Source organism: Dipodomys spectabilis, unplaced genomic scaffold (assembly GCF_019054845.1).
Source record: "Dipodomys spectabilis isolate Male_0828 unplaced genomic scaffold, ASM1905484v1 ptg000147l, whole genome shotgun sequence".
Lineage (NCBI taxonomy): Eukaryota > Metazoa > Chordata > Mammalia > Rodentia > Heteromyidae > Dipodomys > Dipodomys spectabilis.
This window is the reverse complement of record NW_024870824.1, coordinates 5881796-6421079: the sequence shown is the minus strand read 5'-3', so window position 1 is coordinate 6421079 and position 539284 is coordinate 5881796. Positions and strand designations below refer to the sequence as shown.

Here is a 539284-nt window from a genome sequence, read left to right as displayed (position 1 = left end):
TCCACTCCTTCCCTTCTCCACAGCTTAGCAAGCTCCCTTCCTAGGCAGCACTAGGCCCATGTAGTAAAGGCAGTAATCAATTTCCAACTCCCTTTACCTTAGGATGGCACTTCTCTGGGGCAGAAGGCAACAAGAGCCCCTTAGAGTGACCCTCAGGTCTGGGCAGCTGCAGGACCCTTATCTACTATTTGGATAGTAGCCATAAATCCTAGTCTGACATGATGAAGCCCCTGGCCCAAACGTCCACATCAGGGTCTCTGCCTCCTAGCCCCTCCTAGACCTCCTAGGTTATATAGGTCACCCCAGACAATAGCCGGTGCTTCTTCTCATTCCTCCCTTGTGAGAAGAAGTCTTGCTGGCCCCCTTTCCAGGCAATAAACCTTTGTTCTCTGTACCTGGATGTCTGCATGGTTCTCTGGCAAAGTCTATTCATCTTACTTTTGCTAAGATTTAGAGTTATACTAATCCTCAAGCACTTATCCTTACACATGTTCAGGCACACATTTGAAGTTGGTCACTTATACATACAGATGCAAAATTTATACAGGCGATTACCAGGCAGCCTATGAAGCCTCCTTTGAAACTAAGACTGACCATGTCTTTTTCCAGAGAAGATAGGCTCAAGTATTTCCAAGTCTGGCGCAAGAGAAAGGGCTTAGGTGAAAGAAATTGTCTAGCAAGTCCAAGTTCCTGAGTTCAAATAACAGATAAGTTAGTTTGGAAAGTTTTGATTAGAGCTATTTCCTTGCCAGGATCATGCTTTGCATGCATTTTTATTCCTAAAGATAACTCATCTCTCTTAAAAAGGTTTGCATGTATAGTTTTGCATTGTGTGTTAGTGTATTGTTTGTATACCTCTCATGAAAACATTCAGAATTCTAAGATTAAAAAAAAAATTCTTAGCCAGGTGCTGGTGGCTCACTCCTGTAATCCTATCTACTCAGAGGAGGCTGAGATCTGAGGATCATGGTTCGAAGCCAGCCAGGGCAGAAAAGTCCGTGAAACTCCCCCTCCCCCCTCTTTTTTGCCAGTCCTGGGGTTTGTACTCAGGGTCTGGGCACTGTCCCTGAGCTCTTTTTGCACAAGGGTAGCGCTCTACCACTTGAGCCACAGAACCGCTTCTGACTTTTTCTGCATATTTGATTAAAAGGAATCCAACCTGGGCCTCATTCCCTTAGGCAAATACTCTACCACTAAGCCACATTCCCCACCCGGTACATGAGACTCTTACCTCCAGTTAACCATCAGAAAACAGGAAGTGGAGCTGTGGCTCAAAAGTGGTAGAGTGCCAGCCTTGAGCAAAGGAGCTCAGGGACAGCACCCAGGCCCTGAGTTCGTTTCATAAGCAACAAAAGTATGTCTATGTATAAAAGTGTGACAAGCCAGGCGCTGGTGGCTCACACTTATAATCCTAGCTACTGAGGAGGCTGAGATCTGAATCATGGTTCAAAGCCAACCCAGGCAGAAAAGTCCTCAGACTCTTTTTTTTTTTTTTTGGGGGGTCCGGTCGTGGGGCCTGAACTCTGGGCCTGGGCGCTGTCCCTTAGCTCTTCAGCTCAAGGCTAGCGCTCTACCACTTGAGCCACAGCACCACTTCTGGCTTTTTTCTTTTTGCTTATGTGGTGCTGAGGAATCGAACCCAGGGCCTCAGGCATGCAAGGCAAGCGCTCTACCACTGAGCCAACTTCCCAGTCCCAGTCCTCAGACTCTTATCTCCAATTAACCACCAGAAAACTGGAAGTGGTGCTGTGGCTCAAGCAGTACAGCTCTCACTTTGAGCTGAAGAGTGAAGGGACAGACCCAAGCCCAGAGTTCAAGCCCCACAACGACAAAAGAAAAGTGTGACAAGAGGATGATATAGTGAAGACTGATGAACAAAAATGCATCATTTAGAATTGTATGCCAAGGAGTTGGATGCATGGCTCAGGTGTAGAGTGCTAGCCAATGGGCGAAAACAAGTGTTAGAGTTTACATTCTAAAATCAGACACACAAAAAAGCAAAAGGATTGCATGTCAGATCTTTGTTACTGATTCTACTTTATTTGTAGTTTTTTTGGGGGTCGGTTGTGGGGCTTGAGTGCTGTCCCTTAGCTCTTCAGCTCAAGGCTAGCATTCTACCACTTGAGCCACAGTGCCACTTCTGGCCTTTTCTGTTTATGTAGTGCTGAGGAATCAAACCCAGGGCCTCATGCATGCAAGGCAAGTACTCTACCACTGAACCACCTTCCCAGCCCCTATTTGTAAATTATTTTGATATATAAAAACCAAGGAAAAGAAAAAAGTGTACAAGTTTAGTGATACCATTGACTGTTTTTTTCTATTTACTAAATTTAAAGAACTTTCTACTTGAAAACGTTTTTACTCAAAAAGATTTGCTGGGTGCCTGTGGCTCATCCCTGTAATCCTATTCAGGAGACTGAGACATGAGGATTGCAGTTATTGAAGAAAAGTCAGTAAGACTCATCTCCAATTAACCACCAAAAGCCCCCAGAAGTGGAGCTGTGGCTCGAGTGGGGTAGAGTGCTAGCCTTGAGCATAGATGCTCAGGGACAGTCCCCAAGCGCTGGTTTCAAGCCCCAGAACTGGCACAGGAAAATAAAAAAAGGAATTGAAAGTATGGCACATTGCAGAGTGCCAGCGTCTTGTGAGGTGCAAAGTCCTGAATTCAAGTCCCAGTTACCTGCACACACACACACAGGTACACACATGTGCAGTAGATTTGTGATTTAGATGTGTGACCATAGGATAAGTAGTTGGTGAGCTTGGGTAATAATAGTGGTATACATTTATCTGTACAAATTTGTCTTTTTTTGTGGTTGTTTATGGAGTTTAAACTTCCTAGGCAGCTATCCTACAGCAGTATCATCTGTCTCACCCTTTTTGTTTGTTTGGGGTTTTTTTTAGAGGTTTTTTTTTTTGGGGTCCGGTTGTGGGGCCTGAACTCTGGGCCTGGGCGCTGTCCCTCAGCTCTTCAGCTCAAGGCTAGCACTCTACCACTTGAGCCACAGCGTCACTTCTACCCTTTTTGTACTGGTTGAGATACTTTTGCTTCCTGAAGGAGTCTGGACCTCAGTTTGTCTCTTTTAGGGGTTCCATCATAGCTGGATGACAGGTATGGGCCACCACACTCAGCTATCAATTGAGAAGGGGTGTTGATAGCTTATACCTGTAGTCTCAGCTACTCAGGAGGCTTAGATCTGAGGAGCCAGCCTGGGTAGGAGAGTCTATGAGATGGTATCTCTGCTTAACCACAGATAAAAGCCAGAAGTGATGCTGTAGCTCAAGTGGTAGAGTGTGAGCCTTGAACAAAAGCTCAGGGACAGCGCCCATGCTATGTTCAAGCCCCAGGACCAGCAAAAAGAAAAAAGAGAAGGGGATTACTTTTCTGACTGGGCTGGCCTCAAGCCACACCCTTCTTGATCTCAACCTCCCAAATAGCTATGATTGTGTGAGCCACTGGCACCTTGTTTATTTGTGTGTGGGTGCGTGCGTGCGTGCGTGTGTGTGTGCGTGTGTCTGTGTGTGTGTGTGCGTGCGTGCGTGCGTGCATGCGTGCGTGTGTGTGTGTGTGTGTGTGTGTGCCATTACCAGGCAATGAACTCCAGGCCTATCCCTCTTGTTTGGCTTTTTCATTTACAGTTAGGATTGAGCCATACTTCCAGTCTGGCTTTTTGCTGTTTACAAAGTCTCATGGACTTGCCTCTCATTCCAATATGTAAAAAAGAATATATCTTCTGAGTCAAATATTCCACTACTGGACCTATGTACACATGGAAGTCTGTATATCCATAGCTATGCTATAAATAACCTTAGAAGTTTATATATTAATAAGGAATGGGTTAAATCATGGTGCTGGAACAATCAATTGTGAAATTATAGATATATAACTATTGAAATAGAATGATGCTTTTATTTATTTTGCTGGTCCTGGAGCTTGTACTCAGGGGCTGGGCAGTCTCTTTTTTGCTTAAGGCTAATGTTCTACCCCGTGAGCCACAGCTCCAGTTCTGGCTTTTTGGTGGTTGATTGGAAATAAGAATCTCACATATTGGGGCTGGGAAGGTGGCTCAGTGGTAGAGTGCTTGCCTTGTATGCATGAGGCCCTGGGTTCGATTCCTTAGTACCACATAAGCAGAAAAAACCGGAGGTAGTGCTGTGGCTCAAGTGGTAGAGTGCTAGGTTTGAGGCTGAAGAGCTGAGGGACAGCACCCAGGCCCAGAATTCAGGCCCCATGACCACCACCACCACCACCACCAACAAAAGAATCTCACATATTGGAAGTGGCACTGTGGCTCAAGTGGTAGGGCGCTAGCCCTAAGCTGAAGAACTAAGGGAAAGCACTCAAGCCCAGAGTTCAAGCACCACAACTGTCAAAAAAAAAAAAAAAGTCTCACATATTGCTGGGCACTGGTGGCTTTCGTCTGTAATCCTAGCTAATCAAAAGGCTGAGATCTGAAGGTCATGGTTCAAAGCCAGCCCGGGTAGGAAAATCCATGAGACTCTTATCTCCAATAAACCACTAGAAAACCAGAAGTGGTGCTGTTGCTCAAGCGGTAGAGTGCTTGCCTTGAGCTGAAGAGTGCAGGGACAGCGACCAAGACCAGAGTTCAAGCCCCACGACAGACAAAAGAAAAAGAAAAAAAATTTTCACATACTTTCTTGACCAAGCTAGCTTTGAACCACAGTACTCAGATCCCAGCCTCCTGAATACCTATGAGTATAGGCATGAGCCATTGGCACCCAGCTTTTTTTTTTTTTTTTCCTTTTTTTGGGTCGGTTGTGGGGCTTGAACTTTAGGTGCACTCTTCAGCTAAAGGCTAGCGCTCTACCATTTGACCCACAGCGCTACTTTTGGTTTTCTGGTGGTCAATTGGAAATTAGAGTCTCACAGGAATTTTCCTGTCCAGGGCTGTCTTTGAACTGTGATCCTCAGATCTCAGCCTCCTGAGTAGCTAGGTTTACAGTGTGAGCCATTGGTGCCCAGCTCTCCAACTTTTAGTTTTTTAAGGCAGTTTGCAGCCAGGCATGGAGATACACACCTGTAACCCCTGCTTGAGAGGCTGAGGTAGGGGTCTGAGAGGCTACGTGAAGTCAGGCTACGTAGCAAGTTCTAGACCAGCCTCCATAGGGACACTTAAAAAAAATTAAGGCGGGCTGGAAATGTGGTTCAGAGTTGAGTCTCAAGGACTTTCCTGTCCTAGCTGGCCTTAAACCGCAATCCTCAGATCTCAGCCTCCTTAGTAACTAGGATTACAAGCGTAAGCCACCAGTGCCCAGTTTAGAAAGCTCTCAAAAGTGTAATGGGCCAGGTGCCAGTGGCTCACACCTGTAATCCTAGCTACTCAGGAGATTGAAATCTGGGGATTGTAGTTCAAAGCCAGCTAAGGCAGGAAAGTATGCAAGATTCTTATCTCCAATCAACCACCAGAAAAATGGAAATGGCACTGTTGCTCAAAGTGGTAGAGCACTAGCCTTGAACTGAAGAGCTCAGGGATCAGGGACAGTACACAGGCCCAGAGTTCAAGCCCCATAACCAAAAACACAAAAAACAAACAAAAAAAGTGTAACTGGGAATTAAGCCTTGTACATACTAAGCAAGCACCACTGAGATATACCTGTAGATGTTTTTCATGAAGATAACATCCTTAAAAAGCCCATATAGAACTTGGTAACTGCTAATAAGTTAGGTGGGATTTTAATGTCTTTTGATATTTCTGCCTATCCTAATACAGGAGGAAAAAAAAAACCCTGTCATTTGTGCTGATGGCTCAGATCTACAATCTTACTTAGGAAGCTGATATTTGAGGATTGTGGGTTGAAACATACATGGGCAGGCAGAGAAGTCCTTGAAGCTCTTATCTCCAATTAATAAGGTGGAGTTGTGGCTCAAGTGGTACAGCCGAGAGCAAAAAAATCTCAGGGAGAGCATCCAGGCCAAGTCCAAACTCCCTCCAACTCCCACCAAAGAAGTTCAAAAAATAGTTTAGGCTAGAAATACTACAGTCGGGGCTGGGAAGGTGGCTCAGTGGCAGAGCGCTTGCCTTGCATGCCTGAGGCCCTGGGTTCGATTCCCCAGCACCACATAAGCAAAAAGAAAAAAGCCGGAAGTGGTGCTGTGGCTCAAGTGGTAGAGCGCTAGCCTTGAGCTGAAGAGCTGAGGGACAGCGCCCAGGCCCAGAGTTCAGGCCCCACGACTGGACCCAAAAAAATAAATAAATAAAATAAAATAGAAATACTACAGTCTAATTTCTAAAATTTAGACTAAAATTATTCCTAAAATAGTTTAGGCTAGAAACACTATAGCCTAAATTTCTAAAAAGAAATTGTACATGCCAGGCACCAGCAGCTTGGGCCTGTAATGCCTGTCATCCTACCTACTAAAGAGTCCTGAGATCTGACGATCATAGTTCAAAGTCAGTCCTGGCAGGAAAGCCCCTGTGAGATTGGTAATTTCCAATTAACCACTCAAAATCTGGAAGTGGAGTTGATGTTCAAATTGGCAGAGCACTGGCCTTGATCAAAAGAGCTCAGGGACAGTGTCCAGGCCCTGAGTTCAAGCCCCACAACCAACAAAACAAAACATACATGTTCAATGATGCTGTGGTAGGGTGTGTAAATGCTGATTAGCATTATACTCATGGACTTCCCCACATAGGCTGACTTGAACCAAGATCCTAAATCTCAGCTAGCACAGGTGTGAGCTACTGGCACCTGGCTCACACGTATTTTTCCCCTATTGGATGAACCCCGACAACTACTTTGCAGTATTTTCCTTTAGCTCTAGCATTATGAGCTGGAAACTAGTACTAGAAGAAATAGCTATCATTTCAGGCATCTAGTTATATCAAAGCACAAACACTTCCTGAACTTGATAAAGGAGTAATGACCACGTGATGGTCAGTTTCTGGAAACTTGACAAGCAAACATCTATCCAAATCCACAAGTTAAATTCTGGGAGAGAATCCAAAAATGTTTCTCTCTCCCTGTGATGATGTACCAAGAATACTGGTTCTAGGGTCTACATTTGTGTAGAATATAAACTGCTTTAACCTAACAGCCATAGAATTTGTAGAGGTAATATATATTTTCTGTAGTACTAGGAGGGGGCTGGGTTCAATTCAGTGTCTTGTTAATAGGCACACCATTGGAGCCACTCTTTTTTTTTTTTTGGTTGGGCATGGGTGTTTAACTCTGGGCCTGGGCACTATCCCTGAGTTCTTCAGCTCAAGACTATGGCTCTATCACTTGAGCCACAGCACCACTTCCAGTTTTCTGGTGGTTTATTGGAGATAAGAGTCTCACAGATGTTCCTTCCCCCGTTGGCTTTGAACCAAGATCCTCAGATCTCAGCCTCCTGAGTAGGTAGGATTATAGGCGTGAGCCACCAGGGCCCGGCTCCCCTACTCAATTCTGCACACCAAACTCTTTAAGGTAAAGCTAGTCTGGAGCACAATCCTCCTAGTTGGGATCACAATTTGCACCCCACTACACGATTTTTCTTTTTACAGCTGGTCCTGGGGCTTTAACTCTGGGTCTGGGTCGTCCCTTAGCTCCTTTTCCTCAAGGTTAGTACACTACCACTTGAGCCACAGCACCGCTTGTGGCTTTTAGTCATTAATTGGAGTCTCACAGCCTTTCTTCCTCAGATCTCACTTTCCTGAGTAGCTGGTGTCAAGCTCCAAGAGTTTTCATTTGAGATGTTTTCACTCTGGATGGCGCTGAGCTATAATCTTCCTGATCTCTACCTCCTACTTAGTTGGGATTTAAACAAGTGTGAGCTGCTCCCAATTTAAACTTCATCCTGCAGGGGATCCAACTCAAGGCCTGGCACATGCTAGGCAAGCATATTACCACTAACCTGTATCTACAGTCTAGGTGGGGATCTTTAGACCCAGATGGGTTCAACAATCAATCTGGAATCCTTGCAAGGGAATACAATCTCAACCTCAACCATAACGAACCATATCATATACTATGATGGACGGAAACCAAAGTGCATCCAAAAGCCACTTCCTTCCTAATGTAAGCTATCTTCAAGCAGACATGTTTCAGTTAACCTGGGAAAAAAAAAAAGAGTTCCAGTGTTCTTGCAGATCTCCATTCATGAGCTTGTAAAGAAAAGCAACCCAGGGCTGGGAAGGTGGTTCAGTGGTAGAGCGCTTGCCTTGCATGCATGAGGCCCTGGGTTCAATTCCTCAGCACCACATAAGCAAAAAGAAAAAAGCTGGAAGTGGTGCTGTGGCTCAAGTGGTAGAGCGCTAGCCTTGAGCTGAAGAGCTGAGGGACAGAGCCCAGGCCCAGAGTTCAGGCACCATGACCAGAACCCCCCCCCCCCCAAAAAAAAGAAAAGCAACTCAGCTCTCCCCTTTAGTAACTAGTCACAGACCTGAGAATTTAGGCCAGATATATCTGCAAGACATTTGTCTCTAATTACCCAGCAAAAAGCTGGAAGCAGTGGCTTGACTTAAGTACTCTTAACACTAGACTAGCCACATGCAAAAGTCCCTAAGTACCAGCATGTAAGAGGGCTTGCCTAGCATGTGCAAGGCCCTAAGCACAACTAATAGTGACAAAAACAGAAACATCCCCAAAGTCCAAGAGGCTGAGATCTGAGGATCATGACTGGAAGCTAGATGAGGCAGCAGAGTATTAGCCTTATGCAAAATTGCTCAGGGACAGTGTCAAAGCCCTGCATTCAACACTCCTGATGGGCACAAAGATAATCTATTAAGAACTATGAATTTAAGTGTCTGATTTCTAAATGCTTGGGCTAGGTAAAACTTTTCAAAGCATCCCTTTCTTCAAACTGCTAGATCCAATAAAGCAGGACACTTGAAAAAAGTTGTCATAACGGAAAAGAATTAAGAGTTCTATTGTGCACACAATTCTATAGCTTTGTTAGTTAAAAAGTTGAAATTAAACAGAAATAGCTAATTAGTAAAGGCTAAAATTAAAATGAACTGGCAAGAATTTCTTGTGCATGTTACATGAAAAGTCATTTGTCCTTTATTGAGATCCTAAAATTTTATTAGTACAATTTTACTGTAAACATTTGGGTCTGAGAATTTGAAAAAGCCACAGGTGGAGCTAGCTGTGGCTCCAGTGGCGGAGTGATTGCTTAAAAAAATAAATAGAAAGCTCAGGGACAGCACCCAAGCCCCAAGTTCAAGCCCCAGAAACAGCACAAAAAAGTTCTTGCTGGGCTCTGGTTGGTCATACATAATCCTAGACAGGGCAGAGATTTGAGGATGGCAGTTTGAAACCAGCCTGGGCAGAACAGTCTATAAGACCCTTATCTCCCTTAACCAGCAAGAAACTAAATGGTACAGCACTAGCCTTGAACAAAAACAGGAAGAGTTCAGTTTTAGTGGAAAAGTTTCTTTCAGAACAGATAATCCCACACCCCAAGAATCTCTACATCGTTTGAAAGGCTGATACATCTTAATACTGTCCAGATTTTAATGAAAAATTTTAATGAAAAAGGAGATTTTCAATTTCTACATCTTTAGCATTTGAAGTTCATAAGGTTTAAAAGAAATCATGAGTCAGATCTAGTGGCTCATGCCTTTAATCCTAGCTATTCAGGAGGCTGAGATCTGAGGATTGTGGCTCAAAGCCAGCCGGGGCAGGAAAGTCCATGAGACTTTGTCTCCAGTAAAACATTCAAAACCGGAAATGGTGCAGTGGCTCAAGTGGTAAGAGTGCTAATCTTGAACTTAAGAGCTGAGGGACAGTGCCCAGGCTGAGTTTAAGCCCCACAACTGACCCCCCCCCCCCCGCCCCCAATAAAGCAAGCTGAGAATTGGATATGGGTACCTGTGGATTATACCTGTAATCCTAGCTACTCAGGAGGCTGAGATCTGAGATTGTTCAAAGCCAGCTCTGGCAGGAAAGTTCATGAAACCCACTGTGGCTCAAGTGGTAGAGTGTTAGCTTTGAGCTGAAGAGCTCAGGCCCAGAGTTCGAGCCCCATGACCAAAAAAAAAAAAAAAAGGCAGAGAACTGAGGAAGTTGGTTCAAAACCAGCTCCAACTGACTACCAAAAAAATAACAAAAAACCCAGAGCTGGATGTTGGTGGCTCATGCCTGTAGTACTAGCTACGCAGGAGGCTGAGATCTGAGGATCATGGTTCAAAGACAGACCTGGGCAGGGAAGTCCATGAGATTCTTATCTCCAATTAACCACCAGAAAAACCACAAGTGACACTGTGGCTACAGTGGTAGAGCGCTAGCCTTGAACTGAAGAGTTCAGGACAGCACCTGGGCTGAGTTCAAGCCCCAGAACCGACAAAATGAAACAAAACAAAAAACCAGAAGTAGAATTGTAACTTAAATGATAAGAGCAGAGATAGCCTTCACCAAAAAGGCTTAGAGACAGAACCCAGGCCTGAATTCAAGGGCTTGAGAAGTAAAAACTAAATTAAAAACCAGAAAGTCCCCTTTCTTGTTATGTAACAAGAACAAGAAATGTACCAGCAGAAGGAAGTTTAACATTTAGATTTTTAGTAGCACTTTTTTAGAATACTCACTATAGATTTAGAAAGTAGTAATTTGTTAAAGCATGCACAAAGTATAATAGTGAATAAAACCACAACTGACAAATATATTGGTTAACATTCCAAACATGTATAACCAATGAACATGGCCTAGATTTTTTTTTATTGGTATTCACTTCAGTAACTTGAATCCACAGATATAAGCAGAATATAACCAGAGTTACAAGTAAACACAGATTATACATGCAAATTTCGGTTCACAAAGGTCACATGTGCAGGTACAATGAATTAGAAGCGTGCGTCTAGAATTATGGCCAAACTTTAAAAAATGTAAAATTACATCTTGAAAACATGAAGAGATGGTTTACACACACTTCAGAAATAAAATGTTGCTTATACCAGAGATGTATGACAGCTATAGGATTCAAGTGACAAGCAGTAAGATCTCAAGAAATTAATACTGGTCAAAGAGAGTTTTTTTTTTACATTTCACTGAAAGTACACTGACTACTGGAATATGAAACCTAGCAGGAACTCAGGGAAAAAATTATAAAATCTAAAGCCAATTATTTAATATTTCTTGCTATCTAAACAACATCATGACATTAAAAGAAAATGGCACCTGCATTTGAATTGCCAATCTCACATGAATGGAATTCTCTAAAAAATGAAATGCATCAAAGCAGCTTTAAACTCCAAATGAAAGTTCTACAAGGCTCAGATTAAAACATGGAATGTTTCAGATGAAAGTAATAAAAATACAACTGGTTTTGTTCTTTATTGAATGGAATTAAAAGTTGTTGACATTCCGTTGCAGCTTGGATCTAATAAATCTCATTTTTCTGAACAGTTCTGTTTATCTTTTTCTTAGTGGTGCAAGTTGTCTTACATAGTAGCTTACAGAATCAGTCTCTACAAAGTACTTCTGTCTGTTGCCATTCCGATGAAACAAAAACTATTCATGAACTTAACCGTATATTTTTGCTATAACACTTAGCACATGAACAGACATCTAGTATTTATCCACTAAAACAAAAGAGTACAATAGTTTTCCTCTAACTATCAGTATTGTATTTAAAAAAGGTTAACATTAAAAACAAAGAACCATTGTTTTTTTGAAATCTTTATGCTTCTTATATATCTTAAGCTTCCTTCTTCTGCCTGCGTTCTTCTGCCAATTTATTCAGAAATTTCTGATGAGAGAGAGGAAAAAAAGAATTATCTCAATTAAGTAACTTGAAAGAAAAGCAACATATCCATCAATCCATCAATAAGTCAATTGAAGTTTAGGGACCTCAGTGTGAATTAGCCTAAAACTTTGTATTTTAAAAATGAGTTAATTCTTTACTTTAGTTCACAAAGTTCAGGACACCACAATAAGGCATGAAAAAATGGTAAATGTGAAAAATGGATATTTTAATGTGTAATTAACCCTAACTTTTACACATGAAAAAAAACAAAGAACATGATCACATAGAACTAGTGCTATGCCCAAAACATAAATTATTTGTTATAACTACTGCACTCAACCAAAATAGCCATGGATAATAATTTTAAATGTAAAAAATTGATTTACAAAAGCAGGGACTGGGCTGCCCATGGAGTTTGCTAGCTCCTAACACATATGACATCTAGTTTAGAATTTTTAGATAGCAAGATCTACTAAAAATATGCAAGATATATTTATTAGCCAGGTGCCAGTGGCTCAGGCCTATAATCCTAGCTACTTAGGAGGCTGAGATCTGAGGATCATGGTTCAAACCCAAACCTGGCAGGAAGTCTGAGAGAGACTTATCTCCAATAAACCACCAGAAAACCAAAAGTGGTTTTTTGTGGCTCAAGTGGTAGAGCACTAGCTTTGAGCCAAAGAGCTCAGGGACAGCGCCCTGGCCCAGAGTTCAAACCCCACAAGGGGGGGGAGGAGGGGGGAAGCTGGAAGTAGAATTGTGGCTCTAGTGATACAGTGCTAGCATTGAGCTAAAGAAGCAATGGGACAGTGCCCAGCATTGAGTTCAAGCCCCAGGACTGGCAGAAAAAAAAAAAAAAAAGAGGTAAACCTTTTTACTTCTGATTAAAATATATTAAGATATATTAAGAGCCACAACTATACCTTAAAAAAAATAAAAAAAAAAACTCTCTACAAAACCATTAGAAAAACCACAACTATACCTTAAAAAAAAATAAACAAAAAACCTCCCTACAAAACCATTAGAAAAAGTATCAATTCTTTTATTAGCAAGATATACTGCCTAGTAGTTCTGATTGCTAATAATGAAATATACAGCCTTCAAGAGATTTTAGATATAGCTTTTTTTAGCTAGAAGAAAATTATTATAATACAGTCCATATCAAGTATGAAACACTCAGAGGTTACTTCACATATTATTTCCAAAATTTTCTAATACATAGAGTTTCTGACCTAAAATAGCTTAAAAATAAAGTCAATAAAATACTGGTACTAGGGAACAAGGTGTAGCTCAACAGTAATAGTATATGCTCAGCATGAGGGAGGACATGGATTCAATTTTACTTTCAGTAAGTTAGTAAAAAATTTAGTATTTGAGTTGGGCACTGGTGGCTCACAACTGTAATCCTAGCCAGCCTGGGCAAGAAAATGAGACTTTTTTTTTTTTTTTTGTCGGTCGTGGGGCTTGAACTCTGGGCCTGGGCGCTGTCCCTCAGCTCTTCAGCTCAAGGCAAGCGCTCTACCACTTGAGCTACAGCGCCACTTCCGGTTTTCTGGTGGTTTATTGGAGATAGGAGTCTCACGGTTTCTCCTGCCCGGGCTGGCTTTGAACTGTGATCCTCAGATCTCAGCCTCCTGAGTAGCTAGGATTATAGGCGTGAGCCACCAGCGCCCAGCTCATGAGACTTTTTATCTCCAATGAACTACTCAGAAAAGGCTGGAACAACACTGTGGTAGTGACAGCCTTGAGCAAAAGAAGTTTAAGGACACTGCCCAGGCCTTGAGTTTAAGCCACATGATGGGGGGAAAAAATTGGTATTTGCAAAGACTGAAGCGATACTAGCAATACTGAAATCCCCAAATAAAACTACCTTTCATCAATCTAGGTAACACAGAATTTGTCTGGCAGGGTGGTGGCTTAAGTGCTAGAGTACCAGTTAGCAAGCACAAGGTCCTTAGCTAGCTCCTGACATATAAGCCAAAAAGAAAACAAAAAACAATTTGATACATAAATGCAATGCAGGTGTACTATTCCTTATCTGAAATGGCTGGGATCAGAAAGAAGTGTTTTGATTAGATTTTGGAGTATTTCTAAATAGGTAACTAACAATACGTAAGGACTAAAGGTAGAGCACCAGTCATGAGCAGAACTATTGATACAAAAACTTGCACTGGGATGAGACTAATCTAATATGAAATTAATTTATGTATTATATCTACATACCATTCTCAAGAAGTAATAGTGCAGTCAAAACCAGAATATATACATGATATTCAAGTACTCTGTGACTGAACTATTTCTCTAGTCCCTAAATGTACTTTTATTTCATGTTTTTGTAGGCCTAGGAACTGTCCCTGTGCTTTTCTGCTCAAGGAGAGCACTGTACTACTTTGACCCACAGCTTCACTTGTGGTTTTCTGGTGGTTAACTGGAGATAAGAGAGTTTCACAAACATGGGGTGGGAATGTGGCTTAGTGGTAGACTGCTTGCCTAGCACGCATGAAGCCCTAGATTCCTCAGTACTGCATAAACAGAAAGGGCTGGAAGTGGCACTGTGGCTCAGGTAGTAGTGTGCTAGCCTTGAGCAAAAAGAAGCTCAGGGACAGTGACCAGGCCCTGAGCTCAAGCCCCAGCACTAGTGCCTGACCCCTTGCCCCCCAAAAAGGCGAGTCTCACATACTTTACTGGCCTGGGGTGGTGTTGAACCATGATCTTCCGACCTTAGTCTCCTGAGTAGTAAAGATTACAGACTTGAGTTACCAGTGTCTAATTCTAAATCATTACTTCAACCCAGGGGCTGAAAAGTCTCTGTGAGACTGTTATCTCCAATTAACCAGTCAAAAACCAGAAGTGGCACTGTGGCTCAAAGTGGTAGAGTACAAGCCTTGAGCAAAAAGACTTCCTGAACAGTGCCCAGGCCTTAAGTTCAAGTCCCCAAAAAACAAAAAAACAAAACCATGTTCAACAGATGTTTCCAGAGTCCATTAACTTGTGTAAATAAAGCCACAAATGAAAAATATAAAAATTTCCTCAGGATAAAGCACTGTGCCAGGTCCACAGACTTACACACATTATATTTATAGATCGCATTTATTTCTATATCTTAAGTGATGTTAGCTTTCACAAAAGAACTCTCCTGTTTTAGATTCAGCCTTACCTTTAATTTCTGATAATGAGGAAGGCTGCTGCAATGAGTATTCTTTGCAACTTCTTCATTTGTATAAAAGAGTGAACACAGCTTACAGTAAAACCCTGTTTTAGGTATCACATAGTCTATACCTAGAAATACAAACATACATTCTTACAAATTAAGTAAACTGAAGAGTGTATTCAGTAGTCTCAAATCTCTTTATCCTGATAATATAATTTGAATCAGACAAGGTATGTGCAATAAGTCCAATACTGCCTAAGCTAAAAACAAAACTATGATACTAGCTTTTTTGTACTTAACTAGTATTGAAGGTCTTACCTAATTGTACTTTTAATATGAAAGACAGACTGTAACACAGAAACACAAAACAAAAAGGAATGTGTAATTTTCAGAAACCTTTATGAGGAGAACATCATTGTGGAATGGTAACATAATACAAAATTAAGAAATGGGTAAAAGAAGAAGTGAGAGTGATGTACCAACTTGTTAAGTTTTGCCAACTCTTTCCCACAGGGAAAATAGAAAACTAACTTAACCCTCTCAGATATTAAATAAGACTAATTTTTAAAAGGTAGAAGAACAAAGTCTTAAAGCTTACCAACAGGAACATTGGGCTGATATGGTCCAATTCTATACTCATCTGGGATTGTATAGTCCTCCTTGGTTTCATCACTTTGGCCATCTGCATTTTCACTTGCGTCTTTGTTGGGATCATCAGTATTCTCAGCAGATTCAGCACCATGTTCCATATTTTCCTCATTTTTAATTCCATTTTCCAGTGCTGCTTCGTTTTCTTGATCAAGTTCTTCGATCTTGTCCACCTTAATTTCAACCAAACCATCATCATTTTTGTCACCAGATTTAAATGTCATGCCTGATTTACGAAGTTTGTGAAGTTCCGAATCTTCCTCATCACCAACCTCATCTAGAGTGACAAAACCTTCCACACTCCCTGGGAAACGACGCTGTTAAGAAAGACAAATTTACTCTGCAACAATTATCTTGCAGCATCCCTTCCATTTGTTTTACTTGAAGGGATAGCGTCTTTGTCTCTTCTCTTTTAAAATAAGGCCTCTACTTATTGAGCTTGATCTTCCTTCCTGCCTCAGCCTCTAAAAAGCTGGGATTACAGGCATGTTATTACCATGCCTGGCATGTCTTTGTCTTTCCAAAATATCTCCTCCTTTCTTCCTCCCACTGATGACTTAAATAAATAATGGGTTATGGCTTAGTATGTCTGGCTGCTTGTCCTTGAGATCCAATCCATAATATCAAACTCAAGCCTAGACCAAAAATCAAACTTCACCAAATGGAAAGCCTGGTCAAACATGAAGAACAAAAATAACTTTTGTAAAGACACTTACTTACATTCTATACTTATTTTCTACAACTTCTCAGACAATGTGATAGTGCTCTTATTTAGAAACATGTAAGACAGCTCTTATTTAGTGTAAGAAGTTTTTGTTTTACTGTTCTTTTTTTATTTTTATTTTTGGGTCCGGTCGTGGGGCCTGAACTCTGGGCCTGGGCGCTGTCCCTCAGCTCTTCAGCTCAAGGCTAGCGCTCTACCACTTGAGCCACAGCGCCACTTCCGGCTATTTTCTTTTTACTTATGTGGTGCTGAGGAATCGAACCCAGGGCCTCAGGCATGCAAGGCAAGCGCTCTACCACTGAGCTACCTTCCCAGCCCTGTTTTACTGTTCTTTACCAAGGATAAAAATTTAATTTGTAACACCTCAGTTAACTTTTCTTTTTCTTTTTTTTTTTGTCTGTCAGTCGTGGGGGTTGAACTCTGGGCTTGGGTGCTGCCCCTGCGCTCTTCAGCTCAAGGCGAGTACTCTACCGCTTCAGCCACAGAGCCACTTCCGGTTTCCTATTGGTTTATTGAAGATTCTTACAGAGTTTCCTGACCTGGCTGGCTTTGAACCTAGACCCTCCTCAGATCTCAACCTCCTGAGTAGCTAGGATTATAGGTATGAGCCACTGATGCATGGCTTCAGTTAACTTATTTTTTAATGAGCTGTTTCAAAAGACAGTTAAGGTTGTATTTTTCAAATAGGAAAAATTCTTCAAATTCAAGTGATTTTTAAATAAGTAGCAAAATGTTTTAAGTTTTTTTGGGTCAGTTAATCTACAAACCCCTTACCCTCACCTGTTTTCTGTTAGAATCAGAATCTTACTATTTGCTTGGGTTAGCCTGAACTCTTGATTCTCTTGCTTCTACCTAAGGAGTACTGGGATTATGTTAGCTCATACCACCTCTTTGAAAACAAGCTGTACAGTAAGACTGGAATACTCAACTTTGATTCTGTAAATGGGAAGTAGGGCATGCTTCTCTCTTTACCCCTCCCTTACTAAAATAAATCTTTGCCTAAAAAAATAAGCAAATTGCATAAGCATAGGATCAGTATAAAACTCAAGAATATATATACAATAGTTTGAACTTGCACTATGAAAAGGTTTTCTTTATAAGTTTTTTTTTTAAATGAATTAATGAAATGTTCTACTTCACATATTTATTGTCAAGTTTGGATTTAAATGTTTACATTTTTAATCTTTTTTTTTTGGGTCTGTCGTGGGCTTAAACTCTGGGCCTGGGCACTGTCCCTTAGCACTTCAGCTCTTTACTTTACCACGTGAGCCACAGGGCCACTTCTGGTTTTCTGGTGGTTAACTGGAGATAGTCTCATGGACTGTCCTGCCCAGGCTGGCTTTAAACCTCGATCCTCAGATCTCTGCCTCCTAAGTAGCTAGGATTACAGGGGTGAGCCAATGGTGCCCAGCTCTTATCTTATTTTTTTCCCCCTATATAAAATATTTTTCCTTATCTGACCCTGTTTGGTAAGAAAATAATGTGAAAAATTGATCTGAACTAATGTTCCATTAAAACTACTCAGAATAGTCTTAAAAAAGTTACCTTTTTAAGTTTTTTCTTGGTTGCTGATGAAGCACTCAAATCTTTTTTCACAGCTTTATCTGAAGACTCCTTTTTCCCATCAGAAGCCACATCACCTAAATTAGCAAGATCAGTCTCATCTCCCACTGAACTGCCGCTTTCTAGAAGAGCTACTGCTTCTTCTTCATCTACAAGTAGCTCATCTTCAGATTCAAGAAGCATATTAGGTTCTTGTTCTGTCTGGTCATCCTTTGTATCTTTCTCACCATCTTCCCCTGACTTTTCTTCTTGGTCTTTACCTTCGGTTGTACTTTCAGCCTTCTGAGAACCGTCAGTTTTGGATTTCTTATCACTTGGAGATTCTTTGCCATCTGGAGAATAAGATCTTTTTCTGAAATCAAAAAAGATAAAAAGAATTTTTTTTTTCTGGGATGAAAACTAAAACTTTAATACACAATATGCACAACACAACACAAGAAATTGAAATTACCGAGATTTATCTTTTTTTAGTAAGTCAATGCCTCTGTTGGGAATCTAAAAGACAAAAAAGTTTTACAAAAGTTAGTATTTTAAAAACTCATTTGAATATATAATCATCCAATATTTTGTGACAATCTCTTATATAATCAATGCTTCCTATTCAATCTCTGTACTCATACCAAAGACATATTGCCTATATTCACAAATTCATAACAAAACAGATAATTAATTGAGTAATAAAATGGTAACCAGTCTTTTTTTTCCCCCTCTTTTGGTTGGTCGTGGGGCTTGAACTCTGGGCCTGGGTACTGTCCCTCAGCTCTTCAGCTCAAGGCTAGCGCTCTACCACTTGAGCCACAGCACCTTCTGGTTCTTCTGGTGATTAATTGAAGATTGGAGTCTCGTGGACTTTCCTGCCTGGCTGGTTTTGAACCACAATCCTCAGATCTTAGCCTCTTCAGTAGCTAGGATTACAGGCGTGAACCACCAGTGCCCTGCTGGTTACCAGTCTTTTCTAAAACTTTTTCTTGGTCAGTTGTGGAGTCTGAACTCGGGCCTGGGTACTGTCCCTCAGCTCTTCAGCTCAAGGCTAATGCTGTACTACTTGAGCCACAGCGCCACTTGGGGCCTTTTCTGCTTATGTGTTGTTGAGGAATCAAACCTAGGGCCTCATGCATGCAAAGCAAGCACTCTACCACTGAGCCACCGTCCCAGTCCTCAAATATAAAATTTTAAGTAGACAGTAAGAATCTGTCACTCATGTTAATACCTCAGCTCTAAGAGCAGCAGAACCAAGGTAGAAAAGATGTACAATTTTGTTTTGTTTCATCATTAAATCCTTTTGCTTTCAAAAATTTTCAAAAAGAGAATAAAAGCACCTGAGACTCTATATACTAAATTCAGAGTACTCTCATAGGTTTGAATTGCTCACATATCATACATCAATCATAACTCAATTTGACCGCCTAGTCTTAAAGTCTGATGACAGTTTCAGTATGACTAAATAGCTCATTAAAATTTTCTTTAAAAAATTTTTTGCTTTGAGAAACTGGCTTGGTTATTTTTCTCTCTCTCTCTTTTTTGTTGGTCATGGGGGCTGAACTCTGGGCCTGGGTGCTGTCCCTCAGCTCTTCAGCTCAAAGCAAGCTCTTGAGCCACAGTACCACTTCCGGCTTTTTTCTGCTTATGTGGTGCTGAGGAACTGAACCCTGGCTTGGTATAGGGCTGGGAAGGTGGCTCAGTGGTAGAGCGCTTGCCTTGCATGCATGAGGCCCTGGGTTCAATTCCCTAGCACCACATAAGCAAAAAGAAAAAAAATCCAGAAGTGGCGCTGTGGCTCAAGTGGTAGAGCGCTAGCCTTGAGCTGAAGAGCTGAGGGACAGCGCCCAGGCCCAGAGTTCAGGCCCCACGACCGGACCCAAAAAAAAAAAAGAAAAAAGAAAAAAAAAGAATCGGTATAAACATGCTATGCAATGAATGATTTCCGCTTTTAATGGTACAATAGAATTAGTGGTTTCTTCAATGTATAGCAGTCAATACATATACTTACATAATTTCTTTCTTTAAAATCTTTTACCAAATTTGGTATTTCTAAAAACTATACATGTATGTTGTGTGGAGAACATGCTAAGGTATTCAACTGTGATTTTAAAACAATAAAGTAGTAAAATTTTTTAGAAAATAAAGACTGTCACTTGAGATTTTTTGGGGGGGTGCTGCTCCTTTTTTTTTTTTTTTGGCTAGTCCAGAGGTTGGACTCAGAGCCTGGGCACTATCCCTCAACTTCTTTTTGCTTAAGGCTAGCACTCTACCATTTGAGCCACAATGCCATTTACAGCCTCTTCTGTTTATGTGGTAGCAAGGAATCAAACCCAAGGCTTCATGCATGCTAGGCAAGCACTCTTATCATTAAGCCACATTCCCAGCCCTTCCTGTGTATGTGCACATTCAAGTGCACATGCATATTCTAGCCTTGGGGCTTGAACTCAGGATTTAGATACTGTCTTTGAGCAAAAAATTTTTGCTCAAGGCTGCTTTCCCATTCATGCCACAACTCCATGTGTTTTTTGGGGGGTGATTAACTGAAGAGTCTCCTGGACTAGCTTCCAATCACAATCCTCAGACTCAGCCTCCTTGAGTATGTGGGATTATAGGCCACTGTGACCCATCAAGAAGTTTTTTTTTTTTTTTAAATGAGTAATAAACCAAATGCTACATACCCTCAGCACCAGTTTTTTATATTTCTCAGAAAGGTCAACCTTAACACATCTCCCCTGAAACCAAAGTGCTTTCTTTAGACAATGGTCAACCATTGCCATGGCATCTTCTCTGGTCTCCATCTCAATAAAGGCCTAAAAACAAAGCAAAACAAAAAAACCCCACAAGTCATTATTTTTCACAGAACTGCATAAAACTTTTTAATTTTTATTCTATCCTCATCAACTCTAGTGAAAATTAAGTAAAGCTAAGAGCCTGTCAGACATACAATGCTACCTAAGACTACTAAAGACCAAATACAATCAACTTTTTGTTGCCTTTATGTAAAGAAATTCTTTTGTGGGGCTTGAACTCTGGGCCTGGGTGCTGTCCCTCAGCTCTTCAGCTCAAGGCGAGCGCTCTACCACTTGAGCTACAGTGCCACTTCCGGTTTTCTGGTGGTTTATTGGAGATGGGAGTCTCACGGTCTCTCCTACCCGGGCTGGCTTTGAACCGTGATCCTCAGATCTCAGCCTCCTGAGTAGCTAGGATTACAGGCGTGAGCCACTGGCGCCCGGCTATGCAAAGAAATTCTAAACTCAGAATATATCAAAACATTAAAGAGGAGTCTGAAAACATATAAATTTTGAACATTAACCTAAAATATACTTTAACAACAAAAAAAGGTATTCATGTCACCATTTTTTTTTAGAGGGGGGGGAAGAGAGAGAGAGAGAGTGAGAGAGAGACAGAGAAAGTGTTTGTGATTGAATCCAGGGCTTTCTACTACTGAGCTATATAAGCCCTAATCAGTCTGAATTCATTTACTAAAAAAACACAAGCATAAGGTAACTTAATCTAGTCATTAAATTTTGATTTTACACAATCTTTTTTTTTGGGGGGGGGTTCCGGTCCTGGGGCCTGAACTCTGGGCCTGGGAGCTGTCCCTCAGCTCTTCAGCTCAAGGCTAGCACTCTACCACTTGAGCCACAGCGCCACTTCCGGCTTTTTTCTTTTTGCTTATGTGGTGCTGAGGAATCGAACCCAGGGCCTCTTGCATGCGAGGCAAGCGCTCTACCACTGAGCCACCTTTTATCTTTTAACTAAACACACTGAAATAAATAAAAAGTTCTGAAGTCCCTAGAGAACTAATGATTTAGCTGGGAGGAGGGGAAAGGTAAAAATAAGAAAAGTAACTCTAAACAGACATCAATAGGAGGCTCAATTTGACAGTTAATTCAATAGCATCATGTAAAATAGCATCATGTAAAATACCACTTACACAAAAAGAAACTTTTTTTTCCCTCCCCACCCCCGCCCCAAACCTCACAAAAAGAAACTTCTATTTGCATAGAAAATTCTTGGGAAGCAAACCCTAGAAAAGGTATCATTAGCAAGGGCAAGAAAGGAAAGGTGTGTGTGTGTGTGTGTGTGAAAAGGTGTCATAAGCAAGGGCAAGAAAGGAAAGGCATGTGTATGTGTGTGGGTGTGTGTTTTGTCAGTCCTGGGGCTTGAACTCAGGGCCTAGGCACTGTCCCCGAGCTTCTTCTGTACAAGGCTAGTACTCTTCCCACTTGAGCCACAGAACCACTTTTGGCTTCTTCTTTTTATGTGGCACTGAGGACTCAAACCCAGGGCTTCACACATGATAGGCAAGCACTCTACCACTAAGCCACATTCCCAGCCTACAGTTTTCTTAATTTATCCAATGCCTCACAGTTTCAACCAACTATGACTAAAAGAAGTTTTACTTGGTGATAAAGATTGTTTATATATGTTAGCATGCAACATGCCACTAAGCACTATTAGCCAACCAAAGTATTCTAAAATCTTTTTGAGAAAATCTTTTTTCAAGACCTCAATAGGTATGTTACCTGACTTTTCATCCTCATCAATATATAATTCTTTATTTTCCCATAAGGTTCAGCAAGCTTGAGGACAGCACTGTCAGAATATCCAGAATGGGGTAAATTGCTGAGATGTATCACACGTCCAAGCTCTTGCTTCTGATCAAATTTCTGATCAGGTTTCCCCTCAGGTTTCTTTAATAAACAGGGGAAGTAGAGAAAGGAAAGATGAATCAAATGCAGGCAGGTATGCTGTTATTTTTAATCAATAAAGACAGCCCAAGACAGGCACTGGTGCCCACACCTACAATCCTATCTACTCAGGAGGCTGAGATCTGAGGATCCTAGTTCAAAGCCAGCCCAGGCAGTAAAATCTATGACTCTTATCTCCAAGTAACCACCAAAAAACTGGAAGTGGCGCTATGACTTAAGTGGTAGAGCACTCACCTTTAGCTGAAGAGCTCAGGGACAGTGCTCAGGCCCACAGTTCAAGCCCCATAACCAACCAAAACAACAAAAAAACATGGCCCAATTAAAAGAAAAAAAATCAATTCTTTTTTTTTTTGTCAGCTGTGGGGCTTGAACTCTGGGCCTGGGTGCTGTCCCTCAGCTCTTCAGCTCCAGGCCAGAGCTCTATACCACTTGAGCCACAGTTTCACTTTCCGCTTTCTGGTCGTTTATTGGAGATAAGAGTCTTATGAGTTTCCTGCCTGGCCTGGCTTCAAACTGTGATCCTCAGCCTCCTTGATCCTCCTCCTGTGATCCTCAAACAGCCTTCTTGAGTAGCTAGGATTACAGGTATGAGCCACTGACACTTGGCTCAAAATCAATTCTTAAATAGACAAAGTTAACAAACAAATGATGTATTAAACTGATTTACATAGAATGTAAAGGAAAAAGAAACAGAAGCATACTACCTTTATTCGTTTATACTTCTGGGATAAATGAACTCTCACTGGCTTGCCAAATACTAATGCTGGTGTGGTTGTGTAATAATCCACTGCAGCCTGAGCATCTTCTGTGGTTGCCATCTCAATAAACGCCTGAAATAATACAAAAAAAAAAAAAAAAAGGATTTATCAAAACCTAGCATGACTTCCAAACTATCTAGTAGATATTATATATAGCTACATCTAAACATTAAACATGGTTTAGGGGTGGACAAAGGAACAGAGAAAGGGATATTGAGATAGGGATGAAGGGGCAAAATGGGGATAAATGAAGGAAAAGGACACTGACCAAGAAGCATTGTACTCATATTCGGACATGGAATTATAACCCTTCTGCACTATTTAGTAATAATAAAGTATTTTCAGGAATTCAAAGACAAAATAAGACCAGTGTTTCCAAATTGTTATTTTATAAGAAGGTTATCTTAGGGGCTGGGAAGGTGGCTCAGTGGTAGAGCGCTTGCCTTGCATGCATGAGGCCCTGGGTTCGATTCCCCAGCACTACATAAGCAAAAAGAAAAAAAGCCGGAAGTGGTGCTGTAGCTCAAGTGGTAGAGCGCTAGTCTTGAGCTGAGGGACAGTGCCCAGGCCCAGAGTTCAGGCCCCACGACCAGACCCCCCCCTGCCCCCCGCAAAAAAAAAAAAAAAAAAAGTTATGTTAGATTATAGCTATACTATCATGCACTATGTATTAGTGGACTGAAAAAAATGATTTGGCATCACTGTTATAGGTGTGAAATGTCTTCTCCAACAATTTTTTACAGCCTTTATATATATTAGTTAAATTAATATTATCCATTAATATCAGTATTATTAATATAAACTACTGACTTTCTCAATAGTATATATTGATGATGGATAAGGTGATCTTGGGCAGGCAAAAACATAGCAAATTTCAAGTTACTCTGGATTATGTAGAAAGCGCTTGTTTCTAAGAAAAACTAAAAAAGAAAATAAAACCAAACTTATACCTCATTGATTTTATTTAGAATCAGATGATTTGAAATGACTCCAAATGGCTCCACCAGCTGTAGCAGTTGGTATCTCAAGTTTTTTCCTCGCTGAAAATCCATGATGTGAACAACTCGACTAGTTTCCTACCAGTCAGAGAAACAATATACCCAAGTCAATGAAGTTTTTAAAAATCACTATGAGGGGGAATAAGTATGCATTCCAGAGGCTGAATATGTGCTTATACATTAAACAAGAAGACTTTCGTTAATTCCTTAGCTCTTAAAAAAAATTAAACATGCATAACTGGATGCTGGTGGCTCAAGCCTGTAATCGTAGCTACTTAGGAGGCTGAGATCTAAGGACTGAGGTTTGAAACCATCCCAGACAGGACAATCTGAGACACTTGTCCACAATAAACTACTCAGCTCAGGGACAGTACCCAGGATTGGTGAAAATAAACAAACTCCCCTCAAAATTCTAACATTCTAATGAACTTAAAAACTACACAATCAAAGGGTAAACAAAGGAGTCGGCTGCAATGCTTGATAAGAAATGTACTCATTATCTTGCCCATGTAATTGTAACCCCTCTGTACAGTATGTTCACAAAAAATAAAAATTAAAATAAAAAAAAAACTACACAATCCAGTTTTTTGAGGAGAGTAAATTCTTCTGCCTAAAGCAAAGCAGTAAATACAATAAAAGCAATGGTTATATTACTGACCACTCTGCCTTTTTGCATATGTCTTGGTCCTTGCAGGTTTCCATTTCCAGCACCTTTATGGAGGAAAGAGCATTTTTTCAGATTTATAATAAATTCACTTATGAGTTAGAAATGGACATCTTTTAAACACAAATGAAGACATTACAAATACATGGTGAAATATATATATATATTTTTTTTTTGGGGGGTGGGGTGGGGTAGGAAGATAGGATTTGAAATCAAGGCTTTGTGCTTCAAGCAAGCATACTACCACTTAAGCCACATCTCCAGTCCCTGAATAAGCCTTGTTATGAGTATAATTGTTGCCACCCTTCACACTAAGGTAAGGGGAGGTGTGACTTAAGTGGTAAAGCACTAGCCTTGAGCACAAAAGCTCAGGGACAGGATCTAGGCCCTGATTTCAAGCCCCGGGACTAGTACAAAACAAAAAAGATTGTTTTCTCCTGCATTTACTTTTTAGGACAGAAGATTTTAGAAAAAGGTAGTATTAATTTCCATATAATTACCCAAATTTCCTCTTGGTCCAACTGCTGGTCCGCCAAGATGAAATGAAGGAGGTGGAGGTCCCAGAATTCCTGGCGCTGGGTTTGTAGACTGCTGCAACATGAATGGATCACCCCTAGTAATATGAAGAAATATATACAAAGTTGGGGAGAAATCTGCACTAATAAAAGAATAAAAATTACTACACAGGGATGGGAGGTGGCTTAGTGGTAGAGTGCTTGCATCGCATGCGTGAGGCCCTGGGTTTGATTCCTCAGCACCACATAAGCAGAAAAAGCCAGAAGCAGCACTGTGGCTCAAGTGGTAGAGTGCTAGCCTTGAGCTGAAGAGCTGAGGGACAGCGCCCAGGCCCAGAGTTCAGGCCCCACAACCAGCAAAAAAAAAAAAAAATTACTACATAAAAGTTTTCTTTTTAAACTTTTCTTTGTTGGTCATGGAGCATGAACTCAGAGCCTGGGTGCTGTCCCTAAGCTTTAATGCTCAAGGCCAGCACTCTACCTCTTTGAGTTCAGTGCTACTTCTAGTAAGAGTCTAACAGACTTTCCTGTCTGGGCCGGCTTCATCTCAGCCTCCAGAGTAGCTACAATTACAGGCGTGAGCCACCAGCACCCAACTATAAAATTTTCTTTTTTTTTTTTGGGTCCGGCCGTGGGGCCTGAACTCTGGGCCTGGGCACTGTCCCTCAGCTCTTCAGCTCAAGGCTAGTGCTCTACCACTTGAGCCACAGCGCCACTTCCGGCTTTTTTTCTTTTTGCTTATGTGGTGCTGAGGAATCGAACCCAGGGCCTTGAGAATGCAAGGCAAGCGCTCTACCACTGAGCCACCTTCCCAGCCCTATAAAATTTTCTTATCCTAACCTAACTCACATTTGGTAACAGATATTGAAAATAACTATGAAATATAGAAAATTAAACCTGGATTCCTTAAATTGATCTCCTTTACAAACAATAGCTTAAAAAAATTTAACTTACATTGTATGTCCAGTATCATTGTCAGGATTCCATTCTGGGTAGCTTTAAAAAGACCAGAAAATTAACTTTAAAATAAAACCAACCCCCTTCCCCCTTTTAGTAAGTACCCTTGTTTGACCTCTAAACTAGAGATAATCTATTAGTAAATTGAGCTGACAGTCTAGTGTTAAAAATATTAGTTCTAAAGCATGTAAAATATTTCAAAGGAAAAATTTAAGACAGTGGCTTACAGATGTAGGTGAATGTATGTTGAAATTGAAAATTTCTTATACACTCATTATTCTATGAGAATATTATATAAGGAAGTAGAAATGAAGGTTATATTAGAGAAACAAACAGACCATAGGCTTTCCTTCCCCGATACTAAATATCAAAAGCAGAATTAAGTTTTGACACTAGAAAAGCCAGCCCCAACAGTCAGGCATGTCTGAGAATTTCAACTTCACTCAAAGGGAACTATGTTTTGTTTCATATGGTTTCTTTGCAAATTCCATTTTAATGTACCAGCTAAACTCAGAACCAAAGGCATTTTATAAGAAAAAAAAATAAAAAAATTGCTTGATAACTAGTAAATTTTAGTGACCACTCTACGTTTTAGAACATGTGTTCACTATTAAAAATGCTATTATGTCATTAAGTCCATTAAAAATTCTTTCCATATGGGGGGGGGGGGGAGGAGAAGGATTGGGATTAGGGGGGGAGGGGGGAGGCTGGGAAGGGATGTGAAGGATAAACAAAGGAGGAGGCTGCAAAGCTTGGTAAGAAATGTACGCATTATCCTGCCCATGTAACTGTAACTCCTCTGTACAGTATGTTCACAAATAAAATTAAATTAAATTAAAAAAAAAATTCTTTCCATATAAATTAATGGGCCAATTTGTATTTACCCTAGAAAGAAAAGTATTTTTATTGTATCTAATCTGCAATGTAATAATCTGGACATGTTATTTCTTATTAAAAAATTGCCCAGACATTATCTACAACTATGGGATAAGAATACTGTGGATACAAGCCCATAAGCTCCCCAAACCCGTAACAGCTGTTTCTGATTCATAGTAAGGATGCTTTAAAGGTATTTCAAACTCCTACATTTCAAGAAGAAGCTGGCATCGGCGACTGTGACTCGCTCCATTGATATGTTGACTCCACTCCTGCAGCAAAGTAAATTAGTAGAATTAACAACAACAAAAAAAGCTAAAATATTTTCATCTGAACCATTTAAAGTTTAGGATGTTAATGTCTATATATTACCATAAGTTATAAAAAACATTAATGGCCCATTCATTAAATCACCTTGATTTAATTTAAAACCATTTCTCTAAGTTTGAAGTTTGATCCTGCCCTCAAATACGCTATGCACATTCTTGGAAAAACTGGATTAACTTGGACAGCATACTTAATAGGTCTAACAAGAAAAAGATATAGAGTAAGGATCAAGAGTACTTGAGATCCAACAAATGTACTAGCATTAATTTCTTCTGTAGACAAAACCAAGTATCCACTTTGTATAATTACATCTGCTATTTGGTAGTACTCTTCTAGAATATGTCTTAAGTGTATAAATTAATTAATTTCATTTAGCCTCTAGACATGCTCCAAGTGTATTATTTATTAAACATACAGTAGAAAATACTCCACCATTAACACTGCCAAAAAAGCTAACAGGATTTAACAGGAATGGCTTACTTAGAAAATATTCCCACTAGGGCTGGGAAGGTGGCTCAGTGGTAGAGCGCTTGTCTTGCATGCATGAGGCCCTGGGTTCGATTCCTAAGCACCACATAAGCAAAAAGAAAAAAAGCTGGAAGTGGCGCTGTGGCTCAAGTGGTAGAGCGCTAGCTTTGAGCTGAAGAACAGTGCCCAGGCCCAGAGTTCAGGCCCCACGACCGGAACCTCCCCCCTCTCCCCAAAGAAAATGTTGCCACTGATCAATGAAGTTTCCATATTTCTCTAAAACAAGCAAGCATATTTAAGGAGTGCTTGCTTCCAAATTTTAAGGAGGGAACTTACTTACATCATTACTTGCTCCTTTGTGATTTATTTTAAATTTAAAGGAAGTAGCCTACATTTATTTTATTCCAACCAGTTTTCTTTTAAGATAAAATACACATATAAAACTAACTTTTAAGCAAATGTAAATAAAGAGGAAAAGTGAATAAAGTGAGTCCTCTATCAAACTGCCTCAGTTCCATTCTGAAACTACATTATTACTAAATGTTGACACCTAAGTTATTTTAACTAGTTGTTTCAGTATTTTCAGTTTTGAAAAACAAATGGTAAGTTTTACAGGTGAACTGATTATCAGAACATTTCCAAGCTCATGAAAAGTGCTCTGGAAAAAAAATGTCTTTTAAAAAGTGAATTATCATTGCATTGCTTATAAATCTCAACTTATAACTTTTTACATCTACTATTTATGTCACAAACTCCCACAAATTGAGGCTATTTCTCTTATATCCACTGATCACTTAATACAATTATAGCTAGAATTATAGCACCAAATTATTAAGTTATACCTCTCTGAAGTCTCAGAATGGTATTTTATAATAAATGGCATTCTAATTTCTGTTAAAAGTTTATAACATTCTGAATTCCTGAACAGAATTAAGTTAAAACCTTGTGAAAATAGTAAGACTGAACACATCCAAGGAAAGTGTTATTTATTTAGAATGTGGGAAATACTAACTAGCATTTCCATGTATCTCAAAACTAGCTATCTTAAAAACAGTGGTTAATAGGAACAAAGAGATTTGTGACTACTTTCTTATTGGAGGTAACTTTTTTTTTCAGTCCTGGGGCTTGAACTCAGGGCCTGGGAGCTGACCCTGAGCCTCTACATGCTCAAGTCTAGCACTTTACCACATGAGCCATAGCTCCTTTCTGAGTAATTTATTGGAAGTAAGAGTCTCAAGACCTTTTCTGCCCAGGTTGGCTTCAAACTGTGATCCTCAGATCTCAGCCTCTTGAGTAGTTTAGCTAGGTTTACCAGTGTGAGCCACTGGCACCTGGCTTGGAACTAACTTTTTAAATGGCTCTAAGCAAGAAGCATCATAGGTAAAACTCACAAAATTCAGAAGTGGATTTAAACAGATATTAACTTAGAATTTTAAAAAAATCTTCAGATTATATATCCTTACAAAATAATGTTTAAGAAAAATGGTCTATTATTAACATGCTTCTAATTTATAGGAGACAAAAAGGCTAAAAAGCTGAAAGGGAATTATATCTTGTCATATTCGTTGAAGTCAAACATGGTTAAATATGGCTGTTCTTTCAAAATGCTGGAAAGATCACCTACTTATTTATGTTCCACCACCCACCCCTAACATGCAGTACTGTACCAATCCTCTTTCCTTCTTTTGTGTGTGTGTGTAGGGGACACAGTACTTTAGTTTGAACTAAGGGCCCTGGCTTTTGCTACACAGGTGCTATATAATACTGAGCCATATCTCTAGTCCATTTTTTAATTCTGAGATAGGATTTTCTGCCCCAGGGCATATATCTGGACTGGTATCCTATTTTAGACTTCCTATTCTGGATAGGATGACAAGTATGCACTATCATGGACAAACAATGGAAAAAGACTCTCCCCATAAGGCCTCAAACTGTCACCCTCCCAATTATGTAGCCAAAGGTTTATTTTTTTTTTTAATTGCCGAAGATTAAGAAAAAAAAAGCAACAAAAAATTTTAGTCAATGTCTAAATTCTATACTGAGGTGACTACTACATGAGATTAATCAAGCAAAAAGACTCACTTTTTGAATTCAGAAGTTTCTGGAGGAAAACTAATTTATCTTGATGTCTCTGAGATACCCTGTTATATAAAGAATAATTTGGGAAGCACTTCCAGAATGGCAGAGTAGAGTACAATTTAAGGGGTTCTAAAGGGAAACTAAAAAGAAAAACTCAATTGACAAGACAGTTAAACGGTTGTAGTGCGCAATTTTCTTTAAGTGAAAGGAACTTGAAGGAATTTGAGACTGAGGTAACACTATTTCATATTCTAAAAGAACTGAGAAAAGACTATCACAAAGTCATCTCTAAAATATAAGGAACTCCACCATGACAAAAACTAGATGTTTTTTCACTTAAATTTCTCATTTCACAGTGAGAAAAACTTTTGATCACATAGGCCATCTAATGTCACCAGTGAGGAAAAATAACAGATTTTCCAAGTTATGCAGCAATACCAGAGAGCAGGATTAAAAGCTTTAAATTTTTTATTATCAATTTCTACTACAGTAATTTTCTTTAAAGTCATTTCTACATCAGTTATAAAAGGATCCACCCCTAAATATTTAAGTACCTTTTAAATGATGTAGACATACACAGAAAAGCATCAGTTATGTTAAGGCAACTAGAAAACATTAAGAACCCATGTGTTTAAACTTCTTAAAATTGGTCCAACCTACAAACACAAGTTTTATAAATCAAATAAACAAAAGGCCTCAAAATCAGTCCGTAAATATACCCACATATTGACAGAATACCCAAACTAGCTAAAACTAACTTTTTAAAAAAACAGGCTAGAAGGTTAACTCTTGTAACTAGGATAGAAGGCATCCTACTCTTAAATCTAGTTTTATACTAGATTTCACACAATACTTTGTTCAATTACGAATTGAGATACATTTAAGTTATTGGCTTTCTTCAGGAACAAGAAAGTAACAGAATAGTCATACAGAAATCCAAAAACTTTTTATCCGGATAGGTTTTTTCATGGTTTACTTGTGTTCCTTTGTGACTTCCTAAATAGCTTTATGATTCCAGCAGGAAAGATTTTAAGTCATTTAAAATAATTTTCTTTTTAGATACTATTATTTTCTTTGGAATTTAAGAGATCTTTTGTGAAAGCATTGGTCATGCCACTTCTGGCATATTTTTTGTTTTTGCACAAGTGCAAAAATATAAAGTTGGGAGTCACCCGAAGTTTAACAAATCTTTTAATTACATTAATTATACATCTATATCTTGAAAAACAGCACAGAACAAAAACTAAAATAAACTTCATGATAGAATTATTTTATTCAACAAAACTTGGAATAACGGTAAAACAACTACCAAAGGAAATTTGCACTTAGGAGTTTAGAGTTCTATTTCTTTCATGAAAATAAATCTATAAACCTAAGTTTAGCGTTTATCTTAATGTGAATTAAAATTTAAAAGATAAAAATGCTGAGAGCTAAATACAGAAAGGGACAAGTAATACCTTTTAATAGAATATTAAAAACTAAGTCTAAAGTATGATTTAGTCTACTCAAAAAAAAGAGTACTCTTAAAAACAAATTTAAAAGAAACCGCTAAATTAACCCTTCCAAATGTTACTGTAAAGAAAAACCCTATAACAGTAACCATCAAATCAATTTCATAACAGCAATTTATTCTAGTTAGTAGCTTACTATAAAGCACATCAGGAAAAATGGATGGTCACAGATTATGGATCAAGCTAGTAGGGTGTTGCAATGTTGACTTTAAGTCAACTGTAATACATTCTAAAAAAGGAAAAAAAACACCCTAGTGAGAATAACACTAAAAAAGTTGAAAGAGAAAGGCAACATATTTAAAAGGGCATTTTGAAAAAGTTCCCATTTTACCAGATGTGATAATTAAAGTAAAAGAGAATTAGTTTTCTTTTTCCAAATGACTACACTAGAAGTCTGATAAAGCCTAAATCAGAAAAAAAGACTTTGCTTACAAGGAACACAGAGCAGGATACTGTAGTAATTGACTTATCAAAGTCTCTAAAGGGACAGATGCAATATGGGATAATAAAAAGTGAGTTCTGAAGCATGTTTAAGAAGGTCGTGGAAAAGGAGAAAAAAAATGATGAAAAATTTCAGTTACAGTATGAGAGTTGTGTTTAAGGGAAATTAAAAAAAGAAGAATGAACTAATCTAAATATGAAACATACTGAAACAAACACCAGGGCTCTACATTAACTCCCTGTAGCCACAGATAAGGAAAAAAAGAGAATTGTTCAAGAATACATCTTTACTACATACAAATCAGCAATCAAGACAGATGGAGAGCTGAAATCTAGCATCCTAAAATGGTAGAGCACATTGACTTCGAAAAAATGCTTAAAACAATTCAACAAAGCAGACAAAAAAACCTGCTTAAATATATGATTAAGAAGAACATATTGATGCCAAAACCAACAAGATAATCCCAGTGGATGACAGCTATGTGGCCAGAAGTAATCTAGGCAGATTGTATTAATGTAAAGCCCTGGTTTAAAATCTCAAAACAATTACCTTCCAAATAAAGTGTTCTCATCAGACTATAGAATTTAGAGTGAAAGATATAGGTAAATACAGAATAGGCACTACAATGTAAAAGAAATTAGAAGCATCTGTTGCATTAACTCACCTTATTAGAATGAACTGGCAAATCACATATAGAGCACAGATGGGGATAACCCTTCGGTAAGAGTCCATGGAAGTCTTCAATATTGCTACTTGGAGGAGCGCCCCTCTTTTTCTCAAAGAGAGATCTCTCTTGTAAGGGGCCAGGACCACGTCCCATTCTCTCATACTCACTGTCAAATTTATGATAGTTATGCGAGGTCTCACCAAAAAAAGAATCATCCCTACACCTTTCTCCATCTCTTAATCTGTCATCTTCATAATCCATTCTGTCATAATAACCAGATTCTTGAGAACGACTTCCATGGTCATAATCAAGCACTGGGTTGAGACTAGGACCACGATCATCAAAACTATCTCTTCTAAAGTGCCTTTTTTCTTCCCAATCATCCCTAGGTACTCTGTATGGTGGCTCCCGTGTAGCAGATCTGCCATCTCTACCATAACTCAAGGTAGGGCCTTCTTCAGTTCTCCTCCTTTTAAGTTGTAGAAGGATTTGGGGCAAATTCTCAGGAGTAATCTTGTCCTCTGGATAACGACTCAGTTCATCTAAGTCTCTAGCAGACAGACCAAAGCTGGCCAAAATGTTACTGGCCTGGTCTGCATCTCCACGGTGTTGAGAAGACAAAGGGAGTGGACCTCTACTTCCAATGTTAAATATAGACTGTAAATTATGGGAAGAAGTACTAGCAGAAGACAGTGCACTATGAGCTCCTTGTTGATTCAATGAAGAACTCATTCCAAGATTCATTAAACTAGCAAGGCGTGCAGTACCCTGGTTCATCCTTCCAAGAGATGCTGGCATACTTAAAGACTGGGTAGCAGCAGCAAGAAGGCCTATTCCTGCTGCAGACAGGTCACGCCCATGACCCTGTGAGTCCCTACCGAGAGATGACTGCTGGAATGACTTGGACATTGTAGAACTATCTCTTGTCTATTTTATAGATTGAAAAAAATTTTTTTAAAAGACGGCCAAAAAGAAAGCTCAAACTAGAAAGCTAGGTTAACTTTGCTTCAAAAATGGTAACGCCAAGAAAAAGGATCAATAAGGACTGTAGAATCTTCTTCAAGCTGAGAACCAGCAGACAACTCTGTAGAAAAATAAGCAATTTTAGTCATAAATCCCTTTAAGTAGATGCCGTTTTTTAAGAAAAAAAAAACTTACGCATCATGTTGATAAAAAAACATTAAGATCTCAATCTTACAAGGAATTTATTACATATCTTAAACAGATTCCAGATGTATGCAGAGCCTGCATATATTTAAAAAGTAGCTTTTTTCATTCTAAAATTTATTAAAAGGAATTTCATATTGTTTAAAAACATTTAAACTCAAGGGTAAGATGTCTGAATACATCAAAATTCCAGTGAAAACATAGATGAGTTTCTTCCTTCAGAAGAACAAAAATACACCCTATAGTATGATGCTTAAATTTCAGAAGACTAAAAAAATTAAATTAAAAAAATCAAGGTCAGCAAGTCAGAGATGAATCAGTTGTATTGTTTTGGAAAATGAGATCTATTATCACTATCAGAAAGAACCAAGTAAAATCACAAGTAAATGAAGCTTAGGGGTCAAGTACCTGATGTAAGACTTAAGACCAAATAATAAATGAGACCTTCATGCAGAAAAATCAAATTGAGGTGAAGACAGATGTGAATAAGAAAAACAAGTCATTTCCTATAGTTTTAAGAATTTCTGCCCAAATTTAAGCCATACAACAAACTGCCACCCTACACCAGGCAGTGCTTATTTCTTATCTATTCCTATAAGGTAAGGAGAACCAACTCTGGTGAATATGAAAATAGGAGATCTCCCAAGAAAAAACCCAAGTATAGGAAATATAGGTGGACTTAAAGAATAGAAACTTCTCGAGTCAGCACCCCCATCAGTGCTCATTCAATGTTCAGGGATACAGCACCTCTAGAGCTCATAACATTTAAAATATGAAAATGAGGTCTTGGTAACTTAGACTTCTGCAAACTTTTCCCAAGAATAGCCCAATCACTTGAATATTTTTAAATTCAGATTATGATCCACTAAGATGTGTTTATGGATGAAATTGTTTCATTTTTAATTCATTATCATCGTACCTCAAAAAGGATAGCATAAAATATTCATTGTTTACATGTAATTCTCATAAAACACTAAAAGATACAATTTTATATTCACAATCACACAACACAGAAGTCTATTGCTATTTGCTACATACGTTTATGGAGTCATTGCTTCCTACATTTGATTATCCATATACCCAAGAGTGGTATTTTAATGTTAAGCTTTATTACACTAAAAAAAACCAGACAATATCTGATAGTTACTAGTCTACCACGGGACCAATTCCACTAATGATAGATTAGAGCAAGGATACAATGTATGAACTCAGTGGGTAGAGGAAGTATTAAAAAAAAGTTACCGGTAAGAAAGATTTTGACTAGATTTTAAAAAATAGATGTTATAAGTTAAAAGACACAGAAATGCTATAAGAGGTGACTGGAGTTACAGATGTTTTTGCACACCAAGAAAGATGAATTTGAGAAAGACATCAAGGAAACTAGTTCTAGACAAGATCCACTTAGGTAAGCTACTTAAGCTTTAAGGTAAGATTTATAAAGACAAGAGTTAGTGAACTTCAGATGAAAAGTTCTTTGCTATGCCTTTAAAATCCTATGCAACAGTAGTTAAAATACTATGGACACTAGGATATTGACAGGATCCTCTTAAATTTTCATGTGTACATTATTTTTTAAAAAATCAGTATCTGCAGTTTTCAACAATTTTTAAGCATCAGGGTTATTAATTAAAGCCTTGACTTTATTGTTATAACCAAAGCCTTTTTTTTATTCAAAATGGCTTTCTCAGAGAAATAATAATGGCATTTAACTATGTATAAAAATTTTTATAGAACCTATTTTAAAGTTTTTAGATATTCAGCCAGATGGCGGTGGCTCATACCTACCATCCTAGCTACTCAGGAGGCTGAGATATGAGGATTGCAGTTCAGAGCCATCTATGGTAGAAAAGTCCAAGAAATACTATCTCTAACTAACCAGCAAAATACCTGGACTTAGAAGTGTGGCTTCAAGAAGTAGTGTGTCAGCTGTGAGTGGAAAAAGGAGATGAGAGGTGGGGGAGAAAATGACCAGTGAATTTGGGAAAGTTAGCAGTAGATAAAAGATGACAAAACAGAAAATGGATGTGAGAAAAGGGACAAACAACATAAATTCCATGACAATGTCTAATTTAAGGACAACAACCTTAATATTTTTACTATAATATGAATTTCAACTTACAATGCAGCTCCATACATTAGAGTAATATTACTGAGAAGGAATTTCAATCACAAAGCAAGTTCTCAAAAATGTTTTTATTACCACACAGAAATCAGACACAACACTGTTAAGAAAGCACATAGAAAAATAGTCCCTACAGTATAAGCCATTTTTAAGGGCTCATTCACACGACATCAGCTGTCTAATTATTAGTGAGGTTAGCACAAAGGTGAAGACATTTACTAATTACTAAGAATTCATAAAAGACTGGTGAACTTTTAGAGCGTAAGTACCACTATATAGCTCAGCCTTAAACAGAGACCTTCCTGTCTCTACCTTCTCAGTGCTAAGATTACAAGTATGCTACTACATATGGCTTTAAAATACCATCTTTTTAAACTGTTTCCCCTTAAATTGTAAGCTTGTTCTTTCATATTAAGTTGTATTTGATAATAAAATTTTGGAAATAGTCAACAGAATTAATGTAAGAATATATTGTCAAAACCCAATTTACTCATAAATTCCAGATGATCACCTATATAGAACCTTTCATATTTGGGGGGAGAGGGCAACACTTCTCTCCACTAATAAACCAGTAAACTTAGTAAGGCTTTAAAATGCACTTATAAGCTAAGATTGGAGTAGTATAAGGATAGACTGCTGTTTAGTTGATGTGAATGCTAGCACCACAAAACATCAAAATATGCTTAACAAACTTAAAGCTATACTTATGTGTGGTGAAAACATGTTTCAATTAAGCTGATGTGGTATAGCATGCTTGTAACCTCAGAACTTGGGAGGCTAAGTTAAGAAGATTAAGTTGGAGGCCAGCTGGGTTACAGCAATGCCTGCCACAAAAGGCAAAACACAAAGAAATGTTTTAATATTCTACACCCCTCATTCTGATGAATATCCAATATTCTCCACTGGATTTTCTTTTCCAATTACAAGTTAAATATTAAAATGGCTGCTTTAAAGGTATGTACTACCCTCACATAGATCTTAGCTACATTCTCAATTATGTGAAATAACCTCTTCTCAAAAATAAATTTCAAGATGATTTAATAAAACCATAATCATAAAAGATGGTTTACAGTTTAACCAACAAATATTCAAGCAAAATTGTTTCATCTCACATAAAAAGTTACAATATCTATGTTTTTCTCCTTCAAAATCTCACACACACATACACACATAGTGGTCAAAGAAAAACGTGCAAAATTTCCAATTGTTTACTCAAGGTCAAACACCACGTGATTTGCTAACTTATGTGCAAATACAGTAAATATGTTTTAAGTATTGTTAAACAAAACAACAATACCAACTCTAAAAAATAAGGGGTCATAATCGATATCACTAGTAGGTGGTCGAAAAAGTTTCATTAGCATCAACTAACAACATTTTGAAAGTTTGCTGCTTGATTTTTGTCATCAGTCACACAAAAATATTGATTTCTAAGACAGAGACCTTTAGCCTCCTTCCATTTGTCAAGCCCAGGCTACTGCTCATGCTAGGTAAACACTCTTACAACTGAGTTATATTTAATATTTATATATATTGTTATATAAAACTTGATTGATGGATGTTGATGTTGCTGGTCCTGGGGCTTGAACTCAGGGCCTGGGCGCTGTTGCCCCAACCCTCTTTGTGCTCAAGGCTAATGCTCTGCCACTTGAACCACAGTGCGACTTCTCTTCTGACTTTCTCTGAGTAGTTTATTGGAGATAAAGTCTAATCTCACTGCCTTTCTTTTCCTTCCTGAGCTGGCATGAGCTACCAGTGGCCAGCTTGAGTTCTTTTTTTTCCATTAAATAAACCAATGAACTTTTAAACAGTTTAATAAAATCCATAGGATATAAAGTTCTAGGTTATCCTTTTGTAGTCTTGTATAAAGCAAGGTATCACACAATAGGACAGAAAAAATATGATAAAGTATAGTGCCAGGAGGGCTGTGAATGTGGCTTAGTGGTAGAGTGCTTGCCTAGCATGCATGAAGCCCTGGGTTCGATTCCTCAGTACCACATAAACAGAAAAGGCTAGAAGTAATTGCTGTGGCTCAAGTGGTAGAGCATAGAGGCTCAGGAACAGTGCTCAGATCCTGAGCTCAAGTCCCAGGACTGGCAAAAACAAAAACACCCCCAAAAAACTATAGTCCTAGGAAACAAGTATTAATTATTGTGCTTTAAAACTTATTACTGTAGGGGCTGGGAAGGTGGCTCACTGGTAGAGTGCTTGCCTTGCATACATGAGGCCCTGGGTTAGATTCCTCAACACCACTTAAGTAGAAAAAACTGGAAGTGGTGCTGTGGCTCGAGTGGTAGAGCGCTAGCCTTGAGCTGAAGAGCTGAGGGACAGCACCCAGGCCCAGAGTTCAGGCCCCATGACTGGCAAAAAAAAAAACAAAACAAAAAAACTTATTACTGTAGCCAGGGTGCTAGTGACTCACACCTGTAATCCTAGCTACTAGGGAGGCTGAGATCTGAGGATCACGGTTCAAAGCCAGCCCGGGCAAGAAAGCCTTTGACTCTTATCTCCAATAAACCACCAGAAAACCGGAAGTGCTGTGGCTCAAGCGGTAGGGCACACGCTTTGAGTTGAAAAGCGCAGGACAGTGTCCAAGCCCAGAGTTCAAGCCCCACGACTGACCAAAAAAAAAAAAAAAAAACCCAAAAACAAAGCCATCCTGGATAAAAGTCTGTGAGGGCTGAGAAGGTGGCTCAGTGGTAGAGTGTTTGCCTTGCTTGCATGAGGCCCTGGGTTTGATTCCTCAGCACCACATAAGCAAAAAGAAAAAAGCCCGAAGTGGTGCTGTGGCTCAAGTGGTAGAGTGCTAGCTAGCCTTGAGCTGAAGAGCTGAGGGACAGTGCCCAGGCCCCACGACCGGAAACTCATATCCAATAACCACTAGAAAATTGGAAGTGGAGCTGCGCCTTGAGCCCATGACTGATGGGGAAAAAAAAGAAAAAGAAAAACCAGATTTAGGGGCTGTGAATGTAATTAGCATTCTGAAAGCCCTTGGTTCAAACCCATCACTACAAAAAGAAAAGCAGCTAAAAGGACCCCCTCCCCCACCAATCAATCCTTTCGTCAGGTACTGGTGGCTCATGCTTACAATCCTAGATACTCAAGAGGAGGATCTTAGTTTGAAGTTAGCCAGAGCAGAAAAATGTTGGTGAGACTCATCTCCAATTGCCCAGCAAAAAGCCAGAAGCCTCTCTGCCAAACCTGGTAACAAATTTTACAGAAGATGACCAAGGGAAAAAAGCTGACTCTAGTTAAAATGACTAAGTTAAACCTCTTCTTTTTTCATTTTCTATGGCCTGTGTCTTCACCTCCTTATTCTTCCTTCAGAATGTAGTCTTAAGCTATAGCTACAATTTAACCCTTCTGCCTTTCAGATGCCTTCTGCAACATCACCAACAAGAACAAAACATTACTCATTTCATTCTCCTACTTAAAACCCACCATTCCCTAGCACTTACCACATGAAAAATTTACTATATAGTTCTGTCTCTTCCATATACTGAACACATCTCCATTCTTACCACCCCTTCTCCCAATAACTCAACATCTTACAGTAATGTCTATTTGGCACTCCATTTAGGGAGCCATCTCAGTTTTTTTTGTTTTGTAAAAATACAGAAAATAAGTGTTGTGGAACAAAACTATGAGATATGTGTCTCCCCTTTAACCACAGACTGTTATCATATAAAACATTTTGTTAAAAAAAAAAACAAAAAAAAAAACTAGAAACATTTGTAAAACTGCAGAATCTGTACTCAAAACTGACTTAATGTGTTAATTTTTTGGGGCTGTTTTAAGGACCAAACTTAGGGCTTTGTACCTGGTGGGCCACTATTACTATATAATGCCCTACATTATTCTTATCTGAATTTTCTATTTGAATTTCTTTTTCACTGCAATATGCCTGCATAGATGCCAGTATATTCTGAAATAGTCTAAGTTCCTCTCAGGTGAATTACAGTACCAAGGATATTAACTATTTTAATATAATACCCACAAAGGAAAACAAAAAGTTTCCTATATCTAAACATTTTCATGAAAAATTTCAGGGCTCATGTATAATGATCTAATAGCAAAACTATACTATATGCCTAAAAACTATGTACACAACACTTTATTTTCCTGGACAATGTTAGCCTTAGAATAACCACATGTATATGCCTTTTTCTTTTTTGGTGTTGGCTCCAGGGCTTGAACTCAGGATCTAGGCGCTGTCCCTGAGCTTTTTTGCACAAGGTTAATGTTTATCATTTGAGCTACACCTCCACTTCCAGCTTTTTCCTAGTTAATGGAGGTAATGACTTTCCAGTCATTGTTGACTTCCAATGGATATCCTCAGATCTCAGCCTCTTGAGTAGGTAGGATTATAGGTGTGGACAACCAGTGCCTGGTTACATATATGTTCTTAAGAGATGTGTTAATAAGAACATTTCAAAGTATTATCCAATTCTTGAACTGAATACAGCACTATTTTTTCTCACTTAATTCCTCCTATAAATACATGAGATACTGAAAAATAAACGAGATTCTGACTTGCTTAAGTAGTGCTAGCACTTACATTTACTTTTTCTCATTACAAAACTAAATGTAAGCTGCAAGTATAAGTGACAGTTCAAGGCCATCCTTGGTTACCCAGTGAGACCCACTCTTAAATATATAGGAATATAACAACAAAATCCCTCCTTTGTATTACGTATAAAATTAGTGACATATAAACACGTGAATGGCTGAGAAGGTGGCTTAGTGGTAGAGTGCTTGCCTTGCCTTGCATGAGGCCCTGGGTTCAATTTCTCAGCACCACATAAGCAGAAAAAGCCAGAAGTGGTGCTGTGGCTCAAGTGGTAGAGTGCTAGCCTTAAGCTGAAAAGCTGAGGGACAGAGCCCAGGTCCAGAATTCAGACCCCACAACTGACAAGGAAGGACGGAAGGAAGGAAGGAAGGAAGGAAGGAAGGAAGGAAGGAAGGAAGGAAGGAAGGAAGGAAGGAAGGAAGGAAGGAAGGAAGGAAGGAAGGAAGGAAAGGAAGGAAAGGAAGGAAGGAAGAGAGAGATGGACACCAGTGGCTCATGACCGTAATCCTAGCAACTCAGGAGGCTGAGATATGAGAACTGTGGTTCAAAGCCAGCCCTGGCAGGAAGTCTGTGACTCCTATCTCCATATGACCACTAGAAAACTGAAAGTGGTGCTGTGGTTCAAGTGATAAGAGTGCTAGTCTGGAGTATAGAGAGGCTCAGGGCTAGAGCCCAGGCCCCAAGTTCAAGACCCAGGACTGGCACACACATGCACACAAAATCAAACTTAATAACAAATTCAACTTTCTTTTGTAGATGTTATATACCCTAACAAATTTCAATTACCCTCTAAAAATACTGCATCAAGTAGCTGTATAGATAATGATTTCTATTTTGGCAGATTTTCTTAAAAACTTTTTCAATTACAGAACACAAATGTTTGTATTTGCAGTGCTGGGAAAGAACCCAGGACCTTGTGTGTGAGGCAAGTTCTCTACCAGTGGGCTATACCCCTAGCACAAATCTCAGATCTTATTTTTGTCCTAGTCCTGGTGCTTCAATTCAAGGGCTGAGCCCTGTCCCTGAACTTTTTTTTCTTTCTCCTTTTCTCTTTTTGAGACCAGGACTCAAACTGGGTACCTGACCACTTTGCTTCATTGGCTACCAATTGAGCCATACCTCCATCCCTAGTGTCTGAGCTTTTTTGCCCAAGGCTAGCACTCTACTACTTGAACCACAGCTCCACTTCCCTCCTTTCGGTGGCTGGCTTTGAATTGGTATCCTCAGATATCAGCCTCTTGTGTAGTAGCTAATCTTACAGGTCTCAGTCATTGTGAACAGCTCTAATCTCAGATTTTTTCCTTTTCTTTTCTTTTTTTTTGGGGGGTCCGGTTGTGGGGCCTGAACTCTGGGCCTGGGTGCTGTCCCTCAACTCTTTAGTTCAAGGCTAGCGCTCTACCACTCAAGCTACAGCGCCACTTCCGGCTTTTTTCATTTTGCTTATGTGGTGCTGAGGAATCGAACCCAGGGCCTTAGGCACGCAAGGCAAGCGCTCTACCACTGAGCCACCTTCCCAGCTCAGATTTTTTCTTTTTTTGACACTGGTGATTGAATTAAGGATGTTGTACTTGCTAGGCAAATGCTTTGCCACTACCAACATCCCAACCCTTAATCTCAGATTTTTAACATGCCTAATCATTAACATTTACATGCACAAAGCTTTTGACTATATCCAAGGGCAAATTCCATTAAGTACAATTCTTCCATTTTAAGCACATTTATTAAGTAAGAAGACCCAATGAACAAGAGTTCTACAACACAGTAATTATACTAACTTTGTAACTGCTTTAACATCTTCCACATATTAGATTGGAACTTTGTGATACTTCTAAATATCCACAAAACATCACTAAATGTTATTAAAATTTTAGTTTCTGTCACTGACTTGTAAAACATATTTGGCCTAACAGTATCAGCAGTATGTTTAGACTCACTTAACATAAATGTTCACATGAAAACTGGTTAAATCCTTTCATATTAGTTGAAAATACTATATAAATGCTGTACTAAATAGGGAAAACATTTGATATGTTTCCTCTATGGGCACCTGTAAGAATTAGTGCTAAGAGGTTTAAAGAACTTCATCACAAAATCTTCAAGGGTAAATAAATGAACTTTTTCAATTCTTACATAATCAGCCAAAACAATCTTTATGTGTTCAAAGTCGATGGCATCTAATTTAGTTTTCAAAAACAGCTTACTCCAGAGCAAAAGGAATTGTCAGAATATTTTTGCAACAAAATTGCTTCCTCCACTTTCTGACTTCTAAAGTAATGTTCGAAAATTATGTCCATAGCTGGGCATTGTGCTACCAGTCTGTAATTCTAGCAATGGGAAGGCTGAGACAAGGAGTTCAAGGCCAAGTCTGGGATACATAGTAAGACTCTGTGAAATAAAAATTTTTAAAAAAAGAAGAAAAAGGAAAAAATAAGTAGACATGGCATACACTGACAAAACTGTTAGTAAAATAATAAGCTTTTAAAGGGATTTTTATTTTGAAAACTTGGGTGAATAGCCTAAAATTCTTTGGCCAGCAGAGTCAACTGTTCAAATTCACCTGGGAGAAAAACGTGTCATACCATTGTAAAATCTTAAACCAAGCTTTAATACAGAGAGCGGTATCAATACAAAAATCCCATGATCACCACCTACGAAATCAACGACTCACATTATTCCAAGAAATTATTCTAGAGAACAATTCTGAATATCGTAACTGTCCTAGAAATGTTTAGTTGAAAACATGTAACTGATCCAATAGGAATATTCCACAGAAGACGTTATTCCACAAGACCGAGCCATAAGGAAAGATCAACATTTCGGGGATAGTCATCCACCCTGAAAGTAAAATACAGAGCATGGCACAGAACTAGTAATGGAAAGAACGGTGCGGCTACTACATCATGGTACTCCAAACCCTTTGTCTGGAAACCGGAAGGTCCCACAAAACATGATCCTGTCCAGATGAACCTGGACTAACAGTATTTTCACAGAGAAAAGGAATGTGAGGCGACTGACCAAACATGGAACAAATCCGCCTCCCGACGTGCAGAAGGTTTTTTATCCACGACGCAACACGAAAAAACAAGCGTTAACGTCTCATTTTCGGCCATTTTTACGAGACGGGGGGGGGGGGGGGGGGGTGTTGTTCCAGATGTCTGGCTAAAATCGCGCGGGCGTCTGGGCAGGGAAAACGAGTGTGTATGGGGGAGGGGGGGGGTGCAACGAAGCCAAGGGCGAGGATGGGCTTGAAACCTACACCAGGAAAAAAAAAAAAAAAAAAACCCACGCAGCTCAAAACAGAAAAGCTTTCCAGTGTTAGAAATCCTCCATTTTGGGGGTCACATTTTCAGAGGAAAAAGGCAAACGCACTCTTTGGGGTTGGCGCTACCCAAGGCCTTTGCTAGCTTTAACTATCCGCCCCAAACGGCAGGTTCCCCAACGGACAGTAGGTCCCTCAGGCCTCAAACGCTCCTCCCTCCCCCTCAGCGCGGCGGCCCGCGTGTAACGGACTTGTCCCGCCCCCGCCTACGGTTAGCCCAAGACGCGTGAGGCTCGGCCGATAAGCAAACCTCGGGAGCCCTGGCTTTCCCGCTGCACCCCGGGCCACTGGGTGGAAGCGAGTCTTCCTCAAGAACCGCTCACCTCCGTCACCTGAGGAGGCTGGTTGCGCTGCCACTGCGCTCCTAACATGGCGGCCGCCGATTAGGCGGCTCACATACGCAGCGCGAAGGGAGGCAGAGCGGGCGAGCGGGAGCGAGCAATAAAGGCGCGCCGCCGGTTCCCCGCGGCCCTAGTCGCCGTCGCTGCCCCCTCCCGGCGGACGCAGAGCGCCCCCGGACACCCACCCGACTCTTACCAGCTTCGCGCCTACCTGAGGGAAAGGGAGAGGGGAAAAGGAGAGGTACCTCTCTCCCTGAGAGCGGGACGCGGAGGCTCCCACAATCCCCCGCAGCAACGGCGCTGGCAAGAGGCGGCGGCAGCGGCTGCAGCACAAGAACTAACCCACTCTCGCGAGAGCGCTCGTCCCACCCCCCCCCCCTCGGGCCCCGGTTCGGCGCGCGCCAGGCTCCTCCCCCTTTGCGGTGCGCGCGTTATCTCGTTCTCGCTTTTCGCGGCGTTCCTCTCAGATCCCGAGATTTAACTCTTCTTCCTTGGGCTGAGGCGAGAAAGTGGGCAAGTTATCTTCTGAGTTGGAGTCCCTTTCCCGAAAAGGCATCTATCTCCCACGTCCCTAAACAGCAACGTGCGAAACTTAAGGTGCGTATTGGCAGGGCGGAGAGTCTCTAGCGCAAACCTAATTTCTACACTCTGTGCAGTTATCTGCTGACGGATGGTACTTCAGGGAATTGATACCATTTCGACTGGTTTTTAAATAAAAGGAATTTCCGTCCAGAAGAGTAAGTAGGAGCAAGAGACTTAGAGCCCATTCCCTCGAAGACTGCCACCGAAGCCATTTGCGTCCCCATTTCAGACAAGCAAAGGATACAGCTCTTCCGAACCACAGAATTCAGGCTGTCGAGGGCAAGGAATTTTCCAGCACAATTAATGATGATGAATAATTACGGAATGCTTACTATGGGTGAGCAACACAATTAACTCAACCTCTCAAAATCGGAAAGGTACTGTCCTAGTTGAGAGATGCTATGAGACACTAAAAACTTGTAGTGAAAAAACGAATTGCTCCAGGGCGTTTCCTGAAGGAGTATAGCCATTAAAAAAGAAGAAAAATCTCAGCTAGGCAACGGTAACTCACTAGGTACTCAGGAATTTTTTTTTAAAAAAATCGGTTGTGGAACTTAACTCAGGGCCTGGGCACTGTCATTGAGCGTTTCCCCTCAAGGCTAGTGCTTTACCCACGTTGAGCCACATTCTTACTTCCGATTTTCTGGTGGTTAGTTGGAGATAAGTGTTATGGACTTTCTTGCCGGGGCTAGCTTGGAAACATGATCTGATCTCAGCCTCCTGAGTAAGCTAGGAGTACAGGCGTAAGCCACGAGTGCTCAGCCAGGAGGCCAAGTCTTGAGGATCAAATTCCAGGCTAGCCATAGCAGGAAAAATCTGTAATAATCTTATCTTCAACTAACAACCAAAAAAAAAAAAAAAAATCAGTAGTGGAGCAGTGGCTTAAATGGTAGCCTTGGGCACAAAAGCTCAGGGACAGCACCCAGGACCTGCACACACACAAACATATTTCACCTCAGAACTTGTGCAAGTCTATCTGGAGAACACAGCAAATTCCTGGTTGTTCTACAACGGGGTGTTACAAGCTGGGTTATTTTAAGATTTAAGACACATCAGGAGCTGGGAAGGTAGCTCAGTGGTAGGGCGCTTGTCTTGCATGCATGAGGCCCTGGGTTCGATTCCCTAGCAACCATATAAGCAAAAAGAAAAAAAGCCAGAAGTGGCACTGTGGCTCAAGTGGTAGAGCGCTAGCCTTGAGCTGAAGAGCTGAGGGACAGCATCCAGGCCCAGAGTTCAGGCCCCACAACCGGACCCCCAAAAAAAGAAAAGACATCAGGGGCTGGGAAGGTGGCTCAGTTGTAGAGCACTTGCCTTGCATGCATGAGGACCTGGGTGCGATTCCTCAGCACCACATAAGAAAAAGCCAGAATTGGCACTGTGGCTCAAGTGGTAGAGTGCTAGCCTTGAGCTGAAGAGCTGAGGGATAGCGCCCAGGCTGAGTTCAGGCCCACGACCAGCATAAAAAACACAAAAAAACAAAACTATCAGTCTTGTCCTCTGGGGGCTTGTATTAAACACTGAACCAATAGTGTTATGAGTTGGGGTAATCTGAGCTATGAGAATATTAAAAAACTTAAGTTTAAGCTAATATTTGATAACCATGTGAAGAAAACGAGGCAGTACTCAGGCACAAATATCATGTTATGAAACCCAGTGCTTTCACAGGCAGCTTTTGGGAAACTGTAACCTTAAGTCTAAAGAGGTAGGGGAAAAACGTCTTGAGGTTGTAAATGCAGTGGGACAAGCAGTCAAACACCTGAGATTCAAGACTTAGAGCTTGCTGTCAGATTTTGAAAAAATTTTCTGCATCCATGGAGAAGACAGTAGTCAACTGAAGATGGTTTAATACTAACCTATATAAAAATGCACACCCTGAAAACCAAACTTAAGGACAATGTGATGAGTGAAGATGAAGACTAAATACAGTATTTCAAGACATTGGTAACGCATTTCCAGTTTAGTGGGGGAAGTGGGCTGAGTACCCAATGTAGTAGAAATGGGCTGTTATGCTATGAACCATTATTCCCAGGTCTCAGCCTTCTTTCTGCATAGCTAGGGTTTCAGGAATGTCCACAGTGATTAAGTTTAACTGCAACCCCAGTGTACATGATATAGGCTTGAAGGCATTTAGGTTTCAAGAATTGCCCCAAAGTGAGATTTGAGCTGGCTTTAGGAGCTAAAAGTTTAAGAGGGGACCTTAAAGTTTACTAATCTTAATCTAATTTCCATTTGAAATACCATGTGCTCTGTATTTCTATTGGCTAAATGTCTTCAACTCTAGAGTGTGTCAGTCAAATCTTACTTCTCAAATGTTTCCAGAAGGCTATGCCATCTCTGACTGCAAAGAAAAGTCACTTTTTCAGCAAATCATCACGTACACTAACAAAGGCCCAAAGGAAAACTAAATGTGATGGGGCACTAAGAAACATGGCCATTGGGGCTGGGATGGTGCCTCAGTGGTAGAGCGCTTGCCTTGCATGCCTGAGGCCCTGGGTTTGATTCCTCAGCACCATATAAGTAAAAAGACAAAAACCGGAAAGTGGTGCTGTGGCTCAAGTGGTAGAGCACTAGCCTTGAGCTGAAGAGCTGAGGGACAGAGTCAGGCCCCATGACTGGACCCAAAAAAAAAAACCACAAAAAATCTGGCTGTGAGATACATCAAGCACTTTATTGACACTTGGGTTACTTGTAAGTAGGTGGGATGCTCCTAAAAATCTTCAAAGCCAATTTCTGATGAGACTGTGAAAGGTTTAAGGTAAAGTTTAACTCACCTAAATGATGGATTTTTAATTACAAGGTAGTAACTCTGGACCTGAGTTGAGTCCCTGGTTGAATATGGAGGGCAAAATCCCTTAAAACCTTCAACTGGTGAATATACTGTTATACTACCAATAATACATTTTTTTGTGTGGTGCCTGAGATCAAATACAGGGTATCACCCATGGATTGCAAGTGCTCTACCTTTGTTATATCCCTAGATTATTTTTGAAACTGCAATTCGTTAATGGTCTGAATAACAGGCCTGAGACCAATAATTTTACATTTAGCAGTTAATACGTATGGAGATACTTTGTGCCACACTCCCAAAATCCCATAATTGGGAAAAAAGTTTGCCTATGATCTAGCAGCTAGTAACATTAAGGGAACCTTTTGCTTTTCAGTTTAAGTACGTGTTTTAGTAAAGACAATTCAATAGCATGCCCATATTTTTGCTAAAATTCACAAGACTGACTTGTATGTAGTACCTCCCATTGAAGCACGCCTTTTCCGTGTATAGTGGAATGTTTGGTTCTTTTCTTTTTTGGGTCCGGTCTTGGGGCCTGAACTCTACCCCTCAGCTCTTCAGCTTAAGGCTAGCACTTTACCACTTGAGCCACAGCACCACTTCCAGCTTTTTCTTCTTATATGGTGCTGAGGACTCGAACCCAGGGACTCATGCATGCAAGGCAAGTGCTCTACCACTGAGCCACCTTCCCAGACCTGATTCTTTAACTTTATCTTGCTCACATTATTTTCTTGAAGGTCACTGAGCTTGTTATTATCTTAAATTACATTAGACAATCAAAGCAGAGAAGGGATTCTTGCATGTATGCCATAGCTGGCCTCACGTCATTAACCTTAGAAGTGGAGGTATAAACTAAGCAGCAGAGCACTAGTTCTGAGCTGAAAAATCCAAGAGGCTCTGAGTTACATTTCCCTAAACTGACACAACTATGATCCTTCCAAACAGATAGGATTACAAGGGTAAACTATTAGTTCTGGCAGCACAAAACATTAACACCCCAAGGATCATTAACTAGAGATGATCAAGCAATAGATCAAACCTTGAACTAGTCTTTAGGCAACTTGATTAATATATGACTTATGAAGGTAGTTCAGTATAAATCTTTCTAAACAGCACTTATGAGAAAGATGTTGCTAAGATTTTTTTGTGTGTATGTGCATGTGTGCCAATGCTAGGGTTTAAACTCAAGGCTTTGGTGTTGTCTTTTAGCTTTTTCATTCAACACTTGTGCCATTCCACTTGAACCAGACTTCCACTTAGACCTTTTTGGTGACTAATTGGTTTCCTGGACTTTTCTGCAGAGGCTGGATTCAACCTGAAGCCATTAAATCTCAGCCTTCTGAGTAGCTAGGATTAGCGGTGTGAGCCACGGCTGCCTGGCTTTAAGCAGAGATTTTAAAGCATTACATTTGTTAGTTCACTGAAACTGCTTTCTAGCAATTTGATAGTTCCAGTAACTGGGGCTGGCCATAAAGCCCTAATTAAGCACAAGACTCACAGAAATAATTTTCACTACTTTAGGTCCTAATTAGTTCCTCTTGGCAGGTTGTTTTCCTTTGTGTGAATTCCTAGGCACTTAGTCTTGTTTTCTGTCCCTTTGGGTTTTGCAGAATTATCCCCCCCGGGCTTTATTCTCCTTGATTGAAATTTGAGACCTGATCCAAAATTTCAATGTAATTTTTTGAATTAAAAAAAAAAAACAAAAACAAAACCTAGAGTAAGCAGCGCTGGTGGCTCACGCCTATAATCCTAGCTGCTCAGGAGGCTGAGATCTGAGGATCATGGTTCAAAAAGCCAGCCCGTGCAGGAAGTCTGAGACTCTTATCCCCAATAAACCAATAGAAAAACAGAAATGGTGCTGTGGCTCAAGCAGTAGAGTGCTTGCCTTGAGCTGAAGAGTGCAGGGACAGTGCCCAGGCCCTGAGTTCAAGCCCCACAACCAACCAAAAAACAAAAAAACGTAGAGCAGCAGGATGGAATACTGGAACTGAAAAAGAGTAGAGCAAGTGGGGACCAGGAGGCTCAAGGCTTAAGACTCATCAGCACATGAGTACCAGGCAAACTTATTTATTTGGTTTAGTACAAGGAAGGTCACTATAGATCAAAACAGGCTATACATGTAGAAAACAAGGTCTTAACGTATTTTGATATTACAGTCATTGACATAAAAAGACAGAGTTTGTGTACCCACTGTTAACTGACACCAAACAGGGCTGTGACTTAGACATTTATCTCAACTTTCATAGGGTCCAGTTGTCAGTCTTCTGAGCACTGGTGAGGTAGCAGCCCAACCTCTTAACCCTTTCCTAGTTTTAATGCTCAGCTTCTGAGTTCCCTACATAACCAGTAACCAAAAAAGGGGGTGGGGGCACTGAGAATAGTACTTATTAGTTAGTCCCCAACTTACCTTTAATATTTTCCCCCCTCACAAAATGAGGGTTCTTTCGTTAACTTCTGTCTATGACAGCTCGGCAGCTTGTATATCCTGCCAATCTAATTGTTTCCATCACAGCACAGTATGGGAAAAGAATGATAGAGAAAAGGTAGTGATGACTTTAAAGCTACTTTGGGTGTTTTGTGTTAATATTTTTGCTAATACGGTTTTGTACTTGCTTGGCTTGCACTCTACCACCTGACCCATGTTTCCAGGCTGATCTTTGGTAGGTGTTTTGGAGATGAGAATCTTGAGGACTTCTGTTTGAGTTGGCTTCAAATGATTATCCTTTGGATGTGCTAGGATTACAGATGTGAACCACTTGACCCCAAATAAATGTCTTCTTACATTTCTTCTTAGACTCACCAGGGCATAAGTTCCTTTGCTTAAAAAAAAAAAAAATCAAGTCAATTAAGAAATCCTATTAAATCTCATGATTATACTACTAAAACCAACACAGACAAGGACAGGGACACACACAGAGCAAAGTAGCAACATGGAGCCTCTATCATAGTAGTAGCCCTACTGTGGTCAAAAGGCAATCTGCTCACTTAATACAGTAGATTAAATGGTATAGAGGAGTTGTAAAGTGGGAAGTCATGGCCATGAGTTTAATCCCTAAACAAAAAAGGTACCACCAACAAAATTACCCTACAGGCTTTTATGACAAAACCATTTCTAAGGACACTATGATCAAACGCTCTGTAGTAGCTAAAATTTGAAGACTGCTTTTTCGTAAGTGGAAAAACCAGGTATGATAGCTCAGGTATGATAGCTGTTGTAATCCTAGTGACATGATAGCATTTGTTTTCTCAGCTACCATAGGAAGCAGAAAAATAGCACTGAATTCCAGGCTACCCAGAGGAAAAAGGAAGGCTCAAGGGTTGAATTTCACTCTATAAACAGGGGTTGGCAAAGGCCACAGGCAAATTCGAACATGCTGCCCTGTTTCTAATGGCCCCTGAAAACAGAATTTTAAAAAGATTTTCATTTTTAAATTATAAAGATGACAGAAGGGTTAGTTATGTAAGTTGGGATGTCATCCCTTTCCTTATGGTTTCCCTCCCATTACCCCCTTTAAGGTGTATAGTTCATTTTTAACAGTTTCTACTGAGTATCAGTGCTGTATTTGCTCACTCTTTGGCCCTCCGTTTCTGCCCCCATTGTCCTCCCAAAGGCAGGTAACTATACACACTAGACAAAAAAAACCTCTTGTTTCAATTTTCTGGAGTTCATTTATATGATCAGATGCATATAGGCATTGTGCCTTGGTGGCAAACAGAATTTTGACACTGAAAATTGCATGCAATTCCAATTTTAGTGCCCATAGCCATGCTCATTTGTTAATACATTGTTCAATGGCAACAGAAGCAGAAAATATTTACTGTTTGAACTAGTGCATTAAGCTTGCACCTGTGCTCTTGAATTGTTAGGACCCTTGCACTGTCACCTAGACTTTTCAACTCACAGCTGGTACTCTACCACTTCAGCTATGTCTGGCCCTGTATTTTGCTGGTTAATTGGATGAGTCTCATGATTTTTTTGTCTGGGATGGCTTTGAACCTGGACCCGTAGATCCTAAGACTCCTGAGTAGCTAGGATTACAGATCTGAGCACTAAGCCTTAGTGTTTATCTTGAATTAGTTGCACAGTAGGACTGTCTTAGCCAGACACTGTCAAAGACAGTAAGGAAAACAGGTTTCTCATAATTCAAGAAAGTATTATAAATTATCTCTAAGGTGCTAGGAATTTAACACAGGGCCTTTCCCATGACATTCTTCTACTGCTCTTTTCCTAACAATAAAAAATCTGTTTGCACCCAGACTAGGACCAACTCCATAGGAGAAGTCATTCCACTCTCAGAGGTGCAAAACACTGTCCAAAGGCACTTTGTCCCAACACCAAAACAGTGTATGGAGCAAACCTCAAAACAGCGTTTGTTCTTCCAACAGTGTAACACAATCACAGGCACCACAGTAGTCTGGATAGCTGACAACTGCTGGATTAATCCCCAAATAATTTAGCATTGTTTCAGACACACAGGTATTCCAAATACAAGGCACATATACTCGAATCACTAGTTGGATGTTCTCATGTATTTTCAGTATTTTTTTCTACCATAGAGTTCTTGCACAGGACACTGAGATCTAGCTGTGATCAAAGCAAGACAAATACAACTTGTTAGAGGGAAATAATTATTTCCTGATGGCTATTAACTAGTCAACAGGCCTGGCTCCAACGGGATAGCCAATGTTGGAAAAAAACAGACATTTACCTGACAAGTCGACGTGCATTGTCCACCTGCCAGTGTTTCTCTTTAAAACGGTGAAGATGTGCTCTATTTTCAAGACACCCTAAGGAAAGGAAGAAAATATGGCTTAGTGATCTAGTGATAGTAACAATCTGACAGTCCTTTTAAGGGAAGGCCATCTCATAACAATTGCTGAGGGTATTGGGCAATAGGGACCTATGTACTTTTGTTACCTTTTAATGAATCCAAGTCAGAAAGACAATCTATCCTTAAGTTCCTGGATAGTGTACCAAACATGTTACAAGAAATTGAGGGCAGCTAAGTTTGTAGCTAGCAAAAGAATTTAGGCTAGACAGGAAATTTTATTAGAGGTAAAAAGATAGCATGAGGGGCTGGGAAGGTGGCTCAGTGGTAGAGTGCTTGCCTTGCATGCATGAGGCCCTGGGTTTGATTCCTCAACACCGCATAAGCAGAAAAAGCCAGAAGTGGCGCTGTAGCTCAAGTGGTAGAGTGCTAGCCCTGAGCTGAAGAGCTGAGGGACAGCACCCATGCCCAGAGTTCAGGCCCCACAACTGGCAAAAAATAAAAAATGAAACAAAAAAAGATAGCATGAGTCCATCTCAGCCGTCTTACCCAGTCTTCTTGGTCATGGGTTAAGTAGGAAAAATTAACCCCTTCAAGAGGGCTTTTTGATTGGTAGGTCTCCTTTAAGTTATAAAGTCCAGCGGTAAAGACTGAGTGCTCTGTCCTTATTTCCCATTTCTTTTCTAGCCTCATTTAGTTGTCACATTGGTTCTGGTTTACCACTTTATCCTGGTGTCTGCAAGTTACATAGGCCTCAATTTCCTGACTGCCTGTTTTCCAATAACTAATGATCACTTTTAATGAAAGCAAAATCCCATTAACTTCCTTATTAGGCATCTTTTGTGCTATCTGTAAGCACTAAAAAAAATTAAAGCTTGACTTCTATTAATATACCCCCAGCAGGCTTATTTTTCCTGTATCCAATGTGTAACTCAGGTAATTTTATACTGCCCACACCTGTTAGACCAGAGCAACTCAGGTGTGGATTTTACGTTTCCCACTCAAGCCATGCTCTTGCAGATTTAAACTTAGTGAATAATGAATTATGCTGACATCCTGGTATAGTTAACTACAGAGTTGGCATGAACCAGGCCCAGAATGCCAACCAGCTATTGGCTGCTGTTCTCCCAGCAGTGTAACACTTGCCTAGGTACAATGTTCAACCTAGGCAGCTGCCTACAGCTGGGGCAAAAGAGATAATTAAGTTGTACTCACCTCACATGTGCCTGAATTCCACAGCTGGCTACTCTGAAACCAAAGCACTCTAGGTTAGTCTTGATATCAAAACACACATATGCAACTCACCTCATTCCCCAAGATCTCTTAACTTTGTGAGGCTGGAGACACAGAAACAATAGTGGACAATAGAACAGCTTATCCTAGGTTAGATTTGTTTTCTTATCTTTCTCATAACCTTTGTACCACAGCAGTTCAACAGTGTATCTACAGTCTTGTCAACAATAGAAAAATCTAGCCCTTGCACATACCAGCTGACTCAATAAGTAACTACCTGTCACCTAAGAGATTATGAATAATGCTTTGTACAGTCCTTGGGATATTTAAATAGAACATTGGGATATTTAAATAGAACATAAGATTAAGCCACAGCATATGTGGTATCACGAGCTATAGTCACAGAGACAGATCTGAAAATTTAGGTTTGATGCCATTGTGGGCAGACAAACTCAACACTTAAACTAACCTGCAAAAATCCAGAATTGGAGATGAAGTTTAGATGGTAAGAGCACTAGCTTTAATCAGAAAAAGCTAAGGAACAGCATCCATGCAGAGTTCAAGCCCCACTACTAGCACGAAAAAAAAAAAAAACACCAATCAGAATGTGCAGTTACCCAGGAAGAGTAATAGATGAAGATTAACTAGAAAGGCCAAGGGCTAATAAAAACTGATATAGGGCCAGGCACTGAAAACAAGTGTTACTTAGAGCAGAACTTGGCTGAAACCTGTATTATCCACTCATGAGGTGACAATCCAGTAGGCAGCCTGGGCAAGTTTCAAGGCCTAGGCCTTACTAATGGCTGGATGCAATGGCATACAAGTCATCCCTAGTGACACCAGGAAGCATAAAACGGTAGTCTAGGGTGGCCAGAACATAATACCAGAACCTAACTCAAAAATAGTCAATGGAGGGCTAGGAAGGTGGCTCAGTGGTCAGAGTGCTTCCCTTGCATGCAATAGGCCCTGGGTTTGATTCCTCAGCACTACATAATCAGACAGGAGGTTGCACTGGCACTATGGCTCACATGGTAGAGCACTACCCTTGATTTGAAGAGCCGAGGGACAGTGCCCAGGCCCAGAGTTCAAGCCCCACAACCAAAAACAACAACAAAAATCAATGGAAAAAGGGGTCTAAGGCAGTATAGTGTATGCCTAGGCAATCAGGAAACCCCAAGTTAGATTGGATCTCCATTTACTGCCATAAGCAGATCCCACCATTCACAATGTTGAATGAATAGACCCCAAGACTGGTGCCACAATTCAACTACACTTCCAGTTTCCCCCTCTTGCTGGTTAACTGAACACTTAAAATACTGGACTTCTTTGTTGCAAATAGCTTGCTACTGGTTCCTTGGAGAACTGAAAGGGACTAGTGGTAGTTATGTTTCCAAGACCTCCACTACTGATTTTTTTTTTTGGGTCCCTCGTGGGGCCTGAACTCTGGGCCTGGGCACTGTCCCTCAGCTCTTCAGCTCAAGGCTAGTGCTCTACCACTTGAGCCACAGCGCCATTTCAAGCTTTTTTTCTTTTTGCTTATGTGGTGCTGGGGAATCGAACCCAGGGCCTCATGCATGCAAGGCAAGCGCTCTACCACTGAGCCACCTTCCCAGCCCCTTCGCTACTGATTTAAAAGTAATAATCAACACGTCTTCAAAAATGTTCATGCCAGGCGATGGTGGCTCACGCCCGTAACCCTAGCTACTCAGGAGGCTGAGATCTGAGGACTGTAGTTCAGAACTAGCCCTGGCACGAAAGCCGGTCAGACTCCACATGGCCACCAGAAAACCGGAAGTGGCGCTGTGGCTCAAGTGGTAGGGCGCTTGCCTTTGAGCTGAAGAATTCAGGAACAGGGCCTGTAATCATAGCTACTTGGTAGGCTTAGAGTATTTTGGTTCAAAGCCAGCCCGAGCAGTAAAGTATGTGACTACCTTCAGTTAACTGCTAAAAAAGCAGTTGAAGCTGTGATTAAAGTGGTATTTCACTATCCTTGAGAAAAAAAACTCAAGGACACCACCCAGGCCTGGTCAAAGACCAGGCCGGCACCAAAAGAAAAACTATTTCTACACGCTCACCATGATTAATCCCGTTCATCTAAGCCCATACTTTTTTTTTCTGGCCATTTTGCAACTAATCTCATCCAGATAACATTTTTTAAAAGTATTTTTGTGATATGTGCGTTTTGAATGCAGGGCCAGAGCGCTGTCCCTGAGCTCTTCTGTTCAAGGCTAGTGCTGTACCACTTTGAGCCACAGCTACACTTCCAGTTTTCTTGTGGTTAATTGATGAGTCTCACGAACTTTCCTGCCCCGGCTGGCTTTGAACCGCGATCCTTAGATCTCAGCCTCCTGAGTAGGATTACAGGCGCGAGCTACCAGCGCCTGGTACATCAAGTTAGTGTAAATGAATAGGAAAAAAAATGAGTTGGGGTTAACCGGTCAGGCCTAAAAACCGAGTGTAAAACTGGCCTGCCCCTTTCAGGACCAGTTCCGCCCAAACACGTGGATCTCACAAACCTTCCCAAATCTCTGCCCGCGGCTCCTGGAGCAGCTTTCGAGATTGGCGTGAGTCTCGCTGGGTGAATTTCCAGTAAGAACCCAGTAGAACCCAAGAGGCGACATTGGGATTTGTTTCCCAGCCTCTCTACAAGATGCCTTCCAAGCCAGTCGTCCCCAGGAAACTAACCCTAATTTCGCCCTGCAGAAGCCCTCCCACTCCTTTTCGACCGTAGCTGGTAAACCTACTAGGCTTCTTCCTCACAATCTAGCCCACACTCACCCGCACACGTACGGAGCACCGCAAGACGCAACCACCACGTTACAGGCCAGAGGCGAAAGGGCAGCAGGAAGCTGATAGGAGCCCCGCCCCGGAGCGCGGGGCAGGACTTTTGGGCGGGGTTTCTCGCCCGGGAGAGGCCGGGTTTAATGAAAAGCCAGGAAAGTGGTGGACTGGAGCTGTGGATCGGAGCTACGTCTTGGATATTGGGAAAGGGCTGGAGTTTAAACAACTGCTACATTTGGTGGGCAGATTTACATTCCATTTCTTATGTAAAAGGAGCGCTGCTCTTGTTACTACTAAAAAGAGAACGTCCTTTGTGGTGGTAGGAACCGACCGAATGCCTGCTTTTAATGTGCCTTAGTGGCGGGTTTTTTTGCATACGTGTAGTGTCTTTTGGTAGCTTTAAATCTAGCCCACGCTTTTGCAGATCCCACGCAGATCCTCCTCCTGCTGTTCTGCGACACTGTGAGCTCACTTGGACAATGTATCTCCCACCCACACAGGTACATACTACAGGTCACCTTGGTCCAGTCTCCAGAAGGCTTTCTGGCCAATCTGTCCTATCACTTATCCCTGCAGTATTCCTGATGTCCACTGTGGAATTCTTAGCTGACTTGCAGCGGCTAAAAAATAACTGATTTTGACAAGTTTTTGCTGCTCTTATGCCAATGAGGCCATATCCTTCGTCTGAACAGACACTGCTCCACATTATGAGGATTTCTTCTGAATGCTGACAGTTTTGTCACTGGTTGAGTCATGATTCTGTCCAGCTAAACGGATGGTATTGCTGGAGAACAACAGGCTAGTCTTACCAACAGTAATTTCTAAGTCCATTTTGCAATTCCCTAAATTGTAGAGCTTCTCTCTTTCCCATATCCCTTGTTTAGAAGTTTAGAGGCCCTGCTGAGATGCTGTGCCTGGCACGATAGCCAGGCAAACCTTTGGAAAGCATCCACTGCCCTTGACATTTGACAATATCCTTTACTATCTACCTTCTTTGCTCTTTTATAATGGAAAAAAAGAGTGGTGCTTCTTGTGCACCCTGACCCTATTATAACCTCCTTTAAAAAAAAATAGCTCAAAGCCCCCAATGGATTAATGGATTTCCAACAAGAGACCCTAGGCTATAGAGCCAAAGAACCACTGGAAAAATGACAAACATCAGTCCTCCCCAGTTTTAATGGAGTTGGTGGGGCTAGGGCTTACATAAGTACAGTAATTTATAAAGTCACATGGTTAGTGTTGGCTTTATAGGCAGGAGCTCTGTTTTGCAGTTAAATAAAATGTGGCTGAAGACTGCTGCCTTAATCAAAGCAGCATCCGCCTGTCACAGTGTATTCATAAAGGAGGGTTATGAGAACTATAAAACCAGCAGATTGGGTGGGTAATTGTCCTACAAAGCTCTGCCAAAGGAGAAGTTACATTGACATCTCATATATTTTGCTATCTTGCCTTCCAAACCCACAAAGTGGAAAAAGCAGAGCAACCCTTAGGTTCATGAAAAGATGAGAGGTGTGTGTGTGAGAGAGAGATAGAGAGAAAGAAAGACAGAAACAGAAGAAAGGAGAGGAGAAAGTGGCTGAGCACAGAGAGGAGTGTTTTTGGAGACAAAGGGATCTATAACCTTATAATGATTGGATTCACAAATTATTTGAGGTACAAGGCAATATTTATGTAGGGAATTAGGTGCTGCTGGCTAACGCCTGTAATCTAGCTAATTCCAGACTGAGTTCAAGCCCTAGGATCAGCACACACAAAAAACTGGTCACTGGCTGCTGGTGGCTCACACCTGTACTCCTAGCTACTCAGGAGGCTAAGATCCGAGGATCGCAGTTCAAAGCCAGACTGCACAGGAAAGTCTGTGAGACTCTTATCTTCAATTCACCACTGGAAAACTGGAGGTGGCACTGTGGCTCAAGTGGTAGAGCACTCACTTTGAGCTGAAGAGCTCAAGGACAGGGCCCAGGACCAGAGTTCAAACAATAGGACCAATAAGGGAGGGTGGGGGATGGGGACCGTGGTCACTAATTTTAAGTATAGGCCAGTCAGTATCCCGTGGAGGAGATTCAGATGATAATTTCTTCTTTTCTGAGTTAAAAAATATTTTTTTTTAAATTTTATTTTATTTTATTTGAGAACATACTGTACAGAGGGGTTACAATTACATGGGCAGGATAATGCATACATTTCTTACCAAGCATTGCAGCCTCCTAAAAAATATTTTCTAAATACTTCTAAATTCTGAATTGATGGTAGTAGATTAATTTTTGTGTTCTTTTACCATTAATATCAACTTTTTTTCTATAGTTATGTTTCTACACCAACAAATACAAAATTGTGGAAGTAGCAACAAAAATAATAGTGGAGGTTGTGAAAAGAAAACAAAACAACCTACAGGTGGATGGAAGGCAAAGGATGAGGGGAAGCCCATTTGCTTGGAGTCTGACCTCATAACCAGAAGTCTTGTCTCTCTTCCACCTGTCCTCTCCTCGCTTCTCTCCTTGATGTCTTTTGCCCTTGAGTCCAAAAAGAACACACACACACCACCACCACCACCTAGGCCACTATTGTTTGATTCCATTTGTGTGTCCTGTGGCTTGAATGTAATTTGTTGTTAAGATGCTCATGAGAGCACTGCCCTCTGAAGAAATTAATATAGTTCTCCTGGGACTGCAGTTCATTCCTTTGAGTAGGTTTTCAAAAAGAACAAGACAGTCTGCTCCCTGGCTTCCTCTCTCACCGTATGCTCTCTCTCTTACACGTTACCACCATGATAATGTCATCTACCATGTTGGGACACAGCCACGGGATCATGTGAGTCAAATAAATCTCTTTTCTTTATAGTACCAGACACATATATTTTGGCATAGTGACAGAAAATGGACTAAGGATATGAAAGTTCAGATAGGGATATCTATAGAGACAAAAAGTATATTACAGGGGGCTGGGAAGGTGGCTCAGTGGTAGAGCGCTTGCCTTGCATGCATGAGGCCCTGGGTTTGATTCCTCAGCACCACATAAAACAAAAAAAGAAAAAAAGCCGGAAGTGGCAGTGGCACTGTGGCTCAAGAGGTAGAATGCTAGCCTTGAGCTGAAGAGCTGAGGACAGCGCCCAGGCCCAGAGTTCAGGCCCCACGACCGGACCCAAAAAAAAAAAAAGTAGATTAGAGTTTGCTTAGGGCTGAAAGGGGGACAAAATGATAGTTAAAGAGCTTAGAATTTCTTCTTGGGGAGATGAAAGTGTTCTAGAATATTTGTAAATATATTAACAATCACTGAATTATATTCCTTTTTTTTTTTTTGATTCGTTGTGGGGCTTGAACTCTGGGTCTGGGCACTATCCCTTGGCTCTTCAGCTCAAGGCAAGCACTCTACCTTTGAGCCACAGCAGCACTTCTGGTTTTCTAGTGGTTTATTGGAGATTAGAGTCTCACAGACTTTCCTGCCCAGGCTGGCTTTGAACCGCGATTCTCAGATCTCAGCCTCCTGAGTAGCTAGTATTGCGCCCAGCTTGAATTATATTCTTTAACTGGGTAAACTGTATGGTGTATGGAGTATGCCTCAATAAAGCTGTTAAAACAACAGCATGAAAAGCATACCTGGAGACCTGAAAATTCAGTAGTTCTACCCATAATTGTGGGATATATAGTCATTTCAGGGCCAGAAAGAGCTTTTAATTTTTATTAATTTTTTTTTGTTATACAAGTGATATGCAGAAGGGTTACATTTACATATATCAGATAATAAGTACATTTCCTTTCATACACTGTCATCTTTTCCCTCATTCTCGCCCATTCCCTTCCTTTTTAAAATTTTAAAATTTAAAATTTTTTTTTCTTGCTAAGCCTGGGGCTTTAACTCAAGGACTGGGCCCTGTCCCTAAACTTCTCTTTGCTCAAGACTAGAGTTCTACCACTTGAGCCCCAGCTTTACTTAGGATTTTGGTGATTAATTGGAGATAAGAGTCTCTTGGACTTTCATGCCTGGGGTGAATTTCAATGATGATTCTCAGATCTCACCCTCTTTTTTTTTTTGGCCAAGTAGAGAATTATTATTATTATTATTTTTTTTTTGGTCAGTCGTGGGGCTTGAACTCTGGGTCTGGGCGCTGTCCCTCAGCTCTTCAGCTCAAGGCGAGCGCTCTACCACTTGAGCTACAGCGCCACTTCCGGTTTTCTGGTGGTTTATTTGAGATAGGAGTCTCATGGTCTCTCCTGCCCGGGCTGGCTTTGAACCGTGATCCTCAGATCTCAGCCTCCTGAGTAGCTAGGATTACAGGCGTGAGCCACCAGCGCCCGGCCAAGTAGAGAATTTTTGTTATTGCTTCTGGTGGGATAGCTAAATTTGTTAGATCTTACCCTCTTGCTAGGAATTCAGTCATGAGCTACCAGTGTCTGCGTAGAAAGGACTTTTTATACTAGATTCAGTGGCTTCTCAGAGCTCTTGCCTGACTTTTAGGGCCAGCAGTTCAAACAGAAGCAAAGAGGTATGCTACATTCCCATGCTTCCTAATAAGGACTTAATTCAACATCTATAGTTACCTACAAGGCAGAAGGCATTGGCCCCTGAAAGAACCAGAGTCTCTGTATTCCCTCTGTGTTAAAAATTAATTTTGATAATAACCTCTGCATAAACAAATATAGCTCTTTAGATGAAAGACTATTAGATAAAAAGAATAGTCGCAAGGCAGCCTGGGATTCTGAGCTCTCTCTATTGCATATAGGGAAACATAATGACGTCAGCAAAACAAGACCAATTCCTAGTCCTTGGAGTTGAGCAAGTTCCAGGACTTGGCTTCTTCCTCACATGCCTCCAATCACCCCTTCATTTGGTTGCTAGACTCAATTTGTTAGTCTATTTTCATACTCCTCATTTTCTCACTACCCTCACCCCCACAATGTCCAAATTGGCCCTCCAATACTGAAACCATTTGCCGGAAATTCATTAAACTGAACACATGGGAAATTACAGAGGAGATTTCACTTGTCACTTAGGCTCAAATTTAGAAAGTAATTTTAAAAGGACAGTGCTGGGAGACTATTTTTATCTTGCTTGTTTGTGCTGACTTTTCTTATCTTGCTGTCTTTCATTCTCTTCCTGCCTATCTCTCCTTTTCCTTGTTTCTTCTTAAACTAAACATTGGCCTTTAGAAATATTTGTCACAAGTTCTCCTTTCTTGCTTTTTAGACTCTGTTTTCTTTTTACTTGTTCATTCATTCATTCACTTATTCACTCATTCAACATATCTCCAGGTATGAGGCTAATCTAGGCAACATAGTGAGATCCTATCTCTTTAAAAGAAAGAAATAGCCAGGGTAGCTCACACCTATAATTTATTTATTTTTTATTATTTTTTTGGCCAGTCCTGGGGCTTGAACTCAGAGCCTGGGCACTGTCCCTAAGCTTCTTTTACTCAAGGCTACCACTCTACCACTTGAACAACAGTGCCACTTCCGGCTTTTTCTGTTTATGTGGTATTGAGGAACCCAGGGCTTCATGCATGCTAGGCAAGCACTCTACCACTAAGACCTAGAATTTTAGCCACACAGGAGGCTGATATTTGAAGATTACTTACTGTTCAAAGCTAACCCCACACAAAGTCCAGAGACAGTTATCTCTAATTAACTAGCAAAAACCTGGAACTGGAGAAGTGACTCAAATGGTAGAACACCATCTGTGAGCAGAGTAAACCCAACAAGAGAGACCCTGCATCCAGGCCTGAGTACTGGCACAAAAAAGAAAGGAAGAAAGGAAGGAAGGGAGGGAGAGAGAGGGAGAGAGAGAGGGAAGGAAGGAGGAAGGAAGGAAAAAATTATTATTGGTAGAACTGGAGTTTGAACTCAAGTTAGTCCTTGGGCTTGCTAAGGAAGAACTCTACTACTGTTTGAGCTACACCTCCCCGCCCCCCCCCCCCCCCCAAAGAAAAGCACATCATTTTTGGCAGTACTAGGGTTCAAATTCCGGGCCTCCTGCTTACTAGGCAGGCTCTTCCAATGAGCCACGCCTACAGTCCCACCCGACTCCGACTCCCATATTATTTTTTTTTTTTTTGGGTCCAGTCGTGAGGCCTGAACTCTGGGGCCTGGGCGCTGTCCCTCAGCTCTTCAGTTCAAGGCTAGCGCTCTACCACTTGAGCCATAGCGCCACTTCCTGGTTTTTTCTTTTTGCTTATGTGGTGCTGAGGAATGGAACCCAGGGCCTCAGGCATGCAAGGCAAGCGCTCTACCACTGAGCCACCTTCCCAGCCCCTCCCATATTACTTTTTAAAATAAAAACTAAAACCACAAGTTGGGCACCAGTGGCTCATGCCTGTAATCCTAGCTACTCCGAGGGCAGAGATCTGAGGATCATAGTTTGAACCCATCCCAGACAGGAAAGTATGTGAGACTCTTATCTCCAATTAACTGCCAGAAAACCAGGAGTGGTCCTGTGGCTCAAAGTAGTAGAGCACTAGCTTGAACAGAAAAAGCTCAGGGACAGTTGTCCAGGCCCGGTGTTCAAACCCCACAGCTGACCAAAGGAGAAAAAACAAGTAAAAACACAAGGAAATGGATAGACCTAGAACAAATGGTGCTAAGTGAGGTAAGCCAAGCTCAGAAAGACAAACAGTGCATGTTTTCTCTCATGTATGGGAGCTAGAGCCAAATACAACTGGACATGATAACCTATAGAGGACTCTAGGCATTCATTCACACGCCATCAGACTAAAGGAGGATACCATAGGAGAGAAACACAACGGTGTAACTTTTCTAAACATACTATTTTTGAAAATGAACTTCAGGAAATGGAAAATTCTTTTTGTTGTTGTTGTTATTGGTGGTGGTAGTGGTAGTTTTGTTGTTATTTTTTTTCCCTCCTTTCTTGTGAAGTAAAGATGGGGCACAGAAAGGGAGGGAGGAAGATTGAACAAATGCAATTATGTTATTCAGCATACCCTATGTGGAAAATGACCTATGTAACTTGTGGGCAGGGCTGGGAGAGGGAAACTGGAGGAAAGTAAAGGAAGGATTGGTATTGTCCAAAAAAAGAAATATGCTTATTATCTTATAAAACAGTAGCCTCTCTGTACAACACCTTAGTAATATATATATATATATACACATATATATATTTTTTTTTGGGGGGGGGTGGGTCATGGGTCTTGAACTCTGGGCCTGAGTGCTATCCCTCACCTCTTCAGTTCAAGGCTAGCTCTCTACCACTTGAACCACAGTGCCACTTCCAGTTTTCTCAGTGGTTTATTGGAGATAAGAGTCTCATGGACTTTTCCTGCTGGGGCTGATTTTGAGCCATGATCCTCAGATCTCAGCCTCCTCAGTAGCTAGGATTACAGGCGTGAACTACCACCGGCGTCCTTCCTTCTTTTTTGTTCCCTGCTCCTTTTCTTTCCTCCCAATTTCCTTCTCTGGTATTGGATCTCATCACTCATCCATCCCACACAGATTTCAGTTCCAAAAACTTCAGTATTACTGCTTGACTGAAAGTACTATTACTGTTCTGATCATAAAGACAATGTTCTGTCTTTGCATATAGCAAAGGAAGATCTTTAGGTGGGAAAAGTTCATTACCTTTCATACATTAATGTGAATTATTAGTGTCCATGATGGGCTATAATATCGTAGCCCACATTTTGAACATTTCTTTGACAGCATCCTGCTGTATAGCATAGCCTGAGATAAGTAGTCTTTGGAACACATTTCAGAAAAACTTATATTAACATTTTTGTTGATTGCTGACTAGCTATGTAACAAAGAATCAGGCATGGAAACTCTCTGCACCTCAGTTTTACTCCTCTGCAAAATGGGACTAATATAAATTCCCTGTCCTATGATAGAACTAGGGCTTCAGTCAATCATCTAAAGATAACTTGACCAGGGCTGGAGGATCTGCTTCCAAGATAATTAATGTGATTGTTGGCTTGACTGATCACAACATGTCATGCTTTCCCCAGAGCAAGTGATCAGAAGGACCAGGAGAAAGTGATTAAGGAGGAAGACACAAATTTTTTTATAATCTAATCTTGGATATTACATGTTATTCTTCTATATTTTATTAGCCACATAAGTTCTAGCACTATGTGTGAGGGGATTACAAATACATGAATACTGGCATAGGGGATCATTGGTTATTTCTAATAAAACTGGCTAGTTTAACTCCTTTGCAAAAAGGTCCTCAAACTAACCATCTCTTCATAAAAATCAATAAACATGTGGCATGTTGCTGAGAACATGGGGAAAAGGAGCCCTCTCATGAGCTTGGTATGAACATAAATTACTGTAACAATTCTGGAAGGTGGTTTGGAGATTCCTTGAAAACCTAAACATAGAACTACCCTGTGATACAGTGATACCACTCTTGGGCATCTACACAGAACATTACAAGTCAGGATTTGGTAAGGACACTTGCACATCTATGTTCATTGCTCACTATTTCCGAGAGCCAACTTATGGAAATAGCCCAAATGTCCTACAGTGGATGAGTGGATCAAGAAAATATTATACATGCTCTGGTTCAGGCCTCCTACCTCGAGTTGTATGCCGGTGGAGTGGAACCGGTCAGGATGATCATGGACATGCGGCTTGCCATCTTCGCCAACATGCTGGGCGTCTAGCTCTTCTTGCTTGTCGTTCTCTATCACTACATGGCAGTCAACAATCCCAAGAAGCAGGAATGAAAGTGGTGTTTTCTCTGCCCCAGGGTTCCAGGACATAGTCTGAGGCAAGATGGAAGGTGTGAGGGGCCTTCACACTTCACTTCATCCCTTCTACCATCACAACATACAAAGCAACTACATCTGGATTTTCCCAAACAACTTTTATTTCCTCAAAGTCTTCCTTAACCCTATGGAACAAGAAGCTGTCACTGGATAGGGCCCAGTATAGAGGCTGCTTTCTTTTCTATTCCCTCTCCCCAAATAAAAAAATATAGATATAAAAAAGAAAACATTATACATACACAATGGAATTTTACCTATCAGAGAGAATAACATTATATCATTTTCAGAGAAATCGATGGACCTAGAAAAAGTTAAGTAAGTCAGGCTCATAGAGACAAACTGTGCATGTTTTCTCTCATATATGAAAGTTAGATCTAAAATACATACATGATAACATATATAAGGTTTATGCATATATACACAAACAAACTGACTAAAGGATGGTATACTTGGGTGAGGAGTCCAATGGAATAACTCCTCTGAACAACTAATGAACTATTTAACAAAATGAATACCAAGAAGTGGAAATATTTGGGTAGGGAGAAGAAAATGAGAAAGGGTCACAAATGAAGGGAGGAAGAGTAAGCAAATATAGTCATTATAGCCAATGTACATTATGAAAAGGATGAACTATGTAGCTTGGGAAGAAACTGGAGGACAATGATGGAAAGGGTAACATTGATCAAGATGCATTGTACTTATAACCTGACATGGAATTGAAACTTCTTTGTACAACTACTTAATGATAAAAATAAACACGTGGCTTTTGTTAAGGCAATAGAGGGTTAGGCATGAGGGCACATTCCTACAGTTCCAATTATGTTAGGCAGAGATGAGAAGATCAAAGTTCAAGGTCAGCAAAAATTAGCAAGGTTATCTCAAAAACAAACCAGCTGCTGGGTGCTGGTAGTTTATGCCTGTAATCCTAACTACACAGGAGGCTGAGATCTGAGGATCTCAGTTTGAAGGCAGCTCAGGGAGGAAAGTCTATGAGATTCATCTTCAATTAACCACCAGAAAACTGTAAGTGGAGCTGTGGCTCAAAGGAGAAGAAAAGCTCAGGGATAGCATCCAGGCCCTGAGTTCAAGCCCCATGATTGACCAAAAAGAAAGAAAGAAAGAAAGAAAAAAGCATAGCCCAAGTATGGTACTTCATACCTATAATCCCAGCAATGTAGAAGGCAGAGGCAGGAAGATTTGCTCTGAGGTGGACCCAGGGCAAAATTGAGACCCTACTTGGAAAATAAACTAAAGCAAAGAAGGGCTGAAGCCCAAGTGGTAGAATGCTTCCCTAGCAAGTATAAGATCATGAGTTCAACCTCCAAAACCCCCTCCAAAAAACCATAAAACATTGGTGTTGGAAGCATGACTCAGGTAGAGTGCCAGTTGACCAAGCAACTCAAGGATGAGGTCCCAAGTTCAAACCCAGTACAACCAAAAACAACACAAAGATTTTAAAACAGCCCCAAACCCCAAACCACTGGAATTCATATCCTTTTCTCAGAAAAGACCTGAACAGGGGAGCTTGAGAAAGTTGCTGCGAGGTCTGGGAATGTGGCTTAGTGCTTAGTGGTAGAGTGCTTACCTATGATGAATGAAGCTTTGATTCCTCAGTACCACATAAACAGAAAAAGCCAGAAGTGGTGTTGTGGCTCAAGTGGTAGAGTGCTAACCTTAACAAAAGAAGCTCAGGGACAGTGCCCAGACCCTGAGTTCAAGCCCTAGGACCAGAAAAAAAAAAAAGTTGCTGTGAGTCTGGCTTCAGTTCTTGTTTCAAATATGTATGAGCATGCTTATTTCTTCAAAGCCTTAATTCCTCTATCTCGGGCCTCATTATTTCGTTCATCTAATTAACTCAACCTTGAATAATCTTAGTTAAACCTGCAAAGAAAAAAAATCTCTTTGAGGAAACCTATAGAACTTCAAAGCCAGACTGAGACGCTGAGTAATTTAACCTTGAAATGACATTGACTTTTATGAAGGATGTCAGACTTACCCAGCCCTCCAGAAACCCTAAGTACTTTCTTGTGGAAGAGAGGCAGGCATCCTGCCTAGTCTAAGAAGAATGATTGACAGCAAGGATCAGAACATTTGCTTCTTGCTTCAACCCTGAGGGCCAGTTCTGTGTTTGACAGAACAAAGATATGGTTCTCAGAGGCCCAGAACAGGCCTCCTGCCCAGCCCCCACCAGCTGGGGCTCAGCTTTGCAGATCTTCATAGGTCAGTTTCCTCAGCTGAGCAGCAGATGGCATCACAGCCTCAGGAGCGAGCAGCTAAGGCTGCTGGCAAGAGAAGAGTTCCCTGTAAGGAGCTCAGCTGTTAGTTTGGTGTCTGGAAGCTCTTGGGGCAGGGCCCCTGCCTCTTAGTTCTCAGCTTGAGGAAATTTCTGATCTGTGTCTACAAATGAAGATACTGTCAGGCCAGTATCTCAGACTGAGTTCTCAATCGGGAAACAGAGAGTGAGAAGATAGTATGTTGTATGATATTTTCTGAGACTGTTTTTCCTTCCTTGGCAGAGAAAGATTCAATGGAATATATCCTGCTTTAGAAATTGACAGATTCCAGGCAGAAGCATCTGGGATGGCCAGATAGAGCCATAGGTGACTTGAGGGACCTGCGGACTGTAGGGAATTCCAAGGATTCCAAAAATCAAATCCTCTTTTTTTCTGTGACCCAAATTGGTACTGCCTAAGCTGCCTGCCAGTGATGCAGATAGGACTCAGTCCTTCAGGCTTTCTATCTGTGCCTCCATCTCCTTCCCATTCTTCCACTTCCATCTTCCTTTCACTTCCTTTTCTTCTGTCATCCCTGTACATTTATGTCTTTTTCCTCTGTGGATTGATTTATTTCCTCTGCTCCAGTGCAGGGAAGAAAGCTGGTTACCAAACAGTCTCAGCAAAATGTTCCTGGGCACTGAGCCGCACCATTGCCTGCCTTTAAGGGACTCAGAGCCTCTGTATTCCTTACTTCACTTCCTCCCTTTCCCCCATTTCCTCCTGGCCTCTGCTGCTTAAAGGTAGTATCTGGGGGCTTGAACACAGTGAGGTTCACAAAAGAATCTCCCCTCTTTCCCTAGAACCTATGTTACCTGTTTTGTAGCTCCAGTGAGGAAAGACTTAAGGGACTTCCCAGTAAGGCTGAGATCCCTTACAACTCATGTTCACTGGAAACCCATTATGTAGCACTAGAATGTCAATCTGAGAGCAGGGCCCTGCCTACCTGATTCATTTCTTTTTTTTTTTTAATTTTATTTTATTTTATTTGAGAACATACTGTACAGAGGGGTTACAATTACATGGGCAGGATAATGCATACATTTCTTACCAAGCATTGCAGCCTCCTCCTTTGTTTACCCTTCACCTCCCCCCTCCCCCCCACCCAATCATACCCCCCTCCCCCTCCCCCACACCAACATTGTAAAGCTCTACCTGATTCATTTCTGCATTCTCAGTATGTAGCACATAAGATACTCAGTAAATAGGTATTAAAATTAAAGTGAGTGGGTGCAGGCCTCCATCTCTATATTAAGCATTAGGGGTATAAGTATTAATGCTGTACTCTGAGACCAGAAAGAGCGGGAGAGGGAGCTCTCTCTCTCTCTCTCTCTCTCTCTCTCTCTCTCTCTCACACACACACACACACACACACACACACACACACACTCCAAATTAATCACCTGTAATCCAGAATAGTAACTGAGGTTGATGGTAGAAGACATAGGAGACATAGGAGGGGCTGGGAAGGTGGCTCAGTGGTAAAGCGCTTGCCTTGCATGCCTGAGGCCCTGGGTTCGATTCCTCAGCACCACATAAGCAAAAAGAAAAAAGCTGGAAGTGGCGCTGTGGCTCAAGTGGTAGGGCGCTAGCCTTGAGCTAAAGAGCTGAGGGACAGCGCCCAGGCCCAGAGTTCAGGCCCCACGACTGGACCCCCCCCCCAAAAAAAAAGACATAGGAGTAAATAAAAAGTCAGTAAGAAACAAATCAGTGCTGTATTAGGGAAAACACAGGGCAATAGGAATAGAGAGCAAAGGCAGCTTGCCTAGCTTGGGGTTTCTGGAAGGTGTTCTGATGGAGAGAATCTAAACTATGTTCACCCTGAAGTGTCAGTAGAAGTCAGCTGGGAAAAGATGAGAGCTAGAGAGGTCCAGTCCAAAGAAGTATCAATATGTGGTAAAAAGAGAATAGCCAAGTTTCAAGAAACTGAGCAAATGTGTCAGGAATTCTGGCTGAAGTCCTAGTGGGTTAGGGAGTAGGGCAGAAGAACATTAAAGAGGTAAAAGAGTGATACCTTTAGGACATGAAAAGCCATTTAAGATTTTTTTTGGGGGGGAGGGGTCTCGTCGTGGGGCCTGAACTCTGTCCCTCAGCTCTTCAGCTCAAGGCTAGAACTCTACCACTTGAGCCACAGCGCCACTTCCAGCTTTTTTCTTTTTGCTTATGGGGTCCTGAGGAATCGAACCCAGGGCCTCAAGCATGCAAGGCAAACACTGTACCACTGAGCCACCTTCCCAACCCCCCCATTTAAGATTTTTTTTTTTGGGTCCGGTCGTGGGGCCTGAACTCTGGGCCTGGGTGCTGTCCCTCAGCTCTTCAGCTCAAGGCTAGAGCTCTACCACTTGAGTCACAGCGCCACTTCCGGCTTTTTTCTTTTTGTTTATGTGGTGCTGGAGAATCGAACCCAGGGCCTCAGGCATGCAAGGCAAGCACTCTACCACTGAGCCACCTTCCCAGCCCCCCATTTAAGATTTTTAAGAAGGGAAGTCAGCTTTCATTTTATGTTTTTTTTTTTTTTTTTTTGGGTCCGGTCGTGGGGCCTGAACTCTGGGCTTGGGCGCTGTCCCTCAGCTCTTCAGCTCAAGGCTAGCACTCTACCACTTGAGCCACAGAGCCACTTCCGGCTTTTTGCTTTTTGCTTATGTGGTGCTGAGGAATTGAACCCAGGGCCTCAGGCATGCAAGGCAAGCGTTCTACCACTGAGCCACCTTCCCAGCCCCTCAGCTTTCATTTTAGAAAGCTTCTTCTGGGTTATTTATTGAAGGGGTAATGTCAGAGGGACATCTGAAGACCATTTGAGAAGCAATCCAGGCAAGACAGCATGGTCTGGGTGATGATGTTATCGGTGGGAGCAGAGGTCATGGTTGAGTTGAGAGGATAGTTATTAATTTTCCTTGTCTCAGACCTGGGGTAATAGGGATACTAGCTTGCCAGAGAGAAAATATACATGCAAAGGTTTTAGGAGCTTGGCGTGTTCTGGGAGGCACATGCAACTGTGTATTTTTAGCCTGTGAAAGGGTACAGGAGAAGGTAGTGGAAGATGAGGGAAGGAGGAGCTAACCTTTGTTGAGAGCTTTAGATTCCCCAGGTGAGACTAGAGTCCTTCCCTTAGATCTGGGCAAGGATAGAAGAGGTGTGACCATCCTTTGCAGTTACCCAATTATCTGAAGGGATTGAGGACTTTCAGAATAAATACATCACTCAGTACCTAGGGGACAAGTGCAGGGCCCAAGAAAGTGAAGGAGAGAATGGAAACTGGAGTAAGCAGGTGGACCAAGAAAGGGATTAGGGAGAATGGGAAGAAACTGTCTGCAATGGGGCTGAGAAGGTGGCTCAGTGGCAGAGTGCTTGCCATGCATGCATGAGGCCCTGGGTTCCCTTCTTCAGTGCCACATAAACAGAAAAAGCCAGAAGTGGAGCTATGGCTCAAGTGGTAGGGTGCTGGCCTTGAGCTGAAGAGCTGAGGGGCAGTGTCTAGGCCCAGAGTTTAAGCCCTACGACCGACAAAAAAAAAAAGAAAGAAAAACTGTATGCCAAACACAGAGAGGTAAGAAAAGCTGGGTAAAATCCCATCAGAATCTGAAACTCCTGTTCTGGAATTGTCTGCTCTTGGATTGATCTCTCTTCTGTCTCCAGACTTCAAAGGCGAAATACAGATATCTCTCATACCCCCACCCCACTGAAATAAGCAGGATTATTAAAGGATAAAGATGGTAGAGTGCTTATCTGGCATTCATGAGAACCTGGCATTCACGAAGACCTGGATTCAATCCCTAACACTGCAAAAACAAGAAAGGGATCAGAGTAGAGAGCACGGATCAATTAATATAATGGTTAAAAAACTGAGCCCTGCTTCTTCATTGTTTTGTAACTTAAGGCAAATAACTTAATGGAGCCATTTTCCTTCCTTGTCAGTGCTGAAAGCTTAAATGAGGCCATGTGGATAAAAAACTCACATAGTGAAGGTTTCCAATAGATGTCTGGTGTTACTGGGGTTTTAGTATGAGGAAGGCTGAGTGGAAGAGGGCATGTCTTCAATGGCTTCTATAGCCTGAGGCAAAAACCTCTACTATGTAACAGTCCCCCAAAGCTCATGAGTTGGAAACTGAATCCCCAATGTAACAGTATTAATAAGTGATGTCTAATAAGAGGTGAGTAGTCATGAAGCAGAACCTGCATGAATGGATTAATGTCTTTATTGCCAGAGTGAGTTCATTAGAAAAGTGAGCACAGTCCCTTCTACTTTCTTTTTACTTTTTATTACTTAAAAAAAAAGCCAGTACTTGGGCTTGAACCCAGAGCCTGGGTACTATCTCTGAGCTTTTGTGCTCAAGGCTGTAATTCTACTACTTGAGCCACAGCTCTACTTCTAGCTTTTTAGTAGTTAATTAGAGGTAAGAGTCTCAAAGACTTTTTTGCCCAGGTTAGCTTTGAACTGTGATTTTCAGATCTCAGCCTCCTGAGTAGCTAGGATTATAGGAGTGAGCCACTGGCATCCTTTTTCTTTCTAGCTCTCTCCCAAATTTTTTCCCTCTTCTGCCCTGTCAAGACCCAGAGAAGGCCCAGGATAGACACCAGCTCCTGTCCTAGCCTTCAAAATTGTAAGAACTACATTTATCTTCTTTGTAAATTTCAGTCTCAGGCATTCTGTTACAGTAACACAAAATTGAAAAGACATTAACCAAGGATGGTGTCTTCCTACCTGTCCTGCCTTATCTCCCACTGTTTCCAAACTTTACAGGACTAAACACACCAACACAATTGTGTTCCACAAATACACTCGGGGTTCCAAGCTATTATTCTTTCTTTCTTTCTTTCTTTCTTTCTTTCTTTCTTTCTTTCTTTCTTTCTTTCTTTCTTTCTTTCTTTCTTTCTTTCTTTCTTTCTTTCTCTCTTCCTTCCTTCCTTCCTTCCTTCCTTCCTTCCATCCTTTCTTTTTTTTGTTGGTTGTAGTGCTTGAACTTTGGGCCTGGGTACTGTCCCTGAGCTCTTCTGCTCAAGGCTAGCGCTCTACCACTTGAGCTACAGTGCCACTTCTGGCTTTTTCTGCATATGTGGTACTGAGGAATCGAACCCAGGGCCTCATGCATGTGAGGCAAGGACTCTACCCCTGAGCTACCTTCCCAGCTCTACAAGTTATTCTTTTAGAGAAAAAGTAGTCTCTTAAACTTGTCTTTATGCCAAACATCAAGAAGCCTTCTGAGACCTGGCAGGTTGAGAATGGACTGAGTGTGTGTGTGTGTGTGTGTGTGTGTGTGTGTGTGTGTGTGTGTGTGTGTGTGTGTGTGTGTGTGTTGTAAGAGGAACCTTGTATTCTAAGGGTCAAGCAGGCTGATGAGCATGCTTCTTTTAATCAGTGAGGCCAAGATTGGAGAAGAAAGTGGAAAGGCTTAAAGGAGCCCCAGTATTATCCTTGGCCCTCCATTTCCTCTACTGTTTTCTCTCTTTTCCTTTTTGGAGCTCAAGTTCCCTGGGAGGAATTGCAAGCCTAAGAGTGTTGGTCAAGGACTCACTTGTTCTAGTTGGGGGACTTAGTGAAGGGTTCAGGATGCATAGACCCACTTATATGGAAAAGTACCTTAGATGCATAGGATCATGGGAACCTGGAGGAGGTAACGGCTAGTTCAACACAAAGGAGCTTTGGAAGGCTCTGTAGAAGAGGGGTACTGGACCTTGGTAAAGGAAGACTTACTAGATGAGAAAGGGTTTCCTGGCAATGTGCACATACATGCACAGGCATGACCTGCCTCCTCCTTCACTTTGCTTCTCCTTCTCCTAGTCCATCCTTTGAACCATTAAACATTAGAGCTGAAAGACATCAATGATCTTGTAGGCCATCCCTGGCTTTGAATTTTAGACTGGGGAAAATAGCCAGAAAAAGAGACACATCGAAGTCTTCTCAGGGGATCAGGACCTAGATCCAGAACTTGGTGTTTCAAGTTCTGCTCAAACTTTCTAGCACCATACTGCCCCAACCATGTTGGCCTCATTTACCCCATTAGAGGGCTGGCTGAATGCTTTTTCCATGTGTGAACAGGGAAGAAAATTCTACTGACTGTTTTATCCAGTGTTAGTAACTATAACATCTACCTTCGTTGAACATTTGCACTGTTGAGCACAATTCTAGGTACTGGACACTGAAAATAAACTCTGCTCTTATGTAGCTCACACTGTAGCATGGAGATGGAAAGTAAATAGACTTGTAACTGGTAAGGTGTTTACAATTCAGCTGGATTAGTTGTCCCTTCAGAAATGTATGAAAAAGAGAAATGTAGAAGCAGAGAAACAAAAGGGTAGGAAAAAGAGCAAAAAAAATTTAAAGAAAACACAAATAATGGATATAAATTAATCAAGGGAGAGCAATGGACAGAATATCTGAGAGAAGTTAAAAAAAAAAAACAAAAAACCAAGGGGGGGAGGAGGGGAGTTGGGGAGGCAAGGGATGGTAGGAAAAACAAAGGAGGAGGTTACAATGCTCGATAGGAAATGTACTCATTACCTTACTTATGTAACTGTAACCCCTCTGTACACTATTTTTACAATAAACAACATTAAAAAAGCCGGGTGCCAGTGGCTCATGCCTGTAATGCTAGCTACTTAGGAGGCTGAGATCTGAGGATCACGGTTCAAAGCCAGCCTAAGCAGGAAAGTCCGGGAGACTCTTATCTCCAATAAAAACCACTAGAAAACCGGAAGTGGCACTGTGGCTCAAGCAGTAGAGCGCTTGCCATGAGCTGAAGAGCACAGGGACAGCACCCAGGCCCAGAGTTCAAGCCCCACACTTACCAAAAAAAAAAGAAAGTAAAAAAAACAAACACCCCCAAACAGCTGAAGAGTAGAGAGAAAAAGATGCACCTTCCCCCCCTAAATGTCAACTGATTGTCTCTATTTATTTTTCTGGGAATGGAATAAAATCTGCAGCACCTGCCTTCAGTTCACCCTCAGCACCCTACATGGGGAGGCAGGGTGGCCATTACTTTCCACCTATCTCCTTCCTCCTTTCCTCCTCCCTCCTTTCCTTTCCCTTCCTTCCCTTCCTTCCCTTACCTCCCTCCCTCCCTTCCTTCCTTCCTTCCTCCCTCCCTTCCTTCCTTCCTTCCTCCCTCCCTTCCTTCCTTCCTTCCTCCCTTCTTTCCTTCCTCTCTTCCTTCCTTCCTTCCTTCCTTTCCTCCTTCCTTCCTTCCTTTCCTCCTTCCTTCCTTCCCTCCTTCCTTTCTTCCTGCCTTCCTTCCTTCCCTTTTTTTTTTTTGGTAGTCATGGGGTTCAGACTCAGGGTGTGGGCACTGTCCCTGAGTTCTTTTACTCAAGGCTAGTGCTCTAACACTTTAGCCATAGCTCTACTGAGTTAATACAAAGAAGTTGGGACAGTGCGTGGCACTGAGCAAGTTCCCATGAACATTATTCTAGTGTGGCAGGACCTGTGACTCTGCAGAAATGTGCTACTTTTATTAGATTGAGCACTTTATAGGAAAAAGATTATTGTCTGTCTTGTTTACTTCAGTACAGATAACCCTATACCACAATATCTAGCATACAATATGTAAATATCTTTTGAAAAAAAAGTAGATTATCATTTCATCAATAAAGAAAACAAGGCAGAGAGTTTAGAAGACTGAAAACCATTCCAACAGGGGCTGGGAAGGTGGCTCAGCGGTAGAGTGCTTGCCTTTCGTGCATGAGGCCCTGGGTTCGATTCCTCAGCACCACATAAACAAAAAGAAAAAAAAAAAGCTGGAAGTGGCGCTGTGGCTCAAGTGGTAGAGCGCTAGCTTTGAGCTGAAGAGCTGAGGGACAGCGCCCAGGCCCAGAGTTCAGGCCCCACGACCGGACCCCTCCCCCAAAAAGCCCCCAAAAAACAAAAACAAAAAACCATTCCACCTACATTAGTGGCAAAGACTCTGATTTTAGAGCTCAATTCGAATGCTCTGAGATCTGTCTTGACTGGTGGAGAGTGATGGCATGTGGTGGGATGAGATTCTGTGCAGCTTTTAACCTCAAAAGTAGGCTTAACCCCATTACAGTGGCTCACACTTGTAATCCTAGCTACCCAGAAGACAGAGATAAGGGAGAGTTGTAATTCATAGTCCCTCAGGGTAGAAAGTTCATGAGACCCCCCCCCTCCCGCTCAATCAAAAGCAGGGTGTGGTGGTGTGTAACTGTCATTCCAGCTGTGGAGAAAGTACAAATAAGAGGATCAAGATCTAGGCAGGGCCCAGGCTCCCTGTTTAAATTATAACAAAAGCAAAAAGGGCTGGAGTCATGGCTCAAATGGTAGAATGCCTTCCTAACAAGCATAAGGTCCTGAGTTCAAACTCAGGGGAAAAAAAAAAGAGGGGCTTAAAAGGAAAATAAAAGAGCCTTCATTCTCCTGTCTTTCCTGATCAAAGTCAGACCTCTCAGTCTTTCTCACTCCTGCAACTTTAGGCTGCTCTTCAGCACACTTCTCTTCTGATCACACTTCTGCAGACCCATCTATTCCTTACAACACTGAACCTTGGTTGCTGATAGTTTGCTTTCCTTTTTTCCATCCCTTTCTTTTGTCCACCTGACCTAAGATTCTCCCTTCCCCTATTCTCTCTTCCCCTCTACTCATTCATCTCTAGCTCTCTGATCTTTGTTACTCCCCTTCTTTCCCTTCTTCTCTCCTACCCTCCCTACTGCTATATAGCCTTGCTCTTTCCTCCCTAAATTGAAGGACAGTAGGGTAATAAAACAAATTGCTGTCAACAAAAGTACATTTCCAGTGTATTCATTTCTATGCTGGAAGATTTATCAGGGTCTCTTGCCCTGTACTGTTATGTAAATGCGGTAATCCAAAGGAAATATGATATCTAAGGAGTCTGGGGATAAAGTCACCATAAAAACTATCAATTACCCACTGGAGCTTGAATGTTCTTAACTCACTGCCTTGCTAGCCTCTTGTTTCTCCCCCTTACTGGGGACAGGTTGGGACAGTTTATAAAAGATGTTTTCTGTCTCCTTGGGTCTTCAGAGGTCATCTGGAGGAACAAATGTTTGTAAAGTGCTCAAGAAATTACGAAGTGCTACATAATTCAAGGGTATTATTATTTCTACTGTCATGTGGGCCATCTCTGTGCCTCTCTGGTTTGACAGATAAAGGCTCTCTGTTTGCAAGCTTGGCCAACCCTCCACCTAGATATCTGTAACTGTAACTTCCTTTTGGCTATAATTAATGTGTTCTTTTTTTTTTTTATTCTTTCTAGGTAGCCCCAGAATCACATAAATGTTTGTTCTAGAAGTTATAGAATGACAGCTTTGTGTGTGTGTGTGTGTGTGTGTGTGTGTGTGTGTGTGTGTGTGCCGTTCCTGGGGCTTGAACTCAGAGTCTGAGTGCTACTCCTGAGCTTTTTTTTTTTTTTGGGTCCAGTCGTGGGGCCTGAACTCTTCAGCTCATCAGCTCAAGGCTAGCGCTCTACCACTTGAGCCACAGCGCCACTTCCAGCTTTTCTCTTTTTGCTTATGTGGTGCTGAGGAATCGAACCCAGAGCCTCATGCATGCAAGGCAAGCGCTCTACCACTGAGCCACCTTCCCAGCCCCATCCTGAGCTTTTTTGCTCAAGGCTAGTGCTCTACCACATGAGCCACAGCTTCACTTCTTGTTTTTCTGGGCAGTTAATTGGAGACAAAAGTCTCATGAACTTTCCTGCCTGGGCTTACTTTGAACCAAGATCCTCAGATCTCAGTTTATTGAGAAGCTAGGATGACAAACGTGAGCTACCCACAATGGGTAAATGACAGCTTTTGAGAGAGTCAAAGACAGCTTTTCTGAGACAGACAGCTTTCTGAGTCCCAGCCCCACTGGTGTAGTAGAGTAGAGCAGGTCTACAGGAGGGATGGATAGGAAACCAGAAGGAGTCTAGCCTTAAAACCCTCACCCCAGCAGCTCCCAAGCACTGTACCAAGGATTGAGGATTACATGAACTGCCTTGGATTCCCAACACTGTATTGACTTGAGCTTGAGTCTTAGCTTTGAGCCACTTTGTGACTTTTAAATTCGTTCCCTTTCACTTTTTCCATTTGCAAAATGTCAGTGGATAATTGAGTCTGCTTCATGTTGTTGTTGTGAGGATAAAGGAGACAAGCCTGTGAAGAACTTAGTATGTAGTAAAACAATTTTCTTGTTGTTTTAAGTGTCAGAGTGCTTTCTAGTTCATGAGCCTTGCCTGTCAAAGACTTGGCTGTTGGGAGACAGAGCAAGCTTGGTCACCCTCCCCAAGAAAGGATCCCTAGGTTTGGATTGTGCCTGCTTTTGTTGAGATTAAGCTGTTGGAAACTAGCAGCCCCTGAGGGATGGAGTTAAGGGACAGGAGGAGGCAACAGAAAAGCAAGAAAAATTTTGGGGGAGGTGGGTATCTGCTGTGTAGAAATGTCAAGAGTCAGAGCTACAAGTGAGGGAGGTGGCGGAGGTGGAGGGAGGAGGGAAGAGGATAGGATGTCTCTAAATTGCCACAATCCGGATGGGGCTGTAGCTCTGGGACTCTGACACTTCCTGCCACCCCCAGTCTTGGGAATGAGTCACTAGAGGGAGGAGTGATGGAGGCGTCATGTGCTTCCCACAGAGCACAGGGTTCTGTTCCCCAAAAGAGGACTGTGGGAGGGAGACAGAGATCCAGAGCTTTAGGGGTTGGGGGTAGGGAAAGTTAGGCCCAAGAAAAGTGGGGAGGAGCTTCTAAGGCTCAGATCACCTCCTGTATATCAGGGAGCAGGCCCAGCAGCTCAGTGTGGTCCTCAGCTAGAAAACAACACTGCTTTTCTGACTTCTACCTCTACCTGACTGGTTAGAGGAGGGTGCTTCTAGTCACCCACAGTAGGATGGGCACTAAAGCTCACTCGCCTTTTTTTTTTTTTGGGGGGGGGGCACAGTAACAAGGGCTTGAATTCAATGCTCTTGCTTCTTTCCATTCACTGGTATCACTGGTGTGATACTACTTGAACCATGCCTCCATTTTCAGGTTTTTGATATTAATTGGAGATAAGAATCTCTCAGATTTGTCTTCTCTTGCTGGCTTTGAACCATGATCCTTAGATCTTTTTGAGTAGTTATATAGTAGGGGTGAGCTACCAGCCCCTAGTCCACATGGTCAATTTTTGAAGTCTTCCTTGCTCCAAAAACCTTTTCCTCTGCCCCTTAGCACCTGTCTATAACTCTTTTTTTTTTTGGTTGGTTGTGGGGCTTGAACTCTGGGCTTGTGCTATCCTTGTGCTCTTTAGCTCAAGGTGAGCACTCTACCACTTGAGCCACAATGCCACTTCGGTTTTCTAGTGGTTTATGGGAGATGAGAGTCTCACAGACTTTCCTGCCTGGGCTGGCTTTGAACCCTGATCCTCAGATCTCAGCCTCTTGAGTAGCTAGGATTACAGGCGTGAGCCATCGGCGCTCAGCTTTCATGATTCTTTTTTTTTTTTTTTTTTTTAGCATTTAGCTCCTTTAAGGTTTTTTTTTTAATATTTATTTTTTTTATTGTGAAAATACTGTACAGAGGGGTTACAATAACATGGGCAAGATAACGAGTACATTTCTTATCAAATATTGTAGCCTCCTCCTTTGTTTCCCCTTCCCATCCCTTGCCATCCTCCCCCCCCCCCCCCCCCCCCCCCCCGCCCTCCTTTAAGGTTTTTTGTTTTTGTTTTTGTTTTTCATTTTTGGTCCTACTTACCCATTGGAATGCCTGGTCCTCAAAAATAAAGTTCCTTTCCTTCTTTCTTTCTTTTCTTTCTTTCTTTCTTTCTCCTCTCTCTCTCTCTTTTGTGCTGGTAGTGGAGTTTGAACTCTGGATCTAGGCACTATCCTTTACCTTTTTCTGACCAAAGGCTCTAACTACCACTTGAGCCACAGCTTCACCTCTGGCTTTTTGGTGGTTCATTGGAGATAAGAGTCTCAAAGCCTGACTAATATTAGTAGCTCATACCTATAATTTTAGCCACTCAAGAGGCTGAGATCTGAGGACTGCAGTTCAAAGCCAGCCTGGGTAGGACAGTCTGTGGACTCTTATCTCCAGTGAGCCACCAAAACTCCAGAAGTAGAGCTGTGGCTCAACTGGTAGAATACTAGCCTTGAGCAAAAAAGCTTAAGAACAGCATCCAGGCCCTGAGTTCAAGCCCCAGGGCTGGCATAAAAAAAGTCTCAAGAACTTTTCCTCAAATCGCAGCCTCTGAGTAGCTAGGGTTAAAGGCATTTGTCCCTGGTGCTGATCAAAATCAAAGTCTTTCTCCTTCTCCATTTGAAACAGCGTCTTCCAATTTAGCATAGTCTGGCCTCAATCATGTCATCTTCCTGTTTCAGCCTTCTACTTCCTCCTTCTATAATCATTGCTACTCACTGACTCTTTTTCATAGTTTCCATTCACTGACCACTTATTATATACTAGCTGTCATTACACATATTTGCAATTAATTCTCTTAATGACCTAATAATGCTCATATTTTTGTGTCAGTATGGGGGCTTGAACCCAGGGCCTCCCATTCTTGCTTAGCTTTTTCATTTCAGGCTGGTAATGTACCACTTGAGCCATAGCTCCACCACTGCTTTGGTGGTTAATTGGAGATAAAGTCTCATGGAGGGCCTGGGAAGGTGGCTCAGTGGTAGAGCATTTGCCTTGCAAGCATGAGGCCCCGGGTTCGATTCCTCAGCACTACATAAGATAAAAGAAAAAAGCCGGAAGTGGTGCTGGGGCTCAAGTGGTAGAGAGCTAGCCTTGAGCTGAAGAGCTGAGGGACAGCACCCAGGCCAAGAGTTCAGGACCCATGACCGGAACCCCCCCCCAAAAAAAGTCTCATGAATTTGTCTGCATGGGCTGACCTCAGATCTCAATCCTCAGATCTCAGCTTTATGAGTAGCTAGGATTATAGGCATGAGCCATAGGTACCTAATAGCTATTTTACAGATGAGGAAACTGAGCTCAGCAAGGCTAAATTACTTGTCCAAAGGTTATATAATCAACAGATGACAGAACTGAGATTTGACAGTGAAACCTTTACCTTTTCTGTTGTTTTAAGAATTTTACTGTTTTTAAAAACAGATTTCTTTTTTTTTTTTGTTTTGGTCCGGTCGTGGGGCCTGAACTCTGGGCCTAGGCGCTGTCCCTCAGCTCTTCAGCTCAAGGCTAGCGCTCTACCACTTGAGCCACAGCACCACTTCCGGCTTTTTTCTTTTTTCTTATGTGGTGCTGAGGAATTGAACCCAGGGCCTCATGCATGCAAGGCAAGCACTCTACCACTGAGCCACCTTCCCAGCCCCTAAAAACAGATTTCTTAGTTGTATAATTTTTTTTTTTTTTGTCAGTCATTGGGCCTGAACTCTGGGTCTGGGCTTTGTCCCTTAGCTCTTCAGCTCAAGGCTAGTGCTCTACTACTTGAGCCATAGTGCCACTTCTAGCTTTTTCTGCTTGTGTGGTGCTGAGGAATGGAACCCAGGGACTCACGAGTGCAAGGCAAGCTCTCTACCACTGAGCCAACTTCCCAGCACTAGTTGTATAATTTCAAACAGCATATTCAGTGAATTTGTGAGTTACCTAGTGCTTTATTGAGATGTAATATATATAATATATAATTCACCCTCTGAAAGCATACAGTTCAATGGTTTTTAATACACTTGCTGAGTTTTATAACTATTATCCTAGTCAATCCTAGAATATTTTCATTATTCCCAAAAGAATCCTTATGCTCATTTGTAATAATTGCCCATATCCTCCCAACTCACTTAGCCCTAGTTAGCCACGAGTCTATTTTGACTCTATAGATTTGTCTAGTTTAGGCATTCCATACAAATGGAATCATAGAACATGTGGTCTTTTGTGACATTTATACATATATGTATGTATTATTTAGTGATACTAGGCTTTGAACTGTAGGGCTTTATGCTTGCTGCATAGGCATTCTACCATTTCTCTAGCATGAACTAGCTTTGTTCACTTAGTATTACAGTCTCAAAGTTCATCCATCTTGTAGCATATATAAACATTTTATTTTTATTGCTGAATAATATTCTATTATATGGATATATACCATTACATTTATCCATTTATCAGTTGATTGACATTTGGCTATATTGGACAATGTTGCTATGTACTTTCATGTACACATTTATGTGAGAATACTGCTTTTGATTCCCTTGGATATTTAGGTATAAAATTGCTAGGTATATAGTAGCTCTATGTTTAACCTTTTGAAGAAATGTCAGACTGTTTTCCAAAAAAGCTGTACCATTTTGCAATACTACTAGCAGTATATTATGGTTTACTTTTCCTCACATCTTCTCCAACACTTGTTGTTAGAGATAGAGTCTTGCTATGCAGTCCAGATGTTCTCCTCCTGCTTTAGCCTTCCGAGTGCTAGGGCCACAGATATGTGCTTCCATACCCAGCTTTATTATCTATCTTTAAAAAGAATTATAATTATGCTAGTGATGTGAAGTAGTATCTTGTAACATTTTTTTTTCCTGCTGATAGTTAATGGTGTTGATTATCTTTTTATGTGTAGATCTTTAGTGAAATGTCTATTCAGATCTTTTGCTCATTTTTTTTTTTGGGGGGTCCGGTCATAGGGCATGAACTCTGGGCATGGGCTCTGTCCCTCAGCTCTTCAGCTCAAGGCTAGCGCTCTACCACTTGAGCCACAGCGCCACTTCCGGCTTTTTTCTTTTTGCTTATGTGGTGCTGAGGAATCGAACCCAGGACCTCAGGCATGCCAGGCAAACACTCTATCACTGAGCCAGCTTCCCAGCCCCTCTTTTGCTCATTTTTAAGTTGAGTTTTTTTTTCATTATCATTATTTTTGAATGCATGGTGCTAAAGATTGAACCCATGGCTTCATGCATGCTAGATAAGCATTCTACTTTTTTTTTTGGATGTGTGGCTTGAACTCTGGGCCTGGGCAGTGTCCCTCAGCTTTTCAGCTCAAGGCAAGTGCTGTACCACTTGAGCCACAGCGCCACTTCCAGTTTTCTAGTGCTTAATTGGAGATAAGAGTCTCACAGACTTTCTTGCCCCTGCTGGCTTTGAACCTTAACCCTCAGATCTCACCCTCAAGTAACTAGGATTACAGGTGTGAGCCACCAGCACCAGGTAGCATTCTACTACTTTAGCATATCCCTGGCCTTATATTCTTTAAATATGCTAGATTCATATTCATTATTAGATATGTGATTTGCAAATAATCTTTTCCATTCTGTGGGTTGTCCTTTTTAAAAAAAAAAATTTTCTTGCCATGTAGGATAGCAAGCCCAGGGCCTTGTGCATGTTAGGGCAAGTGCTTTACTGTGCCACACCTCCAGCCCATTTTCACAGCCCATTTTGTGGCTTTACCTTGAAAGCCCCTCCACTAGACATTACACCATGAGGCACTTTCTTCAGAAAGTACAAGGTAAATTTCTGCCTGACCTCCTTTGAAATCTTGGTGGAAACCAGCCCAGGCTGGTTTCCAACTTACAATCTTCCTTTCTTAGCCTCCCAAATATTAGGATTATAGACATGTATCACCTTGCCTAGACTCTAAACACCTCTTTAACATTCTACCTCCCCAGTACCATCATAGTGGCCATCAAATCTTTTTTTGTGTGTGTACCAGTACTTAGGCTTGAATTCCAGGCCTTTTGCTATTAGTTGGCATTTTAATTCAAGGCTAGTGCTCCTACCACTTGAGCCACACCTCCAGTTCTTTTTTTTTTTTTTTTTTTTAATTAACTGGAGGTAAGAATCTTGCAGATTTGTCTTCCTGGGATTTTCTCTGTATTGAGATCTCAGCCTTCTGAGTAGCTAGGATTATAGGCATAAGCAGCTGGAACCTAGTTTATGGCAAATTTTAACATGAGGGGACAAATATTCAAACCTCACTTACTCTTTTTTTTTTTTAATTTTTTGGGTCCAGTCGTGGGGCCTAAACTCTGGGCCTGGGCCCTGTCCCTCAGCTCTTCAGCTCAAGGCTAGCACTCTACCACTTGAGCCACAGTGCCACTTCCGGCTTTTTTTTTCTGCTTACGTGGTGCTGAGGAATTGAACCCAGGGCCTCATGCATGCAAGGCAAGCGCTCTACCACTGAGCCACCTTCCCAGCCCCTAAAATCTCACTCACTCTTAATCACTACAGGCTCTACCAATCCTAATGCAAAAGGAGAATGGATGTGCATGCCAAAGAAGAGTAGAGGAAGAGGGAGAGGAGGAAGACAATAACTTTCCATATGGAACAAATAGAAGTGGATTCAGACAAGGGAAAGAAAGATCCTTAGCCAGTCAAGAAACAGAATCTGGGGAAAACAATCTTTTTCACCAGATACATCTTCAACACCAAATTTTCCAGTCCATATGTTAGTAGAAGGCCTATCTTGTTCCCACCTATAACTCTTCCCCTCTTTTCCCTAGTATCTCTTCCAAATAACTGCTAGTTTCAAGTATATCTTAAATACCTTGACTTGGGGGATTTAATGAGAACTTTCTGTTGAAATGGAAAGGAATTAAGTTCAGTTCTATCCAATTTCTGTTGTGGGAAATGTTACAGTATTTCTTGGTTTCAGAGAAGTTTTCCTGCCTATGGGTCTCTATTTTGGAGATGTTGGTGTATGATGGATATGCATGAGTCCCCAAGGGTGCCCAGATTGGAGAAACAGGGCCATGGCTTTTTTTTTTTTTTTTTGGTCAGTTGTGGGGCTTGAACTCTGGGCCTGGGCACTATCCCTCAGCTCTTCAGCTCAAGGCCAGCGCTCTACTACTTGAGCCACAGTGCCACCTCTGGTTTTCCAGTGGAGATAAGAGTCTCACTTTCCTGCTGGGACTGGCTTTGAACCATGATCCTCAGATCTCAGCCTCCTGAGTAGCTAGGATTATAGGTGTGAGCCACTGGTGCCTGGCTCAGCTATGGCTTTTTTTTAATATCCTGTGGTCTCATGAACTCAACTAGGTCCAATGTGTTGTTACAATGGCTACCTTCTGTATCTCAACCAGATCATTTTTTAGCTAAAAGCTGGTGAGGGAATAAGCTTAACTCCCTGCTAGTGGATAGAGAAAGAATGATTGAAATTGCTCATTTAGCACATGATTTAGCCAGCTATAGAAAATCCTATTAAATAACAATTCTTATCTCAGTTCCTTGCTTTTGTGAAGAGTAGCTCTGGGCTTTGTAAAGACCAGGGCACAGTCTCTTCTGAATCAGGTCAAATCATCACCAATAAGAAGCTAAAAGTCAGAGAAAGACAAACTTTACCAGGTCTTCCTGCCTTTTTCTAACCCTTCATCCAGGTTCCAATATCATCTGTCAATTATCTGGTTAGTTGAGCCTTTTCTCTGCTCATTGTAATATAAATAGTAGGCATTTTATGAGTCCCTATTAAGTAATGTGATCAGCATCAATTACTTAATGAGACTCTGGAAAGTCATGATTTAAAATTCTATGTTCAGTTGTGACTGGGCTTTGTCTGGAGCTATCGTGATAATTTCAGTGACATCCAAACAAAGTGTGTTCCTGATGTGGGGCTTCTGCTCCCAGCAGAGTTTGGCCCTTGTGAAAATTCACTCTCTGCCAAGAGGCCCAATTTCTACTCTTGCACAGTATTCTCCAAGTACTATATATGCCCTCCGAGCCTTCCCCATAGCCTCAGCACCTCTGGTCATGGAAAAATGAGGAGGACAGTGTGGAGATTCTGGATACTATCAGAATTTTGTCTGTTTTGTCTCCGCTGCTGTTTCTTTTCCGTTTGTTTTTTTTTTTTTTTTTTTTTTTTTTGATACTGGGGTTTGAACTCAAGGCCTTGGCACTTGCTAGGAAGGAGCTCTCCACTTCAGGCATGCCTCCTGTCCTCTGCTATTTTTACTGTGCCTCTAGACTATCTGGCACATAGTAGAGATTCCATAAATTCCTAATGAATAAATTAACAGAGAGCTAAGGATGGCCCCTTTAGTCTGCAACTTCAGTTTGAAAGTCCATTGCTTTGTTGTTCTCTGCCCAAGTGGCTGCTCTTACAGAGTACAAACTGATTTCAGCCACTCTCTGAGACTTCTATGACATACTGCTTGCAGATTTCCATGGAAAGTGTTTCTTGGCACAGTTACCACTACTTTCTAGGGTCCCTGTTGTGGCTTTACCTTGAAAGCCCCTCCACTAGATATTATACCATGAGGCACTTTCTTCAGAAAGTACAAGGTAACTTTCTGCCTGACCTCCTTTGAAATCTTGGTGGAAGCTGCCAGGACCCTATCTATAACTCTTGTATTCTGTATGTCTGTAAAATCAGCATCACTTGGAGGATGCCAGAGTCTGCTACTTGCACAAACTGCATCTGGGCCCTTTTGAACCATGGCTTCAGCTGAGGAGTGCTTTGCTGACAAGGCAGAATCCCCAGCTGGCCTTGGGGTTCTTTTCTAAAATAATTCTGCCCTGGAAAATTTCTGAGATACTTTTTCCAGGCACTTTATTGTCCTAATGCTTTAATTTCTTGAACCAGCAGCTGTTCTGCCAAGCCTTCCTCAGTCATACCCTTACAATGAGGCAATGATCCTGGGGCTCAAACTCAGGATCTGGGCTCTGTCTCTCTGAGCTTTTTTGTTCAAGACTAGTGCTCTACCACCTTGAGCTACAGATCTACTTCTGGCTTTTTGGTGGTTAATTGGAGGTAAGCGTCTCAGGAACTTTCCTTCTAGCCAGGTCTGACTTTGAACCTCAATTTTCCAATCTCAACTTCTTGAGTAGCTAGGATTAAAGTATGAGCCATTGGTTTCCAGCTTCTGATTCTGGTTTGATAATAAGTTTTATTTTTCAGATCATTCCTTTGACTGTAAGCAGTTAAAGTAGCTATGAAGCAGCCTGAATGCTATATTGCTTTGAAATCTTTATTAGAAAAATTAGTCCATTATTAAACTCAGCCTTTCACAAAATCTAAGGATAAGGGTGCAGGAAGCCAAACTCTGCCATAATATATCAAAGGTGGCCTTTACTTTAATTCCCAAGAGATTTCTCATTTTCATGGGAAACCTCAGCAGCTCATAGAATGAGTTGCTATAGTGTTCCTTCACTTCCTATTTTAGGGAAGATTTGAGGAGTACTGGTGTTAGTTTTTCTTTAAAGGTCTGATAGAATTTGGCAGTGTATCCATCCAGTTCTGGCTTCTTTTGTTGTGAGACTCTTGTTACTGTTTCAGTCTCATTGCTTGTTATTTATTCATTCAAGTGGTTTAAGTTCACTTTTGATAAACTGTATCTAGAACGATCATTTCTAGATTTTCCAGTTTATTTGAGTATAAGTTTTCAAACTATTTTCTCATAATCCTTTGGATTTCTTTGGTATTTGTTATGATATTTCCTTTTTTCTCTTCATGGTACACATTTGGATTGTTTTCAGTTTGGGTCTATTGTGAATAAAGCTTCCAGAGTATTCTTTTCTTTTTTGCTTATTGTTATTGTTTTATGTTTGTTTTCTTTATGTGTGTGTGTTTGTGTGTGTGTGTGTGTGTGTGTGTGTGTGTGTGTGTGTGTGTGTGTTAGTTTGAGGCAGTGCCTTTCAATGAAGCTTAGGAGGGCCTAAAATTTGATTCTCTTGCCTCTACTTTCCAAGTGCTAAATTATAGGTATGTGAACATTTTTGTGTGTATGTGTGCCAGTCCTGGGGCTTGAACTCTCTGAGCTTTTTTTGTTCAAGACTAGCGCTCTACTATTTGAACCATAGCTCCACTTCTGACTTTTTGGTTAGTCAATTGGAGATAAGAATTTCATGGGGTTTTCTGCCTAGGCTGGCTTCACCATGATCCTCAAATCTTAGCCTCCTGAGTAGCTAGGATTACAGGCATGAGCCAGTGGTGCTTAGCCTAGCATGTGAACAATTTTAACACCTTTTTTTCCCCTAGAGATATATGCACTCATTTATCTTGAATATTTACCTAGGAGTAGTAATGTTAGATAATAGCGAGAGGTACTTGTTTTCCTTTAGCAGCAAACTCTCAATCCTTCCTCACCTCCTAAGTAGCTGTGTACTATAATTTGGCTACCTAAAGAATAAACTTCCTGCCGGGCGCGCTGGTGGTTCACGCCTGTAATCCTAGCTACTGAGGGGGCTGAGATCTGAGGATCACGGTTCAAAGCCAGCCCAGGCAATAAAGTCCGTGAGACTCTTATCTCCAATAAACCACTCAAAAACTGGAAGTGGCACTGTGGCTCAAGCGGTAGAGTGCTTGCCTTGAGCTGAAGAGTGCAGGGACAGCACCCAAGCCCAGAGTTCAAGCCCCACGACCGACCAAAAAAAAAAAAAACCCAAAAACACAAAAAAACAAAAACAAAAAAACCCAAAAGAATAAACTTTCTATATTAGTTTAAGATTTATAGAAGAGTTGAAAAGATAATGCAGAATTCCTATATACTGTATATCTGTTTCTCCCTTATTTTGTTTTTATTTTTGATGATACTAATGTTTAGACTCAAGGCCTCATGCTTACTAGGCAGAAGTTCTACCACTTGAACCACACACTCCAGCTCTTTTTTTTTTTTTTGTCAGTCCTGGGCTTGAACTCAGGGCTTGTGCACTGTCCCAGAGCTGCTTCTTTTTCTTTTTCTTTTTGTCGGTCATGGGGCTTGAACTCTGGGCTTGGGCGCTGTCCTTGCGTTCTTCAGCTCAAGGCAGGAGCTCTACCTCTTGAGTCACAGCGCCAATTCCGGTTTTCTAGTGGTTTATTGGAGATAAGAGTCTCATGGACTTTCCAGCCCATGCTGGCTTTGAACCGAGATCCTCAGATCTAAGCCTCCTGAGTAGCTAGGATTACAGGCGTGAGCCACTGGCGCCCCGCATCCCTGAGCTTCTTGTGCTCAAGGCTAGCACTCTACTAACTTGAGCCACAATGCTACTTCTGGTTTTTTCTGTTTATGTGGTACTGAGGAATAGAACCCAAAGCTTCATACATGCTAGGCAAGCACTCTACCAATAAGCCACCTTCCCAGCTCTCCAGCCCTTTTATTATTATTATTTTTTGCCAGTCCTGGGCCTTGAACTCTGGCCTAGGCACTGTCTGAGAGCAGCTTTTTGCTCAAGGTGACAATCTACCCCTTGAGGCATAGTGCCATTTCTGGCTATTTTTTTTGTTTGTTTGTTTTTAGTTTTGAGTAGTTTATTGGAGCTAAGTGTTTCACGGAACTTCTTGCCTGGGCTGGCTTCGAACTGTTATTCTTAGAGGTCAACCTCTTGTCTCCAGCTCTTTTTGACATAACTATTTTTCAAATAGAGTGCTTGCTAACTTTTGCCCTGGCTGGCCTTATACCAAGATCTTCTCAATCTCTGCCACCTAAGCAGCTGGGATTACAGCTATGAACCAGCTCTTCCTTACTGTTATTAACATCTTACATTAGTAGGTACATTTATCACCACTATTAAAAATATATTTTTGTTGAAAGCCCATACTTTATGAAGATTTTCTTAGTTTTAGCTTTGTGTCTTATTTTGGTATGGGACAGTTAGTCACCATTATCTCCTCAGGTGGTCTTCCTCCTCCTCCACCTCTACCACCTCCTCCTCCTCCTTCTTTTCAGTCATGGGGCTTGAACTCTGGTCCTGGGCGCTGTCATTCAGCTCAAGGCCAGTGCTCTACCACTTGAACCACAGTGCCACTTCTGGTTTTCTAGTGCTTTATTCCAGATAAGAGTTTCACAGGGGGCTGGCTGGGAAGGTGGCTCAGTGGTAGAGTGCTTGCCTTGCATGCATGAGGCCCTGGGTTTGATTCCTCAGCACCACATAAGCAAAAAGAAAAAAGCCGCCTTGAGCTGATGAGCTGAGGGACAGCACCCAGGCCCAGAGTTCAGGCCCCACAACCGGACCCCCCCCCCCCCGCCCCCAAACAAAAAAAGAGTTTCACGGACTTTCCTGCACAGGCTGGCTTTAAACTGTGACCCTCAGATCTCAGCCTCCTGAGTAGTAGCTAGGATTACAGGTATGAGCACCTGGCCTTCGTCTTCTTTTTAATTGGTTGTGGGGCTTGAACTCAGGGCCTGGGCACTATCTCTGAACATTTTTTTTCCAGAGCTGAGGACTGAACTCAGGACCTTGCACTTGCCAAGCAAGTGTTCTTCTACTGAGCTAAATACCCAACCCCCATCCTGAGCTCTTTTTGCTCAAGGTTAGTGCTCTACCATTTTGAGCCACAGCATTGCTTCTTGTTTTCTGGTGGTTAATGGAGATCAGACTTTCACATACTTTACTGCCCAGGCTGGCTTTAAACTATGATCCTCAGATCTCAGCCTCTTGAGTAGCTAGGATAACAGGCATGAGCCACTAATGCTTGGCCTCAGGCTCTTCTCGACTGACAGTTTCTTATACTTTACTTGTTTTTGATACTTTTTGGTTAGGTATTTTTTTTTTCTCAACTAGGATGTACATAGCTTTTTTTTTTTTTTTTTTTTTTTTTGCCAGTCCTAGGGCTTGTACTCAGGGCCTGGGCACTGTCCGTGAGCTTCATTTGCTAATTCATTTGCTAAAGGCTAGCACTCTACCACTTGAGCCACAGTACCACTTCTGGCTTTTTTTGTTTATGTGGTACTGAGGAATTGAACCCAGGGCTTCATGCATGTTAGGCAAGTACTCTAACTCTACCACTAAGCCACATTCCTAGCCCTGTATATAGCTTTCCTATAATTAGACTAAGGTTATGGGTTTAAGAGAAAACCATAAAGTAAATTATCATTGTCATTGCATCATCTCAATTAACTTATGACTGAATTTCAGTTTACCAACCTTCTCCCTTGTAAAATTATTCTTTTTTTCCCAATCATATAGTCTTTGGAATTGTCTGTATGTGTAGCCAACACTTAAGAGGGAAGACTTGTAATGTCAAGCTGGGCACTGGTGGCTCACACCTGTAATCCTAGCTACTAAGGAGGCTGAGATCTGAGGATCGCTGTTCAAAGCCAGCCCAGGAAGAAAAGTCAGTGAGACTCTTATCTCCAATTATCCACAAGAAAACTGGAAGTGGTACAGTGGCTCAAGTGGCTCAAGCACTTGCCTTGAGTTGGATCTTCCTGCAGTGGAGCCTTGGTTTGGTCTCTTAGTAGCTATTTGACATTTCCTTAACACCAACTCCACTTTCCTGATATTTAAATATGGGTATGATCTAGGAATAGCAGGGTAGTTGGATGGATAATATTAAAGCCCTTAGCATAAGGGTAAGACACAAAGTACATTTTTGAGAAATGTTTGATTTCCCATATCCTTCCACTGAGCCTGCAGAGAGGAAGTAGAACTGGAGTTGTAATGGTACAGTCTCCGCCTCCACTCCTCTTCTTTCCTGGACTTCACTCCTTAGAAAGCCTCCTTCACAGCCTTACAAGATTCCAGGAGTCCCTTCTCCAGAGAGCAGCTTGCAACCAGCTGTGACTGAGGGAGAAGGGCGATATTGGCACATGTAAATCCAGCACCCAGCATTCTGCCAAGTTAGCATGACACCTGCTTAGACAAAAATCTTCATTTTTTTTTCCTGCTGTCTAAAGCAGCCCAATTAATTTTTCAGGCTATCAGTTACCACAATCTGGAGATGACAGCTCATACCTGCCTGGGAGCAGGATCATCCTTCTTGGTAGCTGTACCAATTTGGAATTTGCTCCTACCCTTTCTAGCACCCCTAGGTCTGCCATTAGCACCTTAGAGGCACCCTGCCCGGCCTTCTTTCAACACTTCCTGGAACCTCCTCTACTTTCTCTCCTTTCAGCCTTAGTCCCAGCATGCAAAGTGGAATCCTTGATTTCTGACTTGTGCATTGGAGGAGGAGGAGGCATAAAACATAGAAGCATGAAAGTGAGAGCCAGGCACTGGTGGCTCACGCCTGTAATCCTAGCTACTTAGAAGGCTGAGATCTGAGGGTTGTGATTCAAAGCCAGCCCCCGCAGGAAAGTCCGAGAAACTTTTATCTCCAATAAACGACCAGAAAACAGGAAGTGGTGCTGTAGCTCAAGTGGTAGAGCGCTCGCCTTGAGCTGAAGAGCTGAGGGACAGCGCTCAGGCCCAGAGTTCAAGCCCCACGACCAACCAAAAAAAAAAAAAGTGAAGAAGTGCTAAAGGAAAGCACTGGGTACTGATGTTTCAAAAGTTCTTTCAGCTAATAGGCACAGGAAGGAACTTCCTGAACAGAGTCCCATGGTCACAACAAATTGGAGAGAGACTTGACAAATGGGACTACCTTAAAATAAAAAGCTTCTGCACAGCTAAATCTATCGCAACCAAGCTAGAAAGACAACCAACTAATTGGGAAAAAATATTTACCAGCAATATATCAGACAAGGGGTTAACATTCAGTATATACAGGGAACTCAAGAAACTAATCCCTCCCAAACCTAACAAACCAATTACTAAATGGGCAAGGGAACTAAAAAGCGACTTCTCAGATGAAGAAATAAAAATGGCAAAGAAACACATGAGGAAATGTTCATCATCCCTGGTGGTGAAGGAAATGCAAATATAGACAACCCTGAGATACCACCTTACCCCAGTCAGAATGTCCCACATCCACAAATCAGCCAACGACAAATGCTGGAGGGGATGTGGAGAATTACACTGCTGGTGGGAATGTACACTTATACAACCACTTTGGAAAGCAGTCTGGAGGGTCCTCAGAAAGTTAAAGATTGACCTCCCTTACGACCCAGTCATACCACTTCTAGCATCTATCCTGAAGAACAGGAACCAATATACAAGGACACATGCACCTCCATGTTTATTGCAACACTGTTCACAATAGCTAGATATGGAAACAACCCAGATGCCCCACCACAGATGAATGGATCTAAAAATTGTGGTATCTATACACAATGGAATATTATGCAGCCATTAGAAATGACAAAATAATGGCATTTGCAGGGAAATGGATGGAGCTAGAAGAAGAAATCATGTTGAGTGAGATAAGCCAAGAGCAAAGAGACAAATGGTACATGGTCTCCCTGATAAGTGGATGTTAAATCCAAAATCTTAGGTGATACAACAAAATTAACAGGACTTAAGAAACAAAGAACTCCCACTTATCTGGTCGAACCACTACTAAATATCCCCATGCTGCTGATCACATGTATGGTGTATATGTGAACACCATTATATATTATAGACCGTGATAGACAGTTTGCTCCAGGAAAGTTAGAATGAACTTGTGATTTTAAATGAGCATCATTATTCCACAATACTGTGAAATTTGGGAAATTATGTAATCACTTAATCACAATAAAAAAAAAAAAAAAAGCACCAGAAAACTAGAAGTGGTGTGATGGCTCAAGTGGTAGAGCATGAGCCTTGAGCTGAATTGTTCAGGGTAAGCTCCCAGGCCTAGAGCTCAAGGCCCACGACTGACAAAAAAAGAGAGAGAGAGAGAGAGATCTTTCATGCGATTATTTCTAACATATTTATAAGATTATGTCTTTGTTGCCTTGTCCCTCCCCCATGGTACAACCCCTGCTTTCACTATATATGATGTTGGTATATATGGAGGGGAAGGAAAAAACAAATTGTTAAAACAGGGATACAGGAGGACCCATTGCAACAATGAGATGTACAAGTCGTTATGCTGAAAAACAAACTTTACAACTTTGGTGGGGGGGGCCGAGGAGGGGCGGATACAAAGGGATGGGAAGGGGAAACAAAGCAGGAGGCTACAATGCTTGATAAGAAATGTGCTCATTATCTTACCCATGTAATTGTAACCCCTCTGTACAGTATTTTCACAATAAAAATATATTTAAAAAATATAATTAATCAATGGATAAGAATTTAAGGATCAGCGAGAGAAAACTCTGTTGATTTTTTTAGAGATGAAAATTACCATAAAAATAAACCAAGAATGAATGAAAAAAAAAGTTCTTTCAGATATGAATGTAAAAGAGGGATTGTTTAGAAAGGAGGGAGAGAGAGATAAGGAATACTGAGGGGTGAAGACTATCATGTATACATTTGTGTGTGTGGGTATACATACATACATACATATATATATATGAATACAATATAATGAAGGAGGGAGAGGGAACTATAGGAAGATGGTGGAGAGGTAAATTTGTTCCAAGTATACTGTATGCATGTATGGAAATATTACAGTGAACCCTCCACATATTTCAAGTGTATCTTTTTTGGGGGAGGGAGGGGACTGGTCATGGGGCTTGAACTCTGAACCTGGGTGCTTCCCATTGAGCCTTTCATGTCAAGGCAAGCAGGAGTCCCACTTGAGCCACACTTCTGGTTTTCTGTTGGTTTATTTGGAGATAGAAGTCTCACGGATTTTCCTACCTGGGATGGCTTTGAACCGTGATCCTCAGATCTCAGCCTCCTGAGTAGCTAGGATTACAGGTGTGAGCCACCGGCACCTGGCTCAAGTGTATCTTAACTCAAAAAAAAGTTCTCTCAGTCACTTTACTTCTATCCCCAACTCTACCTCTAGTTTATATGACTCTCTCTCAGTTTGCTCTTTCCACACTAATTCTAGCTCTTAAAAGATTTTTTCTGCTTCTGCTTCCAGGCAATTAGGGAAAACTTGGACTCTTTGTCATTGGTTCCAATATATAATTTCCTATTGTGAAGGGGCCTTTGAGGCCCTTGATAATCCTTCTCAATCTCTTTCATTCTCTTGTTATGAGCATGGCATGTAGAGTTGTTTCCAGTGTTAACTATTATGAGTAATATTGATATGAACATTCTCACGCATGTATTTTTGAATACATACAACTTCTTGGACAAAATAGCAATAGACTTACAGATTATAGAGTAAGTATACATTTAGCTTGATTAGAAAGTGCTAAAAAGTTTCCAAATTATTGTACTAGTTGGGGCCCTCATTAAAAAAGATCCCCAAGCTCTGTTCGAGACTGATTAAATGAGAATATTCTAGGAACAAAGGACAGAAAGTTGTGTCTTTAAAAAGCTCCCTGTGTGATTTTTTCCCCGTTTATTTTTTATTTATTTTTATTTTTTTTTGTCTGTCGTGGGGCCTGAACTCTGGGCCCGGGCACTGTCGTTGAGCTCTTCAGCTACAGGCTAGCGCTCTACCACTTGAGCCATAGTGCCACTTCAGGCTTTTTCTGCTTATGTGGTACTGAGGAATTGAACCCAAGGCCTCATGCATGCAAGGCAAGCACTCTTCCACTGAGCCACCTTCCCAGCTCCCACTCTGTGTGATTTTAATGCAAGTTCCTATTGTCATGTGGGAAGTACTAGACAATACTTAGTACTTTATTTTCTTTTTCTATCCCGGCTCACTGTTATTCTGACCACCATGTGTCATGGTTGCAAAATTGGAATAGTTGACTAACAGTGACTTAAGCAATAAGAAAATTTATTTATCTCACAAAGAAATCCCGAGACAGATGGCTTCAGGTTTGGCTAATTTGGGCACTCAATATCATCAGATTCAAGTTTTTCTCATTTTCCTCTTTGTGATCTCAGAGTATTTGTTCTGTTCTTGAAATCTTAGCCCTGTGGTATTTGCCTGGCTGGACCAGCTATGGAATGCATGTGCTCACAAAACAATTTCCATGATAGAAAACAGGGATTGGTCTCTGAACATATCTCTTGTATTGGGGAGGAAATTTTTCTTTTCAGAAGCTTCCAGAAAACTTCTTCCTAAGTTCCATTGTCCAAAACTGGGTCATGAAGCTAGCCCTAGGTTTAAAGGAGGTGGAGAAAGGGATGTTTTGAGTCCCTTTAGTGGGAAGTACTACCTGCCTGTGAGAAAGAAAAGGCAAAGTGGCTTTTGAATAGATAATCAACAGTGTCTCATGGGAATTGTTCTTACCTTACCTTTAATTGCTAGATGCAATAATTTGTCTTTGCTTTTCCTATACTGGACCTCTCCATGGTGCTTTATGTTGCTGCCTTCTTCTTTCTGGAAACTCTTTTTTCAGTTTCTGCTACTCATACTCTCTCTCTGAACATTTCCTCTCTTTGAGTTCTTGTCTACTTTGTGTGTGTGTGTGTGTGTGTGTGTGTGTGTGTGTGTACAGGCATGTGCACACACACTCACATTGGTATTGGGGCTTGAACTCAGGGCTTGGGCACTGTCACTGAGGTTTTTTTTTGCTCAAGGTTAATGCTCTGCTACTTAAGTCACAGATCCACCTTCCTAAACTCTCAGCCTCCTGAGTCGCTAGGATTATAGGTGTGAGCCACCAGTGCCTGGCATTCCACTACTCTTTATATATTGCTATCACCCTGGTTTTGAGCCAGATTATGACTGAGTACCTTTGAGCATCTAAACTAGGCAATTCATACTAACGATGTGACCAAGACATAATTAATGAAAGCTGTTTGCAGTTCAGGCCTTGAAGCTATGGGGCTCCTTTTCCCTGAATTCCTAAGTTTCTCTCTGTGTTTTGTCTCTGTCTCTTCTCTTCATTATAGGGCTATTGATCTTAATTATGTGTTCATCAACTTTTTAAGAACAGACTTTTTAAAAATAGGCTTTAAGAAAAAGGTTATTTTAATCTCCCATCAGGTAAATCTAGGTCTTGGAATTAATGGGCCCTTTGCTTTCCCACACATCCAGTCATTTTGGAATAGGTACTGAATTGCTACACAAAATAAGCAGGTGATGAATTTAGTGTCCAAAAATTTAAAAAATCAAGGAAAAGAAACCAGAGTTGATTGAGAGCTGGGTGATGGAAAAGTTGAGAAGAACTTGTGACAAGAGAAATGGGATAGGCATGATCAAACTGAGTTTTCAAATGAAACAGTTGTTATAGCCTCCCCCATCACTTCCCTGTATGCATGGGACCATAGTTTTGTCAAGCTTATTATTTGTTTTAATTTCAGCATTAGTTTTTAGAGATAATAATGTAAACATAGATTGTAATAGCAGATGGCTTTATAACTCATAACTTTAAAGTTTTAGTGCCTTGGTTTGTACTTGTATTTATTGATTGGGTTGGTGCCAGATAATCTTTTGAAGTGACAGCATTTAGATTTAAATATTGTAATTTTTTATTTTATTATATACAGACATTCTCAGCACCTATAACAATAGTGTTTGGCACATTGGGTGCTGTCTTTGAGTTTCTTTTGCTCAAGGCTAGTACAATACCACTTTCAGCCACAGTGGCACTCTGGTTTTCTAGTGGTTAATTGGAGATAAGAGTCTCACAGTCTTTCCTGCTGGGACTGGCTTCAAACTGCAATCCTCAGATCTCAGCCTCTTAAGTAGCTAGGATTATAGTCATGAGCCACTGGCACCTGACTATTTATATATATATACATATATATATATACACACATATATACATATATACACATATATGTACACACACACACACACACACACACACACACACACACACACACACACACCAACACACCAAGGCTTGAACTCAGGGCTTCACTGTGTGGCTTGCTTGATCTTGCTCCAACCTTGTAGAGTTGTTTCTTTTTCTTTTTTTGCTGGTTTTCTTGGGGATGGAGTCTCATGAACATTTTGGTGTGGGCTGGCTTCAAATTGAGATCCTTCAGATCTCAGCCTCTTGTGTATCTAAGATTTCAGATATGAATCACTAGCACCCAATTATAAATGTTTAATAAGCATAATTTTGAATAAATGAGTGAAATTTCTCAAACTAGGTTCTAAGACCCTTAGGGATCATCTATAGTTAGAAATCTTCACAGTATGGCACTTGATCTTCACACACTAAGAATATCAACTAGTAATTTGATCAGACAGTCTGGGCAGGATGTGGGGGTGTTGCCCTTTTTAGAAAATAAAGAGTGAAAGCATAAAGGATTTATGTACATTTTGAAAGGGTGGATGTGCTATGCAAATGAATTGCAAATGTAATGCAAATGACACACAACTGTTTATGCAAATGAGCATCATGTCTTAGAATCAACTGTGGGTTATTCACTTATTTGTCTTCAGAACTGGCTGCAAATCTTTCAAAGGCCTGGGATGTATTAATGTGTGTGTATTGTAAAGGAGAGGGGTGGGAAGGAGTCTGTGATGTATTCTTGTATCTTGAAGTGGGCAGTATGAAGAAGATAGAAGTTTCATATGGTATACAGCTTAATATGAAATTATTTTGCTGTTGTACTCCAAGAGTTGGCCTTTTGGGAATACTTTGAGGATAGATGTAAGGAAATTTGATTTCTTAGAACCCTTCAAGTTTTTGGCTGCCTCACATTTTCTGTCTCTTCCACCACCCCATTTCACACCATCTGGGCTGTAGCCTATAGGAAAAGAGAAGGAGTCAGAGATCCTTGGTCCTACATCCTCACCATAAGGACCACAGAAGAGCTTGAGATAAGAGCTCTTGTAAATCATGTCTGGAGGAGGTTAAGAGCATGGTGTTGAGCTCTGCATTTGCCAATCACATGACAAGCAGAATTTTGTTGAATTTCTAGGTCTGTTAGGAAAGAGGGGTGATTATAGAAGAATGGAAGATTTCTGAGAAATGTAGCTGTTTAATCTCATTGCTAGTGATGCAATACTTACAAAATTTAGTAGCTTACATGGAAATCTAAAGAAAAAAAAAATCAACTTTTGTATTTTGGTCAGTCATGGGTCTTGAACTCTGGGCCTGGGTACTGTCCCTGAGCTCTTAACTCAAGGCAAGCACTCTACCACTTGAGCCACAGCACCTTTTCTGGTTTTTGGTGATTAATTGGAGATAAGAGTCCCACAAACTTTCCTTCTGGGCTGGCTTTGAACTGCGATCCTCAGATCTCAACTTCCTGATTAGCTAGGATTACAAATGTAAGCCACTGGTGCCTGGCCAGTCAACTTTTTTTTTTTCATGATAAAAATCTGTTCTTCTTTGTCCTTTGTGTGAAAGAAAATTTGGGGGGCAGGGGGCTGGGAAGGTGGCTCAGTGGTAGAGCGCTTGCCTTGCATGCCTGAGGCCCTGGGTTCGATTCCTCAGCACCACATAAGCAAAAAGAAAAAAAAAACCGGAAGTGGCGCTGTGGCTCAAGTGGTAGAGTGCTAGCCTTGAGCTGAAGAACTGAAGGACAGCGCCCAGGCCAACAGTTCAGGCCTCATGACCGGACCCCCTCTCCCTGCAAAAAAAAAGAAAGAAAATTTTTGGTTACAGACTCTCCTCTGTTGTCTACCTACAAAAATTATTGGAAAAATGAAATAAAAAGACCTTTCACAGATTTATTACTATTTTCTTTCTGACACTTTTGCAATCAGAGGGTTCAAATATCACATCCTAGCTATATAAACTTGGGCAACTTTATTTTTCTGAAGATCAGTTTCCTCATCTGTAAAGTAGGAATAATAGAAACCTCATAAAGTTGCTATGGGGGGTTAAGTGAGATAATGCACATAATTAATACAATTCTTGGTTTATGCATTCAATAAATATAATTATTTGAGTTGCTAATCTGTGTATTTGCCTCCAGAGTTTGCTCATCCTCCATTGGATTACCTCTCCCAGCGAACCAATAACAACTTTCTTTTTGGTTCATGTGGTTCCAGCAAAACTGACTGCATACTTAGCAGAAATAGTACATGTGATTTAGGTTTAAATCAATCAGACCATTCTATCCTCAGACCACAGTAACTGATTCAAGAAAAAAGACACACTAGAATTAGCATACAACCACCAATTCCCCTTGTAAGTATACATACAAGACAATTGAAAACCAGTGTTTAAGCAAAAACTTGTATATAAATGTTCATAGCAACATGATAGCTAAAATGTACAAACAGGGGTTGGGAAGGTGGCTCAATGGTAGACTGCTTGCCTTGCATGCATGAGGCCCTGGGTTCGATTCCTCAGCACCACATAAGCAGAAAAAGCATGAAGTGGTGCTGTGGCTCAAGTGGTAGAGCATTAGCCTTGAGCTGAAGAGCTGAGGGACAAAGCCCAGGCCTAGAGTTCAGGCCCCACGACCGACAAAAAATAAAAATAAAATAATATAAAATATGAAATGTACAAAGAATTCATACATGTTTGATGAATGGACTAAAAATGTGGTTTATCTACACAATAGAATATTTTTCAGCAGTAAGAAGAAATGTGCTACTCAAGAGGCTGAGTCTGGGGATTGTGGTTTGAAGCCTGCTCAGACAAAAAGCCTATGAGGCTTTTATCTCCAATTAATCAGAGAAGAGCTAGCAGTGGAGGTGTGGCTCAAGTGGTCAAGCACCAGGCTTGAAGGAAAAAGCTAGGGACTGCTCTCAGGTCCTTAGTTCAAATGTAACACCAGCACAAAAAAAAAAAGAAAAAGAAAAAGAAGAGGAGGCCATGAGCGAGCAGAATCAAGTGTCTTATGGGCTGCCTGCTGAACCCACATTCCTGGCCCTACTTCAAGGAGTTGGGTGGGTTACAAGGAAGGGCAATCGTGGAGAGTGGGGGGGGAGCGGGGGAGAGGAGAGAGACAGACAGACAGACAGAGACAGAGAGAGAGAGAGGAGAGAGAGAGAGAGAGAGAGAGAGAGAAAGCTTTGGACAGAGAATCCCAACTGCAGATCCCAGATGAAGATGGTGATCACAGTGACAAAGATGACGAACAGCCCCAAGTGGTAGTTTTGAAAAAGGGAGACCTGACAGCTGAAGAAGTCATGAAAATTAAAGCAGAAATACAGGCTGCCAAAGCCGATGAAGAACCAGCTCCAGCTGATGGGAGAATCATGCATCAAAAACCAGAGAAACACACCTTAGGTGAAAAATACTCAGGTTTAACGGCAAGCTCAAAAAAGAAGAAAACAAATGAAAATGAAGTAAATATTCAGGACTCAGTTAAAAAGAACTCACAAAAACAAATAAAAAACAGTAGCCTCGGGCTGGGAAGGTGGCTCAGTGGTAGAGCGCTTGCCTTGCATGCCTGAGGCCCTGGGTTCGATTCCTCAGCATCACATAAGCAGAAAAAAAAAAGCCAGAAGTGGCGCTGTGGCTCAAGTGGTAGAGTGCTAGCCTTGAGCTGAAGAGCTGAGGGACAGTGCCCAGGCCCAGAGTTCAGGCCCCACGACCGGACCCAAAAAAACCCAAAAACCAGTAGCCTCCTTTCTTTTGGCCATGAAGAAGAAAATGAGTAAGTGTAAATGTTTGGACTTAAAGTCTCCCTGAAATTATATGAGGTATTTTTTTCAAATAAAATTTTTTCTGTCACTTTTAAGATAGCATTTTTTCCTATTATACTACAAATAGTTATAGAATATTTAGAAAAGACAGGAAAACTTTTGATAAAACTGATGTGTATTGATCAATACCCGAACTGGAAATTCCAATTTTGTAGATGCTAAATACTATTATTAGAGTGTTTTGTTAGTTCCCCTCTCAAAAATAAGGTAAAATAAAATAAAAGAATTTACTGTTGATTCATGCTACAAAATGGATAAACCTTGAAAGCTTAATCCTTGCTAGTCAAGAAGCTGAGATCTGAGGATTAAGGTTCAAAGCCAGCCTGCGCAGGAAACTCTGTAGGATTCTTGTCTCCAGTTAACCAAAAAGCCAACTATGGAGCTGTAGCTCAAGTGGTAGAGTGCTAGTCTTGATCACAAAAGCTTAGGGATAGCGCTGAGGCCCTGAGTTCAAGCCCCAGGACCAGAAAACACACACACACACACACACACACACAAAATCCAGGGGGCTGGGAAGGTGGCTCAGTAGTAGAGCGCTTGCCTTGCATGCCTGAGGCCCTGGGTTCGATTCCTCAGCACCACATAATCAGAAAAAAAAGGCGGAAGTGGCGCTGTGGCTCAAGTGGTAGAGCGCTAGCCTTGAGCTGAAGAGCTGAGGGACAGCGCCCAGGCCCAGAGTTCAAGCCTCAGGACCCCACCCAAAAACAAACAAACAAGCAAACAAACAAATAAAAGAACCAAAATCCACCACACAAAAAACTAAAAAAAAAAAAAGTCAAGAGAAAGAAGGCAGACACAGAAGACCATAAATAGGATTCCATTTATATGAAATATCCAGAATAGGCTAATCTATGGAGACAGAAAATGGATTAGTGGTTTCCAGAGACTAGAGGAAGGGAGAATGGGGAGTAACTATTACTAGGCAGAGGATTTCTCTTTGGGGTAATGAAAATGTTCTAAAATTAGATAGTAATGGTAATGTACAACACTGGAAGATACTAAGAACACTGAATCACGTACTTTTTTTTTTTGAGACAAGGTATGCTGTAGCCCAGGCTTGTACTCTGCATCCTCCTACCTCAGTCTCCTGTGTACTGGATTATAGGTATGTACCACCATGTCCAGATTGAATTACATATTTTAAAAAGATGATGAATTTTATGATATAAAAATAAGTATTGACTAAAGAAAACCTGAGCAACAAAGAATGGACACCAAGCCAGATGCCAGTGGCTCACATCTACAATCCTAGCTACTCAAGTGGCTGAGATCTGAGGATTGCAGTTCAAAGCTAGCTTGGGCAGAAAAGTCCATGAGACTCTTATTTCCAATTATCTAGCAAAAAGCCAGAAGTGGAGCAGTGGCTTAAGCGGTAAAAACTAAGGGATAGCATTGAGTAAAAAAGCTAAGTGACAATGTCTGGGCCCTTAGTTCAATCCTTAGTAGCTGCACTGGAAAAAAACAAAACAAAGACAAAAACAAAGAAAAGTACCTGACTCAAGCAGATCAATAGGAACTAATAAAACCCAATCCCATCCCTTGCAGTCATTAGAGTAGCAAACTAGTTCTTTTTATTTTTATTGTGAAAATACTGTACAGAGGGGTTACAATTACATGGGCAAGATAATGAGTACATTTCTTATCAAGCATTGTAGCCTCCTCCTTTGTTTCCCCTTCCCATCCCATCCTTCCCCCTACTCCCCACCCCCACCCCGCAAACTAGTTCTTTTCTTGTATTATCTAACCTGAAAGAATATAAATATAGGGCTAGGAAGGTGGTTCAGTGGTAGAGTGCTTGCCTTGCATACATGAGGCCCTGGGTTCGATTTCTCAGTACCACATACACAGAAAAAGCCAAAGTGGTGCTGTGGCTCAAGTCCTTGAGCTGAAGAGCTGAGGGACAGCATTCAGGCCCAAAGTTCAGGCCCCATGACCAAAAAAAGAATATGAATATAAGATAGCGCCTGACTGGCCTTGCTATGTGTACAGTATGAGACTGAGTTACCCACCTCAGTTGAAAGCAGAGCTAAGAAATGGAGAAACACTGGTTATACACTGGAGTTCCAATGACTACATGTCCCAGTTTGCCTTGGGCTTTGCTGTTCTTTTCTCTTTGTTTGTTTGTTTCTTTCTTTCTTCCTTCCTTCCTTTCTTTCTTTCCTTTTTTTTTTTGGTTGGTCATGTGTCTTGAACTCTGGACTTGGGTGCTGTCCCTGAGCTCTTCAGCTCAAGGTGAGTGAGCGCTCTACCACTTGAGCCACAGCGCCGCTTCCGGTTTTCTGGTGGTTTACTGAAGATAAAAATCTCACGGGCTTTCCTGCCCTGACTTGCTTTGAACTGTGATCCTCAAATCTCAGCCTCCTAAGTAGCTAGGATTACAGGCATGCGCCACTGGCATTGACGACTTTGCTGGTTTTAATGTTAAAAAAAAAATCTATGCATATTGTTGGTCTTCCTGGTTGACCTTTCAATCTATCTTTGCTTATTTTATAAAACAAAGCTTCAAAATGAATTTACATCTGGACTTTTTGATTACACAAATCAATAAATTCTTTCTTTTAAGTGTTACAACTGGAGATGTGCAGAAGTAGGCACTAAGTCAAAGGTTAGGGTTCAGATGTTTATGAGGGAAAACACCTAGGAGGGAAGAAGGGAAGGAGGCAGAAGCAGGTTACAACAGAAGTCACATGTGATACAGGCTATTTGCCAATTCAGTAGAGAGCTTTAGAGCAGGTAATGCCCTTGACAAGGTTCACACTGGGTCTAAATGACTTGGTCTTTGTACTTTTTCTTTCTTTCTTTGTACTTTTTCTTTCTGTGGCTCTACTACTTGAGCCACAGAGCCACTTCTGGTTTTCTGGAGATTAGAGTCTCATGGTCTTTCCTGACTGGGCTGGCTTCGAACCAAGATCCTCAGATCTCAGCCTCCTGAGTAGCTAGGGTTACAGGCGTGAGCCACTGGAGCCTGGCTCTTGCTTTTCTTCACCTGCAAACTTTCAGGCATCCTTGAAGTCTCAGCCTAAATGCTGCCTTTTGGGGAAATATTTCCTGAGCTCCAGTGAAATTAAGTCATGACACCTGGCCCATTAATTTGTCAATTGCTAATGCCTGTGTGGGGGGGCGGGGTTGTGGGGCTTGAACTCTGGGCCTGGGTGCTGTCCCTCAGCTCTTCAGCTCAAGGCTAGTGCTCTACCACTTGAGCCACAGGGCCATTTCTGGTTTTCTGAGCGGTTTATTGGAGAAAGACACTATTCTGCTTAGCTATTGCTAGGTTATAGATTTTAGTGGTCTAAGACAGGGTTTAGCAAACATGTGCTAGATCCAGTTCATACCCTTAGTTTTGTTGTTGAGATAGTCTTATTTATGTTGCCTAGCCTGGGCTTATACTTGTGATCCTCCTGCTGTGGCCTCCCTGGTGATGGATTACAGGTCTGTGGCATGTATCACCACACCTGACCTTAAAAAAAAAAATTTAGTGGGTTATAGAACAAAGCAAAAGAAAACAGAGCCAACTAGGGCTGGGAAGTTGGCTCAGTGGTAGAGTGCTTGCCTTGCATGCATGAGGCCCTGGGTTCAATTCCTTAGCACCACATAAGCAGAAAAAAGCCGGAAGTGGTGCTGTGGCTCAAGTGTTAAAGCGCTAGCCTTGAGCTGAAGAGCTGAGGGACAGCGCCAAGGCCCAGAGTTCAGGCCCCACGCCTGGATCCAAAAAGAAAAGAAAAGAAAACAGAGCCGACTAAATAAAAACAATAAATAAAAAGAAACAACACAAGAACAATATGTGACAGAGATGGTGCATGGCCTCCAAAGCCCAAAATATTTACTACTTGGCTCATTATAGGAAAAGTTTGTTAACCATACTCTAAAATAAGCATTTTGTTATAGCACATAAGCCTGTGAGACAATAACTCAGAAGGATTGACTGGGCAATTCTTCTATCTATATAAGATGTTGCCTAGGCCCTCTAAGGGCATTTGCCTGGAGGACAATCTGGTCGGAAGGATCCAAGAAGCCTTCACTCATACATTTGGAACTTTGACAGGAGACCTGAAGGCTGGGCTCAGGTGGACTCAGCAGGCCCTTCTTTCTCTTTATCTTGCTTACCCCTTTACCAGTGTGGTTCCAGTTATTATAGAGGCTAAGGGCTCTAAGAGACCAAAGTAGAAACTCTTAAAGGCTCGGCTTATATTGAGATGACTTTTTTTTCTGTATTCTATTGGTCACAGGTCTGCCAAGCTTCAAAAGGAAAGGAAAGATACACTGTCTCTTGATGACCCGTGAGGCAAGGAATTTGAGGTCATCTTTAATCTACCTCAGGACTGTCTCTTCATTCATGATTGTATCCCTAGCTTGTATCACAGCACCTGTCACATGAACTCAATACATTTGTTAATAGACACACCATGATAGGTGGAGTCTGACCTATTTTAATGTAAAAGTGTTAAATTTGGAGCAAAATCAAAGCTGACATCTTCTTGGACCCTTAGGGAGCTCTCCATGCCACGTGTTCCATTTTGAAGCTGCGATGTGCCCAGCGCTATGTTGTATCAGCACATTTGAACATCAGTTTCCATTTTGGTTAATGAAAGGCTATAAAATCTACACATCACAAAATTAAATGGCATAAAGGATATGAGAAAGCTTTATAAAGTATAATGTTCTCTTAAATGATGTTATTATTGTCAGTGTGGGGAGCAAACAAAGTCAGCGGCTCTGGATCACCCATTCTGGAGATGGCCCCTCAACCTTACTCCAGTTTCCAGCTCTCACCCCTGCCTGTTTCTGAAAAGCAGGTGTTAGGAGAATGAAGCAGAGGTCCTATGGCTCTAGTTCAAGCTAGAGAAGATTTATTTCCCTATGGTGACTCTAATGATGGTTCCATGGGACTCATAATTCTTTAATGATCTTGTGCCAGTGCTTCCCACCTTGGGCTCTCTGCAGAGGCTGTGAGGAAATAGGAAGCCACAATAGCTAAACAAGTAAGAATGATTAGTGGCATGTAGCCAGTCCCTTGTCACTTGATTCAGCCTATTGTATGCTCCAACATATGGAGTAATAAAGATGCTTCTGAAAAAAGTCATATTCAACTTGTCATCCTTACCTGGCTCAGGGAATGCAGTATTTTTCTTTTCTTAAAAAAGCCTCCAAAACCTTCTGTCCCAGTGACACTCATACTTCTGCTCTGAGTCTCCCTCCTTCTCTCTCTCTCGTGGGAGGATTTGCTAACCTGAGTGATAAACAAAAGCTCCTAGACAGCCTGGATGTAGTGTGTGTGTGTGTGTGTGTGTGTGTGTGTGTGTGTGTGTGTGTGTGTGTGTGTGTGTGTGTGTGTATTGTGTGTATAGTTCTGGCAGTGGGATCATTACTTGGAATGTGAAGTACCTATATAAAGTAGCTATATAAAGCATCTAAGTATACACATGTATATTTGTGTATAATTTAACTTTTCTCAGCCTCTAGTATGTAACATGGCCAATAGATATGGAAAAGTATTAATTCTAATTTATAGTATATATTTAGCATTTTTACTGCACTTAGTTGAGTGCTTTTTTTTCCTCTCTTCTTTTCTCTTTTTCTTGGTGATAGGGATTGAACTCAGGGCCATGTGTATGCTATGAAGTGCTCTACCACTTAAGCTATAATCCCAGACCTTTTGTTTTAACTTTTTGATTTTGAGAAAGGGTCTCCCTGCTACTGTTTTTGTTTTGTTTTATTTTTAGGTTTGTTTTTTATGCTGATCCTTGGGCTTGAATTCAAGGCCTGGGCACTGTCCCTGAGCTGTTGTTGCTTAAGGTCAGCATTCTGCTACTTGAGCCACAGTGCCACTTCCAGCTTTTTCTGAGTAGTTTATTGGAGATGAGTGTCATGGACTTTTCTGCTTGGGCTAGCTTCAAACCATGATCCTCAGATCTTAGCTTCCTAAGTAGCTATGATTTTAGGCATGAGCCACTAGTGCCTAGTGCTCTCTGCTCCCCCCCCCTTTGTTTTTTTTTTGTTGTTGTGGGGCTTGAACTCTGGGCCTGGGTGCTGTCCCTCAGTTCTTCAGCTCAAGGCTAGTGCTCTAACACTTGAGTCACAGTGCCACTTCCTGTTTTCTGTTGATTAACTGGAGATGAGTCTCATGACTTTCTTGCCCGGGCTGGCTTTGAACCGTGATCCTCAGAATCTCAGCTTCCTGAGTGGCTAGGATTACAGGTGTGAGCCACTGGTACCTGGCTTCATGGGGCTTGAACACTGGGCCTGGGTGCTGTCCCTCAGCTCTTCAGCTCAAGGCAAGTGCTCTATCTACCGCTTGAGCCACAGTGCTGGTTTTCTAGTGGTTTATTGGAGATCAGAGTCTCACGAACTTTCCTGCCTGGGATGTCTTTGAACCTCAATCCTCAGATCTCAGCCTCCTGAGTAGCTAGGATTATAGGTATGAGGCACCTGTGCCCAGCTTCTGCTACTTTTTTTTTTTTTTTAAAGCTGACCTTGAATTTGTGATTTTCCACCTTCCTCTTCCCCAGTACCTAGGATTACAGATGTGAACCACCATGCCTAGTGTGAGCCACTGGCACCAGGCTCCAACTCCACATTTTAAATTCAGACACTACTGACAACGGCTATTCTCCATAGAAGTTCTCCCAAAACTTTGTTGTTTAGGACTCTTTTTCTAGGACAAGGTTAGAGGTGGGAAAGGGTCTCCCCCACAAAGAGTTTAGTTAGTAAAAATCAAGTAAAGGCTACTCAGGAGAGTAAGCAGTGGAATCTAGAAACCTGTTGTCCTTCATGTGGTCAGGAATCAGCTGGTTTTTTTTGTTGTTGTTGTTGTTGTTTTGTTTTGTTTTTTTGTCAGTCATGGGGCTTGAACTCGGCCTGGGCGTTGTCCCTGAGCTCTTCAGCTCAAGGAAAGTGCTCTACCACTTGAGCCATAGCACCACTTCTGGCTTTTTCTGTTTATGTGGTGCTGAGATATTGAACCTTGGGCCTCATGAATGAAAGGCAAGAACTCTACCACTGAGCCACCTTCCCAGGCCCACATCAGCTGTTTTATATTGTTCCTACTCACCTTTTTCTATTCCTGTTTGGCAGTTTGTCAGATGGTGATTGGTTTGTTTGAAACAAATCAGACCCTCAGAGAGTGGTGGCTTATAGGAGGGCTGGACTGGGTTATGGCAAGATCCCATACTCTCCCCTGGGTTTTTCTATTCTTTCTTTTTTTTTACAATTCTCATAATTAGTGTTTATTAAGTACACCCTGATCTATGCTCTCCCACACAGGATCATCCCAAAGATAAAGTCCTTGCATGGCCTCAGATAAGTGTAGCCTCCATAGCAGGTGTTCTTACCTTGAGGAAATCCATGAGAAACCCTCTGGAGGTTATGCTTGCAGTTTTATGTGCTGCTTTAAGCATTTCCAGAGGAAAGAAGTGCAACAGTGTCTTGAGAGTCTCAAAAGGTCTAGAACTGAAAATGGGCCTCAGAATCCAGACATTCCAAAATCTATCCTCTCCCTCTCCCCCTTTTTCTTTTAGCAGTGCTGATGGGTTTTTCTATTCTTGACTTGCATACTGAACTTGCCTTCCAGGGCTGTGCTGGCATGGTCAGCTTCTGGGCCCACCATGCCCGGTTATCTCCTTGAAGCAGACACCACCAGTCTTTCTGTAGCTCTGTGGAAGTGGTCTTGGCTTTATGTGGGGGTAGGAAAAGTTTAGTTGAGGTAGTAGATCCACATGAGCTGTGTGTGCTTCAACAGCCCTTACAACCTGGCCTGGTTTTTAGGGCTTTCTCAAGTGTAAGGGAAGAAGAGAATACATTGAACTACCAAAATCAACCTGTCTTGTGCCAAATTTGGAATGTAGAGTTCCACTGTCTCAGCCAGTCAGACATCTTGGTGTGATTGAGATGACAGGAATGAGAGAAAAGTAATCTGAGTAAGAGAGATAAACAAGTGGATTGCCTTCAGTGGAGTGGTGGGATATGAAAAAAAATCTTTTATTGCATGAAGGTAATGTATTTTTAATTTAGGCCTGGCATTTTATCTATTTATTCTTGGCTACTTCATCACATATGGAGCACATAAATTTGATGTAATGAAATTAAGATTGTTACTTTGCCATGATTATATAGTAGCTAGAAACCTGCTTATATGTGGAAAGTTTGATGAACTGTATTGATTAGATGGTAAGTATAGTTGTAATTCCCACCCCCTGCAAGAAAGCTTGTCTTTAGGCTACCTTTGTTCCAGCTCTAGTGCTCATCTGTGTGTTTTTACAAATCAGCCCTTTGTTAGGACAAGCCTGAACTGCTCTGTATGATAAAAGGGTGAAGAATTTGAAAGCCTTAAGGACAATGCAGAATAGGATGATGCAAACTATCTTACTGAATGTGTATAAGGAAAAGGACAGATAAAACCATGACCTATGGTAGAGATACAGGTGAGAGGACTTGGGAGAGACAATTCCCTTTTTTGCTGTGGGGTATGCGATGCCTCAGGAAGTTCTGCTTCTCACACTGATGATTTCATAGATATTAGTTTTTCATAGGAATTGGACGGTGTGGTGTCTCTCACCTAGGTTCTTCATCTGTTCTCAGTGTGGTTTCCTTATGGTCTCCCTCCCCTTCCCTTCCGTACCCTCCCTTACCCTCTCCTTCCCCTCCTTTTCCCTCTCCTTCTCTCTGCCTTGCCTTCCCATCCCCTTTCCTTCTCCCCCTTCTGTTGGTAATGGGGCTTGAACTGTCACTCTGCCACTTGAACCACACCCCCACTTACAGCTTTTTACTGGTTAATTCACAGATTTGTCTGCCTGGGCTGGTGTTGAACTAAGAGTCTCAATCTCAGCCACCCTTGTAACTAGGATCATAGACATTAGCCACTATCATTCAGCTTCCTTTTTCTTTTCTTTTCTTTTCCTTCCTTCCTTCCGTCCTTCCTTCCTCCTTCCTTTCTTCCTTCCTTCCTCCTTCCTTCCTGCCTTCCTTCCTTCCTTCCTTCCTTCCTTCTTTCTGACAAGGGTCTTGCTATGTAGCCCAGGCTGACCTTGAATTGGTGATACTTCTGCCTCAGTCTCCCAAGTGCTGAGATTACAGGCATGATCCACTACATCTGGCTTTCAGATTGGCTTTAAAGACTACTCTATGTTTATGCTTGCATGTTCAACTCTATATGGCAAATTGTATAATTCTGTAACTAACAGACCTATGGCAAAGTGTATATTGTTGGATGACAGTGTTCATGTATGTGAATATGGAATATTTTAAGAATTGTGTACATGTGTAGGCATATCTGTGTGCTATATGTGCCTGAATGTGTAAACTGTAGTCAGGAGTGTGGGTGTTTGTTTCAGAATATAGGGCTTGTGTCAGACTATATTTTCCATGAGAAGCTGCCATGATACAGCCCATCCATCACACTCTCTTTATAATGGGAAGTTGACATCCTCCCACAGAGAGGTGGGCCCTCTTTGCTCTCCTTGTGTGGGCAGACCTTGTGACTCCCTCAACCAAAAGAGTATGGCAGCAGTGATGCTACATGACTTCTGAGGCTACAGCATAAAGTGACATGCACTTTTATGACTTGTTCTCACAGAATGCTCATTCTTGGAAACCAGTCACCAAAATGTCTTATTTTGTTCCCTGTGAAACTCATGTTGAAATTCAAAAGGATTGAGAAGTGGGCCCTAAAGCTGGGCACTGGTAGCTTACTCCTGTAATCATAGTTACTCAGGAGGTTGAGATCTGAGGATTACTGTTTGAAGCCAGCCCAAGACAGGAAAGTTGGGGAAGCTCTTTTCTCCAATTAACTCCTCAAAAGCTGGAAGTGGATCTGTGGCTCAAATGGCACAATGTTGGCCTTGAGCAAAATAGCTGAAGGATTGCATCCAGGATAAGTTGAAGTCATAATACCAACACACATATGCACACACATTCAAAGAGATGGGGCCTATAAGAAATGTTAGGTCCACGGGCTGGGAAGGTGGCTCAGTGGTAAAGCGCTTGCCTTGCATGCCTGAGGCCCTGGGTTCGATTCCTCAGCACCACATAAGCAAAAAGAAAAAAGCCAGAAGTGGTACTGTGGCTCAAGTAGTAGAGCGCTAGCCTTGAGCTGAAGAGCTGAGGGACAGTGCCCAGGTCCAGAGTTCAGGCCCCATGACCGGACCCCCCACCTCCCCCCCCAAAAAAAAGAAATGTTAGGTCCTGAGGCCTTCACCCTCATGAATAGATTAGTGTCATTACTGAGGGAATAGGTTAATTTTTTTTTTTTTTTTTTGGGTCCAGTCGTGGGGCCTGAACTCTGGGACTGGGCGCTGTCCCTCAGCTCTTCAGTTCAAAGCTAGCGCTCTACCACTTGAGCCACAGTGCCACTTCCGGCTTTTTTCTTTTTGCTTATGTGGTGCTGGGAATCAAACCCAGGGCCTCGGGCATGCAAGGCAAGCGCTCTACCACTGAGCCACCTTCCCAGCCCCAGGTTAGTTTTTTTGAGAGTGAGTAGTTATAAAGAAAATCTATCATCTCTTGTTCTGCTCTTTCACACATTCTCAGTTGCCCTTCCACTGTGGAATAATACAGCCTAAAGGATATCACTAGATGTCTTTAATCTTGGACTTGTCAGCCTTCAATACCATAGCTGAATAAAATTTTGTCCATTAGAAATTAATCCAGCCTGCCAGGTGCCAGTGGCTCACGCTTGTAATCCTAGCTACCGGTGGCTGAGATCTGAGGGTCGCGGTTCAAAGCCAGCCCGGGCAGGAAAGTCCGTGAGACTCTTATCTCCAGAAAATTGGAAGTGGCTCTGTGGCTCAAATGGCAGAGCACTTGTCTTGAGCTGAAGAGCTCAGGGACAGCGCCCAGGCCCAGAGTTCAAGCCCCACGACCACCACCAAAAAAAAAAAAAAGAAAGAAAGAAATTATCCAGTCTGTAGCATTCTGATATAGCAATACAAAATGGACTAAAAGTCCAAGCAGTTACATGGAGAGGCCACTTTTCAGTATCTGGCTAACCATAGCAGCTGATATTCCAGGTGACAGCCAGCACCAACTGCCAGCCCATCCTTAAGCACGTTGAATTAGTCAAGCCATCCCAATTCTGATAGTGTATGAAACAGAGTAGTGGATTTTTCCCCTGGAAAATTCTGCCCAAACTGCTAAATAAATAAATTTTTTTTTTTGGGTCCTGTCGTAGGGCTTGAACTCTGGGCCTGGGCGCTGTCCCTCAGCTCTTCAGCTCAAGGCTAGCACTCTACCCCTTGAGCCACAGCGCCACTTCCGGCTTTTTTTCTTTTTGCTTATGTGGTGCTGAGGAATCGAACCCAGGGCCTCAGGCATGCAAGGCAAGCACTCTACCACTGAGCCATCTTCCCAGCCCCCAATTAATGTTTTTTTTAAGGTACTAAATTTGAGGATGCTTTGTTATGCAATGATGGATAACTAGAACATGGATATAGCTGTGTCTTCCTTGAGTGTGTGTCTTCCTGTGGTTCCATACCTTTGTGGGTACCTATAGCAGGTGCATAGTCTCAGACAAATAGGTATGTGGTTGAAGTTGTTTCTGGAGACAGTCATGGATCTTGAAGCTTTGCTTTGGCCTCATTGTGGTGGTGTTTGGTGAGAACACTTTGAAATCTTGTCTGTCTTCTGAATCTCTTCAGTGTTTTTCCTTTGAACCATAAAAAGTCTTTTTAGCTGAGAGCTGATACAACTTAAATTTACTGACTTTTCTGTGGTCCAAACCCTTTAGCACTGCCAAGGTCTTCTAGCAGTTGGGCTGCTGCCATCTAGAGCCATCACATCCCTTTCACAAGGACTGAAGTTGTTGAATCTCCCTCCCTCCTTCTCTGCCTTTGAGGTCTTCAGAAATCAAGCAGAGCAGAGAAATATGCAGTCATAGGAGTTGTTGAAGTCTGTTGAGGGGGAAAGACCTAGAATTCTTGACTTGTACCAGTGAAACGGCTGATACTGGCTTTGTGTGCCAAGGGGAAAGTCATCTAATCTCTACCATGCCTTGGATATTCCATCTAAGTACTGGCCAGGCAGTGGAGGATCCCTGGTTCAGAAAATGAGCACTTCTTCTTTTTTTGCTGTTGTTTTTGTTGTTTTAAATGCCCCTTAGCTTTTTGCTTGATTTAGTTCTACTGGGACTGCTCTTGCTCTTGCTTTGCCTTCTAGGACCTCTAAAATATAATTGCCCATGACAACTTTCTTCAGTGACAGAAATGTTCTGTGATCTTCACTGTCCAATATGGTAGCTAATAGCCATACAGCAACAGCATAGTTCTAAATATCTCGGAAAAGAGAATTTTTGATAAATGTGAAAATGGGGGACATAATCTGCCCATCTACCTCACAGAAGTATCTGGGACAAACACCACAATGTGAAAGTGTAGTGTGAACAGAGTGGGCTTATACTTAGACTTTTTTGTTAATAGTTCTATAAAATGGCACTTGCTGGACTGTTGTTATTTATATCTCTGTGTTTTTTTTTTTTTTGTCGGTCGTGGGGCTTGAACTCTGGGCCTGGGCGCTGTCCCTCAGCTCTTCAGCTCAAGGCAAGCGCTCTACCACTTGAGCTACAGCGCCACTTCCTGTGTTGTTTTTTTTTTAATTTGACCCTAAGCTCTTTGAGGTAAGTACCAAGCAGGATTGTTTCACAGCTGCATATCCATGGCCACACTACCATTCTTGAATTTTGGTTGTTAATTGGAGATAAGAGTTTCAGTAACTTTTTTGCCTAGACTAGCTTTCAACCATGAATCTTATATCTCAGCCCCTTGAATAGTTAATAATACAGGTGTGAGACACCTGTAGCTGGCTCAGACTGGTAATTTAAAAACAACATAAATTCACTGCTTACAGTTCTAGCAGATATAAAGTCCAAAATCAAGTTGTCAATAGGTTCAGCATCTGGTAATAGTCAGTTTTTCATTGCTGTATAAATGATGAAGAGAAACAATTTAAAGGAGGATGGATTAATTTTGGCTCACATTTTCAGAGGTTTAGTCCACAGTCAATTGGCTCTATTGCTATTAGGGCCATGGTAAGGCAGAACATCATGGAGGAAGGACATGGCAGAGGAAAGATGGTTAACTCATAGCAGCTAAGAAGCAAAGGGAGATGGAGAGGAGGGGGCAGGAGACAAGAAGCCCCTTCAAAGGAAAATTTCCAGTGATCTACTAGCTTGAAACAGCCTCCCATTCTAATGTTCTACCAGCTTTCTTCCAAAATTGTTCTCACCTGGGGACCACACTGAACACATGAGCTTTTAGGGGATATGCTATACACAAAAAATAACAGGTCAATACTTGCTGTCTGCTTCAAAGATGGCCCCTTGTTTTTGTGATCTCACATATCAAAAGAGGCAAAGAAGATCCCTTCAACTTCTTTGATAAAAAGCACTAATCTGGGGCTTTTGATATGGCTAAAGGGCCCCAGCACTAATTTCATTCTCCAAAACCCCATCTCATAATATTAATACATTGGTTACTAGATTCCAATGTATTGATTTTTTTTTTTTGGTGGTGGTGGTGAAGGGATATCAACATTAGGCTATGGCAGGTTTTTTTTTTTCTTTCTTTTTATTTCTTGGTTGGTCATAGGACTTGAACTGTGGGCCTGGGCACTGTCCCTGAGCTCTTCGGCTCAAGGTGAGCGCTCTACCACTTGAGCCACAGTGTCACTTCTGGTTTTCTGGTGGTATATTGGAGATAAAGAGTCTAATGGACTTTCTGCCCAGGCTGGCTTCGAACCACAATCCTCAGGTCTCAGCCTCCTGAGTAGCTAGGGTTACAGGCATGAGCCACCAGTGCCCAGCTATGGCAAGGTTTTTTAAGGATTGGGATTTGGATGCCCTCCAAATATCTGAACTGGTTGTGTCTGTTGTAAAGAGGAAGCCAAGTCCTGTGAATGCTGGTGGCTCAGTGTTCAGTTGGACTTTTTCTTTGCCGTTGCATTCATTTATTCACTCTAAGAAGTGAGCATATTTTACCAGGTGCTGGTGGCTCATGCTTGTAATTGTAGTTGGTTGGGAGGCTAATACCTGGGGATTTCAGTTTTAAGCTATCTAAGGCAAAAAAGTCCATAGACTCTTACCTCCAGTTAAGCAGTAAAAAAGCCAAAAGCGGAGCTGTGGCTTAAGTAGTAGAGTGCCAGTCTTGAGCAAAAAAGCTAGGGGAGAGTGCCCTGGCTCTAAGTTCAAGATATTATACTCTCTCTCTCATATACAGACACACACAGAGATTATGTTAAATTCTCCTTTCTCTATCTCTCTTTTGCTGAATTTAGGGCCTTGTGCTTATTGGATAGGTGCTCTACCTCTTGAATCATGACTCCAGTTTGAGCATATCCTATTTTTAAGGATGTTACTCTTGTAGTACTTACTTATTGGTATCTGTTTTATAACTTGTGCCAAGCTCACAATTGTAATTAATGTGTTCATTCTATAATTTATCATTCATGCACTAGATATTTATTCAACATTTTATTCTTCTCAGGATACAGTCCCTGACTTGCAATAGTTTTATGATTTTTTACTTTATGATGATGCAAAAGTGATCCACATTTAATAGAATCCTTCTTCAAATTTTGACTATTGATTGAGGTACTGGTGCAGTCACCAGTAATTCTAGTTTGTAGAATTGTAACTCTAGCTACTCTGTAATCCTAGCTACTCTGGAGATGGAGAGCTAAGAATTGAAGTTCAGAGACAGTATGGTAAGAAAAGTCTGTAAGACTCATCTCCAATTAAGTACCAAAAATCTGGAAATGGAGGTATGGCTTAAGTGGTAGAGTGCCAGACTTGAGTAGAAAAAGCTAAGGGATAGCAGCCAGGCATGGGTTTAAGCCCTAGTAGTAGCTACCATACACATACACACAAACACACAATTTTTTTTTTGAATTTTGATCTTTTTCTATCCTAGTTGTGTTAGACCTTTTATTGCTGTGACAAAATACCTGACAGAACAACTTAGAAGAACTTACCCTATGATGGATAAGAGAGAAGGTGGGGAGAAGAAGTGGGGAGAAGGCGAGAGGGGGTGGGGAAGAGAGGAGAGAGGAAGAGAAGATGTATCTTTTGTCCTTTAATATTAAAGGAAGTTGATAGATGAATATTTCCTGTATTCACTTTAAATTTAAGTTTTTGAATTCCTGGCAGCCATTAATCTAAACTGTCTCATTTTCCCCTAAAATGACTTCTGTCCTTTAATCTTAAGGGAAGTAGATGAATAAATATCTCCTGTATTTGCGTTAAGCTTGAATTTTTGAATTCCTGGAAGCCATTTACCATGCCTCATTTTCCATAGTCTATCTTGCCTCAATTTCATTTTCAAATCATAATCTTAGGAATAGGCAGTAAGACATTCCATTGAGGTATAAGCCACAGCTCCCAAGTGGTCATGGAATCTGATAGGTTTTTAAAAAGAGGTAGCTGAGTAAGAACGTCACCATGCACGTGGAATTCAGGTAAAGGGTAGGTTTGTTCATCGTTCTGGCTGGCACCAGGCCATGTTGGCCCTCCACGTGGCTGGGAAAAGCCTCAGAAAGAGAGAGAGCTGGGAAAGAGAGAAAGAGAGCTGGGGAAAAGAGTTAAGAGAGAGCTAGAAAAGAGAGAAAACAGCTAGAAAAGAGAAGAGCTAGAAAAGAGCAGAGAGAGAGCGTCTGGGCCTGGGCTAGGCCTTATCTAGGGTATGGGCGGAGAAAGGTGTGGCCACATCAAATTCAGATGTGACCTCAGCGGATACAGATGAGACCTCTTCCAGGTGTCCCAGTTGCCTAGGTAACGCAGGTACTGGGTGGAGACTTTGCTGCGAGGAGGGTGGAGTCTGCTGGCCATCCAGGAGCCGGTCTTACATCAAGAGGTTAAACAGACAATACTCATAGTGTACTTTGTTGCTAGTGTACTTTGTTTGGTAGACTAAATGTATTTGTGTGTGTGTGTGTGTTGTACTAAGGCTTGAACTCAGGGCCTCAGATTCTTGCTTGGCTTTTTCTTTCACAGCTACCACTCACTCTGCCACTTGAGCCAAACCTCTAGTACAGTGTTTTGCTGGATAGTTCTACCCAGGTTGGCTTTAAACTGCAGTCCTCAAATCTTTAGCCTCCTGAGTAGCAGGTATAAGCTACTGGGATCCACCTTAAATCTTTAATTTTTTTTCTTTTGTTAGACATGGGGCTTTGAACTCAGGGCCTGAGTGCTGTCCTGAGCTCTTTTGCTCAAGGCTAGTGATCTACCATTTTGAGCTACAGCGCCACTTCCAATTTTTGAGTGGTTAATTGGAGATAAGAATCTCATGGGGAATTTTCTGCCTGGGCTGGTTTTGAATCAACTTACTGAACTCCTGGGTATGTCATAGGAAACTGTTCCATGTCTCTTCCTGCTTAGTAACCAGGGAAAATATTTTATACTTTTCTTATAAACTGGCACAGCCTACTCAGCTATTGCAGTGGTTTGTTCTCCTTCTCCAGGCCTCTATAATTTGCTAAGAGGTTGTGAAATCATTTCCCACCTGCTTGAAGTAAATATAATCAAGAAGGTAAATTGAATGCTGAAACCCCACACAATATTCAGAGAAAGGAAAGAAACTCCTGAGGTTGATGGCTCTTGGAGAATACCTATCATTTGGGGACATAGTGTTTTTCGTTTATCTTTTTCCCCCATTCAACAATAACTAGGAGTCTGTATCTGGGCTCTAGGGTAATAGTGAATTCTGGTCAGGTTTAGCATTTCTAGGTCTCACAACCCTGAGCTAATTTAGCTTGAATTTCCAGTACTACCATTTCCTGGCAGTATGACCTAGCATAAATTCTCTAGCCGCTCTTAGCTTCATTGTCATTATTTATAAAAAGTGAGTGGCAATTCCTATCTTGGGACATTATGAGACATAAATGTACCTATTTTATATTTGCAGCCTCTGGCAAATAAAAACATTCAGTGGTAGAGAAGAATTAGAACTGCAAGTTGATCGTTTTCTAAACTTACACAATGTACATGTACATAAAGCAAGTGAGTTACAATAAAACTAGGCCGGTGAATTCTCTCTTCGGTGACTTCTTCCTCTAGCGGAGGGACACCAGGCAAAGGAAGTTCAGTATTTGCGGAAGAAGACGCTAGCGGATGAGGTTTAACAGAAGCTAGAGGAAGGCGGGGCTAGCAACTCTGGAGAGCGTGGCAGTCGCCGGGCGTTCTGGCAGGTTTCTATTGGGCGGTGGAGCGAGTGACGTAATAGCCGCGCGCTCACAGGTTCGTACAGTCGGCGCGGCGTTTGCGGAGGGGGAGCTGGTTGCCGTGGTGGCCGCCTGGAATTGTGGGGTTTGTGTCTGCCCCTCGGCTGCCGTGCCGAAAGCCGAAGGTAGGGGCGGAGAGGGCTTCTGGGCCCTGGAGTTGGGCGGAGGGCGCTGGCTGTCCGGGCCACCTGCCACCTGCCGTTTGGGCGCCATCGCAACTGTTCAGGGGTCCCAACACGACCCTGCCAGTATCTCTAAAGCGAGACGTCCCTGTGGGCTCCCAAGCTAAAGGCGTATTTTCTACCTTTCCCACTAAAATACCTCTTAGTAACCCTTTCGACGCCAGGAGAGATGGCAGTGGCTTTTAGCTCAACATCTGTTTTTCTTCTCTAGCCCCTTCTTTTGGTCTCTGTTCTCCGTTCAAAGAAGAGGTGAAATAGGTTTTGATTTCTGAGACCTCCAGTATTGCATTTTGGTCTTGGCCAAGACTTTTGAGTCTTGGCATATAAAATCGTGCCCTGATTCCTTAAGTATCTCCACTCTCTCATGGTGTGTTTTACTTAATATTGGCAGATGGAAGGCGACTTTAAAGTAGAGGTTGCAGAGTTGCTTGTGTCTCAAATCGCGTAGGGAATTTATGCACACCCTTTAACCCCAGGAATTTAGGATGAAGTGTACGTGCTTGCATTCGCTCTCCATCCCAGGTGGTTCTCATTCAGGTGTCTCTGAATCCTTGTTTTGATGGAAAAGGACAGGAATCAGGAAATGCTTGTCAGCTGAGAAGCCAATAGGTTTCTTAGGACTGTTAGATGCCTTTAAAAAATATTGACCCGTATATAAGATCAGTTTTCTAATAAATGCTTAATGTCTGCCTTTCCTACTTTAATAAAACACAACCAGCTTTGAGGAATGGTTAGCCGACCAAGCCTACATATGCAGGAGAAACAAATCCTCCATATTTACTAAGAGCTGATGTGTTTACAAATACTGTTTGTTTTGACAATATGAACTTTGTATGTGGGTGGGTCTTTTTAGATCTCACTGCACCCAAAGGTTTTTTTTTTTCTTATAAAAGTGTAGTAGATTTGGGGAGCCAAGGTGTAAATGATATTAAGATTGATGTTTGTGTAATACGGGTAGGAACTTAAGTTGTTTGTGACTTCAGTTGGGAACAAGACTTGGAATTTTAAGATGCTGTTGCTACTTTTTGTCTTTTAAATGTTTAGTGAATTTAACTAATATACAGTGCTGATCAAACTGGCAATAGACAAAGACTGTCCTCACTTTGCTGATTGTAGGAATCTGGAATATTTTAGTAGGCAGGAATGAAAAATTGCTCAAAGGGGCTGGGAAGGTGGCTCAGTGGTAGAGTGCTTGCCTTGCATGCATGAGGCCCTGGGTTTGATTCCTCTGCACCATATAAGCAGAAAAAGCTGGAAGTGGTGCTGTGGCTCAAGTGGTACTAGCCTTGAGCTGAAGAACTGAGGGACAGTGCCCAAGCCCAGAGTTCAGGCCCCAGCACCAGCCAAAAAAAAAGAATTGCTCAGAACTTTGATACTGTTTTCTTTTTGCACGTCTGGGGTTTGAATTTAGGGCCTGATCACTGTCCCTGATCCTCTTGTACTCAAAGTTAGTGATATACACTGGAGCCATAGCTCCTCTTCCAGCTTTTTCTGAGTAGTTTACTAGAGATAAGAGTCTTACTGACTTTTCTGCCTGGGCTGGCTTCAAACCATGAGTAGCTAGGGTTACAGGTGTGAGCCACCGGCACCTGGCCTTTGATACTGTTTTCTTCCTCTTCTCTGTTTTCTGAATGTCAGTTTTACATAGCTGCCTGAGGCTGACCTGGTAAGTTTCATAACTAAGAAAAGGGCTAATGAAGTGAAAATGAAGAGTAACAAATATTTTAGAGTAATAAACACACCAGAATCTAATTTTCCATTGTTTATATTTGTTAGAGTGGTGATATGGCTATTATTCAAAGCAGTTTTGAAGCCAGGTGCTGGTGACTCATGCCTTGTAATCCTAGTTACTCTGGAGGCTGAGATCTGAGGATCATGGTTCAAAGCCAGCCCTGGTAGGAAAGTCCCGTGATACTCTTATCTCCAGTTAACCAACAGAAAACTGGAAGTGGTGATGTGGCTCAAGGGGTAGAATGCTTGCTTTGAGCTGAAGAGATGAGGGACAGTGCCCAGGCCCAGAGTTCAAGCTCTACAACCGACCAAAAAAAAAAAAAAAAGGCAGTTTTGAAAATCTATATCAGGGACAGAACTATATGAAAGACCAGTCTCATTAATAATATACAATTAATAATATACAATATTATTTAAAAAACACTCTATCATATGGTTAAGCACCCTTGTCACTTGACTTGTCTTCAGATAAACATGACCCTTTGATTTTTAAGATGATAATGTCACATAGTATCTTAATAGTGGACACAACAGATTTTTGGAGTAGTGGACATAAGTTTTAATTCTGAATCTACCACTTGTTAGCCACATAATCTTGGGTAAGTTATTTCACTTGAGGCACTGTTTTCCTTTGTGTAAAATAGGAATAACCTTTGAAGAATAATTAAGGTGATACATGTGGAAACTCTTAGTATATAGGACTGCAAGAAATGTTTTTTTAATTTTCAAAATTTACTTTTTTCTCATCTTGTTTCCTTTGCAATTTATGGGATCAAATTTGAGGTCAACTTGTTGCCGGTGGCTCATGCATATTCTCCTAGCTACTCAGGAGGCAGAGATCTGAGGATTGCTGTTCAAAGCCAACCCGGGCAGGAAAGTCAGTGAAACTCTTATCTCCAGTAAACCACCAGAAAACTGGTGCTGTAGCTCAAGTGGTAGAGTGCTAGCCTTGAGCTGAAGAGCTGAGGGACAATGCTTGGGCCCAGAGTACAAGCCCCATGACCAATAAAAAATAAAAAAAAATTGGGGGTCTTGTATATGCTAAGCACACATTCTTCTACTAGGCTACATCCTCAGTCTGAATATTTGCTATTAAAGAGAAAATTCAGAAAAAAAATGACAGTTTCTGAAGGGAAGTTGCCTTTTTCTAAGAAGGTAGATGCTTTGCAGCTCTCTCCCCCCTCTCCCCCCCCCTCTCCCCCCCTCCCCCCCTCTCCCCCCTCTCCTCCCTACCCCCCTCTCCCCCTCCCCCCCTCTCCCCCCTCCCCCCTCTCTCCCTGTCTCTCCCTCTCTCTCCCTTTCCCTCTCTCTCCCCCTCTTTCTCTCCCTCCTTCTCTCCCCCTCTCCCTCTCTCTCTCTCTCTCTCTTTCCCCCTCTTTCCCCCTCTCTCCCCCCTTCTCTGCAGGGGGCAGCTGCCAGTCCTTGGAATAAACATGTTCAGGAGAGCAAATCTGAACATTCTGTTGCTCCTTATTTGTGTATTCGTGGGGATTTTTCTTATGTATTTATAGGTTCCTACTCTAACCTGATCATTCTGTTGTCTCCATTTTCTATCCTAAGTGACGCTGTGCTGCAGAAGGTAGCTGCCAGTCCTTGTAGTAAACATCTTCAGGAGAGCTAATCTGAACATTCTTTGGTTGTGTATTTCTGGGGATTTTCCTCAGCTGTGGCACCAGCTGGTACTTAGATCATGCTCTGTAGCACAGGCACATCTAACTTCTAGATCTGGTGTCAGTTTAGACACCTGTCCTTGTGGAGCTAATCTTTTTTTCTTTCTGAGCAAGAATGAATACTTTATCCATCTCTGAGTCAGCCTTAAGCTGCAGGCTTTAGTCTTCTACAGTGGAGAGCTTTGAATTTTAATTATATATGGTTTAAAGAGGGAATATCCTATCCTCCCCCCCCCCCCCCTTTCCTTCTTTCGCTAGGGATTTCACTTCTGAGTAAGGGAAGTGAAGAATTGGTGTTATCCTAGTGAGGATTTGGGTAACCCCTGATTCCTAGTGCCAACAATAACTTGAGCTTGTTTTTGGTTAAAAAAACACCTTCCTGGGTGCTGGTGTCTCATACCTATAATCCTAGCTACTCAGGAGGCTGACATCTGAGGATCGCTGTTCAAAGCCAGCCCAGAAAGGAAAGTCCATGAGGCTCTTATTTCCAATTAACTACTAGAAAATTGAAAGTGGCACTGTAGTATAAGTGGTAGAGTGCTTGCTTTGAGCTGAAGAGCTGAAGGACAGCACCTAGGCGCAGAGTTTAAGTCCCACGACCGACAAAAATAAACAAAAGCCTTATAAAATATTCAATCTGCTAGGTGTTAGGTTTTTAAAAAGAGGTAGTCGAGTAAGAACTGCACCACGCACGTGGTATTCAGGTAAGGGGTAGGTTTATTCAGTAGACCTGCTGGGACCAGGCAAGGTTGGCACTCCATGCGGCTGGCAAAAGAGAGAGAGCATCAGGCCCCCTGTTTGGCCTTATATAGGGTAGGGGGTGGGGAAGGGTGTGTCCAGGTAAAGGGAAGTGGGATCTGGTGGGAGAAAGGTGTGGCCACAGCAGATTAAGATGTGACCTCAGTGGATTCGGATGTGACCTCTTCCAGGTGTCCCAGTTGCCTAGGTAACGCAGGTACTGGGCGAGGTGTGTTCGCCGTCCAGGAATGGACCTTACACTAGGGACTGGGAATGTGGCTTAGTAGTGGAGTGTTAGCCTTGAGCAAAAGAAGCTCAGGGACAGTGCCTAGGCCCTGAGTTCAAGCTCTAAGACTGGCAAAACAACAACAACAAAAATTCAATGTGCTGGATACAAACAGAGAGCCTCATGGAATATTCCTAACATGTGAGGGTTTCCATTTGATATTTTGATTTGTGTAGTTTTCTTCTCTATTGATAGGGAGAATCCAATGAAAACAGAAGTATGTTCAGCCCAGACTTATAGTTCCTTCAGGTTTTACCAGGCATTTCATAGACAAGAGTATGGTTGTGTTGGCTAGATAACAGAGTCTAATCTTCCTAATCTCACCAGTGGTTTGGTGTTGAGGAAAAAGTGGTAGAGTCAATGCGTGAGTTACATTTTCTGCCAAGCCCTTGGAGTCAGGGTCTGAGAACTCTGAACATAGGGCTGAGCAAATGGAAAATGCCAGTCTCATCTAAGGAATGCTGCTGTTAATCCTCTATGACAACTACCATATTTCTTGGTTCATCTCATATGTGAAACAGAAATGCCTTCCTTGACTTCTATAAGAAAGGTCAACATTCAGTTTTTTTTTTTTTTCAGGATAGAGGAATTTCCCAGACATGGGACTTTCTGTACATGAATGGAGAAACTCCATAGCAAATTGAGACAAATTAGTCATTCTATACATGAATATTAATCACATCCATGCCAATTAGCAAACATGCTGTTCAGCTACTAAGCTCTTTTGGGGTCATCTAATCAAGTCCTCAACCTCCCCCAAATCAATTTTTACCCTCTTCATGATAATATCTGATTTTTTTTTCTCTAATAGAGTTATCAAGCCCTGTTTTCTAGCTTGAAGATGTAACTGTTGCATATGCCCTTTCAGTGTATTGGACACTGAGGAATGTTATCTATCTTATACCAACTTTATAAGACAGTTGGTGAAAGGTGTATTAAATAGGTAGGTAGCAGATGAAGAGAACACCACGTGCTATTCAGACAGCAGAAGAAATTTATCTAAGGAACGCTGCCCCCGCTATGCATTATGGAGAGGCATGGCTGAAAAAGGGGCAATCCAGGGCTGGGAAGGTGGCTCAGTGGTAGAGTGCTTGCCTTGCATGAATGAGGCCCTGGGTTCGATTCCTCAGCACCACATAAGCAAAAAGAAAAAAGCCAGAAGTGGCCCTGTGGCTCGAGTGGTAGAGCGCTAGCCTTGAGCTGAAGAGCTGAGGGACAGCGCCCAGGCCCAGAGTTCAGGCCTCTTGACCAGACCCAAAAGAAAAGAAAAGAAAAAGGGGCAATCCACTTCTGTGCCAGGACTTAATCTAGGCCAGGGACGGGAAGAGGTGGGGCCAGGTGGGAAAAAGGTGTGGCCACACTAGATCCGTATGTGACCTCAGGGTCTGGGACCCTCCTAAGGTCAGATGGGAGGTTTGTGACCAGAGGTGGCCCAGAGTGTGACCTAGCAGGAGGGGAAGGTGACTGCTTCCAGGTCTGCCAGTTACCTAGGTAACAGATACTGGGCCAAGAGGTAGGGAGGTGTCCCTGTGTAGACATTACAGTTGGCATAAATCCCGCATTTTATAGATGAAGAAATTAAGGCTTAGTGAGACTATGGTTAAAATGTCTGGTGTAAACCAGACACGGTAGTGTAAGGTAGGTAAAGTGGTACATTCCTGAAGTCCCAGCTATAGGCTGAAACAAGAGGACTACTTCCTCTGAGTTTGAAACCATCCTGAAGAAAAAAGAAAAAAATGAGCCGGGCGCCGGTGGCACACTCCTGTAATCCTAGCTACTTAAGAGGCTGAGATCTGAGGATCGAGGTTCAAAGCCAGCCTGGGCAGGAAAGACCGTGAGATTCCTATCTCCAATAAGCCACTACAAAAACCAGAAGTGGCACTGTGGCTTAAGTGGTAGAACACTAGCCTTGAGCTGAAGAGCTGAGGGACAGTGCCCAGGCCCAGAGTTCAAGCCCCACAACCGACCAAAAAAAAGAAAAAGAAAAACAGGACTTAAACCTAAGGGTTTTTGTTTGTTTGTTTTTGTTGGTCAAGGGTCTTGAACTCTGGGTCTAGATGGAGTCTCTGAGCTCTTCATCTCAGGGTGAGCATTCTACCACTTGACATAGTGCTACTTCTGGTTTTCTGGTGGTTAATTGGAGGTAAGAGTCTCAAAGACTTTCCTGCCTGGGCTGGCTTTGAACCTCAACCCTCAGATCTCAGCCTCCTGAATAGCTAGGATTACAGGTGTGAGCCACTGGAACCCGGCTAAACCTGTTTTTTTTTTTTTTTCTTCCTACTTTCAAAAACTATTTATTAGAAGTAAAATTTTTAAAAAATGGACAATAGTTGATATTTATTTACCTTTGTGGTCCATTAGCCTAGTATGTGCCCTCCCTCCCTCTACTTCCTTGTCTGTGGTTTTTGTAGTTATTATCTGGAGATGCTCTGATTTAAAACCTTCCCTTTGTTTCCTGTGACTGCAGTTCCTCTGTGCCTGCTGTTAACTGTTTATTTAAGCTGTTTTGATCAGGAGGGTTTTATTGCTGTTTATTTCCCCCAGAGGGGCTTTTTTCTGCCATCCCAGGTTCCTTCCCTTTGAATCCTGGTTGTTTGCTGGGCAGCTCTGGAGGCAGGTGGGTCTTTGCTTCCTGGCAAACCATTTTGACTCCCTTTATCAATGCTGGAAAGAGTCTGCTCCCTTGAAATGTGTAACTGTGTTAAGAAACATGCATGGGGCATTGACTGCAAGTTTTCCTGTGATGTGCGGCATTCTTCTTTTAAATTTCTTTATTTTTATTTTATTTTATTTTTTTTGGGTCTGGTCATGGGGCCTGAACTCTGGGCCTGGGCGCTGTCCCTCAGCTCTTCAGCTCAAGGCTAGCGCTCTACCACTTGAGCCACAGCGCCACTTCCGGCTTTTTTCTTTTTTGCTTATGTGGTACTAAGGAATCGAACCCAGGGCCTCTGGCATGCAAGGCAAGCACTCTACCACTGAGCCACCTTCCCAGCCCCTAATTTCTTTTTTTTTTTTGGTCGGCCGTGGGGCTTGAACTCTGGGCCTGGGCGCTGTCCCTCAGCTCTTCAGCTCAAGGCGAGCGCTCTACCACTTGAGCTACAGCGCCACTTCCGGTTTTTCTGGTGGTTATTGGAGATAGGAGTCTCACGGTCTCTCCTGCCCGGGCTGGCTTTGAACCGCGATCCTCAGATCAGCCTCCTGAGTAGCTAGGATTACAGGCGTGAGCCACCAGAGCCCAGCCCCTAATTTCTTTATTGAGATTAAGTGACTACATAAATTTCACAATACTGTGGCATAGTTATGCTTAGCTAAAGTCACAAGCACATTTTAACTTCACAGTGATAATCATCGTTAATTTACAAAGCTTATGAACTCAACGAACTTTAACAATAAAACTATTTCTTACAAATTGTGTGATATGCACATTTCTTTCCTTTTGCTGAGTATCCGCTGTTCTCTCTTTCTCTCCCATTCCCTCCTTCTCACCACCACCCTTGAATTACTTAGTTCCCTTTCATCTAGAAGTAAAATTTCTTTGTAAATGATATTACCTCATGAAAGCTTTTTTACCTTCACCCGATGAGTCTACAATTAGCAGTTTTATTTGCTGTCTACTTCCCTGGTGCCTCCTAGTCTTTTTTTTTTTTTTTCCCTTGGCTGAGTTTGCTGTTTTGAGACTAAAGGTTCTAATGATGTTTGAGTCTTAGGACAGTCTGTTGTTTAGCTTACATTACATTGTACATCCACAGAGTAATTGGGAAGGATATGTTTCTGAAGTCTACTTACTGGCTCTGTAACTGAGAGATTTGTTTATACCTTTTGATTACCACTTCCTGTCATCGTATGCAGAAGAGCATGACAGTTTGTAGACTGATTTCTACAGCTAGCCACATCTTTCTCTGTTAAGTACTTTGTCCTCTAAAGCCTTGTGAAGAGTTCTAAAAACTGAGAGAAGAATCGAAGATGCATCCAAAAGCTTTGATGAGGAAGGCTGATTTCAGTGAACTTTTTAAGAGTTCCATGCTTCTACTGAGTTAGCTATCAGTTTTCAGGGAATTATTATTTTTATTATTATTATTACTACTATTATTATTGTGGCATTGAGGTTTGAAGATGCTCAGCCCCCTTCTGTTTTTTATTTTTGCTCTGTAATTTGCTGCTGCCGCCATATTGTCTTCATTATTTTTATGCAGGTATTGGGCTTGAACTCAGGGCTTTGACTTCTTGCTCATCACCAGCGCTCTTCTGCTTGAGCCACACCTCCAGTTTCAGCTTTTTGCTGGTCAATTAAAGATGAGTCTTTTGTATTTGTCAGCTAGAACTGACTCTAAACTGTGATCTTTGATCTTAGCCTCCTGAATACCTATGATTATAGGCAAGGGGCACAAGTGCTTGGCTTGTTGTGATTATTTTTGAAATAGGGTCTCACTTCTTGTTGGGCCAACCTGGACTATGATCTTCCTACTAAACTTCCCACCTTAACTGGGCCTGAGTGCTGTCCCTCGGCTCTTCAGCTCAAGGCTAGCGTTCTACCACTTGAGCTATAGCACCACTTCCAGTTTCTGGTGGTTTAGTGGAGATAAAAGTTTCACAGACTTTCCTGCCCCGGCTGGCTTTGAACCACCATCCTCAGATCTCTGCCTCCTGATTAGCTAGGATTACATTGGTGCCCAGCTAAGAATTAAAATGTTTTTAGGGAAATGTCAGTCTTAAATTTTTTGGCAACCCTGATACTTTTTTGTCTAATTGCTTCTTTCATTTTCTCTTACTGTGTTTCTGAGTTACTAAAGACACTTCCTGCTATTTTCTGCTTTGCATTCTTCTAGGACATGTATGCCACTGCTGTTTTGGGTCTTCCTATATGTAGTTCTAATTAATGAATACTTAGGTTTCAATGCCTTCAGTGGCACCCACTGGCCACTGGATACATTTCAAATGTGTAAAACTGTCTTGGTGTTCCAAGCCTATGGCATGTATCCCTGTCCTATCACTTGAATAACATTCTTAAATTATGTATTTCTGCTTACATGCCCTCTTTTTTCCTTATAAACTGGTCCATGTGGTTCTCTAAGCCTACCTCATGTTTGTGCTCTTGATATTAACACCTTGATTATAGAATTCACACTTAATTCTGATAGTTACATCTCTTATATGAGGACCTAGGCTATACTTTATTATGTGTCTCTTACTGTAATGCTGAAATACAGATTCCCTAAGTAGTAGTTGAATGAATATACGAAAACCCAAGAAATGGTAACAATACTATTGAAATCCCACTTCTTTCCTGAAGCATTCCTTGTTCCCAGTCACAGAATGCAGCATGCTCTGTTCCAAGAGTCCTTTATAACAGTCGATTCCTTAGAATATGTTTTAAGCTCCCAACTTAAGAGGTTCCTGGGAGCAGAGACTGCATCTTTCATTTCTCTGTGGATACTTATCCCTGAGCACAGTTCCTGGCATATAGATTTTGTTTGATAGGGTCTTGTGAATGCAAGAGTCCTGCTATTTGGTCAACTGAAGTACCTGTCAGTTCAGCTTCTCAGTGTCTTTACTGTATGGGGATCTCCACTTGATATTTTCAGGAGTGCAGGAAGAGAACAGTCAGTGCGAGGCAACAGGGAATGGTGGGCTATGTCAAACTGGAGTGTTCAAGTGCTTCATGAAGGGCAGTTGCATCTGTCATTGTCTTGGAAGAGCAAGGCTCTATTTCCTTATAGCTCCCATTCCAAGAGAAACCAGAAACCCTTGCTGGGTGCCGGTGGCTCACACTTGTAATCCGAGCTACTCAGGAGGCTGAGATCTGAGGATCGCAGTTCAAAGCCAACCCGGGCAGGAAAGGCTGTGAGACTATCTCCAATAAACGACTAGAAAACTGGAAGTGGTGCTGTGGCTCACACAGTAGAGCGCTCACCTTGAGCTGAAGAGCTAAGAGACAGTGCCCAACCCCAGAGTTCAAGCCCCACAACCAACCCTCCCCCCCCCCCCCCAAAAAAAAAAAAAAGAAGAAGAAGAAACCAGAAACCAAGATTTTTTTGTGTGAAAGCTCAAGGGACTCTCATGGCAATCTGTGGACCATATTTGATCTATAACCTACTTATTTGTGACTTGTTGGTAGATAGTATAATTTCTTGTATTTAAATTCCTGATGGAAGAATAGAGCAGATGACATAACTTGAAAGCTCTTAGAGGAGTTTGGGTGGAAGCCTAGCTCTGGTAGAGTATCTTATAATTTTCTTTCCCTTCTTCCTTTCTCTTCCCCACTGCCACCTCCTCTTGAGCCAATACTGGGGCTTGACAAAAGCCAAGGCCTTGGGCTCTGGTTTGGCCCAGAGCCAAGTTCACTCACACTTGAGCCATGCCTCTATAGTGGTGAATTGGAGATAAGAATCTTGAGATTTTGTCTGCCTAGATTGGCTTTGAAATATGATTCTCAGATTTCAGCCTTTGGTGTATCTAGGATTCCAGGCATGAGCCCAGGGGCCCAGCAAAAGTGTTCTATAATTTTATATAGGAAGTAACTTACATACTTGGGCTGGCTCCTTGGAACATATTCTGAGTTCTGTGCTTTATTCTTCATTGTATTCTGATTTCACTAGGCTATAAAAAGATGCTTTTGTCTCTAGACTGATGGTGACCGTAAGACTACTGTGAGTGTTGCCCTTTCTTTCCTGAGGCATGTTTTGGTTATTTGTACTTCTGGCTGCTTGAAAGGACCTGGTGATCAGGCTGGTATAACGTATGGTTATGGAGACCACTCTTGTTAATGACATCCCTGAGAAGGAGTTCTGGGTAGATAAATATATCTAGAAGGGAAATATATTGTATAAAATTGTTGCCTAAATGTGGCCAGCCAAAGGACAAAGCACTTTAATACCTAGAAGGTTATTTGTGTCTATGTAGAACCTTTTTCATGGTGATATTTTATCTTCTGGCTGTCTTGTCTTTTATAGTTTCTAAGTGTGTCCAACAGTACTCACTACCTTGTCCTTACCTACTAGGACTGAGAAATAAGTTGTTGCCATTGGGCTCCCCAACTGAAGCAGAAACTTGTCAGCTGGAATGTCTTTGGGAGGATATGTGGGAAACTGAAATTACAGGGTGTCTTTGGTGAGGGGTCTGGGATAATTAAAAATAAGGGAGGAGGGAAACTGAATTTTCATTGTACATTTCTATACCTTTCCAAATCAGAACCATGTACAATATTATTATTACCATTATTACTATTATATTTTCACTATTATTAGTTTGGCCAGTTTTGGGATTGAATTCAAAGCTTCAGTTGGGCAATCCCATTAGCTTAATTCTGACTGGTCTTGTTCTTTCTCTGTTGCTTCATATTATTTTTCATCAGAGAGGGCAATCTTTTCCCTAGAAAGAGGAGACAATGTTGTTTTGTGTTATATTGGTCACTTGCTGGCTTGCCTGTTTTTGTTTTTGGTTTTTTTGGTCATAGGGCTTGTGAACTCTGGGCCTGGATGCTGTCCCTCAGCTCTTCAGCTCAAGGCTAGCAGTATACCACTTGAGTCACAGCGCCACTTCCAGTTTTCTGGTAGTTTATTGGAGATAAGCGTCTCATGAACTTTCCTGCTTGGGCTGGCTTTGAACTGTGATCCTCAGATCTCAGCCTCCTGAATAGCTAGGATTACAGGTGTGAGCCACTGGCACCTGGTGGGCTTGCCTATTGTTAAGTGATGAGAGCAGAGTGTTGAGGCTGAAGGAGAAAGCCCCCAGGGCCATTACTACCTCAGCCATTCATGTCCTAAGAGCCTGCTCATGCCACTCATGAACATGTTCCTTTTCTCTTTGTACACAGATTTTAGTCTTCCCTGGTCATTTATATATTTATTATTATTGCTAGTATTTTTGCTAGTACTGGGCTTGAACTCAGGGCTTAGGTGCTATCCCTGAGCCTCTTTGTGCTCAAGGCTAGCACTGTACCAATTGAGCCACAGTGCCACTTCTAGCTTTTTCTGAGTAGTTTATTGGAGCTGAGAGACTCATGGACTTTTCTGCATGGGCTTGCTTCACACCACAATCCTCAGATCTCAGCCTCCAGAGACATGAATCATTGGTCATTTAAATTCACATAACCTTCTGTCCCCTCTCTGCCTTAAAAAATCCCTATATAGGGCTGGGAAGGTGGCTCAGTGGTAGAGCGCTTGCCTTGCATGCATGAGGCCCTGGGTTCGATTCCTCAGCACCACATAAGCAGAAAAAAAAAGCCAGAAGTGGTGTTGTAGCTCAAGTAGTAGAGCGCTAGCCTTGAGCTGAAGAGCTGAAGGACAGCACCCAGGCCCAGAGTTCAGGCCCCACGACTGGACTCCTCCCCTCAAAAACCCCTATCTAGGGGCTGGGAAGGTGGCTCAGTTGTAGAGTGCTTGCCTCGCATGCATGAGGCCCTGGGTTCGATTCCACAGCACCACATAAGCAAAAAAAGTCAGAAGTGGCGCTGTGGTTCAAGTGGTAGAGTGCTAGGCTTGAGATGAAATGCTGAGGGACAGCGCCCAGGCCCAGAGTTCAGATCCCACTACTGACAAAAATAAATAAAAATAAATCTCTATATATTACAGGGAAGAGAACAAAGCAGTCCAGTCCTGGTCTTCTAGTGGATTTTCTTTTTTTTATGGAGCCTCATTGGATTGCCTTTATTGTAATAGAATGAATGTGTAATTCAGGCATATTGATATTCTGCAGTCATAGAATCATTTCCAACCTTGTTTTTCATAAATAGTGTGACAGGTAGATTCAGGAGTTTTGCCTGGCAGGCTTCTTGACTTGCTGCTTAGCTTTGAGCTCCAGACTCCACCAGGCCCCTAGTGGTCCCTGCATAAAGAAAGCCCCACAGCTAGGATCATTATTTCTCAGTTTCAAAAGAGGAGCCTAAGTTAGCCTTCTGTTTGTCCCTCCTCTGCCTATGCCAATTTTGCTGGAAGTTGCCAAGAACTGGGGAAGCAGGCAGAATGACTCTCCAGGAACCATTTATTTGAGAACCCTCAAAGGAAAAATAGATTTTCCTTTCCTCCTCCTCTAGTGGTGGTGTGTAACATTGTGATTTGGTACTGCTTGTCCTTCAGCATACTGAGATCTATATATGACTCCTCCAGCCCTGTTGGGGTTTCAACAATAAATTGTTTGCTGATTGGTGTTTCCTTTAAAATTTGTTACCTTCCTGGGATAGTGGAGGAGTGCGCTAACAATTAGGGACTGAGTTGAGCTTCTGTTTTTGGCACTGTGACCACCAAAGGCATAGTGGGTAAGCGCAGATTAATCACATTTCCCACTGATGATGGAGTTGGGCACTTGCTGCAGTTGGATTTAGTTTAAAAGTCACACTAGAGGCTTGGTTGGAAAGGAGAAAGTGCTGCATAATTATTGCTTATGTACTAGTTAAATCTATCAGCCAACAGATGTCAAGTGCAGGAAAAAAGTACAGTAATGTTACTATAATGGCATAATAGTTATCATTATAATAATCAGCTGGCATAGCTTTTGGTAAGAGGCAGATTCTGAAAAATGTTCAGGAGGAAGGGTTAGCCTAGAGCTACAACACAATAGATGGATACTTTTCCTTGTAAGAGATGCTTTATAAAGGCTGATGATTCTGGTATAGAGTTGGTAATATCTTGTGTAGCTGAGAGAGACATTGAGACTTCAGCCAGGGTTGTATATTTTGCAGGTAATTTATGATAATATGATAGAGCACACCATCCTTGGTTTAAGGTGTTCTGGACTTCAAGATTGCCATCCCAGTGCCCATCAGTAGTGACTTCTGGGAAAGGCAGAGACTTCATCTTTTTTTTTTTTTTCTTGAACTCAAGCCTGGGCACTGTCCCTGAGCTTCCTCCTTTTGCTCAAGGCTAGCATTCTACCACTTGAGTCACAGCGTCACTTCTGGCCTTTTCTGTTTATGTGGTACTGAGGAATTGACCCAGGGCTTCATGAATGAAAGGCAAGAACTCTACCACTAAGCCACATTCCCAGTTCACTGAGACTTGATCCTTAAGGAATCATTTGGGCAATTCAGTAAATCTGATTTGCCTCAATAGCTTCAGATGAACTCTTCTTTGTATGGTCAACTGTATTCTATACCTAGGAAGTGGGAACATATCTCAAGTTTTGTCCATACTAATTGTGGTGGGTTGTGCTCATAGAAAATAAGCTTTTCTCTCCCAGGAATTACATTATTATTTCTGGTTAGGAAGGTGATATTGAAGGGAATGAGGAACAGATACAGGACTCAAAGTCCTTTGGGTTTAAGCCTACCTGGGCTTATCTACCAACCTGGTCATTTGATAGCTTAACCTTGATAGTTGCTTAACCTTGAACAACATCAGTTACCTGTCCATGTGCTCATCTGTTTCTCATGAACAATTCTGTCTATAAGGTTCCTGTCACTAAGCCTGGAACTGTAGCACTCAGTAAACACTTCTGCTTCACCTTATCTTACCCCATCACCTACTTTAGAGATTAAAAGGGCTGGGAGAAGCTCCTCCTGCCCCTGTAGGGGGGAGTTTTTACTTAAATTAGAGCTTTTTGTGAGCTTCTTAAGTTGCTGATTGTTGCTTCTGTGAGCCAGGATCTATAGACATCCTCTGAAGCTGCTTCATCAGGGGAGACTTTGATATTTAATGTTTAGGTACATCTCTGCCTTATCCAAGGAGTAAAAGAGAGGGTTTAAAATCCCTCCAGGGAGTGATTATACCTATTTCTTTCTCAGACCCTTTGTAGCCTTTCCTCTTTCCATTTTTCCTTTAGGTGGGTCACTTGGGGGCACTTCCTGTCCTGGGGATCACTCATTTTTTGCATGATTTTTTGGTTGTTTGGTTCTGTATCTTTACTGGGTAAAGGCTTTATGGTTCTGCCTGGGCTTTTGCTGTGGACTTTTATTTTGGAAGCCTGGCGCATTCAGACAAGGTGATATCTTTTTAGACTATTTTTGGCTGTAGGCCAGCTTGTCACTATGGCTACCACCAGGAGAAGAATGGCAAGCCATGGAAACTTACTTCTGTAAGAAATTTGGGAAAGAGGAAGGGGGAAAGAGAAAGAACAGTTTGGTTTCTAAGTCGTATAGGGAGAACATTTTAATTTGGACAGAGCTTTATTTCCTTTCTCTCTGAAAATTCTTTTTAATTGACAAATATTTACACATCTACTATATTTCAGGCACTTAGAGGCCCTGAGATATAGTCATGACCAAGTCAAGTTCTTGCTTAGAATGTGTTAATGAATGTAGACACTGAATAATAATCACACATACAAATACAAAATTACAGTTGCAATTATTGTACTGAGACAAAGGACTGTAGAACCATGAGAACAATTAATGGGGATTTGACTTGTCTTGGGACTAAGGTGTTTAGAAAGGCTTCCTTGAGGAAGTTATGTTTGACTTAAGTTGTGAAGAAACAAGTATTTACTAAGCAAAGTGACATAATTTTGAAGAGCTTTTCAGGCAGAGAGCTCAGCTTTTTGCAAAGGCTTCAGGGACTGGTGGGTAGTCACTTTTCCCATTGCTATGGCAAATATTTGAGAAAATAAGAACAATTATTTATTTTGGCTCATGGCTTCAGAGGTCTCAGGCCATCAAGTCTGTGCTCCATTGATTCTGGGCCTGTTGTGAGAGACAGCATGACCATGTGACAGAGGCTGGTCACCTCACAGTGGACAGACAAGAAGCAGAATAAAGAGAGGAAGGTACCAGGGCAGGCATATACCATTCTAAGACAACCTCAGTGACCTGTCCTCCACCTGGGCCCCCACCTTCCTGAATTTCTACCACCATCAAATTTCTATTCAGATTTCAAATTCATTAATGGGTTAAGCCATTGGATAGGTCAGAGCTCAGATGATCTAATATTTTCTGGAAATGCTCCCACAGGCAAACCCTGAGGTGTGCTTTACTAATTTCCTACCTGTGTGTCAATCCAATCAAGTTGACAATCAGTACTAAATATTACAGTGGGGGAGTTCTTTGAGGAACTGGAAAGGAAACATAGCCAGAGAAAAGAGAATGAAAAGAGGTAGGTTACCAGATGAGGTTGGAGGGATTGTCCAGCCAGGTCAGGTCAGCTATGGCAAGGCACTTTCATTTACCTGGAGAGTAGGGATGTTTTTGGAATATTATTGGTGGATGTAGAAGTGAGACGGATTTTTCAGTGTGAATAGATCATTCTCTTAGTAAGTTGGGTGGATTTTTTGGGGTGGATTTTATGAAAGAGTAAGAATGAAGATCAGAACTAGAATATTATAATTTGATTTTTTCCCTTCAGTCATCTAAATGTTCTTGAGATTGACCCTTTGAAGGAAGCATGGTGAAGGACTTGAGGGAAAAGGAAAGAATAAGAGATACTAGTTGGGATAGTGGGTATAATCAAAGCACAAAATACACATCTATGGAAATATCACTGTGAGAGCTATTAATATGTATTAATAATGATAATAAATGACTAGCTAAAAGAAAATGCACCTTTTCTCTCCTAACTCAATTCTTTGTTCAGTGCTGATAGTTAATGTATTGTTAGGGTCATCTGGACATTCAAGACAAAGCAGTCCTGTCTGCCAGCCTTTGGAATCATTCCACCTAACTAGAAAAAGGCCTGGAGCTTCCAGGCCTGTCACTTGTTAACATGTGACAGCTATGAACCCCTCTTTAACCTGCTGTTCTGTCACCATTCCTCTGTTGGCTGTCATTACTGGGGGGTGGGGTAAGGTGGGGAGGCTCTTCCTCTTACCTTGGACACCTTAAGCTATTGACAACTGGCAGCTCCCTGGGATTTAACGTGCCAACTTAGCAAAGCCAGCACCTGCAATTTGTGTAACATTTGATTCTGCCTAGTGTAGGTGTGCACATGTTCTCTCTTGGCAGCAACTAAAATCTAGGGAGCCAGAAATGAGCTGGAGTTGTTCTTCCCACTGTGTAGGGAAGACTGGGGTATAGGAGGTACCTATAGCATACAGAAAACTGGGACAGAATGTTAGGCTGCCAGGCAGTTTATTAAGTGCATGGTGAGTGAGTGATTCTGGACCCTAGACTAATGCCCTTTCTTAGTGGTATGACATTTCCTGTTGCCCCTTTCATTTATTCATTTTTGGAAGACACTGCTGCACAGTGGTTAAGATTATGTCTCTTGGATTTAGGCAGGGTTTAGTTAGAATCTCAGTTTCTAACTGAAGCTTGTAAGTATGAACAGGTCATTGTAAGTGTAAGACTATTTACAAGCTTGGACAAGTTGGTAGAGTGTTAGACTTGAACAAAAAACCCTCAAGAACAGCACTCAGGCCCTAAGTTCAAACCCCAGTACTGCTACAAACAACAACTAAGAAATATAGGTTTTTTTTTTGTCCCTATTCTGTCATGTAAGGACATAGAAGGGGTCATTTCTGAAGCATCTATGAGCCCTCAGTTGACACTGACTCTGTTGGCACTTTGATCTTGGACTTCCTAACTTCTAGAAATTTGAGCAATAAAATTTCTGCTGTTTGTAAATTATTCAATCTTGTTATAGCAGCCCAAACAAAGTAGAACAGAAGTTGGTAGCAGAAAGTGAAGTTCTTAAAAAAAAACAAAAAACCCTGAAAACATGGGAGCAATTTTTTTTAAGTCGATAGTGGAGTTTTGAGGTACATTGCCATGAAAAGAGCCTTAAGTATAATTCTGCTGGGGCATCAAAAGAAGAGGAGGCCTATAAAGACAAGCTCAGTTTTCATTGAGATTATGTAACTGGTAGTGATGTTGGTAGAAATCTGGATGGTAAAGGCCATTCTGTTGAGACATTTAGAACATGTTATTGGAAACTGGAACAAAGGCCATTCAGTAAAATAGCAAGGAACATTACTGAATTGTGTATAAGGTCTAGTCCTTTCTGGAAGCTATACTTTCTTTTTTTTTTGGGGGGGGGGGTCCGGTTGTGGGGCTTGAACTCTGGGTCTGGGCGCTGTCCCTCAGCTCTTCAGCTCAAAGCTAGCGCTCTACCACTTGAGCCACAGTGCCTCAGGCATGCAAGGCAAGCGCTCTACCACTGAGCCATCTTCCCAGCCCTGGAAGCTATACTTTCTGAGCAATGAAAAAAAATACCAAGTGGAAGTAATATTCAAGTATTGAGGTATAGCATGATTTGTCTGGATTGCTTATAGTAAAATATTCGAAAAAAGAAACATCAGAATTTATAATCAAAAGAGAAGAACTTAAAGGTTTGATAAATTTTTAATCTACCCATGTTTTAGAATTGGAAAAAGTATGCTCAGGACAGAACATCAAGGATGTAGCTAAGTGAACCTTTAATAAGGAGATCAGTAGAAGTAGAAGAAAGATGATATACATCTGTGAAAGAATGACTGAAAACATTTTTTTTTTTTTTTTTTTTTTTTTTTTAGGGGTTTCCTTGCCCATTAAAGGCTCAGAAGCCAGGATATTGGAGGCAGAACAATTTCAAGGCACTGCTGCTTGTATTCTAGTGTAGATATTTTATTGCTTTTGAGGTTATTATGAATAAAATTATTTGCTTGGTTTCTCTCTCATTTTGTTCATTATTGTTATGTGGAAAAGCTACTGATTTTGGAGTGTTGATTTTATATCCTGCTCCATTTCTGAAAGTGTTTATACAATCTAAAAGTTTTTTGGTGAAGTTTGTAGGGTCTATTAAGTATAGGATCACCATCATCTGCGACTGGGGATAATTTGACTGCTTCTTTCCCTAACTGAATCCCTTTTATTTCTTTTTCCTGCCTTATTATTTTGGCTAGTAATTACAGAACCATATAAATAAGAGTGAAGAGAGTAGGTACCCTTGTTTTGTTTAGGGTTTAGGGGATGTGATATCATTTCATCCTTATTATGATGTTGGCTGTAAATTTATCATATGTAGACTTTATAAAGTTCAGGTGCATTTCTTTGTTTCTAGTTTCTTTTTTTTTTTTTTTTTTTTTTGTCGGTCGTGGGGCTTGAACTCTGGGCCTGGGCGCTGTCCCTCAGCTCTTCAGCTCAAGTCGAGCGCTCTACCACTTGAGCTACAGCGCCACTTCCGGTTTTCTGCTGGTTTATTGGAGATAGGAGTCTCATGGTCTCTCCTGCCCGGGCTGGCTTTGAACCGCGATCCTCAGATCTCAGCCTCCTGAGTAGCTGGGATTACAGGCGTGAGCCACCAGCACCCGGCTGTTTCTAGTTTCTTCAGACCTGTTATCATAAAAGGATATTGAATTTTTGTTTTTGTTTGTTTTTTTTTTCCTGTTGTGGGACCTGAACTCTGGGCCTGGGCGCTGTCCCTCAGTTCTTCAGCTCAAGGCTAGCGCTCTACCACTTGAGCCACAGCGCCACTTCCAGCTTTTTCTTTTTGCTTATATGGTGCTGAGGAATCGAACCCAGGGCCTCAGGCATGCAAGGCAAGCGCTCTACCGCTGAGCCACCTTCCCAGCCCCAAGGATATTGAATTTTTATCAAAGACCTTTTCTGGATCATTTGAGATGATCATGAGGTCTTTTTGTTCTTGACCCTATTTCTGTGATGTATTACATTTATCTTGGTATATTAAGCCATTTTTTCATCCCTGGGATGAAGCCAACTTCATCATGGTGTATGATGTTTATAATGTGTTGGTTTGGTTTGCACTTGTGTGTGTGTGCACACGCATGTGTGCATGCACGTGTCTGCGTGTGGCAGTACTGAGGATTGATCTCAACATTTCACACTTTCACTCTCATTTGGCATTTTTGCTTACAGTTAGAGTTCTACATTTGAGCCATGCCTCCAGTTCTGGCTTTTTTCTTCTGGATTTGTCTGCCTGGCCTAGTTGTGAACCAAGATCATCTATGTCTCAGCCTCCTGAGTAGCAAGGATTGTAGGCTTGTGTCATAAGAGCCTGGCTTATTTTGTTATAATGTTGACTTATATTGTGAACGTATTCATCTAGAAGGATATATTCTTTTCTGTATTTTCCTGTTTTTGATTTTCTTCTTTTGTGGGTAGTATTTTGCAGTAGTAGTAGTACCCTCCTCTCCCCTAGTGGTACTGTTTTTTGTTTTTGAGTTGCTAGTGGGTCTTGAACTCAGGGCACCTGGGTGCTGTCCCTGAGCTTGTTTGCTTAAGGCTAGCTCCATTTCTTCTTCTTCTTCTTCTTTCTTCTTTCTTCTTCTTCTTCTTTCTTCTTCGTCCGGTCGTGGGGCCTGAACTCGGGGCCTGGGTGCTGTCCCTCAGCTCTTTAGCTCAAGGCTAGCGTTCTGCCACTTGAGTCACAGCGCCACTTTCGGGTTTTTCCTTTTTTTTTTTTTTTTGCTTATGTGGTGCTGAGGAATCGAACCCAGGGCCTCAGGAATGCAAGGCAAGCGCTCTACCACTGAGCCAACTTCCCAGCCCCTACCTCCATTTCTTCTAAGAAAAAATTTACTGTCTTTCACTTTGATCAAGGTTTTGGCCAATAGATTTTTTTTTTTTTTTTTGAGTCCTGAGGCTTGAACTCTGGGCCTGGGAGCTGTCCCTGAGCTCCTTTTGCACAAGGCTAGCACTCTACCACTTGAGCCATAGTGCCACTTCTGGCTTTTTCTGTGATTAATTGGAGATGAGTCTCTTGGTGGCTGGGTGCTGGTGGCTTATGCCTGTAATCCTAGTTACTCAGGAGACTGAGATCCGAGGATTGCGGTTCAAAGCCAGTCCTGTCAGGGAAGTCTGTGAAACTCTTATCTCCAATAAACCACCAGAAAACTGGAAGTGATGCTGTAGCTCAAGTGGTAGAGCACTAGCCTTTAGTTGAAGAGCTGAGGGACAGCGCCCAGGCCTAGATTTCAAGCCCCATGACTGACAAAAAAAAAAAAAAGTCTCATGGACTTTCCTACTCATGGACTTTCCTACCAGGCTGGCTTTGAACCATGCTCCTCAGATCTCAGACTTCTGAGTAGCTAGGATTACAGGTGTGAGCCACTAGCTTCCTCCATTTTATCTTGTACCCTCATCCCTATATTAATCTACTTAGCTTCAAGTTTAAAATTTCCGGGGCTGGGAAGGTGGCTCAGTGGTAGATTGCTTGCCTTGCATGTATGAGGCCCTGGGTTCGATTCCTCAGTACCACATAAGCAAAAAAGAAAAAAGCCAGAAGTGGCGCTGTGGCTCAAGTGGTAGAGTGCTAGTCTTGAGCTGAAGAGCTGAGGGACAGCGCCCAGGCCCAGAGTTCAGGCCCCACTACCAGATCCCCCTCCAAAAAAGAATATCATCAGGTTTAAAATTTCCTTTTCTAGTTCTAGTTACATTGCTGATTTGTAGTCTTTTTAATTTTAATTATTATTATAAAGGTGACATACAAGTCCCACAACCAAAAAAAATGTTAATTTCCACAAATTTGTAAATTTTTTAGTTTTCCTTCTTTATTGAATCCTGACTTCACCCATAGAAGATACTTGTATGAAATTTCCTTTAATATCTATTCAAACTTAATTTTGTGGCCTAACATTTTATAACCTGGAAAGTGTTCTATATTCAGTAGAGAAAAACAGAATGATTTGTATTCATCCTAATTAGCTGTTGGTCTACTGTATTGCTCAAGTCCTTTTTTTTTCTTTGTTATCTTTCTGATTTATCTTCTTTTTGGTCTTTCCATTGTTGAGAGTTGATGTTTAAATCTACAATTATTAAGCCAGGTACACTGGGTCTCCCCTATAATCCTAGTTACTCGATTTCAGGAGGCTGAGATCTAAGGATTGCTGTTCAAAGCCTGCTAGGGTCAGAAACTTTGGAAAGTCTGTAAGTGCAACTAACAGCAACAAAAAAAACTAGAAGTGGAGTTGTGATTCAAGTGGTAGAGTACTTCTTGAGCAAAAATGTTCAGGGATAGCACCCAGGCCCTGAGTTCAAGTCTTAGGTCAGGCACAGACATACACACACAAATAGAAACAGACAGACACATATGCCTCTCCCCCCAACTATTGTAGAACTGTATTCTCCTTTTGATGTTCTGCTTTGCAGAGATAAATAAATTTGGCAGTACTGGGATCTGAACTTAAGGCCTTGAACTTAACTAGGCAGATGCTGTACTACCATTGAGTCATGTCTTTAGCTCTCTTTTTACATTGATTATTTATTTATTTTTGGTTGTGGGGCTTGACCTCTGGGCCTGGGTGCTGTCCCTGAGACTCTCTGTGCTCAAGGCTAGTGCTCTCCCACTTGACCCACAGCACCACTTCTGGTTTTGAGTGGTTATTTGAAGACTCTCACAGGGACTTTTCTGTCTGGGCTGGCTTCAAATGATGATCCTCAGATCTCAGACTCTTGAGTAGCTAGGATGACAGGCATGAACCACTGGTGCCTGGCTTAGCTGATTTTTGTATTGAAACTTTCAAATTCCTCACTTCCTGTTCTTATATTCTTTAGCTATTTTCTTTTTGGTTACCATGGGATTACATTTCACATCCTAAAGTTAAAATACTAATTTGAATTTATACTAGCTTAACTTAAATATTATTCAACAACTTTGCTCACTGAACAGCTCCATTTTCCATCCCCTTTACTTGTTAATGTCATAGTATTAGACATTGTATCAAAAAAGGTGAAGTATTATTTCTAATGCATTAATTTCTTAATATATGTACAAAACAAATTATGGTGTTACAAACCTAAGTTATAATATTAACTAGTTTTTATAATTGTCCATGCATTTGCTTTTACTGAGATATTTGTTTCTATGGCATCAAGTTACTATGTAGCATCCTTTTATTACTTTTTTGCCAGTTTCTGGGGCTTGAACTCAGGGGTTGGGCACTGTCCCTGAGTTCCTTTTGCTCAAGCCTAACACCTACCAGTTGAGCCACAGCTCTATTCCTGGCCTTTTCTGTTTATGTGGTACTCAGTAATGGAACCCAGGGTTTCATGCACCCTAGGCAAGCACTCTTCCACTAAGCCACATTACCAGGCCCATCCTTTTATTTTAAGCTACAGAACCCAACATTTCTTGAAGAGCATATCTACTGATAATATACATGTTTTTGTGTATCTGGGAATATTTGGATTTCTCCTTTATTTTTGCTGGTACTAGAGTCTGAACTCAGGGCCTTGTGCTCTCACTTAGCTTTTTTTGTTCAAGGCTGGTATTCAACCACTTGAACCATAATTCTACTTCCAGATTTTTACTGGTTAATTGAAGATAAACCTTTTGATTTGTCTTCCCAGGCTGGCTTTGAACTGAGATCCTCAGATCTAAGCCTCCTGAGTAGCTAGGATTATATATGTGAACCACTGACTAGCTAGCCTAGTCCATCTTTTTGCTGATTATTTTGGAGCTGGTCATTGTTACGCATCTGCTAGCCTTGAATTGTTATCCGCTTCATAATAGCATTACTAGTCTTTTCTTTTGAAAGACAGTTTTGCTGGATATAGTATTATTAGTTGAAAGTTTTATTTTAGCAATTTAGATGTATCATCTCACTGTTTTTTGGCCTTCCACATTTCTGGTGAAATGTGGATTGAGGATTCCATATATAACTAGTCACTTCTTTTCTACTTTCAAGATTCCATCTTTCATTATAATGTGTCTTTTTTTTTGGTTGTGGGGCCTGAACTCTGGGCCTAGGCGCTGTCCCTCAGCTCTTCAGCTCAAGGTGAGCGCTCTACCACTTGAGCCACAGCGCCCTTCCGCTTTTGCTGCTTATGTGGTGCTGAGGAATTGAACCCAGGGCCTTGTGCCTACAAGGCAAGCACTCTACCACTAAACCACCTTCCCAGCCAATGTGTCTTGATTTGTATCTGTTTGACTTCATCCTATTTGAAGTTGAACTTCTGGGATGTTAATGTTCATGTCTTTCATCAGATTTGTGAAGTTTTTGGCCATTCACTTTTTACATGTATTCTCTCTGTCCCTTGCTTTTTCTCTCTCTCTTAATGGAGTTCTCACAATGTCTTTGCTTGATGATTTGCTTGATGATTACCTGAAAACAGACCCAGATTTTCCTGCTCTATCTCAATGAAAATCACAATTAGGCCAAAGGTGCTTTCCTCAGTGTTGGTAGTTTTGAGCCACAGAGTGTCTAGGGCTCCTGGGCTGGAGTAACTAACCCAAAGGCTTGTTACTTTGGCTCCTGAGTAGAGGCTTATGACTTCAATTTCTAGAGGCCAGAGACATAGCTCTAGCTGCTCAGGTCAGACAGAGGCTTACTGCTTTGGACCTTATGTCTATGGTCCTAGACTGCACCCAGAAATTCATGGCTTACAGCAGCAGCATGTAGTTTGATGCTAGTGTTATAGTTCTAAGCTTTATGTGTCCGAAACCTTGGCTTCAAACAGAGGTTCACGTTTCAGTTCTGTGGCATTTGGTATTAGGGCCCTTAGTCCTTAGGGCTTTGAAGTTTACTGGAACTGTTCCAGTGAACTGGGGTTTGTAGTCTCTCAACTTTGAATGTTCATAGCCATCTGTGGCTTTCTGTTTCCTCTTGACTTCCATCATCCTTTTTGTGTCTACCGTTCTTGTTTCTATTCTGACCACTCTCTGGAACTCTTCAGAGGCATTCTCGATGTTAATGCTGTTGCTACACCACTATTGCCACAACTGGCACTGTGGCTGCTAACAAGACTGACTCCTCTTCATGTTACCAGTTTAGCTTTCTGAAGCTATGATAAAGATCACAAGTAAGGAAGAAAAGCCCACTAGAGGGAAGCCCTTTTTTGTTGCAACACTGGGGGTGTGAGGTAGTACAGGAGTGTTTCCTGGCTGACTTAAGAATGAGCTGAACAACTTAATTATATAGCTAGGAGGGGTTGGTTGAAGCAGTTGATATGCAGATGAGGTGAATGTAACTTATACCATTCAAAGCACAACTTCAGCTTTATCAAAACCTTAATTTTAGCCAATGTTAACACATCTATCACTGATTTTTGGCTTGGTCACTGGCAGAGTGATCTTCCTCCTTTGGACCTATTTAGGACCCACAAGGTCTGGAAAATCAGGGCAGAGGAATGGCTCTCTGGAGTAGCTTCCAGTTGGATCCTCTAAGGTTCATCATGATTATCCTGCCTGGAGTGATAGCTTTTGGTGTACTGGTGCAGTTTGTAACTAGTCACAGGAGTCATGTGTTCAGCAGCCATGGTTACAGTGCCCCTTGCAGGGAGAATGTGGTTCTTTCTGGGTAATTCCTCACTCAGGGCTGCAAGGTATACAGACTTCTTAATGGTACAGGCTTCTTATGGTAGAGATATAGTTCTGTTTGATTATTCAAATAGCCTGCTTCTCATAGCTTCATGTTCACAGGAAAAAAAAACATCAAAGGATTTCTGCAGAAGATGACTCAACAGAGCCTTAACTTACATTCTCAGTGATGTTTAGGTATCATTATACCTGCATCAATACCTAGGAAGAATTGGGTCCTTTTTATTTTTATTTTTTGCTCTGACACTAGGACTTGAACTTGCTATCTAATGCTTGCTTTTGCTCATTGGCTGTTATTCTACCACCTAAGCCAGATCTCCAACCAGAGTTGTGTCCCTTTGATCTGTTTTAGTAGTGCCCTGCCAGCTCATTTAGTCTTTGTTTCCATCTTCCTTCAATATTTTTCCTTTCTTCCTTAGACTGGTAAATGTCCATTGTCCTACTATCCTATCCACTAATTCTTTCTTCTGCCAGCCCACACCTGCCTTTGAATCCTTTCAGTGAAATTTTTATCCTAATTATTGTACTTTTAAGCTCCGTGATTTTTTGTTGGTTTTCTATTTCTTTTTATTTACATGCCTTTCTTTAGTTCTTGGAGTATCTTTAAAATAGGTATTTAAATTTTTCTCCCCACCAGTACTAGAGTTTGAACTCTGGGCCTTGTACTTATTCAACTTATTTGCTTGAGCAATGCCTACAGCTCTACTTTTTGCTGGCTATTTTGGAGCTGGAATCTTGTGAACTTTTTTGCCTATGAACAATGGACATGGACCATGACTTTTTGGATCTCAGTCTCTTGAGTAGCTGGAATTACAAGTGTGAACCACCAGTGCACACTTGTATGTGTGTCTGTGTTTGTGTGTGTATGTGTGTATATTTGTATTTGTGCCTGCCTCCCTGCCTCCCTGCCTCCCTGCCTGTCTGCCTGTCTGCCTTTCTGTCTGTCTGTCTGTCTGTCTGTCTGTCTGTCTGTCTGTCTGTCTGTCTGTACTGGTGCTTGAACTCCAAGCTTCTGGCTTTGTGCTTGTTTAGCTTTGCTTTCTCACTTGAGCTGTAGTCCCATCTCTGCTTTTTGTTGATTGTTTTGGAGAAGGAACCTTGCTGGACTGATTTCAAACCTTGATCGTTCATGTATCACCTTCCTGAGTAGTTAGGATAACCTATTCTAGTTGATAGTAGTCTTTGTTTAGTTGATCTTCCATCAGGTCGTGTGAGGGCCAGTGTCTTCTGGTTCTTTTTTCTCTGACCATGCCAGATTTTCCATTTCTTAGTATGAATTGTGTTTTTTGTTAGAAACTGGGCATATGAAATCTAATGTAGTGACTCTAGAAATTAGGTTGTCCACTACATTTCCAGAGTCTATGAGATTCTTTTAGGTCTTTTTTTCTTTTCTTTTCTTTTCTTTTTTTTTTTATCATGCTGGGAATGGAATCCAGAGCTTCATACATGCTTTGGACAGGTTGTCTGTTTTCTGGGAATTAGACTCTGGTATATATTTTCAGGTATCTTTGGGTCTTTTCTAAGTCTGAACTTTTCCCTGCTAATGTATTTGACTTTCTAATTTTCCCCATTTTTTTGGTTGCTCTTTAATCAGAAGCATCAATCCATGATCGCATAACCAGTATTTGGAAGGCAGATCTGTTTTTGTACATCCTAGCTGCTACTGTAGGAGCTGTCTGCCTTGAGTTTGAAGACTGGATAGCTGCTTCTGTGATAAAAGAGTTTGGAAGTTGCAACTCTTGAATGGTCTCAGAAAGATTCTGTCAGTGCAATTGTCTAAATGGGGAGATTAGTTTTGATATTTTCTACTCCATTTTCCCAGAATCTTTTCCCTTATGGCTTTCTGGTAGTTTCCTCATCTGAATAAGGATTTTCTTATGCTCACTTCTTTAGAGAAGTTAGGATGAAATAAGATAATGAATGTTGTGTGCTCACATAAGGCAGGTACTCAGTGAGTAGGGAGAATCATAAAATCTTTAAAGAACTCATTAAGAGAGAAGCTGTGGATATGGCTTTAGGTGTTGGGAGAAGCTAGCCAAGGACATGAGAAAGTCTGGTTGTATTTGCCTTGTTGAGGATGTTCTTGGCAAAGGTATTTAAAGTTAAGCTCAAATTTATGTCTTTCTCTGGGGAAGGTGAACAACTACTTGAAGTAGATAAAAGCAATAGGCAGGGGACTGGGAAGATGGCTCAGTGGTAGAGCGCTTGCCTTGCATGCATGAGGCCCTGGGTTTGATTCCTCAGCACCTCATAAGCAGGAAAAAAAAGCCGGAAGTGGTGCTATGGCTCAAGTGGTAGAGTGCTAGCCTTGAGCTGAAGAGCTCAGGGACAGCACCCAGAGTTCAGGCCCCATGACCGGACCGGCGCCCCCCACCCAAAAAAAAAAAAAAAAAAAAGGCTGGAAAAAAGCAATAGGTAGAAGCATTGAGTGGCAATCTGAAAAAACTGCTGTATCTTTTGGAGGAGGGGTAGAGTCTAATATTACAGGAAACTTCATGGGAACTCTGGCCCTTTTGAGTCAGATGGACCTGCCATGTGTATGTGATTTGACCTTGGTCAAATAACTTCTACTTCTCTCTGAGCTATGATGATCTAATCTTTAAAAGGGAAATGATAATATTGATTTGTAGTATTAGATGAGAATTAATATATGTAAAACATTTAGTACAGTGTCTATCACACAGTATATATTTAGTAACTGATAGATTAAAACAAAATATATCTCTTGAGAAGTTAAATTATTCTAAACTCCTCTGGGCAGTTAAAACTTTTGTGAAATGTTCATCTACATCTTGAGATCCATTGATCCTTTAGTCAGTTCTTACAGAGCATGTGCCACACTTCCCCCATCTGACTGCCCATTATACTTAGATAACTCCACAAACTTCTTTTGGTTAAATTACTTTTTATGTTCTGTTCTTTGTCCACCTGTCTGGCAGCCTCATTTTCTCCTTTACCTTCTATATTTTGGCTATAGTAACCTTTCTGCTTCTTGAACAAAGGGCCTTTGATCCAATTGTACCCTCTGCCTTTAACACTCTTCTTCATCTGTACTTGATAGACAACTTCACTATTGGCAATTTGCATCCATTCTGCTGTTATTTATGAGAAAGTCCTACTATAAAGTGACTGCTTAAAAAAAGTGACTACTTAAATTATCATAATATAACTATCTGTCTTAGTCCATTTCTATAGCTGTAACAACTTCTGAGATTAGCCATTTGTAAAGAATAGAAGCTTACTGTGGTTCATGGTTTTGGAAGGTGGGAAGTCTGAATGTGATGCTAGCTAGCATCTACTTTGCTTCTGGTGAGGGCCTTATATCTTCACTTTTAAGAAGAACAGAGACAAAGGGAGCCAATCCAATTTATAATAACTGTACTCAAGAGAACTACCTAGTTCTAAAAGAATCTGGTATTTCATCATGAGAGCAGGGCCTCCATGACCTAATCACTGCTGCTGCTACTACAACTACTACTTTTTAAGGCAGTACTAGGGCTTTAATCCCTGGCTTCATGTTCTCTCAACTTGCTTGATCATAACTGATGCAATGACATTTGAACCAAGCATCCAACCCAGATACCTTTCTGCCTGATCTGGCTTTGAACCTTGATCCTTCAAGTCTCAGCCTTTTTTTTTTTTTTTGGTCAGTCATGGGGCTTGAACTCAGGACCTGGATGCTGTCCCTGACCTCTCTTGTTCAAGGCTAGTACTTCTAGCACATACCCACTTCCGGTTTTCTGGTGGTCATGGTCTTCCCTGCCTGGGCTGGCTTTGAACCATGATCTTCAGATCTCAGCCTCCTAAGTAGCTAGGATTACAGGTGTGAGGCACCGGTACCCAGCTAGGTCTCAGCCTTTTGAGTAGTGAATATTACAGGTGTGAGCCACCAACATCTGGTTCTTAGTCATTTTTTTAAAAGGTCCTATCCTCAATACTAGATTTGAGAATCAGATTTCAGCATGAGTTTTTCCGGAGAAAAACCATACCAAAATATGATATTTTTCTTTCATGATTGCTTGTTAACTCTTTTTTCTCTTCACTCAAATGTAAGTTTCATGAATGTGGGGACCATATCTATCTTTCCTGTACACAGTTGTATTCTAGTGTTAAGAACTACTTGGCATATAGTAGATGATTAAACAACGCTTGTTCAATGAATAAATTTGCAAATAAGAATGTGTTCTTTTATTGCTCAGAACCTGGTACATAGGTGTTCATATTCATATTGCTTTATTACCTAAATAAATGTAATCAAAATGTTTTTCTTTCTTGTTCATTATTTGTTAAGTGCTTTCCCTTCTCTTACCCCTCTAGTAATTAGAACATTCTGAGGAGAAACCAGTTTCCTCTCCCTTCAATTTATGTAGCTCTTTTTCTTCTTGACATTTTGTTATTGGAAAGGAGAATTTGTAGTTGCTGGGCTTTGAGCATTGATTTTTAGGTTTTCTGTTATAAGGAAGCAAGCTCTAATGCGTTTGTGTGGAATAAACACAAAAGCTCATGACATGGCAAATTTATCTCTTGATTTTCTCCTGACACTTTTTGCAGTACTACTGAAGTGCTTAGACATAGTCATGTGCCAAAATCTGCAAATTGACAATGTCCAGACAGAAGCAAAATTTACACAATGTGAGTGGGTAGCAAGATGAATCATGAGAGGTTGGAGTAAAGGATGGTGCTTCTTTTTCTGGCAGTGGTCTGGTTTTACATGGCAAATGTTGGCCATGTGAGTGAAACTCAGACTAATTTAATTCTCCACATTTTATAGGCCCTGTAGCCTTGGGAGCTGCAGAAACTGTAGGGGGCTACTCAGTGCTGTTGTGTGTACCTAGGACAATCCTTTTGGCTTTGCTAAAGAGGTATTCCAAAGTCCTTGAAATAAGAAGGTGTGGGGCTCTTGACACTTTTGAAGTATTTGAATTGTAAATGTTATTAACACTGAAAACCTTGCCATTAGAGAATCCCAGGAATGGATATGAACAAAAGGTGGTACCTGGAGCAGGGCTAGCCAACAGAAAGATTGGTTCTGTTCCTATTGATAAATGTAGCAGTGCAGATATTGGTCACCACTCACTTGAGTTCCATTCTACTCAAGGCTACCTTTTACTTCCCTTTTAAGTGTCTCAAGTGAATGACATTGGATAAACTTCAGTTTTATCATTCACTTATTTCCTTTTCTTAAAGGTTTAACCTTGTGGCTGAGTCCAAGAGTATTTGGCCACTTTTGCTCCTACTCTGCTGTGTTTGCTCTTGCTATGGTTAGTAACCATCTTTTTTTCCTTCTGGGAATTTTATATTAAAAATTCTTATGAAATTCACTTTTATTGAAGTTCTTCCCCCCTTTTTATGCAAGAATTTCAGCTACAAGGCAAAAAGACTGGTATTTGAGGATTTGGGAACCAGAAGGTGAGTTTTTGATAGAACATTTGACTAGCTTTCTCAAGCAACTTTTTCTGGGCTTAAAAATCATTACGTGGGGGCTGGGAAGGTGGCTCAGTGGTAGAGTGCTTGCCTTGCATGCATGAGGCCCTGGGTTTGATTTCTCAGCACCACATAAGCAAAAAGAAAAAAGCCGGAAGTGGCACTATGTTTCAAGTGGTAGAGCGCTAGCCTTGAGCTAAAGAGCTGAGGGACAGCGCCCAGGCCCAGAGTTCAGGCCCCACGGCAGGACCCGCCCCCCCCCCCCCAAAAAAAAAATCATTACATGTAACTGGGCGCCAGTGGCTCACACCTGTCATCCTAGCTACTCAGGAGGCTGAGATCTGAGGATCCCAGTTCAAAGCCAGCCTGGGGCAGGAGAGTTCATGAGACTCTTATCTCCAATAAGCCACTAGAAGACCGGAAGTGGTGCTGTGGCTCAAGCAGTAGAGCGCTTGCCTTGAGCTGAAGAGCACAGGGACAGCACCCAGGCCCAGAGTTCAAGCCCCACGACTGACCAAAAAAAAAATTCATTACGTGTGTATGCGTGCAAATGTGTGTGGAGGGCGGAAGGAATAAGAAAGCTCAGTAGAGCTAGGTGCCAGTGGCTAATACCTACAATCCTAGCTACTCAGGAGGCCTAGATTTTGAGGCTCTTGGTTCAAGATCAGCCCAGGCAGAAAAGTTTGCTAGACTCAATCTCCAAAATAAAGAGGGCTTGGAGGCATAGGTCAAGTAGTAGAGTAAGGGGCCTCGAGTTCAGAACCCAGTGCCAAAAAAGTGTGTGTAGGGGACATTGAACATGATCAAGGACTACTATCACCTGTGGAAATAACAGTGAAACTCCCTACCTTCCTTGTTCAGTTGATATACACTAATGAGAAATGTGGGGAAAAAAAATACCCTGCACCCAATTCTGCCAAAAAAATTATTAGTAAGCTTTCTCTTTTTTCTTTTGTCTCTCTTCAGTCTTTTCTGTGATAAATCATAAACTCTACTTAATCTTTTTTCACTTAATCTATTTCTAGGTCCCCTGTGTTGTTTCTACAATTCTTTTCAAAGAAGTTTTTTAAGAAATTTTCTCACAGCTATCTTTTGACTAGAGTTGAAGGTAATATGTTTTGATCCATCCCTTCCACTGCTCCACTCCATACCCCAGGCTATAATATGTTTTTTTTCCCCCCATTTCTTCCCTTCTCTCCCTTCCCTCTTCCTTTCCTCCTTGATGTAGAATGGTGGTCAGGATAAGTAAATTGTATTGTTACTGTCTCCTAACGTATTTTGATTACCTGTGATTCTGTGTCATTATAAGGTGGATTGGCCAGTCCCCAAACTAGAGAATCTCTGACCTCCAGAGTGATACTAGTCAAGCTTTTCATTAAATAAAATTAGATGAAAGGTTATGTGTATTGTTAAAAACTAAGCATGACTCTGTTTTCCTGTTATCTTACATCTTAAGTGAGAACTTTTTAAAACGAGCTACATCTTTGTGTTCAATATGATTTTGGTATATCATGCCTCTCAGTCCCTACTTCTCCTATTCCCCTTCCTCCCTATTTTTCATTTCCTCCTCCTCCTCCTCCTCCTCCTCCTTCTCCTCCTCTTTTTCCTCCTCTTCCTCCTTCTCTTCCTCTTCCTTCTCTTCCTCTTCTTCCTCTCTCTCTCTCTCTCACTCTCTCTGTCTCTCTCTCGCTCTCTCTCGTGAGGGTTCTGGGGCTTGAACTCAGGGCCTTTGTACTCTCTCGGTTTTGTTGTTCTTGGAGGGCACTCTACCACTTGAGTCATGCCTCTATTCCTCTCTTCCATATTCTTCACCTGTTTATCTGATAGAATCAAGAGTCAGCTGTGGAACAGCTTTCAAATATCTCTTATACCTCACACATATATACAGAAACACAGATAGTTCCAAGGAATAGACACTTCTCTAAGAGGAACTCACCCTGTTTCATGCAAGTGCTTCTATTGCAGCAAAATCCTGAGACTTTGAAAAAGAAAATTAGTTGCTTTTCTTTTTCCCTCCCCCAAGAGGCCTCAGAGCTCCTAAAATAAACCCTAAGAAATCTGGTACTTACAGCTTCAGCTCAGAAAGCAGACAAATTGCAAATCTGGTACAGTAAGACTCTCCACTCCTCTGATCTTTTTCTATTTTCTTTCTCAATTTATTTTAACATCCCCTTTCAGGTTTTGCCGTTTAGAAACTTGATTCAGGCCGTTCTTGGCCAGCTCCTGGCAGGAGAAGCAGCAGGGCTTCCAGTCCTGATTTGCAGTTTACATTTCTTCTCCATTCCCTTGCTTTCCTGCCCTAGTTCATCACCTCCCAGCATCCTACTGGTCCTTTTTCCATCAGAAAGGAAACTGTTGTGTAGTGACATGTAGGTTTGTAATTTTGATGGCAGGAGTACTAGTCTACTTATTTGGGCAAATTTGGGAGCTTGTTTTATTCATGTACGGATAAATGAAGTGGTCCCTGCACCCATTTTATTTTAATTAATTAATTAATTAATTTGTTGGTGTGGGGCTTGAACTCTGGGGCTGGGTGCTGTCCCTCAGCTCTTCAGCTCAAGGCTAGCGCTCTACCACTTGAGCCACAGCACCACTTCGGGTTTTTTAGTGGTTTATTGGAGATAAGCTGCCCAGGCTGGCTTTGAACCGCAATTCTCAGATCTTAGCCTCCTGAGTAGCTAGGATTACAGACATGAGCCACCAACGCCCGGCCCTGCACCCATTTTAGTACCACCTTTCTTTCTCTATGCTGTTCCTCTAGCCTCCATGAACCCTGCTGCCAAGGGAAATGGGGAATTCTTTCCCATGATTAATTCTGGAATATTATCCTATGAAGTTACAAAATATTGTTTCAGAACAAGATATCAGAGAGTCTCCCTGTAGTACCCATGGAACAAGTTGACCTTTCAGTTCAATTTTTTTCAATATCTTTGTGGACCCATTTGAAGAGAGTTCAAGCAGCAATTAGGATTCAGCAAAGAAAACTAACTTGAAGTTAGACTATTTTAATGAGAAGCTTAAAATATCAGAATCTACTGTAACATAATAAACAGGAGTTTGGGCTCTATTATTTTCCTACTTTGTCCTTCCCATTTTTTTTTTTTTTTTGGCTTGGTCTTGGGGCTTGAACTCTAGGCTTGGCATTGTCCTCAGCTCTTCAACTCAAGGCTAGTGCTGTACCACTTGACCCACAGCACCACTTACGGTTTTTTTTCTGTTTATGTGTAGCTGAGGAATCAAATCTGGGGCTTCATCCATGTGAGGCAAGAACTCTACCAATGAACCACCTTCCCAGCCCCCTTTTTGTATTTTTTTTCTCCCAGAAAAAACAAAAACAGAAACAAAAACTTGAGGACTTTTATTTCTTTGGTGATGGAATGAAGATCTTGCCTACTGAAAGGAAGGTGGAGGGAGCAAAGGTGGACCTGCTTTCAGGTACTGCTAAATCTGGAGACTGGTTTATTTCAGGAAGGGTTAAACTAGATCCATTTGCCTCCACCAAGGATTCTTAGGGACTAAGTACATTTTCCAAGTTGTTTCTAGATTACATTATTCAGCTCCTTGAATTCATTTGAGAAGCAGTTAGTTTGATATTTTATTTAAGGACTTGGGCTTTGGAATCACACTGCTTTCTAATTCTGTCTCTGCCATTTATTAGATTTGTGATCTTGAAAATGAGGTTTAAGCTCTGAGTCTCAGTTTTCTTATCTGTAGTAGGATGATAATGATGATACCTATGATGCATGTTTGGTATGATCTTGGTAACTGGTTAGTAAATTCTCTTTAAATGTTAGCTATGATTGTTATTTTTGATAGTGATGAAAAATCACATTGGTTTGAATGTGTCTCTTGAAGTTGATGTGTTGAGAATAGTCCTCTGAGTGACAGTATAGGAGGTGAGACCCTTAAGTAATGATCAAGTGCTGGACACCAGGATCATGCCTGCAATCCTACATACTCAGGGGGTGACATCTGAGGATTACAGTTCAAAGCCAGCCTGGGCAGAAAAGTCTATGAGACTCTTACCTCCAGTTAGCCACCCAAAATAGCCAGAAATAGAGCTGTGGCTCAAGTGGTAGAGTGCTGGCCCTAAGTAAAAAGGCTAAGGGATAGTGCCCGGTACTAAGTTCAGGCCCCAGAACTGGCACCAAAAAAATAGAGGTGATTAATGTCCTCATTAATAGATTAATGCTTTTATTACCAGAGTAGGCTTCTGATAAAGGGGTGAATTGAGTCTCTCATCCATACGATTCTTTTTGTTATAATACAGCAAGAAGGGCCTCATCAGTTGCTGCTGGTTGGATCTTGGATTTCTCAGTCTCCATAACTGTAAGAAATCTTTGTTCTTCACAAACTCTACCTGGTCCTTAAGTATTTAAAAAAATTTTTTTTATTAAAAAGGTGATGTACAGAGGGGTTACAGTTACATAAACCAGGTAAAGAATACATTTCTTTTTAGATAATATCTACCTGGTCTTAAGTATTTTATTATAGTAATATAAAATGGACCAATATTAACCTTTTGGCAAGACAAAAGCTGGTAGAAAATAGCTAGAATAACCTTGAAGAAAATATAAGGGGTAGAGAAAAAGTATGTAGCAAAATGGACAAATAGGAAAACGGAACATTTTGATGTATTTTGAATACTGTTATTTTATTTCATTAGAAAACTGGAAGAAATCTCTTTTATTAGTCCACCAAACTAAATGTTCCCCCAGGAATTCCAAACTGGTCTTGCTGGCTTTTCAACAGATTGAGAAGCCATAGCAGCCACAATATCCTCTATTACCAAGATATCATTATTTTTGCAAAACATTCTTCTGTGTTTTGCCACCTGCGCTTTCAAGTGTTGTAAATAATTAAAGCTGAACTCTATTTATCAGAATAGGTACAAAAAGTGCATCTGGCGATGCTATACTTTTGTCCTGACAATGTGTTTATTAGCTTGCTTGATAATTCCAGGATTGGTTAATTTGAAACTGTACCAATACTGAACCTGGAAGCTTCTAGAGTGGATCACAGGATAGCTCTTATTCCCAGTGTTTTTGCTGTGGTCCTTTTGGGTATGAGGGGAAGCTAAAGTACTTACTTGTGGGCTGATAATCCTCCCCAAGCATGTCTGTGTGGAAAAGAATAAGTTGTTAGATGGAACAGAGTGACAGAGGTTGGGAAGTTCTCAATTTGTAAAACAGTTGGGTGCAAACAAGTAAATTAGATGAAAATCTTTCTTCGACAGTTGGATTTGGTTTCTCATGAAGATGTTAGATTTTGGGCTATTTCTCTCCAGACCTGCTCAGTAGAACACTAAGAGGTTGGCTCAGCCTCTGATAAAGCTTTCATTATGATGATGGTGGAAGAAAGAAGAGGCTCATCTGAAGGTTCTGCAGTATAAATGCTGTCAATGCCCATTACTCTTAGTTCTTGGGGTCATTCATCACTCTGGCTTGGTGAGGCTATGTATACATAAAGGAGCAAGGTACAGTGTTCCTGAATGCAAGCCTACTATTATAAGCACTCAGATTTAGAGCCCGGTTTTGCTACTTGTAAGTGGGTAGTCCTAAAATCCTTTGGCTGCTGTAATAAATCAACACAAATTTGGTGGTTTATTCTCTCATAGCTGTAGAGGTCAGAGATCTGAAATGAATATTGCTGAGTTGAGGTCCAGGTGTTGTGCTTCCTCCAGAGACTTAGGACACAATCTGTGCCTTTTCCCAGCTTTTAGTGGCTGGCCACAATGTTCCTTGGCTTATGGTCACTTATGACCACATCATTCCAGTCTTCAAGGTAGCATCTTTAAACCTTTCCCTCCTTTGTTTACATGGCTCCCTTTTTCTGTGTCTTTGAAATCTCACTTTGCTTTCTTACAAGGACCCTTGTGGTTATACTTAGTCTATTTGTATAATCTAGGATAATTATTAAGATTACATCTGTAAAGGACCTTTCTACTAGGCACTGGTGGTTCATAATCCTAACACCTCATGAAGCTAAAGATATAAGGATTACAGTTCAGAGCTAGCCTGAGCAGACAAATCTGAGGGACTCTTATCTTCCATTAACTATCAAGAAGCTGGAAGTGAAGGTATGGCTCTTAAGGTAGTGAAAAAGCTGAGCTAGAACAAGAAGCCTTGAGTTCAAGCTTCAGTACTGGCACAAACAAAAGCCTTTTGTAAGGTAATAAAAACCCCTTTACAAGTTTCACAACTTAGGACCTGTTTTTTTTTTTTTGTCAGTTGTGGGGCTTGAACTCTAGGCTGGGGCACTGTCCCTGAGCTCTTCAGCTTAAGGTGAGTGCTCTATCACTTGAGCCACAGTGCCCCTTCTGGTTTTCTGGTGGCTTATTGGAGGCAAGAGTTTCACGCTTTCCTGCCTGGGCTGGCTTTGAACTGCAATCGTCAGATCTCGGCCTCTTGAGTAGCTAGGATTATAGGTATGAACAACTAGTGTCTGACTTCGTGGATGTGATATCTTTAGAGAGCCATTGTTCTTATTCTGCGTGTCATAGTGGGTGACTTTGGGTAATTGACTTTCTGCCATGTGAACTTATTATTTGTAAATATAAAAATGGTAAACACAGGGCTGCAAATGTGGCTTAGTGGTAGAGTGCTTGCCTAGCATGCATGAAGCCCTGAGTTTGATTCCTTAGTACCACAGAAACAGAAAAAGCCAGAAGTAGCACTGTGATTCAAGTGGTAGAGTGCTAGCCTTGAGCAAAAGCAGCTCAGAGACAGTGACCAGACCCTGAATTAAAGTCCCAGGACTGGAAAAATTAAAAAAAAAAAAAAAAGATAAACAGATTCTGTATGGAGTTGTCTGAAATGAAATACTATTGTTACTTGGCTAACTTCTATGGAAGGGAAAGAAATTACTCCTTAAGAGTTGTTGGTGGGGCTGGGAAGGTGGCTTAGTGGTAGAGCGCTTGCCTTGCATGCCTGAGGCCCTGGGTTCGATTCCTCAGCACCACATAAGCAAAAAGAAAAAAAGCCGGAAGTGGCACTGTGGCTCAAGTGGTAGAGCGCTAGCCTTGAGCTGAAGAGCTGAGGGACAGAGCCCAGGCCCAGAGTTCAGGCCCCACGACCGGACCCACAAAAAAAAAAAATGAAAAAGACTGAATGTGTGGTTCAAGTGATAGAGCATCTGCCTAGCAAACTGAAGACTCTGAGTTCAAATCCCATTACTACTAAAAAAAGTTTATTCATGGGGCTGGGAAGGTGGCTCAGTGGTAGAGCGCTTGCCTTGCATGCATGAGGCCCTGGGTTGGATTCCTCAGCACCACATAAGCAAAAAGAAAAAAACTGGAAGTGTCGCTGTGGCTCAAGTGGTAGAGCACTAGCCTTGACCTGAAGAGCTGAGGAACAATGCCCAGGCCCAGAGTTCAGGCCCCACGACTGGACCCAAAAAAAAAAAAAGTTTATTCATGCTGGACAGTTTCCCTTTAAGACTAAGTTGACCCCATTTTGCTCTGGGCTCTTTAGATATCACCACATAGTCAGCAGGTATCACTGAGGGCATCTTCTTATTCATCCTTTTCCCTTTCTTAGTTTTTTTTTCATTACTCAAAAATTGTTATAGATAATTTGTGTTCCCCAAAATGTATGTGTTTCAGTATTAACTACAAATGTAGAGTAAGGTAATGATTAAGGTTAAATGAAGTAAAATCGATTAGTGTTCCTTTAAGAAGAGACACCAAAAACATGTGTATGTGTATACATAGGTATGTACATACATGTGTGCATGTGCCTACATTGGGGAGAGATCATTGTTAGAATATGACAATACTTCTTCTAGAAACCAGAATGAGAGGCCCAGCCAGAAGCCTCATTAACTAGAATTTTGATTTTGGATTTCTAGCCTTCAGAATTACAAGAAAGTAAATTTTTGTAGTTTAAACCACTAGTCTGTGGTAGTTTGTTATGGCAGCTCAAGACTCACACCAGGGATATAAGCTGGTTGTTATCTACTTGTGTCTAGACACTTAGGAATAAGCTTGGACTCAAGAGTTATTCCATATATTTAATATTGTTTTGGCTGTGTTCCTACTTTCCCATGGATAATTGTAACTCCATAATGAAGGAAGAATATTATTTTTATAGTACTATTTAGTATCTGATAGCTAGTATGTGTCCCAGAGAGGTACTGTAAATGTGTTTTATCTGTTTTGTTACCTGCTGTTGCATGAACACATCCCTGAAGCATTTCAATCTTATATTTTATACTTGTCTTAGTGAGGGATTTTTTTTTTTGATTTTCAAATTTGGAGATAATTACTATGTTCCTTAATTTCTGTCTTCCTTTCCATTTATTTCTGGTCCAAGAGACAAGTCATGTGATTAGAAGGGTGATTTACAATAATGGTTTATCTGGCTTCCTTGTCACAGTAGTGGAGGGTTGTCACCATTTTCTTAGCTGGGAAAAGGTCTCCCTCGCCTAGGTTCAGATGAACTAAAAGGCATGGTGCTCTGACTTCATACTACATTGAAAAATATATTTTACACTGGAGAATTTCTGAGCATAGGGCAGAAGAGTCTTACATGATTAAGGATGTTATGTATAGAACATTGCATACAGCATTGTGTGAGAATCCTTATTATATTTGGTTCAAATGAATGTAAGTGTATAGAGTAGCCTTAGCATTCAGAAGGGACAGGACAGAGGGTCTGCCTGAATGCTATAAATCAAAGGCACTTTAACCTTCTAGATATGTCACAGAACTGGGAACATCCTTCTGAGGTCCATGATGCTCTGGAACTTGAAACTTGAAGCAGTAGAGGAAGGGCTGTGTTGATAATGGTTTACTTTGTATTTAATTTTTCTTGGTATTTTTCCCCTGTGAGTCTCTTTTTTCCTCCTCTCCCTCTTCCTTCCTCTCTTCTTCTTCCTCCTCCTCTCCTTCTTCCTCCTCTCCTTCCTCCTCCTCTTTCTTCTTCCTCCTCTTCCTCTTGTTCTCCTTTTTCTTCCTCTTCTTTCTTCTTCACTGGTCTTTGGGCATGGACACTGTCCCTGAGCTTCTTTTGCTCAAGGCTAGCACTCTACCACTTGAGCCACAGTGGTACTGAGGAATCAAACACCCAGGGCTTCATGCATGCTAGGAAAGCATTCTACCACTAAGCCACATTCCCTCTCTTTCTCTTTCTCTCTCTCTCTTTCTCTCTCTATATATACATATATATATATACATACATACATATATATATATATATATATATATATATACATACTACATATAAATGCAGGTGTTTTATAAATACCAAATTATCTAAAACAGTTGAGGGAGAAGATTGAAAGATAGTCCTGTGGACAAGTTGGCTCAGGATAGGGAAATGGTAGAGATGTAGGTGATGATGCCTGGAAAACAACTGAACATGGTAAGAAGGTAGAAAGGATTTGAATTAATGTAGAACAGCATGGGATCTCAGCTTGGAGGAGTCTGATCCGAGCAGGATATATAGAGAAAGATCACAGGGAGAATTTGTCTGAGAATGAGAAGAGACTGAGTGCAGTTAGATTTAGAATATTGGTAGCAGATTAGCTTCTCTGGGAAGACTGGCTTATCTTTGAGACCCCTTTTTTTCTACTGCCTCCACTTCATATGTCTCCCCATTATGATAGTCACATTTTAAATGTCTCCTAGAAGGCAGTAGAGGGGCCTCAGCCATCTCTGTATCTTAGCTATTATTGAATGCTGTGCCCATCACATAGGAAGTGCTACCCAGATAGCTGATAAACGTGTTTTAGGTAAGCCTGGGTCAGCTATGTAATAAGGATTGTGAAATGTCCAATAACAACTGTGAAATTCAAAGGTGTAGAGTAGGGCAGTAGTGGCAACAAATATATAACTAGCTTGGGAAGGTGAATCAGGATTTAACTGAGAAGGAAACTTAACAGACTATAAATCATTCTTCAAGAATTTACTAAATATTTCAGGAGGGCCTTGACAACTCACACCTGTAATCCTAGCTTCTTGGGAAGCTGAGAACAGGAAGATGGAGGTTTGTGGACAGCTTGGACAGTTTGTAGGACCCCCATCTCAACTGCACCCATAGCTGGGTACATTTGTCACATGCATGTTATCCAATGCTATATAGGAGGCTGAGTTAGATAAGATGCCAGGCCAGTCCAGGCAGAGTAGTCTGAAAGATTCTGTCTCCACAGTGGGAAACAGTGGCATGTGTCTGTGACCCTAGCAATAATGAAAAGCCTAAAAATAGGCAAATTGTGGCTCCTGGGTGGGAAGTAAAATCCTATCCTGAAAATAACTAGTGGAAAATAGGACTGGAGGCATGGCTTAGGGGAATGTGCAAGTATAGCAACATGAGGCCTTGAATTCAAACCTAAGTACCACAAAAATTATTAAACATTTCTTTTGTATCAAGTGTCAGACTAGTTGGGACTGTTAGGTATGTTCTGTGTACATGCAGATGTGATATAGTCCCTATCCTTATAGTCTAGCAAGAAGGGCAGCTATATATGACAGTGTGGTAGGTGCCATGATCAGGGAAGGACAGATTCTGTGGCAGCACCTAATTTTTCTGAGAGGGCTGGGAAAGCCCTCCTAGAAGGAAGTAGCTTTTGAACTGAATCCTCCAGGAATTTGTTAGATAAAAGAAAGAAAATGGTCTTCTAAGTAGAGGAAATGATTGTGCCAAAGTCTGGGGATGGGAAACAAAAGGTCTTAGAGCAATGGAGAAAAACTTGTAGCCAGAATGAGGAAAGATGAAGTGTAAGACATTCTTTAGGAATAGGTGGTGAAGAGTTTGGGTATAGGGCTTGGCCTTTATTCTGAGGGTCCTAGAAAAACATTGAATGGTTTCTAGCAGAGGAGGATGGGGTCAAATTTATGCTCTGGCTAGAGCATAAACTCTCTAACATTTAATTACAGCATGTACATGTAATTTGCCAATCTTGTATTCTGGGATCATTTGACATGGCAGACAAAGTCCGCTGATTTGCTGCAAGTTGTTTGCGGAGTATGGAGTCTGTAGTGTGGGAGAGTATGGCCTGCCGCAGGCCAGAGTACCTGTGTTTGATCTCTGCACTGTAGCCCAAGGCACTGTTGCTGAGCACGAGGTATTGGGCTTTGAGACTACACTCCCACCTCTAGGCAGCTTTTCCTCTTCCTCCTCCTCTCTCTCTCTCTCTCTCTCTCTCTCTCTCTCTCTCTCTCTCTCTCTCTCTCAGCTCTCATGGCAGAGCCTCTGCACAGCAGTTTAAAATTCCTCAGCCACTATACCTTCCACAGTTCCATGCTCTCTACAAATTGAAATTTTTTATGACAATGTCATCTCAACAGGAAAAGTTTTGAAAAGTGGGGCTGAGAAATAAAGACCTCTGTGCTTTCTCTCCTTGCAAGGGAATTTAAAAAATATAGAAATTTCTAAGTTTTATGTTAAATATCCTTGGGGTTTCCTTTCCTTTCTTTCTAAAAGTTTTTCCATTAACCAAAAATCCGACAGAGACACTTGTGGGAAGATAATTCCTTTTGGCTGGAGCTTAAGCTCCACGTTGTAAGCTTTTTAATTTTCTTTCATCTGCAGTGGGTTGGGACCCAACTGTGCAGTCGCCAGAGCTCATCACAGTCCTGTTGCTGGGTGAGTTATCTCTGTGAATCTCTGTTTCCCCTTGTACCTACCTAATGAAAGCCAAATTAAATCAATTTTTAATCAAGGGGATGAATGACAGCTTTTTCCTTACAAAAGCAACCTCAAGGCCCCAAACTGCTGTAACAATAAAAAATGAAGTTTTTCCTTGCATGTGTGCTGTTAGGCATGGTCTTAATGTTAGGAAAAACAGGAGGCATTGGCATTTGGAAAGGTGCCATGACAGGGAGATGAATGAGAGTGATTCCCTCCCTCTTCTTTTTTTTTCTTTCAGTCTGTGCATGTCTGTGTATTGCCAGCACTCTGCACAGGTACATAGTTTATGTCCAGAGGCATTTGAATAAATGATCATTTTGAACAAGGCTACCTTCTACTGTTGCCCCTCTCCCTGTCTCCTCAGTCTGCTATTTGTTTATTTATCCATTGTGCATTCATTCAACATAACATTCCTTCTGGGCTGGTATGAAGACCAATTGTAGGGGATAAGCTGAAGGAAAGAGTTCCCTCGAATTGGGCTGGGAAACATAGATCTTTCTTTCCTCTTTCAAACTATTTTGTTTTTTAGTTTGGAAAATAGAATTCCAAGGTATTATCTAAAGCAGTATGATCCTCTTAAAAATTGCCTTCTGGCTGGGCACTGGTAGCTTATGCCTGTCATCCTAGTTCCTTAGGAGGCTGTGATCTGTGAGTTATGATTTAAAGCCAGCCCAGGCAGAAAAGTTTGTGAGACTCTTATTTCCAGTTATTCCAAAAAGCTGGGAGTAGGGGCTGGGAAGGTGGCTCAGTGGTAGAGTGCTTGCCTTGCATGCATGAGGCCCTGGGTTCGATTCCTCAGCACCACATAAGCAGAAAAAGCTGGAAGTGGCACTTTGGCTCAAGTGGTAGGGTGCTAACCTTGAGCTGAAGAGCTGTGGGACAGTGCTCAGGCCCAGAGTTCAGGCCCCGTGACCGACCAAAAAAAAAAAAAAAAAAAAGCTGGAAGTGGAGCTGTGGCTCAAGTGGTAGACTCCTATCCTTAAACAAAAAGAAGCTCAAAGACAGCAACCATACCCTGAGTTCAAGCCCTGGGACTGGCACACACACACACAAAATTCTTCTTGTGTCTATTTTAGTGGACACAAACAGTTCTACCAAATGTTATTTATTTATTTATTTTTAGGCAAAGGAGAGAAGGAATAGGGATAAGAAGGCTGTTTTAGCTCAGTGATTACTCTTGTCTCCATGAGCAAAGAAGGGTGAAACTATGTCCTTGCCTGATAATTGATTCCCATAATCAGGCCTGGCTGTAGGTTCTGGGTTCCTAGTTCTAGGGAACTCATACAGGCTCTAAACCTTTGCAGCCTATTTTTTAGCATTTGCTGCTGTGTGTGTTTTCTGAGTGTTTCCCTTCATCTGAAGAAACAAATCTGAAGAAAAGAAGTGGCTTTTATTGAGAACTATTTAGAGAGACTTAAGAAATAGGATATTGGATAATTCATAAACCCTGGATAGAGCAAGGAAGAGATTTATTAAAGAGGTGTGGCTTCTTCCTCTGTGCTACCTGCTTAGATCAGGTTTTACTGAAAGCCTGTAGGGGCTATCCTCACCAGAGATGTGAGGGTGATTATAGTAATTTAGTCATGTGAGCAGGAACATTGGAGAAAGGAAGGAGAAAATTAATATATAAAATTGGATTGTGAAGAGAGGGAAAGGGAAGTGTCCAGAACCTGTATTTTTGGCTTGGGCCAGAGACCTAGGAGATCTAGAGGAGGATCAGGCTTATGGAGGGAAAAACATAGACTTAGCTTTGGATGATATGTGTATGAAACATATGAGAGAAGAATATAGCAGGCATATTCTCCAGGGAAAGAATTCTAAAGCTATACTTAGGATCTCAGGCTGCTTTCCTGTTTAAGTTATCCATTAAGATGGGTCATTGTGTGTAGGTAAAGCAGTTCAACTCTGCATTCTGTTTACTCACTCCTTATATATATATTTTTAAATTTTTTATTTTTTATTGTGAAAATACTGTACAGAGGGGTTACAATTACATGGGCAAGATAATGAGTACATTTCTTATCAAGCATTGTAGTCTCCTCCTTTGTTTCCCCTTCCCATCCCTTCCCACTCCCCCCCCCCCCCCCCCCCCCGTCCTCCCCGTCCCCCCACTCACTCCTTATATTAAGGGAAATAGATATTGGGAGTTTGCAGGAGCTAACTTCAAAGCGAGGAATGAGTTCGTAAGTTGAGTTTAAAAACTATTATGGCATATTTATCCATATAGAAGCCTTCCTTCAACTCTTCTCTTTTCTTCCCTTTCCATAAAACAGTTTTGAAAAGAGATTCCAGAGGCTTGCTAAGACAGCATAATGAACTATATGTCTGAGAACTGTCTAAATTGTCTGGGTAAGCTTCTTATATATCATATTACTGTATGTCAGCCCTTTACTCTAGGATATATTTGTTGAAAGAAATGCATGTTCTCAGTTTCATCTCTCCAGGCCTTCAAAAAATAACCTGGTCTTATATCTAGGATTCCTTTCGAATTGTTTTTGGCAACCCCCTTTTCCTCATCTATTCCAAGAAGTTCTTCCTGAACTCCATCCCCATCAAAATGTCTGCTTTCTCCTGCCTTAGGGTCATCTCTGAAAGACTCTTTAGCCCACTATTTGCTGTGATTGCTGATTTGCTCATCTATCTCCATTACCTTTCTGGAAGCTCCTGGAGGACAAGACCCCTGTGTTTTTCTTTGCATGCCTATCTGGCACATATTTGTGGATACTCAATGTATCCACAAGTAAGTATCCACAATAAGTATCCATAAATATGTATAGAAGGATGAATAATCTTTTCGTCAGACATGTTGGAATAGCACCTAAATATGTGCCTGAATAGATTTTTTAATCTTTTTCATAGTGTACAAATTTATGCTCTTTGATAGCCTTCCCATTTGGAATGGTGAAAAAAATCTTTGCAATTTTTTTTGATTGACATGACTGTTAACTACTTATCTGAGGTTGAAATGGCTTTGGTATGAGAGTGAACTTCAGACAATAACTGAACAGTGTGTCAGGCTGTGTGGACTAGTTTTCTCCTTTTTTTTGTTTTTTGTATTTTTTTTCTGGATGTTCTCCATGCTTTCTTGAATTACAACCCAAACATCTGGCTGCTTTAAGCCTGGACTGTGCCTGGTTGCTTATGGGAGTGGTTGCCTTTCAGAGTAAAAGCCTGCAGTATTAACCAAACTTCCTTTACCCAGTGTTTTCTGCTGGCATCACAAGGGACTACAGTGGCTGTTAGAGCCACCACGAGAGGAATCCTTGAGCGATGAGAGACAGAATGGAATAATTGGAAAAAGTTGTCTCTTATTTGGTGGGGGCAAGCCTTTTAGGCAAAATAAAGGAAGGCATTTTGAGAGACTAGACTGAGTGACAAAAATGGTAAGACCAGTCACAAGTGAAGTGGGTATTCTGTTAGGAACCTAGAATGAACTGATGTCTTTGTGTGAGGACAAGGAAAGGGAGGGCACTTGGCATCTCTTAAAATGATGTTGTCTTGTTAATGCCCCGATGGGCAAAATACAAATACAAATGCTTTTTGGCTGGATGTATTCTGCTTAGAGGCAGTGAGACAGACTGTTTCTAGGAAATATTTACCTGGGTATCTGGCATGTCCTTCTTGTTAAGCAAGTCTGGTTCAGTGGGAAGACAAACTGGCAAGCCCATCCCCATGGATCCTACTGTGACAGGAGAAATTTCAGGGTCCTGCTGGCATCCCCATCACAAGCTCACTCACTGGAACCTAGAATCCCTTTGCAAGTTCCAGTCTAGTATGCTGCTGTGGGCAGAACTGAACCCCTGTCAGCTGCAGGCTGATCACTCCTGGCAGGCTGGGATTTGTCTGGTAGCATCTTGCAGGCCCCCCTGACCCTACCAGCTGTCATAAATCCTTTGTTTGCATGCATGAGTGTTTAGTGATACATCCTCTGAAGAACAGATGCCGAATGGGAAAAAGTAACACTCTTGGGCTTATATATCCCTCTTTTTGTTTTAGTTCACTTAAAATGAGGACTGATTTGGTGGTTTTCCATGTTCAGAATGTATTTGTCATATTCTTGCTACCCTATGGAGACCAGCAGAGCTGAGGAGAAACTACCTTATTAGGAGACACTAGAAGAAAACTGGCTTTCTCTTGGCACTTCTCCAGGAATATGAGCCCTTTCCCCTTACACATCTAGACAAGGCTAGTTAGGAATGGTTTCCAGGACAGTGTATTCTGTACAATGTCCAAGGATCTTAAGGAATTTAATTAAGCAACTAATTGATCGAGATGTATAAAGTGTGGTTTTGTTGACATTAAACATAGTTATTTAAATATCAGTTAATTAGTGCTTTTTTAATATTGCTTCTTGAACTCAAGTTTGGTTACTGCAGTTGACACAGATATTTGACAAATGCAAGTTCAGTGTGGAGGCATGAGGCACAGTTGAACATGGACTTGGAAGAGAGGATGAGAGAACACATAATTTACAGTTGCTGAAATAATTCGGCTGTTTCCCATGCTGATTGCTGTCTGCTGTACTGCTGATGTAGTGAATTGTTAACGGGATAGGCTCTTGCTCTGCCAATCAGGGTCAGGATAAGTCCATTTTAATGATCAGGAATACACTCTAGATTGGGAGGAACACTTAAGTTCGAAACTAATGTCCCATTCCCCCTCAATACTCAAAGCATAAGCATCTAAGCTTTAGGGTATATTGTTACTTGATGCATCCTGTTGGATGAAGGCAGACACTCAACTCTTGAATGCTGTTGATGTAATGAATGAAAATGAGAATCTAGAGGTTAGTAGGGTTTCAGCTTACAGAGCTTCTTGCAAGCTGAGTTGTCTGTAGTCAGAGCATATATCTCTATAAAATGGTTGATGACCCGTTGGAATGTCTTTTGCTGCCAAAGAGCTGTTCTGTATGTTTACCAAGGAAAAGTGTCTTAAGGATTAAGGTGTTTATCTGCTTGTTTGTTTATCTCATGACCCACCCATTAATTTGCTTATTTATTTGTTCATCAGCCCTGCTGTATTGAGTACTTATATGTTATTTCTGTGGGTGAGGTCCATTTCCTCAAGGGGTTTACATTTATAGTAAAGCTTTGATAGATCTCAGTATTGCTGCACAGAAAATTATGACAGTATAAAGAGACCAACAAAACATGGAAAATAAAATCCATTAAGATATAAAAGTGATTATCTGACCAAGTTAGGCTTATCTTAGGAGTTGAAAGGTGGCTTCATATTAGAAAATTTATAAATAAAATCAGGCATGTTAATAGGCACAGAGTAAAATTATGTGATCATGTTGGCAAAATATAGAGAACATATTTGGTAAAATTTATTACCCATTCATTGTAAAATATCTTAGCAGTTTAGGAAAAGAAAAGGATTTTTTACTTTGACAAAGTATATCTTCTGAAAAACTATAGAAAACGTATTTTTTTCAAAGAGAATAATACCGTGTGCTCATGAGCACAAGTCCAGTTTTATCATTTACTAACTCATAGACAACCTTACTTTTTTTTGCCAGTCCTTGAACTCTGGGCCAAGGTAGTGTCCCTGAGCTTCTTTTGCTTAAGGCCACTTGAGCCACAGCACCACGTCCAGCCCTTTCTGTTTCTGTGGTACTGAGGAATCATACCCAAGGCCTCATGCATGCTAGGCTTCTACTACTAAGCCACATTCCCAGCCCAACCTTACTTTTTTTTTTTTTAAATTTAGCATGACAAATTAGCATCAAATTGATTGCTATAGCTGGGCACCATGGCTCATGTTTGTCATCCTGGTTACTCAGGAGGCTGAGATATGAGAATCCCAATTACTCAGGAGGCTAAGATCTGAGGATTGATTGCAGTTTGTAGCCAGCCTTGGTGGAAAAGTCCATGAGACTCTTATCTCTGATAAACTATCTCCAAATCTAGCCATGGAGCTGTGGTTCAAGTGGTAGAGCACTAGTCTTGAGCAAAAATAAGTTCAGGGAGAGTCCCATGCCCAAGTTCAGGCCCCAGGATTGGCACTCCCACAAAAGTAATATAAATGGAATTACATTTGTCCTTTTTGTGTCTTGTTTATTATTTCAGTTAGCATGCTTATCCAAGTTGTAGCATATGTCAAAACTGTTTATTTATTTTTGGTTAGGTTAATGGGTTCCTGGGATTGAATTTAGGGTCTCAAACTTGCTAGGCAAGTTATACTTGAGCCATGCCTCCACTCCTTTGGTTTTTAGTTTGTTTTTCATGTAGGGTCTTTGTGCTAACTTTGCCAGGACTAACCTTGAACAAGAGGTATATCACCATGTCTTGATTTTTATATCAAATAATATTCTATTTAAGGCCAGGTGTGGTAGAATTTCAGGATCATATGGTTATTTATGTATGTATGTATGTATGTCAGCAGTGGGGCTTGAACTCAGGGCCTGGTCAACTCTAGCATGGTTTTTGAGTAGTTAATTGGAGATAAGAGCCTCACAGGGACTTCTCTGCATAGGCTAGCTTTGAACTGCCATCCTCACATCTCAGCCTCCTGATAAGTTTGGATTATGTTATATCTGGCTCACATTTTTTTTGTTTATTTGTTTTAAAAATGCTTAGCTCTCCCTTAGCTTTCTGCTCACAGTTGAGCTTGACCTCTTGAGCCACTCCTCTACTTCTGGCTTTTTGCTGCTAAATTGGAGATAAGAGTCTCTGGCTACACAATAAAAAAAAGAAAAAAAGAGTCTGGCCAGGCACTGGTGGTTCACGCCTGTAACCCTAGATACTCAGGAGGCTGAGATGTGAGGATCTCAGTTTGAAGCCAGCATGGGCAGGAAAGTCCTGAGAGACTTTTATCTTCAATAAACTACTCAGGACAAGCTGGAAGTGATGCTGTGCCTAAAGTGATAAGAGTTATGCTAGCCTTGAGCAGAAAGAGGCTTAGAGTCAGCGCCCAGTCCCTGAGTCCAAGCCAAAACTGGCAAAAAAAAAAAAAAAAAAAAAAGTCTTGGATTTATCTTCTTGAGTTGTTTTGAACCTTCATCCTTAGATCTTGGGCTTCCGTATAGCTAGAATTATAGGTAAGAGCCATAGGGGACTGACCTGATCTGGTAATTATTTTGCTATGTAGAAACTTTTACTTTGTTGGAGTTCCACTTCTTATTAAAATAATAATTATGCCTATGACTTCTAAGGTGTTCTCTGGGTTTTCCTGTAGTAGATATAAGGTTTTAGGTTTCACTCTGAGTAATGATAAGAGATAGAGGGTCAAGTTTTAGCCTTTTCCAAGGAGATAACCCATTTTTCTAGCATCATTTGTTGAAAGACTATCTGTTCTTTAGTATATGATTTTTTGCTTCTTTGTAAATATTAGATGGCTGTAGATGTATGATTTTACTACTGGGTCTTCTCTTCTGTTTCATCAGTCTTTTTGTCTGTTTTTCAGTATCATGCTTAAATTTTTTTTTTTTTTTTTTTTACTGTGGCTCTGTAATATGATTTGAAGTACACTATTGCTTTTGCTGTGCAAGGTGTTTTTTGCCTCCATATGAATTTTTGGATTGATATTTCTATTTGTGAAGAATGACAGTATGACTTTGATCAGGACTTTACAATGAGTTTGTAGATTGCTTTTGTCAGAATGGCTGTTTTCTTTTTCTTTTAGTTATTTCGGTTAGTCTGCAAACTTGGGAGTCCTTCTGTCTTCTGAGGTCTTTAGTTTTTTTCTTCAAGGTTTTCTAGTTTTCCTTATTAAAAGTCTTTCACTTCCTTGCTTAATAACTAGATATTTTGTTGCTTTTGAGGCTGTTCTGAATGGAATTATTTTCCTAATTTCTTCCTCTGCCTGTTCATTATTAGTATGTAGAAAAGCTACTGTTTTGTGAGCATTGATTTTATTTCTGAAGGTGTTTATCCAGGCTAGAAATTTTTTTTGGGGGTGGGGTAATCTCTTGGGTCTATTAAGTATAGGATCACATTGTCTGCAACTAGGGGTAATTTGACCTCTACCTTTCCTAATTGAATCCCTTTCATTTCTTTCTCCTGCTATTATTGTTCTGGCTAGGAATTCTAGAACCACATTGAATAAGAGGAGAATGGGTAACTTTGTTTCATTTGTGACTTCAGGGGAAATGATCTTATATTTTTCCCACTTATTATGATATTGACTATATGTTGGTCATCTATAGCATTTATTAGGGCTGGGAAGGTGGCTCAGTGGTAGAGCGCTTACCTTACATACATGAAGTCCTGGGTTCGATTCCTCAGCACAACATAAGCAAAAAGAAAAAAGCCGGAAGTGGCGCTGTGGCTAAAGTGGTGGAGCACTAACCTTGAGCTGAAAAGCTGAGGGACAACACCCAGGCCCAGAGTTCAGGCCCCACGACCGGACCCCCAAAAAAAAACAAACCATAAAAAAAATTTAAAAAAGCATTTATTAAGTTCTGGTACACTTCTTCAATTTTTACTTTCTTCAGAACTGTTATTATAGAAGGATATTGAATCTACTTTGTCCATGTCAATTGAGATTGACTATAAAAACCTTAGTTTTATGATCCTGCTTATATATTGTATTTATTGATTTAGGTATGTTGAACCATCTTTGCATCCCTGGGAAGAAGTCAAGTTGATCATGGTGTATGATCTTTTTAATGTATTGTTGAATTTGGTTTGTAAGAATTTTGTTGAGATTTTGTTTTACATAAATGTTCACTAGGGAACTTAAAATTCTTTTGTTTTGGTTGGATCTCTATCTGGTTTTGGTATAACATGGCTGGTTTTGTTAAATGAGTTGGGGAATGTTTCTTCCTTTTCTACTTCAGGGAAGAGTTTGAGGAATATTGGTATTAATTTTCCCTTAAAGATCTGATAGAATTGGGCAGTGAATTCATCCAGTTTTGGGGCTTTACTTTGTTGGGAGACCATTACTGCTTCTCATTGCTTGTCATATGTGTGTTTAAATGGTTTATATCCTTTTGGTTCAATTTTGGTAGGTCAACTATATCTAGAGATATATCCATTTCTTGTGGATTTTCCAGTTTATTGGAGTATAGGTTTTCACAGTCCTTTGGATTTCATTTGGTATTTGTTGTGATATATTCTTTCTTTTTGTGCTGATACCATGACTGGAACTCTGGTCCTTATGTTCTTGCTTGGCTTGTATGCTTATAATTGAATAGCTAAGATTATAGGTGTGAGCCCATGGAAGCTGGCAATATTCTTGTTTTCATCTCTAATTTTATTTAAGTATCTTCCCCTCTTCTTTTGGTCAGATTAGTTAAGGATTTGTCAATATTACTTATTTTTTTCAAAAAACCCAACTTAAAATTAATTTTATTGTCAAGGTGATGTACAGAGGGGTTACAGTTGCATACATAAGGTATCTTATTGAACATTGTTCCTCCCCTTCCTTGTTTTTTCTCCCACTTTCCTTCACACCCAACTCCCTCCTGCAAGTTGCAAAGTTCATTTCCAACATATTGTCTTGTGAGTATTGCTGTTGCATTGAAAACCCAACTTTTTGTTGCACTGAAACTTCGTAGAAGTCTCCCATTTTATTTTCTACCCTAACTAATCTTTATTATTTCTTTCCATCTGTGGATTGGGAGTTTGGCTTTTGCTGTTTTTATCCCTAGAAGTTTAATGTGCACAATTACTCTTCATTTGAGAACTGTTTTTGTTTTGTTTTGTTTTATTTGTTTGAATGGCCTGTTGTCATGCATAGGATATTGAAGGTTTCATTATTATTGTACTGGGGTCTATTAGTGCTTGCAAGTCTAGAGTGTTTAACTAATCTGGGTGAACTACTCTTCAGTATGTACATAGCAGCTATAATTTCCTTTTCATGGATTGCCCCCTTTTTAATGTTTATTTATTTAGTCGGTCATGGGGCCTGAACTCTGGGCCTGGGTGCTTTTCAGCTCAAGGCTAGCGCTCTACCACTTGAGCCACAGAACCACTTCCAGCTTTTTTTGTTTATGTGGTGCTGAGGAATCGAACCCAGGGCCTTGAATACGAGGCAAACACTCTACCACTGAGCCATCTTCCCAGCCCCTGTCCCTTTTTTAACATGAAGTATTCTTCTTTGTCTCTTCTTCCTTATTTTAGCTTGAAGTCTGTTTTAGCAGTTGTAAGTTTTCCTGTTTTCAAAGTTATTTGCTTAGAAATCCTTTTTTACCCTAAAGCCCATAGTTTTCTTTTTCAGTGAAATGTATTTCTTGTAGGCAACAAATGATTGAGTCTCTCCTTGTCCTATTTTATTTTTTTGGTGCTGTTCCTGGGGCTCAACCTCAGGATCTGGCACTGCCCCTGATCTCTTTTGTGCAAGGGTAACACTCTATCACTTGTGCTTTAGCTCCATATCTGGCTTTTTGGTGGTTAAAGGAAGATAAGAATCTCACTGACTTTCAAACCTGGGCTGGCTTTCAACTGTAATCCTCAGATCTCAGTCTCTTGATAGCCTGGATTACAGGTATGAGCCACCATTACCAGTTTACTCTTTTTTATTTAAGTTGCAGATTTGTGTTTTTATGACCATAGAATTGAGCTGATTAATGTTCAATGTTAATATTGAAAGCTATGTTCTGTTTACTGCCATTTTGCCATTTTGTTGTTTTTATGAAGGTTGCTTGTTTCTATTTTTCCTTTGTTAATCTATTCTAGTAGGGTTTATTCTTCCCTGTATTTTCCTATTTTTTACTTTTCTTTGGTGAGCAGAATTTCTTTATCTGATTTATGTTGATTTAGTAATTATGAAGTCATTTAGCTTTTGTTTATGATAGTAGGTTTTTTTTTATTTCTCCTTTCATAATTAAGGAGAGCTTCACTGAATATGAATCAAATTTTATTTTTTTGGACTTGAATTATATCCTCCCATTTCCTACTTGCATTTAGAGTTTTTGTGGATAAATCTACAGTTACTCTAATGGGCTTGCAATTGTTTGTCTTTTTTTTTTTTTTTTTCTTTTTTTCCAGGGCTGAGAACCGAACCCAGGGCCTTGCGCGCCAGGCGGGCGCCCTTCCGCTGGGCTAAACCCCCAGCCCCTTTTATCTTTGCTATTTTAAATAGTCTATATATTTAATGGGCTTTTGTGTTTTAAGAAATGTTTAGTGTTCTAACCTAAATATCTCTAGGAATGTTTCTTCCCTGATCTTCTGAGTATGCTGTTCTATAAGCCTTTTCCACTTTGATGAACTTTTCTTTCACATGTTTGGTAAAGTTTTCTGCTATTATTTTACTGAATAGCTTCTTAAGTGACTTTTGTTTGTATCTCTTGTCCTTTTATACTCATGATTTCATAGATCTGATCTTTTGATGGAACCTGAGAGGCCTTGTAAATTTCATTCATTTTTAAAAGTAAGTTTGTTTATTTTGTTGGTTGTGAGGCTTGAGCTCTGGGCTTGGGGGCTGTCCCTCAGCTCTTCAGTTCAAGGGTAGCGCTCTACTATTTGAGCCACAGTGCCACTTCCAGTTTTCTGAGTGGTTATTGAAGATTAGAATCTCATGGACTTTCCTGCCCCGGCTGGCTTTGAACCTTGATCCTCAGATCTCAACCTCCTGAGTAACTAGGATTACAGGAGTGAGCCACAAGCGCCGGCTTTTTAGTTTTTAAAAAATGTCTTTGAGGGCTGGGAAGGTGGCTCAATGGTAGAGTGCTTGCCTTGCATGCATGAGGCCTGGCTTTGATTCCTCAGCACCATATAAGCAGAAAAAGCTGGAAGTGGCTCTGTGGTTCAAGTAGTAAAGCGCTAGCCTTGAGCTGAAGAGCTGAGGGACAGCGCCCAGGCTCAGAATTCAGGCCCCACAACCGACCAAAAAAACAAGTCTTTGAATGTTTGACCTAATTGCTCTGCTTTATTTTCAATTCTTATTCCCTTACATTTTGCTTGTTTTGTTAGCTAGGCTTTCAATTGATTTTTGGGGGGGATGGGGAGCTGGATCTTTTTCCCTCCAAGATTATACTTTAGTATTTTTCAGGTTCTAGATTTTTATTGGATTCTTCTTTTGTTTTTATTTTATCTTTATATTTGTGATGGTCCTGGGGCTTGAACTCAGGGTCTGAGTATTGTGCCTATGCTTTTGCTCAAGTGCTCTACCACTTGAATCACAGCTTCACTTTTGGCTTTTTGTTGGTTGATTGGAGATGAGTCTTACAGACTTTCCTGCTTGGAACTGAGAGCCTCAGATCTCAGCCTTTTAAGTAGCTAGGAATATGTATGTGAGCCACTGGTGCCCAGCTAAACATTGTCTTCATTTCATTGTTTATTTGAATTCTGTAGTTGTTTGTGTGTTCTTTGAATTTGTTCAGCTGTTTACACATCAGCTCATTTTCATTAATCTTACTTTTTTTTTTTTTTTTTGGAGGGTCCAGTCATGGGGCCTGAACTCTGGGCCTGGGCGCTGTCCCTCAGCTTTTCAGCTCAAGGCTAGCACTCTACCACTTGAGCCACAGCGCCACTTCCAGCTTTTCTTCTTTTTTGCTTATGAGTGCTAAGTAATCGAACCCAGGGCCTCATGCATGCGAGGCAAGCTCTCTACCACTAAACCACCTTCCCAGCCCTAATCTTATTGTTTTTATGAATTCATTATTTAAAAATTTCTTCTTTATGGGGTTAGGAATGTGGCTTAGTGGTAGAGTGCTTGCTTCGCATGCATGAGGCCCTGGGTTCAATTCCTTGGTACTACATAAATAAAAAATAAAATTTAAAAATTTATTTTTCATTCTTATTTAAGACCTCCATTGTGGAATAATTGCTTTTTTTTTTTTTTGCAGTATTGGGGTTTCAGTTCAAGGTTTTATATTTCATCTGCTGGTCTACTACTTGAGTTATACCTTCAACTTGCTCTTTTCTGTTTTTTTTTTTTTAATTTTAATTTTATTTTCTGGTTATTTTTGAGCTATAGTGTCATGGACCTTTCTGTTTGAGCTGGCTTGAGTTCTGTTTGAGTTCTTCTTGATCTCAGCCTCCTGAATAGCAAGGAGTACAGGTGTGAGACACTGAATTGTTGGCTTTTTTTTTGGGTCCAGATGTGGGGCCTGAACTCTGGGCCTGAGCGCTGTCCCTCAGCTCTTCAGCTCACAGCTCAAGGCTAGCGCTCTACCACTTGAGCCACTTCCGGCTTTTTTTCTTTTTGCTTATGTGGTGCTGAGGAATCGAACCCAGGGCCTCAGGCATGCAAGGCAAGGGCTCTACCACCGAGCCACCTTCCCAGCCCACTGAATTGTTGGCTTTTGAGGGAGACATCTCTTGCTTGTCCATGAATTTAGTGATCCCCCCCCCCCCCCCCTTACTGGTATTTATGCTTCTGCGGCCACGTTTTGGTGGAGATGTTTTTTTTTTTTGGTCGGTTGTGGGCGCTGTCCCTCAGCTCTTCAGTTCAAGGCGAGCGCTCTACCACTTGAGCTATGGAGCCACTTCCGGTTTTCTAGTCCTTTATTGGAGATAGGAGTCTCACGGTCTCTCCTGCCCGGGCTGGCTTTGAACCGCGATCCTCAGATCATACTCAGCCTCCTGAGTAGCTAGGATTACAGGTGTGAGCCACTGGCACCTGGCTTGGTGGAGATTTGTAGTTGGGGATATTTGCTATTTAGGACTGGATAATGGCTGGGTTATGACATTTTACTGTTACTAGATTGGTGAGATGTAGCTCATTTGTCCAAAAAATCATTTTTGATACTCAGACACTATGTATGGATCACTTTCCATTCTGGGTAAGGAATCTTGTAGCAAAAGCTATTATAGGTGACAAACTGCAACCTTGTGTTTGTGGCAATCCCTAAAGAAAGCCACTAGTCATCATTATTGCTACAGTATCTTTAGATGAATATAGAATCAAAGATGTATTTTCATAACTTAGGAAGAACTTAGTTAACCAGGGTGATAATAGGAAAGATATAGGGAGAATAATAGCAGTGACTGGTATTTGGTTATAAAAGAAAGAAAGAATGGAAGCTAAGCTTGATAGGAGAAAGTGGAGTGAGATAAATAGAAAAGATCTAATTGACATTGTGTTGAGGTAGAGGGGAGGAGAAATGAAGAGCTTAAATAGATAAAACACAAAAAACAAAGACAAAATAAAAATAAACACTAGCACAAAAGAAAACACCAATTTATGTTTGGGCAATGTAGTTACCAGGTAAGAGTGTTGGTAATGAGGAAAAATTAGGGATAGAGGACGAGGGATTGACAACTAGGGCTTGTGGCTCAGCCATGCTTTTGAGCCACAGCCATGCTTCCAGTTTGGGGATGGTCAATTGAAGGTGAGAGTATCATGGACTTTCTTCTCTGGGCTGGCTTTGAACTGTGATCCTTAGATCTCAGTCTTCTGAGTAGCTATGATTACAGATGTGAGCCACCAGCACCTGACATTTGATGCCATTTTAAATGGAATCACATTCTTAATTTCTTTTCAATAGTTCCTTGCTGTTGTTTAGAAATACAGGTAATTTTTGAGTGTTGGTTTTTGTATCCTGTAACTTTGCTGATTTTATTTGCTTTAGCAGAGTTTTCTTTCTTTTTTTTTCCAGGAGATATGACTCAAGTTTATTATTCTTAACTTGACCCTGTCTTTCCCACTTTACACTCCAATCACTGCCCCAAAATTGCCACACCCACTCTCATTACAGTTGGGCCCTGGGAGGAAAGGAGTAAATTAAATTACAAAGGCAGAACGTTACAAAAAAGCCAAGGCTGCATACATCTCAAACAAGAAACACAGGAGAGGACTCTGACAGTACAATGCATGTGAAATGTGAAATGTTCTGTTGATAGTGACCAACATTGCATAGGCTCTAGCTTCTTGGGCTTGATCATGCTCCAAAGTTAGTAACTGGGCCAACGATGATGTGAGTAAATAACCAATTTCTACAGGGTCATAGGGCACCATCCACCATGTGAGGGGCTCCAGGAGGTTGAAGATATGTAATAATCACCCAGTTCAGGGTCCTGATGCCCCTGCAAGAGCTCCGGCAGCTTTGGCTTCATCTTCCAGTCCATCTAGGAAATGCTCCTGGGCTAGAAGGTGTAACCATAAATAGCCAATACCAGGGCCCCGATGCCAAGCCCAGTCACGATGTTTCGGGTCTGCCTCTGTGACATCGTCTTCTGCCACTGGACAAGTTGCACCTGCCACACGAGATGCAGTTGTGCTGGTCTCAGTTTCTCCCGAGTTGGGTCAATGCGCTGAGCAAATGGGGCCATTTCATTTTTTTCATCCAGTGGCTCACCAGTTCCTAGTGCTGCTATGTTGCTGCACCACCCTTCTAGAGTTTTCTTAAGTAATAGATTCTTTAGGGGTTTTTACACATAAGTAAGTTCATGTCATGCTGCAAACAGATAGTTCTTACATTTTTTTCTTGCCTGATCATGACCTGGCTAGCACTTTCAGTATTGTTGATAGAAATGGTAAAAGCAGCCTCTTTATCCTGTTCTTGATCTTAGAGGGAAAAACCTTTCAGACTTTTCCAGTGGAACATATTTGCTGTGCATTTTTCACATGTGTTTGTTATTAAACTGAAGATACACAGGCTGAGAACGTGGCTTAGTGGTAGAGTGCTTGCCTAGCATGCATGAAGCCCTGGTTCAATTCCTTAGTACCACATGAACAACAGAAAGCCCAGAGTGGTGCTGTGGCTCAAGTGGTAGAGTGCTAGCCTTGAGCAAAAGAAACTCAGGGATGATGCCCAGACCCTGAGTTCAAACCCCAGGACTGGCAAAACAACATCAGAAAACTCCTGAGATACTGTGTATGTGTTTGTGTGTGCATGCCATTCCTAGAGCTTGAACGGTCCCTGAGCATAAAAGCTCAAGGCTAGTGCTCTACCATTTAAGCTACAGTTCTGCTTCTGGCTTTTTGGTGGTTAATTGGAGATAAGAGTCTCTAGGGTTTTCCTGCCTGGGCTGTTTTTGAACAGTGATCCTCAGATCTCAGTCTCCTGAGCAGGCATGAGCTGGTTGAAGATAGCTCTTTTTAATTTCTGGTTTATTAACTTTTTTTCTCCTTAAATTTTTCTCCTTTTTAAAAATTAAAGTTGTATTAGCTATTCATTAGGGAGGATATCATTGATACATTTCTATACATGTTTACAATATTTTACTTTGGCTAATACCTATGTACTTAAAAAAAATTTGATGCTGTGTGAATAGTTTTTTTCCTGATTTTTTTTTTTTTTTTTGGTCAGTCGTGGGGCTTGAACTCTGGGCTTGGGCGCTGTCCCTTAGCTCTTCAGCTCAAGGCGAGCGCTCTACCACTTGAGCTACAGCGCCACTTCCGGTTTTCTAGCGGCTTATTGGAGATGAGTCTCACGGACTTTCTGCCTGGGCTGGCTTTGAACCGCGATCCTCAGATCTTAGCCTCCTGAGTAGCTAGGATTACAGGTGTGAGCCCCTGTTGCCTGACCTGATTTTTTTTTTTCCTCAGGACATTTATTGTTGGTTTGTAGAAAAGCTAATGCTTTTTCTTTTTCTTGCTCCTTCCTTCCTTCCTTCCTTCCTTCCTTCCTTCCTTCCTTCCTTCCTTCCTTCCTTCCTTCTTTTCTTTCCTTTTCTTTTCTTTCTTTGATGCTGGTCCTGGGGCATAAATTCAGGGCTAGGGCATTGTTCTGAACTTTTTTGTTCAAAGTTAGTGCTCTACTATGGGAGCCATATCTCCATTTCCTTATTTATTTATTTATATTTTTGGTGTTTAATTGGAGAAAAGAGTCTCATGGAACCCGGAACTGGTGGTTCCCACATGTAATCCTACTACTCTAAGTAGTTTATTGGAAATAAGAGTCTCATGGACTTTTCTGCCTGGGCTAGCTTGGAACTGTGATCCTCAGATCTCAGCCTCCTGGATAGCTAGGATTATAGGTGTGAGCCACCAGTGCTTTGGATCACACATTTTTTTTTTTTTTTTTTAGTCTTAGGGCTTGAACTTGGGGACTGGGCACTGTCTCTGAGCTTCTTTAGCTCCAGGGTAGCACTCTATTACTTGAGCTACAGTGACACTTCCGGCTCATTTTGTTTCTGTGGTACTGAGGATTGAACCCAGGGCTTCATGCATGCTAGGCAAGCATTCACCACTAAGCTACATTCCCAGCCTTCATATACATTTGTTTTTAAAGATGTAATTCATAGGCTTGTACTACTATGTATTACTTCTTCTGCTTAATAAATTTTTTTCAGGTCTTTGGGCTCGAACTCTGTGCTTGGGCACTGTCCTGGAGCTTCTTTTTGCTCAAGACTAATATTCTGCCATTTGAGCCACAGTGCCACTTCCAGCTTTTTCTGTGATTAATTGGAGATAAGAGTATCATGGCTTCAAACGGTGATCCTCAGATCTCAGCCTCCTGAGTAGTACAATTGTAGTTCACCCTTACAGAATTCCCACTCATATGGATTCTAGTTGTTAGAGGCTGGTGAAATACAAATTTTGGACTCTCTAAATCAGTCTGGGCAGGATGAAAAGTTAACTCCGTTTCCTTGTTCTGCCTTTTAAAACAGGACTTGCTACTGGAATTTCCTATGTTGCCCAGGCTTTCCTTGGCCTCTAAGTGCTGAGATTATAGGTATGTACCACACCCAGCCTTGTTGGTGCCTTCTGAGATACAAAGGAGGCATTGGTAGCATAGTGGTGGTTCTGATTATGACTGAGCTCTCAGCAGGGCCTGGAATAGGGAACCCTAAGAGCATGGCAGATGTGGCTTTGAAATGGGACTGCAGCAGCAGGGAGGATTGCTGTTTCCTAGGCAATACTCTGCTTAATATATTTAGCACATGGTCACAGCAGAACTAAATGAGTTTTCGGATCCCAAATTGGTAATAAATGTAGACATATTTAGAGTCAGAAACAATGCATTTAAAAATTTCTACTCCTTAATTGTCCTGCCAAGTGCTGAGTTTAGGTTTCTTTGTTTCTTGGCTACCTACCCAGCCTCCCACCATCTCTTGGAGACTGCGCCTGGATTTTCTTTGGGTGTTGGGTGGGACTGTGAAACCCATGAGTTATGGTTCTCCAAGCTCTATTGAAAGGCATCTAATTTTTGTGTTTCTGCCCACGTATGTAAATGTGTACATTATAAAATTCATCTCCCTTTCAAGTTTTTAAGGATCTGGTCCTATAAATAGGACTCTCAAGCATGTTAAAAATAAAATATAGCATTTCAGTTGCTGACTTACCTGGAAGACAGTCATTGCCAACATGGTAGTAATAAGTTTTATGCTTTGTGACCCATCTTCATTGCCACAAAGTGTTACTGTAAGCAAATGCTGTTTTTTTAGGGATTCTTCAGTTAAACAGCACCCTAGTTGTTGCCTGTCTTATCACTGCAAAGTTGTAATTTGTGTCTCAAGTTGCCCAGAATAGGGCATATTAACCGAGGGGCGTGTATTCGTTTCAATAATTGTACTGTGCCTCAGCTATGGAAGTCCCCTTGACCACTGATTTGAACTGGACTGCAAATCTGTTGTATTTGCCATGGCTTTCTTACCTTCTCTGACTCCATCTTACATGAAGAAGTACATCAGCAGGAATTTGGAGGATTAAGAAAGATGGGTTCTAAGTGTTTGCAGCTGGTCAACTGGCACTGACACAGAGTCGGTTAACATCACTTGAATGTTTCAATGCAAATGAGTGTGGAGCAACCTAAAATACAGTGTAGGTGTGTGGGAAGACTTGCTGCTCAGGACACTTGGGTTCTAGGAAGGGCCTTTATTGGCATATCAGGAGACAATCCTCTAGGTGGATGTGACACTGCTTTTGTTTATCCCATCTTTTGCCAGAGTTTTCTATAATAATTAATAGTAAGACTTGTAAGATTCTTGAACCCCCCCCCCCACTTTGTATCAGGCACTGTGCTATATGTTCTATATCATTTCAATCTGATTATATATACTACTAGATAGCATCATACTGAACTACTAAATAATTAATGTTAAGTTCTTTTATGGATGAAGGAATTGAGACTTGGCAAAGTTAAGCATGGTGCTCAAAGTCATGCAGCTAGTCTGAGGTGGGGGTTGAAATTTAGAGCCTGCATTCTTTCAATTGCACTGGAGTGGAGATAGAATGTAATGCAGTTTCTTTTAATTCAGCCACAGGCTGATCGCTCTCAGGACTATAGTCAGAGTCAAAGATTAAGTATAAGGTATAGGGTCCCCATTCCTGCTCAGATCCTACATTTTAGCCTATTAGGGCATAGTAGAATGTAAGTGTACTTACTGGACCATGTCTAGAATAGTTATCTCATTCACCTGATCATCAGCTGGCATGCTTAATCAAGCCTGTTTACTTTTCTGGGCTCCCTTTTCTTTGTTATATAAAACAATCATATGAGGAGTTGGGTATCAGGATCATAATTGTTTTTCACTATAAAGTTCTTCTCCCCTCAGCTTGAGTGTGTCTGACAATTGGGTATATGTGATAGGAGTGTTTGGTTCTTGGCCCTGTGAGAAGGAGCAGAGAGGCTTTGCTGAATGGATAGTTAGGGAGCTTAAAGGATGGGAGGTTAAGAGATCAAGCCGCATGGGGCTGGGAAGGTGGCTCAGTGGTAAAGCACTTGCCTTGTGTGAATGAGGCCCTGGGTTCGATTCCTCAGCACCATATAAGCAAAAAGAAAAAAGCCGGAAGTGGTGATGTGGCTCAAGTGGTAGAGCGCTAGCCTTGAGCTGAAGAGCTGAGGGACAGCGTTCAGGCCCCATGACCGGACCCCCCCCCCCCCCAAAAAAAAAAAAAAAAAAAAAGAGATCAAGCCACAGAGGACACTAGTAACCTGGCAGCATTATTTTGTTTTGTTTTGTTTGAGACAGGCTCTCACTATATATATCTACTAGCTGGCCTCAAATTCATTATGTTCCTGCCTCTGCCTCCTTTGTGCTGGAATTACAGAAGTGCCCCATCATGCACTGAATCCTAGCTATAGTCTCCTGAAGGTCTTGGACTAAGTTGTATCAAGGCATTCACCAATCTGTGCCCTGAGGATGTATGTGTTGAAGAGTAGCTGTACATTATCATAGGAACCTTTTTGCAGGACATTGGAAAACTACTGTATAGTACCACTGGAGTGAGTTTTTTTTTCTTTTGTTACCTGTTAAGAATCTAGTAGAATGTTACAAGAATTAATATTTGTAGAAATAATTCTAAATCTCTAAACTTCATTGATTCTGTTCAACTTTCAAAGTTTCCTGCCTCTTGCCTCTATTTCTTTACATGTGGACTCTCCTTTTAAGAGCCTGCTGGTTACATTATTTGCCAAATCCAATGGGTCATTTCTTCATTCTGAGTGATCGCTTGACATTACTGCTTACACCTAATTTTTTTCTTCATTATTCTTTCCTTTCTTGGCCTGTGTAATATCTGTGCTAATCTTGTTGCTGCTCCTCTGCTTTCTTTGCTTGCTCCCTTTCTTTTTTGGATTGTTTTCTCTATCTTGGTGAAGAAAGTCTTTTTTTTAAAGTCCAATGTTTTCACTATGATGTGTCTAGTTTTATTTCTTCTCTGCTCCTGTCTGCTAGGAATTCTGTGTGCCTGTCTTAGGTGGGTGAGATTCTCTTTCTTGAGATTGGGAAGTTTTCTGTTATTATTTTGTTAAACAGGTTTTCAGTATCTTTGGATTTGAATTCTTCTCCCTTGTCTATCCTAATTATGTGTAGATTTGATTTTTTGGCTCAGTCTGCCAATTCTTGAATGTCCCTTTTGTGTGCTTAGGGTGTTTTTTTCCCTAGTCTTTGATTTTTTAGTTCTAATTCCTCTGCTTTATCCTTATCTGATACTTTGTTTTCTACTTTGTTTGTTCTATTGCCTGTGCTTTCAACTGTGATTTTCATGTTTTTATGTTTCCAAGCTCTTTGTTTATGTCGATTGTCATGTTCTTTATTGAAGTTTTTATATTGTCCATCTCTTTGTTAATTTGGTCTTTCATTTCCTTCTTTGAGGTGTGTAAAGTTTCTGTCTTATCAAAGTCACATTGGATGTTCTGCATTTTCTTCATCATTTTCTTTGTGTATTCTTCGAATTAATTGTGGATGTACCCTTTTATTTCAACAGCCTTATCATTGCTTTAATTTTGTTCTTTCTCCATCTTCACTCTCACTAAATTCCTCCCAAGTTGTTTTTTAAGGGTGGCATATTGTCTTGCTTGCTTATGAATTTTGTGATCTTTTGTTGTAATTTCTGCATTTATGTTAAGGGTTAGTAGAGGCTGTTCAGTTTAGGTATTAGGTTCAGTCATGGTGGGATGTGGTTAGCTGGAACCCTGCCGAAAGTTATACCTAGTGGCAGTTTAATGAGTCCCTATTGGGAGTTATGTCTGGCTGCGGAGTCTCTTGTGGAGTGGCAGGGGCAGTCTGATGGGTCTCCACTCCGGGGTTGGGCCTGGTTGCAGGGTCTCATGGAGAGGCTCAGGCAGTCTAATGGGTTCCTGCAGGGATTGGGTCCCGTGCAGAAAGGCATAGGCAGTCTAATGCGTTTCTGTCCAGGGTTGAGCCCAGCTGCCGGATCCTGTGGTGAGACTTGTGCAGTTCAATGGGTACCCAATGGGCCAGCTGGAGTTTTTAAGACTGCAGGACCTTGTAGTTCTCTGGCACACGCAGGGCTGTTTGTTGATCTTTCGTGGGTAGCTGCAGAAGGAGTGGGAAAAAGGTTCCGGCTTCTTTGTGCTCTTTCAATATGGTATCCCTTCTGGGGTTAGGGGATCCAAACCAAGAGCTCTAGGTCACCACTGGTACTGGTTTCCCAGGGGATGGGTTCCAGGTGGGGTACCCATGCTTCCTCGTGTTGGTTCTGAGCCATCCAGCATCATAATGAAATGTCTCTGAGTCTGGATGAAGGTCTTGCATTCCTGTACCTGCTTTTTTCCAGTTCTGGGCCTTCATTTCCAGATTTGCTAGTGTGTTGCTGTCTGTGCTAGACAGATTGCATGCAGTTGCCCTGGAAGAGGGGAGGGGAGCACCTTCTGTGCCCCTTCCTCCCAGATTTATGTCCTAGTGTGTAGACAGTATAAATTCTTCTTTGTTGGTGTGTATCTCTGTTTATAGTTTGCTTGGTGTCACTCTCTTGAGGTGAAGTGAGTGCAAGGCTCTGTTTGGTCAGAGAGCTAGTGTGGTTCCCTGTCATTGCTCTACAATCTTTCAGAAATCCTTTTACTTCTCTCTTGACTTTTGTATATAGTCACCACTGTCCTTTATCTCTGAGATTGTAATTTTTTTAAATTACCTTCTTGATCATCTATCCCATTGGATGGAGATGGTTTGAGGCTTGTTTTCCCACCTCTTACAATGCAAAGTGTTGTGAAAGTATTAGGAATGCACTTTCACTGCCATTCCACTGTTATTCCACTTGTTTTCCTCTCCTAGGTCTCTAGTTCCAGTTAGGCCTATAGAACTCCTGTAGAACTTCCTATACTCTAACAGGACCCAGTACCTGCCCTGTACTGCTATTGGAAAGGCTTCTTGAATGCAGGTTGCAAGAATACCTTTTGGCTTCATAGTTCTCTGGCCAGGCAGAGGCTTGAGTTCATTGTGAACCTTCTATCCTCCAACAGCCTCCAGTCATCAATTTATTTCTTGAGCATTTTGGATTTGAGAGCAGGCTATGTTACTTGGTCTTAGGTGTGACCTCAATTCTTGGGGCAAATACCTGTTTCCATTGTACAAATGGCCGGTTCTGAATCCAGTCCAGCCAGTAAGGGTTAGGTTAGTAGCCACAGTTCTTTTGCTTTCCAAAGGATTTTTCTGTTTTGTTTTTTCTTGACTTTCTGTTGATCTCTTATGCAAAAAAAACTTATTTGCCTGAATGCTCCAAACTTATTTCTCTTGTTCTTCAAATTATTCTTTAAAATTCCATTTCTTTTCTTAAAACTTTGCACATTGTTCTTCCTTGTCAGGACTGTATTCTCAGTGTCCTCTTTGCATTTTTTTTTAGCTTCATATTTGTTTGCTTAAATTAAGCAGTGAGCTTCTGTTTGTGAGTGGCTGTGTGTGTGCATCAGTTTGTGCAGCCCATAAATAGTAATAGATGTGTGTCTGTGGAAGAGCTTATCCTCTAACCTCCAGTTTATAAAGCAGGGGATTGTCGGCCAGCTGTTCCTACAGCTGACAGTTCTTCATAATTAGGGTCTGGCTCTTTGGATGCCATGTTGGAGCCTAGCTCTTCAGATACCAGGATATTGACATTTTAGCTCAAAGACTGTCTTTAAAGTAACTCCATTTCCAGGTGTGGGGGGCCCTTTTTTAAATATCTATTTTATTTACTTTCTGGGAATAGCTACTCTACAACAGTCTGTACTCTTAATTTGAGGTATGGGGAAGTTGGAAAGTATGGAGACTCACAAGAAGGGGAACTCTGGGGTCATAATTTCAGGATGCCTGTCCTGTCCTTGTTGGCTGTGACTCCATGACTTACAGTCAGCATCTTTGTTTTAGTGATAGAGGCTAATTAGGTAGTAGGTAGTATCATAAGCACATTCTTGCCCCTGCCCCCCTTTTTTGCTGGTAATTGTGTGGTGCTCTACCACTTGAGTCATGCCTCTACTTCCAACTTTTTGATAGTTGACAAAAAGAGTCTCTTGGATTTGTCTTTCCTGGCTGGCTTTGAACCACTGTCCTCAGATCTTAGCCTCCTGAGTATCTAGAATCATAGATGTGAATCATCAATGCCAAGCCCATGTATTATTTAATTTTTCTTACCATTGTTTGAAATAGCAACTCTAGTAATGTTCGTTTGGTTATTTTTAAATTATTTTTGGAGGTTAAACCACTTTATTAAGATTTAAATGTTGGGGAGGTAATGGAAAAGCACTGATGACAGTGAGCTCTGATATACTTGAAATTGGGGCCTCATGATGTTATGTCCAAGATCTCTGTAGCTAGGAATTGGTAGAACCAAGAACTGACCTTATGTATGTTTGATTCTAAATCCATACACTTGCCTTTGTTCCCTGCTTGTTAGTATATCACTCCAATACTTACATCATGCGTCCAGCCCTATATTTTATTTTTGAGGTAGGGTCTTGCTTCCCACCTGGCCATGCACTTGAGCAGTGATCCACCTACTTAGTTTTCCTTTCATTTCTGGGGTCACAGGTCCATCCACACCACTGCATCTAGCTTCTGTCTATAGAGATGGAATTCTGTGGATTTTTCTGTGCAGGTAGGCCTAAAACCACAATTCTCCTAATTTCAGTCTCCCAAGTAGCTAGAATTGTGGATGTGAGCCACTGTTACTGGGCTTTCTATCCAACATTTTTACCTCTTCAGTTTCTTGCTTATAAAACTGAAAGTAAGAATTCATGTCCTTTCACCTTTTCCAGAAGATTAGGAAATGCAAATATTTGGTTCTTCATTTTTTTGTAACATGGAGCTCCCAAGGCTTCAAGGCAAGCCATCATATAGGACACTTAAAATCTTTTCCTGTTCTACCTATTCTTTGTTCCTGAGACTTAGAGCAGCCAGTCTGCACGAGGCTGGCTATTTCAGAAGCTGGCAATAGCCCCCCTTTATCTCCCTATGTTGGCTTCTTGCCATCCTATTCCATTATTTTGTTTTCTTTTTTCAGAGAAGACATAGATTTACTGGAGGCTGTCTTGTTTAAACAGGGCTAAGTCTCCTCCCCAAGTCTTGTCTGAATGAGTGGAGGATAACAGGTGATAGGAATGCTGGGGCTAGCTAGCTTTCTAGGAATTGTTTCTCTAGCTTCTGCTATGGGCTGCAGTAAGCTGGTAATATGGATTGCTGAGAGTACCCAGGTTCTATGTAAGAACAGGTACAACCTACAAATGAGCAGTTTTGATAGAAAAATATTCATTTCAAGTATCATACTACATTTTTTTTGTCCCAAAGCCCAAGGATACTTAAGGAAAGAGTTATTGGTAGAACACTGAAAAAGGGCTGGGAAGGTAGCTCAGTGGTAGAGTGCTTGCCTTGCATGCATGAGGCCCTGGGTTCAATTCCTTAGCACCAGATAAGCAGAAAACACAAAAGTAGAATGCTAACCTTAAGCTGAAGAGCTGAGGGACAGTACCCAGGCCCAGAATTCAGGCCCCATGATTGACCCAAAAAACCCAACAAAACACTGAAATAAGTTCCCCTTTCCTGAACTGAGTGATGTTAAGTTGGACCAGGGCGATAAATGTAAAGATATTGATCTGCTCTTCATAAAAGTGAAAGATGTTGGGAGGTTTTTTTCCTTCAGGCTAAGCAGGTGAACCCATAGTTCATGGGTTGCAAGTGGTTTCGGGAGGATGCCCTTTTCAGTCCAAATGGTACTAAACTCTGCCTCGGTGGGATGGCACTACTTTTGACTGTGTTAGGGACTGAAGTTTTCCTTTGTGGTTCCTTCTGCCTGGATCACTGCTTTTTTTTTTTTTGGGGGGGGTCCGGTTGTGGGGCCTGAACTCTGGGCCTGGGAGCTGTCTCTCAGCTCTTCAGCTCAAGGCTAGCGCTGTAGCGCTTGAGCCACAGCGCCACTTCTGGCTTTTTTCTTTTTGCTTATGTGGTGCTGAGGAATTGAACCCAGAGCCTCAGGCATGCAAGGCAAGCGCTCTACCACTGAGCCACCTTCCCAGCTCCTGGATCACTGCTTTTGATGGTGGTCCATTCCAGCAGAATGTAGCAGTTTACTACTTCCTTCCTCCTTCTCCTTCCCCTTCAGCTTCAGTATAAAGCCCAGGGCAAACTTTAAACTTTGCCTGTGTATTCTTCATCTGTCACTTCCTGAGTAAAGACTAAGAACAGGTGACATGGCTGCAGGCCAGGCCTTAAAGGACAGGACAGTATTAGTTGTCTCTGCGTGAAGCAGTTTGCACTTGCTCTCCAAGTGCCCTGTAAACTTGAGAAACTATATCATACCTTTCTTTTTTTTTTTTTTTTGGGTCCGGTCGTGGGGCCTGAACTCTGGGCCTGGATGCTGTCCCTCAGCTCTTCAGCTCAAGGCTAACGCTCTACCACTTGAGCCACAGCGCCACTTCCGGCTTTTTTTTTCTTTTTGCTTATGTGGTACTGGGGAATCGAACCCAGAGCCTCATGCGTGCAAGGCAAGCACTCTACCACTGAGCCATCTTCCCAGCCCTATCATACCTTTCTTATGACCTCACTTTGTCTAGTTCTCTCCTCAGTCTTCTCAACCACTGCTCCTTGTGTCCCTCCTCCCACCTTTGTGGAAAAGCATATAGAAGCAATAAATAGGTCAGGTGTGTAGTCCATGTGGAATTACTGAGGAGATGAAGTATGTAGTTGTGATCAATCTCTCATACTTGGTATTGTCAGAGAATACTTCTGCTGGGACGTTAGTGTATGTGCAGAAGGTAGAGATTGCTGGGAGCCCTGTGGGAACTATTGTTTCTCTACCCTCTACTCCCTTTCCCATTTCAGGAGATGATGAAGTTGATGTTTGTGCATCAGCAGTCCCTGAAATCATCTTCCTCAGTCCTGCTGGGCCTCATCTTCCTGCTTATTTTTCTTTTTTGCTCTTGATTTCTTCTCATTTATCTTTCCCCTAGTCTCAGTCTCAGTGTTTATGCCTGGTTATCAGAAGGGAACTTGTAACTCTATGTGTGTATGGGGGGGAAGGGGCGTATGTAAGCACCGTCACGTAAAGGAGCAAAATCTGTGGCTTTTGGGTTACTGTTTTTCATTATATGTTCTGACAATGCTGTGAACCTTAAATTTATACCCACTTTTCCATAGCCAAGATAGAAGGAGTAAGGCAGGCATAGGACATTGGGGAGGCTCTAGGGCTGTCTCATCTTAAGGCCTATCTTACTGGGCTGCCTTAAGCTTTCTCCTTCCTGATGTTGTAGCCACTGTTTCTTGTTCCACACACACACAACTGGGCACCTCTCCCTAACTCCCAGGCAAGACCAGGCACCTTCCAGAAACTTGTGTGGTGATGTGAACGTCCTCCCTTTCTTTTAGTGTGGTTAGTGCTACCAGGGAGCCAGGCCACTGGGGGAAGCTGAGGTGACACTCAGCATTTCCATTTGTCCACAGAAAAACGGTGAGGTGGGCTGGGAATGTGGCTTAGTGGTAGAGTGCTTGCCTAGCATGCATGAATCCCTGGGTTCGATTCCTCAGTACCATATAAACAGAAAAAGTCAGAAGTAGAGCACTAGCCTTCAACACAGAGAGGCTCAGGGACAGAGTTCTGAAAGGATCCATCATGTCCGTCCCATGGGACCATGAGGCAGGCAGGAGGCACAGGAGTAAGATTATTACAAGGTTTATTAGAGGAGCCATACTCACCCCAGAGAGAGAGTGCATGGCAGCCCCCACTATCTAGGTAGCAGCAGGGTCTGGGGTAGGAAGTGAGTTAGATGGGAGTTCAGGTGGGTCTGGGTGGAGAGAGGGAGGGGCCAGCTGTACTGTAGGAACTCCAGGGCAGGGAGGAGCTCAGGACCAAAGGTGGACATAATGCTTACAAGTTCAAGCCCTAGGCCTGGCAAAAAAAAAAGGGCGGGGGGGGGGGGGGGGGGGGGGAGGTACTGGCAGAAAGCAAAGGCTTTTGCTGCTGGATGAGTTAGCAGCTATTTTTAGTACCCAAGGCTTTCCATTTGGCTATACTTTATTTATTTATTTTTTAAAGCACAGTGCCAGTCCAGCAGGACTGTTTTCTTTCATGGTGCAGATGTCTTTAGGGAACGTTTCTCTGATGCTGATGGTGTGGGTTGGGCAGAGGGGTAGTAACTTCTGAGACTAGGTCCATACAGGGCTTAGGTTCCAATGTAATAATGTTATGGGACCAATTGTTGAGGAAGTAGGTAGGAGTGTGACAAGAGGAGAAACAGCACACTTCTCAGATGGCTCTTGTAATTCACTTAAATCACTACTGAATGAACTGCCCAAGGAGATGGATTAGGGCTGAGGGCTATATAGGAAAATGTCGAATAAGGGTTTGGGCTAGTTTTGAATTTTTCTAAAGTTTTTTTGTTATGCTTATTTGTTTTGAGACAGACTCTTGCTTTGTATCCCAGATTGGCCTTGAACTCTCTCTCCTGCATATGATGATCACTTCTCATGACTTGTTTTATTTGACAATTTGGATTAAATTTTGTTGATTTCAGTTCTCTAAGTAGTTGACTTCTGTTCTGAATTGAAAGGGGTTTCAATTCAACATGTTAGTTTGTGAGTATAATGTATCTTGATCAATGTTACCCCTTTCATCATTCTCCTTCATCTCTCCCAACCCCACCTGTCCCTCAATAGAGAGAAAACTCTCTATTAACAGTAACTCCTCACTTCCCGTTTCGTAAACCATGGAAACTTTTTACTATCTCAATGAATTTGCTTAGATATTTCATTTAAGTGGTTTCATACAATATTTGTTGTCATTGTCCTCCTCCTCTACATCCTCCTCCTTTTTTTGTGGTTTTGGTAGACAAGCCTCTACCACTAGATCCAGTCCCTCAGTCCCTTTGTTTGTGTTTTTCTTAGACAGGGCTGCCTCTACTTCCTGAGTGGTTGGAATTTGCAGGTATGAGCTACTATGCACAGCAACCAAAATCTGTTTTTTTTTATTTTTTGCTTTTTGATTTTTGGTGTTTGGGTTATTTCACATAACAATATTTTAAGGTTTTTTGCTTTTGTTTTTGTTTTTTGTTGTTCATGGGGCCTAAACTCTGGGCCTGGATGCTGTCCCTCAGCTCTTCAGCTCAAGGCTAACGCTCTACCACTTGAGCCACAGCGCCACTTCCGGCTTTTTTTCCTTTCTGCTTATGTGGTGCTGAGGAATCAAACCCAGGGCCTCATGCATGCAAGGCAAGTACTCTACCACTGAGCCACCTTCACAGCCCTTAAGGGTTTTTTTTTTAATGTTTCAATTCATATCATAATTTTATTTTTTAATAATAGTACTGGGATTTGAACTCCAGATCTTTGTTGGTTGTCAGGCATTCTGCCACTTGAACCATGCTTCTAGTCTACATTCATTTTTGTTTTATTTATTGTTATTATACAGGTGATGTACAGAGGAGTTACAGTTACATAAGTCAGGCAAATAAATGATTAGTACATTTCTTTTTGGACAATGTCCCCTCTTTCCCAGTTTTTCCCTTCCATCCCCACCCACAAGTTCATTTTCAATGTAGTGTCTAGTGAGTACCACTGCTGCATTTGTTCACCCTTTGTCCACATTCTTTTTTTTTGTTGTTGTTGGTCATGGGGCTTAAACTTTGGGCCGGGATGCTGCCCCTGAGCTCTTTAGCTGAAGGCAAGTGCTTTACCACTTGAGCCACAATGCCATTTCCAGTTTTCTGGTCGTGGAGATAAGAATCTCATGGACTTTCCTGCCCAGGCTGGATTTGAACTGCGACCCTCAGATCTTAGCCTCCTGAGTTGCTGGGACTATAGACGTGAGCTACTGGCGCTCATCCCACATTCATTTCTATATGACCAATGTTCTCCTGTATATATATACTATATTCATTTACTTTTTGGTCTAGACATACTAAATTTTAAAATCTATTTGTTGAACAATTCAGTTATTTTTACCTTTTGTAAATTGCAAAATTGAATACTTAAAAGTAGCTGTTTCAAGTCCTATTTTCAATTCTTTTGAGAAAATGCCTAGGAGCAGAGTTTCTGGGATATTTGTCAATTATATATGTAGTTTTCTGAAGGTCATCGAACCATATTCCAAAGTAGCTATCCTATTTTACATTCTTAGAAATAATACATAATTATTCCATTTACACATAGCCACACCAATACCTGTAATTTTACTTTAATTATTATTGATAGATTATTAGACTTTGCCAGAGAACCATGTAGACATCCAAGTACAGAGGACAAAAGAAGGTTTATTGCCTGGAAAGGGGCTGGCAGGACCCCTTCTCACAAGGGAGAAGTGAGAAGAAGCACCAGCTATTGTCTGAGGTGACCTATATAACCTATATAGGATGTTTAGGAGGGCCTAGTAGAGGCTAGGAGGCGGAGACCCTGGTGTGGATGAGTGGGCCAGGGGCTTCATCATGATGGTGGACTAGGATTTATGGCTGCTGTCCAAATAGTAGATAAGGGGTCCTGCAACCTCCCAGACCTGAAGGTCACTCTAAGGGGGCACCTTTTTGGTGGTAGCTGCCCCAGAGAAGTGCTATCCCAAGGTAAAGGGTGTTGGTGGCTGATTATTTACTGCCTTTGCTAATTGGCCTAGGAAGGGAGCAAGCTAAGCCGTAGAGAGGGGAAGGAGTGTACTAAGCTATGGGAAGGGAGCTCATTTTGCTAACAATTATGACCATTGTAGTGGCTGAATAGTGTTTTTTTTAAACATACATCTTCCTAATGATTTATGATATTCAGACTTTTTGTGTCTATATTTGCCATTTGTAGATCTGTTTTGGAAAAGTCTATTTAAGTCCTTTGCCCACTTTTTTTTTTTTTTGGTGGGTCGTGGGGCTTGAACTCTGGGCTTGGGCGCTGTCCTTGCGCTCTTCAGCTCAAGGTGAGCTCTCTACCGCTTGCGCCACAGCGCCACTTCTGGTTTATTGGAGATAAGAGTCTCATGGACTTTCTTGCCAGGACTGGCTTTTGAACCATGATGCTCAGATCTCAGCCTCCTGAGTAGCTAAGATTATAGGCTGAGCCACCAGCGCTTGGCTTTTGCCCACTTTTAAATTGGGTTGTTTGTCCTTTTTTGGTTGAGATTTAGAATTTCTTTAGTGGTGGCGGGGGTGGGGGGTGGGGTGGAGGTAGGGGTTGGGGGGGGGAGAGTAGTACAGAGGTTTGAACTCAAGGCCTTGCCCTTACTAGGCAGGCACTCTAACCACTTGAACCATGTCCTCAGCCCTTTATGCTTTAGTTATTTTTCATGTACATTGACAATGATTTTTGCCCAAGCTGTCCTGGACTGTGATCCTCTTCATATATGTAACTGGATATATACCAGGAGGTATATACCACCATGCTGAGGTTTTTTTTTAAAGATACAGTCTTACCTTTTTTTTTTTTGCTTAGGCTGGCCTTTCACTATCTCTGCCTCTCAAATAGCTGAGAGCTACCATGCCAGCCAGAAATTCTTTATATAATTTTTTTGGTTGTGCTAGGGATTGAATCCAGGGCTTCATGCATGCTAGCATATGCACTGCCATTGAGCTAGCCATGTAAGCATCTTAAAAAAAAAAAAGGTCTTTTGAGACATAAAAGCTCTTTAATTTTGTTCTTTTTTTTTTTTTTTTTAAACTACTGGATTTCCTGGTTATAAGGCAGGCCCTTTACTACTTGAGCTCTGTTTATTTTCTTTGTTGCCTGTGTTTTTGCTTCTTCATAATGCCATTGCTAAATCAAAGCTGTGAAGATTATATCTTTATTTTCTTTTAAGAGTTTTATACTTCTATACTTCTATAATATAAGGCTCTTAAATTTAGATTGGTAATCTATTTTGGGTTTAATTTTTATATATGATGGAAAACTCCAACTTCATTCTTTTCGTTTCCTTTTGAGGTTTGAATTCAGGGCCTTATACTTGCTAGGTAATCATCTACTATTTGCAATATTTTGCCAGCCCCCTTTTGTATTGTTTTTTAAATTTATTTTTGTTGTTTTATGTGCTAGTACTGGAGTTGAACTTAGGGTCTGGGTGCTGTCCCTGAGCTCTTTTTACTCAAGACCAGTGCATTACCACTTGAGCCACAGCTCCACTTCTGGATTTTTGGTGATTAATTGGAGATGAATCTCACGGATTTTCCTGCCTGGGCTGGCTTCAAATCACAATCCTTAGGTTGAAGCCTCCTGAGTAAGTAGGATTACAGAAATGAGCCACCAGTGCTTGGCTTTGTGCTGCAGGTTAATTTTGAGATAGTTTGATTTATGCACTGCCCAACCTGGAATATGAACCTATTGTTTGTGTTTCTCTAGTTTGCTGGGATGACAGTTATATGCCACTACACCAAGATGTAGTTGAGATGGACTCAGATAAACTTGTGTTTTGGCTTGGGCTGGGCTCAAACTGTGATCCCCAGATCTCTTGTCTCCCAAGAAGGATTATAGGCTTAAGCCACTGTGCTTAGCTCAGGCTTCTTTCTTTTGCATATAGATAGTGGATTGTCTCACTCTCTTTGAGTTACCATTGTTCTTTCCCCATTGTTTGGTTTGGCACTTTGGTCTAGAATTAACAAACCCTATGTCTGATTTTTTTTTTTTTTGTTTGTTTGTTTTTTGGTCCGGTCCTGGGGCCTGAACTCTGGGCCTGGGCGCTGTCCCTCAGCTCTTCAGCTCAAGGGTAGCGCTCTACCACTTGAGCCACAGTGCCACTTCCGGCTTTTTTTCTTTTTGCTTATGTGGTGCTGAGGAATCGAACCCAGGCCCTCATGCATGCAAGGCAAGCGCTCTACCTCTGAGCCATCTTTCCAGCCCCATGTCTGATTATTTTTATATTTGCAATTCTATCTATTGGTCTTTATGGCTTTCCTTATGCCAATACCACATATTTTTCCTTTCTTTCTTTCTTTCTTTCTTTCTTTCTTTCTTTCTTTCTTTCTTTCTTTCTTTCTTTCTTTCTTTCTTTCTTTCTTTCTTTCTTTCTTCCTTCCTTCCTTCCTTCCTTCCTTCCTTCCTTCCTTTCTTCCTTTCTTGTCAGTTGGGGCTTGAACTCTGAGCCTGGGCTCTGAGCCATAGTGCCACTTCCAGTTTTCTAGTGGTTTATTGGAGATTAGAGTCTCACGGACTTTCTTGCCCAGGCTGGCTTTGAATCATGATCCTCAGATCTCAGCCTCCTGAGTAGCTTGAATTATAGGCGTGAGCCATGGGCGCCTGGCCATATTTTTCTTTTGGACACAAGTTTTATTATGTAATTCAGGCTGGTGTTGAATTTATAATTCTTTTACCTTAGCCTCCCAAGTGTTAGGATTATAGGTAACTGTACCACACTCTTGATAACTGTAGCATTGTTGTAAGTTTTGAGATCAGGAGTGTGAATAAGAGAAATTCTTACTTTTTTTTAATGCTGGTCCTGGGGCATGAACCTAGAGCCTGGATGTGTTGTTGCTCAGCTTTTGTGCTCACAGCTTGCTCTCTGCCACTTGAGACACAGCTCCACTTTAGGCTTTTATGGTAGCTAATTGGAGATAAACAGTCTCATGAACTTTCCTGCCCAGGCCAGCTTTGAGCCCTAATCCTCTAATCTTAGCCTCCTGAGTAGCTAGGATTACAGGTGTGAGCCACTGGCTCTGGACAAGAGTTCTTTTTCATGATTTTCTTGGCTGTTCTGAGTACCTTAAAATATTATATGGAAGCCAGCGGTAGCTTTCTTTGTTACTTAGGAGATGGAGGTAAGAAGATCACAGTTTAAGGCTAGTCCAGGCAAAAATGTTAGCAAATGTCTATCTCAAAAACCAATGCTGGGGGCTGGGAAGGTGGCTCAGTGGTAGAGCACTTGCCTTGCATGCATGAGGTCCTGGGTTTGATTCCTCAGCACCACATAAGCAAAAAGAAAAGCCAGAAGTGGTGCTGTGGCTCAAGTGGTAGAGCACTAGCCTTGAGCTGAGGGACAGCGTCCAGGCCCAGAGTTCAGGCCCCATGACTGGACTCCCCCCCCAAAAAAAAACAAAAACACAAAAACCAGTGCTGGGAAGGTGGCTCAGTGGTAGAGTGCTTGCCTTGCATGCATGAGGCACTAGGTTTGATTCCTTAGCATCACATAAGCAGAAAAAGACTGAAGTGGTGCTATGGCTCAAGTGATAGAGCTCTAGCCTTGAGCTGAAGAGCTGAGTAACAGTGCCCAGACCCAGAGTTCAGGCCCTATGTCAGACAAAAAAACAACCAAAAAAAAACCCTGAACCAATGCCAAGACTATGCATGGTAGCATACGTCTGTAACCCAAGCAACACAGAAATTATACATAGGAGAATTGTGGCCCTGCATGAAAAAAGTGAGACCCTATCTGAAAAATAAATAAAAGCAAAAAATGGGAAAGACTCTGGTGTGTAGTGCCTGCTTTGCAAGTATGGAGCTTTGAGTGCAGTCCTCAATAACACCACCAACAGAAAAGAAAGCTGGGAATGATGGTATATGTCTGTAAGACTAGCTACTAGAGAGGTTGATGTAGGAAGATTTTATGTAGCAAAAGCAAGATGCCCTGTCTGAAAATCCAAAAACAAAAAGCTGGGTGGTGGGGGCTCAAGTCTTAACAAGTGCCAGGTTTTGAGTTCAAATAGCATCCCTCCTAATAAACAGAAAGAAATTATATTTGAATTTTAAGGTAACTGTCTCCATTTCTGTAAAAAATGTTTTTGGGATTTGGTTGGATAAATTGCATTGAACCTATATGCTGCTTTGGGTAGTATTGTCATTTTAGAATGTTAAGTCTCCAATTCATGAACATATACATGCCTGTATACATGCAAATTAAGTGGCTATTTTTCCTTTCTCCTTACTGTACCCAGTATCACTTTCTACAGTCTGATAAGTTATTAATGAGAAAGTAGTAAGGGACCAGGGATATTCCATTAAAACTCAAGGGTCTTGGTTAACTTTACACTTCCACTCAGGGTATGTCTACTCTTGTGTAGCTGGACTTACTCCAGAAGATGGATGGTTTAGATTTATCTATAAGTGATAGAAGAATTGTTAAACAGCCATGCAAAAGTGTCTCTGACATTTTTGGAACAAATACCATTATGGTGATCACAACGCAAGGAGAATAAAACACCAGCTTTCTACTGACCTTCTGTGTTTCTTCCTTCAGGGTCTGATGATGGCTCCCCAGGGCCTGCCTCCATATAGGATGGCTCCCCTTGGAATGCTGTGTGGGTTGCTATTTGCCTCCTGCTTCATCTTCTGCCTCAGTCATCAGAACCCAGTAAGTATCTTACAGCATCTAGTAGGGCTCTAAAGAGGTTTGAGAAAGCCTTTCTGTCACTAGGCTCTTGTGGGATGGGTGGGCTTTTCTTTTAGGGGAATGTGGCTTCTTTCTCCTCTTTCTTGTATCTTTTGCTCTCTATTTAAAACTCAGGGCACAGTTTCCCTTTGAGGAAAAGATGATGAGGGTGATATGATAAATAATCCTTCATTTATCAGTCATTGTATTAAGTCCTTTATATATTCTCATTTAATCCTTACAACAATCCTATGAAACTTAATCATCACCCTCATTCTGAAAATAAGGAAACTTAGGGTCAAATATTTTCAGCATCCTGGCCCCAAATCCCACTACAAGTTTGAAGCAGAGCTGGGAAGGTCAACATTATCTATATGAGCTGGATACCTGTGTGACTAGCACAGGTCCTCAGTAAGTTAAGACTCTATTTTTTCCTCCACTTCCCTCTTCCTTGAACTTTTTCAGGTTGTCTATATGCTCCTTTCCTCTCCTTTTCTCCTTCTTGTTTCCAAGCATTTCTTCATTAATCTAGACCTCATTGTTCAGGGTTTTTGTCTGTTGGCAGGCCGCTTGGCCTGACCACAGCACTATAAAGCTCCTGGCCTTGTTTCCCTGACCTGTCCCAGCAATAACTTGCCCTTGACCAGCTCTCAGTGCTCTTACTTTTCCCTCCCTTGAGAATCCTCACTTGTGAGTTTCCTGACAGTTTCATTCTCTCCTGGCCACCTTTCCCAATCCCCAGGGCTGTTACTAAATGTTGGGTAAAGTGCTAGAGGCCATGGAACTAGAAGCCCTTGAAGTGCAAATGACAATTGTGATGAATTTAATAACAATCCAGCTCAGCCAAGGTTCACCTCTGGCTTGTGGCAAGCTTTCACCTTCTTTCTGAAGTCATTTGTTTTTTTCTCTGCCTTTCTTTCCACTTTTTAGAGCTGAAGAGAACATACAGTTAGGGAGTCACGAATCCTTTTGAGCTTTTAAACATCTTTGACTAAGATCCTGTTGGTGCCTTATTTTGGCCGCTTCTTCAAGGACAATGAGAACTAGGTTCCCAAGCCCCAAAGGGTAGGACTGGCTACCTGGACCGGAGGTTAGGGTTCTGTCTGGCATGACTTAGTGATAAAATGACTCAGAAAAGCACCGAAGGGTCTTGAGGGATTAGTGCTGTGTTCCCTTCCTGTTTGCAGTTCATGAGGACCACCATGTTCCCTATTGAGAACTTTAGCAGGTACATAATTAACAAAAGCATGCTGATGTGTGTTAGTCCCTTTTGGATAATAGTCCAACTAAATAGATGAGCTTTCAGAACCATAATTATTCTGGCCCATTTATATTAGCTCTATTGAGTCTAGTCTCAGAAAAATGTTAATACTGACTTTTGTCAACAGAAGCCACTTTTATCCTATGTCTCTTCCTAAGCTGTATCCATTTGTCATAATCTTTCATCGTGTATTAAGTACAAGTAGGAGTTGAAGTCTTTTCTCTCATACCATAAAAATTGCTGCCTTGATGGCATTTAAAATCGTAATTATGCAGTGAACCATCTTCACAGTAAAGAAAATGAGGTCGAATTGGGGTGCTTATGAAACTTTCTTCAGATCCGAGAGTCCAGGAAAGTACTTCTGATGACCTGGAATTGTGTTACCAAAGGATGTTGGTGCTTGTTAATGGCCACCCAGAACACATTGCTGTGCCTACCAGTATGATCCAGACATAGCCTTTTCCTCCAGCTCATGCTGTGATATTTTTTTATATGTCATATCTTAGGAATACAGATGCTAGGCGGCTGTGACACTAACCTTCAAAAAGATGATGGAAGAAGAGGGAGCTCATAGAGCTCCAGGGAAAGAGTTACAATCCCTCTGTATGTTCCCTTTTGTTTACCTGCTTTGGAAGATCAGTTTTAGTGTAGATTAAATGTGATTATATAAAGCACTTACTATTAAGATTGGCACAATATGGTCAATAAATGTCAAGTTATTTTTAGAATGGATATGGCTCCTTCAGTGGTTTAATTTGAGGAATATCAAATCTTGCTCTGTTGGTATCTCTATGTCACATTCTCTGTCAACCTGTAATTGGAATTCACCCATTGTCTTGGCTCTTTGAAGCCTTTAGCTTTTAAGAATGTCATAGTCAGATACAAATGTAAGGAAGTGTGAATTGGTAAGTTGTCATCTAACACCTTAGTGGGATTTCTTGCCAGTCAGTTGAGAGGAAATTGGTATTTGGAGTGATGGTGCTAAGGAGAGAGTGCTGATGATCTAGCATGAAAGCCAGCTGGTTGGGCACCAGAGCATGGGATTTACTTCAGATCTGACCAAGAGCAGTTCTTTTTTTTTTTTTTGGCAGTCATGGTGCCTGAACTCTAGGCCTGGGCACTGTCCCTCAGCTCTTCAGCTCAAGGCTAGCGCTCTACCACTTGAGCTATAGCACCACTTCTAGCTTTTTCTGCTTATGTGGTACTGAGGAATCGAACCCAGGGCCTCATGCATGCAAGGCAAGCACTCTACCACTGAGCCACCTTCCCAGCCCCTGACCAAGAGCAGTTCTGTGCCTCTTCACCTTTTGGTCTTTCTCCTGGTTAGGACCCTGCCTGGACAGAGAGGCTAGTTAATACTTATCCTCTCTCTGATTCTGTGGTTTCTTATCTGGCCTATGGAGATCTTTGATGTGTTAATAGATGCATCTGTGTGATCTTAGTGTCCCAGCTTCATTCCCTCAACATCCAGTGTCCAACCTTTAGAACACTTTGACCAAGAAATACAAACATGAGTCTAAATTCATAGATGGGCTTTGGAACCCACAGTCTCGACCTTAAATCTCTGCTCCGCTTTTCTGATTAATATAATTTCAAATAGGCCCCATATTCATCCTTATAAAAAGGGAACAAGTGAGACTCAGATGAATCTTATGATGAACACTTTAACTCCGGGTCTGGCCTATGAGCAGAGCCTAATAAGTGGTTGTTACTGTGATCATTATAACCCAGTCCTTGTGATGCTGCTTCCCAGAGTCTCCTCTGGAACTCTCCTTTGGAACTGACTGACGAGCCGTGGATGTTCTTATCATAGAATCTTTCTCAATATTTCTCTTGACTTCTAAGCATAATCACATGACTTGGGCAAAATGTCTAAACTCACAGCCCATATCTGGTGAGTAGTAAGGTGATTAAACAGGGGAGCACCTCAGATTTTGTATTATTACTAAAAACTAAGGAGTTCTGTAAAATACAATAGTGGCATAATTTGGGTTTGTGTCTTAATATCTAGTTCAAAGATGATACCAAGAGAAAGTACAAAAACCACTTTGCTGCCAGTGTTTGGCTTCCCTAGGGTTTAAAGCATGTGGCTCAATAGTTCATTTGGTTAGTTAGTATGTTTCTTTTAATTTTTAAAATTTGATTTTTAAATTTTTAATGGAATCATAGTAACTACATATTTGTAAGTTCAATACTTGAATACAATGTGTAATCATAAGGATAATAAGGGACACTGAAAAATCTTTTCTCAAAGCTATTTTGAAATACTGAATTGTCAGGCATGGTTATCCTGTTGTACTATGGTTATTCCTATTTTGCAACTGTACTTCTCATTAAACATTGTTTCTCCATTCTTTCTTCTTCTTAGGCATTAGTAACCTCTATGGTATTTGTCTTTCTGTACCTGACTTACTTCACTTAACATAAATGTCCCCCAGTCAGTTCTATCCATGTTGCTGCAAATGACAATATTCCATCCTATTTTATGGCTGAATAATATTTCATTGTATATGTATATACACATATTTATATGTGTGTATATGTATGTGTATACATGTATATATGTATATACGTACTCATGTACAAGTATATATATATACACACATATACGTATGTACACATGTACACACACATACACATATATATACATACCATATTTCTTTCCCTCCTTCCTTCCTTCTCTGTCTCCCTCCTTTCTTCTTCTTCAGTTTCTTTCCCTTCTTTCTTTTTTGGGGTTTGAACTCAGGACCTTGAGCTTGCTAGGTAAGTGCTTTGCTACTATGAGCAACACCCATAGCCCTTTTTGCTTTAGTTTATTTCTCAGATAGTGTCTTGAGTTTTTCCCAGGACTAGCCTCAGACTGTAAGCCTTCTGTCTATACTTTTTAAGCAATTGGGATTACAGGCATATAAAACCATACCCAGTATATCATACTTTCTTTATCCATATAGCCATTGATGGATACCATATCTTAGCTACTGTAGTGCTTCAACAAGCATGAGTAAGTCATTTATTTTAGGTACCAAATTTCTTTATTTGAAGGAATAGTACAAATTAAAAGAACTTAGGATGTTTTGGTACAACTTACAGAAAAGGTAATGATAAGCCCAAACATGCATGCACTGCCTTGGTGACCAGAAGTCACATGAGGCTTTGGGGAATCAGCCCAAGGCTTAGCTCTTATCACTTTCTCCCAGAGTGTGCTTGTCAAAGAGATATTCTGCCATGCCAGATTCAGGGGCTCCCGTCCAGCGCAAGTTGGTGACATGGTCACCAATTCTTTGATGGATTTCACCTGCTCATTCAGGTAATGAGTCTCAATGAAGTCACACAAGTGGGGGTCATTTTTGTCAGTGGCCTCTTTGTACAGTTCCAGTAGTGACTGATTCACACTTTTTTCCAAGTGCAGTGCACACTCCATCGCATTCAGCCGCTTTCCCATCATCACGGTCTGGTTTCTTGACATCCTACAGGAAGATGCGGCCACCTTTCTGGTGCTGCAGCTTCATCAGTTTCTCTGCATGCTCTCTCTCCTCATAGATTGGTGAAGGAAATATTTGGCAAAGTTCTTCAAGGCCACATCATCTCGGTCAAAGTAGTAAGACATGGACAGGTAGACATAGGAGGCATAGAGCTCCAGGTTGATCTGGCGGTTGATGGCGGTCTCTGAGTCCTGGTGGTAGTTCTGGTGCATCTGCGAAAGGGATGCGGTCGTCTTGGTGGCAGCTAGGAGAGACAGAGTAGTGGGTTGGTGCTGGAGTGTCAGAGGAGGCCCAGGGGGCAGTCCAAGGACACGGTGAAGAGGTGGCTGGAGGTTGGTGGCTCGAGCGGGTGGCAGAGATGGAGTCGAGCACTGAGTTCCGTTCAAGCACTATTGAAGCAGGAAACCGTGGTGACTCTTGGTGAGGATTTGTCTGGCCTAATCTTTTTTTTTTTTTTTTTTTTACATATTTTCCTCCCTCCTTTTTTTGTTTTTAGAAGAGCTGGGAAGGGACAAGGTCTTAAGTCATAGCCTGGGTTCTCCTGGATTCACTATATAGCCCAGATTGGCCTTGAACTTGGTATCCTCCTGCCTCTGCCTCTGCCTTCTGAATGCTGGGATTATAGGCATGCATACCATATCTGACTGACATACTGATTTTAGTTTCTTTGCCAATCTAGCCTAAAGTGTGATTGTCAGATTTATGTCAATTCTATTTCTAGTTTTTTGAGGAACCTACCACCCTGTTTTCCATGAGTATCTTAATATTTCCACCAACGGTACATGAGAGCTTGTCATCTTTGCCCCTTGACAGCTTTTGTTATTTTTTGTCTTTTTGATAATAGCTATTCTGACTGTGGTGAAATGATAACTTAATGTGGTTTTGATAAGGATTTTTCTGATTATTTGTAATATTGAGCATTTTTCCATATATTTGTTAGCCATTTCCTCTTTTGAGATACGTTATTCAGATCATTTGTGTAGGGTGGTATATTTCTCTGTCTCTCTGTTTCTGTCTCTTTTTCTCTCTCTCTCAGTTGAGCCCAGAATCTTTGGCATGTTAGGCAAGCATTCTTCTACTGACCATACCTTCAGCCCAATGGTTCCATGATATTCTTTGGGTGATTGTTAGTTTTAGTGCTTTTAGAAACATATCAGTTTTTCTTCCTCAATAAATATCAGTCATTTAAGTTGTATTCTTCTAGTAGTTTCATAGTTTGGGGTCTTATATTTTAAGTCATTGATCCATTTTGAGGTTTTTTTTTTTTTTTTAATATGATGAGAGTTTGAGAGTTAGGAGTCTTGTTTCTTTGTTCTACATGTGGGTATCTGGTTTTCTCAGTGTCATTTATTAAGACTACTGCCCTTTCTCCATTGTATCTTCTTGTAACCCTTGTAACAATCAGTTGGCAGTGCAGTGGCACATGCCTACTTGAGAGGCAGAGGCAGACAGATTTCTTGAGCCTACTGGTTTGAGACTAGCCTGGGCATTGTAGTGAGAATCTCATCCTAAACAACCATAAAAATTCTCTTTGCTGTAAATATCTGGATTTCTGGGATTGTTCTTCTGTTTCTTTCTTCTATTTTTATGCCTGTAACTGTGTTTTGTGTGTGTGTGCACATGCACGTGCATGCTAGTCCTAGGGCTTGAACTCAGGGCCTGGGCACTGTCCCTAAGCTTCTTTTCTTTTGCTCAAGGCCAGAGCTCCACCACTTGAGCCATATCACCACTTGCAGTTTTTTTTCTGAATAATTTATTGGAGATAAGAGTGTCATGGACTTTCCAACCTGGACTGGCTTTGAACCATGATTCTCAGATCTCAGCCTCCCCAGGAACTAGGATTATAGGTGTTAACTACCTGCCCAGCCCATGTTTTAGTTACTATAACGTAGTAGTGTATTTTGATGTCAGATGTTGTAATACCTCCTACTTTGTTCTTTTTGCTCAGGTTTTCTTTGGCATTTTGGAGATGTTTTTATTTTGGTTTCATATAAATTTTAGTTCCATCAGTATTTTGATGGAAATGACATGGAATCTATAGTTCACTTTGGATGGACTTTTTTTTTAACACCAATAAACACAGGGGATACCTTTCTACTTGGGGGAAGACATATTCTGTGAATTGTTTTAGGTCCATTTGAATAAAGTTCAATTCCAGTGTTTCTTCTTCTTTTTTTAATTGTTTCTGTTTTTTGGTCTAGATGACCTGTCCTTACCTGAAAGAGAGGGTATTGATGTCCTCAATCATTTTTTTTTTTTTTTTTTGGTGAGTTGTGGGGCTTGAACTCTGGGCTTGGATGCTGTCCCTGCGCTCTTCAGCTCAAGGCGAGTGCTCTACCGCTTGAGCCACAGTGCCACTTCTGGTTTTTGAGTGGTTTATAGGAGGTAAGAGTCTCACGGACTTTCCTGCCCAGGCTGGTTTTGAACCGTGTTCCTCAGATCTCAGCCTCCTGAGTAGCTAAAAATTACACTTTGTGTAATTTGGTGCTCCCAATTATTTACAGTTATTTTTCTCTTTTTGAATTGATTCTTTTAACATTATGTGATCTTCATTGCTTCCTCTCTTCGTTTTTGGCTTAATATTTATTTTGTCTGACAAGGATCCCTACTCATGCTCACTTTTGGTTTCTGTTTACATGGCATTTTTTTTTTTCATTTACTTGAGTTTGTGTTTCTACTAGTGAAATGAGTTTCTTGCAAGGTATCATTGTTATTGCTTCTTAGTCCTTTTAAGTAGTCTGTCTTTTTTTAAAAGTTTTTATTTTAATTATCTTTAACTACTTGTACAAAGGGGTTTCAATTCAACATGTCAATTTATATGTACAGTGTATTTTGATCAGCCAACACTATATCTTGTAAATGGGGAAGGTACATTTATATTAAAGGTTATTATTGATAGTAAAGATATATTTGTGACATTTTGTTAATTTTTTCTGGTTGTATTATATATCTTTTGTTCCTTTGTGTTCCTGTTTTGTGTATTCTTTGTTTATCTTTGTTGTTTGGTTATTTTAGGAATTGATAAGGTTTGATTCTCTCTCTCTTATATATCTTCCCTAGTGTGTTGCTACCTATTAATGATGTGGGTTGCCTGTCGATATCTAAGAACCATACAAGGGATTGGCCTGCACCAATGGGCCTGATTAAGGTGCCTCATGTTTGTCTAAAGGCTATGTGGTGGCAGCACCTCCAGGTCCTACATGCTCAGGAAAGGCTGCTTATCTGCTTCTCAGGGCCTCAATGTGGGTTGAACTTGTGAGAATGCACAGCTCAGTTGCTTCTTGATGCCATGGCAGGATACATGGTGCCACCTGGCTACTTCTGGAGGACTCAGTAGACCAAGTCACTCCAATGCTGGCTGCCAGGCCACTTCCTGAAGCTGTGAGTAGGTAGAGTTGCCTGGCTGCTTCCAGAGCTGATTTGGCTAAGCTACTGGTGGCAGGTGCCCAGCTGCTTCATAGAAAGCCAGGTGGGCAAAATCTCAAGATGGCACTATGTAATGAGAGCCTGGGTAGGAGATGGCTCAATGTGAGCTCTTTCTCTGTGATAATTCAGTACCCCAACAGGTCCCAAATGGGACTCGGGGTATGGGAGGGAGCAGACTTTTGAAGCAGTAAATGGTTCAGGTGTCCATAACTATGAGCAGGCCCTGGTGGCGTTCTTTTGCTTTCCCTTTCTCCCTTAAGCAGAATCCCTCAGTTTAGGCTTGATTTTGAGAGATGGGAACAGCAGATGCTGTGTGTTTAGTTTGTTTTTTTAAAAGGTCGTCTTATATCTTGAATTTATTTCTGTGCTCTGCAATATTTCTGCCAGCTCTCTACTATACTCCAGTGGTGTGCCTCAAACATACCCAGTGAAATAGCTGGTTTTTTTCATTGTTTTGGCCCTTTGCATTCCAGCCACCTTTAGTCATCCATGTAGCTGGATACACAGTCATCTCTTTCTTTTTCTTTCTTTCTTCTTCTTTTTTTTGTTGGTCATGGGGCTTGAACTCTGGGCCTGGGTGCTGTTCCTCAGCTCCTCAGCTCAAGGCAAGCGCTCTACCACTTGAGCCACAGTGCTCCTTCTGGTTTTCTGAGTGGTTTATTGGAGAGAAGAGTCTCACAGACTTTACTGCCTAGGCTGGCTTTGAACCGTGATCCTCAGATCTCAGCCTCCTGAGTAGCTAGGATTACAGGCGTGAGCCACCAGCGCCTGGAACATTCATCTCTTTCTAACCCTTCCTCTTGCTTTCTTCTTCACCCAGTCATCAGCCCACTTGGATGTGGAAAGGCTTCCCGCTTCTCTTGATGATGAGAATTTAGTTGCCTCCTCCTAGCCATACTTGCTAGAAAGAACCTATTGGTATATTAAAGCACAAGTTGCAATTTAAAACTTAGAAGTTTAGTTTGGACCTCGGTGTTCTAAAAATGAGAAAAATTCACATAAAAATCCAGACTTCTGTTTCTCTTCAAGCTGAAATGCTTGGGTGTCCATGATAGACGAGCTTTGTAGCAGGTGCTTTCCTTACTCCTCAACGGTCTGTAGTTTCACAGTTCCAGATGAAATGCTTGGGTGTCAGTGATAGACCAGCTTAGTAGTAGGTGCTTTCCTTACTCCACAACAGGTCTGTAGTTTCACAGTTCCAGATGAAATGCTTGGGTGTCAACTTAGTAGCAGGTGCTTTCCTTACTCCTCAACAGGTCTGTAGTTTCACAGTTCCAGAGCTCCCTGATGTTTACATCTAGCACACATCACTCATTTACATCCCTTTCTGTCTAGCCCTTAGAGGCAATTGATCAACATTTATTTGAGATGAGATTACTGTTCTCCTAATTCTTTGGTCTGTTGCTTCTGGCAAGGGGCTAATCAACATGACTTGGTCCTGGACCACTTAGATTCTGGATACTTAGCAGACATCTGGAATGTGAAGCTAAGGCTTGCCTCTAGAAGTCAGGTACTTTGGGCGTATCTCAAAAGACCTGCCTGTCTATGGGAGGTGGCATTTGTATGTTCATTTGTTCATTCTTTCAGTAGTTTCATACTAAGCCCTAATGCTAGCATTGGGGGTACAGTGATGAAAGAGACTGACAATGTCTGAGCTCAGGTAATTCAGCCATTGGAAGTCTTTGATATCTGTGACCTCCTGATAGTTTACTTTTCCTTTAGTCTTCCAAGCATACCTGCTCTCTTTTTTCCCTAGTTTTCTTTTGTGATCAGTTTTGTGAAGACCAAGTTGAAAGGATAGAAGGGGTTTGAGGGCCCAAGTTACAGAGGAGACCACCACTCCAACCTGACCTGTATTATGTAGTCACTGTTGGATGTCAGTACACATACTCTTCTGACCTGAAACTTTGGACTGCCTTCATAAGTGGTAACAATAGCAACACTAGCCCTATATACCCATGGCTAGTGTTTTACAATATAGTACCTCATCTAAAATGTGAGCTAGATATTATTTCTACTTTACAGATATGGAAACTGAGGCTTAGTAAGTTAAATATAATTTTACCAGAGTCATAAAAAACTGGGATTCAAACTTCGTATTACCTGATACAGAGCTTGAGTTCCTTACCACTGTGCTGGACTCAGTGCTCTAATATTGAACTAATTCGAGGTCCTTTTGTCCAAGATATTTTCTTACAGGTCCCTAACAAGGTGTGAAATACTATCAGCTAAATGTCATACTTTTATTTCTTGTTAAGATATGAAAATTCTTGGAGGGCTCTGTATTTTTCATCAAAACCTTACCTCCTTAACCTATCCTCTGTCAGCTAATTAAAGATCAGCTCCTTAGTAACCCATGCTGGTGGGTTACTGAAGAGATGCATACATGGTGGTGGGTTACTGAAGAGATGCATACATATGACATCTCCTGGGCTGAGTTAGAATAATTGAAAAACCAAAATGAGATCTATATAAAGTAATACTCAACATAGGTTTGGGCTCATAGGAGAACTCTAAGAAATACATTCATTAGGGCAGAACTAAGAAGTGGAGAGAAAATATATGACAAGTGAGGTAGGAGGGCTGAAATACTTGGCCTGTGTGCTAGTGTGGTTCTTTTTTGCTTTCCTGAGCACTTCCAATTTCCTGAGGCTTTACTGCTTTTATGCAAGGACAGAGTTAGAAATGGGGTAGACAAGATGAGAGGCCAGGAAGAGGCAAAGTAAGTAATACCTTGTATCTATCTTATATCTCTTTGCTGAACTGACAGTACCACATCTCATTAACTTTCCATGTTCTCCATAGGCGCTGTAAGGTAGTAGGTTTGGGGAAGTGATTTCTAACTTGGATGTCTAGCCCAGCTGGATTTGCACCTTCTCACTTGTAACTCTTACTCTGGTTTAGAATCCCCCAAGAGGTCATTTGTAATATATGATAGGCAGAATTGCCAAAGCTGCATGGGAATCAGTTGGGACTCAGCTGCCACTTTTTATACATCCATGGTCATTTGAGGTCCTTGAAAAATCCCAGCTTCCCAGAGCTGGTGGGACTTGAACCCATGATCAGCAAAAGGAGTCACCAGCACTCAATCCGGCTGGAAGATTTTTTATTTAGCCACGTGGCGTCTTTCCCCAGCTCACAGAGATGGAGAACAGGCCCGTTTGCTTTTCTTGGGGGATTTTTATAGGAAGAGGGGTTTCACGTAGGTGGTGTTTACCAAAGCAAGCAAGCAAGGTTACAGAAGCAAAACATAGCCTTGAGTCATAAGAGCGTAGGCAAAACATAATTTTGACCTAGTCAGCATGATAGATCCTATCAATGCTATTGACATTATTACAAGTCAAAACATATTATTGGCTTACAGAAGTCAAAACATAACCTTGGGAAGGGGGGTAGTATATTTTAAATTTCAAAACATTAGAAACTCATTCCCATAGTTGGGGGAAAACTTCTTTACAGAAATGATTTTTATTATAAGCTCCTGACTAATACAGCAACTCAGTACAGCTGGTGATAAGCCTCAAGCTTTGTCAGTGGCCTACAGCAAAGTTGTGGTAAACTGTATAGCTGCCAGCCTGGGAAACTTGAGAGAGGGAGAGATGTTTGCTTTTAAGCAAGGATGTTTCTGATTTCACAGTTTTGTTCCTATGGATATCCTTCTTTTCCAAGGGAAAGGGGCTCGGGGAGAGAGTATGTTTCCTTCAGCAGGAAGGACTAAGGGCTAGACCATAGAAAGAAACTTTTTACCAATGAATAGTAACTCAGATACCTTGAATTTTTGGTGGGGATTATCACAGCCCTATGTCTCTATTGCCTTTTATAAATATCTTTGTTTAAATTCTGAAAACAAGCCGGGTGCTGGTGGCTCATGCCTGTAATCCTAGCTACTCAGGAGGCAGAGATCTGAGCATTGCAGTTCAAAGCCAGCCCAGGGAGGAAAGTCCGTGAGTCTCTTATCTCCAAGAAACTACTCAGAAAACCAGAAGTGGCTCAGAAAACCAGAAGTGGCTCTGTGGCTCAAGTGGTTGAGCGCTAGCCTTGAGCTGAAGAGCTGAGGGAGAGGGCCCGGGTCCAGAGTTCAAGACCCATGACTGACCAAAAAAAAAATCTGAAAACAATATGTATAGGCTTTAAATGTTCAATAGTATAGTAGCATGTCAAATAGAAAGCAAAAAGACCCAGCTGGTCATGGTGGCCCATGCCTGTAATCTTAACTATTTGGGAGGCAAAAATCAGGGGATTGAGTCCTGCCCAGGCAAAGAGAAGTTCTTGAGACTCCATCTGAAATCAGTGGTTGGGTGCAGTGACACATCTGTTAAGTAGAAACTTCTCAGCCCAGGCCAGCCCAGGCATTAAGCATAAATTGAGACCTTATTTTTAAAATAATCAAAGCAAAAAAAAAGAGATGTGGCTCAAGTGCTAGAGTACCTACCTTGTAAATGCGAGGCCCTGAGTTCAATCCCTAATGCTGGGGGTGAAGGGAGAAAACCAAAGACTTGTTAATACATCTGCCTAGTATTCTAATTTAATCTCCTCAATATAGTGTAGAATTTTCTGGTGTTTTTTCTTGTGCATTTACAAAAGTATTGTATACATATGATACCATGTTGTATTCATTTAACCATATCATTTCAAACATGCTGGTTCTGAGGCTGACCTTTTGCATATGTCCAACATGTCTGAGAAAGGTAGAGGATCATGGGAGAAGAGTATGCCATCTCCTACTGTTTTCTTTCTGCTTGTCTGGAGCCTGGCAGTGTTTGATCATGGCAGTTTGCTTTTTTGCAGAATAAGTTTGCACTGACCAACCCAGAGAAGAGCAGCATGAAAGAATCAGAGAGAAAGGAAGCCAAAGCTGAAGAGGATCTGGATCCTGAGATTCTGGAGGTGTTTCACCCAACTGAGGAATGGCAGGCCCTTCGGCCAGGTACTAATACCCCTAGTGACATACTCAGAATTCAAAGTATGTCCTTTGTGTTGGGCTCCGTTCAAGGAGCAGCCACTGTCTGACCTGCTGGCAGGGAAGAGGTGAACCATTACAGTGGTAGTTGCTTCTATTTCAGGGCTTGTGGGCCTTCATTTTCCAGCAGAACAGAGAGTATAGCATCTGAATGCACTGGAAGGAAGGCAAGGCAGTGGGTGGCCATGCTTTCTGAGCAAGTGATTGAAAACTTTCTTTCCTTGCACTTCTGAAGCACAGGAGAGGCAGTGACATGTGCCTTGCTCTGCAAATGCTATTTTGGGCTCTGCTGCTCAGCTCAATGCTGCTGAAATATTGTTCACTGGAGAGTCCTGAACACTGGTGCAGGGCAGGAGTGCTCTGTTTTTAAAGGAACCTATGCCAAGAAAAAGGGGCTGGCTCTGGCCTGCTTTTTAAATGGAGTGTCCTCAGAAGGAGCAACCTTCTACCACTATCATGAGCCTCTGCTCAGGGCTTCAAATAATAATAAAAATAGTCAGCAATTGTGGAGTATTTGCCATGTTTAGGTATTATTTTCTAGCATAAATACTGAGGCTCAGGGAGGTTAGTAGGTAAATTGTCCTGTGCCATTCAGCTAACTTATCCTAGGTAATTGGCCTCTGAGACTGGATTTGCTATCCTCCTACTTTGTCCTTCTCAGTCCCAGCTATCCTTGGTTAGAACTCACCATGCTGATACTTGGGACTGTTCTCTATTTGCATTTTCTTGCTGTGGCAAGGTGGATGGCAAGCCCTGGCAGCTGCCATAGTACAGTTCATTAGCTTCTTGCTGATATTCATCACTATGTCCTTACTGCCCTCATAGCTGCTGTGCTGGCAAGGAAAGCATTTGTTGTGCCAGCCAGATTTCTGATAGCAGTATCTCTCCTACTGGGCTTGCATACGGGTAGTTGCTGCCGCAGAAGAATGATAAAGCACCAAAGAAGCCAAGTGGGAGCTAATGGTGTTGGGAAGAAGGAGGTAGAAAAACAAGGGATATTGGGTTCAGCAGCTATAATTTCAAGCTGGCTTCTCCCAACTTTACTGAGAACTGAGCCCCCTGATCCCTGAAGAATAAAGTTAGAGGAACTTTAGGGATAAGGAATAGAAGCTGTGGGCCATGTCCATTGGGTTTATGTAGAATTTCTTATGCCAGTTTTAACCAGACAAGCATGTCAGGCAGGTGGAAGCTGATGTTTTGGGGCCTGTACCCACACTCTATTTGTTCTGTGGTTGGGTCAAGACCATCATCCATACTGTAGACAGAACAAGGCTGATAGTTTTGATCTTGTCTCATTGAGCAGTGGGACTATGGCTAATGGCTAAAAGAAAGAGGTCTTCTATATATCCCTGAGGATGAAGAACCTTCCAAGGGCAACAAGGGTGGGAGGTGACTTCTGGGAGCTTTCTGAAGAACTGGAGTGACACACATGTTTTTACATTTAATTTGATAGCTCTACTGACTTTACACTTCACCATGGAGTTTCTCAAGAGCTTCTATACAAAATTCCCTTGCAGCTTTCCCAAAGTTAGCATATAGTATACTGAAAGAGGTCCCTATAGATCAGAAAGCCAAGTGACTCTGGTTCTAGTCAGACTTGCCTTATCTAGGAAAGAGCATTTTCCATCCATACCCTATCTGCAAGGCAGAACTGGTAAGCAAGATTAGGTGGTAAGTAGGCTTGTTCTACCCACAGTGTCTGATGTGGAGTGATTTGGAGTCTACACCATGAAGTCAGACAAGTAAAATAGACAAGTCTTTATTAAGTTTCCTGTACAGGAATGATAGAAGATTGACCTTTTACTGGTCTATGTACATAGCTGGCTCTTGCTTTCATACAGAATGCTACCAGGGAACTTCCTATATAGCTACCTAAAGGTTAAAAGAAATGTACCCACACCAGGTGCCAGTGACTCACACCTGTAATCCTAGCTAATCGGGAGACTTAGATCTGAGGATCAAGGTTCAAAGCCAGCCCAAGCAGAAAAGTCCTTGTGAAACTCTTATCTCCAATTAACCACCAGAAAATTGGAAGTACAGCTGTAGCTCAAGGTGGTAGAGTGCTAGCCTTGAGCAGAAGAGCTCAGGGACAGTACCCAGGCTGAATTCAAGCCCCACAACCTACAGAAAAAGAGAAAGAAAGAAGGAAGGAAAGAAAGAAAGAAAGGAGGGAAGGAAGGAAAAAAAAGAAAGTAAAAAGAAATGTAGCCAGTCTTCACAACATCTTTGATAGGTAGGTAAATGGGAAGGTAGTGGCAAACAACAGACTCACCAAAGCCACTCTTCAGTTTAAAGCCTGACTTTGCTACTTAGGGAATTTTGGGCAAGCCACAGACTTTTCTTTGGTTTTCCCAGTGGTAACATGAGGGAAATGTCCTGCCTGTCCGCTGCTCAGGAGATGCAGTAGCTGCAGAGATGCAGATGACACTAGATGCAAAGCCCTCTAATTCCTGCTACCAAGACATTACTTCATATACAGCTATTTTAGTTTTCAACAGTAATTTCTCCACACTCCTACAACTGATTATGGAACTGAATGCTCATGAGGGTTGATGAGCATGTGGTTTGCCTTTTTGTGGTCTTAATGGGACTTGGGTTGTAGAGATGTCCACAGTCATGAAATGTCTTCCCTTTGTCTCTCAGTTCTTTGTATGGAGAAGGGTAAGAACAGGTAGAAGGATTAACAGAACATTCCTTGTTCCACACAGGAAGATAGTTCATGCTACTACCTGATTCTCACTTCCACTTCCTGTTTGGGAATTTTAAAGAGAATTCAAATTTATATAGACAGTTATGAACCTCAGTATTGGTATTTTCTGTTCCTTCAGAATTTTTTTTTTTTTTTTGGGTCCGGTTGTGGGGCCTGAACTCTGGGCCTGGGCGCTGTCCCTCAGCTCTTCAGCTCAAGGCTAGCGCTCTACTACTTGAGCCACAGCGCCACTTCTGGCTTTTTTCTTTTTGCTTATGTGGTGCTGAGGAATTGAACCTAGGGCCTCATGCATGCAAGGCAAGTGCTCTACCACTGAGCCACCTTCCCAGCCCTCCTTCAGATTTTTAAAAGGAAGACTAAAACTGATTCTACCAGGGTACATGAACTGTTTTGGTGGTGTGGGCTGAGTACATTTGAAAACAAATTTGCTGCTGCAGTCCGACATACCAGGATAACAATCTATGACTTCATGGGTCTTCCCACCAGGGCAAGTAGGAATAGAGTCCCAGCATACCATCCTGGGGCAGCTATTAGGTCTCTCTCCTAAAGTCTTCCTGCCTCTGTTATTGTCACAATCCTCATTGGGAGTCACTTGTTCCTAGAAGTGATTTTCCTGTCTCTTTTCTAGTTTATTTTGGGATCTGCCTCACCTTACAGAGGCACAGCAAGCATTTGAGTGTGGATTCAGTATCAGCTGTTCACAAGCAAGGAATGAAAGCTGTTTGCTGGCAGGTCCTGCTAGTTCTGGATAGAAAACTCAGAATTTTTCCTAGAACCCTGGACCCCTGAATTCCAGGATTTCATTCCTGTGTACTTCTTATTACAGAATGTTGATTACAGGTAAACTCAGTGGGCCATCTGCTGTCTGTACATTTCCAGTAACTGTACTCATGGTAAGAGATATAGATAATGGCTTATATTTACTGAGCACTGACTCTGCCAAGCATCCTTTGAGGGCAGATGCTATAACTATGCTTAATTTTATAGACAAACTGAGTCTCATAGAGAAAAATGACTTAGCCAAACAACCAGTAAGTGGTAGAGTCAAAATTCAAAGTCAATTTTGTCTGGCTCTTAGCCCCAGCTCATATTCTCCCTGGGGAATAAAAACATGATCTCTATTCTTAGTAGCTTACAGTCTTACATAGGATGCAGATGCAGAGAGAGAGAGGCTGGGGGAGGGAGGGAAGGAGAGAGAGGGGGGGAGACAGGCAGGGATGGAAGGGAAGGGGAGGAAGGGAGGAAGGAAGGAAAAAGGAAGGAAGGAAAGAAGGAAAGAGAAAGAACAAAAGAAAGAAAGCAAGAAAGAAAGAAAGAGGAAAAAAGAGGGAAGAAAGTATTTTTTTGTGTGTATATGTCAGTCCTAGAGATTGAACCTGAGGCCTGAGTGCTATCCCTAACTTTGTGTGTGTGTGGTGTGTGTGTGTGTGTGTGTGTGTGTGTGTGTGTGTGTGTATGAATGTGTGTGTGTGTGTGTGAGAGAGAGAGAGAGAGAGAGAGACAGTGACAGAGAGAGAGAGGGAGGGAGGGAGAGAGAGAGAGAGATGGGGGGGTTAGTACTCTACCACACGAACCACAGCTCTACTTTGGCTTTTGGGTGGTTTATTGGAGATAAGAGTCTAATGGAATTTTTCCCCTGGGCTAGCTTTTAACCGTGATCCTGAGGACTCAGGCTCCTGAGTTGCTAGGATTACAGATATGAGCCATTGGTACCTGGCTTGATTTAGAATGTTTTGATAGAAGTGTTTGGTGCTTGGATGATGTGGCAAGGCACATCAAGAACTTGAGTTCTTGGTTGCTGTTTGATAAATATGAGCCTCTAACTTTACTTACAGTTTTGTTTGAGCTGCTTGATGAGGTTGCTTAGAATTTCTGAACCTTAATTTCTTCATATGAATATGGGGTTGAAAATATACCTACTGTATAGATGGTATAAGAATGAAACAAGAACCAGGGCTCCGGTGGCTCATGCCTGTAATCCTAGCTACTCAGGAGGCTGAGATCTGAGGATCTCGGTTTGAAGCCAGTATGGGCAGGAAAGTCCTGAGAGACTTTTATCTTCAATAAACTACTCAGGACAAGCTGGAAGTGATGCTGTGGCTCAAGTGGTGGAGTGCTTGCCTTGAGCTGAAGAATGCAGGACAGCACCCAAGCCCAGAGTTCAAGCCCCATGACTGACAGAAACAAAACAAAAACAAAAAGAATGGAACAAGAATAACATAGGTAAATTATTTTTGCAGAGGGCCTAGCACAGGGGCCATGGGACTATAGTTGTTATTTAAAAATATATACCAGGCTGGGTGCTGGTGGTTTATGCTTATAATCCTAGCTACTCAAGGGGCTGAGGTCTTAGGATCCAGGTTTCAAGCCAGTCCAGAGCAGGAAAGTCTGTGAGACACTTACACCAGTAATCAGCAAAAAGCTGGAAATGGAGCTATGACTCAAGTGGTAGAGTGATTGTTTTGACTGAAAAAGCTAGGGAACAGGGCCCAGTCCCAGAATTAAAGCCCCCACACTAGAACAGGAGTGTGCACACATGTGCTCACACACACACAGACAGAACTTAAAAAAACCAGTAACAGCAAAACTCACATAGGTTTGCCTTTTCCCTTTCTATGTGACTTGAACGTGAAGTAGAGGTGAGGAGGCCCTAGACAAAGGATCCTTTGTTCATTTGCTAGCCATGTGTGCTCATGGAAGTATCCAGGCTCAAACCTGCGGTTGCTTATTGACCTGATCTGACTTCTAGGCAGGCTACAAGAATGTTTGAAGTGTTGGCTTTAGCACAAAGGGCCCACTGGATGGGAGTAAGCAAGAAGTCAGTGCAGGAACACATTCCTGTGTAGGGGGAAGGGAGAAAAAATGGAAATCAACAACTGATAAGAACAATCCAAGAATTATAGAGCACCAGCCATCCCATCAGATCATTTCATATCTGCACGAGGAATAAGAGGGAATTGAATTTTGGAAACCTCATTTATAGGAGACCAATTATACTGATTTCAAGTATTTAAGAGAGGAGCCTGATTTTTCTTGCAGGCTCTGGACTTCTGCCTGAAGGAGTACCTGACTGTAGTCTGGGACTGCAGGGTTGTCTCTGAGGGGCCGTTGGTCCTTTGCAGCTTCAGGGAGGCTATGTGATTCGTCAGTTCTCAGATACCAATTAAGTGTCAACGAAATCAAGTTGTGATGCTGTCTACAAGGGATTAGTGTCAGATTCCATAAGTTAAAGAGCTAAGTCCTCTAAGACTGGTTCTGTTTCAGATGCTAATTGCAAGTTCTGGGTCAGCTGTACTTCTCACAATCCAGCTTATATATTAATCAAGGATTCCTGCAAACCCCTTCTCAGGTTTGATAATTAGCTATAATGTCTGACAGAACTCATGACAATACTTTATATTTACCTGCTTATAATGGCTGTGACTCAGGAACAACCAAGAAGAAGAGATGCATATGCTGAGCTACTAGAGTACATAGAGAGGCCAGTTCGCAGAATTTCCATGCCTTCGCTCAATGTGCCATCTTCCAATTCAAATGGAGTTAAGGAAATTTTCTGAAGCCTGTTTTGAGGCCTTAATGAAAGTTTTATTATGTAGGCATGGAGTATTGGCTTTGGGTAATTGAACTCCTTATCTAACTTAGTAGAAGTTAGGCTGGGAGAACGTTTCAACTCTATTCATGATACGACTTTCTGGTGATCAGACTCCAAGCTGAAGCTATTTAGAAGTTCTAGTAAGTGTCACTTCATTATCATAAATCATAAGATAGGGGGAGGGAAGGGATAGTGTAAGAACAACAAAGGAAGAAGAAATGCTTGATAAGAAATGTACTTATGGGGCTGGGAAGGTGGCTCAGTGGTTGAGCGCTTGCCTTGCATGCCTGAGGCCCTGGGTTCGATTCCTCAGCACCACATAAGCAAAAAGAAAAAAAAAAAAGAAATGTACTTATTACCTTACACATGTAACTGTGACCCCTCTGTACAGCATCTTTACAAAAAATTTTTTAAAAAAAATAATAAAATATGGTTGAAAGGTGCTTGTTGCAAATATCAAGATACTCCTATCACTTGGGATTTTTTTTGGCTTTTGGGCGGACTGAATCTGGAACCAGGAACAAAGGTCAGGTGCATTTTTATTATTTCACAGACTGCAATTGAGGTGGGACTAAAAAGGAAAGACCCTATGCCTTTCTACCACCTCTCTGTCTCTGAGAAGCAAATGACCATCCTTCCTTTGCCTAAGAGGGATTAGCTTTTATAGGTGGTCCCCAAGGTGGTATCCAAGAATATGACCTCTTTGGTCCCATCTTGAACACATAGAAAAATGCACACCCACAAATAGTTATGAACAGTAACTAGGTAGGAGCTGGATTTACTGTTAAAAGATGTTCCCACTTAGGCCCCTGTAGCTCATCAGAATAAGACATTCAAACTTTTTGACTGCTACCAGGAGGTAATGCCTGGAGGAAGGGTTATAGCCAGGAGTCTGTATTGGATCTCTTGTTCAAATACAGTGCTGGAAAAAATGGGATAGAGCATAATAGATGAAACTATAGTTTTGTGAGATGACCTACCTCCTTATTTGGTCATGAATCACTAACTCCAGCAACTTTTCAACATGACATATTCAACAGAATTTATTTTTGACACTGCCTCCTTCTGCACAGCGTACCTTCCTTCCCTAGTTTGAGGCCTTTAAAGTCTTCTGGGGATTCCCAGAGAACTGTGTTTATTCCTTTCCTACTCATATATTTCTGGCCCCTTTTCCCCTGTTACTGCCATCTTCTCAGTCTTTGTTAAGCATTTTTCCATTCTGAGCATCTGCTGTGCTCCCTGGTAATGCAGGTTTGTCAGGGTGAACCACCTGGAGGAAGGCAGGATGCCAGGCCTCTTGAGTCTGGCAAATTACTCTGAACTAGGAGAGAAAAGAATAGTGGGTTGAAACAAATGAAGGACCCAGAAGACTGCATGAGGACAGTTTAGATTTCTTCAGTTGAGAGAGATCTCGTTGTCATACAGAATATTTATTTATTTTTACTAGCCTCCGAATATGGCTGATATACAAATCCACAGCTTCCTGGACTGGAAACCTAAAACCCTATCTTCCTCTTCCTCTGCTTCTATCTGCCTGTTCTCTCCAAGGTTTAATCAGGAGTGCTTAGCAGAGTGATATAGCCTCAGTTCTCAAAGGTTAGTTCCATAAATGGCTGAGATTAAAAAAAAAACTTAGACTGAGTAGGGAAAATTGAAACTAGCTGTCAAAACCAGTCCCAGCCTTCATGCCAAGGACTTGAATTTAGTTCAAGAACCTGTCTATCTTTGGCTTCTTTTCTTTCTATAATATTAGTCTCATGTTGCTAGCTCAGATAAGCCAGATCATTTAGAGGGTTAGGACTAACCAGGACTAGTAACAATTCTCAAGGGCTTGCCTGGAGCTAGAATGAGATGTCTTTTTCTAGATTCTACTACATTTTTAGTTTTGTCAGGGCACTGGAGGTGGGAATTGATTTGTAACTTAGAGGAAGATAATTTAATATTTGAACAGGTAGAGGTAAAGTTAAGGTAGGAAGAACGCATAGAGGGGGGCTGACATAAGAGAGACTTAAAGTATATGGGTTTTTTCTGGGCTTTCAAACCTATTTTTGTGCCAGTACTAAACTGTTGTTGTTACAATTTTGAAGTAAAGTTTGAAGTCTGGAATTGTTATACCTTCAGCACTGCAGGTCCCTCCCACCCCTTAGGATTTCTTTTATAATTCAAGGCTTTTGTGTTTTCATATGAATTTTTTGTTTATTTTCTCAGTCTCAGTGAAGAATGACATTGGGATTATGATGGGTATTGCACTGGACTTGTAGATTACCTTTGTATGCCATTTTCATTATATCAATGATATTCTGCCAATTCAGGAACATGGATGTCTTTCCACTTCCTGGTGTCTTTTTGTGTGTGTGTGTGAAAATACTGTACAGAGGGGTTACAATTACATGGGCAAGATAATGAGCACATTTCTTATCAAGCGTTGTAGCCTCCTCCTTTGTTTCCCCTTCCCATCCCTTCCCATCCTCCCCCCACCCCCGTCCCCCACCCAATCCTCCCCACCCCTCCTCTCCCCCCCCCACACCAAAGTTGTGAAGTTCGTTTTCGACATAACGACTTGTACATCTCATTGTTACAATGGGTCCACCTGTATCCCTATTTAAACAATTAGTTTTTCCCCTTCCCCTCCACAAATTATACCGACCTGGTATCTTTTTTTAATGTATATTTTTTATTGTAAAGATACTGTGCAAAGGTGTTACAGTTACATGAGTAAGGTAATGAGTATATTTTCTTTTTTTTTTTTTCTTTTGGTCCGGTCGTGGGGCCTGAACTCTGGGCCTGGGCACTGTCCCTCAGCTCTTCAGTTCAAGGCTAGCGCTCTACCACTTGAGCCACAGCGCCACTTCCAGCTTTTTTTTCTTTTTGCTTATGTGGTGCTGAGGAATCGAACTCAGGGCCTCAGGCATGCAAGGCAAGCGCTCTACCACTGAGCCACCTTCCCAGCCCTGAGTATATTTTCTATTGAGCATTTTTACCCCCTCCTTTGTTTTTCCCCTACCATCCCTTCCCTCCTCACCTCCCCAATTTCTCCCCCCCCCTCCCCTGAAGCTGTAAAGTTCGTCTTCAACATAGCGTCTTGTACATCTCATTGTTACAATGGGTCAACTTGTATCCTTATTTCAGCATTTTGTTATTTCCTTTCCCGTCCCCAAATTGGAAGAATGTATATACAAGATGCAGGGCATGGAAATCAAATACAGTGAAAACAGGGTTTATACCATGGGAAAAGAACATATAAAAGAAACAAAAAAAAAATCACATAGTACATTATAATAAGTACATTAAAAACAACAGGAACAAAGATAAAACATCTTGTGTCCCTATCTTGGGGTTCTTTTTCCTTAGCATCATCTTATATGGTCATGTACATAGCTTTTGACCTTTTCTGCTTGTCCTAGACATATACTAGCTATTGAAAGTAAGGGAAACCATGGGTCCTGGTGTCTTTTTTAATGTCTGTGTTTAAAGTTTTATGCTTTTCATTGTAGAGTTCCTTTACTACTCTGATTTGTTTATTCTTAGGTACTTTATTTTTGAGACAATTGTAAACAGTTGTTTTCCTGATCCCCTCTCTATCTGCTCATTGTTGGTATATAGAAAAGATACTCATTTTTGTGGGGTGATTTTTGTATCCTGCTACTTTGCTAAGGTCATCAATTCTAGGAGCTTTAGAGGTGGAGTCTCTAGGGTTCTTTACATATAGGATCGTGTCATCTGCAAATATGGATATTGGACTTCTTGTTTTTTTTCTTACATACTGTTGGTGGGAATTCAATTGGTGCAACCTCTGTGGAAGGCAGTTTGGAGATTCCTCAAAAAGAAGAAATAGAAATACTATGATCCAGTGATACCATTCGTGGGCATTTATCCAAAAGGTTACAAGTCAGGATACAGTAAAGATGTTTGCATACTCATATTCATTGCTGCACTCACCATAGTCAAAATTGTACTCACCATTGCATTCACCATAGCCAAAATTATGGAAACAGCCTACATGCCCTTCAGTATAAGAATAGATCAAGAAAATATGGTACGTGTGTGTATGTATGTATGCATATAAGTATGTATATATGTATGTACAATGGAATTTTACTCCTCCATCAGGAATAATGATCTGTTATTTGCAGGAAGATGGATGGGCCTGAAAAAAAATGTTGTTAAGTAAAGTCAGGCTCAGAGAGACAAAGGATGCATATTTTCTCTTATATATGGAAGTTAGAGCTAAATTACAAATACATATGAAAACAAATACAGGGCTATATGTATATATACATGAAATCTATTAAACTAGAAATGGTATATGCAGGAGATGATTCCAATAGTGTGACTCCTTTGAACAACCAACTTACAGTTAAACAAAATATATACCAGGAAGCTGGAACATGTATTGTCAACTGGAGTGAAGTCAAGTGGAGGGGGTTAGACAAATGGAGAGAGGAAGGGTGGGCAAATGCAGTCAAAATATTCAATGTATATATGTGAAAATGGAAGTAGATACATTGTGGGGGTGGGTGGGATTGAGAAAGGGGAAAATGATGGAAGGGGTGACATTGATCAAGATGCATTGTACTAACAAACTGACATGTTGAAATCCCTTGTACAACTACTTAGAATAATAAATGAAATTTTTTAAAAAGACCGATGTGAGGTGATGGTAAATCTGTTTGGTTGGAAAGGCAAATATGTGTTGGGAAACAATGAGATGGTGATGGTGGATAGCATCTAGTTAATTAGAGATGGAGGCAGGGACAGAGATGAAAACTGGCACGCCAATAGGTTTAAAAGTGGGAAAGTAAGTATAACTTTGAGTCTAGCCAGGGGTTGTGGCAGGAAATGAGGAAGTAAAGAAGGATGATGAGAATGCCTAGGTTTGAGGAGTTTGAGAACAAGTAGAAGAAAACTAAAAGAGTAGGAGAGTAGAGAAGATCACAACAAAAACCTCTTCATCTCATGTTACATTTGTTAAGCTCATACTGCATCCAACCATGATGCTTGATGTTGGGGAGCACAAGCAAGCATGACAGAGGTTTGCCTATATGTACTATGGTATAGGAAGATCCCCAGAGAGCAACATCTGTAACAGCACAGCAGGCCCTGAAGGAAAAGCTTCACAGAAGTACTGATACTTAGAGCTTTTGTGTGACTTAGAAGGCAAATGGAAAGGAATCATGTTGACAGATTTTTAAAAATTCCAGAGAGGATGGGGCAATGTGATTAGATAGCAGATGAAAGAATCTTGGTCTCTTGGGTAGGATGAGCCTTAGAAATTAGAAGCAAGAGCTGGAAGGAACATGGAAAAGAGAGATAGGAAAGGAAATTGAGGGGGCTCTTTTAGATGTGTTCAATATTCAGAGCCAAGTTGAGGGTGCTCTGGTAAATGAAAAAGGGGCTCAGTTGCGTTCTTGAGAAATGGAGTGTTAGGAAGAATCACTGCACTTGGAAAGGTTCTTGGAGAGAACTCAATATCACCTGACATCAGGAAGGATCCAGTAGATACATGACAACCTGACTTTGTGGTGGGCAAGGACCAGAGAGATTGGTGACATAAGCAATCTGAGTCCTGGACAGTGTGAAAGTGATAGCCCAGGCTTGAGGAATGATGGACAGATTACTTCAGAGACTGTTGAGTTGTCCATGGGGTTTTTGTCTGACCAATGGGGTTTAGTGAGGAAGAAGGCTGATTTCTGGCAAAGTAAAGACTTGTAGGACAACCCTTTTTGTTTGTTTGTTGTTATTTTAAACTGTATTTTTTTGTCCTTTTTGGTACTGGGGATCCAACCCATGACACTGTACTTGCTAGGCAAGTGCTTTGCTACTGAGCCACATCCTAGCTCAGGACAACTCCTTTGAACCTGCTCCAACCTTCTTTCTGAAGACAGGGAAAATCTAGAGGACTCTTTGAGACCAGTGGCAATAGCCCCATTCCCTGCTAGCCACTTATATCAAGTATTGGGAAGAACCGCAATGAAGGAGGACTTGTGTTTTGTTGCATGTGCTCTAGTAGGGCTGATTATATTTCTGTTTATGTTGGGGTTTTGTTGGGATATTGTTACTGTTTGTCAACTTATGATCTTGCCTTCTTTCCCATAATATGTTCATTTAGGCAAAGCAAGATTGTTTTATTTTTTAATTCCCAGAACAATCTGTTATGGTATGTATAAACCAATTGTTTGGATAAAGAGAACCATTCTTTTTTTTGGATTAAAATTTTTTCAGATTTGATTACTTGTGGCCACAATTACTTTATCTGGGCAAAGGTGAGTTTTTATGGATTAGTAATATGGTATATTTATAAGGTTGCCCCCTTAGGTGAAGAGAGAAAATTATCCCTTGTCCCTATCTAAGGAGCCCTTAAATATGGCACAAACATCATTTTGTTAATCTCTTGCAGCATTTTCTGGTTTTCCAAGTCAAACTTTTAGCAAAAGAAGGGGTTATTTAGCATCTCATGTCTAACAATGATTAAGGAGAATAAGACCTAGGAATTGCACACGAAGAAATGCTCATTATTTGTGGCCATAAGGAAATGCAAATCAAAACAACACTGAGATTCCATCTCACCCAAGTTAGAGTGGCCATTATCAAGAAAACAATACTGGGGAGCATGCAGTTAAAAAGGAACCCAGGGGCTGGGAAGGTGACTCAGTGGTAGAGTGCTTGCCTTGCATGCATGAGCCCTGGGTTCGATTCCTCAGCACCACATAAGCAGAAAAAAAAAAAGCTGGAAGTGGCACTGTGGCTCAAGTGGTAGAGCGCTAGCTTTGAGCTGAAAAGCTGAGGGACAGTGCCCAGGCCCAGAGTTCAGGCCCCACTACTGGCAAAATAATAATAATAAGGAACCCTAATATACTGTTGGTGGGAATGTAAACTTGTTCAATGACTCTGGAAAAGCAGTGTGGAAGTTCCTTAAAACATTAAGCATAGACCCAAGTAATTCTATTCCTGGGAATTCATCCAAAAGATTGCAAACCAGGATACAGTAAAACCACCAGCACAACCATGTTTAGTGCAGTACTATTCACTATAGCCAAGTTATAGAATCAGCCCAAATGCCTCTCAATTGATAAATGTGATATGTATGTGTGTATATACACACACATATATGTCACAATGGAATTTTACTCAACCATTAGAAAGAATGATATTGTACCATTTGTAAAGAAATAGAAAGATTAAGTAAATCAGGCCCAGAGAGACAAAAGATGCATGTTTTCCCTTATACATGGAAGATAAATTTAGCTTACAGACTCAAAGTATGTGTGTTGGGTGATATGCAAGTGTGTATAAATGTATTAACTAAAATGTGATAGGTTCAAGGGAGATCTCAACTAGTATAATTCTTTAGAAAACCAAAATTAAAGTAAAATGAAGTGGATAATCAAAAGTGATGGGGTGGGGGTCAAGGGAAAAAGGTAGATGAATGAAGAGGGGAAAATGCAGACAAGAATCCAATTATATCCTACAAATTAAGAAGAGGAAAAGAAGGGATATGTAGGGGAGGGATGGGTGAAAATGTTGAAAGGGGTGACATCAATCAAGATATATTCATATGGCTTTGTTAAATGAAACTCCTTTGTACAACTACTTAAAGATGATAATTTTTATTTTTATTTTTATTTTTTTTTTTTGGGTCCGGTCATGGGGCCTGAACTCGGGGCCTGGGCGCTGTCCCTCAGCTCTTCAGCTCAAGGCTAGCGCACTACCACTTGAGCCACAGCGCCACTTCCAGCTTTTTTCTTTTTGCTTATGCGGTGCTGAGGAATCGAACCCAGGGCCTTGAGCATGCAAGGCAAGCGCTCTACCACTGAGCCACCTTCCCAGCCCAAAGATGACAATTTTTAAAAAGGACAAAAAATTTAAAAAGATTCAGGAATTGTCTAGTAGTTGGGTGAAAAAAAAAAAGAACCCTTTTTATTTTGAGTCCCCTGTACTAGGTGTTTTGTATAGGTTATGTAAGAATTATTGCATTTTACCTTGATAACTTTTGGAGCCCCTGACCTTTCAATGTAGGGACCTCAAATTTCATTGCTTCCCTAGAATTTCCTTTCACAGACAGAAACTGTAGGGTCATCATCTAGAAATAATATTCCTTGAAGTCGAAGGGAGCAGAATAATCTGAAGTTTGTAGGCTGTTGACATGAAGAGGGAGGAGGTAGTTATTCAGGTAGTGCCAAGCTATTTTAGCTACTCCATCTTGGTTTTCTAGGTTAGATTTTTGGAATCTAAATATGTCTCTAAATATGGTGGAGTTAAGTGACCCTGTGTATAGTATGCTTTGAGGACTCTTAGTTAGCTTTAAATCCCACTGGGTTAGATACAGATGGAGAGACTGAAGGAATTGTTTCCTACAGACCATGAGCATTTCAACTTACATTGTTTGCTCAAAAAAGCTAGCTAGAGATACATTGGAAGTAGGTATCACGTTGTAGATCTCAAAGAGATTCTTTTACAAAGCTGGCAGTAAGGGTAGCCAGATGGAATGTTAGAATTATAGGAGCCCCTCCTTATGCTGGGGTTAGAAATGCCCTTTAAGAGGTGAAGAGGAGTAATAGGAAGAAAAGTCAAAGATTTTACTTTTTTTTTTCATGTATTTGTTTGCTTCATTTGATTCTGCTTATGCATGTCTTGTTTTTTATAGTGGCTATTTGAACAAACTAATCTTTTTATTCTGGTTTTTATCCTCTCAAACCTTATCCTTTTTCTCTTATACATCTTTGCTCCTTTTGTACCTTGCTATGATGGCTACTACCTGAAGCTGAATGGCTGGGGCAGGGATAGATAGATGGGAATGTGTGTGGCTGGCGGAATATTTTCTTGATTGTACAACCATCAAAGAAATGGTTTTCAAGCCAACCTTTCCAATTGTGTATTTCACTGATCATGAGAGGAAAAACCATGTTATCATTGCCAGAGAGAGAATTTGGGAAAAATCAAGTCTATGAAACTGAGTGATCTAAGGTTATAGCATTAAAAAAAATCCAAATCTTAGAGTGTGCTGGAGTTCTTCCTAGCCTGTTTCACACAGCTGGATCCATTGACATTCACACCCTATGCTGTATGAATGGTTTAGGTACCTTTAGCTTTCCCAAGGAATTTCATGCTTAAGAGTTGGTATCAGCTCATATTGCTTATCATTTGGTATTTCTGGGAAAAGTATGGAAAAGAAGCGATCTTTCTTTATAGTATTTACAACGAATTCTTGACTGCATTCTTCATGTCCATACACTTACAAAGTCTTTGTTAGAGGTCTTTTCTTCTCACTTCTTTCGTTCTTAACGTTTTTTTCATTCTCTTTCACCAACCCTCCCTCCTTCCCTCCATCCCTTCCTTTCCTTTCTGCTCATATTCCTTCCTTTCTGAGCATACATTCTCCTTTGTCTGATAGTAGGCAAAAGTGAGGTCTCAGAACAATGGCCTCTTTGTTTTTATTCTAAGAACATCTTGCTAAAAGAAATCTTATAGTTGCATGTGCAGAATTAGAAATATTATAGTTGCATGGACAGAATTAGAAATTAAAGCGAAATTTGTCTCCCTTGAGAATAAAATAAAACAACTCCCCAAAGCTTAGAATGCCCCTTTATTAGCAAATCAAGATCTTTTGAGAGGGAATGGCCAGAGCCCAGGTTATGAATCTTGAATGTAGCAGAAGGTATGATGTGTAGAATCATCCTACTTAGGGTCGTCCCTTGTCTGTGTTTTTCACAGTTGGGTAGTTATATGTAAGTTAATTTCACATAGGTTTAATGAAATATGCCCATCTATAAAATAGGGAGTGTTATAATACCTATTTCAGAGGACCATTTTAAGTAGTAAATATTCAAGAGATTTACTGTAGTACCAGGTATATAGTAATAATATCTGAACATCAGCTTTTATTTCTGTTTTCTTGCATTATTGGGGATCAGACCTTGTATATGTAGTCCAATGGTACATAACTCTCTTGCCCAGCTGCTTCTGTTTCTATTGTATTTAATATGAGTAGACAACAGGTTGGGCACTGGTGGCTCCTGTCTTTAATACTAGCTACTCTGAAAATAGTTTGAAGCTAGCCCAGGCTAAATGTTTTCAAGACCTCATCTCAACAGAAAGCAATGGGTATGGTGGCACCTGTCATCCTAACTGTGATGGAAAGTATTATTAAGAAGATTGCAGTCTAGTCCAGTTCTGCCAAAAAAATGGTACCCTGTCTCAGAAACAATAGCAAAAGGACTGGAGCCATAGCTCAAGTGGCTAGAGGGCCGGCCTATATGAGCACAAAGCCCTGAGTTCTAACACAGGTATGAAGGATGGGAGCAGGAAGGTAGACATCGACAAACAAAAATTGTAAAATAGCTGGCCAGTACTCTGTCAAGTGTGTCTTGGTCTAGAAAGGTAAACACAAACTCTCACAGGTTGGAGGACACTAAAGAGGTGTGACAACTAGATACAGTTTGTTACTGTAGATTCTGGAACAGAATAAGAAAGTTAGTGGAAAAATAAGTGAAATTTGAATCAACTAAAAGGTTACTATTACTGTTTCACCAATGCTAGTTTCTTAGTTTTGATAATCGTTCTGTAGTTACATAAGATGTTAATATCAAGGAAATTCAGGTGAGGGGTATATAAGAACTCTGTACTTGTTTCTGCAAGTCTATAACTCAGAATAAAAGGTTGAAGTAAGTGGTTGTCTAGGTGACTTGTTAGGTCAAAATGAAACTCATCAGTCCACCCTGTGTGGTTTAACAGTCAATACCTGGCTTGATCTTACCTACCATGGTGGTGTGAGGGCTCTCACTAGAAAACCCAATGCCTGCCTTATAGTCCCTGTAAACCATCTGCTTCCTTATCAGTGTTCTGTTTCAGGCAGATAAATGGTCATATAACATTGTGGACATGTGCCTCAGGTCTGATGCTGTAGCAGTACTATATAGAAATGGGGAAGAAGCCACTCTTCTGTCATTAAAACTGTGTAGATTTGAGTGATCAGGACACTTGTCTTTGTTCCTTGCAATATAAATAAATTCTGCCTGTTTTATCCCTCTATCTAAGCACCAATCATTATGGCAATATGTTTTTGGATTGTAATCTTATCTCTGTGCTTACTGTTTGATCATCTAGAAGAAAGAAAAATAAGCTCAAACCCAGATCTGCAATAATTTATTATTTTTTTTCCATTTTATGTGCTCTTGCAGAAAGCAGGTATTTTGTTTGCTTTTCTTGAATGCAAAGGTACATGTGCTTTTTTTTTTAATGACATATATGGCTCTCCCTGTCATGCTAATAGCAGGGTTTGTAGAAGAAAGCCTTTATCATTGGGAGCATGTGAGTCGTAGTTTTTATTTTTGCATTGAAGTTAGCTGTCTAAGGGAGTGGGGGGAGTATAATGTCTTGTATTCTAGCATGTACCTTCTTTTATAAGCATTTATTCATAAAAGATCATATTTTCTAAGTTAAAAAAATCAATGCTAAAAATGTTCTCTGTATTTTAACTCAGTGGCTAAAGTGTACTGCTTTTTGCTATTGATTTACAAATTTTATTGTCAGACCCTTGGGACATATATGGATTACTCAGTATAGTAATAAATGGCTGGGCTCTGAATTATGTACTGTATGAAGAGGGAGTTCATAAGCTATTTCTCTATGGGTTATTTTAGGCGAAGAATAGTGAACTGTCATTTCTCTTTTTTACATTTGACTAAACAAAAAGGTGGAGAATGTTGGTGGGAGGGGAAAATATTTGGCTTAAAGAAAATCATAACTGAAAGCTTGTGATTGCAAAACCTTGAAATGGACAGATTGTAGGCATGGATTGGGAGGGCTAGGAATGTCTGGGATAGAATAGAAAGAATCTGCTGAAAATCAACCACTCTGTTGTGTGCTCATGCTAGAACCCTACTGGAGAGAAGACTAGCTTCTCCTTTGTGGGTTGCTGAGGCCAGAGTCCTAAACCAGCCTTCCTTCTTCTGCTTCCTTCTCCATCTCCAGCCCCTTGTGCTGATGGATGTGCAAACCCTTTACAGATGGCTTGGCACCGCTTGGCTTGCAGAGATCATCTGTCTCTTTTGAGGGAGCAACTTCATGCTTGTAGCTTCTTTTCCCTTCACAGAGAGAAATTGTCTTGTGCTGCCTTCTGCCTTCTGATGGAAGTGTTTACCTTCCCCAGGGAAAGGCACTATTCTTTGGGGCTAATGTCTACTGGTGTTCCTCACCTCTTGTAGGAGCAAAGCCTGGACTCAAGGGTGGACCAGAGGAGGCCATTGGAGCATACACAATTGCCACCAGGGCAGCCATCTGCCAGTGTCTCAGCTCACAGCCTGCCTGTGAGCAGGCTGCCAGGAGGGAGTGTCTGCACTCCAGGACCTGCATACATTATGCAGAGCCCATTCCCCTAAATGAGCTTCCTAAGTGTATGTAATTCCTATTCTTGTATGGCCTGCCTCAGGGCACTGTTCAAAATCTCCCTTAATTATGCTTCCAGTGCTGAGCTTTTAGAGTTTCTGATTTTTATTTATTCTTTTTAAGAGGGATTTTTCTGCTTATCTGGTACTGAGGAATCAAACCCAGGGCCTCATGCATGTGAGGCAAGCAGTCTACCACTGAGCCACCTTCCCAGCCCGGGGGATAGATTTCTAAAGTTGCAGTGAGGAATTAATTTATGATTATGGGAATTTTTGCTTCTTACAGGGAAATTATCAACACTGCAATGATACAGTTTCATGGCAGTGGTACTTTTACTCGATCCAGAGTCACAGCCTAGCCCCTTTGGTTTACTAATTTCTTCTGGAATGGGTCTTCTTTCATTTGAGGAGATCACTCTAGCAATGGAATGAAATCTTTACTTCCAATTAAGACCACCACCTTTTCTACATGTCACCCTTCTCTTCTCCACCTTCCCTTCCTGAGATGGAAGAGGTTTTCACATGCAGTTTAGTAAAAAGGAGATTTATAATCTGACTCAGTTCTCGCCCACACTTCAAGGACTCCTGCCATCCAGTAAATTTTGGCAGGCAGGCTGTGTGTGTGAAGAGCAAGTGCTATTTCCCTATCCCTACACTGCTTCCTTCATTGTGTATGCTTCTTGGGTGGAGTTTGGGGTGTCCAGCCTCTCATTTCCTATCCTCTCCACCCAAGCAAGTTTTTCTTCTCCTTAAAAGTTGGTCTCTAGTAGTTTGACTGTCTTGTACCTCCCAGATATGTGATAGATATACTTATGGGGAGAGTTTAAGTCCTAAGGTGTTTGAGTGCTTGCTATGTGCCTTACCACTACGTTGGCTTCAGCTACATGACCTGTCAACAGGTTTTGGAGCTTTCACAGGTTTGTAGCAATCACATGATCTGCTGTGGGGCTGTGTTTATTTATTGTCCTTTGGAATAAATTTTCTAGTAGCCTATATATGTTGACAGGAGTCTTTTCTCTGTCCTTGTTTCCCTTGAACTTGTACTGGCGCTCTCATACATTCTGTGTATTCCATTCTAAACATGGTTCATGATGACTTAGGGGAGGGGAGTGAGGACTTGCACCAGAAGTGCAGTGCTGCTAATTTCATTCTCCACACACTGTCTCTGAGTCAAGCACAGTCCTCTGTGCCTATGTTTAGTACTGCTGGGTTGCTGGACTCTCCTGGCAAAAATTAGGCTAATGTCTTCAACGACTGCATTAGCTAGTGAAATGAGGTTCTAAATTGCCGTTACTACACCAAGTCTCTCTCCAAGGTATCACCTTGTTCTGGCTTTTATTATTCAAATTCATTCTCTGCTGATTCTCTGCAGACTGGCAGGCTGGTTCAGTATGGCACATTATACTAGCTGAAAGCCAAGATCACCTTTTAAGCAAAGGCAAACGATGAATGTTGTGCAGAGTCAGTATTAATCTATGAGATTATTCTAATCTAATTCCTGTGTGATAGCTAGAGATAAAGAACCTGGTCTGAGATGGGGAGGAAGGACTCTCCTCCTAAAGCAGTGTTATTGCATTGGTGGTATCTGTTTTCACTTTCTTCCTTCTTTTTGTGTTTATGAATAAACACCTCGATATATGCTTAACAGAGTATTGAAAATTCTGGGGTGGGAGAGAAAAGATCAATAAGATCTTAAAAAGCTCTAGTCCTGAGATTTCTGTCTTGAGTGTGTGTGTGGCAGAGGGAAGAGTGTAAGAGGAAGGTTGTATCTGCCTGCATTTTATATTGAAAGAGGAGCCAGTTTGCATCAAATGTTTGGGTTGTTGAGAATTTGGCTCTCTCATGCTTGTTTTCAAAATGGTTTTTTTACCCCCTGCTGAAAGAGTAATGTGGTTCAAAGCAGAAAACCTGGGAAACAGAGCACAAAGGAAAACAGTAACGAAAACAAAAAAATCATCTGAATTCCACTATGCAGATATAAAATTAACATTATGGCTATGTTCTTCCAGTTGTTGTTACAAAAAGTGCTGTCATACTGTACTTACTATTTTAAGACAGATATTTTTGTTTTAGGAATGGAGAACACTGAAAGTTAGAACCTCTGCCATATGATGAGGCAAACAGTGTACATGTTGTGGGTACAGTATGAACACAACAAATTATACTGACTTGCTTATTTTGGGGGATTTTAGGTAACTTCCAGTTTTTCACTGTTGCAAATAATTTTTCAGTGAATATTCTTGTATATGTTTTTATTTATCCTCTATGTTCCTAGAAAGGATTTGCCAGTGTAGAAGTTCTTGTCCTTTCTGATTCTTTTTCCCAGCATCTCAGCAAGTCGACCTCTCTTCTGGAATGTTTGGTGTCCCTAGTAGTTGAGTCTCTCCTCTGTACCTCACATCAAATACCTTGGGATTTACTGTCTGTTGGTCCTGGTCTTTGACCAGGAAATGACTAGTTTCAAGTAAACAAGGTAGCAAATGTAGAATATATGTTTTCATTGTTTTGTGTCAAGATAAAAGGTCCCAAGAACAAAGACATCATTATCAACCTCTTTTCAGAGTAAGCAGTTATTGAGTGCTTTGCTTACCTGTGTCCAAGTCAGGGCCCAAATGGAGGAGACTCTCTCTTGATAGACCTGATATAACTAACTGGACTACAGAGTTAAAGAGGAAATAACCCACAAATGCTGTTGTTGGGGGAACAGAAAGGCTGGTATTCTTTTTTTCTCCTTCTCTCCCTCTTTTCTCCCCCCTAGGGAAGGGGAGTTGAACTCAGGGACTTGTTGGGCAAGTACTCTACTATTTGAGCCACACCACTAGTCCTTTATAGGGTTTTGTGTGTGCGTATGCGTGCGCGCGCAAGTGTGAATATGTGTGCATGCACACATGCATCAGTACTGGAGCTTGGACTCAAGAAGACCTGAGTGGTCCTTTAGCTTTTTTACTCAACGTTGGTGCTCTACCATTTGAGCCACAGCTCCACTTCTGGCTTTTTGGTGGTTAATTGGAGAAAAAAGTATTACCAAAGCCAGGCTATAATGGCTCCTGCCCATAATCCTAGCTACTCTGAAGGCTGAGATCTGAGGATCAAGGTTTAAAGCCAGCCCAGGAAGTCCATGAGACTCTTATCTCTAATAAACTATTCAAAAAAAGCTTGTAGTGGTGCTGTGGCTCAAGTAGTAGAATGCTAGCCTTTAGCAAAAGAAGCTCAGGGATAGCACCCATCCTCAGAGTTCGAGTATCAAGATCAGCAAAAAATAAATAAAAAGTCTCACCAACTTTCCTGCTTGGGCTGGCTTTGAATTTTGAGTCTCAGATGTTAGCCTTTTAAGTAGCTAGAATTATAGGTGTTGGCCACTGGCAACCTTGTAGGTGTTAGCCTCGGCTCTCTTTGCCTGCCTGGGCTAGCCTCAGACTTTCTGTTCTCCTGCTTCCTCAAGTAGCTGGGATTACAGATGGGTATCACCACTTCTGGCTTTTTTTTTCCCTTTTCCTCTTTTCTCCTTCTCCCTCCTCCTCCCCCACCCCCCTGCTATTTCCCTCCTCTTTCTCTAGGTCATGCTTGGAATCAAACCCAGGGCCTTGTTCAGGCTAAGCAAGTGATCTACAACTGAACTTTATCCCTACCCAGTAGGCTGGCCTTGAATTTACTGTGTGTCCCAGGCTAACTTTAACTTCTGATCCTCTTGATTCTTAGTCTCCTGAGTCCTGGGATTGTAGTTGTTTACCATTACATCCAACTGTGTTAAAGGAAATTATGGTATTAATAGGTAAAGTTCATTAACTACACAGGTCAACAAATAATAAATATCTAGTTGTACAGATAGTAAGTATACAGAGGCTCAGAATTTTTAGTCATTAGTGCTTTGAAGACTGTATTCATTCATTATGAGATTAGTAAGATAATTTCAGAGAGAAGGCATTATTTATGACTTAAAAAGAGCTGGCATTTGATGAGATGAATGGAGAAGGTTTCCATGTGGGACAAACAGCTTTCCAAAGGTTGATAGCAATAATGACTATCTAATGATGGCCATCATATGTATAGCAATACAGGAACAGACTTGGGTTGAGAACTGTAGACAGACAAGGGAGAAGTAAGCTTGTATATTAACTAAGCTTGTATATTAGCTTCTGAGAGTAATAGGATCTAGAACAGTAGTAGTTGCATAGTGGGTAAGAACAAAAACCTTGCTCCCTTTGCTTCTGATTAAAGGGCAGGTAAGATCTTCCCCTCCCATGCTATAGTACTCCCAGATTCTTTTGTTGTTCTCTATTATGTTTTATGCCTACAGTGATCTCATCTAGTCTAATAACAGTACATTTCATCTATATGTGATAACTCCAAGTTCTTTTTCTATTTCCTTTCTCCTTTTTTTCCTTTAATCTCCAAGACTGTCTTTTCTGAATTCTAGATCTGTTGACCTAGTAGTTGATCTCTGCTTGGTTGAGCATCTCAGATTTAATGTGTCTAAAATTGAGTTTTGTAACTTTTTGCAGCCTCAGTTAATGGCAACTTTATCCTTCAATTACTCAGGTCAAATTTTGCAGCCATTCTTGACTCAATTCTTTTTCTAACACCCTACATTCTATTCTTTTCTGAAAGCTTGGTTTTGAAATATTTCCTGAATTTGATGACTACTCATCACCCAGTATTGATGCCATTATCTCTCATTTGGATTATTTTAGTGTAGACCCTTAGTAATCTCTCTCCTCATTGCCTACAGTCAATTCTTAACACAGCAGCCAGTGACATGTATTCCTGTGCTCAAAAATATCCTTTGATGTTCCTTCTTATATAGTAAAAATCGGTTCCATGGCTGAAATAACCCTAAATATAGCTCACCATTACTTCTCTAATTTTAGTTGTTAATGTTCTCCCTTCTATTCCTTTTCCTATACCCTCGCCTAGATAGCTTTGTGCCTGGCTCCCTCATTTCTCTTAGGTCTTCGCTCAGAAATGACCTCCTCTTCCAGTCTCAGAAGCTGGACTAATTTAAGTAACAAAATAAGATAGTTGTGTTAGGTAGTTATCTATTGTTATAACAAAATGCCTAAGTATATACATATATATGTATATGTTTATATATAATATTTATGTTACATAAAATATATATTTTCACAGTTTCAGAGGTTCAAGGGCAAAGCTCCAGCATAAGTTTTACTCTGATAAGGACCTCATGTTGAGTGGTACCACAGTGATGGAAATATGTGTGAAAGGAAGAGATCACATGGAAAGACAAAGCCAAGAAGCAGAAGGGAGCCTGGCTTGCACTTTTATAATAACCATCTTGAAGGAACTAACAAGAATCCCAAGAGAAAAACATTTAGTCATTCTGAGGGCAGTGGCATAATGATATAGTAACTTCTCATTAGGCCCCCACATCTTAAAGGTCTTATCACCACTCAGCATTATCACTGGGAACCAAGCTTCCAACAATGGATCTTTGGGAGACATTATTAAACTATATCCAAACAGTAGCAGTACTCTGGATTATAAGCCAAAGTATAATACACATCTACATGAGTCCAAATTTATACAAATAAATGATTGAATAAATAATTGGAGAAGAGGTCTTTCATACAGAAGAAATCCAATAATATATATATTCTCTGCTCCAGGAAATTTAGTTTATATCTTTTTGAATATGGGCTAGACTTAGTGATTTACTTCTATAGAATAGATCCAGGTAGGAGCAGTTAGGAGCTACCAGATTTCTACCTGGATCATTACCAGTGTTGTCATATGGATATATTTGTCCTCTGTTATGAAGAGAGACAAGGGCACTTCAACTCTGTGGCATTATTTCTCAAAACCAGTAATCAGGCTGGGCACCAGTGTCTCACACCTGTAATCCTAGTTACTCAGGAGTCTAAAATCTGAGAATCATGGTTCAAACCTAGCTGAGGTAGGAAAGTTCATAAGACGCTTATCTTCAAGTAGTCACCAAAAAAAGCTGAAAGTGGATCTGTGGCTTAAGTCTGGTAGAGAGCTAGCCTTGAGCAAAAGAGTTCAGGGACAACACCCAGGCCCTGAGTTCAAGTGTGAGGACTGGCACCAAATAAAAACAACAACAACAATGTCCATGCTGGGCTCTGGTGGCTCATGCCTATAATTTAGCTACTCAGGAGGCTGAAATTTGAGAATCATGGTTTGGAGCCAACTGAGACAGACAAAACTGAGAAACTCTTATCTCCAATTAACCAGCAAAAACCAGAAGTGGAGGTGTTACACAAGTGGTAGCTGTGAGTGAAAAAGCCAAGAGTGTTAGGTCCTGAGTTTAAGCTCCAGTATCAGTGGCACCACCACCACTACCTCAGCAACATTAACTTCTTAATTACCCTAACCTAAACATGAGAACAACATGAAACCAAAGTGAAAGCTACACTACAAATAACAGTACTAGATTGTCATTGTCATGATAAATGAAGAAAGGCTGAAAACTACCATAGGCCAAAAAAGACCTGACATCTGAAAAAGACATTGAGGCATTCTGAATTAGAGGCTAGAACAGAAAGAGCACTTTTATAGAAAAGCTGATAAAACAAGAGAATCTGCAGTTCAGTTAATAGTAACATGCCAATATTATCATCTGCTTAGTTTTTTTTTTTTTTTGTTCTTGGTGGTGGTGGTGATGGTTGTAGAGCTTTAAACTCAGGGCCTGGGTGCTAAATTTTTGCTCTACCAAAGTGGTAGTCTACCACTTTGAGCCACAGCTCCACTTCTTGTTTTCTGGTGGTTAATTGGAAATAAGTCTTTTTTAAAAATTTTTTCAAATTTTTTATTGTGATTAAGTGGTTACATAATTTCCCAAATTTTACAGCATTGTGGGATAGTGAAGCTTAGTTAAAGTCACAAACACATTCTAACTTTCATGGAGCAAATTGTCTATCGTGGTCTGTAACATGTATGAGTTCTGTGAGCTTTGCAATACAGTTATTTCTTCCACACTGGGTGATACGTACATTTCTTTTGTTTTGCATAGCATCAGATGCTCCCTCTTTCCCACTTGTTTCCTCTCTCCCATCGCTGCCATTGAGTTGCTTAGTTCATTTTGATCAATGTCCAGTGCAGCTGATGGGTCCCACTGTTGTATGTTTTTCCGTGATTCCCTCTAGTTCTGTGTCATCTTCCTGGTTTCCCTCCGGTGTACACATATATACCATACATATGATCAGCAGCATGGGGTTATTTAGTAGTGATTTGACCAGATGAGTGGAAGTCCTTTGTTTCTTAAGTCCTGTTAATTTTGTTGTATCACCTAACATTTTGTTTTTTTGGTCCAGTCGTGGGGCCTGAACTCTGGGCCTGGGCGCTGTCCCTCAGCTCTTCAGCTCAAGGCTAGCACTCTACCACTTGAGCCACAGTGCCACTTCCGGCTTTTTTTCCTGCTTATGTGGTGCTGAGGAATCGAACCCAGGGCCTCAAGCATGCTAGGCGAGCGCTCTACCACTGAGCCACTTTCCCAGCTCACCTAACATTTTGGATTTAACATCCACTTATCAGGGAGACCATGTGCCGTTTGTCTCTTTGCACTTGGCTTACCCTGCTCAATATGATTTCTTCTAGCTCCATCCATTTCCCTGCAAATGCCATTGTTTTGTCCTTTTTAATGGCTGCATAATATTCCATTGTGTATAGATATCACAATTTTTGGATCCATTCATCTGTGGTGGGACATCTGTGTTGTTTCCATATCCTAGCTATTGTGAACAGTGCTGCAATAAACATGGAGGTGCATGAGTCCTTGTATACTGGTTCCTGTTGTTCAGGATAGATGCCCAGGAGTGGTATGACTGGGTCATACGGGAGGTCAATAGCTTTCTGAGGACCCTCCAGACTGCTTTCCAAAGTGGTTGTATAAGTGTACATTCCCACCAGCAGTGTAATAGGGTTTCTCTTTCTCCGCATCCCCTCCAGCATTTGTCATTGGCTGACTTGAGGATGTGGGCCATTCTGACGGGGGTAAGGCCACTTCTGGGTTTTTTCTGCTTATGTGGTGCTAAGGAATAGAACCAGGGCCTCATGCATGCAAGACAAGCCCTCTACCACTGAGCCACCTTCCCAGCCCCCAACATTACTTGTATGATTTTTCTCCTTAGCACTTAGGCATTAATGCTCTGTGTATGTTTGTGTGTGTGTGTGTGTGTATTTTTTTTTTTTTTTTGTCAGTTGTGGGACTTGATCTCCGGGTCTGGGTACTGTCAGCTCTTCAGCTCAAGGCTAGTGCTCTACCACTTGAGCCATAGCACCACTTCTGGTTTTCTTGTGGTTTATTGGAGATGAGTCTCACAGACTGCTGGCTTTGAACTGTGATCCTCAGATCTCAGCCTCCTGAGTAGCTCGGATTACAGATGTGAGCCAGTGGCTGGCTAATGCTGTATATTTTACTTCATTGTCTGTTTCCACATTGGAATGCCATCTTTGAGAGGACAAAGATTTTGGTTTGTCTTTTTCATATTTGTATCTTCAGCTCCAGGGTTGTGCTTGGGCCATAACAGATATTCAATAGATGTTTGTACATCAGTAAAAAAATGATTTCTTCTGTATCATACTACCTTTAAGCATTAAGAAGATTTTGTTTGGTTCTTCATTTCCCTTTTGAGAGTTTCAGTGGTTTCATCTTCTACCTAGAGAAATGACTCTTGCTATTTCTTTGCTTCTTTTGCTCAGCATGAGAATGCAAGTTATGTTCAAGGTGGGTTGTTCATAAATGTTTCCTATGTGTTCACCATGCAACAGAGATCGAAAATAAATAGCGTCATTAATTACTTTCCTGGCAGAAACAGGTCCTCCCAAAGATTGGTTTATGAGAAATACTTTCCTTACAGTTATACCTAAACTGGTGATCCAGGACTAGCTTCCTGTGGGGAGGAGTGCTATCTTGGTTCAACTATGACTGATGTCTACTCTTATGTGGATGGAGAAAGGGAATTAGACTCATTGATATGGAAGAAAAAAGCCAGTAGGGAAAATTACTTAATTATAGTATGGATTGAACTTCTCTACATGACATACACTGAAACCTATAAGTAGAACATAGTAGAGATATATACTGGCTCAACAGATGTTGTCAGTAGAACCTAACAAACCTACTTGACCTCATAGTGAACTAAACTTAGGACAACTTAAAGAAAATCTACCTCTCATAGTGAGTGATAAACATGTGGTTAAAAGCTTAGATTCATCCTCAAACTCCTCAATGAAATATAAATGGAAGGGATCACTACCAAACTCGTTCTATGAAGCCAGTATTATACTCATCCCCAAACCAGATAAGGGCACATCAAGAAAAGAGAACTATAGACCTATCTCCTTGATGAACACAGATGCAAAACTTCTCAAAAAAAAAAAAAAAATGAGCCAGCCGGGCACCAGTGGCTCACGCCTAGCTACTCAGGAGGCTGAGATCGGAGGATTGAGGTTCAAAGCCAGCCCGTGCAGGAAAGTCCATGAGACTCATCCCCAGTTAACCACCAGAAAACCAGAAGTGTGCTGTGGTCCAAGTGGTAGAGCACTTGCTGAAGCGCTGAGGGACAGTGCCCAGGCCTAGAGTTCAAGCCCCACAACCAGCAACAACAACAAAAAAATAAGCTCACAAAAATCAGTGGCTTTTCTTTTTTTTTTTTCCCCCTTGAAGGAGAAAATGTAAACCTGGGTAGGAAGTAACCAAAAGAAAAGTAACCCAAAAGACCACGCGGACAGAAGTTAAGTAGAAAGAAAGATGTATTGCCAGCAGAGCTGACAAGGCCAAGTTCTCATGAGGAAAAGGAGCAAATGGCACCGCCTGGCTCCCTGAAGACCCTTTTTAGATCAGGGTGGAAGTGGGAGGTACCTCACCTACTGCTCAGGTGCTGCCATCAAGGGTGGAGGTTAGGTCTGTGAGGTGGGCGTTTCCTTATACCCCTCACTTCTTTACTTTTACAAGTGCTCCAACATTCAAAAAGCAACATTCCCAGAAGAAGTTTGAAAAAGTTAAGAATCTATAGAATTAGATGTCTTAAAAACAAGAAAAATGTTGGACATTTAAAAATGCCTCATTTAGAGCTCGTGACCTTTTCTGGTGGATGGCTGTGGGGTCTGTTGGGGTCTGCGCCCTCCATCCTGTCGAGATGCTTCAAAGCTTTATTAAAACTGTCTGGGTCCTACTACACCCATGTTTACCAGGAGATCTGGGTAGAGATGGGGTTGATAGCCTTCATCGTGTATAAGATCAGGAGTGCTGATAAAAGAAATAAGGCTTTGAGCCCGGTGCCGATGGCTCACGCTTGTAATCCTAGCTACACAGGAGGCTGAGATCTGAGGATCTCGGTTCCAAGCCAGCTTGGGCAGTAAAGTCCGTGAGACTCTCATCTCCAGTAAACCACTAGCAAACCGGAAGTGACGATGTGGTTCAAGCGGTAGAGCGTTTGCCTTGAGCTGAAGAGCACAGGGACAGCACCCAGGCCCAGAGTTTAAGCCCCACGACCGACCAAAAAAAAAAAAAAGGCTTTGAAAAGTTCCACTTCTGTGCCTTCTCACAGCCATCATTAACCTGCTCCTTTGAAACACCACTCTGCCTGCATGTTTAAGCAAGCTTTGTTAGATGGGAATATGGAACATCGCTATACTTATACTTGTATTTTATATGGCATGAATAAACTGTGTCTGTGAGAGGCAAAAAAAAAAAAAAAAAAAATCTTCATTTAAACAAGTCCTGAGTTGAATTCATGTTTGAAAAGAAATATCCTGAACTTGGACTTGAGTGGTGAAGGTTTCCAGGTACTCTATGAATGACAAGACACATGCCAGCCAATTCTGGCATCTGTCCTGTTTGGTTTGTGGTAATTTTATAAATAGCTCTTAAGCCCACAACTCTTTGTTTTCTGTAATAGGCTATTTAATGCTTTCTAAATGGAGTAAATACTCCCTGAATGATTACATATTCAAGTATTTGTTCCCTATAGAGAAACCAAGTATGATGGGAATCAGTGGTTTAGCAATGCAGCTGTGGATCTCTGGGTGGCTCTGGAAGATGTAAGTTATTTATTGGCTCTGTACTGGCTGTGCCCAGAGGTAATCATCCAGCATCACCATGAAGACAGTGTGAACCCCAGCAGCTGCTCAATGGGTTTAAACCGACACTCATCAGCTTCCAGCTCTTCTACTAAACCCACAAGTTTTTCCATCCCAGCAACTTGCTGATCTCATGCTTCACCTGTTTAAGCATGGATACAACTTGATAACTGAATACAGACTTACAGAGGCATCTCTCAGAGCCATCTTCTAACATATGTCCAGCTCCTTTGGGGAAGATGAAAAGGGCTTTCCATGGTAGGGCAAGGTCTAAGACACTGAAACCAGATCCAGTGACAGAATTTCTGCTGACCCCACCAGCTGAGGATGATGATGAAGAGGCAGCCATTTCCTCTAGTAAAATTCTCACTTCACTCAGTGCCTTCAGTCTTACAGCTCCATCTCCAGAGCCAGGCAGAGCTGTCAAATAGCTTTTCAAAAATGAGAAGATTGAAACTAAAGTCAGGAAAGCAGCTCCCTCTGCATTAACCTAAAAAAAAAACCCAAAAAACCCAAAAACAAAAACAAAAAAACAAAACAAAAAAACTAGGAATTAACCAAAGATGTAGAAGACCCATATAATGAAAACTTTAAATATTTCAAAAAGGAAATGGAAAAACATTTAAGGAAATGTAAAGATCTTCCATGTTCCTGGATTGGAAGAATTAGTATCATGAAAATGGCAATACTGCCAAAAGCAGCTTACAAATTCAATACAATACTTGTCAAAATTCCAACAACATTTTCAATGAGATAGAAAAAGCAATCCAAAAATTCATATGGAATAAAAAAAAGATCCCAACTAGCAAAAGCAACCCTTACTGGACAGAATAGTGTTGGATTCTATTACAAAGCTGTAGTAATGAAAACAGCTTGGTACTGGCACAAAATGGACCAGTTGAACAGAATAAAAACCAGAAATGAACCCACAGACCTATACCCATCTAATATTTAATAAGGGAGCCAAAATATAGGATGGGGAGGAAGACAGACTCTCAACAAATGGTACTGGCAAAACCGGATATCCCCATGTAGAAAACTGGAATTAGATTCTCATATATGACCTTGCACCAGCATCAATTCAAAATGAATCAAAGACCTCAATGTAAGACTTGAAACCATGAAACTATTATAAAAAAGGATAGGGGAAACACTAGGGTTCCTGAGTACAGGTCGAAACTTGCTAAGTAAAAATCTAGGAACACAAGTCAGGCATTGGTCACTCACACCTGTAATCCTACTCAGGAGACTGAGGTCTGAGGTTTGTGGTTCAAAACCAGCCCTGGCAGAAAAGTGTGTGAGACACTTGTCTCCAGTTAACCACCAGAATACTGGAAGTCGCACTGTGACTCAAGTGGTAGAGCGCTAGCCTTGAGCTGAAGAGCTGACGGACAGCGTGCAGGCCCAGAGTTCAAGCATCGTGACCGAACCCCTCCCCAAGAAAAAAAAATCCAGGAACACAACAAAACAAAGGCTTGATAAATGGGATTTCATCAAACTTAAAAGTTTCTGCACAGCGAAGGGCATAGCTAAGCTAAATAGCCCACAGAGTGGGAGATTTTTACCAGCTATACATCAGACAAGGGCCTAACGTCAAGAATATACTTAGAGTTCAAAAAATTAAATTCTCAAAAATTAAACCCTTAGAGAAACAATCCAATTAATATTTAGAGATTTCTCAGGAGGTGAAGTACAATGTCCAGTAGACACATAAAGAAAATGCTCATCATCTCTTACCATAAAGGAAATGCAAATGAAAACACTGAGATTCTACCTCACTGCAGTTAGAATGGTCACTGTTAAGAAAACAACAACAAATGCAGGCAAAGTTGCTGTTAAAAGGAAACTTTAATACACTGTTGGTGGGAATGTAAGCTTCCTTAACTACTGTAGTAAGCAGTATGGAAGTTCATCAAAAAACTATGAACAGGGCTGGGAATGTGGCTCAGTGGTAGAATGCTTGCCTTGCATGCTTGAGGCCCTGGGTTCGATTCCTCAGCACCACATAAGCAAAAAGAAAAAAAGCTGGAAGTGGCGCTGTGGCTCAAGTGGTAGAGCACTAGCCTTGAGCTGAAGTGCTGAGGGACAGCGCCCAGGCCCAGAGTTCAGGCCCCACGACCGGATCCCCCCCCCCAAAAAAAACAAAAAAAACCCTATAAACATAAAACTACACTATGACCCAGCAATCCCACTCCTGGACATTTTCCAATAGAACACAAATAAGATTACAGCAAAGCTACCAGCACAACCATGTTCATTGCTCCTCAGTGGATGAATGGGTCAAGAAAATGTGGTATATACTCACAGTGGAATTGCACTCATGTATTAGAGTGACACTGTACCATTCATAAGGAAATGGGAAAACTTGGAAAAAATTATATTAAGTGAAGTAAGCCAGATAGATCCAGAGAAATAAAGATTGTACTGGAAGTGGCCCTGTGGTTCAAGTGGTAGGGCACTGGCCTTGAGCTCAGGAACAGTGCTCATGCCCAGAGTTCAAGCCCCACGACCAACCAAAAAAAAAAAAAAAGATTGCATGTTTTTCCTCATATGTAGCAGATAGAATCTGTAAGTAAAGTAAGTAAACATGTTGGATGCAAGTGGTTACAGATGAACTTACTGAAGTATAATAGACTCTATGGAGACTTCAAATAGTAAAATCTTTTGGAAAGACTAGATGAAAACCCAACAAAATCAACACCAGGAAATAGGTACATACAAGAGGGGATTGGTGCCAAGAGGAGAGGGGCAGATTAATAAAGAGGGGAAAAGGGCGAGAATGCAGTCAAGAATTCCTTATATATACCACAAAATTAAGAAAAAAAAAGGTATGAAAATGTTGAAGGAGTGATTAATCAAGAGGCATTGTATTTATAAAGTGCTTTGTTAAATGACATCTTTTTTGTACAACTAAAGACAATACAAATTTCTTTTTAAAAACATGGATTCAAAAATACCTTAGAAAAATATATAGATAATAGCACTGTAATAGGTGAGAGATGAAAAGTGATTTTGTAGGGCCTCAACTGAATATCATGGAGAAGGATCAGTCTCTTCCATCCCCAGTGCTCACGCACAGAGGTCCTGCAGAGTCCAGTGGTATTTTTATGGCGGAAACGATGGATAAATTGTATTGTCAGGTTCAGAAAGTGTGTTAGTCATAAGAAAAGAGATGACCAAACTGAGCTCTGAAGGATTGTGGACTGCACCTATTTAATAGTACCTGCTTTGTTCTGTATTGGAGCAAGATTTATCTGATATTTTAAATTTTTCAGAGGATATACCTACCGAAGAATGAGTCCTACTGATCTGGGGCCTGAATAAAGTCACGGGGATCAATACAACTGTAGGATAGAAAGTATTTTCTTTGTACTAGGCACTCTTCAGTTCCTGTTGTTTTCCTATTCCCCTTATCTTAAATTCAAAGATGTTGCAGTTTTGCTTTCTGTTTTTGGTGGTATGCTTGTAACACTTGTGGAGCTCTCTCAATTCCCTACTGGGCACAGGAATTGGACTGGACTTGAAGTTGAATTTCTTTTGGAGAGAAATAAGCAGGGCATCTGGCATCTCCTTCCATTTTGCTTGTGTTACAGAAGAGGCCAAGAGTCCCTCCCTTTGCAAGTAAAACAGAATGTACTTTCTTAAAACTATTCAGATATCACAGTTGGACTCAATTATCTGCAGAAATAGACATATAAAAGAAAAACTTACAAGGAGAAATGGGTACCAAATAATGAGCTGTCTTTTTGGTAGTTTTATCCTCCATTCTTTTTCAAAGCCATCTAGTTAAGTCTGTGTCTAGAAAAGAAGTGGAGATGATGTAAAAGAAACAAAAGTACTTACAGATTATTGAGGATAAATTTGCAGTGTCAGTGATCATATACTTTGATTTTGTCAGCAGTGCAGTTTGCCCGGGACTTACCAAACTTTATCTCCTTCTTACCAACTTCTCCTATACTGCCAGTGGATATTAAGTACGGAGAGCTTGCCTTAGGAACATCAGCTGTTCTCAGTCTCTATTCCTGCCTTCCTGTTGCTGGAGCCAAACTAGTTGTCTCTAGTCTTATAGCCTATTTTCCCCCATTCTAGGCTTTATTCAGGGCCACTGTATTGCTAATTATAGCCTAAAATAAGTTTCTGCCAGCATAGTGCTTTAAACGCCACCCTATTCATTATCTCATAGTTTATGTAGGTCAGAAGTCCAGACACTGGTTAGCTGGGTCTTCTGTTGAGGACCTTATACTCTGAAACCAGAGTGTTAGCCAAAATGTGTTCCTTTTCAGACTAGGGGAAAATGGACATTCAAGCTCATTCAGGCTGTTGCCGTTAAGTGTTTGCAAACCATTTTTAGAAGTCAAACCTATAAGTTAAAGGTTAAATGCAGTTATCTTTTTAGTTGTTGTCAGTTTTCTAGTTGGTGAGTTGTACCATTTTTGCATACTAAGTATTAAGTGTTTGTAAGTGCCATTTCTCTAGTTTTACCTTCAAAGTATTTATAAACTAATAAGAAATGCTGTGTTTTAACTATAGTTTTACTTTACCTTTCTAATATAATGGGCAAAGTTGAGATCATTTTGTAGGGTTAAAAGTGTTATATTTATTTTTCTATGAACTACCTGCTCATATCTGTGGTTATTTTTCTGTAGGACTGTTTTATTTCTTTATTTTTAAAAAGTTAATGAAATTAAGTTTGTCTATGATATTACTTTCCCCATTTTGTTCTCTTTTTACTTTGCTTATGACTTTTCCCATGCATTTTTACTTTTTTTTTTTTTTTAAATTTCATTTTATTTGAGAACATACTGTACAGAGGGGTTACAATTACCTGGGCAGGATAATGCATACATTTCTTACCAAGCATTGCAGCCTCCTCCTTTGTTTACCCTTCACCTCCCTTCCCAGCCTCCCCCCTCCCCCCCACCCAATCATACCCCCCCCCACACCGACATTGTAAAGCTGGTTTTGACATGACATTTTGTACTTCTCATTGTTGCAGCAGGTCCACCTGAATCCTTAAACGACTTGTTTGTCCCCGTCTCCTCCACATGTTATACTGACATCAAATATAGTGAAAGCGGGGGTTACACTGTGGGGGAGGGACATACAAAGCAACAAAGAAATAATCTTATAAATGCGTTAGAAACACATGCATGAAAGAAACAAAAACATTAAAATACATATTTGAGGGTTCGTTTTCCTAACATCACATTCTCTGACTTTTTCCGCTTGACTCATACCTATACTAGATATTGCAAATAAGGGAAACCATGGGGCCTATGTTTCTTTGGGCCTGGCTTACTTCACTTAATATAATTTTTTCCAAGCCTTTCCATTTCCTAACAAATGGGGCAATGTCATTCTTTCTGATGGAGGCATAGAATTCCATTGTGTATATATACCACATTTTCTTGATCCATTCATCTACTGAGGGGCATCTGGGTTGGTTCCGTATCTTAGCTATGGTAAATAATGCTGCAATAAACATAGTTGTGCGGGTAGCTTTAGTGTGGTCTTTTTTGTAAACATTAGGGTAAATGCCCAAAAGTGGGATTGCTGGGTCATAGGGGAGTTCTATGTGAAGTCTTTTGAGGAACCTCCATACTGCTTTCCAAAGTGGTTGAACAAGTTTACATTCCCACCAACAATGAAGTAAGGTTCCTTTCTGTCCACATCCCCTCCAGCATCTGTTGTTAGAGTTCTTGATTTTTGCTGTTCTAATTGGAGTTAGGTGATATCTCAATGTTGTTTTGATTTGCATTTCTTTTATGGCTAGAGATGTTGAACATTTCTTCATGTGTCTATTGGCCATCCTTCTTTCTTCTTCAGAGAAGCTTCTCTTTAAGTCTCTCGCCCACTTACTTATTGGGCGGTTGTTTCTTTGAGGATTTGTTGTTGGGTGGTTTAATTTTTTGAGTTCCAAGTATATTTTAGATATGAGACCCTTGTCCGTTGTATGGCTAGTAAAGATCTTCTCCCAATCCGTGGGCTTTCTATTGATCTTGCTAGCTATGTCATTTGCCCTGCAGAAGCTCTGCAACCTTATGCAATCCCATTTGTCCAACCTTTCTTTGATTTGTTGTGTTTCCGGGTCTCTATTCAGAAAATTTCGGCCTGAGCCAAGGAGACCCAGGGTTTCTCCTATTCCATCCTGTAATGTTTTCAGAGTGTCTGCTTTGAGTTCAAGGTCTTTGATCCATTTGGAGTTGATTCTGGTGCAGGGTGATATATAAGGATCTAGCTTTAGTTTTCTACATGTAGTTAACCAGTTTTGCCAGCACCATTTACTGAAGAGGCTGTCTGTCTTCCATTCTATTGTTTTAGCTCCCTTATCGAAGATTAGATGGCTATAGGTCTGTAGGTTCATTTCTGGGTTTTCAATTCTATTCCATTGGTCCTGAGGTCTGTTCTTATGCCAATACCAAGCTGTTTTGATTACTATGGCTTTATAGTAGAGTTTGAAGTTTGGTATTGATATTCCTCCAGCAGTGTTCTTTCCGTTGAGGAGTGTTTTTGCTATTCGGGGTCTTTTATTGTTCCATATGAATTTTTGGATTGCCACTTCTATTTCCTTGAAGAATGAGGGTGGAATTTTGATAGGTATTAGGTTGAATTTGTAGATAGCCTTGGGAAGTATTGCCATTTTCACGATGTTAATCTTTCCAATGCAGGAGCATGGGAGGTTTTGCCATTTTTTAAGTTCTGTGTTGATTTCCTTTTTCAAGATTTTAAAGTTTTCATCATAGAGGTCCTTCACTTCTTTAGTTGAGTTAATTCCTAGGTATTTTATTTTTTGTGGGGCTATTACAAATGGAGTTGCTTTCCTAATTTCAGCCACACTTTTCTCATTGTTGGCATACAGAAAAGCCATTGATTTTTGGGGGTTAATTTTATAACCTGCTACTTTGCCAAAGTTTTGAATCAGCTTGAGTAATTTGGGAGTGGAGTCTATGGGATTCTTTAAATACAAGATCATGTCATCTGCACAGAGGGAGAGTTTTATTTCTTCTTTCCCTATTTGGATCCCCTTTATGTCTGCATCTTGTCTTATTGCTGTAGCTAGGCATTCTAATACTAGATTGAAGAGAAGTAGAGAGAGTGGGCATCCTTGTCTTGTTCCTGAGTTAAGAGGAAATGGCTTTAGTTTTTCACCATTGAGTATAATGCTAGCTGTAGGTTTGTCATATACAGCTTTTATTGTATTGAGGAATGTTCCATGGATTCCTAATTTTTCCCAAACCTTCATCATAAAGGGGTGTTGGATCTTGTCGAATGCTTTTTCTGCGTCTATTGAGATAACCATGTGGTTCTTATTCTTGCTCCTGTTGATGTGATGAATAATATTAATTGATTTGCTTATATTGAACCAGCTTTGGATCCCTGAAATGAATCCTGTTTGATCGTGGTGTATGATTTTTTTGGATGAATTGTTGAAGTCGGTTGGCCAAAATTTTGTTGAGAAGTTTTGCATCAATGTTCATCAAAGAAATGGGTCTATAGTTCTCTTTCTTTGATGAGTCCCTGCCTGGTTTTGGGATGAGGGTTATGATGGCTTCATAGAATGTGTTTGGTAGTGAGCTTTCTCTTTCAATTTCATTGAAGAGTTGGAGGAGAATTGGTGTGAGCTCTGCTTTGAAGGCCTTGTAAAATTCCGCTGTAAAACCATCTGGTCCTGGACTTTTCTTAGCTGGGAGGTCTCTTATTGCTGTTTCTATTTCAATGCTTGATATGGGCCTGTTAAGATAGTTTAACTCATCTTGGTTTAGTTTTGGCATGTCAATATTTGCTAGGAAGAGGTCCATTTCTGTCAAGTTCTCAAACTTATTAGCATAAAGTTTTGAGAAGTATTCCCTTATAATGTTCTGAATCTTGGTTGTTTCAGTGGTGATGTTTCCATTCTCATCTCTGAGTTTATTAATTTGGGTGTGTTCTCTTCTTTTTCTGATAAGATTTGCTAAGGGTCTGTCAATTTTGTTAAGTTTTTCGAAGAACCAACTCTTTGTTTTGTTGATTCTTTCTATAGTTTTTTTGGATTCTAATTCATTTAATTCTGATTTAATTTTGATTATTTCTTTCCGTCTACTGGATTGGGGTTTATCTTGCTGCTCTTTTTCAAGGAGGTTTAGATGTGTCATTAAATTGTTAGTTTCAGATCTCTCCAATTTGTTGATGTAGGAGCTCAGAGCTATAAACTTGCCTCTGAGTACTGCCTTTGCTGTGTCCCAGAGGAGCTGGTATTTTGTGTGTTCATTTTTGTTGAATAGCATGAACATTTGAATTTCCTTTCTAATCTCTTCCATGACCCACTCATGATTCAGCAGTGTGTTGTTCAGCCTCCATGTGATACCGGACTTTCTTTGGTGGCTTTTGGTGTTGAGTTCTAATTTTATTCCCTTGTGGTCAGAGAGAATGCAAGGTATAACTTCAATGTTTCTGAATTTAGACAAGTTTGCTTTGTGGCCTAAAATGTGGTCTATTTTAGAAAACGTTCCATGTGCTGCTGAGAAAAACATGTATTCTGGTGCTGCTGGGTGAAATGTTCGGTAGATGTCTGTTAAGTCTAGTTGATCTATGTAGCTGTTTAGATCTGCGGTTTCTCTGTTGAGTTTTTGCCCAGTTGATCTATCTAGTGGGGAGAGTGGTGTGTTAAAATCCCCAACAATTAATGTCTTTGGATCTATATGGGATTTGAGGGAAAGTAGTGTTTCTTTGATAAATTTGGGTGCTCCATTGTTTGGCGAATAGATATTTAGAATTGTAATATCCTCCTGAAGGAGAGATCCTTTAATTAGTATGTAGCGACCTTCTTTATCTCTTCTCACGAATTTTAATTTGAAGTCTATTTTATCTGATATTAGGATTGCAACTCCCGCCTGTTTATGGGGTCCGTTTGCGTGGTAGATTTTGTTCCAGCCTTTAACATTGAAAATGTGTTTGTTTTTACGGGCAAGATGTGACTCCTGCAGGCAGCAGATAGAAGGGTCTTGTTTTTTAATCCAACTAGACAGTCTATGTCGCTTAATTGGAGAGTTCAGTCCGTTAACATTAAGAGATAGGACTGAGAGGTATTTGGGAGTTCCTGCCATGTTATCTACCTTCTTGGGGGCTGCGAAAACTGGGTTCTTCCTATGGTTCTTGGATTCTCAGTTTGGGTGCAGTTTCTTGGCCTTTATTGGGGTCTTGTTGGTTTTCTATGTGTAGGACATCTTTAAGAATCTTTTGTAGGGCTGGTTTGGTGGAGATGTATTGTTTCAATTTTTCTTTGCTATGGAAGGTTTTTATTTGGCCTTCAGTTATGAAGGAGAGTTTAGCTGGGTACAGTATTCTTGGTTGATAGTTGTTTGTTTTTAGGGCATGGCATACATCATTCCAGGCTCTTCTTGCTTTGATTGTCTCTGCTGAGAAATCTGAGGTGATTCTAATTGGTTTCCCTTTATAGGTGATTACCCTTTTCTCCTTGACAGCTTTAAGGATCTTTTCCTTGTTCTGTGTTGATCCTGTGTGGATTATAATGTGGCGGTGGGATGTCCTATTCTGGTCTGGTCTATTTGGGGTTCTAAAGGCTTCTTGTATCTGGACAGGCCTATCTTTTTGCATGTTTGGGAAGTTCTCTGCTAGGATCCTGTTAAACAAATTTCCTAGACCATTAACTTCTGTTTCTAGGTGCTCCTCTACACCCATTATCCTTAGATTAGGCCTTCTGATGGTGTCTTCCAGGTGTTGGATAGATCTATCATATTTCTTGGACTTGTCTTGGATGGTTGTATGTTCTTTCTCTATAATATCTAGGCTGTCTTCAATCCCTGAGATTCGATCTTCTGCATGGTCTAACCTGCTGTCAAGACTCTCTACTTTGTTTTTTATCTCTTTTCCTTCTAGTTGGTCAGCTTTGATGGCTTCAAGTTCTTTGTTGAAGCTCTGTTTTAGGTCTTGTATGAATTTCTTTACTTCCTTAATTTGGTGTTCAGTGTTTGTCCTCAAATCACTTAGTTGATTGGTTATGGTTTCTTTGGGCTCCCATTCCTTCTGTTGGGTTCCATTCAGCATTCCCTTTGTGGTCTCCCTGACTTCCTTCAGCTCTTTGTTAATGGATTCCATGAATGCCTTTAGTGATCTTTGTGTGTTCTCTACCTGGTCTCTCAATTCCTGTATTACTCTTTGATTAGCTTCCTCCCGTTCGTGGGATTCCTGCAGATCTCTTTGAGTGTTCTCAGCCTGCTCACGCCATTCCTCCCTTTCTCTTTGAGTATTCTCAAGTTGTTCACGCAAATCCTGTATCAGTTTTTGAGTAGCTTCCTCACGCTTATGATATTCCTGTATAAACTTCTGGGATGCCTCCTCTCTCTCCCTATCACGCTCATACAGAGTCCTTTGTACGTTGTCAAACTTCTCATTTATCATGTTTGCCAGCAGTGTTTGTAGAGCTATTTGGGAACTCTCCTCTGGATTATTCATTATCTGTTCTAACCCCTGATTATCAAGATTGGGAATTGAGATACCTGAATTTGCCATTTTTCTTGTGTTTTTCCGGCTTACTCTGCCCATTTGAGATGAAGATAGCACCAGTTTTGTGCTGGAACACTATCTTAAGGCAACCATCAACCAGAGTTTGCATTTGTACGTCAATAGTCTATAGATACAATCTAGTTCAACAGATACATCTATTCGACATCAAACAACTATATGTTAAAGGACTTCGAACCGCAGAGAAGAATTTGGAAAACCAGAAATTATTAGGGTTAGGGAGAGATGTGGGTAAAAAATAGGAATAGATTGGTGTGGGGAGGCACAGGGAGAGTTAACTCTGTCCTAATCACAATGCAGGAGATAGGTTGGGTAGGATGCAAGTAGAGAGAGAGAGAAAAAGAAGAAAGGGAAAGGGGAATGAAAAGAGACCAGAAAAAAAATAGAAACGTAAAAATTAATGTTATTATAGAGATCAAAAGACCATCTATTTAGAGAGGAATGTGAATATGTTGAGAGAAAGGGAGGGACATAGAGGAGATGTGAAAAACTTTAAAAAAATGCTTAAAATATTATATAGGTATAAAGAGGTAGTACTGCTATTAATGAATTTAAGTCTCAGAGGTTTTGAATTGAGTAATAAGTTTGTGGATTAAGTGTGTACACAATGGGGGATAGGGTCTACTAGTTAACTATGGGTTTATCTGAGGATGTGCAGGACAAGAGTTAAGTCACATAAAGAAGAACAAAAGGAAAAGGTGGAAAGGATCGGAAAGTGAGAAGAAAAGATCAGAAGTTCAGTAGAGCTAGACAAAAAACAAAAAGATAATTAAGAATGAAAGAAAAAGAGAAAGAAGACAAGAAAAGAAAGGAAAACACACATTCACGTATTCCTAAAATAAAAATTATAAGAGGAGAAAAAAAAAAGTTACTGGAAAACAATTATTTTTTCAGAAGAGGCAAAAATTAAAGATTAATAAAAGTTTTAGAAAAGGAAAAAAAATTTTTTATATATATAAGGTAACAAAAAAACGAAAAAAAAAAAAAACAAAACAAAAAAAAAGAAAAAAGAAAAGAAGAAGAAGAAAAAAAAAGTTCTTTGATTTTTTTTTTGGGGGGGGGGGGGGAGGGGTAGGAAGAGTCCTGTATCTCCCTTTTGTCTGTAACCAGAGTCTGGTTGGAGTCTCTGGTCAGCTTGAGGTCCTGTGGCTTGATTGGTTTCTTAAGTCAGTTTGTTGGAACAGGCAGAAAAATGCTCTGCTTTACCCAAGATTTTGAGATCCCCCTCCCAGGTTAGTTTACTGGGAGGATGATCTGCTTTGAGAATCACAAAAGAGGGGGATGCAGTGATGAGGCTAGGTTCTGGGTAGAGTTGAGGCCTTTCAACAAACAGTAGCTTTTCCCTGGGGCTATTTTGTGAAAAAAACTCACAGCCCCCAGCCTGGAGCCATTCTCAGGGTTTCTGTTTTTCAATTGATTGTGGTGGCTGCTAGAGGGAGGGGCAGCCTCTGGCTCTGGTTACCCGGTGAGGAGAGCCACTCCAATGGCTGGCGCCTGAGCTGGGTGACTTTTCCCTGGATGGAACTGAGTCTGTGAGGTCACTTCGCCATTAAGTTCTTGTGACCTGCTAAATGACTCGTTTTATTCCAAGGCCTGAGTTGGAGCTAGCCGCTCCTCTGAGCTTTGTCGGTATCCAAGATGGAGATCACCGGTGCTGGGGGGGGAGGGGTGGCCTTCCCTCCTCTGCTCCCTGAGAAGGAGTGAGGAAGTCGGGCTTCTACTCACTCCGAGTCTTGGATCCTGGGTCGTCTCTGGTCTGCAAAGTGCAGGATGAAGTTGTCCGCTCCTTGTCGGTTCTTGCTGGTGTTGAGTAGAATCCGCTCGTCCGCTGCGTCTGGCTCCTTCGTCCCGGACTGTGTCTCAGGTATGCCCCCACGGCGGTGGTCGCTGCCGCGACCCTGCCGCCGCAGCGGCAGCTGCTGGCAGGCGCTCAGATGTGTCTGCTTGGCTTCCCCTCTCTTGACTAACTCTCTGTCCTGTGATGGCACACTTGGTGTGATTCTCTGGCTCGGGACTGTTCACTGGAACTCTGAAACTGTTTTCTATGCAAGAGCTTGTTCAGATTCCAGCTTCTCCTCCGCCATCTTCCCGGAACTCCACATTTTTACTTTTTATACAACTGTTTTTATTTTGGAATAATCACATTTATTGATGTTAATTGTTTTGGAATTTTGAGTTATCATGAGGAAAGGTACTCTTCCATCATAGGGTAGTTGGTACTTACATGGTTTCATTTTTTAATATTTAAATATCTGAGTTGTTTGGAATTTTTCTGATATATAGGTATAAGAAGTAGAGTTAACTTTATCTTATTCTGTTCACAATACTGCTTATTAAAAAATCTTTCCTGACATATTTTAGATGCTACTTTTATTATATTAAATGTCCATATGCAATTAGGCCTTAAAATTTTTTTTTTCTGTTCCATTGGTTGTTCTATTTACTTGTGTGCTAGTACCAAGCCATTTTAGTTGTAAAAGCTTTGTAATATGTTTTATTGTCTTAAATCTCCTTCTAGTTTTATTTCTGTGCACTGTGTGTGTATGTGTATATGTCTACATAACATTTGAGGATGTAAGAACTGGTGAGCTTTAAAACAAAACCAAGAACTGGCTTTTGAGAAATTTCAGTTCACAAAAGTCAGGTAGAAGAGAATAAGCTGGATACCTGACAAGGGAGAGGCCCTAGAAGCAGGAGGCTAGTCCAAGGTGTCCAATTCTCCAAAGTCAGGGTAGAAAACCCTTCAGGGCTGAGGTACTGCTCTCCTGTGTTAAGTGCTTCCAGGGAATCTGAAATGCATTAATGGCTGTTCTGATTAAAAGAGAAGGGTATGTGCTTGGAGTGAGTGGGAGGTAATGAGGTCAAGTGTAGACAACTTTTGAGAAATGAAAAAGGTGATAAGGAGTATAAGGATATTTTTCTTTGTTTTCTTAATTTGGGATAAAATTCATATAGTATAAAATTAACACCTCTAAAGTATGTTCACTGGCATTTAATATGTTCACAATGTTGTAGAGTCCACTGTCTATAGTTCCAAAACTTTTTCATAACTTCATGCCCATTAAGCAGTTATTAATCCTGTAAGCAACCTCAAAGCACCTTTCTCTATTTATAAATTTATCTGTTGGATAGTTCATATACCTTAAATGAGAATCATACAATATGGCCTATATTCCTTTCTGTACTGTCCTCTATTCCCTACTGTAACATTGCCCTTTTGATTATATATTTTGCCTTAACTGCATAATATTCCATTGCATGGATCTTCCTTCCTTCCTTCCTTCCTTCCTTCCTTCCTTCCTTCCTTCCTTCCTTCCTTCCTTCCTTCCTTCCTTCCTTCCTTCCTTCCGTCTCCTTCCTCCCCTCTTTTCCTCTCCTCCCCTTCTCTTCCCTCTGTAACTTCCTTGTTCTTTCAAAGAAGAAACTGGGGACTATACATAAATGCTGATAGAAAGACTCCAGTATACAGAGCCAAGTGGAAGGTTGAGGAGAACAGAGTAGGGTTTTTTTGTTCTAGTCCTGGGGCTTGAACTTAGGACCTGAGTGCTCTTCCCTGAATTTCTTTGACTCAAGGCTAGCACCCTACCACTTCTGGCAATTTGTGGTGGCGGGGCCGGTGGGGGGTGGGGGGGGGGCTAGTTAATTGAAGATAAGAGTCTCATGACTTGCCTGCTTGGACTGGCTTTAAACCGTGATCCTCAGATCCAAGCCTTTTGTGTGCCTAGGATACAGATGTGAGCCACTGTGCCTGACTTAGGTAAGGTTCTTGAAATGATGGACTCCATCCATTTGCAGGTGAGAAGCTGAAGAGACCCCATTAACAGTGTATTGCTGTATGAAGTAGAAGGCCAAACTTTAGCTCAGCATGGGATCAAAGGTTCCAGGGAAGGATAGAGGGTGTGATATGGTTACAGTTGGTAAGTAACACTGGACACTTTTAACCTTTGCCACTGCTTAGCAAAAGGTCTTTGGGGACTGCGTTTTTTCTATTGCTTATTTCTTCTTCCAAAATGATGTTTTTCCATACTCAGACCTTGAGGTTCTACCTCAAAAAGAATCCATAGGTATTGTAGCTTTGCATGTTTAGAAAGCTTTTGCGAAGTATGGGAGTTAGGGTCTCTTGAAGCAACTGGTCAGATAATGGTTGGAATACAGTACTTTTTACTAAGGATCAACCTCTATGATAGGAAAAGGTAGGAGCCAGATTGAGGAGAGGAAGAAATCAGATTTCCATGTCAGCTCATTGACACTTTGACAATTCCAGTGAGGAATTCTAGAGTGACCATTGTACTTCCGGTTGTCCTGAATTTGGCCTAAATGTACTACTTTTATGTACCTGTGTCTGGTTCCGTGACCAAATAGATACTTGGTCCAGAAGGTCATAATCTTTAGCAAAGTAACTGTAACTAAGGCAGGAGAGCTGAAGGCTGTCTGCTGACTGAAGCAAGCCTTTCCTTGAAAGAGAGTCTGGATACAGATGCCACAGTAGAGACAATCTAGCTGAGAGCCCAGATGAAACACTTATATCATCACACACAGGAAGAAAACTTCCTCAGGAGAGCTCTTCCATCATTGCCTCAGAAGTTCTTATAAAATGAGCTGAGGGACAGGAGATTGGGTGGGCTGGTGGAGCTAAAACTAGAAGTTATACTCTACTTCTCAGGTAGAATGAGAGCCACAGTGTTTGAGAACAGGGGCATACATTCCCGTGGGGAATGAAATCTCACTTATTAGAAAAGCTTTATTCACATCCAATCAACTGTCCAGGAATGTTTGGATTTTGAAAATGTTTCATGGCTTCACTATTCTTTGTCAGATAGATGGCAAAAAGGAAAGGGCACCTAGTCAGCAGTCAGCAAATGTTTGCTGAACAAGTGAATGAAAGGGCCATTGTGAAAAGAGCAGTAGCAGCAGGAAGCAGAGGGTCAGATTCTTTGTCATCTTTTCAGAGGAATTCCTCTCCAGCAGTAGCAGCTTAGCTCAACAGGCATTTGGTAATTGCTCAACACAGAAAAGAAGGGTGAAGGATAGAACCCAGAGTAGAGGCAGCATTTCAGATACAGTGGAAGGTACCCTAGTAACTGTGGACATGAATGCCAGCTGCCTCAACTGACTTGTAGAAGGAGAGAGAGAGTGGGCAGTTGGTAATAGATGGGTGGCTGGACATTTATTGCATGTAACTACTTGGGGGGGTGGAGGAGATGATCTGGTAACGTTTCCTAAAGAGGCCTTTCCCTTCTCTATTATTTTGTGACCTTGGTGCAAAAGAGGTTTTCTCTTTAGCTTAATTCTTCCTATATCCTGAACATCTTCAGAATATATACCTACTTCCTGTGATTCCCCTTCTTCTGGCAGCTCCCCCACCCCCACAGCTTCACTCTTTCACCTCTGTCCCTTCTTTACCTAGAACTAAATTAAATAACATGATTGCCCTCCTACCCTGATCCACTGATTGCTCCCATTTCCAATAGCTGCTTCTTTCATCTTAAGGAGCCAAGCCTATAGGCTGTCAGTCCCTAATTTGTTTCTTATAATCTTTCAATGTCCTTGTAGCTTTTCTCACACAGCAGGGACCTCATGGCACCTGCCATTTGTAAAATAGTATTTCTAGCTTTCTTGATTTCCTCATCTTACTTTAGTATGGGTAAGGAGAAGAACAAAAGCAGAATAGTGGAACAGGAATAAAAAAATGGCTTTTGGCTGGTAGTTACAGGCCCAGAGACTGAGCTAGAATTAATGTCTGATTGCTGAGGAGTGAATTGGTACTGGGAGAATGGAGGGAAGATGAAATACTTTATTATTTTAATAACTCATTTATATAGAAGTTAGATTCAGCAAATTGCTTCTATATCTGTTATTTCACTGGAGTCCACTCTTAACTCTTTCCTGACTTCTTTTCTTCCCTGTACTTTACAGATATAGACACTGTCATAACATCAATACTTTCTTTTTTTCTCTCTCTTTTTACTCTAAGTACTTTCTGGCCCTAACTCCTCATTGTCATGCAGATGACTCCCAAACCTGTATTTCTAGCCTCTGCTGTTCTATTTGCCATTGCATTCCATATGTGCATGTGTGTGTGTATACACACATATACATACATACATACATGTATATGGAATGTAAAATGTTTAGCTGCTCTTTTTTGCTCTCTCTACGCACACATGCATGCCTGTTTGGTGCTATACGTAGTCTGTACACAGCCATTTTACCCATAACATTTTCTTTTTATTTAATCATGGCATCATCATTCTCCCAGTCATCTCACCTGGAAAATTTGGCATGTTCCACTTCCTTTCCCCTCAAGCCCAATCTCATCAGTCACCTTACTTTGCCAGGTTCTGACATTTATTTTCAGTCCTACTGCTTTCTCTTGTTCTCATCCCATGACTTGTTTCTGAGTTACAGTAATAGGTCCTTACCCAGATTTTTAAATTATGAACAGATTTGCTTCTAGCTGCATCTTACATATATTTACCATCACACCATTCTTTTTAAGCTAGTTTTTTTTTTTTGAGGCAGAGAACAACACTGGGGCTTTCTTGCTTGCAAATGCTTTAGCACTTGAACCATACTTCAAGCCCTTTTGTTCTGATTATTTTTGAGATAGGAGCTCTCTTTTTGCCTGAACCAACCTGGACCACAATCCTCTTATTTATACTCTCTTCCATATATGCTATTGTTTTTGTAATGAATTTCCCCCAAAGAAATAGAAGTGATTTCCTACATTTAAGATTTGCCTTACATGGGCTGGGAAGGTGGCTCAGTGGTAGAGCACTTGCCTTGCATGCCTGAGGCTCTGGGTTCAATTCCCCAGTACCACATAAGCAAACAGAAAAAAAAAGCCGGAAGTGGCACTGTGGCTCAAGTGGTAGAGCGCTAGCCTTGAGCTGAAGAGCTGAGGAACAGCGCCCAGGCCCAGAGTTCAGGCCCCACGACCGGACCCCCCCACCCCCCCCAAAAAAAAAGATTTGCCTTACAATCTGAACTAGAAGCCCAATCATTCTTTCTCTTAAGATCCTGTACTCATCTCATCTCATCTCTCAATAATCTTTTAGCCATGGAACTACTTCTGTTTCCCCTGATTAGTTAGTGCCTCGGTCATTCCTTCCTTCCTGCCTTGTTCATGCTACTTTATGTCATATAGCTCTTCTCCACTCTGTACTTCTTTACTCCCTCACCTATCAATCTAAATAATTTATACCTGTTAAAATACTATGGATTGTGTCCATTGCAGTACATTACAGTGACACTTATATAGATAGGGTGGATACATATGAGCTACCAAAGAGTGATCCTTGAGGTATATTATTGATAGGGAAAAGTATGTTATGGCAGGTGCAGGTGGCTCAGGTCTGTAGTCCTAGCTACTCAGGAGGCTGAGATCAAGAGAATTTTGGTTTTAAGCCATATAGTTATAAAAGTCCACAGATTTCAAAAAGCAGGGCTGGCGGCATTGCTGAAGTCATAGAGGGCTAGCTGAGCAAGTAGCCAATTTCATCAGCTTGAAGCCCTGAGTTAAAATTCCAGCCGAATAAGCATGAAGCCCTGAGTTAAAATTCTAGTATATTCAAAAAATACATTTATACATTAATATTATAATTATACATTTATATATGTAAACGGTATTTATAATATGATTCCATTCTTGAAAAAATATTAGTACTAATAAACGTGAATGGCTATTTAGAGAGAAAAAACTTTTAAAACTGCCTTGTTAATAATTATCCTTGAACAAAGGTGGTAATTACAGGGATTTGGGGAGATTAAATAGCCCTCCAACACCTGACTTTTAAAAAACAATGGTAGTACATTTTTGTAGTAACCAGAAAACATAAAAACAGGGAAAGTATGAAAAAGAATGCTCTGCAGACTTTAGTATATGCCTCCTCCTTAGGTTCCACAGTGACAGGTCTCCTGCTCATATTATCTCGCCTTCCACCCCCTCTTGCATGGGCCTCTCAGCAAACCTCACATTGTATTAGTTTATGGATTTGCCTTACTCCCTCTTTCTTGCCCCTGATTCAGGATGATTTGGTATAATTTGAATTCTTAGGCCCAGGGTCTATGCTCAGCCTCTGTTCCATCAGTATTTATTGAGCTTGTCTGCCATGTCTCAGGCATCTCTGGGCATTGTAGGCCTTCCTGGGCCTGGAGTTTTAGAGGGACTGTAGATCCTGTTCTTTCCATGGCCAGAGTTATGTGACTGATCGGGTTGATCGATTGGCCTTCTAATTCATTACCAGCTTCTGACTAGGATGCCATTGATTATGATTGGTAAGGATGTGATTAGAAGTCTCTTGTGTGTTTGTATTGATCTTGAGAGGAATCTTTCTATATAGCAACCTAGGATTTAATCTAGTATTAGATAAATTCAATTCAGCATTTCATCAAGACACAAGTCACTGAAGTGTGGAAGAATGATAGGAAGGTTTTTGACTGTGTTAGGAACTCTTCATCAGTCTAACCAAATACCCCAGAGAAACACATGTTTGTTTGTTTGTTTGTTTGTTTATGTCCTGGGGCTTGAACTCTGGGCCTGGGCGCTGTCTCTCAGCTCTTCAGCTCAAGGCTAACGCTCTACCACTTGAGCCACAGCGCCACTTCCTGTTTTCTGGTGGTTTTTATTGGAGATAAGAGCCTCAGGGACTTTCCTGCCCAGGCTGGCTTTAAACCACAATCCTGGAATCTCAGCCTTCTGAGTATCTAGGATTACAGGCATGAGACACCTGAGCCCGGCATGTTTTATTTATTTTTTTATATATTTTATTGTAAAGGTGATTTACAGAAGGGTTACAGCTACATAAGTAAGATACTGAGTGTTAGGTAAATTAAATCGGCAGCCGAGGAAAGAGAGCACCTTTGGTATGCAGGCAGGAAGAGAAGTTTATTCTATTACAGAACTGCTACAGGTGAGAGAAGGTGTGGCCACACCAGCTATACCAGGGCCTAGGACCTTCCCTCAGTCCAATGGAGGCATGACTGGGGTCAGCCCAGGATGTGACCTCAGAGGAGGAGGTGACTGCTTCGCTGGGACTTAGCTGAGGATAGGGAGGCTAGGCCCTGCTTGGCCCAGGGCAGACATTGCATTGAGTACATTTCTCTTTGATCAGTGTCACTGCCTCCCTCATTTTCTTCCAGCGTTTCCTCTCTAGAGCCCTTTCCCCCAAGTTGTGTACTTCATTTCCAGTGTCTAGTGAGTATCACAGCTGAATTGGTTCACTCCCTGCCCCACCTTTTCCCTTACCTAAATAAGATAAAACTTTTAATACAAGACAAAGAGATCAAAAACAGCAACAAAAGGGAATAAACCAAAGAAAAAGCAGGAAAAAATAAAGAACCAAAAATACTATAATAAAAAGCCTGTTTCCCTTTTTTGGAGTTCATTTTGATAAGCATCATTTTATATGATCATATGCACACAGCTATTGAGCCCTTTTGATCTTAAGAATATCCTCCTTTGGTCTTACTGTATGAATGTTTGGAGTGCTGTTTAATCAACCATGTCCAAGTGTAATTTTTTTTACTATCCATTGAGTTTACTTATAGATTTATAAGCACATTCTAATTATTACAAATGAGAGAAACCATGCAGCCTATGTTTCTTTGGGTGTGGATTACTTCACTTAATATAATTTTTTCCAAGTCCAAAAGAAACAATTTAAAAGAATAAGGAATTTATTTTGGCTCATGATTTCAGTTCATTGTGGTGGGGAGGGCAGAGCAGAGTACCTTATTTCATGGCTAGAAGGCAGAGAGAATGCATGTACTACCTGGTGGAGTTCCCCCCCTTTTATTCCATCCAGATTCCCAGCCTATGGAATGATACCACTTTTATTCAGGATAGGTCTTCCTCTCTCAGTTCTTTCTGGAAACACCCTTATAAATGCATCATTTTACTAATATCTTAGGTGCTTCTTTATCTTATCAACTTTTAATAATTTTACTAATATCTTAGGTGCTTCTTTATCTGATCAAATGACAACCAGTTTAAACTATCACATTTTCCACTAGTCCCGTTAAGGTCCCAGTAAGGTCTCTGCTGAACTTCAGTCATGAAGTCATGTTTGCTTTGTAGAGCCTTTAGGCCCAATATCAGAACATAGACTATGCTCTTTGTCTCAAAGAACTTATAGCACATAGTGAAAGACTTTCAACAAGCTTTCTTGGGCTAGGCAGCGGAGATATTGACAGCTAGTTAGAATTTTATTATTCCTGTGGTGCTGTCAGGCTCAGCAGGTCCTTCCTTAGCCTGGCCTAGACACAAAGAGAGGAAGCAATGTCATCAGTGCACTTTTAAAAATCAGACAGATCTAACTGGGAACTCAGTTTTTCTACCAGTCTGGAGGCTGCACTAGGGATCACTGTGAGTGCCATCCTGGGGAGGCGGAGCAGACTCCTCCCTCTTTTTGATTAAGTCTCCGCCCAGTACCAGTCACCTAGGTAACAGATACACTTGGAGGCAGTCACCTCACCCCTCCCTGAGGTCACATCGGGTGTGGCCACACCTTCTTCTGCCCCTGGCCTAGATAAATCCTGGCCCAATAGTAGTTAGGGGCTTTTAATCCTGCTGCGTGGGCTTCCAACCTGATGGAAGGCGGCCTGCAAATAAAACTTTTCCCTTGCCTGAATACCATGTTGCTGCTCTCTTTCCTGGGCTGCCAATTTAAAAGGGACAAGTGCTTGGAAATTTGGTGTTTGGTAAACATATGTTGAATTGAATTAGTCAAAGAATTTTGTGCCCAGAAAATTCTCATCTGTGAAATGGGAATATGTATCTCACACAATCACTGTGGAAGTTAAGACAACGTGTATGTAGCAACTATTCTAGTGCCTAGCACCAAGAGGAAATCGATAACTACTATTTTCCTTGTTTGTGCCCTTTTTCCTCTTAAGAGTTAAAATCTTCTTACTCTGTACATATGTACTGGTTACAATAAGAATGGTTTGGGATTGACTTTTTTTTTTTTTTCAAAGGCAGAATGAACTTTCTCCCTACTTTGAGTTGTCTTTTAAGGGAGGTTGTAGCCCTTGTAGCTATCAGTGTCATCTACAGAATCTGCTATTCACAGCAGTGCTTTCTAGTGCAGCCGAGCCGCAAGGGAGAATGGAAAGAGCCAAAGACAATGTGAAGTTACTTGAGCTCTTTATTATCTATTCCCTTCCCTTTCCCTTCCTTCCCTTCTCCTTCCCTCTTTCCTCTCTCCTCCCCTCCCCTCCACTCCTTTCCTCTTCCCTCTTCCTTCCCTTCCTACCTTCCCTTCCCTCCCCTCCCCTCCTCTCCCTTCTCCTCTAGTACTTAGTAGTACTAGGGTTTTAACTGAGTCACTTGCTACACTGGTGCTCTCCACTTGCATCGTACCTCCAAATATGCCTTTTGCTGGTTATTTTGGAGATTGAGTCTAGAGAACTTTTCTGCCCAGATTGTCCTCAAACTTCAGTCTTTCAGATCTCAACCTCCTGAGAAGATAAGATTATAGGCATGAGTTATTCTGGGTTATTAAAATTAACTTGAAGTCTCTGTGGGAGCATCAGCCAGACTTCCCATCACTGACAAAATACCTATTATGAGCAATTTAAAGGGAGGAAGGATTCATTTTGGCATTAAGTTACAGAGGCTTATGGTTAGGCAGAATATGAGGGTAAGGAGAGCAAGTGGCTGCTTATTTACCTCATGACAGAAAATAGAAGTGGGGAGAGAGGGAAGAAAGGAATGGGCTAGGGACAAGATAAATCCCCCCATTAATCTACTTCAGAGGCCCAACTTCGTAAAGTTTTCACAACCTCTCAAAAATAGCACTTCTACCTGGAGAATATTTCATATCATATCAAACCATATCAGTGAATATGGAATTAGAGGAATATAATGGAATGCCACCTTGGATACTTTTATTGAAAGACCTAACTATTAACTGTAATTGCAGTATCCCAGTAACCAAAAGAACAAATATAATGATGAGTTATATAATTATCTAATAAAAACCCACTAAGTATCTTGGTTGTCTGCCAATAAAATAGTCTTTTCATGATACTGATAATAATGATCTAAGAACATTTTTATTTTTTGGTGGTACTGAGTTTTGAATGCAGGACTTTGTGCTTGTCAGAATAGTACTCTACCACTTGAGGCACACTTCCAGCCCAACTTTTTGCTGGTTGTTTGGGAGATGGAATCCAGTGAGCTGGCCTAGTTCTAGTCTAATTTAGACTGGCCTTGAACTGTTAATCCTGGAGGCATCAGATTTTTTTTGTAGCTAGGATTACAGGCATATAATTAGTTGTACTAGGAGAGGTTTCATGGTCTCAGTTCCACACCTGTATAAACAGTACGGTGGTCAACCTCCTCCCTCTTACTGCTTATATATCTCTCCCATTCTTAAAACAGTTTCAGTAGGTGTCACTGCTCTGTTTTCATGCATCCAAATAAACTACTTTGATCCTGAAAGCAATTTTATAATAGACATTTCATCATCTACTGTACAATGTCTATAACAAAGCTGATTCAGATAGTGAAGGAATTTTATTATTTAATTAATTGTTAAATTTGCAATCTGTTCCTTATAAAACCTGAGTCCATACAAGAAAGGATTCTCTGAGTTTTGTTTTTAAGACTTGAGTCTAGAGTATTACATGGAATCCCCTTACCTGAATAGATAAGCTTTTCTTAAGATTGCCTTCTTCGGGCTGGGAAGGTGGCTCAGTGGTAGAGCGCATGCCTTGCATGCATGAGGCCCTGAGTTCGATTCCTCAGCACCACATAAGCAGAAAAAATAAAAAAGCCGGAAGTGGCGCTGTGGCTCAAGTGGTAGAGTGCTAGCCTTGAGCTGAAGAGCTGAGGGACAGCGCCCAGGCCCAGAGTTCAGGCCCCACGACCGGACCCCTCCCCTTCCCCCCCCCCCCCCCCCCCCCAAAAAAAAAGATTGCCTTCTTCATGTCTTTTCTGCAAGGTTGGTTTTTGTCAGGGATTGGATAAGGTTGAGACTGAAAACTCTAGCCAAGGTTTAACATAATCCAACTAGTCAAATGTTTGAGCTTTCTAGACAACCTCATTCCCACAGCTCTTCATATGGAATGGTTTGTTTCCTTTTCTTTTTGTTGTTTGTTTTTGTTTTTTGTTGCTGTTGGTGTTGTGGGTCGAGGGGATTGAACTCTTGGCCTGGGCGCTGACCCTCAGCTCTTCAGCTAAAGGCTGGCTCCCTACCACTTTTAGCCACAGCTCCACTTCTAGTTTTTGAGTGGTTAATTGGAGATAAGAGTCCTATGGGGACTTATCTGCCCAGGCTGACTTTGAACTGTCATCCTCAGATCTCAGCCTTTTGAGTAGCTAGGATTACAGGTGTGAGCCACTGGCACCTGGCTTTATGAGTGTTTTTGCTCAAGGCTAGCACTCTACCACATGAGCCATACCTCCACTTGCAGCTTTTTGGTAGTTTATTGGCGATAAGAGTCTCATGAACTTTCCTGCCCAGGCTGGTTTTGAACTTTGATTCTCAGGTCTCAGCCTCCTGAGTAGTTAGGATTACAACCATCAGTGCCAGCCAGATGTTGATTTTTTTTTTTTTATTTAAAAAATCTACTTGGCATGGTGGTGCACACTTAAAATCTCCACTAGCATTTGGGAGGTTAAAGCAGGAAGAGTACAAGTCTGGGCCATTATGGACTACATATGAGACACTGTCTTGAAAAGAAAACACATACACCAAATGTTTTCATTAGTTTGTCCAGTAAGTGATAAAATCCATATCTAGACAATTTTATATACGTTCAGTTTTTCTCTGTGTGTGTATGTGTGTATATGTGTTTAGACATTCTCATTATGTATCTCATGCTGACCTCAAACTTCCTTTGAGGTTTCCTCCCTCCTCCCTCCCTCTCTTCTCTCTCTCTCTTTCCCTCTCTCTGTCTCTGTCTCTCTCTCTCTTTCCCTCTCTGTCTCTGTCTCTCTCTGTCTCTCTGTCTCTCTCTCTCTCTTTCTTCCTTTCTGGTGGTACCAGAGTTTGAACCTCAGACCTGGTATCAGCTCAGCTTGTGTGCTCACAGCTGGCAACCATTTGAGCCATGTCTCTAGTCTTGGCTTCTGGGTACTCGTCTCAGTTTTCTAGTGCTAGCCTTACAGATAGACACCAAAATGCCTGGTGGCTTTATGTGCATTTTTAATTGGAACAAAGGACATAATTTGCAATCTGTTGTCATGTATAATAATATTTGTCAGCTTCCTCTCCGTCCATGCAATCAACCTCAAAGGTGGTATTGGCTCTCACCTACCTAAATTCTTTTTTTGTGAAATCAGAAGTATACATAGAGACTTGAGAGATATGCTTTCTCATACTGCTTTGGTTTTCTTTGCTTGAAACTACAAAGTTTGATGAGAAAGAAAAAACTGTTATCTTGGCACAGCCAGTACTCATTTGCTAATAGAGATAATTTGTTTATATGTCATAAATGAAGAGTCCACAAGGCTGTATATAAATAAAGTGCTTATGAAGTGATTTTCTTTGTAGAACCTTTTTGTTTCAGATAATTTCATAAGAAATTATTCTGAACAGTTTAATTTTCTATGTTCTTTTTGCAACTGCCAGAACTAAAGAATCCAAGTCAGTCCCTTTGCCCCTCATTAGTAAGTTACCTTCTGTCCTGTCCCTCCATACCTCTGAAAGGGTTCTCTGAATTGTTTGGGAAGGCAGACCATTCTATAGTTGTTTTTATCTGTTTTTTATGTTTGCATTCAATTATACTCTACCTTTCTTTCCATTTTGGAGATGGCCTTTGAGCATTTTTTTTTTCAAGGAATAGGTATCTGTTAAAACAATTAGCTCTGGAGAGAGGGGTATTACCCATAATTCCTGTCCTCAGATGAGATGTGTTACTAATAGATCCCTGTTCTCCTATCTGTCCCTCTGGAGAGCCACTGCTCTTGTTTACTCTTTGGCTCTGGGTCTCTTAAATTGGAACTGGCAGGAGGCACTCAATGTTATAAAACAGGTTTGAGTACCCTAGAGGGATCTCTGCTGCAGGGCCCCAGGAATCCAGCTTATATATCTGCTGCCTATCATGCCTTTTTCACCTCATATGTCCCTGGATTCTCAGTATTCTAAACACATACCATTTGTGAAATGAAGATCAACAGTGTGCTATTAGATATGGCAGTTATTAGTCAATTGTGATTATTTTAATTAAAACTAATTATAATTCAAATTCAGTCCCTTAGTTTTACTAGTTACATTTCAAGTGCCTTATAGGCACAGGGACAATGTAGATATGGAACATTTGTCATTACACAAAGTTCTGTTATACAGCACTGCTCTAGAAATTGGATGGCTGAAGCTAGTCTATCATCATTGACATCTGAGGAGGAAGCATAACATCCTCCTCAACTCTTGGTCTCTTCAATAGTTGCTTGGTATGGTAATCGTCATTTGCCTACTTTATTATAGTCTTTAATTATGCTGTAATCTCAGCTACTCAGGAGATTGACTCAGGAAGATCACTTGAGCCCAGAAATTTGAGACCAGCTGACATAGAAAGTGTTACATATTTCTAGTTAGAGCCATGGGAAACAGTGCCAGGTTTTCTGTCTGTTGCTGTCTGGCATTTTATATGAGAACCATATGGTGATAGTCCTGTAAGGAATGTGAAGAATCTACATCAGGTTGTAAGGCCTAACGGTTTAGCAGAAAGCCACACCTGACTATATGGCTGGCCTCCATGGTCTGAGTCTTGCCTTCTGCTGCTGCTCTGATTTTTCCTAGCAGGAAGCAGTGGACAAAGTAGGTCTGGTGATATCTGGAGGCTTAGAGTTCAAGCCCCACGACTGACCAAAAAAAAAAAAAAAAAAAGGTTATGGAGAGTTAAGGCTACTCCATTTTTTAAAATTGTATTATAAAGGTGTTTTTATTATTATAAGTGTACAGAAGGGTTAAATTTACATGAGTCAGATAATGAGTACATTTTTTTTTTGGCAGTGTCTTCTCTCTCCATTTTTCCTTCCCATCCCCCTCACAAATTGCATAGTTCATTTTCCACATTGTGTTTAGTGCGTACCACTGCTGCATTTGTTTACCTTTTGTCCCTTCATTTCTATGTCCCCTTACCCTCCTAAAGAAAGATAAATGAACAAATAGGACAACAAGAATACAAAAGTACCAATAAAGAAGAAATCTCTTGTTTCCATTTCCTGGAGTTCATTTTAATAAATATTATTTTACATGATCAGAGGCACATAGGCATTGTGACTTTCTGTTCTTCCCCTAAGAGTATACTCCTTGGGCTCACTTTGTGTGTGTCTAGAGTTCTATGTAATTTATCATGTCCCAGGTATTTTAGTCTAGCTTTTGCATATGAGAGAAAACATGCATTGTTACAACTCCATACTTTTGTTTTTGACTTCAGAAATGTTAAAGAAAATTAGGAAGTATTTTTTTCCATTATGAGTTTGTCCTTTAGTATTTCTAGTATTTTTTTTTCAGGCCAAAGGAATTTGGTCAAATATTAGAAACAAGAATATATAATAACCAAATATTGTTTGCTATGTACCCAGAAATGTGAATGAGAGATTTCCTGTGGAAAAATACATTCACATTGCATAATTGGCCCTGAGCCTGTGCTATTGTCTCCCAGGTCATCTTTAGGTATATGCCTTCTTTTTCTGTGCTTTAGTTTGTGTAGTGTGTGTTAAAGGGAATGACAGCAGAAAAGTATACTTGATACACAGCAGTCTTCATAACCTGCCTCCCTTTCTCTCAAGGAACACCAAAGCGTTTCCTAGCATATGCTGAAGATTTTATCTAAAGGACTGACTTTCTGTGGGATTTGATTGGTAGGACTTGGGGGAATATGGATATTAGAGATTATTGTTTTGTTTGTTTTCTCAGATATGAATATATCAGTGACTTGGCGCTCCTATATAGAGTATTGCTCACAGCTGTGCCCTTGGCACAGCCTGTGTATAACTTGATTCAGAGAGAAGACTTTGGGAAAAGTTTTGCTTGTTATGTGGTAAGATGCCAATTTTTGAGATCAGGTGGTTTGGTGAGAAAGGCTAAGGATTGAATAGTACATTCCCAGAGAAAATTAATATGATTGCTAGATAGAAATCAAAATCCAGATAAGAACACTTTAGGGAAATCGAGTTTTGTCGTAGACTGGGTCATAGTAAAGTATCTAAAAATGTGAAATAAGTGTGTAGTCTTAGGAACCGGATGATAGAAATTTGGAGGAAATTGAAATGTAGCAGTTTTATACATTTTTATAGTTTGGAAGTTATTTTGGAACCAAAGAAGGATTTATGTCTTTTGTCCATAAAGATATTATGCATTAAGCTATGTGAAATTCCAGAAAAATTTAGGAAACAGCTTATTGAGTATAGAGAAGGGCATAGTTAAAGAATTAGAATTAGGCCCAAGGGGAAAATAGTTTTTATAGTGGTAGTTCTTTCATTGCTCAATTTGGGTCACAGTAGTCTTTGAATAACAGTGACCAATAGCCATATATTGAAGGGAAATTGATTTCTTAGTACACTGTGCTGAAATAATGGGATGGCTATAAACCTGACCTTTTTGACATCATGTCTCCAGTTCTTTGAATATCTGACCACTTGTCCTAGGAACAATCATTTAGTCTTTTAAATGGAGGGGCTCTGAGAAGCCCAGAGATGGAAGAGCTTGTTTGTGGGATGGGACAATGCACAAATGACTGTATCACTATCAAGCTTTTGCTGTTCCCAAAGTCTATATATTCAGTTTTAGTGACTTTCCATGTAATGTATTTGACTTTTAGCTTCTGTTGCTAAAGTAATGGTAACATATTCTGTTTTCCATTTGTTTATTTATGGTCTTGTTTTCTACCCTAGCAAAACTTGATATAGGTAACAAAGCTTTAGAAATGTACACATACCAGAGTAATAGATAACTCTGATTTTGTTACAAGGCAATAATTTAAGTTGGCAGGTTTAGCTGATAACATAAAACACAAGAGAGAAATAGGATCAGTTTATAAATGTCAGCAGAGCCCCTGAGAGTGAATTGCTGTCTTAGAACTGACTCCTATACTATTGTTTTGTCTACTATATTATAAAGTGAAATAAACTGATGTCTGTGAAAATCTGGCAGACTGAGATTAAAAGAATAGGTCTGTAAATTAGCTGTTTCCTTTAGGTCACTTTAAGCAACTTCTAGAAGGAATTAAATGACAGGACATTAGAGTCCTTGGAAGGACCTGAGTTTAGCTTTTCTGGAAGCTTTTTCACTGATGTCTGGAAAGTAGCTTGTGGAAGGTCATTGAAGGTTCTGCAATAGTCATACTTATTCAGAATGATGGGATTGTGAAATATTTTAGTGATTTGATAGAACAAATCAGTTTGGCATAATGGAGCATTGACATACAAGATCAGCATCTCTCTTATGTAAAATAAATATTCCTGCTTTACCTTGACATTTATTTCCCATAAACACTCTAGCATTTGTGGAACGTTATTTTATGAATGTGCTTTATTTCTTCTGATGTGCTGTTACCGATATCTGAAGAGCCAGGAAAATGGCAGAGACTAGGAACAGTTGGGCTTTAGGGAACTAGTTTCAGTTTCACAAAGTAGTAGACATAAAAACAAAGAAAAGGTAACACTTTCGTGTATGTCAGTGACTGCCACACACAGAGAAAGGTTGTTGGATTATTGCTTTTCCTCTATCAAGCAGGTTACACTGAGGTCCTTGTTTAGTAGTAGTTTGTCCAACAATAGAAAAATAAAATTCTAGGATCTAAAAAAATGTTTATGTCATGCTTCCATTCTCCTATCTTATTTTAGAGGTTTCTGTGGAAAATGTTTGTAGACTTTAGTTGGTGATTTGTGGTTTTTAGTCATAATAGGCCCTGGACATTATATATAACCCCAAGATGCTTAGCTTTGAAGGAACAATTCCTTCTAATTCCTTTGTATTTTTTAAACTGCTGACACTGCCACTCCCCCCTCACCCACCAGTAGCAGTATGGGAACAAATCCTCCTGAAGTATCCATTCTCTTCTACTCTGTCTTTCATGGTGCAGATTTGATGGACAAATTAGTTTGTCCCATGAGGGGTCTGCTCAAGGTCATGTAGAAATAAAGACATTATTGAACCCATTGTCTTGTTTATAATTAAAAACAAGGCATCTGATCCCAGATACATGGACTAACTCTTTGTAGCCATAATCCCAGAAAAATATCTCTTATATTTCGGTGTAAATATGCAACTTCCTTTTTTTTTTTTTTTTTGTTGGTCATTGGGCTTGAACTCTGGGTCTGGGCGCTGTCCTTCAGCTCAAGGAGAACACTCTACCAGTTGAGCCACAATGCTACTTCTGGTTTTCTGGTAGTTAAACAGTCTCTTGGACTCTTCTGCCTTAGCTGGCTTTGAAGGTGATCCTCAGATCTCAGCCTCCTGAGTAGCTAGGATTACAGGCATGAGCCACTGGTGCCCAGCATGCAACTTATATTTGATTGGTTGGATACATCTTCATTTGCAGGAAGTGTTAGATTGTGTCTGAGTAATATATTTGATTATAAACCTGTGGTATTTGGAGTCATTACTTCTTACAGTGTGTTTATGTTATGGGTGTATAATTTATAGTAGACTTTTGTAATTATAAAGAACAAACCAATTGTTGACTGTCTCTTACAATTGGAAAAGTTCATTTATGCCCCTTAAAATATACTAATACAATTATCTCTCTTTATTTTTAAGATATGTCACATTTTATATAATACAAATTATTAATTGTACAATTTTATATACAATTATTGTACAAGTATTTTTTATAATACCAAATATTATAAAATATGTCTGTGATTTTGAAGTAATTTTTTTTATGCCCAAAGGATTGTGTATTTTGTTTTGAAAAGTAATCATGCACTTAGCAACATTTAATTACTCTAGAATTTAAAAAATTCTAATATGAAAAATGATATATGCTTACTATATACTAATAACTATAGAAATATGTAACTTAGGAAGTATAAGTCCTTTTAACTCTAATTTACCAGAGACAACACATTTATGTAGGCTCTTAAAAAGTCCTTTTCATTAGCCAGGTATTGTGGTCTATACCTATAATGTCAGCATTTAGGAGGCTGGTGTTAGGAGGAGTCAGAAACCAGCTTAGGGTACATAGTACTATGACTCTTGCCTCAAAAAAATCATTTTTAATTATAAGAGTAAACAAATACAGAAAATAATTCACTAGTGAATTATTACAAGATAAATCCTCTCTCCTATCATTTTTTAATATTTTGGCTGTATTTTATGAAGAGATGTTCCCCTTCATACACTTTCATTACTCATTGGTACAATTCACAAAGGTAGATTGAATGGTCTTTTTCCTTATTTACAAGAACTTAAGATAATGAGTTGGTTCTTGTTTATCCTCTGAGAAGATAGGCAATTAAGGGTTTTTCCCTTTAAGAGCTCATATCTTTAAGTTTATTTCATGGGGTTTAATTAATTGCAATTGCTTTTTAAAAATAGATTAATTGGTTGATTGATACTGGGGATAGAAATTCGGGCCTTATATGCCAGCCAAATATGCTACCACTGAGGTATATCCACAGCCTATTGCAATTATTATTTTTATTGAAGCTCAAATTGTCCCATCTTTATTATCAGTTTTTCAGGTTTCAGGAAGTTTTCAGGTAGCTTCCTCTCCCTGCTTTGTCAGTACTTGGGTTTGAACTCTGGGCCTTGCATTTACTAAGCAGGTACTCTACTATTTGAGCCATGTTCCCAGGCCTTTTTGCTTTAGTGATTTTTCAAATAGGTTTTTGCATTTTTGCTTGGACTGGCCTGGACCATGATCCTTTTATTTGTTTCTACAGGGTTGGAATGACAGATACATTCTACCATATAAGGCTTCTTTTTATTGATTGATAAGGGGGATCTCACTAGCTTTTTACTCAGATTGGCTTTGAACTACAATCCTCATTGTCTGTAGGATTGCAGGAATAAGCTACCTTTTCTAAATTAGGTAGATTGTGTTGCTGTTAGCCTAGTAGGAAATGGCTATGTCTTTCCAGCTTGCATTTGCTATCTGTAGCGATATTATTCTTTTTCATTCCTTTTTGACTTACAATTTTATTATATGGGATTGTATCTCAATATTTTTTGTTACTTTTCTGTTGTTGTTTGTGGAAATAGGTTTTTTGAACTTTTAGGAAGAAGCATGGTTTTAATTATCTTTTCTAAATTTGTAGTGCACCCTCTTCTGTTGTTTGCATGTAGTAGTTGGAAACATAGCACTTGCTCTTGCTCTTCCCTTCCCCACTTGCATTGTATTTTCATTGTTCCTGCCTGCTCCATTTTTGATCCCACTTCTTGGTATAGGACCCTGTCCTGGTTGGATGTACTGCTGAGTTAATTTTGAGAGTTCAGTAAGGCTAAATCAACCCCATAACTGTTTGAAATCTTAGCCTAGGCTGCTTGCCTTTGTCCACTGTGACTGGGAAAAATTGCTCCAAGGTTATTCTCCCATTAGCCCACCACAGTGAATATTCATAGGCTGCTTTGGGGTTTCTTGTTCTTAGGTGGGTCAGACAGCTCACTGCTTTTAATTCCTTTTGGATTTGATTATGCTATCTAATCACTGTTTGTTTTTACACAGGGATTTGGATATTTGTAAAAACTGTGCTGCTGCCACATTAACATATATGTTCTTTAAAAAGAAATAAAATTATATATGTGCATCATGTTCTCTTTGCATAGTCTAAGTCATTTTCCAGTACCAGTACAAATCTCCCTCTTTCTTATGGAAGACTATTAGAGGGATGTGCTATATATATTATATAACAAATCCCCTATGGATGAACATTTCTATTGTTTTTTCATACTTTTCAGTTATTAAAATGCTGAAATGAACATTTTATCCTTATATCATTGTGTACTTCTGTGAATATTTCTATTGGATGAATTCCTGGTAGTAGAGTCTGTTGGGTCAAATAGAATAACAGCTTCAGTTTTAATGAATGTTGCCAGATTCCAGAAGTATTATATTGGATAGGGTGTTAGTATATCTGTTGCTGTATAGACTTGCCAGTATGGGCTTAGAAGCTCTTCAAGATATGGGTATTGGGGCTGGGAAGTTGGCTCAGTGGTAGAGTACTTGCCTTGCATGCCTGAGGCCCTGGGTTCAATTCCTCAGCACCACATAAGCAAAAAAAGAAAAAAGCCGGAAGTGGTGCTGTAGCTCAAGTGGTAGAGCGCTAGCCTTGAGGAGAAGACCTGAGGGACAGTGCCCAGGCCCAGAGTTCAGGCCCCATGACTGGACACACACACAAAAAAAATAGATATGGGTATTTATGTATGTGATTTATAGTCCTCTTTAAGAAATTGGTGAGAGTTATGAAATTACCTAGAAAACTGTAGTTGTACTGGCACTTACATTAAGCAAGCCTTGAACATGAGCAGGGATATTGGTGGTTTGGAGAACAATGAGGAACCATGGAAGATTAAAAGATGACTGCCAAAAGCACTTTCCTTGGGAATGCTTCACGACTATAGTTAGAGGAGATACTGGCACATGAGGAAACATTTATCTTTTCAGAACAGTTTAGGTCTTGTGGTCTCCTGAAGCTTTTGTTCCAGGATTGCTGAAATTCTGAAGAATTTGTTTGCTTTTTATAAATTTGAAATGGGAGGATGAAGAAGGATGTCAGAGAAATGATTTTTTATAAGATAAACTCTATCAAAGGGTCTAAAGGCAGGGAGTAATAGTAGGACCTGAATTTATCTATGAGCTGGAGGGAGTGTCAAGGCTGGAGCTTCCATGCACACTATGGATACTTGGTAGAGGACTTGAGAGTATCTAGTGCATATCCAATCAATTGACAGTTACAGAGTTTACATTTGGTGTTGAGGATGGAGAGGGAATATCAGCTGAGGCAGTATTAGCTACTGTGATGGTGGGTAGAGGTGTAAAGTAGCTTGTTTGTCAGAAGTGTGTACATCAGCAGGTTTACTGGAGAACCAACTTTGTGCTCATTGGCCCAGAATATTCAAGCCTCCTCACACATGCTTGGGTGGGCACCTGCTGTTAGCCCAATGCAAAGCAGAAAGCCAGAGCAGGGCAGCTGCTTTTTATAAGCTCTTCTGTGAATTGTCACAAAACTGGCTTAAGCTTGTAATTGAGCTAAGCTTATTAGGAAACCTGAAGGTCTTTTTCCCTTGTTGCTGGCAGTTCCCATTTAACATGTCTTTTCCATCCACACACATTTGCCTAAGTTATGCTGCTGGCTGTAGCCTCTTTGATTTCTATCAAAGAAAATGGACAGAAACCACCCCATCTTAGATGGGTTTGGTGGTCTCTAGGAGGCTTGAGCCAAGGAAGGCTACAGTGGGTGTTTTCAGTGTCTCATACCCTTAGTACTTTGGATGATTACTTGTTATTAATAATTTTGTTGTCTTAATAAGGCAATGTAACATGAAAATGCTACAAAAGTTATGTATGTACCTTTTTCTCTATAGAAATCAGTTAGGTGTTTATTGAGAGCAGTCACAGTTCGAGCATCTTTTATGGCACAGGTCCCTGTCTCATAGCTGGGAAAACTGAACAAGTCATAGACAAGAGCTAGGTATACATTATTGAGAGCTCTGTGATATTCACCCTATGTACCTCATATGCATATCTCTTACTCTTTACAATCAACTCTATCCCATCAACTGGATACTCTGGCATCTATTCTGCATATTGGTAACAAAAGTTATTTGCCAAAGTCTCAGAGCTATTAAGGAGAGGTGAAGAGCTGTGCCCTTCAACACTTTGAACAACTTATCAAGTTTCCCAAATGCTATGTACTGCACCTCTATTTGTTGAAACTAGCAATGCAGGTGAAGAAAACAAAGCTAGTAGGTCTCTTAATACTGGTGATCCGAAATGTTAAGGTAAGTTCTACTTTGACATCCTTCAAAATAGGCTGAAGTTCATTTTGTTGTTTAAGCTGTCTATATTTAACAGTGATCCTTTCACAGTGAGATAGGAGCAAAAATTTTGGGATCCGTTGTTTTCCCGACTGTAATCTTTACACTGTTCTTCACATTATGCTTATTGTTCTACCTGCTTTCTTCCTCATATCCTCTAAGGAAAAACAAGATGCTGGAGCCCATTCCTTATGGGTGAGAAATGTCTTGCCTGAGGGCTGTATAAGGCTCACAAAATTATTTGGTACATGATAGTACAGACATGTAGACTTCTTGGGTGCTTCTTGTTCCCTGCCTGTGAATTATTTTGTATGGCTCGTGAATGATAAATGATAAATGATAAATATCCAAATGAACCTTGAAAGAAGAAGTATTCCCCACCCTTGCTGGAACTAATCTAGAGAGAAATTCTACCCTAGATATTTTTTCTGTAGTTACTCGTATGGATTTTATTTTCTACTGTTGAGTTTCCAAGGTAGGGTGCTTTTGTAGGATAAGTGTAGAGGTTAGGAATAGCTGATTCCTAGGAACTAACAAGGCTGAGGTGGGGAGAAAGGATTAAAACTTAAAGCACCATATCTTGGCACTTTGCTTTCTTTCTTTCTTTTTTTTTTGGGGGGGGGGATCCGGTCGTGGGGCCTGAACTCTGGGCCTGGGCGCTGTCCCTCAGCTCTTCAGCCCAAGGCTAGCACTCTACCACTTGATCCACAGCACCACTTCCGGATTTTTTCTTATGTGGTGCTGAGGAATCGAACCCAGGGCCTCGAGCATGCAAGGCAAGTGCTCTACCACTGAGCCACCTTCCCAGCCCTAGCACTTTGCTTTCTTAACCCCCTTATTAAGTTATGATTTCTGTTTGAGGAAAATAAGTGAGAACAAAGGGTATGTTTAGAATCCAATCTTTGTGTTTTAAATTTTTGGGAGGGGGGTGGTCCAGTCGTGGAGCCTGAACTCTGGGCCTGGGCGCTGTCCCTCAGCTCTTCAGCTCAAGGCTAGCGCTCTACCACTTGAGCCACAGCGCCACTTCTGGCTCTTTTCTTTTTGCTTATGTGGTGCTGAGGAATCGAACCCAGGACTTCATGCATGCAAGACAAGCGCTCTACCACTGAGCCACCTTCCCAGCCCTGTGTTTTAAATTTGACTAATGAGCAGGTTTAGCACTTTCATTTGGTTCTCAGTCAACCCATGTTCAACGTGTCAATTAACCAATAAATATTTTGAAAAACAAGAGTCAGAAATGGTTTCACCACTCGTGATAGTGAGTTGCTAATGAGATTGTACCTGGATGAGAAAGGCAGATGATCTGGGATCCTTGGGTGTCTTCTCCAGAAAAATGAATGGTCCTGGAGCAAGAGTCCCCTGACCCTTGGGGACAGGCTCATTAGTTTTTGTTGTTGTTTTTTTTTTTTAACTACCAATTCACTAATGCTTTTTTTGGGGGTGGGGGGAAGAGGACAGGGTCGGTCGTGGGGCTTGAATCTGGGCCTGGGCGCTGTCCTGCAGCTCTTCAGCTCAAGACTAGTGCTCTACCACTTGAGCTACAGCTTCACTTCTGGTTTTCTGGTGGTTTATTGGAGATAAGAGTCTCACAGGCTTTCCTGCCCAGACTGTTTTGAACTGTGATCCTCAGATCTCAGCTTCCTGAGTAGCTAGGATTACAGGTATGAGCCGCCAGCGCCTGGCCTCACTAATGCTTTTGTCTCCTTATTGTGAAATGAAACTCGTTGTTGGTGTTTCATGGTTATCTTTAATCATAGAATGAATTCTTTAAAAATACATGTTTATTTGAGTCAGTAGTTTTGAAGTAGGGTTAGAGAGCTAGAAGAACTGCAGTGGTATTAGAGCTTATGTCTGACTTTAGATCTGAGTGATTTCCTTTTCTAATTTTTTTTTGGACACACACACACATACACACAAACACACACACACACACGAAAAGAGATTGAGGTCTGAAGAAGTGTAGGGTTCTATGTAGGTGAGGGAACAGGGAGTGTAGATCTTACAAAGAGAAGTGGCAGAGCTGGTGGATCCTAGGATTGTTATTGAAAACTGGATTCTGAGCATGGGTGTAAAACACAAGGACTCTGAGTAAGAATCTGAGGGGCTGTGCTATACTTGTTAATCTCACTTGCTTGGTGTTCTCAACTAAGGAAGGACATGGATATATTGAGGCTAGAGAGGGGAACAATCATCCGACAGGGAATAAGAATAGTTATAATAGTTATGAGCTTTTGGTTAAAAGTAGCTTCTTTGCTTCCTTCTTCGCATTCTGCATTAATCCACACCAGGATTTATTAAATTTGGTGCTATCATAGCCTCTTCTACGACTAGGAGTTGACCACACATCATTGAAGACTTTTTTTGTTTTTTGGTGCTGGTCCTGGAACTTGAATTTAGGGCCTGAGCTTTTTAAAAATTTTGTTCAAGGCTAGAATTCTATCACTTGGGCCACAGCTCCACTTCTGGCTTTGGTGGTTATTTGGAGATGAGAGTACTTTTCAAACCATGATCCTTAGATCTCAGCCTCCTGATGAGTAGCAAAGATTACAGGCGTGAGCTACCAGTGCCCAGCAAGACCTGATAGCTTTTGTAGGGGGAAGTACTATAAGGGACATGACAGGAGTCCTAGTAGTTATAGTCAAAATGTCATTATCTCTTACTGCTATTTCAGTCTTCTCATTCCATACTCATTTCCCTCAATTCAGGTTTGTTATTTCTGATCAGGACAATTATAACAGCTTGCTGATTGGCATTCAACTTCCTGTCTCCCAGTTCTATTTTCTGAGCCCCAGTTACTTTAGTTGAAGTTATTCATTGCTTTTAGGAAAACAGACTCTGGAATTGTGGTTTTACGTGTGCTTACCCCTCTGCCCATTTATTTTACTACAACTCCTAAGTGATATCCTTAGGTTGTCACTTGTCTTTCCCATTGTGTGGTACAGCATATGAACATATAGTAGGCTGTCATAAAAGGAATTCCTAAAAAAGAGTAGTCTTTTGCCCAGTCCTTAGTAATTGCTCACAGGCCAGACAATTATGGAGAGGTTTACCATGTCCAAATATGCTACTAAAGCCTCTGTCCTGATGACTGTTCCGAGTGTGTCTCCCACTAGAATAGGAAATTTAAATAACCGTGAGGTACTTTTTGTCCTTGGAACCCATTGCTCTTGTGAGTTTTATGAGTAGAGGTTGGAGACAAGCTATTATCTGTCTTTGATGACTGGGAAGGAGGCAGAGGTTAGGTTGTAGCTGATGAGATTTTTGTAGGCGAGTTCTGGGGGGACAGGATAACTATTTTGAGGGACTTAAGGCAACTTAGAGATTTCTAATGCCTTTGCTTCAAAATCATGCCACAGAATTTTTCTAAGGCCCTTGTGTGACTTGGTAAAAAAAAAAAAATTGGATGAAAATTTTTATTTTTCTCAGTTTGTCGTTCTTCTTAAAAATGCATAAATAAAACTACAATGTTAGAATGATATATCTTACTGTCTTTTAAAAGCCTCCATTTGTCTGGTTCAACTTAAAAATAACATTAAGCATTGGTTCAGGGTTTAGCACCTTTGAGAGGTTTGTGCACATTTTTTGTTACTCGTTCAGTTCAAGTCCTGCCTTAGAGACAGGATAGATGCTCGTTGTGTGAGGCAGGGATCTTGCCAAGGCTTATTTGGGAGTTTTGAATAAAAAGGCAGAAGGATAGGATGGTGGTAGTCATGGCAACCAGGCCTGTAATGTCTCAGTTTTGTCCAGCCCTAGTTAGGAGGTTGGCGGCCCAGTGAGGAGTGTAGCGTTGCTTTCTATGGCATATTCTTCCAGTTTTTTTTCAATCTGAGGCTAAAGGAGCTAGCATGGAACAGACCTTTCTGGAGGCCACCTCTGTGCCTGGAGTTGGGGCTGAGATGTGGGTCTGAGTAATTGGTCCCTGCTCATCAGAAACATGGCATAATGGGGTGATTTTACCTTTGAGATATAACTGCAGGACTTAACGAATGTCTTCTTTTCATCTTGCCTTTTGGGGATGTTTTAGGGGCTGGTTTTCCTGAAGCACTTTTTTTCCTTCTGAACACTGACGTAGTTCTTTTCTAATTTGTTCTTCACAACAGTGTAGCACATTAGGGAAAGCAGGTATCATAAATTCTTTTCATTTAACACATAAGGGCACAACAATTTGAAATAAAATTAAATTCTATTAAATTCAAAGAGACCTGAATATGGGTATCAGAGTTCCAAGGCTCATGGGTACAAGGCCAGCTGGGGAAGCCTTTGGCTTTTTGCCATTGTGTTCAGATATGACTAGAAGTCCCTGGAACAGGAAGTTTCCCGGCAGAACACCTCATATCCCATAGCTTCCCAAAGCCTCAAAACTACTCTGAGGCCAAGACAGGTATAAGCACAGGGGCATCCATGTTAGTGCTATCTCTGCTGAGACAGGTGGCCAGGATACACTGCGGTATCACCATGGGTACTACCTTAGGAAAACCTTGCCACTGTGAATTCAGGAGAGGCTAGTTTCTAATTGCTGGGCACTAGAAAGTGTGGGAATCAAGTCTGAGTTAGACAGCATTTTAATGTTATTAATAGGTGAAATGTGTCTTTCCCAGCAATGACAAGTTGGCTGTGAGCTGAATTCTATTTATGGATTTGTTTGTTTTTTAGATGTTCATATTTGGATTTTTATTGTGAAAATACTGTACAGAGGGTTTACTGGGTGTTTGTGGTTTTTTTTTTTTTTTTTTTTTTTTTTGTGAAAATACCATACAGAGGGGTTACAATTACATGGGCAAGATAGTGAGTACATTTCTTATCAAGCATTGTTGCCTCCTCCTTTGTTTCCCCATACCATCCTTTCCCCTCTCCACCTCCCACCCCCATACTGGATGTTTTTTGAAGGAGCACTTTTCATAGCCCTCACCATTCCCTGTTGTCTGACAGATTGACCCTACTCACTTATCCTTTTACAATCATGTGAGTTGGCTCAACCTGTAGGATTCCTGTTTCTTACGTGTTGTTCTACCAAGGTGTCTCTGCCTAGGTACTCCTAGATTTAATTTTGTCTTCCTGTTGTTTGTAGAATTGCCCTCCTTATGCTCTCTCTAGGCTCCAAGTTTAGGTCTCCCTCCTTCCTCCTAGAAATATTTATTTTCACTTTGGATATCTATTGGTACTCAAGAGGTTTAAAAGGAACTCTTCTAGCTGAGTGAGTAAATTTTAAAACAACTTTTGGAGATATAACTTATATAGATAACATCACATTCACTGATTTAAAGTAGTTACAATGGGGATCGTTTGCAAATGCCTAAGATTGATAGGAAGAACAAAGAGGTAGTTTCTAGATTATGGTATTTCATGAACCAGAAAATCTTCAAAAGAAAAACTACAGAACTAAAGCCAGCTTTTTACTGTGCTGAGTTAAAGGCCTCAGCATAGAAACAACAAACTACCATTAATCATCATCATTATCTCATTTTACAAATGGACATTTTAACACTATAAGAGAGAAACTGAAATTTCAGATAAAAGAACTATTATTTTATGGATGTTCTTAAAGTTCTTACTTCAGGGCCATTGGAATGAATTGCTGCTATAAACAAAACATGTCAAAACATGGTGGCCTAAAACAATAGTAATTTCTTTTTGTATAGCTTTGACTCTTAGAACCATAGTAATAGTTCACATATTCTTCATATGCCCCCAAATAAACAGTAAACTAACCAGGATATGGAGGAGGAAAGTGGCAAAATGGAATACCAACAAATAAACTACTACTACAAAATAGTAACTATGCTGAAAGGTAGGGAAGAAAAGATTTTGTGAAACAGTATCTTGAACAAATTATGTGAAGCCAAAGGCAAAAGAATTATACATAAATTTTATATAAATCCTGTGATCTAGTTTTGTCAATGTGTTTATTATAGAGATGATATGGTTTAACAGTTTTGAAACTACTATACTAGAATTGTACAATTAGTGAATATATTATAGATAATAGGAGCTAAGTTTCCCCTTTTTGGAGAAATAGTTGTAAGGAAAGTAGAAAGACATGTGAATCCTTTTGTGTTAGATTGGAATCTGTGGCGTCAGTATAACCTTGTAGCTTTAATAATGAACACGTTCCTGTGTATGTAATGCAACATCATTTGTATACAAGGTATCTGGTGTTATCTACTCAGATTCTAAAAGCAGTGACCCCCTAATGTTAATGGACATATCCAGCATTAGATCTGTGCAATTGCTTACACCTAAAATCCTAAGTATTTAGGTTGAGACTCCTTCTCAACTAATGGCTGAGTAAGTTGGCATGTGTTGGTCATCTCGGTTGTGTGGGAGGCTGAGGTTAGGAGAATCAAGGTTCCTGGCCAGCCCAGGCAGAAAATTTCCTGAGATTCCATCTCAATGAAAAGAAGCTGGGTATGGTGTTACATACCTATAACCTCAGCTCCAGCAAAAAGCCTAAAATACATGGATCATGTTCTAGTTTAGGGGCAGGAAAGGATATTGTTTCTCAAAACTAAACGGCAAAAAAAAAAAAAGGCTTGGAGGCATGACTTAGTGGTAGAATGCCTGCCTAGCAAGTATAAGGTTCTGACTTCAATCTTTAGTACTTTTTCTTTCTTTCTTTTTTTTTTTTGGGTCCGGTCGTGGGGCCTGAACTCGGGGCCTGGGCACTGTCCCTCAGCTCTTCAGCTCAAGGCTAGTGCTCTACCACTTGAGCCACAGCGCCACTTCTGGCTTTTTTTTCTTTTTGCTTATGTGGTGCTGACGAATGGAACTCAGGGCCTCATGCATGCAAGGCAAGCGCTCTACCACTGAGCCACCTTCCCAGCCCCAAATCCTTAGTACTTTTAAAAGCAAAAAACAGTCCTGATTCCAGTGCTGAGGATAAGCCTGAAACTTATGAGATAAAATATTAAAGGAGAAATACTTTAAAAAAAAGAAAATGATGGAGAAGAGGAAAGATTTTTGTCTAGAAAGTGTAAGAATGTGAAGGAGCTCCTTATTGCTAAAGTTGAAATAATCCTAGATATGTCAAAAAATGAACTTTACAACTTTGGCGCAGGAGTGGGAGGACGGGGGGGGGGGGGGGGGGGGGGGTAGGGGGGGGGAGGGGGCGGGGGGGAGGGGGCGGGGGGGGGGAGGGGGGGGAGAGGGAGATGGGAAGGGATGGGAAGGGGAAACACAGGAGGAGGCAACAATACTTGACAAGAAATGTACTCACTACCTTGCTCATGTAATTGTAACCCCGCTGGGAAGGTAGCTCAGTGGTAGAGCGCTTGCCTTGCATGCCTGAGGCCCTGGGTTCGATTCCTCAGCACCACATAAGCAAAAAGAAAAAGCCGGAAGTGGCACTGTGGCCCAATGGGTAGAGCGCTAGCCTTGAGCTGAAGAGCTGAGGGACAGCGCCCAGGCCCAGAGTTCAGGCCCCACGACCGGACCCTCCCCCAAAAAAAGATTAATAAAAAAAAGAAAAAATATGAGAAAATAAACAATAATCATGTTAGATTATAACCAATAGAATCCCGATGCTCATGACTTACATCTGTAAATCCTAGCTACTCAGGAGGCTGAGATCTGAGGATTGTAATTCAAAGCCAGCCCGGACAGAAAATTCCATGACTCTTATCTCCAGTCACTCACCAAAAAAAAAACTGGAAGTGGCACTATGGCTTAAAGTGGTAGAGCACTGGCCTTGAACAAAAGATCTTAGAGACAGTGCCCAGGCCCTGAGTTCAAACTCCACAACCAACCAAAAAATAAATTATATTCAATAGAATAAAATATTAGTCCAGGGCTAGGAAGGTGGCTCAGTGGTAGAGCGCTTGCCTTGCATGCCTGAGGCCCTGGGTGATTCCTCAGCACCACATAAGAAAAAAGAAAAAAGTGGCGCTGTGGCTGAAGTGGTAGAGCGCTAGCCATGAACTGAAGAGCTGAGTGAAGGACAGCACCCAGGTCTAGAGTTCAGGCTCCACGACCGGACCCCTCCCCCTCAAAAAATATCACTCCATACTAATATAAATAAATAATATGGAAGAGTGACCTTTTTCCTTGTGTAAATTAGTAAGTTTGTAAGGAATTAGGGAAATAGAAGTAAAATACCATTAGAAATAGAAAATTTCAGTATTAGAGTGGTTATTGCAGATCATAATCTTAAAGACAAAGTGATTCATGTAATCTTGAAATATTTTTCCCATAATTTAAAAAATCATCACAATATCACAATGTTGTCTGTGAGCACTATCCAATTCCAGAACATTTTATCACCCTCAGAAGATATCCTATATTCATTAAAAGTCACTCCCCATTCCTTTCTTTCCCCCAACCCCTAATGACTACCAATCTTCTGGCTCTGGATTTTTCTGTTCTGAATGGCTCACATAAAAGGAATCATATGATGTGTGGCTTTTTTTTCTTTCACTTAACATATTATTTTCAAGATTCATCTACATCAGGTAGTGATTAAGTATTTTTTATTTCTTCATTTAAGAAAGTCCATTAATGCATTCAGTGCTGCTTGATCATAATCACGCCTCTGCTATCCTCCATTTCTTTTCATAGCTGACTAGTAGTTCATTATATGGATATACTACATTTTGTTTATTCATTGATCAATTGCTAGCCCTTTGAGTTATTTCTACATTTCAGTTGTTATAAATAATGCTGTTGTGAATACTTCTCTTGGACATACACTCAGGTATGAAATTGCTGGGCTTATATATGGTAGCGCTATGATTAAAATTTATTGTTAATTTTATTTACATATGTATTTTTTGTGGTGCTTGGGATTATCTAAATGTGTTTTGCGTTTTCTACACCTTGGTAATTTCCCATGGTTTTTATTACAGTGGAAAGCTTTAGTAGGATTTCCAACATTTGCATTTCCAGGCCAGAATTACTAGTAATAATAATGCATATTAAAAACACAAACTCTGTGGAATGATAGGACATGTATAATTTTTGTGTTGCTTCTGCCAGGGATAACTAGAGTATCATAATGAAAAGGCTGTTCTGAATAAGTGATCAGAATTTCTCAAGGGTACCTGGGTGACAAATGACAAGGTAAGACTGAAACTGTTTTAGTTTACAGAAAAATAGAAAGGGGGGGGGAAGGCCATGTTAGATCTTGGAATAAAAACAGACATTAGTGAAAATACTGATAAGAGGCTGGGAAGGTGGTTCAGTGGTAGAGTGCTTGCCTTGCATGCATGAGGCTCTGGGTTCAATTCCTCAGCACCACATAAGCAGAAAAAGCCGGAAGTGGTGCTATGGCTCAAGTGGTAGAACGCTGGCCTTGAGCTGAAGAGCTGAGGGACAGCATTCAGGCCCAGAGTTCAGGCCCCACAACCGACCAAAAAATAAACAAGTTGGTTAGTATTGTTAATTATACTATGTAAGATTTATTAGGAAAAGGTATTTGGGATATATGGCATCTCCCTCTTCCTTGCAAATTTTGTGTAACTTTAAAGGTAGTTCAAAGTGACAAATTTTAAAAGAAGGCCATTTATTTATTCACATTTCTGGAGAGCAACTACAGTGATCATGGATGTGGCCCAATTCCTGTAATTTGGGTTCAGGTCAGTAGCAAGTTCTCATGGTAAAGACAGTACCAAGAACCAAGCCAACCACAAGAGCATATTCCAGACATCTTTTTGTGATACATTTGCAGGTATCTCACTGGCCAAAGCAACACTCAAGCCAAATTCCATGTTCAGAGAAAGGAAAAGTACACTCTTACCTAGTAGAAGAACCTCCAAGATCACATGGTACAAACAATGTGACAAATAGGGAGGAAGAAAATTGATGGGAGAATCATCTGGGTCCCGGCCTGTGATTGAAGTCAGTGACAGTTGAAATGGGAGTAAAAACTCAAAAATGTGGTGACCTTATTTAAATGAAGAGCTGAGCCAGAGTGCTTGCCTAGCAAGTGCCAAGACTCTGAGTTCAAACCTCATTCCCCCACACCGAAAGGAAAATAAAATTTCTGCCGGCAGTGGTAGTAAGCCTTGGAATCTGCCCACAAAGAGTCAGTAGTTTGAAGCAGCTATTGTAGGCTTTGCAGGAATTTTTTGCCTTTGCTCTCCTCAACCCCTCACCTTTGGTGTATGTATCTCATGACTTTGCTTTTGCCTTTGTTTTGCTCTTCCCTAGTGTTCTTTCTGTTACTTTTTCTTCATTCACAGAAACTGCAAGATGCAGGTCAGATCACATGATCTCCATTTTGGCCTTTTTCCCAATGGGGTGGAAACATTTGAAATACTCTTTTCTGTTGTTTCTGCCACTGTGGCTGCCATGATTGGTTTCACATATTTTAAGTGATTGTAACCTGTAGTTTGAGTTAATGCTATTGTAGGTCCTCTTGCTCCCTGTGGTAGCTAATGTGTAAAGAGCAATAATGATTCACACAAGAACTGAGTCTTTTCCTTGGCCAGCTTAGCATAATCTATTCTGTTAGATCTGAAATTCATAAACTTATGGCCTTTTTTCCCCTCTGTCTAATGTTGATCAAAAGTCGGAAAATTGAAGAAAGTAGGGTTTTTTTTTTTGCTTTTTGTTTTTTTTGTTGGTTGTTTTTTGGTCTTCAGGCTTGAACTCAGGAACTGGGTACTGTCCTTGAGTTTTTTCAAAGCTAGCACTCCACCACTTTGAGCCACAGTGCCACTTCCAGTTTTTTTTGGGGGGGGGGGGTCTGGTCGTGGGGCCTGAACTCTGGGCCTGGGCGCTGTCCCTCAGCTCTTCAGCTCAAGGCTAGCACTCTACCACTTGAGCCACAGCGCCACTTCTGGCTTTTTTCTTATGTGGTGCTGAAGAATCGAACCCAGGGCCTCGAGCATGCAAGACAAGTGCTCTACCACTGAGACACCTTCCCAGCCCCCAGCCACTTCCAGTTTTTGAGTGGTTAACTGGAGATGAGAGTCTCATGGTCTTTCCTGCCCAGTCTGTCTTTGAACCTCGATCCTCAGATCTCAGCTTCTGGAATAGCTACAATTATAGGCATGAGGCACTGGCGCCTGGCTGAGACTAGTTTTATTATAAACATTAGTACTGTTTTTACTAATAAAACAAGCAAAAAAAAAAAACCAAAACAACCCGCAAACCCTGATTATTATCAGTCTACCTGACTTTCTAAATACTTGGCAGATCAGCCAGGATTTCCACTCCATGGGGATAAAATAGTGAACAATTAATCAGATAAATTAATTGGTGATACTGGAGTTTGAAATGAAAGCCTTGAGCTCACTCAGATTGCTTTGCTCTTCTGGCTATCACTTGAAACACATCTTTAGCCCCTACCCCCTTTTTTTGTTGTTGGTCATGGGGCTTGAACTCTCGGCCTTGGGCACTGTCCTTGAGCTGTTTAGCTCAAGGCTAGTGCTCTACCACTTGAGCCACAGCACCACTTTCTGTTTTCTGAGTGGTTTATTGGAGACAAGGGTCTCATGGATTTTTGTGCCCAGGCTGGCTTTGAACTGTGATCCTCAGATCTTAGCCTCCTGAGTTGCTAGGGTTACAGGAGTGAGCCACCGGTGCCTGGCTTCAGCCTTTTTTTTTTTTTTCCTGTTTATTTTGGAGGTGGTGTGGAGTCTCATGGACTTTTCTGTCTGGGCTTCAAAGCCATTAACCTAATCTCAGACTTCTGAGTATTAAGATTACTTACAGGTGTGAGCTACCAGCAGCCTGAATAATCAGATAAGAATTTAAAACTAACACAGAACTACTGATTATGTAAGAGCCACAAAGAAAGGATTCATGCTGCTGTGAGAACCTTTGAGGTCAATAGAACTGGTCTGAGGAAACAGAATGCTACACAGAGGAAATGACCTTTATCTGAATTTGGAAGGGTGAAGAAGTGAGGCTACAGTTAGAAAGAACATTCTGGACAAAAGAAACAGTAAAATAGCTCCCTGTCAGGAGGGAGTGTGTTCCTTCCATAGATTGGGAAATAGAGTGTGAGAGTAAATGGTGGACAAAGCTAAAGAAGTAGGAAAGGTAAGATACTAAGGAACCTCACTGATCAGGGTTTAAGTCCAAGAGATAAAGCAGGGAAAAAAATCTATAGGTTTTGGAGATATAAGTGAGGAGATGGTAATGTAGACTGGTAGATCAAGGATAATCTGGCTAGCATTCAGCCAAGGAGGGTCTGTACTGTTTTGTTACTTTTTGGTTGTTGTTGTTGTTACTGTTGTCTTGATAGGTTGAGGTAGCCTTTTCCCTTCCCAGATTTAAAGAACTTACTTGTCACCCAGATGCTTGTAATCATAACTACTCAAGAGGCTGAGATCTGAGGATTGAGGTTTATAGTTAGCCTGGGTAGATAAATCTGAGAGATTGTTATTTCCAATTAACCAGCAAAAAGCTGGAACTGCAGTCATACCTCAAATGGTAGAGCACTAGCTGTGTGAAAAAGTTACCTTTTGCCCCATAATCAAAGGAATAAGAGAAATGGTGCCATCTCCCCCCTCCCCCCCCACCCCCATCCCCTTATTCTTGCCTTATTCAGTCTTACCTCAGAACCATCTTCTTCAACAGTTGGTTTTATTTTTTTTTTATTGTGAAAATACTGTACAGAGGGGTTACAATTACATGGGCAAGATAATGAGTACATTTCTCATCAAGCATTGTAGCCTCCTCCTTTGTTTTCCCTTCCCATCCCTTCCCATCCTCCCCCCGCTCCATAACACTCTTTTTCTTTCTTTTTTTTTTGTCAGTCATGGGGCTTGAACTCTGGCACTGAGCTCTGTCCTTCAGCTCTTCAGCTCAAGGCTAGTGCTCTATCACTTGAGCTACAGTGTCACGTCCAGTTTTCTGGTGGTTTGTTGGAGATAAGAGCACCAGTGGCTCACGCCTGTAATCCTAGCTACTCAGGAGGCCGAGATCTAAGGATCACGGTTCAAAACCAGCCTGGGCAGGAAAGTCCAGGAGACATTTATTTCCAATAAAACCACTAGAAAACTGGAAGTGGCTCTGTGGCTCAAGCGGTAGAATGCTTACCTTTATCTGAAGAGCTGAGGGACAGTGCCCAAGCCCAGAGTTCAAGCCTCACGACCAACCAAAAAAAAAAGAAAAAAGAAAATAAACCAGGCTTCCTGATGATACATCAAGCCAGGAACCCCCACAGCCTCTCAAATTCTGTCTGCCTGGTCTGCTACTTCACTCTAGTGGTTTGTCAGTTTTGGTACCAAGCCTTTACACATAGGGCTGCTTCTATTAGGGATTCCTTTTTATCCCCTATCTAGGTCTCACTTTTTGCCTCATTGAACTTCCCAACCTAATCTTATAATGAAGCGTTACCAGGGAGAAATTTCTCTACTCTGAACATATTTTTTTTTAACCTTAAAGCATGTTGGCTGGAACTAGGAGATCATTACACAATATCCTTATGTAGGCTGTTGTATTTTAGCCAGAGGTATGCAGCTCTCTGTTATAATGGGACCAACACAACAGAAGTGGCATGTTGTAGTCTTGTGTTTCCCTGGCTGCTTGGTTGGAAGGAAAGTGGCTGGGGTCTTGAGAGTCTGTTAATGGTTTCCAGAATTGAGAAAATTATCAAGTTCTTGCTACATCCTTATCTATCCTTTTATGCTTACCTGGCCATTCTGAGAAAAGTTGTACTGTGTGTTTCCCTGGTAGGAAAATGTTCAGATTGTCATAATTTTGGGTTCTTGAATCAGACATAGTAAGTCAACACCATCCTCTGGCAGGAGAAAGAGTCAAAGTTGAAGTATTGGAAGTACCATCTTTGCTTCACAATTTCAGTCTACTAAGCTCCTTCCTTAACTGCTCTATCCCTATGGCCATTAATATTCATCTTTATATTCCTAGCATCTACATCATGGCCTGGTAAATATTATTTCTGTGAATGAATGGGTATAACATTCCACTTGTAGTATGTGATCTTGAATAGTTGCTTTTTTACTATCTTGGGGTAATTTGGTGCAATGCATATGAATAGACCATACATTCACACTTGTTTTCCCAGCTAATGGATTAGCCTCTTTTGTTGGCATCAGTTTCTCTTGGTTCTGTTCCCTGATTCCTTGGCTTGCTATGTCTTGTTGCCTTCTAATTGCTTCTTTCTTCCTTCTCTTAAAGTTAGGTGGTATAAGTTTTATGTGCCAAACTCTGACATAAGGGCTGGAAATATCTAAAAGGAGAGATACAGTGCCTATGCTTAAGGAGACAGCTAATTTAGAAAGAGCTTGGTTAAAAAGATTAGAGTGTCAGGCTGCCTAAGATTCTGTGGGACTGTGTATGGAATGTGTGTGTAGGAAGGATGTCACGGAGGAAACAATAACTATATCCTAAGAACAGAGTAGATGTCCACTATTTGTCTCTTACGCATAAAAAGCTTATTAGCTAAATTTAAAGAAAACAATAGCTTAAATACTAAAGTTATAATAATCAGACAATCATCTATAGATTCAAGTATAGATCATCTTACCTGCTTTGCCTCAGCCCATCACGGATTCACTTATAGATTAGTGAAAGGAGTATATGTGAGTGGGATGTGTGGGTTAGAGGGAGAGAGAGGGCTGGATGGAGGAGGCAGCTGAACACAGCAATCTGTCTTCATGAACTAGTCAGTCCTGTGTGCATGTTAGCCAGACTTTCAATCCCAGTGTCCTTCCTTGGATCCAGTACCTCATAAACCTTTCCTTTTCTTGGCTTTTAGGTCAGGCTGTTCCTGCAGGATCCCATGTACGGCTGAATCTTCAGACTGGAGCAAGAGAGGTGAAACTCCAATATGAAGAAGACAAGTTCCGAAATAATTTGAAAGGGTCAAAAAAAGGCAAAAGGTAGAGTGTAGACCATAGTGATTGGGAGGCTAAATGATGGTATAGATTTGAAATTTGAATATTGAATATTGAAAGTGTTAGCCAAATTGATATGGCCTTTTTTTAATTTGAAATTTTAATAGCATTGAATTTGTTATGACTTTGGCAGTGTTTTAGGGAAGTTTACATATACAATCTTTAGGAAGAAACAGTTTGCAAAGCAAATTGATACTTCAAAAAAAAAGGCTATAGGGGGGCTGGGAAGATGGCTCAGTGGTGGAGTGCTTGCCTTGCATGCACAAGGCCCTGGGTTTGATTTCTCAGCACCACATAAGCAGAGAAAGCTGGAAGTGGCACTGTGGCTCAAGTAGTAGAGCGCTAGCCTTGAGCTGAAGAGCTGAGGGATAGCACCCGGGCCCAGAGTTCAGGCCCATGACCGACAAAAAATAAAAAAAAAAAAGGCTGTAGAGGGAATGCTTAACCTGTTTTAAAAATGAAGCTATTTTCCCAGTACTTTAAGAGCACCCATTTGAATCCCAACAATTAATGTACTGATTACAGATGAGTCATCTATTCATTAAAACAGGCCTGTTAGGCCTTCTGCTTTGCAGTAATACTTCCTTGGTGAACAATAAAATTGCATTTTAAAGTCTTTAATTCAGACTAACTTTTCCTCTTGTTAGTCAGTATTAAGACTTTCTTATAGTATACAAATAGCAGCTACTTCATTCGCTAATAGAGAATGCCTTGCTTTTTAATAGCAAGTTGTTTATTTGATTTTAGAGAATTAACAGTCTCTATTTTTCTGTCCATTACCTTAAGTTAACGAGTTTCCGTGTGTGTGTGTGTGTGTGTGTGTGTGTGTGTGTGTGTGTGTGTTCCTAGGGCTTGAACTCAGGGCGTGTGTGTGTGTGTGTGTGTGTTCCTAGGGCTTGAACTCAGGGCGTGTGTGTGTGTGTGTGTGTGTGTGTGTGTGTGTGTGTGTTCCTAGGGCTTGAACTCAGGGCGTGTGTGTGTGTGTGTGTGTGTGTGTGTGTGTGTGTGTGTGTGTGTGTGTGTTCCTAGGGCTTGAACTCAGGGCCTGTGCACTGCCTCTGAGCTTTTGTGCTTAAGGCTGGTGCCCTGCCACTTGAGCTATAGCTCCACTTCTGACTTTTAGTACTTTAATTCAAGATAATAGTCTTCCAGACTTTTCTGCCTGTGGGCTGGTTCCTCGGAGGATCTCAGCCTCCTCCGGAGTAGCTAGGATTACAGGTGTGAGCCACTGGCACCTGGCTAGGTTTTCTTTTCTTGTCATTTCCTGAATAAAAGGGAGGGAGGGAGATTGAGGTATGGGGTGACAGGGATTGCCAGAATTGTAGAGTTTAGAAGCTTACTATAAATACCAGCCATAAAGTTTCTAACACATGGACTGGCAAATTTTAATTTATTGTAAAGGTGATATGCAGAGGGATTACAGTTACACAAGTAAGGTAATGAGTACACGTTTTTTGTTGTTGAATACTGTTAACCTCCCTCGTTTTCTCCCACTTCGTCCCCCCATTTCCCTCTCCCCCCAAGTTGTAAAGTTAATTTCCAACATAATGTCTTTGTAGTATTGCTGTTGCATTGGTTCACCTTTTGTCCTTTGTTTCACCATTTTGTGATTCCCCTTCCCTCCCCCAAATCAGATAACTATACATATAAGATACCGAATACCAAAATCAAAGACAGTGACAATGGGGGATAAAGCAAGGGGCAGGGGGAAACCAAAAGAAAAACGAAATAACTTTACACAGTACATTAAAAAAAACTTCTTGTTTCCATATCTTGGCATTCATTTGGATTAGCATCATTTTATATGGTCATATATACATAGCTATTGAGCTATTGTGATCCTCTGCCAGGACTATCATAGATATATACTAATTACTACAAATGGAGGAACCAGGGAGCCTATGTTTCTCTGGGTCTGGCTTACTTCACTTAATATGATTTTTTTTTCCAAGTCTTCCCATTTCCTTATGGGAAATCTTTCTGATGGAAGCATAGAATTCCATTTTGTGTGTGTGTGTGTGTGTGTGTGTGTGTGTGTGTGTATACACATCACATTTTATTGATCAGTTCATCTACTGAGTGGCATCTGGTTTGGTTCCATATCTTAACTATGGTAAATAATGCTGCAGTGAACATAGTTGTATTGGTAGCTTTAGTGTGGTTTTGTTTGTGATCATTTGGGTAAATGCCCAGTAGTGGAATTGTTGGATCATAGGAGAGCTCTATGTTTAGTTTTTTTTGAGAAACCTCCATACTGCTTTCCAGAGTGTTGAACCATTTTACATTCCCACTAACAGTATAGTAGTGTTCCCTTTTGACCACATCCCCACCAGGATCTGTTATTATTTGTTTTCTTGATAATGGCCATTCTAACATGAGTGAGGTGGAATCTCAATGTTGTTTTGATTTGCTTTTTTTTTATGGCCAGAGTTGTTGAACTTTCATTTCTTCATGTGTCTATTGACTATTCTTATTTCCTCTCTAGACAAGTCTCTTTGTACTTATTTAGCCCTCTTATTAATGGGGTATTTTCTAAGAACTTGTTATTGGGGCAGTTAATTTTTTGAGCTCTAGGTATATTTTTGATATGAGGACCTTGTCTGTTGTATAGCTAGTAAAGATCTTCTCCTAATCTGTGGGTTTTCTATTTGTCTTACTAGCTATGTCCTTTGCCATGCAGAAGCGCTGTAGTTTAATGCAATTCTATTTATACAGGCTTTCTTTGATTTGTTGCATTTCTGGGTCTTTATTTAGGAAATTTCAACCTGTGCCAAGGAGCCTTAGTATATCCCTTATCCCTTCCTGTAAGAATTTCAGGGTATCTGCTCTTATCTCAAGGGTTTTGATCCATTTGGAGTTGATTCTGGTGCAGGGTGATATATATAAGGATCTAACCTCAGTTTTCTACACATGTATAGCTCATTCTGCCAGCACCATTTGTGGAAGAGGCTATCTTTTTTACATCTGATGATTTGGCTCCCTTATCTTATCGAAGATTAGGTGGCCATAGGTCTGTGGGATGATTTCTGAGTCTTCAGTTCTATTCTATCAATCCTCAGGCCTGTTCGTATACCTGTACCAAGCTGTTTTTTATAAATAACTATGGGTTTATAATAGAGTTTAAAGTTTGGTATTGATATTCCTCTAGCATTGTTTTTCCTGCTAAGGATTGTTTTTGCTATTTGGGGTCTTCTATTATTCCATATGAATTTTTAGATTGCTTCTTCTATTTCATTAAAGAATGTTGGGATATTGATGTGTACTGCATTGAATTTGTAGATAACTTTTGGCAGTATTGCTGTTTTCATGATGTTAATCTTCTCAATCCAGGAGCATGAGAAGTTTTTCTACTTCCTTAAATCTGCTTTAATTAACTTTTTCAGGTTTTTAAAAGTTTTCATCCTAGAGGTCCTTTACCTTTGGTTAATTTAATTTGTAGGGTTTTTTTTTTTTTTTTTTTTTTGAGGCTATTACAAAAGGAGCTGCTTTTCTGATTTTAGCCTTGTTCTTCTCATTGTTGGCATATAGAAAACCACTGATTTTTGTGTGTTAGTTTTATACCCTGCTATTTTGCCAAAATTTTGGATCAGCTCGAATAACTTGGGAGTGAAGTCTGTGGGGTTCTTTAAATACAGGATCATGTCATCTGTAAAAAGGGAGAGCTTCATTTCTTCTTTCCCTATTTGGATCCCCTTTATGTTTGGCTCTTGCCTTACTGCTCTGGTTAGGAATTCCAATACTATATTGAAGGGGACTGGAGAGAGTGGACATCCTTGTCTTGTTCCTGGTTTTAGTTTTAACTTTTTACCATTAGGTATAATGATAGCTGTAGGTTTGTCATTTACAGCCTTTATTATATTGAGAAATGATCCATGGATTCCTAGTTTCTCCAGATCTTTCACCATAAAGGATCTTGTGTTGGATCTTGTCAAATGCTTTTTCTGCATCTGTTGAAATGATCATGTGGTTCTTGTCCTTGCTCCTATTGATGTGTTGACTTGTGTATATTGAACCAGCTTTGCATTCCTGGAATGAATCTCCTTTGATCATAGTGTATGAGTTTTTTGATTATTTGTTGAAGTTGTTTGGCCAGAATTTTATTGAGAAGTTTTGCATCGATATTAATTAAAGAAATGGGTCTATAATTCTCTTTCTTTGATGGGCCCCTATTTGGTTTTGGGATGAGGGTTATGCTGGCCTCATAGAATGAGTTTGGTAGTGATCTTTCACTTTCAATTTCATTAAAGAGTTTGAGGAGTATTGGAGTAAATTCTCCTTTGAAGGCTTTATAGAATTCAGCTGTGAGGACTAGTAGATTATGACCTGCATATTGGGATTGCTACATGTTTTGATATGGCCTGTAAGACTTGGTTTATACATATTTATGGTTTAAAAAAATAAATGATTTCATGACTCATGAAAATTACATGAAACTCGCCGGGCGCTGGTGGCTCATGCCTGTAATCCTAGCTACTCAGGAGGCTGAGATCTGAGGATCGCGGTTCAAAGCCAGCCCGGGCAGGAGAGACCGTGAGACTCCTATCTCCAATAAACCACCAGAAAACCGGAAGTGGCGCTGTAGCTCAAGTGGTAGAGCGCTCGCCTTGAGCTGAAGAGCTGAGGGACAGCGCCCAGGCCCAGAGTTCAAGCCCCACGACCGACAAAAAAAAAAAAAAAAGAAAATTACATGAAACTAAGATTTTAATGACCATAAATATTGTAACAAATACTCATTTGTTTAGCATCTATGATTGCTTTCTTATACCAGTGACAAAGTTGAAAAGTTGGGATAAATAGCTGACAAATATTAAAATATTTGATGATTCATAGGTAATTTGTGGACCCCTGTTCTGAAATACATAAATATTTGTAAATAATAAAAAATTCAGTGGACCCAACTTTGGAATTTTATTAGCTTAACAAATTTTGAAGTTATAAGTCAGAAAGGGACTTTAGAGAACAAGTCATTTGGACATACCTGTCATTTTGACATACCTGACAAAAATGTCATCTACCTGGTTTATCACAATCTTTAATCAGGTGATACTCACAGTTCCACAAAACAGCATGGACAAATTTTGGCAATTTTCACAATTTAAATAATCTACTTTATATTGTGAAAGAAACATTTATCTTCCTTCCTTAAATTTACCCTAAACTGGGAAGGATCTTCTTTCTTCCCCCATCTCTGCAGATAAACCTATATTTGTATCAAACAAGAAATAGTCAAATATTGTTATGGCACCTACTAACCTTTTACTATCCCCAACATTTTTATGATGTCTTTCTCACATCTAATTAAGATTTAAAAAAATGTGTGTGTGTGTACGCGCATGCGTGCACATGCGTGTTGGTCCTAGCTCTTGAACTCAAGACCTGGGTGCTGTGTCAGCTTTTTTGTTCAAGGTTAGTGCTCTATTACTTGAGCCACAGCTCCACTTCTGACTTTTTTATTTTCATTTTTTGGTGCTTAATTGGAGATAAGAGTCTCATGCACTTTTCCTGTCCCAGCTGCTTCAAACCTTGAAGCTCAGTTCTCAGCCTCTTGAGTTAGCTAGGATTACAGGTATGAGTCACTGTCACTCAGGTCTTAGTAAAAAGCTTATTTTTCCCTTGGTTTAGGAATATTGAGTTAGAAACTGGTTAGTTTGGATCTTTGGTTTTGTACACCAAGGGAAGTTACTTTCCTATTATAGACTGTAGATTATCAGAAGAGGAGCTTACTATTTTGTTGCTTGTATCTTTCTATTCTGTTGCTGTTACTGGGATTTGAAATCTGGGCTTCTTGCTTGCTCAACTTTCTCTGTTATCTAGCATTCTACCACTTGAACCATACCTCCAACCCCTATAATCTTTTTAGAAAAGCAAAGCCATCCATGTGGTCTGTAGATATAAATTATCAGGGAGAAATATTTGTTCCTATTCCTTTACTTTTCTCTTTTAGAGTGTTTCTGAAGCCTCTGCTCTGAAAGGGCCTTCAGGATATGCTGGGTATTTACTCTTCTTTACCAAGTGTTTTTTGTTCGCTTGTTCATTTTTGTGTTGTTGTTGTTGTTGTTGTTTTTCTTGCCAGTCTTGGGGCTTGAACTCAGGGCTGGACACTGTCCTTGAGCTTCTTTTGCTCAAGGCTAGCACTCTATCACTTGAGCTACAGTTCCACTTCCAGCTTTTTCTGTATATGTAGTACTAAGGAATTGAACCCAGGGCTTCGTGCATGCTAGGCAAGACTCTACCACTAAGCCACATTCCTAGCCCTCCCAGGTATTATAAACAGTGAAAAATGTAGCTGAATAGAAGCCCAAAGTTTTGACACAGTGGTGTGGGAATTAGGTACTGTTCAGAGAGAGTGTATATTAGTGATGGTGGTAACTTTTCTCCTGGAATTGATATCATCCTGAGTCCCTTCAATTCTACCCTAGGATGTCTTCCTGGTGCTTTTGAACATTGGGATGGGAGCAGAGGCTTAAGTATTAGACCAGTACCCTGAAATTAGTGTAGTATTTTGTTTACCTGCTTATCCAATTTTGTAGGAAAAATCTTCAGCTTTCTAATTCTCAAATAAGTTATAAGCCCACAGAGTTAAGTGCCATTAGCCTAGGGAGATGCAAAATTCATTAAGCCTAATTCACAGCAGCCTGTCCTCTGTGGCTTGAAGGCCTGGATCAGAGATTCTGCCTCAGGGTTGTCTCAGAGGGTTCTCTTGACAATGCTGATTGAATGCATAATATTTGGCTCCTGTGTTTTTTGTTCTTTAGGCATTGTATCCCCACAGGTTCATTGACCTCTCAGTATTTCCATAGAACATGCTTTAGACCTGAAATAACCAGCTTCTTTGCATGTTCTTCCTATGTTAGAGGGCTAAGTTATACCATCCATCATATGTTGAGTATTTATCATGGCACAGTATGTATTGTGCATTACCATGTATAGTAGTTGAGGTGAGCTAAGCATAATCCATTTATTTGCTATGTTCTTTGCTTTCATAAAATATCAATTAAGCACCCATGTGCCAGGCATTAGGGATATATTATTTTTTTTTAAAAGTCTGGTGCTGGTGGCTCATGACTATAATTCTAGCTACTCATGAGGCTGAGGTCTATAATTTGAAGCGAGTCAGGACAGGAATGTCTCTGAGATTCTTTATCTCCAATCAACCACCAAAACCAGTAGTGGAACTGTGGCTTAAGTTGTAGAGTGCTAGCAATGAGCATACAGGGACAGGCCCAGACCCTGAATTCAAGCCTTGACTAGCGCTCGTCTGTATGCACGTGCATGAGTGCACACACATACATACATACACACACACAAAGACAAAGTAAAAAATGGAAACAGATAAAATATCAGCCTCATGAAGGCTAGCAGACAGAAAATCAGGTAAATAAATACACAAGTAAGATTGTAATAATTGCTAGGGAATAAATAAGCAAGGTGGTGAATCCCTGAGGAGACCATTTTAGATAGGATGGTTTATGATGGCCTCATCAAAATGTTTGAACTGAGTCCTAAAGAATGTGAAAGAGCTAGACACCAGTGGCTCATGCCTATATTCCTAGCTATTCAGGAGGCAGAGATCTAAGGATCAGAGTTCAAAGCCAGCCCAGGCAGGAGAGCCTGTGAGCCTCTTATTTCCACTTAACCACCAAAAAACCAGAAGTGGAGCTATGGCTCGAGTGGTAGAATTCTAGCTTTGAGCACAAAGCTCAGGGACTGCCCAAGCCCCAGGATGAATACACACACACAAGCCCCCCCACCCCCCAATGTGAAAGGGTTAAGTTTGTAGGTTTAGGGATAATAACATTTCAGGCAAATGCAATAACAAGAATAATTCCTGGCTATGCTAGGTTTGAGAAGCAGGAAAATGATCAAAGTAATTAAAGAGTTAGAGAAGGAAAGAAACTGATAGGTGATGTAAATGGAGAGTGACTCAGATCATGTAGAGGTGGTGGTTTTATGTGTATGTGTGTGCACATACAAGAGCACTGGTACTCCAGGCTTTCTGGTCTTAATTGGCATTTTGATCTTGGCTGGCACTCTACCACTGGAGCCATACCTCCAATTCTAAATTTTGCTGGTTGATTGTAAGTAAGAATCTCACAGTCTTATCTGCTTAGGCTAACTTCAAATAAAAAATTTATAGGTCTCAGCTTCCTGAGTAACCAGGATTATAGTCCTAAACCACTGATAACTTGCCTCATGAAGAATTTTTTTTGGGTCCGGTCGTGGAGCCTGAACTCTGGACCTGGGCGCTGTCCCTCAGCTCTTCAGCTCAAGGCTAGCACTCTACCACTTGAGCCACAGTGCCACTTCTGGCTTTTTTTTCTGCTTATGTGGAATCGAACCCAGGGCCTCATGCATGCAAGGCAAGCGCTCTACCACTGAGCTACCTTCCCAACCCCACATGAAGAATTTTTAAGGAGCATGTTAAGTATTCTTTATTGACCATTAATTGTAGTGGAAAGCCATTGGAGTTTTTTACACAGATTAGTGACTTTAAGTATAGTTTAGCAAGTTAGCTTTAGTTGATTTATACCTGGCAAACAGATTAAAGAAATGGAAAGGAAGAAGCAAATAATTAGGGTGCTATTTTAGTAGATCAGACAAGACACAATGGTGACTTCACCCAGAGTATCATAATGGAGAGTAGGTGAATATAAGATTTATTTTGGGTCAGGCTCTGGTGGCTCACGCCTGTAATCGTAGCTACTCAGGAGGCTGAGATCTGAGGATCATGGTTCAGAACAAGCCTGGGCAGGAAAAGTCCATGTGACTCTTATCTCCAATAAAATCACTCAGGAAACTGGAAGAGGTGCTGTGGCTCAAGTGGTAGAGCACTAGCCTTGAGCTGAAGAACTGAGGGACAGCGCCTAGGTCTACAGTTCAAGCCCTATGATTCACCAAAAAGAAAAAAAAAAGATTTATTTTGGAGGTTGATTCAAAAGGCCTTGTTTATTATTTAAATTTAGAAGTTGCAGGAAGTTGAAAGAAGTAGAAAAGATTTCAGGAACAAGCCTTATTTGGGGGTTGGAGAAGTGGGGTTCCTGGAAGTTCTATTATTGGGACAGATTTCCAGAGATAGTAATCAAGGGCTATACTTTAGATTTAGTAAGTTAGATGTATGTGTTGAACATTTGAGGTTCATAAGTTAGGTAGTTATATAAAAGTCTACTAGTTCAGGGGAGAGGTTTGGGCCTAAGGGATTAATGTAGGAATAACTAGCAGATTGATATTTTGGAAATGGAGAAAAGAAGATCATTCAGGACGGAACTCTTAGGCATCCCAGCATAGAAAATTGAGGTAGGAGATAAAGAATCATCAAAAACTTGGAGAAGGAATGATGAGCCAGCTAAGTATGGTAACAAAAAGGCAGGAAAGAAGAGTGAAGAAAGAAGGATTTACTTTACAAATGCTGCTGAGTAGTTGGGGAACATGAAGTTAGTGGAGGGTTTGTTCAATTTGGTCATCACTTTTTGGTATTTTGATGAACAGTGATGGTGTAATGGGAACAGAATCTAGATCAGAGCAAATGGCAATGTAAATAGGAGTCAAGAAGTCAGGGACAAGTGAGTGAAGACATTGTGTTCATAAAGTTTTACTCTGCACAGAAGCAGGAAAGGGCAACTAGAAGACACCTGAAGTCAAAGGGGTGCTAATGTACTGAAAAGAATAAGCCAGTTAAGGGAAGAAATTGCTGATGATGGAAAGAGAGAGTGGTATAATTACAGGAGTTAAAGCGTTTATGAAGTCAAGTGGGATCTGGAACATTTGTTTAATTGGAGCAGTTACACTGTCATCCATTGTAATAGAAGGGTAATAAAGAATGGAAGTTGAAATGTGGGTTGATTGTAGAGTTGATGATGGGAAGATGAAGAAATTCTTAACAACTTTTTCCTCTCTCATTTCCTCTACCCTACCCCTTTATTTTCCTTCTTTTCCCTCTTCATCCCTTCCTTTTTTTCCCCCTTAGAATAAGAACGTAGGCTCTTGGTGCCTTCTAGGCAGGCACAGTGAACAATATCCCTAACCCGGAAGTTGAAGAAATTCTTGATGATAACAGCCATTTTCTCAGTAAAAAATTGAGAATATAAGTTGATGCATTGTATATGTACACATTTCTATTTGTACATGAATGTGTATGTCTAAGACTAGGTAATGATATATGGGCCTGAGAGAGTAGGACTTAAGCAGCCAGAGGTATAAGAAGATGAGATTAGTCCTGCCCAAGTTTTGGATGTGGAGATAATTATTTCCATCTATGAATTTTGAATGTGTTGCTTCCTTGTAGAGGTAGGGGCAGAGCCATGGCATTCATATGTAGTTGGCAGTGGATTATGCTCTGTGGAGAGAGGGATTTGAGATTTTTCTCCGCTCCTGTGTGGTATTATACTAATCATTTGAACAGAACATTACTAGCACATATATAATATGTGCTCAGTAAGTGGGAGTCATCAGTTATTTTGAATTAGTTTTAGACTGAGGTTTAACAAAACATGTTTTTATAGAGCCCAAAAGAAATCTCTATAATGAATCAAAGACTAAATGAGCAAAAGCTTTCTTGAAAGTTGTTGGGATTGTGTTGAGACTGATATTGCCCCTTCTAAAGTAGAGCCAGATCAGTAGCCCTTTTCTCTTTCAGATCTGAGGTTTCATGACATACAATTGAACAATCTTGTCATAGTCCATTGTGTTAATTACTTTTGTATTTCTGTATGCTGGATATAAACAACTTAAAAGAGAGTAAGGATTTATTTTGCTCATGATTTCAGAAGTTTTGTCCATTACAATGGAGATGGTATAGTGGAACAGATCTGTTCAACTCATGGCAACCCAGAAGCAAAGTGTAAGAGATTACAGAATGGGGCCAGGGCTCCTAAAGACATGCTCCTGGCCTATTTCTTCCAATGCTGTCATATTTTGAATGTTGTCTGATTAGTTCAGAATCCTCAGGATCCAATCATTTCCCCCAAGTCCTATCAATTAGCAATCAAGTCTCCAATACATGAGCATGTGGAAACCACAACGACCATATTCCATATTTCCACTTGTTCACGTTAGTCTTCTTCACTGAACTGAATGCTAGTGGTGAGACCTTGTCCCTTTCCATATGTGAATGTCCTTTCTCCAATCAAGATGAATGGCTGTGTCTTGAATCAGCTCCAAGGTTTTTTTTGTGAGGATATAAGTAGTCTCTGCTTGAGATTAGTAGCATATTTGTTTCCTTTACTCCCCTTGGTAGCTGGCCTTGATACAGTATGAGTATATCTAACTCATTTATATGAAGACAGATTGACTTGAGAAATTAAGATCAGGTGCACTATGAGTGGCATGGGTCCCTTTTGTATCCCTGCCAAGAAAAATATAAATAAGGGTGTATGTTACTCGCTATCTTTGTATACCCTTCCCACTAGGAGGCCTTGCTGGGAAATATACTCAGAGAACAGCATTGTACAGACATTCCAAATCCATTTCTGTTTAAGCAGCTGGGTAACAGTTATTTAATGTGAGCTTTTATCTTCCCTGTGCTTTCTCATCCTTTTTTTTTTTTTTTTTTTCTAATGACGTAGCTCCATCTTTAATTGTATCTTTTCCTCCACTAGCTTCTAGGTAAGGTCACCTTGTTGGACCCCTGGCTGAAAGCAAAGGTAGGATAGTACACTAGAGTTCTAGCTGTTCTGGCCTAGCTTTCCTTGGCTGCCACATACCCAGTATACTTTCTGTCTTGCACAATTTAATGTCATTCTCCTGACTCTCAGCTTTTCTTTGGATAGGCTTGACATCAACACCAACACTTATACATCTCAGGATCTCAAGAGTGCCTTGGCCAAATTCAAAGAGGGGGAAGAGATGAAGAATTCAAAGGAAGATAAGGTATGTGGTATTCTTTCCAGTTAGTAAAAGCTATTTCTATAAACCTTAGTGTTTTTGTATGGGAAAAAAGTTTTTCCAGTAGGTGTTACAATAAAAATTGGGTGGTTATATTATAAAAACAATTTAAAGAGTGACAAAAACCCTTTATAGACTTTTTTGTTTTTGTTAGTTGTAGGGCTTAAACTCTGGGCCCGTGCACTGCCCCTGAGCTCTTCAGCTCAAGGCTAGTGCTGTACCACTTGAGGTACAGCGCCACTTTCTGTTTTCTGGTGGTTAATTGAAGAGTCTCATGGATGTTCCTGCCCGTGCTGGCTTTGAATTGCAATCCTCAGATCTCAGCCTCCTGAGTAACTAGGATTATAGGCGTAAGCCACTGGCACCTGGCTAGACTGTTTTTTTAAAAACAACACTGGGAGCATTTCTATCTAGGTTAGCATTTCCACCACATGATTGGAGAAATTGCAGGACAGAACAAAAATGACCATATTCTCCATTATCATAAACAAGAATAGTTAAAAGATTACAACTCAGAGCAGAGCCTCTCACTTTGTCCACAGGTAGGCACATGTTGTTCCAGACAAATAGAATTCAACCAGTTGTTTTGTCCTTTTAACATGTAGCAAATGTATTTTTTAATGGGCATTAGGTTTCTTAAGCATGAGACTTATTATTGGGACAAGAGTATAACTTGAGTTTTCCTAGCTATAAATTTCTTGGCAAGCTGAGGAAATAAGAAGGAAAAAGAGGCAGATACAACTACTTGGTTGTGCTCCTAATATCTGGGAGGATTTACAAGTATACTATACTCAGAGTAATCCTTCTTGAAGTGGATATGAGTTCAATATAATATCCAGGGAATTTCACAAAACATTTTTTACCTTTGTAATTGAGTCCTCTGAGTCCTTTAAAGGACCTCCTTTAGTGTTTGCCTTGGGGAACTCTCAAGTTCTCCTTTTTTTCCATCTTAGAATCTCCTTACTCTTTGTCTACCTCTCTCCCATCTCCTAGGATCATAGCATTGTCTGACAGGGGTAGCATTAGGTTTTTTGTAAGAAAGCTTTAGATGTTTCAGATCCTTTAGAACTAAGCTAACTTTTGTAGGAGGGCTGGTGTTGACCTGTTTAAGGCAGGTTAATCCACAGGCCAACTCTTCATGACTTTATTTTCATATCCTGCCTGGGTAGTGTGCATAGTGTGGGAACATTAGGGACAAGTAGCAGCAGCAGCAGGTAAGGGATGGTGATGCATGAAATTCATTCTGCCGCACACATAGTCACTGAGTAAAAGCAAATCGGCTGTCTGGTGCAAGTGAGTGTGAGAGAGTAGAGCGTGAGTGCTTGGACTGGTGTTCTGGGTTCTTTCTGCTGTCATCTCTTTGCTGTGGCCCTCGTGTGAGACCGATTGGAACATAAAAGTTGCTCTGGCTTCATAACTCCTGTTGCTTCTCTCTGCTCTCTTGGGAAGTACAGTGGGATTTTCTTTCCTCAGATAATGGCATTTTACTCTCATAATTCAGTGTATAAAAGTATGAATATTGTGAAAATATTTGAAAAACCAAAAGCAAAGGATTCTTTTCTTTTTTTTTTTGGTCGGTCGTGAGGCTTGAACTCTGGGCCTGAGCGCTGTCCCTCAGCTCTTCAGCTCAAGGGTAGCGCTCTACCACTTGAGCTACAGCGCCACTTCCCAAAGGATTATTTTCTATTGCTGATTTTTGCAATAAAAAAAAAAGTTCTGCCGGGCGCCGGTGGCTCATGCCTGTAATCCTAGCTACTCAGGAGGCTGAGATCTGAGGATTGTGGTTCAAAGCCAGCTCGGGCAGGAAAGTCCGTGAGACTCATCTCCAATAAACCACCAGAAAACTGGAAGTGGTGCTGTAATTCAAGTGGTAGAGCGCTCGCCTTGAGCTGAAGAGCTGAGGGACAGCGTTCAGGCCCAGAGTTCAAGTCCCACAACTGACAAAAAAAAAAAAAAAAGGTCTGTCTTATTGCTGAAGTCCACATATGAGCAGTGGAAACCAAGAACCTAGTACCTGCTGATTTGAGTTAGCTACCCTCTTCTGAGTTATGGCTGTCATTCGGTGTCCTTATTTCTGTGGAGTTTAGGTTGTTAGCATTTTCATTGAATTGCTGCATCCTGGGATCCTTCAGTTTTCATTTTGAGCCTATCTGGACTGACTCAGCTCCCTGTCAATGTGCTGTCAGCACTGGCTGTGGAACTTGAAAATAAATTGACATATAATAGTCTGGGGATTTTTTTTTTTTACATGTTTTCAAGCTCTTGGCTACAAATGCCTTCATACTTTTAGCTTATTAATTTTTAAACCCCTCCTGTATGGTGTCTTGTAAGTACAGGTGCTTTTGCTATTTATAAAGATAATACTGTTAGATATTGGCCATATCTCTTGTAATTTTTTTTTTTTTTTTTTTGGTGCTACTAGGGTTTAAAATCAAGGCTTTTCATTTGTTCAGTTTGCTTGTTCAGCTGGCGCTCTACTACTGAGTTATATCTCCAGCCCTTATTTTTGCTGGTTATTTTGGAGATGGAATCTAGTGGATTTTTCTGCCCAGGCTTATATGAACCTCAATTCTCTGGATTCCTGAGTAGTTAGGATTACAGGTATGATCCACTGGAGCATGGTTCTGTTCTGCATTTGGTATTTTGGGGAGAAATGCATTAATTTCTTTGTATTAGTGGTTGCCTTAGTTGATTTAGAAGAAGAGTTTCTCACCTCTCAAAAAAGCCATCTATCAGTTTTAGATTGTTATTGTTGAATCTTACCCATTTATCTCTCTTTTACAGTGCATATTGCTTGATGTTTATACCTTATCATGTCAGCCACTGTTCACTTGTAACTTAAATTTTTTTATATTTTAAAATATGACCATCTTAAACTTTTGATTCTGGCAAGACATGGTAGACTCTTTTTTTCCATCCCAAATACAAATAAAGGGAAAAAATTAATGGTGATGAGATGAGTTGGATAGAGACACTGAAACTTCAGGAGTGACTCAGCAATGAGTTTTGAGTTTCTTGGTTTTCTTTTTGCCCTCTGTATCCCAAACTGGGAACTGGAGACTCCCACATCCTGGAAATGCCAGCAGGTACAGATACTAAAATGCTCTTAAAAAAAAAAAAAAAGCCTGGGGCTGGGAAGGTGGCTCAGTGGTAGAGCGCTTGCCTCGCATGCATGAGGCCCTGGGTTCGATTCCTTAGCACCACATAAGCAAAAAGGAAAAAAAGCTGGAAGTGGCGCTATGGCTCAAGTGGTAGAGTGCTAGCCTTGAGCTAAAGAGCTGAGGGACAGCGCCCAGGCCCAAAGTTCAGGCCCCACTACTGGAACCAAAAAAAAAAAAAAAAACCTGTTCTTTCTAGATGAAAGCCTGAAAAAGTTGTCTAACATGAAAACTTTGACAACACTTGTCCTATTCTAGCAAAAGATAATGGAAACAATTCCCCACCCTTGGCCACAAGAAGTTTAGAGAAGAGTTTGGATTTCCATCCTGCTTGGTGGTAATAGCATTGTGGGGATTCTGATCATGTACTCCCTCCTAATGTTAATCAAGTAATATGAGTCAGTTCTCTGTTGCTTTCACCAAAATGTGTCAGAAGATAAGCAGAGAGGTTGAATTTTCCACCCTCTGCCTATAGCTACTCTCTGCCCTGAATGGTACAGCAGAGACTAAGTTAGATCCTGATTTTCCAGAACCCCTGTTTAGGGGTAGCAGGCTTCTTATATGTCAGTGTGGTACCAGCAGAATCCAAGCAGGGAACCTCAATGTTGGTCCTCTGCTAGCAGCACCAACATGGATTTTCACTTCTCTGTAATGAGGTAGTATTAATAGGAATGTACAGGGAGTCTGATCTTCCAACCCTACCCTGGTAGTAAAAGGCAGTGTGAGGAAGCATTCTGCCTCCCACTCTGGGATAGGGTCAGTCAGGTAAGTGAGGAGCATGAACTACTTTCAGTCTAGCAGCAATGACTTAGAGCTTTGGTTCCCCTAACCAGGTGGTGTTGGGAGGAGCTAGTCTTTCACTATCAATATCCAGGGTCTAGTGGTAGCAAATTATGGTCTTTACCTTCCCAACTAGAGAGTAAGGGTAGATATTTGGAAGAACAGAGCTGAAGAAAGATTTTGCAAAGTTCTGGCCACAACTCTTAAGTAGCCCCATTATAAACTGAGCAGATTTAATATAGCAAAAGATAAAACTGAACCACAGTATGGAATATTTACAGATTTTTAGATTGTCTTGTATAGCATACAAAGAAAGCAGTCCAGAATAGTGTTGCATACTTAAAAGTCACAGTAGCTACAGCCCACACAAGTAAGCCACACCAGCAAAATAAACCTAAACAGGTGACTACTTACTGAGGAATACACTTAAATAAGATTGGGACTCCTACTACAAATATATGTCTAGCATATATTTGAAAAATCATTTTGCTAAACTAGGACAAAGAAAACCACAACTTGAATTTGGAGAAGACAAGTGCTATTATGGTTTGAAAGTTGGTGTTATTTGGGACTTTTGGGAAGTAATTAGGTTTTTAGATAATGAGGATGGAACCCCATGATGGGTTTATTGTTTCCATATCTCATAAGAAGAGGAAGAGAGCCTAGATACTCAGGAGGCTGAGATCTGAGGATTGCAGTTCAAAGCCAGCCCCAGCAGAATAATTCATGAGACCAATATCTCCAATTAGCCAGTAAGAAAAGCCATAAGTGGAGCTATGGCTCAAGTCATAGAACACCATCTTTGAGTGAAAAGCTAAGGGAAAGCACCCACTCCTCAAGTCAAGATATAACTAAAAGGTAATTGTCTGCACTCAAGGAAGAGATCCTTCACTAGGAACTTTATTTTAGATTTCCCAGCCTCCAGAACGCTTAGGAATAAAATTCTGTTGTTTAACTCACTTTAACTCACCCATTTTATTAATCCACATTTTTAGACCTCTTCCTTGAGTGATGACTTATAAGTAGCTAACAAAGATTTTAAAGCAACTATCATATCTGCCTCAACTAGTAATTGTGACCGCTCTTGAAACAAAGAAAACTTCATCAAAGATACAAGGGCTAGAGGTATGACTTTGAGCACCTGCCTATGAAACATAAGACTCCAAGATCAAAACCCAGCACTTCAAGAAGGAAGGAAGAGAGGGAGGAAGGAAGGAAGGAAAGGAGGGGATGGGAGGGGAGAGGAGAGGAATGAGAATGGGGAGGGAAGAGGGGAGGGGAAGAGAGGAGAGAGAATGAGATAGTGGGGGAGGGAAATGAAGGAAAAGGAAGGAAGGAGGGAGGGAAGAAGGAAGGGGAGGGGAGGGAAGAAGAAGGAGAGAGGAGGGGTAAGGGGAGGGGAGAGAAAAAGGGAAAAGGAAAGAAAAAAGCTAAATAGAATTACAATGGTAAACACTTTCCAAGGAGGGGATCTATTTAAGGATACAGTGGCTGCCTGCAATGTGAAATATCCTGAACTGTATTTATACTATACTTTTTTATATACAAGCCTACCTATGCTAATATTTAATATATAAATTAAGACCAGTAAAATATTATCAATGAAATAAGATGAGTATGACAATATCCTAAAATTAAAGTTATGTGACTAATGGACAGGTAAAGTTTAGTGATTGGCCATACTAGAGAAAGCATGATTCATGTCTAAACCAGGCTGGAGCAGGTTATTAGGAAATTTCAGAACAATGTGTAACTTACAACTTACAAATTGTTTATTTCTAGAAATTCCCATTTAAATATTTTTGTGTCATGGTTGACCACAAGGCCCTGGAAAGGAATATTGCAGATAAAATGGGATTACAGAACTGAAAGTGCAATAACTATAATTTTAAAAGTGACTGAATTCATTCAACAGTAGAATGCTTATGACAGGAATAAGTTTCACTGAAGACTAAATTATAAAGTCCGAGAATGAAATGAACAGAAGATGAACAAAGAAGAAATCTTGGGGGAAGTTAAAGAAAAGTACATTGAGCTAAATAAAAATATACAGTCTTATCAGTCAGCAGATGTTGTAATTCCAGCACTCAAGAGGGTAGGTGGAATTTCAAGTTCATGGTCTTGTCTCAAAAAACCAAGGATATGGCCTGATTGTAGAGCACTTGCCTAGCATGCACAAGGCGCTGTGTTAAATCCCAGCACTACAAAAAAAAGTGTAAGACCCCAGTACCAATAAATCAGATAAATTAAAAATAAACAAAGCACACTATTTTTAAAAATGATGAATTGCATTTCATGAAATTAAAAGCTTTCACTTTATGAAAGGTCCTACAAAGTCGATGGACAGAGAAACTACTGTGGTCCAGCAGTCCTCACTTTATGTTTTCACATGGACTTGTAAAAATGACTGTGCTGAAACTATGAACAACAGTCTTAATAATCAATAGAAAAAATATTGTTCTATGACCTTTACAGTTTTCTCAAGCACTAAAAAAATTACACTGCTGTCAGTTACAAATATATACAGAAATGAAAAAGTAACAATACTGATATTTGCTTAGTACACTGTAATTTTAAACTCTAGAAACATGAAGATTAAAAGTTTTTCTTTGTAAAAAAAACTTATCAAAGAGAAGTTTGAACATTGCTTAGGTTTTCATTGTATAATATGACATGGAATAAACATCTTTTCTATGTCTTAGCAAATACTAAGTATGGGTGAGCTCTCAGCATTCTACCTATTGTGTCTTCTGTGTTGTGAAATTTCCCAGTCTCTTTAATGTGAAGATACTACTTTTTTTTTTTGCCAGTGTCACTTCATCCTTTCTATCACTTTGTTAATTTATGTTTAAGACTTTGTATTTTCTATGTTCCTTTGGCTGTACTTCTAGTTTATCAAACAGCAGCAGTATTAGCATCTCCAAATCTGTCCCAATTCTATGTATGTTCAACTTGGATTTTATGCCTGAGTTTCCATTATTTATTTTCTTATTATCCCATTCATTTTTGCTGGCCAATTTTCTTTGAGTTATTTATTTTCATGAAATATTCCATGGGTTCATTGTTGAGATAGGAAGAGGCCATATAACTATGTATATTGCATCTATGTGTGAACTGAATAATAGATGCAGAATGACCAGTCACTAGAAGGCTTTGAAAGAAGCCAGGAAGCCATGTGATAAGTAACTACAGGCTTTATGTAATGATTTTGGATTTTAGCAAAGTTGGTATGTAAGCCATGATGTTTTAAATACTTTTTTCTTCTTGTTGGTGGTGGTCATGGGGTTGAACTCAGGGCCTGGATGCCGTACCTGAGCTTTTTTGTTTAAGGCTAGTGCTCTACCACTTTGTGCCATAATGCCACTCACAATTTTCTGGTGGTTAATTGGAGATAAATGTCTCAAGGACTTTTCTGCCCCAAGTTCAAACTGCGATTCTCAAATCTCAGACTCCTGGGTAACTAGGATTACAGTCATGAGCCACCAGTGACTGACCATACTTTCGTTTTTTTAACAATGGACATTTTAAACATTTTTTAGGCAGTACTAGGTCTTGCATATACTAGGCAAGTGCTCTACACTGAACTATATCCCATTCAGACAAAGTATTTTAATCTAGAATACATAAAGAATTCCCAAACTTCAGAAGAACAGACAGCTTATTTTAAAAAATGGGCAAAGTACATTGGCATTTTATCAATGAAAATATATAGATGGCAGATAAACCCGTGAGGAAATGTTTAACATCATTAGCTATTAGAGAAACTCAAATCTATAGGGTTATATCAGTATATATTTGTTAGAATGCATAAAGATATAAACTAGGTTTTTCATAGATTGTCAGTAGGAATGTAAAATGGCTTATCTACCCTGAATAGTTCATAGTTCTTTTAAAAGAAATATTTTTATCATATAATCCTGAAGTTTCATTCTTAGGCATTTATACCAGAAAAGTAAGAGCTTGTGTTTAAACAAAAACCTGTACACAGAGCTGGGAATGTGGCTTAGTGGTAGAGTGCTTACCTGGCATGCATGAAGCCCTGAGTTTGATTCTTTAGTACCACATAAACAGAAAAAGTCAGAAGTGGTGCTGTGGTTCATGTGGTAGAGCGCTAGCCTAGAGCACAGAGAGGCTCAGGAACAGATCCCAGGCCCTGAGTTCAAGCCCCAGGACTGGCAAAAGAAACCAAAAAAAAAAAACAAAAACACCTGTATATAAATATAGCAAATGGTTCATGCCTGTATCCCAGGAGGCTGATATATGGAGGATCACAGTTCAAGGCTAGCTCAGCCAAGAAAGTTCACTCAACTCCACTTCCAACAAAAGGGTAGGGCTGGATGAGTGGCTTAAGTGGAACCCTAGCAAGGACCTGAGTTCAAATTCCAGTACATATTTTTTCATAGCAGTTTTTAAATTCACAACAGACAAAACCTGGAAACAACTCAGATATTCTTCAACAGGTGAAGGTTAAACTATACCTATAATGCAATACTACTCTGCAATAAAAAATGAACTATTTATATGTACAGTAACTTGGGTAGATCTCAGAGACATTATGTTTAGCAAAAACAAAAAAAACAGTCTAAAAAGATTTTGTGGTTCCATTTATGTCATATTCTCCAAATTTCAGAATTACAGAGATGAAGAAAAATAAATGGTTATGGCAAAGTAGTAGGACAAAGTGCAGCTATAAAGAGGCTGTGCAATGGGAGGTGCTTAGTGGTAGGGGAACAGTTTCACAGCTTAATTGTACTGGTAGTTGCACAAATCTGTAGCTTGGGTAAAACTGTATGGAGTGATACACATGCAAATGAGCACATGTAAAAGGTGATCAAATCTAAGGTTATTTAGACTAGATTAAATAGTCTATTTAGTCTGTGTTCTTAGTTTTGACATTGTACTAATATTTTGAAACACATACCCATTGGGGAATGATGAATAAAAAGGATACATCTATACTATTTTTGTGATTTCTTGACTTTATAATTACTTCAAATTGAAATTTTTTTTTTTTTTTGTCGGTCGTGGGGTTTGAACTCTGGGCCTGGGCGCTGTCCCTCAGCTCTTCAGCTCAAGGCAAGTGCTCTACCACTTGAGCTACAGGGCCACTTCCGATTTTTTGGTGGTTTATTGGAGATAGGAGTCTCACGGACTTTCCTGCCTGGGTTGGCTTTGAACTGTGATTCTCAGATCTCAGCCTCCTGAGTAGCTAGGATTACAGGCGTGAGCCACCAGCACCCGGCTGAAATTTTTTTCTCTCTGTCTCTCTCTTTTTTTTTTTAAAGGCCTTTTTGAGGGTCAGGAACCATTCATCATGTTTGTGAGGCCAGGGTCACTAGCTTTTTAATTATGCCCACTTGCCTGTTGTCCCATAGCTCTAGAAAGTGACTCAGCCTTCCCAGACCTCTTTGCCTGGCCTTGCGCAGCATCCTGTTTTTTGTTTTGTTGTTGTTGTTGTTTTAACAGGAGAACATTTCACATTGTTTTAGTCCGAAGAGTCAGGTGTGGTGCCCCATAGACAGGTGATTGTTCTTCTGGAACAGTTTTGTATTTTTTGTTTTTCAGGCTGGAACTGGGGCTTGAACTTAGGCCACCCTTGCTTGCTTAGCTCTTTAACTCAGGCTGGTACTCTACCATTTGAGCCACATCTCCACCTCTTGCTCAAACAGTTTTTATGAGAGACAGATTCATGCCTTTGGTGGATATTTCTATGGAGTGCTTATAATGGGGAGCTAACAACTGCTCATCATCCTGCCTTTTATAAATATTCATACCTTTTCATTTTTTCTTGAAATATAGATACATAAACCACTATGACCTTTCAGATTTTCTTTATAAGCACTATTCCCTAAGATTGGGAAGAAAACGGGAGTATCACATGTATAAAATATCCAATTAAAGTCTTTTATTCACCTCTAACATAACTTCATTTAAAAATCTTTATATGTGTATGAGGTGGGGAGGGATTGAGAGAAAATTGTTTGAGATTTGAGTATAGTACATACAGTAATTTAGCCATTTCAAACAGTTGAACAAATTGTACACCTGTGGTTAGATTGACAGTAATGACAGTGATTTAATTTTCATCGGTAAATTGCTACTGTTCTGACAGCTCTTACCCACACTTTCCAATATCCAGGTTTCCCTAAAATGTTACTGGATTGTTTAGTGCAAGATCAAGATATTCTGTGATTATGAACATTAGAGAGCCATGGTGTGGGTTATTTTACTGTAGATCTCATTTGTTCCATATGAGGTTAGAGTTGAAAGTAGGCTTGTATTACTTTCCCTGACCTCATCAGTTCCAACAAGATGTCTCCATTCTTCCTGGATATTGGAAGTCAGACTTAAATTTAAGTAGCCCTAGGAAAATCTTGAATGTTATTTGAGCAGAGGCTTATCAAGGTAGATTTTGAAAGCTTTTTTCCTTGGACATCTTAGAAAGTATCAAGAATTTTTGATGGTACAGATTAGAGAGGATTCGGAGTTTCAGAAGAGCAGTGATTTAATGTTGGGCATTGATGATGGACCATAAAAGCCTTGAGAGATGTCTCCAATTGGCTAGATTCATAACTTCTTTTTTTTTTTTTTGGTTGGTCGTGGGGCTTGAACTCTGGGCTTGGGTGCTATTCCTGTGCTCTTTAGTTTGAGGCGAGCACTCTACCACTTGAGCTACAATGCCACTTCCTAGATTCATAACTTCTTTGTTACTTTCCTTAGGCAAGGCAGGCTGAAGTAAAGCGACTCTTCCGCCCCATTGAGGAGCTAAAGAAAGCATTTGATGAACTGAATGTTGTTATTGAGACTGACATGCAGATCATGGTACGGTTGATCAACAAGTTCAACAGTTCTAGCTCCAGCCTGGAAGAGAAGATTGCTGCACTCTTTGATCTTGAGTATTATGTCCATCAGGTATTACATTTCTTTGTCTATCAGTTTGATTTTCAATTTACAGCTCCAAAAGTAACTCTCCTGCCCTAAGCCCTGGTAAATTTTATCAGCATTATTAGTTCTCTGTTTCTATTGTAGGCCAATGTCTGTCATAGTTAAATACATTCTTTCAGCCAGAACAATCCTCTTTTTAGCTTGCACTCCCTTCCTTCCTTCCTTCCTTCCTTCCTTCCTTCCTTCCTTCCTTCCTTCCTTCCTTCCTTCCTTCCTTCCTTCCTTCCTTCCTTCCTTCCTTCCTTCCTTCATCTCTCTCTCTTTCTTTCTTTCTATAACAAAGAAGAGACTTATCTGAGTTGTCTTTGTGGATGCACCACTTACGCTGAGTACTCAAGGAAGATTGGGATTTGCCAGGTGAAGAGGAGTAACTAAAACAGTGCAGTAACTATATCACCCATGGACCAAATCTGGCGCAGTACTTCCATTTGTAAATAAGTTTTATTGAATATAGTCACACTTATTTGCTGATGTATTATTTATGGCTGATTTCATTCTACAATGGCAGAATTGAGTCAGACTATAAGGCCCATAAAGTAAAAAATACTTATTGTTAGGCCCTTTAAAAAATGTTTGCAGCTGGGCACTACGGTCAATGCCTATAATCCTAGCTACTCAGGAGGCTGAGATCTGAGGTTTGCAGCTTGAAGCCAGCCCAAGCAGAAAAGTCCATGAGACTCTTATCTCCAGTAAACTACCCAGAAAAAGCCAGAAGTGGTACTGTGGCTAAAGTGCTAGCCTTGAGCAAAAGAAGCTCAGAGACAGTGCCTGGGCCCTGAGTTAAAGCCAAGGACCAGCCAAAAAACGTTTGCCAGTCTTTGCCAGGCAAAATAACCACATGTGCAAAGATTCTGATAGCAGGGAAGAGCTTAAAGAAGTTGAAGGCCAATAAGGATTGGATTGTCTGGAGCAGGGAAGTATAGATGAAAGTGGCCAGGGGAAGGGAGGTATAGATAAAATAGGAAGTGTAAGAAATGCAAGGTTGAGAATATCCTGTTCTTTGCAATTTTGTCTTAAACCTAACTACTGGAGAATTAAAGTAGGAAAGTAACTGATTAGACTTCTAGTAGCCAATAATTTATTGAACATTTTTTTTTTTTTTTTTTTTTTTTTTTTTTTTTTTTTTGGGGTCTGGTCGTGGGGCCTGAACTCTGGGCCTGGGCTCTGTCCCTCAGCTCTTCAGCTCAAGGCTAGCGCTCTACCACTTGAGCCACAGCGCCACTTCTGGCTTTTTTCTTTTTGCTTATATGGTGCTGAGGAATTGAACCCAGGGACTCAGGCATGCAAGGCAAGCGCTCTACCACTGAGCCACCTTCCCAGCCCCCTATTGAACATTTTTTGATACCAGGCACAGCTTCATTAACTTCTATAGCTGCCTTTTGAGTAAAGACCAGTACTAGACACACACACGCACGCACGCGCGCACGCGCGCACACACACGCACACACACGCACACACACACACTTCTAGGGATGAAAGGTCTTACTGTGTTGCCCAGGCTTGTCTCAAATTCCTAGTTTCAAAGGATTCTCCTGCTTTAATTTCCTGCATAACTTGGGTGTAGAGTCACCATTCCTAGCTAATCACATTAAAAAAAATTTTTTAAGTTTTTGTCAGTTGTGGGGTTTGAACTTTGGGCTTCAGTGCTGTCTCTGAGCTCTTTTGCTCAAGGCTAGCACTGTACCACTTTGAGCCATGGCTCCTCTTCTGGTTTCCTGGGGGTTAATTAGAGATGAGTCTCATGGACTTTCCTGTCCAGACTGGCTTTTTGAACCATGATCCTCAGATCTCAGTCTCCTGAGTAGGTAGGATTATAAGCATGAGCCACCAGTGCCTGGCTAATCACATTTTTAAACTGAGGAAAATGTAGAACAGAGAGATTAGTGATTTCTTAAGATTAATCAGCCAGTTGAACGAAAGAAAGCTCAAGGCCCTGAGTTGAAGCTCTAGAACAACAACAACAAAATTTTACTAATCAGCTAGTAAATGAGATAGAGCTAGGATATGCAACAATTAACTCTGAGCTTTTAAACTTTTTTTTTTTTGGGTCCGGTCGTGGGGCCTGAACTCTGGGCCTGGGCACTTTCCCTCAGCTCTTCAGCTCAAGGCTAGTGCTCTACCACTTGAGCCATAGTACCACTTCTGGCTTTTTTCTTTTTGCTTATGTGGTGCTGAGGAATCGAACCCAGGGCCTCATGCATGCAAGGCAAACGCTCTACCACTGAGCCACCTTCCCAGCCCGCTTTTAAACTTTTGACTAGTCTGCTTCTCTCAGAAAACTGGTACCTTTTAAGTAGATCGGCAATAAGGAGGCTCCAATAAATAAATGAATAAATTTTGAATTTTTGAATGCCTGCTAAGTCCCAGGCACTGTTCCAGATGCTTGACTTATGTCTATAAACAAAATTGGAGCTTACCTTCTACCAAACGCAGACAGGTAAACAAACCAACTAAGTAAATTATGAACAATATATTTGAAAAGTGACAAATAGTAGAAAAATAAAAATAAAAAAAGGAGAGCAGAATCAGAATTGATTTTGTTGAGACGGTATCTTGGGCAGAGGGAGCAGCAAACTCTGAGTTGGAAGCATGTATAGAGTGTTTGAGGAAGTCACTGTAGAATGTTCAAGGAATATCAGTGTGGCTGAAGCTGACAGGGTAGAGAAGATGCAGATGAAACTCAGAGATGTTGGGATGAAGAACGTGGAGAACTTGTAGACCGTAGACCCTGACAAAGTGTAATTGGAGGACATTATCTGATTGCTGTTGTGTTGAGAATTAGACTGGAGGTGTGAGGCCTGGGTTAGAAGCGGAAACCACGCAGGAAGCTATTGAAGCAGTACAAACTAGGGGCAGTGGTGGCTCAGGAGGCTGCATAATCATAATCAAAAGCTTGTTTGAGATCTTCATCTAGGCATAGACTTTCACTGTCCTCCCAAACACGAGAACATCTGTAAACTAAGCTAAAAGACATTTTTTCTTTATTAAGGATTTTGCTGGCTTATGTGGTCAAAGAGCCCAAGTGTGCACTGTATCTGCAGGAATTGAGGCAGCCTCTTCATCTTTCCCTGCTTATAACTCTTAAGCCTCAAATAGCAGGACTGTGATCCTCTTAGAGAAAAAAATCTGGGTTCTCTTGCCCCTTTCCAATTTTTCCACCTATGGTGAAAAAAACAAACTCTCCCACAGCTTTCCCATTAGAGATATTTAAAGAATTAAGGATCTTAGGAATTATTGGCTAAGCTCAGTTATGCTCTGATGTTGACAGCTTTTATTATTATTATTTTTTCATCTTAACATAGTTAGATGGGTCTTTAGGTGTCAGGTTTCTATGGGCTCTTGCTTTAGTTGCACATGAAAGGCCAAAATGACCAGAGAGCTTATCAGATGTAGATAGGAATAAATACAAAATAGGCTTGGACTAACAGTAACCCAACAGAGGTTCTTCCTTTGCTCCGATACCTCTTTCACCTGGCAGTACATCTATAGGGTGACATTCATTCTGCTTTCACAGATCACTGGATGGGGTAAACTGTTTTCTAGATATCACCAGTTTAGGCTGAGGTCATAATAGAACCATTTGCTGGTCTAGGTCTAAAACATTCTGCTGGTAGAGGGTCATAAATGTTCTAGGTCACTGTCATTTTGATTGTCTAAAGTCCTTAACTTTAGCTTTAAGCTATCATTTAGCAGTGAGAAGTTATAATTTCATGGAGAGATTCCAGGAGACACAACTCAACTTAGTTTACAGTTGTGATGTGGAATTGAGGTAATGTACTATTGACTTTGAGAAAGATAACACTTTTCTACAGGAACTTCTTAGTCCATTCCCATTCTAGTCATACTGAATGGAGGATTAAGGAGCCATGGGTTTTAAGGACCTAAACTGGGTCTGCCCAAGGATTCCTCACAGCAATATTTTAATTATTAAAACAGGATATGTGAAAAGAAAAATCTTTTGGGAGTTATTTATGAGAAACAGCGTCTGTATGCCTCATCTGCCCTTGAACAGTATATTTGCCTTCCCTCTGTGACTCCTCAATTATTTACCCTCCTTTCTCCCTTTCTGTGTCTTCTGTTTTCTCATTGTCTGGTTCATTTCTTTTCCTCCTGAGTGTTGACATAGTTTCTTCATCCTACATAATGCATTCTCACTGTCTCACCCCATCCTGAAGACAACCTGGGATAATTCTAGACCTAGACCCAGAAGAGGAGAAGCTGGGCTCTGGTGGTGTGTCTCCTATGTGATCCTGAGAAGGACCCAGCTTTTAGTGTGCAGTGAGTCAGAATGACTTTTTACTTTCTCACTGCCAGTGAAATAAATAAATGCAAGAACATCTTGTAAGGCTACAATGCTTATATAAATACCACCGTTTATATCACATCAAATGATTGTTGTAGTAATATAGATAACTGAACCTCTGTGACTATAGGTTATGTTGCCTTGAGACTGAAGAGAGTGAACTGCTCTTCCAGGAAGTCATACCAATTTTGTTTGATAAGGGTCTATCCCAGGTTTTGGATTCTGAGTCATGGTTTTGTATCTGAGTAAGGAAGCTCAAAGGATAAGCAACAAATTCATATATTTTAAAAATCAGAGCATGTTTATAAGAGCAAAATACCAATTTGGAGTCTTCCTACTTAGCTATGTTATGGCTCAATAGTCATTTCTCTACAAGGGCACAGCCTCAGGCCACATGGCAGTCTAGATTTCGTAATAACTTTACAGCCTCAGTTGCTATTTTTTCAAGTCTGTAGTACCAGGGGCCCATTTGTTTTGTTTTCACAGATATCCTAGATTGCTTTCTAAAATTTCATAGTTGAGTTCTATTTTAGTAACATTTTTTTGGATTCATTTTTATCCAATAATTTTTGAGAACCTAACTCTATACTCAGCTTCCTAATCTTTGGACCTACAACAGTGGATAAACAGACAAAAACCTTTCCTCTTGTAGAGACTTTATGAAAATGTACAAAACTTTTCTTTCATAGCCTAAGGAACCTCAATGAAAGCAACTGGGAGTGAGGTTGATCAAGATACAGTCAATAATGTATGACATGTCACAATGAAATCTTTCCTATACAACTAATGTATTCTTATAAAAATACCTTTTTCCTCCAAGTAGTTAAAATAGAGTGGGTCCACCATAAAACATGAACAAGTTCAGATACTGGGCTTCACACTTGATTTCTCTATCAGAACTCACTTCCAGTTTGGAAGCAGAGGCAAGAACATAGTGAGCTAGGAAATGACTCCATAGTTGTAGAGGGAAAAAGGTGAATAGACGTCATACTGATATTGAGCTCTGGCTTCCAGAGTTTTCCTGAGAAACTGTAGAGTGGGATAAATATGTAAACAAGAGATACCTTTGTAGTGACAAAGAGAGACAGAGAAATAGAGAATGGGTTTCTGATTTTTCACACATATAATAATTAGAAAAATATTAATACTGTTAAAATATAACAAATTAATTAGTACTGTTTTAAGTCTAAATGCCACAAAAATCAACAGGTCATTATAAGTCAAAGGAGAAAGGTTTGGTAAGATATAAGTTAGGTGTGGTGGTATATACCTGTAATCTCAGCTCTTGGGAGAGAACTATTGTTCAAGGCCAATCTAAGTTACACATGGCAAGACATTGCCTCAAAACAAAACAGAAAAACAAAAACAGGGCTAGTTAGGTGGTGAACTCCTGTAATCCCAGCTGTGCTGGAGGTAGAAGTAGGAGGATTGTGTCTATTGGTCCACCTGGGCAAAAGTACAAGAGTCTGGGTTAGGTTATATCTTCAGTTGCAAAGTGCTGGCCTATTATGCTTTAGTCCCCGGGTTCAATCATCATCACCAAAAAAGAAAGATACACACATAAAAGTCTTTTTTTTTAAGTGCAAAATCCTACTGGAAAAATAACTAGTGGCAAAAGGGATATGAGTGTGGCTCAAGGAGTAAAGCACTTTCCTAGCTAGCACAAGGCCTTAACATTCAAATTCCACTAATGCCAAAAAAGAAAAAAAGAAAGAACAAAAAGAGAAACACCCACAAAAATAAAAAAATGAACTCCACATAATTTAGTATTGATTTCTTTGTAATGAGATCTTTATGATCACTTAGATTTATTGTTTAAATATATTAAAGTCACTTACAAATTACAGGATGGTAGAAATACTCTGCTTTTCTGATATGTAGTCACTAGCCAATAACACAGACCTATATAGACTAAAGCCTTTGATAGGGACTTTTGTTCAGATTTTATCGTGAATGTCCTCAGATTCAGTCAATCTTAGAAAAAGAAAGGTAATATTGTTGTTCTTCTAGGTATCTGCTCCTTTTATAGTCCTGCTTCTAATTAAAAATCAACTTTAAAGAAGTCTTTTACTTCCACTGTCCCTATTGTGTTTGGACATAAACAGGTAGTATGGTATTGCTTAATGGAGCTCATTATGCCAGATTCTTTGTGTTAACAGCTTGTATGTTTGGAGTAATTTTTGTGACTCATTACATTATTGGAATTTTCCAAGACATGATTGGCATAAGCAATATCCAGGTGCCATTTCCACTGATTCTCACTTAGGTCCTCATAATTTACTTTAGATGAATTAGGAGTTCTCAAATTTAAGCTTACATTGAAGTTTATCTTGTTTTTATATATTCTTTCCTATTTAATTAGAAGGACCCCAATTGCTTTTTTACTTGACTTTTAAATCTGTGTTTGGATAGTCACCAGAAGCAAAGCTGTTCAAATGGCTCTTCTTTTCTTGATGTCTCTTTTGTGCTAAGCAATGCCTTTGTTGCAGATGGATAATGCCCAGGACCTGCTCTCCTTTGGTGGTCTTCAAGTGGTGATCAATGGGCTAAACAGCACAGAGCCCATGGTGAAGGAGTATGCTGCATTTGTGCTGGGGGCTGCCTTTTCCAGGTGAGTATCATGGATGGATTCCTGTGGGCCTAATTGACTTGATAAGGTTATGCTTCCACTTTTGCCCATCTCTACTCAATAGAGTGATGGACAAGTGAAACTGGAATTTGGTTCTGTCTTTAGAGAGGATGCTATCACCATCTATCACAGTCTGCTCCCTCCATTTTACATGTATGGACATTTAATAACCAATCTGAGGTGATACTCAGTTTTAGTAAAAGCCTACAAAAAGCCCAGCCACAGATTGGAGGAGGGAAAGGAATAAGATCTTAAAAATTGACCCTTTTGACAGTAAAGCTACATCTAGTGATGAATAAATGATAAGCCTAACCAAGGAAGGCCTTTTGAGAGGAATGTATCTTTCCCCAGTTGTCTGGAGCCAATCAACATGCAGACAGGTTATTGTTTTTTCTAGACTGCGGTTTCTTTGGAATTTCAGTTAGTCTAGCTTGTTCTAGAAGACTGATCTGCCTAGAGCGGGAAGACAAATATTTTTTTAAAAAATAGATGTAGCTGGGTGCTGGTGGCTCATGCCTGTAATCCTAGTTACTCAGGAGGCTGAGATCTGAGGATCGTGGTTCAAAGCCAGCCCAGAAAGGAAAGTCTGTGACTCTTATCTCCAGTTAACGACTAGAATACTAGAAGTGGCACTGTGGCTCAAGTAGTAGAGCGCTCACCTCAAGCTGAATTGCTGAGGGACAGCACCCAGGCCCAAAGTTCAAGCCCCATGACTGACCAAAAAAAAAAAAAAATGGTGCCCACAAATTTTCTCATCCTAAAAAGTTAGGATATCTTCATGCTATATTTGCTCCATTGAATTTCTAAAGTTCTTCACATTTTTGAAAATCTTCTTAGGACTATTTGTACCAGTAAAAATAGGTACAGATATTATGGTTCTGGCTGCAAGAATAGAGTGGTAGCTACTAGAATTGCCTTGGTTTAGATTGAGGTTTAGAATGTTACTCTGAACGCATTTACCATTGTGGGTTTTGTTTGAAAATATTTTCTTTGGTTTTTATCTATACTTAAGATCTTTGTTTATCCAGAATCTGAAAGTAATGCTTTTACATATTGAAAGAGTTCAACATCTTTTCATAGTAAAATGAAGTCAGAGCTAGGAAGGCCAGAAAAATTGTTCTTTGATGAGTGACTAAGAATATTGAAGGCTTTTATATCCCTATCATTGTTGGCCTTGAGCTTCAAGCCCTTGTTGTTCTCTAGACAGCCTCCAGGGCAGCTCCAGGAAAGGTGGAAAATCTCAGTTCCTCTATTAATAGCTATAGTCTCAGGCCTAGGGAAGTCCAGGTTCTTCTCATAGAGAACTTACAGAGGCTTTTCATGTCAGAAATGAATCAAACATTAACCTCTCTAAACTTTTTGTAAATTCTTACCTTACTCCAGAGTAATTTCTCTCTAACTTCAATATAAGCAGATTGTGTTAAACAGCCCTTGACACTGCTTTTGGAAATACATACATTACATAGGAAACAGAAGAGCATTTTCATACCATATCCTAGTTAAGGGCGATTGAGAGACTTGAGATACATATATTGGGCCAATAGCAAACCATAATTTACCCAAAGGTAGTTCCAATATGTTGTATTATTAAGACTTCTTCATGATTTTATTAGCATAAGACCATGTAAACATTTATGTAGCATTACTAAAATTTAAATAGAGATAAATAAAAATATTTCAATTTAGTGTTTTGGTGGCAAGCAAACTGCTATATTCAAAATGTTCTAGTTGGGTTTTTGATAGCTCACTGGAGGGCTGTTATAGTGACAGCATGGTATTGTGCCAGAGCTTTTTGAAGCCAGCAGCAGGCTCCCAAACACCATGAAAATGTCAGTGTTTTATGCAAAGAGGAGCTTGGTGCAAGTTAAGAATATTTCTGTGGAGAGAAGCAGGTTTCAGTGCTGTAGTCTGATGTATATTATTTACTTTTGATTCCTTAAGTATTGGCACTGCACCTAACTCATCCTAACTGCTCCTTGCATTTGAATGTCTGCATACATTCCCCATATGTACACATTACATGACTGCGTTGATCAACTTACTCTTTATCAAATGGTCTTTCAAGAGATAGCACCTGAAATCTTGGTCTCTCTTTATGCCCATGTACAACCTTTCTGAACTTCACCTTATCTTTTTAGCTTGTTAATTGTGCATTTCATAAAGTTGATACCAAATACCAAAGTATATATTAAGCACTTGTTCAGAATAAGGTAGTATCACTGGACACTGGTGGCTCATGTCTATCTACTACTAGCTACTCAGGAGGCTGAGATCTGAGGACCAAAGTTTGAAGCCAGTCCAGGCAGGAAAGTCTGTGATACTCTTTGGTCCCACTAACCACCAAAAAGCCAGAAGTAAAGGTGTGGCTCAAGTAGTAGCTAGTGGAGCACTATAGCCTTCAGTGAAAAAGCTAAGGGATCCAGGCCCTGAGTTCAAGACCCAGTACTGGTAGTAGTAGTAGTAATAATAATGGTGGTAATAAAAAAAACAGCTGGGTGCTGGCTCACATCTGTGATTCTAGCTACTCAGGCTGAGCTCTGAGTGTTAGGAAAATGGAGGAGAATGGAAAAGGAATAAGCTGTACTCAATCATCAACAGGCAAGGAGTGTTTATTGAGGAACAGTAAGGGGCACAGACCTTTCTGCGGGTTTGGAGGTTGTCCAGAGAGTTGGGACAGGAGCCAGGTTTTTATAGGAGGTCCAAGCAAGGAGGCAGAGGTTAATGAGAAAGCCACCAGGTCAAGGCAGGTGGGGGCCTTTCAGTTGAGCCCACAATGGGATGTTTACAGCTGGGCTTAGGTAGATTGCCCTGCCTGCTCTTCAAACAAGCCCACACACCTGGGATTTTGCCTGGTATCTGTATGGGCCTGGGACAATAGGATGGGAGTCAATCCTTCATATTCCATCTTTAGATACATAAAATGATTGGGCCAAGAGGGGAGAGGCAAGTCCTTCATATAGGATCTTTGGATATATAAGAAAAATTGGGCTGTGGGGGGGTGAGGGGGAAGGGAGGGAGGGGATCATGGAGTTATGAGAACAAAGCAAATTCCCATCACTGAGGATCATGGTTCAAAGCCAGCCTGGGGCAGGAAAGGCTATGAGACTCTTATCTACAATAAACCACCAAAAAGCTAGAAGTGGTGCTGTGGCTCAATTGGTAGAGTGCTGGCCTTGACAAAAAAAAAAAAACAAAAAAAAACTCAAGGACAGTGCCCAGGCCTTGATTTCAAGCCCCAGGATTGGTACACACACACACAAATAAATAGTAACAATCATAAAAAGTGGTATCAGTATTATTATCACCCTAATCATGATGTGTCTAAAACTATCAATCACCCCTGTAAGGAGATTTTTATTATCATTTCTTTCTTTACTAAAAATCATTTTCTCTTCTGTAATGGTATTTATGCTGTACCATGCCTCTTGGTGTTACTCTTGCTGCTTCATGAAGGTGTTTATTTTCCCACCTGGGTTAATTGCTTAATAGGTTTCCAATGCATGTTTCTGTGGCTGAAGAGATTTCTTCCTCAATGTTAAACATTAAGCAATTATTTCAAGATCAAGAAGAGAAAGATAACAGAACTGTAATTGACATAGGGACTAGAATAACATTTGTTCTTTAAATATTATTCACAACCAATTATGGGTTATGCACATTTGTTTTCTGTTGTTTATTGTCTGTGTATAAGACAGGTCAAACTCTTATGTAAGATCTGCAGGGATAGAGGTGCAGATGCTTTTAGTAGATTTATTGTTTCATGTCTTTAAAAAAACAAAACAAAAAACCTTTTTTTCAAGTAAGTTATTTTCCCTGGCCTTCCTGTGACCTGATTTCATTTCATGATGGCAATTGTGTGTGTGTGTGTGCATGTGTGTGTGCGTGTGTGTACACACATGCGCATGTGTGCACACCCACACACGTGCATGCAATCTGACCTACTGGGAGTCTCAAACAAGGTCTTAGTGTTTCTGCATAAGAGAAGTCTTAGACCTTCTGAATTTCAGAGGCCATGCAGCTTTCTGTAATTTGGTTTTAAATACACTACTTTAAAAAACTGTCCTTTTGGGGCCGGGAAGGTGGCTCAGTGGTAGAGCACTTGCCTTGCATGCCTGAGGCCCTGGGTTCAATTCCCCAGCACCACATAAGCAAAAAGAAAATAGCTGGAAATGGCACTATAGCTCAAGTGGTAGAACGCTAGCCTTGAGCTGAAGAGCTGAGGGACAGCGCCCAGGCCCAGAGTTCAGGCCCCATGACTGAACTCCCCCCTCCCCCCCCCCAAAAAAAACTGGCCTTTTGCTTTCCTCGTCTGGTATATAACCTTTACCATTTACCTGTCAGGAATTAAATTATGAAAGTGGTGTGCTTGCCCCAGGGAGCACTTGTGCATCCTTGTGTCTCTGCCTCAGTCACTTATGGTATCTTATATCTATCTTTAATAATCCTATTCTCATTGGCACATGTATGAATGCATGTAATATAAGAATGCATTTTATGTATGTAGTGTTTTTATTTGAACACATGTGTGCAGGATGAAATGGAATCTAATCCAGTTCAAAAAGAAATTTATATATGCCAGCAGTGATGGAGAAATTATGTTCCATAGGATACCCAAAGCAGGATTTTCTTCTAACCCCTCTCTCTTTTTGCATTTTCTGTGGAATCTCCTTGTCACATTTTGTATTATATACATTGCTTTATAAAAATGAAGATAGCCATATATGGTGGTTCACACCTGTAATCCTAGCTACTTAGAAAGCAGAGAAGGGGAGGATCATGGTTTGAGGCCAGCCCAGACAAAAAGTTTAAGAAGCCCTGTTTCAACCAATAAAAACTGGATATGGTGGTACATGCCTGTCATCCTAGTTAATAAGATGATCACTGTCTAGGGTGATTCAGATATGCATATTCTACTCTCTCTCAAAAATAACCTATGCAAAAACATACTCTGTTGATAGTTCCCTCAGTTGTTCTCTTTCCACTGAGGTTTTACCAATTTTTAACCATCAGATCAGTATTATATATTACTGTGACCCATATCTGTCTACTAGTTTTCTCTTTCCTATAGCCCTCAGTAAATTTCAGTGCTTGTCTATACCTTCTCCTTGTTTTTCCTGATGTGTTTAGTGGGCTTGCTGAGGACCAGCATTCTCAGTTCCATTGACTATTGTTTACTTCTGTCATCTATTAGATATCTTGATACTTGTTTCCCATTTTTCCAGGCATCTCATAGTGTCCAGACATCACCATTATTATTTCTTTACATCTTCATGTCTTCTGTTGAACATACTTGTCCTTGAGGCATGTTCTCCAGCTTCTGCATGCTTTTCCATTTTCCTTGTCACCATCATTGTTCATTACTCTTCCCACTCAACCCCAAGGTATGCTCAGGTTACCAGTTAACACTCTCCTACCACCAACTGCCCATCACCTCCAAAACTACCAATGTATATTTTCCTTCCCTTCACTTCTAGACATCTTCAAAGAATAGCTAACAAGGAAAATAAATTATGTATAGTTCTATTATGTAAATGTACTCAAATTCACTATTCCTATAATCTGGTTACTATATCCTTGAAAATATTCAAGAGTACTTTGAAATCATTGACATCTCTGTAGAGTTAACAGTATTGCCCACTAGTTTTTCTTGGAAACTACTTTCTGGTTGCCATGTTATTATAGTCTTTTGGTTTGAAAATGTCTGTATTAATTTCTTTCCCCTATTTTTTTCTTCCCTCTGCTGGGGATCCAACTCAGGGCTTCACAACATTCTAGGCAAGTGCCCTATCATTGATCTACCTCTCTAGTTTTCCTTTTCTTTTTATGACATTATACTCATATTCCAATTGTAGCCACTCACCAAGATTTTTCCAGTCTCATTCTCTTTGCATTTTTTTCCCTTAGTGGTCTATCTTTGTCTGTGATTTCAACTCCTGCCTCATTTTTCCTGAGGTCTCATTTTACATTTTTATCAGACTATGATTGCACCTCAAACTCAAGGAGGAGAAAGTTTAACTGATTGTCTTTCTTATAAACATTATCTTTTTATGTATTCTTGTTATTATGATTATTGTAGTTACCCAAGCTTGAAACTTTTGAATGATACTTAAGACTTTGCTTCCCCTTGAACTTTCTCATTAAGTTGGTGAACAAGACCTGTAGATTTTGATATATACTATTGTTATCTACTAAATAATTCTCCTTTATCATATGCTTTGATTTGAGCAACTTGTTTAAGGAGAGTTAGTTCCTTTCTCTGTTACTAGGAAATGTGCCATGAATAGTCTAAAGCAAGTGTGGACTTCCATTCTTTGTGGATATGTATTGGTTTAGATTGGTATGTCACACAGTTTTGACTAACGAGACATAAAGAGATATTGGTTAGGAAACATCTAGAAAATATTTTGCTCTTCTGAGAAGAAAAATAGAGACCTTCTCTACTTCTTGCCTTGATTGCATTTATCTTGGAGCCGTAAAAGCTGCTGTGGACCAATGAGGTAAGAAGCTCAAGGACAAAAAGCCAACAGCCCAGGGAAGAAAAAAGAGGGGAGGAGGCTGGGCTGGATTGTACTGCTAAGCCACTAGTGATTTTGGAACTATGTACTTGCAGACTTTCTTGTGAGAAGCAATTTAATGTACTTTAAAAAAATCACTAGAATTTATCCATTATTTGCAACTTGAACATATATTCATATTGATAAAAAATCCCCAAATCCTTCTCAAAAAATTTTTTTTTATTTTTATTCTATTTTTTTGTCTGTTGTGGGGCTTGAACTCTGGGCACTGTCCCTCAGCTCTTCAGCTCAAGGCAAGTGCTCTACCACTTGAGCCACAGCGCCACTTCCTCTTCTCAGATCTTTTAAAAATCCTTTAAAAATTACTCTTCTTCATAGTACTCATCTCAATTTGTAATGATATATTTGTTTGATTGTTTGGTGCTATCCCTTAGTAGACAATACTAATAAATGGGATTGGATCCTATTTTTTTAAATCTTCATCTTGCTATTTCCCTAGTGTGTAAGACAGGGCCTAGCATTAAGTTTGTGCTCCAGAAATAATTAGTGAAAGAAGAAATGAAGGAATAAAGTGATACTAAGGAAATTATTTCTCATAAAAAATTGGGTGTAGTGGAGAGGGCTATTTTTATCATTAATGATGTAATAGTAGATGATTCAGACCATAGCCTATGGAAATGAGTGTGTTACCCACTGGCTGAAGGCCCAGGAAACAAGTTAGGGATTGGGATGAGGTCAGACATTAGATTTGTCAGCATTTAATATAAGTTTATTGGTGGGATTTTTTTTTCTTAGTAGTATTGAGGATTGAATTCCTCATGTTTGCTAGACAGGTCCTCTATAACTTGAGCCACACTCCTGGCCCTTAAATTTAAGTTTAGATGTGACCTCTAGTACTAGTCTGACCTCTGTCTCCAGTTGTTAATTTTCTCATACCCTCTCAGTGACAATGGAAGGCTCAGATAATTTGTTTCTGATAAGTTGGTTAGCATAATAACTGAGATTGATCCAAGCAGTTGAGTAGTTATAGCTTTGCTACATTCAGAGTCTCTGATTACTTTTTTCAGATGGCAATTAATGACAAATGGAAAATGAACTCTAAGCCTGTCCATTTGTTTTGATGACTACTACAGAAATGAAGATTTAAAATTCTAGGGAGGGAGGTACCACTTTGCTTGATGGAATTGTCCTTTCAGCATTTCTTTTGAATCCATCTCTGTGATGTGCCCCTGGTCTCCTTCATATCCTTTTTGTGGCTGCCTTCAGACTTTTTTTTATCATTGAATTCCTCCTTTATATTTCATCCTCTTTTACATTTCTTCCACAAAATGGGGACTGAACTCGGTGCCTCAAGCTTCCTAGACAGTAATTTCAGCCATCCCCCAGCTTTTCTTTTCTTTTTCTTTTTTTCTTTTTTGCATTGGTTATTAATGAAGTATGTTCTTGCTTCATGACCCAGGCTGAAATTTTCCTACTTGTGCTTCTGTGTAGCTGGTGATGACAGGTGCATACTGTGTTCAGCCATTGTGCTTCCCCTACAGGTGTGATAAAAAGTGTGCATGGCTATACCCAGTCATTGAATGAGATGGAGTTTCATGAACTTCTGTGGCTTTGAACCTCAATTACGCCAGTCTTTGCCTCCCAGGCAGTTAGGATTGTCAACTTGAATCACTGCATCTGACCAAAGTTTTTTCTTTGTCTTCATAGCATTTGGTGCCTAGACCCCTAAATTCACTTTTTTTCAGAAAAATAATTTTTTACTGAGATTAAGTGATTACATAAATTTCCAAATTTCATAGTATTGTGAGACAGCAATACTTAGTCAAAGTCACAAACACATTTTAACCTTCACAAGGCAAATTATCATCACGGTCCATAATGTTTTTGAATTCTGTGAGCGTTGACAACACAACCATTTCTTCCACATCGGGTGACAAGCACACTTCACTCATTTTGGTCAGTGTAAGCTGTTCCTTCTTTCCCTCCCTCCTCCTGCTGTCCCCAAGTTGCTTAGTTCATTTTCATCAATGTCCAGTGCAGCTGATGGGCCCCTCTGTTATATATTTTCCCGTTTCCCTCTGATTCTATGCCCTCCTCCTAGATTCCCTCAGAAGTACACACACGCGCACACACACACACACACACACACACACACACACACACACACACACACACACACACACACACACACACACACACACACACACACACACACACCCATAGAACATGGAGTCACTTAGAATGATGCAACAAATTGAGTGGAGGTCCTTGTTTCTTGAATCCCGTTTACTTTGTCATATTTCCTTGCATTTTGGATTTAATATCCACATATCAGGGAGACCATGTGCTATTTGTCTCTCTGCCCTTGGCTTACCTCACTCAAAATGATTTGCTCTAGTTCTATCCATTTCCCTGCAAATGCCATTATTTTGTCCTTTCTAATGGCTGCATAATATTCCATTGATGTAGGTACCACAATTCTTGGATCCATTCATTTGTAGTGGGGCATCTGGGTTGTTTCCATATTTTGGATATTGTGAACAGTACTGCAGTGATCATGGAGGTGCATGTGTCCTTGTATCCTGATTCCTGTTGCCCTGGGTAGATGCCTAGGAGTGGTATGGCTGGATCATAGGGGAGGTCTATATTTAGCTTTCTGAGGACCCTCCAGACTGCTTCCAAAGTAGTTGTATAAATGTACACCAGCAGTGTAATAGGGTTCCTCTTTCTCCGCATCCCCTCCCTCCAGCATTTGTCATTGGCTGACTTTAGGATGTGGGTCATTCTGACTGGGGTAAGGTGGTATCTCAGGGTTGTCTTTATTTGCTTTTCCTTTACAACCAGGGATGGTGAACATTTCCTCGTGTTTCTTTGCCATGTTTATCTCTTCTTCGAGAAGTCCCTTTAGTTCCCTTGCCCATTTAGTAATTGGTTTGTTGGGTTTGGGAGTTTCCTATATATACTGGATATTAGCCCCTTGTCTGATATATTGTTGGTAAATATTTTCCCCATTTATTTGGCTGTCTTTCTAGTTTGGCAGCTATGTTTTTAGCTGTGCAAACTTTTTATTATAAGGTACCCATTTGTTGAGTTTCTCTCTAATTTGTTGTGACCCTGGGACTCTAGGAAGTTCCTGCCTGTGCCTATATGTTCAAGTGTCTCTCCTATTCTGTCCTGCAGTAGTTTCAGAGTTTCAGGTTGGTGTTAAGGTCTTTAATCCATTTTGAATTGATGTTAGTGCATGGTGATAGGCTGGGGTCCTCTTTTTAGTTTTCTGCATGTGGCCACCCTGTTTTCCCAGTACCAGTAGTTGAAGAGGCTGTGCTTCTTCTACTGTATGTCTTTGATTCCTTTGTCAAATATCAGCTGATTATAGGTATGTGATTTTATTTCTGGATCTTCTAATCTGTTCCATTGATCTTCAGGTCTGTTTTTGTGCCAATACTAAGCTATCTTTGTTATTATGGCTCTATAGTAGAGCTTGAAATCTGGGATCATGATCTTCTGGTGTTGTTTCTTTTGCCTATAATTACTTTGGCTATTGTAGGTCTTTTGTTGTTCCATATAAATTTTTGGATTGTTTTCTCTATTTCAGTAAAGAATGTCATTGGATTTTGATGGGAATTACATTGAATTTGTGTATAATTTGGTTTGGGATGAGTGTGGTATTGGCTTCAAAGAATGAGTTTGGTATTGCTCTCTCTGTGTTTTTCAGAAGAGCTTGAGGAGTATGAGTATTAGTTCATCTGTAAAAGTCTTACAGAATTCCATAGTGAATCCATCTGGTCCTGGGCTTTTCCTTGTTGGAAGACTTCTAATTGCTTCCTCTATCTTATTGTAAGTTATTGGCTTATTTAATTCATCTATTTCTTCTTGGTTCAGTTTGAGCAATTTGTATTTCTCTAAAAATTCATCCATTTTGCTAGGTTTTCCTTCCTTTCTGAGCATAATTCTGGAAATAGTTCTTTATAATTTTTTGGATGTCTTAGACGTTTGTTGAAATTTTTTCTTTGGCATCCCTGATCTTATTGATTTGGTCTCCTCTCTTCTTTTTTTAGTTAATCTTGCCAGAACACCATCAATTTTATTGATTTTTTTTTTTAAAAAAACAGCTTTTTGTTTTATTAATTTTATTTATAGTTTTCTTAGTCTATCTTATTAATTTCAGGTCTTATTTTGGTCATCTCGCTCTATCTAGTGACTTTGGGTTCATTTTTTTTTTTTTTGCTTTTCTAGCAGTTTTATTTGCATCATGAGATTATTTACTTGGTCTTGTCTCTATTTTTTTGATGAGTGCACTGAGAGCAATAAATTTGCCCCTCAGGACTGCTTTTGCTGTGTCCCACAGGTTTCTTTGGGATATATATTTTCATTGAATTGTAGGAATTTCTTAATTTCTTTTGTGACCCAGGTGTTGCTCAAAATGTGTTGTTCAATTTCCATGTATTTGAGTAACTTCTACTGTATGCTTTGTTATGGAGAACTAGCTTGATTCCACTATGGTTGGATAGAATACAAGAGATTATGTTAATCTTCTTTTATTTGCTTAAATTCTTTGTATGAACAATGATATGATCTATATGATCCATGGGCTGCTGTGAAGAATGTATACTGGGTTGTTGTTGGGTGGAAAACCTTGTAGATGTCAAATAAATCTACTTGAGATATGCCATCATTTAATTCGGAGGCTTCTTACCCAATCCTCTGCTTGGTAGACCTATCCTTTGGTAAGAATGGTGTATTAAAGTCTCCTAGTATTATTGTATTTGGATCTATTTTTTTCCTGTACGTCTGAGAATATTTGCTTAATGTATTTGGGTGCATCAGTGTTTGGAGAGTATAAATTGATAATGGTGATATCCTCTCCTTGGATTGTTCCCTGTATTAATATGTAGTATCCTTCTTTGTCTTTTTGTATTGATTTTAATGAAAGTTTATTTTGTCAGCTATCAGGATGGCAACTCCTTCCTTCTTGCTGGGAGCATTTGCATGGTAGATCTTCCTCCACCCCTTCACTTGGAGTTTGTTTTTATCTTTGGCTGTGAGATGAGTCTCTTGAAGACAACAAGTGGATGGATCTTGTTTTCTGATCCAATCTGCAGTTCTTTTCATTTGACTGGTGAATTGAGTCCATTAATATTTATGGTTACTATAAAGAGGTGCATTGTTTTTCCTGTCATTTTCCTACTTTCCTAAGTTTTTCTTCTTTCCTTTCCTCCTGTGCTTACTAAGTTGATCTTCTAGTGATAGCTGTCTGATATGGATCCCTGATCTTGATTGTTTTCTTCAGATTGTAACCCCCCCTTAATATTCTTTGTAATGCTGGCTTATTGTTTATGAATTCATTTAGTTTTTCTTTACTATTAAAAAATTTAATTTCTCTGTCAAATCTGAATGCTAGCTTTACTGGATATACCAGTCTGGGTTGGCAGTTATTGGTTCTCAGGGCTCAGATGGTACTTTCCTAGGCTTTCCTTGCATTCATTGTCTGTGTGGAAAGATCTGATTTTTTTCCCACAGTAGTATAGCTCCTTCTTTGCTTTTGCTGCATGCAAGATCATTTCTTTATTGTTCAAATCTAGAGTTTTTACTATGATGGGCCTAGAAGTATTCCTCCTGGGATCTTGTTTGCTAGGTGTTCTTTATGCTTCTGTTATGTACATAGATTTTCTCTTTTAAGACTGGGTACATTTTTGGTTATAATCTTATTGAATAGGTGTTGCATCCCTCTGTTCTGGTATCCCTCACCTTCATTGACGCCAATCATATGAAAATTAAATTTCTTGGTACTGTCTGTTTGTTCTTGGGCTTCCCTTTGGCATATTTTGAGTGTTTTTTCCATTTCTGTGACTTTTTTCCAGTTGCTGCATTTTGTCTTCCGTACCTAATATTCTACTTTCCATTTCATTCACTCTACTAACTATGGCTTCCAATGTGGTTTATGTGGAGGAAATTGAACCTCTTACGATTTCTATGTTAGTTCTCCAAGTATTAATTTCGTTTCGTTTTTTAAAGAGGTTTGTACTGCCTCTTTCTTTTAGTGTATCTCTTGTTTGAAATCCTGGATTTTGATAATTCGTTTCTTAGTTCTTTAAATTTCTGATTCATTTCTTGCTTTAATTCTTGAATCATTACATCTATAAATCTTGGATGTAGCATTTGTCTTCCATTTCTTTTTTGCTTTCACTGGAATTCTTCCCTGGATGGCTGCTGGCTTTTGGTGATGGTTTGCTGTCTTGGTTGTTGATGAGTCTTGTAGTTTTTTGCTGTGATTTTTGTATGAGGTTTCAGGGATTATTGGAGATGAATCCGGAACTCTTAATTGTTTTGGTCAGTAGGTGGCTGCCTTCACTTGGTAGTGGGTTGGTTCCTGGGTCAATTGTTGAAACCTGTTCTCAGCCCTCAGCTGACTGAGACTTTGCCCAGTCTCAATTCTGTTGGGGGAGGGGCGGACCTTCAGCTGCTAGTCTGAGTAGGGCTCATTCTTGTTAGGTTCTGGTGGGCAGACACACTCTACCCTCTGCTGAGGTGTGCTCTCAGTTCCTGATTTCAGTCAGGGACAGGTGGTTTAGACAGCTTGGGCTCTCACCTGGGACACTGGTGGGGCTCATTCAGCTGCCTGCTGGAGCCCACAGGCAGTTTCTGCCTTCAGTCAAGGACTGGCAGCCTAGACTGTTTGCGTTCCCTCCCAGGGGCACTCTTGGCAAAACCAGTGGGCTGCATGTATTCCACCAGTTGCTGGAGCCCACTCACCGTTCCTGACTTTAGCCAGGTACTGGTGGCCTAAGCTGCCTAATTCCCAGCCCAGGATACACAGGTCAGGTCTGGCAGAACCTAGGCTGCTAAGTCTCTCACCTGGGACACACAGGTTGGACTTGACACACAGGTTGGTCTTCTTCCACTGCTGGCTGCTTAGGCCTGCAGGCACCATTCCCAACTTCAGCTAGGGACCAGCAACATTCAGGCTCCCTCCCAGGGGCTTTCTTGGTCAACCCTAGTGGGCTGGGTGTGCTCCATTGGTTGCTGGGACACTTGCACAATTCCCAGCCTAGTGGGACCAGTAGCCCAGGTGGTAGGGGGAGGGGCCTGGGTCAAGCTCTAGGGGTTATCACCAGCACTGGTCTCTTGGGATGGGGGGAGGGGCATCCCCCATGAAGTACTCACAGCCTGGAACTGATTGGGGGCTGTCCAGTGGTGCTGTGGCAGATTGCTGTTTCTGTGTGCTGTAGACCCTGTTTCATGATTCTTGAGATTGTGGGCTGGGCTGGGGGCACCAAGTCTGGGTATCACAGTCTCTGTTTCTGTCTCTGTTTACACTGTCCAGGTCTGGCACCAGCACTGTGGGAGTCTTTTGCACCTGCGTTCTACAGACCACTATGGCTCTGGGCTCCCTGGCAGCCACGGGCTAGGCCCCTTTGGTGGCTTGGCACAGAGCCACGCTGCTGGCAAAGGGTGGGGGAATGGTCTTTGCAATTTTCTGTCTTTGCATAGGTTTTGAAGTTTTTTTCTTTCCTTTTTTCACTTCCTGTGTTTCTGTGGGTGTTCGCCTATTTTGCTGTTGTCAGTCCCTTGGGGAAACCAAGCATTGGAACTCGAACTTTTTGTTTGGTTGGAGAGAGCTGTGGTGTTTCCCTACTGTCGATCATCATCTTGGGTTCCCCCCCCCAAAAAAATCCCCTCACTTTTAACATATTGATTTCTCTCCATCTTTTCCCGCAACAAAACTGAAAGCTTTTAGTGGGACCTGGTACCCAAATCTATGCTCTCCACAGCATCTTTCGCAGAGAAACTTTGTATCACTGCTTAGAGCATAAATGATCCAACACAAAAACTGAAATTACCAAAAACTGACAACAGAAAGTCATGAAAAACAAGGGAGCTTCATCTTCCATGCTTTGTTTGATTTGTCTTCCACTGAGTAGGGATTATGTTTGTAATTAAAATTTAAAGAGTAAGCAGCCAAACAGAACTTTTTTTTTTCTTTTTTTTGCCAGTCCTGTGGCTTAAACTCAGTCTGGGTGTGTCCTTGAGCCTCTTTGTGCTCAAGGCTAGCAGTCTATCATTTAAACCATAGCACCACTTCTGGCCTTTTCTGAGTTGTTTGTTGGAGATGAGTCTCAAGACTTTTCTGCCACAGCTGGCTTCAAACCATGATTCTCAGATCTCAGCCTCTAGAGTAGCTATGATTACAGGTGTGAGCCACTGGCATCTGGCTTGAGACTTTTATATCTAATACATTTCTAAAGAAACAGTCTTCATTCAAAATACTTGAAAATGCTACATCAATATTTAAATCTTTCATTAAATGCTTTATTCAGCATATAAGAAAGGATATATATGATCAGTTAATCAGAGAGGAAAGGATGGGAGGGGAGATGTGTGTGTGTGTGTGTGTGTGTGTGTGTGTGTGTGTGTGTATGTGTATACATAAAAACTGAAAAGAGAAAAGTATAAGCATGTATACACAATTCCTAGCACTTTGTTCATATTTTACTTCCCTTTTAGTTTAACATTACAGCCTGAACTATATCAGTTTATTATCTAGAAATATTCTTCATTCTCTTCTGTAATTAGTATTCCATGAAATAGATAATTTAATAATTTATTAAATTGTAACTACTTAGGGACATTTGTGTTGCTTCCTTTCTTTAGCTGTTTCAAACAGGACTATAATGAGTAACCTTGAGCACAAATCTTTTTGTGTGTTTTTAAATGTACTTTAGAGGTGGAATGATAGATCAGTTAAAATGAACAATGTTTATGTGGTAGCCATGGAAGGAGAAAAGAATCCTAAAGCCAAATACAATTCATGTCCTGAGATATTTGAACACTGAATCTGAATGCTGAATTTAAGGAAAGAACATTGAAACTGACAACTATCTTGGGGACATTTGCCATTCCCTAGTGGTCAAGAGCTTTTAGTAAGTTTCAAAAGTTGGGGGACATGAGGCAAACATAGACCCTATAACTCAGAAAATTAGAGAAGTGGAAATCTTGCACTCAAAATAAGTTAGGAAAGCAATTTGGCTTTCACTGCAAGGGAGAAAAGTTCCCCCAAAAGTCTTCATGGAAAGTAGTCCTAGAGTACATTGGATTGGATATCATACTTTGTGTGGCTGAAACTCTGCAAGCTGAGAATTAAATTTGAAATGATACCAACAAACAATATACTAGAAAAAATCCTGGTACTTCTTTCTCACAGATATTGAAAATATATATATATAACATTAATATATATCAATAGTATATGCCACTTATATTTTTATTTATATATTTTTATTTATGGCATTTATATTTTTAGAATGTACACACTCTAAAGAATAAACACAAAAAATTTGTTATGAAACAGGTAAAATACAGTTCACAGAATAAAATGCAGATTTCTTATTTATATAGAAGAATGTGTAGCTTTGCTCACTAGGAAGATCAGTTAAAACTGCAATGAGATACTATTTCCTATCACATTGGCAGAAGTTCCAATAGTTGATTGTATTCTGCTCATTGGGAAATAGTATCATACATTGCTGGTGGATTTATAAAATGGCAGCACCCCATGGGAGGAAATCTGCTAAAATCCAGAAAAGTTGCATATATATTTTATTCTTTGAAATGATATTCTCACTTCCAGAATTCTTCCTCTAAAGTATGGTTTTAAAAATATAAAAGGGGGGGCTGGGAAGTTGGCTCAGTGGTAGAGTGCTTGCCTTGCATACCTGAGGCCCTGGGTTCAATTCCTCAGCACCACATAAGCAAAAAAAAAAAAAAAGCTGGAAGTGGTGCTGTGGCTCAAGTGGTAGAGCGCTAGCCTTGAGCAGAAGACCTGAGGGACAGTGCCCAGGCCCAGAGTTCAGGCCCCACGACCGGACTACCCCCCCCCCAAAAAAAATATATATATATATAAAAGGGGGCTGGGAATGTGGCTTAGTGGTAGAGCAATTGCCTAGCAAGCATGAAGCCCAGGTTCAATGCCTCAGTGCCACATAAATAGAAAAAACCAGAAGTGATGCTGTGGCTCAAGTAGTAGAGTGCTAGCCTTGAGCAAAGGAAGCTCAGGGACAGTGCCCAGGCTCTGCATTCAAGCCCCAGGACTGGCAAAAAAAAAAAAAAAAGGACATGTATATTTAAAGTTACTCATTATAGTGCTGCTTGAAATGGCCAAAGAAAGGAAGCAACACAAATGTCCCTAGGTAGGTAGCAATTGAATGAATTATATAATCTATTCCAGGAATACTGTGTAATTACAGAAGAAAATGAAGAATATTTCTAGATAATAAGCTGATATATTCCAGGATATATTATTAAACTAAAAAGGAAGTAAAATATGAACAGAATGCTAAGAATTGTGTATACATGCTTTTACTTATCTCTTCTAATTTTTATGTATATATATATATATATATATATATACACACACACATAAGATACATATACATGCATATATCTTCTCTCCCTTCTCTTTCCTTCCTTCTTCTCCTCCTCCTCTTTGGGTTTAAACACTGAGCCTCACACTTGCTGGACTCATTTGCTAATCTGGCACCCTACTAATTGAGATGATGCTGATGCTGATGATGCTGATGATGCTGATGATGACGATGATGATGATGACTTGCCAACTGTGGGGCTTGAACTCATGGCCTAAGCACTGTCCTTGGGCCTCTTTTGCTCAAGGCTAGCACTCTACCACTTAAGCCACAGTGCCACTTCTGGCTTTTTTCTGTTTATGTGGTACTGAGAAATCAAACCTGGAGCTTCATGCATGCTGTGCAAGTACTCTACCACTAAGCCACATTCCCGACCCTGAGCTCATTATTTTGGAGACAGTTTTGCAGACATTTCAGCCTGGGTTGGCCTTGAACTGCAGTCCTCCAAATCTCAGCCTTTTAAGTAGCTAGGATTATAGGTGTGCACATTAGAAGATTTTCTAATCTACTTGTTTTTGTTATATTATCTTTAATATTCTCTTAGATTTAGTTTGATAGAGAGTAGGCTAGTTTATGTTTTGAAAAAGACAAAATAATATGTTGATTATAAATATAGACATTATTATAATTTCTATTTGAATTCAAATATTGTAAGGTGAAAAAGTTACTATACAGATAGGGACTTTGAAACTATAAATACTTTATATAATTCTAACACTAAAACATTTTTAATCCATAGAAACCTAAGGCAAATGAAAGATTTTTTCTAAAATAAATGAAAACATTAATTTTTATTCAGGAAATTCACTAAATCCTAAATACAATAATTAACAAATTGGTTTCTGGAAGCTAGTGCTGATGGCTCATGCCTATAACCCTAGTTACTCAAGCGGCTGAGATCTAGGATTGTGGTTTGAAAACAGCTTGGAACAAGAACAGGGTTTTTCTTTTTTTTTTCCCCCTTTGGCTTATCCCTCATTGCCACTGTTTTTTATTTCGTTATCCTATGTCTTGCATATATGTTTACTTGATGTGGGGAGTGGAAAGGAAAATCACAAAATGGTGACACGAAGGACAAAAAGTGAACCAATGCAACAGCAATACTCAACAAGACACTATGTTGGCAATGAACTTTACAACTTGTGGAAAGAAGGGGAGTCAAGGGAAGGGAAAGTGAGCGAAAACAAGGGCGGAGGCAATACTGTTCAACAAGAAATATACTCATTACCTTACTTATGTAATTGTAACCCCTCTGTACATCACCTTTTTGGGGGGTCCGGTCATGGGACCTGAACACTGAGCCTAGGCACTGTCCCTCAGCTCTTCAGCTCAAGGCTAGTGCTCTACCACTTGAGCCACAGCACCACTTCTGGCTTTTTTTTTTTTTTTTGCTTATGTGGTGCTGGGGAATCGAACCCATAGCCTCATGCATGCAAGGCAAGCGCTCTACCACTGAGCCACCTTCCCAGCCCTGTACATCACCTTTACAATAAAATAAAAAATTAAAAACATCCACAATCTTGTCTCCAAATATCCAGCAGAAAGTTAGAAGAGGTGTGGCTCAAGTTGTAGAACACTGGCCTTGAGCAAAAAATCCAAGTGAGAGCTAGAGGCCTATACTTCAGTCTTCAATATGGGCACACACACATGCATGAAGGCACATGCTCACATGAATGGAAAGAAAAGCCCAAGATACTATCATCAATTAACCAGCTCTTTACTCTTCCATATGGACTTTTGGCATATGTCAGAGTAAGCAAAACCTGTAGTATTTGTTGTTATGCTCAAAAGTTTACATTTCAAAAAAGGCAAGTTTATAAATCAGTTTGTGAGAACCAACTTGTTTATAAAATTATGTTCACATTCCTGAATATGGTGTGTGTGTGCATGTGTATCCACATTGAATGTGGCATATTTTTATACTTAGAAATTTTGAAATCTTCAATGAAGCTTCAGAATTTTTCCTATAAATGTTGAATCTTTTTTGATATGCTTTATCTTATAGTATTTGTCATTGCAAATAGGATAATTTTCAAGTTTTTTAATTGGTTTGTTTGTGCATGATTTTATAGCTAATAAATTAAGGTCTTATTCTAATAGTTTATTTGTATTTTTTGGGTGTTCTTTCTACACAAATCTAAAAGTGAGAACAGCTTTGTTTCTTTCCAATCTTTATCCCTTATTTCTCTCTTTTCTTTGCTGAATAGTTTGTTGAAATACTGACAGCAAGCATCCTTGTCCTTTTTTACTCTTAATGAGAATGATTCTTTTACTTAAATGTGATATTTATTATAGACTTTTAAAAAACTAAAACATTCACTGGGTGAAGATTGCTTATGCCTGTAAACCTAGCTACTTAGGAGGCAGAGATCTGAGGAATGAGATTCAAGCAAGCCTCTATGAGAATCTTTGCTCCAACCAGAAAACCAAAAGTGGATTGTAGCTCCAAGTGATAGAGTACTAACCTTGAGCAAAAGAGCTCAAGGAATGCTCCCAGGCCCAGAGTTCAAGCCCCACAACCAAAAAAAAAAAAAAAAGATTAAAACATTGTTTAAGAGTTTTTAAGTCATAAATTAATAATAGGCTTTATTAATAATTTTGTATTTATTGAAATGATTATATGACTATTTCTGTTAATTTGCTAATATGATGAACTATGTTAGGAGATTTTTCTAATCTGTTTTTGTTATCTTTAATATTTTCTTAGATTTAGTTTGATTAGAGAATAGGATAAAGTTTGTTTTGAAAAAGGCAAAATAATATGTTGATTATAAATATAGACATTATCATAACTACTAAAATAGAACTGGGTGCCAGTGACTCACAGCTGTAATCCTTACTCAGGAGGTTAAGATATGAGGGTCATGGTTGGAAGCCAGAGTAGGTATAGAAGTTGAGAGTCTTGTGAGACTCTGTCTCCAATTAACCAGAAAAAATGCTGGACTGAAAGTGTGGATCAAGAAGTAAAGCACTAGCTGTGAATAAAAAAGTTGAGCAAGAGTGTGAGACCTGGTACCAACAAAAACAGATATACTCAACTGAAATAATCAAGTGATTTCAATCACAGCATTCAAATTGCATTTTCTTGTGCAAAGCAGTGTGAATCTCATCAGCAAATGGTATATAATGTTTTTTTTGTTTTTTGTTTGGTCCCGTCGTGGGGCTTGAACTCTGGGCCTAGGCTCTGTCCCTCAGCTCTTCAGCTCAAGGCTAGCGCTCTACCACTTGAGCCACAGCGCCACTTCCGGCTTTTTCTTTCTGCTTATGTGGTGCTGAGGAATCGAACCCAGGGCCTCGAGCATGCAAGGCAAGCGCTCTACCACTGAGCCACCTTCCCAGCCCTGGTATATAATGGTTTTAAAAACAGTTGATAATTTTAGTTTCTAATGCTTGTTTTATTATGACATTTTTCATTTTTATTTCTTAATTTCATTGATATTATAATAAACTAAATTTTATAAAGAGTCTCTAGATCTCTTGTCTCTGTCTCATCTCTCTGTCTCTATTTCTGACTCTGTCTCTCACATTATTGAGGTTTGAACTTAGTGCTTTGTGTTTGTCAAACAAATGCTTCATCATTTTGAATTGTGCCCTTGTCAGTCTCTTATGCTTTCTTTGTATTTTGAATATTACCTTGCACATGCATCCACTGGCCTGGACCATAATCCTCCTACTTATGCTACATTTATAGCTAGACAAGAGGCATGCACCACTGTGCCCAGTTTTTTATTGTTTGAGATGGGGTTTTGTGAACTTTTTACCTATGCTAGCCTCAAACCATGACCTCTCAGTCTCCATCTCCTGAGTAGCTAGAATTACAAGTGTTGAGCCACCATACTTGCCCTGATTTTCTATTTCTTATCGAGTCAATTTTAATTATTGTTCTCTATGCAGTTATTCTATAACTTTTAACAACTAACTGGCAAACTGTTGGTTGCAGTGTTCTAAGGATTATTTTTGTCCATATTCTGTCATATATCCCTTTCTTTACACTATTTTTTTTTTTACCTGTTTTCTCTCATTTACTTGGATCATATTGCTAGGGTATTGTCATCTTTTTTTGTCGGGGAGTGGGCACAGTATTGGAGCTTAAACTCAGGGCCTGGGTGCTGTCTCTTAGACACAGGTCCACTTCCAGGGATTTTCTCCTATTATCTTTTCATTTTATTTAGATTGTTTTTCTTTGTTTTCTGTTTCTGCAGTTAACAATCATCTTCAGTATACTGCTTTTAGGTCCCACCTTTTCCCCCTTAATTTTCAAGTAGAATGCATAGCATAGTTAAATATTGTATACTTTAAAATTTTGAGGGGTAGATTTGAACTCAGGACCTGGGTACTGTCCTTGAGGGGTTTTTTTGCTCAAGGCTAATACTCTACCACTTGAACCACACCTCCACTTCCTGCTTTTTTGGTGGTTAATTGGAGATGAGAGTTTCATGGGCTTTCCTGCCTGGGCTGGTTTTATATCCTGATCCTCAGATCTCAGCCTTCTGAGTAACTAGGATTACAGGCCTGAGCTACCAGCAACAGGTTCAATCAGTCAATCCTTCCTTCCCTTCCCTTCCCTTCCCTGCCCTGCCCTGCCCTGCCCTGCCCTGCCCTGCCCTGCCCTGCCCTGCCCTGCCCTGCCCTGCCCTGCCCTGCCCTCCCTTGCCCTCCCCTGCCCTCCTTTTTCTGGCAGTTGTGGGGCTTGAACACTGGGCCTGGGCGCTGTCCCTGAGCCTTTCAGCTCAAGATTTGGGCTCTACCACTTGAGCCACAGTGCCACTTCTGGTTTTCTGGTGGTTTATTGGAGATGAGTTTCTCGGACTTTGCTGCCCAGGCTGGTTTGGAACCGTGATCTTCAGATCTCAGCCTCTTGTGTAGCTAGGATTACAGGTGTGAATCACTAGTGCCCTGCTTAAATTTTATTTTTGATCCATGTATTATTTAGTAAGATAGTCATTCCTTTTAAAATAATCTTTCCTTCTATCTGCTTTTAAGATTTTCTGAGTTTCTATTTTTTTCATGATTTTAAATATAGCTGAAAAATTTTAAACAATTTTTTCTACTTGAAGTTCTGAATTTATTCAACCTGGATTTGATTCTGTTCTGGAATATTTCAGCCATTATCTCTTGAAATATTGTTTCCTCTTCTGTCTCTTTTCTATCTTTCTGAGACTCTAGTTCAACATATGTTAGATCTTCTTATTTGGTTGTCCATATGTTTTAACCTGCTTTCCATATGTCCTTTCTATGTCACATCTTTGCTGAAGCGTGATAATTTTGTGTAACCTATTTTTTATTTTGCCTTCTATATCCAATCTAATGTTGAGTCTATCCATTAAATATTGAGATTGCATTTCTGATTTTTAGATGTTTTGTTTACCTTTGTTAAAATCTGGTATCTTGTTCACTGAAGACATTTTAAGAGATTATATTTTGAATGAAGTTACTTTTTTATTTTAATTTTTGTTATCTTTAAGTAGTTGTACAAAGGAGTTGCCATTCAACAACGCAGTTTATGAATACAATGCATCTGAACAGTTAACTTTATAAGCCATGCTTTATAATTCCAGCTCTGTTTCTGCTAGTTCACACCAGTGGTACCTTCTTTCCTCGTGTGCTTAGTTATTTTTTTGACTATTATTCTCTGTTTCTGGTTCTTTGTCATTTTTTGAGTGCCAATTCTGGGGCTAGAATTCAGGGCCTACACTCTGTTTTTGAGCGTTTATGATCAAGGCTAGTGTCACTTGATCCACAACTGCACTCCTGGCTTTTTGGTGATTAATTGGAGATAAGAGTCTCATGAACTTCACGACTCAAGGCTGACTTCAAACTGTGATCCTCAGAACTCAGCTTCCTGACTAGCTAGGATTATAGGTGTAAGCCAGAAGCACCAAGCTTACTGGCTTTTTGTTTTGTTTTTGCTGTTTGTTTTTCAATTATTTGGTTCCAAGAAGCAAAGTGACTTTGGTGGTGGTGGTGGTGCCTGAGCACTGTCCCTCAGTTCTTCAGCTCAAGGCTAGCAATCTACCACTTGAACCACAGCGTCACTTTGGCTTTTTCTGTTTATGTGGTGCTGAAGAATTGAACCCAGGGCCTCATGCATGCAAGACAAGCACACTGAGCCGCCTTCCCAGCCTGGGAAGTGCCTTCTTTCAGAAAGGATTTGTGTTGACTTCTGACAGGTACCTGGAGCTAATTTGTGATCCAGGACCATCTCAAATCAGGTACTCAGTTTGAGGTTTCCTAGATTACCCAAAGGATGAGAAGTAGAGGATAAAACCACATGAAGATTGGATTGTGCCTTTAACTTTGCAATATCAGTTATATTCTTTTTCCTCCCTGTGTCCAGTCCCCATTTTTCTAATTATTACCTATGATGTTTTTCTGAGTTACTTTTAGCTAGGACTTAAAAAGAAAACTGTGCCTGGTGCAGGTGCCTGTAATCCTCGCTACTCAGGAGGCTGAGATTTTAGGATTGTGATTAAAAGCCAGCCTGGGCCAGAATGTCCATGAGACTCTTATCTCTAATAAACCACAAGAAAACCAGAAGTGGCATTGTGGCTCAAGTGGTAGAACACTCGCTTGGGGTGAAGTGCTGAGAGACAGCGCTCAAGCCCAGAGTTCAAGCCCCATGATTTCCACTTTAGATGGTTCTTCCCCCTTCTACCCCTCTCATGATCCATATTTGTACTTTTTATTGAATTTGTTAATGGCACTGGCAAACCATGCCTGAGAATGCAAAGGAAGAAATGATACATGGATAGCCATCCATATCTGCCGTCCAGCACAGACAGCCCACCCATCATCATACAGGGAACTCAAACTCCATTCATGTACATTTTCATCATTTCAAACTCTTCTCAAAGATAGAACAAGAGTTTGCAATACAGTAGGCCATGAAATAAGCCTCATGCTTCTTGGTACCCCAACCCCCCCAGCAAAAATCTACAGGAAAACTGCACACTTCAAGGAAAGTATGTGGCTCAAGATTCAAGAGATAAATTAAGGGTTTTAGTTGCCAAATAAAGTCTTCAATTTCACCAAGAATGTATTTCTCATCATCCAACCTCCCACCCTGGCTGATAGAGTGACATCTGACATCAACAGACAGACAGACAGCACACCTGCCATCTCACCTAAAGGCTGTGTTACTGCAAAGGTGCTGTACTGGCAATGCAGCACAACTGAGCTTGTGGAGGACAAGGCATTCCCCACCCTTCATCCCCACCACAGGTCTGCAATTCCTATATCTACACCTTCCTCACAAGGTTTCTGAAATCTAAAACCAAGTTTGTCTGAAACCTATGAATGTTCCAGATCTGAGTGTTTTCAGTATGCTGGTTACTTAAGTTTCTTGTCTTCTTTGTCTTTTGACCTAGTAGTTCTTAATCATTTTGTTGCTTTCTTTTTTTTTTTTCACTCTTTAGTTAGCTTACATTTGTTATTGGGGGTGTATGTGGAGATTTATATTTCCATACATGTTTACAATATATTTCAATTAATCTCACTTCCTCTATCATTCTCCCTTTTTTCACCTTCCCCAAACAATTTCGATAGATTTCATTGTTCCATTTTCATAGATGCAAATAATTTACTTGACCATGGTTCATCCTTTTTTATCCTTGTTAGCACAGGCCTCCTCTTGCTAGTGTTTTCCTCTAGAGTTTGTTTCTATTTCCCCACTTCTCAACCCTCTATTGATCAACATTTTTTATTGAGGTTCTTCATGCTGTTTTTATATATTTGTCATGTATTTCAAAATTATTTCTGTCTTTCCTTTTCTCTTTCTTCTTCCTCTTAAGTAGCCCACTAGTTAAATTCATGTGCTCTGTGTATACACATACACACATATATACACATATATGTATTCATGTATATGCATGTGTGTATATATGTGTCATACATATGAATGTTCATGTCCAGTTAGCATGTCAGCTTTATTACAGGTAGAGCCTGGGCTCTTGGATCCCTTCCAGTCACACACCCTAAAAAGAAGTTATCCTTTCCTCATCATCTTAGATGGCAAGGTCTGCATTTTAAACATCTGGATAGACTTGACAATCTCCTAAAGGAAGATTCCAGAAGCTGTAAAATAATGTTTATGCTTATAACCCATTGACCAAAATTTAGATATCTTCTGGCCAGTTTTGGCTACAAAGAAGATGAGAAATACAGAGGAACATAATCTTTTTTTTCTCCATTGGTCCTAGGCTTGAATGCAGAACCTAGGTACTGTCCATGAATTTATTTATTTATTTATTTATTTATTGCTTAAGGCTAGCACTCTTCCATTTGAGCCATGCAGCTCCACTTCTGCCTTTCTGGTGATTAATTGGAAACAAATCTCATGAACTTCCTGCTCGAACTGGCTTAGAACCATGATCCTCAGATCTCAGCATTTTTATTTTACTTTTACTGGTCCTGGTGTTTGAACTTAGGGCCTAGGCTCTGTTCCTGAGCCTCTCTGTGCTCAGAGCTAGCTCTCTACCACTTGACCCACGGCATCACTTCTGGCCTTTTCTGTTTCTGTGGTACTGAGGAATCAAACCCAGGGCTTTATGCATGTTAGGCAAGCACGCTACCACTAAGCCATATTCCCAGCCCAAGATCTCAGCCTCTTGTTTAGTTAGGATTATAGGTGTGAGCCATTGATACCTGGATTTGTGTGTATAGGTGTATGTATGTGGAGTGTCTGTGTCTGTATGTGTATGTAGGTGTGTAGATACTAGAGCTTGAACTCAGGGCTTAGGTGCTGATTCTTTAGGTGTTTTTTTTTTTTTCCTTAAAGCTCACTGGCTCTCTACCACTTGAGCTACAATTCTTTTTTTTGGGGGGGGGGGGGGGCGGGAGGCCTCCAGTCGTGGGCCTGAACTCTGGGCCTGGGTGCTGTCCCTCAGCTCTTCAGCTCAAGGCTATCGCTCTACCACTTGAGCCACAGCGCCACTTCCAGCTTTTTTCTTTTTGCTTATGTGGTGCTGAGGAATCAAACCCAGGGCCTCAAGCATGCAAGGCAAGTGCTCTACCACTGAGCCACCTTCCCAGCCCTTGAGCCACAATTCTACTTCCACTTTTTGGTAACTAATTGGATATATTAGTGCATGGACTTTGCTGCCTAGACCAGCTTTAAACTTCTATTATTAGATCTGTGACTTCTTGGGTAGTTAGGATTACAGGTGTGACCCACTGAATCCCTGCCCATTATAGTCATTATTTGCAAAAATGCTGCTACTATGGATTCAAGAACAGATCATGGGTCATTGCAAGAAGTTTCTGTCACAGATAGATTTAAGTAAGAAAATTTTTCTCTTTGTTTTGGAAAAGATTAGTGTAGATTTATCTCGTTTTTTAAGATTTGAAAAAGTAACCTGAGGAATTATCAGTTACTTAGTTTCTTTTTTTTTCTATTTTGTGTTAATGTTTCTGTGTGTGGGTATGCTAGTATTAGAGCTTGACCTCAGGGCATTGGTACTGTTAATTAGTATTTTTTGCTGTAGTGCTCCACTTTAGTGGAGCCACAACTCCACTTTCACTTTTTTTAGTAACTAAAAACTCTCATCCTGGGCTGGCTTCAGTGATGCTCAGATCTCTGCCTCCTAAGTAGCTAGGATTACTGGTATGAGCCATCAGCACCCAGCAATATTTTTTGTTGTTTTGATGATACTAGGGGTTAAACCCAGGTTTTGTGCATGCTAAGTACATGCTGTATCCTCAATATAGCTATAGTTCTTTTATTTTCTGAAAAATAAATATATATGTATATAATAATATGCATTATGTATATATTTTAAACTTCAGTGTACTTTTTTATTTGTATTTTATTTATGTGTTACTGAGGAATTGAACTCAGAGCCTCATGTATGCTAGGCAAGCACTGCACCACTAAGCCACACTCTCTGCCTTATTATATATATTTAATTGACACATAAGAATTATACAGTGTTGAGGCTGGGAAGGTGGCTCAGTGGTAGAGTGCTTGCCTTGCATGCATGAGGCCCTGGGTTCAATACCTCAGCACCACATAAGCAGAAAAAGCCAGAAGTGGCACTGTGGCTAAAGTGGTAGAGCGCTCACCTTGAGCAGAATCACTCAGAGACAGTACCTGGGCTCAGAGTTCAGGCCCCACAACTGACAAAAAAAATTATAATAATTATACAGTGTTTATTGGGTACCATGTTATTTTGTGTATTTCCAGGCTGGAAGTAGTAAAAGTTTGTTAGGAGTAGAGGCTTTTTGTATAATGTCTCACCACTTAATCCTTGTAATTCAGGGTGGGTAATGGTATCCTGTCTTTATAGAGGAAAGGTAATTACTCAAAGGTACACATAATTTATAGGAAAGTCACACTTTAACCCTAGATGTAAAAGCCCATGTTCTTTCTATAATTTGAAGAAAGAACAGACTCTCACAAAAAGGGATATCTCTCTGATGGTCTTAAATGAGGTCCCTATTGTCTTTCTTCATAAGTTACACAGCTCTTGATTTTGATATTAGATGAGGAATGGTAGAGGATTTATGGCCAGATCTTCATAGTCTCCTAGCTCCCATAGTCAGAGTGCTGGTCAGGATGAGGCTTGATAGATCTGTTTTGTTCCTTTTTTTTTTTTTTTGGTCGGTCATGGGGCTTGAACCCTGTACCTGGGTGCTGTCCTTCAGCTTTTCAGCTCAAGACGAGCACTCTACCACTTGAGCCACAGCACCATTTCTGGTTTTCTGAGTGGTTTATTGGGGATAAGAGTCTCGTACTTTTCCTGTCTATGCTGGCTTTGAACCATGATCCTTAGATCTCAGCCTCCTGAGTAGCTAGGATTACAGGCGTGAGCCACTGTGCCCAGCTTGTTTTGTACCATTTTTTCTTTATGATATAAAAAGTTTCCAGAGGGCACTGATTGGACTGAATCTCATTATCAGTCTCATACGCCATCTTCTATCCATTGGCATCAAACCCTAAAGATGTTCTAAATATACTCTACAGAAGTAAACCCTGTTTTGACCGGAACAAATGTGGTTTTAAAGTCTACTACCTTGGTTCATTTTTTTTTTTGAATAATCAAGCTTTTTCTAAGTGGTTTTTATATAGTATTTAGTTACAAGGTCATAGATGAGAATCTTTTCCTCATACTTCTTTTTTTCTCTCCCTCTTGTCAAATATTTTTGAATGTTTTCCTTACTGAATTCTGATCAGTTCAAACTTTTTTCTCCTAGCCTCTCTCTTTTCTGGTAATAGCAGTCCATTACTTAAAGAAGGGAATCTATAAAGGCTATGGTCAGGCAATAATTGAAAAAGGCCAAGAAATTCTGACCTTGTTCCTCAGTGATAACTACTGTGTTTTTTAGCAGTGTGCTGCTTACGTAGAAGTTCTGGAGAGGGAGTCGAGGCTTTTTCAAGAAGATGGCTGCTTTCCATTATTTCAGAATGTGTGCAGAGTGTTTAAACAACATTGAGTAAAGAGGCTCATGTGGCTGTGGAGCAGAAAAATTTCCTCTTACTGGACAATCCATAATTCCTTTTTTCAGGGAAATCTCTTAAAGACTGAATTTCAAGCTACTTCCCAACCCCCATTATTTTTCACTTGTATAGATTACATTTAATCAGTTGACTTGGTCCCACTGCCACACAGCCAGCCTGCCAGGAAAGGATTATGTAGCTAGAACCTGGTACCTCAGCCTCCATCCAGAGAGCATTTAGCTATTATATCAGAGAACAGACTCTCAGGTCTTCCTCCTCTTTCTAATGATAAAGGCATCAAAGAGAGTAGTAAGAGGGTTGAGTAGGAAATGGGTTGAGGAATCTCTTGTCTTGAAATCTTCCCTTTGTATAGCACCCGAAAAATGGGAGGGATAAAGGAACCTTTAGGCTTGTTTAAAAATCTAATTCCCAGGAGCCCTTCTCAAGTTACCTGCTACTTGATCATTTAGATTCTCATGGCAAGAAGTTGCAACTAAAGACTACCTGGTTGGATTTCTGCTACATTTTAGACTAAGAGTGCCCTAGAAAGATATTCTCTCATAGTGGTTTTTCTGGTCCTTTAAGCACTCCTATCTTTTCACTGTCCTCATAGTCTTTATGGAAAATTCTTTTGGGAAAGCATGGGCCCACCTTGGGATGGATGCAGAGTCAAAGAGAAGCAAAGGTCCAGTAGTGAATTTATGGAACATTTCTCAGTAGGAAGAGGATAGGAATAGGCACACTCTCAAGCATACTTTTGTAGCACTTTATATAAAATTTCTGTCAAGTAAATGATTTGGCCAAAGAGCTATGGTTAGTGATTAGTGGCTGTCTGGAGGGGCCTCACATCCCGCTCTCTTCCTCTGTAGAAGAGATTTGGTCAAGACCACAGAGCCAGCTGGCAACAAGAATGGGAAAATGAGTCAGAAGCTTAGTTTCCAGGCTACAATGTAGCCTTCAGGTGGCATTTCCTGCCCAATTAAAGACCTCCTAGGACCTGAAGTATATGTTCCTGAAAGATTCATGTAAAGCCCTCTCTCTGTCCCTGACTCATTATGAACTTTGACTTAAATGAATTGCACTTTCCCCTTTTGCAAAGGTGAGAAACAGTGGCTCATCATGCTAGATGGTGCCTTATGTAGCATTGAAATAGAGTCCAGGTTCCATTCGTAGCTTCTCCCACTCTCTCTCCTTCCCTTCTCCCTTTTTCCTTACTGCCATCTCCTCATTCTCCTTCTTTGCTGCTACAGCCTGTCTACAGTCATAGTGACCTCTTGGGGCATCATTTTTCTCTGGTGTACCTAACCTTGAGCTTAAAAATCTGTGTAATAAGGTTCACTAAAACTAAGGCTAAGAGATACATCTTCCCACAAAATATGTTTAGTCTTCTCTGTAGTATATTAGTGCCAGATAAAGGCCTATGAGTTAGTTTACTTAAATGTACATGTCCTATCTTCAACTCTGATTTGATAAAAAATAGTCACATGGCTCAAAATGCCTTTAAGGCATAAAAAGGCCTGGTGATACTTGTTGTGCTACCCATTCTCTTCAAGGAAATCCATTTTGCCATTTTCTGCTAGAGATGTCTATACATGTAAGGTAAATACTAGTATATTTTGTTTTCCCCTGTTTTTAACACAATGTGTATATGAACTTGCAAAATACTTTTTCCATTTAACAATATACTTTGAACATCATTATCAGTCCACAGAGAGCTTCTTAGGAGGTGATTTTTTTTTTAATTATTACAATTTGTTTTTTAATAATCACAAGGCTTTGGGGAAAATGCTTACCTTAACTCATATTTTAAAATGATAGTGCTCCAATTACTTAAACTTATTGCTAGACAAAATTTATTATTTAGATGAGGTAGTTATTTGATTGTTGTGTCTAAAAAGTGATTACTGGCAGCTTTTTAGAGCCAATATGACTCATAAAACATCTTTGGTGTTAAGTTGGAATAATTATATCATTACTTCTGATTGGGAGTTTGAGTAATTCAAAATTTTTTAGTTCAAATGCGGTTAAGGTAATAAACAACAGGCTGGATTTCCTTGGCTGCAGTGTGTCCTCCTCCACTGTGTTGGAACCATTTTGTGAGAACATGTATAGAGGTCTGTGCTATGCTTACCATGGCTGTTAGGAGATTTGGACTCGGGAGAGATTCAAATATTTTAACTTTGCAACCGAGAAAAGTAAAAATCAAATACTTAGCAATTTGCATTTTTCCTCTTGAGACTTGTTGAGAAGCTGGATATACTTTTGTACCCAGGTGGCCAGCTAGTTGGGCTATGGCCCCTTTTTTGTGGTCATGTTCCTCAGAAAGAGACTATCCTCAGGAGGATGGAGAATGACTTGGAGGTGGGTAAGTAAGCTCTATCCTGAGTGTTTTCCAGAACGGATGCTTTAATGCTTCTGGAAGAGCTAGGTTATTTACAGAATACGAAGCCATATTTCTTGCCCTTTATAGGAGAGGAAGAAGGACTTTATATGCCTCAGGGCTAGCTGAAGACTTCCAGAGGTTCTGAATATTGAAAATTATATTATGTCCATCTTCTCCTCCTAATAGGTAATTGAAAATAAAAATAATTCTAAATTTTAAATTCTGCAATTCCCAAGATGGGATGGCTTATTAGAGTTCTTAAAATAATGTACCAAATTCAAATAGGCTCAACTGCTTTTCTCACTTTTTTTTTTTTTTTTTTGCTTAAGGATAAATTGAGTCTCTTTGTTTTATCATTCAGCCTTGGGTTCTCCAGTTTTCCTTACCTAGGATTATAGTGGCAGGAATTATTTTACAGTGTCAAGAATACTAAGGTTTTGCTGGACATGGTAATATAAATCTACAGTTTCAGAACTAGGGAGGTTGAGGCAGAAGGATCATGAGTTTGAGGACATTGTGAGACCTCTTTCAAAAAAAATTCTAAAGTTTTTTAAATGTTCTTTTATTTGAAGCTATGTTTATCCAAATAGAACATTAAAATAGCTTTGAAAATTTTCTCCAAGAAATGCATTTTCTTTCTGTGTGCTCCATGATGAAATCAGTCTTAATTTCGGTTCAGCTAGTGTGTAAAAACACACAGTGAGTAATTATTAGTCCCTGAAGGAGGCAAGACAGATGGAACCCAAAATGGAATTGGCTTTATGATTAATTGACTCCTTAAAGAGTTGAATAGAGTTACAGCTGATTTGGCCCAATCAGCACCCTAAGATGGCTGGTGCTGTCCTAGACCTTCCAGAGGAAAAGGTTAGAACAACACAGATTTATCCTTTATTAAAATGGATTTAATGTATATACCAGACAGTTCCCATTTTTAAACCATTGATGCAGGATAATTGGAATGGAAACAAACAAGATTAGAACTAGATTACAGGTATTTGTGTGAGTTTCCTCCTAAATCAGTCAGAGTCCATGATTTGTTCTGAGGGTGGTTTATCATTAGAGTGATTCACTGAATCTCAGACACATCTGGAGCTGACCAACCAGGAGGGGAACAGTGAGAAGGGGGAGCTATGAGCTGCCTGGAAGTGGGAACTAAATATAACTCTAAATTGTTTTTCTAGCTTTTGGGGAAAACATCTTCCAGAGAGAATTTTAATCCTTTTTCTCTCAAGCAAGGATGCATAATGTATAGATTTGAAATGACTGCATTTTCTCTGTAGTGGATAGATGACTTTTTTTAATGTTTGGATCAGTCACCTAGGGCAGCTGCTTCCTTTGGGGACCCTGCAATCTAGGAAGCAAGACAGAAAGCCTGATTGTGTGGAGGTCAGTGGTCATGTTAATCACATAGTCCATTAGGACAATGGGTGCCGTAGAGTCTTGCCAGAAGACCCATTAATGCAGAACATTAGGGAGCTAGAGAGCCTGGGGTTTGCCTTCACTGATGGGCTATACTTCTGAGTCTCAGAACTAAGGAAGGAAGCCCAAGTTCCCTTTCAACATAGCCCCACTACTGATTTTTAGCTAGGCCATATAGTGGAATGTAAGACAGGGTCTTTGACTTCCAGAGTGACTTGAATCTAGTCCTCAGTGCTGGAGTCTAGACATACAGCATACAGATTCAGGTCTATAGATAGCTAACATTAAGTCATCATTTTACTTTTTTGTGACGTTAATCCCTTTTCTGCAAAAACAAGAAGTTCTTGCTGGCTTGAAAAGGGAGCCACTTGAGATGTCTTTCAAGTTCTGGTACCTGTGCCAAGTCCTAGGCAGCATGCTGGGCATAGACCCATAGAAGCTTCATCTTAGAGGCAAGTTTCGCCCTTACCTTTGAACTATACTTTTTTCTCTTCATTTTTTTTCCATTTTGAGATTTGTGAGTCAGGCTGCAGGCAGCTCATTTACATGAGAGTCAGCCAGAAGGAAAGTGGCTTGAAGTCTGCTTTCATTTTGCCGTGGGAGGTGTTTTCCTGTTGCATTTCTAACCAGGCAGGTCAGTAGAATCCAAGGGGCTCTCACTTATCCCTGGATAGAAACAAGTACAGTGAAGTGTCTCAGAAGGAGATAAACAGAAAAAGGAAGAAAAAAAGTCCCTTGCTGACATTTTTCAATCTTGGCACCCATCAAAGGGACTTAGAAGGTACTGTTCCCAAGGAGAGGAGGTGAAGTTTCTCAATCTCACATCAAAAATGGTAAAAACCAGAGCCAGTTCACCCTTCAGACCACTAGAGTTAAGAACTGAGCCACTTTCTCTTTCCCCACATCTTTACTACCAGATCCTGCTATTACTTTGGTCTCACTAGCTGCTCTGGCTATAGCTCCCACTGTTGCCATTGTATAGGCACAAAGGAATTTCATTTGCCTGTTTTGCTAGTGTCCTCTTTGTGAAGAATTGCACCTGAGAAGTTTCTAACCTGTGTTTGATACAGCCAGAAATATTGCTCTTTTCTAGCTCAGTCTCAATGGGACCCTTTGCCATATCAGATCTTTCTTCCTGTTCTTATCTGGATACAAGAGATTACAGGGGACATGATGATTACACATGGGGACCATCCCTGATTCTCTGGAAGTAGAAGATACTGAGGCATAGCCCTGGGATCATGTCATCCTTGGCATCTAGGGCCTACTTTGTTCTGTACTTGAGTCTAACTCTTACCTCCTATCTGCCTTGATAAGCAGTATTTCCCCAAAAGTCCTATAAATGCTGCTGTTATAGTCAGTGATCAAAGGATCAGCTAGAATATTTTACTCTGTTGGTTATGTAAGGTAAAGGAAGAATTATCTAGTATTTTCCTTAGCCTTTGATCGTCCAGATGTTTGTTTGAACTTGTCCTGTGGTGGGGAAGTATTCTAGTCATCATCAGTAATCTTATAGCTGGGTGCGACAGAAAGCTTCTTATTTTAGCCTACAGGATGGCACATACTACTCATGGTTGTCTTGACCCACCTACAGCTGTGGGGCAGGGTTACGTATGAGCTGTTTCCAACAAGAAAATTTCTTGTCAGAAGGTGCTTTGGATCAATTTCTGATGTGTGGGAGGGGGATGCCAATGAGGCTCATTTATAGAGACTGTCTGCATTTATATTCAGTTTCTGCCACGCTTCCCCATTTCTTTTTTTGTTGTTGTTGTTGCGTGACTGAACGTACTGGTTACTATTCTGTGAGGAGTGCTGGAGCATAGAACATAAAAGTTTGCAGGACGCAGGATAGGCATCTTCTCACACACATATTTACCATGTGTCTCCTAGAGAAAAAAAATGTGTCCTTATTCTGCTTCTCTCTCTGTCTGGTACTCTAGCCTCTGGACTACTAGGCAAATAGGATTCTTGATGACAACAGGAAGGGGAGAGGACCTATGTAGTAGGTGCTAAGTAGCAGTTATGACTAAGAAAGCTTTTTAGGATACTACCTGATGTGCTCACCTCCATGGATGTTTTGTTAAAGGTAACTTTTTGTTTATAAACATCCCAAAAGAACCATGCTAGAGAAGTCCTAGGGCAACAGAGATGCCATCGAGGGATTCAGAAGGGCTAAAGGACCTGGAGCACCAGGGTCCTACTGACTAGTATAGTGCCCATAGCCAACCATCTTTGCCTCTCATACACATAATTTACCTGAAGTTGGGGAATTTTCTCTAGATGAGTTGCCTCTGTAAGATGCTGTGATTATATTGCAGAGGAAATATGTTCTATCACTGCCAGTTGTTTTTAATAATGACATGAAAATCAATAGGGCACCACTCTGGGAAGCTGTAAGTTCCACATATGTTTTCCAGTTGATTTTTACCTTTTCCCATGCCAGAAGAGGCAAATGTTACCTTCCTTGCACACCTCACTAAAGGCAAGGAGGAATAATGTTGAAGTGGCGAGCACAGTAGGGGACCATGCACCAGATAAATGCATTTGGTGGCCATGTTTATTGCACATGACACACATATGTGGAGAAGACAGCTAATTTGACAAATGTTTACTGCATTTCATCTCTGTTTTGTCCTCAGAGGATAGAAAGATTCATTTGGCACACTACTTCCTGCAAAATGTTTAGAGTCTAGACTTCAAGACACGAAGACTATTTAGAAATATGAGCACCTATAATATGTTAGGTATCAAGCTAAACAATTTACTACATTTTCTCATTGGATATGGCCAAAGAAGTATTATTATGAAGCAACTACAATTATTATTTCTACTTTATTTTTGGAGAAAAAATGAGGTTTAAGCAGGTTAGGTTCTTGTCTTGATTCACAAAGCTCAACTTTATTAGAGCCAAGATATAAACTAAGAGGTGTGACTTAAAAGGCAAGTTCTTGTCACCATGCCATACTAACTGCTGGTAAATATTGAGAGACATAGAAAGAACACACTATGAGAACATGTCCTTATCCTAGAATTGGGGTTGGGGAGATTTTGAACATTTGAGATAAAATAGGCTTCAGCCCTCTTACAATTTTAGTTTCTACTATTTTCTCTTCCTATTAGTCATAAACAGCTTATTCCTTATCATGTGCTTGCTATATAGGTCATATTCCAACCCAGGAAGAAAATTCTGGGTATCAGAAATGGGTAGCAGATAGAAAATTTTTATTTAGTGGCTCACCAGCTCCACAAAATGACCTTTACCAAACACCTCATCTATGAAGTGAATACTGATTGGAAGTAGTTTGAGATTGTCCCTCCCCTTTGTTTGATCTATTGGATTCTGGTCCTTCTTTAGTTGACTTTTCCAGTGGAGTCTTCTGTTCACCTTACCTCACAGCATCAAGGCCTCCACTGGGGATCATTGAGAACATGCATGTCCTTCAAGGCATGAATGCCTAACTTAGCTTATATATCCTGTGCCCAGAATGCTTCTCACAGGAAACATGGCAGTGTTATATTTACCTCTGAGAGGAGCATTTGCCTGTTGTCAGTAAGCACAGGAGAGGAACTCAGCCTAGAGGGAAGGGTCAGGCATATTTTTAGTCAGCAGCCCTTTTTCATTTATTCAACCACTTTAAATATAGATTAAAAATAGATGCTACCTTTCTTTCTAATTGGCACCATTTGTTATGCTCTATTCTTTTCATACCTGAACTGTTCATGAATATTTGCCCTCCCAGAAGCAACTGCATACTTGTGAATATTTGTGTGTATGCATATGCATTTGAAACTTACTCTGTCCTTTTGTTATCATAGAACGCAACTTACTACTGTGAGTGTAGCTCAGTGGTAAAGGGTGCATACCTAGCATGCAGGCGACCCTAGGTTCAGTCCCCAGCAGTATGCATGCATGTGTGTATGACATAGTGGAAGTTAGAGAATGGAAACCCTTTCTTTGATGCTACAGCTAAATTCCTTCACATCTGTTTTGGATCCCTGCTTATCTGTTAAGTTAGCCCTCCCCTTGTGCTGGGGTTCTGGACAAATTGGTTGTCCAGACTGACTCAGCCCTGAGCTCATACCATACCTCCAAATTCTTTGCACAGCTGCCAGAATGCCTCCTCTGGGTAGTCAAGTTCAGGATCTTTGAGGTGCTTTGAAGAGGTGTGCTAGGCTGGACATTAAGCTCTTCAGATATTTCTGTTGTTCTTTATAAGGCAAAGTGATAAGAAGACAAGGAGCTAGCTTTCACCACTCCTGGGAAACCTCCACCATAATGACAAAGAGCCCTAGAATTTTGAAATACTTTGGAGCCTAGAGCCTGCATCCGGTTGTTGGGCTGAGATTAGGATTATGGAGAGAACCTCCCTGGTGTCACCAGGTCCCTTTGCCTGAGTTGTCCCCATTTTTTTTTTTTTTGGTCAGTCGTGGGGCTTGAACTCTGGGCCTGGGCACTGTCCCTGTGCTCTTCGGCTTAAGACGAGTGATCTACCGCTTGAGCCACAACCCTACTTCCGGTTTTCTAGTGGTTTATTGGAGATAAGAGTCTCACAGATTTTCCTGCCCGGGATAGCTTTGAACTGCAATCCTCAGATCTCAGTCTCCTGAGTAGCTAGGATTACAGACGTGAGCCATGGGCGCCCGGCTTTGTCCCCATTCTTGAACCATTGTTCTGTTATTGGCTCTCCAAAGTGGCTGAAAAAGGGAACTGTCTGAGCATATAAATGAGGGAGTATGTAATATGTAATTCTCTACATTTCATTTTACACTCTACTATGCTCATCCCTATGCTTCTTTGAAATACCACATTCTCTTCCTCCTACGAGATCCTTTAGACTAGAAATGATTCTGGATGTTACCCAGACAATCTATAGGGCAGGGAGGCCTTCTATTATAGCCTGTCCCAGCACTCACTTCATCTGGTCTTAAATTTTCATTCAGAGGAGATAGGGATGTACCTCTGTGGTAGAGCACTTGCTTAGTGAGGCCCTGAGTTTAGGGCACATATGGGCATGTGGGTGCATGTATGCATATGCGTGTGCACATAAGCATGCACAAACACACACACTTATTCAAAAATATATGTATTGCCCAGTGCTGGTGGCTCATACTTGTAATCCTAGCTACTCAGAAGGCAAAGGATTGGAATTTGAAGAAGCATCTTAGGCAGGAAAGTCCGTGAGACTCTTATCTTCAGTTAAGCCACCAAAAAAAACCTGGAAATAGAGCTGTGGCTTAAGTAGTGGAGCACTTGAACATAAAAGTTCAGGGACACACCCAGGCCCTGGATTCAAGCCCTAGGACTGACATAAATATTTGAATAAATAAATAAGCAAGACACTGGTGGCTCATGCCTACAATCCTAGCTATTCATGAGGCTGAGATCTGAAGATTGAGGTTAGAACTCTGCCTGGGCAGGAAAGTTCATGAGACTGGTCTCCAATTAAGCACTCTCATGTGTGTGCTGGGGGGGGGGGGGGGGGGAGAGGGGGAGGAAGGAAGGAAGGGAGGGAGAGGGGAAAGGGAAGAGAGGAGGGAGCCCCAGAAGTGCAGCTGTGGCTCAAGTAGAGCACTAGGCTTGAACAAAAAAGCTCAGGGACAGCCCCAGGCCCTGAGTTCAAGCCTCTGAACTGGAAGAAAGGAAGGAAGGAAGTGTATTGCGTACCTACAATGTACCTAGGTACTTTACTCAATTGAGGATGCAGTGGTGAAAAAGATCTTTCTTCCTAGATAGCTTATTTTTAATTCAGAAATTAAAATTTAAAAGTCATTAAATTAAGACCTTTTTGCTTCAAAAATACTATCAAAAAAGTAGAAAAGACAACGTATAGCATGAGAGACCAATTTTCCAAATCATACATCTGATAAGGGAATTGTATCTAAAAATACTAAGAGTGTTTACAAATCAACAGCAAACTACCTTTTTTTTTTTTTTTGGGTCCAGTCGTGGGGCCTGAACTCTGGGCCTGGGCGCTGTCCCTCAGCTCTTCAGCTCAAGGCTAGCGCTCTACCACTTGAGCCACAGTGCCACTTCTGGCTTTTTTTTTTCTGCTTATGTAGTGCTGAGGAATCGAACCCAGGGCCTCATGCATGCAAGACAAGCGTTCTACCACTGAGCCACCTTCCCAGCCCCCAAACTACCGTATTTAAAGTCCTTATTACTCAATAATAAAGACAATCCATATATTTAAAAGCAGAGGATGAGGATCTTAATGGACAATTACCCATAAGAGATGTAAGAGAGCCTTATACTCACTAAGATAGCTCAGTTTAGGAAGTACAAGGCCCTGGGAAATTGGAACCATCATAGACTGTCAATGAGGATGTAAATGAGGGAGCCATTTTGAAAAAAATTATAGTGGTTCCTGAGATGGTTAGACATAGAATTAGCAAATGATCCAGCAATTACCCCTAGAAGTATACCTAAGAAAAGTAAAACCATATGTCTACACAAAACCTTGCACCTGAACATGTATAGCAGCATTATTCATAGTAGCCTAAAAGCAGAAAAAAAATCAATTGGCAAATGGGTAAATTTATTTGCCAATAAAAAGTACTGATACATGCTATGAAACTGGGCATGAATGGCATGGCTGAAACTTTTAAACATGCTAAGTGAAAGAAGCCAGTCACAAAGAACTCATATTGTTTATATGAAATGCCTGAGGCACACAAATCTGTAGGGCCAGAAAGTAGATTAGTGATAGTCTAATGCTGGAGAAGGTGGGATTGTGGAGAACTGAGGAGTGACTGTTAAGAGGGATATGAGGTTTTTGTGTGAGATAAGGAAAGTATTTTAAAATTGATTGTGGTGATGGTTGCACAACTCAATATGCAAAAAGCCATTGAACTGTATGCTTAAATGAGTGAATTCTGTCTCAAAGCTGTGTTAAAAGTTATTAATAAATGTCATGAAGAAAGCATGATTATGTAAGAGTTCTTTAGGAGGATTAGTTACACTTTTCTGAAGAGATACCATTCTGGTCTTAGTGAAAATGTAAGGGAATCAACCATTCACACATTAGATTAAGAGTTTTCTATACAGAGGAAACAGCTAGTGCAAAGGCTCTGAGGACGGATGTTTTGCTACTCAGAGAGTGGCCAGAATGGGGTGATCCAGAGAGAGTCTAATAAGAGATAAGATTAGAGGAATTAGCCATGTTCTTTTGACATCTGAGTAAGCTATATTTGGATTTTATTCTAAAGGTAATATGAGGCTACTGGTAGCTTTTGATCAAGGAAGTACCAATATCTGATTTTCCTTTTTAAAACCTATCCCCCTGGTTGCTTTGCGGGAAGGAACTTATTTTTTCAGAATATAGAACCTTTAGCCTTGGTATCTTAACACCTCTTATGATAGAAATCATCCTCTTACCAAGAAATCATCCTCTCACCAATATTTTAGGTAGTAGAGCTAATGGCTGTCATAACCCTCCATAACTGGGAGAAGATTACTTACTAGAGTAGGAAATGGAATCAGAACTCATGTTTCTCCATGGTTTTGGCTGCCTTCATCATAAGAATGTGACTGTCCAGGCTCAATACCATTATGTTTGTCTGGTTTGGGGGTGAGACTATTGTCTAAAGGTAGATGGAGCAATCCTGCTACCTCCACCAGCAAGCAGCTTGAAAACTTCCTTCTTCAGGTTAAGGGACAGTCTGCAGTGTAATTAACACAGGTTCTGTGTTGAAGTCCCACAACCCAGTGGCAGAGCTGGGATGTCCTTTTTTTATGGTGCAGTGTTGCTCTTGAGAGACTATGTAGTGTGATTTAGAATATAAGGCAGGAGCTCTATGGCCTGAATTTGAATCTGATTGAGCTCATGAGCTGTGTAACCTTGGACAAGTTATTAAATTTCTCAAGCAATCTCCTCATCTGTAAATTTGGGATAACAACTCCCTAGGGTTGGTTGTTGTGGAAATGAATGAGTACACATAGTGTTTAGAAGAGTACCTGGCACATAATATTGATATAATGTTAGCTGCCATGTTACCCTTTCTTTGTTAACCCAGATATTTCCTCACAGAGTCAACTGAGAGGGAGGTTGCCTTCTCTGGCACATAAGCATTAGAGTTTTGCTTGCTGTACAAATATTTTAGTTTCTAATGTATAATTTCCTGTGACTATAAGTCATATATGCTTAGTGTAAACCTTTCAAACATTAAAACAACATAAAATGTAGTAAGTTGGAATTGTATCAGAAGGCTATGATCAATAGCAGAGTAAAACTGCCTAATGGTCATATTTCATACATGCAGCTAATAACTATAAAGTCCCTACTGTGTGTGTCTCTTTGGGCATAGTGTATTATAGTGTTCTGGACTTTAGGGACTTAGAAAGGGCTTTAGGTGGCCTATGGACTGATCCCAGATCGGATCCTTCAATGGATGCACTGTTTTGTTGAAAACAGATGCACTGTTTTGTTGAAAACAGTGCTATGAACACATTTCCCTTCCCTCCAGATTTGGAGACTTGCCAGCACATCTAATATCTGAAGTCTGTGCCTTGGAACTATGGAAGGGGACCCATATTTACAGGGCCTGGCTATTTTCCCACATAAATACTTATTTGTGAAGCAGATAAACAACAATGGTTTATAGAGCTTATATTCTTCCCCATGATCTGGCTCCAAAATGCTCGGCTTCCTAGCTTACTACCTGTCTGCTGAAGTGGTTTCATGTCAGGGGAAGGACAGTGGTTTCTTTTTTGGGTGCCAGTTCTGGCCTTGAGTTTACGACTCTGAGGTTTTGCTCAAGGCTAGTGCTTTCCCACTTGAGCCGCAACTCCACTTCTAGCTTTTTGGAGTCTCAGCCTTTACTGCCAGGCTGGGTTTGAAATGCAATCCTCTGATCTGTTTCCTGAATAGCTAGGATTACAAGCATGAGCCACTGGCACCCAGTTTGGTTTTATTTTTGAGTCTTTGATCATAATGATAGATTAAATGAGTGATTGAAGACAGCACTCTGTTAGAAGTCATCTGATAGCTGTGTATCCTCACCCTAGATGTCTTGAAATAAACTGATCAACTGTCTAGCATCTTCCTACAGTCTTCTAACCTTTGAAAGGAAGGGGCTTCTGGTGTTACCTTGAAATACAGACATTTCAAAATAAAGATGGATCAATAACATTACAGTTTTTTTTAAAAGATGATTTTCTTCTTTAATGCTTCATGTTTTCTGTAAGAAATACTTGACCTTACAAAGTAGGAGAAGCAAGAATTTGTTCAAAAAACAAAACAAAACAAAACACCTTGGGTAAGGTCTGGGCTCTGGACAGAGTTCTTTAACCTGCCTAGGCCTACGCCTTCTCAACTGAGAACTGGCAAGACAGTAACACTACACAGGCTCACCATGAGGTTGAAAGGAACTGAGGTATGTAGCACAGAACATGCAGTAATGCTTTCATCTTTATTATTTTCATTGACTCTATATGAGACTGAGAGGGGCAACAACTTACAAAAGAAAATGTGGACCTAGGAGCAAAGTTTCCTTCCCTCTTTTAGCATTCATACTTTCCATCTCAAATGTCCTTCCATGTGATGCCAGAGCCACAAATAGAAAATTGGGCAACTCCCAATTATCCCTGTGTGAATAATTCACTCTGAGATAATCTGTGTGCCTGGCTGGCTTCCCAAATCAGCTGAGTGGATTATTCTTCTCTTTCAATTATTTATCAGTACAAGTATTTGGAAACTGGCACTAGGATGTGAAGGCCATGAAGTCATCTCCTGTTGTTCTCAATTGCTTGGCTCTGCCTGTGGTGATGTTTTGGAAGAACTTGGAGGCTGTAGAGCAGAGCCCAAAGGGAGAGAACAAGGGTGGTGACAGTCATGATGGTAAAGAATGAAGGCCTTCAGGTGACTAGTTAGGGCAGGCAAAGCTGCCAACTACTGGCAAGAGAGATAAGCAGGAATAGCTTACAAGGTTGCCTTCTCTTTCCCATGGGCCAGTGGAAGAGACCCGATTGGAGTTGTATATTTGTATGTAATATTGACCATAGTAAGGTTTGAACTCAGGGCCTTGTACTTGATAAGCAAATGACTCCTAAAATACCCAGCTCCTAATCCAAGAATGTAAGAACCTACCCCCTGATATTCACTGATATGAATGACACCAGCTCATCTTCATCGTTAGCCCTCTAGCAAAGGTGCTGAGGCCTTCAAGTTTTGGGGAGTTTAAGTGCTCTGAAAGGAGATTCAAGTTAGTACATACGGAAGCCCTTCAATGAGTTAGCTGCCTGGCGACTGTTTCTGTGCTTTAGTACTGCACAAACCTCCTAAGTGAAGCCATTTGATGTCCATACTGTTCTGTGTTGGGCTTGGGATGGATCTACAAAGATGGGCTGCTACTAAAGGAACAAGCATAAAAACCTTTGGAGTATTTCCAGTTGGTAGGGTCAAACCAAGTCTCTGCAAGAGAGGCACTGGTGGCTGACATCTTTAATCCTAGCTATTCAGGAGGCTGAAGTCTGAGGATTACAGTTTGAAGCCAGGTGGGTGGGAGCAAAAAGCAAGTAGAACTGTGACTCAAGTGGTAGAGTGAATTTGAGTGAGGAAGCTAAGGGATAGGATGCAGGCCTTGAGTTTAGGCCCCAGTACTGGCACCAAAAGCCAAAAATCCCTGAATCTCTGCAACCAGAGCCCTGCCTGGCCTGGCATGGCCTGGCCTGACTCCAATCTATCCCAAATAGCCAATTATTATCTAGTACTTGGGCATGAAGTGATATACAACAATGTGGTGTGTTCTGAAGGCTTGATTTATATTGGTTTTGCGCCCAACACATTCATCTTTGTTTTTCCTTAGGGAAATACTTTCTTTCCTTTGTGATCTCTTCACCAGTACCATGTGATCAGGGGAGTCTACTGACCTTTGTGCCCCACCTGTTCTAATATAGGGTTGGCTATTTGACCTAGACTAGCCACTCATGATATCCCTTTCAACTGTACAATGATAGATCCAGGGTCAGGCATGTGAAACTAGTAGGGCTAAAGTCCTTCCCTCAAATTCTATACCATTTGGAAGGGAGAAACTTGCATTACACTGGGATTGCTGTGCTCAGTAGCTGCTAGTGGCCATTATAGTCATCCTTGCCCAGAGAAAGCAGTCTTGTGCAGAGGGAAGCTAGGCCTTGAGATGCAGGCTGATAGTGGGCTCTGCATTCCCTTGAGCTAGTTTTACTTTTTTTTTTTTTTTTTGCCTGCCTGGGGGTTGAACTCAGGGCCTGGGAATTATCCCTGAGCTTCTTTTGCTTAAGGCTAGCACTCTACCACTTGAGCCACAGCACCACTTGTGGCTTTTTCTGGAGATAGAGTCTCATGGACTTTCTTGCCTGGGCTGGCTTTGAACTGTGATCCTCAGCCTCTTTGAGTAGCTAGTATTACAGGCATGAGCCACTGGCATCTTAGCTTTCCAGTTGTACTTTTGCCTCTTGTTATCTTTTGTTATGATGGAACTCAGCAAACTGCATTTTCTTTAGAGGTGTTTGAATTTAATTCTGGTACTTAAAAACAGTTATGAGCCAGGCATCTATAATTCTGGCTACTCAAGAGGCAGCTATTGAGAGGATTATGGTTCAAAATCAGCCTGTGAAAAATGTTTTTGGAACCCTCATCTAAACTAATAACTAAACATAGTGGTCTGCACCTGACTTCCCAGCTATATGGGAGGCTAAGGTTGGGAGGATTGTAGTTCTAGGCTAACCAAGGCAAAAAAGTTTGTGAGACCTCATCTCAGCAGAAAAAAATTAGGCATGGTGGTATGGCAGGATGAATAAATAGGAGGACTGTGATCCAGACACACAGACCCCAAAAGAGTAAGGCCCTATCTCAAAAATAATCAGAGGAGGGGCTAGGAAGATGGCTCAGTGGTAGAGCGCTTGCCTTGCATGCCTGAGGCCCTGGGTTCGATTCCTCAGCACCATATAAGCAAAAAAAGAAAAAAGCCGGAAGTGGCACTGTGGCTCAAGTGGTAGAGCGCTAGCCTTGAGCTGAAGAGCTGAGGGACAGCGCCCAGGCCCAGAGTTCAGGTCCCACGACCGGACCAAAAAAAAAAAAAAATAGAGGAAAGAGGGCTGTGGATGGGCTTAATCAATAGATCCACCTACCTACAAGTATGAAGTCCTGAGTTCCAACTCTCGTGCCCCCAAAATAAACAAAACCATTGAGTTTATGGACTGGGCATGCTCCAAGTGGTAGAATGCCTACCTATCAAGCACAATTCTCTGAATTCTAATTTCAGTATTTCTATTAAAAAGAAAAAAAAAAAAAAACCAGAGACCTGGACTAATACAAAACAGTTTCCAAATGATCTGTTTACTTCTAAATAGTTAATCTCATGTTCAGCTAAGCTGTTTCCTTGGTAAATTTCTATGCCCAGTTTTTGCTTTGCACACAGTAAGTACTTGTTTCACTTTCTTTTCTTTTCTTTTCTTTTCTTTTCTTTTCTTTTCTTTTCTTTTCTCCCTCCCTCCCGCCCTCCCTCCCTCCCTTCCTTCCTTCCTTCCTTCCTTCCTTCCTTCCTTCCTTCCTTCCTTCCTTCCTTCCTTCCTTCCTTCCTTCCTTCCTTCCTTCCGCCATGGGACTTGAACTCAGGGCCTGGGCACTATCTCTGAGCTTTTTCACTCAAGGCTAGAGCTTTACCACTTTGAGCCACAGTACTATTTCCAGTTTGTTTCATATTTCTTTCTTTTCTTCTTCTTCTTCTTTTTTTTTTTTTTTGGTCAGTCATGAGGCTTAAACTTTGGGCCTGGGCGCTGTCCCTCAGCTCTTCAGCTCAAGGCTAGTACTTTACCATTTGAGTCACAGTGCCACTTCTGGTTTTCTGTAGTTTATTGGAGATAGTCTCACAGACTTTCCTGTCTGGGCTGGCTTTGAACTGTGATCCTCAGATCTCAGCTTCCTGAGTAGCTAGGATTACAGGTGTGAGCCACCAGTGCCCAGCTGTTTCACATTTCTTTTTTTTTTTTTTTGGGGGGGGGGGGGGTCTGGTCGTGGGGCCTGAACTCTGGGCCTGGGTGCTGTCCCTCAGCTCTTCAGCCCAAGGCTAACGCTCTACCACTTGAGCCACAGTGCCACTTCCGGCTTTTTTCTTTATGTGGTGCTGAGGAATCGAACCCAGGGCCTCAGGCATACAAGGCAAGCGCTCTACCACTGAGCCAACTTCCCAGCCCCTGTTTCACATTTCTTAAGTAACGTGAAAACACCCTCAGTATCAGCTGCCACCCTCTGGAAGGCCTTATCCTGAGTCGTTTAGCCTGCTGCACTTGTTGGCAATGAATCTATCATCTATGCATGGATTTTTGTTACCCTTCCTCTCTGCCTCTGCTTCTACAAAGATAAATATGTTAGTCTTACTTTGCTAGGAGTCTTACTAGCCATAATGGTGATGGGGAGTTAGTTGGCCTACCTTAGGCTCCTATCTTCCAGATGTAGACAGGAGGGCATACTCCTATAACACGATACTGTTTGCAACCATCTGATTACCTCCCAGGCAGTCCCCTATGCCCAACTTGAGCTGGTGCTGAATTTATTGTACCTAAACATCAGGGCAGTGGTAGAGGCATTTGCCCACTACTTCTCTCCCAGGCTGCTTGTGCCAGCTGCAAGTCCCTCGTGAGGCTGTTAGGTGTCTCTCTGTGGCAGATTCATTGTTCCATATTTTTATTTAATTACTTTTACAGCTTTTAGGATAAATCTAATTATCCATCTGTTATGCTACATTATGCCATTGCATATTCTTTCTCATTGTATGATACTTGTCAGCTTGACCTTGCCCTCTTCCAATGTTCTTGCTTCTCCATATGGCTCTGTGCCACCTCCTCAGCAAATCCCATCACCAGCCGAAGTCCATCAGGTCCCAAGGCAGAGCTGAGTGTAAATGACACTTAGATGAAGCAGTGTATGGTGGAACTTTGGGTATTAAAGGAGTGGGCCATGGTAGCTTGACTGAGATCTGGAAAGTTGCATGGAGTTACAGAAAAGAAAGCAGAAGTTCTAGCATAGGGTTCCAGTGTTCAGCCAGAAATATGATTAAGTTGAGCAACAGGTGTGGTCAGGCTAATATCTGTGATCATCCATGACTTGGCCAGGTGATGCCTATTGCTAGGACTGAGTCACAGTTGGTTTTTTTACATGGCACGATCAGACATTTACTGGAGATTAAGAGTCACATAGAGGTCATTGGCCTCTCAATTTTTCCCCTGTTCCTGCCTAAAATTCTGTTAATGTGTTTGTTTGTTTATTGTCAGTCATGGGGCCTGAACTCTGGGCCTGGGTGCTATCCCTCAGCTCTTCAGCTCAAGGCTGGCACTCTACCACTTGAGCCAAAGTTCTACTTCCAGCTTTTTCTGCTTATGTGGTGCTGAGGAATCGAACCCAGGGCCCCAAGCATGCAAGGCAAGCACTCTACCACTGAGCCACTTTCCCAGCCCTTAATTTCTGTTTTAAACATTACTTTTCTTTCTGTATAAAAGTGGATAGTCCCAGGGAGGGGCTTCCCAAGAGTTATAAAACATCTCTGTATGTTCCTTTTCTCAAGCAAGGAAGAAATACAGGGTTGGGAAGGATCTGGTCAAGGAATCAAACCAAAGAAGGGAAGGGGAACAGAAAGTAACCACCTTCAGGACATTAGTTGGCATCTCCCCTCTTCTGAGCTTGTTCTGTAGTAAGGTGCTTTGGAAGAAAAGGAGGTTGTGTGCCCAAGCAATCCCCATTCAGCAATCCCCATTCCTAATTGCGGCTAGACATTCTAGATCTTACCTGGCCCAGCAGGTAAGGGACATAGATCTGGCTTCATCTCTTCAGGTAACTATTTGTTGATTGCATACCAGGCATTGGGCTAAACTATCTCAAGGGAGGTTACAGATGAACAGGTGACAAGGCATAGTCCATGTCCTCAAGGGAGTTCAAGTCTTAGCAGTGAAGCAGACTTATGAATTTGACTGATGAAAACATTAAAGGAGAAAAGCCCCAGGAAGGGATATATCAGGGAGTCATGGTCCAGTTAATATGTATCTTTGTGGAGATAGTGTTTGGGGTAAAACTTGGAGGAGTAGGAAATAGGTAAAGATGGGAAGTATAATGATGGGGAAGGATACCCTAGGCACAAAGCAGGACAGATCACAACACATTTGAATTAAGACAATCAGTGGTAGAAGGAGTCATTTCCCACCACTTCCCCCATCATTTTGTCCTGTCAGGGTCCTTTTCAGTGGTTTTCCTGAATGGAGGCATTGATAGTGCTAGTGTTACTACCAGCAAATCATGTGACTTTGGGCCAGGAGAGGACATGAGTGTGGCCAGCAGGCTTTCTGTGATGAGTCACTTAAAGCCTCTGTGTTCTGTGCCTCACCTTCCAAGGTGCCCACAGCCTTTGGCAGGTTCTGCTTCCCTGGGATGATGACTCCTCCTCCTCCCCCCACCCTGCCCCACCCCAGTTCACATTAAATGCCTTCCAACTTGGATATGGGCCCTGGCTAAAACTCATGACAGCCAGGTGGACAGGCCCTCCATTCTCTGTTCTAGATTGAGACTTGGCAGGCATCCAAGACTACAAGAGCAGCCTACAGGCTGTTGCTCTTCATGACTACTCTCTTGCTGCAGCCACATGGCCTCTTTAGTTGAGATTTTCTAACCAGAGCCTCTGGGTGACTTTCCACAATTTTCTCCTCAATGCAACAAGGAAGATTCAGTGACTAATTGCTGGTATTTTTTTCCTCAAGACTTTATATAGGCTGTCAGGTTAGGGAAGGGAAGAAGGCTGTAGTGCCACTCTTGGAAGGGGCTGCTATTTCCTGCTATTGCCATCATTAGATTGAGGCCTGTGTGGCATTGATGTCCACATTTTGTCTTTATTCTTGTATTTTTTTGATATTTCAACATTTGATTCTTTGAACATCTAACATCCCTTTTATGCTTCTCATCCCTCATAGAAGATTGTTGTATTTTGTCCCCCTCCGAAGTTGCGTTTTCTTTTTGTCAGATTTCTCACTTTCTTCTTTATTGTATTTTGATCAGTGTGGCCATGTAGGTCTGGATTTTATTGGGAGCTTTTCATCTTGCTGGCAGTGGCACTAACAGCCTGGGCTTCTTGCAAAAGATAGGCTCTGCCTCAGGTCTCTGAAGCAAGCCTTTCTCAGCGAGGACATAAGAGAGCCCAGCTTGCTGTCTGTTCAGGAATATTCTCACCTGGTGGTTCTTAGACCAAAGCACACACCAGAAACATCTGGAAGGCTTGTTGAAATACATCTGGCCAAGCCTTCGCCCTTAAAGTTCTGATCCAGTAAGGCTGACTGGAAACCTGAAACTACAGTCCAGACACTACAGGTACCTAGCCAGGTTCTCCAGGACTTCTGAAGGCAGAAGAGCAGGAGATAATTACTTCTTCCCATTCTAGGTCAAGCTCTGAAGCTAAGTGATACACCACTTGTACAGTGATCCTCCACTTGCCCTGTCTCTTTTGCCATCCACTGCAGCAACTTTGGTGAAGTAGCTTGGCTTCTTGACACACAATAGAAACAAAATACATATGAGTTATTGACTTCTTACTAGAGGATTAGCCAAGCAATTGGTGGTATATGCCTACTGGAACGTAGGTCTCTTGGTTCTTGTTCTAGAGTCTTGGGAACTCTATCCCTAATTAGCTATGTAACATTGAGGAAAATTCTGTTGCTTTCTGTGACTCAGTTTGTGAGTTAGTAAAATAGAGATAGCAATATTTGCCTCATCATGGGAATGATGTGAAATGGGCATGCCAGAAGCCATCCTTATGGCTACGATGAGGCTGCCCTTATTTTTGTATTCTTTTACCAGAGACTCAGGAAACTATAGAGGATGTTTCACTACCCACCATACAGCACTGTCCAAGGCCATCAGTATAAGACTCACTCACTGGAAAGTCATTGCTGTTTGTGGTCCACCCTGGAGGAATGGCACAGGTGGATAGTATTTACCACTAAGGAGCCAAAGATGGCACAGTTGTGGATGGATTGGATCAGAGAGTGAAGTCTGACACCAGACAGAGTACCTTTCACTGCTCAGCCCCACAGTGACTCCAGTAAGTTAGTTTTGAGAAAAATGGTCTAAGTCTGCCCTTCTGATATTTTTCTTCTTCCTTTCCTCCCCTTGACTTGGGACACAGGTAGAAGTATCTGATGTCTTAAGTAGACTACCAGTGCCAATCATGCTAATAATATTATGACCCAGCTGAAAAATAATGCTGGGTGTGTTAAATTCATTTAATCCACATAATCATTTTATGAAATAATTCTCATTTTACAGATGAGGGATCTTGGCAAAAAATATGTTGATTAACCTGTCTCAATATCACACAGTAAGTTCAGAGTTTTGGAGGTGTGGCTCAGTTGATAGAGCACTAGCCAATGAGTGAAAGCAGCAGATACCAAATTTGAGTCCTGGTCTCAGACATAAGAAAAGAAAAAAGAAAATGAGTTCAGGATTCAAACTCATATCTATCTTGTTATGGAGTCCATGATTTTTACCCTTGAGGCCAAGGGTTCGGGGGACATGGGACTTCTCTGTATATGCCTAGCATTGACCCATTGACAGGATCTCTTGTTTTTTGACTCAGAATCCAGCTTCTAGACCATGCAAGTGCTCTGTTTTCCTTTGCACATTCCATAGAACCTAATACAAATCCTTATACAGAGAGTTACCATAAGTTCTGTTTATTTAAAATTTATTTAAAATTTTTTTGCCCATCCTGGGGCTTGAACTCAGGGCCTAGGCACTATCCTGAGCTTCTTTTGCTCAAGGATGGTACTCTTATCACTTGAGCCACAGCGCCACTTCTGGCTTCTTCTGTTTCTGTGGTACTGAGGAATCGAACCCAGAGCTTCATGCATGCTAGGCAAGCACTCTACTACTAAGCCCCACACCTTTTTTTCTTGTCTAGCTTGGACAATAAATTATGTGGTCACCTGACTAGTCCTCCCAGCAAAGGGGCAGTAACATTTTAATAGGGGACCATGTAAGACAGAATTAATCTGTACAACTCAAAAAAAAAAAAAAAAAAAGAATCCCAGATGGTAAAATTTTAAGCATTTTTATAGCCATTGGGAAAAAGAAATTAAAGATTCTTGCTCAGCACCCCACTCACTTACCCTAGATTACACTTATAGACTGCATGGCCATCGGGCTTTCACTTATATTCGCAGAGCAAGGGAAGTATCTGGCAAGCCAGCACAGGGGAATGAATATTGTTTTCGACCCCTATTCTGAAGGAAAAAACAGATTGACTCTGTTTATAGAACTACCCTCAACCCCAGGTGAGACCCTGGGCTAATCTTCCCAGTGCCTTCCTTTCCAGGGTTCTGATAATCTCAAGTCCTCCCTAGTTGTCTCTGCTAGAGCCAGGACCAGGCTCATGCCCAGGCATGGTGTGCACTAGTAACATTTAGGCTGTGCCTTTTCCCCATTTGTAAGCAACTGAAAACTGCTGTGCATATGTCAGTTCACAGTTGGACTGGTCTAATGGTTTTTTTCTTTTAAGTTGCAATCTAAAATTCAGCCAGACAGTCTGTAACAAGCACTAAATTGTCAAGCCTTTTGTTTCCTTTGCTATTCGACTGTAGAGATTTTGTGTTTGATTCAGCAACAATTGCTGAATTTTAAACAAACCATTTATATTTGAGTGTTACTATTTTATGTGTCTTAACTTTTTTTCTGTGGCATTAGAATGATTCCAACAGAAGGCTTTTTAATGATTTATCAAAAACAGTTAAAAGGGCTTGTGGAAGGTGATTGTTAACATTTTGTTTGAAAAAAAAAAAAAAGATTTTTATCTGACTTAAGTTGAGTAAAATACGTAAGGAATTTTAGCCTTCCTCCTTGTATCTTAATGACTTTGGATTTTGCCAAGGCTATTTTTCTATAAACCTTCTATTGCCTAGTAACTCCCTTTACCCATCACTGTTGAATGTTAATTTTGCCTAATAGGGGTAGGAGCTATTTTCATTCTTTGCTCTGGCCCCAAGATACTTACCTGAAGACCTTCTGCATTCCTGACCAATTATTATTTGTCAACCAACTGACTGAACAAAAAGCCTCAGACAAATAGCATGTTCATAAGTAAAATCATCCATCATTCTGTCTCGGGATGCTATAAGTAATTGGGACTTTCCCCCAGTTGTTAGAGTTTTCCAGGATGGAAAGTGTTCCCTTTCTAGGCCTTGGTTTGAGCACCAGGTAAGTTAAGATTTCAGTGGTACAGCACTTGTCTAATATGCAAGACTCTGGACTTGACCAAAACAACAAAAGGTATTAGGAAAGATCAAGTGGAGGAAAGGAGAAAAAGAAGGCAGAGCCCTCAACAAATCAGAGCAGGCTCTAATCATTGTTGCAGAGGTTCTCCATGTAACACTGAGCAGGGTTGGAGAAATGAGGAACAGGACCATGGGGATTTAGGGTTTTAGTGTGAGTATGAAAGTTTCTTTGGAATGTATTTGTTCTGTCCTGTTTGGGATTTATGGTAGGGTATCCTTCTGATGCCAACAGTCCTGCACTTCCAGATAAGGTCACGGGTGAAGTTTTCCTGAGAACCAAGAGGGGTCCCTGGGGAGCAGGGAGGCCATGGGGCAACACTGATTAATGTGAACAAAGCAGATTTCCCATCAGAAAGAATCCCTATATCTTTCTTAACCTGTAGTGATACCTGAGCCAGGCTGCGGCGGAGTCTGCAGTTTCCCTCCTGTGGTAGAAAACCAGTGAAGCTACCAGGGGCAGGAAACCCATCTAGTGGGAGCTGTGAGACCATCCATGTGACAGGCTGCTAGCTGACCAGGCCATGTTGATCTTCCCTCATGGAAAACTATGAACCTGCATACTGAGCTTGCCTCCTAGAACATTTAATTGTTTATAAAGAACCTTTCAAATACCAATGATGCAAAATATTTGGATGGTTCGCCATATTGTTAACCATATTTAAACTGTCAGAAACCTTAAATATTTGAGCAAAACCTCAGCAAACAAAGGATATTTTGGGGCTTGTTATGTACGTTGTACAGCAGAAAAATTTGTAGTCTATACGACTTCCAAATCCTGTAAATGAAGCAGTTTAGTGTTGTCATTTTCAGTTATAGAACATCCCACGATCATTGCCTTTTCTTTTGCTACTAAGAGATGGCTCATTCATAAACATTTCTACAGTTGTGTGACAGAAGCAAAATAAGCCCAACTTGATTTCATGGCTGTGACTAAGGAAATTAGTTTCACACACTGAGATCTGTCATGTTTATCAAGTTTATTAGCACATACAGAGGCAGAGAGGATAAGGAGGTTGGAGGGCAGCATTTGGTTTCCCAACACACACCTCAAAACTGATTAGAGAGAAAGGTCTAGAAGTTGTGGAGCTCAACCCAGAGCCACCCAAGGGCCTGCTGAAAGGGTGCACTGCTTGTAGATTGGAGCCTGTACATTGCTCAGGCAGTATCCCTGGAAATTGTCTTGCTCTGAGAGATCTAGCTTACGTGGCTCTCCCCCAGCTCCCAGCATATGTGATACAGGTGACCTAAAATCACATCTTCTCTGTGCTCTCTATAAACTTGATCAATTTCAGTGTGCAAAAAATTTCCCATATGCTTTAGTCTAAATTTCTTTCTGCTTAACCTTGTTACTCCTACTTTTCTTCCCTTACACTGCCTGAAACAATTACACAGACATTATTTGAATAATTATAGGCCACATACAATTCTCTTTAGCCTTCTGTCTTCCATATTCCCTACCCTGTGGTCTCCCTTTAGCCCATCCTAATTAGCTTCTTTGATCCTTCCTCCCAGTTCTCTCCTTCTAGCTTGTTAATTACATTTCTCCCCCATGAATTAATTCTTTCTGTACTACCTTTGTCTATCTAGCCAGGGGAACTGAGAAGTAAAATCTAGGGCCACTCTGAGAGAACTGGTAGATTTATCATGGTCACCCTTAACAAGTAGCCCCTCCCATGTTTGAGAAGGTTGAAAAAAAAAAAACCCCTGGCATTCTATCTCTTAGCAGAAAAGAAAAAATGATTTTTTTGTAGTATAAGACAACTATTTTAATGGTCAGTATTTGCTAGAAAATTGATATAAGTTTACTGTTATTATTGATCATTTTAGCCACACCCCTAAACCCCTTTTGCTTTCAGATAGGTTCTCAGTTTTTCACAGGATAGCTGGATATTCCTGTTTATGCTTCCCATGTAGGTAGCATGACAGGCACAGGCCACTGCACCCAGCATTGTATTGATTGAGATGGAGTTTTATGAACTTTTCTGCCCAGGGTAGCATCAAACTATAATGCTCCTAATTTTGGCCTACTGAGTAGCTAGGATTCCTAGTTTGAGTCACCACATCCAGCATATTTTTTTTGTAGTGGGGATTAAACTCAGGGCCTTGCTATTTAGGTTTTTTGAGACAAGTTCTTGTTATGTAGCCCAGACTAGCCTTGAACTCGATCTTCCTGCCTCTGGAGTGTTGGGATTACAGGCCTATGTCATCCTGCCTGGCTTATTATATATCACCTTTCATCATCCCCAATAATCTGGTGAAATGAATGTTGTTATTAATCCCATTTAACTTGAAGAAACTAAACATGGAGGTTTATTAACTCTAGCTTACAAATAGTAGAACTAGACTTTGGTCTAGAACTTGGACTTGGCTTCTGGTCTTTGATTGCAGAGCAGAGCCTCTTTATTTACTCACTGGATTTGAAGTACAAATCATTAGCTTTTAGTCTATCAAAAGACCACCCACCCACCCACCCAACCTTCAGTTACTGCCAGCTTCTACTCTCACTACAGAGGAGGCCTTCAGCAGTGAAAGAAAAAGGAGAAACTGGTGCAGGCACAAACTGGTGTGGTACTGGGTGTATCTGAGCTGATAGAAATCTGCTTCTACGAAAAACAGTGTTCTGATAAATTCTTGAATTGTTTGAATTTCAAACTCGCTTTTCTGACAATTTCATCTCTCAAGTTAAAGAAGCAATAAAGGAAAAAAAAAACCTCACTGAAATCATTGTGAGAAGAAAGAAGGATTTGTTTGGTGAAGTGAGCTTTGGAGAAACCTTAGCAGAAAGTGTCATTAGAGAAATGGGAGAAAGTGAAAGTCTCTGACTCTGAGTTTTGAGGAAAGCAGATTTTAGGAGGTCCTAGAAAAAGTAGATAGGATTCTGAACAAGAGCTGTGACTCATAGTCTGAAAAATGAAATGTGCCTAATAGAGCCACAAGTGATTATGCAGAATCAATAAAGGAGATACCTAAAAAAGACCTGCAGGCTACATGAGAAACAATCAAAATTTTCTTTAAGAGAAAAAGAAGGGACCTGTAACCAAGAGCAAGCAGAGAGGAAAGGGACCAGCCTCTGAGAACACTGTTAGGAATACCAGATAGGTGAGCTGCGAGATGTTATGAGCAGGAAAAGAGGACCCAGGCAGCTGATGTTCAGAGTGAAAGAAATGGCATGGAAGGAGCTAGGCCATCTGCTTCAGTCAGACAGTGACATGGAGCTGGTGTTCTCCCTTCTTGCTCTGTTTTGCCCCTGCCTTCTCTTTAAGGAGAATGGACTTCTGATGAACCATATGGCTAAGAAGAATTAGAGACCCAGAATGAGAAAGGTATGACCAAGCCACTGGCTTCCTTAAATTAGGGCCTGAAAAGTCAAATACTAACTGTGAGTTTAAGAATGTCATGAGAAGAGCTGGGCACTGGTGGCTCACGTCTGTAATCCTAGCAACTAAGGAGGCTGAGATCTGAGGATTGCAGTTCAAACCCAGCCCAGGCAGGAAAGTCCATGAGACTATTATCTCCAATAAACGACTAGAAAACCAGAAGTGGTGCTATGGCTCACATGGTAGAGCACTAGCCTTGAGCTGAAGAGCTCAGGCACAGTTCCCAGTTCCCAGGCTCCGAGTTCAAGCCCCACCACCGACCAAAAAAAAAAAAAAAAAAAAAAGAATATCATGAGAAATTGTGTGTGTGTGTGTGTGTGTTTATGTATGCAATTGTTATGGAATTATGGGAACTTAGAAAGGGGCAAGTCAGGATAGGCAACTGCTTTAGTTTTGGAAATACTGCAAGTATTTTAGATGTGTTAAGTATTTCTGAAGAGAAGAGGTGATGGCTTAGAAGCTAGCACAGGTTTTGTAAAATATATGTCTCATAGAGTAGTTGCATGATTAAATCTATTCATCTTCTTTCCTCCCTATCTCTCTCATAAGAAGAACATATCAATCTTAATTTAAAAACAAACAAAAAACAATTTGATGAGTTGCTAAAAGCAAACACATCCATATAGTCACTATTTGGGTTCAGAAACACAACATTGTTAGCACCCCAGGAACCCCCTCATTTTCCTTTCCACTTTTAATTTTCTTTTACAGAAAGATTTGTTAGTCGGAGATAAGGCCAATGATAGAACCACAAAAGTCTGTATTTCAGGAAAACATTTGACAGAATCTCCTAATACTATAATGAAGACCCACTGCTGATTAATTCAAGGAAATTAGAGAGTCGAGATGATTATATCCCATAGACTAAATAAGAATCCACAAATTCATACTGATGCAAGTGAGTGAATAAGGAAAATTTGTTATTTGAAGTAGAGTGCTAGCAGATAGAGAAGCAATAGAATTTAGGTCATCATCATTTGACAGTCTCACTAATAATTAGGCAATAATGTTAAAACTAGTGAGTGAACATTTGATAAGGAACAGGCTGGCATACTATCTCAAACTCCATACAAAATATTTATTTCAAAGGAATATTTTCATCATAGTGGCAAATCTGGCAGTTACCTTCACAACCAAGATTTCCAAGTGAATTTGACCAGTCTTGGGGCTGGTTGACAGCATATGTCCCCTGACATGATGTACTGAGAAAGAAACAGTATTGTTTTATGGTATTCCTGCCAAAATGCATAACCACAGTCTAATCATGAGAACACATTAGACAACCCAAACTGAGGTATGTTCTACAAGTGGCTCACACTCTTAAATATCAATGTCTTGTAAGATAAGACAGTACTGAGGAAGAGTTCCAGACTAAAGGAAATGTGCTACTATCTGCATTGTATGGACCTTGGACCCAAATTATTTTTCTGAAAAGGACATTATTGGAATCAATTATTGTGTTAAGGAAAGGAATATTCACTTCACTTAGATATGTCATGAGGCCTTGTAAGAGAGCACATCCTTTTGATGTGAGTCCAGTGTCCTGTTGACATGCAAGGAGTCCTTCGGGCTGGATGGCTGGTGGGTACAAGTACTGCATGATTTTACCTGAACCTTTTGCTAGCTCCTGTCTAACCTCTGCCTTATTTCCCATTCCAGACCTCTTCAAGGGCAATCTTTTCTCATTTTTCTTCTTTCCAATTGAATCACACTCACTTTTCAGTACTTATTCTGATTTTCCCCTGAGCATAGTTGTATACATACCACAGTGGCTCTGTGATCTATATAGTGGCACAGTATCCCACATTCAATGTACTCCTTTTGCTATCTCAAAATTTCTAATAATCTTCTAACAAAGTACCTTACATTTTTATTGCACTTGAATATAAAAATTGAAAATTATATAAAATCTGAATATAAAAACTGAAAAAGAAGCAACGCATCTTAAATAACAATGATGGAGAATGTCAGGCTCCGGACCTATGTCCGGAAGTATTCTTAACGTGCCTCTGGCCCAGTCTGGCTACCCCCTAAAGCCATTTCTTCTACTCCGCTCCTTTCCAGCACATGCTCAGCTTAGCTAAAATATGACTTTGGACCCTTAGCAGATTGCCCATAATGCTGTCACTCTAACCTAAACTGTTTGGTTTTTGCAAATGCAATCACTTCTCATTTCTACAATCTACTCCCATCCTCCTTGCATGCCTGTCCCTAAGATTTACAGAGTAGCAGCTGCTGTGGTCCCTCTTCACACAGACAGCTGAGCTGCCCGCTGATTGTGAACATCCCAGTAATCCAAGTACTAATGGTATTTATTCAGCCCGGCTGGCTTAGCCCTGAACAAGGTTTATTCTCATTTATCGTGTCAGAGATGAGCTACGTTCTTAATATCCCTCTGTTGACTTTGAGCACATCAGCATCACTGATGTCACCAAGCCAGGCTCCTGCCTTTCTCCATTCAGATACCCAGCTGTCAGGGCACCCATCATCTGACAACAGGATGGGCCCTTTCCAGGCCTGGGCTGAAGCTCTCTGGTCCAGAGCCTCTAGGCTGAGGAGGGATAGAGCTGGTATGTGTGTGGTTGAGACATCTGTGTTCTCTAGGATATCATCAGCCCTTTGTATAGCAACCTCACTACAATTGCAGTCTTTTGACCACAGAATTGACTAGCATTTTGGCATCAATTAGCCATTCTGTCTTTAACCCAAGGTTGTCTGAGCTCTGTCTCCCCTTTCAGGAAGTCATCAATAGATTTGCCCCAGGTCATCAGCTATTATTAACAGTATTTTCACTAAAGATCTTCCAGGAGCTTTATATATCCTTAGACCTCACTTTGATTGTTTAAGAATCTCCCTCCACTCACACAACCATGAACACTGAAGGTTAAGCTGCTTAGAGGAAAGGGTCTGTTTCTGGGGGTAGGATGATATCTGGCAGATTGAACGGGAAAACCCCAGCTTATTTTCCCTGCCTGGATAGACAGAGGACTAGCCATCTGTAAACTCAGGCCTGGTCTTTCCCATCCTCTTCCCTCAACCCTTCCACTGGGAAGCATGAACTAATAATTAAATAACTAATTAATAGGTAATAGCTAATTAAGCCAATTAATAACTATAAACATTAATAAAAATATAAATAATAAATAAGTGAATAAAACAATAAATCTAAATAAAACTAATAATAAATAATTAACTAGGTCATAAGAACCCCGAAGTGAGTTTCAGACTTAGTATAGACACCTTATTTAAGTTCATTGTATAAAAAAGGCCAGTCTGTGCTCTGCCATAGGTCCACATGGGGCTCATATATCCTGTTTTATTCCCCTAGCCCTTTAGGACTTTGCTGCAGGAGAGAGAAGTGGGTTTTATTGTCTATGGAAAGTGGTTTCGGCAATTTATGCAAGATCTTCAGGCTTTACACCTCCTGTGTTCAAAATGTATAATCTCCTACTCTAAATAGATTTCCCTTCTTTGGGAAAGATTGGAGTATGTCTGAGGAGCAGAGGCTGTGGTTGGCATTGCTGCAGGTAGCTCCTGGCTCACACTGGCCTACTTTTGGAAGAAGAGAACCTAACTTCTCTCTGTTCTGTTTCCAGTGTATAAATGGAAGAGTTTTGGTTACTCAACCCTGGGCAGTTTACTGAGGCCATGATGCTGGGTTCTGTGATGGATTTTGCTTGCTGTTTTGAGAGGGCCTTGTCTCCACTACTTCAAGTGCCCTCGGGGATGAAGCTCCTCCGAGGTGCTCCTTGAGGCTGTGTTGTTGGACCTTGAAGACCCCCCTTCTTTAAGAGGCAGCATTTGACATTTGTGTGAATTTTAATGTGTGGGTTTCTTCTCTTACTAGATCCTGCTTGTTATAGGTGAGCATTCCTCAATTACATGATGACAGAGACAGCGCTAGTTAGCTCACATAATGATGAAGCAGCTACTTTTCTTAATTTGTGAGTCATGGGAGAGGGTTCACTCCCAGGTCCCCTACATTGGGCTACCTGCCTGTCTGTAGAAGAACTGTCGGCCTCTCGTGCCCTGGGACTCCAGCTCCCTCCAGACTGTTCATCAAACACAAAGGCAGAATTGTCATGGGATGTGCAATATTCTCCCTTTCTGGTAAGGGGATGCTAAGATTGCAGAGAGACAAAGCCTCCATTCTGCAACAGGAAAACTTGGGTTGCACCTGCTAAGTTTGCTCTCAACCTTAGAGCTGGATCCTGGTAGGAAGATAAGGTACAGGCCATGTCTGAGAATGACCTGGCCCCTCATTACTCCATGTAGCCAGCTTTGAGGGAGTACTACACGTCAGGCCTCTCCTGTGGGCAGCAGTGCAGTACACTGCCTGTCTTTCCCTTCTTTTTCTGAACTCTGGACCAGGAATCACCTCTTTCCAATTAGTCTTTGCTTCCCTATGCCCTGCTGCCCTGTTTGGGACACTAGAAGGACACTTGCTTAGGGGTTTGAGGTATAAAGGAACAGGTGCTTTGGGGCTTCCAGAAAGTTTGTGGCCCTGCCTAAGTAGGAAAACTAGAGTCTCCCAGAGACTGTGGTAGACTGGCACCCTTTGGCACCTTCTATTTTCTGGGATTTCCCCAGTGGTTTGCTGAGTCAAGGACTCCTGAGCTTGCCTGAGAACCCGACTACATAGGTCTTTATACCTAGTGCATGCTCCTTAATCATTAATGTGATCTTACTAAGCAAGGAACCATCTTGCTGGAGTTGCTACTCATGGCCTGGCAACTGCCTAATAGAAGGCCTTTCTTTCATCCAGAGGGACTAGGCATGAAATATTTGTGCCTGGGGCATCACTTCCACCAGCAAGCCAGGGTTTTTAGTGTTTTAGTAGTGTTGACACATCTATGATTGTGTACATGTGTTTATTCAATCCCTATTGTGAAGGGCTTCTTCTGGGCATGGAGGGTCTGGGGTAAAAGGGAGATGCTGGGTAGTCTTGTGTGAAGATCTGCTTTGGAGCTTCAGAGGCATCATGGAGTTCATGCTTTCCACCATCCTTCCTTCTATCTACCATCTGTACTAGGAAGAAGAAGGGGCCCCTGCCCTGGCCTCCAGGAGCTCTACACTTAGAGGGGACAGTGCCATTAGTCACTGCCTCCCAGTGCATGTCATGCCTGGGGTCCCAGGAGAAGGACCATACAACACTGGCATGGAGCACTGAGCCAGGCTTCTGGCAGTAGGGACCCTTAGTCACACCTCTGAATGCCATCTCTGTGTGAGGAGGACCTTCTGGTGGTAGAGGTGATGTACCTTCTAGATCATCCAGCCCACTTGCTGCTAGGGAGCCAGCTGGCATGACCCTATAGCTCAGGTCCATACTCATTCATCTGTTTTTGCTGGTGGGAACTGCTCTTTATGCTCCTTGCCTTTCTCTAGGGATGGCAAGTGGTGTCAGCTCCATAGCCGCCCCCCATCCCCCGATCATTAGTCCATGCAGAATGGTCATGCTTTCCTGTGTTTTCCTCCCCCAGCAATCCAAAGGTCCAGGTGGAAGCCATTGAAGGGGGAGCCCTGCAGAAGCTACTGGTCATCTTGGCTACAGAACAGCCTCTCACTGCCAAAAAGAAAGTAAGTTTCTGCTCCTCCCTACTGTCTGTGCCTGGCACACCTGTGGGGCCTGAAAGGAAAGGCTCCTTTCCATGCATGCCATCCTTTGGGGCTCGATGGCATTGGGAAACTCAGATTCAAAGCAGATGGCAGTATGCGTGGTGCCTGGAGACCTGGGTGCAGCTGTGGCAGGATGGCCTTCAGCCCGATCTCCAGGTTCCTGCCCTGGACTTCCTTTTGTCCACCATTTGCCATATCTGGGCTCAACCTGGGCTCACCGTCCTGGGTTATGGAGTGTAGCTGGACCCATAGCTGTTGGGGAAGGGGCAGAATGAGCTGAATACATCACTGGGGCAAACCTAGCTACCTCTTTGGACCTTGGAGCAGATCCAGCTCTATGTGACCCTCATGTGTGCTTCTCAGGTCTTGTTTGCACTATGTTCTCTGCTGCGCCACTTCCCCTATGCCCAGCAACAGTTCCTGAAACTGGGGGGACTGCAGGTCCTCAGGAGTCTGGTGCAAGAGAAGAGCACAGAGGTGCTGGCTGTGCGCATAATCACCCTGCTCTATGACCTGGTCACTGAGAAGGTGAGTGCTGGGGCCTACCCTGCTTCCCCTCACTTTGCTATCTTTGCTGGATGTTTGCCTCTTGCTGTTTGACCTAGGCCCCTTTCCAAATCTTTTTCATCTGTCTTTTTGCCCAGATGAATAGCTGGATAAACAAACAGGTGGTGGACTTCCACATCAGGGAAGATTCCTATAGGATATATCATCTCAGCTGAAACTGATGGCTGGTATGGGGAATGGAGATGCTTTCTGTGGTCAGAGCTAAGGGCTCAGGAAGGAGTCAGTGTGACTGAAGGCAGAGAATTGTGGTGCTGAGGAGCAGGGGGTGCAGCTTTGAAGCCTAGGAATCATCAGAGCAGCCAGGAGACCAAGGAGCAGATTGGGAATGCTGACTTTTAGCATTCTAGAAACCCAGAGGTGCTTCATCTGGAGCTTTAGCTCTGGACAAGAGGTTCAGAATGGCTTCACTTGAGAGCACTAGGGACCCCAGGCTTGCCACCTGGGAGGAGACTCTTTGTCCATCCCATTTGGGTCTTTGTAAGCCTGAGAAGCATCTTAATTAAGGGAGAGAGAGAAGAAAGGAGAAGCAGCCAGACCTGGATTCCTCACTCAGCTACTGTAGAGATCCTTGGGCAGGGCACTTAGCTGCTCCCCAGAACAGCTGGCTGCGGGTTGGTGGAGCAGGGCCAGAGAGAGCTGAACCTTTGGGAAGCTGCAGCCTCCATTTTACCTAGTATGAGCTCTGCTCTACCCCTCATAGCCCGTCATCTTTCCCAGCAGAGGACTGGGATATGTCTCACTGCCCTGCTCTGTCAGTCTCTCCCCTTCCTGCCTCAGCCTGTCTTGTCTCACAGCCTGCTTCTGGTCTCTCCCAGTCCAAGCTGTAGAAACCCAGATTCTCAGAACAGCAGGCAGCCATGTGGTACTCAGAGCCAATTAATAAGGCTTGGGCACAGTTAACATTCTGACAGCGGGCCAGCGGGCCCGGAGGAAAACATGTACATTGGCATTTTCTGGGAGAATCGGATCCTTTTTCTCTGGTGTGCCCCTACAACCCTTACATTGCCAGAACACTACCCCTGAGGACGGTTCATCAAAGCTGCCCTGAGCTATGGGGGAGGTTGGTATCTTCTCAGTAGGAAGAACCTGGTATCGTCATTGAGAACAGTACAAACATGGTCATCCTCCTCAAGAGAGGTCAGAGTTCCAGCCTGAGGGCTTCATGGCTACTGGTACTTGAGGCCATCAGAGGTCACTGCTCTTGTGTTTGCTTAGGAAGACAAACCAGGGCAAACCTGGGATCCATAGCTGCCTGTGGGTGAAAATGTCAGCCTGCCTACAGAGGTGCTATGTATCTTAAAAGCATTAGTGTGGGGATATGGCAACTGAACCAAAAAAATCCTATGGGGAGTATGTGCTACCCATTTGAGGGTTGGTCAGGACTCAGGCTTCTTTTTTTTATCTAATTTTTTTATTGAGATTACTTGATTACATAAATTTCACAGTAATGTGAAATAGTGATTCTTAAAGTTACAAACACATTTTAACCTTCACAAGGCAAATTGTCATTTTCATGGTCTATAAAGTTTGTGAATTCTATGAGCTTTTGAAAATACAACTATTTATTCCACATCAGGTGATATTTACATTTCTTTCCTTTTGCTTAGTATAAGCTGTTTCCCTCTCATTCCCTCCCTCCCATTGGTGCCTTTGAGTTGCTTAGTTCATTTTCATCTATGTCCAGTGCAGCTGATGGGCCCCTCTGTTATATGTGTTCCCACTTCCCTCTGATTCTGTATCCTCCTCTAGCTTCCCTCAGATGTATGCATATATATATATCTATATCTATATCTATATATATCTCATATATGTGGTCAAGAACATGGAATCATTTAGCAATGATACAACAAAATGAGTGGATGTCTTTTGTTTCTTGAGTCTTGTTTACTTTGTCATATCTCCTTGCATTTTGGCTTTAGCATCTGCATATCAGGGAGACCATGTGCCGTTTGTCTCTTTTCTCTTGGCTTACCTTGCTCAAAATGATTTGCTCTAGCTCCATCCATTTTCCTGCAAATGCCATTATTTTGTCCTTTCTAATGACTGTATAATATTCCATTATATATAGGTGCCACAATTTTTTTTTTTTTTGGTTGGTCGTGGGGCTTGAACTCTGGGCTTGGGCGCTGTCCCTGCGCTCTTCAGCTCAAGGCGAGCGCTCTACCACTTGAGCCACAGCGCCACTTCTATTTTTCTAGTGGTTTATTGGAGATAAGTCTCCCGGACTTTCCTGCCCGGGCTAGCTTTGAACTGCGATCCTCAGATCTCAGCCTCCTGAGTAGCTAGGATTACAGGCGTGAGCCACCGGCACCTGGCTAGGTACCACAATTTTTGTATCCACTCATCTGTAGTGGGGTATCTGGGTTGTTTCCATATCTTGGCTGTTGTGAACAGTGCTGCAATGAACATGGAGGTGCATGTGTCTTGTATCCTAGTTCCTGTTGCTCAGGGTAGATGCCTAGGAGTGGTGTGGCTGAGGACCCAGGCTTCTTGAACTTAGCCAGGCTGGGCTCACCAAGGAATCCTGACACCTTGACATCAAGGCTCCTGCGAGGTGGGTGCTGACCTGGAGTGTGGGCCCATTCCCTCTGGTCTGCTCATGGACCTGATTCTGTCCATGGTTCTTCCCACAAGTGATCTACTGCGTATCCTCATCCAGTGCTGGCTAAGGAGCTGGTTTGTTAGATAATCTCCCTGTGTATATACACTGAGGATCCTAGGTTCAGGGAGGCAGCTGCAGTGATGCTGAGCGCTAGGGGGTCAGGAACCATTACTAGAGTCAAGGCCATGTGGTAATGTGTATGGAAATGATAGCTGCACCCACAGAGGCTCTGAAGCCTTTTGGAATAGTAGTGACAGGTGATAGAAGAGAGTGTGAGGACTAAACCAGTCAGGGGAAGAGCCAGTGGGACCTCAAAGTCCCAGTCTTCGTCATCAGAAGTGCCAGGATGGTGAAGTTCCTAAAGCTGGCAGCACAGGCTTCCAGTGGACAGGAGGAAGATAGAGTGGGAGTGAGTGGTGAGGGGCACTTCAGATGACCAGCAAGGGGCTGGACACTTGGGCAGAGGCAGGGGAGAGGGCTAGGTTGTGTTTAGAAGATGGAAGTTTGCGGGGTTTGTGGGTATAGTAGAAAAGGACTACAGTGTTCCTCTGTTTTACCTGTCCCTGGCTACAGAAGCCTGCCTCCCTCTGGCTTTGCCTGCAGCCCTTTTTAGCCCATACCCTTGAGCTATCATGGCAGCCTCTTCGTCTTTGCCTGGCTTTCCCTCTTTCCATTTCAGGCCTCCTTATTCTTTGTCTCCCTGGATGTTGGAGGCAGGGCTTTCCAACTTACTCTTGCTTCTCAGAGGTACAGTTATTACAGCTCTATGAGAAATCGCTAGTCTCCTCTGACATTTGAAATAAGCTGGTAACTTTCCTGGAAGCTTGGCAGGACTGGTTCTCACCATGCTCTGCTGAAGAAGCTGAGCTTCTGCACTTTACAGACTCAGGCCAAACATGTGATTCCCTGCCCAAACTTTCCCTAACTCCCCAAGCCCAGGCCCTAGCCTGGCCCACAGGCCTCCCTGCTGCTTCAACAAGAATGATCTGCCATTTTTTAAACATAAGGTGGACCCAGGCCTGTACGTGCAGTCCTCTGGTGTGACTGGCATAACACCCTGTTTTCTGTACACTTCCCACTTACTAAAGATGTCATGACCCAGAGTCATAAATCTTCTCCATCTGCCAGGCCCTGACAGTCACCCTGGCAGTCACTGTTCAAGGGCCTCTAGTGGAGCAACAAGGACACGACAACAACACTGATAGAGCTGACATTTGGGATTGCGGCACTTGATGCAGAAGCTCATGTTTGTTGACTGTGGCTGTGTGCCAAGTACTGACTGTTACTCATAATTCAACCAATGTTCTTCTCCCTTTTAGAGATGATGGTCTTGGGTCTCAGAGAAGCTAGGTGCCAATGGTGGAGCAGGGATTTGAGTCCAGCCCGTCTGTTCCTCACCATACTGCTAGATTTATCTCACTGTGCTATTTAGGAACTTTTATTCTCCTGCTATACCTTGGGATCAGAGACTTGTTTCTCCAGCACCTGGCTCAGTGTCATGAGTGAATGGATGGGGGAGCATGTATGAAGCAGGAATTGTCTAGGCCTTTTCCTGGGAGGTCCTTAGAGGCACAAAAGCATGGAGAAAGTGAGTGGACCTCACAGCTCAGCCTCATGCTTTTGCCTCTGAACAGAGGAGCCATCTGATGTAAGTTAACCATTCTGTGTGTTTTCTCCCAACAACCTTTCCCTTCTGGCACCTGGCCATATGGTGGGCAGATGTTTGCTGAGGAAGAGGCAGAGCTGACCCAGGATTCATCCCCAGAGAAGCTGCAACAGTACCGTCAGGTGCACCTGCTGCCAGGCCTGCGGGAACAGGGTTGGTGTGAGATCACTGCTCACCTTCTGGCACTACCTGAGCATGATGCCCGTGAGAAGGTACTACAGACACTAGGTGCCCTTCTGGCCACCTGCCGTGATAGGTACCGTCAGGACCCACAGCTCAACAGGATGCTGGGCAGCCTTCAGGATGAGTACCAAGCACTGGCCACCTTGGAGCTTCAGGAAGGTGAAGATGATGGATACTTCCGGGAACTGCTGGCTTCCATCAACAGCCTGCTGAAGGAGCTGAGATGAAGCTGGTCTTGACTACAGGACTAGACTACAGTGCTGCTAGGGAGGCCAAGGGATGCCAGCATGGGTGGGCTCTTCATGGGACATTGGGTGGTAGGGAGGACTTCCCTACTGGGACATGGGCTTTATCTGAGCAGGGCTGGCTTGACCATTAAATGGAGACATGAAGGCCTGATCCATTTCTGGTGTGTCTGTGAAGACTAGGTTCAACCATGTCTGAGGGCTGAAGACTGTGCCTGTGAGGTCTGGGGGTAGTAAGTGTACCCCTGGTGATGGGCTCCAGGTAAGGCTTGGGTGGTCGGCCCAAGGCATTCAGTATCAGACTTCCTAGAATGGGACTGGGCTTAGAAGTAGGAAGTCTTTGATTCTTTTCAAGGCAGTAGTTCTGTAACTTTGAAAAGTCACTTTCTGAGCAAAGAGAGTGCCTTTAGCAACAAACATAAGGCATAAAGCACTAGGCTCCTTATCCAGGGTGGGAGGGGAGGGGGAAGGAAGGGGGAGCCTGGGGATCATGTCAGTGCTGCTGTCCTCATGCTTAAGGAATGGTTTCAAGGTCACTGGTCCTGGTAAGGCTGCTTCTCTGTCAGCAGGTGGCCAGGCAGCTGTTGGAGCCACTGGTGCTGGGGCTTGGGTGTGAGAGGACACTGGGTGTGGTTGGCAGGGCACTGACCCTTAGGCGTGGGCCTCATTCTTGGGAAAAAAGTGATCTTACAGCTAGTGTTGGGAGCACAGACAGTTCAGACCTGCCCAGCCCGTGAAGCAGGGCAGAGGTGTTTCTCTATTCCCCTCTCCTGTATCTAGGTAGGAACCAGGCCAAGCCCAAGGAGGAGACCTCCAGGCAGGGCCAACCAAGCCTGGCAAGTCTGGAACCCTCTCAAGAGAGGCTAAGCACCAGGCTGGGAGCCTGCACAGGTTACCATGGCAACGCTTGCTCTGGGCTTTCCTGATTTGGATGCTGGTGAGTTTGTTTTTCAGCCTTTCCCAGTGCTCCAGAGGCTCATGCCTGCTGGCTTAGGCAGCCTCTCGTGGCTCCTAAGAAGGAAAGTCAGAAAGGCCAGTCTAGGGCAGCCTCCTCTCTTTAAGACTAGCTTGTAGAAATCTCAGTTTCAATGAGCTGAGGTGAAATGAACCCAGAAAAACAAGGGGCAAGTGGGTGGCCTCATTCCTTGCAATCACTTTCTTGACTCTTCCCCTCAGCCCCTCCCCTGCCCACTTCATGCCAAGATGCCCAGAAGGTGTGTGTGTGAGGAGCTGTGATGTGTCAGAATTCATTCCAGAGCAAGAGGGAAGCTGGAGGCCCAAGCGGCTGTTTTGGAGTAGTTTACCAGGGTTGGAAGCCTGGGGTTGGGCATAGTCAGGGTCAGACTGCAGTCTGCCAGTTCTTGGACACCTTTGCCTTGGCTTTGACACCTTCTCACAGCCACAGAGGTGTGTTTTGCAGGGGAAGGAATGTGGTTAGTGTGCTGTCTGAGCTCACAATGTAGTGCAGCTGGACACACTGCACCAGCCACCAGTTGTGGAGGTTTATGTATGGCCCAGGGGGAGTGTCCAATTAGACACAGTGAAAGGAGGCCCAGGAGCAACAGCAGAGCTGCTGTGGTCACACAGATCTGGACATGGTTCCAAAAAGACCAGAGCCAAAGAGCCACTCGGTGTCAGCAGTTTCTATGGATGGATTTGAGAAGAGGGGGACTGCGTTGGCTGCCGTGGCACCTGGCGCTGGAAGAGAGGAAAACGGGGTTGTGGCTAGGGATGAACTTGGTCCAGGCCTTGCAGAGGTGATTGCTGAGGCCATGGAGCAGGTGTTGGCCTAGAACAAGCTGACAAGATTGTGGGGAGGCTATGCCAGGCCCTTGGGTGCTAGCAGGGCAAGGCTTAGTCTAGTCTAGGGTAAGGGGTGCTGAGAAGTACGGGCCACTGCTGGAAGTCTAGGTCAGGCCCCCAGTGACTCTTCTACCCTCCGGTATGCTGCACAAAATAGTAGGTTTGTATGACCGACGGAGGCCATGAGTTCCTAGAGTTTTCTTGGCACTGATGAAAGAGCCCCTGAGGGTTGCTGAACGCAGGCTGGCTAAGGTCTTGTTCTTTGTCTTTCCTTCCCCAACTCCCTTGGGATGGGGAGATTGGCCTAATTCAGGTTTGTCTTGGGAATTCCAAGAAGTGAGGGAGCAGGTGACCCAGGATTCTGGTCTAGGCCACTCGATGCATCTTTGATTATTATCTGGAGGGAACCCCTTCTTTGCCTTTCTTTTAAATGCCATCCTGGGTACTGTGGCTAGGAAGTGAGGCTTGGAGGTGAAGTTAGGCAGCAAATAGTAATGGTACTGCAGCCACTAAAACTGGATGATGTGACTTCTTTTGACCAGAGCCTAGAAGCTGCTGCTGCTTCTCTTCCTCCTGCCACATGCTGGGCCACAGGGCTCTTGACCTCGAGAGTGAGAATGACTTGAGAGCTATGGCTGGCTCCCACCCTTGACTGTTGATGCCCTATTCCTGAGCGGAAGTGAGCCCTCAGAGAAAGATGACAGAGATAAGGAGTCGGATGGTGGTGAGATCACACACACACACACACACACACACACACACACACCTTCAAGTTTGGTTTTCATTAATTCACTTGTTCATTCTTGTATTCAAATTGTATGGATTGGTAAGTGCTAAGTCTTGGAGTTCTGAGGTTAATGAGTCCATACTGTGTCTTCACAGAGCTCAGTGTGTCGGGAGACAGGCACAGGACAGCAAGGGGTGTAATGGAACTGAGAAGGCCTCTAGTGGAGGTCAGGGAAGACCTCCCAGAGCCGATGATATTCAAGAAAGAGACTCAAAGGACAGGCAAGGTAAAGGTGGAGGTTTCAGCACCGTGAAGACACAGGAGAGCCTGGAGAGGTGGGGAAAGCAGTCCAGTGAGGAGCCCACAGATTGCGCTCTGCTGGAGGAAGCAATAAGGATGAGGAGCCAGGAGAGCAAAGGTGCAATTGAGTTGGACAGTGTGGACCATGTCTCTGGGGCTGGTAGCCTAGTCATGAGGCAGGGGTCATGGGACGGCTTTGGGCAGCCCTGGCTACTGTTCACATGTTGACACATCCCTTCCACACTGTTCTGAGCAAGACAGTGACAAGTAAGCATAGTGAGTGTGGCAACATGAAGGACAGCAAAACACTGTCAGGGAATGAAGGCTGTCAGGAAGCCGTGAACAACATGAGCAAGTGCTCTGTACACCAAGAGCTGAGCTGGGGCAGAAGTCCTCAGACAGGAGCAACTGGTCTCTCAAGGAGAATAGAGTCAAGAGTTGGCTTTTCTTGAGAGAGGCAGAAGAGTGGGCCAGGGAAGGAGGCTCGCCGGCTGTGGGAAGGATTTCCAGGGCAAAGGAGAGACCTGCAGTGACTGGAGCCCATGATGAGTGTTAGCAGGAGACCATCCAGTGGATGAAGAATCCATGCAGCTGTGGATGAAGAATCCATGCAGCTGTGGATGAAGAATCCATGCAGCTGTGGATGAAGAATCCATGCAGCTGTGGATGGTGGCACTAGTGTGGTGACAGAGCAGGTGGGAAGAAGGCAGCTGCACCAAGGAGGTGTGAAGCACAAGCAGCACTGGGCTTGAGTTGAAAGGAATGTGGGCAAGGTAGAAGAGGAGGGGAGAGGAGACTTTGGCAAACACAGATGGGATATGTTTATATCAAAGTATCTCATGATGCAGTGTTCAAATGGGGATGCTGAACAAGCAGCCAAAGCCGGAGGGTGAAGGGATGGGAAAGTGCCAGGGGAGGAAAAGGGCCAGAACTATGTTTTGTTTCTCTGGGGCTCAGAAGCATGGCGTGGTGGCTGTGAAACAGCCATTGTTACAAAGCAAATTACGTAAATGTATGATTAGGGAACAGATTAAACATAAAAAGTAATTTACAGAATATCTAGTAAATGAAGAGAGTTAAATAAAGCCCAAAGAAAGCAGAAGAAGTGGAAATCATGGAGATAAGAGCAGAAACAATAAAATTGAAGACAAAAATTAGAGGAAATCAATTAAACTAAAAGATAGTTTTTTGATAAAGAGGGAAGGTATAAAGCACCAATATTAGGGAGGAAAGGGGATATCACTACAAACTGTGCAGGCGTTAAAGGATAATAAGTGGATATACTGTAATTATAAATCAGTTGTAAATCAATTTGACAATGTAGAGGAACTAATTGGCCAGTTCCTTGAGAAGGTGTCTTATGGTATCAGTTTTATGTTGCTCAGAAACAAATTTACCTTCAAGCCTTAAAACATTCCAATAAGTATCTTACTTGGCTGGATGTCACAGGGCAAAAATCATGGTCAGCTACACACCAGTGGCTCCTACCTATAATCCTAGCTATTCAGGTACCTGGGATCTGAGAATCATGGTTCAAAGTCAACACACACACACACACACACACACAAGTACTGATGCTATCCTTCACTTTCTGAACTGCCATCCATCTCTTTTAATGTATTTAAAATTGATATAGTTTGGAGACTGAATTGAATAGGGAATCTAGTTCAGATCAATTCATTGTATTCACGGACAGTAGATCCAAGGAGGAAAAAAAAGACCACATGTTTATTTAAGTTGATCCTGGTAATACCTAATAAAAGCTCTCAAGGCTGAGGATATAGCTTAGTGGCAGCTAATCATGCACAAAGGCCCTGGTTTCCATCCTCAGTAAAACAAGGGCCAGGTGCCAGAGGTTTCCTCTGGTAATCCTAGCTTTGGAGGGATAGTAGTTGGAGGCCAGGCCTACACATACATTTAAGACCCCTTCTCTACCAATAGATGGCACATGCCTATCTTAGGTGTATGTATCTTAGTAGGAGGATTGCAGTTTCAGGACAGCCTGTGCAAAAAAACCTTTTGAGGGCTGAGAAGGTGGCTCAGTGGTAGAGCGCTTGCCTTGCATGCATGAGGCCCTGGGTTCGATTCCTCGGCAGCACATAAGCAAAAAGAAAAAAGCCAGAAGTGGTGCTGTGGCTTAAGTGGTAGAGCGCTGGCCTTGAGCTGAAGAGCTGAGGGACAGCGCCCAGGCCCAGAGTTCAGGCCCCACAACCAGACTTTAAAAAAAAAAAACCTTTTGAGATTCCATCTCAAGGCAAAGAGGCAGGACTAGTGGCACACAACTGTCATCTCAGATATGACAAGCCTAAAATAGGTAGATTATAGTCTAGGCACACAGAGGAAGACACTATCTCAAAAATAAGCAGAGCCAAAAAAGGGCTGGAGGCATGGCTCAACAGCAGAGTTCCTGCCAAGCATGTAAGCCTTGATTGCAAACCCTACACGCAAAAAACTAAATGAAACCTCTCTGTAAATCAGAAATAAAAGAGAACTTTGTTAGCCTCATGAAAGAAAACTACATTAAAACCTGCACCTAATATCAACTTAATAGTGAAAGGCTGAATTCATTCCCCTAAGATTGAAACAAGAGAATAATTTCTCATAACTTCTTCTCAATTCTGTCTTGCAGTACAGGGTGGCACGCTCAAGACAAGAAAATAGAATAAAAAGCATATAGATTGGAAAAGAAGTAAAACTATATTCACAGCTGACATGATTGTCAAGGTAGAAAATTTCCGGGAATCAATGAGAAATCTAGAACTAGCAAATGAGTTAATCAAGGACAGGAGACAAGGTCAGTGTACAAAAATCAATTGTGTATCTATACACTAGCAATGAACAATTGGAAATTAAAGTGTAAAAACAGAACTATTTATAATAACATTGGAGAAGTGACATGTGAGATTCTGTGCTCAAAACTGGAACACTGATGAAGGAAATGAAAGATCTGAATAATGAGAAGTGTATTGAGTTTCTGAATTGGGAGAGTCAATAATGCTGAGATGTAGTGTCCACAGAATTGATCTACAGATTCAGTGCAATCCCAGCAGGAAATCTGTAGATGTTAAGTGCCTTACTTGCAAGTTTATGTGGGAACACGAAGCAATCTGAATAACTAAAAACAATTTTGAAAAAAGAGGAACAGAGTTGGTGGGCAATCAAGCTATGGCAATCAAGGCACTGTGACTGGTCAGAGGATAGACACAAAGACCAATGAATCACACAGTGCAAAAATACAGTAGTCTCCTCTTAGCAGCACATTCCCTCTAGGACTTCCATGAAAACCAGAGCCCTGTAAGTATCAAATGCCATACAGTCTAGTTTTTCCTATAAATGTATAAGTTGATGGAAGTAGAACTGTGGCTCAAAGTGGTAGAGCAAAAGAGTTCAGAGGAAGCATCCAGGCCCCGAATCCTTCAAGCCCTTCACCCACCCACCCCCAAAGTCATAAAGTACAAGTTGAATGAATGCCTTTCCTACTCCCTTTTCGTGCACTGCAGCTGTAACTTGAAGTTAAATTAGTATAAAGTTATTTTCCTAAATCCTCATACAGAAAATTCATTCCTAATGTAGATCTTAGGAACTTCAATATACATTTATTTTTTGTTTGCTCATTAAGTTGAGAAATTTCTTTAAAGGTAGCACTTTATAGCCTCTGAGGCATATCTGATAACAGCCTATCTAATAACCAGCAGAGCTACTAAATGACTGTTCAGTAGGCAGCATGTACAATGTGGACACCCTGAGAAAAGAGTGATGTATGTCTAGACAGGATGGAGCTACACAGTGAGATTTTATCCCTGTACTCAGAATGGCATGCAACTTAAAACATATGAAATGTTAGTTTGGGGAACTTTGCATCTAATATTTTTGGGCCATGGCTTACCAAGAGTAAGTGAAATTGCAAAAGGCAATACTGGATGAGACGACTGTATATGTACTTGAATTGGTATTTGTCAAAAGTACAAAGGCACTTTGGTGGAGAAAGGATTGCCTTTTTCAATAAGCGCTGCTGTTAACTGGATAGGTATTTTTTAAAAATGAGTCCTGACCTGTATACTGCATGTCTTGTACAAAATTAAACCACAGACTTAGCTATAAAATTATAAAGCTTTTTATAAACAAGAACAAGAGATAAATCCTTGTGACTTGAAGTTGGACAAAGTATAAAGACTTGTTCTGTGAAAATACTAAGAGGATAGAAAAGCCAGGGAAAATGTCATTTGTAAATAATATATTTCACAAAGTTAAGTGTTGAGAACCTGTTTTTTGTGTTTTTTTTTTTTTTGTCTTTTAAAAAAGCTCTTCAATCTCTAGTTTAAAGAAACCAAAGAAATCCCAGCTACCCCAATAAAATAGGCAGAAGATTTGAAAATATGTTAGTAAAATGCAGAATACGGTTTGCCAATACACCAAATCTATTAAAGTGACTTAAGCCCAGACCAACCTTGTGGACATCGGGAGCTGGGAGGAAGTTGGTGAGTTGGACACTCAGCCATTGTTGGGGGAATGTAAAAGGGGATTGGCTCTTGTAGAAAACAGCTCTTGTAGTTAAACACATACTTAATCATTGAACCCAGTCCCTTTGTTGTTTTATGCTTTTTGTTTTGAGATAGGGTCTCACTTTTGCCTGGGCTTAGCTTCAAACTGCCTCGACTCCTTAGTAGTTAGGTTTACAAGTGTGGGCCACAGGTCCTGCTTAGAACAAAACAGTCTTATTCCCAGGTGTTTACTCAAGATGAAGAAAAATCTTTATACAAAGGCTATACAAAAGCTTTATATGAAACGTTATTTAAAAAATAAACTAGAAAAATAAACTATGGCACATCCCCATGGTATATTATTCAGCAATAAAAAAGACCAAGCAGGATACACACAGCCATTTGTTTACACACTTCCAGGCATCCTCCTGATTGAATTGCATTGTATAATATGTAGACAGACTCAAAGGCTACCCACTGATTCCATTTATATGGCATTCGGATAAGGATAAAATTATAGGGAAAGGATTCTTGCTGAGACTTAGGGTATGTGGATGTTTGATTTTACTGTGATAGCACAAGAAATCTGTATGGTGAATATTAGAGGCAAAGGGACTGCATTTGTCAAAACTCATTTGTACACCAGAAAGAACGGGTTTTACTCCATTTAAATTCTAACTTCGATTCTAAAAAAGTAAAATACTCAGAAGTCCTCTTTTTCCCCAATTATTAAATTTTACTTTGATCTATGCCGTGGAGCGATGCACAACTGCTATATCTGTGTAGTGGCAGTGCACAAGTTAGCAATCCTGCACTGTTCTTCCCAAATCCATATTCAAGACAGTCCTGGCTGGGACTCTGGTGTGGCCACAGGATTTGCACTGGAGAACCGGAAGATGCTGCAGATCAAGGCTTAACCTTTGTTCTGTTGATGGTGTAAACTTAAGAAAATGCTGAAGATCTTAATTCCAGTTCAATCTAAAAGCATGCTGCTTGTAGCAAAAACATCTTCAGCAATACAGAAACCAGAGGGAATTGTCTTAGAGAATTTGACAGTTATGTCTGATCCAGTCATTCACTGACCCATAGGTAAGTTCTGTTTATTTCCCTTTCATCTCCCTAAGGTAAACAAATCAAGCAGCATTCACCTAGAACTACTCTTAAGTCAGCTGCAACTATCTATTAGGTATAGACACTAGACAGCAGCAGAACACTGAAGGCTCCTGGAAGATCAGTTGGCGAGGTGGACTTTGCAGTAGAGTATCGCATACTTTAATATTATTTGTAAATTGTGTGCTACAAGTCCTTTACTGCAGTGGCAATACTGTATGGTGAAGGAACGTGGGTGTGGCTGTGTGTCCCCTCAGCCCTGCAGAGCCAGCTGTTAAGCATTTACCAGCAGCACTGCATGACAGACAGGGAAAAGAAGAAACAGAACTGAGTCCTGGCCCAAGCTGGCACCCCAGGTCACAAGAACAATGAACTGGGCAAAGTCCCAGTGAAGGGTTAAGACAGCATGGAGAACTGGAGCAAGTGCACCAAGGATGGAGGGAGTGGCCACCAGCAACTCACACTGCTAAAGGCCCTGGATGGGGCAGAAGGGATACTGGACTCTGGGGCATTAGGAGGACTCAGCTCTGAAGCTGGTACACTTTGACATGTCCGGTCCACTTGCTAATGGGTGACTTGCTTCAGCTGGAAGGCTCACAGGCAGTGGAGACAAGATGGGGTGATGTGGATTATCAGGCATAGACTTTGCCGGTGCATGTGGCAGGCAGCTCCTTCTCACTTCTTTCTTGAGCAGATTGGGCTGGAAGCTGTGAGCCTAAGGACTGCAGAGGTAGGCTGGGGCTAAGAGATTGGTAGACTGGATGGGATGGAAACTGGGGGGTTGCTGGGGTGCAGGGCAGTGAAACAGCTCAGGCTTGGGGAATAGTTGTTAACCCAGTATGTTAAACTGATGGAAATAAAAGCCACAAGACTGTTGGTCCCTAAGAATTAGCTAAGAGGAGGGACTAAGTAAAGGGAGGAAGCTGGGAAAGGTTGCTCGAGAGCATCCCAGGTTATCTCTTGGTGTCTTCAGTGTGCAAGTGTCTTACACCTTGGCCATCCAGTGGTGAATCGAAGACTACTGCACTTGTAGATAATAAAAATGTAGTGCCCAATGCACTACCAAGAGGGCAGTTAAAGCTGGTCACTCATATGTTAATCCTAGCTACTTAAGAAGCAGAGGGAGGGAGGATCAAGGAATGAGGGCAGCCCGTGAGATCCTCAAGCAATAAAGTGGTCTAGAAAATGTGAAACTGTATTTGGTGAGAGAAAAGACAAGAAGGGACAAGAAGCTACAGAAATTGAGGCCTTGGGCTTTAGAAGCCACTGGAAAGTTCAAGCTCAGGGAGGGATGCAAACTGACTTGTTACAGAGGAATTACTTAAGCTGCTGTTAAAAAAGGCAAGCTAACTAGTGGTCCACCTCCTGGAACTAGGCTGCTTAGGCCCCTGTTATCAATAGAGTACAGATCAGGTGGCGGTCTGTGTCAGTACTGAGGCTTGAACTCAGAGCCTTCTGCGGTTGCTTGACTTATCTCAAGGCTGCTGCTCTACCAACTTGAGCTACATCTGTACTCCTGGGTTTTTCCTGGTAGAGAAAAGAACCTTTAGGCTTTATCTGCCTCAGGGCTGGCTTTGAACAGCAATCTTCAGTTCTCAACTTTCTGAGTAGTTAGGATTACAGGCTTGAGACAGTGGTACCAAGATCATGTTTTAAAAGAATTCTGTTGCTCCCATTTGGCTGCTGCTATCTTTGATCTTTCAGATTCGGGGAAGCCAGCTACTGTGCTGTGAGCTGCTCTGTGCAAAAGCTGATGCCTTCTGCCAATGGATGGCGCTGACGAGCTTGGACATAGATTCTGACGTCAAACTTTCAGGACCACAGCCTTCCTTAGCGGCAACTTTCAGAGCAAGCTAGCTCAGTAAGCTATTCCTAGATTCTTGACCTATAGAAACTTCAGTAGAGAAGTGGAGCTGTTGCTCAATGGTAGAGAGCAAAAAAGCTCAAGGACAGTGCCCAGGCCCTGAGTTAGAGCCCTATGACCAACACAAGAAAAACCAAACTGAAGTCATGTTTGTTTTAGCTACTGGGTTTAGGGTTGAGACCTTGCATACTTTTTAAAGGCAATTTTGGTTGGTATTTGGCCAGGAAAATGAGGTGATTGGTAGTGCCAAGTACCAGTGGGGAAATGGAGAAGGGCTTTGGATGTGGGTGGAAGAGGTGGCAAGTGCCCTTTGGATAGGCAAAGCATGCAAGTGGAGAGTTAGGAGGCAGGAACAAAAGCTTGAGTTCTAGGGACAAGCCAGCATTTGGACCATGTAAAGGCAGGAGTATGGCTGGGATCAGAGGCGAACACTGGTCCAGAAGAGACATCAGTGCATGACAGGTGAAAGGGACACCACCCCCAACCAGAAAACCAGTGAGGTACTTTTAGGGGGGGCAGGCCTCTCATTGAAAATGTTGATAAGATGGTACCCAAAGAAGAGCCGACAAGCTCTGTTTGGCAGTGGAGAAGGCTTGACTAGGGAAACAGTAAGACAAGTGCTGACTAGAATGGCAAAGAGAGGAAGTCAGGACAATGACTGGCTATTCTGTTAGGGATCTCTGCTGAAGATGATGATGATTGCTCAGAAGGGACAAGGGGTTAAAGATAGGTCTTATTTCTAAAGTGCCGATTCTCATGCCTTGCCTGAATGATGATAGGAATGATGCAGAAAGGCAAGCCAGGTATGTCCCCTTCATCTCCCATAACACAGAAGATTGAGGGAAGCCAACTTTTTTACATTGAAGTAGAGGTGCAGACTGGGAAATTCAACAGACTAATGATCTTCCTAGTCAGTTGGCATGAGCTGTGCATCCCTAGAGCCACAGGCATAGCCTTCCTCAGTGGGCAGCAGCCCTGGAAGAGAAATACCTGGGAGAATGCAGAGCAAGGCAAACATTATGCTAAGCCTATGTGTTCTTCTCCCCACCGCCTCACCACAGTACTTGGGATGGATCCCAAGGGCTTCATGCAGGTATGCTACCATGCCCCAAATCCTTTGGTTTATATTTAGACTGGGTCTCGCCAATTTTGACTGGGGTTGAATCTACAATCCACACATCCCTGCCACCATGTCCAGATATGACTCATCTTAAAGACAAATGACTTGATTTCATGAAGTGGACTTTATTGGGTAAAGTTAGTGTAAAAAAAACATTCAAATTCATAAAATTTAAATAAGACAGTAAAATTATACCTTGTAGCTATAGCAATCACAAATAAGGTAAAGGCTAAATTATTGCCTAAGCAAACACTATTCTGTCAGGCTTCTGCTGGGAGCCCAAAGCAGGAAACATGGCAATTATTACAAGTGAGCCCAATGATAAATTTGCATTTGAAGCTGGAAGAAAGGGGGAAAAAAAGCAAGTTTATTAATGGCCTGCGGCACAGCACATTAGTAATTGTAGCCATGCATTATAATTCCCATTTCATAAAGAGAGTAATCAGTTTTTCATGATACATTATGTTTTATTGTTTATATGGTTTATTCCTCAGAAGAGCTTTCTCGTAAATTCCTTCCATAGAGCCTGTTTCCCCAGGCTGCTCACCAGGGGGTCGCCTTGGTCATTTACTACCACACTGCAATCCCCACTTCTCAAACCTTCACCTCCTCTAGAAAACAAGTATCCAACTTAGTCAAGAGTATTAATTGCTAAGAAGTTAATGTGGCTTTCTCTTTGGTTATGATTTTTTTATACTTGAGCTTATAAAAATATAACTAGGAATATGCTTCTGATTTCTATGAAAGCATTTTTTGACCAATTTAAAATACAAACATTGTCCTTATAAAACTTATCACCTTGGTTCAAAAATCTGCCTTTTTCCCTGGGGAATCTAACATCAGTTCTCTACTTAGCAAATACACATGAGTGAAGAACAGCAACTAATCTTCAGGAGCCCCAAGGGGCGAGGGCAGGCCTAGATGCTCTCCATGGCTTTGAACTCACTAAGTGCCTGCACGGGGTTCACATGCTTCTTCTGAGATGCTCGCTTGATCTTGGTCTGTGTCTCATCCTGTTTTTCTCTCTTCACCAAGGGCTTCTTTTCAGGTGCCTTCATCTTCCACGACACAGCAGGAAGGTTGAGGGAAGCCATACCCTGAGATTTCTGGTATTTGGTAGAGGCCACATAGGATGCCTTCACTGTCTGCACCACAGCATTCATCAAGTTCTTGGCTGCTTGGATCAGAGACATAGCGCTGTCCACCTGTAAGATACAGATGAGGGTTGGTGAGGAGCCTGCCTTCAGGACTAGGGGCCTGAGCAACAGCCTTGTTAATGGAAACATCCTCATCTGGCACATAACTGAGTCTCCTCCTCCATGATGTAGCAGATTTAAGCAAATGGTGATACCAATTGCTTAGTATATAAATAAATATTTAAGTATTTTTTCAAGGAAATTCCACGAGATTACAAACTGTGGGACCTTGTAGAGTCCAATATATTGACAAAAGTGCCCACCCAGAACTGTGACTTGATCAACAGATTCAACGTAAGATAGTTTTGAGAAGGCCACTTATGTCTGCTTTGTAAATCTTTACAGGGTTCATTCCTCTCAGGGGAAGAAAAGCTAGCAAAGGAAGGATCAATCCTAGTAACAGCTGCAGCTGTCACCAATCATGACATGCTAAAAAGAGCTGTGATTCAGCATGAAGAAACAATTAGCCTGTTCCCTCCAGAGCCCAAGATGGACCTTTGGAGTATCTACCCAGCATTTCCCCCATTTGGAGCAGTTGAGTAAGTAGACAAGAGGCTACTTTCTTATAGATGCAGGTCAACACATTCCTACTGAGCACCTTTGTCACCGCAGATGCTTACCCCAGAGACGACAAGTTCTCCTCCAAGGTTTTGCACTTCAGCCTTGACTTTACTGCAGATGTTGAGCTGATGGCAGTAGAGGGAGATGCGCTGCAGGTAGGCTAGAAGGTCCTGCTTACAGGCTGAGTCCGGGCACTGTTGGGAGAACAAGCACTCAGGCCCGGCCCAGACAACCCTCTGTCCCCAGGGATATGTCTGAAAAGATCTGTGTTGCGCTAATATTCTTACTCTCAGAACCAAGGATAATGGAAATGAATAATTTGCTGAGGCTATCACATCTCTTGGCCACTCTGGAGATGGCTGCCAAGTCATGGAGCCCTGACTATGAATACTTTCTGAGCCCTACTGCCACTCTCACAAGTGTGACGAGAAATCACCTCAGACTAATAGCATGGAGAGGCCTGGGGCTCTGCAAGATAAGAAAAAGCCTTAGGAAGCAAGAGTCTGACTATGCAGAAAAGGCAGAATGTTTAGAGCTACATAAACTATCATCCTTGAGGCAGAAGAGCTATCTGCTCAGTTATGATGCATATGAAAAATACCTGAAAACAGGAAATACACACTTTAGGCAATGATGATGAACACATAAACCAAAGCAAGAAAAAAACACCTGGGGCTGGTGAGATCTTCATCACAAGTGAAAAGGGTAGTCTAGGCCTAGTCTTGTACTGCTGATGCCCACCAGTTTAGAAAGCTTTACTCAGACAAGTTCAGTATTGCCCCAGTGTTCACAACAATTCCCCTCCCACCCCTGTGCCAGGGAGACTAACAGTATGATATAAAATAGGGCTCTGAGTCCATTTTGAAGTTTTTGGATTATACTCTTAAGAAGCCAATGAAGCAGAGCCAGCCCAAGTCTGATTTGCATTTTATGAGGACTGTTGGCTGTGTGCTGAAGTGGAGATGGCGAAGCAGGAAACCAGGAGGGTAGCAGGGTGGGGATCTGGACTTGAGCTGTTTATTTCAGACAGGAAAATCCAGATAGTGTAAGTACATAGAGCTTCTTATGGAGCTCTGTGAATGGGGGGAGGGTGATCAAAACCACCACAGAGCCTGGCTTGAAAAATGATGAGATACAAGAGACAGCGGTCATTCATCCTTAAGCCTAGATAAGAACCTAGATAAATGTACAGAAAACCTGTAAGTGAGAAAGAGCTTCTCTGGCAACAAGTCTTAGAACATATAGGAAATGTGCTGTATAAAAGGTCTAGGAAGTAGAAAGTCAAGTTCTCTGACCTAACCATTTGAGGGTACGAAGATATGCTAAGATGTGGACGGCTATCCTTCACCTTGGACACACTACCAGCTTTTCTGAACACTGCCCAAAAGGGCTCTTGAAGAGGGACGCATGTATCTGGTTCCAGTACTAGGATTGGCAGAAGCAGCTCCTGCCCTGAGCTGAGGTAAGTTTTAAACACTTAACTAAGAGTGGGGAATTTCCACAAGTCTTATAAGGCCTGCAAAAATCATTTGGTCAAGATGACTGTCAGGTATGCATCTCAAATGGGTCTCATGGCTGTCCACAGCTGTCTGTCTATATTGATCGCTGTTATGACCTGTTGAATGATATAAATATCCAAATGGCCCTTAGAAAAAAGTTGACATACCTGTTCCAGATCTATGCTCTAATGCAAACTAGGTCTAGCAACTAAGATTAAGAACTCAGAAATTCATTGAAATTTATGCCAGAATTAAATAAGTAGGTTAAAGAACTTTTTAGAGATGAGTAATGGAAAGGTATGGCCCATGAAAAAGAATCATCATTCCAGCCGGGTGCCAGTGGCTTATGCCTATAATCCTAGCTACTTAGGAGGCTGAGACGTGAAGATCATGGTTTAAAGCCAGCCTGGGCAGGAAAGTCCATGAGATTGTTATCTCCAGTAAGCTACTCAGAAAAAGAGGGACATGTCACTGTGGCTCAAAGGGTAGAGAACTACCCTTGAACACAAAGAGGCTCAGCGACTGTGCCTAAGCACTGAGTTCAAATCCCAGGAATGCTCCCCCCCCCCCCCAAAAAAAAAAAGTCGCCATTTAGGCACCTCAGCAATGGACTGGGTTGCATGAGTCTAGGATGAGCTAAGACAACCAGGTAGATCTATTACTCACATGGTCAGCAATGGTTCGGCCTAGCTTATCCATCCTGGATCCAGCCTCAGCAATTTTCTTGGCAGCACTGATGACATCTGATGTATTTTTGAGTGGTCCTTTACCTCTGAAAAGAGAAAACAGCATCTCTAAGATGTCTATGGGGGAAGGAAGCTGCCCTTTCTCTCTTCACAGCCAGCTGGGGCCGAATTACCGGGTGAAGTCAGTCATCTCCATCATAATCATGCACATCTGCTTGGCTAGCACAATGATGTCGTTGCCACTGTCATCCCATTTGGACACTTCAGCATCCAGCTTGCTTTTTTCTTCCTGGAAACTGGCCACCTGTTCTGCAATCTTTGCTTTTTGCTCTTGGGGAAGCTGAGCCATGATTGCCTACAATCAAAAGGACAGAACACTCTTTACATAAAGAGAATAATATGAAGTTCTCACAGGGCATTAGCCAAGGATATTTCCAACAGGCAATCTATGACATAGGTAGGATAATTCTTTAATAGGTTTTATTTTGCCTGAAGGACTATTTATTCTAATTTTCACAGAAGTCTATGGCAGCCTGAATTCTCCACCCACTTTCAAGAACAAGTTTCAATGTGGAAGGGAACTGTGTGAAGGGTAGAAGGCTACATGCATGGAAGCTTCACAACCATATCTATGCAGAGACAGAGCAGGTCGGCTTTAGAAGTTTCATCCCTTGCCTTCTTGGTAAAGAAAATGAGAGGAGAATGTGTGTAGTCCTCTTCTCTGTGGGCTTGGAATGGACATTTCCAAAGCTTTAAAAGTACATCAGGAATAGTTTTAGAATCTAAATTTTAAACAAGAAAGACAAGCATTTACTAAGGGATATGTATTTTAGCTACTTGCGAGGCTTTAAGCACATTTAACTCCCACTGACCAATTTAAGGCCTGGGAAAAGGGCTCCACACTTTCGGCTCCTGACAGCAGGAAAACACTCACTGTTTAAGATGGATTTCCAAGGAATGAAAAAATAGACTCCTTAGAAATATATTTTGGCATCCTTCTGAAAACTTAAATGCTATGGATTGAAGATTTAATGACTCAAATGAATGCCATGTTTTTCTTGAATGTAACAGTTTGTTGTTTTTAATGCAAGGATAATTAAGTGGCTCATACCCATGGCATCAGTGAGATGGCAAAGGCAGTAAAGTTTCACCATTGTTTTAACAAATATTACACTGACTAAATCCTTAGCTTTTTTCAGACTCAGGGTTCTATCATAAACAAGAGCCCAGGAGGCCTATGTTCCTGTCCTGCTCCCAGCTGAAGAGCCTTTTGGAAAAATCTGCAACTGACCAGCAGATGCTACAACTTAACTTTGGTTAATGGTGCTGAGTACTTAACAGAATTGTCTTAGAAGAGGGCAAGCTTGACAGGGACAGGGAAGGTCGGCAGAAGAAATTAAAGTGCTTCCTTACCCGAGCACTCTGGCCAGCTATCAGTTGGTCATCCTCTGTTTGGACACTTGTCCTACTTCGGACATCAAAATCTTCTGTCTCAAAATCGGAGTCATCCAATTCTTCAGGAGTCTGCCATCAAGATAGAGATTATGAGTCAGAAACAGCGAGGCTTCAGCCATCCTCTCTAAGCCCCTTAACCAGAAGCATGGAGGCCCAGAATACTGAAATTTGATGTTCATCGTTCTGATCACTTATGGTTACTCAAAAATTGTTCATCCGTGTGTAAGCCCCACACTGGCACTTTTCAAAGAAGGCTTAAAAAGTACAAAGTTCAAGTGGCGCTGTAGCTCAAGTGGTAGAGCGCTCAGCTTGAGCTGAAGAGCTGAGGGACAGCACCCAGGCCCAGAGTTCAAGCCCTACGGCCGATCAAAAAAAAAAAAAAGTCTTCTTGCCAGGCGCTGGTGGCTCACGCCTGTAATCCTAGCTACTCAGGAGGCTGAGATCTGAGGATCTTGGTTCAAAGCCAGCCCGGGCAGGAGAGACCGTAGACTCCTATCTCCAATAAACCACCAGAAAACCGGAAGTGGCGCTGTAGCTCAAGTGGTAGAGCGCTTGCCTTGAGCTGAAGAGCTGAGGTACAGCGCCCAGGCCCAGAGTTCAAGCCTCACAACCAACAAAAAAAGAAAAAAAAAAGTACAAAGTTCAGCTGGATCACAAGTAAAAATGACAGGAAATACAGATTCAAGCCTTGCACTTACTAGGCAGGTGCTGTACAATTTGAGCCACTCTGCCAGTCCAAAGATTTCACTTTCTAAACGTACGTCACTAACACCTAAAGATAAAGGTCAGAGCTATCCTTGGAAACAAAGGTCTTATGGGGCTGGCAGAATAGCTCAAATAGTAAAGTGCCTGCCTAGTAAGTACAAGGCTCTGAGTTCAAACACCAGGGGGAGGAGGTCTGTCTTAGGAGTGTTTTATACAGCATTAAGCAGACATGACTTCTCTATTTTATGATAAAATTGCTTTCTCTTAGGGCGAGAAAGTCTGCAACAGAGTCTACAGGGTAGTTTTAACATTTATCAATGGAAAGAGAAAGAATGCAGCATGTAAGAGTTTAGTAAATATCGAAGGGGCTTACTCATTCTAGGTTTTTGCTTTAATTATGAAATAATATTCTTAAGTACCAGCCTCTTGTGATTAACTGACTTGAAACCTAATGTCATCTTCTGGCAGTTGTCAGTAAAGGGGCAGTAGGAAGAACAGCTGGGGTTGGCTCTCAGCCTGGCTAGCTGTCCAGTGACAGGAGAGCAGTGAGGCAAGGCCCTCAGCCAAGCCCAGGGGCCCATTGTGAGGTTCAAATAAGTGGGCATGTGAGCAGCTCTCAAACTGCCAAGAGTGTCTTGGGTTCTGACATGTGCAAAGGCTGGGCCTATCCTAGATGAGATGATAGGAGAGTGGTGGTATGGAGGTGTCAAGGAGCCACAGAGAGCATGTTACTGTGAGACCATGGAATGTTGCTAATAGTGCAAAAGATGTTGCCACCACTGGTGATTTTAATGATACACTGAAACTAATGAGCACCTCTCCACTGCCCATCATAGATCCAAGGATTGTGGTTCAAAGCCAGCCCGGGCAAGAAACTGTGAGGCTCTTATCTCCAATAAACCACTAGAAAACCAGACGTGGCGCTGTGGCTCAAGCAGTAGAGCACTCACCTTGAGCTGAAGAGCCCAGGCCCAGAGTTCAAGCCCCACGACTGACTCCTCCCCCCCCCCCCCAAAAAAAGCACACTACTTTCTTAAAAAAAATTCATTCACTCATTTAAGTATTTGTTAAGCATGTACTTATTAATAAGCACTGCTCTGAACTCCTGAAATGCCAAGTGACTGATGCAAAGATCACTGCTCTCATACATATTCTGACATGCTAAAAAAGTGACCAATGCTATTAAAAAAAGAACCAGAAAGGGGTCTGAGTGGCGGTGTGGGGTGGGAATGTAAGGGGAGGCACAGAGGAAGCAGGGGAGGAGTGCCTGCCTGAGGAAAGGGAGTAGCATAAAGGCTACACAAGAAGAACTTGGCTCATTATCTTCTGTCACAGGCTCAGGTTGGCCCTGAGTGACACGAGCACCTTTGGAGAGTTGGGGAGCAGTGACTGAAGCTTGGGGACCACTCTGGCTGCTCTGAGATAAAAAGACTACAGGGACTCAGGACTGGGAATATGGAGAACAGAGGTAATTGCCGGAAGCTTGGACCAAAGTGGGAATGTGTTTAGATGGTCTCAGGAAGGTAGAGGCAGTGAAACTTGCGAATTAAAGTATGCAATAGGAAAAAATGGAAGGAGTCCAAGGTTTAGGACTTAGCAAGAGAAGATGAATTACTATCAACTGATACATGAATGAAGTTTGAGTAGAGAAGTTGGGAGCTCAGCATGAACAAAGGCACTTGGCAAAATTGGATATAGATATATGAAACTTCAGAGTTAGCCTCTAGATATAATTATTTAAAAAACCTATTTAAAATGTGGTATATATACAGTGTAATGGGTTTCACTCATCCATTAGAAGGAGTGATATTTAAAAAGAAATGGAGAGACTTGAAAAAGATGAAGTCAGAGCCAGAGAGATCAAGGTTGCATGTTTTCCTTCATCTGTAGAGGTTAGAATTAGCTTACAAATTAGATAAATATATTAGGTGGTATGCAAGTATATACAAATGTATTAACTGAAATGTGGTAGATTCAAGAACTCAAATAGTATAATTCCTTAGAAAGGCAAAAATCAAGGTTCAACAAAATGAACAACAGGAAACTGGTACTTGAAAGGGTGAGGTAGGTCATGAGGAGAGGGGCACGTAGACAAGAAGGGCTGGGAGATTGGAGTCAAGAACTCAGTGTAGGGCTGGGAAGGACCTCGCATGCCTGAGGGCCTGGGTTTGATTCCTCAGCACTACATAAAGTGGAAGCGGGGCTGTGACAAGGATGTCCATAGCGCTAGAAGACAGGTGCATATGCAATGGAGAAATGAGCACTCTAAATATCTCTATTTATGGTGGAATTGGTAATAAGGCCAGACAGGGAATTGGGACAATGTGGGACAGCTGAAAAGAATAGGAACGTATGAGTCACCAATTCCAGGATCAGAGTTAGGATGGTTACAGGGCACAAGGGCCTAGGGACAGCCCATGTCAGCAACCTCTATCAGGGTGGATGTGCTGATCTATTCTGTGCTCCATGGGAAAGCAGACCTGACTAAGCCTGCATTTTGAAGGAATGTATAAGAAAATGAGATAGTCAAAGCAAAGGACAAAGGGCTGAGAGTGACATGTGGAGAGGACCAACTAATTTAAGACAAAGGTGGACTCTGATGGTTAGGCCATTTCTATTAAGAGGAAATACTGGAAACAGATGATGATGGAAGTGGAGATACTGGCAGTGCTGGAGCTACAGAGGTGAGGTGGAAGGAAACAAAACATTAAGAAACATTAAGAAAGAGAGGCCCAGGGATTCGAAGGATGCTTTCTTAGAGAAGATAGGGAATAGCTTAAACTGTTAACACTTAGTCATGAACCAGGGAGCCTCACCAGCACTGCACAACCCCTAATCCTTATCCCAAATATACCAAGATTCTGAAATCCTGCCTTCCACTCCAGGAAGGAGTACATCTGTGAACAGTGACTTCCACCTGCATTAAGGAAAAAGCCTCTTTCTGAATCAACTCGTTTCCCTTCTAATTCACACTGAAGACTCACACTATGGTGACTGCCCTAAATAAATTCATCAAGGCGAATTTGTGCTTTTTCTGGACTAAACTTTGTGCTCTGACTTAAAATAACAGTCATTTTAGACAACATTATTAAATCTATCTTATTCTAACCGCGTTTAGGGTCATGTTTTTTATATACTGCCACCCCATCTGCTAAGTTTCAGAATGATGTATTGCTCAAGTTTAGCAAATGATAAGGAAGAAGCTGTTAAAATGTCTAGGATGCTGTTACTCACCCTTATCATCAACACTGCTTTCCTGATGTCCCGGATCCCATCATACACCAGGCGGGAAGCATCAATAAACTCGTTCTCATCCATTGGCTGGGCAGGGTCTGAGCTGAGAGCTTCTACAGCTGCTTCTACTTGCTCAGTGAAACGGGGCATGACTGCAGAAACAAGGAAGAGGGAGGGTAACACTAGCAGACAGCATGCCACCAACACCTCCCTGAATCCTTAGAAGAGGAAAGGCTCATGATAAAGATGTAAATACTTTTTTTTTCTTTTTTTTTGGTTTGTCATGGGTACTGTCCCACAGCACCACTTCTGGTTTTCTCAGTGGTTTATTGGAGATAAGAGTCTCACATACTTCCTGCCTGGGCTGACTTTGAACCATGATCCTCAGATCTCAGCCTCCTGAGTAGCTAGGATTATAGGCTTAAGCCACCAGCGCCTGGTGTGAACACAGTTCTTGAGTGCAGAAACTTACTGTGCTCACAGGTGAGGAAAACTAAGGGCAGTATTTTTACAGATTTATCATCTTCCCTCTCACCAGTCTACAACGTAGGGTTGCAAAGTTGAGAACTAACAATGACACTACCTTGAGGCTTTGCTATAGGCTCACCAATAGAGCATTTGGCTAGCATGCCTATGCAAGAGGCTTTGGGCTGGATGCTTAGCAGCAAAGGATAGGTAAAAATAAGAGGGAGAATAGAATCCATCTTAAATTAGTATTTACTCACTAAAAGGAGATTTAATCCAGCAGTTCATCTTAAATATGTGTTCAGAATTAATCCCATTCAAAGTGTTTGTGAGGCCTGACTTTAGCAGACCAATTTCATACAAGTATGACATACTACCCAGAACTGAATTCTGGTCTTCTCCTTCCTAACTACAGGTCATAGGAATTAGGGGAAAACACTAGGAAGGGAGTGAGTCCTCATACCTGTGTTGGAGAGCAGCTTGGTGGCTTCCAGGACCTTCTCTGTGTAGACTCCTGGCTCATAGTTATCCATCTCTGAGGTGACAACATGAATGACCCGAGCTGCTCGACCTCTTATTGCACCAGCTGTGCGGTCTAGCCCATCCACATCCTTCTCTTGGAGAGCAATGACACACTTATTCACATCTTCCAAAATGTGGTTCTCTAAAGAATAAACAAAAAGGTGAGTGAGGAAGGAGACCTTTCACTAACAGGTGGCCACTGACCCTGACAAATTATTGATTGTGTGTTTGGTGTCAACCACATAGTAATCCTAACACTCGGGAAGCTGAGGTGGAACCATAGTAAGTTCCAGGCTGTTTAGGCTATATAAAAGGGGTGTGTGTGTGTACCAGGAAATAGGAACTGAAAGGGGTGGAGTCCAGGGGAAAGGGGTAGATGGATGAATGAAGAGGAGAATGTTGGGAAGGATGTGTGAGAATGATGAAAGGGTGACAATGATGCTCGAGATGCGGTGTATTCACACAAACTACTTTGTTGAATGGAAGACAGGAACTCCTACCCTATTATTATTAAAGCCCTGCCCTCTTAGTTAACTACTCAGGACACATTCCTGAGCAAGCCTGTGACAGAATATTAGAAAACCATACCAGGTAGACTTCTAAATTTCAGATGAAAACACCACTTCTTCCTTAGAGAATAGTTTCATGTTTTCATTTGCTAGATAGAAACTGTCTAAACTCATATCCATCAAGTCAGCCCTTTCTTAAACTCATACATTTGCATAAAGATTGAACACACTTTAAAAAAGTGTATCTTCCAAAGAATTGATTTCTGTTTTATGCCATGCACCCTAAAGATAATGCCTAGATCCCACATAAAATGCTGCTGTGGAATCCCTTTTGTTCTCTGATTTGAAGAAAGCTGCACGAGAAACATTTGATTCTATTACATTTTACTTGGCTGAAGGATTGAAAATCCCTTGAGACCAAGCCTGAAATATACTCAACCCAATCTCAAAAAACTAGCTTTAGAAATATAGTATGGGGGGGGGGGGGGGGGGCGGGCGGATGGGAGCTTTGCATTTTGATTTCAGAATTTGTTTGCTTAAAAGTGTGTTATGAAGGTGGAATGTTTTCTCTAAGCCCATGAAAAAGAATAATTCAGCACTTCATTGGGAAAACAACAGAAGGCCAAGATTTCCCAAAAAAGCCATTGCTGCATTTTTGGCACCTACAAAAACGTGCTTGCAAATGTGTTTTAAAAAACAAAAAAAACACATCAGCACCTGCAATTTGGCAGTCTTGCAAACAACATGGCTTACACCCTCCTCCTTATCTCTGTCGGTAGTTTACAGATTGTCTCTTCTCCCAGTTTTCCAAGTAAAGCCAAAGCTGCCAATCCCAAGGAGAACATGCAAAGACAGGTAGACATTGGTATGCAGAACACACTGTCACCCTTATATAGGTCACTGCTGGAGACTATATTGTGCATATATTTAAGCCCTGCTTCTTTTTCAAGCCCCATGGCCACCCTCCCACATTTCTAGCCTGTGGTTCTCTGGGGTGCTGTGGTAGTTTCAGCCCTTAAACCATTGAATCTATACATAGCCACTCTACTCAGGAAGCCTGGCACTTCCAGACAGAAGCCATACAGCCAAGAACAGAGACCTGGTAAATGGAGAATGCATTTAATGTCATTCAATTCTAAGGAGATAGGATTGAAATTTATTTCTGTGATAAACACTGAATTGCATTTGACAGACATTTTCTATATGAATGTAATTTACTATGTCATTACTAGTTTATGTTTACATAATGAAATCAACTGTTTTTGTGAGGTGAATTACCCAGATTTATTTTTTCCAAGTTCATAATTAAATGGCTCTTAAATATTTCCTCTCTGTTTTCTATCTATGCTAGATCAGTCAGTCACTGATCATGCATCACACAGTCAGTCTTTGGAGAAGTAGGCAGCTCAACAGGGACTATTTGGAAAAACAGGGACTATTTTGGAAAAAGAAGATGCTTTCCAAGAAAGGAAAAAATTATTTTCAAAAACAACTAAAGGACTAGGGGTTGTGGCTCAAATGGTACAGCACCTGTCTAGCAACCTCACAGCTCTAAGTTTTAACCCCAGTGGGAGGGAAGAGCAAAAGCAAAATGGTAGTATGTTAAGTTCCTTTTCAGATTCACAAGTTTTAAACAAATTAGCCCTACTGAGATGGAAAGGGCTATAACTCATGCCCTACTGCTCAGAATGTAGAGGTAACTTTTTCCTTTAAAAATTAAACCATAGCAAAGTGCCCAAACATGGAGGTATTTGCATGTGGCTGAAACTCAGACTATAGTAACTATAAACATTCTTACATACTAATCTGGAAACCAGTTCATTACCTGAAACAGCTAAGAAGTCATCAATGGAAGTAATGTCATCAACAGCATCTGTGAGAACACGGACTTGTTTCTCCCACTGTTCTTTAAAAAGATCCATGTTTTCCTGGGCCAGTTTACTTTGTGGTTTTGCTGCTAAAGCCAATGCAGCATTGATAACCTGCAAAAAGTATTAAAGTTTATTGTTTACTTTTTTTTACAGACTGGCAGTGGCTTAGTGTTACACATATTTCACTAGTAAAAATGATATCACATAACATAATGGTATGTTAAAGCCCAAGTAGTAGGTTTTGTAAGGGGTATGTGGGTATGTGTGTGTGTGTGTGTGTGTGCGTGCATGCGTGTGTGTGTGTGTGTGTGTGTGTGTGTGTCCTGGGACTTGAACTCAGGGCTTGGGTGCTGTCTTTGAGTTTTTTGCTCAAGGCTAGCACTCTTAACTCGAGCTACAGCACAGCTCTACGTCCAGGTTTTCAGTGGCTAATTAGAGATAAAAGAATCTCACAGACTTTTCTGCTGGCTTCAAATCTTGAGATCTCAGCCTTCTAAGAAGCTAGAATGACAGGTGTGAGCCACCAGCGCCCAGTTCAAAGTAATCATTTATTTGGATAATATAGGCAATTATAAAACAAACTTTAAATTCTAATCATGCTACAGTTGACATTAATTTCCAAGATTTCTTTTCCCTTCATCATAAAAGTATAAGCGGGTCAAAAACTATAAACTAGGGGCTGGGAAGGTGGCTCAGTGGTAGAGCGCTTGCCTTGCATGCCTGAGGCCCTGGGTTCAATTCCTCAGCACCACATAAGCAAAAAGAAAAAGAAAAAAGCCGGAAGTGGCGCTGTGGCTCAAGTGGTAGAGCGCTAGCCTTGAGCTGAAGAGCTGAGGGACAGCGCCCAAGTCCAGAGTTCAGGCCCCACGACCGGACCAAAAAACAAAAAAAATTATAAACTAGAATTCCATGCTAAATAAAATCAACTATCCTGCTTCTTTTAAATATTCTTACACATAAATATATATTAAAATATTAACTGCTTATTATTCCCCTTTAGAAGCATACTGTGTTAATCTCCTATTGTAGGATACCCAAGATTGTTTCAGTTACTCATCACTAGTTGTGATGAAACCTTTGACTTTTAAGTTTTGAGTTGAGATGGGGGGTAATAAATTTATTAAATACATTTATTTTTTGTTTTTTCAAATTTAGTTATGAAGGTGATGTAGAGGGGTTACAGTTACACAAGTGTAAGTAATATACATAAATGTACATATGTATGTTTCTTATCAAACATTGTTACACCTTCCCTCGTTTTTCTCCCACTTTCCTTCTCCCCAGTCTACTCCCCCAAGTTGTAAAGTTCATTTCCAAAATGTTAGTCTTGTGAGTATCACTGTTGCATTGGTTCTCCCTTTGTCCTTTGCAAATAATTGTCTATAAAAGTCTCTATTTCCAAATAGCAATGGAAGAAGTTAATTTATAGTTTTTTCCATATTACATCTGCATTTAAATACATGTGGCAGATAAAATATATAGTGTTATAGGGTTAAGTAAACCAGTAAGAAGAATGCCAAAATACCAATAGAAAAACAATTTAAGACCTAGAAGGCTGACCTAACTAAAGTGAAGCAGAAATGACTAGCGAACAACTGGGGAGGAGGGGAGGTTACTATTTCTGTTCTTCAAATTTGAAGAGTCAGGGGCTGGGAAGGTGGCTCAGTGGTAGAGTGTTTGCCTTGCATGCATGAGGCCCTGGGTTCAATTCCTCATCACCACATAAGCAGAAAAAGCCACAAGTGGTGCTGTGGCTCAAGTGCTTAAGGCTGAGGGACAGCGCCCAGGCCCAGAGTTCAGGACCCATAACAAACTGGAGGCAGTCTCAAATTGAAATTCTCCTACTTTTTGCCTAGCTGGGATAACAGGCATGTGCCACCAAGCTGGGTTGTTTATTGAGATGGATTCTCATAAACATTTTTGGTCTGGGTTGGCCTTGAGTCACTATGCTCCTAATCTCTGCCTCCTGACACTACATGAGCCAACCAGGTCCACCATAGAAGGCAATCTTAAAAATTCTATGGGCTAGTGTTTCCAATACAAAGTGGCTTACAAATGGCAAGCACATCATCTTTGTCTTACTAGTATTTTTTTTTTGGGCGGGGGGGGCGGAGAGGGGGTACTAGTTAGGTAGTTAGGTAGGTGCTCTACTGTTTATTCCACGACCTCTGCCCTTTTGTTTCCGGGAATGATTTTGTTTTTACCCAGGATAGGCCAGACTTCTACCGAACTCTTATTTAAGTTTCCTACGTATACTGGAATGAAGGTGACCACTAACTATCATGCTAGAGTTATTTTTTTGTTTTTGTGTCAGTACTAGGGCTTGAACTTCACAATGCTTGGTGCTTTACCACTCAAGTTATGCCCCTACTTCCAGTTTTTTGCTAGCTAACTGAAGGTAAGTCTCTTAACCAGGCTGTCTTTAAACTGACTCTCAGATCTTAGCCTCCCGAGTATCTGGGAGTGAGCCACCTGTACCTATCATGCCCAGCTTTTTATTGGTAGGAATGAGGTGTTGTGAAAATTTTGCCAAGGCTTGCCTCAAACTGTGACCCTCCCAATTTGCACCTCCTGAATAGCTGAGATTACAGGCATGCGCCACTAATACTGAGCTTTCTGATCCTAAGGGGGGGGGGGGGGGGAAATCCAATCTTTCACTATTAACTATGTTGTCTATTGATTTTCTCCCCTTTTTTTGAAACTTAAGACATTCTCTTTATTAGTTTGCAATCATGGAATTTATTATTACCTTATATTAGTTATACAGATGGAGACTTCTCTGTTACAAATCAATGCTACATGACTGTATTTATTCCAATTAATCTCATTCTCTTCTCTCCCTTCCCACTTTCCAAAATAATTTCAACACATTTCATGGTTCCATTTTCATAGTCAGAATTTCTATCAATCACATTCATAGTGGCTATACTTGTTTAGAATTCCCACCAATGGTGTACAGTGTGCTTTTGATTTGCATTTTATGGCTAAGGAAGTTGAACATTTCCCTATGTGTCTATTAGCCATTTCTATTTCTTCCTGTAGAACAGTCAGTTTGCTTGTTTATTATTAACTGGGTTATTTGTTCTCTTGCTGTTTAACTTTTTGAGTTCTTCATAAATTTAGCTGGTGAAGACTTCTCTCCTTCTACTTTCTCTTGATTCTGCTAATTTTTAGAATAATGCAAGGTGTACTCTTAGACTACCACCTCTCTTTTTTCTATGTTCTTTCTACTATGATCATTTCATCCATGAAACTGACATCCATTTGCCAAATATTCATACATGTCCCACTCAGACCTGTTATTGTAACTCCTAAGTCATTTCTAACTACATACCCAAAGCTAAATGGTATATCTCAGATATTTCAAATAATTGAATACAAAACAATGTAAAAATAATGATGAAAGGGGTAAATTGATCAATATGCACTGTACTCATAAGTTGACATGCTGAATTGAAACCCCTCTGTATAACTACTTAAAGAAAACCACTAAGCCAGGCACCAGCGGCTCACGCCTGTAATCCTAGCTACTCAGGAGGCTGAAATCTGAGGATCATGGTTCAAAGGCAGCCCAGGCAGGAAAGTCCATAAGACTCTTATCTCCAATAAACCATTAGAAAACTGGAAGTGGCGCTGTGGCTTAAGCTGTAGAGTGCTTGCCTTGAGCTGAAGAGCGCAAGGGCAGCGCCCAAACCCAGAGTTCAAGCCCCATGACTGACAAAAAAAAAGAAAGAAAGAAAACCACTAATGATTTCCTGTACAAAACTATACTTTCTGGGGTATCCTGTTAAATTCTTGATCATTCAAATTCAAATAAACACTACTGCTTCAGACAACAAGAGAACTAAATTTACTTAGTCTAGCTCTATCCCTTCAAGTCTTCAAATCTGCAAGTATGGTTTGGACACTAACACTCACTTCTCCTATGTCCATTTTAGTAGAAGAAGTCCTAAGAGAAAGAAATGAGGGTTTCCAATAGCAAACTCAACCCTGTGCATATGGCCTAATCACACATGGTTTACACACACCAGCATTTTCATTAGGCTGTACAGACTCTCCGTGTGATTTTTTGGTAGGCTTTAAGATCATTTATATAAATATTCTTGGTAGGTGTGATCAGCATATGTTACCATCTGTTTCTGCAGATATGTGGAAGCATTGTCACTTTTCAAGCATTTCAAAACCAAATGAAGAAACAAAGATATTAAAAGCAAAGATAAAGCAAGCCTGAGGAAAGAATGCTGAATCTTTAGATATCTGCTCTAAATTGATCTATGATTTGGTCATCCATAAACTTTATGGAGGTGTTGATTAAATCATTAAGTTTCTAGATAGCAATCAATCACTGGCAGATTTAATGACTGATTAAGCTGAGAAATGTTCCTCAGAAGATGAGGATTCATCATTGAACTAACCAATCTCACTAATATTAAGACAAATTTATTGGCAAAGTAACCTATCTTGAGTAGTGGGGGTGTTTATATGAAAAAGCAAAGTACAGGTATTACATATGTGTTCTGAGAATAGTGATAGAGGTAACAAAAATTTCATTTCATTCTCTCTGTTCAGTTCCTCTAGCTCTTGCTCCTTTTTGTCTGTGATCACTAACATCTAGTAGTACATGCAGAGAAAGGTTAATGTAAGTCCTCAGAGTGTTCTCTAAGCATTCTCTACTTGAAAAAAGATGGAAACTCAACCTCTTCCATTGAAATAACACCACTTAAGACTGTTGCGAAATTTGTGAGTGGGCACTAAAGGTGTGACTCAAGTGGCAGAGCACCAGCTAAGCAAATTGACTAAGTGCCAGGCCCTGAGCTCAAACTTAGTTTCCGGGGGAGGGGGTTAGGGGAGGGGGAAGATATGAGAGTCTCAGTAAGCACTTCCTCCTGGGAAACACCACTGGGTACTCAAAAAAGTGTTCCTTGTTGAGCTTTTTTTTTCTCCTTGGAGGGGGGGGGGGGGGTGTCCAGTAGTGGGGCCTGAACTCTGGGCCTGGGGGCTGTCCCTCAGCAATTCAGCTCAGGGCTAGCACTCTACCACTTGAGCTACAGCGCCACTTCCGGCTTTTTTCTTTTTGCTTATGTGGTGCTGAGGAATTGAACCCAGGGCCTCAGGCATGCAAGGCAAGCGCTCTACACTGAGCCACCTTCCCAGTCTCAACTTTTTTTTTTTTGTCAGTCGTGGGGTTTGAACTCTGGGCCTGGGTGCTGTAGTTCAGCTCTTCAGCTCAAGGTGAGCGCTCTACCACTTGAGCTACAGCGCCACTTCCAGTTTTCTGGTGGTTTACTGGAGATAAGAGTTTCATGGACTTTCCTGCCCAGGCTGGCTTTGAACCAAGATCCTCAGCATTCAGCCTCCTGAGTAGCTAGGATTATAGGCGTGAGCCACCGGCGCCCGGCTTTCTAATAACTTATATAAACCTACAAAAGTTAAGCTTCTACATTAGTAGCTGGCTGCATTAAGTTATTAATATTTGTTTTATAAGGCTTTAAACTAAGACCAGCTTTTTGTTTGTTTGTAGCAGTTCTGTGGCTTGAACTCTGGGCCTGGGCACTTTTTGTTCAAGGCTAGCACTTTACCATTTGAGCTACAGTACTACTTCTGAGTTTTTTTTGTGATTAATTGGGAAAGAATAGTCTCACGGACTTTCCTCCCCAGGCTGGCTTGAAACTGTAATCCTCAGATCTCAGTCTCTTTAGTAGCTAGAATTACAGGGATGAGCCACCAGCACCCAGCTAAGACTAGCTTTTGAATGTGGTTCCCTTAAAAAAAAAATCCAAATTCCAGTCACTAAGATTGTAGCATGTGAACAGCTGTTAAGAGTTTCATGAGAAAACCATCACAGTTCCAGTCTGTTAATATTGCCGGAGCTCACCCCTCCAGTGGGTGCCGACAGGCACATGGTGTGGTCAACTGCCATTCCTCACTTTCCAGGAAAAAAAGCTATCATGCATTTTTTTTCTTCCTTTTTTTTTTTTTGGGGGGGGGGGGGGGAGGAGGGGATTTTGTTTTGTGGTACTGGTTATTGAGCACCGGGCCTCATGCCTGTTCTACCACTAGTGCCACATTCACAGCGTAACAATAAACGTTTTTATAATTATTTTTCAAGATTTCAAGGAGAAACTGGGTACTGGTGGCTCGTACCTATAATCCTAGCTACTCAGGCCGCTGAGATCTGAGGACCAAGGTTCAAAGCCATCCTGTGCAGGAAAAGTCTGTGAGACTCTTCTTCCAATTAATCTCCAAAAAGTTGGAAGTAAAGTTGTAACTAAATGGTAGAATGCTAGCCTAGAGTAAAAAAACTCAAAGACAGGGCCCAGGCCCTCAGTCAAACCCCAGGACCAGCACTGAGTGCATACATGGGCATGCATGCACACACCAAGATTTCAAGGTGATCTCACTGTGACATTTCCATATATGCATATAATACTGTCTTTTTTAAGTGACAGCATAAACTTGCTAACTGTACGTTACCTGAGGGCAGAGGGCTTCTAACTGGCTTGCAGACATCCGAACAAGCTTTACGCCTTCTTCATTGTTTGAGATGGAACAGGCCAAATTGGCAACCTATAAAAGAAAATAAATAAATAAATCAAACAATCTCTGAGGATTGTCCATTTTGAATCCTAAGGAAAAGAGACATATACCCTCCCCGACCTCTGACCTTCCCAAAATATATGAGAGCACCTAAGGACCTTCACTTTTCACAATTATTTACGAGTACATTATTTTTAAACTGTTTTAAGCAAACTGTATGGGCTCATAACATGTATCATATTGTAGGTTGGTAGCAGAACCTATACTTACATGCTTTGCAGGTTTCACAGGGGCACTAACCTGCCTGAACAGAAACTTCTTAGAGGCTCACTAGCATAGACTGAGATACTAGGAGAATTAAAGAGAAACTTAGTACTTAAAGATGGATTTTGTAGCCTTTTTTTTTTTGGGTGGGGGGTAGGGGGTCAGTTGTGGGGCTTGCACTCTGGGCCTGAGTGCTGTCCCGGAGCTCTTCAGCTCAAGGCGAGCACTCTATCACTTGAGCCACAGCACCACTTTCCATTTTGTTTTGTTTTTTGGTTAATTGGAGATAAGAGTCTCACAGACTTTCCTGCCTGGGCTGGCTTTGAACAGTGATCCTCAGATCTCAGCCTCCTTGAGTAGCTAGGATTACTGGTGTGACCCACCAGCGCCTGATGCTACAGCTGTTCTTAAAGAAATCAAAAGTTACTACTTTCATTTGATATTTCATTTGAATACAAGTCAGTTTTTCAAATTAAAAAAAATGAACATGATGATGGATCCAATGCCATCCTAACCATGTAGGATTTATAAGGAGCTATTAACCCAGAACACCTGGGGGCCTGCTGACAACAAGAATCAGGAATTCTTCCTAAGACTTGAAAGTAATGAAATGCTCTATGTTGCGATTCCTCAGAACCTCATTCTGAGTGTACATGGCAGAGGTCATTCGGGTAAAGACAACCTTGGTGAATTTAGAGGCTGATATTTCTGTGGCCTCCATAGCAATGGATATATATAGGTTGCGTCCCAAACAACGGAAGACTGTTCTCAAATCTGTGATTCTGCCTTCCACCCTCTATCACTACTAACACAGCTAAACCCTTGTTTATTTTATTTTGGTGCCAGTAGGGTTTAAGACTGCTTATGTTTGGCACTCTACCACTTGAATCACACCTCAGGCCTGGCATTTTGCTGGCTACTTTGGAGACAGTCTCATAAACTTTTCTGCCTGGGGTTGGCTTCAAATGAGATCCTCTGATCTCAGCCACCGGATTAGCTAGAGTAACAGGTGTCACTCACCAATGCTCAACTATTGTTTTATTTCATTTTACAATCTTGTGAATCCTTACAATTGTCCAATAAAAAAAGTTTTCTATTAAGAAACAAATGATTATGTAAGAAATCTTTACTACAGATCAGACACATGAAGCTGGTATGTGGTTATGGCTAAAATGTCAGCCATCTTTTCTTTTTCTTGACACAAATCCCAAAAACAAAGTTTATGGAAGGCTTGCTTCAAAACAGTACTTAAAAAATGTTTTTTGATGTACTGTTAAAGCAGTAATGCTCCAGAAAAACACAGTGCTCATTTCAAAAGGCCTGTGCAGAGGAAGCAGCACCTGCCACGGACACCCCTCCGGAGGAATGACTTTCCACTCACCCTCCAGGGTCAGGGCTACTCACTGTAACAATGACAAATATGCAGATGCAGCAACTGAGAGGCCAACTTCATATACTATTTAGTGCCAGGACTGAATATAGTGAAAGGAGGGGCATGAGGGGAGAGACCTCTTTTTTTTTGTGGATTTTACCATATATTGTTATTATGGTGTTTACCCTCATAACTCATCAACAGCTTTAAGTGTACATTACAATTGTTAACTATAGTTTTTTTTTAATTATTATTACTAAGGTCATGTACAGAGGGGTTGTCTTTTCCTAAGTCAGATAATGCATACTCTTTGGGGGAAGAGGGGTAGTGTCTCCTGAGAGGCTTCTTAAACTACCTCTTTCTGGGGAAATTTGGTAATCTGGAAATCTAAAATAACAGTTAATATTGTGACTAAAAAGAGTGGTAAGTCTGAGCCCAGTGTAATACCACAAACCTGTAATCCCAGAATTTGGGATGCTAGAGTGTTCCAGGCCAGTAAGGGAATACACAATGAAACCTTATCACAAAGCATCAGACAAACCCAAGAGTACGTGAATCTGAATTCAAAATACTTTGTCACACTTAGATACCAGAGAACCTAGCCAAGTCTACATTTTATGAGAGTGCTTTGGACAATTTGGTCCTGAGAATAAATTATTACATCTTGTTAACACTGATTGCTGCTGACTGCAGTTGAACTTAAGACTCTGAGCTGGGCGCTGGTGGCTCACGCCTGTAATCCTAGCTACTCAGGAGGCTGAGATCTGAGGATCGTGGTTCAAAGCCAGCCCGGGTAAGAGAGACTGTGAGACTCCTATCTCCAATAAACCACCAGAAAACCGGAAGTGGCACTGTAGCTCAAGTGGTAGAGCGCTTGCCTTGAGCTGAAGAGCTGAGGGACAGTGCCCAGGCCCAGAGTTCAAGCCCCACGACCGACAAAAAAAAAGAAAGAAAGAAAAGACTCTGAAAATCTGTAAAGCCCTGAAAAAGTTAGCCTTTTAGGTTTATTAATTTTAGAAAGAGCCAAGTAAAAGGAAAAGACTGTCAAAGTCACAAATGTTCTATATTTATTCCATAATAAATTACCTTTAACTAAAATAATGTGAATTTTGTTGTTGGTCCCCCCTCCTTTTCTGATGCTGTACCAGGAATTAAATTCAGGGCTTCATGCTGTCTCAGTTGGCTTTTTACTCATTCCCTCCCTCCTAACATTTTACTTACCTTACATTAGTGGAGTGGGAGGAGACGTCACTGTTGTATTTCCATACATGCTTACAATACATTCAATCTCACCCCATAAATCACTCCCTTCCCCAAAACATTTTAACAGGTTTTATTGTTTTCATAATTGTAAACAATCTATTTCAATCATACTCATCTTCTTTCATCCTCATTAACCAACCCCTTTCTCCTGCTAGCACCCTCCTCCTTGCCACAAACCTGTTTCTGTTCTCCCATCCTCCACACCACTACTGATCCTAACAACTTTCATGCAGGTTATACTGTTTTCTCATGCGCACGCACGCACGCACGCACACACACACACACACAGCTGTTTTCTCATGTATACACACACACACACAATTTCAAAATTATTCATTTCCCTTCCCTCTTTCTCTTCTAAGTAGTTCCTCACACACATTATATACACATCCACACTTATATACGTACACATACACACACGCACGCACGTACACACACATGTCCATTTTGAGATCTTCCTAACCATTACTCCCCAAATCACAGGGGAAAAAGTGAATAAAAAAAGATTAAGCCTCCAGAGCTATTTAATTTCCAGGGAAGACCACTGGTGATTTCACTAGGAGGAACAAGCATTCTAAGAGTCTTAGTTGCCTAAGAAGGAGGAAAAGATAATGACAATCCAAACTGTAATTTAAAATTCATTTTATTATTATATTTTACTAATAAAATAGCAAGTCTGTGAACAACCTAAACTAAAAACGAGGAAAAATATAGAAGGAGACAGACTACTCATCAATCTAAAAGAGAAGATTGTTAGAAAAGGAGAATAAAGATGGAAGATGAAGCTAGAAAAAAAATTTTTTTATGAAGTGGTAAAATGAATCCACATGTCAGTAATGCCAATGAAGCCCTCAAGTCTTTACTCTTCCCAGTTCTGTCACAGGTAACCTGAAGGCCACATGTACATTAACACCCACCACATCATAGCTGTCTGGGTGGCAATCAAACATTAGTATCTTGCCTTTTTGGGGGGTACTTTTTATATTATTATTGTTGAGGATTCTTACACCAAAGCCAGCATAAGTTTTTCTACACTTCCTCTTATAATAAACTGATTTCCTTGGGGAGAAGGGAAATGTTCATGTGTTGTTTTGTTTCAATCCTGAACACAACAATTACACAACTGATTATGTTTTGTTTCCCTCCAAACTCCCCCCACTCTACCACTACTTGTAGTTCAGTGTGAAATACAAACTCATGCCAGGAAACTAAGCTAACAATTTTCTACAATTTTTTTCTTAGTCGTAATTTTCTACATCTCTCTTTATCATGCATGTTCTTATTCAAAATAAACCATACTAACCTAATTTTAGGAGAAGGTGCAATATCTATATATCTATACAGATATTTGTAGTTAGATATAAAACAGGATATGAAATAATTTGTTGAAATATTAAATTGTTTGGCTTTTTGGTAATTTTTTAAAGATTTTATTTGTAGATCACCATTTAAATGATCTTGTAATCACTTTTACTTAGATGGTTTTACATGAACCATTTTAAAAGCTCCCTAATCTCACAGTACTTCTACAGAAGATACCTATGTAAACATGAGTCCATCATTAGTCCTATTTCCTGATGAGAAAACAGGAGATCCAAGATTGGAAAAAGTGGTTTCTCAATCATTCTGACCATACTCCAAGAGAAAGATGAATCTTGAGGCCTCTGAGAATAAGTGCCTTTCCTGATCAGCTGCAAATTCAAGGTGGGGGAGCTTATCTGGGATAAAGCACATGTAAAATAAGTGTGTCTCAGCCGGGCCAGTGGCTCATGCATATAATCCTAGATACTCAGGAGGCTGAGATCTGAGAATCATGATTTGAAGCCAGCCAAGTCTGTGAGATGCTTATCTCTAAGCATCAAAAAAAGCTGAAAGTTGACCTGTGGTTAGATGATAGAGCACTAGCCTTGAGCACAAAAGCTCAGGGACAATGCCCAGGCCCTAAGTTCAACCCCAGGACTGGCATTTAAAACAACAACAACAAAAAAGTGTCTCATATAGCCCAATGCAGCTGAAGATATACCCCCTTGAAAAAGTAGGAAAGCCAAATTCAACATGCTTTGAATTGTCCTGAAGAATTCTTGACTCTCTTCTTTCAGTTATAGAAAACTAAGCATTTAATTTGCTATTTCCAGAATTGCAGCCTATAATGTCATACAGAAGCATTAAGATTTTCTCAATGGTACTTAGCTAAGTAGTCATATGTCATCAATATTTAATTCAAATGCCCTTTATGCAGACTTCTTCAAGCTATTTTATGGCATATTATCAGAATACCACAAAATTAAAAGGTATAAAAAATGCAGACCATAGCTGTGCGCTGGTGGCTCACACCTGTAATCCTAGCTGCTCAGGAGGCAGATCTGAGGATAGTGATTCAAAGCCCAGGCAAAAAAGTCGTGAGACTCTTATCTCCAATTAATCACCAGAAAACCGGAAGTAGCACCGTGGCTAGCAATGAGTGCTAGTCTTGAGCTGAAGAGCTCAGGGCCAGTGCCCAGAGCCAGAGTTCAAGCCTCACAACCACCCAAAAAAGAAAAGAAAATGCAGACCATTCAATTTGCAGTTAAAAGCATACTAGTTACATTCCCTTTTGATTCCCAATTCATGAGACAGGGAATAAGATAAAAATCGTAGTGTAGCAAATTTATCATAAGAGGCACATTTTCATATAGTATCTGAGGCTGAAGGAAAAGGGATACTAAATGATAGTTTTTATAGGCAGGATCTAATGAATAGCATTTTCAACTATTTCATTTTCTCAATTTATAAAATTGAAAAAAAACTCAAGAGTAAAATTAAAAGGAATACTGATTGCTCTTTAGCTATTATGCCGTGTGCAGCCAAAAGGAATGAAACAATTAAAAAGGACATATAGATATTGCATTATTGGCAAAAAAGTATTAACCTTTTTATTTTTATTTTTTTGGTTGGTCATGGGGCTTGAACTCTGGGCCTGGACACTGTCCCTCCGCTCTTCAGCTCAAGGCTAGTGCTCTACCACTTGAGCCACAGCACCACTTCCAGTTTTCTAAGTGGTTTAATGGAGATAACAGTCTCAAGGTCTTTCCTGCCAGGGCTGGCTTTGAACCGTGATCCTCAGATCTCAGCCTCCTGAGTAGCTAGGATTATAAGCGTGAGCCACCAGCACCTGGCAAGTATTAACCTTTTTGACAGCAAGTAAGTTTTTACCTCAGTATACTTCCAACTGCAGAGCTACATAAAAGAAATCCTTAACTTTATATGAGAGAAAAAAACAAGTATAAAAAGTGTTATTAATGCACTGGGATATAATAAATTATACAGGATTCTAGATACTCACACAGTGAGACCAGAAGAGGAACACAAAGGCACAATGCTAAGAGCCTCTTCATATTTATACAAAATAATATACATACTGAAATGAACTCCTAGATATGGAAACAAGAGGTTCTCCCCCCCCCCCCTTTTTAAGTTTTTAGTCTTTGATAACCCTGTCTTTTTTAACTTATGTATGGTATATTCAAGAGTATATCTTCAGGACAGGGTGGGGAAGGGTACACAACTTGAAGGAAAAAGGTACAGCAGTGGAGTTCACTGGACATTGACAAAAGTGAAGTATACAACTCCTGGGTAGAGACAGAGTGGAGGGGGGAGACTTGGAGAGAATGGGGGAACAGAAGATACTGTACAAAAAGAAATGTACTCTTACCTGACTCATGTAATCCCTCTGTATATTACCTCTATAATAACAAGTAAGTTAATAAACTAAAAAAGTGTTATTACCTAGAAGCTATGCTACAGATGAGAGATGAGTCTCAATGCTCACTCCAAAACCAAAGAAAATGGTGGAGTCACTTAGTTCATCAATACTAGCCCCCTCAGCTCCTGCTCCCTCAAATGAAAAGCTTTGGGGACATAAAACAACTATGCACACTGCACATAAGACAAGGGACTTCAGGGCTCCAAGTATGGTTGAAGTGGTAGAAATGCCTGCCTAACAAAAGAGACCAAGTTCAAACCAAAACTACCACCAAAACAACAAAATTGATTCAAGAAAACATTATGTGCATTATAGAAACTGAACAATGAAATCCATTTAAACTTTATGATCCCTAATGAACAACCTAAAAGGAGGAAGAGAAGAAAGGAGGGAATAAAAAGGGACTTCCAATATTCCGTAGGAAATTACTGAATTCTACCCACAACTGATAACCATGGTATGAAGCAGTCATAGGTCTTACCTAGATCTTCAGAAAACAATAGTCAAGAGAGAGCTCATAGCAAATATTCTGATATTTGCTTTTAAATAAAAATTTTAAAAAAAATCACAAAAGTCATTTAAGAAGGATCTGATAGGCACTAAGACCAAATACTAATTGACACTTTGTATACACAGAAGGACTGGAGTAATTTGAAACTGTTAATAAAACACTAGTCTATGAAAATTTTATTCTTAAAATAAATCTTACATTTCATCTGCTCTGAGGGCAATTATTTCTATTAAAGTAATATATGACTTCCAAAATCCAAAAGTTTGTAAGAGACAGCACTTCACCTTCAAATGTATTTTGGTCATGTATTAAAAGGCAAGTGAAAAAAGTTTTTGTACTTATCTTTTACTTCAAATGCTGATAAAATGGAGGGAGGGAGAGAGGGGGAGAAGGGGAGAGAGAGAGAGAGGGAGAGAGAGAGAGAGAGAGAGAGTTTTACTAGAAAGCTAAACTCAGGGCTTTGCCATTGCTAGGCAGCCGATCTAACACTTGACCCATATCCCCGGCCCTTTTTGGTTTAGTCACTTTGGAAAAAGGGTCTTAAGTGGCGCTGTAGCTCAAGTGGTAGATAGCTCGCCTTGAGCTGAAGAGCTGAGGGACAGCGCCGAGGCCCAGAGTTCAAGCCCCACGACTGACCAAAAAAAAAAAAAGTGGAAAAAGGGTCTTGTGTCTATGTCTTGGTCAGCCTGGACTGCCATTCTCCCACTTACCCTTTCCAAATGGCTAAGATGACAAGTGCTCATCACCATGCCCAACTTAACGGTTGAGAGAGAGTCTTGCTAATGTTTTGCCTGCCTCAAACTTCCATCCTCATGCATGACATGATCGGTCTTGGTCTCAGATTATATTTTCTTTTATTTTTTTTTTTTGGGTCCGGTCGTGGGGCCTGACCTCTGGGCCTGGGCGCTGTCCCTCAGCTCTTCAGCTCAAGGCTAGTGCTCTACCACTTGAGCCACCGCGCCACTTCCAGCTTTTTTCTTATGTGGTGCTGAGGAATCGAACCCAGGGCCTCAGGCATGCAAGGCAAGCACTCTACAACTGAGCCACCTTCCCAGCCCCTCAGATTTTATTTTCTAAACCTATCTCCCCCCCTTCAGTATGCTGCATTACAGGAAATATATACACTATATAAAATGTTATTTTCTCTAATTCTCCCTGGTAGGAGATAATTTCCATGTGGGTAAGGATTTTCTTAAAAAATTCACTACCATATCCTCAGTACCCAGAACACACCTACTTAGATATATTAGGAACTCCCTAAATATTTGCTATAAAAATCTTGTTAGAATTTCTTTTCCCCTTATTAACTAGAGAAAGTTTACTTTGATTTTAGAAAGCTTTGTTCTAACAAAAGAATGGAATATAAAATGGAATAAAATACTACTCAAATCTTTGTCTCTTAACCTTTAAAAGTCTAGATTTTTCTCATCCTCACAGTATCCCAAAAAACTTCACAATTAATTGTCTCATATACACAACATGCAACATGATGCATAATCCTCATTTGTATATCAATACTTGTGTATCAAGATTACCAATACTTCAAAACACAACAGAACTCACTAATGGACAATCAGTCATAATGCAAGCTCTACGTTTCTCTAAGCACAGTCCTCAGACCACTGAATCAGTCTCTGTGGATGGTGGTTTAGGAATCTGAGTGATGAGCATCTTAGTGACTATTTATGACCTCTGAGAGTTAACTAGGAAGTTCATTCATCTCCTAGCTGTTGGGCACCTAGTATGTTCTAAGTGTTACTGTAGGTCCATGTTCTCAATTTACACTCTATTGGAGTATGTGTGGATTAGAAAAGAAAATGGAGCACATCCAGTAAATTTCAATAGTATATATGACAATGAAAGGAGAAAAAGAAATGATTGCTGAAGGATGGGATGGAGGAAGTACAAAAATCTAGGAAGCAGGGCTGGGAAGGTGGCTCAGTGGTAGAGCACTTGCCTTGCATGCCTGAGGCCCTGGGTTCAATTCCTCAGCACCACATAAGCAAAAAGAAAAAAGCCAGAAGTGGCGCTGTGGCTCAAGTGGTAGACCGCTAGCCTTGAGCTGAAGAGCTGAGGGACAGCGCCCAGGCCCAGCCCCACGACTGGACAAAAAAAAAAAAAACAAAACTAGGAAGCCTCTCTGTAGAGATGACATTTGGGCAGAAGAGTATAGGTGGTGACATGCTGTCTAGTGAGGGAGGAAGAAGAATAGCAGGGGCCAGTCAGTAAGGAGATTGGAAAGGCGGGCAGGGCATCCTATGGGCCATGGTTTGCCCTCCTAACTTTAGGATTTGATCACAACTGTGCCTAGACACCATGGGGTAGATGGGTGAATAGGGTTGGTCTGAATCAAAGGAATCAGATTTAAAGAGATGGTGCTGTTGCCTTTTCAGAAAAGATGCAAGAGGAACAAAAGTTCAAGCAAAGAACTGAGTTAGGCTGCTAGAGAAATCAATGAGGTATTATAATTTGGACTAAGAAGGAAATTGCAGAAATACATAGCAGAAAGTTATGTAAGGACTGAGGATTACATATTAGGAGGAGGAGATCAAGGGTAAGTGCTAGATGTGAGGCTTGAGAAACAAAGTGGAACTGTAAAAATGGGAGCAGGAGAAGCAAGGGAAGGAAAAAAATAGTACAAGCATGTTTATTAGAGCACTGTAAATAACAGCAATGAAAACAACCTAAATGCTTACTGGTAGGAACTTGTTAAATAAGTGGATTACTTAGCAGTGGACATAAATGTTAACCCATGTATACCATAATATGGAAAGAAGGGTATGACAAGTGGAGTAAACAAAATATACCACAACACATTATATCACTTGCTACCAACAATCCAGCATGGTATCAATGTATTTAAAAACCCAATTTAGATAACCATGTTTGAATCTACTCCAATGTTTTCTTCTTAGGCCTTATTTTATTTTACAAATGTGCTAAAATCAATTTATAATCTTTGCTTTTTATTCAAGGCTATTTTTTAAATGGCAGTGTCCCCAAACTGCACGAAATCTAAATTGGCACTTTTATATTTCTCCGCAATCCACTATGCTTCACGAGATGCTTTTAGGCACTCTTGTAATTTCTCTAATAAAAAAAAACTTGTCACAGACAACTCTTAGGTATACCCTAGCTAGTGCCAGTCCTTGTGGTAGCCTGTATCCACAATGCAGCAATGACACAACATTCCCACATAGTTCTGGAAGGAGCCTGATTTTTCGGCCTGAGGGATTAGACGTGAGATTAGGTTGTTTAATACCAGGAGCGACTAGTTGTATGAGGTAAGCAGAACCTAAATGTTCATGAGGAAAACTATACTTACATATACACATATGTAGTTACATAGTTTTATATATATATATATTACACATATCTATAGTATTACATATGCACACACATACAGGGGAGGACACATCAATGCTGTTAAACAACAAAAAACAAGGTCAGAATCACCACTCTTGATTCAACACTGGTAAGTAACTTTGCAATTAGCTGTCTTGAGCCATGTCCCCAACTCATTTTGCTTTACTTATGTTCTGGAATGGCAACATGGTTTTTTTTCCCAGGTCTGGGCTCACACTGAAATCCTCCCACCTGTGGGAGGATAGTCATAATGATAGGCACAATACCATGAGTGGATTGTTCTGATGAGATGGAGTTTTGATAGCTTATTGTTCTAGATAATCTTGAACAGCAAATTTCCCAATCTCTGCCTCCCAAGTATTTGGGATTACAGACATGAATCACATGCCCAGACTAGACAAGTATTTCTTTTCTTCTCTTTTTATTAGTACATACTAATTATACTAAAGGGTTTCTTTGTGACATTTTCACAACTGCATATAATGTACTTTTATCAAATTTCCCATACTATTACTGTTTCTTCTTCCCTAGTAATTTATAACTGGTTTCCATTGTCCTAATTTCACATAGTCTATGAAGTACTTTGCTAGATATGATTCTATGATATGAAGTTACTGGATAGACAGCTAGGTATGGTGGCATGTACCTGGAATACCAGCTGTTAGGTACACTTGGACAAGAATATCATGAGTTTAAAAGGCCAGCCTGGGTTCTATAATCCAAAATCCATACAAAGGAAGACTACTGGCTGGGTGTAGCTGTGCACACTATAATCCCAGCTATTCAGGAGGCAGGGTTCAGAAAGATGTGGACTAAGGCCAGCTTGGGCAAAAATAAGCCAGACTCCTATTTCAACCAGTAAGCTCGGTGTGGCACACACCTGGGGTCATAGGGGGAGATAAGCCTAAGGTAAGAAGATGGCAATACAAGGTTGGTCTTGAGCAAACACATGAGACTTTATCCTCCTCTCCAGAATATAAGCAAAAAAAAAAGGAGGGCCGGTAAGAAAGGGGGGGACGAGAGGTATATCTCAAATAGAGTTCCTGCCTACCTAGTAAACATAGAGCCCTAAGTTCAAACCTCAGTACTGTACCTTCCCCCCCAAATTAATTAATATAGTAACAGAATCTATTCTTGTAAGTAGAAAGGCAGCTAAAACAATTACCTAGTTACCTTAAACTATAGTTACCTAGTTTTTATGGAATGATCATGGTAGAGATTGAAAAAAAGAAGGGGAGTAGGGTAAACATGTTCTATTTAGACTTCTTAGAGCACAGGATAAAAATAGAGAGTTTCTTAACTGTTTTAAAAAGGCCAATTATATACAACAGTTATTCAACCAAAAGAATGATTTCCAGCGACAAGCTGAAAGGTTCTATCTTATGCTTATTCTTAAATAACATTTCTAAAATATCAGATTATATAAATGTAAAGAGAAAAGATACACTTAGTAAAAACAAAAGAAATGGCAAAATTTGGGAGAGGCAACCAACAATATGAAGAATACTAGCAGTGATTTTGATGACTGTTAGAGACGATCTGAAAAGTTTTTATTAGATGGGTATTCAAAACTATACATCTAGCCAAATACCCACTACTCTGACAGGAATAGACAAGATGGCCACTGTAAAGAAAATGTAAAGAAAAATGGGGGGCTGGGAAGGTGGCTCAATGGTAGAGCTCTTGCCTTGCATGCCTGAGGCCCTGGGTTCAATTCCTCAGCACCACATAAGCAAAAAGAAAAAAGTCGGAAGTGGCGCTGTGGATTAAGTGGTAGAGCGCTAGCCTTGAGCTGAAGAGCCGAGGGACAGCGCCCAGGCCCAGAATTCAGGCCCCAGGACCGGACCCCCAAAAAAAGAAAAAGAAAAATGGGCGCTGAGTGATGTCGAGCTTAGAGGAAAATCACCAATTGTAGCCATTGCCTGAAAGGCCAAAACACTCCCATCAACATTCAATACAAACAAAGCTAGTAGCTGAGTATTTCAGTCAAATAAAAACACTGTAAATACACTGATATTTAGGTTAAAAGTGCCATTGATTAAGGCAGTGTTATTTATTAAAATGTCTAAAGAGCCAGGCACTAATGGCTTATGCCTATGGTGCTAGCTACTCAGGAAGCTAAGATGTGAGGATTGTGGTTCAAAGCCAGCCCTGGCAGCAAAGTTTCTAAAACTCTTATCTCCAATTAACCACCATAAAAAGTGGTACTAAATTGCAAAGTGGTAGAGTGCTAGCCTTGAGCAAAAGAGCTCAGAGACAGCATCCAAGCCCCCCCGCCCCCCCCCCCCCCACACAGAGTCTAAATAGCATGTGTGAAATTTGAAACTGTTCACAGTGAGTTACTGTTTTGAAGCCAGGCGCCGGTGGCTCACACCTGTAATCCTAGCTACTCAGGAGGCTGAGATCTGAGGATCCTGGTTCAAAGCCAGCCTGTGAAGGAAAGTCCGTGAGCCTCTTATCTCCAATAAACCACTAGAAAACCAGAAGTGGTGCTGTGGCTCAAGTGGTAGAGAGTTCGCCTTGAGCTGAAGAGCACAGGGACAGCGCCCAAGCCCAGAGTTCAAGCCCCACGACTGCCAAAAAAACAACAACAACAAAAAAAAAACTGAAGTGGCACTGTAGCTGAAAGTGGTACAGCACTAACCTTGAACAAGAGTTCAGGGACACACTGTAACAATGAGACATAGGTATAAAACACTATGTTGAAAATGAGGGGGTGGTGGGGAAAAAATGGATAGTAGGGGAAAACAAAGAAGGGGGTAACAATGCTCTATAGGAAATGTACTAATTACCTTATTCATATAACTAACCCCTTTGTATAGTATCTTTACAATAAAAAAAAAGAGAGAGTTCAGGGACAGTGTCCAGGACCTGAGTTCAAGCCCCACAACCAACCATCAAAACAAAAACAAACCCACTAAAGAAAATATATTTTCTTTTTTCCCCCCTTTTTTTTAAATTGTGATTAAGTGATTACATAATTTCCCAAATTTCCCAGTACTGTGGAATAATGATAGAAAACATATTTTCAAAAAGTTTCTGAAAATGTTTTCACATGTAGTCAACATGTATTGATAATCTATTTTACATTCTTTTTCCATATTATATACTAATAATATTTAACTATATATTGCATAAAGTATCCCAATTCGTAAGTGTGTGGCAGCAAGATGAATTGGGAGGATTCAGAGCAGATTGTGGCTTCCCTCTCCTAACTGCGAGAGACTCATCAATGGAATATTCCACCCCTGAAGGAAACATGTTTCCAACGAAGGAGTCTAAAAAAGACTGATGATTAAAAAAGATACACAGAAAGAGACTTACACCTCAGAATGAAAACCTTTGATTATATAAAGAAGAATTATTTACTCTGCTGTTAACATACAGACTTGATTCCCTGGACAGAAAAGAAAACCTGATTATTAAAAAGGCAGAAACTCAGCTAAAAAGACAACCAACTAATTGGGAAAAAATATTTACCAGCAATATATCAGACAAGGGGTTAACATCCTGTATATATAGGGAACTCAAGAAACTAATCCCTCCCAAACCTAAGAAACCAATTACTAAATGGGTAAGGGAACTAAAGAGGGACTTCTCAGATGAAGAAATAAAAATGGCAAAGAAACACATGAGGAAATGTTCATCATCCCTGGTGGTGAAGGAAATGCAAATAAAGACAACCCTGAGATACCACCTTACCCCAGTCAGAATGTCCCACATCCACAAATCAGCCAACGACAAATGCTGGAGGGGATGTGGAGAAAGAGGAACCCTATTACACTGCTGGTGGGAATGTACACTTATACAACCACTTTGGAAAGCAGTCTGGAGGGTCCTTAGAAAGCTAAAGATTGACCTCCCTTACGACCTAGTCATACCACTTCTAGGCATCTACCCTGAACAACAGGAACCAATATACAAGGACACGTGCACCTCCATGTTTATTGCAGCACTGTTCACAACAGCTAGGTTATGGAAACAACCCAGATGCCCCACCACAGATGAATGGATCCAAAAATTGTGATATCTATACACAATGGAATATTATGCAGCCATAATGGCATTTGCAGGGAAATGGATGGAGCTAGAAGGAATCATGTTGAGCGAGGTAAGCCAAGAACAAAGAGACAAACGGTACATGGTCTCCCTGATAAGTGGATGCTAAATCCAAAATGTTAGGTGATACGACAAAACTAACAGGACTTAAGAAACAAAGAACTCCCACTCATCTGGTCGAACCACTACTAAATATCCCCATGCTGCTGATCACATGTATGGTGTATATGTGTACACTGTTATTTGTTATAGACTGTGATAGACAATTTGCTCCAGGAAAGTTAGAATGAACTTGTGACTTTAAATGAGCATCATTATTCCACAATACTGTGAAATATGGGAAATTATGTAATCACTAAATCACAATAAAAAAAAAAAAAGAACCTCAGGGAAGGGAGGGAGGGAAGGGATGGTAGGGGGAAAACAATGGAGGGGGGTAACAATGCTCAATAGGAAGTGTACTCATTACCTTACTCATGTAACTGTAACCCTCTGTATAGTATCTTTACAATAAAAAATAAAAAAATATTTTTTTTAAAAAAGGCAGAAACTCCAGGGGAAACAAAGCTCAAACAAAGCAAATGGTACCAGGTAAGAAAAGTGGGAACCATCTCAAAAAGAACCTACATAAAGCTTCTGAAAACAAATGTGCCCTGCCTTACCTCTTCCATGCATTTATGGTTTTCTAGCAAGCCAGGCTGTCTATATAGTCAAGCTACCTGAAAACTATACATTCCACATACCTTTAAAGGAGACACCATATATTATATAACTGTTTAGTTTTTATCCTAGATTCTTACATTGCTTAAAATTTAGGAATTTCATTAATAGGGAGTATATTGCCTATTCATGGCCAGCCAAGATAGTTTTTTAGGCTAATAAAGGATAGGGGGCTAACCATTATAATTAGACAATTGGGGTTAGGAGGTCAGTTTTACTTGGAGGAAAGAGGGACTGGAGAATGAGTATCAAATAATTAGTCAATATATTGTGCCTATATCACAAAACTATAGAAAATTAAATTCGGTGGAGCTACCTTGTTAGTGCAAATTATCAATGTGAGGAGGGTGAAATGTCCCAATTCTATTACTAGGGGCATATAAGCTTTGCATTTATGTTAACTTTTCAGACTGTTGTTCCCTTGGTTGGTCCTGACTAAAGGCCCTACCTTTAAAATAAAATGTTTTAAGTTGTTCTAGTTAATTATCAAATTTGAGGTGGGTCATGGGAATTCCTCAGATTTGCAACAATTTGGTCAGAGTAGAAATGGCTTGGGGACCTCCTCGAAAATGTATCTAACATCTGAAATACAGGTAATCTTGTTGGGACTCATGACTTAATTAACCTGTGATTCTACAGTAATTTCTAGTAGTATAGATTAGATGGGGCATTTTAGGGGGTCAGTCCTTATCAAAAAAATTGGCATAATCCTCTGTGGCCATAGACTCTAAACCTCTCCTTGTCTGTCAGAGGCTTATTGCCACCAGCCCTGCCCAAAAGTCATGTAGCACTCTTTACGTATGTATGTATGTATGTATGTATGTATGTATTTAGATGCCAGTCCTGAGGCTTGAACAAGGCCTGGGTGCTGTCCCTGACCTTTTTTTTCTAAAGGCTTCAGTTCTACCACTTGAGCCACAGCACCACTTCTGAGTAATTTATTGGATTAAAACTCTTACAGACTTTCCTGTCCAAGCTGGCTTCAAACCGCAATCCTCAGATCTCGGCCTCTTAAGTAGCTAGGATTTCAGGTGTGAGCCAGCGTTATGTGGCACTCTTACTTCTACTGAATCTTCAGGAAAAAGGGTATCCCAACCTGAAATTGGCCCAGAGACATTTAATTCCAGTTAGAGGAGAAATAATGAAAAGAAATGAAGTCAAGAGATTCACAAATGACTCACGATGAAATATTTTTTCTTTGCTAAAATAAAGTCTCTGGTTCAAAGTGTTTCACTGTAACACAAAGTGGTGAGGGGAAAAGCCTTTAACTGAAGAATGTAATTCTGCCTTGAGTTAGAAATTTGAGGCATATAAAACAAATTATAAAAATTCTTTTCCTTTTCTCAGACATATGCAATTATATATCTACGGTCTTTATTATTATAAATGCAACTTAAGTGTTTGCAGTTTGGTACTACAAAGCCTATAGTTATGTCTCAAGCAATTAAAACTCACATTATTTAATACATAGATAGGATGGGGTAGGTGATGAGAATGGAAGGCATAGAAAGGAGAAAGATGCGAGAAAAGGGGTTAGAACTAAGAAGTGATGAGAAATATCACCAGCTAATCTTTAAGGGAAACCTTAGCTACTGATTTTCAGAATGAAATAAAAACTATACACTTGGGAGAAGCTCCTGGAACAAAGTTTTTTTGTTGTTGGTTTTCTTTGTTGTTTTATTTTTTGTTGGTCCTGGGGTTTGAACTCTGGGCCTGAGCGCTGTCCCTCAGCTCTTCAGCTCAAGGCTAGCGCTCTACCACTTGAGCCACAGCGCTTTTCTAGTGGGTTTATTGGAGATAAAGAGTTTCATGGACTTTCCTGCCAGGGCTGACTTTGAACCTCAATCCTCACATCTCAGCCTCCTGAGTAGCTAGGATTACAGGTGTGAGCCACCAGCGTCTGGCTTAGAAAAAAGTTTTAAAAGTCACTGGTTCATCCAGTGCTTCTGAGTGTATGTTAGTTGTATATATACCAGTGAGGTTTGAGTGCCCAACCATCATTGTTGGAGGAATAAAAGTTGAATAAACTTATAAGTACTCAGCCTTTTAAAGCCCCAGTTTCCTTAACTAAAAAATGCTGCTGTGGAAAAGTAATCATTACTGGTATACAGTAGGCACTCAGCAAGTTATCAGCTTTGTGAGTATGACAAGGGAGACTGAGGATAACACAACTGATCCCAATCAAGGACTCTCCAACTCCAGTGCAGACAAGGACTGTCCTCTGTTTAGCTGCCACACTGAGCTCATTATCATGCTGGTACTTAAGGCCCTGGGCTGGCAGTGTTCTTAATTCTTGTCACTCAAACACAGTTTCTAATACATAGGCTGCTTTCAAGAGACTGGCTTCCTGAACACAATCTTTGTACATTTGGAAATTACAACTTATGCAGTCATGTGACTACTGTGAACAAAATTACGGAGACACAAACGAAATTCTCCAATTTTAGCTCAAATACTGGGGTTATTAACTTGCATAGTAGACTGACGTATGCATTCTATCCATAATTAAGATCAGAATAACACTCAATTTATGTACAAAAAACATTCGATGCAAAATTTGTAATACATTTAATGTTTCCTTTGGAATGTTTTTACATTCCAATGTCATGTCACTATAAATCCAAATGTACAAGACATACATTTTACATGAATTCTCATTTTCTGTTCTTAATAGAGACCAATCTACCAAATGGTCTATGGAATATCTCTACCAAATACTATGTTTCTGTACTGCAGTTACAAAACCAAGTACCTTGTATGTATGTTTACTATGTACCACATTACCAAAACATAGCAATAAATTAAACAATATAAATTCAATTAGGAAATGAGGTACAAGACCGACATCTAGAAATTTAAATAACAAAACATTTTGTATTCTTATCACACTAAAACCCAGCCATTTCCATAGATATTTGCTATATAAATCTATCTAATCAGCAGCATGTCAAGGCTCATTTCCTTCACTTTTAAAATAAGAAGACTATATGAGTCTAAGGCTCTGGCAAGAAGGCTAAACATCTGACCCACATCATCTTCTTTTCTGATCAAGGTAGGTATCAGAAGTATCATCTTTTTGTGGTATTGGAGAGCTTTGTATTGATTAAACAAGTTTTTCTACCACTTGAGCCATGCTCCAGTCCAGGTTCCTCTTTTTTTTGGCTGGTCCTGGACTTGAACTCAGGGCCTGGATACTGTCCATGAGCTCTTTTGCTCAAGGCTAGTGATCTACCATTTTAGCCACAGCTCCACTTCCAGTTTTTGAGTGGTTAATTGGAAGATGGGTCTCACAGGGACTTTTCTGCCTGGGCTGGCTTCAAACTGTGACCTCAGATCTCAGCCTCCTGATTACAGGCTGAACAACTGGCATTGGGCCAGAATCTTTAAATTTTTTTGGGGGGGGGGGGGGGGGGGGGGGAGTGGTCGGTCATGGGGCTTGAACTCTGGGCTTGGGTGCTGTGGCTGTGCTCTTCAGCTCAAGGAAAGAGCTCCACCCCCCTCCCCCCGGCTTGAGCTACAGCGCCACTTCCAGAATCTTTAAAGACAAGAAATGGGAATTGAGAGGCCTTAGGTAACTTGCCAAGATGCAAGCCCAAGCAGTGTAACTTCAATTTCCTGTTCTCAGCGCTACCACTTTCTGTACCATCGTTTTGAATTTTTTCTCATGATCTGTTTTTATCTGCATTACCATTAAGTGATAGTTTTTACGTTTCTAGATAGGAATTATCTACATAATGCTACTTTGGGACATATGCCCACTGATAAAGACTATCAATTTATACATTATATATTAGGTGAGTCCTTAAAATTTTTTAGTTGATTAAATCATGTAACAGAAACTTTGGACTACATTTTGTTACTAACAGTTAAGAAAACTGCAAATATACTTACCTCAATCAACTTGTTGGCATGTTCACGAAAAACTTGAGCATACTCCTTAACTTCTTTCTCATTTCCATTTTTTGCAGCTTCAATCAATACTAAAAGTGGAACATTGGTTTCCAGAAAAGAATCTGATACATGGTCCATGACAGCTTTGCGGAGCTAGGAATTAAAATTGTGATGTGATTTTTGTTTGTACTAAGAAGTTGTTTCCTATACCCCTTTTCCACCCTTCACCTTGTTCACATCTTTGTCTTTAATGGAAGCCTATGAAACACTAGCTGTACTTACAGGAGGACCCCTCCTCCTGTAAGAACAATTACTTAACCAGAAACAAGGATTGTGGATACAATCAGTGGCTTACACTGTGGTCACAGAACAGATCCTCAATGTTTAAGAAAATATCCTTTATTCTTGGGAATTGCAACACTAAGGACTAACTCGTAAAGGAATAACACCACGCTGAAAAGAAAGCAGCTCTGAACTGAACTGGCACATAGCCTCGGGATGTATATAATTAGCCTAATTGTTTAAATGAAATGAGAAGAAATAATACTTTCTAGTGTTTGAAAGGGTTAGCAAAGTATGAATATGAATCTTCAAACTTAAAGATTATTTTTTAACCATTTCTGAAACTGCTTTATCAAAATGAAATTGTATGATGATAATGTTCAATATTTAATTTTACTTATTATCAGACATTAACAATAAATGTTCTCCACCAATTCTTGGAAATTGGCTAAATTATTCATTTCAAAAGCTTTAATACATTATTTTATAAGCCTAGCCCTAATTTTTTAAAGATTAAAATTCAATTTGATTCCAAAATGTTAACTGAATTATTTATCATTAAATAAACAGATTGTTTATATTTACTAATATGGAACTTGGCATCTGAAATATTGCTATACTAACATATTTGAATTGGAAATACATTTACCCCAATGAGGTAAGGGATCTAACTGCAAATGTATTTTCAGAATAGGGCAAGTCAAATAAGTAACTAGAATTTCATGTCTACTGTACGTGAGCTAATTTAACAAAATCCTTAGAACTTATTTCCCCAAGTCATCTTAAATTGACTTTCCTCTTATACATCCTCTTTTCATGCTAGAGCTCATTTATTCAGTTCATCCCCATGGGACCATATTTATTAATACAAGTCCCCCACCACTATGAAGTTTACAAGTAATAAAACACAGAGCCACTTAAAATCTATTCTTTCAATGAAAAATAAGCCTACTATTTATTAGGGTTTTAATCAAAACTAAAAATTTGAGAACTTAGAAAAGCAATCACTACTTTCTTTTACCTTACCTGTCTCCGCAGGTCCCTGGTCTTCTTGGTCATTTTATCTATTGCAGAATTGAGTGCATCACTTCTTTCTTTACGTCCAGCCTGTATAAAAGGTAAAGAGATGAACACTTTAGTTAAAAGAAACTGTAATAATACTTTATAATTACATAGAGCTCAAATCAACATTGGATAAACAGTACAATCAGCTGGGAACAAGGCTTCACACTTGTCTTAACATACACAAAGCCCTAGAACTTGACAAGCAAGCAAACAAGAACAACTTTTTTTCAATCCCAAAGTTGTAAACTAGTGGGGGGCAGAGTGATTTTGTACGTAAAAACATCTTCTGTTAATAATAATAAAAAAATTCTTAAGACTCCATAGTATCTTTTAAAACAAAAAAAGCATTTATTATCACTACCACGTATTATGTGACCTGTATAACTGTATGTGCTATACTTTCACACAACTAATAGCACCCTGGGTTTGTTCACATGAGCATCCACCAAAAATACATGAGCTAATGCTTGTTGTTTGTTAGGTTCCATATTATCTGATGACTAAAATGACAAGTTTTGCCAAAATAAGAAAAGTCAAGAGACAGGATTTTTTGTTGTTATTTTTTGTTTTTAAGAGACAAGATTCTCAACTTGCACCCCAAGTTGGTCTCTTAAACTTTTGATTTTCCTGACTTGGCAAAAAGTTGTGCTTAAAATTTAACCTCAAAAATTAAATTTATTGGTGGACACATGGTGGTTCATGCCTGTAATCCTAGCTACTCAGAGGCTTGACATTTTAAGGATCATAGTCTGAAGCCAACCTAGGCAGAAAAGTCCATGAGACTCATCTCCAATTAACCACATAAAGGCCAGAAGTAGAGCTGTGGCTCAAGAAGTAGAGTGCCATCATGAGCAAAAAAGCTAGGGACAGCTCCCAGGCCCGGAGTTCAAGAATTAGTGCCAGCGCAAAATAAATAAATTCATTAATTAATCTGAGTACGGTGGTACATACACACCTGTACACCTGTGATCCCAGCATTTGGGAGGCTAAGGCAGAAGTATTTATAGAGTTTAAGGTCAGGCTAGGCTAGGCTGAAAGAGGGTCAATCTCACCCTCTTTCCCTAAAAAGATAAAAAGTTTAACTCAAGGTTAAGCATTCAGCAATTTAATTACTGAACTAGTCCCGGTAAACTGCAAGAACTGAGATCTGGAAGGGGAGGAGGGCTGTAAGGTCCTTGGACTTGAACTTAAGGCCCTGGGAACTGTCCCTAAGCTGCTTTTGCTCAATCAAGGCTAGTGCTCTACCACCTGAGTCAGAGCTCCACTCCCAGCTATTTTAGTAGTCTATTGGAAATAAGAATCACAGACTTTCTGCCCTGGTTAGCTTCAAAGCACAGTTCTCAGATCTCAGCCTTCTGAGTGGCTGGGATTATAGGTGAGCCACTGGTGCCCAGCTCTAAAACTGTGACTTTAAAGTAAAATTTAAAATCGATGTACCATGACCAATCAGAATTAATAATATATATTATGCAGCTTAAATCAGACTGCTTTGTAAAATTACTTGATCATATTTTTAGAATTTCCAGGCTAAGCTTAATGTACATAGAAAGGAACATATTATCTTTTGGGAAGGTGCCTCAATAACTACACACAAATGAAATACATGCAATTTGAAAGCAAAGAGATAAAAGTTATTATCTCAGGTGCAGCTGAGATCTAGTAAGATCTAAACTATACTGAACTATGAAATATATTTAAAATGTGTTCTCACAAAAAAGTGACCTTTTTTCTCTAACACTTTAATAATCCCAGAAGAAATACAAATGGACAAAGGAATTTGGTGCCTTTGGGACATTTTTGTATAGGTATGATGTTCATACACATACATAAGACATCTCTGGTGAATTAGTGGGGACAGGGAGATGTGGCTGTGTGCTTATTATGTGTCTTATGTAATTTGTTATTCACTTTATCTCTTACCTTCTGTTAAGTGGGAACAATGTCACTTATCTCTAAGAAATGTTAGAGAAGAAAAGAGAAAAAAATATTGAGGGATGTTATTTAGCAGAGGACAGAAAGGAGGTAAGAGAGGACTTATGACAGAAGCTGTGAATTGATATGGTCAGTATCAAATCAAATCAGTCCCATTCCTTTCAAATTCCTCCTGCACTTGTGTATTGGTAATAAAATTAAATGGTCCACTAATATTCATGCAGGTGGTGATCTGAGATAGGGGTGTCATTAACAACAGGAATAAGGATTACAATCAGCAGAAATAAGGTGTGGTTTATTCTTCTATGGGTCAGAAGAGAACTAAGTCAACTTAACGATGCTTAGTTACTGAAAACTCTCAAGATCAAAATATCCAAGATTACTGGGCACTGGTGGCTTATGCGGGTAATCCTACCTTCTCACTAAGCTAAGGTCTGAGGATCACAGTTCAAGGTCAGCCCAGGTAGAGAAATATGAGACCTTATCTCTAATTAACCAGCAAAAAGCCAGTAGTGGATCTGCATCTCAAGTGTCAGCTTTCAGAATCATGAAAATACATGGAATCTGAATCCCAAAGGTTGGGTTCACGGACCTCATGAGACCCCAATCTGTAACTTAGACTGCCTCAGTTTGGATGGAAGGATTTTTTTTTTTTTTTTTTGGGGGGGGGGGGGGGGGTCCGGTCGTGGGACCTGAACTCTGGGCCGAGCCACAGCACCATTTCCGGCTTTTTTTTTCCTTTTTGCGTATGTGGTGCTGAGGAATCGAACCCAGGGCCTCTGGCATGCAAGGCAAGCGCTCTACCACTGAGCCACCTTCCCAGCCTGATGGAAGGATTTTTTTAACTTAATACCAGCAAAAATTAGTCACACCAGAAAATTCATTTTAAGATATAATGCCAAGCTGGGTGCCAGTGGCTTATATTTGTAATCCAAGCTTGGGGGTGGGGGGGGGGCACCAAAGGTAGGAGGGGAGGTGGCTAAAAAGTGGAGGATGGAAGTTCAAGGCCAGAAAAGACCCTTCCCAACCCATGGCTAAGCAAGCTACATCTATCATCTCAAGCTACATGGGAAGCCGAGACCAGGAGAATCACTATGTCACAGGACAGCCATGGTAGAAAATTGATGCAATTCCATCTCCATAGAAGGGGCAGGGATGCACTTGTGATCCCAGGGATAATAGGTAGATCATGGCTCAGCTATACATCCAGATGGGATGTGAGCTCCTATCCTAAAAATAACCTGTGAAAAACAGGGAGGGAGGTGTCACTCAGCAGTACTGCTCCACTCTAGTAAGCACCAGGCTCCCACCTTACCCCCCAAAGATACAATGCCAGCCCACACTCTGAATCTATTAATACTGTCTTTGCCAAACTTCCTCAAAAATTAATTTGTCTTACTACAGGAAATAGAAATTTATGCCTCGCTAGTCAAGAGTTGCAATTAGAAAGTACTTATTTAATAAACCTTTTAGGTAACTAATCACTTACGTAATTTTAAGGTTCCAATCACCTTAAATATAACAAGGATTATTGCATATATATACACAACACATGAAACTTCAAGAAAGTAGAAAGCATATTGATATGTAAAATAAGACTATTTCTTTTAAAATTAAGTAATAAAATTTAATTTGTAAGTTTTATCTGTGCAAAAATAAAGGTATCAATGTTAGGTAAAGTAATTCTGGAACATTGACAATTTCTTGTCCAAAATGCTTAGGATCAGAGTATTCCTGGTTTTAGAGTTTCCTTGAATATTTGCATAGACTTATCTTAAAGTTTTAGATTTGCAGATATTAAGGATTTAGGCTCTTCAGATACTCAACTTGATGACTTACTGGAAGTTGTGGGCAAACTAAAATTAGTGATCCTCAATTCCTACCTAATTAAAAGGCTCTATTTCATTGAGTAGGGTATGCCCTCACATTTAATTTTGATATATGTGTATCTGGCTTAGCAGTGGCAATAGGACTTCCTAAGAAAACAATAAAGAATGTTTGAAGCTAACCAAGATCCAAAAGTGTTTCAGCAGAGGACATAGTCAGACCAACAAAACCTAGGACTTCTACTCTAAAAGCTACTGTTTTGGGTTTAGCTTTTTGCTTTATTTTTTTTAAATTTTTTTTTAAACTGAAGAGATTTTTTCAGGCAGCCATCAAGAGTGCCAGCAAAAAGATCTGTTTGGGGCTGGGAAGGTGGCTCAGTGGTAAAGTGCTTTGCCTTGCATGCATGAAGCCCTGTGTTCGAGTCCTCAGCACCACATAAGCAGAAAGGGCAGGAAGTAGTGCTGTGGCTCAAGTGGTAGAGCACTAGTCTTGAGCTGAGGAGCTGAGTTGAGGCCCATGACAAATAAACAAACAAACAAATAAATAAATCTGTTTGCCAGGCTCATACTTGTAATCTTAGCTATTCAGGAGGCTGATCTGAGGAGTGAGGTTTGAAGCCTGCCTGGGCAGGAAAGTCCATGATACTCTGATCTCCAAATAACTACCAAAAAAATTGAGAAATGGAGCTGTTGCTCAAATGATACAGTGCTAGCCTTGAGCTGCTCAGGGATAACACCCAGGCCCTGAGTTCAAATCCCCAGATTAACACTCAATGAATGAATGATTGTTGTTTTAACATGTCTAGGACACTTTGGTGCAACACTGGTCCTTAGACATAATTCTTACAGCATACAATTAAAGAAACATTTGGCTTTTAATATAAAGCAAATATGAAGTTATTTACCATGGAAAGAGAAAATTTCATTTATTTATATATCTTTATGTCTGCTTCTCCCCAGTTAGCAATATACTCAAAGCAAACTTAGACAGAGGAATGTAGACAATTATCTGAAACCTGCTACACTGACTCACTATATTACTTAAAACTATACTCTGTTTTGTTTTTTTTGGGGGGGGGGAGGGGGCGATACCAGCCTGGCAACTGTCCTTGAGCTCCACTTCCAGATTTTTTGACAGTTAATAGGAGATGAGAGTTTCATGAGCTGTCCTGCCTGGGCTGGCTTTGAATTGTGATCCTCAGATCTCAGCCTCCCAAGTAACTAGGGATTACAGACACAAACCACCTGCACCTGGCTTTCAAACTATTCTTAACACCTAAAGAACTGAGAATTGAAAGAGATGACAGACATCATTTTCCAGAAGTAGTGCTGCTACTTTATGTCAAAGGCATATGTAGAAGAAAGCTGCTCTAAGATGAAACCTAAGAACCAGTTTATTTCGGAAAAAAGGAAGACATCTATAAAGGTAAACTAGAATAAAGACAACAAAGTAGCACAAACTTCCATCAATGGGAATTGTGCATTATTCTACAGATTCAGACAAAAATGCTTTCATCTTCTTTGGGTCAACAGCTTCAACTTTTTGAATAAAAAAGTAGGCAGGTGAGAAAGATAGCTACTGACCTAGTAAGAACCATGTTCTCTCCACATTATAATGCAGCAAACAACTTCCCACTTTCCTAAAGTCATGAGATGATGACGACTTATTGGGTATAGTAGTAAATATCGATAATCTCAGCTATTCGGGAAACTGAGGCAGGAGGATCTTGAGTAAAGGCCAGCCTGGGCAACACAGGACATCGTTCTTACTTAAAATAACAATAATGACTGCATTCTGTTTTTCTGGGCAACTTTCCTTGCCCACAATTCTGTTATAATAGTACTGGAATAATACGATTTAGGTAGTTTCCATTCATTAGTATGTAAGAAGTAGGCAAGGAACAAAAGAACTAAGAGTCCAAGAGCAAGGAGATTTTTTTTTCTTCATAATTTTTAACATATAATTCATTCTTAATTATGGTTGTCTTAACCCAACTGACTTGCTGCTTTTTCACCCAAGGAATTAAAGTGGCTAAAAGAATTTAACTTGTTTTCTGTATCAGTAAAGTTTTTGTTTTTTCACCAGAATATGGCTGCCTTCAGTAAGACATTTACAGCATTCTGAGGGGTGATATAATGGTGGTAGCTGTTGGCTATTTTTGGAAACATGATCTTGCTTTGAAGCTAAAGCTTGGCTCAAACTCATGATCCTCCTTGCCTCAGTTTCTGGGATGCTGGGATTACAAGCATGCACCACGAAAAGGCTTCACCTTATTTCTTTTCCATTAAAAACAAATTTTAAAAGACTCTGAGACTCTTCTCTTGGGAACCGTTGGGGGCAAGATCCTAGCAAATGAGTTTCAGAAACCTAGTGTGATAGATCCACACCTTAACAGAAAACAGTACAAGCAACAAAATTTCACAAGCTCATCCATATAACAAACCTATTGAGATGGACTATAGAGGGAATTGAGGTCAATGGGGCAGTGGCATTGCTCCATCTACAAAAGGACACATTCATCTCTCTTCTCCCTTCCTGAGCAGGATCACACAGGAACATGGTGGTACAAGTGCTAGTGAAAACTCATTCTTCAGGATGTGAGCAAAATCTCACAGGCTTGAAGACTTCTACTTAGCCAGTGAATTACACTGAGTCAGTCCCCTTCCCTTCTTCCTTCACAAATGTCAGACCTGTCTCTACTGTCCCTTGGAGTATTCTTGCTGACTTCTCTCCACAGCATTTCTGTCAATTAAACTTGCTCCTTAGGATAACTTTTAGAACTCAAAAAACTATATCTGCATTGTTTCCACAGAACTTTTACACAGTGCTTAATGTCTTCTAGTCCTCACTCAAGTACCACATTCAAGCACAAAAATTTTACCTCTTAAGGTAATGACTTCTTAAGACTTTCCCAGTAAATGAAAACCTCAGAAAATCTTGTTTCATAGACACAGTATATTTCTGGCTCAGGTCAGAAACAAAACTAAGGAAAATGCCAAAGGTATGGGGCTGGGGGTGGGAAATAGGTATATACAGTCAGATCATGTATTAAAGGCATTAATATTAGTAGGCTTGAAAGCATGGCATTGACTCATGCTAGAAACATCTTTAGCATTTTTACAACACTAACCTGGAGCTGCTCATTCATAGTCAAAGTTTGTAAAGTGATAGCACTATCCAATCAGGAGATAGTGAAATCAAGCAAAAACAAACCAAAGTAAAAATCCTATTCCAATGTACAAGTGACCTTTTGTATTCACAAGAAAGATCCCAACAAGAGCTAGTGTGAGACTCAAAATTCAGTTCTTAAGGGTGCCAGTAGGAGCTAGTGTGAAAATGTCCTATTGTATTTCAGTGCCATAGACCCTCCAATCCATTACTAGCTGTTACTTTTAGTTAAGTAGGTTGAAATGCTGAGGTAAAACCAGGAACCATGTTAGAACCCACTCACATTCCATTATTTATCTGAAATCACCTCTGTTCCACTCTTAGCACTTGGGTCATGTGTATCAAATGACAATACCAACTTGCCTTTTTCTTCTAATAGGCCATCCAAAGATCAATGCAGCATTATTTTTTTCAATCAACATAATGACAAAACATTGCTATAAAATAGGACAGAGAAGGAAACATCTTAGTTTCCCTGAAATTCTCAAAGGAAAATAAGAGGGTAAAATGCTTTCTTTTGGAATCCCCACCCTTTTATTCTTGCTTTATGTTAAGCACTTAATGACAAAGAAGCTAAGCCCACTTAGTTTAACAACACATCTAAAAGCAAATCACAGTCATACTTTGATCTTAACAAAGCAATTGAGTAGCTTTCCAAACTACCAGCAACGGCACTACCTTATATAGGCATTAAATCAGTACTTCATAAATCAATTATGCTTGCTTCTGCCCATTTAGATAATCACTCTGAGAATCAGCAGTACAACACTGACTCTCACACGCATTAAAAATCATCACTCTGCTAGCCCAACTCACTGTTCAGATGGTTCTTCTTGAATGCAGCCTTTATTACAACCTCACTGCTGCTTCTACACAGAAGGAACACAAAACGTTTTAAAGTCAGTAGTTCTTCTTTCTTGCATTATTGTAACTGGGGGGATTGGGGGGGGGAGGTCTTTCAAGACCCCAATACTGTTACAAAGCACAGTGCTTTTTAACAGTAAAGCTTCTGGAAAACCCAAACAAAAGACACGTCACCCAGTGACGTCAGCCTATATACAGTTCTGTGTGGTCGCAGCACATAAGCAAATCCATTCTTGTGCCGTTTCTCGGAAAAGCTTTTCAGTAAATGCACTCATGCTGCTCCAGGAGCTCTTCTCTGCAACAAGCAGCCCATCTGCCATCAACAAGTTAAGACCAAAAGAACTAACGGCTACGGAACAGAAAGACTGACGCTTTGATGACCAGCAGCAATCAAGGAGAAAAAAAATTAATAACTTGCATTCATAACTGTTTTTGGGAATCTGAACATCATGGAAAATGAAACCAATGCTTGCTAGAGGAATATCCTAAGGAAAAAAACAACTCACCCTGGTGGATTCAATTTTAATAGGAAAGCCTGGAACACAGAAAACAGGAAACTGGTCAAAGGCTCCTGTATGTTAGAGCCTTTTACAGACTCACTGCGTTGAGTCTAATAACCTCGACTGAATGCAGCCTCCAATGTGCACAGAAGAATGGGTAAGTCGATTAATTTATGTTTTTTACAGTCAACAAGGACTCATACTTTTAAAATAAGCCACTGATCACATTTTATGAGAAATCATCGTCAGTCTGGATTTTGAGGGTTAGGCAAAGGCATACATATATCGTTGATGATAGAAATGTTTTAGCTTCTCAAAAGGTTTAAGTTGTGCTCCTGTCATACTAACAAGGTTAATTTTTCTGCAGCAAATGAAAGTAAGTTTTATGCAGTGAAATCTTTCATCATAATGTTCTGTTGTTATTGTTGTTGTTTTTAACAGCCTATATGTTCTGCTGAAACATATCCTATCTTCTTGTTTTCCTTAAATCATATTCTGCAGGCTTACATTTCAAGTGGCCATTAGGGGCCCCTATGCTGGCAGCAATATATGCAATGAGTATGATTTTTAAAATGCTGCCTGCCCTGGGTATGGCATGTCCACCCAAATGCCGCTGTGAGAAGCTGCTATTCTACTGCGACTCTCAGGGCTTCCACTCAGTGCCAAACGCCACAGACAAGGGCTCTCTGGGCCTGTCCCTGAGGCACAATCATATCACAGAGCTTGAAAGAGATCAATTTGCCAGCTTCAGTCAACTTACCTGGCTTCACTTAGATCACAATCAAATTTCAACAGTAAAAGAAGATGCTTTCCAAGGACTATATAAACTTAAGGAATTGATCTTAAGTTCCAACAAAATATTTTACTTGCCAAACACAACTTTTACCCAACTAATTAACCTGCAAAATTTGGACCTGTCTTTTAATCAGCTGTCATCTCTGCATCCAGAGCTCTTCTATGGCCTTCGGAAGCTGCAGACCTTGCATTTACGTTCCAACTCCCTGCGGACTATCCCAGTACGTCTGTTCTGGGACTGTCGTAGTCTGGAGTTTCTGGATTTGAGCACAAATCGTTTGCGAAGTTTGGCTCGAAATGGATTTGCAGGATTAATCAAACTGAAAGAGCTTCACCTAGAGCACAACCAGCTGACAAAGATTAATTTTGCTCATTTCCTCCGGCTAAGCAGTCTGCACACGCTCTTCTTACAATGGAACAAAATTAGCAACTTGACATGTGGGATGGAGTGGACCTGGAGCACTTTAGAAAAGCTAGATCTGTCTGGAAATGAAATCAAAGCCATCGACTTGACAGTATTTGAAACGATGCCTAATCTTAAAATACTCCTCATGGATAACAACAAGTTAAACAGTCTTGATTCCAAGATCTTAAGCTCCCTGAGATCCCTCACAACTGTGGGCCTCTCAGGCAACTTATGGGAATGCAGCCCCCGAATATGTGCTCTGGCCTCCTGGTTAGGCAGTTTCCAAGGTCGGTGGGAGCATTCCATCCTATGCCACAGCCCTGACCACACCCAAGGAGAAGATATTCTAGATGCAGTCCATGGATTTCAGCTCTGCTGGAATTTATCAACCACTGTTACTGCCATGGCTACAACTTACAGAGATCCAACCACTGAATATACAAAAAGAATAAGCTCATCAAGTTACCATGTGGGAGACAAAGAAATCCCAACTACTGCAGGCATAGCAGTTACTACAGAGGAACACTTTCCTGAACCAGACAATGCCATCTTTACTCAGAGAGTAATTACAGGAACAATGGCTTTATTGTTTTCTTTCTTTTTTATTATTTTTATAGTGTTTATCTCCAGGAAGTGCTGCCCTCCCACTTTAAGAAGAATTAGACAGTGCTCAATGATTCAGAACCACAGGCAGCTCCGATCCCAAACACGACTCCATATGTCAAACATGTCAGACCAAGGACCGTATAATGAGTATGAACCCACCCATGAAGGACCCTTCATCATCATTAATGGTTATGGACAGTGCAAGTGTCAGCAGCTGCCATACAAAGAATGTGAAGTATAATATCTACTTGTCATCAAAAATCACATCAGATAAGTAACCTATTTTACATAGTAGGGGATAAATACATTATCTAATTTTTACCATTGGTGACATTAAGCCAAACCAAGTGGAGACTTAGTTTTTCAAGTGTTAAAGTATTTTTAATTTTTTTAATGAAACCATATTTTAAGTGTTAAATGAAGCAATGCTCACATTAATTTGCATTCTTGTTGGAAAGTCTAAAATGCTTCAAAATAAGACATTTCATGTATGTAATTATATATTATTGTGTGCAAACATTTATACTAAGGTCTCCATATGCTATGTTTTTCTACTGAAAACAGTTTGGGGAAAAGCTATTGAACAAAAACAGATATGGATCAATACCTGTTTGATCATTGCTCTACACCCAATATACCAACTGGCTTTCTGCTTAAAAGAGTCAGCAAAGTTCTCTTGTATAATTTGGTTATTTACTATTACATATCTATAATCTGCCAGCGTGAGAAGTAGATGTACATGTATGCTACAGGCTGATAAATATTAAACACTCTCTTCTTCCAGAGATTTACCACCACCCCCCTACACACACCTTGGGCTAGAAGATATCAAGGTCCACATCACAAAATCAAAATTCTTTATGTAACTCTAATAATCTGAAATAATTCTTTAACATATTTAAACAGTAAGTGAATCCAAATGATTGTAAAAAGACCTCATTACAATGAAATCAATACTGAATAATTACAAAGACTGATCATATATCTTTAGTCTGACTTGTAATAGACATGTTGATTTTTGTGGCATTTTGACTATTTTTAAATGTATTAAATTGCCATTTTACTGATTAACTTACTAAGTCCTTTATTTACGTTTGTAAAGGGTTAGAAATTATTTGAGAAAAGATAAACTGAGTCAATTAAACAATCCTAACATGTTCAATCAAGTTTAGGAAATACCCCTCTAAAAGTTATCTATCATCTCCCACTCCTGTCATGTTTAAATAAGCCTTGACAAGGAGTTTTAAGCTTCTATCTTCTTTAAATCTTTAAACCTCAAAGAGACAAATTAAAAATAATTGGGTAGCAAAAGTCATGACACCGATTATTATAAAGGATCCATAAAAAATTACTTTATAAAACTGATTTTTCCCTTTCAATAAAAATACGCATTCAGATTGTGTGATTCCTTTTGAGGCAGGACCAACATATCACTGAGGTGACTCTTATGGTGCAACACTTGACGTGCTTATACTGCCACACAGCAGTAACTGGAAGGCAGCACAGAGGTGAAGAGATGAAAAGCAAAGAATGATTTGGAAACCTGATTCTCAGGTTAGCTGAACTTTCTGGGCAACTAAATTATATATAATCTACACCAAACAAGCAAGGTCCAGGGATCTGCACTGGAAACCAACCAGAGAGAGCCTTTCCAACATAGATATAAATATTGCATAATAATACAATGATGCCACATTTTTCATGCAAGAAAGAACCATGAGTGTTCAATTTCTTCAATGATGATTTCCATCGAGAAACTATGACATATTTGGGATTTAGACACACAATTCTTACATATTTTCCCCCATAAAAGAAGATTCTACATATGTGGTAAAACTATGATGGTAGAGCATTATTTGATTTTAGAAGACTAGGTGTTTTTACAACTGTCACTTACTGTATGTGAAAAAAGGCATAAATCCTTAGAGGAAATCACTACCATAAAAAAGAGAGACATCTTTCCTTAACATGTCCCTTAACATTATACCCTTTATTTGGGGTGTATTTTCTTTCTAGAAAAATGAAAACATGTTAGTTTAACCAGTTAGTTTAACCAGTAAGACTTAATTATAGTTTTTCTCCTTTAATACCAAAAAGGGTAACTACACCTCTCTCTCCTCTCTCCCTCCCTCCCTCTCAATATATATATATATATATATGATATATATATATATATATCATATATATACACACACATATATGTGTATATATATATATATATATATATAAATATAATGTGTGTGTATATATATATATCACTTTATAAAGACAAGATCACAAATTATGGTTAAAAATGCTCTCTACAGGTTTAAGGGAGAGTAATTAGTTTGGCAAATCCTCAGCCTTGTTCAGTTCAGTTGATCTTGAGTGGTGAGCATTTCATCTCTTATTAAAACAGATTTGGGGCTTGCCTAGACAGAAACAGATGCTAATTTTCAAGCATAAAGCATAGTGCACTACTTTCTCACAATGGGGCTAGAAATCGGAAGCTCCCATAATGAGAGGCCCTCAGTGAGCAGAAATTTACCAACCCATCTTTCAGGTTGACCACTGCCATTTGTCAGGTGACAGATAGCTTGTCACTGAGGATACAGCTCTGAGGATACAGGATTCCATCAACCTGAAAGATAGGAGTACTCTGCATAACTCTGCCCAAAATTAATTCAACTGTGAATATGAGGATAAGAAATATTCTCCTCCTTCTATGATGGGAATCTCTATATTAATCCTAAAGGAGACAAACTGGCAAACTCCTTATGTATGTGGAAAGCATAGTGTTTAGTAATTCAGAGGAAGAGCATTGCCAAGGCCACCAAGGAATACTTTTCTCACATAGAGTATATGTGTGTATATGTATATACATATATATTCCATGTTTTTGGTAATGTTTGCTGAGAAAAATGACAATATGAACTAGTAATTTTTCCTTTCATCCTCCGCACAAATTTCCTTTTAATTGCCTTCAGAAAGCAGGTTATATTTCATAGTTGTCTATCTGTGACTAGGTATCAACACAAGGTTGAAAATGAGACTTAAATACCTGTGCTGCCTTTACCAACTGGCCAGGGTAGAAGCCCACCACAGCAACACTGCAGATTCTAGCCACAATGTCAGGCTTTTGAGTTTTTTGGTGGGGTTATTCTCTTTGTCACTCTCCTCCTCACCTCCCACACCCATTTTCACGATTAGAAGAAAATAACTATTAAGAACCAGGAAAATAATCCCTCTTGGAAAAAGGAAAGCAAAAGATGACTATGATACCATATCTATGTACGAAGCAAGAACTATTTTACAATTGTTTCTACTCATATCTATAGCTTGCCAGGAAATACAAAAGACAGTGGGAGTTAGTAAATTTGCAAATCCACACCCAACTGAGAATGTTCAGTGCCAGCATCAAAAAGCAAGTACATTAATTTTTAAGCCAAAACTACATACTAACAAATGTAATTTCTGATGTACCTGTTAATTCCTGTACCAACTGAATGAATGGAACTGAATAGACTTCCCAACTCTACTTAATAACTACTAAAATCCATCTGCTTATTCTAATTGCTAGTTACCAAAAAGTAGACTCCATCTTCCTAATAAAAATGAACCCTGTTAATAGCATTAGATCTGAGTCCTAATTTTCATACTTCCCACACAGAGCTGGGAAGGGAGGGGAAGTAAATAAAATCTTCTTACCTCTCTGGTATCAACATCAATTTTTAACAGCTAAATTACATGACAGTTTTCCTAATACAACAGAAAGTCCCCAAAGTGTGTTTGGGGACACACTTCTCATATCTTATTGGTTAAAGTGAGACAGAAAAGAAGACAAAGAAAAAAGACAATGAGGTCATTTATAGAAATTTAAATATTTCTCTGTCTAACCAGGGGCAAATGATAGCTATTTGAATATGGCCAAAAACAAACAGAAAATCAGTTTAAGCCTTTGTTCTACTATGGCAAACATTTGGAAACTTCTGCAGCCTTTCAACTAACCTTTTCTTGAATTAAAAAAAAAATAGTCTGATATATTGAATGTTTGGTGAATCTATCAACACTGAGACTGGAAACTCAAAGTACAGTCCAAACATATTGTATCCAGTCACCCTTAAGAGCCATTTTCTGTGGGGTGGGAGGTGGGGTGGGATGGGAAGGAAATACTACTATATAGGGTGTCTTGGGAGGGGGGAGGGTAATAAAGTACAGTGTACAAGAAAGTTTGTTATTAAAATTGTGTATACTGTAAAAAGTGGATGTCTCTCTTCTTTCAGAACTTCCCTGATAACTTGTCAATGTGAACATGTGAAACTTGAAAAGCCATTTATGATAGATAAGAAATCTTAAATAAAAAGTTATTTTGTACCATGTCCCTTCTACAATGCCAAATATGTAAGCTGTAAAAAGGACAACTAATCATCATGTCTTTATTATTCACGGACAGGTTAATTATGCTAGGAAAGTAAAGATTAAAAGAGGCACAAAATATGTGGAATAAGAAACTGTTTTTTCTATTGAAACCTAAAAACAACTGAACAGAAGGTGAGGTTCAGACTTTCCCAGGCCTATTCAATCGACTACAGTCACATCCTGAGAGGGTTCTAAAGGAGGTCCCAGGTGCTTGCACCAAGTAAACAGCAACTTGGCCTCTATTTCAGTAATAAGCTGTGATAGATCCTAGCATCACTAGTGCACCACTCCTGGTAAGTTGACAGGTGCTGACCATGCTGGTAAAATTAGGCTCCCTACATGACTTATTCTACCTAGATAACAGTTCCATGGGTATGAATAGTAAAAGATTCTTAACTAGTGTTCTTCAGTTGGCATCAATATCTTCAAACCGGATGCTATGCCTGGGCAGCAACTGTCCTAATGACCAGGAACTGACTGCCAATAAACAGCCACACTTGCCAGGATTTAATTCCTTCTTCTCCAGCCCCATCAAAGCACAGAAATATCAAACAAAGGAATAAAGAAAGCCAACCTTTTCCTAAACCCAGAGGTGCTAGGATCAGTGAGTCTAAGAGAGCTCTCACATCAGGATCCTCCACAAAACCAGTGTAGAGTCAGGAAGCACAGCACACAATTTTACAGCTAAAATCAATGTAGTAGCAGACATATAAGTGATAGGGTTTTAAATCACACAAAAGGACCAAATCCCATGTTTTATGTAGTTAGAGACCAAGCTTATTAACATAACTTTTGTTCAATTTAGTCTTGAAAATCTTACATAAAGCTTCACACCTCACTTATTGATTGATTGATTGATTGCCAGTTGTGGGGCCTGAACTCTGGGCCTGGGCGCTGTCCCTGAGCTCTTCAGCTCAAGGCCAGCACTCTACTACTTGAGCCATAGCACCCTTCCAGCTTTTTCTGTTTATGTGGTGCTGAGGGATCTAACACAGGGCCTCATGCAAGCAAGGCAAGCACTCTACCACTGAGCCACCTTCCCAGCCCTCACCTCGTTTTTTAAAAAATCAGGTATTTGCATTAATTTTACTTGTATGCTCCCAACATTTTCAGGTTCCTCTCAGATATATAATAGATTTATTCAAGGTCTGTTAAAGATTTGTTTTCCCTTTTCTTTAAATATATCTAACCATCTGGGTACAAATCTCCCTTAGACAAAATGCACTACAAAATTTCTTTACAAAGATACAAGAGAAAAAGAGATGAAAGTCGAACCTATTCCAAATCATCTCTCCTTAGCATGAGTTTGACCTATTCCTCACCCACTGAAAGTTTTGTAAACGCTTTTAAGGAATGGATCTGGAACCTTCCCTTTCAATTTTTTTTTTTTTAAGGGTCATTAAAAAGCAAGAAATCTTCAAGACAAGTACAATGAGGTATTCTAACCTGCAAAGCACAAAAACTAAATATTTTCTCTCCTCCCAATACAGGCCTAACAACAAAATCCAGCCCAAGGCTTCCTAAGGAGCCCCAGCTAGAAATCCAAAATGAAAGAGCCATCTGTGAACAACTCTGACCCACTGAGGCCATAACTCATCCTTTATTCAGGAATGAGATTTAAAACTGCAGCCTCAGAGGCAATCCCCAAAGCCTTTTACAACTTTCAAGGACTTCACCACCAAAAAGCCAGAAAAGAGATGCAAAGAGTCACAGCTCTTCACAAGAGCTTCACGGCACAGACACGATTGTGTTTAGCATAATAATTTCATCTTTTGAAACTCATATTTGTAATAAAAGTTAACAAAGCTCCAGGCTGCTTTTTCTCCAAAATGATTTTTCTTAAAAAAAAAAAAAAAAAAAGACATTTGTATTAGCTCGTGTTTCATCACGAGAACCACAAAAAAAGTTAATGATAAACAAAAACTTGTCATATAAATGTTGTTGAATGGTAGAACACAACCTGGCTTATGTCCAAAATAGGATAAAATATGAAACTAATGTTGTCAAATACATCACGGACCATTATTCAGTTCCCAAAATGTCTGGAAATAACATATTTATCATTTACATAGTAACTAATTCTATATTCAAGGAAACAGAATAACATTCATATATATAGAAACAGAAAATGGAACACAAAAAGTTCAAAAGCAAGGGTTCTTTTTGTTTGTACCTCACACTGCTGCATCTATTCTCAATCTTTCTAGCTTTGTTCCTAGGGAGGCTGACCTTTATAAACAGCATACCTTGGTGCTCTCACTCTCTGGCTTATGAGATACCATCATCAAGAGGTCCATGGATTAAGCAAAAATCAGAGCTCATATTTTACAAGTCCCTGCCTGCCTGGCCTGTTAGGCAGAAAGACTGCTTTAGGCTACATTTACCAAAGCAGGGTTCTTAACCCCAAGTGTTCAGGCTATGTCTCAGAGAAAGCAATAACATCTAGAAATTAGTACAATGTCATATGTGAATTCCAGATTTTAGTGAAATCCTAAAGGGTTTTTGATAATCTACTAAAAAAAGGTAATGAAGCCCTGGTAGAGCAATAGTTATCTGTAATATAAAACAATTTGTTCCTAATCAGGATTCCTGGTGGCCAAGGCAAAGAATATAACCAACTGCTTTCATTGATAAACACTGGTTTATCTCATGGGGAAGATATGTAAGTATAAAAGTCTGTGAATTACTTACAAAATGGAGCCCATTATAGACATTTTTAAAAGTCGGATATATTTCTAAGGAATTTCTGGAGAACATACACTTACTCTTCATGTCAACACTTTGTAAGATGCCCATGTGTCCATGCTGCATGCTCTGTGTGATCTACTTTTGTGATTATCCAAGGGTGAAGCTTAGAAAGTCTGTAAGGTTGAATAAGTACAATCTTGAAGAGTAGCTATTTCCTCATCACTACACTGTTCCCACACATATAGCATAATTCCAGTAAATACATACTATATTACATTATTCATCTTCTAGACTAGGAGTATAATTTAAAATTAATAACATCTCCCACAGACTGGTGATATAGATTAGTGGTAGAATGAGGAAGAAGGTCAAAGAATGTACAAAGCCTTGGGGTTCAACCCCTCAGTAATGCACTACACTGGGAACAAAGGAAATTATATTTCATGCCGTATCTTTACTTATGCTGATAATCATAAATGTTCTCCTTTGGATAAGAACACGTAAGATTCTAACATGGGGCCACACTTTTTTTTTCCTTCCAAGACCTGTACTTGAACTCAGTATCTGACACTTCCTTCCATTGATTGGCTGGTGCTCTACTACCTTAGTCAAGCCTCAAGCTCCCAAGATTTGTTTTTTAAAAAAAAAGGAAAGAAGCTGTATAAGACTACTAATTTCCCAAGAAAAAAGAGATAAAGAAAACTAGTTATGACTAGTTATGACTAGTTATGAGAAATTTAGGTCTCTTAAAACATAAGCCTGGCTCATGCCTGTAATTCTAGCTACTGAGGAGGCTGAGATCAAAGGATCATCCTGGGGGTTACAAGTCAGCCAGGGAAAGAAAGTCCATGAGACTCTTATCTTCCATTAATCACCAAGAAATCCAAAATAGTAAAGCAGGGGGCTGGGAAGGTGGCTCACTGATAGAGTGCTTGCCTTGCTTGCATGAGGCCCTGGGTTAGATTCCTCAGCACCACATAAGCAGAAAAGGCTGGATGTGGCGCTGTGGCTCAAGTGGTAGAGTGCTAGCCTTGAGCTGAAGACCTAAGGGACAGAGCCCAGGACCAGAGTTCAGGCCCCATGACTGGCACAAAAAAAAAAAGTGGTAGAGCACTGCCAAGGCCCCAAGTTCAAGCCCCACAACTCAGAAGATGGGGGAAGCAAGACTTAAATTTTATATATATATATATATATATATATATACATACATACACACACACACACATATGTATATATAAAAACATAGATGTGTGTGTGTGTGTGTTAATCATGTCATTGCCATAACACAGTAGTTGAGAAAACAATTTAAAGTAAGAGGATTTATTTTGGTTTATGGTTTCAGAAGCTTTGCTCCTTGGTTTTGGCTAGCTCCACTGCTATAGGCCTGTGGTGAAACAGAACATCATGGTGAAGGCAGTATATGTCAGAGGAGGCTGCTGGACTCATAGCCAAGCATTACGGGCAGGATATGAAGAGTATATCCCTCCTCAGTGACCTTTAACTAGCCCTCATATCTTTGTTTCTACCATTTCCCAATAATACCATCAAATTATGAATTCATGAGTTACAGTCCTCATAATACAATCATCTCCCAATCAGTTAGGAACCAAATATTCTGAGACTTGGGGGGAAGGGGCTCATTTCCAAACCATAGCACTACCACCCAAGAAACTACAAATAAACACACCTAAGAGGTCTGGTCTACATTTAAACCTATGATTTGATAATTCCTTCAACCTCAGTATGCCTTGGGTCTTTCATCCCTAAAACAAGCCCCTGTAGCAACCCGATTTACTCACGTACTAAGTCCTAAGGCTTGCATGTAGTAAATGCTAAAAAATATTTGCTGCTTTTCATAAGCACCATGCAGAATACTAAATGCTACAGCTCCTCCAGTAGAAAATGTAATCACATTAAAATCATGTTAGACACATGTAATACTTCTAAAATTTTCTACTTTTATCTAGAATTTCTTCTCTCGTTATGTTAATATGAAGTATCCAAAATGAAGGTTGGTAATTAACCAGAGCTCTCAGTAAGCTTCCACTGTCTGGTTATACTTTTCACATCTAATATTGACATAAAACTGACCACATTATCTTACAGTCAAAACAATCTGCTTTGCAAAAATGTATTATAACCTTAGACATGACATTACACTGGTTTGGTTTCTTGAATTAAAGCTACATTCCTAAAAATTTAGAATCCTTCCAATTTCCTTCTGGGTAAGGTAGTTATATAAAATCAATTGATGCCACTTAAATTACATAGAATAACATTGTCCATGATCATAAATGGGTATGTTTTTCAAATGCAATAAATAATTTCATTGATGTTTTCAAGTCTCTGACAATCCTACTTAGAATAAATATACTTTGAAATAAGGATCAATACTGTGTATATTTTTGCATATACATTAAGTCTAACATAGCTAATTTAAGAAGTAGCCCTTTCCGGACTGGAGGTATGGCTCAGAACCTAGTAGGTACGAGGCCCTTAGTTCAAATCCCAGTACCAGAAACAAACAAACAAGAAGCAGTCCTTTCCATTATGGAGATTCTGGTGCCAAGGAAAATTTGCCAGAATTATTGAGGAAATGGGGGGGGGGGGGGGAGGGGAGGAAGGGGGTGCGCGATAAGAAGTTAAAACCAAAAGGATTAATCTGGGTTTAGAGGTGTTGCTCAAGTGGTAGAGCATCAGCCAATGGGCGAAAGCATCCGATACCACAAAAAAAAAAGGGGGGGGGGCGTGGTTAATTAGTCCAGTGTACTTGTCAGGGTATGTTTTGCGATGGCTGGGCTATGATCTTTCTTATTACCAAAATCTCTACTCAATATAAGGCTTGCTCAGAATTAGTCTATTAGAATGGCATACACACTTTATTTTTTAAAATCAGATCCTGTAGCTCTTACAGCCAAGATTTTCCAAGAACTTCTTTCTCCACATTGTATTTCCATAATCATGAAATTCAACAAGACTAGCTTATCTGTCATTCACACCTTCTGTCCACTTTACCTACATCTTTTTACTCTCAACTTCCTACCTGCTTTACCTGACGGAATCTCTAAAATGTCAGCAAGTTATAGTATGTCAGCTGCTAAGCACCCACCTTACCTTCAAGAATATATCTAAATTAACATAGCACCCTCTCACTCTACAAAACAAAGTTATGAGTCAGGTGCAAACCAATCCACACAGTTTGGTGAATCATAAATACACTGCGTTATCATCTCTTCACACAGATCTAAATATAAAATGTTTATTCATTTACTTTCACTTTCAAAGCCTAGGCATACTGGCCATTTAATATGTATAGCTTGCTGTTAATATTCAGCATTTACTCGGCAGCTCTCTGATCAAATAAAATCCCCAACACAACTTTGATATGAACTGTTATTTTGCATTGAGTCAATGTGGCTATTATAGAAATGTACAATTTTGGGGGTGATGATATGAAATAATCCTTACTTCCTTTACCTATGCCCTAAAATTTCACTCTATTTTTGTCAAGATTTTTTTGTTGTTGTTTTTTGGGGGGTGAAGGGTCCGGTCGTGGGGCCTGAACTCTGGGCCTGGGCGCTGTCCCTCAGCTCTTCAGCTCAAGGCTAGCGCTCTACCACTTGAGTTACAGCGCCACTTCCAGCTTTTTTCTTTTTTGCTTATGTGGTGCCTCAAGCATGCAAGGCAAGCGCTCTACCACTGAGCCACCTTCCCAGCCCTTTTGTCAAGATTTTATACAGCCAAAAAAACACTGGCCTTTTATGTGGAGTTATGCTCTGCTATGGTCTGTGCTTTAAATAAGAAAAAAAGACATGAGGATCAGTAACTATTCCATACTAGATGCATATATTAAGAATCTACAATCGGGGGGAGGGGGGAAGCTGGGAAGGGATGGGAAGGGTAAACAAAGGAGGAGGCTGCAATGCTAGGTAAGAAATGTACGCATTATCCTGCCCATGTAATTGTAACCCCTCTGTACAGTATGTTCACAAATAAAAAAAAAAAAAAAAGAATCTACAATCCTCAACATACATCTGCAAGTTAAGTCTGGTTTGCTACATTACCATATCTTCTCTTGATAATCCCTTCAGGCCAACACGGGACAAAACTGTTAATACTTGCTATCAACTTCCAACTAATAGTGTCCATTTAATCACTAAGTTAAAACTGCCAACATAAAATTTATCTATTACTCTCTGTAAGAAGCTAATAGTAGTACATGGTCAGGATTTTTTATCCTTTTGGTATAGCAATCTTGAAGCGTCAGAAGAAATCACAGCACTTGGGAGGCTGAGGCAGAAGGATCATGAAACCCTGTCTCAAAAAAAAAAAAAAGAAAGAAAAGAAAAAGGTAGTACAGTGCTCAAGTGACAGTCATTTAGACACCAATCTAAGCTCTCTTAAAATTAGATGTGAGTTGAATCAAAAGACAAACTGTCACAGGGCTTATATAAACCCTAGTTACATTCTCATCAAATCCATTTAGAAGTTATCACATACATAGAAGGACAAAGTTGCAGGCATTGGTGGCTCATGCTTGTAATCCTAGTTACTCAGCTGGCTAATATCTGAGGATCATGATTTGAAGCCAGTCCAGTCAGACAAGTCTATGAGACTCTTCTCTTCAACTAACCACCAAAAAGAAAAAAACAGAGCTGTGACCCTATTATAAGCCTAAAACAAGACCACCAAACCAACAAAAGAATGAGTATAAATGAAAAACAAGCTCACAGATCCACACTTACTCCTAGATTGGTCTAAGGAATAGTTGTTTACTGACAATGAGGTTTGATCACTATGTTGGCCTTGGCCATCTAAGTAACATTCACCAGGCCTAACAAATCCGTAATCTTTAAACAACATCAAATAGTAGTCACCATTAAAAAAGAGGGGAGGGGGTGTGCTTGCCTCACATGCATGAGGCCCTGGGTTCGATTCCTCAGCACCACATAAACAGAAAAAGCTGGAAGTGGCATTGTGGCTCAAGTAGTAGAGCACTAGCCTTGAGATGAAGAGCCTGAGGGACAGTGCCCAGGCCCAGAGTTCAAGCCCCATGACAGACGGACAGATGGACGAACGAATGAAAGATGGACGGAAGGAAGGAAGGAAGGAAGGAAGGAAGGAAGGAAGGAAGGAAGGAAGGAAGGAAGGAAGGAAGGAAGGAAGGAAGGAAGGAAGGAAGGAAGGAAGGAAGGAAGGAAGGAAGGAAAAAAAGAAAAGACAAGACACAAAAGGTAGATTCAAAGCCACTCGAACAAAATTGAATTGGAAAGCTAATGGGAATATGCTAGCTTTATTTATAAAAATAATATGAAACATTATGTATCAAATATTTTTAATTAAAAAATCTACAATTGCTTTAGAAAAAAACACAATAACCAGTCTATGATTCATCAAACCTGAATATGTTCTCCATGCTTTAGTAGGTGCTAGAGATAACACTAGCCAATGAAGTCAATATATTAAACTAAAAAACCAATGGGACCATGAGATAGACAATCAGAAAAGCAGGCTTTAATTCTGGAGGATATATACTAATTACAAGACAGTCAAATATCTATTCAAAAAACCAAAGGACTAAGCCTTAATATGATTTTCTCTATCTTAACAGAAGGAAGGGGTTAAAAGATATATGCATTGACCAAAATTCATAGTACAAGGATTTTATAGTCAGGCACAATGGCTCAGGCCTATAAATCTCCTGGAAGGTGGTAATTAGAAGGATCATTGTTCAAGGCCAGATTGGACAAAAAGTTCATGAAACCTTGCATGTGACATCCCAACTACACACGAAATGTAAATAGTAGGATCATAGTCCAGGCCAGCCTGGCATAAATGGGGCTGGAGGCATGGCTCAGGGGGTAGAGTATATGCCTAGTACACATAAAACCCAGTATTGGGGTTGGTAGCACGGTTCAGTTGATAGAGCAACTGAACCAAGTTCAAGTCTCAATCTCAGGCCTAAAAAATAAAAATAAAACCCAGTACTGTCTCCCTCCCTGTGCATCCATCCACCCCAAAAAACTCTAGTAACAATGTAAGTTACAGAGTTTAGAATTTGAAATGCATCAAAACAGTAATATGGACACAGGATTGAATGAAAGTACTAAATTTAACAAAATATTAAACAGACTCAAGAAGGTGAGTAGGTGAGTAGGTATGTATGCACAGTTCCTACTGAGAAAATTTTCATAATACTGGTAGCTAGAAATTTTTCAATTATAATTTATGATACTGGGAATCTAACATGCTATCCTTTTTCTGTCAGACATACAGTATTGCATGGTGGTCAATGAGTTCAAGGCTGGGTTCAAAGTGTAGTAAGTAACTCCACTTACTAGCTATGTAGCCTTATACAGGAAATGAACTAGTGTTGAGGAGTGAAAAGTGGGAGAAAATGAGGGAGAAAGTAATACTGTTAAAAAAGAAATGTACTTATTACCTTACTTATGTTAACTGTAACCCCCTGCTCATCACCTTTTCAATAAAGATTTTTAAAACACACACAGTACAAATTCAGTTGTTAATGAGTAAATGGATTGTCTATAAAGCAGTTACAGTTTCTGGCAGACAGTGAACACTAAAGAATGAGTTCTTCTGTTGTTTTTATGCTACTATTACTAATTGTTCTTAAGTAATTCAAGAAGTGTTTCTTCAATTTCTACTACACACACATTAACATACAAAATGCTAAGAGGTTATGTCCCTTCCATCAGGAAAATGACCTAGCAGTTTCAGTGGAGATAAAAGCTAAAACTAATATGCAAGAATAAACCCAAAAATGTGGATTCAATAGGTACATCCAGATTACTAATGCTTAGAAAACAGGAAAGGCACTTACAAATGTAGTAGCAAAGTCAACCTTGAATTGAATAATACGGTAGTATCGAGAGCCTCTACTAATAGGACAGATGGCTCCCAATAACTCATGGATTGGTCACAGCAGGTCCAAATGACAGGGAGCATTCCTTTGGGAAGTAAGCTTAACAGTTGCTAAGAACCACACCAGGTTTCAGAGATAGCTGGGATGTGCATATCAAAGTGATTTAGAAAGATATATTCTGGAAAGATTTTTAGAAATTTAGATATTTAGAAAGATATTTTCTCATTTTATAAAGAAAAACAAATCTGTAACTTCCATGATCATAAAAGGGCTGTTAAAGGAGATGGATACAGAAGAGAGTCTTTAGGATAGGCGAATAATCAATAATCAATTTCTTTTCAATGCTGAAAAGAAATTGGAAGCAGGTTGAAGCAAAAGGGAGAAAATATTCAGATAGAGATAGACCATGTTTATTTCAGATGTAAAAGTGTGAATATATGCTATTATGGAAGTGTGTATATACCCATGTATGCGCGTGTGCGAGCGCTCACGCACATACACACACACATATTCAAGTCTCTAAGATACAACTCTCTAAGATGCTTCCTATTTACAGTTTTCAAATCTCAATGAAGACATCCTTGTATGGATTAAGCCCAGAAAAAGCAAAATAAATTTCTACTTAGGAAACAATAGGCCACTGACAAAGGAAAAGCTCTAACTTGGGTCCCAATCACCTTAATAAAATCTACCTCTTTTTCTTATCTTAATCATTTACTTATATGTTAACAATATAAATTTTCAAGTTTCTAGAACAATAATATCTGACTTCCTAACATGGTATAAATATTAAACAGAAATGCAAAAGTACTATAGTGACAAACCTGTCAATTTTACTCTCTCACATACTACAAAAGAATCTTATTTGAAAGTTTATTTTCATGTACGAGTATTCATTAGTGGCTTCACTGTTAGAAATCTCAATGGCACTACTAGATTTGTTAAAACCGTGTGGCATGGCTGCCAAAACAATTCTAATAAGAACTCCAAGCCTTTACCCACCTCTCACCTAAATAACAGAAATTGAAGATGAGGTAGGACATCTCAAAGGTTACCCTTCAAAATAGCAACAAGGTCAGATACCAGTGGCTCATGACTATTACTTAGGAGGCTCAGATCTAAGGATTGTAGTTTGGGACCAACCAGAGAAAAGGAAGAGTCCATGAGACTCTTATCTACAATTAACAACTAAAAAGTTGGAAGTGGGGCTGTGGCTTGAATGATACAGTACTATCCTTAAGCAAAAAAGCTCAGACAGCACCCAGGACATGAGTTCACACCCATAGCACACAGGCACGCACACACACAGCCTCACAAGTTTCAGGGTTTCACAATTACTTCATTCCCATGGGAAGAATGCAGTATAATATTCAATGCATATCCTATGAAATTAGGAAAATTAAGGGAAGCAGTAGATTTGGGAGGGAGTGAACAATGCATCAATCAAGATACATTGTACTTATAAACTAATACACTGAATGATAACCCCTTCGTACAACTAAAGATAGTTTTTAAAAAAAGAGTAAGGAAAGCAAAAGGGAAAGGAAAAAATGAAAGGAAAATCTTTTATCTATATGAAAAAAAAAATACTTCATTGCCTACCCAAATTCCAACGCCCATGTCTGTACCTTCTTCTTTATAATCAAATGCTTTCTTATTCTTTAGTTTCAGAAGTCACAATTATTAAAGTTCTTCAATGTCATAAATAAGAAAATATTGTTCTCTTTCCACATTTTCAGCACAATTAAGCCTTGACAATTCCAGCTTCTATGCAACCTTTGAAAATTTTTAGATGACCAGATAGTAAGATTTTATTGTATTTTTTATTTAATCAATCCAGATTGGGACCATCTAACACAAGAGATACCCATTCTACTCTGTTAAGAAAGTGGCAGATTATTACAGACTTTTCCTTACTTACCAAATACTGCAGGAAGTATGAGCTCCACAAACACCCTCAGGCAATGGTGAGTAAGCACAAGGATGAAATAACATTCCAAGCTACATAGCAATTGTCCTCTCCCCCAGCAAAAGGAGGATAATTGATCAAAATAAACATTTTTAGGGAACAGGCAGAAAACCAGGCAGAAAATCAACCCAGCCAGCATGTGCTTCATTTTGTTCAACTGGTCAATTTGTAGTTTCTCACATCCATAACTATATTTATGTATATATAGGAGATATAAGAGCTAGCTGGTTCTCTTGCTTGGTGAAAGTATGATGGTTACAAGGAGGTAAAAGATTTCTACAATAAAAACTATAAAACCCTGTGGAGACTAGAAGATGGAAAGCCACCACCACCACCCCCTATGCTCAGAAATTGGTAGAATGTTGTAGAAATAGCCAATCTACAAATTCAACACAATATCCATGAAAATCCCAATATCATTGTTTGCAAATACAAAAATCAATCCAAAAATTCATATGGCGGCATAAAAGAGCTCAAATAGCCTCCTCTCCCCGCCTCCCCCCAAAAGGAGGTATCACAATATGAAACTTCAAACTAAACTACAGAATCAAATTGAGCATTGATGGCTCACTCCTACATAATGCTAGCTACTCAAAGGCTGAGATTTAAGGATCCAAAGATATCAGTTCAAATCCAGCCCAGCCAGAAAAGTCCATGAGACTCTTATTGCAAATTAACCACCAAAAATATGGACGTTATGGAGCTGGGACTCAAGTCATAGGAAACTAGCTTTAAGGAGAGAAAAAAAAAATACTAGGAACAGCACCAAAGCCCTGAGTTCAAGCCCCAGGACCGGCACAAAATTAATTAAGCCATCTGATTTTTAACAAAAGCTTAGTGTATGTTAACAAAAACATACACACTAGCAAAATCCTCTTCAAAAAATACTGCCAGAAGAACTCACAATATACAAATAAATCAAAGATCTAAATTAACATCTGAAGGTACTACAGGAAAAGTATGGAAGATACAGACAAGGCCAAGAATCATCAGCTACCAGTAAAAAACCCCAAGATGGAAGGAGGAAGACTCCTGAAGTTGGATGGCAGAGATCATCATGATAAAAATTGCCTTGAGTTGTCTACTCAACATTTTCTTCTTAAATTGCAGTGGCTAATTTTTATTATAATGTTAAATAATGCTCAGTATGCTGTAAAATTCTTCCTTTCTCTACCTTCCTTGTTTTATTCCTTCCTTTTCCTTTTTTTTTTTTTAAAGCCAGTGCTGGGCTTGAACACAGGGCCTCATACTTTCTAGGCTTTCTTGCTCTATGCTGGTGCTCTAACACTCCAATCATATTTCCAGCTTGGCTTTTTGCTAGTTAACTGGAGGTGAGAGTCTGTCAAGAGTTTTCTGCCAAAACTGCCTTGAAATCACAACCTCCTGCACAGCTAGGTATGAGCCAATGGTACTCAGCTCAAATATAAAATTCTTTTTGCATGGCTAAAGTTAAAGGTCCAATAATATTAACAGAAACTACTAACAGTCACTGAAAATTTTGTTATTAATTATTTGTTAAATATTAGTATCCTCTGTATTGTAAAGAATAGTATCTAACAAGGTACTCTTAATCTGACTTGACTGAAAAACAATTCAGACATAAAACAAGACAATGATTACATTCTAGACATGCTTTATAGAGCTTATTGCAATAAGGAACTACACAATAATTCCATGAGCGAAAACAAGAATAGAGGCACGGGGATTAAATATCTATAATAAAGAAGCAGACAAGCAAAAAAAAAAAAAAGATGAGAAATAGCTTTCTTAGAAAGAAAACAAAGGGAAACAAAAGGAGTTGGACAAAAGAAACAATGTAGTATAAGATTCAGTGGCCATAACAGCAAAATAAATGCCAGGGGAAAGACAAAAGTGGGCAGAAATCAGAAATCAGTAAATTATAGTAAAGACTGCCAAATAATATAACACAATTTAAGGTTAAAAAAAATCAGAACTAGCAGGGGATGTGGCTTAGTGGCAGAGTGCGTACCTAGCATACATGAGGCACTCAGTTCTATTCCTTGGTACCACATCAACAATAAATAACTACAATAAATATAAGGAAAAATAACCATTAAAAAGAAATCAGAAAAATCTTTAACCTATTTACATATATGGCATTTACGCTATGTGTTAAAGTATAACTGGTGTAGAAATTATAAACTACTAAGTCAGATATCAATGACTCCCATCAGTACTCTTTGTGCGGCTGAAGACAAGAAAACCTACACAAAGACAACGTGTGAAATGCTCTCATATTATTCTTAGTTTTTGGTATCATTTCTGAAGCAGTAACTACTAATCCAACAAGCATATGTTATCCACAGATAACATCAGAAGGCAAACTTCATATTTTGCAAGTAAAGAATGATGATAATCAGCTAGCCTAAATGTCTTACTTCAAAGTCAGTTCACCATAACTAAGGATCTGTCCTAAAAAGAACTTCTTTCCAGTCTTTTTAGAGCTCTAGAGACCCAATCTAATATTAAAAGGAAAGAACTCTTCTAAATTTCAAAATGCCTGTCCCACTGCCTTTTTCAATCATATACAAAATCTAAACTTGTTTTTTGTTAATTATTCAACCAGCTCAAGAATATAAGTACTCTGAATAATAAAACCCTTATTTAGAAACAGCTTCTCTTCTAGCATGAGAGATTCTTTAAAATAATAAGCTAATAAAGAAATATAAATACAATTTATAGAAAACAAGCAAGAGAAACACATGTAGTTATACTATTCAAATAGAAAAGTCGATTTCAAATGCAATCCAAATAAATAAAAAGGAATGGGAATGAATAATGAAGAGATTTCACACAGAGATGCCTATCTAAAACTCAATTCAGAGAAGGAATGTTGATAATCTTAGCCTTGCTTCCTCCTGCCAGAAGTATATCAGACCCAAGCAAAATGTATACTTCAATAGTAAAGAACATAATATGAATCTGGGAATAAGACCACCTACTTCAGGCAAGACAATTAAGACTAACAAAGAGCAATAAAATAACCTTTGCAACCATCAATAAGGGACATAATTGCCAAAATTAATATAGTCTTTAGCCATTGTTACCAGAAAACAAATAAAAAAGAGAAAATTCCCCAAGTATATCTATTACTGAAAGAAAAAAGAAGGAAAATAGAAAATAAACTCTTTTACTCTACAGAATGATGAATGCATTTTTTTCTACAAAATAAAAAATAATAACTGGAAATTAAGATAGCTTTAAAAAGGAGAGGAACTGAATTTGAACCATTCAATTATAAAGTAAATGATTAGTCATACTAATGGAAGTAGCATGGTGCTGTTTAATGCCCTCACAATTATGACACGTACACAGGCACTGTCATTATCCCCTGTTCCTAGCTGTGGCCAAAGATTTGAGCAATTTTAGGTAATTTTTCACATATAGTATGGTTGTTAAATATTAGAACAATTCTTCACAAAAAATCCCTCGAACAACAACAATGCATCGCTTACATGTACTACTAAAAATGTAGTTCAAACATTTCTGAAAAAGAAAGCCTCAAATTTGGGAAATTTGATTATCTCAGAAGCAAGACCACTTGCAAAGAGATTTTCAAACAGAAAAGCTACCTGATTTATCTAAAGAAACAGAGGTAACAGTAACCATCTCTGCCAACTTCAGAACAAGAGATATATTTACTCTGTACAATTGTTACTGTTTTCAGCTTTTACCTCCAGTTCCTCACTCCCAAATAAAGAAATACCAACTTCATTCTTATCTAGCTCCAAGTAGCAGTAACAGCAGCGCTAGAAGCTGCCCAAATGTAGACTTACTTGAGGCAGTGAAATATATTCTCTGCCCTGAGCATCAAATTAGAGATATCCTCCCACAAAATAACCCTCATTAGCACCCTACCCACACTGATCTGAGGGTGACTATCTCTACCAAACTTATCTTTCCTATTTTCTGCCATAGTGTATGAAAAATCACAATCAAGTTTCTCTTCTCAAAAAAAAAGAAAAGAAAAAAAAAGAGAGGAGAAGAGAAGAAAACAAATATCCCCAAATAAAGCAACAATAAAAAGTGTGGAAAGGCATTATATTTGACTTTTTCAACTGACACTTTGACAAAGAAATGATGACAGCTTTAAAAAGAAATGTCAGTTTTTCCCTAATTGCAGGAATAGCTTAAAATAATTTTTGAAAATTTATTCCCTTATGAATCTGGTTTTGGTGCCTGTCATAGTTTGGTCTAGTTGCAAACACCCATGGATACAAGTGTCAAAGCATAGAACAAGTTAACATTAATGGGGGGAAAAAGAACTAATTATGGTTAATTTGACTTCTCGTCAGTGACTATACTTTTATATTATGTACACAGAGTAGTGAGGCTCATTTTCTGCTTATAAATTTGTTGCCAAGCATCTACAAGGGAACTGAAGAAACTTTTGTGATTAAACCCTTAGGATTATTTAATTTTATATAGAGTGAAGCTGCCAAACCTGACCTATACATCACCAAAGAAGAGTTTGTTTGACACACATGCAGCTTAGTTCTCCTTGCAGCACCAAACATCACTGGAAATTTATACTACTGAACTACAACTATCCACAGAAGAAAAAAAGAGTGAAATTGTGATGTGATGTAATTGATGTTGCATAAACAAACCACTTTACTAAAATACCTCTGATACATCTTTTATGCAAGTTCTTTAAGTTCAAATAAAGTTAAGATGCCACTATAAAGCAAATTTCCTTTTAAACCGCAAGAATTTCTCTGAATACACACACACAAACTAGATTATATATTAGCATTAAGTTGACTCTAAGTCAGGCACAGTGAGTCAAGCCTGTAATCCTAGCTACTTCAGAGCCAAAGAAGGGAACGGGAAGGTGAGAGTTCAAGGGACTCTATACCTCAGCTAATGGCCAGTGTAGTGGTGTGTATTGTCATCCCCAACAAGGTGGGAAGGCACAAGTAGGAGGCTTGATTTGTATATCCACGCTTCCCTGGACATAAAAGCAGACTCTATCTCAAAATAACCAATGCAGCTGAGCATCAGTAGCTCATGCTGTAATCCTAGCTACTCAGGAGGCTGAGATCTTTTTTAAACAATTTTTAAGAACTTGCCAAAAAAAACTGTAAGTCATACAATATAAAAACAGAGGAGATTAAAGAGGCCAACTCTGTATACATTATAGACTTGTAACACAGCTCATGTAATTCTGATGACAATAACAGACATGGGTTCAAAATAGGAAAAACACTCTCCATGATCAAATTGCTTTTACTACCAGAATATAATCTAACATGCTCATTGTATCATTAGCATACATGAAAAAGCGTGATTATATATATTATGTATTATATTTTTCAATATACTGATACATCACATATAATTCACCCATTAAAAGTGTGCAAGTACCTGCCACCAATGGCTCAGACCTGTAATATCTAGGATTTTCGTTCAAAGCCTAGGCAGAAAAGTCCAGGAGACTATCTCCAATTAACTAGGGGAAAAAAAAGGTAAACTAAGCTGGGATCTGGTGGCTCATGCCTGCCATCCTAGCTATTGAGGCTGAAATCTGAGGATCACAATTCAAAGCCAACTCAGGCAAGAAAATCTGTGAATTGCTTATCCTCAATTAACCATAGAGCCTAAAGTGGAGCTGTGGCTCAAGAGGTAGAGTGCTAACTTTGAGAAAAATTTAAAAAAAAAAAAACACTCAGGGACACAGAGCCCAGGCCCTGAGTTCAAGTTCCAGGTCTGGCACACCACCAACCCCCTACAAAACAAAACAAAAAAACCTGAGGTGCTGCTCAAGTGGTAAAATGCCATCTGTGAACAAAAAAAGCCAAGTTAGAGCATGAAAGCCTGAAGTCAGCCCCAGTATCCCACACAAAAAAGTTCAAGTCAGTGTTTGCAGTACATTCAGAGATATATGCAACTATTATCACAATCAACATTAGAACACTGTTATAGCACAAGACATATGACCAAGTTAAAATTTAAATATAAGGCAACTTGGTCATACTTGGTTATAAATTAAGAGGCTAAAATTTTATTGTTCTATTTTTAGTATATATAGTAGATATTCAATCAAAATTTGATTCTCTAACTCCAGGATCAACTTTATCCATTTCTTCGATATCTCCTGTTATGAACAGGGAACCAGGGGAATTAAAAGTATGCCCCCCACACACATACAAATGCACTACTTCTCATGTTTTCTAGTAATTAAAACTACATGCCTTAAGTCCATAAATATTTTTGAATGTCTCCCATCATGGCTGGAGGAATGGGTCAAGAAGTAGAGCACCTGCCTACAAAGTACAAAGTTTTGAGTTCAAACTCCAATATCAAGGGGGAGGAGGAGACAGTCGTTTATCCAATATTATCTACATGACAACAAAATAACCACCCTTACCCTCTGACATACATGTGCTCTTTGTGGGTTTAGACAGAACAGGCTCCAAGTCCAACTGTGCTGATCTTAACAGAGACTTAAAGAACGTTAGACACTCTCTTCCTGCACCCACATTAAATACACCCCCTAAAACTGTTGATTCACCGGATTCTCAGCTGCCAAAAAAAGTAGACTAGCTTAGAGGCTGACATTTCCTTTTTGGCAGTCATTAGTTCTTAATGTGTCACTGTCTAGAGGCTAAACGGGAATAGTTTTCTTCATTTCTACTCATGCAGCTCATTTTCTTGAGGGCCCCAGGAAATATATCAAAGACTAAATCCATCTTCGAAAAATGATGATGAACAAACATCTCTCTCTACAATCCCTTATCACTAGAATCTGAGTCAGTCCTAGCTTTTTAATTTATTTTAAGGGTAATATCAGAGGGGTTATAGTTATGTAAGTAAGCTTCATAATGCAGTAACTTTCTACAATAGTAGCAAATTAAAGGAGACAGATATCCTAAAGCTTCACAATGTCTGTGAGAAGGACTGCTAGGCAGTTTTTTGTGTAAAATGGTTCTTCATTTCCACTAAACTAAGAGGTTTGTTTGCTCTTTCCTACAGACTAATTCCTGGTTCTAAATTTATTATTCATTATTCTTTCTCCCTTCACCTACTTTCCAGTGAATATCAACCTTTTTTTTTTCCTTTCTGCCTTTGTCCATCCTAATATAAGTAATTCTATACTTGTTCCAGTGCTTTCTAATAACAATTGGCTTTAAAGAATGTTAGATACTCTTCCTAAGCCATATTTCTTCATTCTTATTTCTGTACCTCAAAATGAGTACCAAAGGGGGAGTGTGCAAAAAAAAAAAAACATGGAGAGGGAAAACAAGGATGAATATGGCCAAAGTAGTTCATGTGAATATATGAAACCTGTTGAAACTGTTTAGAAGGGGAAAGTGACAGTTTTATTGTACACATATATAAAAATGTCACAATGAAAGCCTCCTTGTATAACTAATGCATGCTAAAATTAATAAAAATCTTAATTAGAAAGGAAACAAGAGAGACAGACAACAGTAGATTGGATGCTTATAAGACCCTTTCTTTCCTTTTTTTTTTTTTTTTGAGGAGGGGTCCGGTTGTGGGGCCTGAACTCTGGGCCTAGGCGCTGTCCCTCAGCTCTTCAGCTCAAGGCTAGCGCTCTACCACTTGAGCCACAGCGCCACTTCCATCTTTTTTTTTTTTCTTTTTGCTTATGTGGTGCTGAGGAATCAAACCCAGAGCCTCAGGCATGCAAGGCAAGCACTCTACCACTGAGCCACCTTCTCAGCCCCAAATAAGACCCTTTCTACTCATGAGACATTTCTCTTTTTTTGACTGATAAGTTCCACGTACCAGAGTTTGAACTTAAAGCCTCACACACACTTGCTGGCCTAACCAGTTCAGCTGACATGCTCTACTACTTGAGCCATGTCTCCAGCCTGGCTAATTGCTTGTTGGCTGCTTTGGAGATAAGAGTCTTGCAGACTTTTTCTGCCCAGCCTGGCTTTGAATTGCAATCTTTCTGATCTCTTAGTCCTGAGTAGCTAGATATCAGGCCAATGGCACCTGGCTATGTCTTTTGTGTGTATGCGCTGGTCGAAGGGCTTGAACTCAAGGCCTGGGTGCTGTCCCTGAGTTTTTTCTCCCCCAAGACTAGCACTCTGCTTCCTGGACCACAGCTCTACTTAGGGTTTTTGCTTGTTAACTGGAGATAAGGGTTTTATAGACTTTCCTGTCTGGGCTGGTTTTAAACAGCAGTCCTCAAATCTCAGCATCCCCAGTAGCTAAGATTACAGGCATGAGTCACCAACACCTGGCTTGGGCACATGTCATTTAATAACCAATAATAAAAATAAGGAATCTGAAACCTTAGTGGCAAACGATGTGGTTAAGCCACCTAAAACCATCTGTGACAACTTCACAATAGAAAACTTCCATAAGCCCATTTCCAGCTCACAACAAAAAACCTATCACTGCCATTTATTAAATTCCATTCACAGAAAACCATACCACAAAAAATCATTACTAACTTATGTAATAGTTAATTCGATTTTTAATGCCAAGTTTTTTTCTCTATTACATATAAGAGTTTTAACAATACAACTCAGACAAAGTCCATGGTTCCAGAAATGTTTGAAGAACACTGATTAAGCAATGACTATTTTTTTATGTTCTAAAAAAGTGCTTATTTAGAATTTAGGCAAATTGGATGTACTGGTTAATAACTGTAATCTCGGTACTCAGGAAGTAGCAGCAGAAAGTTCACTACTTTGAGGCCAGCCTTGAAGACTTTGTCTCAAAAAAAAACTTGTTTTTAATTTAATGAAAAAGTTCTGCTTTTGTTCAGCAACTACAGATGTACACACACACACATATACTTAATTCTTTTCTTGAGAATTTAAGGTGCTCAATCCAAATTTAGAGCTAAAGTGTCCACTTAAAGAACACATGTGCAGAAAAGCCCAAGTATAATTTGGCAACTGGCCTCAGGACCATTGAAATGGAGCCCAGAATACTCCTCTTAGCTATACCCATCCCCAATATTAAATGCATGGCCCACTGTCACTTTACATGCTGTCTATCTAATCATGATGCAGCTTACCCACAAATTCACTTTACCAAGACCAATTCTGACAAGGACTCTAGGGTGGCATTATTTCATCTTTAAATTCCTACAGCATCATTTTCCTATTATTTACCCATACAAATTTCCAAAATACTCTAATTGAGATATACATATTATCTACCCAGCCTATGAATTAAAAAGTAGGTTGCTGGGTAGGATAAAATGAGGCCTACTAGCAGTTGCCAGACAAATCCCTTTTGAAGGGTGAAAGCATGCCAAGTTGGTGACATCTACTTAATTAGGCATAATAATAATGATGAAACATCCTTTACTCCCCACCACCACCACCACCACCCCCCCTTGGTAGTAGGGATTGAACTCAGGATTTCCCACTTGCTAGACTGGGACTCTACAGTTTTAGCCACACATTCAGTTCTTTTGTTCTAATTGTTCTGAGGATAGTATCTCACTTTTTGCCAACACCTGCCAGGACCATAATCTACCTATCTTAGAATTCCTGCTGTAGCTGGGATAAGCACATACCATACACACAGTTTTTTTTGTTATAATGGGGTCTTGTAAACTTTTTTTTAATTTGGCCCTGGCTGACCTCCAAATATAATCTTCCCTACCTGTAACTCCTGAGTAGCTACATTTATACAAGTTTTTATTAGCGTTTTTCTTTGATATTTTAGAAATAGCATTTCACTATTAAGCCTAGACTTGCACTCACTACAAAGCCCAGATAGGCTTTGAACTTGCAATTTTCCTGCCACTGTATCCCAAGTATTAGGAATACAGGCATGTACTGCCACATCTGGTTACATATGAATTATAATGATTATAGCAAGTATGATTGGTCAAGTACTTTTGATTTTTCTTTTCTTTTTTCTTTTTGTCAGTTCTGAGACCTGAACGCTGGACCTGGGCGCTATGCCTCAACTCTTCGGCTCATGGCTAGTGCTTTACCACTTGAGCCACTGCAACACTTCCAGCTTTTTCTGCTTATGTGGTGCTGAGGAATCGAACCCAGGGCCTCATGCATGCAAAGCAAGCACTCTACCACTGAGCCACCTTCCCAACCTTTATGATTTTCTTTATAAAATACCTATATTGTCTTATACCAGTACATAGTACTAAACAAAATCTCTGACAAAGAACAAGCCAAAAAAAATTGCCTTCCTACAAATGACATTTATATCTGAATTTAAAGGATAATTAGCATGAAAGTCATGCTATAAGATACCACACTGTGTTCTACTTAATAGACTAGTATAAACTGCAAAAATTACAATTTGTTCTAAACAGGTAAAACCAGAACAGGATGCCAATCATTTCAACCGATCTGAAAAATAGGACTTGTATGAACTTACTGATCAGATGTTATATGAGCATAAACCAATTCAAAGGAAATACATTCCTTTAAGTTTCCAAGTTGTGCCATTATTTTTATAATGCCATAATTCAAAGAATGATCAAACAGAAAACAACGGTTTTGGGTTCTATATATACAATATTCTACTTTACAATGAACAAAAAGAGTGACTGGCAAGTAGTATTTAATTAGTAGCCTCCATATGTAAACATAGACATAACTCAAAATAAAGAATGGAGATATACAGTACATAAATTTTTTCTGATTGTATGACCAAGGAATTTGCCAACCAAAGTGGAAACCTTTAAATGAGCAGGCCTGAAATCAAAGAGGAAGAAATTTCCTGGTAGATGGGAATTGAGAAAATTTCCCTGGCAAGGACTTTTTGAAAACTCAGTGCTCAGCCGGGTGCTGGTGGCTCACACCTGTAATACTAGCTATTCAGGAGGCTGAAATCTGAGGATGGAGATTCAAAGCCAGGCTGAGGAAGAAAGTCCGTGAAACTCTCATCTCCAATTAACCATCAGAAAACCAGAAGTGGCGCTGTGGCTCAAGTGGTACAGCACTAGCCTTGAGCTGAAGAGCTGAAGAACAACGCCCAGGCCCAGAGTTCAAGACCCACGACTGACAAAAAAAAAGAGAGAGAGAGAAAAAAAAGAAAACTAAGTGTTCATCATGGACTTCCCATTATGGAAAACATCCAAACAGCATCTCTGAAAATAACTATACTTAATAAATGGGAGACATTAGTGGGTGGGGCAAAAGTAAAATAAAATAAATTATAGGTAAATGGATAGACAGGCTGGTAGAAGGCAAAAAAGAAGAAAAAAATACAAATTCTATTTATGTTCCATTCTCACAATGAGATTTCATTTACTACCTTAAGTCCTCTAAGATACCTAATTATTAAAAGTTAGCAAACTTGGTTTTATTTTTGTTGGTTTTTTTTTTGGGGGGGGGGGGGAATGGAGATGGGGGCTACTGGTATTAGACTTGTTCCTAAGGTTTTACTCTCAAGGCTAGCACTCTGGCACTTGAGCCATAGATCTACTTCTGGATTTTTAGTGGTTAATTGAAGATAAAAATCTCATGCTTTCCTGCCTGAGAAGGCTTTCAACCACCATGATCCTCAGATCTCAGCCTCCTGAGTAGTTAGAATTACAGGCATGATTCACCAGTACCCAGGTAAAAAGAACAAACTTTAAAAATCAAAACAAAAAAAAAAAAAGAGGGGAAGAATTTATCACTGATATGCTTTTATTTTTATGTTTGTAACATATAGGTATCCTGGATAAAATAAGAAGCTTCCCATACTACAAGTTTGCTATTTACAAACAATCATATTTTAAATAATTAGCAACACATGACACATGGGTTATTTTTAGGACAGGACTTCAAGTTTCCACCCTGAATGTACTTGAGCAGCCATCCACCATCTACTTTTAGACTTCTTGAAGTTGCTGGGATCACAGACACACCACAGTCAGCTTCCTTCTGTTGAGAAGGAATTTCACACTTTGTGCCTGGAATCTTGATTTTCCCATTCTCAATTTCCCACATGGGATGACAGGCACACACTAATGTGCCCATCTACTGGGTTGGGGGAAGTGTCTCACCAACTTTTCTGTCCAGAATAGCCTCAAACCAAGATCCTCCCCCATTCTTGGTTTCCCAAGTAGTTAGATAGCATTCAACCAGAAACATTTTTTAGATATAAAATCTTTTCAATCCTGCCTGAAAAAGTGATACCAAGGAGAGTCTAACTGCAATCTCAAGAAGGCTAAACCCCTATGCACCTACAACAAGACAATGGGCAAGCTTCCATGTCTCTTCCATCATCCTTATTTCAAAAGTCCACTCCACTATTGCTTCTTTAGGCAGCACCATTTTATCTAACATGTAAACACGTACCTTCTTGTACATAAAAGGTTAACAACTTGTCTATTAAACATTACAATTCATAAGGAAGAGTAGCATTCACAGGAAGCTTCAACCCTCTAAAAAAGCAACATAAAACTAGGGACAGACATCACAGTAAGAAGATCTTTCAAACTCTTCGTTGTAAAACTATACCTTAATTAGTGCCAAATGGAGTTTCCAAAGTAAATGCTATGTACAAGCATGATTGAACCTGAAAGGACTTTTATGCTAAGTAAAATAACACAGAGAAAAAATACTGAATGGTCTCTCATATATGTAATTATAAAAGAAAAAAATCAATATACAAAAACAGAATAAAAAGCTAGTTACTCACTGGGTGCCAATGGCTCACACCTGTAATCAATCCTAGCTATTGAGGACACTAAGATGTGAGGACTCAGTTCAAAGCCAGCCTGGGCAGGAAAATCCATGAGACTCTTATCTCTAACTACCAAAACAAAAATCCAGAAGTGGAGCTGTGACAAGTAGTAGAGTGTTAGCCTTGAACAAAAAAATTTTTAAAATAAAAGCTCAAAGATAGCACCCAGACCCTGAATTTAAGCCCAAGGACAGACAGACAGATACACACACACACAAAACCTGGTTATTAAAGGTGAAAATTAGTAACATAAGATTTGTTATGAGAGTAGATTTTAGGTCCTCTTTACTTACACACACACACACACACACACACACACACACACACAGAATGGGCCTACTAAATGACTTGAGTGTAATAACTGTTATGCACAAAAATGTTCCACTGCATATCTATAAAAGATTAGTGAGGCACAGTGGCTCATGTCTGTAATCATAACTACTCAGGAGAGGGAGATCAAGAGGATCAAGAAGATCCTGGTTCAAGGCTAGCCCAGTCAAAAAGTCAGTGATACTTCTCAATAGGGTTATCATAGGGATAAAATAGGAAAAAGTATGTCTCTTTGCACAATGGCTGACAAATTGTAAGCAGTATAACATGAATAATCCTAACAATGTTTTCAAAATGAAGAAAAAGAACAGACACAATTGTATATGTATACAGATACTGAGAATTAAGTCTAAAATGCTATAAACAAAAAAATGACTAGTAAGATTGTACATTATGAGCACCAAACTTTTATAATAAAAAATATTAAGCTATTCTAATTTTGAAGATTAAAAAACTGCAGCCACAAAATAAAGCAGTAAAAACCACTTTATAGAGACAAGCTAGGAAGCTCTGTCTATGCTGAAGAGATTCCAAGAAATCATTTGCAAAACTGAGAAGGGATTAGCATCTAAATTGAGTTCTTCCCTTATTTCAGTAATAATGCATCTTTTCAAAAGATCTTTGAAAGTGAACATTAACTGCACACTATACATTCTATTCCATTTCAAACTACTACCAAATCAAATTAAAATTTTCTACCCAATATAACATAATGAAGCTCTTTAAATATTTATGTAGAATTCCAAAAAAAAAATCCAGTTAAAGCATTCTTTTGAGACCCTACAACCAATGTGTCCAATGTTTGGGAGCAAAACAAAAAAAAAAAAAATGCATCTTCAAAAATGCATATTCAAATGCTTGGCATTTTATCCTAAATTGCCATTTCTTCTGCTTAAAGCTAATTTCAAGTATAAAGAAATGCAAGCTATAACATGAAAGAGTGGCTGTACCATCTTGGACCATATTCATTTCTCAGTTTAGCTGTTTGGTTATTCCATAGATGGAACTATCAAACAGATGTGCATGTTTTATTAATATCAATGAGATTATTTTACATTCTTTTCTGTATACTAGGTCTTTGAAATCTAGTATTGAGTATATTTTAGGCTGGGTACTGGTGTTTCATACCTGTAATTCTAGCTACTCAGGAGGCTGAAAGTTAAGGATCACAGTTCAAAGCCAGCCCACGCAGGAAAGTCCGTGAGACTCTTATCTCCAATTAATCATCAGAAAATCCAATTAATCACCAGAAAACCATACGTGGAGCTGTAGCTCAAAGTGGTAGAGTGGGAGCCTTGAGCAAAAAAAGCTTATGGACAGTACCCAAGGCTTGAGTTCAAGTTACATGATTGACAAAAAAAGTTTATTTTACAGCACATCTCAGTCTAGATTTGTCATATTTTAAATGCTCAATAGTCAGATATGACTAATAAATAAGATACCAAAAGCACAGAGCTAGAACTATTCAAGTCCAAAGCATTTAACTATTCTCACCAAGCTCTAATCCCAATCAGTAATAAATGAAAATAAAAAGTTGGGCAATGCTGTTAAACCAAAACTAAATCATACCAAACTTAAAGATTGAGTATACTTTATGTATCAAATAATGTATTAAACAGATATTATCTGATGGGATCTAGTAATTTGTTCTATGTGAAGTCAGGGATTGAAGGGTACAAGATAAGTAAACCTGGTTCCAGCAAGTTCTACTATTAGAAAAATATATGTTGCAAAAAAGGAAGAAACAAACTAAGCAGCAGCTTATCACTTAGCAGTATGAAGGTCATGAGATTAAGAATTGTACTATGTATAGGGCTCTTTAGAAGGCTTTTCATGATAATGAAGTAAACTTAGAGAATATTCCAATATACAACTGGACTAAGTCAACTATATTCAAGAAGCAGAAAGCTTAAACCATTAATCTGATAGCAAACTATTAACATCAGGTCAATAATTTAATGTTTGTATACAGAACAAAACATTAACAACTTTTTCCAAATTTAGTTTCTTTTTTTTTAAGACAAGGCTTCATTATATAACCCAAACTAGTCTTGATCTCTCTGCATCCTTTTGAGTATTAGGATTAACCTGACTATTACATTTTAATTTCAATCCACACACTTGTAAGCCTTTAAAAATGAAACCCAAGAATATTGTTTTTCTTTTTCTCTATAGAACCATCACCCTGAACAACTTTAAGATGACAAATCAGAAGCAAATTAAAATTAACCACAATAACCACATTTTAAAGAAACCAGACAATCATTGTAGAACAAGGATCCACTGAAGGATCACAAAATCTGTACTGTCTCATCTATTGAATTTTCGTAATATCATGTCAAGGTCAATTTGTTACATCAATATTTCTTTCAATCTGAGCAGTAAGATAGCTATAGAGCCAAGACCACTTTACTATCTTCAAATTCTTCAAACCACAATATAAACAACAACATTAAGGTTGCTTGCCTCCTGATTCTTGGAGCCTTTAAAAGGGAATCTGGCATTCACCAGATGGATCCAATTCACTCCACTCTGATCTAAGATATCGTTTTCCCAAATGATTTATTTCAGATTGCCTTGGTTTAATTTTTTTTTCTAAAAATGTCATCTGTATACCAAAAGATCATCAAGAAGTGGAGGTAAACCACCCATAGCCTTCATCCCTCTTCTTCCCCTCCCAATAAAATTCAAGGCTCTTAAGGGCCAGATCTTAGGGGAATTTTCCTCCAGTAATGCATCCTTAGCATCATAAATATCCAAAGTTGTTCATTTTAGTCATTCTTCCAAGTCAGCATGAGTTCATTAAGCAAGCTTTTACGGAGTACTTCTAGCATTACACTGGACTATAAAAGAATGTTTTAAATTGGTCTTCCAAAAGCTAAAAACCTAGTTTCAGAAATTACTTAGATAAAGGAAACACAATTAACAACTCAGAAAAGGTGGGAAAATTCAAGCACCAAAGAAATAATGTAGGAGTGGTACAGTTTGAGATGGGGAACAATGCAAGCCATGAAGAAAGATCAGATTGGGCTAAACAGTGGGAAAGGAATTTCAAGAATACAACAAACACTGCCCTACTTAAGATATATAAGCTTAACTTGGTCTAAGCAGACACGAATAAAGAGAGCCTGAAGAAAGACAATGGCAAATGAAATAAAACATCAAAGCAGTAGTTGGCTTACCAGTAGTACTCTGGAAATCACCTAGAAATCTTTTAAATACTGATACCTAAATTTGACCCTAGATTTCTATCTTAATTAGTCTGAAATAAAACCCGAATGCATCAGGATTTTTAACTTCCCTAGAGACTCTAATGTGTATCCAAAGAATCATTCCCTTAAAGAAAAAAACAGTAGCAGTTGGCAATTAGAAGCACAGGAAGAACACAAAAAAATTATGACAAGAATATATTTATAAAAGTGATTACATTAACTAAGCACATTACTTCCATGTCTAAAATCCCAGCTACTTGTAATGTAGAAATCTGAGGATTGAGGTTCAAGGCCAGTCTAAGCAAGAAGTGACCAAGACTTTACCTCAACAACAACAAAAAACTGGACATCAGTAATCCCAGTTACATGGGAGGTGTAAGTAGGAGGATGAAAGTCCAGATTTCTCTGAGCAAAAAATCTGAGACACCACCTGGAAAATAACTAACGCAAAAAGGGCTGAAAGTGAAGCTCAAGTGGTAGAATACCTGCACAAGCCGGGCACCGGTGGCTCATACCTGTATTCCTAGCTACTCAGGAGGCTGAGATCTGAGGATAGAAATTCAAAGCAAGCCCGGGCAAGAAAGCCGGTGAGACTCATCTCCAATTAACCACCAGAAAACAGGAAGTGGTGATGTGTCTCAAGTGGTAGAGCACCAGCCTTGAGCTGAAGAGCTGACAGCGCCCAGGCCCAGAGTTCAAGACGCACAACCAACAACAACAATAACAAAAAAAACCTGGACAAGACCCTAAGTTCAAACCCCACAAAGAAAATAGTAGCAGTAGCAGTAGTAGTAGTAGTAGTAGTAGTAGTAATTAGTGAGAACCCAGGAAAGAGAGAAAATGAAGACAGGTCTTTCCAGCCTTGCTCTATAAAGGTCCATGTAACCAAAGTTCATACACTATCATTATTTATCTATTTTTCAACAGAAATGATCAAGTCAAAGTCAATCTTTTTTAATTAATTAAAAATTTAACTATGAAACAAATCTTCCAGGAAGCCTCTTGGATTTCTTTCCTTATATTACCATGGAATTTTAAAGGTACTACAACAATACTCCAATCTTATATAGACAACACATCTGTTCCAGAAAGGTGGAATCAAAAAATTTCATTCTTCTATGCAAAACAGTTTTGCATGTGACACATGCTCATTATGAAATTCAGTGACAAGATGTCCACTTGATTGTATGGTTGTCCCCAGAGGTTCTAGAATGTTTCTAAACGCTTCATGAATAAGCAAAATAATCTATACCCAGTTGCTTGTTGTTCTTCATAGTCTTTAACCATTCTGAGTTTCTTTCAAACGTGATTCACTGCCTTTCACCTATGACCTCACTCCACTGCATCTTGACCAAATTGAGCCTATTCACTTTATAAGTCAATTAAAAAGGAAATGAAAGACTTTTAACTTGAAAAGAAAATGCCTGTTAGCTCATGCATGTAATCCTAGCTACTCAGGAGGCTGAGATCTGAGGATTACAGTTCGAAGCCAGGCCAGGTAGGAAGGTCTGTGAGATTCTTAGCTCTAATAAACAACTCAAAAAATGCTGAGGGACAGAGCCCAGGCCCTGAGTTCAAGCCTTGCGACCAGCAAAAAAAAAAAAAAAAAAAAAAGCCTAGAGTTCATCTCCTAAAATATATTTCTGAGTCTCAAGAAAATTTCTTTTTTTTTTCTTTCCCCCCAGTCGTGGGGCTGAACTCTGGGTCTGGATGATGTCCTTCAGCTCTTCAGCTCAGGGCTAGTTCTCTCTCCCACTTGAGCCACAGCACCACTTCCAGCTTTTTCTGCTCATGTGGTGCTGAGGAATCGAACCTAGGGCCTCATGCTTGCAAGGCAAGCACTCATCACTGAGCCACCTTCCCAGCCCTCAAGAAAATTTCTTTAAGACAGCTATCTACCCATAATACTTAAATTTCAACCTAATAGCAAATACTGTTCTAATTTCTACTTAATGCTACATCAAGCTCGGCACAAAAATGACAAAATTCATGACTGTAATCCTGGTATTTGGAAGGCTAAGTAAGAATGGGAGGACTAAAGTATGATACCAGCTCAAACAGAAGAGTCTGTGAGACTCCATCTCAACAGAGAAAAGTTGGATGCAATGGCACATGTCTGTCATCCCAGCAAGAAGACAGGATGCCAAATATAAATCAATCACAGTACAAGCATGTGTTTGGGAAGGAAGCAATAAATAACCAGTGAAAACAGGTCTGGAAGTGTGCTCAGTAGAACACAAATATAGCTAGCCAAAGCCCTGAATTCAAAAGCTAGAACCATCAAAGACAAAAAAGAAAAAAAGAAAAAACCACTGTTGCATATCATGGTCTCCATTATTTCAAAATAAGTGCTACCATACACCTATAGTAGGATAATCAAAATCAAAGAGTTCATGACCAAGAGTGACTGGCCAGAGGGTCTGAGTATCCCTAGGACTCAACAAGTATCTTGTAAAGCAGTTGAGAAGCTCTTCAGATTTATCACACCCTCTTCTCCACCAAAGGGTATTTTCAAAATAGTTCCCTAATCCTATCTGCAGTGGATACTCTATGTCACTTCCAGCACATAATAATAGCAGATCTGTATACATTGTGAATCATTGTTCTTTTACTGAGTAACATTGGATGCCATTTTTTAACCTATCCATTTTTTTATATTTCTAATTTTCAAGCATGGATAAGGACTTTAAAAATGTATCACCCTTTCCCATTGTGATTTATCAACTACTTTCTATTTGACTTAACTGTATCACTAATCTCATTTTTCTTGGGTAGACTATCTAATATCAAAACATATCAATGACTTAAAAGGTGCTGCTAATTTCACGAGATGGTACAAACAAGAAACACACATTCTTCACCTAGCAATTCCATGATGACTCATCACTACCCTTTCACTTATGTAGGCATACAAGTGAATAAAAAGGTAAATAGCAATTATACAAAAAGGATCAAGATAATTTAACAAAAGTTCATCTTCTGCATCCTTAACTGAGAATGAGTTTTTATGGGAGCCCACATCAGTCAAATTGGACTTGAACTCAGCCAGCCTATACAGCACTTAGAATGATATAATTCCCCAAGACATCTGCTGTAGGTAGTGGTATCATTGTACCCACTAACATTTCTTTCACAATCATTTTATGGAAGATGTGTGATAATCTGTTTTTATTGGTATTAATAAACATACACAATGAAGAAAACAGATTAACAAATTTAAGACCAAGGTAAGATACCTAATCAAGGCCATTTTATCAATCACATTCATCTCATAACTAAAACACATTCATATTCCCGTGATCAATGTAGATTTCAGGTAGAAAAGAAGGCCCTTCAATTCATCATCCCAGAGCTGTGCCCAGAGCAGGGGCACTACTGTTAGAGACTATTTTTCCTCTAGTTTATAACTTACTGAATTAATTCGTCAAGTTTCACAATAATAGCTATTTAGAAAGATGAGATCTGAGTACTATTGTTCAAAGCTAGTGGGAGCAGAAAAGTCCATGAGACATTTACCTCCAATTAACCAGCAAAAAAAAAAAAAAAAAATCCAGAAGTAGAGCTATGTGGTCAAGTAATAGAGAGTGTCAGTCTTGAGTAAAAGACCTAAGGGACAGTTTCCAGGCTTAGTACCAGTAGAAAAAGTTTTAAAAAAAAATTAAAAATTAAAAAAAAAAAATCACAATACTAGTAGGGGGTGGTTTCTTGTTTTGTTTTCATTTTTGTTTTGTTTTTTTGGAGTGGGTACTGGCTTGAACTCAGAGCCTGGGTGTTATCCCTGAGCTTCTGTGCAAGGCTAGCTCACTTGAGCCACAATTTTTTTTTTTTTTTGGGTCCGGTCGTGGGGCCTGAACTCTGGGCCTGGGCGCTGTCCCTCAGCTCTTCAGCTCAAGGCTAGCACTCTACCACTTGAGCCACAGCGCCACTTCTGGCTTTTTTTTTTCTTATGTGGTGCTGAGGAATCGAACCCAGGGCCTCGAGCATGCAAGGCAAGTGCTCTACCACTGAGCCACCTTCCCAGCCCTTGAGCCACAATTTAACTTCCAATCTTCTTGGAAGTTATTGAGATAAGATTCTCTCAGGCTAGCTTTTATTCACAATCCTCAGATCCCAGCTTCCTAAGTAGCTAGAATTACAGGAATAAGCAACCAACTCCTAGCTCACAATATTAGTTTTTAAACAGAAACCTTAAAAACTTCTTTTGCAAATGTAACTTCTCATTTGTATCATATAGCACTATATGACAATTATCCACTGTATTCTACAGAGCTCAGGAAACATATTTTAGAAACTATGAATATCTAAGAAATTAGTTTTGAGCATTTCTTTCTGCTCAAACACAGATGCATACCTAGTTATAATAAAAATTTTAGTAGTATCCGATGCATGTTGAAATATGTAGAAGTATCAATGTCTGAAAATGTTTCAGAGCAAACAAAAAGGTTTAATACATATACATATATACACACATCTCTACATGTTAATTGGTAAATCCGGATAAAGAGTGGATATATACTCATTTTATGATTTTTCTAATTTTGAAAGTTTAAAATAAAACCATTTATCCATTCTTTAGACATAAATAGCTTAGTTCAAGAAGAAGTTTTGACACTCACATTGCCCATGTACTCAGAGAGCAAGTCCTGCAGGGCCTGGCGAACAGCATTGCACTCTGCCACAATTCGCTCACGCCGGTCATCACGTGTACAGGATGAGTCGGCCATCAGGGCAGCTCCACTAATGATGCTTTCCAGGCGTTCCTCCAAGGAAGGCCTAAAGCGTTCCTCGCTGAAGCTCAAGGGGTCCACAATAATTTGTTTCTGCAAAGTGTTACAAATGTTAATGCTCATTTCTTGTTCCTCCATTATTTAAGAAGGCAAAAAAAGTGCTAATCAGAAACATCAAGATTTATCACCTAAATGAAAAGCATCCTTCTTGGCAGATGAAGGGACATATCATATAAGCTGGCCCATGGTGGATCATCACTTCTCAAAGAAGTGATCTCAAAGTCAAATAGTCTAGGTAAAGTATGATACCAAAATACAAACACAAATGTATCATGTTCTTATTAAATACTCTAAACATCTAAAGATGAACATGCATAACTAATTCAAATTATCAAATGAGAACTATAAAGAAATTTTTTTAAGCATTGTCCTCAAAGTTTCAGATTAAATGTACTTACTATAATTTTTCACTATCCTTTCCTTCTTTGTATCACAAGATTTATAAGCAATTTAGTCTCAAATTTATCCTATTAAATCTAAATCAGAAACTTTCTTTCCATAGAGAGCACTAGTATTCTCTAAGAAAAATAAATTCCCTACCAAGTCTCTCCATGAGTTACTATTACTCTAGTAAGAATAAAGCCTTCAATTCATCTTCCCTTCCCTGACTGTACTTAAATGCCATTGATAAATGAGGTCTGATCATCAGTAAGCTACAAGGTCAACCAGATACCCTGAAAACAATTCTTCATACTGAGAAATGTCTTTGCAAATACATTTGAGTTCCTTAAAATTTTTCTGGCAGTACTGAAATTTGAACTTGGTGCCTCATACTTGCTAAGTAGGTACTCTAGGTACTTGAGCCAGATCTTCAGCCCTTTTTCTGCTTTAATCTTAAAAAAAAAAAAAAAATAGAGTCTTCCAAAAGTTGGCCTCACTATAATCCTACCAATCTTCCCATGTAGCTGGGATTACAGATATAAGCCATTCCTGCCCCCAAACCATAATCCACCTGGTCTCCACCTCCTGAGTAGCTGGGGTTATAGGAATGCACCGCATGCCCAGTTCTTACTTTTTTTCTTTAATAGAAACTATATCCTGATTAATTTCAACTTAAATGCTAAAGTTTATCTACTAAAAGCTTGCTTGGCTTTTTTCCATGAGTAAACATTTTTAAAATTTTCCTTCCAAAGCACCTTCAGTCCTGACAGTGAACATGTAATATCTTAGGAGGCTATCTCCATAGCAGAACACTTACAACTATGAACCAAGTCCTTGGGTTCAATTCCTAACACAAGCAAAAGAAAAAATACTAACTAAAAAGTTAAAACACAAATTTTTTTTCTGAGTAACACCAGAAAGGAATGAATAGTCACAAAACTTTAATAGTCATAAAACTACAACAGGCCTGAGATCATTTAGTATAACCCCTAATTTTACAAATGAAATGTGATTCAAGAATTAGATAACTGCTGATAAGTATTAGTCAACTTAAGGCAAAACATGATCCTTACTACCTTGAAAGAGAGAAATGTTTAATCTGTCAGATTTGGAAGTGGGGTACACTAGTAACAACTAAGTAAGAGTTATAAAAGTCATCTCATATTTGAAGCTCTGGGTCAGAACCTGAAGGTCTAGTTCAATGAAACAGTACTTACTTAGCACATATGTCTCTAGATTCAGTTCCCTGCACCAGAAAAAAAATAAAGCTACTGAGTAAAATGCAATTACAATGCTATGAAGGCGTTTGAGCTTAATGCTGCCTTCATGCTGTAAAAGTCCTAAATTAGCCTCATGCATATCAGCAAGGATCAGTTACCAAACTGGGAATAAAGAATTAAGACATTCCTTCTCGCAAAAAAGGTGAAGAAAAACTATTAAAACCAAACTGTACTCCATCATATTGGTTCTATAGATCAAAGCACTTATGATAGGATGCTATTCCTCTGGAACATATGTTTTCCTTATTTTAATTTAAAAAAAATTGCATAAACAATTGATTTTTGTCTTTGTATGGGGACTTAGGAGATGTTTATTTTTGCAGGGCTAGGGATCTAACCCATGGCCTTGCACATCCTATACAAGCACTATATCATGGAAGTGCATTCCCTAGCCTATCAGTTAACTTAAAACAAACGAACAAGTTGGGTGTGGTGGGTGGCACACTCAGAACTGGGAAGAAGATTGAGGCAGAAGAATCACCAGTTTCAGCCCAGACTGTGTTACATAGCCAGATTTTTGTCATGGAGGCAAAAAAAAAAAAAAAAAAAAAAAAAAATCTTAAAAGTGCTGCCATCTACTGGAAGCCATGAGGCACTGTGGGGTAGGAATAAAAAATCCCACCAAAAACTTAACACTAACGTTGTATATACATGACAGTGTGAACACTGATATTTTGGGGCATTATCTATAAGAGGAAATGATATTTTAACTCAAAATCTGCTTCCATTTTGTGTTCCTGATTCAAAGTAAATCACTAAGAAAAACATATCAAGGCAGACAGGCAAAATTAAAATGACCGCAGTCGGTGTGCTTTGTCTGTATCTTCCACTTGACCCTGAGCTTAAGAGGATGTCAGCTTATGAACACTTGGCATTCTTTGTCTATATACTCCATAGCTTTACCATCTTCCAGTCAAAATGAAATCAACCAGACTCATATTCTTAATAAAGAATGACCTCATAGGAAACATAAATTACATGGAAGAATCCAGAAGTTTAATTCAGGATAAAAAAAAAAAATAAATGCTTTAAGTCATAATTATGATCAAGTAAAGTGATGATTCCTAGTAATTTCTTTCAACTTAGATTTGTAATCTAAGTAAAAATTCAGAAGCCCTGATCATTCTCAGAAACCTGTTGTCTTTTGGAGTTTAGTGAAGAGCTTAAAGTTTCCTTCCAAGTATTACTTACATCAAAGTTGTTGAGAGCATATGCCAGTTCTCCTCCACCACTTCCCTGGTGCTGGGAGGCATCATCTGACGTAGTAGCCTGGGCTGCATTAGAAATGCCTGTGACTGCCTGTTGCAGCTGCTTGTATATCAAATCCCGGTTGGCCTTATAGGCAGCAACATCAGGGTGCTGTAGGCATGCCTGGGATGCAGTATAGAGGATTGGAACATTTTTCTGCAGGATTCCTCTAGCTGCAGCCATCTGATCACGATGGCCCACATCTTTCAGTTCCTGTAAAAGTAAAGTAAGAAACTGAAGTGCTCTAAAAGTGTTCCATTGTAATCAGATTATGTCCATTAACAACATGGTTTATAAATTAATCACAAAGCAAGATGTCCTATACCAAAGTAAAACAAGCTAAATATTCAGAAACAGGACCTGTGAATTCAAAGAATGAGTAATCATTTCAAGGTTAACACTGTGAGCTACGGAATCACACAAATCTGGATTCAAGTATCTCCTACTCTACTTTTTCTCAGCACCATATAAGCAAAAAGAAAAAAACCAGAAGTGGTGTTGTGGCTCAAGTAGTAGAGCGCTAGCCTTGAGCTGAAGAGCTGAGGGAGAGCGCCTAGGCCCAGAGTTCAGGCCCCACGACCGGACCCAAAAAATAAATAAAAATAAAAATAACAAAAACACAAGCATGAGTTGCTGAATACCCTGACTATAACTATCAATATATGTACCTATCCCAATTAAAACGGAAAGATTATACAAACACACACTTAAAGAGTATGAGGACTGGAAGTGGTGCTATGGCTCAAGTGGTAGAGCACTCGTCTTGAGCTGAAGAGCGCAGGGAAAACGCCCAGGCCCAGAGTTCAAGCCCCACGACTGACAAAAAAAAGAAAAAAGAAAGAAAAAGAAAAGAGTATGGGGACTGCCAGGCGCCCGTGACTCATGCTTGTAATCCTAGCTACTCAGAAGGCTGAGATCTGAGAAATCACAGTTCAAAGCCAACCCAGGCAGGAAAGTCTATGAGACTCTTACTTCCAATTAACCACCAGAAACCTGGAAGTGGGACTGTGGCTCAAAGTGGTAGAATGCTGGCCTTGAGCATAAAGAAGCTCAGGGACAGCATCTAGGCTCTGAATTCAAGCCCCAGGGCTGGAGGGGGGGGGGGGGGGGAGAGTATGAGGATTTTTTTTTGGGGGGGGGGGGGGGATGTCCGGTCATAGGGCCTGAACTCTGGGCCTGGGCGCTGTCCCTCAGCTCTTCAGCTCAAGGCTAGCGCTCTACCACTTGAGCCACAGCGCCACTTCTGGCTTTTTTCTTTTTGCTTATGTGGTACTGAGGAATTGAACCCAGGGCCTCAGGCATGCAAGGCAAGCACTCTACCACTGAGCGACCTTCCCAGCCCCGAGTATGAGGATTTAAGTCACGTAAGTTCATTACATTTTGTGAAATTTAGGGCATGATATCACACTTACGTATGAATTATGAAAACTAGAAGGCAGATATTCTCACAAGTACACAATAGCCCATTCCCTTTTCCAACCCAAAAGACAACCTTAAAATAGACTCATATTTTCCTTCCACAGTAAAATCAATCAGTTCACAGGTTTAAAAAGCCGTAAGTTGAGGCTTCAAGTCATAAAGCCGTAAGTTGAGGCTTATGTATTCCATGATTTTTTTTTTTTTTGGTCGGTTGTGGGGCCTGAACTCTGGGCCTGAGCACTGTCCCTCAGCTCTTCAGGTTAAGGCTAGCGCTCTACCATTGAACCATGGCTCCACTTCCAGCTTTTTTGCTTATGTGGTGCTGAAGAATCGAACCCAGGGCCTCATGCATGCAAGGCAAACATTCTACCACTGAGCCACCTTCCCAGCCCCTCCAGGATTTCTATCCTTTAATTTTCTGTATAGATGTAGTCTAAGTAAAAATGCCTTTCTTAACTTCCTCTAACCTATAATTATAAGATATATTTGAAAAGACTTGAGGTTCTTCACATCATTTCAAGTAGTGTCAATGACATAGTGGGATGGGTAGATATGCTAAGAGACAAATAAGGGATACGAACAATATGCCAAGTTGAGAAGGGGACATTTTTGATATACAGTTGTTACTGAAATTACTCAGAGAGAACAAGAAAAAATGCTGTCTTTGATAAATGTGGATCATCACCCAAAGAGTAGTAGTTTGGATGATATACTAGATGTGATCATAGAATTTCAAATATTCAAGTCGTCAACTGAATGCCAGAGTACAGATTTAAATTTATTTAAAATAAATATTACATGTGTAAACAATAGGAGAACTCAGTTACACAATTAAAGGTCTGAAGGTATTGACTCGCCTTTCTAGATGGCTTCCTAATGAAGTATTAAAGACAACAAACTGGTTTTTCTTCTGAAATTTCATCTCAGTATATATTTCAGGGTTTGCATCTTCATTCAAACTTTGTATTATATGACAGCTTACAGTTCCTCCTAGACTTCATTTCTCACTTGAAACCTGAATTTTCAAATAATAGCTCACAGCACTAAAGATGTGCTATACCGAAGTAAAATAAGCTAAATTTTCAGAAACAGGACCCTGTGGAGTCAAAGAATGAGTGATCATTTCAAGATCAAGTTTTGAGAAGGCATTATGGCTAACACTGCCAACTAAATTCCTGGTACATCCGTTCTAAAAGGGCATTTTCCAAATGTGTCACTTAGAAATCCCACAATCTCAAGGCATCAAAGTCTTCTAGGAAGCCCTTTACCTTAAAGTGCTCATATGCTTTACATCTATATCCTCCTTTTTTATAAAAATTCTTCGTATGATCCACTTTGGCATTTTTTCCAGGTAGATATAACCTAGATCAACACAGCTTATTATAAAGGTTACCAAAGATATTCATGGTCATCTAAAGTTAGTAAGTGCCACAATGAATATTCAATTCCTACTTCCCTAAGCCACTGCTTGATTTGGACGATTTCCTAATTTCAAAATAAGAGCCTATGTATGCATTTAGGGAACTGGTGATCATTTCAAGATTCAACTTACAGGGGCTGTGGCTAACTTATGCTTACATAGTTAGTGTAAATGTTTTGTATGAAGTTTCTTAATGTCCTAGTCACATTATAACATATCACTAATAGATTCCTACTTGCCAAGTATGGGAGATAAATTCTAATTCATTTCATTCATGAAAATGTCATTTATCCTAGCTGCTAATGTATCCTACTTTCTCTTTTTAGAATTGCTTTTAACAAACAGAAACTAGACTTTTGTTACAATAGGAAAATGGACTCTACAGTGGTACAAGAATGAATATTCTTTTGAAGCTGGAGGCTCAAGTGGTAGAGCACCAGCCATTATCAATCAAGCCATCAAGAGTACAATGCAAGTTCAAGTTCCAATACACACACACACACACACACACACACACACACACACACACACAAATTCTCTTCAAGACATATAATATGAATAATCCAGATTACTAAAAAGTGAGCTATTAAGCAATGTAACTGATTAATTCTTTAGACTTGTGATTTCTCAACTTCATTAATCTGGTTAGAATCCCCAAAGTCCTATGATAATGATACTCAGAGATGGAACCTTTGGAGGGTAATCAGGACTAGAAAAGATTGTGAAGGTAGGACTCTCATAATGGCACTAGTGGCTTTATAAAAAGACAGACCTGAGCACTTCTTGCCAAGTGATACCCTCTGCCGTGTTACAATGCAGTAACATGTAGCATCTCATTAGATGCTGACAGTATATTAAAACCTAGTTCTTGATGTCCTAATCTTCAGAATCTTGAGTAAAATAAATAGGTTATTAATAATCTATCCAGCCTGAAGCAGTCAGTTACCAGAAAACGAACTAAGACACCCTTATAGTTAAAATAGAGACTAGAGTGTAAGAAGAATGTAACACATTCATAATCAGCAAACATTTTAGCCCAAGAAAATAAGAGATTAGACCCATGCTTAGAAACCCATGCTTAGGATGGAGCTGCAGTACAGCAAGCAGTTTATTCACTCATTAAATCAGTAAATCTAGACAATGTTCTAGGTACTAGAACATTGTTTAGATGTTTATAAAACCAAGTGTTTATAAAACCAAGTTTATAAGACAAAGTAAAACAGACAAAAACCCTGGCCTTGAGACAGACACTTTTGGTTCAGATCCTAGGTCTACCTCTTAATGAATAAACTTGTGAGATTACTTTTCTATGGTACAATTCCTTCAGTTAAAAAAATTGTGACCATGGAGGAGGCAACAATGCTTGATAAGAAATGTACTCACTATCTTGCCGATGTAATTGTATGGTATTTTCACAATAAAAAATAAAAAAGTAAATAAAAAAATTGTGACTAATTTTATAATCTCTGCCTAATACTATCTTGTGACAATTAAATCACATTAACATTTATAAAGGACTTGAAAGAGCACCTGGAACACAGTAAAGTGCTTGTTTATTCATTATTATTTTCAGTGACATCATTGTGACCAATACACCAATACACTAGAACTTATGGGGTTTTTCTTAATGGATAGCACCTATTAAATTATACAAGAGCAACTCAGCCAGTGCACATATTACACCTAAATACTAGTACATTCCCTTTTCTAGACTAAGGTTAAGAAAAATAAGATGCTCAACAGTGACATTATTTTTAACATGACTAAAGAAGAAAGAAAAGTCAAACATGAAAACAGACTAAACATGTAACAGTGAAAGAATTCTGCCAGAACATAAACACATGAGAAAACATGACTAGCCACTGAAGTAATACCAGCTGGCAGTAGCCATATGAAACTAAGTGTGAAAGTACCCAGAATGAAGTTTCTGACAAGATGAAATTACTAATAGTTTTAATTCCCAACAAAAGCACTAGCTTCATAGTAATCTATCCAAAGACAAAGAAGTTGCAAAAGGCCATTTTGTGAACAGTAGGTACACAGGAGCCCAAAATCAGCCTACAGACTGATTTTCTTGTAGGAGCTAAGGCTAAATATCCAAGAACTAGGCAAACTAAACCTGGGGATATAGTTCAGTGGTAGATCACTTGCCTAGTATGTTTAAGGCCCCAAGTTCAATTTCTAGTACCATGGAAAAAAGAAAAAATAGAACTGAGCAAACTATAACTGACCATGACATACTACAAATTCAAGAAAATGGGAGCTTGTATTACTCAAAAATCTCAACAGCAAAAAGATTATAAAATCAATAGATAATTTAAAGATGGTTTAGGGACTACTAAAGCAGTATAACCAAAGTACAGAGAAACCATTAGGTTTTGAAACTTTAAACCTGAACAGACAAGAAGTAATGTCACCAGAACCCAGGAAGCAAGGTATGTGGAAAGTGCTGTGCTCTTTAGCTACCCAAGACAACCAGCAGAGAAAGGGCCAGCTTCACTTCTAACTTCTTGCATGTGAATAGGGTAAGCAGAGAGAGACAAAATGATAATCCAGCATGTATTAAAAACATGTAGGCAATTGTATGTTTCTTGTGACATTTTGTTTCAGAAATATTTGACACTTACCTGCTATTATTGTCAGGTGTACTAAGGATGACCATGTTAGAAAATGTCAGGAATTTAAATCCTTTGAGGAAAGGAAAAAGTGAATGTGGAGAGAACAGCGTGTTTTATTCAGGTTCACATGTATGTATGTATGTATGTATGTATGTATGTATGTATGTAGGTCATTCTTGGGGCTTGTCCTTAGGTCCTGGGGGCTGTCTCTGAGCTCTTAACAACCAACTCTCCTCATTTAAACTAACCTCTGTGTGTATGTGTTCAAAGAGTAATATAAGCTATTGACAGAATTTAATTCAGACCTTTAAAAAAACAAGAAAATAAAACTTTCACTATTCAGTTTTGAATTTGTGCTTCTGGGTACTATACATACCACAAAATATCCAAACTGACATAGGTATTGGCTAACAATATTAACAAGTCAGCTCTTGAAGAGCAGTTTCAAATTATGAATTAAAAGCGGGGACTCGGAGGCTGGGACTGGGCCGTTAGCAAACCCTTGGGACGCAGCCGGCTCCCGTTTCTCCCTTCTGCTTCCAACCCACTGTCTGCTGAGCAGGTGGATGTGCGGCAATAACATGTCCGCCCCCACTGCCTGCCGTTGTGCCCGCCACCCGCAAGTCCACTGCCCCAGTTATTTTCCTTCATGGACTGGGAGATATTGGGCAGAAGCCTTTGCTGGTATCAGAAGTTCACATATCAAATACATCTGCCCACATGCGCCAATTATGCCTGTTAAGTTAAATATGAATATGGCTATGCCTTCACGGTTTGATGTTATTGGACTTTCACCAGAATCCCAGGAAGATGGATATGGAATTAAACAGGCATCATAAAGTATAGATCAAGAGGTAAAGAATGGCATTTCTTCTAACAAAATTATTTTAGGAGAATTTTTCTCAGGGAGAAGCTTTATCTTTATACACTGCTCTCACCACGCAGCAGAAACTGGCAGGCATCACTGCACTGAGTTGCTGGCTTCCTCTTGGAACTTAGTTTCCACAGGGTCCTGTAAGTGGTGCTAATAGAGTTATTTCTGTTCTCCAGTGCCATGGAGATTGAGACCCTTTAGTTCCTCCCCTAATGTTTGGTTCTCTGACTGTTGAAAAACTGAAAATTTTGCCAATCTAGCCAATGTGAGTTTCAAAACATATGAAGGCATGATACACAGTTCATGTCAACAGGAAATGATAGATGACAAGCAATTCATTGATAAACTCCTACACCTCCAATCGATCGATGTCACTAAGAGGCCTTGTGTGGAAGTATACCAGCATCACTGTAGTCGATTATAAACCTTTTCCCATGCCTGATCTTAAAACTTCTAATGTTTGCAGTGGTAAAAATGTTTTGCAAACACACACAATGATTCAATAATGTCTCCCCATGGAAAATTTATGATCTTTTAAGTTTCTACATACGTATTTGTATAAAATAATCCAGAATATAGTAGTATTAAAATAAGTGACGCCATCAGTTTCTTTTTCTCAAATATAATTCAGCAAAATAATAAAAATAAGAATTAAAAGCATATGTTTTATTAGGAATTCAGAAACAGTATGAAGCTAAATGGCAATGCCTGTGCTCCTGCAAAATATACATCTAAAACACAGTGTCCAAAAGGAAGGACTTCAAAGTGATCCAATAGCAAAAAAAAAAAAAAGCAAAAACATCAAAGAGCTTGGAAAATAACACTGCTTCACATGCCACAAAACAAATTACTGGAATGATTAGTAATAAGCACATAAAAAGTGAAAAAACATGGGATTAGGGAAGGGATACTTTTTGTTACAGAGATAATTCAAACATCTTTTAACTGGCTTTAGTTTTTAAAAGATCTGAATTAAATTTTATCAGTAACCCAGATTAATTCTTGAAAATACATACACATGCTCGCGCGCATGCGGATGTGCACATACACACACACATACACATACACATATCTTTATTACCTCTCCAGACATTATCTTCATTGAAAATTATCAAACTACTTAAACTTTGCACAAGGATTAAAATAAGTGCATAATATGAGTATCATTTAGTGGCTCTGTTAATAGCACAATGTTCAAAACATACTACTTAATGTTTTAACTGAATTATATTCACAGAGGAAATGTAAACAAAATTAATTTTCTCACAAGATTATGAAGTCTAGAATATCCTAAAATAAGAACTATACCTGTTGTCTTTTAGCTGCCATAATGTTCAACTTATCCACTTCAGGTTTCAAGGCTTTATACTGTATTCCCAAGTCTTGTTCATTGCCAGCATTCCTCAATTTCAAGATACCATCTTCTACCTATTAAAAAAAAAATCCCCAAAAACAAAAATTCTGAACCACACAAATATATATATAAAGAAGATGCGATGCCCTAGGATATTTTTATTCCTTTTAAAAGCTGTCATAAAACAATCCAAACTCAAGTCTCTTGAGTTGGCCAAGCCTTCCTTCTGCATAGGTGCTTTATAGGAACTGAGCTTTTAAGTATAAATATTAGCCTCTATCAATAGACAATTTAATATATATTGTTTTCTAAATCTGAGAATTCTATCACTACAGGAAATGTCTAATCAGTATTCTGTAAAAGAGTCAAAACTATTTGCTGCAAGTTTTTCATTAGAACCAAGACAAAATGGCTCATAAGTAGAAATTAAACAAAAAAATCCATGGTTCATTTAGATAAACCTAGTGCAAAACCAAACCAAATGCTAAGGAATGTTAAATGAAGTATATCTAGCATCAGCCTGATAGAAAGAACAAATTACAAGATAAGCGTTGTTTGCTCACACCTGTAAGGCTTGCTACTGAGGAAATGAGGATCATAGTTCAGACTCAGCCCAGGCAGATAAGTCCATGAGACCTCTATCAACAATTAACCAGCAAAAAGCTGGAAGTAGGGGTATGGCTACTTGGGTATAATACCAGCCCTGAGTGAAAAAGCCAAGTGAGAATTTTAGGTCCTGAGTTCAAGCTATAGTACTGGACAACAACAACAACAACAACAACAACAAAAAGAATTAAAGACCCAAGTTCATACTTACAACTTTCAGTTGAACAAGTAATTTGTAGACATCTGCCATGTCAGCCAGAATAAGTAGCCGGGTAACAGCAGAAAGCAAAGCTCGAGCTGCCCGAACCATGTTGCCTCGCTTAACAGAAGAACACGGATCATCTGCGAACTCTCCTGCAGCACTCTTCATCAAATCTCCTGTTTTAAAAGATTTTAAGAAAGAAAAACAGAACTCAGCAGGAATTAACCCAAATAATGATGTCATTTTAAAAGAGAAAAATAGTTCATATTCTGTATAAGTTTATCATGTGCCTTTTTTATAATTGTCACTTAAGCAAGCATCTTCATATAATGCTTGTAGAAACATAATATCCTGAAAGCAACTTGGTACTATAGTAACTTTAAAGCTGCTAACGATGTTTAAATACTTTAAAGAGACTTAAGATATTTCTTCTGTTTGACCTAATGATAACAGTACTCCTGAGACTCTTATCTCCACTTAAGCATCAGAAAACCAGAAGTGGAGCACTGGCTCAAAGTGATAGAGCACTGGCCTTGAGCAAAAAGAGCTCAGGGACAGCCCCCAGGACCTAAGTGAAAGTCCCAAGAATGACATTCATAAATACATACATACATACATGTGAACCTGAGTAAAACACACCATTCTCTCTACATTCACTTTTTCCATTCATAATTGAGGCTATCTAGCAAAAATCATAGGACACTAGATAATATAGCATAGGAAAACAGAAAAACAGACAATGACTTAAAGTATCTCTGACAGTCTTGAACAAAAATTTCTGGGATGTTCCTGCTTTTTTAATCCACAAAACTGTTTATCTGCCTGGCGGGCGCCGGTGGCTCACGCCTGTAATCCTAGCTACTCAGGAGGCTGAGATCTGAGGATCGCGATTCAAAGCCAGCTCGGGCAGGAGAGCTTGAGACTCCTATCTCCAATAAACCACCAGAAAACCGGAAGTGGCGCTGTAGCTCAAGTGGTAGAGCGCTCGCCTTGAGCTGAAGAGCTGAGGGACAGCGCCCAGGCCCAGAGTTCAAGCCCCAGAACCGACCAAAAAAAAAAAACTGTTTATCTTTTGTGAAAATTGAGCCAAGGAATAAATATTTAACATCAACTTAGTTAATTCTTAATCAGTAGAGAGCCTACAAAACTTCTTTCTCACCCTCTGAGGGCAAGGAAAGGAGCTGTGATATTTCCTGTTCCAGTTAACAGAATGATTTTTTTAAAAAAAAGAGTACCACACATATTCATGTTCTCATTTTCCTTACTAACTCAACTGCACCCTGCTGCTATTCACAAACACTCCAAAGAGAGACACTTACTTCCTGATTACACATTCAAATAAATGCATAACATGCATTTCAACTTGGAATCACTTTAAGAAATTAACTAGTGGAAACCAAGTTACTGCAACATCATTACTAAAGTCATGCCAACGCCAAAATTTTAATGCTTATAAGAGAACTTCCTCTGTTACATTGAACAAATGTATTAAGGCAGTTAACTTTAAAAATATTTTTATCCTAGTGCTATTTTTATCAGTTAAACAAGATAGTCTTAAAAAAAACAGCAATTTCAAAATGATAGGCAACATTAGAATTGAATAACTTCACTGTTCTTTCCTCACTTCCAACTTACTATACTAGCACTTGAATCTCTGCAAAGTAGCATATGCTCCCACAAGGGTAATGATTCAGGAGACATCCTTGACACAACCCAAATCAAAGAAAATATAGCTTCTACCCAAAAGACTTACACAGTCTAAGTCACACAGAGCAACTTTAAATTATAAAACTCACAGATGACAACCAGTTAATGATTTCTCAAATTTATATTTTGCTTTTCCTGTTCAAGTTAAATGAAGAGTAAATATATTAAATACTAAAACTGAAGGTGAAAGGGTCAATAAAGAACATTTTCTTTCATTACAGTCCTCAAAAATATATGAAGGATAGGAAATGGATGAAAGCACTTCTAACAAAAGACTCAAAAGGGAGTTCAAAAAAAGGCATACAAACAAAATAAATAAATAACTGGAAGAAAATTCTACTCAGACAGCAATAAGGTAAAGCAACAAATGAGAACTGAGAACTCAAGGCAAGAATGAGAAACATCACCAAAATAATTAGATTTAATAAAGTTATTACACTAATCTGAAAACCTAATTGACTTATCTTTAATCTCAGAATATTAAATGTTTCCTTGATATTGCTCTTCCAAGAACATCATTAACACATTTTGAAACTCACACTCTACATTCCATCATTTTTCTCTTGTGAAAAATTAAAGAGTCCATACATAAAATCAAGCTTCTGATCTCAATCTGATTAACCAGCCTAGATAGGGAAAATTCAATCTCTCTCCACATACCCAAACAAAGTTCCTCACAGCTGTGTTTTATGTCTTCACATCATGAACTGAGTAAATCCAGACTTCACTGTCTCCTGTCTACCTCTCAAACCCTATTCATGGCAGTCACTTGACAGTTACTTTGTCCAGAACACATCTACCTTTTAACATCTATCATCCAGGCTGCCTATATTAGATGTGGGCACATCAGTCTGAAGCTGTAGACATCAGTACTGGACAGGAGACCAATTTTCACCTCTAGTCAGTTTCCAGAGTAACTCTATAGTCAGTTTCCAGAAGGAAAAAAATATATATCAAGAGAATCTGACAACTTATGCTCAATATTCCTTCTGTCAAGGATGAAATATATTATTTCCCTTTAAATTTCCTTGCCAAGATTCACAATGAAAAACACATTCTAGAATATGCAGTGTGTATATCTATGTATGTCAGTCAGCCTCTCTCTCTCTCTCTTACACACACACACAACAACAACAACATAGATTTTTTTCAAGCTGTACCAAGGAAGTTTATACCCTAAAACTCTGTATCTGATCCTTTCTTTACACCACTCTCCTGTCCTAAGATACCATCAGGTTTTTTGTGTGTGTGAATTATTTTTTGGGGGGAGGGGGAAGAGGGCTGGTCCTGGGGCCTGAACTCTGGGCCTGGGCGCTGTCCCTCAGCTCTTCAGCTCAAGGCTAGCGCTCTACCACTTGAGCCACAGTGTCACTTTCGGCTTTTTTCTTTTTGCTTATGTGGTGCTGAGGAAGTTCAAACCCAGGGCCTCAGGCATGCAAGGCAAGTCTCTACCACTGAGCCAACTTCCCAGCTCCGTGTGAATGATTTTTACTTTAAAAAGCTGAGAAGAGGGGCTGGGAATGTGCTAAATGGTAAAGTGCCTAGCATTCATGAAGCACTGGGTTCGATTCCTCAGTGCCCCATAATTAGAAAAAGCCGGAAGTGGCACTGTGGCTCAAGTGGTAGAATACTAACCTTGAGCAAAAGAAACTCAGGGACAATGCCTAGGTCCTGAATTCAAGCTCCAGGACTGGCAAAAAAAAAGGCTGAGATGATGACTGCCATTAGAGAATATTCACAAATCAACTATAGGTACTCAAGTTATTCGGCTACTATTTTAGTAGCTAACAAATAATGTTCTAAAACTAATCACATTTTATATGAGGATTGAAGTAAAGACCAAAATTTAGCATTAAATATTGAAGCCAGGCACAAGTGGCTTACACCTGTAATCCTAGCTACTCAGGAGGCTGAGATCTGAAGATCATGGTGCAAAGCCAACCCAATCAAGAAAGTCCATAAGACTCTTATTTCCAACAAACTACTCAGAAAAGCCGGAAGTGGCACTATGTATGGTTCAAGCAGTAGAGCAAAAAGCAGCCTTGAGCAAAAGCAGCTCAGAGGCAGTGCCCAGGCCGAGTGTAGGCCCCAGGACCAGCAAAAAAACAAACAAACAAAAACTATTGACTGGTTTTAATAAATTGGAGCCTTACAACCACTCAAGAACAATGAACAACATTATTAGCAACAGTTACCTAAAATGAAATACTGGTCTAAAAGGCCAGAATCTGAGAAGTTTCAAAAGGATCGTGGTTCAAAGCCAGCCAAAGCAGGAAAATTCCTAAGACTCTTATCTTCAATTAACCACCAAAAAACTGGAAGTGGAGCTGAGGCTCAAGTGGCAAAGCTCTAGCCTTGAACACAAAAAGCTCAGAGACAGTGCCTAGGCCTGGAGTTCAAGCTCCAGGACCAGCACCCAAAAAAAAAAACAAAAAAAAAAAAAAACTAAAGTAAATACAAAATTATGACATGTACAATCATTCTTGATTCCCAACTCCAAAGTAATTCTATTTCTGTTACATTACTAGATTAATGAAGGAAATCTGAAAGCAGCATCTCTAGTCCAATGAATCATGTCTTGATTGTTTAAAACCTGGTAGATTTTCAATCAGTGAGACAAATAGAATACTGCTGCAGAAAAAATATGTATGTATTTTGGGGAATGTACAGAAATATAAATACATTTTATACTGTCAAGTACTGTAAAAAAAGCAAAGCAACCTTTTATTCTACCAAATAACTATTTTTCTGTTGATTGTTAAAGGGAAAAAAGAAAAATAATAGGGCTTCAATTAATCAACTAAGGAGAACATTTATAGATACCTAGCACTACCTTAATAATATTCACAGGCACTATCTTTCAGATATATTAGTAAACAACCAAAAAGTTCAACATCCATTACCAGTGTAATTTTTCACCTGTGATGTTGGGGGTTAAATTCAAGGTCTCATGCATACTAGACAAGTACTCTACAACTGAGTTATTACATCCCCAGCCCCAATATTGCCATTTTTTTTACAAGAAGCCTTTTATGCCTATAAGGAAAAAATTGTTTTTAATCAGATTATCCTAATATTTGCCCAAAAATAATGTGTGTATTCCTTAATTTCTTGTATCTAATATGAATATATGACTCAAACTATGGCCACAGAAACCTACCAAGCAGAACCAAGCAGAGATAGGTTACAGACATTCAAAAGAAAATCAGTGATAGATATCATATATATATAACATGAAGAGAGAGATAAGGGGCTGGGAAGGTGGCACAGTAGTATAGCATTTGCCTTGCATGCATGAGGCCCTGGGTTCGATTCCTCAGCACCACATAAGCAAAAAGAAAAAAACCTGGAAGTGGCTCAAGTGGTAGAGCGCTAGCCTTGAGCTGAAGAGCTGAGGGACAGCGCCCAGGCCCAGAGTTCAGACCCTATGACCGGACCCATAAAAAAAAGAGAGATAAATCAAACTACCTGAGGCAAGTGGTTAAGAAAACTCTATATCCTAAGTACCTGAACTAAGCTCCCTGAACTAGGAGGTATTCCTGGATTCCAAGTTATAAATAAATACATACATAAATTCCTTTTGGGCTCAAACAAGTTTAAGTTTAAATTCATGTAATTTGTAATTGGTAAGGTTATATTTTATCTTCAAGCAAGAAATTGAAATATTCTACCAGAGTTCAACTTGGAGATACATTTTTAAAGTCCTAAAATTGTGACCCTGAGAAAACTTTCAGAATGGTTATCTGAAAATTTTCCATCAAGCTGTATACTATTAACACATTTAACTCATAAAAGAAAATCTGCCTCTCTATTCCTATTCTCAGAAAATATAAAGACAGAACCCAAAAGAAGTGAAAGGAAAAAAACAGTGTATGTACAAGTTCACTACATTACTTATATTAAAACACACACCTACACAGAGATAATAATGATGCAAAAAGTTTTTTTAAAAAGTATGTAGCTGGGAATTGGGATGTGGTTCAGTGATATAGTGATTGCCGAGCATGTATGAGGTTCCTAGATTTGTTCTCCACAATATAAAACAAAAATGAATTAGAAAATAAATGTAGCTTTTAAAGACTATAGAGTCCAAAGTTATAACCATTACAAATACAATTAATATTAAATCGTAACAGAAATTAACAAAGCAGCAGAGGTAGCATATTTATATATGTTATATATTACAAAACTGGCTACAACGAGTGTTAAATTGAAGAGAAATTAACAAAGAAGCAGAACTAGCCCAATATACATAGTTCACAGCTTTAATCCTTGGTACTCAGGAGGCTAACATCTGAGGATCAAGGACTGAAGTCAGCCTGAGGAAGGAAAGTCTCTGAGGCATGTATCTCAGTCAAGCTCCTAAAGAACCAAAAGTAGAGCTGTGACTCATGTAATAGAGCACTAACCTTGAGCAAAAAACCTAAGGACAGCATTCAAGTCCTGAGTTCAAGCCCTAGGAGTGCACCAAAAAAAAAAAAACCCTAGAATTAAAATCAGGTAAAACATGTACGTAGCCAAGAACTTGAAAGGGAAGACAACAACCTAAAATTTTTCATTTTTTTTTGTTTGTTTGCAATAATGGGGTGAATTCAGGGCCTCATACTTCCTTATCAGGTGGCTCTACTGCTAGGCCACTCCTTTATCTCCTTGGAATGCTATTTATAATTGCTCAAATCTAACAAAATATAAAGAATTTAAACACTAATTTAAAAAAAACCTATAAACTTTTGTAAGAAAAGATGAAAATCCACTGGGTGTCAGTGGCTCACACCTATAATCCTAGCTACTCAGGAAGCTGAAATCTGATGATGGCAGTTCAAAGCCAGCCCAGGCAGAAAGTTTATGAGACTCCAAATAATTGCAGAAAAAGCTGGAAGTAGTGCTATGGCTCAAGTGGTTATGTGCTAGCCTTGGACAAAAGAAACTCAGGGACAGGGCCTTGGCCCCGAGTTCAAGCCCCAGGACTGGCAAAAAAAGAAAGAAAATAAGAAAATCTTCATGAGCTTTTTCATGAAGAAAAACTCTTAGACATGGCACAATGAGGGTAGGTTTTCCATCAAAATGGAAAATTTTACTTTCACAACAACAACAACAAAAAACCTAACAGGATAAAAAAAAATAAGGAAAATCTTCACTTTCTCAGTGATATTCATGCCATAGAGTATCCACACACCAACTTGGATGGCTCTTAAGGACATGCTAAGCTGTAGGTAGGGTGGCAGAGCCAGTACTAAATATTCAGTGTATTTCCATTAATATAACATGCTTAAAGGCAGAACTATAGAGTGGAGAGCAGATTGGTTACCAAGCATTTGAGGTGAAAAAGGAGCTATGAATATGACTACAAAGAGGTAGTATGAGGGAGATGTTTGGGGGTTTTGATTTTGTTTTGATTTTTGTTTCTATTTTTTTCTTGGTAGTACTGAGGTTTGAATTGAGGTATGAACTCAAGATGGTCTCAATTTTTCATTTTACTTGGGCCAGCTTGGACTATTTATGCTTCCCACAGTAACTGGATTGATGGACACATGCCACTGTGCTCAGCTCTTTCAGTTGAGATAGATTCCCAATAACTTTTTTGCCAACACTAATATGTCTGGAATCATGATTCTCCCAATCTCAGCCTCCCAGCTGAGATGACAGGTATGCACCACCAAAATTAGCTTTTTATTGATTTAAATAAGAGTCGAGAATTTTTTACCCAGTAATGGCACAGAACCACAATCCTCCCAATGTCAATCTCCTGAGTAGCTAGGATTACAGGAATAAGCTACTGGCACCCAGTCTAGATTCCTTTGTTTTATCTTCAAAAAAAGATCAATTAGTTGGGACACTGGTGACTCACACCTGCAATCCTAGCAACTCAGGAGGCCGAGATCTGAGGGGTGTGGTGTAAAGCCAATCCAGGCAGGAAAGTCCATGAGACTACTACCTCCAATTAACCACCAAAACATCAGAAGTGAAACTGTGGCTCAAGGGGTAGAGCACCAGCCTTATGGGGACAGGGATAGGAGTGAGGGTGGAGAGAACAGCTCAGGGACAGAGCCCAGGCCCTAAGTTCAAGCCCCAGGATCAGAACCAAAAATAAAAATAAAAAATGAAGAATTATTTTGCAAAGGCAAGCTAGTAGTTAACTTGCACAAATAGTCACTTCTCCCTTTGCATTATTCTGTTGTATCAATCCCTTCCATAACAGATTCATTTTTTTATTGGGGGGGGAGCCATACAAAGGAACCCTACCACAACGATTATCCTCAGATTCTAGGTCCTTCCCCTAAACTGCCTCTCAACCTCATTACTTCCTCTTCTTTCTTGCACACAGTTAAGAAACTATATCACCTTCCCCCTCCCAAAAAAAAACACCAGTTTTACTCATATTCTGTGTTGCCCAGATGGCAGAATGTCTTAAAACAGGAAGAAAATTAAAGAGACATATTTCAGTTTAATTTAAGAAGAAAAAGGCTTAAAAAAAAAAAACTACTGGAAAGAGTTACTTCCTGAGGCAGTGAGTCCTATGTCACTTGCTATACTGAAGCATATGGGAAGCTGTGAGACCTATCTCAACAATAAAATTCTCTGATTCTACATCATTGCACTAATTGTCCTCCCTTCTTGGCCTCACATTCCAACCTACACTCTAAACTCTACCTCTGAGACAGAATCAGGGGTGCAAGCCTATAATTCCAGCTACTTGTGAGACCAAGGCAGGAGGATGGCAAGTCCCAAGCAAGTCTGTGCTACACAGTGAGACCTTTTATTTAAACATCAAAAATAAAAATATTGTAAGTAAAAGCTAACCCTTGTCCCTTTTTGGTGCTAGAATCAAACCTTGTACATGTCAAGTTCCCACTCTACCACTAAGCTACACTCGGAGCCCCTGACTCAAATTTTCTTATCAGCTAATATTCTAGTAGTACCCACCTAGTCAGAATCCTCACTGTTCCAAATTTGCATGTGTATTTTTCTTATCTAGATAAATTCTCCCTTCCAATCTTTTACTTATTCAAAATCTAGTACAAGCTTTAATACCTTGATTTCCGATCCTACAATTACTCTCCCATTCCTCAGCCACACATGCTATTCCTTTATTTTCATGTTGATCCTGATTATAAGGTCTACACCAAAACAGAAAAAAAGCCCCTTGGCTGCTAGAAGAGTTTCCATCAGTTTAAGATTATTCAGACTTATTTCTTTATCTGATATGACAGGTAGGCAACTATCACATCCAGCATTTCTGTTGAAATGGGGATCTCAGACACTTTTTTGCCCAGCCTAGAACAATGATCCTCCCAATCTCTGCGTTCCCAATAGTCTCAACTACAGCTGAGCCAATGATGCTTAGCAAAAACTCCACTTTTACTTTTAAAGGAGTGTCAAAGATTTGTAGACATATCAAACACCACTTAAAGCAGGGCGTCGGTGGCTCAAGCCTGTAATCCTAGCTACTAAAGAAGGCTGAGATCTGAGGATCGTGGTTCAAAGCCAGCCCAGACAGGAAAGTCCATGAGACTCTTATCTCCAATAAACTAATAGAAAACTGGAAGAAGCACTATGGCTCAAGCAGCAAAGCACTCCCCTTGAGCTGAAGAGCGCAGGGACAGCACCCAGGCCCAGAGTTCAAGCCCCACGACCAACCAAAAAATTAATAAATAAATAAACACCATATAACTTATAGGTTTCAAAAATGGTAAGTAAACAGATGCAACAATATAGCCAACTTATCTCAATTTATTAAGAAAGAATCTGTGCCTAACCATGTCCATAATACACATTTTATTCTATTTGAACAGGAAGGTTTCACTATTACTTACCAAGATTCTCCAAAGAGGTAAGGTATATATAGCTCATTCATTCTTGCCTCACATGAGATTGCCTCACATCCACAAAGCAATATCCTTATTTGAACAGGAAGGTTTCACTATTATTTACCAAGATTCTCCAAAGAGGTAAGGTATATATAGCTCATTCATTCTTGCCTCACATGAGATTGCCTCACATCCACAAAGCAATATCCTGAGTTCAAACCCAAACCCCTATACCACAAAAAAGAAAAAGATTCTTCAAAAAAAAAAAAAAGCTGAAAAGAAAAACAAAAAGCACTTCAGCTTCTTAGCTGACACTATGATAACAGGAAATATATTTTTTGTTTTGTTTCTGTCCCAGAGAAAAAGCAAGTTATAGTGATAATCATAAATAACTGCAAAGTTGAACTGAGACAAATCTTTATGATTCAGAACCACATGAAGAAAAATAACAAGAAAACAGATATGCATCCTAAATTGTTGTTATTTTTTCAGAAGAAGGAGGTATATGTTGCACTATGACTGCTATAGATTTGTACCAGAGAAACTTTATAAACAGAAATATAAAGTGAAATAAGAAGTTAACTTCAGCCAGGCGCCAGTGGCTCACACCTGTAATCCTAGCTACTCAGGAGGCTGAGATCTGAGAATCACAGTTCAAAGCCATCCCGGGCAAGAATGCCGATGAGACCCTTATCTCCAATTAACCACCAGAAAACCAGAAATGGCACTGTGACTCAAGTGGTAGAGTGCTAGCCTTGAGCTGAAGAGCTCAGGGACAGCACCCAGGCTCAGAGTTCAAGCCCCACAACCAATCAAAAAAAAAAGTTAACTTCAATAGTTTAATGTATTTTGAAAATAAATATCTTGGCCAACAGACTCAATAGACTTGACCAAACTCATCTGTTATAATTATAAACTTCATCATAGGCTGCAAGAAGGTCTAGAGAGCAGAACTTTCCCATACAGAATAGTACTCTGCTCAAGCAGGGGGTTTAAAACTAGACCATTCAATTGCTTTAAGCTTATTCAAAACCAAGTTTGAGTTCATTCTAGTGTCCTCTAGAAGTTCACCAAGAACCTATCAATTTGTAAATGTGTTTGCAGATTTATCAAGTAAAAAGAGTTCATACTAGATTAAAGTAGTTGTAATACAATGACTGGTGTCTTTGGAAGAAGAGAGAATTTACAAGGATATATAAGAAACAGTATGTGCCAAAATACAAGGACATTAGTAGTAGTATGCTAAGGATAACTGAAAACCACAAGAAGCTGGAACAGAGGCATCGAACAGATTCCTCCTGATTTGCAAGAAGGAACCAACCCTGCCAATATAATGACTTCAGATTTCTGACCTTCAGAACAAGGAGGATAAATTTACCTTTTTTAAGCTACCAAATTTGTATTCATTTATTTCATGGGTAATTTTATAATTTTGGTATTGAAGCACTTTTCTTCAGTCTGAATATTGAGGAAAATACTCACCAAACAAGGTTTTTAGTTCACAATTCAAACGAAATTGGAAATGTCACCTCATTCTCATGGACTGCCCCTTGAGTGTACTTTTCTTTAATTATTATTATGGGGTACTTTCATAGAAATGAATTTCATGTTTGGACTACATACACTTTACTGCCTAGGCACCAGAGAGATAATGAAGTTCCTTAAAGGGCAAAAAGCACCTGTCCATAAGAAGGGCTCAATTCACCTTAAGTGATATCCAACAGTCTAGGAAAAAACATATACCTTTGTTGAAATCTCTTGCTGGAACACAAGTTAAAATGTGAAAACTGCCGATTTTAAGAGTATGTAAGACGGCCACCAGACTGGGAGAAGATGTTTACCAAATATACATCCAATAAGGGCAAAACATCCAGAACATCCCCCCAAAACTTAATAACCCAATCAATAAATGGGCAGAAGGGCTAAAGAGAGACTTCTCAGAAAAAGAATGTCTCTGGCCATAAAATGCAGATCAAAACAACATTGACCCTCCCCCACGGTGTAACCCCTGCTTTCACTGTATTTGATATTGGTATAATTTGTGGAGGGAAAGGGAAAAAAAAAATCATTTAAACAGGGATACAGGTGGACCCATTGCAACAATGAGATGTACAATGAGATTTACAACTTTGGTGGGAGGGGATTGGAGGGCCAGGTGGGGGGGTGGGGGTGGGGAGGGGGGATGGGAAGGGACGGAAAGGGGAAACAAAGGAGGAGGCAACAATGCTTGATAAGAAATGTACTCATTATCTTGCCCATGTAATTGTAACCCTTCTGTACAGCATTTTCACAATTAAAAAAAAAATTGAGATTCCATCTCACCCTAGTTAAGATTAAACAACAAATGTTGGTGGGATATGGGGAAAAGTAACCTTATTACACTGTTGGTGGAAATGTAAACTAATATGACCACTCTGGAAGGCAGTTTGAAGATCCCTCAATAAACTAAACATAAAACTACCCTATGATCCAGCCATAACACTCTTGGGCATCTGCCCAGAGACAAGTCAGGATATGGTAAAGACACCTGCACGTCCATGTTCACTGCTGCACTATTCATAATGGTCAAATTATGGAAACAGCCCAACTACCCTACAACAGATAAGTGGATCAAGAAAATGTAGTACATACACACAACGGAATTTTACTCATCCATTAGAAAGAATATATCATGTGCAGGAAAATGGATGAACCTAGAACAAATCATGTTTTAAGTAAGACAGGGTACATGTTTTCTTTCATATGGAAGCTAGATCAAAAATACAAGGCATGATAATACATACAGGCTCAATGCATTAACAAACTGACAAAAGAAAGGAATCCAAAGGTGTAACTTCTAAAGTGAATCCAAAGGTGTTAAAACTAAAGTACTATTTATCAAAACAAATAGTAAGTGGAAACATGTTTTATATAGGGGCAAAGGAATGGAGAGAGGGAAGATAAGCAAATGTAGTCAAATGTATTCAATGTATGCTAGGTAAAAACTTGTAGGTAGGGACCAGAGGAGGAAAAATAGGAAAAATGGGAAAGAACAAAAGGAGGGATGACATTGTCCAAGAAACATTGAACTTATAACCTGACATGGAATTTTAGCCCTTTGTACAACTACTTAAGTTAAAAATACTGCAAAAAAGGGAAATAAAGTTTATATTCCAGAAATCCTCTTTTCAAATTTGTAACCCAAAAATGACAATTTATCTCACATTTACTGATAAACTGTGGATTACCATTAACCTTCTAGTAATTCTGAGTTTCTCAAAATAAATAGGCATGACAAATAGGCATGACAAAATGGAACTTCTAGGGTTTTTTCAGAGTCATTTTCAGAATGAGTATCATCAAACTACTTACCTTTCTATTTTACTGCCCACATTGTAAGAATTAAAAAAGCGCAAGGTGCTGGTAGCTTATGTCTATAAAACTCAGGAGGCTGAGATCTGAGGTTCACAGTTCAAAGCCAGCCCAAGCAGGAAAGTTTGTGAGACTCTTGTCTCAAATAAACCACAAGAAAACCGGAAGTGACGCTATGGCTCAAAGTATTAGAGCTCTGGCCTTGAGCAAAAAAAACCTCAGGGACAACTCCCAAGCCCTGAGTCCAAGCCCCACAACCAGCACCAAAAACAAAAAACAAAGAAAAAAAAATTATTGAACTGATAACACAAAAATTGCTGACCATGAAAAGTCTTCTTTTTCAGCTTTTTTTCTTTTAGCTTACATTAGATATGGAGGAAAAAGGGGAAGGAATTTCAATGTTAAATTTCCATACATGAGAAAGTCTTCTTTAAAGATTATTTTTGTAAGGGCTGGAAATGAGCTCAGTTGTAGAACACTTGTGAAAGTGTGAATGTGAAAGACCAAGTTCCATTCCCAACACCTCAAAAGAAAAAAGGATTTTTCTAGAAAGACCTCTCTGTATAATAAACAATATTAATTTACCTTGTTTTCGTACATCTTCTACAGCAGCCACAAGCTCCTCCTTGAGAAACTGACTCTCTTTCGCAATTTTATCGCCCTTCTCCAAGAAATTCTCAGTTGCTTGTTCAACAGATGCAGCCAAAACATGAGCCTTTTTAGAACGACCTCTTTTTTTGTTAGAGGGGCCCTTAGTATTGGTGTTTACCAGGGTTGTAACCTAAATATTTCATTTGAAAAAGAAAAAACAAGTAAATTAAACTGTTGTCATTTAACTGAAACTAAGATGAAGCAAATATTGTCGTGCAGTGGTAAAACACTTGCCCAGCATAACTAAAGACTAGGTTCAATTCCTACATTGAAAGCCAGGCGCTGGTGGCTCATGCCTGTAATCCTAGCTACTCATGAGGCGGAGATCTGAGGATCACAGTTCAAAGCCAACACAGGCTGGAAGGTCGGTGAGACTCTATCTCCAATCAGCCACCAGAAAACTGGAAGTGGTGCTGTGGCTCAAGCAGTAAAGTACTCTCCTTGAGCTAAAGAGCTCAGGGACAGCGCCCAAACCCAGAGTTCAAGCCCTATGACTGACCAAAAAAAAAAAAAAAACTGAAATGATAGTAAATCTAAATTTTGAAATGATTTAGCTTTCTCAATATGTAAGAAATATAACACATATTTTAATTCCTCAAGTATCATACGGTTTTTAATTTGATTTTTATAAAGAAAAATAATTATTAGAGACTAGCTAGATGTCTCTATTATATCACCAAGGAGTTCTAGAAGGTTAACAATAAATCTAGCTATACTTGAGTTACATTCTTGTCAATTATGTTTATCAAAACAGTCTTTACTATGTATCCCAGGTTAAGCTCAAAAATCAATCCTCATTGCCTAACTGAGTGCTGGAATTACAGGGGTATACTACCACTGTTGACTAGAATTATTAATCTTTGCAAAATGGTTTAAGATAACTTGTTTCTTGAAGATCATCCAAATTAACACAAATATTAACCATTAGTAAAGACCCTGAATAAAGAAAAAAATGCTCACAGTGATGCTTTAAATTAACTAGTTAAGTTAAATTAACCATCGTTAATAAATACCAGATGATCTGTAGGTTGAAGATGATTCAAGATTTCTTATAATGTGAGTCTGCCAAGCAAAAGACCTAAGGGCTATAGTATATGAAGTCCAAATAAAGCAAATATTCTAATCTTACCATACATATACCTTCATACAGATAAATATAGGCTAAAATTAATTTTTAAAGTAGTAAATGCCATCATATCACATTTCTTCTCCATTAGCATACGCATGTGTGTATACATCGAGATATATACACACATTACACATATATTGCACACATTTATAAACAGTAAAAATATATAGCTATGTGTTAACAACTAATAAATGCAATTGTATTATGTGTGTATATGTGTAACAAAATATAAAACCTACAACAGTAGAAGTGAATTACCTGCCAATTAATCCTCTACAATGAAATACACACTAAAGCAAGTGAAAAATCTTAATCAAGGTTTCATGTCCATTTCTTAGAGGCTTCTACCTTCTAAGAAAAGGTAAGGTTATCTTCAAAGTCCATCTATTTGGAAAGTCAAACTAAAATCAGTAATTTTTATTACTGGTAATAAAATTGAATAAAATAGCAAGAGCTGTGTTATAAAGAATTAAATAAATTCAATTACTAATGAAATCAACTCACTTAAGAAGTATCAACAAAAGTTCAACCACTCAAATTAAGTAACTGTTCTGTCACCCAAGCATATTGTCACAGAACTATGTTAAAACAACTGTGTAATTGTGTTTCTAGATTCTTACCTGTGTAACAAGGGGCTCCAACAGTCTTTCTACTGCCAAAGTCCTGATCTCTAGACTTTTGGGGTCCCATTTGAAATTTATGTTGCCTGTGTGGACAGTAGTCATTTCTAACAGAGAAACAAAAAGCCATGTCAGACAAATATCAAATAAAAACATGAATATAAACAATAAATCTGACATAAGAACTTCTGTATCAAGAAAACTACAGGGGCTGGAAAGGTGGCTCAGTGGTAGAGCGCTTGCCTTGCATGCCTGAGGCCCTGGGTTCGATTCCTCAGCACCACATAAGCAAAAATTTTAAAAGGCCAGAAGTGGCACTGTGGCTCAAGTGGTAGAGCACTAACCTTGAGCTGAAGAGCTGAGAGATAGCGCCTAGGCCCTGAGTTCAGGCCCCACGACCGGACCCAAAAAAAAAAAAGAGGGACTGGGAAGGTGGCTCAGTGGTAGAGTGCTTGCCTTGCATGCATGAGACCCTGGGTTCGATTCTTCAGCACCACATAAACAGAAAAAAAAAAAAAAAAAGCCGGAAGTGGCGCTGTGGCTCAAGTGGTAGAGTGCTAGCCTTGAGCTGAAGAGCTGAGGGACAGTGCCCAGGCCAGAGTTCAAGCCCCACGACCGGACCCAAAAAAAAGAAAAAAGAAAACTACGTTCACCACAAAATAAAAATAATTCTAACTACCCTGCATCTGAGGACCAAGTAACTCTTACAACCTCTTCTGTTTAACTATTTCACACTCACAAACACTTGTACTACAAGACAGCACTCACACAGAACTTTCCCTTTTAAACTTTACTATTAGTATCAAGATGTTTCCAGTTGTAGTTTTACATTTTAGGGGCACATGAGGACCTAAAGTGAATGAAAACTGTTCTGAATGAAAGCTGTTCTAAAAGAAATTTCTTCAGAAACTAATACAAAAATCTTAATTTTTCTTTCTTATATAAAAAACTATGTCTCACTTATTATGGATTCCTAGATAACATTTTGTTTTACTCTAATAAAATGTGATAATTAGGTCTGATGCCCTTTACAATGACTGAGAGTATCACTCAAAGACAGAAGAAATTTTAAGCCATAATTTATCAGAACTCTTATCAGGTTCAAGATTAACTTCTCATTGGAGGCTTTCCAAAGCAGAAGAAATAATAAAAATAAGAAGAAGGAATGATTGTATAATGAAATAGAATAAGAAAATGACCATTCTGCAATCCCCATCATAATAACTGATTCTGGCAAGTATTATCAATGAGGCTGGGAATATAGCTTAGTGATAGAGTGCTTGCCTAGCATGAATGACACCATGGGTTGGATTCCTCAGTACCACATAAACAGAAAAAGCCAGAAGTTGTGCTGTGGCTCAAATGGTAGAATGCTAGCCTTGAGCAAAAGCTTAGGGAACAGTGCCCAGTTCCTGAGTTAAAGCCTCAGGACTGGCAAGAAAAAAAAAAAAAAAAAAGAATTATCAATGCATGTTTAAACCATTGGGCAAAAGAGAACAAAATATTTGAAAGGTATAAAGTATTCCTGACAAGTTACTTCCTAACAAAGGGTAAGTTTACTATATTAAGATTTAATAGGGCTGGGAATGTGGCTTAGTGGGAGAGTTCTTGCCTAGCATGCATGAAACCCTGGGTTCAATTCCTCAGTGCCACATAAACAGAAAAGGCTGGAAATTATGCTGTGGCTCAAGTGGTAGAATAGCCTTAAGCAAAAGAAACTCAGGGACAGTGCCCAGGCCCCGAGTTCAAGCGAACCCAGGACTGGCCAAAAAAAAAAAAAAGATTTAATGGCTACCTTCTTAGATATGAGAAATATGAAATATGAAATGTCCTATAGTACCTATATTCTTAGTGGGGGAAAAAAGTTCAACATGAGTCTAATCAAGTCTTTGCATAGGAATATGAGATCTGTTTTATGCTATGCATCCTTTTGGCAGTCTCATGGAGCCTATATACCAGCATTGTTCAACAGACTCATGGAGCCTATATACCAGCATTGTTCAACAGAAATAGAATGTGAGCCATATATCATTTAAAATTTTCCAGCAGCAACAATAAAAAAGTAAAAAGAACCTAGTGAAATTAATTTTAGTAACATGCTTTATTTAACATAACATATCCAAAATATTATTCTAATATATGAGTGACATTTTTCAGCTGTTCAAAACATAGTACGCATTTTATACTATGACACATTTTAGTTCAGACAAGCCACATGAAAAGTATTCAATAGCCACAGCATCTAGTAATCACCAATGGACAATACAGATACAGGCCTTTCTTAAATGATTTTACTTTTTTTTCCCCCAGTACTAGGGGCCAGGCAGGTACTCTTACAGCTGAGTCACACCTCCAGCCAGAATGTCATTTAAATATACAAATACAAGTGAAGAGAAAAACATACATTGGGAAAAAAAAGGAAAAACGTATATTGAAAAGTTACTTTAAAAATTTATAAAATAATCTGCAATATAGTAAAATAAATGTCCTTTTTATCTTTTTTTTTTTTGAGACCAGGTTTACATTGCCCAGGCTAGCTTCAAAACCCTGCCTCAGCCCTGAGTACAAGATTACAGGCATGTGTCACAAGTCCTGGCTATATTTACTTTTTATTAGCACATTAAAAAAAATCCTGACAAGATCTAATAACTACTTTGAAGTAATAAAGAATATAAACTTTTTCTCAAGATATCATCTTGCTATATTGCAAAATATAAAGTACTTATAGTCCTACTGATAACAAACTATAATTACAACTGAAAACTACTTTGTGGTCTACATCAGCAATAGAAGGAAATGCCAACTATCTGTTAAAGTAGTAGAAAAAAGAAAGTCAAAATTTTTCTGATCCAAATACTGACTCCAAATTAAGAAACTTTAATCTAGACTAAATCTCAAGTTTATAGGAAGTACAAAGGATACAGACACTTTAAGCAGCACTATGACTGGGGGGGAAAAAAATAGACAAATCCAGAATGTAGAGAATTCTACAAGACAATTTTTTTTTTTGGGGGGGGGGGGGGGGTCCAGTCATGGGGCCTGAACTCTGGGCCTGGGCACTGTCCCTCAGCTCTTCAGCTCAAGACTAGCACTCTACCACTTGAACAACAGCACCACTTCCGGCATTTTTCTTTTTGCTTATGTGGTGCTAAGGAATTGAACCCAGGGCCTCATGCATGCAAGGCAAGCACTCTACCACTGAGCCACCTTCCAGCCCCTCTACAAGACAATTATAAACCTTCAAAATGTCAACACAGAGGCTAAGAATACAACTCTGAGGTAGAGTGCCTACCTAATATGCATCTAGTATGTATATGTACAGCCCTGAATTCAATCCCCAGTTCCTTTAAAGTAAAAGAAAAAAGAAAGACTTAACATAAGAAAGAAACAGACAATTCTGCACTTACAGGTCCAGAAACAAAAACCTAAAGTAATACATGTATCTTCCTCTGAAATAAATTCAGGAAAACTAGTAAATCTTTAGGTAAGTTCTTTTTGGTGGTAGTGGTAGTAGTTCTTTGTGGTGGTGGTGGTGGTGGTGGTGGTGGTCGTCGTCGTTGTCATGGGGCTTTAAGTCTGGGCCTGGGCACTGTCCCTCAGCTCTTCAACTCAAGGCTAGTGCTCTACCACTTCCTGGTAAATCTTTAATACAAAATAGTGGTTAATACTATAGAATTATTCCATGTCTTAGACATAACCATGGAATTGTGGTTATGTGGGGAAATGACTACTTTTAAGAGACTCATGCTGAAATATTTAGGAGTGAAATGTGGTATATAACTTTTGTTCAATAAAAGAATGCATACATGCACCACGTAATTATGAAAATGAGCTTCATGGTATACAACAATATTCTCAGGTACATAGGCTGAGGCAAGAACATCACATAAACCCAGGAGTTTGAGGCCAACCCCGAATAGAGGGAAGGGGTCCTGAAAAATTACCTATATACTAGGCGCTGGTGGCTCATGCCTGTAATACTAGCTACTCAGGAGGCTGAGATCTGAGGATCATGGTTCAAAGCCAGCCGGGGCAGGAAAACTCTATGAGACTCATCTCCAATAAACCACTCAGAAAACCAGAAGTGGCGCTATGGTTCCAGTGGTAGAGCGCTCGCCTTGAGCTGAAAAGTAGAAGGATAATGTCCAGGCCCAGAGTTCAAGCCCCATGACCGACTAAATAAATAAATAAATAACCAGGAAATCAGAAGTAGCATTGTGACTCAAACTGGTAGAGCATTATCCTTAAGCAAAAAGAGCTCAGGGACAGTGCCCAGGCCCAGAGTTCAAGCCCCACAACCAACAAAAAACAAAAACAAAAAAAATCTCTAATTATTGAATCTAGGTGAATAACATATAATTGGATGTTCACAGAACTTTTAGCCTATTTTGGGTTCTGAAATTTCTCATTTTAAAAAAAAAAGGGAGATGTTACAGAAATGTATGAGATAAGAAAAAATTGAACAGAACTAAAAGAAAAATCTTGGGCATATCCATGAAAATATCAAGAATGATGTTTATGGCAGATGACTCAGACTCATGCCTATAATCCTAGCTACTCAGGAGGCTAAGACCTGGAGGACTGCTGTGCAAAGCCAATCTGGGTTGAAAAGTCTGAGAGACTTTATCACCATTTAGGACCCACTGAGTAATAACTGACTCAGGCAAGAATCATCAAAGAATTCTAAACCAAGTAGATGGAAGTTCACTAGAAAAACTCAGTGCATAACATAGTATCATATTCTGATAAAACTTTTTTGGGGGTAGGGTCAATCGGCGCTGTCACTGAGCTTTATTTTTTTTTTTTTTTTTGGCTCAAAGTTAGTGCTCCACCACTTGAGCCACAGACTTTTTTTTTTTTTTGGGGGGGGGGTCGCTAAATGGAGGTAAGAATTTTATGAACTTTCATACGTGGACTGGCTTCCAACCCTGAGCTTAGCCTTCTGAGTAGCTATGATTAGAGGCATGAGCCCCCAAAACCCAGCAAGAAAATACTAATCTTGCAGCCAGAATCAGGGCACATACCACCTTAACTAAGTGACTGAATTAACAATACAATCACTGCTATAGTATTCCTACCAAATCACATAACCTCAATATAGTCATGAGGAAATGCCATAAAAATGAGGCACAGTGCACAAAACAGATCCATTATGCACAATGTCTATTGTGCTTTTTAAAAATGTCAAAACCAAAGAAATCAAAGGTATAAAATTAAATATGGACTAAGATAACAATGTAACATCAATGTTAAAATTCCAAATTTCCAACACTTATGATCAGCTAAGAATCAAAAAAAAAAAAAATCTAGACAATCATGATAATGGAAGGTGCCACCAAAAGGCATTTAGATTTATCTAATCTGTGTCACTGAAGGTGGGCAAATACACTCTGTATACTCGTATCATGTAAAGGTTATTTGTTCACTCAAGTGATAGCCCAAATAAACCTGAGGAGATGCAATGCTCTAGATTATTAAAGGGCTGCCAACAGCTCAAGCAAATGTCAAAAAATGTCAGATAAGACATTTTAGAAACAAATTATTTGCCCCAGGGATCCCATTTTCCAAGCATTTTCCAGTCACTGCTTCAACACAAATAAAACAAAGAACCTTTCAGGATAATAGAGATGAGGATTCAAAAGGTATTAAAAAGTGAAGATGTTACTTGAGAAAGGAAAAGGCCAACAAGGAACATCCCTCCCTCCCCCATATAAAGAGAAAGGGAGGGAAGTGTTCCCCAATTCCATTGGCCAGAGGCTTCTGTGCTTTGGTTCCCACCAGACATCCTACATACTCTTTATCTGTATCTTTTATGGCATCCTTTAAATAAGCCAGTAATATAGCAAGTGTTTCCCTGAGTTCTGTTGCTGTCATCAAATAATTGAACCCCCAAAAGCCCTGGAAACTTCAAGTTTGTAGAAAATCAGATAGAATGTGGATAATCTATCAATTGGCTACCTATAATGGATATCTAAAGTGAGGAACATTCTACTTCACCATTACTGAAGTAATGCTCTTAACTCATGAGTCTGTACAAATTCCAGGTAGTCTAATAATTGAGTTCGAGAGCATTTAGTTATCCAATGAATTGGTTAGATGTGGTAAAAATACTCATTCAACAAATCTTCTGAATGTTTTCCTTTTTTAGCATATGAACTATGTTACAAGAAATTACTTTTCCCAGGGCTGGGAAGGTGGCTCAGTGGTAGAGGGCTTGCCTTGCATGCTCGAGGCCCTGGGTTCGATTCCTTAGCACCACATAAGCAAAAAGAAAAAAGCCGGAAGTGGCGCTGTGGCTCAAGTGGTAGAGCGCTAGTCTTGAGCTGAAGAGCTGAGGGACAGTGCTCAAGCCCAGAGTTCAGGCCCCATTACTTTTCCCTTTAATATTGCAATACAACTTTCATATTTTTTTCCAAATATATGTGCACAAAAAGGGGGAGGGATCCCTCCACATGCCTCCCAATTTCTTTTATCAGAAGAGAGAGGGGGAAAGACGGTCCCTCAGCTTCCCAGTTTTAAAAGCAGATCACAGGAACTTAAGATTCACAATGAAAAGCATTTCAAAGGCTCCAAAAGTCTCACAAAGTTAAAATTTAACAAGGGTTTATTTTAATAAAATAGAATAAAAGAGGAAAAATAGGATATCTGGGGAGATTTTGCTACATCTCATAGACAAGAAAAGTGAAGACAACAAATAGTAGCTCTTGTCTAGGGTTGTTTTTCTGGGTCATTTCATGTTGTGTTCCTATCTAGATACCTGGTCACCAACAATTATTTTAATTATTAGAAATAGTAACTAACTATCAGAAACAATGGTTTCTGGGTGATTGATTATCCAAAACATGGCCAACATGGGTCCTGCTATTTATAATTGAAAATGTTGTCTAGCTATTATCTAACTTTAACTAAAACACAGAAATAATAGGTGTGGGTTAAAGGACTTTCATTTGCCAAACATACCTTGTAATTTTCTCTTTACATTTCTCAACCTACAAGGAGGATAGATACCTTTAGGTCTCTGCTTGTAAATTAACATCTAAAAGGACAAGAATGTGGAAAGAGAGCTTGCAGGTGATATTTCAGTTTTTATTTCCTGGTTCTTCAATTTTTGAATTAATTTTTTTGTTTTGGTCAGTTGTGGGGCTTGAACTCTGGGCCTGAGCGCTATCCCTCACTCTTCAGCTCAAGGCTAGCGCTTTACCACTTGAGCTATAGCGCCACTTCCGGTTTTCTGGTGGTTTATTGGAGATAGGAGTCTCACGGTCTCTCCTGCCAGGGCTGGCTTTGAACCGCGATTCTCAGATCTCAGCCTCCTGAGTAGCTAGGATTACAGGCATGAGCCACTGGAGCACAGCTTGAATTAATATTTATTATTAAGTAATTAATATTTATTTTTAATTTCCCTGTCACCCCATAAAAGTGCATGTTTAGGTAAATTTAGTTTATGTTTGTAATTATTAAATAATATGTATAAAACAATTTTCTTCCTCAAAAAAAAAAAAAATATATATATATATATATACTCTCAGCCTGTAATCCTACTCAGGAGGCTGAGATCTGAGAATCGCAGTTCAAAGCCAGCCCAGGCAAGAAAATCCATGAGACTCATATTCAATTAATCACCAGAAAAACAGAAGTGATGCTGTGCTCAAGTGATAGAGTGTTAGCCTTGAGCTGAAGAGCTGAGGAACAGCATCCAGGCCCAGAGTTCAAGCCCCACGACTGACCAAAAATATTTTTTTTCTTTTTCCTATTTTAACGGCTTCTAGATATTTTCCTAATTTTGACATGTTGGAATACAAAGTAACTTCAACTACTTTTTTGGAGGAGGGTACTCGTGACTGAGCACAAGGCCTCTCCCATGCTCCAGTGAGTTCAACCACTTGGGTCACACAGACACTACTTTTTTAAATAATTTTATATTTAAATCCCTTTTTAATAATTTTGTTATCATTAAGGTGTTATACAGAGGGATTACCATTTATTAAGTAATGAGTAATTCTAGGAAAGAAAGACAACATGGGACGGATATCCATGCCGAACTTCAAACTCTACTACAGAGCTATAATAACAAAGACAGCATGGTACTGGCACAAAAACAGACCCGAAGACCAATGGAACAGAATAGAAGATCCAGAAATAAATCCACAGGCCTACAGCCAGCTGATATTCGACAAAGGAGCCAAAGACATACAATGGAAGAAACACAGCCTCTTCAACCGCTGGTGCTGGGAAAACTGGGCAGCCACATGCAGAAAACTAAAAGTGGACCCCAGCCTATCACCATGCACCAACATCAACTCAAAATGGATTAAAGACCTTAACATTAAACCTGAATCTCTGAAACTACTGCAGGACAGAGTAGGAGAGACTCTTGAACTAATAGACACAGGAAGGAACTTCCTGAACAGAGTCCCAGGGTCACAACAAGTTGGAGAGAGACTCGACAAATGGGACTACCTTAAAATAAAAAGCTTCTGCACAGCTAAATCTATCGCAACCAAGCTAGAAAGACAACCAACTAATTGGGAAAAAATATTTACCAGTAATATATCAGACAAGGGGTTAACATCCTGTATATACAGGGAACTCAAGAAACTAATCCCTCCCAAACCTAACAAACCAATTACTAAATGGGCAAGGGAACTAAAGTGGGACTTCTCAGATAAAGAAATAAAAATGGCAAAGAAACACATGAGGAAATGTTCATCATCCCTGGTGGTGAAGGAAATGCAAATAAAGACAACCCTGAGATACTACCTTACCCCAGTTAGAATGTCCCACATCCACAAATCAGCCAACGACAAATGCTGGAGGGGATGTGGAGAAAGAGGAACCCTATTACACTGCTGGTGGGAATGTACACTTATACAACCACTTTGGAAAGCAGTCTGGAGGGTCCTTAGAAAGCTAAAGATTGACCTCCCTTACGACCCAGTCATACCACTTCTAGGCATCTACCCTGAACAACAGGAACCAATATACAAGGACACGTGCACCTCCATGTTTATTGCAGCACTGTTCACAATAGCTAGGATATGGAAACAACCCAGATGCCCCACCACAGATGAATGGATCCAAAAATTGTGGTATCTATACACAATGGAATATTATGCAGCCATTAGAAATGACAAAATAATGGCATTTGCAGGGAAATGGATGGAGCTAGAAGGAATCATGTTGAGTGAGGTAAGCCAAGAACAAAGAGACAAATGGTACATGGTCTCCCTGATAAGTGGATGCTAAATCCAAAATGTTAGGTGATACGACAAAACTAACAGGACTTAAGAAACAAAGAACTCCCACTCATCTGGTCGAACCACTACTAAATATCCCCATGCTGCTGATCACATGTATGGTGTATATGTGTACACCGTTTTATGTTATAGACTGTGATAGACAATTTGCTCCAGGAAAGTTAGAATGAACTTGTGACTTTAAATGAGCATCATTATTCCACAATATTGTGAAATTTGGGAAATTACGTAATCACTAAATCACAATAAAAAAAAAAAAAAGAACCTCAGGGAAGGTAGGGAGGGAAGGGATAGTAGGGGGAAAACAATGGAGGGGGTAACAATGCTCAATAGGAAGTGTACTCATTACCTTGCTCATGTAACTGTAACCCTCTGTATAGTATCTTTACAATAAAAAATTTAAAAAAAATAAGTAATGAGTACATTTCTGGATTTGGACAGTGTCACTCCTCCCTTTGCTTTCCCAGTTTCCCCCTCCCATCCCTGCCCACAATTACATAGGTCATTTTCCACATAGTGTATACTGAATAGCGTGTTTTAAATAGTTTTTTTAAGCAGAATGCAAGCACAACAATGAGTCACAAATAACATCTGGCCTTTCCTGAAGAGAGTAGGGAAGGACTGCTAGGAGAAACCAGGACTGTCAAATCAGAAAACTTGTGTCTAACTGCCCATCAACTCCAGGCAATTATTACCAGAACGACTATATAAATTTTTTATTACCAGACCATATAAATTTTTCAAAGCCAGACATGAAGAGTCAAAGGAAACTGAGTCAAACCTCACTAAATCTGAATCATCTCTCACCTGCTTCCCTCTCCACAAACATACTATTATATATTGTAGAAGAAATAACCTGTGAATTGAGGGGCCTACCATTTGTTGACATGTCTTCTAAAAAGATATGCTTTCCTATAACTCAAGATTCAATCTGTGTACAAAGAGCCCCTTCCCCTGTTCCCATCCTACCCTCCCTTCCTGTGACAAACTACCCCAGACCCCTCCCCACCTGACTTCACTCTCTGCCTAATAAAAGGTGATCTCAATTGTAAGAGCATATCATTGTCTCTCTAGTCTGGCTAGAAGACAGTAGCATTCTTCTCAGGCTTCTGCCCGAGAAATAAATGTCTGTTGAGTGGCTGGGAAGGTGGCTCAGTGGTAGAGTGCTTGCCTTGTATGCATGAGGCCCTGGGTTCAATTCCTCAGCACCATACAAGCAGAAAAGGCCAGAAGTAGCACTGTGGCTCAAGTGGTCAATTACTTGCCTTGAGCTGAAGAACTCAGGGACAGCACCCAGTCCCAGAGTACAGGCCCCGCGACCGACAGACAAAAAAAAAAAAAAAAGTCTACTGAGTTCGTTTTCTGCTCTTAGTTTCCTTACAAAGATTTTTTTACATAAACTCTGTAAATGTTAGCATCAACTTCCCATAAATTTCATCAAAAATTTAACAAACAAATATGGATGGGAACTATGGTTGTATAAGGACTCCTTACTGCACAAAATTCACCAAACTTTGGTCCCTGCTTAAAGAGGTTTAAGGATTCAATCTTTCACTTACACTGAGAAACTTAAAATACATTGACACTTGAAAATTGAAGACTCATTCAGTTTTCAAGACTTTCAGTAACTATGATGGCAGCAGACTGACTTGTGCAACATCCGTAATCAAAAGTCCTGCCAAACGTTACACTAAACATTATTAAACTATACTGTGGAGCGAGTTATGCTATTGATGGCCCTATACCTAAGAGGATTTCAAAAATAAAAGCTTAAATACGTTCTCACTGGGAAGGGTAACAGCTTTTGTCACTCATTCTCTGACGTTGGTCAAGTCACTTCACCTTACTGGATCTTAGTTTAATCATCTATAAAATGAAAATGGGCCAGCATGGTATTAAATGTCTGTAATCCTAGCACTCAAAAGGCAGAGTGATCTGAGGATCTCAAGTTCAATGCCATCAGAGCTACATAAGCACCGTTCTAGCTAAAAAAGAAGAAAGAGAAAAAGAGAAAAAAGGAAGAAAAGGAAGGAAGGAAGGAAAAGACAAGACAAGACCAAAAAAACCTAGACACTGGTAGATCAGGCCTTTAATTCTGGCTACTCAGGAAGCTGAGATCTGAGAACAGCAGTTTGAAACCTGGCTGGGCAAGAAAGTCTGTGAGACTTAATCTTCAATTAATTACCAAAATAAAGTCAGAAGTGGAGCTGTGGCTCCAGTGGCAGAGCACTACCCTTGAGCAAAAAAGCCCAGGAGGCAGATAGAAAATTGTAATTAAAAAAAAAGGGGGGGGGGGGGGGGAAGAGCTTGAATCCTATATACATCTTTCCGATTTAAATTTTCAGTGCCTTTTTATTACTTTCTGATCAATCTGCTGGATCCAGTCAGAAAAAGACATATTTAGTCCCTAATTTTACAATCCACACACCAAATATGTTACCAGAAATTTAAGGCAGCTGAATGGACCTGGTTCTGTGGTCCAAAAAAAGAATTCAGGCAAGACACACAGCAAAGGTAACTGAAAGTTTACTAGAAAAGAAATATGATCAAGAAATACGATCAGGTAGCACAGACATACTACAGGAAGACAGCACTTTCGGCTCAGCTCAGACATTTTGTACCATTCTTCAGGGTTATAGAGATATATTACATGGGGAGTCCTTGAAAATGGCCTTCTGACTGTGGGTATCCTTTCTGTTTCCCCATAAGTTCTTGCTGCCAGATTTAGTACTTCATCCTATTTCCTCATTCTTTTATCCTTATTGCCTTTTTTTGTTTGTTTTTTGGTGGTCCCCTAACTTATTTCTTTGCTAGACAGGTTTTGGTTTATCAGCTTATCCTCCATCTGCAAGTTACATAGGCCTCAATTCCCTGACTGCCTCCTTTTCTACTAATCTCTATCACTTTTCATTAATGGTATCTGCCAAATTGCCTTTGAATTGTTTTAGTAAACTTGATTAAGTTTCTAAGACTTAGCATGTGTTCTTCTCAGCTATATTTTAACTATAAGGATGATAACTATGTCTCTGCTTCTTTATATCCCAAAAGCTGCTGACCAAGTACTTTATACAAGCAGACACAGTGTTAAATTCAATTTATGCAATCCTCATTTGAAGATATTTACAAACCTACCAAGAAAACTCCTGTCTTAATCTTAGTCAGATCTTCTAGTTCTTTACAATTAATGTTATTGTTTAGAGCACCTAAATAACTTTTAAAACTCTTGGCAGCTTCCAGTTTTCCAATTAACTTACAGAGCACTCCTTCACAAGATCTATTACAAAAACTACTAGAGCTAGCCAACCTTAATGAATTACAGCAACCTTGTTTTTCCCAAAGGGATTATGCTTAGAACTAAATAAAAAGTTAAATTGTATTTATTCAGTCTTCATTACTTTATAAATAGCAATCCTGCCCATAAGCAAAATATCACTATAAATTCAGAAAAGGAGAAGAGTTGCAATTGTTTGGCTAGCCATCTCTGTGACTGAAAGAAAAACAAAGAGGCAACAATAAAAACATAGTTTTACCAGATTCAAGAAGACCAATGGTTGGCAAACTGCCTCATTTGTTCAAAGAGCTATATACCTTCTCAAAAGACATTAGAAGTTCATTTACAACAGAATGGTCACATCATTCTTAAAGTGTGTCGGCTCCAAAGCTTTAGTCTAGCTTTACTAAGCTACTCAATGCCAATTTTTTAACAGCAAGGTTATGTTAATGAAATGTTAGGATGGTTCATTTAAATGCAAATCAGAATATTTAGAAATTAAAAGTACCAAAGCAGCATTAACTGTCACACTGCACAAGATATATGGCTGTGAATCACTCCATGCAGTCACAGGTATGCCAGGTTGTATCTACATTAAGCAGAGTTAACACAGCTGTTAGAACCTCAAATTTCAAATCTCCTGGTAACCATCCAGAAACAAGGTAACCCTTATAATTAAGAACTCACTATGAAAACAAAATTTGACTATTTGACTAAATACCCTAACCTGTCACCTTCCTCTTCTATCTAAACTGCAAATCAGTTGGCTCTAAGAGGAGGGACAAGAAAATAGAAAGAGCATAAAAATGCAGATGGCTCATGAAAACAAAATTATTTACCCCATAACTAACGTCTCTATTTCTAATCACAATTACTTTACATTATCCAAAAAATCTTAGTCTTAGTTAACACTGAGAGCCAAAATATAATCAGAATAAAATATAATCTACTGCAGTTTAAACAAGTCATGCATCATCTGTACATGATAAACCCATCACATATATTTTGTATCAGGTGACACAAAGTGTGTGTGTGTGTGTGTGTGTGTGTGTGTGTGTGTGTGTGTGTGTGTGTGTGTGTGTGTGTGTGTGTGTGTGTGTGTGTGTGTGTGTGTGTGTGTGTGTGTGTGTGTGTGTGTGTGTGTGTCACTAACCTTCCAAATATACAGCCCTACAAGAAAAAAAATGCTTAGCTAAATCTCTTAAAATAATAATTATAGCTAGGCATCAGTGGCTCACACCTATGATCTAATTACTCAGGAGGCTGGTATCTGAGGATTGCAGTTCAAAGCCAAGTGGGACAGGAAAACCTATGAGATTCTTTAAAAAAAAAATAGTAATAAGTTTTTATTGGGAAAATACCACACAGAGGGGTTACAATTACATGAGCAAGGTAATGAGTACATTTCTTATCAAGCATTGTTGCCATCTCAAGTCCATGAGATTCTTATCTCCAATCATCTACCACAAAAGCCAGAATGAAAATGTGACCCAAGCAGCAGAGTACTAAAAAAAATCTCAGAAACAGCACCAAGGCCCTGAGTTCAAGCCCCAGGAATGGCAAATAACCCACTGGGCACCGGTGGTTCATGCCTGTATTCCTAACTAATCAGGAGGCTGACATGTGAGGTTTGCAGATCAAAGTCAGTCCAAGTAGGAAAACCCCTGAGACTCATATCTCCAATTAACCACCAGAAAACCATAAGTGGTACTGTGACTCAAAGTGGTAAAGGGCTAGTCTTGGGCAGAAAAAGCTGACAGAGCCAGCACTCAGACCAGGAGTTCAAGACCCATGACTGACAAAAAAAAAAAAAACCAGAAGCCAGTGGCTCACACCTATAATCCTAGCTACTCAGGAAGCTGAGATCAGAGGACTGGAGTTCAAAGCCAGGCCAGACAGGAAAGTTCATGAAATTCTTTTCTCCAAGAAACTACTCAGAAAAAGCCAGAAGTTGCACTGTGGCTCAAGTGGTAGAGCTCTAGCCTTGAGTACAGAGGCTCAGAGATAGAGCCCAGGCCCTGAGTTCAAGGCCCAGGACCTGCCGAAACAAAAACAAAATAACAAAACTCTTATTTTGTTCTTTTTCCTTCTTTTGTTCCTATTGCCTTCCCTTCTTGGGAGCACCAAAAGCAATAGGGGAAAACAGCTGAATAAAACAATGGCCATAAGCACCAGGAAACAGTGATTACAAAAAGTACTAAGGCCAAAATGCTAAAAACAATGTCTCCTCTAAACAGGTACTATTCCACACAACAGGGAAGAAGACAAAATAAGGACCCTTACCTTCATGAAAATTACATTTAAATTATAGCATAAATAATAGTAAAAATAAAAATGCTAAGAAGAAAATTAAACAGGGCAATGACAATGCAAAATTAGGTGGAGTCCTTAGAAGGTTTTTCTATCTTGATAACATTTGAGGTATAATCTGAAAGTCAAGAAGGAACTGGTCAAGTTCTGAGGAAAGGGTTAGGGAAAGAGGGCAAGAAAAATATGAAGCAGCATTTCTGTGGGCATGTGCTGGTACAAACTTGATGGCATGGCTCAAATGGTACACCATTTTATTGTTTTTGGTTTTAGTTTTTGCCAGTCCTAGGGCTTGAACTCAGGGCCTGAACACTGTCCTCAAGCTTCTTTTGCTCAAGGCTAGCACTCTACCACTTTAGCTATGGTGCCCCTTCTGGTTTTTTGTTTATGTGGTACTGAGGAATAGAACCAAGGGCTTCATGCGTGCTAGCAAGCACTCTACCACTAAGCCACATTCCCAGCCCTGGTAGACCATTTTAGTTGCCTAGCATATGCCAGTCCCCTGGGTTCAATCTCAGGTACTGAAGGGTTAGGGTGGAGATAGTCACTGTGACTGCAGCAACACAAGAAGTAGTTCTTGTTTTCTTCCACAACCTGGGTAGTGATTTGGACTCTGTAGTCAAGTCCAGACATCTTTTTGCCTGGATCCTCAAGAAAAGGACATTCCTCTTTCTCCTGTGAGCTCAGTTGTATGAATATTTTAGTTGTATTGTTCTAAAACAAAGGCATCTTTTTCTTGTCCAGATGCTTGTTTTATATTCTTTGCATTTCAGGCTAGAGTCATCCATCTCATATGAAAATAGAGACTTCCTATGCATCCATAATCAGTTAGCTGTCATGAGAGTTTAATTCAGTTTTCTATTAAGCACTCTTACATTGTTAATGGTTTCACTAGTAATGGAATTAAAGCTAAGTAAATGAACATATGTGTATTTGGCCCATACAGCGAACTGTCACTTCACCCCAAGAAAAGAGAGAGGGAAAGGGGGGAGGACAGGGTGTGGGAGAGAGGGAGAGAGAAGGAGAAAGAGAATCTGTCTGTCCTGGGGTCTGAACTCAAGGCTTGGGCTCTGCCCGGGAACTTTTTTGGCTCAAGGCTAGTGCTCTACCACTTGAATTATACAACTCCACTTCTGGCTTTTTGGTGGTTAATTGGAGATAAGAATCCCATGGAGTTTGCTACATGGGCTGGCTTTCAAACTGTTATCCTTAAATCTCAACCTCCTGCATAGCTAGGATTACAGGTGTGAGCAACCTGTGCCTGGCAGGAACTAATTTCTTTTCATTTGATTTCTCATCCCTTTTTTTGTTATTTTTTTTTAATGGTGGTGAGGATCAAACCCTGGACCCCAGGAATGCTAGACTAGCCTTTTACCACTGAGCTACATACTCAGGCGATGGTGGCTCACATATGTATTCCTAGCTACTGAGGTGGCAGACATCTAAGGACAGTGCTGGCTCAAAGCCAGCCTGGGTGGAAAAGTCCTTGAGATGCTATGTGTGTGTGGCTCAGTGGTGGAGTACCAAACTTGAGTAAAAAATGGTTGATCTTGCTTGAGGCTCTGAGTTCACGAGCCCCCATTAAAATAATAATAAAAAAACTTTTCTGTCATTGCTTAACTCAAATAAGCTTAAATTTCTCCAAAGGCTGTCATATTCCATCTCTCTGGAATTTTCCCTTAAGAGGTCAAGCTCACATTTCTGTTAGACACTTCTCTACAAAATGTGAAGTTTCTAGAAGTACAAGTTGTCATGTCAAAAATGAACTTTACAACTTGGGAGGGGGGGAGCATTGGGGGGGGAGGATGGGAAGGGATGGGAAGGGTAAACAAAGGAGGAGGCTACAATGCTTGATAAGAAGTGTACTCACTATCTTGCCCATGTAATTGTAACCCCTCTGTACAGTATTTTCACAATTAAAAAAAAAAAGAAAAAAGTAAAAAAATGTAAAGTTTCTAAAGATACATTTCAAACTGACCCAAAGCTTTTCTAAGAACCTGATGATCCCAGATTTACAGAAAGAAATGATAATAAATGACTATAGAAACCTTTTTTTTTTTTTTTTTGCCGGTCATGGGGCCTGAACTCTGGGCCTGAGCGCTGTCCATCAGCTCTTCAGCTAAAGGTTAGCACTCTACCACTTGAGTCATAGCACCACTTCCAGCTTTTTCTATTTATATGGTGCTGAGGAATGGAACCCAGGGCCTCATGCACCCAAGGCAAGCACTCACCACTGAGCCACCTTCCCAGAAAACCTTTGTCAATTTAGATCCCCAGAATTAGAAAACTACATAAACAATGACTTGTCAGTAACTGTAATTTGCATCGTCCATTCAGCCTCTATGGATTTCATAAACTATAACTAAAAGTCATTATAAGAAAATAATATAATGTAATGTTCAAAAATAATATAATGTAATGTTCAACATACCATAAATAACTGACAACTGCATCTTTGCTAAGAAAGAAGGTATGCACTGAAACCAGACACACAAGGCAAAAAGACCATAAACAAAGGCTCCTATCCTTCATGTCACCTGAGTGGGTCACATTACATGTGTTTTCTGAGTTATGATAGCATTTTGTTTCAAGAGCAGTCTGCAGCTTAACCTGGCTAATAAACAGTACAGAACTACATGTAATCTAATATTCACCAGGTTTCCAACTCACATCTTCAATCCAGAATGTCAAATACTGACCAAATAACATAAACCATAGCAATAAAATATTTTGAAGACAATTGATGCTCTCCTTATCTCTACCAATATTTAATAATAAAACCTCAGAAAAGCACAAATGAGGAAAATTCACAGCTCAATATAATGGAATAAAATATGCAGCCCAAGAAAGAATTGGTGTTAAATTAGAAATTAAAAGAATAAGACCAATTACTTATAATTAGAAATTAAAGAATAAGACCAATTACTTCACACTAAGATTTAAATTGCAAAAGATAAATTTTTCTCCTGTAAAGTCCTTTAACTTTTTAAAAAGCTAAAAATGAACATTTATAATTCTATTCCTTTTTTTAATAAAATAAGAACAAGGAAAAGATGACTTTTTTTAAATCAAATCATACTATTCATGCAGGACTTGTTTCAAATGATTAAATATTTGTTGCGAACAGTGAAAACATCCAAAGTTGCCCTTGGAACTGTATTTACATTATATGTACTACTCCCAACTTGCTTCTAGCGAAAAAGCACAAATTAAATCCCAATCAAAATGTGGCTGGATAGATGACAGTCCATCAACAAGTAAATAGAAACATATGCTTATTTCAAGCTCCATTAGAAATGAAGCTCAGACATACTTGCATATGAAGAAAAAAATACGTTAAGTTTTTTTTTAAAGAAAAAATAGAACACTTAGAAGCTATTATCAAGAAAGGGCAATGTTCATGTTTTATTTTGAAGTGTAGTTACTTTGCTCATTTTGAAGTTTCAATACTGGATAATTCAGTGTGCACTCACTATATGAACAAAGAAAAAAAGCAAATCAAGTCAGATTAGCCACTTCACTATACTAGTAGGTCCAGGCCTATAACATGGGAAATTGAGCAGACTACTAAGCTGCAGAAGCAACATTTTCATTTCAAGCAAGCTCACTGGCACCTGGGAAAGTTTCACAAAGTGCTACTCTGTGAAACTCTACCAAATACCTAGAACTGTTTTTTTTTTCTTAAGATAAAACAGAAGGTACTGGGGCTGGGAAGGTGGCTCAGTGGTAGAGCGCTTGCCTTGCATGCCAGAAGCCCTGGGTTCGATTCCTCAGCACCACATAAGCAAAAAAGAAAAAAAGCCGGAAGTGGTGCTGGGGCTCAAGTGGTAGAGCGCTAGCCTTGAGCTGAAGAGCTGAGGGACAGCGCCCAGGCCCAGAGTTCAGGCCCACGACCGGACCCAAAAAAAAAAAAAAACAGAAGGTACTAATTAAGAAATCCTCCAACATATACAGTATAACCAAAATTTATTTAAATCTCCAAAGGTCACTTCTTCATAGTCACTTGAGGTAAAAAAGAAAAAAGTTATCCGAAATAGGAAAATTACTTAGTTCATGTTCTCACTACTTTTCTGGTTGTTTTGGTTTTTGAAGCAGGGTCTTACTATATAGCCTAGGCTGGTCTCAAACTTCCAATACTCTTGCTTCAACTTCCAAACACTAGCATGACAGGTGTAAGTTACAACACCTGGCTTTTCTTTCCAATCTTCTTTACACACAGATCATCAAGCTAACCCCTGAAAATACTTGAATTTATTTATCTGTTCTTCTCACTTTTTATACACAGTAAAATTCACTCTTTGGAGGTAGGCACGGTGAGTCCTAGGTATTTGGAGGCTAATGCAGGAGGACTGCTTAAGCCTAGAAGTTTGAGAACAACCTTGGGAACAAAGCAAGACCCCACTGCAAAAAGAAACAACAAAATTTAAGAATTAACTTTTAGAATACTAAAGACAGATGCATAATAACCTCCAATCCATAATAACCTCCAATCAAAATACAGAATATATTATTTCCAGAACCGTACATATAATTAAACCATAAAACAGTACATATAATTAAAACATAAAATAAACATGTAAATACTGGCTCAAACTTTGCTTTAAAAGTCATCATCAAACCTCTGGAAAGACTTTAGAACTAAAATTGAAAAGGTAGATCCATAACGATCCCTGATAAGACAAAGTGCATCACTGGACAAAAACACATTGCTTAGAACTCTGGATGTCAAGATCACCAGCATGTGGCCAATCAGGACTTATATGGACCTCCTAAGACTTTTAACTCTCCACTCTGAGGGACATTTCCACCTCCAACCTAGGAGTATGACCTGCAAACAAAGCAATCCTTTCAGCTTCATTTAACACCTACGCTGCAGTACCCACTCAAATATTCAAACAATATATTGAGAATATTTAAAGTGAAAAATATCATGATGCATCATAGATTAAGTACACAACTGTAGGAGAACCTGACAAAATTTTTAAAGCTAAAAAAAAGCAGCCTATCTTGGAAGGAATTAATAAAAAACTGTAGTGCTGAGTTTGTAGCTCCGTAGTAGAGAATGCTTGCCTGTGACATGAGCAAGACCCTAAGTCTATTCCCCAACACAGCAAGAAAACATACAAGTAATAATAGTACATAAATTAAAAACAAAATTCTGGGGGGGAAAACTGGGAAGACAGTGAAGAAGAAAACGCCAGAAATCTTCCTCACCTAGACAACAATTGCACTGGAAGAATCTGTCTGATGTAATTACTTCAGTAACTCTTGAGTATTGAAGAACAGAAACTTCCATGGAAGGTGTTAATAATAAACTGAGCTAATTTTGCTCAATTTCAGTTCTTAGCTCAGCAGCAGCTACCATTTCCTAACCTCTAACTAGGGCAAATGGCCAAGTATGTGCTATTGAAGCAACTTATAGGAGCCAGAATGAGTAGTTAACAACCCTGTCTCAAAATATTGGGGATATGTGTTCTGATTGCCAATTGCTGCTTCTAATGAGTGAGAAGAACAAGAAGAGCAACCATTCTTATACTTCTCTCCTTTGGTTACCCATTCCTCTTTTTTCATCTTTATCTTCTAAGACCTAAGATTTAAAAACTAGGGCAATTGAAAGCAATTATAAAGGATAGTTGAGTGGGAGAATTACAATGATACTGTGGTACCTGCTTATCCTCAGTACTATATGGCTTAACTATATTGGCTCCCAAGGGTTTGTGTGTTAGAAACCTAGCGTTGTAATGCTATGAAGTGGATGGAGTTATCCTTACCTGTATTTCCAGCACTTGAGAAGCTGAGGCAGGAGGATGTTCAGTTCAAGGCCAGCTTGGGCTGCATGTAAGACTATGTTTCAAAAGCAAGAGGTGGCCAGCATTGTGGCTCATACTTGTAATCCTAGCTACTTCACACAAAAAAAAAATTCCAAGAAGCCGGGCGACAGTGGCTCACGCCTGTAATCCTAGCTACTCAGGAGGCTAAGATCTGAGGATCACGGTTCAAAGCCAGCCTGAGCAGAAAAGTCTGCAAGTCTCTTATCTCCACTTAACAATTTTTTTTTTGGTCGGTCGTGGAGCTTGAACTCTGGGCCTAGGCGCTGTCCCTGTACTCTTCAGCTCAAGGTGAGCACTCTACCACTTGAGCCACAGCGCCACTTCCTCCACTTAACAATTTAAAAGGTCAAAGTGGAAGTGTGCTCAAATGGTAGAGAGCTGGCCTTGAGCAAAAAAGCTCAGAGACAGCACCTAGGCCCTGAGTTCAAGCCCCAGGACCAGTATAAAATATAAAACAGCATAAACAACATGAAAAAGGACTGGGGAATGTGGCTCAAATAACAGAATGACTGCCTCACAGGCACAAAGCCTAGAGTTCAAAACACAATACCACCAAATAATAACAAGAGAGAGTAGAACTTCCTCTTTAAGGTATGAGTACATGGCTGAGAAGGTGGCTCAGTGGTAGAGTGGCTCGCATGCATGAAGCCCTGGGTTCGATTCCTCAGTACCACATACACAGAAAAAGCCAGAAGTAGCCCTGTGGCTCAAGTGATAGAGTGCTAGCCTTGAGCAAAAGAAGCTCAGGGACAGTGCACAGGCCCTGAGTTCAAGACCCAGGACTGGAGAAAAAAAAAGGTATGAGTACATAGACTGGGAATGTGGCTTACTGGTAGAGTGCTTGCCTACCATGCACAAAGCCCTGATTTCAGTTTCCTTAGTACCACATAAACAGAAAAAAAAAAACATAAGTGGCACTGTGGCTCAGGTGGTAGAGTGCTAGTCTTGAGCAAAACAAGCTCAGGGACAGTGCCCAGGCCCAGAGTTCAAGCCCCAGGACTAGTATGAAAAAGATATGAGTGCATGTTTTAAAGAATTATCCTTAGAGGGGCTGGGAAGGTGGCTCAGTGGTAAAGCGCTTGCCTTGCATGCCTGAGGCCCTGGGTTCGATTCCTCAGCACCACATAAACAAAAAGAAAAAAGTCAGAAGTGGCGCTGTGGCTCAAGTGGTAGAGCGCTAGCCTTGAGCGGAAGAGCTGAGGGACAGCGCCCAGGCCCAGAGTTCAGGCCCCACGACTGGACTCAAAAAAAAAAAAGAATTATCCTTAGAGCACTGGGCTGCTACCCTCACAAAGACATATGTTCATTCCTATCTCTAGATATCTCTAGGTAGTATGAGTTTTGAAGAAAAAATTGAGTAAACAATATTAACATGTCTCATCCTATGAACTTGGCAAACTTCTATACATATCATAAATGTATTTGTTCCAACTAATTCACTGTTTATTGAATAGTAACTTACGGCAAAAATAAGTCAAGTAACACAGAAACAAATACAAAACAATGTAATTGGCTTTGAAGGAATTCAGCATCTAGCAAAAGAATTTTATTGAAGGTGACCCAGAAACTTAGTAATATTTAAATGCTGAATTTGTCCAGTACTTTTTTTTAACCTATAATCTAATCTTTTTTTTTTTTGAAATCTAATCTATTTTAAATGTTGAACTTGTTCAGCATTGTTTTACCTATAAAGTAATCTACTTCCTACCAGCAGATAGGATATTTTTAATCCATATGAAATAGCTAGCTACTAAGGAGGTTGATATCTGAAGATCACCGTTCAAAGCCAGCCTCAGCAGAAAAGTCCATGAGAGTATTCCTCCAATTAACCACCAAAAAGCCAGAAGTAGATCTGTGGCTCAAATGGTAGATCATTAGCACTGAGAAAAAAAGTCATAGATAGAGCCCAGGCCTATATTCAAGCTCCAGGACCAGTGCACACTCAAACACACACACACACACACACACACACACACACACACACACACACACACACACACACACACACACACACACACACACAAAAGCTACTATTAAGAGAATCTACAAAAGAGAGAAAATCAAAGGGGAACCAAGAAAGAGTGAGCAATGGATGACATTTCCACACACACACACACACACACACACACACACACACACACACAAAAGCTACTATTAAGAGAATCTACAAAAGAGAGAAAATCAAAGGGGAACCAAGAAAGAGTGAGCAATGGATGACATTTCCCTGACTAAATAATTATAATATATGCATACATGAATTGCCAAAAATAAAGAAAAAGGAAATATTTGCAAACCATCTATCTGATAAAGGAGAAATATCCAGAAAATATAAGGAACTCCTGTAACAAAATACTTAAAATTTAAAAACACAGGCATGAGTGAAAGGTAGGTACCTCAGTGAAAAGCTCTGAGTCAGATCCCCAGCAGCACAAAAATAAATTTTTTTTTTAATTAAGAACTGGCCAGATGCACATCACCTGTAACCCGAGCACTCCAGAGGATGAGAGAGAAATAAAATAAGATGGGAGGCCATCCTGGGATACGTAGTAAAACCCTGCCTATTACCTGTGTTATATTTGAAGAAAATGTTGAACATGTGGATGCAGTAGGCAATGATAAAACACTACTAAAATATAAATGCCATACAATGAAGAAGTTCAGCATGACAAGAACTCTTCTGACAGAAAAGAAGGAAGAAGAAAATACAGGTGGAGTAGAATGGCTGCAAATGAAAGAAAATGACTTCTCCTATAGACCCAACATGATCTGTAGTTTTGTACATGAAAATGAAGATGAAGTTTTAGTTCCAGCCCCTGAAAAACCTTTGGATTTGGAAGAGCAAGAGATTCAAATAAAAGACAGTTCAAATTTGATCTATGAACAGGAAAAACAAATGCACCTGGAGCCTGGCCCTCTTGCTGGCACTCCTTCTGAAATGGAAGGTTCTATTTTTATGGATACTCAAGATGATGCCTTAGAAATCACTCCTCGATAAAAATATTTCTCATAATAACTTAAAAAAAAAGTTTTTACTTAAAAACCCTGCCTAAAAAATAAAAAGATGAGCTGGGAAGGTAGCTCAGTTGGTAGAGTGCTAGCCTTGAGCTGAAGAACTGAGACAGCACCCAGGGCCAGAGTTCTGGCCCCACAACTGACAAAAAAAAAAAAAAAAATAACCAGGCACTGGTGGTTCACACCTGTAATCCTAGCTACTCAGGAGGCTGAGATCTGAGGATCGCGGTTCAAAGCCAGCCCAGGCAGGAAAGTCCTTGAGGGTCTTATCTCAAATAAACCACCAGAAAACCGGAAGTGGTGCTGTGGCTCAAGTGATAGAGCGCGAGCCTTGAGCTGAAGGACAGTGCCCAGGCCCAGAGTTCAAACCCTACAACTGACAAAAAAAAAAATAAAAATAAATAAATAAAGCAGCCAAGTGCCACTGGTTCACACCTATAATTCTAACTACTACTGAGGAGGCTGAGACCTATAGAAGCAAGACTCAAGCCAGCTGGAGCAGAAAAGTCTACAAGATTCCACCTCTAATTAACTAGCAAAAATGCCAGATTAGGGTGTGGCTCAAGTAGCAGAGTTCCAAACAAGTGAGGCCCGGCAAGTAAAATAAAAACAAAAACAAAAAAGAGCCCCAATCCATGAGGATGGTGATCATTTAAAAAAAAAAATGGCTATGTGAAAAAACTAGAACCATTGGTAAATGCATTGCTGGTGGGAACACAAAATAGTGCACCTGTAACAGAAAATACAAGTGCAAGTAGCAACTCCCACCTATAATCTAGCTACCTAGGAGGCTAAGATCCAGAGAATCATAACCAGCCCAAGTAGAAAAGCCCAGCCCAGGCAGAAAAGTCAAGGCTACTTCCAATTAACAAGCAAAATGCCACACTGGATGTATGGTTCAGATAGTAAAATAACAAAGCCAAGTGAGAATATGAATATGAGGCCCTGAATACAAGCCTCTGGGGGGAAAGGGGAAGAAAGAGAGGGGAAGAGGGAGAAGATGACAACAACAACGCCCAATACCACCACCATGGTGGTTCCTGAAAGTACTAAAAGAAATACTGTGTGATCCAGCAATTCCACTGGGTCTATTTACCAAAAGAAAAATGAAAGCAGGAACTCAACAGCTATCTGTATACCCATGTTATTTAAACACCCAAGAGATATAACTCAGGTATCCATCAACAGATGAATAAATGTCACATTTTTCAATCTTAGAAAGAAAATTCTGATACATGCTACAACATGGATAAAATTTGAAAGATAATGTTGAGCCAGTCAGCAAAAGACATGCCATATGTTTGTCTTTTGAGGTTAAAAAAAAATCAAATTCAAAGAGACAAAAACAGAATAGTAGTTGCAAAGACAAGGAAGAAAGGAAATGAGAAGTTATTGTTTAAAGAGAAAGAATTCAGTTTGGATAAATGAGAAAAAAAGTTCTGAAGATAGAGGATAATGATTGTATAATAATGTGAGTTTATTTAATGCTATTGAATATATACTTTTAAAAGTTTGAAATGGAAAATCTGTTGTGTATTTTACCACAAAAAAGGAGGAATAAAGGGCTGGGAAGGTGGCTCAGTGGTATAGTGCTTGCTTTGCATGCATGAGGCCCACAGTTCAACTCCTCAGCACCACATAAGCAGAAAAAGCCAGAAGTGGTGCTGTGGTTCAAGTGGTAGAGCGCTAGGTTTGAGGCTGAAGAGCTGAGGGACAGCGCCCAGGCCCAGAGTTCAGGCCCCACGACTGGCAAAAAAAAAAAAAAAAAAGGAGGGATAGCCAAGTGTGGAAGTGTGGAATACCAGTAATAACCAGCACTCAGGAAGTTGAGGGAAGAGGATCACAAAGTGAGTCCTGTACCAGCTACATAGTAAGATTCTGCCTTAAAAAAAAAAGCAGATAGTGAGTGTATCATGTATCAAATGCAACTACAAACTTTAGAATTTCAGATAGATTAAAGATCTTTTCAGCAGTGAGGATCAAAGTGCAAGCTAATCAGGCAAACACAAACAATTGTAATGTTCCAGATCCTGAGATTAAAAACTAAAAGTAGACTAGGCACTGTGCTATACACCTGTAGTATCACACACCTGTGTCACTTCAAGAGGGTGAGATCTGAGGATAATGGTTCCAAGCCAGACCAGACAAAAAGTTAAAGTTAGGCTCAAGTGGTAGTATACCAGCAAAGCCCCAGGACCAGCAAAAAAACAGATAAAAGCCTAAAGGCTGAAGGACATGATTCAATTGGTAGAGCCTCTGCCTAGCAAGAAACAGGCCCTGAATTCAGGTATGACAACAAAAAAATATTAAGACTAGACCCCACTTCCAAAAAGACAGAATTGGAACTCATCTACAAAAATATTTGCCAAACGTTATGAAAAATGCAAAAAGTATACAAGGTACAAAAGGTATACAAGGTATAAAAGCTATACAAGAGGGACTGGCAATGTGGCTTAGTGGTAGAGTGCTTGCCTAGCATGCACAAAGCCCTGAATTCAATTTCTCAGTACTACATAAACAGAAAAAGCTAGAAATGGCACTGTAGAGTGCTAGGCTTGATCAAAAGAAATACAGGGACAGTGCCCAAGCCCTGAGTTCAAGCTCCAGGACGAGCAAAAAAGAAAAAGAAAAAAAAATACTCAAAACACATTGAGATTAAGAGAAAACTCAGAGGCAGTAGCATGCAGATTTTAAAGAATGAAGGCTGTGCATGATGGCTCACGCCTATAATCCTGGATACTTGGGAGATGTAAATCAGAAGGATTGAACAAAGCAAACCTAGGCAGAGTTAAACAAGATCCCCTCTCAACAAACCAGGCTGTGATAGCACATATCTGTGGTACCAGTTAATGAGAGGTATAGGAAAGAAGATTGTGGTCTAAGGCTCACCAAGGCAAAAACTTAAGCCCTTACCTGAAAAATAAAAAGAGAAAAACAGCGGAGTAGTTACAGAGGCATGTGGCCCTAAGACCAAACCCAAAGCACTACTAAAAAAAAAAAAGGGGGGGGGGGGGAGGGGGAGAAAGAAAAAAAAAAATTAAGGAGGAAAGGAAGGAGAAGGAAGGTAGAAAGAAAAAAAGCAAGGATAAGGGAAGGGGAGGGGAGAGGAGGGGAAGGGAAGGGAGGGGACGGGAGGGGAGGGGACTGGAGAGGAGGAAGGAAAAGGAAAGGAATAACTCGACTAAAATGTGACTGAGAAACAGTTTTTCCCTTATCAAAGTATTTGAAGGGCCAGGCGCCAGTGGCTCACACTTGTAATCCTAGCTACTCAGGAGGCTGAGATCTGAGGATCATGTTTCAAAGCCAGCAAGGGCAAGAAAGTCTGTGAGACTCTTTATCTCCAATAAACCATTCAGAAAACCAGAAATGGAGCTGTGGCTCAAATGGTATAGCACTCACCTTCAGCTGAAGAGCTGAAGGATAGCACCCAGGCCCAGAGAGCCCACGACTGACCAAAAAAAAAAAAAAAAAGGCCGGGCGCTGGTGGCTCACGCCTGTAATCCTAGCTACTCAGGAGGCTGAGATCTGAGGATCGCGGTTCAAAGCCAGCCCGGGCAGGAGAGACCGTGAGACTCTTATCTCCAATAAACCACCAGAAAACCGGAAGTGGCGCTGTAGCTCAAGTGGTAGAGCGCTCGCCTTGAGCTGAAGAGCTGAGGGACAGCGCCCAGGCCCAGAGTTCAAGCCCCATGACCGACAAAAAAAAAAAAAAAAAGAAAGAAAGAAAGAAAGAAAGAAAATGCTACAATGCTCAATAGGAAATGTACTCATTACCTTGAAATTATAAACCCTCTATACAGCATCTTCACAATAAAAAAATATTTTAAAAAAATGAAAATGTTAAGTGTTGAGGTAGGAGGAAGAAAGCCAAGACATAGCCTGTCTCATTTCTCCAAAATTCAATTCTCTTCATCCTTATCACTTTTACCTCTAAGATCGTCCTTGCTCAAACGATAATTTGTCCATGCACACAAATACAAGACTTCTCTAAGCATCAGACTTTTTAAAAAGTTTATCAGAGGGCTGGGAAGGTGGCTCAGTGGTAAAGCGCTTGCCTTGCATGCCTGAGGCCCTGGGTTCGATTCCTCAGCACCACATAAGCAAAAAGAAAAAAGCCAGAAGTGGCGCTGTGGCTCAAGTGGTAGAGCGCTAGCCTTGAGCTGAAGAGCGGAGGGGCAGCGCCCAGGCCCAGAGTTCAGGCCCCACGACCGGACCAAAAAAAAAAAAAGTTTATCGGAGCCAAATGCCTGGTAGCTCACACCTGTAATCCTAGCTACTCAGGAGGCTGAGGACAGTTTGAATCCAGCCCAGGAAGCAAGTTCGTGAGACTCTTCTCCAAAAAACTACTATTCTCAGAAAAAAACCAGAAGTGGCGCTGTGGTAGAGAGCTAGTCCTGAGCACAAAAAGGCTCAGGACCACCAAAAACAAACAAACAAAGAAAAGAGAAAAAAGAAAAAGCTTATCAGAGCATCAACTCAAGAGACTTCTTACAGCTTTAAAATAAAATCCCCACAACTACCTGTGACATGTTATCTGGCATCCCTGGATCCCACGTCAGATATCTCCTCCCCAATGGCAATCAAGCTAAACAGGTCCTCTAAAACTGTGGAGTCTTTCCAAATGTTTCAGACCCTTAATTCACTTACAGAGGTTCCTATATTCCATCTGTCTACATCTTTGTCAGCACATATACATCACTACTACCAACAGGCAGAGCTATCGGTCAAGTCCCACACTGTTATTTTCTCAAATTGCATGATTCTACAAGTAATTTGGGATCTCCATTTCATTTAGAGCCCCCTGGGGAGGGGGGGGGTCCTCATTTTGGACATAGTAAGTTTGAGAAGCCCATGGGACAGCTAAGGAACTTTCCAGGACACAGGTGATCATGTGGGTCAGGAACACAGGAAGATGTTAGCACTTAGGTCTGGTAATAAAGGCCTAGAACCATGATTCTCAACTAAAAGGAAGAGAGCCTTCTCATCTCTAAGTCAAGTATACATAATGAGATGTTATTCATGGGAGCAAAGGTAATAAATATTATATGAATGGTATGGAAACCAAGATATTTAGGTTAAGACCCTATGTACAAGACAGAGGGACTAATAGGAAAATCAAAAGGAAAACCAGAAATGATACTAAAACCTCACACATATGCTTTCCACAACTTCCTTCTTTCATATGACAAACTTCAACTCATGTTTCATCCATTTCAAAATGCCACCAGATCCTAGAACCCTTTCCAGATTTATACATATGAACTTTATCCCCCTCCACACTACCACATTTCTTCTGTTGTACAATTTAAGATGTGACCCAGCCAGTTGTAGTGGCAGATGCTTGAGCACTCAAGAAGCTGAGATAGGAGGATCAATATTTAAGTTCAGCCTGTACTACAAAAGAAGTTGTCTTTAAAAAAGTCACCGTTTCACCGTTTGTGTTAGCTCAGTATATAGTTACGGTGATAAGGCATTATAGCATTATGCCCTGTATTACAGCTGGGCATGTCTCCTCCAGTATTCTGTGAGGTTTAACAAGCCAAGATCATATTCTAATTCCTATGAATTCTCAAAGAAAGAAGATAAAAACATTTTCTAACTTAAAAGCTGAGGCAAATAGTTGGAGAGGTTCTCTCACTAATTCCTTAAGTAGAACAAAGTATTTACAAATTGCATTTCTTTTTTTTTTTTTGGGTCCGGTTGTGGGGCCTGAACTCTGGGCCTGGGCGCTGTCCCTCAGCTCTTCCGCTCAAGGCTAGTGCTCTACCACTTGAGCCACAGCACCACTTCCAGCTTTTTTCTTTTTGCTTATGTGGTGGTGAGGAATCGAACCCAGGGCCTCAGGCATGCAAGGCAAGCGCTCTATCACTGAGCCACCTTCCCAGCCCACAAATTGCATTTCTTAAAGTAGCATCTACCCTGCAGTCTTTAAAATTCACTGCTAAACACAAACTATTCTCATCAAAACTCCTGTCACAGTACAATAATTTCCATATATATATATAGAGAGAGAGAGCACTATTTTAGTGGGAGACCTAATATATGATACTCGGGCTTAAACCAAGAGCCAATCGCCAGACTCAACTGCCAAGCAAAGTTAGACAGTCAGTCAACATTTTTTCCAAGTTCTTCACTTACAGAGACTCCTTTAAAAGTCAACAACAGGGGCTGGGGGGCGTGGCTAAAATGGTTGAGCGCCGGCGTAACTAGTGGGAGGGCTGAGTTCAAGCCCCAGGACAGCTACAGTAAAAGTAAACAGGAGAGGTTAAATAATGGTGCACACCTGTAATCCCAGCACTCGGGAGGCTGTGGTAGGAATATCCAGAGTCCCATGCCGCAAGGACTACACAGCGAGACTCTCTCCAAAAACAAAAGAAAAACACCCATAATCAACAAGAGTTTACTGTCACTCTCGAAAACTAGGGCTAAGAGTGACGTGAGTACAATCAGAGACGGCTGAGTAATTTCAAAGTAAAGGTCAAGCTGGTAGACGTCAAAAGTCCCCACGGGCGTGGCGCACCGCACCCGGGAAAAGCAAGCGTCGAGGCTCTCGCCTCCTAGGATGCGGGAACCGCAACCCAGCCTACGTCCGGCCCCGCACACCGGGAAGGCTCGGTGGCGGGGCGGGCCTGGGGGGGAGGGGAGCAGCAGGCGCTAAACCAGACAATCGCCGCCCCGGAAAACTCCACAGTGCGGGCACGCCCGCCTGGGGACCTGGCGCTGGCACGGACGTGTCACCGGCCGGGAACGGGGCCGGAAGCGCGGCGCGGAGCCAGCGCGCGCTCGGGCCCCAAGAACAAAGTTTAGAAAGCGGGAGAAAGTTTTCTGAGAGGCGGCGCAGCGGCTGCGCCGGGCCCGCGACTTCTCTCCTCCAGTCGCCGCGGCCCCTCAACTTGTCCGGCGCCGGGAAAAGCGGGCCCCACCCACCCGCCCGCTCGCCCAGGCCCAGGCCCAGGCCCAAGCCCGGCCCAGAGGGGGAGGCCGCCACCGGCTGGTCGCTGGACAGACCGGCCCAGCCAGCCCCTCGGCGGCCCGAGTTGAGGCGGCCGGTCTGGGGAGCCCCTCGCCCGAGTGGGGAACCCGCGCCAAGAGGGGGGAAGGGGGGCGAAGAGTTACCTGCGGCGAGCGGGGCGAGCGCAGAAAGAGTCCAGAGGCGCGAAGCCGACGGCCGCCGCTTTGTCTCCCTCCCGTCCGGCTCCAAGGAGGAAATGGGCCGCCAGGCGCCCCCGCCCCTGGCCCGCCCCCCGCCCGCGGCCCGCGCCCCGCCCGCCCTTCCCGGCACCTCCCTCCGCGCGCTCTTCCCGACGCCTCCCGACGCCGCCTCCCCCGCTTGCCCTGACCTTTCGCGACCCGCGCGCTCGGGCCGCGCCCCACCGCCGAGGACCTGGCCAAGCCCGGCCAGACCCCCAAGGGACCTATGCCTTCCTACCCCTGACCCCAGAATTACTCCATCCCAGGTTCAAAGTGAGCACTCAGACCCGGAGTGACCACCCGAAACGGGGGAGGAGCGCTGACTCCTGGAACAGCCGGGAGTCCGGGCTTGGGGAGGGCAGGTGAGTCAGGGCTCGGAGCGCAGGTGAGTCTCGGGGCGCGGCCTCGCCTAGCCCCGCCCCTCCAGGGAAGCCTTGGGACGGCTGTGACTGATAGGGTCCTAGAAGTGTCATTCAGTCCCTCAATCCGAGGATCCCGGAGTAATGCTCCGGGCCCAGCCCCTGGCGTCGCGGAAGGAACGGAGGGTAAATAAAACTTTCAAAGTTGAGGGCGGAGTGAAACTAGATTCCGATTCTCAAGACCTCTGGTCTAAAGTTAGGGAGAATCGTCCCAAAAAAACACTTAACCGGGCCCCTTAATCAACAGGCAGAGAACCCAACGCCCTCCTGTTCCTGGAATTGGAAGCGGTGCTCAAAGGTGAAAAAGCTAAGCAAAATCTCAAGGTCCTAAATTCAGTGCCCAGTACCGAGGCACACACTCACACAAAATTGCCAGTTAGGTAATTTTATTTCTTATCTTCTTGGCGAATATTCCAAAACAATAAAGCTAGGGGCTGGGAAGGTGGCTCAGTGGAAGAGCGCTTGCCTTGCATGCATGAGGCC

At 40.4% G+C, this 539284-nt stretch overlaps 5 protein-coding genes, 3 long non-coding RNA genes, 2 other non-coding genes and 5 pseudogenes across 17 annotated transcripts; 7 read left to right on the top strand and 8 right to left on the bottom strand.

Annotated features, from left to right (window-relative positions):
* Positions 1–10606: 10606 nt before the first annotated feature.
* Positions 10607–44557, bottom strand: Matr3 (matrin 3). 5 transcript variants are annotated; one of them, XM_042692181.1, is made up of 15 exons: positions 44493–44557; positions 32726–33812; positions 27445–27506; positions 26356–26397; positions 25387–25499; positions 24881–24933; positions 24175–24300; positions 23171–23296; positions 22281–22448; positions 20430–20561; positions 18221–18264; positions 17752–18121; positions 15433–15799; positions 14841–14962; positions 10607–11689 (listed from the first exon to the last, which is right to left on the bottom strand). In XM_042692181.1, exons 2-15 carry the CDS (start codon positions 33635–33637, stop codon positions 11639–11641), a joined length of 2688 nt encoding a protein of 895 aa, XP_042548115.1. In that variant the 5' UTR covers positions 33638–33812; positions 44493–44557; the 3' UTR covers positions 10607–11638. The 5 variants fall into 5 exon arrangements, with proteins under 5 accessions (XP_042548115.1, XP_042548113.1, XP_042548118.1 ...); XM_042692179.1 differs by having other exon boundaries at positions 44459–44548; XM_042692184.1 differs by lacking the exons at positions 32726–33812; positions 44493–44557 and adding an exon at positions 44230–44292 and having other exon boundaries at positions 15433–15655.
* Positions 44558–49665: 5108 nt separating this feature from the next.
* Positions 49666–56475, bottom strand: LOC122118258. Its single transcript, XR_006149302.1, has 4 exons — positions 56395–56475; positions 53599–53631; positions 52324–52402; positions 49666–50433 (listed from the first exon to the last, which is right to left on the bottom strand). It is a non-coding gene; the product is annotated as an uncharacterized LOC122118258 (long non-coding RNA).
* On the bottom strand, positions 51857–52052 carry LOC122118287. Its single transcript, XR_006149321.1, has one exon. It is a non-coding gene; the product is annotated as a small nucleolar RNA SNORA74 (small nucleolar RNA).
* Positions 56476–64905: 8430 nt separating the features above from the next.
* Positions 64906–65148, top strand: LOC122118206 (annotated as a pseudogene).
* Positions 65149–117585: 52437 nt separating this feature from the next.
* Positions 117586–382794, top strand: Sil1 (SIL1 nucleotide exchange factor). 3 transcript variants are annotated; one of them, XM_042692037.1, is made up of 10 exons: positions 117587–117716; positions 194977–195090; positions 208066–208204; positions 287100–287223; positions 299004–299103; positions 309777–309968; positions 316794–316915; positions 377242–377338; positions 377741–377905; positions 382266–382794. In XM_042692037.1, the coding sequence occupies exons 2-10, from the start codon at positions 194983–194985 to the stop codon at positions 382620–382622; spliced, it is 1404 nt and encodes a 467-aa protein (XP_042547971.1). In that variant the 5' UTR covers positions 117587–117716; positions 194977–194982; the 3' UTR covers positions 382623–382794. The 3 variants fall into 3 exon arrangements, with proteins under 3 accessions (XP_042547973.1, XP_042547971.1, XP_042547972.1); XM_042692038.1 differs by lacking the exon at positions 117587–117716 and adding an exon at positions 152133–152173; XM_042692039.1 differs by lacking the exon at positions 309777–309968 and having other exon boundaries at positions 117586–117716.
* LOC122118025 lies at positions 175068–178511 on the bottom strand (annotated as a pseudogene).
* On the bottom strand, positions 199426–200648 carry LOC122118008 (annotated as a pseudogene).
* On the bottom strand, positions 236832–237793 carry LOC122118128. Its single transcript, XR_006149292.1, has 2 exons — positions 237617–237793; positions 236832–236972 (listed from the first exon to the last, which is right to left on the bottom strand). It is a non-coding gene; the product is annotated as an uncharacterized LOC122118128 (long non-coding RNA).
* Positions 237846–238393, bottom strand: LOC122118127 (annotated as a pseudogene).
* Trnaa-ugc lies at positions 261193–261257 on the top strand. The gene has a single exon. It is a non-coding gene; the product is annotated as a tRNA-Ala (tRNA).
* Positions 382795–394150: 11356 nt separating the features above from the next.
* Positions 394151–538414, bottom strand: Ctnna1 (catenin alpha 1). Its single transcript, XM_042692034.1, has 18 exons — positions 538308–538414; positions 507514–507620; positions 505699–505894; positions 492257–492423; positions 491394–491513; positions 483698–483967; positions 480675–480878; positions 433782–433862; positions 432474–432626; positions 413223–413315; positions 406703–406859; positions 404310–404510; positions 403382–403533; positions 399401–399511; positions 398161–398342; positions 397968–398073; positions 395862–395996; positions 394151–395250 (listed from the first exon to the last, which is right to left on the bottom strand). Exons 2-18 carry the CDS (start codon positions 507616–507618, stop codon positions 394963–394965), a joined length of 2721 nt encoding a protein of 906 aa, XP_042547968.1. The 5' UTR covers positions 507619–507620; positions 538308–538414; the 3' UTR covers positions 394151–394962.
* LOC122118129 lies at positions 395271–403255 on the top strand. The gene is made up of 4 exons (XR_006149293.1): positions 395271–395780; positions 397111–397264; positions 401483–401615; positions 403033–403255. It is a non-coding gene; the product is annotated as an uncharacterized LOC122118129 (long non-coding RNA).
* Lrrtm2 (leucine rich repeat transmembrane neuronal 2) lies at positions 441835–450061 on the top strand. 2 transcript variants are annotated; one of them, XR_006149291.1, is made up of 3 exons: positions 441908–442268; positions 442613–445472; positions 449807–450061. XR_006149291.1 is itself a non-coding variant. In XM_042692036.1 (2 exons), exons 1-2 carry the CDS (start codon positions 442265–442267, stop codon positions 444157–444159), a joined length of 1551 nt encoding a protein of 516 aa, XP_042547970.1. In that variant the 5' UTR covers positions 441835–442264; the 3' UTR covers positions 444160–445894. The 2 variants fall into 2 exon arrangements, 1 of the variants encoding a protein (XP_042547970.1); XM_042692036.1 differs by lacking the exon at positions 449807–450061 and having other exon boundaries at positions 441835–442268; positions 442613–445894.
* Positions 489778–490509, top strand: LOC122118007 (annotated as a pseudogene).
* Positions 530701–531191, top strand: LOC122118024 (general transcription factor 3C polypeptide 6-like). The gene has a single exon (XM_042691874.1). It carries the CDS (start codon positions 530701–530703, stop codon positions 531172–531174), a length of 474 nt encoding a protein of 157 aa, XP_042547808.1. The 3' UTR covers positions 531175–531191.
* Positions 538415–539284: the final 870 nt, after the last annotated feature.

What these genes read in the sequence shown, in the direction of transcription:
- Matr3 (XM_042692181.1), bottom strand. Translation starts at nt 33,637, where the DNA reads ATGTCCAAGTCATTCCAGCAGTCATCTCTCGGTAGGGACTCACAGGGT. An exon ending in AATGATACTGGACATACAAT is followed by an intron (nt 25,500 to 26,355) that starts GTAAGTTAAATT and finishes TCATATTACTAG; the next exon opens with GGGTGATCCATTCATGTTGC. An exon ending in CTCATTATCAGAAATTAAAG is followed by an intron (nt 11,690 to 14,840) that starts GTAAGGCTGAAT and finishes CTCTCTCATCAG; the next exon opens with AAATTTCTGAATAAATTGGC.
- Sil1 (XM_042692037.1), top strand. Translation starts at nt 194,983, where the DNA reads ATGATGGCTCCCCAGGGCCTGCCTCCATATAGGATGGCTCCCCTTGGA. An exon ending in GCCTCAGTCATCAGAACCCA is followed by an intron (nt 195,091 to 208,065) that starts GTAAGTATCTTA and finishes GCTTTTTTGCAG; the next exon opens with AATAAGTTTGCACTGACCAA. An exon ending in ATGACCTGGTCACTGAGAAG is followed by an intron (nt 377,906 to 382,265) that starts GTGAGTGCTGGG and finishes TATGGTGGGCAG; the next exon opens with ATGTTTGCTGAGGAAGAGGC.
- Ctnna1 (XM_042692034.1), bottom strand. Translation starts at nt 507,618, where the DNA reads ATGACTACTGTCCACACAGGCAACATAAATTTCAAATGGGACCCCAAA. An exon ending in AGAAGATGTACGAAAACAAG is followed by an intron (nt 492,424 to 505,698) that starts GTAAATTAATAT and finishes CTTTTAAAACAG; the next exon opens with GAGATTTGATGAAGAGTGCT. An exon ending in AAGCAGTGTTGATGATAAGG is followed by an intron (nt 399,512 to 403,381) that starts GTGAGTAACAGC and finishes TCTTGATGGCAG; the next exon opens with ACTCCTGAAGAATTGGATGA.
- LOC122118024 (XM_042691874.1), top strand. Translation starts at nt 530,701, where the DNA reads ATGGGAGGCCATCCTGGGATACGTAGTAAAACCCTGCCTATTACCTGT.